This window comes from Hemiscyllium ocellatum, chromosome 2 (genome assembly GCF_020745735.1).
Source record: "Hemiscyllium ocellatum isolate sHemOce1 chromosome 2, sHemOce1.pat.X.cur, whole genome shotgun sequence".
Lineage (NCBI taxonomy): Eukaryota > Metazoa > Chordata > Chondrichthyes > Orectolobiformes > Hemiscylliidae > Hemiscyllium > Hemiscyllium ocellatum.
In genome coordinates this window covers 127,776,135-128,352,850 of record NC_083402.1, presented here as the reverse complement: position 1 = coordinate 128,352,850, position 576,716 = coordinate 127,776,135, and the positions used below count along the sequence as shown (strand labels likewise).

General features: G+C 40.3%; 4 protein-coding genes and 1 non-coding gene across 6 annotated transcripts; 4 read left to right on the top strand and 1 right to left on the bottom strand.

Annotated features, from left to right (window-relative positions):
* Window positions 1-7,662: 7,662 nt before the first annotated feature.
* Window positions 7,663-16,111, top strand: LOC132825036 (perilipin-2-like). The gene is made up of 8 exons (XM_060840045.1): window positions 7,663-7,803; window positions 8,002-8,038; window positions 8,512-8,707; window positions 9,897-9,979; window positions 12,206-12,470; window positions 13,594-13,784; window positions 14,219-14,353; window positions 15,527-16,111. Exons 2-8 carry the CDS (start codon window positions 8,012-8,014, stop codon window positions 15,920-15,922), a joined length of 1,293 nt encoding a protein of 430 aa, XP_060696028.1. The 5' UTR covers window positions 7,663-7,803; window positions 8,002-8,011; the 3' UTR covers window positions 15,923-16,111.
* A 10,033-nt stretch (window positions 16,112-26,144) lies between these two features.
* Window positions 26,145-88,830, top strand: haus6 (HAUS augmin-like complex, subunit 6). Of its 2 annotated transcripts, XM_060840026.1 has the most exons (17): window positions 26,145-26,464; window positions 28,612-28,707; window positions 32,347-32,425; window positions 38,805-38,934; window positions 42,364-42,508; window positions 44,603-44,668; window positions 50,229-50,274; window positions 51,311-51,484; window positions 60,522-60,709; window positions 66,635-66,764; window positions 67,288-67,390; window positions 71,003-71,111; window positions 73,624-73,681; window positions 74,065-74,253; window positions 78,239-78,533; window positions 82,241-83,344; window positions 87,433-88,830. In XM_060840026.1, the coding sequence occupies exons 1-17, from the start codon at window positions 26,328-26,330 to the stop codon at window positions 87,489-87,491; spliced, it is 3,108 nt and encodes a 1,035-aa protein (XP_060696009.1). In that variant the 5' UTR covers window positions 26,145-26,327; the 3' UTR covers window positions 87,492-88,830. The 2 variants fall into 2 exon arrangements, with proteins under 2 accessions (XP_060696009.1, XP_060696018.1); XM_060840035.1 differs by lacking the exons at window positions 26,145-26,464; window positions 28,612-28,707; window positions 32,347-32,425 and adding an exon at window positions 38,590-38,617.
* On the top strand, window positions 72,448-72,577 carry LOC132830011 (small Cajal body-specific RNA 8). The gene has a single exon (XR_009646303.1). It is a non-coding gene; the product is annotated as a small Cajal body-specific RNA 8 (non-coding RNA).
* A 15,075-nt stretch (window positions 88,831-103,905) lies between the features above and the next one.
* On the top strand, window positions 103,906-130,668 carry LOC132826175 (stabilizer of axonemal microtubules 2-like). Its single transcript, XM_060841821.1, has 6 exons — window positions 103,906-103,942; window positions 106,248-106,342; window positions 108,202-108,221; window positions 126,335-126,514; window positions 128,219-128,421; window positions 129,617-130,668. Exons 1-6 carry the CDS (start codon window positions 103,906-103,908, stop codon window positions 130,666-130,668), a joined length of 1,587 nt encoding a protein of 528 aa, XP_060697804.1.
* Window positions 130,669-134,976: 4,308 nt separating this feature from the next.
* LOC132825016 (ADAMTS-like protein 1) lies at window positions 134,977-415,103 on the bottom strand. The gene is made up of 29 exons (XM_060840015.1): window positions 415,039-415,103; window positions 394,397-394,524; window positions 362,552-362,597; window positions 346,273-346,509; window positions 340,564-340,690; window positions 331,970-332,044; window positions 329,255-329,412; window positions 326,275-326,386; window positions 321,830-321,968; window positions 304,339-304,389; window positions 297,066-297,270; window positions 285,237-285,384; window positions 280,015-280,099; window positions 257,807-258,108; window positions 248,642-248,771; window positions 227,520-227,730; window positions 215,077-215,256; window positions 210,914-211,067; window positions 207,967-209,101; window positions 186,440-186,567; window positions 185,958-186,086; window positions 174,893-175,075; window positions 173,496-173,630; window positions 157,143-157,355; window positions 155,864-156,047; window positions 150,057-150,264; window positions 142,770-142,879; window positions 141,171-141,391; window positions 134,977-139,281 (listed from the first exon to the last, which is right to left on the bottom strand). The coding sequence occupies exons 1-29, from the start codon at window positions 415,099-415,101 to the stop codon at window positions 139,175-139,177; spliced, it is 5,304 nt and encodes a 1,767-aa protein (XP_060695998.1). The 5' UTR covers window positions 415,102-415,103; the 3' UTR covers window positions 134,977-139,174.
* Window positions 415,104-576,716: the final 161,613 nt, after the last annotated feature.

Below are 576,716 nucleotides of genomic sequence, written 5' to 3'. Positions count from 1 at the left end.
AGCGGAGGAAAAGGGGAGGGGGGTTGGTGCCAGTGTAGCTGTGGAAGATGAAGTGTTCCACATATCCTACGAAGACGCAGGCACAGCTGGGGTCCATGCGGGTGCCCATGGCTACTCCTTTGGTTTGGAGAACGTGGGAGGATTGCAAAGAGAAGTTGTTCAGAGTCAGGACCAGTTCAGTCAGTCGAAGGAGGGTATTAATGGAAGGGTCTCCGTTCCCACCCCGAACCCCATCCCCGCCCAATTCCCGCCCCCATGCCTAACCCCGCCCCCACTCCCAGCAACCCCGCCACCACGCCTAACCCTGCCCCCACTCCCAGCTCCAGCCCCACACCCAGTCCTGCTGTGTTTTCACCATCCCTCCAGAACTACCCCTCTCTGAGGATGAAAGATCAGTCCTCAGCAGAGGCTTCACCTTCATTCCCCTACACTCGCGGATTAACGAGTTCAAAGCGCGGCGAGACATCGAACAATTCTGCTGCCCTCGCCTCCGCACCTACTTCTTCAACCAGGATTCTCGCCCACCCTCTGACGACCCCCCCCTCCTTCGCCTGCGTCCAACACACCCCATCCACCTGGACACCCCGTGCTGGCCTCTTACCTGCCCTCAATCTCTTCATAGCCAACTGCCGTCGCGACATTAACCGCCTCAACCTCTCCACCCCTCTCACCCACTCCAACCTCTCACCCTCGGAACGTGCAGTACTCCCTCCATTCCAACCCCAACCTCACTATCAAACCGGCAGACAAGGGAGGCACGGCAGTAGTTTGGCGGACCGACCTTTACACCGCTGAGGCTAAACGCCAGCTCACTGACACCTCCTCCTACTGCCCCCTTGACCAGGACCCCACCTCCCACCACCAAACCATCATCTCCCAGACCATCCATAACCTCATCACTTCAGGGGATCTCCTATCCACTGCCTCCAACCTCATAGGCCCACAACCCCGCACCACCCATTTCTACCTCCTGCCCAAAATCCACAAACCTGACTGCCCCGGCCAACCCATTGTCTCAGCCTGCTCCTGCCCCACCGAACTCACCTCTGCATACCTCAACACGGTCCTGTCCCCCTTAGTCCAAGAACTCCCCACCCACATTCGGGATACCACCCACGCCCTCCACCTCCTCCATGATTTTCGCTTCCCCGGTCCCCAATGCCTTATCTTCACCATGGACATCCAGTCCCTGTACACCTCCATCTCCCATCACGAAGGCCTCAAAGCCCTCTGCTTCTTCCTTTCCTGCCGTAGCAACCAGTACCCTTCCACTGACACCCTCCTTCGACTGACTGAACTGGTCCTCACTCTGAACAACTTCTCTTTCCATTCCTCCCACTTCCTCCAAGCCAAATGAGTAGCCATGGGCACCCGCATGAGTCCCAGCTATGCCTGCGTCTTCGTAGGATATGTGGAACAGTCCATCTTCCGCAGCTACACACGCACCACCCCCCCACCTTTTCCTCCGCTACATTGATAACTGTATCGGCACTACCTCGTGCTCCCATGAGGAGGTTGAATAGTTCATCCACTTTACCAACACCTTCCACCCCTACCTCAAATTTACCTGGACCATCTCAGACCCCTCCCTCCCCTTCCTAGACCTCTCCATTTCTATCTCGGAAGACCGAATCAACACGGACATTTACTATACACCGACCGACTCCTACAGCTACCTAGACTACACCTCCTCCCACCCTGCCCCCTGTAAAAATGCCATCTCATATTCCCAATTCCTTCGTCTCTGCTGCATCAACTCCCAGGAGGACCAGTTCCAATACTGAACAACCCAGATGGCCTCCTTCTTCAAAGACCGCAATTTCCCCCCAGACGTGATCGACAATGCTCTCCACCACATCTCCTCCACTTCCCGCTCCTCCGCCCTTGAGCCCCGCCCCTCCAATCACCACCAGGACAGAACCCCACTGGTCCTCACCTACCACTCCACCAACCTCCATATACATCGTATCATCCATCGTCATTTCTGCCACCTCCAAATGGACCCCATCACCAGGAATATATTTCCTTCCCCTCCCCTATCAGCATTCCGAAAAGACCACTCCCTCCATGACTCCCTCGTCAGGTCCACACCCACCACCAACCCAACCTCCACTCCCAGAACCTTCCCCTGCAACCGCAAGAAATCAAAACTTGTGCCCACACCTCCCCACTTACTTCCCTCCAAGGCCCCAAGGGATCCTTTCATATCCACCACAAATTCACCGGCACCTCCACACACATCATTTACTACATCCGCTGCACCCAATGTGGCCTCCTCTATATTGGGGAGACAGGCCGCCTACTGTTGGAACATTTCAGAGAACACCTCTGGGACACCCAGACCAACCAACCCAATCACCCCGTGGCTCACCACTTCAACTCCCCCTCCCACTCCACCAAGGACATGCAGATCCTTGGACTCCTCCATCACCAGACCATAGCAACACCACAGCTGGAGGAAGAGCACCTCTGTCTAGGAACTCTCCAACCACAAGGGATGAACTCAGATTTCTCCAGTTTCCTCATTTCCCCTCCCCCCACCTTGACTTAGTCCCAACCCTCAAACTCAGCACCACCTTCCTAACCTACAATCTTCTTCCTGACCTCTCCGCCCCTACCCCCACTCCAGCCTATCACCCTCACCTTAACCTCCTTCCACCTATCGCATTTCCAACGCCCCTCCCTCCAGTCCCTCCTCCCTACATTTCATTTTAGCCTGCTTGGCACACTTTCCTTATTCCTGAAGAAGGGCTCATGCCCGAAACGTTGATTCTCCTGCTCCTTGGATGCTGCCTGACCTGCTGTGCTCTTCCAGCACCACTAATCCAAAATCTGGTTTCCAGCATCTGCAGTCATTGTTTTACCTCGGTATATCATAGCCTAGATTGCCAGGAAATTAGTTTATTCAATGTCTATGTCTATATTTTATGAACATGCTGCCTATGCAGACCATTTCAAACAACCTTTACTGCATCATGTCAGTAACCACAATTCAATATGATATTTTTGGCTCTAAAATACTTTCCGACATCTGGCTGAAAGTGCCATTTCCAAATTAATATACAACAATACTCTTCTGTTTTGCAAAGTCAGATCATAATAACCTGTTGTGGAAGTGCATCTCCCCTAACTCTTACTGTGGATTTCCTTTTCTGCCAATCCTCTGGTTACTGACTCTCTAGCTTGTAGAAATAGTGTATTCTTATTTATTCCTAATCTTGTACAAATCCACTAAATTTCTCTTTAGCTGTCTCTACTTTATGACGAACAGTGTTTGACTGAAAATTATCCTGCCATTAGAGAGGGCTACTCACTGACTATCGAGAGTGATATCTCCTGAAGCCATCAGCTGTCTCTTGGCCACCGAAACACCAACAGTGACTTAATAGTTCACCTTAGTGCATTCCTCTCATAATGGTATCATAATGGAATGATTTCTGTCCAATTTTTGTACCAATGTCCTATCCTAGAAACATGCACTTCAGATTTCTAGGTTGCTGTGTGTTTTAAATGAAAAACCTAGAACTGGTAAAATCGATAACCAATGTTAAGTATATATACAATAAAGAAGACAAGAAGGTAACTACAGAAAGGTGGCATTGAGAAATAAACTTGACACAGAAGCTTGTTTAAGAGAAACGTTGGATCCTAGAAGAAGGCAAAACCAATACAGTGCCAATCTTTTAAAGGGTAGAACGAAGTTGTTCCATATTCAGTAAAGGCTGAATGTTAAAAACTGATAATTGACAAATCAAATACGAGGTGCAATATAACTCAGTTTTACTGTAGTCTTGAGCTGTAGGACATATTTCCCATCATTTGAAGTGATTTATCCTCAATTTCAGATCAATGTGAGGAGGAAAAGGGCAGATTGAAAGACCATCTTGCAAGACCATACCTTTCCTCATCAAGATGCCTATCCAAAGGTTCAAGTATCCAGTGATCAAGGGGGCTAATTGGCCTAACTGTCTGCCTTTTGTCGAGACATATTTCTGCTGCTGTATGGCCTGGAACAGGAACATATAGTCACCAATGGAATTCTCAAGGTCTTCTCCAGTCAACGGGAAACTGAAATTTACAGTAGGCGCAGCAGAATTCTTACTTAAGCTTCCTTTTTTCAGTTTGGGTTTATTGTTTCTGTCTTTTTTCAACATGGCACTCTTAATTTGGGTTGATGGCATCTGAAGAACCCATTGCCCAATAGGAAGAGAGGAAGCAGCTCTGGATTACTGTTCATGAGCAAAATCTAAATATGGCTCTGACGTTATTAAATTTTGGTAGTGTCAATGATAATAATTGCTTTAGCTGATTCTTGACCAAGCATTGACCTCCAACTTCCAAGGACAACATCAGCTTCTTGAGCTGGACACAAGTTTGGGTTCGCTTCAAGAACAGAAATTGCTGCAAACCTCAGGAGATCTTGCAGCATTTGTAGAGAGAAAGAAGCATTAATGTTTCATGTCCAGTGACCCTTCTTCAGAACTTGATTTTTGATTTAATTTATGCTTTCTAACAGAGTGAAGGATTCATGAAGAGCACAAATGAAGGCAACCAAATGACTTGACCTCCATTGGTAGATGAAGTTTGACTGAGTTATTTGTTAAAATATTCTGCCCTTTATCCTTGAACTTGGACTTTGTCTATGAGATGTTTTGACCCATCAGCACCAAGGATTGGTGATGAACCAATAGTTTGGGGTCTGTAGCTGGATTTCACAGCATTGTAGAATTTCTTCCAGTGTCTGGTTTGCATCTGACTGATGTTTATCTGCTTTCTGATTTAGCCAAATTATGCCTTGTATCTCTCGGAGCTTGTCCTTTTGGGATTTTCATTGGACAATATTCTGGGATGGTGGACAAAAGCAAAGCTAATCTATCCAGTCAATGAGCTATCAAGATGAATGATATTTATTTGAAACATTGACTCTGTTTCTCTGCACAGATGTTGCTTGACCTGCTGTATTTTAATTTTGTTGCTTCAGATTTCCAGCATCTGCAATGCTTTGCTTCAATATTATTGCTTAGATGATGACTTGTCATGAAAATAAACCCTGAAAAAGAGATTTCTATGGTAGTTTCTGGATTACCTCAATATTTTCATCAAGACAATGCTTAGGAGAGGTAGGGCCAAAGTGAAAACAAGTGGTGTGGGTAAATCACCACAAGTAACCTTTAATTTGGCTACTTACTAAGAAACCTCACAGATAATCAAGTACAGAAACAATGATTTGAACTTTATTAAGATTCCTCAAATAAGCAAAGATAAGCCTGCAACTCAACTTAGCTATCACCCGATTAATGGTGAAATTTGACCAGGATTTCAACCAACGGTGATCCATCTCTGGAATTTTCCAAGGCCTTGTGCAATGTTGTTCTTTGAAGGTCTGCTGTTGAGTTGTTCCACTGTTGAATTTTTGTACAGTTTTCCCTCTTTCTAGTTTGTGGTGTGACGTTATCAATGATTCAATGGTTTCTGTTTTCATCCCCAACATTGATTACAATTCCAGACGCCTCAAGTTGGCAGCTGGACTTCTCATCAATAATAGCTCCTTTGTTCATTGTTACACTTGGAGTTGACTGTCTGTTTCCAGCAATTAACCCCTTTACTTCAGAACACTGTCTCTGCCAGCAGATCTTAACTGCCCAATTGTCACAAGGAAGCAGATTATCAAATAAATGGTACCTCCTTTCTTCCAGGAACCAGCATGTTTATGTTGTTTCTGTACCTCCTTCTTTCTAGGGAGGGTTAATTCACATGTTGTTGTAACTCCTTTCATAACAATTTCACATTTTTCTTTTCATCTCAACAAGCCCTTCTCTAAAAAGAATTATTGCTGAATCTTTCAATCCATGTATAACAGTTGATTTTTCTAACCCATGAACAGTTATTAAAATTCTGAAGTTTACATTGTCACAAAAGTATAATAAATCTTCATTACGGTGAGCATTTATTCTTACTGTAGCAGCTAATCTCAAGTTTCTCTGAGTAAGTTTCCTTCATGACTGCCGGTTTGAAGTTTGACATGTTGAAATGCTTCTGAATTTTCATGTCATAGTGTAAGACATCTTGACGGTCAGCTTTGAAATGAAAAGACATTGGTCAATGCAACAATCAGCATCTCAACACACAAAAAACTTGACAACATCCAGGACAAAGCAACCCGTTTGATTAGCACCACATCTACAAATAATCAATCCCTCCACCACTAGCACTCAGCAACAGCAGTGCATACTATCCACACGATGCACTGCAGAATTTCACCGAAGATTCTTAGACAGCACCTTCCAGACACATGACCACTTTGACCTAGAAGGACAAGAGCAGAAGTTACATGAGAACACCACCACCTGCAAGTTCCCCTCCAAGTTACTCACCACCTGACTTGGAAATATACCAGTGTTCCTTTCACAGTTGTTGAGTCAAAATCTTGGAATTCCCTCCCTACCAGCATTGTAGGTCAACCCACAAGAGGACTGCAGCAATTCAAGAAGGCAGCTTACCACCACCTTCCGAAGGTCATGTAGGGATGGGCTATCAATACTGGCCAGCCAGTGACGTCCAAGCTCCACAAATGAATTTTTAAAAAATCTCACATGGCTTTTGTAGCTCACACACCTTTTCCGGTCCTCTGCCTGGTGATTAAACAATCAACTAATTGCAAATGCGTAGAATGAGGAGGTAGTGAGGTGCAAGAGGCACAACTGGAGGGCAGAAACAATCTGCTGATGGTTAAGGAATTATGCAAAACACACATCTTCAATGAAAGGCCACTGCTGTTCCAGTTGATTTCTGAAGACCTCTCCCCATGCTTCAACTAATCCATTGAAGTCACCAAGAATGGTTAGCTTGTCTGAGTTTAGTACGGTAGTAATCAAGGTTTGGAGTTCCTCCCAGAATTTATTCTTCACTCATCAGGATTGGTGGTGTACATACCAATGGAGGTTGCTTACCTGTTGCTGTGTGTTTGTGTGTGTGTGTGTGTGTGTGGGGGGGGGAGGGGGCAGAGGGTGTGTGGAAATGTAGGTACAACCAGATGTTCCTCACAGAATCCATATAGTGTGGAAGCAATCCACATGGCTCGAGTCCACATTGACCCTCTGAAGAGCATCCCACACAGATTCACCCCCTAACCTATCCCTGTAATCCCCCCATGGCTACTCTGACACATCCTTGGACACAATGGGCAATTTAGCATGGCCAATTCACCTAACCTGCACATATTTGGACTGTAGGAGGAAAACAGAACACCAGGAGGGGACCCTTGCAAATGAAGGGAGAACGTGCAAACTCCACACAAGCCACGACCCCTTGGGCAGAATTGTACTCAGGTCCCTAGTACCATGAGGCAACAGTGCTAAACACTGCGCCATCTGCTCATAACAACACCTTTAGAGTAGCAAGCCAACTCACAGACAATGTTGAGAGCAAAGGGCGGTGCTAGCTTTATTTCGTTCTTCCAGAGTCAATCACATCGATTCACCACCCTCATCCCCAGCCCTAGCACACTTTATTGGAGTTGTGAGAAGATCATTTCAATCTTGGAAATATGCCCCACTTGAAACAGCGACAAGGGGTGAGGTAGGCAGCGGAAAACACTGACGAAGACCTGGCAGAGGGTGTTCCTGATTGAGGTGCTGATGACTGGGGTTTGCACTGGCTGACGTCAGTGGGCAGGTTTTCCGGGAGCAGAGTCATTGCAACCAGCGCCAAGTGCGGTGGAGGGTCGGTGTAACTGGAGCGGCTGAGGATTCGCGAGAGCCCGATAATCGGTGCAGTCGGAGCAGAGAGAGAAAGGTTTAATCGGTGAGTGAAGTGCGTGTTAGTTCCGGATAAATGCTGGTTGCTTTCTGCTGTTAGACCACATCAGACATTGTTACTCTGTGTCCTGTTCAAGCTCCGGTTCTAATTGAATTGTGAACACCGAACCAGGGCGAAGGGAATGGCCAATGTAGCTTGACGTTCTTTTGTTCTGAAACTCCATTTCACTTTTTTTTATTGTAGAGCGGAAGCCATGGCCTCAGCCGTAGAAGTGCCACAGGTACACTTTTCTTTCTGTTATGGGTTGGAATGGTGTTTAGACCTGAAAAGCAAATGTAACATTGACAATTCCATATTCATGAATGCTGGCTAACTATAACGGAACCTGCTGATAAAATGTATTGGTTTTCACTAACAGCCCTTAATTGGTCAGTAAATTTTAACAGGAGTAACATCTCAAATCAGGATTGATCCCTGTTTGCTGACTTTTCCCAGGTTGACAGTAGAATGTGTCTTGAACATCTCCCCAGTGAGGATTTGGGATTGGCTATAGGTGATCTGAATATCTGGGGGAAGAGTATGTTTTTTTTTGTTGTTGCAATATTTTCCACGCTACTAACAGAACTCTGGCAGATCTCACTTCCTCTTAAGTGACAGAAACTGAACTGGAATGTACATACGGTGTCTCAAATGAAATTTATTTGTGCACAAATAACATATTTTTCACTCTGGATTTTTCAAAAATCCTATTAGAATGTGGTTGTTCGCGTGGCTAACTTGCCATTTCTCAGCACTGCCTATGATCAGATGACATCTGTATACAACAGCACAAAGGAGAATCACCCCTATCTGAAGTCTTTGTGTGAAGTTGCAGAGAAAAGTGTGACTGTCATTTCATCCGTAGCCATTACCAGTGCTACACCAATACTTCACAAACTGGAACCACAAAGTAAGAATGTTCTCTTTTGTAGAGTTGGCCTTGATTTTGTTCCTTGAATTCTATTATAAACATACTAAAATTGAATCATACAGCAGTAACTTCTATGATGCTCACTAGAATTGTATATTTAACAGATCCTGATCTAATAATGAAACTATTACTGAATAAGCAAGACATAAGCAACCTATGACTGCTGTAATTGAGCATTGCTGTGGGGTGTGGTCAGATATTGGACATCAGTTGTCATTTTGTGACTCATGCCAGTGTTCAGCGAATCAGTTTCAGTACTGAAACAAATATCTTCTTCTGAAAGACATTTTCAACTCCTGACCTCTTACCTAGTTGTGAAGTAGCGAGTTGCTGAATTGCAGTTGTTTTACCTTTCACCTAGTACAGACAGTCTGTTCTATTTATATAATAAATTCCTGAGAAAATTGCTTGTTGAATGCAGTAAAAGTACTCAACTCTGGCACAAGGCAAACCACCTACTTCTTGAAGAGTTACCATTTATTCTCCAGACTTAAATGTAATCTTTTAAAAACTGCAGATTTAAGGTTTTGGTTTCTAAGAGCTGTAGACAGAACATTTTTTGCTTTTGATAATCCTTTGCATGAAACTAGGCTTAAAGTACAGAAAAATAGCTTCTATAGAGGATGCTGATTTTTTAAAAAAAGTGATTTAGAATTGCAACAGTGCAGAAAGAGGCCATTCAGTCCATTGAATCTGCACTGACCCTCTAACCAGCGTCCCACTGTCCCTGTATCTCTGCATGGGTTTTTTTAAAACCATGTCAAACACAACTAACCTGCAGATTATGGGGGAATTCTAGCATGGCCAATCCACCTAACTGCCAGTCTTTTGGACTGTGGGAGAAAACCGGAATACCAGAGAAAATCCATACAGACACAGAACTAACATGCAAATTCTGTGCAAGTGGTTGCCCAAGGCTGGAATCTAACACAGGTCCCTGGTGCTGTCAGGCACTAATGCTAATCATTGTGCCACCGTACTGCCCAGTAATGAGTCCTTGCTTTGATTAGTAATTCCTTTATGTTTTCATATAAGTACACATTCCAAGAGTAGCTACATTACTTGGGCTGATCGATATCAATAAAGTGTTTAATATTCTTTGAATTGACAACTCTGCATGTCGTGCTTTAAACGCTATCTTGTATACACTCTTCTTTTTATGTTTTAGTTGCATTTGCAAATGGTTATGCCTGCAAAGGGCTAGACAGAATCGAAGAGAAGTTACCTTTTCTCCACCAACCGACTGACCAGGTACTGACTTTGTTATAAATTTACCAGGCCTATGCAATCAAACTGGCTTGTACAAAATCAAATGAGCACAGAAGAAACTCAGCAGGTCTGGCAGCAGCTGTGAGGAGAGAAACTGAGTTAATGGTATGACTTCGTACCAGACTCAAAACATTAACTTTGTTTCTGTCTCCACAGACGTACAATACTACCACACCTGCTGAATTTCTCCAGATCGCTTTTCTCTTTTAGATTTCCTGCATCCACAGTATTACTTTGTACAAAATCAATGCTTAGTCACTTGACGTTAATACCTGAGATGGCTTCATTCTTGCCCAATTTTTCATTGGTTACACATGGAGCAGGATGATACTAGAGACTTGTTGCTCTGCTTGAGAATTGCTGAAAAGAAGGATTGACATGCCAATGCCGAATGAAATTTAGTGAAAGTTTATATGGCGAGAGAAAGATATGCTGATTATTGGCACTGACTGACTGAGTTATTGGCATGGAGAATACAATCATTACCACCTCACCGAGCAGTCAGCACTCTTTCATTGCACAGTATGATTTGTTGCTCCTTTGAAATTTGGCATTCTTTTGTCTGTTCAGATGTGTGCACAATAAAAGGCTTCAGCAATGCCTATTTTTGCTTTCTTGATTTATGAGTAAGCTTTACCTATCTGCCTGTGGAGAAAGGTGATGGAGTGCATGGGTCCTGGTATGGAGTGCTCATCCTTCACAAAATTGCAAGGTCTATGGAGGTGCAAAGCTAATCTCCAACAGTTCAATTGTGCATTTACTTACCATAACTTTCAAATCATTAGGTGAGCATGGTACATTAACGGACAGTAGATTGGTATTTTCAGGACTATAAAAGGAATAGATCTTGATCAGATGGGCTGAGGAGTGGCAGATGGAGTTAAATTTAAATAAATGTGAGGAGCTGCATTTTGGAAAAGCAAATCTGGGCAGGACTTATACATTTAATAGTAAGGGCCTTGGGAGTGTTGCTGAACAAAGAGACCTTGGAGTGCACATTCATAGCTCCTTCAAAGTAGAGTCGCAGGTAGATAGGATAATGAAGGTGGCATTTGATATGCTTTCCTTTATTGGTCAGAGCATTGGGTATAGGACTTGGGAGGTCATGTTGTGGCTGTACAGGATATTGGTTAGGCCACTTTTGGAATATTGCATGCAGTTCTGGTCTTCTTCCTGTTGGAAAGATATTGTGAAACTTGAAAGGGTTCAGAAAAGATTTACAAGCATGTTGCCAGAGTTGGAGAATTTGAACTAATAGGGAGAGGCTGAATAGGCTGGGGATGTTTTCCCTGGAGCATCGGAGGCTGAGGGGTTACATTATCGAGGTTTGTAAAATCATGAGGGGCAATGGATAGGATAAACAGACAAGGTCTTTTCCTGGGGAGGTGGGGGACTCCAGAACTAGACGGCATAGGTTCAGGGTGATAGGGGAAAGATATAAAAGGGCCCTAATGGGCAACTTTTTCACACAGAGGGTAGTGCATGTGTGGAATGAGCTGCCAGAGAAAGTGGTGGAGGCTGGTACAATTAAAAGGCTTTGAAAAGGCATCTGGATGCGTATTTGAATAGGAAGGGTTTGGAGGAATATCGGCCTCGTGCTGGCAAGCGGGACTAGATTGGGTTAGGATATCTGGGGGCCTTGGATGAGTTGGACTGAAGGATCTCTTTCCGTGCTGTATTTCTCTATGACTCTAAACTTAGATGTGTTTGGAATTCAGATGAACCTGCAGATGCTGAAAGGTGGCCAGGTGCATTGGCAGGATTTTGCAGATAAGTTGCTAATTTGATATTTTGAGACAGATATGAAGCAAGTATTAAGCTGCTTGTAAGTATTCTGCTTTGTACATTTTTTTAACTACATGTCTTGAGACTTGCTCCTATGATGACCAAGAGTTGTTTTTATTTCTCTAAAATTGTTGTGACCCTGTAAACAGGTGGAGATTGTGGGAAGTTGAAAAATCTCTATTTTTATAGCATATTTAAGGGTGGAACTCCAAAAGGTGGGGTGCCAAGAAACTGAGACATGGAGAGCAAGTGGGAAGGTGAAGTTAAAATCAGCAATCGGATGTGATTTCTATTAGTTGATCAAACAAAATTAAGCAGCTTCATGGTTTACTCATTTATTGCATTCAAGGATCTAACACTTGAAACTGTTGAAAATTTGGTAGTGCAAGGCCTGTGACCTCTGGCTGTTTTTTTTTTCAACAGGTTGTTGCTAAAGCAAAGGAAATTGTAACACATACTGTTACTGGTACCAGGGAGACTGTAGCAAGTAAAATTACTGGGGTAGTGGACAAGACAAAAGACACTGTCCATGAGAGTTTTGAAATGACCAAAGCTGTAGTGAATGGCAGCGTGAACCAAGTGCTTGAATCACGTATGGGTAAAGCATTGAGCAGTGGAGCAAATTCAGCATTGATCACTTCTGAATTACTTGTGGATCACTATCTCCCTCTGACTGATGATGAGCAAGGTGAGAAGCAATATGAATGCTCCCAATAAAATCTTCTGCATAATTTCCATATTCTCCTTCACTTTCTCTACTAATCCTACTGGTTATTCTTACCAGGAAGTTGCTTGTTAACTCAATTGACAATTGAAGTTGAGGAACACTGGGGTTTCTCTGTCCGAAGTAACATTAACATTCCATGTCTAATCTGGATTCGTACCTTTGGTACCTAATAGTTGACCAGGAGTAATGTAAGACTGGAATGTTGATACTTTTACATAATAATGAGAACATTTTTTAAAGTTAAAATAGTTGTGAGTAATTGGATACAGCATTGATGTGATTAATATTATGCAGTGAAGCAAATCATTCCATTCTAATTAGAAAAACTTTTATGTAATAAGTATTATTTAACTGTGGCATTGCATCTAGAAAGCATAAATTTCATGCCTTTCCTCCATTCTTAACATTATTGGTATCTAAGGAATTTAGCATCCTTTTGCAGCTGGTCTGTGTGGAGGATTCTGATGCATGAGGCTCCGGTAAATCCTGCACAACCTTTTAAATTGGGGAAGAGGCAGAGAGAAACCTGGTGATGAAAGTGGAGTGCCTCAGCATCTCCTCCGACTTCTGAAACAAATTTTAATGTCACTGCTGTTCTCTCTGAAGATACTGGAAATTCTGCTGGTCTTAGCAACCAGCTTCATCAGTGCCATAAATATAGGCTCAAACTAAGATGTTAAAATAACAGGTTTTTTTGCTAACAAAACAATGGTTTCAGTGACCTTTCCAATATATTTTGCTGAGATATGTTTAAAATGTGAGTTACAAAGATTAGGCATCATTTTCTTCTGAATACATGCTTGCCATCATAGCAAGTGAACCAGATAACCACACTACAATTTTGGGGCACTATCATGAGTATTTAATGGAAATAAATTAATTGTGTATTCAGTGTGGATAGGCAAACTGTTACTTTTCCTTGGCCAATCACTTCCTAGCAATAATAGTATGGTTTTGAGTATGGACAAAGCTTCTTATGTTCTCACTCAAGCCATGGCACAATTTGCTCATAGTTTTGATACTGCAGTTGCCAGTTTTGTGTTAAATTGGGTTCTAATAGTAGACCAAATTTTGTGCTTTGCAGCGAAAGAAGAAGAGAACAAGGGAACTGATGAATTTGAAATTGATCCTCTGAAACGGAGTTATTTTGAGAGGCTGGGATCACTTTCGACCAAAGTACGACAGCGCACATATCAGCAGGCCATGGTCAAAGTTCACAATGCTAAGCAACGTGGTCAAGAGGCCATTTCCCAACTGCACCATACCATTGATCTAGTGAGTACACAAGTCAATGTGTTGGTTAGTAAGACAGGCCAATTTACTTTCTCCAAGTTTTTTAAGCCAACTGAATTTCAGCATTTCAATGCAAAAGAATTTGCTTGCAAAAACTGAACATTTCAGTAAGTAGTTTTAATCTTTACCTAACAATGTATTTTCTGGACAAAACTCTCAACTTCAGAGGCAGTATTAACTTGCTGGTAATTTACATAGGTTTGTAGTCAGTGAATCTAAAATGAATTGTCATGAAGAGAAAAGTTGAGTCACAATGTGAAATGAATCTCAATTGTTATTTCCTAGGTCAAATTTTGCACACAACATTACTAAGTAGGTTGGGTGCATCAGTATATCCAGATTTTAATCCTGTACCTAATTTCAGATACAATATGCTTTCTTTTTTTTTCAATGCTAAACTGTCCTTCATGTTCTAGATAGAATATGCCAGGGAAAATATGGGTACAGCAAATAAAAAACTCCATGATGCCCAGGATAAGCTATACCAGACATGGATAGACTGGAGGAAGTCTAATTTAGAATATGAAGACAATGAATCTTATGCAGCAGAGGTGAGTGTGCATTGTGACAATCTCTTGTAAGTTATTGGCCCATAGAGTCTGAGGTTTACAGTACAGAGAAAGGTTCTTGGGCCCACCAAGTTTGCACCAGTCAAAAACAAGTACCTAATGATTCTATACCATTTTCTCACACTTGGTGCGTAGCCTAGTATACCTTTGGCACCACAAGTGCACATCAACGTTTCTTAAATGTTATGAGAGTTTGTGCCTCTACCACCCTTTTTATTGGGAGTAGATTCCAGGTTCCGACCATCCTCTGGATGAAAAGATATTTCCTCATGTACCCTCTAAACCTCCTGCTCCTTACCTTAAATCCATGTCCCCTTGTCTTTGATGCCTTCACAAAAACTACAACAGCTTTGGCTTCTGGCATTTTGTTTTGCCTGTGGTTGTGTATCCAGTAAAACTTGCAATCATTTTATCCTTCAAATTTCATTCTTCACTGCCTGGCATTTGTAGGACACCACAGTTTTTTTTATTAAAAGAACTGAAATATACAAGATCAAGAAGGAAAAGGCAGCCAATTTATTAAGTCTTTCTCATTCCGGATGGGAGGAATGTGGCCGGACGCATGTAGTTACCTCCAGCAATCATGTCAACTCGGAATAGCTCAAAATTAAGCACTAGAAGGAGAAAAATGTTTGAGGAAATTTTCTCTCTAATGCTTTTGGGAGATACTGGTTGAGGAGATTGCTTGGATTAAAAATTCTCAGACACTTGTCTTTCATGTAATTGTGATTATTGAAAGATGAATCTGTATCAATTATACATCAGCTGGTGACAAATTCTGGAGGCTCTCTTTGAAAAAATAATCAGCCCCATCCAGACTCTCCCTGTTCTTGAACAATTTAAACTTGTCACCTGTTCCACCCATCTGTTGAACTTGATTAAACTATCACAATAGACACTGTCCACCTCTTTAACTTTACATACCATTATCTGGCCTTCTCCTAAGTCTGTACTGTGCAGTAAGTAGATAAATGCCCTTTTGAGCCAGATGTTCTTTTGACTGGGAATTATTGTCATGACTTTGGATCTCCATTTATATCTTGGAAGTGGGGAAGCAGGGATGTGTGGTAAAGAGATGAAGAATGTGTGCAGAATACTGAATTCCACTAGAAAGCTCTGGGCTTTTCAAATGTATCTTTTTTTAATTATATATAGCAAGTTGAATCACGTACACTGGCCATTGCTCGGAATCTGAGCCAACAATTGCAGACAACCTGTGTTGTGCTAGTGAGCAGTGTTCGGGATTTACCACAGAATGTTCAAGAACAGGTCCAGTACATAAATCTTCTGGCAAGGGAGATGTATTCCACATTCAAGTCTAAAACATCCTTCAGAGAACTTTCTAGCCAGATCCTTTTCACAAGCAAGGATCAACTCTCGAAGATGAAGTACTCACTGGATGGAGTGATGGATTATTTGGTGAATAACACACCTCTGAATTGGCTGGTGGGTCCCTTTTACCCGCAACTGACTGCGTCCCAACAAGAAGGGGAGACCGAGACCATGGAAGGGATACCATCAGAGCAGGTGCACACTTGTCATGATGCTTGATCATCCTTTGTTTGTTGTAGCATCTATTTCTGTTTAACCACCTTCTCTCCATGGAAGTTTCCTTTTCTTGTCTTTTGGGAAAAGGATGAAATACAAATCAAGATATGAGGAGTGGCTTTTCACTTTCATTCATCGCTTTCTTTTAAAATTTGTTTCATTTCATATGTACTTAATAAATCCTTGAGCAACCATGGTTTCAACTGTTTAATCCTTTAGATATCAGTTGGCTTTTCCGAAAGGAACTGGTTGAGGTTTTACTACTATCAACTTTAATGTTTCAGATTCATGGATGAAGATGAAACTACGCTGTTAAAATCCTAAAGCCGTTGCTGTTGATAAGTCTGATCTCTTGCTCTTTTGCGCTCACTGTGATGCTTAACCACTAAATAGAATTGCTGAAGGAATTTATATGATACTAGCTGAGTCAAATTCAATCAGTTGTCTGTTTGGAATTTCATTTTGGGTGCATTAAAATGCCTGATCACAAGCCTGTCATACTTCTCAATAACACAAGATATGCTGATAGCCAATTGCTAAGGTCAAGATTCTGAATCTGTTGTGTTGCTTTCAATTTTTACAAGACTGATTGATTATGATCTAACTTGTAAGCCCTGGTCAAATCAAATAACATGTACTTCTTCTCTAAGTATCACTATAAATGTAAGGGAACTGGCTAAAGTTTGCAGAATTTGAACAACCATATTATTCCAAATGTGCTTTGATAACACGGGTTGGGATGTTGCTATGCTAGGTGGTGACATAGATAGGACCACAGAAATTATGGATGATTATTATTTTCTGAAAAGTTTCATGTCCAAACCACAATTGAGATCCATCCAAATGAAAAACTAGATTACAAAGGTCTTATGAGTAAGAGTGAAGAAAAGGAAAATACTAGTTGGTGTTGTGAACCAAGGCAAACTTGATGAATGAACAGTAAATTCAGATTGCAAAAGATGCTTATGGAGATGAGCTGCATACTTGTTTTGGGATACAGTGGGTTGGGGAACATCTGGTTGAAAAGAAAGGAAGACATATCTGAGGTGCTATTGTGGGAAGTTGCAAAATCAGAAACAGATGCAAAGTAGAAACTGAGAGAATGGAGTCCTCACAGGAAACTGGGTGTGAGCAAGTGCGGTCCATAAGATATAGAAGGAAACGTAGTCCATTCAGCACATTGAATCTGCTTTACCATTCAATGAGATCATGGCTGATCTGGTAATCCTTAATTCCATTTTATAGTCCTATCCCCATAACCTTGATGCCCTTACTAGCCTTGGATATACATAACCAGAATTAACAGCCCTGTCTGGTTAGGAATTCCATGGATTCACTACCCTCTGAAAGAAGAAATTGTTTCTCCAACATAACTAGGCAACCCCTTTGAGATTATGCCTTTTCCACAAGGGAGAAGAAAACCTTTCTGCATCTACCCTGCCAAGCCCTCTAAAGTCACCTTTCAATTCTAAACTTCAAGTACAAGCTTGACCTGTTCAACCTCATCTAACAAGAAAACCATAATGTACCCAGGATTAGCCCAATTAACTTACTATAATGTTTTTCTTTACATGAGAAGATCAAAACTTCACTATGTTCTGGGTGTTGGCTGATTAGTGCTTTGCATTATTTCAACAAGACCTCATGATTTTTATACTCTATTCCCTTTGAAATAAAGGCCAGAAAGTAACTATGAGTATCTGTGGGCTTATAATGAAGATTAGTAGACAGCCCATCCCCAAAGAGAGAGAGAAAGCGTGTTTTTAAGGTAGGAAAGTGACAAAACTGGACTGTGTGAAGGTGGGAGAAGAATTGAAGAAGTTTTCCAATTCTGTTGCCAATACAAAGCTCCTTAGCCAGCACCTTCCAAATCCACCATCTCTACCACTGGTAAGGAGAGAGGCAGGCGACAAATGTGAATACTACCAACAATAAATTCCTCTCACCATACAGTACGTGATTTATAAACATTATTTCTTCTGTCACTGGGAGAAAAGTGTGATTGCTTTACCTAACCATATATTTACAATCCAGACCAGCAGTTCGTGAAGGTGGCTGTCCACTAGATTCTCAAGGGTATCTCCAATAAACAATAAATGTCTCTCGTTGGGTGATTGCTGTATCCTGTCAAGTAACACAAAAGAAGTGCCAGAATTCCAAATTCTGAAGTAAAATGACAGTAAAGTTTCACATTGAATGATGTTTGTTCAATTAATATACGATCCACACATACTGTACAATTATCTATACAGTCATGCCCACTGAAAGCATAAGAAAGAGAATCAGGAAAACTCCACTAGGCCATTTAAGCCAGCTCTATAATTCAATCTGATCATAGCATATCATCTATTTCAGCATAATAAAACATGGAGCGCATGCTAGGAGAGGTTTCAGGGCTGTCTTTTATTTAAAATGGCTGCCAACGGTTGCATAATCTTTGCTTGTACAACTCAGAGTATCCCAAGTTTCTGGAAACGTCTTAATTGAGTAATTCTGAGTAGGTCTCTTCCTCTGGAATGAACATGCTTAGAAACTAAAAACAGAAATTACTCTAAATGTTCAGCAGATCTGGTAACATCTGTGCAGAGAAATCAGAGTTAGCGTTTTGGGTCCAGTGACCCTTCCGTGGAACACAGATTATAGTTTATTCCAACATTAAGTGGTATATGCAACCTCGGCAATTACATGTGCACTCATCCAGAAACATCATACACACGCTTCCAGACAATATGGCCTCACATAGAATTTGTGTGCTGTCATATGCAAATACCACACCACCTGCTTTTAAAACTGGATTCAGCAGAAGGCAATGATGACATCAGATGAGAGGGGGGAGAGCATCAGTATGAAGGGTTTAGGGATTCAGGAGGAGGAATGGGGGAGGGGGTTTTCAGGGGGAGGCAGGAAATCCTTGGAATAAGAATGGGAAGAATGATGATGGGGATAAATGCCCTGACCCCTTTTCTCCCCAACCTGGTTTCAACCCCATTCCTGCCTTCCCCTCCCAGATCCCAGGTGCATTCCCCAAAACCATTTAAATGCACACCTACAAATTAAAGTGGTGTATGGCACGTATTCACTGGTGCCCACAAACACAACCATCATTATTATGTCAGGTTAGTCAGTTTCACATCATTCCAGCTCTATTAGTTACCTCCACTGTAGAGCCATTGGAATTTTTCTGACCTTCCTTGCCATATTTAACAGTAATGTAATAGTCCCTTAATGTAAGTGTCTCTCTCATTCTTTCTTCTCAATTTCAACTTGTCAGACAGGTAATTGCATTACGGTATTTGAAATCTCAAGCACATACCTAAGGTGTAAAATGTATGGGACTTACCATAGGGTTGGATTATTCAGTATGTGACTAGTTACACCAATAAACCTGATTTCACTATTTTAGCTTGTCCATTTGACTGTTTATTTTATGCAGGGGCTAAACTTCAACTAGCAATCAACGGAGAATTTCTGAGGAATGTTTTGAACAAATACGCATGTCTCATCTTCTATTTTAAAGTCTTGTTGATTTGAATTTAGAAATGTCCTTGTACTTTAGCTAAACTTTAAATTTTCATAAAACCTAAGTGCAAAATTCTTTGTTTCCTCATTGGTTTAATAACTAACATTCTTGATCTTATATTTGTAATCTGTAGAACTATTAACTACCAATTCAAATGACATCATGATGGAACTTTTGTTTAATGAACAAACACGTTTATTTTGAGATTAATTTAGAGGTCACATTTGACCTTTGCCTGCAGCCAGTCAGCATTCTTTGCACATTATACAGCTAAGCTTCCCTGACAATTACTATGGCAACTGGCAAAAAAACCAACATAAATGCCAAGGCAGCAAGAGATAATCACCAACAACACTCAGCTCTCCTAAAATGAAGCCAAATGATCTTCAAAGCTCTCTGCCCAAAGGTGCCAACTATCCCTATTTGAATAAAAGCTGTGCAAGAATAATTCCTTAGCATTTCAAAATAATTCAGCTATTTAATCTCCATAATCATGTACAACAAAAACCTTGAAGCAATAATTTTAAGGTGGATATTAAGTTAGTTACAATATGCCTTCCTCTTCTAAAAATTAATTAGGATCAGACTTTGTATTTTGTACAACACAAGTTGAATACAGCAAAGGAACAGGCCATTTGGCCCACCAGGCCTGCATTGATACCAAATCCTTACTTAGATCCACTACCTATTGCCTGTGCACAAAATCTATCCCTCGGTTTCTGTGTCTATCAAGGTATGCCTTAAACATTGCTAAAGCACCTGCTTCCACAACATCCACTGGCAATGCCTTCCAGGCACCTACCACCCTTTGTGTGAAAATGTTTCCCTGCAATTCTGCCCCAATCTTTTCCCTCTCATCTTGAACCTGTGTCCACTTGTAGTTGACCTTTCCACCCTGGGGAAAAAGCCTCTGATTATAATTTTAGACCTCTATCAAGTCACCCCTCAGCTTCTTTCTTTCCAGTGAAAACAATCTGAGTTTATGCAACCTCTGCTCATAACAAAAACCTTCCAGACCAGGCAACATTCTGGTAAACCTTCTCTGCACCCTCACCAAAACACCCACATCCTTCTGGTAGTGTGGCAACCAGAATTGCATGTATTATTCCAAATGTGGCCTAACTAAAATTTTGTACAGCTGTAACATAACTTGCCAACTTTTATATTTGATTCTCTGGCCAATGAAGGCAAGCATGCTACATGCCTTCTTGACCACCTTATCAACATGTTTTGCCATTTTCAGGGATCTGTGGACCTGTACAGTCAGATCCCTCAGTATGTCAGTGCAGAGGTTCTGCCATTTATTGTACAATTCGCACCTGAATTTGATCTTCCAAAATGTATCGCTTCGCATTTATCTGGATTAAACTCCACCTGCCATTTCTTTGCCCAAATCTGTAATCTATCTATATCCCACTGTATCCTTTGACAATCCTCTACAGTATCCGCAACTCTGCCAATTTTGCTGTCATCTACAAACTTACTTATCAAATCACTGACATTTTCCTCCAGATCATTTATATAAATTACAACAACAAAGGTCCCAGCACTGATTCCTATGAAATATCACTAGTTTCAGATCTCTATTCTGAAAAGCACTCATCCACTGCTACTTTCTATCTTCTGTGACCAAGCCAGTTTTCTAACCATCTAGCCGACTCACCCCAGATCCCATGAGATTATCTTCTGTACCAGCCTGCCATGCAATACTTTATCAACTGCTTTACTAAAGTCCATGTAGACAACATCCATCATAATCATTCTTGTCACCTCCTCAAAAAAGTCAATAAGTTTGGTGAGACATTATCAGTGTCAGACAGTGTCAAAGACAGTCACTCGGGTATAGTCATTTACTTTAAACGTCACTCAGAGACATTCATTTTCAGCAGCAGTTTCATTGAGTCAGTTTCAGACACAGTCACTCAGCAACGGTCAGTTTCGGTCATAGTTACTCAGCAACGGTCAGTGTCAGACACAGTCACTCAGCAACAGTCAGTTTCAGTCACAGTCACTCAGCAACGGTCAGTTTCAGTCACTGTCACTCAGCAACGGTCAGTTTCAGTCACACTTATTTTGAAAGACATTCACTCACAGAGAATCAGAGACAATCACTTTTGATGCACGTAGTTTCAGAGACAGTCAGCCAATCAGCTTCTGTAACAGTCACTCAGATACACTCAATTTTAGTGGTAGTATGAGAGGCAATCACTCTGACAGTTGCGGAGACTGTACGTTTCACTGGCAGCCATTTTCATTGACAGCCATTTAGATACAGTTTCAGAGATGGTCAGAGACATAAACTGAAACTTTGAAGTCCCCTTGCCACATTCTATATCAGGCCTGTCCTCTTCCACTGGCTAGCTAATCAGATCAACTGAGATTTTGTAGTCTCTCTTTACTGAAATCGGGCTTGTGTGAAGCCTGCAATTGGCCTGTGAGTGGATGTAGGGTTATGATTGGCAGCAGTGCTGAGTGGAGATGTTTATGATTATAATAAATAAAACAAAGATCTGAGGATGCTGCAAATCTGAAACAAAAACAGAAAATGCTGCAGAAATATCGAGAGAAAGATCAGCAGATCTGGCATCTTCTGTGGACTGACAATAGAGTTAATGTTTTAAGTCTTGTGTCTTTTCTTCAGAACTTGATAGTAGCTGGGAAAAGGTTGTAAACGTTCTCAATTTAGGGGATGAGTGAGGAAAGAGGAGTGAGCAGACAGCACAGATGGAGCTTGAGAGAGAATGACGGTTAGGGAGTGAAAGGGATGGAGGATGGTATGCCAAAGAGAGAGAAAAACCTGATAATGTGGACCATAAATATGTCAAAATGGATTGGCTGTGCTGCAAGAAGTCCATGTCACAACAGGACCTGGAGTGTGGAAAATAAAGGACATGGAAGGACCTGTTCAGACCTTAAAATTATTGAACTCGGTATTGAATCCTGAAGACTGCAGGGTCCCCAAGTGGACATGAGATGCTGTTCTTCCAGCTCGTGCAGAGCCTCATTGGAGTACTGCAGCAGACCTAAGAGAAATGTTGGTAGGAGCGCGGTGGTGTGTTGAAGTGGCAGTCAACTTTGAAGCTCAGTTACATTTTGGAAGGCCAGAATGTAGACTTTCTCCAAAGCTGTCACCCAGTTTTGTTGCCTGGTGACACCACATTGTGAGCAGTGAGCAGTAAGTGCAGTAAACTAGATTCAGAGAATTTCAGGTAAATCGCTTCTTAAAATTTATTCACAGGATGAGGGCATCGCTGGATAGGCTAGCATTTATTGCCAATCTTTAATTACCACGTTGCTGTGGATTTGGAGTCACGTAGTCCAGACCAAGTAAGGATGGCAGTTTTCTTCCCCAAGGGCATGCTTCAGCTGGAAAGTGTGTCCCGCGCCTTGGATAGTGAGGAGGGATAATATAACCAGGCAGGTGTTACACCTTCTGGGATTATATCTGGAACTAGTGGGGGTTGGGGGTGGGTGGGTGTTAGCAACGGAGAATGAGTGGACCAGGACATCCTCGATAGAATGGTCCCTGTAGAATTCTGAGAAGGGAGGGCTGGGGAATATGTGCCTGGTGGTTGCATGCTCTGGTGAAAAAAGTCCATGTTGATTCCATGTGGTTGAAGGGTCCTGAGGCAGAATATGAGGCATTCTTCCTCCAGGTATCGGGTGGATAGAATCTGGCGGTGGAGGAGGCCATGGACTTGCAAATGGGACCAGCTTAGGTTTGGATAACTGGTCAGCATGAGAGACTTGGATCAAAGGGTCTGTTTCTATGCTGTACATCTCTATGATTCTATGAATTGGCCTCCTATCTCCCCAGTGTAGGGGAGACCTCATTGAGATTTTCCTGCACATCCAGACACCTCATCTGTTGTGTCTGTTGCTTTTGAAGTGGTCTCCTTTACATTGGGGAGACAGGATGCCAACTTGGGGAACATTCCAGGGAACATTTCTTGGATACGCACCAAACAACCCCACTATCCTGTGGCTGACCACTTCAATCCCCCTTCCATTCTGGTGGACATATCAGATAATGATCCTTTGGATGCAGAGGATGGTAGGTGAGGACTAGTGGAACTCTATCGCTTTTTTGGGAGGGAAGAGGAGAGGCTGAGGGCTAACGTGTGGGAGATAGCTCAGACACATCTGAGAGCCCTGTCAGCCTCGGTAGTGGAGAATCCTCAGTTGAGGAAATGGACATTTCTGAGGGACCATTGAAGAAGGTGACATTATCAGAACAGATTCGATGGAGTTGGAGAAACTGGGAGAATGGAACATAAAGGAAGTAGGGTGTGAGGATGTATAGTCAAGGTAGGAAAAGGTTGGTTTGTAATGGATATTAGTGGCTAGCCTATCCCTAGAATGGAAACAGAGACATGGAGGAAGGGAAGAGTCAGGGATGGACCGGGTGACAGTGAGAATAGGTAGAAATTACATTTAATAAATAAAATTAAAAATTCAAATCCAGGTGAGAGAAGGAAAACCCGAGAGCAAGTGGACCATGTTAGGATTTGCTGTGTAGGGGACAGATTTGAATATTGTGGTGCTGGAAAAGCCCAACAGATCAAGCAGCATTATTGGACCAGGAGAATCAATGCTTCAAACATAAGCCCTTCATCAGGAAGGTGGGAGAAATCGATGTTGACGCATTCTTCCTCCAGGCATCAGTGAAGGAGGCCCATGACTTGCATGTCCTTGGCGGAGTGGGAGGGGGATTGAAGTGGTCGGCCACAGGGTGGTGGGGTTGTTTGGTGCATGTGTCCCAGAGATGCTCCCTGAAACATTCCACAAGGAGGCATCCTGTATCCCCAATGTAGAGGAGACCACATTGGGAGCAACTGACACAACTGATGAGGTGTTTGGATGTGCAAGAAAATCTCAATGTGGTCTCCCCTACAATGGGGAGACAGGAGGCCAATTCATATTCATAGAGATGTACAGCATGGAAACAGTCCCTTCAGTCCAACTCTTCCAAGCCGACCAGTTATCCTAACCTAATCTAGTCCCATTTGCAAGTCTTAAGGCTTCCTAAACTGCCAGATCCTACCCACCCGATGCCTGGAGGAAGAATGCTTCATCTTCCACCTTGGGACCCTTAAAGCACACAGTATCAACGTGAACTTTTTTCACCACTCCCGTTCCCCAGTCCTTATCCTAGATCCAACCCTCCAACCTGGCACTGCCTTCTCGAATTTCCCTACCTGTCTATCTTCCTTCTTACCTATCCACTTGTGGGATATAGGTAAAGTAGTGTTACATCTGTATTCATAATTACTTATGCAAGGTAAATGCACTCACACCAGTATATAATTGTTTCAACCAAGAGCTGAGTCAACAAGAATGAAAACTATGTGAAGGAAATATATAATTGTTTTTGTATTAGCTAAAACGTGCACACAAGAATGAAACATGCCTGCAAACAATGGTAGATTTTACAGACAAATAGATAAGGTGCTGTGAGGATGTAGATTAAGCCAGATATGCTTGTACAAGCAGTATTTATAAGCATCTGTTTCCCACTTCTGCAAAAACAAAAAACAAACCCCAATTAAAAGGTCATAAGGTTCAATATGATTAGGGAAAGGGAGGAAATGTCACAAGTAAGGGAAACAGATAGCAGTGAAGGAGGATATACCTAACAATGGACCACAGCAGGATGTGGTGAAATGACCAAGTAAAACTTGTACTTTGTTATGCACAAGGCCGGATAAGGCGAGGGATAAACAATAATAATGGGCACTGGGTTTGGAGTAGTGAATCCTATATAAGATATGTAGTTGCTAAACTCTGGATGTCTATTTTAGGCACCACGCTTGCAAGCGTATAATAAACATACTGATTGCTTCAGATCTTGTCTCGGACTGAAATTATTGAAGTGAGTGAGCTTAGTTTCTCACACACTCCACCCCCACCTGCATCTACTTATTGCCCTCCCCCCCCCCAGCCTCCCATTTATCTCTCATGCCCTTCCCCACTCCATTCCTAATGACGGGCTTCTGCCCAAAGCATCGGCTCTCATGCTCCTGTGTGGCTGTGCTTTTCAACTCTGATCTCCAGTATCTGCAACCCCTATTACCCCCTCCATTGTGTCAGGAATGATGGTTTGCTGCGCGAGGTGGCTGGGGGAGACAGGGGTTGGAGGGCTGAGCTTGTGATTGGCTGAACAGGAGCAGGATCAATAATATGCTATAATTTGGAGATGCTGGTGTTGCATCAAACACCTGATGAAGGAGCAGTGCTCCAAAAGCTAGTGCTTCCAAATCAACCTGTTGGACTGTAACATAATGTTATGTGATTTTTAACTGGGTTGTCATTGCCGAAGTGGATCAGAAGGGGAGCTCTGATTGGCTCAGCACGAGCGAGGTCGTGATATGCAAAACGGGAATATAAGCGGATTCGTAATAGGCTGAGCCGGAACTGGGTTATGATTGGCTGAGTGGAGGAGAAGCCGGGATGTGAATGGCTGAATATCGGAGTTTCGTTACGATTGGCCAAGTGACCGGAGAGGGCGTTATGATCGGATAAAAAGGAAGACGGTGTTGATTGGATAACCGTTGTAGGTACGGGATTGCGATTGGCTAAGTGGTAGAAAGCTTCATTGCGATTGGCGAAGTGCTTCGGAGACGTTGTTATGATTGGCTGAGCTTGAACGCGGTGGTGATTAGCTCAGTGGGTGTAGGACCGGGGTTGTGATTGGCTGATGGGTGGGAAGGAAGACGGTTTGTGTTGTTCGCGCGCCGTCGGCGGAAAACGGTTCAAACGATGGAAGCGGGAAAGTGTGAATATTAAACAGAGGGAATAAGGGAGAGTGTGTTAGTGAGATAGAGAAACACACGGTGTGCTTGTGTGTGTTAGAGCCGGGTCACGGCCGGAGAGCGGGCCCGAGGATCCATGGCCGCCTCAGGGCCCGGTATCTGGCGGAAGGAGCGACTGTGGAGCGGGTTATTGGCGCTGGGCTTCAGCCCGTCCGGGGATGAGGGCCGCCCGGGGGCACGTGGCGCCGGGGGAAAGCGTGTCGTGTTCAGCCGGTGAGAGACCCCGGGGCTCAGCCTGGGCCTGTGGGCGGAAACGATTCTAGCCCCCACCGCCTACCCCCCACACCCACCCACTGCCCCCACTATTCCCCCCCCCAAACCAACCTACTGTCTTCCCCCCCCGCCACACCCACCCACTGCCCCATCTGTGTCCCCCTCCAACAACCTACACACTACCCACACTGTCTACCCCCACACACTACCTCCACCATCTCACCCACCGTCTACCCCACTGTCTCCCCCTCCAACCCACCTACTACCCCCACTGTCTCCCCCCCCCCAACCGCCCACCACTCCCACAAACTACTCCCACAGACTCCCCACACCCACCCACTACTCCCCACACCCACCCACTATCCACACTGTCTCCCCCACACCTGCCCACTTCACCCACTGTCTCCCCCCTACCTGCCCACTACTCCCACCGACCACCCCACACTCTCCCACCACCCCCGCAGTCTACCCACTGACCAACCAACCCCCCATCCACCGACAAGCCCCACCGTCTCCCCACCACCCCGCCGTCTCCCCTACGCCGCCATGTCTCCCCTTCCTCCCCTGCCGTCTCCCTGCCCCCACCCGCCCACCACCCCTGCCGTCTCCCCACCACCCCCGCCGTCTCCCCGCCCACCACCCCCGCCGTCTCCCCGCCCCCACCCGCCCACTTCAACTAGCAAATCAACCTGCAAATTTACCAAGTTTAAAAATTACAGAACGCCAGGTTATAGTCCAACAGGTTTTGCAATTTCGGTATGAAAGAACCGAAACCAACATGGTCACTCTAAAAATTGAGAGACTTTACAAACAATCCAGGTCTTTTTCAATATATGATTTCAGTTATATCACATTGTAAACATTTGCTATAAATTCTGTCTTACAATCTTATTCTCCACACCACCCGATGAAGGAGCAGCGCTCTGAAAGCTGGTGCTTCCAAATAAACTTGTTGGACTATAACCTGGTGTTGTATGATTTTTAACTTTGTACACTCCAGTCCAACAATAGTGTCTCCAAATAATGCAAATGTACCTTGAGATTCCTGGACTAAGACCCCCAAGTCCCTTTTCACTTCAGATTTCTCAATTTGCTCCCCATTTGGAAAATAGTCTAAGCCTTTATTCTTCCTATCAAATGCATGACCTCATGCTTTCCCACATTGTACTCCATCAGCCACTTCTTTGCCCACCTTCTTCCCCTGTCTAAATCTTTCTGCAGCTTCTCTGCTTCCTCAATGCTACCTGACCCTTCACCTAGTTTAGTATCATCTGCAAACTTAATTAGAATGCTTTCAGTTCCTTCATCCAGATTATTAATGTACAAAGTGAACAGTTAGGATTCCAATATTGCCTCATGTGGAGCACTACTAGTCACTGGCTGCTATCCTGAGAAGAACTCTTATCCCTACGCTTTGCTTTCTGCCAGTAATCTACTCTTTCCATATTCGTACTTTGCCTCTAGCACCTTATTTACTAAGCAGCTTCTTATGTGACACCTTATCAAAGACCAGGTAGATAACATCCATTGGCATTCCTTGGTCTAATCTGCTTATTACCACCTCAAAGAATTCTAACCGATCTTATCAATCATGACCCCCCATTGATGAAACTATGCTGACTTTGCCCTATTATTCCATGCACTTCCAAGTATTCAGAAATCTCATCCTTCTCTGTGGGTTCCCATTGTCTATTCGGCCTGTAATTTTCTGTCTTTTGCCTCGTTCCCTTCTTAAATGGGGGTTAGATTAGTGATTTTCCAGTCCTCTGGGACTCTCCCTAACTGCAGTGATTTCTGAAAGATTGCTGCTATTTCTTAACCTATCTCCTTAAAACCTCTGGGGTACGGTCCATCTGGTCCAGGTGATTTATCCAGCTTCAAACCTTTCAGTTTTCCTGACACCACCTCCTTGGTGATCACCATATTCACCCCTGCCATACGACACTCTTGAATTTTTGGGATATTATTCGTGTCTTCCATCGTGAAGACTGAAGCAAAATACTTATTCAGTTCCTCAATCATTTCTTTGTTCCTCATTGCTACTTTTCCAGCATCATTGTCCAGCAGTCCAATGCCCACTTTTGCCCCTCTTTTGCTGTTTAGATATCTAAAGAAACTCTTACAATCTTCTGGTTATTTTCAAACAGGGATATGTTTGACAAACCAAACATGGAAGCATTTCAAGTTGTCATGCATTTCTTGTTCTTACAATTGGACCAAAATCGGGCCAATTCTCTCTTCAGGTAAGCTAGATATGTTATTGTTACTGTGATACCAACTGAATGAAACTTTGTTCTCTTAGGTTTGTTTAGCTCATTTTTTACATTAAAGATAAGTATGACCAGGGCAATTCAACCATTATCATTGACAGGGGCAGCTAGTTATAGTGACTGTCAAAAGCAAAATGTAAGACGTTCGTGTTGCAAGCTAATTTTTCATCAGCCAGACAGTCGTCATGCCAGTGTTGATAAGAGTTGCACATAGGGATTCTCTGAAAACCCCATCATTATAGGCTTTAAAAGAATTTAACAAGAGTTTGAAGATACTGCATGGTAATTCCTACACACCTTGAGCCCTCCCAAAGTATCAATTTAAATCAATGGGTTCTGATAAAGTATGTGGTTACTCGGGAAAAGCTCATTCCTGAGGTCCTTTTAAACTGATACAATCTTAGCACACCTCCCTCAGAATTCTTTTATCCCCTCTATTCCTAGGAACTCAACTGCTGTGAAAATGCAGAGCTGAAAATGTGTTGCTGGAAAAGCGCAGCCTTAAGAAGGGCTCATGCCCGAAACGTCGATTCTCCTGCTCCTTGGATGCTGCCTGACCTGCGTATTTTCAGCTCTGATCTCCAGCATCTGCAGTCCTCACTTTCTCCTAGAAGATTTTAACCTGCTGTGAAAATGCAGTCATGGTTTGCCTTTCCTTAGTAATCCTGCCCTATAAGATATCTGTCAGATTTAGAAACAATTCCATGTTTTTAATGGAGTCCTGACAGGGATTTCTTAACATGGAAAAAACATGGCGAGACAATGATTTCAATCTTGGAAAATCTGGACTATTGTTCTCATGTCTTCTGAGGTATTAACTTACAGTGTACAGTTCTTGCAAATTAGTAATTGGAGGATTTTGAGTAACTTTTCCCAAAGGCTAGTTTTGGATATCTGACAAATTATGCTGGGTAATTAGCTGCAGAAGGATACAGCACTTAAGAATCAAATTACTCTGCTTTCCTAAAGCTCACATTTTTTGAGTTCAGCTAAGAGCTTGGTGGCCTTACTGTTTTTACTTCAGTTCCAAGTTATGCAACAAATTTACATTAGATGTGACGTGGAGGTGTTAGACTGGGATGGACAAAGTTAGAAGTAGCATGATAGGAGCAGTGCTGCAGAACATTGTGATTTCAAATAAACCTGTTGTGCTATATCCTGGTGTTGTGACTTCTGTCTCTATTAGATGTGGCTGGGCTCCCGAGATTTGATCAGAGGCACCTGCGTAGTCATTTAGCCCTGTTTGTTGCATGCTGTTTGGTACAGCACTGGTGCTTTGTTTATCTTCACTAAATAGATTTTTTATTAGGTAGTCTGGGTGTTGTTTTGGTCATGCCCCCTGCAACCTCTTTTAAGTGGGGTCTGATTGCTTGGTAGTGGTTTAGTGAGGGAATGCCAAATTGTGAACAGTTGAACAAAATTCTGCTTCTCATGGCCTACAAAGCCTATGGATTCCCAGATAAGATACTGTACCTGTTGAAAATCTGCCCGCATTTAGAATTATAGTTATGCCATACAATGAGTGAGTGCTGGGTGTGGGAAATGGTATGACATTTGTCTTCAAAAGGTTCATTCACCGATTGTTGAATGGACAGGTGCATCTGTGATAGGGAAATTGGTGAAAATATGCCTAATAGCTTTTTTCTCCTCTTGGTGGGGTTCTCTCCCTATCTGCTTTAAACCAGACTGGTAGTGCTGATCAATGGTGGTGCTGATATAGAGCTCTGTGATGGTTTGTGTGACCTTGCCCTACTGCTTTTTCCAGTTTATGTTCAATGTGGAGAAGTACTAATGTATCTGCTGAGGGAGGACATTACTTGTTAATTAACAGGTTACCATGCCCGTGTTTAACCTAATGCCGTGAAACTTTGGTTGAGGACTCCGAGGTCAACTCCCTCCTGACTCTGTAATACTATGTTACCCTTTCCACGAGTCTGTGCTGTCAGTTGGGTTAGGCCATATCCAAGGATGGTCTGGGACATTTGTTATAATGTATGATTTCAATGAGAGGGACTGTCGGGCTCTTGCTTGACTAGGAGTTATGCCTGAAATGTTGACTCTCCTGCTTCTTGGATACTGCCTGACCTGCTGTGCTTTTTCAGTGCCAGACTTTTCGACTCTGATCTTCAGTCCTCACTTTCTCCTAGCTTGCAGAGTAGTTCTCCCAATTTTGGCGCAAGTTGCACCATTGTAAGAAAGGCTTTGCAAGATTAACGGGTGGGTGCGCTTTTTTTTCATTTCCAGTGTCCAGGTCAAAGCCAGGTATCCAATCCATTTTAATCCATTTTGATTTTTTTTTTGTTGACACAATTGACTGACTTGTGACATTTGGAATCTTATTGATTTGAGCAGTTGAGATTGTCACATCATGGAGTGTTGAGATACTAGTAGTCAAATTTTTTTTTAAAAGCCTGAAGATCTCATTTGCATCTATGGGCTATATATCTCAGAACCTTTCTACTCTGCCGCTATAACTTATGTAAATTTTGGTGTGTCCAATTCATATTAACTTCTGCCAAACTGCAGGGGAGAAAAGCTCTGAGGAAATTTATCCCTTTTGCCAATCTGTTTAAATACGTTTTAAATTTCTTGTAAATGTAGATTTATTTCAGAGAAGGGCAATATAATTTTAAGATTGGAGTTTGCAATAAGAAAACTATCTTGTATGTGTAAATTGCCTTCTAATGTTTGATCATATGTATCATAATTATAAGGTGAGCTTGCTATTTAATTCTTTAGCTGGGTTAACTTTTCATGGTTGAAAAACTGCTGGGTTTTGATTGTGACAATCTACAATATTGAAGTCAGGTTTTTTTAATAATCACTTTCTATTGTAATTTTAGAAATTTAAAATGTTTTCTTTCTTTTAGTTCTCAGAAGTAGCATTAGTTGCTTTTGAGTTAATTTTAAGGCTGCTTGCACAACTTTACATTTTATTGGATAATATAGTTTATTTTTCAGATTTAGTGCAACTGTTAATATTTTTCTTTTTGAGGTACTCCTTTCACAATGTGCATTCATTTGAGTACAGTCTTAATTGGGTGTCTGACTGAGATTGCAACTTCAAGCTGTGAGAAGTTGAACTTTGCCACTTTTCCTGCAAAAAAGGAATGTCCTATTAACCATTTCCTTGACCTTTTTTTCTGGAGGCTGCAGAATAAGATTTATTTGAATAGATTCTTTTGACTGACTTCTAAATTTGAGTTTTATTGCTCAAATCAAATATCATAAATCAAAGAGTTGCTTGTAATAGAGTAAATGAGTTTAGCTGTTTTTAATCTCCTGTAATGAGTGACAGTAATTGTTTCCTGGGCTGTATACTATTAGACAGCAGAGTAGGGTGACACACGTTTTACCATTGCCACCCATAATGGCTTCTGGAGCATGAAGTGAGTTGGACAGTAGTACATTTGTTGAACTTCCTTTTCCCTATTCAAACCTGTGTAATTAGCATTCAACTTGCTCCACTTCATGTCTAGACTTTTATGGTTCTGTCTTAAAATGTGGAACTTCCTTTGTACAACTATTATTATAATTAGCTAATTTAAATTTGCTACAAATTTTAAGTAATGCTTAACTTGTTTTGATGTCATTTCTTGATTTTCTTTTAAGGGATTGTTGGCCTATTTATGATAAGAAAAGTGCTGCATCCTTTAGGAAAGTGTGCTTTGAGTGGATGAAGAAAATTGCAGTAAGTAAATAAAAACCTAATATAGATGAAGGTAATTGCTTAGTGCTGTTATTGTTGGGCTGTTAACTCAGACCCAGGTAACACTGTGGGAACCTGTGTTTGATTTCTACCATATCAGATAGTGAAATTTAAAAAAAGGTCTGGATTTAAGACTCTAATGATGACATGGTGCCTTTGTCAATTGTTGGGAAGACCCTCTAGTTCATTAATGCTTTCTTATTGAAGGAAATTGCCACACTGACTAGTCTGGCCTACAGTTGACTCTCAAAGGCCCTCTGAAATGGCCAAACAAGTCACTTAGTTGTATTAATAATCACTAAGCCTCAATCATCTGACATTGACCTAGGCACAATAAAAGAAAATGACCCTGCAAAATCTTCCTAACATCTGGGGACATCCCAGTATTGAGAGAAGTCTCTGTCTTTCTTTCTTTTTCTCTCTGTCTCTGTCTCTCTCTCTCTCTCTCTCTCTCTCTCTCTGTTGTGCTTCTGTTCGCCGTGCTGGTAGTTTTTGTTGCAAACGTTTCGTCCCCTTTCTAGGTGACATCCTCAGTGCCTGGGAGCCTCCTGTGAAGCGCTTCTGTGCAGTTTCCTCCAGCATTTATAGTGGCTCGTCTCTGCCGCTTCCGCTTGTCAGTTGCTGTCCGCTGCAGTGGCCGGTATATTGGGTCCAGGTAGAAGTGTTTGATGATAGAATCAGTGGATGAGTGCCATGCCTCGAGGAATTCCCTGGCTGTTCTCTGTTTGGCTTGCCCTATAATAGTGGTGTTGTCCCAGTCGAATTCATGTTGTTTGTCATCTGTGTGTGTGGCTGCTAAGGATAGCTGGTCGTGTCGTTTTGTGGCTAGTTGGTGTTCGTGGATGCGGGTTGTTAGCTGTCTTCCTGTTTGTCCTATGTAGTGTTTTGTGCAGTCCTTGCATTGGGATTTTGTACACTATGTTGGGTTTGCTCATGCTGGATATTGGGTCCTTTGTCCTGGTGAGTTGTTGTCTGAGAATGGCTGTTGGTTTGTGTGCTGTTATGAGTCCTAGTGGTCGCAGCAGTCTGGCTGTCAGTTCGGAAATGCTCCTGATGTATGGTAGTGTGGCTAGTCCTTTGGGTTGCGGCATGTCCTCGTTCCGTTGTCTTTTCCTTAGGCATCTGTTGATGAAATTGCGCGGGTATCCGTTTTTGGTGGCCAAAAAAAATGGCCAAACTAACACACAACGAAGAGGACACCATAACACCTGGGTTTAAAAACCTCTCCCACAGACAGCTCACAGACACGGAAAGAACAATACTGGCCAAGGGACTCAACCACAACCACAGGGACGCCAAGACAGCAGACTTTCTAGCAGCACTAGAATGCACACTCAGGAACAATGGATTGACAGAAGAGACACAACAAACAGTGAGACAAAGTATCGTACCTCTGATAACAAGGAAAAGACAAACACACAACCTCAACACCAAGGAGAAAGAAGCACTAAAATCACTAAGAAACGATAAGAACATAATCATACTACCAGCAGACAAAGGCAGAATGACGGTCATACTGGACAAAGCAGACTACATCCAAAAGGCACAACTACTTGCAAATACCAACACCTACCAAAAGAAGGAGTCTGACCCCATCCCACAGCTCACCAATAGGATAAACAACACACTGAGGAATCTACAAAAAAATGGACAGATGACCAGGTCTGACCTACAAAGAATGAAACCAGAAAGCAACAACACCCCCAGATTCTATGGACTACCTAAAGTACACAAACCAGACATCCCACTCAGACCCATAGTATCACTACCAGGGACACCATCACACAAACTGGCTAAAGAGCTACAGCAGAAACTCAAGCACCTGATCAGCGGATCCAGACACTCTATACAGTCAACACAAGAATTCTTGGACATCATCAGAAATATACACATAGACAAGGAAGAAACCATGGTCTCATTCGATGTAACGGTACTGTTCACCTCTATCGACAAAACCCTAGCCAGAGAAACAATATTCAACCTGCTGGACATACAGAATAGACAACAGGGCGTTGAAACTATTAACAAAGACGGCATACTTAAACTACTGGACCTGTGCCTCACAACACACTTCACATTCAACAACCAGATATACGAACAAATCAACGGAACACCCATGGGCTCACCAATCTCTGGATTCATAGCAGAAGCGGTAATGCAAAGGTTAGAACGAGCAGTCTTACCGCAAATACAACACAAACTCTGGGTCAGATATGTGGATGACACCTTTGTAATCATTAAAAACACCGAAATAGAGAACACACACCGGATCATCAATGCCACACTCACAGGAATCCGATTCACGAGAGAGGAAGAAAAGGGCAACCAGCTCCCATTCCTAGACGTGATGGTACAGAAAACACCGAACGGAGAATTCAGCACTAAGGTATTCAGAAAAGCCAAACACACAGACCAAGTCCTGAACTATGAAAGTAACCACCCCAACACACACAAACGAAGTTGCATCAGGACATTATTCAAAAGGACCACAACACACTGCAGTAAACCAGAACTGCAAAAAGAGGAAGAAGAACACCTATACAAGGTATCCACCAAAAACGGATACCCGTGCAATTTCATCAACAGATGCCTAAGGGAAAGACAACGGAACGAGGACATGCTGCAACCCAAAGGACTAGCCACACTACCATACGTCAGGAGCATTTCTGAACTGACAGCCAGACTGCTGCGACCACTAGGACTCATAACAGCACACAAACCAACAGCCACTCTCAGACAACCGACTGACTCCCAGACATCTACTATAAACTGACTGACTCCCACAGCTACCTGGACTACACCTCCTCCCACCCTGCCCCCTGTAAAAACTCCATCCCATATTCCCAATTCCTTCGTCTCCGCCGCATCTGCTCCCAGGAGGACCAGTTCCAATACCGTACAGCCCAGATGGCCTCCTTCTTCAAGGACCGCAGATTCCCCCCAGACGTGATCGACGATGCCCTCCACCGCATCTCCTCCACTTCCCGCTCCTCCGCCCTTGAGCCCCGCTCCTCCAACCGCACCAAGACAGAACCCCACTGGTTCTCACCTACCACCCCACCAACCTCCGCATACAGCGTATCATCCGCCGTCATTTCCGCCACCTCCAAATGGATCCCACCACCAGGGATATATTTCCCTCCCCTCCCCTATCAGCGTTCCGCAAAGACCACTCCCTTCGTGACTCCCTCGTCAGGTCCACACCCCCCACCAACCCAACCTCCACCCCCGGCACCTTCCCCTGCAACCTCAGGAAATATAAAACTTGCGCCCACACCTCCTCCCTCACTTCCCTCTAAGGCCCCAAGGGATCCTTCCATATCCGCCACAAGTTCACCTGCACCTCCACACACACCATCTATTGCATCCGCTGCACCCGATGTGGCCTCCTCTACATTGGGGAGACGGGCCGCCTACTTGCGGAACGCTTCAGAGAACACCTCTGGGACGCCCGGACCAACCAACCCAACCACCCTGTGGCTCAACACTTTAACTCTCCCTCCCACTCCACCGAGGACATGCAGGTCCTTGGACTCCTCCATCGGCAGAACATAACAACACGACGGCTGGAGGAGGAGCACCTCATCTTCCGCCTGGGAACCCTCCAACCACAAGGAATTAACTCCGATTTCTCCAGTTTCCTCATTTCCCCTCCCCCCACCTTGTCTCAGTCGGTTCCCTCAACTCAGCACCGCCCTCCTAACCTGCAATCTTCCTGACCTCTCCGCCCCCTCCCCACTCCAACCTATCACCCTCACCTTGACCTCCTTCCCCCTATCACATCTCCATCGCCCCTCCTCCCTACCTTTTATCTTAGCCTGCCTGGCACATTCTCTTCATTCCTGATGAAGGACTCTGGCCCAAAATGTCGAATTTCCTGTTCCTTGGATGCTAACCTGCTGTGCTTTAACCAGCAACACATTTTCAACTCTCAGGCAACTCCACCAGGACAAAGGACCCGATACCCAGCATGAGCAAAACCAACGTAGTGTACAAAATCCCATACAAGGACTGCACAAAACACTACATAGGACAAACAGGAAGACAGCTAACAACCCGCATCCATGAACACCAACTAGCCACGAAACGACACGACCAGCTATCCTTGGCCCCACACACAGATGACAAACAACATGAATTTGACTGGGACAACACCACTATTATAGGGCAAGCCAAACAGAGAACAGCCAGGGATTCCTCGAGGCATGGCACTCATCCACTGATTCTATCAACAAACACATCGACCTGGACCCAATATACCGGCCACTGCAGCGGACAGCAACTGTACAACTGGAAGTGGCAGAGACAAGCTACTATAAATGCCGAAGGAAACAGCACAGAAGCGCTTCACAGGAGGCTCCCAGGCACTGAGGATGTCACCTAGAAAGGGGACGAAATGTTTGCAACAAAAACTACCAGCTCGGCGAACAGAACCACAACAACGAGCACCCGAGCTATAAATCTTCTCCCAAACTTTGAATCTGTCCCCCTCTCTCCCTCTCTTTCCCCCCCCCCAACTCCCTCTCCTCTCCCCTCTATCCCTCTTCTTTCTCCCCCCCCCCCCCCCGTCTGTCTCTCCCTCCCTTCCTCCCTGTCATATCAAGTGGAAATTTGATATAGTCATACATATGGAATCATACCTTACAGACAATGTGCCACACACTACCATCACCATTCCTGGGTATGTTCTGTCCGAGCTGCAGGAGCATCGGAGACTGAGGTGTGACCTTATAAAGGTTTATAAAATCATGAGGCATGGATATGGTATATAGACAAGATCTTTTCTCCAGGGTGGGGGAGTCCAAAACTGGAGGGCATTGTTTTAAGATAAGAGAGGAAAGATCTAAAAGGGAATCTAACTCTGTTGGGAACTGAGAAAAAGGAACAGGAAGTGACTTCACAGGAAATGACATCAACTCAAAGAAACTCAAACATAAAAATAGAAAACAGGAATTGTCAGCAGTGCTTTGCCTGAAACCCTCTGAGGATGTTACTTAGTGTGACAAAGTGTCTGAAAATTAACCTTCAAGCTCAGCGAGTAAACGTACATCCAAAAGGATTTATAAGGATGCTGCCAGGGTTCGAGGATTTGAGCTGCAAGGAGAAGCTGAATGGCTGGGGCTGTTTTCCCTGAGGCATCAGATGCTAAGGGGTGACCTTAAATGTTTATAAAATCAGAAGGGGCATAGATAGGGTAACTAGACAGGTCTTTTCCCTGGGGTGGAGGTGTCCAGAACTAAAAGGCATAGGTTTAGGGTGAGGAAGAAAAATTTAAAAGGGACCTAAGGGGTGACTTTTTCATGCAAAGGGTTGCGCATGTATGGAATGAGCTGCCAGAGGAACTGGTGAAGGTTGGTACAATTGCAACATTTAAAAGCTATCTGAATAGCTACATGAATAGGTAGGGTTTAGAGGGATATGGGCAAAGTGCTGGCAAACGGGGCTAGATCAGGAAAGGATATCTGATTGGCATGGGCGAGTTGGATTGAAGGTCTGTTTCGTGTTGTACTATGACTGAGGGTCACTGACAAAATATTTAACAGTCAGGTAAGGAGACATTTGACAGATTGCTAAAAGTTTTGTCAAAGAAGGAGATTCTGAAGAATGTCTAATTAATACAGAGGCATTCCAGAACTTGGGGCCATGCAGTTAATGGAACAGAAGAATTGGAGATATCTGGATAGGTTGTGGAGAGGCTGAGGCCATGAAGGAGAAGGGTGTTTTTTTTAATTAATTAAATTTCCACAGTAGATTTCACTTGAGGCATTTATTTTTTGGGGGAGTCCTTTTGGGCAGAAAACATGGTTGAGTAAGACCTGATTCGAGTTAGTACATGGCATCAAATGTAATGAGGACAGAGGGTGATGAAATGGCTCAATATATAAGAATCGTCAAGTTAAGAGTACTAAAGCAAAGATGAATAGATTTTAGTTGTGGCATTGTTTGAGATAGGTATGGGATTTTTTTTTCAAATCTGAACATAGATTCCTTTTTGTCATCAATTGTGACATCTAAATATTAAATCAGCATTGTGCAGTTGCCAGGGAGGACAATGGCAATGTGTCGGAAACTGATGTTGTTCCAAAGAGACAAACTCTTTCTATGATTGGAAATTTCTATTCCTCCGGTCTCGTAGTCTGACAATTTGATATTGGAAGATGAAAGGCGATGTTGGTAAGGTAGAACTGTCTTTTTATTGTAGATGCTAAATATCACATTGTTTTCATATTGAACAAGTGGCAACATTTCAGTCCTGTTGAAATGTAATTCTTAAGTGTTTTCTCCAAAGTATGAAATTGTTCTGTATTTATAAGGAAGTTAACATCATAAATGAGATTATAATTCTTTGTTTCTCCTCCAGGAAGAAGTTGGAAATGATTTTCCTCAAGTCACAGCATCATTACTTCTGTCTCCTGGAGGCCCTAAATTTAGTAACTTAATATACCATTTTATAAAATATGTGCTCATGTGCAAGTTTCATGAAGCTGCAAGTAAGTATCTTTTGAGTGTTTTAAAATAGTATTTTTATTTTTGTTTGAACAATTGAGCTGTGTTCACTTATTCTGTAGAGAATTATAGTTTAGTACATTGGCAAAGGAAGCTACTTAGTTCGTATGGCCAGTTAGCTTAACATCAGTGATTTAGAAAATGTTACAATCTATTATAAATGATATAACAGCAAAGCATTTAGCAGAGTCAACATGGCATCATTAAGGAAGATTGTGTATGACAAATTTATTAGCATTTTTGAAGTAACAAGCAAAATAAAGGGAAATCAATAGATGTCATATTTGGATTTCCAAAGATATTCCATAAAGCTACTGAAGATAAGAACCTGTGATGTCAGTGGTAGTATATTAGCATGGAGAGAAGAATAGCTAACTAATAAGACAGTGAGTTTGGGTAAAGGAATATTTTCAGGATGGCGACCTGTAACTAGTGGGGTGCCGCTGGATCTATACCAGGGCCACGATTGTTCACAATATATTAATGACTTGGATAAGGGAAGAGAATTTGAAGAGTTTACCGAGGAATATAGGCAATTGAGTATGCAAATACCTAGCAGATGGAATGTAAAGTAGGAAAACTTGAAGTTGTGTATTTTGGCAGGAAGAATAATTGAGCTGAACTTTGAGTGCAGATAGGACGAGAAAGTTGTGGCGCTCTTGGAGTCCTTGTGCATCACAAAAAAACTAGCGTCCAGGTTCAGATAATAGGGAAGGCAAATGCTGAATTACAATAGTTTTAGCAAAATCTCCCAATAAGGCATTAGTCAGTCATACTTACAATACATCGAATATTTTTGATGTTTTGAAATTTTATTGATGGGATATGGGTGTCATTGGTTAAAGCAACATTTAATGCCCGCCTCGAATTGGTTAGAGGACAGTTAAGACATTACACTGTGACACTGCTTATCTAAGAGAAAAGATACTGGTTTTGGAGGCAATTCAGAAAGCTTTCTATGTATGAAGGAATTTTCTTATGAGGGAATGTTGTGTAATTTAGAATTGAATTAATTTTTAGAGTTTAAAATAAGGTGAGGAGATCTCATTGAAACATATCTGCAAGAATCCGATGTTTTTTTTTAAGAGTGAATGTCGAGAGAGAATTTCTCCTGCGGGAGAGTCTGGATCAAAGGGCATAATCTCAGAGTAAGGGAGCACCCACTTAAATGCGTAATGGATTGTTAAAGCTAGGTTGTTGAGAAAATTTAGGCCTGAGATGGACAGATTTCTGATCATTAATAGAATTGAAAATGTGAAGAAGTGGAGCTGTGGATTTGGATTAATCATGATTTTGTTGAATGGTAAGCAGATTTGATGGGCCAAATGATGACCACCTTTTGTCTTATGATCTTTTTTCCCTCAATTTTTTTGAGGGACAGTCTGGAATGATCCACTTCTTCCTTGTATCTCTACATTTTTGGTCTCCTTTCTTTAATGTAATTCCCTACTGTTGACTTGAATCACCAATAGGTAGATGAATCTTCAAAACTGTTTTTAAGCAATAAAAATCAATTTTGAGCATTGTACAGAACTGATTGCCAAGGGAATGGACTTTTAGCCTTTGTGTTTTTTGTCCTGTAGCTTCTGCAGTTAGTAGAGTTGATTCAGAACAACATTTTTGTTCTCTTATTCAGGGGATAGGTGCTAGCGCATTACTACGTTTCTTGATTGCACGGCAAATAGTTTTTTTTTGTAGATACCACAGAACACATATCTTAGAATGCTTAACTGGGTTCCAGATGGGTAATCTTCAAAATTGTGATGTGGAAAATGAGGGTATGCATTTTAGCAGAAAACATAGGGGATTTTTTTTAAAATGGAGAAACTGCGGTGAGGCATTTGGGACTGCTTGTACATCGGTTTTTAAAAAGAAACCTAACATCCTCCCATTTAGTAGATGATCAGGCAAATGGTATATTGAAGTTTACTTTAAAGGTAATGGAGTCTAGAATTAAGGAGATTTTGCCAAAACTGTCAAGGCATCAGTCAGGCAGTAGCTGAAATATGTCAGTTTTGGGCACCTTACCTATGGAAAGATATGCTGGCATTGGAGGAGCTCCAAAGAGATTCACCAGGTTGATACCAGGTAGGAAGTGACCCTCCTGGGACAGAGTAATTTGGACCTGTGCTCGGTGGAGTATAGAAGAACGAGAGGTGACCTTACTGAAAAATGCAAGATTCTTAGAGGATTTGACAGGTTAGATTTGGAAAAATAGTTTCCCCTTGTGGGAAAGTCTAGGACAAGAGAGCATGATGTTGGAACAAGGGGTTGTACATTTAAGACCATGATCAGGAGGATTTCTTTTGAAGGTTCCGAATCTGCAGAATTTTTTTTACTGCAGAGAGCTGTGGAAGTTAGGTCGTTAACTATATTCGAGGATAAGAGAAATGGATTTTTGATCAGGTAAGGGAATCGATGAGAATTAAGGCAGAAAAGAGGAGACTAAGATTCTGATTAACTGATCTCATTGGAGCAGACTTGATGGGCTGAATGGCTGACTTTTTCTATGACTTGTCTGAATATAATTTGGGTGTTTCTTTTAGTTTCCGCATGTCTACATTATGGGCAAGTACTTTGTTTGGATGTCATTATAGCTTCAGGGTCAAGTTTGCTCCTGGGAAAAATTCTGGATTGCTTGTGCTTGCTTTCTTAATGAATATAATTGCTTATGGTAACATTAACATGAGGCCCCTCCAGTCTGCTCCATTATTTAATACGATTGTGCCTGATTCATCCTCAACTTTCCTGTCTACTCCCTATATACCTTGCTCAATAACATGAATTTGTCTCTGGTGTTAAATAATTGATAATTAAATCAACAACACTGGTTAACGACTTCTAAAGATTTCTAACCTGCTGACTGAAAAAAATTCTGCTTGTCTTATTCCTAAATGATCAGTCACTTATCTTCAGAAATACGAAATATGAGTATCAGGTCACTTGAATGTCCTAATGTATTGACATTATGAACATTCATGTGTTGTTAAAAATTCAAAAATCGATGTATATTAAGATGAACTGCCAGATGTATTTGCATTGATTAATAATTACTAGCTTCTGGAATTCACTACACCAAAAACAGCCAAGACCAAAACATTTCAAGATATAATTTCAAGAAGGAATTGGAATTAGCACTTGGGGCTAAAGGGATCAAAAAATATGGGGGCAAAACAGAAGCAGGCTATTGAATTAGATGATCAGTCACAATCATAATGAATGAACAGCACAGCAGACTCAATGGGACCCATGGCCTTTTCCTATTTTATGTCTCTATTTACGGTACTTAAATCCAATTTGCAGGTGTTCTGTGAATGTGTAAATGTGTCCATTTTAGAGTGAAACCCCTCACATTAATTGAATTAATGTGGTTTTTAATTTGTTCACACCCTGCCCCATGCTACTAATAAAAGAAGACAGCACTTGGAAAACCATGACATTCAAAGGAAAACAAGATTCCCATTTATCGGCAATGAAAAGTTGTATTGCAACCAACCAGTTTTTGGAAGGAATTCAGAGAGAAGCTTTTGTTGTTGGAGAGTACAAGAGAAGAGAAGAGTAAGTAATATTTATGCTTGAATTGAAGATAAGTACAGAATCTTGTACTTATGAAACTTAAGGATACATGAGAGTTGTTTGCTTCTCTTGGCGAGTCAGTACAAATGTAACATTGGAATCTTAACCAGAAATATAAAGCACCTATTTATTTTCTTTTAAATCATATAATTTTCTTTTAGCTTTTTAGCTTTGTACATCTCCAAGCTCCTTTTTCTTTTAGTTTCCATGTCCAAATATTGGCTTCTTAGACATTTTCCCTACCTCTGCAACTTCTCCTGACCATTTGTGTCTTTCACCAAGCTTTTGATGAACCTAATTTTTGTTTTTGAGTGTGGCATTCATCTTTATTTGTGCTTCTGTAAAATACCTTGGAGCACTTTATCAGTGTCATGTTGTGGACATATTATGTCTCTCCTTGTTCTCATCACTAGATCAAGAATGATTGATTGATTGATTGATTGATTTTTAAAAAAACTATTTCCTTTTTACGTAGATGAAGAGTTATGGATACTTTTTTTTTGCTCTAAAATCTCAAGATCTCCTGAGGAATATTGCTGAAATGTAACTTCTTTTCAGAGGAAAAAAAAATCACTTTCATATAGCACTGCCACTAGTTATTGGTTGCTGTTTTACTGCTTTTTCTTGTAGCCTGGCATTCCAGGTTTTGAAATTGAATTGATTTGATTTATTATTGTCATATGTACTAAGCTACAGTGAAAAGTATTGTTTTGTCTGCTAACTAGAGTTGAGAGTGTTTACTGGAAAAGCACAGCAGGTCAGGCAGTATCCAAGGAGCAGGAAAATTGACGTTTCAGGCCGGAGCCCTCAATTTGTCGATTTTCCTGCTTCAGTGATACTTCAGTAATAACAGTGATATTAGCTGAGCTTTTCCACATAATTTGGACTAGTCTCTTGTAATGATGTACTGTTAAAAGGGAAGGTTATATAGCCAAAGCAATTGGCCATTGGGCCTGGCTTCATCAGAATTCCAAGTTTGATGTGCATGTGGGAACATTTGCTTAATTAGTCAAATGTACTCCAACCTGTCAGAGTTTCTCTTCCTATGTAAAGTTTTTTTGCCATTTTTTTCCTGTTTGTCAGCTTAAGGACACAGTGTTTTTGTAATTTTAATACCAATTTCTGTGTAAAGGCAGCTTGTTCGCAGAGGAGTAGCCTGAGGGAGCTCTTGGGAGTAAGAGCTGGTCCTGCTCTCTGCTGATGGTTTTAAAACCTTAGCTCAAGCCTGGCTTGTAGGTTCAGGTGCCTTAACCTACCCTTCATCCGAAATACTCGGGACCAGTTAGTTTTTGGAATTCAGCATTTTTTGAATTTCAGAATAAGTGGCAGTTTGGTGAAATTTTTAAAAAATCTTTCAGAACAACAGACTTATTGTGAGGAAAACGAGTCCTGAAACAAAATTGAAGCCTGCCAGTACTGGGCCGTGCTCCACCCGTTGCATCTGAGTGACATGCGTTGAGTGGATGTCGACTCAGGTTAACTGTTTGTTTGCAAAAAAACTTAACAAAAAGACCTTTGCATTTTGGAGCTTTTCGGATTTCGGGATTTCAGATAGAGGATTGTCAATCTGTGTCTAAAGATAATTTAAATTTACTATCTATAAGAGTTTTATATTCCAGACTACCACAGTGTACGATCTCTGATGAACCAGGAGAGGTTTACAGGTAGAGTCCATTATGAATTCCGAGCTGTTGTGAATAGGTACTTTATAACATCAGATGTTTATTGGCAAATTTTGGCACATGAGAAGCTCCTGCAAGGTTATTGTTAAGTCCAGTGACAAAATTATGACAGCCATCTTTGGCTTTTTGATATGCACTTAAAAGAAATCACTATGTTTCAACATTGGGGGGACTTGTAATCCTTTCATGATGATCTTCGAGAAGTACTGACTTGGTGTTATTAGGAGGCAGACAGGAAAGAGAAGATAAGTCCATTGTTAAATCGGCTATTTTCAAATGATGGAGTCATTTCAAGCAACCAAGTGGCTTACTCTGTTTCTTTTCTTATGACATGCACTTAACTAATCATTTGTTATAAACTCTCATTGTTAACCATTGTGATTTTTGTCTCCAGGTTAATGGTTAAAGAAAATTCATTTCTGAAGAAACAGAATGCAGAAATGAAGAGTCACCTGGAAAAGTAAGCCACTAGGGCTATTTTGATTTTTATCTCCATTGATGGATCTATACCAGATTACACAATTAACTTGCAAGGATTGTTGATTGAGAGGTAGTCAGTCTGCATATTTCAAAAGTACATCAGTAGTTCATCTGATCATCTGTCGTAATTTTTATAGATTCTGTGTCGCAAAAGGTTGTGAAACAAAAATGACCTAAATCTCTTGATCTGAGTCTCAAACCATAGATCAGACAAAAACGTTGCCTACCTAATTTCTCAGGCCTTGTATCCCTGACCTCCATCCCGACAGATACAGGCACCGAGCTATGTAAGCATTACCAGAGTAAATCTCTGCAGAAGCCATGCCCCTATTTTGTGACAATGTTTCTCACGTTGCAGTTGGATATTCAGTTTAAAGATCCCAGTGTTTTTCTGCCAGTTGCTAATAGAGTAACTGAATGACCAGGAAAGCGCTCAGCGGAGCAGGTAAGGGCTATTTGGCAGTGGCTGCTTGAAGGCTCGGTGACATTTGTTTAATGGTTTAAATTTGTAAGTTTTTTTTTAAAAAAAGCGCAGAGTGGACCTGGAAGCTGGTGTAGCACAAGCTTACCTGGGTAATTTGTTTTTTCCTATAAAGGCGCGCAGGGGTAGTGCCTCCCACCCGCCCTCTTCCTCTAACCTAATAATAAGACCCGTTGTGGTAAGCAGGTAAGTGCTGCATATTGCTTGTTCAATTGTTTAGACCTAGTGTTTTTTTAGAGGGATGGCAGTGAAGGCAGTGCAGTGTTCCTCTTGCAACATGTTTGAGGTGAGGGATGCCATGGTCGTCCCTGCTGATTACACTTGCTGGAAGTGCACCCATCGCCAGCTCCTCGAAGACCATGTTAAGGAACTGGAGCTGGAGTTGGATGAATTTAGGATCATTCGGGAGGCAGAGGGGGTCATAAATCGGAGCTTTAGGGAAGTAGTAACTCCAAAGATTGTAGACAGATGGGTGACAGTGAGGGGGACTGGGAGGAAGCAGCCAGTGCAGGCACCGCCTGCGGCTGTTCCCCTCAAGAACAAGTATACAGTTTTGGATACTTGTAGGGGGGATGACTTACCAGGGGTAAGCAATGGGGTTCAGGCCTCTGGCACGGAGCCTGTCCCCGTTGCTCAGAAGGGGAGGGTGGAGAGGAGCAGAGCATTAGTTATTGGGACTCGATAGTTCGGGGCACAAATAGGCGATTTTGTGGGGGCGAGAGAGACTCACGTTTGGTATGTTGCCTCCCAGGTGCAAAGGTACGTGATGTCTCTGATCGTGTTTTCCGGGTCCTTAAGGGGGAGGGGGAGCAGCCTGAAGTCATGGTCCACATTGGTACCAAGGACATAGGTAGGAAGAGGGATGAGGATGTTAGGCAGGCTTTCAGGGAGCTAGGTTGGAAGCTCAGAGTTAGAACAAACAGAGTTGTTGTCTCTGGTTTGTTACCCATGCCACGTGATAGAGTTGAGGAATAGGGAGAGAGAGCAGTTAAATGCGTGGCTACAAGGATGGTGCAGGAGGGAAGGATTCCAGTTTCTGGATAACTGGGGTTCTTTCTGGGGAAGGTGGGACCTCTATAAACGGGATGGTCTACACCTGAACCTGAGGGGCACAACTATCCTTGGGGGGAGGTTTGCTAGTGCTCTTTTGTTGGTGGTGGTGGGGGGGGGGCGCGGCGGTTAAACTAACTCTGCAGGGACATGGGCACCTAGACTGTAGCTTTAGGGTGCAGGACCTGGAGTGTAGGGAGGTTAGGAACTTGGCATCAATCTCGAAGGAGGGTGCCTGTAAACAGGAAGTTGGCTTGAAGTATGTATACTTCAATGCGAGAAGTATACGAAATAAGGTAGGTGAACTTGCAGCGTGGGTTGGTACCTGGGATTTCGATGTTGTGGCTATTATGGAGACATGGGTAGAACAGGGATAGGATTGGCTGTTGCAGGTTCCAGGGTTTAAATGTTTTAGTAGGGTCAGAGGTGGGGGTAAAAGAGGGGGAGGTGTGGCATTGCTTGTCAAAGATAGTATTACAGCAGTGGAAAGGACAACGGATGAAGACTCGCCATCTGAGGAAGTTTGGGCTGAGGTTAGAAATAGGAAAGGTGAGGTCACCCTGTTAGGAGTTTTCTACAGGCCTCCTAATAGTCCTAGAGACGTAGAAGAAAGGATTGCGAGGATGATTCAGGAGAAGAGTGGAAGTAATAGGGTGGTTGTTATGGGGGACTTTAACTTTCCAGATATTGACTGGGAAAGCTATTGCTCGAGTACTTTAGATGGGTCGGTGTTTTTCCAATGTGTGCAGGAGGGTTTCCTGACACAATATGTAGACAGGCCAACAAGAGGTGAGGCCATACTGGATTTGGTTCTGAGTAACGAACCAGGCCAGGTGTTAGAATTGGAGGTAGGTGAGCACTTCGGGGACAGTGACCACAATTCGGTGACTTTTACTCTAGTGATGGAGAGGGATAAGTGTGCACTCCAGGGCAAGAGTTATAGCTGGGGGCAGGGAAATTATGATGTGGTGAGGCACTTAGGATGCGTGGCTTGGAAAAGTAGACTTCAAGGGAAGGGTGCAATCGATATGTGGAGCTCGTTCAAGCAGCAACTATTGAGTGTCCTTGATAAGTATGTACCTGTCAGGCAGGGAGGAAAGGGTCGTGTGAGGGAGCCGTGGTTTAATAAGGAATTGGAATCCCTTGTTTAAGGGAAGAGGGCGGCCTATGTAAATATGAGGCGTGAAGGTTCAGTTGGGGCGATTGAGAGTTATAAGGTAGCCAGGAAGGATCTAAAGGGAGAGCTAAGAGCAGCAAGGAGGGGACATGAAAAGTCCTTGGTTGGTAGGATTAGGGAAAACCCAAAGGCTTTCTATTGGTATGTCAGGAATAAAAGAATGACGAGGGTAGGAATAGGTCCAGTCAAGGATAGTAGTGGGAAGTTGCGTGTGAAGGCTGAAGAAATTGGGGAGACACTGAATTAATACTTTTCGTCAGTATTCACTCAGGAACAGGACATTGTTGCCGATGTGAATATTGAGTCACAATTAATTAGAATGGATGGCTTGAGGTATGTAGGGAAGAGGTGTTGGAAATTCTGGAAAGGGTGAAAATAGATAAGTCCCCTGGGCCTGATGGCATTTATCCTAGGACTCTCTGAGAAGCAAGGGAGGAGATTGCAGAGCCGTTGGCCTTGATTTTTATGCCCTCGTTGACTACAGGAATAGTGCCAGAAGACTGAAGGATAGCAAATGTGGTTCCCTTGTTCAAGAAGGGGAGTAGGGATAACCTAGTAACTATAGGCCGGTGAGTCTCACTTCTGTTGTGGGCAAATTCTTAGAGAGAATTGTAAGGGATAGGATTTATGAACATCTGGATAGGAATAATGTGATCAAGGATAGTCAGCATGGTTTTGTGAAGGGCAGGTCGTACCTCACAAACCTTATTGAATTCTTTGAGAAGGTGACTAAGGAGGTGGACGAGGGTAAAGCGGTAGATGTGATGTATATGGATTTTAGTAAGGCGTTTGATAAGGTTCCCCATGGTAGGCTACTGCAGAAAATACGGAGGTATGACATTGAGGGTGAGTTGGAGGTTTGGATTAGGAATTGGCTGGCTGGAAGAAGACAGATGGTAGTAGTTGATGGAAAAGGTTCATCTTGGAGTGCAGTTTCCAGCAGTGTTCCACAAAGATCTGTTTTGGGGCTATTGCTGTTTGTCATTTTTATAAATGACCTGGAGGAGAGGCTAGAAGGTTGGGTGAGCAAATTTGCGGATGATATGAAAGTCGGAGGAGTTGTTGATAGGGAGGAAGGATGTGGCAGGTTACAGTGGGACATTGATAAGCTGCAGAGCTGGGCAGAAAGGTGGCAAATGGAGTTCAATGTAGGTAAGTGTGACGTGATTCTGGATGAGCAGAGGGATCTTGGTGTCCATGTACACAGATCTCTGAAAGTTGCCACCCAGGTAAATAGTGCTGTGAAGAAGGCATATGGTGTACTGGGCTTTATTGGTAGAGGAATTGAGTTCCGGAGTCCTGAGGTCATGTTGCAGTTGTATAAGACTCTGGTGCGGCCTCATCTGGAGTATTGTGTGCAATTTTGGTCGCCATACTGTAGGAAGGATGTGGAGGCACTGGAATGGGTGCAGAGGAGGTTTACTAGGATGTTGCCTGGTATGTTAGGAAGATCGTATGAGGAAAGGCTGAGGCACTTGGGGCTGTTTTCATTGGAGAAAAGAAGGTTTAGGGATGACTTGATAGAGGTGTACAAGATTAGGGGTTTAGATAAGGTTGACCATGACAACCTTTTTCCACATATGGAGTCAGCTGTTATGAGGGGGCACAGCTTTAAATTAAGGGGTGGTAGGTATAGGACAGATGTTAGGGGTAGATTCTTTACTCAGCGAGTCGTGAGTTCATGGAATGCCCTGTCAGTAGCACTGGTGGACTCTCCCTCTTTGTGGACATTTAAACGGGCATTGGATAGGCATATGGAGGATCGTGGGCTAGTGTAGGTTAGGTGGGCTTGGATCGGCGCAACATCGAGGGCCAAAGGGTCTGTACTGCGCTGTATTTTTCTGTTTCTATGATTGGGTGAGGAAGGGATGTTACTATCGGTGGCCGGGTTGGGGAATGGCACAGATCGCTTGGTAATTATTAAAGCAAGTTGGAACCTTCTGCATCTGACTCCAAGCTAGAGCTAAAGACTCTGGCAATTACCCAGTCAGAAGCTTCAATGTTTCGCGCAAGTACCACATAACTGCATCAAAAGATCGGAAAGATTTGATGCTTATAGATTCAGTTATACGGCAGTTAAGCAGACTGCCTGCTCCTAGTCCCAATCCCTCCAAACCTTTCCTATTCGTGCATCTATCAACCACTCCTCAAAGTTAATGCAATATGTGAACCACCCTCTAAAAGAAATTTCCTTGTCTTTTTGAAATCTCTTTCCTTTCCTTTCAGTTTAATTAGCAGCCTTGTCCTGAAATTCCCCATCGTAAAGAAGTGACAACTACCATTGACTCTTAGCTAAATCTCTCATTATTTTATCTTCCAGTCTTGGGTTGTCCAAAGGTTGAAAGATCTGGGCTGTCACCTTGCTTTGTTTTTGTTCTTTGACATCTCAAAGTTTTGTGTATAGTGTGCAAAGCTTCTATGAAATAATGAAGTGCAAAAAATCTAAACAATCTGGGGAATGAATGATGGCATTTTAGAATAATGTTTGTAATGGGGCTGTTTACAACACTTGGGTCACAATCATAACTAGTTAGAATCTATTCACGTGTACATTGGAGAAAATAGCTGGTTGTTTACCATTACCAAAAGTTCATTGCTTAGGTCCCTCGTTGTTTATCACCCACCCCCCCAACTCACCAGCACCACCAGTTCCACTACTGCCAAAAGGTCACTACTCAGGTCCCTAATAATTTTTTACTGCAATGTCTCAAATAATTCACTTGCTAATGTCAGATAGAAATGATGTATAAGAATTTTTTCTGAAATGACTTAAAATTAAGAAATTCTAAAATGCATTTAGCAAAATTCTTACAGTTTGACTTCTCTTGCTAGGACTGCTTATGGCTTTGCAGAAGCACGTAATCAGAAACAAGAGGAGGTTTGTATAAAATCTTTAGCATTGCATCTTTATTTTTTTCACTATCAAGATCATTGACAACTTTTGTTTTACTTTTACATTTTTTGGTTCTTGGTTTAAATTAGTGTGCGGCACCCCGTACTGCAAGGGTAACTAATATTAAGAAGTAATGGTTATGGTTTTTCCTAATGTTTGAATGACTTCCAATAAATCTACAAGCTTGCTTACAACAAGCTGCCATTATCTTTCTCGATTTTAGCATTGTTGCCAATGTCTTTAAGTCTAAATGAGGTTTTGTCTGTGCTACACCATGGACCATTGTATACTCTTTCTTGAAAAAAAACAGTGCTATCGTTATTATCTCTTAGTGTGTAAAATCTCTTATGGACTTTTGTTTTCTTGCCAGTCTATCCAGTCAGTTTGTTCTTTGGAATGTACAAAAGTGAAAAAGACATCTTAAAATTTACTTAATTTCATATTTAAGTTCTTGATTTCAGTCAGGGTTACTAACCCTTCCATTTTGTATTCTGTTGGGTTTTTAAGGCAAGTGTTTGCTTTCATTAATTTTTCAAGTTTGTCTTCGATTCTCATACAACTTCGAAGGCACTCCCTGATATAATATCAGCTAAGGAATCTATACCTGTTTGTCTGATACTGCTTTCACTGATTTTTTTTTCCCCCAGACTGGTCAAAAGCTTGCGTAGAAAGTGTCCCAGTTGTGGTTCTGGCTGAGGTTATTTGAATTAAGTTTTTTTGAACTGAAGTACCTCTTTCATCATTTAACAAAAAAACTGGATTTTGTTAAAATGGCGCATTTCTCACAACTGGACATCCCAACATGTTTAACGAGCAATATAGGAAACATGGCAAACCACTTGCATACAGTGGACTCTCAAATAGTGGTGTGATGAAGATTACATCTCTTTTGTGATTTAAATAAGAGGGACCAAAATGGTAGTTGCCCAGTTTAGAAGTTATGCAAGTAAACATTTATTTTATCGATGTGAGTGCTGTGAGACTTTATTAATTTATTCAAACACAAACCTTTGTTATTCAGGTCCGTGAAATGTGGAATATTGTAACAGACATATTATCTGAATTAGAAGAAGAAAAGGAAGTAATTGATTCGTTATTGGAGGGGCGAGTGGATCTGTACACACTTGATGGAACAGATGTCACACTAAAAGTACCTAGACAACTCCTAATTAAGATTGAAGATGAAGCCGATCAAGTGAGTACATTTTATACCATCTCAAATGATAAGCTTGGTATTTAAGTTTTCCATGGCATTAGGATTCTACATTATATCCTTATTTTTATAGAGTGTAGACACTAATGGGTCATTTTTGAATTGGCAAGCTTGAAAATGCTGTGCCGCATGGATCTGTGCTGCAGTCTCAACTATTTATAAACTATATTAATAATTTGATTGAAGGATTGGGGTGTGTGGTAGTTAAATTTGTTAATCACCAAGGATTGGTAAAGTTGTGAAAAGGACAGTGGGAGTCTGCAGTGGTATATAGATTTGTCAAGTGAGTGAACAAATATTTCTTTAAATTATAACATGAGGAAAATGTGAACTTGTCTACTTTGACAGGATGAAAGACCAGCAGAATGCAGTCTTCATTTAAATAACAGAACTCCAAGATGCAGAGATCTGTGTCCTGGTGGCCCTCACAAAAGTTATCATGCAGATATAATAAGTGATAGGGCAATTCTGGATAAGTTTAGGTTCTGTTTTTCAGAAATGGAATATAAATTAGGAATCTTTTACTAACAATAGTACAAATCATTGAGACCACATTTAGAGTATTATGTACAATTTTGTCGGGTTCGTTTAAGAGTGCACGTTATTGCATTAGGATCAGTGCAGTTTCCCTCGACCTACTTTTATTTCCCTCAAATGTATCAACAGTAACCTCATTAATGGCTACTGAAACTCTTCAGTACAGAAAGCCTCGAAGTTGCTTTGTTTTAATGTTATGGATGTAATGGGGTCATTATGCACAATTTGCATGTGAATTGCCACATTATCTGACTGATTTGCTGACATGATTATGAAGCAGCCCTGCCCATTCCTCAACCTGTCTCAAAGACCTGGGGGTTCATTTCATTTACTGGTATAGAAATTCAGGAATGTACAATATCTTGGTTTTCATGATATAATGCTCTAAGTTTTTCTGAAAGATTCTGAAACACAACAACTTTTACATTATTTGTAACAGAAAACTCCAATGCACGTGATTTCGTGCAATTTAAGTGAAGTTTCAGGAATGTTACTACAAAAATAAATGAAGAATTAGTGAAGAATTGTCTGTGCTACACCATGGACCATTGAATGCCCTTTCTTGAAACTAATCAGTGCTATGGTTATAATCTTAGTATGTAAAATCTCTTACGGATTTTTTGTTTTCTTGCTCGTCTGTCCAGTCTGTTCGTTCTTTGGAATGTGCGGAAGTATTTTTTGCAAGTGTGCATTAACTACCTTTTGTTTGAAGAGATTTCACAATCTCTTTTTTTCCATCCAACCAAAAATTTACAAAAGGGTTATCTGGTGGAAGGAGGATTTTTGGCTTTTATTGCTAATCATTGAATCATAACTGTTTTCCTTTTAGATCCATAACTTATCACAGGATCATACATGTGTCTGGGTTATGAGCTGCGCACAACAGTAGAACTGACTTTTGGAATTAAATTTTGTTGCTTTTCTTAACTACTTTTATGCTCTCCATTTGCTATGTGCTGATGAATTTGCTTGCTATGATTAGATCATTTGTTGGTTGGGAAAACTCATGAATTGGGAAAACAGAAACATGGATTCCATAGTTGGTAACAGAAAAGTAGGAAAAAACAGGTTGTTTTTTTTTTCTTGTGTGGTACATTGCAACTAGAAGGGTGTGCATGAATTAACAATTTGTGATGTATGTCAATAACGGAAATTAAAATAGTGTAGCATATCCAGGTTTTCATATGATCCAAATTAAGTGGTAAATTTAAGTTGAGAAGTCTATAAAGGAAGGGATATGGACAGATATTGATTTGCTACTTGGTAGGAAGAAAAATGGATTTGGGGAGTAGGCATCACAATCTCACATGTAAAGTCATTTTGAACAAAGATGACAAAAACCTTCATATCGAGCTTCCATAGATCAATCTGAGACTGGTACAGTTGAGAACAGAAGTGAGTCAAACAGTCAGGGCAGGCAGGGACAAGGTAAGAACTAATAAATTAAATTGCATTTATTTCAATGCAAGGGGCCTAACAGGGAAGGCAGATGAACTCAGGGCATGGTTAGGAACATGGGACTGAGATATCATATTATGGAAACATGGCTCAGGGATGGGCAGGACTGGCAGCTTAATGTTCCAGGATACAAATGCTACAGGAAGGATAGAAAGGGAGGCAAGGGAAGAATGGGAGTGGCATTTTTGATAAGGGATAGCATTACAGCTGTGCTGAGGGAGAATATTTGGGATTGAGAAATAAGAAAGGGATGATCACCTTATTGGGACTGTATTATAGACCCCCTAATAGTCAGAGGGAAATTGAGAAACAAACTTGTAAGGAGATCTCAGCTATCTGTAAGAATAATAGTGGTTATGGTAGGGGATTTTAACTTTCCAAACATAGGCTGGGACTGCCATAGTGTTAAGGGTTTAGCTGGAGAGGAATTTAAGTGTGTACAAGAAAATGTTTTGATTCAGTAAATGGATGTACCAACTAGAGAAGGTGCAAAACTTGACCTACTCTTGGGAAATAAGGCAGGGCAGGTGACTGAGGTATCAGTGGGGGAGCACTTCGGGGCCAGTGACCATAATCCTATTAGATTTAAAATAGTAATGGAAAAGGATAGACCAGATCTAAAAGTTGAAGTTCTAAATTGGAGAAAGTCCAATTTTGACTGTATTAGGCAAGAACTTTCGAAAGCTGATTGGAGGCGGATGTTCGCAGTAAAAGGGATGGCTGGAAAATGGGAAGCCTTAAGAAATGAGATAACAAGAATCCAGAAAAAGTATATTCCTGTCAGGGTGAAAGGAAAGCCTGGTAGGTATAGGGAATGCTGGATGACTAAAGAAGTTGAGGGTTTGGTTAAGAAAAAGGAAGCATATGTAAGGTATAGACAGGATAGATTGAGTGAATCCTTGTAAGTGTATAAAGAAAGTAGGAGTATACTTGAGGGAAATAAAGGGGGCATAGCTTTGGCAAATTGGATTCTCCTTAATTCTAAGAGTTTTTACAAATATATTAAGGACAAAAGGGTAACTAGTGAGAGAATAGGGCCCCTCAAAGATCAGCAAGATGGCCTTGTGTGGAGCTGCAGAAAGGGGGAGGGGTTTTCTAGATGAGTATTTTGCACTAGTATTTACTATGGAAAAGGATATGGAAGATATAGACTGCAGGAAATAGATGTTGACATCTTGCAAAATATCCATATTACAGAGGAGGAAATGCTAGATGTCTTGAAATGGATAAAGATGGATAAATCTCTAGGACCTGATCAGGTGTACCCAAGATCTCCGTGGGAAGCTAGAGAAGTGATAGCTGGGCCTCTTGCTGAGACATTTGTATCATCGATAGTCACAGGTGAGGTGCCGGAAGACTGGAGGTTGACAAACATGCCACTCTTTAAGCAGGGTGGTAAGGACAAACCAAGGAACTATATGCTCGTGAGCCTGACCTCGGTGGTGGGCAGGTTGTTGGAGGGAATCCTAAGGGACAGGATGTACAAATATTTGGAAAGGCAAGGACTGATTAGTGATAGTCAACATGGCTTTGTGTGTGGGAAATCTTGTCTCTCAAACTTCATTGACTTTTTTTGAAGTAACATAAAGGATTGGGGGCAGAGCAGTAGATGTGATCAATATGGACTTCAGTAAGGCATTTGACAAGGTTCCCCATGGGAGACTGGTGAGCAAGGTTGGAAGATGAGGAGAACTCTCCATTTCGATACAGAACTGGATCAAAGGTAGGAGACAGAGGGTGGTGGAGGGTTGTTTTTCAGACTGGAGGCCTGTGACCAGTGGAGTGCCACAAGGATCGGTGCTGAGTCCTCAACTTTTTGTCATTTACATAAATGATTTGGAAACAAGCATAAGAGGTAAGAGTTAGTAAGTTTGTAGATGACACCAAAATTGGAGGTGTAGTGCACAGCGAAGAGGGTTATCTCCGATTACAACAGGATCTGGACCAGATGGGCCAATGGGCTGAGAAGTGGCAGGTGGAGTTTAATTCCGATAAATGTGAGGTGCTGCATTTTGGGAAAGCAAATCTTAGTAGGACTTATACACTTAATGGTAATGTCCTAGGGAGTGTTGCTGAACAAAGAGACCTTGGAGTGCAGGTTCATAGCTCCTTGAAAGTGGAGTTGCAGGTAGATAGGATAGTGAAGAAGGCGTTTGGTATGCTTTCCGTTATTGGTCAGAGTATTGAGTACAGGTGTTGGGAGGTCATGTTGCGGCTGTACAGGACATTGGTTAGGCCACTGTTTGAATATTGTGTGCAATTCTGGTCTCCTTCCCCTGGAAAGACATTTACAAAGATGCTGCCATGGTTGGAGGATTTGAGCCATAGGGTGAGACTGAAGAGGCTGGGGCTGCTTTCCCTGTAGTGTCGGAGGCAGAGGGGTGACCTTATAGAGGTTTACAAAATTGAAGGGCATGGATAGGGTAAATAGACAAAGCCTTTTCCCTGAGTTCAGGGAGTGCAGACCTAGAGGGCATAGGTTTAGGGTGAGAGGGGAAAAATACAAAAGAGACCTGAGGGGCAAATTTATCACACAGATGGTGGTATTTGTATGGAATGAGCTGCCAGAGGAAGTGGTGGAGGCTGGTACAGTTGCAACATTTTAAAAGGCATTTGGATGGGTATATGAATAGGAAGGGTTTGGAGGGATATGGGCTGGGTGCTGGCAGGTGGGACTAGATTGAGTTGGGATATCTGGTCGGCGTGGATGGGTTGGACCGAAGGGTCTGTTTCCATGCTGTACATCTGACTTTAAGCTTCCATATCTTGGGAAATTTCTGTATTGGGATGTATGGATGCCTGTGTTTGTCGGGGTGGGGGATGGGGAACGGAAAGAAACTGGTCGAAGTACGGAGCAAATAAAGTATCTGTAAAATATTTGTCAGTGATTTTACTCAATTCCATCTGGAAAATTTCAAATCGATTAGTTCCTGGGGTTGGATTACAATCAAGACCACAAACACAACTGAATTGAAACCCCAGAACTGGTTCATAGTCCAGAAAGAACAAATAATACGATTATAGCTGTGTTTGCTTATTCTTTTGCTCTCTCTTTCACTCCATTTGGTGTTCAAATTCTAATTATGTAAATGCAATAAGATTAAATATTTTTCTTTAAAGTTAGGTATTTTACATGCACTCAGTGAGTTTGCTCCTCCAGTCAGACTTTTTAAAATTTCACCATCAAACTGTCACTTATTCTGAAATTTGAAACATTCTGAATTCAGAAAACCAGCTGGTTCTGAGCATTTCAGACAGGATTGTATAAAAATGTAGTTAGTGTAGGAAATTCCATTCTGTAGGAAACAGACAGACAATTTTGTAACTTGTCATCAACAATCCCACCGGGAATAAAAGCATAGGAATAGTCTGTTTGTCCTTTTAAAAAAAAAGCCTGCTCCTTTATTCAGCTTCACTGTCAGTCAGTTCTGACTTTTTTGAATTTCAAAGATCTGTCCAACCCAGAACCCATTGTTTGCTGAAAAAGAGACTTAATAGATTAACAACCCTGTGAGGGTGGGAACAAATCTTCTTCCCCCTTGTCTTGAATGGGAGACAACATATTTTTAAGATGTGTTCCCCAATTTGACTCTCACAAAGGTAACAATTTTCCTGGTGTCACCTAATTTAGTCCAGTTACAATGTGTTATGTTTCAGTAAGGTCACCTTTCATCCTCAACTCTGATGGATTGAGGCCCAACCAATTCAAACTTATTATAAGCCATTCAACTCTCCTTGCCCACTTGCTCTCACTGTGCAGAATACTCTGCAGAGAGAATGGAATAAGACAAATTTTGAAACTGAAATGGTCATCTGATTTTTCAGGAGTTATGGAGGAAGTTAAAAACAGGAAATTGAGGCAAGTAATCTCTACAAAGGCAGTAGGTGTATACTTAAGAGGGAATCAAGAGGGCAAAAAGCGGACATTAGATAGCGTTGGCAAATGGAATTAAGGAGAATCCAAAAGGTTTTTACAAATACATTAAGGACAAAAAGGTACCTAGGGTGAGATAGGGCCTCTCAAAGATCAGCAAGGTGGCCTTTGTGTGGAGCCGCAGAAAACGGGGAGAGATACTAAATGAGTATTTTGCATCAGTATTTACTGTGGAAAAGTATATGGAAGATATAGATTGTAGGGAAGTAGATGGTGACATCTTGCAAAATTTCCATATTACAGAGGAGGAAGTGCTGGATGTCTTGAAATGGGTAAAGGTGGATAAATCTCCAGGATCTTATCAGGTGTACCCGAGAACTCTGCGGGAAGCTAGAGAAGTGATTGCTGGGCCTCTTGCTGAGATATTCGTATCATTGATAGTCACAGGTGAGGTGCTGGAAAACTGGAGGTTGACAAACGTGGTGCCACTGTTGAGGAAGGGTGGTAAGGACAAACCAGGGAACTATAGGCTAGTGAGCCTGACTTCGGTGGTGGGCAAGTTGTTGGAGGGAATCCTGAGGGATAGGATGTACAAGTATTTGGAAAGGCAAGGACTGATTAGCAATAGTCAACATGGCTTTGTGTGTGGGAAATCATGTCTCTCAAACTTGATTGAGTTTTTTGAAGAAGTAACAAAGAGAATTGATGGGGGCAGAGCAGTAGATGTGATCTATATGGATTTCAGTAAGGTGTTCGACAAGGTTCCCCATGGAATACTGATTAGCAAGGTTAGATCTCATGGAATATAGGGAGAGCTTGGCTCAAAGGTAGAAGACAGGGTGGTGGTGGAGGGTTGTTTTTCAGACTGGAGGATTGTGACCAGTGGACTGCCTCAAGGATCGGTGCTGGGTCCTCTACTTTGTCATTTACCAAATGATTTGAATGCAAGCATAAGAGGTACAGTTAGTAAGTTTGCAGATGGCACCAAAATTGGAGGTGTAGTGCACAGCAAAGAGGGTTACCTCAGATTACAACAGGATCTGGATCAGATGGGCCAATGGGCTGAGAAGTGGCAAATGGAGTTTAATTCCGATAAATGCGAGGTGCTGCATTTTGGGGAAGCAAATCCTAGCAGGATTTGTACACTTAATGGTAAGGTCCAAGGGAGTGTTGCTGAACAAAGAGACCTTGCAGTGCAGGTTCATAGCTCCTTGAAAGTGGAGTCGCGGGTAGATAGGATAGTGAAGTAGGGATTTGATATGCTTTCCTTTATTGGTCAGAATATTGAGTACAGGAGTTGGGAGGTAATGTTGCGGCTGTACAGGACATTGATTAGGCCACAGTTGGAATATTACGTGCAATTCTGGTCTCCTTCCTCTCGAAAGACGTTGTGAAACTTGAAAGGGTTCAGAAAAGATTTACAAGGATATTGCCAGGGTTGGAGGATTTGAACTATCGAGAGAGGCTGAACAGTCTGGGGCTGTTTTCCCTGGAGTGTCGGAGGCTGAGGGGTGGCCTTCTAGAAGTTTACAAAATTGAGGGGCATGGATAGGGTAAATAGACAGTCTTTTCCCTGGGGTCAGGGAGTCCAGAACTAGAGGGCATAGGTTTAGGGTCAGAGGGGTAAGATATAAAAGAGACCTAAGGGGCAACTTTTTCACGCAGAGGGTGGTATGTGTATGGAATGAGCTGTCAGAGGATGTGGTGGAGGCTGGTACAATTGCAACATTTAAGAGGCATTTGGATGGGTTTATGAATAGGAAGGGTTTGGAGGGATATGGCTGGGTGCTGGCAGGTGGGATTGGATTGGGTTGGGATATCTGGACGGGTTGGACCGAAAGGTCTGTTTCCATGCTGTACATCTCTGACGCTAATACCCTAAATGCCACATGCTGGCAGTTTAGAATGCAATTTGTTTGAAGCATGTTACAAAACGGATAGTATTTGATTGTTGGGGATTGGGAGCAACGCTAGGACCGAAGGCACCTATTCAAAACTGCTAACTTTAAACTAAACTGAAGTGGACTGGCAGCAGTATATCTTGTCATATCATCATAGAAATATTGTGCACAGAAACAGACCCTTTGGTCGAACTCGTCCATGCTGACCAGATAGCCTGATCTAATCTAGTCCCATTTGTCAGCACTTAGCCATATTCCTGTAACCGCTTTCTTTCTATTTATATACCCATCCAGATGCATTTTAAATGCTGTAATTGTACCAGTTTCCACCTATTCCTCTGACAACTCCTGCCATAGTGTGACAAAGTTGCCCATTAGGTCCCTTTTTTCTATCTTGCCCCCCTCACTCTAAATCTATGCCCTCTCGTTATGGACACTCTCTTTCCCCCTGCCTCTGAGGAAAATACCTTGTCTATTCATACTATCCATGTGCCTCATGATTTTATAAACCTTTTATAAGGTCACCCCTCAGCCTCTGATGCTCCGGGGAAAATAGCCCCAGTCTATTCAGCACCACCTTATAGCTCAAATCCATCAACCCTGACAACATCCTTGTGCATCTTTTATGAATCCTTTCAAGTTTCACAACATCCTTTCTGTGGGAAGAAGACCAGAATTGCACACAATATTCCAACAGTGGCCTAACCAATGTCCTGCAACATGACCTCCCAACTCCTGTACTCAATACTCTGACCAATAAAGGAAAGCATACCAAATGCCACCTTCACTATCCTATCTACCTGCGACTTTACTTTCCAGGAGCTATGAACCTGCACTCCAAGGTCTTTGTTTAGCAGCACTCCCCAGGCCCTTACTATTAAGTATACAGGTCCTGCTCTGATTTGTTTTCCAAAATGCAGCACCTCACTTTATGTAAATTAAACTCCATCTGCCACTCATCAGCCCATCTAAGCAAGATGCCATTGTACTGAAGTAACATTCTTCGCTGTCCACTGCACCTCCAATTTTGGTGTCTCTTGCAATATGATGAAACAAAGAAATAGATATGTAGATAAGTGTAGTCAGTGTTCAAGAATTTAAGAATATGTTAGATGGGCATGGACTAAAATGGATGGGAATGCAATGACAGGATTTAAAAGCTTGAAGTCCAAGTGCACGTAACATGTGAAAACATAGTGACATTAATGGAAGTAGAAAAATAATTTTATAATACAATGCTTATTTACAGATTGGTGACTTGTACAAAGCTGGTAAACTGAATCTTGCAGCAATAATCCAACTATGCAATTCATGTCTCAGTCTTCATGAAGATCAGCGTAACCAAGTGGGCCCAGCAGAACTCAAACAACATCATCTTACCTTGGAAAAATCCGCAGAGTTCCTGAAAACAGAACTCATTGCAATGAAGGAGCAAAGGTAATTGCACGGCTTAACCAATTAGGGATGCATTACTTTGTCACTCTAGTTGTTGGAGAAATGTGACCTGGTGCTACTTAGTGAGTAACATTCTTATTGTGCTTTATTAAAATCCGCTAAATGTGAACTTGTTAGTTATTAAACCTAACTTTTGCATTTTGACATGTGTTTAAAGGCTTTAGGGTGTAGGTTTGCTTGCTGAGCTGTAGGTTTGATATCCAGACGTTTCATTACCTGGCTAGGTAACATCATCAGTGGCGACCTCCAAGTGAAGCAAAGCTGTTGTCTCCTGCTTTCTATTTATATCTTTCTCCTGGATGGGGTTCCTGGGGTTTGTGGTGATGTCATTTCCTGTTCATTTTCTGAGGGGGTTGATAGATGGCATCTAGATCTGTGTGTTTGTTTATGGCGTTGTGGTTGGAGTGCCAGGCCTCTTGGAATTCTCTGGCATACCTTTGCTTAGCCTGTCCCAGGCTAGAAGTGTTGTCCCAGTCAAAATGGTGGCTTTTTTCATCCGTGTGTAGGTCTACGAGGGAGAGAGGGTCGTGTCTTTTTGTGGCTAGCTGGTGTTCGTGTATCCTAGTGGCTAACTTTCTTCCTGCTTGTCCTACGTAGTGTTTGTGGCAGTCCTTGCATGGAATTTTGTAGATGACGTTGGTTTTGTCCATGGGTTGTACTGGGTGTTTTAAGTTTGTTAGTTTTTGTTGGTGGGTTTGTGTGCTACTAGGATTCTGAGGGGTCTTAGTAGTCTGGCTGTCATTTCTGAAACTTCTTTAATGTATGATAAGGTGGTTAGGGGTTAAGGGTGTAGGTTTGCTCATAGCCCCATAGACCTACACACGGATGAAAAAAGTCACAATTTCGACTAGGCCAACACCTCTATCCTGGGACAGGCTAAGCAAAGGCATGCCAGAGAATTCCCAGAGGTCTGGCATTCCAACCACAACGCCATAAACCAACACACAGATCTAGATGCCATCTATCAATCCCTCAGAAAACGAACAGGAAATGACATCACCAGAAGCCCCAGGAACACCATCCAGGAGAAAGATATAAATAGAAAACAGGAGACAATAGTTTTGCTTCACTTGGAGGTCGCCACTGATGATGTTACTTAGCCAGGTAATGAAACGTCTGGATATCAAACCTACAGCTCGGTGAGCAAACCTACACCCTAAATCTCAACCTGACCTACAAACCTTCACAAACCTTGTTTAAAGACTAATGGTTTATGTTAAAACGTGTATGGTATTAAGGGAATTGCGTTTAGAAACAAAAAACTAGCACTTATTAAACCTGAGCAACAACCTAAGGGCAGTTCAGACAATGTAGAATTATAGCTGAAAATGTGTTGCTGAAAAAGCGCAGCAGGTCAGGCAGCATCCAAGGAGCAGGAGAATCGACATTTCGGGCATGAGCCCTTCTTCAGGAATGAGGAGTGTGCCAAGCAGGCTAAGATAAAAGTTGGGGAGGAGGGACTTGGGGGAGGGGTGTTAGAAATCCAATAGGTGAAAGGAAATTAAGGTGAGGGTGATAGGCCGGGGTGGGGGCGAAGAGGTTAGGAAGAAGATTGCACGTTAGGAAGGTGGTGCTGAGTTCGAGGATTGGGACTGAGATAAGATGGGGGGGAGGGAAAATGAGGAAACTGGAGAAATCTGAGTTCATCCCTTGTGGTTGGAGGGTTCCTAGGTGGAAGATGAGGCACTCTTCCTCCAGCTGCCATGTTGCTATGATCTGGCGATGGAGGAGTCCAAGGACTTGCATGTCCTTGGTGGAGTGGGAAGGGGAGTTCAAGTGTTGGTTGGTCTGGGTGTCCCAGAGATATTCTCTGAAACATTCCGCAAGTAGGCGGCCTGTCTCCCCAATATAGAGGAGGCTACATCGGGTGCAGCGGATGCAGTAAATGATGTGTGTGGAGGTGCAGGTGAATTTGTGATGGATATGGAAGGATCCCTTGGGGCCTTGGAGGGAAGTAAGGGGGAGGTGTGGGTGCAAGTTTTGCATCTCTTGCGGTTGCAGGGGAAGGTGCCGGGAGTGGAGGTTGGGTTGGTGGGGAGTGTGGACCTGACAAGGGAGTCACGGAGGAAGTGGTCTTTTTGGAACGCTGATAGGGGAGGGGAGGGAAATATATCCTTGGTGGTGGGGTCTATTTGGAGGTGGCGGAAATGACGGATGATATGATGCATATGGAGGTTGGTGGGGTGGTAGATGAGGACCAGTGGGGTTCTGTCCTGGTGGCGATTGGAGGGGCGGGGCTCAAGGTCGAGGAACGGGAAGTGGAGGAGATGCGGTGGAGAGCATCGTTGATCACGTCTGGGAGGAAATTGCGGTCTCTGAAGAAGGCCATCTGGGTTGTACGCTATTGGAACTGGTCCTCCTGGGAGCAGAATGCGGCGGAGACTAAGGAATTGGGAATATGGGATGGCGTTTTTACAGGGGACAGGGTGGGAGGAGGTGTAGTCTAGGTAGCTGTGGGAGTCAGTCTGTTTATAGTAAATGTCCATGTTGATTCGGTCATTCGAGATAGAAATGGAGAGGTGTAGGAAGGGGAGGGAGGAGTCTGAGACGGTCCAGGTAAATTTGAGGTAGGGGTGGAAGGTGTTGGTAAAGTGGATGAACTGTTTAACCTCCCCATGGGAGCATGAGGCAGTGCCTCCAGCATCTGCAGTCCACATTTTCTCCAATGTAGAATTATAGGATTGTATTCTAATTGTTTAATTGTAAGACTAAAAGGATGTAGAGCTATAAACAATAATTAGTTGAAAAATTGTCACTGACAACACTTACCTTTTTATTTAAGTTTCGCTGTTAATGTTTGGATGCAGTAGAATGGCTGATAGGGATTTAAATTAGTGTTCGGCTCAATGTCTGAGAAAGCTGAAGTTTAATTAAAGCACAGTTAATTCACAAGTGTTTAGTTTTAAATAATTTCTCATCCTAATTATTTTCTTGTATTCATTGTTGAAATGGAACCACTCAAGTTCTATTCCCTACTCATAGTTCTTTCAAAAGTCTCCGGCTGCACACTCATGCGCTCTGTCAAAAATTGTTAAAACCAATGTGTATTTAAAAGTTTAAAAATTACATATCTGTTCCTCACCAGAGTGGCCTGAACATGTTCTGCTCCTCTTCAGATGAAGGCCTAAGCAGTCTCCATCTACCATATCCTCCTCCACTTAGTTGAGCTTGTATTTACTTCGAGTAGCTTCTCCTCCTTCAATTTCACTCACCTCCCCCAAATAAAAGGAATTGCCGTAGGCCTTGCAACAATGCTTTAGTATTGTGGCATGCTGAAAATCAAGCCCTACTATTCCCAGAATAATCACAAGTTTAAAAAAGAATCAAAATATGCAAAATGGTGGATTGTATGTCAGACATAGGCTAACAAAAACACAGTCCAGATCTGTGCTTAATAATAACATCTATTAACAAATAATGGGTTCTAACCACAGGTAAGCCACTGTAAACTTTTGACAGATTAACTGTTGCCACTTACTAAACTACCCTCTGCGTTTTTGGGCCAAAATGATTAGTGTCATGGATAAATGCAAAGGAATCTGGAAAAAACAGTTCTCCCAATCCAGTGATAACTGAACTCTTTCAGATTACAAGGAATTCCTATACTTCAATCTCCTTCAGCATGTTCTTTTTAATTTATTGCAGGAGGCACAGGCAATTGGTATGCTAACTGCAAAATCTCATACTTTCCAGTTAAAGGCCACAAATGGTGAGGAAAAATAAGTAGGCATGTTGGCGATTGAAATAAGTTTATGTAGTGGGTGACTCACTCGTAGCCGTCCAATTTAGATAAGTAATTGCACCACGCAAACCTTGAGTTATTGACTGTGTTTGTTTGTGAGCTCAGAGGGAGAGACCAGTTGATCCAATGGTTACATGTCACTCTGAGCCACAGAGAGTTGTGAGATTATATAGGTTACAATCATTTAACAATTAACAAACAGTTGATTGCAGGGTGATGAGCAAACTAGGCATCCTGTCCGGTCACGAGCTTCAGTCACGTAGTATCTGGACAGTGTTAGTTAATAGTTGATAAGCAAGTGTTAGTATACCATGGGTCCTTGCAAAGCGAAGAATATTTCCTTGCATGGGAGTAATTTGTCAGGTATCAATACAGCTGCAAGGCCAACCACCTCTGATGAGCATGGGAAAACACAGACTTTAGTAAGCAGGCACGAAATGAGAATCAAATGGTTTCCAGGCTTTTAGAATGTGACAAAATGGCTGTGCCGAATCAAAAGTGTTCCCAAAAGGCTGATTCAGGCTTACCCTTATCCTCCCCTTTCACTGTCAGAAACTGCATTCAAGAGATCATTCTCTGCCATTTTCACCAACTTCAGACTCATGCTCCCATTTTTTTTGAGGGAACAAGTCCTTTCACATCCCTGCATTGTTTCTCAACTGCCTTCAACATCTTTCCCTCCTTACTTGCAGGAAATGTAACATCTTGTTTTTTTTTAAATTCCCCACGCCTTATAACCCAAATATCTCTTTGAAATGACCCTAAGTGTATGCTGATTTCTGTTCATGTGACCTAGTCAACATAAATGATGAAATATAGATTGGGTGACAGCATGTGGATTATCTCTGGTTCAGTCCATTATTTCAGAGCTTCTGGTCAGCTGTGATTTTTAATTCATCTCTTTTCTTCTTTGATCTCTGCTTCCTGCAGTGTTCCAAAGAAGCATAACCTAATCTTGAGTGGAGGTTGGCTATTTTATTGTAGTACTGTATAGATTTCCAAACCCAGCATTGAATTTAACAAATTCCAATCACAATCTCTGCCAATAATCGTACTTTCTTTTAATTTTGCTGATAGTTTTCTCTTGAAAAAAATTAGTTTTTACTTTTTTGAACACCAGTTTATCTTCATTCTGCCATTTACATCTCCTGTGGACAGTCTCCTTATTTTATATAAAAAATATGTTGTGCTGGAAATTGGGCATTTCCAGCAATATGGTAACATTTTTTTGTTTCTTTGCTTATTCCATTGCCATCCAATTTGGTTCTTTATCACTAACTCTTGTGATGTAATCTTCCACCCTGTCTTGTCTCTTTCCATCTTTTCATTCCTCTATCAATTGGTTAAATTGCATTAGCGTTTCTAGCCTTTCCCCATTCAGATGAAAGATAATTGACCCAAAATATTAATTCTGTTTCCTCACTTACTACCTGGTCTGCTCAGTTCTTCCAACATTTTCAATGTTGTTATACCAGATTTCCATATCATTTGCAGCGTGCATTTGAGAATCTAATGTTTTGAATAAAAACTTGATTGTAAATGTAAAACTAATCAATTTACTTGTTTCATGAATGTGTTCTGGTGTAATAGTTTTTCAGTTGCACACTATGGTTTTTTTTGTAAATAGATATGCAATTACTGGACTTGATTTTTATTTCAGTTTGGGAGCTAAGACTTGACATAATTGCATCTATTAAATTTTGATCTATTTCTTTAGATTGAAATAATGGTCTGATACATTTTTAGTAACTTTCAAGAGTAAACGACCAAAAGTCTTGTACAGGGAAATGTGGAAATGTTCATGGGCAAACTTCTCCAGGCTTAGTGATCTTTCCTTATAATTTCTTTAGATCATGAATATAGTTGCATCAAATGAAAATATGATGTCTTTGAAACCAAGTAGAGTTCTCGTTTGACTACTCGCAGTTTTACTTGTGCAAGTAAAATCCATCAAACATAACTAATCACAATTATTCATCGTGTTTTGAGACTATAAGTGTGTAATTTTTTTTGGTGTTCAGTTAGTCATAACTTTTTTGTATAGCTAATTTGTGATCCAAGGATGCATTTAAATCACTGTTAACAGTAAGCATTTGTAAAATAATAAGTTTATGAAAGATCATTTTAATGTTTAGCTGCTGAATTTTTGAAACATCTATTCTCAGCCAGAAGATAACACAAGAAATTTTGCCATCAGTACAAGCTTCGATAGTTAAAATGGACACTGCATGGGATAAGAAATGGGAACAGTACTCCAATAGAACTGGTTGTTCCCCAGTGAGGAGAAAATATCCTGTGAGTAGTAAGATTTGAATACTTTCTCTCTTTTTTTTCAATTGCCAGAACGTTGTTGCATTTCACCACAAATATATTTTCAGTGATTGGATCTAAATATATAATGTGTGTCAGAAGAAAATGTAGAGTTTTGATGTAAGGAAGACCAGAAGACTTGAATATATTAACCTCAATGAAATTTGTATGAGAAGGGACATTGCAGTATATATGGAGGGGAGGGGGGAGGAAATTAGTGTCTGATGCAGTTCAAAGTTCAGAAAATTGTGGGATTCCAAGGATAAGCTTAACTGTGATTTTTGACAATTCTAGAAATGATACAATTATTTTTGTTCAAACTGCTCGAGGTCAAATACTCCTCCTCAAAAACTGTTTTTTTTTCCCATTTCATATTAACAATAAATTAGGACTTTTTACCAAGGCAAATATTGAATCATGAATTGAAGACCATTTTACATGTCATTTACTTGGTAATCTTGAATTGACTGTTGTTCACTTAACGGGGATATTTTCATTTTTTTCATAGGTCCTTGATCTTTTCCCAAATATGCCGCCATTGTCTTTTGAACCATCTTCAGAAGAAGCTTACAAAAGTAGTATATTTTATACTCACTTTGCTACACTTCCAGGTGGGTTCAGAAAATATATAAATTACACTTTCGTCAATCCCTGTAGTTTGCTTCTAACATTTAAAGACAAAACGCTCCTGATTTTAAAATTAATGCTTGAAGATATTTCTAGCATTTAGGGGTTTTTTTGTGCTTGTTTGTCTGTCTTGTGTTAAGATGCAATTTGTTTGTTTTTCTAATCCCTCATGGCATCGTCCTTGTCTGTTCCTAGTTTTACTCTAAATTCACAATATTCTGAGCTACATTGTTCCTCTAATTCTGGCCTCTGGAGCATCCGATGTTTACTCTGTCCACAGTTGGTACATGTGTCTTCCTAGAAATTTTATACTCCTGCCCCAGTTTTGGCCTCTTTCAATCCGACGTGCCAATATACTCTTTTAATCCTTGGCTCACTTGTGCATATCCTTCCCAGTCCGTACCTTCCTTGAATGTTACTATGGTGGCAGCCTTCAGAAATTGGGGTCCCAGATTCTAGAACACTACCTAAACTATTCCATCGTAAACTATTCAGCTGACTGCCACTGTTTTCATTCCATCATTTAGACGAGAATCCAGAGTTTGAATATTCCTGTTTTAGATTAGATTAGACTTACAGTGTGGAAACAGGCCCTTCGGCCCAACAAGTCCACACCGACCCGCCGAAGCGCAACCCACCCATACCCCTACATTTACCCCTTACCTAACACTACGGGCAATTTAGCATGGCCAATTCACCTGACCCGCACATCTTTGGACTGTGGGAGGAAACCGGAGCACCCGGAGGAAACCCACGCAGACACGGGGAGAATGTGCAAACTCCACACAGTCGGTCGCCTGAGTTGGGAATTGAACCCGGGTCTCAGGCGCTGTGAGGCAGCAGTGCTAACCACTGTGCCACCGTGCCGCCCACTTTGGCCACAAACGCCTGTGAGCTGAAGCTTATGGTTTTATTGGCTACGCGAGGATCATATTGAGATCGGGTGAAAGGAAAAGCGAGGAGAAAGTGAGGACTGCAGATGCTGGAGATCAGAGCTGAAAATGTGTTGCTGGAAAAGCGCAGCAGGTCAGGCAGCATCCAAAGAACAGGAGATTCGACGTTTCGGGCATAAGCCCAGAAGTTGGGCGGCACGGTGGCACAGTAGTTAGCACTGCTGCCTCACAGCGCCGGAGACCCGGGTTCAATTCCCGTCTCAGGCGACTGACTGTGTGGAGTTTGCACATTCTCCCCAAGTCTGCGTGGGTTTCCTCCGGGTGCTCCGGTTTCCTCCCACAGTCCAAAGATGTGCAGGTTAGGTGAATTTGCCAGGATAAATTGCCCGTAGTGTTAGGTAAAGGGGTGGGTTGCGCTTCGGCGGGTCGGTGTGGACTTGTTGGGCCGAAGGGCCTGTTTCCACACTATAGGGAATCTAATCTAATCTAAGTCAGGAGGGCAAAAAGGGGACATGACATAAGCTTTGGCGAATAGAATTAAGGAGAATCCAAAGGGATTTTACAAATACATTAAGGACAAATGGGTAACCAGGGAGAGAATAGGGCCCCTCAAAGATCAGCAAGGTGTTATTTGTGTGGAGACGCAGAAAATGGGCAAGATACTAAGCTAGTATTTTGTATCATTATTTACTGTGGCAAAGGACATGGAAGATATAGAATGTAGGGAAATAGATAGTGACATCTTGAAAAATGTCCACATTACAGTGGAGGAAGTGCTGGATGTCTTGAAATGCATAAAGGTGGATAAATCCCCAGTAGACCTCTGTGGGAAGTTAGAGAAGTGATTGTTAGGCCTCTTGCTGAGATACAAATATCATCGATAGTCATAGGTGAGGTGCCGAAAGACTGGAGGTTGGCTAATTTGGTGCCACTGTTTAAGAAGGGTGGTAAGGACAAGCCAGGGAACTGTAGACCAGTGAGCCTGACATCGTTGGTGGGCAAGTTGTTGGAGGGAATCCTGAGGGACAGGATGTACGTGTATTTGGAAGTGCAAGGACTGATTAGGGATAGTCAACATGACTTTGTCATAAGAAATCATGTGTCTCAAACTTGATATGAGTTTTTTGAAGAAGTAACAAAGAGGATTGATGGCAGGGCGGTAGATGTGATCTGTTTGGACCTCAGTAAGGTGTTCGACAAGGTTTCCCCGTGGGAGACTGGTTAGCAAGGTTGGATCTCTCAGAATACAGGGAGAACTAGCCATTTGAATACAGAGCTGGCTCAAAGGTAGAAGACAGAGGGTGTGGTGGTAGGTTGTTTTTCCAGACTGGAGGCCTGTGACCAGTGGAGTCCACTACTTTTGGTCATTTACATAATGATTTGGATGTGAGCATATGATGCATAGTAAGTTTGAAGACACCAAAATTGGAGGTGTAGTGGACAGTGAAGATGTTTACCTCTGATTACAACAGGATCTTGATCAGGGCCAATGAGCTGAGAAGTGGCAGATAGAGTTTAATTCAGATAAATAGGAGGTGCTGTATTTTGGGAAAGCAAATCTTAGCAGGACTTAATGGTAAGGTCCTAGGGAGTGTTGCTGAACAAAGAGACCTTGGAGTGCAGGTTCATAGCTCCTTGAAAGTGGAGTCACAGGTAGATAGGATAGTGAAGAAGACGTTTAGTATGCTTTCCTTTATTGGTCAGAGTATTGAGTACAGGAGTTGGGAGGTCATGTGGCTGTACAGGACATTGGCTAGGCCACTTAGAATATTGTGTGCAATTCTGGTCTCCTTCCTATCGGGAAGATGTTGTGAAACTTGAAAGTGTTCAGAAAAGATTTACAGGGGTGTTGCCAGGGTTGGAGGATTTGAGCTGTTGGGAGAGGTAGAACAGACTGGGCCTGTGTTCCCTGGAGCGTCGAAGGCTGAGGGGTGACCTTCTAGAAGTTTACAAAGTTATGAGGGGCATGGATAGGATAAATAGGCAAAGTCTTTTCCCTGGGGTGTTGAGTCCAGAACTGGAGGGCATAGGTTTAGGGTGAGAGGGGAAGGATATAAAAGAGGCCTAAGGGGCAACTTTTTCATGCAGAGGGTGGTACGTGTATGGGAATGAGCTGCCAGAGGAAGTGGTGGAGGCTGGTACAATTGCAACATTTAAAAGGCATTTGGATGGGGATATGAATAGGAAGGGTTTGGAGGGATATGGGCTGGGTGCTGGCAGTTGTAACTAGATTGGTTTGGGATATCTGGTCAGCATGGGCAGGTTGTACCAAAGGGTCTGTTTGTGCTGTACGTCTCTATGACTCCATGTGGTTAAATATCACAAATCCTATTATTAAGCTGTTTAAAAAAAACTCTTATTTTCATGTGCAGTTTCAAAGAATATTTCATTGGATGTGTAATTGTGTGCACCTACACTAGCATTTTTTAGGCTTTCTTTTCAGTCAGTTGGTTCCAGAATAGCACCGTAGGAAAACTAATATGTCAGCAGATTACTTGCTGTCACTGCATAGCAGTACAATATGGATTTTCATTTAAAACATAGTACAATACTCAGAATTTTCTATCTTGAAATTTAACTTTTTCTTTATATAGCTGTGTGATAAAGCCTGTAGCTGTGAAATGTTTAATATGTTATGTAGACTGGAATAATCCTTTATGCAATTTGAAGCCTAAATCTTCACATTTTTTCCATTTTGAATAGGGCTTGAAGAGTCATGTGCAAGAAGTTCAAAAAAAGGTGATAGTGGTATAGAAAGCCTTACAAGAAGTTTTAATGACCTAAGCACATCGAAGTTGCAATGTTCTGGGAGGTATGGTCTATAGTACTCTGAACTATTAATTCAAACATGCTGTATTCTTGAATCAAGTAAAGTTACGCAGTTTGCATATTTTATTCCTTGTAGCTTTGTCTCGAATCACGTTTCATGTACAATAGTTCCCCCACCACCACCATTCCTGTACCCGTGGAGGATGTTTTTCAGGTCCTAACCACAGAAGCCCGAAACTGTGGATATGAGCGAACTCATCAAATTAAATGGGAAACACATCTTCCTGGCGGCCTCCTGGTCCCTGGTTCCAGAAGGTTCACTATAATATGTTCCAGCCAAAGGAAACCATGGAAAACAATTCCGCGGATATGGGGCCCCCTATACAATTTGAAAATTTCATGTTGCTGTTCAATGATATGTAGTCTATACTGTAGTTCTGTTCGTCGAGCTGGGAATTTGTGTTGCAGGCGTTTCGTTCCCTGATTAGGTGACATCCTTGATGCTTGGTAGCGTCCTGTGAAGCGCTTCTGTGACCTTTCCTCCGGCATTTGTAGTGGTTTGAATCTGCCACTTCCGGTTGTCAGTTCCAGCTGTCCGCTGCAGTGGTCGGTATACTGGTTGATGTGCTTATTGATTTGAATCTGTGGATGAGTGCCATGCCTCTGGGAATTTCCTGGCTGTTCTCTGTTTGGCTTGTCCTATAATAATGTTGTCTCAGTCGAGCTCACGTTGCTTGTCATCTGCGTGTGTGGCTACTAAGGATAGCTGGTCGTGTCGTTTCGTGGCTAGTTGGTGTTCATGGATGCGGATCGTTAGCTGTCTTCCTGTTTGTCCTATGTAGCGTTTTGTGCAGTCCTTGCATGGGATTTCGTACACTACGTTGGTTTTGCTCGTGCTGGGTGTCGGGTTCTTCGTTCTGGTGAGTTGTTGTCTGAGTGGCTGTCGGTTTGTGTGCTGTTATGAGTCCGAGTGGTCGCAGTCATCTGGCTGTCAGTTCGGAAATGCTCTTGATGTGTGGTAGTGTGGCTAGTCCTTTGGGTTGTGGCATGTCCTCGTTCCGTTGTCAACGGAATGTTTGAGACCTCATTTTATTATCTGTAAATCAATTACCACTTAGCTTTGTTCTACACATTTGAATACTGAATCCCACTATCTGAAATTTAAGATGAAATAAGCCTGCTAATGTTTTTATTGTATAAATTAAACACACTGATAATAAACATTACAACTTAGTTAAAAATGAATCCTGTAAATTGCAGTATGTGCCTCACTGCTCTCAAACTCGAGAAAAAAGTGGAAAGTTAACTCCATGCAACATTAATCCTCTTAAGGACTGAGTAATTCTATATACTACATACTTTACATATTCCTAATCCACTGGGAGATTGATACGCAATTAGAATCAAACACACTCTAGTTGTCACCAATATCTCCCTAAAATAAAAAGCCTTTTGATGACCGAGCCAACTTGAGAGAAATTGGAGCGGACAGATACGGGGCAAACAAACAATCAGTTGTCATCTGTATGTGGCAAGTTGAGCTTGCAGCAGTAATTTCATTCTTGTACAAGTTCTGACCCTTACTGGAAAAAGAAACATTTGCCTAAATACAATATGACATAGAGTGAAGACCAACATAAAGTATCGCCAGGTTATAGTCCAACAGATTTATTTGGAAGTACAAGCTTTCAGAGTGATGCTACTTTGTCATGTAGCTAGTGGGGCAGGATCACAGGACAGAGAATTTACAACAAAAGATCAAAGTGTCCTACAACTGATGCAATGTATTGAACAAACCTAGATTGCTGTTTAGTCTTTAACCACTTAGAATGGGGACTGAACAGCAATCTAGGTTTGTTCAATACATTGCATCAGTTGTATGACATTTTGATCTTTTATGGTAAATTCTTTGTCCTATGTTCCTGCCCCACTAGCTACCTGATGAAGGAGCAGCGCTCCGAAAACATCTACTTTCAGATAAATCATTTGGACTATTACCTGGTGTTGATATTTTTTTAAACTTCAGCCCAGTCCAACACTGGCACCTCCACATCAAGATTTAAGTAAGTCAGTGCTAGTGAAGAAAGTTGGAAATACAGGTAGTGGGCAAGTGGAAAATGATGGTTTTAATGAAATTGAGAAAATAACAATTTATGGACTGTTGATGTATTTTGATGCACTATTAACTGTTGATCATTTTACATTGTGGAAAGAGACAAACATTGTTGACCATGATCAAGGAGCGTCCCCTCTACTGACTTAAGTTATTGTCGGATTACCATAGCCACCTCATTTGCCGAGTTTGTTTGCACTCACTGTATCTAACCATTTTATTTAATGTGATGGATTGTATTTGAGATGGAATTCAAGTGGACTCAACTATAGGCCAGTTCTGAGAAGGGGTTAGTGCAAATGTTGCTCATTATCTCAAAGTGCTATTAAATTTGAGCTTTTATCTTTTTTATTAAATTTTGATTTCACCTTCACTTAAAATACTGTTCAGTCTCAGAATTAGCAATAGAAATATTCCCTTAATTCAAACTTTAATCTTCCAGGTTCAGCATTCCGTTTAGAGATCCAACTGAGGAAACTCATTTTACATCTCTTGGAGAGGTAAGAAATATTTTAACACATGACATTTTGTGAAGGGTATGATTGGAATCAGTTCTGTTATGTTCATGAAAAACATAAGACTTCATTTAGCTCACTTGGCTGGACGACTGGTTTGTGATGCAGACTGAGGTCAACCATGCCGGTGCAATTCCTGTACTGTCTGAAGTCACCATGAAGGCCCCACCTTCTTGAGGTCACCCTTTGCCTGAGGTGTAGTGATCCTCCGTTAAACCACCACCAGTCGTGTCTCATGGGTCTTCTGCAACTTTGGTGACTTTGCCCTTTTTATTGTATTCATAAATGTGCTAAGAATAGTGTTTCAAAAGATGCGGATGGGCATTTTTATCAGTTTTAAACTGAGGTTGAAAAATGTTTGTTCTCAGGAATCTGTTGAAATCTCTTGGAATAAAAGACAATGTCTTGAAAGAAAGTCACAGAATTCCTATGCAAATGCAATGGCAAAACAGCAACATACTAAAACTCCAAGTTTGTCACATCTGACTGAACCTACGAATCTCTCTCAGAAAACAGAAGAGCCACTTGAGAATGCTGTTGATCAGTTGGCAGAAGACGTAAGTAAGCATGTTTTTTGTATGAGCTACTGAATCATACAGTAGTCCATTCAGCTTGCAGACACCTTCTCCTACTGCCCCCTTGACCTTGACCCCACCTCCCACCACCAAACCATCATCTCCCAGATCATCCATAACCTCATCACCTCAGGGATCTCCCATCCACCGCCCACAACCCTGCACCGCCCGTTTCTACCTCCTGCCCAAAATCCACAAACCTGACTGTCCCGGCCGACCCATTGTCTCAGCCTGCTCCTGCCCCACCGAACTCATCTCTGCATACCTCGACATAGTCCTGTCCCCCTCAGCCCAAAAACTCCCCACCTACGTTCGGGATACCACCCTCTCCCTCCACCTCCTCCATGATTTTCGCTTCCCCGGCCCCCAACGCCTTAGCTTCACCATGGACATCCAGTCCCTGTACACCTCCATCCCCCATTACAAAGGCCTCAAAGCCCTCCGCTTCTGCCTTTCCCGCTGACCCAACCAGTACCCTTCCACTGACACCCTCCTTCGACTGTCTGAACTGGTCCTCACTCTGAACAACTTCTCTTTCCAATCCTCCCACTTTGTCCAAACCAAAAGAGTAGCCATGGGCCCCAGCTATGCCTGCCTCTTCGTTGGATATGTGGAACAGTCCATCTTCTGCAGCTACATTGGCACCAACCCCCACCATTTCCTTCGCTACATCGATGACTATATCGGCGCTACCTCGTGCTCCCACGAGGAGGATGAACAGTTCATCCACTTTACTAACATCTTCCACTCTGACCTCAAATTTACCTGGACCATCTCAGGCTCCTCCCTCCCCTTCCTAGACCTCTCCATTTCTATCATGGGCAACCGACTCAACACAGACATTTACTATAAACAGATCGACTCCCTCAGCTACCTGGATTACACCACCTCCCACCCTGCCCCCTGTAAAAACGCCATCCCATATTCCCAATTCCTTCGTCTCCACCGCATCTGCACCCAGGAAGACCAATTCTAATACCGAACAACCCAGATGGCCGCCTCTTTCAAAGACCGCATTTTCCCTTCACACGTGGTTGACGATGCTCTCCACTGCATCTCCTCCACTTCCCGCTCCTCCGCCCTTGAACCCCGCTCCTCCAATCACCACCAGGACAGAACCCTCTTGGTCCTCACCTACCACCCCACCAACCTCCAGATACATCGTATCATCCTTCATCATTTCCGCCACCTCCAAACAGGCCCCACCACCAGGGATATATTTCCCTCCCCTTCCCTATCAGCGTTCCAGAAAGACCACTCCTTCCGCGACTCCCTTGTCAGGTCCACACCCTCCCACCAACTCAACCTCCACTCCCGGCTACCGAAGAAATGCAAAACCTGCGCCCGCACCTCCCCCCTCACTTCCCTCCAAGACCCCAAGGGATCCTTCCATATCCGTCACAAATTCACTTGCACCTCCACACACACCATTTACTGCATCCGTTGCACCCGATGTGGCCTCCTCTACATTGGGGAGACAGGCCGCCTACTTGCGGAACATTTCAGAGAACACCTCTGGGACACCCGCATCAACCAACCCAATCGCCCTGTGGCTGAACACTTTAACTCCCCCTCCCACTCTGCCAAGGGCATGCAGGTCCTTGGCCACCTCCATTGCCAGACCATGGCAACACGATGCCTGGAGGAAGAGCACCTCATCTTCCGCCCAGGAACCCTCCAACCACAAGGGATGAATGCAGATTTCTCCAGCTTCCTCACTTCCCCCTCCCCCCACCTTCTCTCAGTCCCAACCCTCGGACTCCGCACCGTCGCCTTGACCTGCAATCTTATTCCTGACCTCTCCGCCCACACCCCCTCTCTGGCCTATCACCCTCACCTTAACCTCCTTCTACCTATCGCATTCCCAACACCCCTCCCCCAAGTCCCTCCTCCCTACCATTTATCTTAGCCTGCTTGGCACACCTTCTCATTCCTGAAGAAGGGCTTATGCCCAAAACGTCGATTCTCCTGCTCCTTGGATGCTGCCTGACCTGCGCTTTTCCAGCAACACATTTTTCAGCAGTTCATCCAACCTGGTGTGTATATTTGCTGTAGCAAAGGACCATCCAAATGATAACTGTACAATTTTTAAAAACCCTCAATTTCTCACCCTCTGACGTTTTTTTTCCCCATTCTTAAATTTATGAATTCTGGTTACAAGCTCTCCTGCAAGTATATCTCACTCTATAAATGAAAATTTGCTCACCACCTACTCTTATTCAGACTTCTCAGTTTTGAATACTTCCATTAAATCTTGCCTTAACTGCTGCTATAAGGCAGCTATTCCACCATTCAATCTATTCTTGTTGAAAATTCATTCCTGGAAACATTTTGGTAAATCTCCACTATAGCCTCAAGTCTTGACATCTTTTAAAGTATGAGCCTAAAACTGGATATACTGTTCTGTCTGGGCTCTAACCTATAATTTGTGTAGCGTTGCCACCTCTTTTTCTGCCTTTTCTGAGTTCTATATTTCATTAATACCAAAGATTCCCTATGTTTCTGTTTTTATTTGGAGGCCTTTTCAACTTGTATTGCTACCTACATATGAACCACTTGGTCCCCCTGAAATAAACTGACTCCTCTTTGTTCACCTACCCATTTAGTTGGTTAGAACAATGTTAACTTAAAAATTCACCCTTCCCATGGTGGTACCTTTCTCCCAGATCAAAGAGAGCTTCTGCTTAAAAAGCGGCCAATTTAATCAGCCATTCTTGAGGTAATAAAAGTGACTGGATTAGCTACTAAATGTGAAAAGAAATAATAATGCAATATGCATAAACACAGATTAGGAATGGATAGAGTCCAAAAAAAAATTGATCCAAGATCAGTCTCTGGGTTGTTCCTGAGAACAGAGAGTGCACCGCTTGCAGTTGAACAGTCAGTTTTAAGATTCTTGGCTTTACAGTTAGTTAAAATCCTTTTGGCCTGTTTTCCTTTAATGGTAATTGGCTGGTAACACTTGAGTGCAGTTTTTGAACTTTGTATGTTCGTGGAGGGCCTGATGGAGATGACTTTCTGCTAAGAGGGGCGAGATGATCAGTCTCCTCATTACTACCACCTGTTGTATCTTTCTTGAAATTTCCCGCCACTTTTCAGATAGAACATTCTGTTGGTCCCATGCAGGACTTTGGTCTTTTCTTTTATCTTTATAAATTTAAAAAAAAAACACTTTTTTGTAATTGAGTTCTAAATATCCATAGTACTTTGGTTTCTGATCCATCATGATGACACAAATTAACTCAACTATCCTGTGACCATCTTTTTTTTATTATTTATATTTATTAAAGACTTCCATTTGTGTTATCTGCTGATCACTTAATCGATTCTCTCATTTGGATGTTTGCATTTCACTGCATTTTATCAATTTTATTCTCTACAATGGTATCAATTTAATGTTTTTATTTCATTACGGTCGGTTCTGCTATAACGTGGTAGTTCTGTTCTCATGCAATCCTGTGTTGTAAGAAAATTTCATCATAGCACCATTTAAACTAACGGGGCTGAAATCACGTTATCACCAACACACTTTCAAAGTTCATGCTTTAGAAAGTGCCCCCAGTTCATCAGTTGTGTTTTAGCGAATTCGCATTATCAAGTGTGCGTTATAGTAGAACAACCTGTATGGGTTTTCTTAAGCAACTCAAGACACTCCAGTATTTGAACCCCTTCCTTTCTCGATCTAGGAAATGTGGGTCAGTCTTCATTCAAACTTTTTCTTCCCTTTTTAAACAATGAGGTGCTTTATAAACGCAGCCATTTACATCAGCTAAAGAGCTTGTGACAAATCTCCCACTTCAGATGCCTCATGAAGTGATCTTGTATTCGGAACAAGTAAGGTAATTGTAGTTCAGATCATCTGCATTTTCTCTGTAGAGGGATTTTACCCATTGCAATGCCAATTGGTGCAAATGGACGACTTCTCGCATTGAGGGCTGAATGCATATTAATATTTCCTCTCTTACAGGTAGCAGATACAGTCACCAAGGATTCATTTGCGTTAGCTGAAAAGGCAAATGTCATCCTTGATGACCTATTTGTCTCACCGAGAAATCCTTTCACTGTACAAACAGAACTGCCAAGGACACCTGAAAATTTGAATAAGCTTTCTGTTAATGGTCTTCGGTTTGTAGCGGATACTGTCACTAAAGAATCATCTGTATTATCTGCAAAGGAAGATATTCCCCCTGATGACTCCTATATCACATCGAAAAATCCTTTCACTGTACGAACAGAACTTCCAAGGACACCTGAAAACCTAAGTATGTTTTATTTAATAGTCTTCCTTTTGCAATTGAACTGAACTCAACGTGCTCGTTAATGTAGAGTTTTGAAAACTATAATTGCCTTCTAATATCATAAATTTGTACATTTTCTGCAGCAGTACTTCTAAAATATTTGAAAAATTAGCAAACAATTTGAATGTGATGAGGAATATGATGGCAGTTTGCACAATTTTAGCAAAGCTTCATGTTACATGGGGATAGAGAGAACAAAGTTGCATTCATACCATGAAGACCCAATATTTCCCACAGCAGTTTATTTACTTCTAAAAGACTGTCATTCATGTAAGGAACATTGGTTGTGTACAATCTGCAGTCAAAATAACATGAGAATTTCCTTGTTATTTTGATTCAATATTGTTGATTTTGAAAGTTTGTCTGGCAGCGCATTGGCTGTCTGAAGTATATTCAACTTCCATTTGACATGTTACAGACCAGGCCAGACCCCTCAACATTTCAAGAAGGTAACCCAGACCCTAACGTTGCTAGTTGTTTTAAGCAGGTATAAAGTGAATATTCCAGGAGAGATGCAGCTGGTCAAACCACTTAGTTTTAAACAAAACAGAATTTATTTGCAAGATTGCCAAATGAACCACAGACAAAAGAGAACAGAATACAGAATAATAACCTATCAGAAAGCTCAACAAATTATTCCACCTTAGTGATGCTGTTCCCTATACTGATATAAGCACTCCTTGATACAAAAGGTAAAATCAAACACAGGTTCTTATAGGAGTGAGTTCGGAGAGATCAGCATGTAGCTGCTTCTTTGGGTCCAGCAGTTTTTGCAACACTACTATGCTAAAAGCCAAGCCAAACCAAACCAGAGAAAAGCTGAGCTGGGAGAACTGGACACTCCTGTTTCATTGTACAAGTGTTTTTTTTCAAAAACTTGAAAATCTATTGCCTGAGGCAGTATCTGTTAGCTCTAATCAAATTGGCCCTGAAACTCTTCAATCCCAGATTTTTCAGAGTCTGTGTCTTTTACAACCTCTCTTGTAAATAAAGACCAAGGGCAACATAACCTTGCAAAAGGGGTGGCATCGTCACAAACATGCCACCTGAATACAGTATGCCTTGTAGTACTGTTTCAGAATACTTTCTGGAGGACTTTGCTTAAGCAATGTTGACTGACTTTTGTTGAGTGCCTCTCTTGGACAATAGAATACTGTAAAATATATTCTATTTAACTTTCAGGGACAGCATATTAGTGAGAGATTAATACAACAACAATTTGCATTTGTAAAATGCTTCAGATTTTAAACTTTAAAAGAACTGAGCAGAAGACGCTAGTTCAAAGGAAAACCAAATGCTTAGCCAGAAATGAAAGAGTTTTAAGGGGATATAAAAGTAATAATGGAGATGGCTGAAGGCTAATCCTCAAACAACAAGGCATAGGGTTGAGACTCCAGAAAACATCAAGGTTAATGGTACAATAGCTTGGACTTTGCTGCAAATTATTGTTTAAAATCTCAACGTATTAGGTGAGGACAAGATTTATCATGTGTATAGCCACTAATTGCACTCAAATTTGCAGTTTTTGGTTTGAAGAAACAAGAACTTGCTGACACAAGTGTGAATTCAACTTAGCAGAACGTTCAGACTTTTTCTTCAGTTGGATTATGTTCCAGTGGCCTCCCACATTGATGGTGATTTGCTTAGCTCCTACCGTGTAATCTATGCAGTCAAGATTGTGTTAAACTCGGAAAACAAATCCTTTTTGGATTGGGGGCATGGGTGAATGTATTTGGGAGTACATAATGTGGTGAATGGAATGAAGCAAAGCCACTTTTTAGTGGATGCAGTTTTGTTAATTTTTGAGAATGTGCAGGCTGCTTAACTCGCTAAGTCAGTGTTTGAGTACGAAGAACATCAAATGTCAAATTTGATTTGTTGCTTCTAGGTCAGTGCTAAATTAATTTCAGCTGGTTTCGGTTTGATTGCATTTACTGCACTGCCCTCTGTCAATCTAGCAAACCTATTTTTTTTGAATATCCATAAAGCAAGTCCTAAGAACATGGCAAGTCATGTTACTTTAATTAGAGGGTTATCACTTAAATTTTGCCACCACTTGTAAAGAATAAACAATCTCCATATTGATTCCACAAGTAACATCATGATTAAATTGTGAGGAAAGTTTCACATTCATGAGATTTGTGTTTTGTTTGAGGCTCATGAATCTGTGGAATTTTCTTCAAAAAACTAGAAGCAAGGTAATTGAATATTTTTTAGGTTTTAAGAAATTAAGGGCTATGGGGAATAGACCGGGAGATGGAGATCACAGTTGTCTCAGCCATGATTTTTTTCAAATGGCTGGGCAGGCTCAAGAGGCTGAATGGCCTACTGCTCCCAATTTGTATGTCTGTGTAGGTGACCGTGACTGAGTTCCTGAATTTGATAGACTGAACTTTGGGTAGAAGATACTAATTGATATTTGGCATTTTAAGCAAAGTATTTAAAACTGAAGTTTTACTCTACTTAATGTTGTGTTTTCTATGCTGTTGGTGAGTTTTGAGAAGATTTGTAGCTCAGGCTCTGGGTATACATTTGCTCGCTGAACTGGAAGGTTTGTTTTCAGACATTTCGTCACCATATTAGGTAACATCAGTCAACCTCCAGTGAAGAGTCCTACGTGCTCTCGTAATGCTTCAACTCCTTAAACTTCACTAATTAAAATTATAGAGCATTATTCCCAGATGTCTCGTAGTCAACCGTCTGGGGCATATAATTTGAGACAACAGGCAAGAAAAGAAATCGTAGCTGGTGGCATTTGCTGCAGAATGCCTTGCTCTTACAAATTGTGGCCAATTTGTTTGCTCAGGGTTGAAGTACAATTGGATATGGTGAAGGACAAGTCCATGAAGGGATTTAAACACAAGCATGAAAACTTCACATTTAAGAAAAGCCAATGTGGGCCATTTAAGAAAGAGGAAATATGTAAGAAGCCTAAGGCAGGAAAGCCTGCTGAGCTTTGGAGGAGCTGAAGTTATTGGATAAAAGCTGAATGAATACCTACAAAAACATGTAAATTAAACTTGCAGTAGTCAGAAACTATTATACATGAAATTAAGCTGAGGTGTTGCACCTGTCATTTTTTTTTTGTTTTCAGCGATTGCTCTGAAAGTAGCCGTTTGAGAGCCTTTGTGTTGGGAGCTACAAATCTGTTGACTTTGTTGATCACTTACATGTCTGGTCTGTATGGAACAATCAAAAGTCCATTTTGAAATATGGAGTGATCATTGTTATATGTGCAAATCTGAGTCAGTTCTGATGTCCAGTGTTCTGTTTGTCTTAAGTTCAGCTTGAGCATTTGCAATGCTGTTTTCTTAAAAAAACAAAGTTCATTGTTGGTGTTGGAGGACTGAATTATATGGAAAAGGATTTCAAAACACTTTGCTTTAAAACCTTGCAAGTAACCAAGTGAATGGAAACAAGTTGGAATTTTACAAGATGCTAAGTTGTTGTTAACCCAGGGCCTTATTTCAAATTGGTTCCTAGCAGTATCTAAGCCAGAGAACTTGAGAACAAACTGCGAGTCTGATTAAGACCAGAGTTGCTGTGATGGAAGACATTACACTGAATATCTTGGTTTGAGTAAGATTAATATGCTGCGAATCACATCTGTGTGAGGAAATTATTTCCATTTTTACACTTAGATTTTAATTTTTGTTTTTAATTTGTTACAGTTACAGACATCAGGAACTCCTGGAGATGTGCAGTTCAGGAATCTGAACTTGAGTTAAAGAAACATCAGGAAGAGTCTGTTTCAATACATCCAAAACATGGAAATCCTGCAAATGGCCAATTTCTGTTGGAGGCTGAAGGATCTGCATCTGCAAGTGAAAATCAAACAGGATCTAATGATAATACTCTCAAAAGCACTACTCCTCCTCTGCCTTGTTCCAAGCAAAACAATTGGGAGGAATCCAAAATCGATTGCTCAAATGTTGGATCAGAGAATGAGCCACACCACTCCAGTAATAAAGTTGCAGGTAGTGATGCAGCTGATACATTGATTCATAAAAATCAATGTCCTCATGATTCCCAAAGTTTGGGTGAGGATTGTGCCTTCACTTCTAAAACAAGTGCCACGAGCAATGCAACAATAACAAGTGAGACTGTTTCTGATCACCTCGTACAATTCTTGGCACTTGACAGGTTAAGTTCCAAGTCTCCAATTAAGAAGGAGAAATTATCAAAAAGTTTTGTAATGGAAATGTGTAAATATGATACAAAATCAGAAAATGTTGGGTCCTTTTCATCCTCGGAGTGTGACTTAGACCGGACAGTACCTTGGAATGGATCACGAAATTTTGATTCTGATCTCTCCACCTCAATAAAGCTGAGGTTTGGAATTTTGCAGGAGACTATTCCTGATGTGCTCGATGATGAAAGTTTGAACAGTTCCAGAAATATGGAGGTTGGTCAGCTGGATGACTACCATTTGGACATAAAGAATTTGCGCAGTAGATTTGAGCGAGTGTGTAAAGGTTTAGCCACCACAGTGTATGATGGAAGTGAAGAACAATGTTCAGATGAACACACGGAGACTTCTGATTTCTATTTTAACGGCAATACTAAAAACGATTATAAGGCAGAACATCTCAGTGAAATTGTTTCTATTGATGATGAAACTGGTTCAGATAAACTCTTTTCCTTAGAAACAGAATTTTTGAAAGATCTTTCCCTGGTGTCTTTGGAATTTCCTCCTTCATTGGGAGGCTCTCTTTTGAATGACCCAGTGGTTGAAGATGACGTCCTTGACCTTTCCGAGCACAGTTCTTCCAAGAGTAAGTGTATGCAATTGTTTATCATAGATATAAATAGTTGTCAACATAAAATAGGTGACTTGAACTTTATTAATTGATGTTGGGTGATGGTTCAGTGTCCCTTTCGTAGTTAACAAAGCTTTTCTGAGAACTGAGTGATCCATTTCATGCAGATTAAAAACAGGAGGCAACCATTTAATCGCTGGAACCTCTTCCTCCATTCAAATTAAGTACTAGCTGACTGACTTAACTCCACGTTCTTGCCTTTGCTCAATAATCACTTGATACCTTTTGACAAACAATTTTTGTAATCTTAACCAATAGCTTTTCAATCATACTAAAAATTATTTTTAACTTTTAGTCATCACTTGTAAATGTGTTAGGCTCTTGAGCAGCATGAGAGACAAAGGAAGTCGGGGTTTTTTTTTCATTCATGCGTGGAATGTTGGTGCTGGTATTTGTTGCCTGTTTGTAGTTTCATTTAAGATGGTAGTGAGCCGCTGCCTTGAACTGCTGCAGTCCATGTGCTGTAGGTTGCCCTTTGGAAGTGAATTCCAAGATTTTGACCCAGTGTCAGTGAAGTAACAGCATTATATTTCCAAATCAAGATGGAGTGGCTTGGAGGGGAATTTACAGGTGGTGATATTCCCATGCTTGTGCTGCCCTTCTCTTTTCAGTTGGTAGTGGTGATGGGTTTTGAAGGAACTTTTTATTCTTTGGGCATTACCTTTCCCATAACTGTCATCAATGATCCATGTTTGAATGGTGGTGCTACCTCCACAAATAATAAAGCTTGGATCTGTTAAACCAGTCCATCAAGATGGTTTACTTGCATTTGTATTCATGCTTCTACTATTAAAACCCTCTGCCTTGTTGGTCAAGCCAGAAAAATGTGATATGTTGTAAATAATCCATATCATGTGCTCATGTATCAACCTTTTTTTTTGAACCCCAGTGGCTCTTGATACTTTTTAACTTTCGAAATCCTATATCCTAATTACAAGTCCCTCACTGCCTTGGCCACATACAATTTTCTTTTCTCATTTGCTCATAGCATTCATTAATAGTACAAATCATCGTGAATGAATATGATTTATTCGCCGTTGTGGAGACATTTGCAGGATTATCATGACTGGGAGTTAAATATCCAGGGGTAACAGACTATAAGGTTGAATCCATCTGGGTGAAAATTAGAAATGATAAGAAAACGTCACTGATAGGCCACCAAATAGTCATATCACATTAGGGTGGGCAATAAACAAAGAAATAACTAGTGCTTGTAAAAATGGTATGGCAGTTATCATGGGGGATTTTAATCTACATGTTGCTTGGTCAAACCAAGACTGTCAGGGTAGTCTTGAGGAATTCATTGAAATGTATTTGTGACTCTTGTCTTGAACAGTATGCAATGGAACAGACGAGGGAGCAAGCTATCCTAGATCTGGTCTTGTGTAATAACACAGGAATAATTAATGTCATAGTTAGGGATCTTCTTGGAAGGAGCAATCACAGTTTGGTTGAATTTAGATGGAAAGTGTGAAGATAAAATCCAGTACTAGGGTCCTACGCTTAAGCAAGAGATGACAATAGGATGAGGGAGGAGTTAGCTAAAGCAAAGACTTTTTATGTAGGACAGTTAATGAACAGTGAAAAGGAAGGACTGTAGGAAAAGGAGTAATTTGCCATGGGTGCTTTAGAAAATAAGGGAGGCTATCAAATTGAAAGAGGCATACAAAGTGACCAAGATCAGCACAAGCTCGAAGATTGGGAAAGCTTTAAAGGTCAACAGAAAGCCACAAAAGCTATAAAGAAAAGTAAGATAGCTCAGAATATAAAGACAGATAGCAAAGTTTCTAAAATATAAAACAAAAGAAGTATCTTAAGTAAACATTCGTCCTTTAGAGGATGAGAAAGGGGATTTAGTAACTGGATATAAGGAAATGGCCTAGGCATTGAATAGGTATTTTGTCGGTCTTCACAGTGGAGGACAATAATAACATGCCAGTAGTTGACAAAGAGAAGAAGATAGGTCAGGATCTGGAAGCAATCATTATCACAAAAGAGGTAGTGTTGGGCAAGCTAAGGGTAGACAAATCTCCTGCCCCGATGGAAAACATGCCAGGGTGCTAAAAGAGATGATGGAGGAAATAGTAATTGCACGTGATATTTTTTTCAAAATTCACTGGACTCTGGGGACTCAGTTCTAGCCGATTGGAAAACAGCAAATGTGATGCCACTGTTTAAAAAGGGAGGTTGACGAAAGATGTGGAAATGATAGACTAGTTAGCTTAACATCTGTAGTGGGGAAAATACTTGAGTCTATTAGAAAGGAAGAAATAGCAAGGCAACTTGATGGAAATTGAACCATTGGGCAGAGGCAGCATGAAGGGCAGGTCATGTTTAATTACTCTCTTGGAATTCTATGAATTCCAAAATGGACAACTGGGACCCAGTAGATGTGGTATACCTAGGTTTCCAAAAGGCATTTGACAAAGTGTTGCACAAAAGGCTGCTGCATAAGATAAAGATGTAGGGTGTTATGGGCAATGTAGTAGCTTGGATGGAGGGTTGGTTAACAAACAGAAAGCCAAGAGTGAGAATAATTGAGTGCTATTGTGGTTGGCAATCAGTGACTAATGTACCTCAGGATTCAGTGTTGGGACCACAATTATTCACAGTTTGCATAGATGATTTGGAATTGGGGACCACATAGTGTATTGAAGTTTGGGGATGACACTAAAGATGAGTGGTAGAGCAAAGTGTGCAGAGGTTTGGAAAACTTTGCCAAGGGATGTAGTTTAAATGAGTGGACCAAGGTCTGGCAGATGGAGTACAGTATTAATAAATGTGAAGTCATCCATTTCGGAAGGAATAACAATAAAAAAGATAGTCACTTGAATAGTAAGAAATTGCAGCACGCTGCTGTGCAGCGGAACCTGGGTGTCCTTGTGCTTGAATTACAGACGGTTGGTCTGCAGGTGCAACAGGTATTAAGAAGGCAAATGGAATTTTGCCCTTCATTGCTCAAGGGATTGAGTTTAAAAGCAGAGAGTTTACATTGTAGCTGTATGGGACACTGGTGAGGCCACACCTAGAGTACTACATGCAGTTTAAGTCTCCTTATTTGAGGAAGTATGTGCTGACACTTGAAGGGGTGCTGAGGAGGGTCACGAGGTTGATTGTGGAGTTGAGGGAATTGGCTTAGGAGAGACTGAGTAGACTGGAATTGTCATTGGAATTTAGAATGAGGGGAGATATTATATAAACAAACTTGAAGGGAATAGATAAAAGTAGAAAAGATGTGTCCCTGGCGGTTGAAACTAGGACAAGATGGCATAACCTCAAAATTAAGGGGGGCAGGTTTTGGACTGAATTGAGAAGGAACTTCTTCACCCAGTGGGTTGTGAATCTGTGGAATTCCCTGAAGTGGTTGAGACTTTCTCAGTAAATGGTTTTTAAAGCTAAGAATTTTTTGAACAGTAAACAAATTAAGGGTTGTGGTGGGAGGGTGGGTAAGTGGAGCTGAGGCCACTAAAAAGTCATCCATGATCTTATTGAATGGCAGAGCAGGCTTGAAGGGCCTACTGCTCCTAGTTACGTTTTTGTTCTTATTTTCATCCTTCCATGTTATTTGCAATTTTCATTTTGCCTCATCTCAATTTTTTAAAAACTGTTTTGGATGATCTAGCCAAAGCTTCTCCTCTTCCTCCCCAGCAGCCTGACTGTCATACAAGCTGTCAATAATACTGCATTTTTGTGGATGAATATTTGCTTAGAATGAAACAAATTTATCCTGCACTGTGTGAAGAGAGTGGTCAAGTATTTTTTTCCTTCCAAAAAATATAATAAACTCATCGTATCACTCCAGAGGTTGAGGCAAGACCCATGAGGAAAGTTAGTGTTTCAAACCTTTATGGTAGAGTTGCAAGCTTGTGTATCCTGTACTTTCATCAAGCTCCAATTTACTCATTTCAAATTGTTCCAATCACCTACAACTGATATGTTTTGTTTATAGCTTCACTGCTTATGGTGATGGTCCTTCTTTCTGGTTATGTTTTTGGTTTCTTTGTAAAGAATGAGCTTTAATTTTTATTCTTTCTAATTTTCAGATGACCAATCTCTAAGTGCTATTGATTGTGAAAAATCCTGTACCAGCGTGGGACAATAAGTAAACCTCTGGCAGGGCCTGAGTATTTCAATAAGAACTTAGGAAATAGCTGAAGAAACATAGGAGTTCCTTAAGCCCCATATGTCATCCTGTATTTTCATCTTCTGCCTCCTTGCCACTTGTCTGCCTTCCAATTCCTTTACTTGAGATCTGAAGTCTTGATCTATTTCAGCCTTTAATACATACAATGATAGAGCCCCAGTCCTCTGCAGATTGTTCCATAGATTCACAATCTTTTAATTGAAGAAATTTCTCCTCATCTGTTTCAAATGATCAATCCCTTTGATCTGAGATTGTACGCCTCTTTCTAGGTTCCCCAGCCAGTGGAAACTACTAAGAAACTAACAAAGTCTATGCTATATACCCCTTCAGTAATTATTTTGCAGTTGCATTGCCTCTCATTCCAAGCCTGGGGATTGTGTACAATCTATTTACTTGGCTATTCAGTCCTTTAATTGCAGGGACCAATCTAATGAATCTTTGGCTGTACTGTTCAGAGTTTTGTTAAATATGGACTCCAAAGATGTACAAGTAGTTTAGATGTCTCTCTAAAACCCTGTGCAGCTGTAGTGAGATACCAGCATTTTCTTGATGACTGATGTCAGGTCGGCTGGTCTGTCATTTCCTGATTTCTCTTCTCCCTCTTTTTGTTTTCTTGAATAATCGTGTGCATTTGCTACCACCCAATCCACTGGAACCTTTCCAAAACCCCTGCGATTTCAGGAAATCTTAACCAGTGTATGTTGTATCATTGCAGCTACCTCCTGAGGTAGGTTAAACACTTCACTGAAATCCAAACTGACCCAGAGTGTTGGGATGAAAGGGAAGTAGCATTGGATGGCCCAAATGCCCTACTGTTGTTTCTTTTATTTTTTTAATGGATGGCGCAGTATTATTTTATATCTGCCTTGGTTCTAATTAAGAATAATGAAATGTGTCCATCCAAAATTACATTTTAAGGTCCCCCTTCCATCCAGTTTCAAGTATGAGTATAGGAAGACTTGTCGTTTTAGTATTTGTTCATAATCTTTAAAATACCACACTGGATTAAACCTTTTCAAGTTAGTAGTTTGGCAATCAGGCTATAGGAGCATAGATCGAGATCACTCCTATCTAATTGAAACCCAACCTCTAGCTTCCATGGAAATGCTGAACACTGACATTGTATGAAAGTTAAAAATATGCCCAAGGTGATAACATCCTTCACATTGGAGATGAATTCTAAAGAACGTAAACATCTTACAACCACATCACTTTCTTGTCACCATTTCTTCCAGATTTTGTATGACTTGACTTTTGTACTTGTAATTAATAAATAAAGCATTTTATAGCTAATGAAGTGAAAGTGAGTAGAAACTAACTATTATTTATTTTGGTTTCTTTGTCTTGTTGATATTATGCCAGACTGACCTTTCCTCACTGTGCCTTGGTAGCAGCTACCCCAAACTTTAATGCATCCCTCAGACTGGAATGTGCCAGTCTTCAAAATCCAGTCCAGGAAGGTCAATACGTTTCATGCAAGGCAAGATCTTTCATGGAGTTGATGTTCCTTTGGGTGCAGTTTGTCTCTATCCCAAGGAAAATGAAGATGCTGAGGAAAACCACTGCATCTCTCTCTATACTTTCTTCACAAAAGCATATTCCAGAAAGAGACAGCCATCTTGAGCACAGCGTACATTGTGATTCTGTTGGTGCATGAAAGATCTTGCCGCCAACTAAGTTATGTCTTGTACTTGTTGGAAAGTTTTTGAGGTGAGGCATTCTGTCAGTCTGCTCAGGGAATTCTCATAGGACCCATCATCTTTCCCTGCAGGGCTTTGGAATGCTGTCAAACGGACTTTTGGTCACGTGTAAAAGCTTTTACGAAAAAACAATGGACAGGTGATTATAGTTCAGTCCAACTAGGAGTGTCCTGTGGCAATATGGTCAGACCTGATAAAACTTTAGGGATTCAGCAGTCCACAAATCCTATTATAATTGCTTACTGTAATGTTTTAGAGTATTGGGAATTCAGCAGTTTAAAAGCTCCTTATTTATAGTGGCTTACTATAATGGTTGACAGTGTACCTGTCCTTTGACAGGCTGAGACCAGAAATCACAGCAGATGTCTGGCTATCTCAGAATTGTAGGAATTGTCTGGAGCCATGCGTGTGTTTTGCTCCCAGCCCTCTGGCGAAGCTAATTGTTTCCTTGGATAAGACTGTCTGCCCCGACTCTCGACCTTACTGACTGTCTTTCTCCTTTCCTATCAACGTTCTTCCTTACCTATTAACAAGAGTATGTGAATATCGACAATGACAACAATTCAGGATCCTATTAGCTATTTTCTTATCCACACAAAATTATGTGAATAACACAGTAACAGGCTCATGTGAACAATTCAGTATTTGTTACGGGGGGAACAAAATCCCTAGTCATTGTAAGGTTAAAAAATTCCTGTTTTAATAATGTATTAGCAATTAACCATGTAATGTTAAGAAATTTGTATCAGTCACACCCAAACGTGAAAAAGTGTACTGCTTGCATGTAATGTTCAGATTCATCAAGGGATGCCACCACAAGAAGGCCATGAGTTTCCTTTGGTGTCACCCAGAATCTCTGGCCAGCTGTCCAGAAATAAAAGTTTGTTCTTTTTACACTGAAATTTGTGCTGTCCCGAATTGAGTCTACTGACCTATCTGTCACCTTTCTAGGGACAGGTAGAACCTCATCACGTAGTGACATACTGTACTGTGGATCTATATACACAAGTTGATGCAGCCAAACGTTAGGGGCAGCATGGTGGCTCAGTGGTTAGCACTGCTGCCTCACAGCACCACAGACCCAGGTTCGATTCCAGCCGCGGGTGACTATTTGTGTGGAGTTTGCACATTCTCCCTGTGTCTGCATGGGTTTCACCCGGGTGCTCCGGTTTCCTCCCACAGTCCAAAGATATGCAGGCCAGGTGAACTGGCCATTCTAAATTGCCCATAGTGTTGGGTGCATTAGTCAGAGGAAAATGGGTCTGGGTGGGTTACTCTTCAGAGGGTTGGTGTGGACTTGTTGGGCTGCAGGGTGTGTTTCCACACTGTAGGGAATCTAGTCATAAAGATGGCATTGAAGATTTTTTTTGAGTATGTTCTTTCCTCCTGCGTATTCATTGATTTTTATCGCTTTTTTAAAGTTTGTTAAATTTTTTAAAATGGTGTCCCTGCAGATGTGATCTATTTCAGACTTCCAGGTAAAGTAGAAGGGGGCTCTGATGACTCCTGTGACACTGATTTGAGAAATGGGCCGTACCTGCACCACATAGAGCAATACAAAGCACCTTGTTCCTGATTTTGTTTTTTTTCTGTCACAGCAAGGTGAGGGATTAACACTTCCACATGCCCAGTTCTTCCTCACCTCAGCAATACGCTCCTTCCAAATTTTAATGCATGCCCTGGCCCCTGAATAATGTGCCCGGTAGCTTTAGGTAATCTGACCTGATTCTGAAGAGGATAAGAATTGCTAGGTCCAGTTCCCAAAAACCATGGCTTAATTCTTAATATACCTTGGGTCCCTGAGGCCAATCGAAACTGATCACAGATGCTCATTCGATCTGAGCAGAAAATGGTGCCATCATTAATGTGCAGGTATGTCTTGACCTGCTGGCTACCTCCCCTGCTTGGGTAAGCACCTTTTCTCAAGTTCATATCCTACCTTATGGACTCAGCAAAAGATTCTCATGCAACAAACCAACAAAGCAGGAGAAAAAGGGCAGTCCTGCCTGACTCCATTTAATCAGGAAGCTTTTTGACTTCTACCCATTGATTGAGACTACATTACTAATGCGTGGAGAGAATGTCCATTACTCTGTCAAATGTTTTCTCATGGTTAAGGCTGGTAACTAGCCCCTGCTGTGCACATAGGCAATTGTATTCCTCAACCCTGCATCCACATGGCATCAGCATTGACTTAGTTTCCAAATCTCCCCTCTCCCATCTACTTCACGCCACATCCAACCCTCCAGTGTGGCACCACCCTCTTGACCTGTCCGATCAGTCCCATCTTCCTTCCCACCTATCTGTTCCACCCTCCCCACTGACCATCACAATTGGATTCACCTATTGTCTTCCCTCTTCCCCCTAGCCCACCCGCCCCCCCCTCCATTATTCTCAGCCCTCTTCCCCCTCCACATCCTGAAGGCCTTATGTCCGAAATGTTGACTCTTGCTCTTCAGATCCTGCCTGACGTGTGCTTTTCTAGTACCACACCTTTTGACTCTGACTCCCCAGCATCTGCAGTCCTCACTTTCTCCTAGAAAGCTAAGATCTTTTTGTCTGGTACAAAACAGGTGTGATCAGGGCAGGTCACCAGCCCTAGAGTTGACCTAATCCAGTTGTCGATGACTTTAGACAAAACTTTAGTTACGGTCAGCAGTGTGTTGCTAATTCAAAATTTCCCCACTCTTTTCCCTCTTCTGCTTGTAGATGAGGTTGATGATGCCCTTGTGGATTTTCGCATTCTCCCAAAAAGTATACTCTTGTACATCTCCAGCAGATCCTAGCTGGTCAAGGCATAGAGTCCAATATAACTCTGCCAGTAAGCCATTGTTTCCTGGAATTTTCTCGAAGAACTCAAGGCCCAAGGACTTGGACTGCTCATCCAGAAGCATTGGCTTGTCCAGAATCTCCCAGGGTACAAGTATAGGAATGACATTGCAAAGGGCTTCATGTAAGGGTTGCTGATCCTAACAATGTTAGATGATTTTACTGAGCAATCATTACTTCAGGCTGCCAATCATAAAGCTTCCCAATCCAAGGCATAGAATGGGGTCCGCTAGCTATTTGTCTCTTTGTGAGATCTTCTTTAACATTGATCCCTATCATCTGTACGAGGAGCACTTTCTGAATGCTTTTTGGAGTCTGCACAATTCTACCTGTATCTTGTCTCTGGGGAAGCAATTATAATTAATATTACGGTTAACAGTCCATTCAATAGCTTTGTAATTGGTCATGATGTCACCAGGAATGGACCTCTTAAGGTTGAAATCCAATGGGGTCTGTGATTTGAATGTCCACTGGCTAGCCCCAGCAGAACCATGCTTCGTTCACCTAGATCTATCAAACCGCAAAAGTTCCCTAATACAGCCTAGCTTGGGAGCTGTCACATAAATTTCCACCTTTGGGAAATCATGATAGTTATTTCTGGGACATGGGAATACGCAGCTCCTTTTTTATTAACCATACTTCCAGACCATATTTGGTGTCATCTGGAAATGTTATATTGTGTCTGCAATTCTGTACTTAAGAGTTGGTGTCAGCAATGAAGAGTGGTCCCAACTTGTTTGTGGAACTCAGTTCCCACCTTTTCACCAGTCTGATCACGAACTTTTTTTTATTTTGCAGCAGCTTGCTGTCTATTCAGGTAGTTGGTCACTGACCCCACAATGTGGTCATTTTACCATAATGATGAATCAAAGGATAGAAACCCTGACGCATTTATGAACTACTTAAATGAACCCTTGAAAGGTAATAGCATGCAGGACCAAGTGTGGGGAAAATGGAATTAGAATAGGTAGACGTTTGACGACTAGCACGAAGACAGTGAGCTGAATGGCTTCTTACCGTGCTGACTTTTAACTGTGTAATTGCCAAGATATTTAGGTAATCAAATTGGGCGTCCTTTTCATGAAATATGTTTTGAGAGTCACGTTCTCCTTATTCATAACAAATCTGTGACCTTTTCGATAACGCATATGTTTCCACAGTCGGAATGATTTTCCTGATGAAGGACTTTACCCGAAATGTCAATTTTCCTATTCCTCGGATGCTGCCTGACATGCTGTGCTTTTCCAGCACCACTCTAATCTAGACTCTGATTTCCAGCATTTGCAGTCCTCACTTTTGGTTGGATTTTTTTCCAATTTTTTTTAGCTATATAATGGGCAACCTCAACCATTTTTTTTAAAAAAAAGTCTTCCCCAAGATAACAGGTTTTCCATGCTACTTCATTTATCACCTGTGCCCGATGTTGGCTCAACTTCAAAGCACCTGGGTTTGTCGGGATTGGGTATTGGATTTTTAAAATTGCGCTTTTAGAAAGCTTTTTTTGATTTTTAGAAGTCCAGTCTTCAAACGGTGAATATTTTGTGTTTTGGGTGAAATGAGAATTGATTTTGTGACCACCAATGTGTTGGATCTATTTTAATTTCAATCCTAATTAAAAAGGATTACGTTCACCATGTGATAAATTCGCGGAATGCAGGGTGAGGTGTCCCTGTTATTAGAACCAATTGCTTAGATACGCGGCGCGCATTTATAACCAATACAGAGTGCAGAGCAAGATTCACTGACTGAAGTCTCCACCATGAAGAGGAAATGTATCTGTGAGCTTTGCACCTGTGGGTACGTATATAAGAAATTGTTAGGCCAGTGTTTAGTTCACTGCTATGTTCCCCGTTGAGCTGCCTGGAGATTAAGTACGGCAGCTAAAATTAAACGGTTAATACATAGCAACGACTTAGTGACATCATTTAGTTCATAACCTATAAAATCGAGCAACAGTAACCTGCAAGTAAATTGCAGCTTTTTGCTAACGTTGTGTGACCTGCAACTTAGCTACCGGTTATTAAGATTAATTTCCCAGATAACGCACGTCTACCTGATGGGATGTACGACTGGGAATTGTTTGAATAAACCTGTCGCCTCCCTTAAAAGCATTAGTTTCCAAGAGAATTTTTAAAAAAATGCTGCAAACTACAAATCTTACATTAAATTGAAAACGTACACAGGATGGCGTTGGTAACTGAGTTACAAATAATCTCAAATGCTGCTTTTTTTTTCTTGTTGTATAAAAATGAGGGGTATGGAATTCAACCGGTGAAACTGTACTGTAAGGGGATTGACTTTTATACGCAACCCGTAGCCATAGAAACACTTACATAGTTGTTGCTAGTGAGTTTTATTTAGTATCCGTATCACAAATAGAACTAGCATGCTAAATAGCTCATACCTAGAACAGTTTCCATTCGCAAATGCATTGAAGTCGATCAAAAGCCAACGTCCTTTTCATTGTTTACCGTTATGAGATCACCTGGAGATCGCCAGACACGGTCCACGTGTGGACCAACCGGTTGTATCCTTTATACTGTTGGTGTCAGCGGCATTTAACCTCCAAACTGGGACAAAGGGACACCACGCTAAAATGTATGTTGTTTTATGTGCTTCTAATTATCAACTACAAAGCATTCTGAAATTGCTGGGAGAACTATTTAAGTTGTGTGCTAGTCATTACAGGATCCTTTGAAAAAACTGAATTAAAATAAAACTTGAAATAGGGGAAAAAGTGATCTTCTGTAATACTGTGAGAATGAGGAATTTTTTGTAGTAAATTATTTTTCCTTACAACTATCCCTATGTGAAAATAGGGAAATTATGCTTGTGAACCTCTTTTCATGTGCCATGCTACTAGCAAGTAAGCAGTAAAGGTGACTGTTACTGATCATTCAGGAAGTCTAAGTTGCTGTGGCAACATGCATTTTTTACACATGTACGCTAGAGCTATGAATTGTGGCGATAGAAGCTCCAATGTTTATTTCACGGTGTGACTGATCAGGAGTCTCACCTGCTCTTTGTATGTGTTAGCTTGATTTACACATTGATAAGCAACCTGTTTAGTTATCGAGCCATGGGGTGGGACTTGAGCCCAAACCTACTGCCTCAGATGGAAGTATGCTCTTCTCCGTAGTACAAGACCTGAAATAAGCATAGGAACTTCCGCCTAGGAACCCTCCAACCACAAGAGATGAACTCGGATTTCTCCAGTTTCTTCATTTCCCCTCCCCCCACCTTGTCTCAGTCCCAACTCTCGAACTCAGCACCACCTTCCTAACCTGCAATTCTTCCTGACCTCTCCGCCCCCACTCCGGCCTATCACCCTCCCCTGAACCTCCTTCCACCTATCGCATTCCCAACACCCCTCCTCACTACCTTTTATCTTAGCCTGCTTGGCAAACTTTCCTCATTCCTGAAGAAGAACTTATGCCCGAAACGTCGATTCTCCTGCTCCTTGGATGCTGCCTGACCTGTTGCGCTTTTCCAGCAACACATTTTCAGCTCTGATCTCCAGCATCTGCAGTCTTCACTTTCTCCCTGAAATAAGCATAGCCATGTTATTCTCTGAATTTCTTTCCATTTGAGGCATTCCTTGATCTTGATGCTTCCTGATGTCATGTTTTGCTCTGTAGGCAATTGTTTTTTTTTCCATTTCCTGGACTATTACAGGTTCATTATATTTCCACTGGACTTGTACACATGTATAGTTTTATAAATAAGTCAGTTTAATGTACTTTATAGAGATGGAATCTCCTACAGGTTAAACTTTCTATTGCTCTCCAGCTGAGGTCTCAGATGAAATTATAATGTCTGTGTCATGTGATTCTAAAATTTTAACCAAGGAGGTAATTCAGTTCATAAACTCTGTGCCAATTCATTCAGTTGTCCAACTTGTCCCATTCTGCTGCTCTTTCCTCAGTTCTGCAACTTTCTTCCATTTAGTTCTTTAAACTGCCTGTAAATTGAGTAATTTCTCCTTTTTTTTTGCCAATCACTTTAAATCTGGTTACTGATTTGATACGCCACTGGAAATCATTTCACCTTACTTATCAAAACACTTAAAGATTTTGAATGTCTCTAAGCCTCTCCTTCAATGTCAAAGGAAAAAAATCCCCAGTTCTCCACTCTTTACGTAACTCTAGTTCCTCATCAGAAGTGTGCCTTCTCTAAGACCTTGACATCCTTCCCAAAATGTGGTGTTTAGAATTGAATACCAGCTGGTGCATAACCAATGATTTTTATAAATGTTTAGATTACTTCAAGCTTTTTCTTGTTTTTAAACAGCATTTTCAAAATGTCAATATTTTAAAGAAACTGTGATGCTATAATGTAAATCAGATCATATTAATTTACATGCATCTAATGGGAACAGTTGAGAAGGAGTATTAGTCAAGGTTGTGGGAGTGTTCCCTGCTCAAATACTGTGTGGGATTTTACATGTATTAGAACAAATTGACAAAGCAGCCAGGGTTGGGTAACGGTAGTGCTTTCCAGCAAGTGCATTACAATACAAGTAAACAAACATATCAGGTGAAAGTATTGACCTTGTGTAGCTACTCTGTTTCTTAGAGAGAAGTTAATTTGATAGATGGAATAATAAATAGAGGTATGGAGGTTTGTGTGTGCGTGGCATGGTGGGGGTGGGGATGAAAAGTTATCTCCAACCTATTTAACATAAAAATATGAAGGTCTGTAAGCAGTATTAAAAGATGACTTAAAGAAATTTTTAAAGTCAAATGGTTTGAAAAATTAAATAACCTATTATTAATTTTGAAGTTATTGAAGGGACCACTTGTCTTTATCTCTTTCAAATGATAAACACTAAAATTGTAGTCCAATACTGCTATGTAGCTTAAGAATAGAGAAGTTTTTGCAACTTGAAGATTGAGTGGGATTGCTTGGCATACGTCTGTGGATGTACAAGGTTGCAACTTCCATAACAGTGGCACCAAGTGTGTCTGAATTAAGCAATAACTGTCTAGCAACCTTGTGGTCTGGACTAAATCTCCAGATTTTGCTATTCCCCGTTTGTACTTTTCCAACTATAATACTTGTGTCAAGTTGTTTCTGGCTTATTGACAAATGAGCTTTTTGGGGTTTTAAAGGGTTGGTGCTTAGGTTGTGCAGTACATTGTTAATTTGTTACAGAATGCATTTATAATAAATATTTTCCTGTTAATGATGAAACCTGCTGTAAATTATTTTTATCCTGAATAACACCTGTCAGACAAATTGATCAGCTGGATGGTTCAGTCAAATTGTTATGCATTTGATGATGACTTATGGAATTATCTGCATACGTTTTCCAATTCAGCCATGACAGTTAAGTTCCATAGATAATATAGTAATATCACACAAGCATTCCGGTGCAGATAATATTCTGACTGAAAACTATATTTTAGATTGAGGGATAGGTTCACAATTCGAAGAAATAGAATGAAAGTTCTCATCACCCAGAATTGAAGTAATGCCATTAGCAGGAAAAGATAATTTCACCCCTTTTGAGCGTGTTTTGCCATTTGATAAGATCATGTTTGATTCAGTAGGAGTCTCAATTTCTTGTCTGCTTCCTATAATCCTTGATTTTTCATCTATTATAATTTGGGTTTGAATAAATCCGGTGATCAACTAGCATTCCCATATCTATGTTCACCATTAGAGATGTTCAGATTATAGAAAGCTTGGATGCTTCAGCATAGAAGATTTGTTTTGTATTCATTCATTCTTGTGCCAGCTCTCTGCAAGAGTTACCCAGCTAGTCCCTTTCTCCTGTAAGCCTATGATTCTTTCCCTTCAGCTGTTTATTTATTCCTTTTGGAAGCTCTGACTCAATCTGCATCCACCCCACTATCGGTCAGTGAATTCCACAAATTTTAATAACTTGATGCACTGAAACATTATGCTTGTCACAAATCGATATTCTTTTGATTCTTTGCCTTTTCACTGTTATGAAGATTGTCTCCATTTGTTTGAACCTCTAATAGTTTTGAATGTTTCTATCAAATTTCCTCTCCATCCTTCACATCACTGAGGAGAACAGCCCCAGCCTTTCTAATCTATGTAGCTGATGTTCCCCATCCTTGGAACAACTTTCATAAACCCTCTTTACATTCTCTGTTGTGCCTTCACATCCTGCTTGAAGTGTGATGCTCACAATTGGACACATTGTTCCAGTTGATGCCCAGCCAGTGTGCTTTTTATAAAGCTAAATCTTTTACCTAAAATCCATTTGCCTTAATTCCTCATTTGTAGCCTGTCACTTTCTTCAAAATTCTGCACATGCTGAGAAATATCTTTTTCTTGTACCCTTTTTAAAAACATAATATTCTTGTCATTCTCTTTTCTCGTTCTTCCTGACAAATGTACCATTTCACAGAACTCTGCGTTATATGTAATCTGCATTCTCTTGACGTCTATTGCTGTCATTTTCAAAGTTCACAACATTTAGAAGTTTTGTTATCGACAGATTTTGAAATTGTCTTGAATTTCCAAGTTTGCACTAATTATTAGGGCCACTACTTGATCTATATACTGACCTCCGGAGAACACAAGGGGAAAGTGAACAGCCAGAGTTCATATTGATATTCACAGCATGAGAGATGCGGTCTTGCAAAAGGAATTTAGGGAGTTGAAAAGCGGGACCACTAGGGATGTAATCTTGGGATTACTGTCTGTGCCACGTGCTAGTGATGCCAGAAATAGGTAGTCCATGCATTTGAATACATGGCTAAAGAGCTAGTATAGGAGGAAGGGCTTCAGATATGGATCGTTGGAATCTCTGGATCCCAAACAGGGAGGTTTGCTAGTGCACCTCATGAGGGTTCAAACTAGTGTGGCACGGTGGTGAGAAACAGCACTAAGCCAGCATGTGGAGTGATTTGAGGAGAAAGTTGGTTAGTCAAGTAAGTCTAATAGGAAAAACAGGCAGGGCCAGGTTAATGAACATAGCGAGCTTGGCATTTGAAGTGTATTTATCCCAGTGAAAGGAGTTTAGCAGGTAAGGCAAATGAGCTTAGAGCCTGGATTAGTACATGGGACTGTTGATGTTGTAGCCATTGCAGAAACTTGGTTGAGAGAGGGCAGAACTGGTGGTGAAAAGTTCCAGGGTTTAGGTGATTTCAGGTGAGATGGAAAGGATGTGAAAGTCGTGGGGGTGGTGGAGGGTGGAGTGGAGTTGCGTTATTGATTAAGGAGAATATCACGACTCTACCAAGGACATCTTGGAGGCTTCATCAAGTGAAGCAATATAGGTAAGAATTTAGGAATAAGAAACATGTAGTTGCTATGATGAGGTTATACCATAGTCTTCCCAATAATCAGCAGCAGATAGAGGAACAAATATGCAATAAGATCATGGAAAGATATAGATTAAAAAAAACAGGATTATTGTAGTGGGTGATTTATAATTTCCCAATTATTGATGGGGCAGAATTTTGTTAGGTGCATCCAAAAGGGTTTCTTCAAAGAATATGTGCATAATTTAACTAGGGAAACCGCCATACCAGACCTTGTATTGGGAAATGAGTCTGATTGGGTGATTGAAGTTTCAGTTGTGGAGCATTTTGGAGTAGTGATCATAATTCTATAAATTTGAAGATGGTTACGGTAAGGATAAGTCTCATCCTTTGCTGAAAATGCTAAATTGGGGTAAGGATAATTACAACAGTACTAGGCAAGAACTGGAGAATCTAAGTAGGAGAGGGATGTTTCAAGGTAAATCCACATCTGGCAGAGTCTTTTAAAGGCCAGTTGATCAGAGTTCAAAACCAGCATCTTCCTGTGAAGATAAAAGATAAGGATGACACGATTTATGAAATATTGAAAGATTAATCAAAAAGGAAGATCATACAAGGCCTAGGAAACAGAAATCAAACAAAGCCATTGAGGGGAAATGAAGCAGAAAAGAGCTTAAACAAGAAATTAGGACTAGAAAAGGTTGTGAAATGTCATTGGCAAGTAAGATTAAGGAGAATACCAAGCTTTTTTTTATATATTTATATTTATATATATATATATATATATATTAGGATCAAGAGGGTAGTTTCATAAGGGTAGTTACACTCTAGGATAAAGGATGGAATTTGTGTAGTGTCAGAGAAGTGGATGAGGTCTTTTTTAATGAGTCCTTTGCATCCATATTTATAGAGGAGGATACGGTTGATAAGATTCGGAAGGTGTGTGTTGATATTATGAGGTGTATCCATGTTAAAAAGGTGGTGATATTGGATATCTTGAAAGCTGTGAAGGTACTTAAGTCCCCAGGGCCTGATGGGATCTATTCCAGGATACTGAGTGAGGTCAGGGAGGAAATTGCTAGGGCCTTAACAAAAATCTTTGACCTCGCCTGAGGCTAAAGAAGATACACAGAAGACTGGAGAGCAGCCAGTGTTGTTTCTTCAAGAAGGGCAACAGGGATAATCCAGGAAATTATGGTGAGCCTTCCATTAGTGATGGGGACATTATTGGAAAGATTCTGAGGGATAAGATTTACTGGAAAGAATGACTTTTTGTGGGGGAGACCTTGTCTCAAACTTGATTGAGTTTTTCTTTGGATTCAAAATTTATTTGGTCATAGAGGGTAATTGAGGAGGGGTGTTTGTTTTTTCTGACTGGAGGTCTGTGACCAATGATGTTCCACAAGTGTGGAGTCCTCTGTCTGTAATATATATAAATGATTTGGATGAAAAAGGTGGTCTGATTAGTTGCAGACACCAAGAAAATTGATGGAGTTGTGGATAACGAGGAAGGTTGTTAAAGGATACAGTAGAACATAAGTAAGTTGTAAGGTTGGGTGGCAAAATGGCAGATGGAGTTTGATCTGGACAAGTCTGAGGTGATGCATTTTGGGTGATCAAATGCAAGAGGAAAGTAAATGGCAGGATCCTTGAGCATTGATATAAAGGGGGATTTTGCGGTACAAGTCCATAGCTCCCTGACAGTGGCAATACAAGTGGAAAAGATGGTAATGAAAGTGAACAAAAGCTTGCCTTCATCAGTTAGGGCATTGAACATAAAGATTGGCAAGTTCTGTTACAGCTGTATAGAAGTTTAGTTTGGTCACATTTGGAATATCGATTTGCAATTCTGATCACTGTACTATAGGATGAATGTGGAGACTTTGGAGGGGATGCAAAAGAGGTTTACCCAGATGTTGCCTGGACTGGAGTAGATAAGAAGAGGTTAGACAAACCTGGATTGTTTTTGCCAGATTGTCGGAGGTTGAGGAGCCCCCTATCAAAGTATGTTAAATTACAAAAGGTATGAAGTCTTTTTAAAAGAATGAAAATGTCAATTACTAGGGGCGTAAGTTTAAGGTGAAAGGGGATAAGTTTAAAAATATGTGAGACAAGTTGTTTTAGAGAGTGGTCGGTGCCTGGAACAGGCTGCCAGAGGTGGTGGTGGAAGTAGAGGTAAGTAGAATGTTTAAGAGGCTTTAGTTTAAAATGGCACAAACCTTGTGGGCTGAAGGGCCTGTTCCTGTGCCTTTCTGTTTTATGTTCTATGTAATTATGTATCGTTCTCCAGTCTGAAGAACTGTTCATCATCCCTCTCTTTCCTATATTCAGCCAGTTTTGTATCCCTGTACTTAAGTCCTTTGCCAATCTCTATCTAAGACACATCAGAAATTATGTTGAATACCTCCACAATATCTCTTTGCTTTTCCTCTGCCTCCTTGGATGCATCTATTCAGTCTTGGTGACTTTTAAACCTTTTGTAGGTCAACTCTTTTAATAACTCTTCACTTATTAGACCATCTCCATTACCCCTCTTTCTCTTAAGATTACTTGGGCAGCATCTTTTGGTAAAGACAAGTGTAAAGTATTAATTTAATATCTTGGACGTGCCCTCTACCTCCATGTGTAGTCTCCCTTTTGATCACTATTTGGCCCTGTCTCTCCTCTTACCACAATTTTAAAACTTTTCACAGGTGGTTAAATAGTATGATCAATGCCAGTTCTTCTTTTTATACCCTCGCTTTGCCAACTTTCTTTCTCATTTCTTCTCTGAACTTTCTACATTCAGCCTGGTTCTCACTTAACCTACAACCTGCCATATGCCCCCTGCTCCTTGTTCTATTTAACTTTGCTTTCTCTAGACTTTTGGGGATCTCTGGAATTGTTTATCTGATTAATGCCCTCTAAAGGCAGCCCATTGTTCAGTCGCAGTTTTGCGTGGCAATGTTTCATTCCAAATTACCTGGGAAGGACAAGTCCATTCTTGCCGTACTGAAATTGGCCTTCCTCCAAATTTATGTAGCTTTGTTAGATTCCTGCTTGACCTCCATTTATGGCTTGTGATACTATGGTCACAGGCCAGGCTATTGATATTATCTAATCAACCTGTTCAGACCGAGATATTATTACAACTCTCTGGAACTGGTGGGTCTTGAACCTGGTCCTCCTGGCGCACTGCCACTGAACCACAAGAATCATCGCAAGGTCATCATATCAAAAGCAATTTTCAATGGGCAACACATACTGGTCTTGGCAATACATCTTATAACTGAATTAAAACGATGAGCCCAGAAGAAGTTTTGACATTTTTCTCTTAGTGACTCATAAAACATATTAAAACGTTAGCAAGCAAGTTGTAATTTGTACCTCCTCTTAGTTTGAGGTAACATACCTAATGCAAAAATTGTGAAATACATATTGGATAAGCTGGGATTGAACTTCAAAGATTTAACGGTAGTTGACAATAGCAAAGACACGCAACTATTTCGTGGTTTTCAATTTAACACTGAACTGGATATTGATTGTAGTTAATCTCTGTAAAGGTATGAGGAAATGATTATAGTTGCATTTGATCTTTCTTTTATAAAGAGTGCATATTAATGTAACTCAGAACACAAGAAAGAATTGGTTGTCTGCTCACTTTGCACCTGTTTGTAGCTACCAGCATTGAAGGGTTATATTAAGAAAGATTGTCAATGTATCTGAATAATGGAACTGATGAATAACCATTCCAAAATTTGGATCAACTTTTTTATATTGGTTAGAAAAGATTGATACACTTTGCACGTGTATCATAGGTTAAATTGCTGCAGTACCAATTTTTAATTCAAATTGAACATATATTTGGTTTATTAATTGAGATGTAGCTGTTGGTGGTTGGGCCAGCATTAGTTGCCTATTAGCACCTTACCTAAACGCTACAATGTTCAGAGAAATTGATTAATACTTGAAGCTTCTTTCCAGTAAAAAAAGCATGTTTTAAAGATAATGCCCATGATGATAATCACCAGGTGGAAAATTGGACATTGCCAAATCACAGGTGTAGCAAAACCAAGGAGAGAATTTGTGGATTATAAATCTGACATTTTGCTTTAAATTCAAGCAATATCTTTGCAGTTAATATTGATGATTTTTACACCTTGGATGTCATCCATAGTTTGTCAATACAACTTGGGGTATTAGAATGAGTTGTAAGTAACACTTTACAAATTGCAAGCTACTTTTCTGTCAGCTTGGGTCAGTGTAAAACAAAGAGAAAGCAGTATTTTTTCCTTAACCATACGATTTTAGTTCAAGACAGAGGGCACAGTCTAGATCAGGCTTCAGGCTTGGACTTCAGTATAATTTTACTTATTATGCATTCATAAATACTGTTTTACATGATAATAAATATATCAGGCTTTGATTTAAATTCGGCCATACCTAATGCAACTACCTTCTTGATGTGCTCACGAATCTTTATAGCCTCAAATGTTGTAACTCCATATCCCATTTATACTCTGTGACATGCAGCTCCATGACAACATCATGAGGGTCCTCCAGGGCTCAAAAGCCCTTGTAAAAAAAAAACGATTTTGATATTTATTTTTACAAGCCTAAACAATGGCTCGTGGACGTAAACTAGACTTCATTGCTGCAAGTGAGATTTTAGATTACTTACAGTGTGGAAACAGGCCCTTCGGCCCAACAAGTCCACACCGACCAGCCGAAGCGCAACCCACCCATACCCCTACATTTACCCCTTACCTAACACTACGGGCAATTTAGCATGGCCAATTCACCTGACCCGCACATCTTTGGACTGTGGGAGGAAACCGGAGCACCCGGAGGAAACCCACGCAGACACGGGAAGAACGTGCAAACTCCACGATTGTAAGAGTTAATTTCTTTGAATTAACAAGGGAGTTGGAGAGAGTTTTTTAGGAAATGATTTGGCATCCATTTTTTTTTTAACTAGTCTACAGACCAACAGTCTAAAATAACGATTGCAAGAGACTTGCACCAACTGACCAAGTTACATGAGTACCACCCTATCAAGCAACTAAGATTCTAAAATGTCATTGATAGACATCCTCCTATCTCTAAGACAGCAGAATATAAAATCTGTCCCATTTTTATAATTTGAATTGCTAATTTGTAACCAAAAGTTTGCTGTTATATTTGTCAAAATAACTAAAATGCATTCGCGATTTGTATTAAAGTATAATTGAATAATGAATAGGTGTTTCGGGAAGTAAATATAAACTGTGGCTGTACTGAATATCACCATAAGGTGGCAGCATATACTTTAAAATGACATTGGCAAAAACCTGATCTTGAGGGAAATAGAGTGGTATCCCAGGCAAATGTGATCCATCAATCCGTGCTAGAATACTCAGAAGAGCAGGGTGGGAGATGGGTGAGTTAGAAGAAGTTGGGGCAGTGATGATACAATTTTGTTTTGTGAAAAGTGCATTCTATATGAATAAAAGATGCATCATTCTCTCTCCTGTTTCCATGTTATTTGGCTATAAGATGATACTCTGCTCCGCTATTGTGCCTTAATTACATATACTCCTAGGACACAACACACACATTACTGTTTTTTTTGGATATAATTTAGTGGGATCACAAAATGATGAATAGAACCTTTTGTAACTGTCCTACAAGCTGGATTTGATGCCGGCATGGGAATGATTACTGCAACAGGTTGCGGCAATAAAGAAATGATTTGGTTTATTTCCATGTCATTCAGATGCCCTGAGGCAGAAGGACTAAAAATATTTTTAAAAAATCATTGTTCCAAACAATTTGCCTGATTTATGTAAAAAAACAAAAAATACACTGTCCCAACTTTTCCCTTTTAGCTTTAACTTTTTCTCCCCATGAAGAATTAAACGAACCCCAAGTAAACACTCTGAGAATCGAACCACACGTCCTCTGTTGTGAATTATTTGCACCAAATTTATTTCATTGAATCTTGTTGAATGAAAGACTATTCATGAGATGGAAAATGAAATCTACTTAGTGATTGATCACACTTGATTTACCTTCTGTTTCATGAAATGCTTTCAATTCCCATTCCTTCTAGATATTCTATTGTTAAAATATTTATATTTCTACTACACAGCTGAGAAATTTTATACATAAAAATGTAGGTATGCAAATACTGCACAACAAAGTTTAAAGAACAGCACTCGTGAGGCATCTTAGAGCTTACATAGCTCACCATAACAATAGTTGTGGAACTCAACAGTGCAGTTGAAAAATGTGGTGCTGGAAAAACACAGCAGGCCAGGCAGCATCCAAAGAGCAGGAGAATCGACATTTTGGGCATAAGCCCTTCTTTAGGAATCTGAAGAAGGGCTTATGCCCGAAACGTTGATTCTCCTGCTCCTTGGGTGCTGCCTGGCCTGCTGTGTTTTTCCAGCACCACATTTTTCAACTCTGATCTCCAGCATCTGCAGTCTTCACTTTCTCCGAACTCAATATTGCAGTCAGTTCTGCTTATATCGTGGTAGTTCATTCTTGTGTAATCCTATGTTTATAAGAAAATCGCATAATAGCAGCACCATTTAAAGTAAGAGGGCCAGAATTGCAATATAATCAATCGACACTTTTTAAAAAGTTTGCACTATAGAAACGCTGTCCCCAATTCATCAATTACATTAGTGTGAATCTGCATTAACGAAATGTGTATGACCCATATGTGTCATGGTCAGTATGTCGAGATACCTTTTTAAGAAGAATGGTCATGATATCATCACTATCACATAGCATGTGATGTAAGGATATAATTACCTCATACGCCATTTCATCTATGGTCCATTGAAGCATGGCACGCTTTTGAAAGCATGCTATACTTAATTATAATCTAACAATTTAAGGTTAATCCAGACAATGTGAATGTAATCCTTTATATTTTGGTCACCTGTTCTTTTTTTTAAAAATCTGTTGTTCTTCAGTACCACAGCCTCCATTACAGTTTGTTATGGGAGATAACATTGCCACTTCCAGTGAAAACATCCTGCGGGAGGCAAATCTGTGGCAAATACAGATCGTAATCTGTCTTTATTCATTTTGACAATATTGAATATGCTTTTGCTATTTCCATTCTCACCTGTTCTAGATTTTGTTTTTCTCATTAGTTGTCCTGGTACCATCCTCATTCAGCAGGCATCATTGTCCTTTTTAGTCTGTCATTTGTTCCATTCAATCATTAGCCTTTCCCGTTCTTTCATTTCCTCCTTCACTCAAAATCTGTGGAAATCAAACTCCTTCCAGTTCTCATAAAGGATGAGTTATGACCTGAAACGTTTCCTTTCTGTGCTTATTTTTGCCAGATCTACTAAGTGTTCTCAATGTTTTCCTCTTTCCCTCTATCCAGTGACATGACTTCAGAGTTTGAAATGAAATTATCATTGCTTTCCTGCCTTTTATCCAAGTTTTAAAAGAGCATATTCTATCACGTGGCACTTGATGTTATCTAAAATAACCAACTCCAATCACTATGCTGGGTTTTGACTTGGTTTATTCATTAGCTCCATTGCTTTCAATTCATATCCCTTCTATATATTCTCTTGTCAAAATATTTATATTTCTTGGATTGAACAAAATCTGAAGTAAAGTGGAATTGTGGGAAAAGAGCTGAAATGATACGTTTATCTTTTGAGAATATATATCAAGCTTTTAAAACCTTTTACACAGGTGATTGGCTGTAATATGTGATAAAATATGGCCAAGTCAATGCAATAGTAGAATATTGATTTAGGATAGCTTTCATCTGGATTCCTGTTGGTAAAAATGTCACTGCACTGTGAACTTGTCCACTTCACGTGTGTGTGAGAGAGAGAAAGACAGCAGGTGAAATGAAACCAAGCCGACTGGATCCCTTTACAGTTTTGGAATGTTTCACAACCAAGAAAATGTCTTTGGAATATTCCAATGGAAAAGATGAATTGTCTGACTTTATCCCCAATTTCTTTTTTTTTTATATATAATTGCAGCTTTCCCAGGGAAGAATAAAAGCTTTATTTTGATTACAATGAATTTAGCACCACAAGTCAGACAAAAGATATTGAAAATTTAATCTGCTGTTATTTATATTGAGTGACACTGGTTCTGATGACTGAATTCTGAGTCACTGCCTGTGTCTTGCTGGCTGTTTGTTCTATTTGTTACAGATTTTATACTACCGTATCCTATCCTCCCCACTTCACCAGCTCCCTCCTACATTGGAGAATATGTTCTTTTTCTGCTTCAGTCTAAATAATCAGTACCAAGGAGGCTACTTGGCCTGTCATGACTATATAGTTATGATCTGATATTTGGAAAAACTGCTTTAAAGATCTTTTTTTAAAAATGGAAAAGATTATTAAAATAGGTGTAGCCCCAGGACAGACTTGTGGATTTGGATGAATTTTGAGGGGGACGATCCATAATTTAATTGTGTTTCACTGGTTTGATCAAGGAGTTAACGATTGTTCATAACCAGACCCCAGACAAGTTTCCCCAGGTTAACACAGTTCCCAATAGACATCCTGGTGAGGAGGGATTAATTGGCTCCCCTTCTTTTATTCAGCCACTCTCTTGGTTGACTGCAACAAGGGTTAGTTTGAAAAGGGTCCCCCTTTGTATTTGTGCCATTCTGCCAAATCAAATGAATTTGTTTAAGAGGAGCCAATATGATCAGGCTTTGAGTTAACAAAATGAGTTTTATTAATTATGCAATGCACAAATAAAGTAACTCCTAGAAATTAGGAATAACAAATGAGTTTAAAAAATAAATGTATAAGATATACAGATCAGTCTGTTTGGGTGGTTATTGAGGAGTTAATAGTAGAATGTTGATATTTGAAATGTCTGTCTCATGGTTTTTCAAGTCATTTGAAATTTTTTTGTCTTGTTTCCTTTTGCTAGCAATTGGCTGGCCGCAATCAGTAAGAGTCCTTCCTGTTGTCCTACATCCTTTTGATTGTCTTGTTATAGTAAGATGGCTTCTATCCTGAATGAGAGAGTTATTACATCTGCAATGCAGGGGTGACTGATGAGAGGTTCTTAAACTGAGAGTCCTGAGGCATATTTTTCCCATGAATACTGCTTTTCTTTAGCACACTTTCTATTAGTGGTGCATACAGAACAGGGTTGCAGTCTTTTGTTTTAATCCTTTCTCTCCCCACCACCCCACCCACCCTTATTCCTAAAAGGGCAAACTACAACCAATGTTTTCAAGAGGTGGCATTCTGCTCTGTTGGGTTAAGTAGTCAGCACCTTTTATTATCTCTCCTTGTGTTTGTTTCTGTTTTGAACTTCCCCTGACACAAGTGTACAACATTCCATGGGTCCCACCCAAGACATTGCCAGACAACATTGAATTTTCAACTGTAGTCTTTTTTTTGTTTGTTTTCTGTAGTAGTCTCCTTTTCTTAATTTTAAAATTAGTTTTGCTTTTAAAAGTTTAAAGCATTCATAGTACTTTTGGGAATCTGCTCTGTTATCACATGATGTGTTGTGAGTGTAAATTGGGCACAGGCTAAAACGAAAATCTATGGGAAAGGGCTGATTTTTGAAGTGCTAGTCTCTTAATTGGAGCATAGCCTAGATTTTTGTATAGGTCACATTAATAGTAGAATCGATGTTTCGGGCATGAGCCCTTCTTAAGGAATGAGAAAAGTGTGCCAAGCAGGCTAAGATAAAAGGTAGGGAGGAGGGACTTGGGGGAGGGGCGTTGGAAATGCGATAGGTGGAAGGAGGTTAAGGTGAGGGTGATAGGCCAGAGTGGGGGTGGGGCAGAGAGGTTAGGAAGGTGGTGCTGAGTTCGAGGATTGGGATTGAGACAAGGTGGGGAGAGGGGAAATGAGGAAACTGGAGAAATCTGAGTTCATCCCTTGTGGTTGGAGGGTTCCTAGGCGGAAGTTGAGGCGCTCTTCCTCTAGCCATCATGTTGCTATGGTCTGGCGATGGAGTCGTCCAAGGACTTGCATATCCTTGGTGGAGTGGGAGGGGGAGTTGAAGTGTTGAGCCACGGGGTGGTTGGGTTGGTTGGTCCGGGTGTCCCAGAGGTGTTCTCTGAAACGTTCCGCAAGTAGGTGATCTGTCTCCCCAATATAGAGGAGGCCACATCGGGTGCAGCGGATTCAGTAAATGATGTGTGTGGTGGTGGATATGGAAGGATCCCTTGGGGCCTTGGAGAGAGGTAAGGGAGGAGGTGTGGGCACAAGTTTTGCATTTCTTGCGGTGCAGGGGAAGGTGCCGGGAGTGGAGGTTGGGTTGGTGGGGGTGTGGACCTGACAAGGGAGTCACAGAGGGAGTGGTCTTTTCGGAACGCTGATAGGGGAGGGGAGGGAAATATATCTCTGGTGGTGGGGTCCGTTTGGAGGTGGCAGAAATGACGACGGATGATGTGATGTATATGGAGGTTGGTGGGGTGGTAGGTGAGGGCCAGTGGGGTTCTGTCCTGGTGGTGGTTGGAGGGGCGGGGCTCAAGGGCGGAGGAGTGGGAAGTGGAGGAGATGCGGTGGAGAGCATCGTCGATCACGTCTGGGGGGATATTGTTCCTTGGATGCTGCCTGACCTGCTGCGCTGTTCCAGCAACACATCTCCAGCATCTGCAGTCCTCACTTTCTTTCACATTAACAGTAGCAAAGCCAAGCAAGCTATCTGCACAGGGAGATTTAACCTTCAACCACTTGAAATAATTTCTTTTGGTGAGGAGAGAGAGAGAAAAACACATTCTCAAAATACAATGACCTGCTGTAGAACTATTAGGCAGCAAAAAATTACATCTACAGAAGCAAGTCATTAATCTAGTCATTTTGCTTTCCATTCATTCCAATGAGAGGTCACCAATGAACTGTTAAGTTAGGTTCTCAGTCCTGACCTCACCTGAATATTCTCTGTATTTTCTGATTGGTGCTGAACCCACAATGTATTTTTCCACTTTGCATTTTTTTTCTCTCGTGTTGATCTGATTACATCTTTCACTTTCTTTTTGAAACACAGAAATGAGCAATGTAATAAATGTTCGACATGGGATGTAGATATCCTCTTCCACTCGAGAAACAGTTGATTCTTCTTGTAATTCCAAGCCAGGTTTTTCCAATTCACTCTAGGGTTAGGAATTTTATGGAGTTGCTGCCAAGGGCTGGATTTGTTTCTAAAGATTTAGTGAGACCTATTGTTACTGAAAATGTTTCCATTGCCTGAGAAGACTGGAGTAGTGTTTTGAATTTTGCTTTACCACAGGGATTAAATGCTCATGATACAATGAATAAAACTGTCCACTATTTATAATTTGCCAAACTGCATGTGTTAATTATATCAGGAATATAATTTTAATATAATAGTATGCACGTATTAAACAATTCCAACTCCACATCTATATTTTTGTTTTTAAATATGACATAATATGGAGGAGTTGGAATTGTTTTTTAATATCGTCTCGTTTGAGTGTGCAAATGTGAATGTGTTTACGTTAAGAGGTGGTTTTTAGTGTGTATTTCAAATGGAAATAAAGTTTGAAATACCTAGCAGTTCTCTTGTCTTAAATTTGAACCCAAAACTTTCAAACAGATAGGCATTAAGTTATGAGGACTCTTGATTCAATAAGTTTCTGGTAGGAATGAACATTATAGATCATCAGTGTAAATATGCATCTTGAGTAATGTGAGGTTACGTAAACCTTGGCCTAGAAATATACTACTTCTGTATTTGCCTCAGCGATTTGCGATTGGGATAGCCAGAATCGTTCCAAAACCTCATCCATCTGCCTGTGCACCTGCTCTAACTCAATGTTAACCACCAACAATCAATCTGTGAAGTTCAACTGATTTGTTATTGACTAGGTAGCTGATATTCAGTTGATGCATTATTCTGATAGGATACTGTTAAATATTATGCTACTGTCATCTCTCTTGCTGAGGTCCTCTCCCGCTGTGACACTTCCACCTGACTGACCTCAATCCCCAAGTTTAGATCCAGCAATTCTAGCACAGGGTAAAGATTCTCAAAGAATAGTCACCAGTTATTACTTGACTTGTGGTATTCTCTGGGTCACCAGTATAGTAGATTATCAAAATATTACTGAACAATACATGAGTGATATATTACCAATTGTGGGATATATGTTAATTGATATTGAAGCGTTCCTTGTTCTTGTTAATTCCAGTACAAAAAAATTCAAAAATTGGGTTTGACTGAAATCTGGTGCTAGAATGTGATTTGTATTCTAATTTAGTTATAGTTGTTTGCAAAAGCAAGAATATTTCTTCAGCATTTTTGTAGATTAATAAAATGTTTGTACTGTGTCATTTTGTTCTTTTTACTTCATTCAAGGGTATATTCTATATTTGGAATTTTCCCTTCTAATGTAACTGCACAAAATTTCCCAGTAGTCAAATTGTCATAGTAGTCTGAAACATGAATATTATTCTGTCTGGCCAGAGAAATGCCAATCAAATTGCCTAAAATTAAGCTTCAAGAAACCTACGTGCATGCTGATGCATGCCTCAGGTTTTCTGTTAAACTTGTATCCTCCTGAAACTCATTGACATTTGTTGTCACTCCCAGAATATTTAGTTGTGATCCAGAATTAAAGTTGCTCCATTTTAAATGTTAGTCTTTTTAAAGCAGGCGGAAGAACATGAACCCTCCTTGGTGAGTATTTTGGCTCTGAGTTTAGAAACTGTTGGCATGTCAGAACAAACATTTCTTGTCAGAAGTTCAAAACACTTCCATGGTAAATTTCCCGCTACTGTGAAAACAAAACTACCCTTTATAAAAAGTTGTCATTCTACACGGTGTATTTTCTAGTCAAGAAGAAATTAATGGGGCATGTTTACAATGGAATTACTGAGAGGTGTATGGATCACACTGTTGTGCTAATCAAGAATTTTAACTTGCCCTAATATTAAATAGGGAAACTATTATTTTAAGAGCGGAGAAGGAAGAATTTCTAAAGTGTGTTCAGCAGAACCTCCTTAATATGTATAGTTCTTGTTCCAGGAAGGCAGTATTACATTGTCTCATGCTGGGAAATGGAATAGGTCAAAAGGAGAGTACCACTGTTGAGGAGCTTCTTGAGAATACTGATCATAGTAGCAAAAAATTTCCATGAATTATGGAGAAGTGTGTGAAATAATGTGGTATAAAATTACCGGTACTTGGAGGATTAATTTCTGTAAATTGAGGGATTCGTCTTTGTAAATGAGGAGTTAATAAGTGGCATTAGAGAGGCAATAGGTGACATTTTTAAGGAAGAGATGCTTTTGCTACTGACCAACACTTTATTCTGTTCTCTCCAAGGGGGAATGGATGACAACAAAAGATCAATTTATGGTTGACAAAGGAATTAGATATTGGAATGAAAAGCACTGTATCATATTACTAGGGTGAATGAGATCGAATACAGGAAGTGCAGAGAAGGGAAAATGGAAATAAGCCAGTGTATTCCCTTTTATTCTAGCTTCCAAGTTCATGCTAAGGAGTTGAATAGGCATATTGATAGTAAAGGGATTGTCAGAGGAGAAGCTGGAGTGATTAGAGACCAAAATGGAATAAGACCATAAGACATAGGAGTGGAAGTAAGGCCATTCGGCCCATCGAGTCCACTCCGCCATTCAATCATGGCTGATTGGCATTTCAACTCCACTTACCAGCATTCTCCCCGTAGCCCTTAATTCCTTGAGACAACAAGAATCTATCAATCTCAGCCTTGAAGACATTTAGCGTCCCGGCCTCCACTGCACTCCGTGGCAATGAATTCCACAGGCCCACCACCCTCTGGCTGAAGAAATGTCTCCGCATTTCTGTTCTGAATTTACCCCCTCTAATTCTAAGGCTGTGTCCACGGGTCCTAGTCTCCTCACCTAACGGAAACAATTTCCTAGCGTCCACCTTTTCCAAGCCATGTATTATCTTGTACGTCTCTATTAAGTCTCCCCTCAATCTTCTAAACTCCAACGAATACAATCGCAGTATCCTCAGCCGTTCCTCATATGTTAGACCTGCCATTCCAGGGATCATCCACGTGAATCTCCGCTGGACACGTTCCAGTGCCAGTATGTCCTTCCTGAGGTGTGGGGACCAAAACTGGACACAGTACTCCAAATGGGGCCTAACCAGAGCTTTATAGAGTCTCAGTAGCACATCTCTGCTTTTATATTCCAACCCTCTTGAGATAAGAGACAACATTGCATTTGCTTTCTTAATCATGGACTCAACTTGCATGTTTACCTTTAGAGAATCCTCGACTAGCATTCCCAGATCCCTTTGTGCTTTGGCTTTCCTAATTTTCTCACCATTTAGAAAGTAGTCTATGCTTTTATTCTTTTTGCCAAAGTGCAAGACCTCGCACTTGCTCACGTTAAATTCCATCAGCCATTTCCTGGACCACTCTCCCAACCTGTCTAGATCCTTCTGTAGCCTCCCCACTTCCTCAGTACTACCTGCCTGTCCACCTAACTTCGTATCATCGGCAAACTTCGCTAGAATGCCCCCAGTCCCCTCATCCAAATCATTAATATATAATGCAAATAGCTGTGGCCCCAACACCGAACCCTGTGGGACACCGCTCGTCACCGGCTGCCATTCTGAAAAAGAACCTTTTATTCCAACTCTCTGCCTTCTGTTAGACAGCCAATCCTCAATCCATCCCAGCAGCTCACTTCGAACACCATGGGCCCTCACCTTGCTCAGCAGCCTCCCGTGTGGCACCTTATCAAAGGCCTTTTGAAAATCTAGATAGACCACATCCACTGGGTTTCCCTGGTCTAACCTACTTGTTACCTCTTCAAAAAATTCCAACAGGTTTGTCAGGCATGACCTCCCCTTACTAAATCCATGTTGACTTGTTCTAATCAGACTCTGCTCTTCCAAGAATTTAGAAACCTCATCCTTAATGATGGATTCTAGAATTTTACCAACAACTGAGGTTAAACTGATTGGCCTATAATTTTCCATCTTTTGTCTTGATCCTTTCTTGAACAAGGGGGTTACAACAGCCATCTTCCAATCATCCGGGACCTTTCCTGACTCCAGTGACTCTTGAAAGATCTCAACCAATGCCTCTGCTATTTCCTCAGCCACCTTTCTCAGAACTCTAGGGTGTATCCCATCAGGACCAGGAGATTTATCAATTTTTAAGACTTTTTAACTTTTCTAGCACTATCTCTTTCGTAATGGCAACCATACTCAACTCAGCCCCGTGACTCCCTTTAATTTTTGGGATATTACTCATGTCTTCCACTGTAAAAACTGACGCAAAGTACTTGTTAAGTTCTCCTGCTATTTCCTTATCTCCCATCACTAGGCTTCCTGCATCAGTTTGAAGTGGCCCAATGTCTACTTTTGCCTGTCGTTTGTTTCTTATGTACTGAAAGAAACTTTTACTATCATTTCTAATATTACTGGCTAGCCTACCTTCATATTTGATCCTCTCATTTCTTATTACACTCTTTGTTATCCTCTGTTTGCTTTTGTATCCTTCCCAATCTTCCGATTTCCCACTGTTCTTAGTCACTTTATAGGATCTCTCTTTTTCTTAAATACATTTCCTGACTTCCTTTGTCAGCCATGGTTGTCTAATCCTTCCCCGGATAATCTTTCTTTTCTTGGGGATGAACCTCTGTATAGTGTCCTCAATTATACCTACAAACTCCTGCCATTTTTGCTCTACTGTCTTCCCGGTTAGCCTCTGCTTCCAGTCTATTTTTGTCAGTTCCTCTCTCATGCCCTCATAATTACCTTTATTTAACTGTAACACCATTACATCCGATTTTGCCTTCTCTCTTTCAAACTCCAGACTGAACTCTACCATATTATGATCGCTACTTCCTAAGGGTTCCCTTACTTTAAGATCTGTTATAGAGTCTGGTTCATTGCAAAGCACTAGGTCCAGAATAGCCTGCTCTCTTGTGGGCTCCATGACAAGCTGTTCCAAAAAGCCATCCTGTAAGCATTCCATGAATTCCCTTTCTTTGGATCCACTAGCAACATTATTTACCCAGTCCACCTTCATATTGAAGTCTCCCATGATCAACGTGACCTTGCCTTTCTGACATGCCTTCTCTATTTCCCGGTGCATGTTGCGTCCCTGGTCCTGACCACTGTTAGGAGGTCTATACACAACACCAATTATGGTTTTTTTGCCGTTGTGGTTCCTCAATTCCACCCACACAGACTCCACATCATCCGACGCTATGTCATTCAATACCATTGATTTAATTTTGTTCTTAACTAACAAGGCAACCCCACCCCCTCTGCCCACCTCTCTGTCTTTTCGAAAAGTTGAAAAACCATTGAGGTTTAACTGCCAATCCTGACCCCCCTGTAACCAAGTCTCTTTACATTTGAGTTTACTAAGGAAGAGGAATTTCTCCAATCTACAGTGTACACATACAAACATATCAAATGGAGCAAATGAAGTCCACTCACCACCTTCAGCCTGTCTTACTATTGTTTTTTTGAATACCACATTCTCATTTACTCTGGTAACTCTTAATTCCCCTGCCTAACAAGAATCAATCTGACTCTGCCTCCATTTTCTTTAGAGGCAGAGGGTGCCAGTGTCTTGCATCCCTCTGAGAGAAGAAAATTCCCCTCATCTGTCCTGAAAGGGCAACTCCTGATTTTATAAAGTGCCAACTATTTCTGGACTTGCTGACAGAAGGAAATGTCCATTCCGTGCCTACCTGGTCTAAATTTCTTTTTGAGACCTTATTGGCTTCAATCAAATCACCTCTTACTGTTGTAAACTTCAATGGAAACAAGCCAAGCCCAAAAGCCAATCTACTTGTTCTAAGTATCAAACTAGTAAATCTCCTTTGAATCACTTCCCAATGTATTTACACCATCATCTTAAATAAGGACACCAATGTTGCACACAATATTTGGGATGTGACCTCACCAAAGTCTCATAACTGAAGCATAACATCCTTTTTCTATTCATTCCTCTTGCTATATAGACTAGCATTCTATTAGCTGCCTGAATACTTGCTCTACCTAGATATTTATTTTATAGTTCATGCACTAAAACACAATTTTCCACACATTGGAATTCCACAGTAATTCTCCATTTAAATAATAGTCTGTTTTTCAGTTGCCAAAATTAACAATTTTGTGCTTTCCCACACTATATAATCCAAATGTGAGATTTTCACTCAACCTATCTGTGTCCATCTGCAACTTTTGTCTTTTGCAACATACTTTCATACTATAGCTTGTGAATTAATCTAATGTGCCTTTATTTTTCTCACCCCATTTGATGTGTCACCTTATCAAATGCCTTCTGGAAATTCAAGTATAGTACATCTATGAGCTCCCCTTTATTCACCACATCTGTTACCACTTCAAAGAAGTCCAATAAATTGGTCAAACATGATTTCCCTATGATGATACCGTAATGACGACTCCTGATTATTTTGAGCTTGAAATGTGCAACTACTACCTCCTAAACACTCTCAAATCTGTCCCATTACAGATACTAATTTAATTGGCCTATTACTTTGTCTCCCTCTTGACTTGAGGTGTTATATTAGCTACATTTCACTCCTGTATCTTGGAAAAATAATACTAATCAATCCACAGCCTCATTGGCCACCTCTTTTAAAACCCTAGGATGAAGTTTGTATGGACCAGGAGATTCGTCAGTTTGCTGTTCCATCAATTAGCTTGGTACCACTTCCCTTGTGATTGTAATTTTGCTAAGTTCCTCTCCCTTCCTTTCACCTCCTGATTTACAACAATTACTAGACAAAACATTCTACCATTTAAAGTGAAAACAAGCAAAATGTCATCTGCTATTTTCTTTAGTATTAACTCCCCAGTCTCGCTCTCTAGAGGATGAAATTCACTGATTTTTGTTTTAAGTAGCTTGCTATTTTTCTTTTACGTTATATGTGGCAACCCCTTATTCTCTCCCTAATTTCTTCCTCTGGATTAATCTTTTAGTCATTATTGGTCAAGCGACAGAGAATTGACATTTATGTTTGCACAGTGTTATGATTTTATTTTTCGTTGCTCTGATGCATTTCCGAACTATTTAGTAACCACAGATAGTGGGTGCTCCTTTTAGAACCTTTCCATGCAATATACTTGCTATATATATAGTATATTATATATTATTGACTACCTTTAAAATTGTCCTATTGTCTGACTTTTTTTGAATACATGACTTAATTTGCATTTTATGTCCATTGCATGTGCCTCAAGTAATAATCGAGATTATAATGTTAAAATTTTGCTTTTCAACTTGGCTCCTAGTGCCAGCTCCTCTTTTCTCTGCAGAAACCTTTTTTCTTCTCAAGTTCCACTGATGTTATTGGGTCAGTGCATGGACCATGACCACTGAATTTCTCCTCTTCCCACCGTAAGTTCTATTCCAGTGCAAAACCGATATCTTTAGCCCTGCTAGTGGGCAGGCATACCAGATGTCTGGGCTATCAGTCTTTGCTACAGAGATTGGTGTCAGTTCACCTTTTACTACTATACATCAATGCCACCATTACATTCCTTTTTGCTGCCCCCTTCTCACCCCCTACCCTTCCTGTGCCATGGCCAATTTGCTCTTCTGCTCTGCAGTCTGTGCTCTCGTCCAACAGGCCTATGAACTGCAGATTTGTAGAAGAATTGCAGAGAATGACAATCCTGGCCTCTGGGTCTCCTTCACTGCCTTAACTCTCAGCCACCTGTCTATAACTGCTGACTAATCAGAAAACCATGCCCTAAGGGGTATGACTGCCTTCTCATACAAAGAAACCAGGTAACTCCCCCTTCCTTGATGTGTTGCAGTGAATGCAGTTCAACTTCCAGCTCATAAACATGGAACCAAAGCTGGTCAAACTTTTAAGCATTTACTACAGATGTGTTTGCACTGGATTACAGTGATATCCAGAGACTCTCACAAGCTACACTCTTGACACATTACCTGAATTACCATCCGTAAATAAGTTAATTATATCAATCACTTTTATTGCCTTTTATTAACACATCTTACAAATTTATGGTAATGTAAAATTTTAAGAAAAAAGATCTCAACCAATTCCTGCAGACTCATGAACCAGTGCTGCTTTCTCTGATACAGCAAGACCCAATTCCAATTAGCTTCAATGAATCTCACTTAGTTCCTTCATGCCACAGAGTCCTTCATACATCTGTTCCTCTTGGTGATGCTGACTGCCAGTCTCAAGGTCTTCCTCTTGCTAGCTCCTAATGGCACACTGGATGGAATAAAAATATCTAATGATAAGATATCTGAAAGGCTGGCAGTCCTGAGTGGATAAATTGCCAGGTCCAGATGAGAGATTCTCAAAGAAACTGAGAGGAGTTAGGATGGAAATTGTGGAGATAATGGCTATTATCTAATCCTCAAATGCAAGGATGGTGGTAGAAAACAGGCCATGGCAAATATTGCACACTTTCTTAAAAACAATTGTAAGGATGGCAACCACGAGCCAGTTTAAGATCATGATTTTGGACACATTAGATGAGAAGAAAGATTCCCATCAGCAAAATATTTGAGAACTAGAGAATATACAATTTAAGGGGAATGGCAAGGTAAAGTATCTGAAATGTTTAAGCAACAAGTGAAATTAACTGTTTCATGTTGTTACTATGAAACGTGATTTGCCACTAACAGGGTGCTACTGTCAAACCAGAGATTGTGATAACTGCAGAAATGAATACCATGGTGTATGAATTTCAGTTCTAGTGTGGTGCTAGGAATGTAGGCCAAATATCCCAAAGACTGACAGGTCCCATCAAATGGTAACTCTCTCATGCTCGCTCTCGCTCTCTCCCTCTCTCGCTCTCTCACTCATATTAATGCATTTGGCCTGTTCTTCGCAAACAGAAAGAACAGGCACATATACTGCACTTGTTTCAATGAAAAAAAAGTAACAGCTATTCTCTGGCTCACCTTTCAGAGCAACAACTTGACCAATCACAGTCAACCTGCCTTATTTAAAATGTAAGGAAAGCTTGGCAGTTAACTGTTAGTAGTCATTAAGTAGGACATTACCCACTCCAACAAATTACCCAATTTCCAACCAATCAGCACTTTTTTTATACAATAAATGTTGTTTTCTTCTTTAAATGTTTTTTGCAAATTGTCTGATTGAGAGCAAGATAAGAAGCTTTGAAAAGTTGCCTTTTCTTCATTCCGTAATATTCCAGTTCTATTCATCAAACAAACATTAATTGTATTGTGTTTCTTTTGTTGCTGTGGCTGCAGCTCTCAACATCAGAACATACTTCTGGATAATTTTGATTTTACATTTATCAACATAAAATCAAAAACATGTTGACACAGTATTAACCATGATTAGAAAAGAAAACAGACTCTACAACAATGCTGTATGTTTTGCCAAAGATGTGGCTTTCATAAGTGAAGTTAATATTTGCAATGCTTCACTTTATTTTTGTCTTAATTGTTGAATATAAATGCAATTCACTTGTCGGTTTGGTTTTGCCAGTAGTTAAGCTTAATTATAAACAATGTCAGTGCAAAAAATCTACTTGGAACAATGATTCACCCACACTAGCTTTGTCACGTGGACTGATTGCCTGGAACATGGAGGGAACAGTTTCAATGACATTCAGATAATGCAGGAACTCAGAAATAGCAGCATACCTTGCAACCACCCATCATAAATGCAAAATTGTTTGTTTTGCTGATTTTAATAGGGAGGGTATTGGCATCACAGGGAAAGTCTTTTGAAACATGCCCAGTCCTAAAGTGAAGGAGTATAAGTTTAGGAGAAAAGGGAAAGTTTGAAGTTAGCAATGAGGAAATTTGAACAGGATGTGTGTTACACCATCATGAAAGGTGGTGATAGGGAAAAATTTCTTAACTACACTGACTAACAATGGTGCAGACAACAAGTCACACTCCAATTGGACTTTGTACAGTGAAGCCAGGACATAGAACATAGAACAATACAGCGCAGAACAGGCCCTTCAGACCTCGATGTTGCGCCAACCTGTGAACTATTCTCAACTCGTCCCACGACACTATCCCAGAATCATCCATGTGCTTACTCTTCATCTGTTCTATTTACTAATACTTTGACTCTCATGGAAGGAAAAACTAAATCATTTTCTTGCTATGGGCTTCTCATTTGAAGAAAAATGAGTTATCTTCCCTTTTTAGTCAAAAACACTTCCAATTTCACATCTACTCTTTTCTATTCTGAACCCTCAGCAGTGTTTATTTCTGGTTTCTTAGCTGTAGTTAAAATACAATTAATTCATGGCATTTTTCTTTTGCATTAATTTTTTGGACTCATTCTTATGAACCCATCCAAGTCCTATAGGTTTGCCTTGCAACTTCCAGCATTCTTAATGAATGTGTCCCAGTTTGTACCAAACGAAATACTTAGGCCTTTAGCTTTTATCTCTATACTTTTGTTTTCTGATCTGAGGAGATCTTGGGATATTCCCAGCTTCTCGCTTCTTACCCTAATGACGACTTAGTTTTACACTTAATTTCTTTTTGGAATTAATGGGAAGTTTTGGGAAAATTTTGATTTATGGATTAGCTCACAATCAGCTATTACGGTTACCTGCCTACCATTTGCAACCTTTTGATTTTCAACATGGATTGTTAGTACAGATGGTAAGTTTTTAAAACATTTTTCAGAGAATAATCTAAGAACTTTAGGCTTTCCACTTCTAATACTAATTAGTAATGAATTTTTATAAATACAAATATCCATAAAATTGCCCATAAATGTCCTGTACACAAAAAGCAGGACAAATCCAACTCAGCTAATTATGATTCCATCTAGCTACTCTTGATCATAAGTAAAGTGAGGGAAAACGTCATCAGTAGTGTAAACAGCACCTGTCCAGTAATAACCTAATCCACTAATGCCAGTTTGGGTTTTGCCAGGGCCACTCAGCTCCTGATCTCATTACAACGTTTGTTCAAACATGGATAAAATAACTGAATTCCAGAGGTGAGGAGAGTGTGACAGCCTTTGACATCAAGGCCTCATTTAACAGATTTGGTAACAAGGAGCTCCAGCAAAACTGGAATCCGTGGGTACCAGGGACAAACTTCCCACTGGTTGGAGTCATTCCTGGTACAAAGGAAGATGATTTGTGGTTGTCGGAGGTTCATAATCTCAGGGTGGTATCATAGGCACAGCCATGTTCAGCTGATTCATCAATGGACTTCACTTCATCATACAGCCAGAAATGGGGATGTGCAATTATCAGTGAATGATGTCAGCACCATTTGCAATGACTAAGATTTGCGACATCAATCAGCCTTTTGCTGAAACATGGCAAGTAACATTTGCACTTCACAAATGCCAAGCGATGACTATCTCCACTAGGAGACAATACAACCACTTTCCTTGACACTCGATGGTGTTACCATCACTGAATTCCTCCACTTCTGCTGGTCAAAATCTTAGAATCACCTCCATAACAGCATTGTGGGTCAACCTACATCATATGGATTGCGGTGGTTCAAGAAGGCAGCTCAGGGTCAACTTCTCGAGGGCAAATAGGGATGGGCACAAAATACTGCCAGCCAGCACAGCTCTCTTCCCGTGACTGAACTTCTCTTTTTTTAAAAAGCGGCAACTTTCAAATTCCCATCTGAAATGCGTCTGTGTCAGGGTCAGGGTTGGTGGGGGGTGAGGGGAGGGGGTAACTGAGTAGACAGACCAAGTAAAAAACATGAATTTTGAGTGGAGAAAAGAAAATGGAGAAACCCAGTTCAATTAAACTAGTCCAAAGGACTGGGTGAGGTGGTCCTTTTTGCTTCCTTAAAGACCTTCTATTCTTCCATTTCTTTATTTCTAGATTTGTTTTGGTGATTTCAGTTTGCTGAAGACTCAAGGCAGTTGGCATATGAATCTCTCTCTCTGTCTCTGTCTCTCTTACACTCCAAAAAAAAATCTGGAGGCATCTGTCACCTGTATTGTTAACACACTTTTTATGTCCACCTGCCTAGAAGCCAGTCTGTGGTATTGCCATGCTGATGACCTCTGCTCTTTGCAACTGGTTCTTACTACTGATTTGCACAAACCAATCACTCACTGGGCAAATCTGTCTGCACACCATCACTTCCACCCAATCCCTTGCCATTGTGTTGTAGGCAACAGTGTAAACACAACTTAATGAGGTACAGTAACTAACTTATTTAAAATGTGCAATAACTCCTTCCGCAGACCTTTTCTCTAAATCAGCCCATAATCCAAAATAATGAATAATAAAAAGTAGCTTTACACATCATTTGTAGTTAATTGCTGTGTCTACAGTTCTAATATGTTATAGTAAGGATAAAAAACAGATTTAAAATGCCCAGCACAATAGTTGTCTTCGGTGATTTGTGTGTTCGTAATCTTATTGCTAAGATGTGTATATTTCAGTTTGGTGGTTAAGTTTAAGTTTTCATAAACCTCTACTTGATTCATTTGTTGACTTGACTCTGTCTGAAATAAAGTACTTACTAGTTGCTTAGAATTGTGGAAACAATATGTTCATAAGAGAACCTAGTTCTAGCCAAATGTTAAAAATAACTGTACATTTAGTAGTGTCTCTCAATCATTGCCTTGTGGTTCCAAGAGCAATATATTAAAGGGAGATTCTGACTTCAGGGCTACATTCCATGTTTATGATGCTTTTGAAGCAGAATATCCTGAATGTAAAAGCTTAAAACGGTGAATATAAGTGATGCCTCAGATATAAGTATGTGTGACATCTTATTTAAAAATAATTGGAATTAAGGAGCTGCACATTCTTTATTGGTCTGATTTTATATACTTTTGGCAATGTGAGTTGGCGTCCACACACAGAGGTTCAGGAAACCAAGACAATGCTGCCACTTTAAGAAGTTGTTTTGTCCTGTTTTTGTTTTGAAGAGAAGTTGTAATGCAGAGGTGTCAACCTGGCTAGTTAAGACCCGTGTGTAAACTGCTTGGGAGACCTTGGGTCTTTCTTGTAAACGGGCTGCATGAGTATGGCCAGCTGTCTCTGACATTGGGAATTTTAAATAACATCAGAAGCTACTGGGATCGCAAAAGAGTTGGAAGCTTCAGTGGCAGTCTCTTGGCTGCTGCTACTCTGAACTTTCTTGATGCTTTTTCCTTCTGGACTGGAGAACTGCATGTAAGAATCTGTATCCGAATTTTCCTTTTTTTTGCCAAGGGGTGTGTTTATGGGATGTTACTATATTGAAACAGTTAATTAGTAACAGTTACTGCATCTATTATTTGGTTAAGTTTACCAATACAGTTGTTCTAAATTCCTCTTTTGTATTTTAACTACAGTGTTTAAATTTGTGTTTTGTTTAACTCTGAGTATTTTGACCAGTTGCATTGTATCTGGGATAGACACTTTACATATGCCTGTAAAATAAGAAAAAGTTAGGGTCTAGGTTACCACCTTTAAAATATTTTGAGGGAGTCTGGTCAGGTCCATAACAAAACAATCACTGAAACTCGAGTCTAGTTGTGCCTGTTAGCAAATGTGAACTAAAACTAAGTTTTTTTTAAAAAAAAAACTCCCTGGAGCATGGGTACCACTGACTGGGCCAGCATTTTAATGCCCATCCCTAATGCCTTGAAAAAGTTGTGAACTGCCTTCCTGAATGGCTACAGCCAATGTGCTATAAGTAGACCCACAATGTCATTAGGCAGGGAAGTCCAGGATTCTAACTCAATGACACTGAAGAAACAGTGTTATTTTCTGTTAGAACCCATGTTGACTTTTCATTTAAAAAAAATTACTTTATCAATTTTGCCTTGGAACTGAAGCTGATTTTTGGACTTTGAAACAACTGTGATAACGGGAAAGGACCAGATGAAACAAGATTTTGTTTGTAAGGCCAGACCTGGAGGTTAATTATAAGCTGAATCTTGATTAAAAGAAGTCCAACAGAAACCAAGAAGAGCATTGTGTTTAAACAGAAAACAGATGTTGGTTATTAACAATGTTAGTATCTGGGAATTGGTTCCAGCAAGTCTGGAAGATACCTTTTATATTCAAGCAAATGACAGACATTAAATGATAATTGAGGCTTGGGAAAAGACAATTGTTCTGTGTCAAGCCAGAGTTGAATGGAGAGTTTTTAAAGCTGTTTTTCTGGGAGGAGAGCTTGGCTGCTGACAAGACAGCATGAAGATTTGAAAACTGCCTGACTAATCTTCCACACTGGTTTTGGAAGTCCAGGGAGTAGAAAGCTGTGTTTGAAGTATTACTGCCTTTTACCTGAGTAGAAGAAGTGACCCTAATCAGTTCCAGAAAAGTAACCCCAAGGAGTCTACCTCTCTGCCTGTGAAAAAACATATTGTCAAAGCTACTTAAGCAATCGAGCCAGTTTTGTTATCTTCTTTTTATTCCTTAAATGTTTGTTTGTCTGTCTGCCTGCCTTTTAAATGAGGGCTGAAAACAAGGGTTTTAGGTTTTAAACCATAGACATTAATTATTTAACTTTTCTCTGCTAAAGGTATTGTCTATTTAATAAATCATTAAGCACTTTGTTTAAGATGCAAAACTAGTGTCTAGAAATTAATTACTCACCAAAATCTGAGATTGGTTATTCAAAGGTCTGGTGGGGAACCATTGGAGTAAGTATCAGGAGTTTTGGTGGTTTAATTTCACTGTGTTGTGAAATAGAGAGGTAGAAAGGCTGATTTTGTTTGATTTTCTGTCTCCATGTCATAACATTTCCAAGTCAAGATGGTAAATACTTCCAAGTAGTGGTGTCCCCATGTATCTGCTGCCCTTTGACCTTGTACGTGGTAGTGATCATGGGTTTGGAAGGTAACATTATCAGGTGGTTTACTCAAACTCTGGAGACCAAATGAATTATTTTGAAATATCCTGTATCAACATCCAAAACAAAATCAAAGCCAGTGGTGCAGGAGAACAGCAATCGTTCAATTTGAAATATCCGAAATTTCTAATTCAAACAAGTTTTCTGATCCATTTGGTGCTAAACTGCTTCTATAAGTGGCATTACAAAGGAAATTTAAATTAGGAGAAAGGAGCTTCAACCTGAACTTTGACTGGTCAAATGAAACCATGAAATAGTCAAATCCCTCCTCCAGAATTGGGCATTACTTCCTCAATGAAGTCAAGCAGGGGTATTGATCTTACCTATATACGCATCATGACCTTTTTCCCTGGAATAACTGCTTGTGTTGAGTGACCCACCTGCTGACTTTATTTCCCTTTGGGCCTAAAGGAAAGCTGCTGGATATGATTTGGATTTTTGTTCAGGCTGAACAGTCCTAACCAGGACCTATCCAAATGAAGAATTAGGCTCAAACACACATGTTGACACTGAAGCACAATACATTGAACTAGTAAATATTGTTAACCAGTGGCAGAGGGGGTTTAAGTTAACTAGTGCTGATATTTCTGTGCAACTCTTTCATTCTGTATCTCCCTGCTGCCTGTAAATGTCTCTGTGAAAATAAATGCTTCAGTAATTAGTAATATAATTTTAATAAAACCTCATTTATTCTAGGAAGGTCTGCAGGCATTTAAGTCTCTTGTTCATTAAAATAGACACCATTGCACAGTGTTTTATGGTACATAGTTTTGGTGATGTGTCTTATTTCTATGTTAGTATACCTTAAGAGACATGCTTGTGTCACAAAATGTCAACTGAGTGTGTAAAATATCTCAGACTCCATTTCAAATTAGGCCGATTAAAGCATGATATGCTGGTTGAAGCATATAAGTCTGTGTAACTGAGCAGTTTAAATGTTAGCCCCCGGCATGGATGTGTCTGTGAATGTTTATATATATTAGTGACCTACAATAAACTGATGGATCTGTCAATAATATTAATCACGTGCTAGTTCCCTTTGTTGTGATAATAACTTAAGCATTGTCACATTGGACCAAGGTACTGTTCAGAGGCAAAATGCACATCAGTAGACTCTGATTTCCAAGTATTTCCATTTTCAAAGTCAGTTATTTATAAACAACACTAACAGCTAACTAATTAGAGTTTAATTTTAGAAAAGAGACAAATGCCTCTGGTTTAGAGATTTTTGGGAGTGATCATGTCTTAAATATTTTTTCTGAATAGGCGCCATCGGTGTCCACATCTTCCCACTGTAATCTATGAAAAGATTAATAAACCATGCTTGATTACTGAGTATGTGGAGAAATATGCTTCATATGGATATATTCAGCCCAGAGAATCCTACAAACCACGAGAGGAATATCAGCGGCATGAAGGCAAGATGCAAAGCATGACTACATTCAGGTATTTGTTTTATCCAAGTCTGCTCAAGATGGAAAATGTAGTTGTTCTAATTTTAATGCATTATTTCTCCCTGCCAATAAATAGGACATGGGAGGGAGTAAGTAAATTTACATACTCAATAATGGTAGTGCCAGTTGAATTGTCTTTCAAGTTCTTGATGTAAAAGTGGGAGTTCAAGCATTGATATTTACAACAATGATGCTAAACCAAATTGGAAAGAAAGTCTTAATAATATTAGATTAACAGAAACATATTCTGTGGAAAGAGTTTTATTTAAAAGGGTTGCTAATCTTATTACTTCATGTAATGTGTGAAATGGGCAGATGCAATTGTATACGTGTGATACCTCCTGACAGGAAGATTGAAAAGGACCAGAAAATGAATGATACAATTTTAAAGGAGGTTCAGGAACTCAGTTGAATATATAAGAGCAGGTCAGAGACTAGGAATCTTGCAGTGAGTAACTCATTTCCTGATTTCCCCAAAGCCTGTCCACCATCTAAAAGGCACAGGACTGTGGATGGAAAGTCAAGAGTGTGATGTAGTGCTCTCAATTTACCTGAATGAATGTAGTTCCAACAACACTCAAACATTGACACCTTTCAGCTCAAAACAGGACTTGCACCCCATCCACTTCTTCATCACCCAAGCTAAGCAGTATGTACTGACTACAAGATGCACTGCTGAAATTCACCAATGCACTGTTCCTCCTCTTTAAGGACATAGGTAGCAGAGACGTAGGAACACAACCACCTGGGAGCCACACCATCCATCCCTACCCCAACTCCTCAACCAAAGCTATTCACCAACCTAACTTGGAAATATATTGTCATTTTTTTCAGTGTCACTGGGTCAAAATCCTGGAACTCTCTCCCTAATGGCACTATGAGTCTGTTTACACAAAATGGACTGCAGTGGTTCAAGATGGGCTATAAACCTAACCACTGCCCTTAATTTTAATGGCTTTCACTGTTACTGAATTTCCTATTATCAACAGCCTGAGAGTTACCATTGGCCAGAAACTCACTGGACTCACCACAAGCACAATGGCTACAAAAGCAAGTAAGAGGCTGAGAATTCTGTATCAAGCAATTTGCCTCCAGACTCTTGAAAGCCTGTCCACCATCCATAATGTGCAAATCAGAATTGTGATGGCATACTCGCCACTCTCCACTCAAACACGCAAGAAGCTTGTCACTGTCCAGGACAAAGCAGCCACCACATCCACTCCTTCCACTGATGCTCAGCAGCAGTGTGTACTATCTACAAAATGCACTACAGAAATTCATCACGGCTACTTGTATCTAGAAGGACAAGGGCAGCAGAAAAATAGGAAGCCCACCAGCAGCAGGTTCCTCAGCAAGCCGTTCAATCATCCTGACTCGGAAATATATCACTGTTCCTTCACTGATACTGGGTCAAAAGCTTGGAATTCCCTCTCCAACGACATTGTGGGTCAACAAGCAGCAGTTCAAGAAGGCAGCTCACCACTGCTTTCCCAAGAGCAACTAGGGATGGGTAATAAATGCTGGCCAGCCAGCAATGCCCATTAGTGAATAAAAGAAATAATGAGCCTATTTGATGGGTATTTATCAGAAATAAAGTGAAATTGTTTTTCCTCTTCTGTAGTTTGTCAATAAACTACAGGAAGTCAAGGTGTGTCTTATTTCAGTAATGTCTGTGTATCTTCTCTGCCATCAATAGGGCAGACTATACTCCACATGATAATCAGCCTAGACCATGCAGGCTGAGCGAAGAATTCAAACATTCCCATGGAGTTATGAATCTGAACACCACGTACAAACGAGATTTTAACATACACCCAATCCAACCAGTAGCTCCAGCACGACCGGTAGAACAAATAAACAACTCTACAGCAAAGATGGAAACAATCCCTACGTACAAAGGTATATCACGACTTTTATCTTTTGCATTTAGTAAAGATTTGAAACAGCAGCTTGGAAGTATACAGTAGCTTTTGCTAAAGTGATTAGAAGTTCTTCTGGGAGTGTGATCCCACCCAATTTGACACTGGCCCTTTGCAAACATGTTACTGCAAAAGAACAAGGGTGAGGGAGCTGAAGGCCTCCACCTGTGAGCTTGTCTAACAGGTTTGAGATTCTTGCTCAATGTGTCGATGAAGGTGGGGGCTGTAGAGAGGATGAGCAAACTGACCATCGCACCATGCTACAGTGAGCCATTCAAGAGGTGGGAGGGGGTGGGGGGGAAGAAGAGAGCAGTGTAATTGCAGTTGGAGATAGTATAGTCAGGGAAATACAAGCTGTTTTCTGGAGCTAGGATTGAGAATCCCAAAGCCTGTGTTGCCTGCCTCATGCCCAGGTTCAGGATATCTCATCTGGGCTGCGGAGGACCTTGAATTGGGAGTGGAAAGATCCAGTTGTTGTGGTCCATGTAGAGAGAAGGCCGGGGGGCAGGGGGAAGGGGAGGAGGAGGAGAGGAAGAGAAGGAAGGTGGAATGGGAGAGGAAGTGGAAAAAATGAGAAATGGGGAAGAAGGAGAGGAATGAAGGGAATGGGGTGGAAGAAGAGAGGATGGGGGAGGGGGCAGGTGTGAAGATGGTGGGGGAGGAAGGGGTTCGAGGAGGTGGGGAAGAAAGGCAATGGGGAGAGGAGGAATGTAGGGATGGGGGGGAGAATGAGGGTGTAATGAAAGAAGAGGGAGGGATGAATGAGTGGACTTGCAGGAAGGGAAGGAAGAGGGGGTGAAGGTGGCAGTGGGTCCCTGGGTTAACGCACTGGCATTTCAGGTCTAATACTTTCTCAGGAGCAGCATCAGACTTTAGACTGGTGTAATTTTAAAAGGAAGCACATCCTTCTGGGCGACTAGTGTGGGCAATAGCTCACTCCAGTGCTGTCCATGTCCCAAACTCCACCAGTTCAAAACAAAAGCCCTGCTGTGGATAAAATGGTTATCACCTACTTTCTGTAATTGGATGAAAGCAAGGGAGTAAGATGTTCCTCTTCCTGTTTAATCTGAATCTGGTTTGAACTTCCAAAATGTACCCGAAGGCTTGAAGTTGATTTCTGTTTGCAGGATTATCCTCTTTCTTTTATAAAATATTAATAATTCTCTTTTTTTCAGATCATTTCAAACAGTGGGAACTTCCTAAAAGAGAAACATCTAAACCAGAATATACATTCAAAGTACCGTCAGTCAAGTTTGCAAATAAAACCACATCTCACGATGACTATTCTTTTAAAGTGCCCATTCCCAAAGAGAGTGTTAAGCCTCCAAATTCTGTCAGGGTGTCAAATGTGCCCTTTGATGACATGACCAACTATCGGCAGCATTTTGTACCGTATACGTATGAGCCCCGGAAAAGGCATGAACATGAGCAATACAAACGAAATGATGAACCCTTTGATGATCTTACTACTCACAGGAGAGATTTCAAGGGGCAAACAGGAGAGCTTACGGTACCTATTCGACCTTCATGCATCAAACCTGACTCTGATCCGCAGTTTTATGATTTGACTGAATTTCGTGACAAGTACCGAACTTGGGCAGTAGATCGACCAGCCATGCACAAGGCTGTGGAATTTGTGCCTCCTGGAGGCACGATTAATCTGAGCACCACTACTCACACAGACTACATTGGACACAAAGTCCAACCGCTTGTTCCAGCCCGGCCTCTGCCCCAGAGGAGTAGGTTAAACGTTTCGTTTGAAGGGCAGTCCACCATGAAGGCAGACTACAAACCTTGGGATTCTGTACGGGAGCCTATGATCAAGCCACGTCAAGAACTACAGAAAGCTACTGGCCAACTCGATGATATGACAACATTCAGGGCTCATTATGTACCTCACCCAATTAACCTGGTACATTCCTTCAAACCCCGAAACTCCTACAATCCCAACTTAGTGCCACTGGATAATGGAACCACCTATCAATTTAGTTTCACACCAAAACCTGTTCAGCTCTGTCCTGCGTCATTCGCAGTACCCCCTGGTTATGAGTACGTGGAAACTGACCCTCAAGGTCATAAACTGTATTGCCCAGTGTCTGAAAAGGAGAATATCCAGCCCAAATCACTAAACACCTCCACAGAATTGGTTCCAAATATTCATGGACATGAAAAACCTGCAAACGATTTGAAAACAGGTTTCCCAACGAATGGAATAGTTGCAGCCTGAAGAAAGCAAATATGGCCCCAACAACCCAAAAATTAGTCATTTTCTGGTGTTCTTTATCATGAATTACACATATGCATCCTTTCTGCTTTATTTAGTGGAACTGATAAACAGGCAGAGTGTTTTTTATGTTGAAGGTTTCATTCCTGTACAAGTCTCAGCTAGTCTGCAATTCCTAAAGTTGGGAGACAAGTGGACTTTCCTTGCAATTAAACACAACAAACTCTGGGCCTAGCAAAAACTCCTAATCTGCATTTCCTTCCACCCCCCTGTTTGAGAATGGAGTTTTTGACCTCCTCTCCACAACTTGACTGGAATGTTCTATAATCAACGCAGTAAAATGAATTTTAAAATCAACTGCTTCCACTGACAATGCTGTAAACTTTATTCAGACAATTCATGTTGAACATTTGTTCTGAAATTACAAAATGCAGTTCTATACCTTTTTTGCGCTATTCTGATTGTAATGTACGTAGTGAAGGCAGAGGATCGTGGAATTATTTAAAATTGTTGGTCACCTAGGGGATGGGGGTTTTCCTGAGAGGATGAACAGTGCTGACACTAATCTTATCCAAATCAATTTTGTGATCTTTACCAGTTTAAGATTGAGATGTCTAGTTTATTAAAAAAAAATTCTGTGAAGGTGCAAAACATCTGTAACTGTATACTAGTGTCCTTGAAATGTTACATTCCACTACATCTAATCTGAGTGATAAGTCTGGAAGAGGAAGACTAGATCCATACCTGTGCTGAGTACAAGTTCTGAAAACTAAGGGAATTTGGTCAGCAAAGAAATTAACATCATATTATCACTTCAGGAATTATTTTTACTGAAGCAGATATAATCCTCCTGCTCAACCTCATTTTGTTGCCCGAATTTAAGAACCAGAAAGATCAATATTTTTGTATTTGGATCTTGTACTTTTTGAATATTGATAATTGATTTTAATATTTTGTAAAACTTGTCCATCTATTGCTGTCACAAAAAAATATAATTTTACATATGTCTCAACCCAAGTAACCAGTGGAGTTGATCAGTTGCTTAAAGCACCAATTGATTAGTTCCCTATAACTATATTAAGTTATAAAGGCTGACATTAAAAAAAACACTTACTTCTATCATCTTATTTTAAAAGTGCAGATAAAGTTGCTATATTAAGATTAAGGTTTTTATGTTACACAACACTAAATGAACCATAGCTAACACATCCCTAGCGATTTGATTTACTCGATGTCCATCGTATACAGATATGAACTGACTGATTATGACATTCAGAAGAAGGTTACAAAAGCTTGTAATAAGCATAATGTTTTAAAACCTTTTAACTCATTTGCGTTCAGTGTAGCCCACTTTCTATACATTTGTAATAGATATTGTAGCTCCAATACCTGTAGTTATGCAAAACCTTAAGTGTAAGCTGTTTTGCCTCATAAAATGTGTCCCCCATAATATTCTCAGGAATGTTTCTAAGTTTCCTATTATTGTTCATATTAAGACTAAAATTCTTTTAATGTGTACATTTTGTTGGATTTGTATTGTCTTTTTACAAATGGGTTGTTTGGCAATGTGACTCCCCCAGCATTTTTAAAATTTTGGCCTGAATTTTTAAGTGCATGATTGCATTATCCTTTGTATTGTATAGACCCTGACTTTGTTTTAGTTAATGGAGTTCAGTTTGTAGATGTGCTTGAGCAAAATAACAGAATTTTAAAAATATATACAGTGCTGCTACCACAATGTTTAACTTGGTTGTGAAATCTGCTGTATCGGTATTGTGAAATTTTAATACCATTCAATTTGTACGTTTTTGGGTGGCTCTTGATAATTCTGTCAATCACATTCAAATAAATGCCAGGAGCGTGATTTTCTCAATTATCTACACAGCTGTCCCTCTACGAGTGCACACTGGTCAATCTGATAAAATTCATCAGTAAAGTCCTGATTTTAGATTAGATTAGATTACTTACAGTGTGGAAACAGGCCCTTCGGCCCAACAAGTCCACACCGACCCGCCGAAGCGCAATCCACCCATTCCCCCCTTTACCTAACACTACAGGCAATTTAGCATGGCCAATTCACCTGACCTGCACATCTTTGGACTGTGGGAGGAAACCGGAGCACCCGGAGGAAACCCACGCAGGCACGGGGAGAATGTGCAAACTCCACACAGTCAGTCGCCTGAGTTGGGAATTGAACCCGGGTCTCTGGCACTGTGAGGCAGCAGTGCTAACCACTGTGCCACCGGGTCTGTCCTATCAATGCTAATTCATCTTTTCCTTTACACTGTATGGGCTCATCAGGTGTCACAGTAATTCCTTTTAGAATTTTATAATGTTTTTCTAATTCGCAATACACCATTACTTGATGCCTGGTATTTCTAGTCAAAGCAAACTTAATTAGGTGAATTAGTAAAGGGTTTTTTTCCATCAAAAGTACAGGGAGCTGTTTATAAAGAAAATTATATTAATCCCCCTCCATCTTGCATCTTGGCCCTAATCCACATGGTCTGTTTAGATTCCATTATAGTTCTTTAATGGAAAAGAATCTAAAATATCAATCCAAATTTGCTGATCAGCATTATTGTAATCCACACTGATCACTCAGAAACCAATGTGCTTACCTGAATACTTCTAAAAAGATGTTAATTTCTGATGTATCATCCAGAAGCGCACACTCAGCACAATGATCCATGCTGAGACCTACAAAGATGATCAGTCTAAAAGATAACTTATTATTTGGCAGCTAGTACCATTAAAGAAGTTTACGGATCAGTCTTTTACTGTAACTGAATGCATGAGTGGGTGCATTTGATTGAGGTTGATTTAGAAAGTGAGGTTAAGGGGATTACAGTTGGTTACGAGCTAAGTTGGAGAGGTATGTAAGTCGCTGGGACATAGTAAATTAAGAGTAGGAGAGTAAGTGGATGGTCAAGTAGGGAAATTGATTAGGTTGGTTGTAGGAGGTAGTTACATCAGGGGGAAAGTTGGCTGATCAGGTCAAATCAGAAAGTGGTTGGGGCCAGGAGTGTAGGGTTGTCAGCTGTATTGTTACCGAGGTGGTAGACTGTTTTAATCGGTGTAACATTTCTCAATTGATATTCGCGCCTCAGAAGTGGGTACTTTCTGGGCAACTCTCAAATCTATTTGCATATTAAGACTTTTACAGAAAGATGCAAATTCAATTGCACATCTGTCTGCCATGATCCAGAGATGTTAAACCATTAAACTTTTTCTGTTGGCATTTGGCCCCATCTTCTGACCTGTTTCCATTTATTATTAAACATTACCCATCTTCTCAAATAGTGGAAGACAGAAGTTTACTTTCTGGTTTAGTAGGTAGAAATGTAATTAGAAAACCCATTTGCAAAACAAACATACCTTTAAACTTAGATTAAAGTAATGTGGCATTAGTCCTGTGTAATGTGAAGCCTGCTTTTCCCTCTGTAAAATCTTTTAACCTTTTTTGAACATTGTTATTTAAAGCTTTTAGTGATTTTAATGCATCAATGACAAATTGATTTCATTTTTCTTGGACCAAAATATTTTTTTACCAATAATTCAATATTTTCCTCCTTCGATATGGCCACAAAAGAAATTTTAAGAATTTGTATTTTTGATGCTATTTTTCCCTGAAGACATCATTTTCTTTCTCCCTTTACCAATTTCTACTTCCATTTTTTTCTTCATTTATTCCCCCTTTTCACAGGACGTACAACAAACTGTAATGACAATTTCCAAGCGTGAAAGAGCTTTTTCAATAAAAGTCTTTGGTGTGTCCCTGCCTAGTTCAAGTCTCCTCTATCCATCCCCCCGCTCCCCCCAAAACCTACATGGTGAAGTCTAATGCAAACTTTTGTCCCATCCATTCCCAATGCAACTACTACCAGGGGCTTACATGATAACAGGCACCAGAATCTGCAATGCTCAGTTCCTGGTGCATTGTAACCTTTATTCCAGGGTGTGGCAGCATTGTTCCACCAGTTAAAATAGAGGCTATTGCCTTGTGACAATACCTAAAATTGGCAATCTGTCTCCAGAAAATTCCTCCCTTCCTGAAATGTTCCTTGACCCATTGCCATTAAACCTGGCAAGTTGCAGTCACTTGGGAATGGAAACTAGTTTTTGTGGATGTGAATGTATTAGAATTTGTGACTTGAAGAATGAGGTAACAGGAGAACTAGTGGCTGAGCTTCAACACTTTCATGTTGGTGTTTAAGTACTGATTTTACATAAATCAGAGAAAAATGAAACACAATTAAATAAATATTGTACTTGAGTACAATTGGTACAAAACAAATTACATACAGTGGCTTCTGGTAAGTAACATCAGACTTTATCCAGTAACACTCTGTTTAGAAAATGTATTACTGGGTCCTTGTCACAGACTAAAATGTAATGTACATTCGCAATTACTGTAGGAGAAGAAAATCAACTGATGAGTCTATGACTACACCCAGGACGTACAGTTGGATAAGAAGCACAAAATGTTACTTTAATATTTAATTCATGTTTCCTCTGCCATTTGCATGAAGTAAAACACTACCAAATGTTCCAATTGACCTCAAGTTAGTGAAATAAGCAAATTCTTCCCACAATATCAGGGAACATTTTCTACCACAGACTGTTTACTGATTTGCAGTGGTCGTCTGAGAGAAACATAATGTGTTTATCCTATGTACATAGCAACTAGTCCGCTGAATCAGTCATTAGAAGGAATGTAAGTGGAATTAATGGGAAGAAGGATTGGGAAAATTATTTTGGTTTTAATAGAGCAGCCCCAACATATTAGGAATGCATCGCTTATTTCACACACCCCATTAGTTGGGAGTGAAACTCTCTCGCAGTGCAGTGTAAGACAAATAAGAGAAAGAATATTCAATGGAAGTGCTATTAAAATGAAAAATTCAACTTCTTTTGCAAAAATAGCCAACAAAAAAAGCTTTGGTTACAAGAAATTTCCCCCAAAATAGTATTTTCTGGACAAGATAATATACAGTTAGAAGTATATTGCACTGTTCAACATAACTTTCTAATAAATAGATACAGAGCATATTTTACAAAGATCATATCTTAAACTATACATAAATTTCAAGATCTAAGTTGCTTAGATTTCAGACCCACCTTCGCTGAAAACGAGAACTGCTGTTCTATTCTGCTTAAAGCTGTGGTAATAATTTTTCTTTAAATGTTAAATTACAATGTTGTAAATAGCCTGGTCAGTGTTTTTAGCCAGGTCATAATTATTAACCTACACTTGATCACATCAAGATGTCTCCTGGGACTAAAAGCCTCTATATACCTATCTCACAATTACTGTTAAACAGCATGAGAATCCTATCCATTCATGTAAGCAGTATTTTAAATTTTTTTAGCAATGCAAATATTATACAAAAAGAACAGTAAACTACACTGATGGAATCAGGGACCATATACATCCACCTTAACATGTTGTTTGAACTACTTGATTGCGTATGTGGATGACATATTTCCAGGAGGGCTCTTGTGGTGCAGTGGTAATGTCCTACCTCTATGCCAGGAGGCCTGGGTTCAAGTCTCATTTGCTCTGGAGGTGTGGAATAATGCCTCAGAATCAGTTAATTAGAAAACATATATAGATTTCCAAAGACTGTGTGTGGCTCATGAAGACATGAATAAGCATGAACATTGCCTTAATGCAGTACAATGCCATTAACAAGACAATGCACTGTATCAAAAGATTGTTGGATGCAGCTGAAAACCCATTTTTCCACCATTTAAAGTGAATTCTTTATCTGTGGGAAATGAAAGCAAGGCACTGGCTCACTAATGAAACAACCATGAGCTTCTCTGCACATTTTGGACTGGGAAACGGTACACGGCATGAGGAAATAGAAGCAAGATCAAGAATTTAAATGCCTGACATGAATTGGATTTTTCATTCCAAATGGTGAACTGTTGGTGTTCACAATCATTAATCAACTCTCTGACCGTGACCACAACACAAGGAATTAGCACATGTGTAGATGAACATGAGAAACTAGTCTGTCACTCACTGCTCTGCCACAGGTGGTGCTGTGGATTAACATAACAAATACCCCCAGCACCAACAATCAGTCAAATCAATTAATTATATGCAAGAATTTTCCATTTCAAATCTCATTGCTGTTTGAAATCCTACCATTGTATACCCTAGCAATGTCTATCTTTTCCAATTAAGTAAACTTCGATTTTCAACTTTGTTCATAGCAAGTTCTATTGTTCAGCAATATTTTTATTCATAACAAAATATGTTAAATGTCTCTGATTAATTACTAGATTTCCTTAATATTTAAGTAATTAATTAAAATCTAACTTTAATTTTAAGCTTCTATCCTCGTGCCACATTCACATCCCAAACTTTTTTTTCATTGTGGAACATTTTTACAAGTATTTAGTTTATACTCTTCTTTCCTGACCTGGTCATGAGAGTTCTTAGCTTGGTTAGGAGCTTGGACAGCTAAATGATATTGCTGGACTCCACACTGAGAATCCACCACCATAACTGAATAGTTGAAAGGTGTAAATTGCTCATCACAGAGATTGAGAGATCTCAGGGATATATTCTTCAAGATCAGTGGCAAGTACTTTTGCTTCATTGTTGAATCTAAGCCCCAGAACAAAGTAATTATGTTGTTTCACAGCAGATTGTGATAATGAACCTGCAGCTGAAAAGACCTCTGTTTATTTTAATTCCACCATTGTCTCTGAACAGATCAGAGGATAGGAGGTTCCCTAAAATTTGTATCTGATGTTACTGTTACTACATAACTGAATCATAGGACAATTTATACAACAGAGAGAGAGAGAGAAAGGCCATGTCAACCAAGATTAAGCACCTCTTTCTCTGTTTCATAGCAATACTAAAGTTCAAGAGAAGGCACCATGTTCCCCTCGTGATTGGGAAACAGTTGGATGATTGGTTGGAGGAAGGACTTAGGAAATGGTTGGTAGTGAGACTATAATATATTGAGAAGGGGAAATGACTGGGACAAAATAGAACTTTGAATAAATGAATTGTAACATTCCTATTTTACAATCCATGTCAGAAATTCAACGATTGGATATAAAAGATTCACAGAATTGCAATGATATAGGATGAGGCCATTCCACCTCTCATTACCTAGTGCCAATCTACTTCCTTTTCCCCATAAGCCTGCACACTATTTTTTATCCAAATAACCATTCAATCCCCTCTTGAATGCCTCGTCAAACCTGCCTCTACTACCTTTCCAGGCAATACTTATCATACCCTTAAGTTTTTTTCCCCCTCTCACATCACCCTTACTTCATTTGCACCTCACTTTAAACAGGTTAGCTATCAGGTTGACCCACAATCTGACATAAACGATCAAAAATGCATGATAAAAGAGGAAGTGGGAGAGAGGTGGCAGAGTGTTGGCGGGGATGTTTTGGAATTGGAGACGATGTCCTTGAGTGATTGCAATTGAAGAGGAAGAACTTTGTAATAAACCTCTGATGAATTGTGAGGAGTAAGGGGATAGGGTGACGTTTATTGTCTGAATATTGCTGACAGTGCCCAAAGACCTCAGAACACATTACTCCAAGAAGATGCATGTGAATAGACAGTACTAGCACTTGCATTATCTATTCAACCCATTTACCTTCCAGATATTATCACTGAATAATTAATCAGTGCTGATGCCTGTTTCTTATGCATTTAAATTGTTCCTGAATTCCCAGTCTGCCGACCTAATTTCAGTCAAAGAATCTCCCTCTTAATTCCAGGGCTATGGTTTGCCTGTGATTCTATACTATTCAAGTGGAACTGCGTTCAAGGTTCGGTAGATAATGCTCACTTGACTAGTTGGTTTTGATCTGAGACAGATGTTGAAAGAAATAAATAACAGGTTATTCTCCAATCCCTTTCTCTCAACGATACTGCAGATATTATTTTCCCTTACAGTTGCAAGGGGTAAATTCCAACACCAATTGTCATATTAACATACATTTGCTTCTGTTCCCCCCTTCAAGGATACAACACTGTGCCTGCTGGGAATCTGTCATAAAGTTAGATTTGTTGCAATATTCCACAAAAGGTCTGAGCAGAAATTCCCTCAAAATAGTCAAAAGTACAATATATTTACAGTTTCTTTGGGGCTTTGAACAAAGATAGTCAGTCTCACTCTAGAACTAGCCCTTCACAATCACTGTCATCCAGCATCACAGTGCTATAAATAGCACTCATCAAAACAACTGATGGATTCATCCAAAGTACAATAAGTAATGAAGGGGCAGTGTGTCTAAACATATTGTAATTGCTCTACTACACCCAGAATGGCAGCTGTCAGATTCTTTCCTATTCAGATGCAGATTCTCCCTTCAAGCAGCCACAGAAATATTTGCCCCTCCAAAAGAAAACACAGGGAGCTGTAGAAATTTGAAAACAAAGCAACCACTTCAAGTGAGTTTCTCCCCCATCCCCACCCTTCATCCTTTCAACGTGAGGAGATAAATTATAGAATTATAATCTTCAGATGTCCCTGCAAGATTCACAACAGCGTAGTTTGTACTGGGACAGGAGGCACAGTTTTAGTCGCTTTACCATTTCACAGTATCTGGTTGTGTCTCTGCATTCCGCTGTGGGTGAGTAAAAACAAAACAATTAGACAATACGTTTGCCAAAAATGCCAACAAATTTGTTATAATTACACAAGGGCATTGATCATTCACAAAAAGAGTTCAGTCAATGTGAAACAAAGTTGATCAAATACCAGGATGATTATCATTCTTTTAACTTAGTGGAATGATTGGTGAAATCAAGCGTGAATATATTAAAGGGAATTTATCTATTGTGGCTGTGCTCAGTGGGAGTGAGGATTGGAAGTAGGACTGTCTTCCCACTGGGAGAAGTTAGCTACAGATTATCCTATTGTCTGCAATTGTGCATACATTTTCTTTGTAGTGGATTTTAACTCTGCCTTCTCTTGACAGATTTTATCAGACCTGCTGAGTTCCTCCAGCAATTTCTGTTTTAATGTGTTTCAGATCTCCAACATCCACATTTACTTGTTTTATTTTACATTTATAGTGGATATTGATGCACTGAAGACATTGTATGGCAAAGTAATGTAGATTATTCTGAAGCTTTCAAGGCAGATCTAAGATCCTTCCATTGAAGAAATAGGATGAAAAAAGACAAGGCTCGTGTCCTCAAAATGCCTGGAGTAGGCATGCTGTTTTGGTAATTAACTTTAAACTCCTAATTTTGCACTAAAAAGTTACTTAAAATCAATCTTTCCCTCAAGAGATTCATTAAGTTTCATAATGTACATGTTCTTTGCAAGCAACAGCCAAAATCATTTTTACCATTTTGAACTTTATGTTTGAAAGTTAACAGGCAGATAGAAATTCTGTGATTCAAGTAAAGTAGCAACAGAGTTAAATAAATCTCAGCGTGCAGACTCCGGTCAATCATTGACTTTCAATGGTCATTTCTTAGAAATTCTGGAGACAGGAATAACTGTTGCTTCTTATCAGATACTAATGAATTTGACCAATAAAACTTTATCTTCTTTGTAGTCGCTGTTGGTTATTACAGAGTCCCCACTGACACATCTCTAATATGCTGCACAGAACTCTATGTTCTTGTGGCCTTGAACCTCTTACAGGGATGACCTTTCAGATCCTTCTGGATCAGAAATTGAGGTGAGTGGGTCCAAAGCAACGGTATTAACTGCTGTACCAGGCTTTTGGTTTTGTTTATTCTGCAGAATGTGGCCATTGATGATTAGACATCATTTATTGCCCATGACTGAATTGTCCTGAAGAAGGTGGGGGTGAGCTGTCTTTTGAACTGCTGTAGTCCACATGATATAATACAGCCATAATGCTGTCGTGCAAATTTTGATTCAGTGACAGTGAAGGGACAGTGATATATTTTCAAGTCAGGATGGTGTGTAGCTTGGAGAGGGACCTGCAGTTGTTGGCATTCCCATGCATCTGCTGCTTACGTTCTTCAAGTTGGTAGTAGTTTCTGGATTAGAAGATGCTGCCGAAGAGGCCTGGTGAGTTGGTGCAGTGCATTTTGTGTAGACTACTAACTGCTGTCATTGTGCATTGATGGTTCTTCCAACACTATTCCTGCCACCATGTTCATCACAGTGGGTGATCTCACGATCTTGCCAAATTCACGACGCAGGCCAATACCGATGGTTAACGGACACATTGAGAGCTCATCAATAGGTCATATTGCAGCTTTTGAAGGTGGCATCTTGGGCAGATCTGAATGGACTCTTCCCTAAAACTTGCCCTCCTGGGGAAAGCTTCAAATTGCAACCAGAGCCTTTCATGAACAGGAGGCATGATTGCTTTTCATGGTTTACTAACATGGTTAGTAAATAACTGCTGTGCACTAATATTCTACCATTTTATGTCATTTTTCACTTTTATGCTACTGACAAATTATAAACATCAGATTAAATCTGTCTTTTTCTTACATTTTAGTTTGCTCATAAGTTGGAACTTACATTTTTCACATGGGACAATGTTACACCTCTGCCAGTTCACTGGCCTCTGCTTCCAAGAACAGAATTGTTCTCTCACTTGTTGGCCTGTCTGCAGATGTACACACTCCACTCTTCTGGACTGAAAACCATAATTCCCACAGGAAGAGGTGCACGATGTCCAGGAACTAGTGCGCCATTGGACAGTACAAAGATCTGACGTACAGTTCCGTCTGCTGTGTGGCCTAAAAGCAAAGTGTGCTCATGAGAACATTATGATATAAGCAGAGCATATTTTCAGTTCTGTTTGGGCTTTGCCACATCTTACATATTAGGTCCTGCATCTTCAGACTGAACGCAGTTGCTAATTAATACAGTCAGTTCTGCTATAACGTGGAAGTTCCATTCTTTGGCAATCCCACATGTTATAAGAAAATTGCATAATAGCAGCATCATTTAAACTAAAGGGGGTCGGAATCGTGTTATAACCAATACATGCCTTAAAACGTCGCGCTTTAGAATCAGTGTCCCCAACTCATCAATCGTGTTGTAGTGAATTTGTGATAACAAAATGCACCTTATAGCAGAACAATCCTTTACAAAGTTAGGCCCAACCTTTTTTGTGAAAGTTTGGGAACTCAGGAAACTCTAATTTACTTCCTATGCGACTTTTCCAGCAACAAATGGCTACTTCTTCCCCTGGTTATCTGACAGAACTTGAACTCAGGCTGAAAAGCCACTACCCAAAACTACTGTCCCAAGTTACAAATCACACAACACCAGGTTATAGTCCAACAGGTTTAATTGGAAGCACACTAGCTTTCGAAGCACACGCTCCTTCATCAGGTGGTTGTCCCACCATCTCTTCCCAAGCATTATTCGAGTCCTAACTGACATATTAACTCTTTCTTACAGTTATGAATTGATCCCCTATGAATTGAAACAAAAAATGCATGAAATGCAGAGTTGCATTTACTTTTCTTAAAAGATTCAATCGCCTTGTGTGAACTTGTACATGTGGTTTCAGGGTGTGACCAGAAATGACCACAATATGGGACCACAGACTAATGTGAACCAATGGTGACGCCCAACAACATAGAGTCTACATTCCAGGTCTGGGGCATAATTTAAACCCAACTAGAGATTCAATGTTGATAGATACTCCCTTGTTATACTTTCAAGTTTCTTGAAGGGAGGAGCCTTAAGTTGAGAAAAATATAGAAAACTGTCTGAGAGACTGACAGAGAAGGCTTTTTTTTAAAAAGTGATAAACCTAATACATTTTTTACATGAGGAAACAGCATAATAGCAAATAACAATGCTTCCAATTATAGGGTGCTGTAAATAATCTGATACCCGAGTAATTATGATAAACATTTGCTGCTAGTGCAATTGCAGCTTAGAATCTGTTTAAACATTAACCGGTAGAAGTTGGAATTTAGGCTGATTTTTTTTTTAATCACATCGGTCCCATTATATTTCAGAAATCTGTCAGATAACATTAAAATATGCATCACGTGGATGGTTTGTGGTGTCATTATTGAATGTTACACTACATTTTGATGTCAATTGCATTATCTTGTATTGTCACAAGGGTGTCATTACAAGTTGAGAATAAGATACCTGGTATTACTGCTGCATTGCTGGGATGGTAACTTGGTTCCATTCTGCGACTGACAGAAGACATGACGACGTTGGATTCCCAGCCTCAGACCCACACAATGGTTAGTACACTATTCAAGGGAACATTTTAAGCCACAGTTTAATCTAATGATTTGCATCACTTAAACCTTTATTGTATTCAACAAGAAAAACGTGAGATAATTCTCAACAAGTCCATACTTTCCATTATTAGTTGAGTATCTTTTGCAGTTTAGTATGAAAATAATTTTAGTGGGAAGGGGAAACGGAGGGCATAACCTTTAATTCATTCAAATAGCAGCACCTCTTAAGAGTGCAGCATTCCCTTTGTAAGGCATTAGGAGGGTCAGCATCGATTTCATACATTTTGGGATGAAGAATGTGGCCATATATTTGCAAAATAAGAATGGTAAAGGTAGAGGAACAAAGTGATCTGGAAGCACAAATACTCAAATCACTAAAGGTAGTAAACTTTGGGAATGCTTCCAGCTTCAGTAATTCTAAATACTGCTGAAGACCCTGGGAAGTATCTTTAACTCTGGAGATATATAATCAGATGTCAGCTGCAGTAGTGAGGGATGAGCAGTAGATTCCCCACGAGGTTCACATGCTGGAGCTTGGTCAAGCTTCAACATTACATTCTGAAAGGTTTCTTCAAGGACCCATGTGGAGCTGGAATTCTCTGAGCCAGTTAGTGAAAGTGGAAATGATAGCTGTAACTCTTCACATCTACCAGGCATCTGTTTCTATTGCTTGACTTGGCATCCACTCCCAATCCTATTTTCTACAAACCCTCTCTTTGATCTCCCTTCCCTCCAAATCCTGACTACCTAGGATGCTGGCTCACTCAATTCCCACTCCTCAAAGTCCTACAGCCCACCTCTCACTGTCTCTCTGGTCTGTATCCCCACCCCCACCCAACCTGGAACACCACCTCTTCTGCCTAAATCTCCCCAGCCCACAACTCTCAGGACCTCAGCAAGGCCAACACTTGACAGTACCCTCACCCCTCCTAAGCTCTCCTCAGCATCCAAACAAGCACTTGCTCCAACTCCCCCAGCCAGGTTCCAGCTCCTCCTGATGTCCCAGGTTCCTCTTCTTTCAGTCCTCCTCACTTTCTATCTATGCACGATCCCAACTCAAAGTATAATCTGGTCACCAGAAGTATTGACGCGACTGAAACTTTAACATATTAATAGCAATAGAGACCAGCCTTCACTGTATGTTTTGGTTCAAGAGCTCCCTGGATACTGGAGAATATTACAGATGTAATAGACAATTTCATGACAATTACATCTTCTATTTCAACAGACATGAAGCTAAATAATACGAGTATTGTGTTTAGCGAATGTTTAAAGATTTGACTGACATGACACAATTTTCAGAAGCTAGGTTTATCAGTAGAAGTCAAAGAACTGTCTGGTTTTACTTAACATTCAGTGAGTGGTGGTGGGGGTGGGGACTTAATGTTATGTTTGATTGGACATCCTGTGCAGATGATATTAGAACATAGGTGAAACTCAGGCTCTATATTTTACACATTAACTTTAATACATAAACACCCAACGTCATTCCTGGAATGACCTGTGCACCTGGAAAGCTGCTTGTGGAAGAAGCAGATGCAGCAAATGTGATAGAAGTTAATTAAAATCATGTGCTTTACTGGGAGCATTTTACTCGATTCATTTCCTTGTAGTTTCAGGTTGTCAACGCTCTGGCTTCTTGGTGACACACACAGAGTAAGTTTGTTGAGTTTTACGCCCCATCCTTAATCCAGTACAGGAAATGAAGATAACGGATTGAAAAACAATTCCATCTTCATTGAAACCATCTACGCTATTTTGTTCAAATGAAAATAACTCACTGCTGTGGCCAGACTGCCATCATGAATAACACTGTCGCAGCTATTGAGGCAAAGTTTTGGATCTTGCTGAGCTCAATGCAGGGAATGTGATTTTAGGATCTTGTGTGTGTGTATGCTTGAGAGAGAGAGAAAGAGTGTGTTCAGGATTTAAGCTCACAGCACAGGCCTTTCGGCCCTCGATGTTGTGCCAGCCTTTTATCCTACTCTTATGTTTTGGGGCGTCAATATTTCCTGATGTTTTGTAGCTCACTGAATGGAGGCCACAGCTATCTTGATCATTACCTGTTGAATCTTGGAGACACACTCCATAAAGGAATTAATAATGTGCTGTTGAATCAGAACCGGCCATGGAATGTTTCTACTGTGCAATTATGTGATTTGGAAACACCAGGGGAATAATACCCACATTCAAACTAGCAATTTAAAACACTAGGCTCACCTGCAAGTGGGTAATAGTTCATTTCATTTCAGTCACAACTGCATGAAATGATTAAATTCAAATTGACTTTTACATACGACAATGATTAAATCAATGCAGGTGGCAAAACAGAAAGAGGCATGGATTCTGGCTTAGCTTTAAATTGGTATTAGGATACCGTACATAAATGTTCACAGAAATGCCGGAGGATCTTTTGTAATGTTAATATAAAAATAGATGTGAAGCAGCTGGCATCACAGGAGCTCCCACTGTTCAGGCAAACAAGGAAACTAGATTTTACTGGTAGCCCCTGAATAGATTCGTGATTGTTGACCTAATGTTACAAACTACAGGCAAAAATAGTCATATTCCCCATTATAGCATTTTGATTTCTTTTTTTCTCTTTTACGAGTGAAAAATCAAACTAAGTGAGTATAAGTCCTTAAAATGTCTCTGTCTCACTTCATTTACTTAACAGCGTAAATTAATTATTTCCTTCCCTGATCATGTGTATTTTGAACTCCTGAGTGAATCATATGATGTTTAGAGCACAGGGAGGAGGACAATTATAGTCAAAAACATAAGAAGAAAGAATATTATGGCCGATTTAAAGTGAAACTCAGTAAACCATTCATGCATGCATTCCATTAACACATTTAATACTAAAGAGTTAATTATAGTTTACTGTCAGCTGTAGCTATCATCAAATGTATCTGCTATTTGCTTTCCAAAAGCTTTGACACATCAATGATCCGAAGTCAAACATAATCATTGCCCGAAGTTAAATTCCTTAATCTCAGGAGCTCCAGCTTCTGATGGCTTAAGTAAGTAAATAATGTTTCCTAATTTAATACTGCTGTCTGCAGAATGATGCTGTTTAAATGTGGGTGGGTTTCAGATGTAATAATTAGCCATTTCTCCTTCAATAGTTTGCAATCTAACTAAAATGCTCAAAATAACCCCCATTTTTAGTCATTTTACTTTTCAACTGTGTTTCTTTGACTACAATGAATTGTTTAAATATGTTAAACTCAGATATACTGGATTGGACTTTCACTTTATAACTGCACAGACTCAAGTTCAACATTTAAAAAGCAGATCATTTTTTTAAAAACTTTACGACAAAGATTGGCCCCGTAAAACTACTTGTCATTTGAAGCCAGGATGTTCAAATGCCAGGTTACTTAACTGGACTTCTAATCCCTCAATATGTTTAGAGAGATTGAAAACATTAAATGCTAATTGGTAAAAGACAAATACATAGCCAAAACTAATAATTGTGGGTTTTAACAGCACAACTCAATTATCTATATATCACAGCTATTAATCAAATAAACTAGCTGTAGGTAAATGGAAACATTAAGGAGACTTCCTGCACCGTACCACAAAAACATTTCAACATCTAATATTTAGCTATCCTTCAGTAACCTGGTCAGTACCAGTAAGATCTAATTTCCTTGTTGGTTTGTACAATGGGAGTTCGGATTATGCCAGCTATCCTGCATGTATTTTTAAATTAAAGTAAAAAACCCGTGTGCATGTCTGTGAACATTTTTGTCCAGTTATCCTAATACCAATTCAGCTATAACACAAGGAATGTTCCCATATCTTCCTTGAGTGATAAGTTTAAACATAGCTCACTAGAAATATTTATACAAATAGATGTAATGTTTGAACTCTTGCTGATTTTTCATTAGTTTTATTTTATTCTTTGGAGCTATGAACTGAGAACTGCGAGCTGAAAATCCTCTTGGACTGTGGGTAGCAATTGTGACAAAAAAAAACAAGCAAGCTACTGTTTGTCAGTGAGGCCTGGTCCGGAAGTTAATTGCAGGTTAGTTCTTGATCAAAAGTTTTTACAAATGCTTTGACACTGGGTAAGAGCGGTATGTTTAAACAGATAGTAGATGTTGGCGATTATTAAGGTCAATACATGGGATTGGCTCCAGCATGTCTGGAAAAGACCTTATGTTCCAGTAGGTGTTTAATGATAACTGCGACCTGTGGGGAGACAATCAGCCTGACAGGGAAAGGCCAGAATGTGAACTTAATGTTGAATTCTGCTTTCTGTGAAGAGGAGTTTGGCTGTTGAAATGACAGCATGAAGATTTTGAAAGCTCCCTGCCATTATCAGCTATTGGAAGTTCAGAGAATAGAAACTATGTTATAAGTATTATTAACTTCCCTTGACTGAGCTGAAAAGATGGACCTGATCAACATTGTCAGAACAACGCATCATAAAAATCACTTTAATAATTTGGCCAGTTCTGTTATTTTATTTATCCCATAATTGTGTTTGTTTATCTGTCTGCCATTTGTGTGAATGGAGCTGGAAACAAAGGTTATTGGGTTTAAATATGGACATCAAATAGATCAAATTTATTTAAATTTGCTTTGCTAAAGTTACTATATTGTGAATAAATTATTAAAATCTTTGATTAAGTTACACACCAGTGTTGACAATTGATTATTCGTGGAGTCAAGGGTTTGTTAATCCAAAAAGAGGGAAATCAGGAGGGCAAAAAGGGGCCATGAGATAGCTTTGGCAAATAGAATTAAGGAGAATCGAAAATACATTAAGGACAAAAGGGTAACTAGAGAGAGAATAGGGCCCCTCAAAGATCAGCAAGGTGGCCTTTGTGTGGATGCGCCGAAAATGGGGGGGGGGGTGGGTGAATCTAAACAAGTATTTTGCATCAGTATTTACTGTAGAAAATGATACGGAAGATATAAAATATAGAATGTAGGGAAATAGATGGTGACATCTTGCAAAATGTCCATATTACAGAGGAGGAAGTGCTGGATGTCCTAAAACACAAATGGTGGATAAATCCCCAGGATCTGATCAAGTGTATCCTAGAACTCTGTGGGAAGCTAGAAAAATGATTGCTGGACCTCTTGCTGAGATATTTGTTTCATTGATAGTCACAGGAGAGGTGCTGGAAGACTGGAGGTTGGCTAGCGTGGTGTCACTGTTTAAGAAAGGTGGTAAGGACAAGCCAGGGAACTATTGACCAGTGAGCCTGATCTTGGTGGTGGGCAAGTTGTTGGAGGGAATCCTGAGGGACAGGATGTACATGTATTTGGAAGTGCAAGGACTGATTAGGGATAGTCAACATGGCTTTGCATGGGAAATCATGTCTCACAAACTTGATTGAGTTTTTTGAAGAAGTAACAAAGAGGATTGATGAGGGTAGAGTGGTAGGTGTGATCTATATGGACTTCAGTAAGGTATTTGACAAGGTTCCCCATGGGAGGCTGAATGGCAAGGTTTCATGGAATACAGGGAGAACTAGCCATTTGGATACAGAACTGGCTCAAAGGTAGAAGACAGAGGGAGGTGGTGGAGAGTTGGTTTTCAGACTGTGGAGTGCCACAAGGATTGGTGCTGGGTCTACCTCGTTTTGTCATTTATATAAATGATTTGGATGCGAGCATAAGTGGTACAGTTAGTAAGTTTGCAAATGACATCAAAATTGGAGGTATAGTGGACAGCGAAGAGGGTTACCTCAGACTACAACAGGATCTTGACCAGATGGGCCAATGGGCTGAGAAGTGGCAGATGGAGTTTAATTCAGATAAATGCGAGGTGCTGCATTTTGGGAAAGCAAATCTTAGTAGGACTTACACACTTAATGGTAAAGTTCTAGGGAGTATTGCTGAACAAAGAGACCTTGGAGTGCAGGTTCATAGCTCCTTGAAAGTGGAGTCGGAGGTAGATAGGATAGTGAAGAAGGCATTTGGTTTACTTTCCTTTATTGGTCAGACTATTGAGTACAGGAGTTGGGAGGTCATGTTGCAGCTGTACAGGACATTGGTTAGGCCACAGTTGGAACATTGGGTGCAATTCTGGTCTCCTTCCTATTGGAAAGATGTTGTGAAACTTGAAAGGGTTCAGAAAAGATTTGCAAGGATGTTGTCAGAGTTGGAGGATTTGAGCTATAGGGAGAGGCTGGACAGACTGGGGCTGTTTTTCCTGGAGCGTCGGAGGCTGAGGGGTGGCCTTATAGAGGTTTACAAAATTATGATGGGCATGGATAGGATAAATAGACAAAGTCTTTTCCCTGGGGTTGGGGAGTCCAGAACTAGAGGGCATAGGTTTAGGGTGAGAGGGGAAAGATATAAAAGAGACCTAAAGACCAACTTGTTCACACAGATGGTGGTACGTGAATGGAATGAGCTGCCAGAGGAAGTGGTGGAAGTTGGTACAACTGCAACATTTAAGAGGCATTTGGATGGGTATATGAATAGGAAGGGTTTGGAGGGTTGTGGGCCGGGTGCTGGCAGGTGGGACTAGATTGGGTTGGGATATCTGGTCACCATGGATGAGTTGGACTGAAGGGTCTGTTTCCATGCTCTACATCTATGACTCTATAACTGTCTGGTTGGGAACTTTTGGGATGAATTTTGAGGGTCTTTGACAATATTAATTTTATAATGTTGTGAGTATAAAGGTGGAAAGGGTGATTTGGTTAGTCTGTGTGTCTTGTTTTATTATAGTAAAAACCTCAAAATTATTTGAGCATGCTGGCAGATTTATGCTGCAGGTTTCATGAGGACCTATGAGCAATGGGGATGCCCTGATCCCAAAAGATTATTCCTTTAAAATGATTTGCTGAAAGAGGACAGAAGAATGAGCTTTCTGGAGAATCAGTAAAACCATCACAGAACCAAAGAATGATCTAACCTCAGGCTGAGAAATATTGCAAATGGGATAAACGGGGTGCCAAATGCATACCCTCTCACTGGCAAAACATTTGCTGCTTTAATTGTGGGCCCCTGGACCTCTCAACTTTGAGACTGCTCCAATGCAACAGTAGTGAGCAAACAAACTAAAAAGCTTGTTCAGTGACTCATAATATAGCACATATACATTTCACCTTGTAGAATACCATTTAGCAACAAATATAAAATTAATGAATCATTCACTATTTTCAATAGATTGCAGATATCACCATTAGCATTAAGTTTCACAGCTAGTACAAACCTGTCCCCAGTTTGAAGTGAACCACTCTGAACAAGGTTGCCTGTTACAGGTCTGGGAATCTGCTGGTTTCTTTCCTGACTGAGCACAGAATCCAGGTGAGAGATCGACAAGTATTCCAGCTGCTGTGACCTTCTGACAACTGACCAGGCGCCTCCGTGTTCCTCCTCCGCAATGCTGGGTACATGGGGACCAGCTACTCACAATCCACCTAGCAAAATCCCATTACAAAAAAATCAAACACTTTTTAACTAATCCAAGTTATGTCCTACCACACAATCCTAGTTTAGTTCTAAATAAAAGCAAAATTCTGTGGATGCTGAAAATCTGAAGTAGCAATAGGAAATGCAAGAGGTTTGGTAACATCTGTGGAGAAGGAAACAAAAATTACTCTTTTATTCTCTTTCTACAGATGCTGTCAGACCTGCTGAGTTTCTCCAACATTTTCTGTTTCTAATTCTGTTAATTCTGTCATCTTCTTAACACATTCCCATTTTCTCTGATAACATATTTCTCTGAACACAATTGCTGTCAGCCAGGAGACAGTCCCAAACTCCCTCTCTGTTTGTGTGCATTCCAGTTTCAGTAACTTTCAGTTTAATAGCTTAATGTTAGTTTCCATTCTGAATTCAATTGTCTTGCCAAATGTAACAACTTATCAAGAAGACCAGATGAAAACGTTCACATTGATCCAATTGAGTCAAACACTCTGAAGTAAAGTTACACTTGCACTAGAACATAGGACCTCTCAGCAATACGCTAAAATTTTCTGCATTGCTGTTTCACCTGAAATTTCCTCCCTTCTTCTTGAAGGTACTAAGCCAGCTGGGGTGCCTGGGTAAGTTGCAGCAAGTTAGTTTGCATTTACACAGATGTGCTTCTTTTTTAATGATCTGGTGAAGTACTTGATTACACTCCATCTAGGATGTAAAATTTTCATTTTTCAAAGACTGAGCCTTGAATTTGTTATGAATTTGAGATATGTACATGTAAGAGGTATCACATTTGACAGTAAGTTCCCTGAAGATTCCTAGACATACGAGGGTTTATTTTAGATTAGATTCTCTACAGTGTGGAAACAGGCCCTTTGGCTCAACCAGTCCACACACACTGACCCTCTGAAGAGTAACCCACCCAGACTCATTTCCCTGTGACTAATGCACCAAACACTATGGGCAATTTAGCATGGCCAATTCACCTGACATGCACATCTTTTTGACTGTGGGAGGAAACCCACGCAGACATGGGGAGAATGTGCAAACTCCACACAGGCAGACATGCGAGGCTGGAATCGAACCTGGGACCCTAGTGCTGTGAGGCAGCAGTGCTAACCACTGAGCCACCGTTCAGTATGGAAGTGCACCTCACCATCAAAATAACAGCAAGCCAAAGGAAGGACAACCTCCTGGAACAAACACAGAGATCAAAGGCAATAAAGATAGTCAAATATTAGGCACAACTGTATTAGCATTTAACTTAAACTATTCAATAAAAATTTTTCTTTGGTGCTTTCTCCAATTATTTCCAAATCCTGGATCTTTGTACTTATTCTATGCAATCTAATTTAATTTTCTGCAGTGAATAGACAGTTTACAGTCTGAGATTTCCTTCCCCTCCTCCCAAGTGAAACACATGGAAAACTCAGCCCTGCAAGCGGATTTTGGTCTTGATCATTACTGCAATCTCCCATCCTCTAAGTTACACAATTCAAGTTGAGAGAAAGAGAGAGATAGAGAGATACAGTTCTGTTTGTTTTGAAGGGTATTTCTTCGGCACCAATCTTAAACCAAAATGTAAAGGGTAATTCCATAAGATGACTATTAGACCATGAGAATTCAGAACAGGAGTAGGCTAGTTGGCCCCTCAAGTGTGTGCTCTGCCATTCAATAGGATCATGGCTGCTCCAACACTCCTCATATCTACTTTCCTGCCTTTTCCCTATGATGCTCAATTCCCATATTGATCAAGAAGCATTCCATCTCAGTCTTAAACATACACAAGGACTCTGCCCTCACTGCTCTGTGGCACAGAGTTCCAAAACCACTCAAACCTCGGAGAAGGGATTCCTCTTTATCTCATTCTTAAATTAGTGCTTGTTATTTCTGAAACTATTCCCTTTCGGTCCCACAGTCTCTCAGAGTTTACCCTGTTGAGCCCCTTAAGAATCCAGCATGTTTCAATATGATCACCTCTCATTCTTCTAAATTCCAAAAGGTAGAGTCCCAACCCATCTGACCTCCATACCAGGGAGATTAAGACAATCCCTCATACAGGGATCATTCCAATGAAAGAGGGCCAAAACTGCTCACAGTATTCCAGATGTGGTCTCACCAGCACCTTAAACGGGTGCAGCAAGATTTCCATACCCAGATTCCCAACCCCCTTCAAAAAAAGGATCAACATTCCCTTCCCTGCTGCACCTGGGCACAGGCTTTTTGTTTCATTCACAAGTCCCTTTGTGCTGCAGCTTTCTGCAGATTTTCTTCATTTAAATAATGTGAATTTTTTGTTCGCTCTTCCAAAGTGAACAATTTCATACTACACACAATTTGCCAACTTTTTGCCAACTTATTTAACCAATCAATATCTCTCTGTAAACTGTCTGTATCATTCCAGCAACTTGCCTTTCTATCCATTTTTATATCACCCGAAATGTAGTTATAGTTACAGTACATTTACTTCCTTCCTCCATTATGGAGTAATGTGTCAACAGAATCTGGATAGGTAGCCTACTTGAGTCAGCTAATTAGGAGCCCAATTTTTAAAAATCTAATTATAAATAATTTTATTGCTTCAATTGTTATCAATTAGTGAAGATATTAGCTTTATTAAAATGTTGTTGAAACTTCCTGACACCAGAGCGCACTGTGATGTAATATAATATAAATGAAAAATATATTAATAAGGAAGACTTAGCATATTTAAAATAGACAAACTTAGAACTTTCTACAAAACATGATTTGCCTGCTGGTTTAACTGCCTAAATCTCAGGAATCAGGGTTGGCCTTGTAACATTCTGTAAAGACAGCTTATTAGTTTATTATTACAACTGTAAATATAAAGATGTGGTTCACAACTTCATCCTGAATTGATAACTCAGGCAATCCTCCTCAGAATCTGCAGTAGGAATTAAGCTCACTCTTGCAGACTCTTAAAGCCTGGTAGTAATTCAGATCTTTGGTTTGTTCCAATAATGCATGAAATTTTCAGGCTGTACTTTTACTATAGAGGCAGAAAGCCCAAGTCAAGAAATCTCCTAATGCAGCAGATCCATCTCCATGGAAACACCTGTCACATGCCTGATTCTTGCCCTCGGGAATGCGGTCATGATTGATTTGGGCTTGCTGTTTCTGGAGGACGTTTGAAGGTTACTCAGAGCTGACATGGTTTGGGAAGAAGCCCATCATGATCCTCTGAAACTTTGGCCCAGTTTAATAAAATGGGTGGTGTGTGTAATGAGTAAAAAATGAGGTCTGCAGATGCTGGAGATCACAGCTGCAAATGTGTTGCTGGTCAAAGCACAGCAGGCCAGGCAGCATCTCAGGAATAGAGAATTCGATGTTTCGAGCATAAGCCCTTCATCAGGAATAAGTCTCAGGAATAGAGAATTCGATGTTTCGAGCATAAGCCCTTCATCAGGAATAAGTTCCTTATTCCTGATGAAGGGCTTATGCTCGAAACATCGAATTCTCTATTCCTGAGATGCTGCCTGGCCTGCTGTGCTTTGACCAGCAACACATTTGCAGGTGTGTGTAATGAAATGAGCTGCCAGACAAAGTGGTGGAGGCTAGTACAATTAGAACATTTAAAAGGCATCTGGATGGATATATGAATAAGAAAAGTTTGAAGCGATATGGGCCAACCACTGCCAAAGGGGACTACATTAATTTAGAATATCTGGTTGGTACAGACGAGTTGGACCAAAGGGTCCATTTCCATGCTGTATGACTCTTTGCTGTTGAGCCCTCTGGCCCTCCTTCCACTCCTCCCCTATAGCATCTATGCAATTCATACCCTCAGAACTATCTCTTCAACCCACTATTCACAAAACTGCTCATCCACTTTTGACTGTAGGTATACCTCAGGAACCATGTAATCAGTGATAGGAAAAAAAGACTTCCCTCAAAACCCACATGCCACTAGTTCAAAATATAAATTATGCAGTAGGCTGGGAATTTAAATCACTTCAAACTGAGATTTAAACACATTTCTGTAGCATTAATGTCCCCTCCATAATTTTGTAATTTCCATGATGTAGATTAAGGTTTCGCATAGAATAGAATCATAGAATCCCTACAGTGTGAAAGCAGGTCATTTGACCCACTGAGTCCACACCAGTCTTCCGAAGAGAATCCAACCCAGACGCACCACCCCAACCCAATCCTTGTAACAGTACATTTCTCATGGCTAATCCACCTAACATGCACATCCTTGGTCACTATGGAAATTTATCATGGCGAATCCACCTATCCTGCATATGTTTGGACTCTGGGAAGAAACCAGAGCACCCAGAGGAAACCCATGTAGACACGGGGACAATGTGGAAACTTCACACTGGCATATGCCAGAAGCTGGAATCAAAACTGTGTCAGTGGTGCTAAGAGGCAGCAGTGCTTACCATAATGCCACCCCTGAAACAGCAAAAATAACGTCTGTTTGAGCTCAATGCTAACTTCAAATGGCTCTACTAAATTTGTATTTCTGGGCTTGAATTCACATTCAAATGGAATTTGCTGGAAATGGGACAGAACTTGCCATCCCTTTTGAGCCTGCCATTTTTCTAGACCTCCGGAGTCAGGTTGGCCCTATAAAGGTTGGACATAAAGTAAGGACTGCAGATGCTGGAGATCAGAGTCGAAAGACTGGTGCTGGAAAAGCACAGCCAGACAGGCAGCATCCAAGGAGCAGGGGAATTGATGTTTTGGGCATCAGCCCTTCATCAGGAATGACGCTTGTGGGCTGGGGTGCTGAGATAAATGGGACTGGGGTGAGGTTAGGGGGGAAGGTAGTTGGGAATGCAATAGGTAGATGAAGGTGGGGGAGAAGGTGATAGGTCAGAGAGGAGGGTGGAGCAGATAGATGGGAAAGACGATGGACAGGTCAAGAGGGCAGTGCCAAGTTGGAGGCTTGGGACTGGGATAAGGTGGGGGGAGCGAAATGAGGAGACTGGCTAAAAAGGTTGAGCCCTTTTTCTTCGGACAAAATTTTCAATTATATTTGATCAAAATATTACAAAAGCCCAGTATTTTTTAATCAAGCTTGTTAATCCCAAACAGGAGGTGTTCAAGTGAGTACTGGGCCCATTGGAGACTGATAGAGAGATGCACCTGTGAATGACAGCACAAATCTGTGAGGCAACTCAGAGGGGAACCCCACTGAGGCTGGGCAGAGGGACCACTCACGAGTATTAAAGGGGAAGCTCATCTGGATTAGTGCCAACATCCAACCCATTTTAATGGTTGAGCCTCATTAGAAAACTAATAAAACTAAGCAACAAAATACTAATGAGTCTGTAATGTATATCCATGAATTATTGTACTTTCAGACATGCATGTGTGACTTAACTTGCTTTCAGTGAGAAGATCTGTGAAGTTTGTAACGTATCATCAAGGCCAGGATATTGGATAACTCACTGTCTTTGCCATATTTCAGCAATGGACCAATTATAATACTTCAGTATCGGAACATGTTTCAAAAAATGAATATTAATTATTTGTCAAAACTATACAGAGAACTAGGTTTGGCTACTATCAGTGGAAGTAAATGATAAGATGTTTCATGACCCTCAGATGTTCTGATTATTTTCTCACCGTGGAGAACAGTCCCTCACATTGCATGGAACTGTATGGATGTCCGGTTGAGGCTTGTCTTTGCAGTGAGACTTGTCAACCTCAGTGTTGTTATCCTGCAGACACTTCAGCTTTGGAACCTGCACACCCTTATTCCCACATGGTGCTGAGCATGGTAGGAGTTCGCCAATCAACCACTCATATTCTAACACAAAGACATGGAAACGGACATTTTCACCACAATGGAAAACATCTCAGTATTTAATAAAACAAATAAATATTCTAGAAATCTTCACTTTTTTTTCTTCTTCACATTAAACAATCTGACAATGTTTCTGATGTTTCTCAAAGGACAGTGCTTTTTCATTTTGTTAATAGAAATATAATAAATATTACAATCTTTCAAAATAGTTTTGTTGTTTTCTTAGTCTCCATTCTTTCCTCACATCTCCCTTATGTTTTTATCATATTGATATTGAACTTACAATGGGCTAGATTATTCTTTAACTGTTGTTACCCTTTCCTACTTTTCTCAAGTCAGATATTTGAAAGTGTACACTCCCTGTGTTTAAAGACTTCTGGTATCAGGGCTGAGGTAGTTACCTGATTGGTAGTATTCAATGTCAATATCACTGCTGAATCTCCCTGGTGTCAACACTATCATTGGGGATTACTATTGACTTGGAATTGAACTGAACTGGACTAGCCATAATAAACTGTATAGCTACAAGAACAGCTCAGAGACAGAATCAGCACAGAAAAACATCTCCTGACATGCCTGTTCATCAGTCAATTGGATTCTCTTGTTAGACAGAATTTAGGCCTGGTATCATGTGGTGTGAATGTTACTTTCAATTATCAGCTTAAGTCTGACTGTTGTCTAGATTTTGTTGCATCTGGACATGCACTGCTTCAAGTATTGGAGGAGTTGTAAATGCTGCTGAACAATTTTTGTTTTCCTTTAACCAACACTGATTTATTTGATCACCTTGCACCTGGAAAAAGACATCACGTGTTATGACATAATATAATTTTGCCATTTCCTTAGCAAGGACAATGTACCGCTTTCTCCACATTTCACCACCATGACATCCCCAACCTATACCCACCAGACGGGAAAATCAATAATTTTCTGTTTTCTCAAATTCTCAATGCTTGTATGACAATCTGCTGACAAAAAAAATAAACAACTTCCTGTATGCTTTAGGGAATGTGCTGCAAATCCACTCTTCCCTGAGTAGTGAGAGGGAAGCACCATATTATTATTTTATGTTACTATCATTAAATATAAGAAACATACCTGCTATCTCCAGTATGACCTTTAGTGTGAGGGACCCAGCATCATTTTGAGCGATACAGCTGTAATTGCCTTGATGTTCTTTGGTGATAGTTGGGATTCGAAAGACCTGCTGTGAAGCTTGGATTTGATGTTTCTGTGCTAACCTTGTGCTTATGACTTTGCCATTAAAAAACCAGGTGATGCTTGGTTTTGGATAGCCTTTAACAGGGCAACCTGGAATGGGAAAAGAAAATTATTGGAACTAGTAGCATTTCATGCATAGAAGATGGTTGTCACGTGATTAAGTTTTAGTCTTCCTAATCTCATTCAAATATAGCTAATCAAGATTCTTCACTCCTTAAATTGTTCTGCCCAAAACACCTTAGTCCCATCTAATAAATAAAAGTGTGTGAGGTTGATCAGTATTGCAAGTCAACAAACAGTGGCTATTTGACATGATGTGTTGACAAATCCTTTAATCTGCAGAAATTTCCAAATTTTTGACAGAAAGTGGAATTTACAATAATATGACACTCAGCAGTTATAACATGATTTATAAACATAAGATTATTCTAGTAATTGTGGTATTTTTCCAGATGACCATTTCTGGCAACTTGTGGTATTTAATGTCTCTACAGGTTGTTCCGCTATGATATGACTGTTGTGTCCCTCTGCAACCTCATGTTATAGAAAATCACGTAATGGAAAACCATTATAGAAAACCACACTATGGAAAACTATTATAGAAAAATATGCTGTAGAAGATTGCTATTAGAAAATCGCTATACTCTTTCAATAGAAAGTTCATGTTATGCAAACAACGTCTGTTGTGTTATAGTCAATTCACGCTGACGAAATGCGTGTTATATCTGTATCTGTATGACTTACTGAGTAAAGGGGGCTTGAGGGAATTCATAATGAACAACCCTCATTCTATTTTAGTTAGATCTATCTAGTGATTAGTGGTAGAGGATATAATGACAAAGACAATTTATTTAAGACACAAATGTTTTATTGCAAGATAGCAATAATTGAAAAATGTTTGGACGGGTATAATAACTAAGATCTTAGGAAACTGGTACTGATACATTTGCTCCCTTTGAAAGGAAGAGTGAAGTTCCTTCCTCCTTCTAGGCCATCAATAGATTGGGTGGAGTCAATCCAGCATTAACATTAGCCCCTTCTTTCTGCGTTATCCTTTCATTCCCAGAATAAAACTACATATAGAATTTGGGAAGATGCAGAATATTGTTGGAAATACATATTGATGTTCTATGCAAACAAATGGAAGATAGAGAAATGTTTGGACATTTTCTGATGTGGAGGTGCTAGTGTTGAGCTGGTGTGGACAAAGTCAGAAGTCACACAATACCAGGTTATAGTCCAAAAGGTTTATTTGAAATCACAAGCTTTCAGAGTACTGCTCCTTCATCAGGTGAAGTCTGTGAATGTTTACCTGACGAAATGGCAGTGCTCAAAAAGCTTGTGATTTCAAATGAACCTGTTGGACTATAACCTGATGTCGTGTGACTTCTGACTTTGGACATTTTCTGGATTGGAATGGTTTTCACCATGTGACTTCTTGGAAATGAAGTCAACAGTTTAACATATGCTGTGCTTTACATGCTGATAACAGAAAGTCAAGGGACTTTCGAGACAGAAAATGTATTATAGAGATACAAGATGGAATTTATGGTCCTTAATTGCTTAAAAACCTGTCATTAAAAAAATATTATCTGGGCTTTCGTGCTAAATGATGCCTAGCAACACTTTCTGGACTTTGTTTTCTGTTTGACAAACATAAGCAGTCTTTCTGCCTCTATTGGTGGAGGCTCCAGAGAATCTGAAGAAGGGCTCATGCCCGAAACGTTGATTCTCCTGCTCCTTGGATGCTGCCTGACCTGCTGTGCTTTTCCAGCAACACATTTTCAGCTTCAGGGAATCTGTAAGGTTCACTAATATCAATTTTTCTAACTATCTTATAAACTCTGAAAAGCTTGAACTGTGGATACTTTCAAAAACTCAGATCCTGCTTGTTTTCAGTCTGAACTGAAGGCCTTCCATCAGTCTATCCCTGTCATCAATTCCATATCATCAACATGAAACACAGTGGACTGTGAAGAATCATCACATCATATCCTTTGTTTTCAGATGCTTGGCCAACATGATATTAATTTGTCGTTTCTTTTAAACATCCTCTCTGCAGACATATTGCCTTTTGTATTGAGTGTGTGTGTGTGTCTCTGTTTGGGATTTAGGGAATATATTTCCAGATTATAGTTTACATAATAATATCTGTTTGGCACTATTTTAGGAATAAGTTTTGTTTGTGATAAAAGGATTATTGAGAATCTATTAAAGAAGCCCGGTGAATGTCTATCACTTAGGGCAATAGCACGAGAGATAAGCAATTGACTATTTTGGAGACTGAACTGAAGCATTTACACTAACTATGTGACTGGCAGAGCAGTGAAGATTGAATCCAACCTACTTCTCCCACCACAGTAAAAACAACATGCCATTTAGATTTATTGGTGGTGGTGTTATTATTGTGCAGATAATGGTGTATCAGCCACACATTCTTAAAAAAAAGTGCATAACACAACACATCAGTGACTCTGCTGTTTATGGGCAGGAGTCGTTCTGAAGTGTTGACGTGCTGAATCACAGAGACTCTGTGGAGGTTTCATGATCCAATATGTGGGTAAAGAAACCTGTTCGAAGGTATATCTGAAACATCTTAGCTATCCCCACCATGCCATGGTACGCCCTCCATTCACTCCCAATGCTACTCATATCTTCCATGTCAAGCTATGTCCCATATCCAACCTCCAATATTCTTCTGACCCTCCATGCAAAGCTATGCCCTCCACAAATCTCTTTTTGCCCCTCAGTCCCATTCACACACAATAAACTCTGCACAGAACCAATCAACTCTGTTGAAACATAAATGTGCACAAAATGTTTTACAAGTAATTCATTTATAACTCCTACTTTCTTTAAGAAACTGTTTTACTACAGCCCTATAAAGTGTCAATCATCGAGATGTCACCATATCAACTGCAAAAATGCATGAGTACTTGACACCATTTTAACCAGTGTAAATAAACATTATGAAATTGACAGACTATATCACAATGCAAAAACTGTCAATCAAGCACATGTTCCATAAAACGTTGATGTTCCATTGGAGTCATATATGCCTGGACTCTTAGCCACACTTTGTTTACCTCGGAATATGCAATAAGTAGGATGCAGAATAGGCTCTCTCTTCCTTACAAGCATCATAAACTATAACAATTGATCAGCAGTCAGAATCTAATAGTCTCATGACAGGTGAGGGTCTAGTGGAGAAGGAGCTGGTTTGCTTGTTAAATATTATAGATTTCTTTGTATTGGAAGGCCACTCAAAGAAAAATACTTTACTTCTGAACACTATATTTAGAAGTAGGTGCAAGTTCTCTAAACATACTGACAACAAACAAATATGCTAGGCTGCTTTGTGTGCAGGGACACACATGCATCTCTTGTGTTTGCATAGGATGCATTGTATGTCTCTTCGCATGCTTTTTAGTGCACACTCACTTTGGGATGACTCCTTTGTCATTGGCCTTGCTGTTCAGCAAAAAGAGCTAGGAAGGAAGGAAGCTTGTCACAGTTCAGAGCACCGAACAGTAAAGGGGTTGGTCATGTGGCTGTCTGGCACTAGGCTACATCAATGTCAGAACTTAGCATGTATCAGCAGCTTATTGCGTGTGCTTTAATTAAATGGCCATCTCTGAAAGTCAAAGAGAATCAATCCTTATTGGGGTAAAGGGGGACTATGATCAGTCAGAAGCTGTTGCCATATTCGGTTAAGGGTCTCATCTGACCCCAGTTAGGATGCTGGCCACAATCAGCTGATTTGACCAGGTCAGGGATCTGAGTCCTTGCAGTTTGTGGATTCTGCTACAATGAATTGTACAGGTCTAGTGCAACCATTTTGGGGCAGGCTTGTTGGATTGCTGGACAGACATCTTTCTGAGGGATGGGCCTACTCTATGCGGGATGACATAGAGGGATAGAAACCTACAGTAGAGAAAAAGGACCTTTGGCCCAATGTGTCCACACCAGTCAAAAACAATCACCCACGTATTCTAATTCAATTTCCTAGCAGTTGGCATGGTGTCTTCCATACATTGGCATCACAAGTAACCATCTAAATACCCAATGAATGTTTTTGGAATTTCCACTTCTACCACCCTGACAGACATCAAGGTTCAGATTCCCACCACCTACTGGGTGAAAAAGGTTTTCCTCCAATCACCTCTAAATTTTCTGTCCTTTAGTTTAAATCGATGCTTCCTGGTCATTGATCTCTCCGTCACGAGGAAAAGTTGCTTCCTGTCTACCCTCTCTATGCCTTTCAGAATTTATACATTTCAATCATGTCCCCTCTCAATCTCCTCTGCTCAGAGGAAAGCAACCCAAGTAAATGTAAAGGTGGGTGGACTACAATCAGTCCTGGGGTTTGAGGTATTAATGGTCAGTGCCTTTATCAATGACAGTCCGTGCAGTGTTAGGGAAAGCGAGATGTACAAATCTGGGATTAGGATGAACTAGATTGGTTACTGAGGGAAGGCAATGGTGAAACAGGGTAAATTCTTAGAAGGGTGGCATCTCATTGAGAGTAGGATTGAATGGGGAGCAGTGAGAGTAAGTGTCCAACAAAAACATAATTCACAAAACCATGGGCTCAGCGAAAAAATGCAGAACGTTAACAGTAAAACGGAGGAAGGGCAGAATGTCATTATAGATGCATAGACATTAACATAAAAGGAAATATGAAAGATGAGGGGAATCATCATTAGTTTCAGGCATAACCTGCAACTCCCTCACAACGACACCAAGCTGAGACTTCCACCTTTGCAACAAACTCAACTGCACAATGACAAGACGAAAACTACTGCAGAAAGAGGGAACACAGTATGTTTTTGTTTTCTCCTCAGTGGCAGAACACAAAGTTTCACCTGGTTTTGTCATTTCTGAATTACATTTCCTACCTGACACTGGAGCACAAGTTTCAGAGCCATCCATGTTCCATATCTAATGTATTCAATGTATTTCACACTGTAAGTATTCAGTGACATAGCCTGTGAAGTTGAAGGGGGATTTGTTTGGGACGGAATGTGATCACAGGAGAGACGTGCATGCATCGATGTCAACCAATGTAGCATTAGCACTTCGATTCTGCAATATACATTTGCATAAGGTTGCATAGCTGACAGCATGTTATCAGGGCATGACATTGCCTTCTTGCCATGATAAGAACATAGTGGAGAAATCTCAGATTCCTGGACTCGTCGAAGTTCTTTAGGCTTTACATAGAGGGTGGTTCGTGTGTGGAATGAACTTTCTGAGAAAGTGGTGGATGTGTGTACAATTACATTTAAAAGGCATTTTGATGGATACATGAATAGGAAAGGTTTGGAGGGATATGGGCCAGGAGCAGGCAGCCAGGGCTAGTTTGGTTTGGGATTATGTTTTTGGCATTGGCTGGTTGAACTGAAGAGTCTGTTTCTGTGCTGTATGATTCAATGACTCTGACTCTGTGACGCCAGTGAGCAATATCACGATATATACCATGCTGACTAAGGGGCAGATTTCACCATTTACATCAGTATCTTGGAAGAAAGGGGAATGAGCATGAATTTAAATTATGATAGCTTTCAGCTTCTTAAACCTAAGACAGCGAGGTACTGTTTGATTTATTCTGCTCTCTTTTTGCTCCCTCCTCGGTTGAGTTAGGCCAAAGGATGTTCCCTAATTCCTAGTTTTTGGATTCCAATTTTGAAATAAATCTACAGAAAAGAACCCTTTAAGATGAAATAAAAGCTAGCGTTTATTTTAAAAAGAACATTCAAAACAGTCAGGAAATTAAGGAAGACAGGACTGAAGGGGTGAAAGATTACAACCTACGAGTTTTGATAAATCAGAGGCTTAAAAATCAGTTTGCATGAACTGCAACTTCCTGGAAGCTACTATCCAGTTTCTTTGGTGAAGTTTAGGCTTCTTTCTGGTGAGCAACTAGGAGACAGAGATGGAGGGTTTCAGACAGGCTGCCAACTCACCAGAAGTCTGGTTTTCCCTCTGGCAATCAAACAGCAACTGACTTCACTATTAGAGAATCTCCACAGTGTGGAAGCAGGCCATTCAGCCCATTAAGTCCACACCGACCCTCCGAAGAGCATCCCACCCAGACCCAACACCCTGCCCTAACCTGTAACCCTGCATTTCCCATGGCTAATCCATCTTTAGCATGACCAATCCACCTAATCTGCACATCTTTCGAATGACAATAGACAATAGGTGCAGGAGTAGGCCATTCTGCCCTTCGAACCTGCACCACCATTCAATATGATCATGGCTGATCATCCTTAATCAGTATCCTGTTCCTGCCTTATCTCCATAACCCTTGATTCCACAATCCTTGAGAGCTCTATCCAACTCCTTCTTAAATGAATCCAGAGACTGGGCCTCCACTGCCCTCTGGGGCAGAGCATTTCACAAAGCCACCACTCTCTGGGTGAAGAAGTTTCTCCTCATCTCTGTCCTAAATGGTCTACCCCGTATTTTTAAGCTGTGTCCTCTGGTTCGACATTCAACCATCAGCGGAAACATGTTTCCTGCCTCCAGAGTGTCCAATCCTTTAATAATCTTATATGTCTCAATCAGATCCCCTCTCAGTCTTCTGAACTCAAGGGTATACAAGCCCAGTCACTCCAGTCTTTCAGTGTAAGGTAATCCCGCCATTCCAGGAATTGATCTCGTGAACCTACGCTGCACTCCCTCAATAGCCAGAATGTCTTTCCTCAAATTTGGAGACCAGAACTGCACACAGTACTCCAGGTGTGGTCTCATCAGGGCCCTGTACAGCTGCAGAAGAACTGGATGTGGGAGGAAACTGGAGCACCTGGAGAAAACCCTGACGCGGGGAGAATGTGCAAACTCCACACAGAGACAGTTGCCCAAGGGTGGAATCGAACCCTGGTCACTAGCGGCAGCAATGCTAACCACTGAGCCACTAAGCCTCAGCATTATATATTTAAGTAATACAATCAGTTCTAATTTCAGTCATGTGACAAGGAAAGGTATTTTAGGTACTGATGTTGACCTCAATGGGCTAATTGGAAGGTCATTAAATAAACAATGTAGCATTATTTCCCACATTAGTGTTTCCATTGCTGGGTGACAACGTAGCTGTAAAACTATTGCTGCTCATTTTGGTATGGTGGATGTTGTCATTTTTTCTTTGTTTCGAACTGGCTGGAAGTTGGCTCATCTCCATGTTCTTTGTGTTAGCTTTCGCTGGAATTTCAATGCAATGGAAACATAGAAAATAGGAGTGGAGTAGGCCATTCAATCTGACCATGACTGATCATCCAACTCAATTCCCTGTTCTCACTTTCATTCCATTCCCTTCGATCATTTTAGCATGAACAAGAACATTCATTCTTTTTTGAAAACATTCAATATTTTGGCCACAATTACATTCTGTGGCAGATAATTCCACAGGCTCATCATTCTCTGGGTGAAGAAATTTCTCCTCATTTTAGTTGTAAATGGCCTACCCTGATTGTGACCCTTGATTCTGGGTTCTCTAGTCATCAGGCACATCCTTCCTGCATTTAACCCTGGCTAGTCCTCGTGAATTTTATAGTTTTTTATAAGATGACCTCACCCTCATTCTAAATGCCAATGGATATAAATTTGTGACTGTTTCAGCATCTTTTTTCTTTAATCATTCATGGGATGAGGGTGTCATTTGCTAGGCAACTGGTTCAGTGCTTAATTACTCAACCTGTTGACTTCGGTAATTGCCCAATTATATTCCTGTGGGTCTGGTTGTCACATGTAGGCCAGACCGGTTAAGGATGACAGACTTCCTTCTTTAAAGGATATTAGTGAACCAGATGGGTTTTTCATGACAATTCACAGTGGATTAATAGTCATCCTGAGATTCTTAATTCCAGATACTTACTGAATTCAAATTCCACCATCTGTTGCAGCAGGATTCAAACCCAGGTCCCTAGAATGTTTTCTGGATCTCTGGATTAACTGTCCAGCCAAAATACCACTAGGCCATCATCTCCCCTACATAGCTTTTTAAATATCAGTTCTGCCATCCCAGGAATCAGTCAAGCAAAATTTTGTTGCACTTCCTCTATAACAAGACCATCCTTCCTCTGATAAGGAGGTCAAAAGTATACACAATAATCCAGCTGTGCTCTCACCAGGACACTGTACAATTGCAAGAAGTGATCCTTACTCTTGGTAGTCGACATACTATTTGCCTGAGTGGAGTTCAGAAGCTTCTGGAAATCTTGTGACCAGCCTCAGCCATTTTATGAATTCAGCAGAAATGTCCATTTTAAAAATAAAGGGAGTATAATTTTCTCTGGGATTTTTCTTCATGTGCAATGGGTATAACACCAGTGACAACATGAAACTACAGAGATTCATTGAGTCATAACATGTTGAGAGCTTGGAGCTGCAGGGATCATAGTGACCATAGCTTTGATTCTGATTTGCAGATGTACTTGAATCAAGTTTCCTATTATCTAAAACTTAAATGAAATTGTTCAGCTTTTGATGCAACTTAATCAAAGCTATTTACATTTATAACCTTAGGGATCAATTAACTTGTTATATTTTGATTGTTTACACAGCAACATAAAACTGCATCAACATTGAGCATAATTATATTCCTTTGCTAGCTGTGCAAAAGCATGAAGGTCTTAGGCCTCAATCCAGGGTAACATTTTCCAATTTTCAATGAGTCTTCCAAATATTAAACTGCTCACATACTCTCCTATGTTTCTTTCCCTCCAGGCCATCCCATGTATGAAGCAGAATAAGATAACAATGAAGTCTCAAGCTGCAAATCATAATAACAATTTGAAATTACAAGCACAAAACTTTTATTACTGGCTATGAAGACAGAAGTGTGGAACAGAGTAACACGAGGGAAATGCTGACTCCAATTCTTGTTTAGTTATATGATGCAAGATAAATGCCCCCATTAGGCTTCATGCAGAGCTCCTTCTAACCTGCTAACTCTCAGCCTGATACACCATGGTGATTGAACAGGAGAGAAGATTACACATCAATTAATTACCAATATTGTGCCACTTGCTCCCATCATCATCCAGTTTCAATCATTATTTTCTCAGTCTAAGCTTGCAATTAGATTAGATTAGATTAGATTAGATTACCGACAGTGTTGAAACAGGCCCTTCAGCCCAATTAGTCCTTACTAAGCCTCCGAAGAGTAATCCACCCAGAATCATTATTTCCCTCTGACTAATGCACCTAACACTATGGGCAATTTAGCACGGCCAATTCACCTGAACTGCACATTTTTGGACTGTGGGAGGAAACCGGAGCACCCGGAGAAAACCCACGCAGACTTTGTGCAAACTCCACACAGACAGTCGTCTGAGGCAGGAATCAAACCTGGGACGCTGGTGCTGTGAGGCAACAGTGCTAACCACTGAGTCACCGTGCCGCCCTCACTCGGCTGTTTACATTTGTCACCTTGCAATCACTTCACATTCAAATATATATCAATCTGAGTTTTCAAACCACACTGATATTCCTTTCCTAAACCAAAAGCAGCATGCAAATAGGGGGAGATATGCCCAACATGGAAGATTAATGTGATCTGGCTCTGGGTACATTTGACCCATTATTGCTTGGTTTGCTGATCATCAATGTAAACATGTAATGTGTAAAATGGAACATTAAGACTATTTGCAAAAACAGCATTTTTCAGACGTTCACAAATACAAATGTAACCAATTACAACTGACTGAAATATAAATTGCAAAAGCAACTGTTATTAATATGGTAATTCTGATCACATTTTAAACTTTTTCTTCAAAGTCAACAGCCTAACTTTCACTTAGTTAAAAATCACACAATCCCAGGTTATAGTCCAACAGGTTTAATTGGAAGCACACTAGCTTTTGGAGCGACGCTCCTTCATCAGGTGGTTGATGAAGGAACGGCGCTCCGAAAGCTAGTATGCTTCCGATTAAACCTGTTGGACTATAACCTGGTGTTGTGTGATTTTTAACTTTGTACACCCCAGTCCAACACTGGAATCTCCAAATCATAACTTTCACTTAGCTAGTATGACTAAAAAGCTTAGCAAACATTACCGAAGTCAACAGGTTGAGTAATTAAGCACTGAACCAGTAATTTAGAAATGATATAAACAAGTTGGCTCTACATTATTCCTAGGCTGTACATCGAAAGAAAAGCTCTATGTATATATTGAAGAATTTGCTTAAGTCTGGCACTCCCCATTTCCATCCCCAGAGACTGAACCTTTTTTCTAATCACTGGGAATTGTCAGCGCCTATTAACAAAGCATTGTGACTACGTACATGAGTGTCTGTGACTGTACATGGATGGGTGAGTGAACATGACAGTGAACAAGACAAGAAGTGAGACAGCAAGCAAAGAGTCAATGTGTTGAGTGAGAGTGAAAGTGAATACATACATGTTAGGAAAGCATGTGTTGGGTGAGGATGAGTGAGCAAAATTGTTTGTGAGTGTGATCAAACTTTTCTCCTGCTCAAAGTATAAATTGAGCAAATCTCATGATGTAATAGCCAGAAATAACTTAGAAATGTATTTTCTTTCTGCTTCTGATCCTGCCTGATCAACGTATTCCCATCGTTCTCTACAGTACTTATAATTTTTAAACATGCGTGTTTCTTTTTACCCCTAGCTTTATTAGATAAATGGTTTTTTAAGTTAACATTTCAGTTTACAATAGTCTGAGATATATCAGACATATTTTTCAAAAATATTCATAGGGTGTGTCACTTGTCCAGATATAATTGCCCTGGAATATCAAATATCAAATCTTTGATATTCTTAGATTATGGGATGTTGATAGCGTGCTGGCATTTACACTAGATGCTGATAGAGAACTTAAAACATTCATCTACAGTCTTAATAATCCACATGGAATTTATACTTTAAAATGCATTCATCTAGAGTACCATTTTGATTTGAGTGCACGTATGCACCTAAATTAAAATATTAAAGCATGTTTTTCTGGTACCTCATCCAAAACAAAGCTACATAAAATATTTCAAGAGAGATGTGTAAGAAATCAAATATGTCACAAACCTATTTCATGATCTTAATTGTTTAAGCTTAGTCCCTAAAGAGAGGGTACTTTCTTATCATCAGAAGTCACAACAGAATGGTATAAACAAATCCTTGAACTAAAACTAAGATAGTTAATTTACAATGAGCATTACAGTACACAGATTTTTTAGATTAGATTAGACTTACAGTGTGGAAACAGGCCCTTCGGCCCAACAAGTCCACACCGACCCGCCGAAGCGCAACCCACCCATACCCCTACATTTACCCCTTACCTAACACTACGGGCAATTTAGCTTGGCCAATTCACCTGACCCGCACATCTTTGTGACTGTGGGAGGAAACCGGAGCACCCGGAGGAAACCCACGCAGACACGGGGAGAACGTGCAAACTCCACACAGTCAGTCGCCTGAGTCGATGTTCTATAGGTTCCTTGTTGTTATAACAGGAGAGGATGCAAGAACATTTAAGGAAAAATGACAATAGTATAACGGGAACCCATTTATGTTCATGGATGACAATAAAGATGGAAGCAACCTACAGTCCTGTCTGGAAAAAAACCCTAAAATACAAGGATTCTGCAGATGATACCCACAGTTAACATGGATATAATGAATAAATTCTGAACAGAGTGTAGAAAGAGAATTGCCTATGTTACATTTTTGAAATTGCAACAAGAATAATTATTTCAGATGGACAATTAGTTTGATTTTATGAATATTAGCTCATGCTAATCCTACACATGCCAATTTCAAGATATATTTTATTGAACTGCAGAAATTTTTCTAATCATAGGGTCTTTCATGGAACTATTTCTAAAAGTGCAAAAGAATTTTTTTCCAACAATGATGACTTGGTTTTCATTCTTGCATATTGGAAGATAATTGTGTTTAGTTGCAATATTATTAGAGATGTGACATTAATGTTTATGTGCTTGTGATTTTTTTTTCCTGAAGCTCAATTTATTCCTGTAAGTGATGATAGTTCATTATTTTGAGTTTTGACAGTTTCTTTTCTATTAAAAAACAATTAACTTGAATCATCACATAACTTATTTACATGGCTGCCATTAGGTGCAAAGCTACACAGTAACTTAAAAGCATTCCCCAAACATGCAGATGGGATTCAGTGACTTGTAGTTATACTGTTAAGTATGACTTCCAGTTGAGAGGCAAACCTGGTTCCTCACTTGCCCATTCCACAGCAACAAGCTACTGGTTAAACTATGGGAGTTATATTATTAGTAGCCATACTGATTTTAAAAAATGACTGATGGGAATAACAGACAACCACTTGATGATCCTTGTGTGGTTTGATACTTAAAGTACAAACATACAATTTCAATTTTAAAAGTCCTGCAAATATTGCCAAGCCCATAGCGTCATTTATTGCTATTAATACTTAGGGAAAAAAATAAAGAACATTGTTCAAAATTATACCACTACTTAATTATTTTACCTGTATTTAGACTAATCCAGTATAAGCATAGCTAATATTGCTGTAATGACAGTTTCATAAAGCATAATGATTTTTAAACTGTTATGATGCCTTTCAGAGCCAAGGTTTTTCAGGTAATATTTTAATACACTTAGGAATACATCAGTTGTTTCTGGAATTTAAGAAGTTAAAACTCCTGGGACTAAAAGGAAAATAAAATTTGAGCTTATTTATTGCATGTTAACAACATCATCTATTTCCTCTTCCTCTTCTTTCCAGTCCAATTTCACTGTTTACTGCCAAAGTCTGGGACTCTGAGCATTTCAATCTAATCAGAAAATAAAACACTCTGGGAGAAAAAACTCCACAAATAAAAACTAAACATAACAAGAATAGTCAGGTATTGCCAAAGGAACAATGATAGTAGTCAATCTTGAATTATTTTACAGGTTTATTAGTCATATAGCATTGAAAAGAAATTATTTAAACTGAATAGCTGAAGTGACAGCTTGGAGTTCACAGTTAAATTTTAAACAGATAAATTCAAAATTCAAGATGGGGCAGTGATTAGCACTGTTGCCTCACAGCACCAGAAACCTGGGTTTAATTGCACCCTCGGGCAACTGTCTGTGTGAAATTTGCACATTCTTCCTGTGTCTGCATGGGTTTCCTCCAGGTGCTCTGGTTTCCTCCCACAGTCCCAAGGTGTGAGGGTTAGGTGGATTGGCTATGCTTAAAAATTGTCCATAGTGCCATAATCAGGTTACAGGGATGGGGTGGGTCTGGGTGGGATCCTCTTCGGAGAGTCAGTTTGGACTCGATGGGTCAAATGGCCTTCTTCTACATGTAGGGATCCTATGATTCATCCTTGTCAATATAACTTTTGCACTTGGATGTTGTGGTTATGTCAGGTGATAGTTCTAATTATTGAGAGTTGCAGTTAATATAGCTGAAATAAAACTTACTTCAATAAAACTGTTAAATCTGAAACTTACACAAACAGACTTGAAAATATCTCAAAACAAACACATCTGTTCTGGAACAATTAAAAATTTAGGGATGCAGTGCCACTGATTACTGAGAATTGCCCCAATTTAACCCCCGACCCAATATCATTCTTTTTAATAGTAACTCTGATTCCCTCCCTTCACCTATTTCTCATCAACATGTATCTCTAGGTTTCATTAATTATACTCACTACTTAAATCCACCTAGTGACTTTCCATGCAGGACTTTATTTAATGCTCTCTGCAAGTTTCAACATACACAATTGAACTTCTGAACAATAATTCAAAACGCTCTTTCCTAACAGTAAGTTGGAGGAAAAGGCACAGTTCTAAAACCGTGCTGACTCCTATTTCTGAGACTTTTTTCCAATAATGGTTACATTACTATTTCACTTCATTGATATGAGTAATGGGCCTGTACATTTGGTTTAATAGCTTGTTTGGTGCCAAGTTAGTCTGTCTATAATCCAATATGTCTTCCTTACATTTAGCAACATCTCCATGATGAAATTAAGGAATAGGAGCAGGCATTGGTCATATGGCCCTTAAACCTGCTCTGTGCAGTCACATAACTGTCATCACATTATATATATTTTTGTAATACTGTTTAGGATCTGTGTGTATACATTGTCAGGCTGAGGAATTCATTAAAGAACAGCACAGCAGCTAATATCCCTGGAGCTGATATGCATGGTTTGGCATCTTGCATTGATTCTGGGAAAAGCGCAGAAAATGAATCACTGGAGGAAAGTTAATTAACATTCCGTCTTGAAGTGGAGTGGAAGTGAAATGATTCCCAAGGAACTTTTGGGATGGCTTCAAACCATATAAAACATGTGCCTGTATCATAAGGGCAAAAAGTTACAAATGCATCCATGAGAAGACCCAAGTACAAACAGGACAGTGACCGTGACTAATTATATTCAGTGACCAGCATATGTGCAGTGGTTAAAGCCATTAACATATCGTGGAAAAGTCGAGAAAGGACAGGACAGCTGAGGAAGCTTCTGTCCTTTGACTGAGACATTAAACATCCCATTCCTGTATTTGAAACAAAATGGGGAACTCTCTAAAACTCTCTATCATTTCTCGCCCAATCCAAAACAGATTTATTTGATGTTTTCACTCCTTGGCTGTTTGTCAGATTTTCTTAGGAGTAATTAAATGGATATTTCAAAGAGTGGAAAACCTGGCAAAATGGACTCCGAGGACTCCTTCTGTGCTTTATGACTCTTTTAAGGACATGCTGCTCTGCTTGGCCTAGGCAATAGATTCAATTAAATGACTATATATTGAAGCAATTTGAGATACTTTACATGACAGACATACAAAGATTTTATTTCCAATAGACAGGAGCTCTATTTTATTTGAAACACCACAAATTCTACTTTTATGATATTTCAGCATGAGAAAACACACTTCTTTGTGAACCTTCATTCTTTTAAATTTTGGATTCTCCCTGCTGAGTTGCTATGTCCCAAACACTTCCAGGTTACCAGGAATTTTAATGTCTGGCATTTTCGCTTTCTGCTAAAGGCTGGAAAGATGATGGAACAGATGCTATAAACTGACCTGTTGACTCTGTTCATTTTATAGAAACAAGCTCTCACCCAGTCTTCTGTTTCCGACCACAGTTTCTTTTAGCATGAGTCTTGCATTTTGCCCGAGCATGAATGATAATTATTGCATGAACAATACTTTAAGTTGAAATGAAAGGTGTATGATTTATCGGGATATTAAAATCATTATATTAATAGAGTTTGGATTTCAAACTAGAGCCATGTGGTGTTGTTTACTTTTGTGAAGGGTCTTAAAACAACAAAACTAAATTAGATAGCCTTTCTACTCTATATCCAAGAGCAGGATATATAGTAGCACCCCCTGAAGTGTTAATTGAATAAATGCTGATATTGTTGGTGAAAAAGACTCCAAGAAGGCTTGTATCCCCTCACCAAGTCATCCTTCATTTGACTAATACTTGACACAGGTCCAGTTTCCTCAGAGCCAGCTCCGAGAGTGAACAGAACCCCTGACACTCTTGTTTATACCTGTCAGCCAGAGCTCCCTGATTGGACCAGGTTAACAATCCCAAAAGAGAACTCATGTTCTATGAGGTCCATCTGACTGACCTTGTTCCAATCACTACAATCGGTAAAATAAACATAAAAGACCATCGTCTTGTTTTCAATTCAGAGTAGTCAATGATTGATTTTAGTTTCAAAAATGTACAGACGGAAACCTTCGAGGGCAGTTCACAGGATATCTGACTGTAGTCAGAAGACAGTATAATCAGGGAAAGCACAGACATCACACTAAAAAGGCATAGTTGGTAAAACTTCCAAACCAGGATTGTTTGATGAGAAATCAGTATTAAAAATTGAGTAAGTTAAACTTTCAGTTTTGATAGTATTCATGTAAGAAGACTTCATAGTTCACATTACAGAAACTGAAGAGATTCAGTTAAGTAGAATTGCAAAAACTTCAACAAATTTGGGACTCTATAAAAGACAGTGGTTGCAAACTGGCAAAACTTTGTTTTGAGCTATGCTTTAAGAACTTTCTAACTGTTTTCCCTTGTTGAAGAACTACTACAGCCTAATTGGACTATATTTCACCAACTGACCATCATGTGAACTAAAATTTTGAAAGAAATTATCTTTCATGTCAGACTTCACTCTGGATCTGACTTGCCCAAATAGATATATTTGATAAATTAGATGTATTTGATATAAAGAACCATTCCATTTCATAAAACGCAGCACTTACCAATCACAACACTGCTTCCAGAACCCAATACTTTTTTAGTTCCAAGAATAGTAGCAAATACCGTTTGACCATTAGACCCAGAGACTGCAAACAGTGGGACTAAGTCTTTTGATTCCAAATAGCCTCTTGGGGGATCTGTAACACATTAAATTGTCGAATAAAGCAGCTAACTGAAAGGAATATTTAAAATATTTAAAGATTGAGGGAGAATCGGCATGACATGTCTGAACTGTCCTACCCATCACAGGAATTTGAAAACTGCATCTGTACATTTTATATTAATATCTCAAGCTCATTAAGATGCTGCAGCAAGGCTGTAGTATCTACTCAACACACTTCTTCAAAATCAACTGACATAATAACTGTGGGCAGATGGAAGAGCTTTCAACAGAAGCAATACTTTAGAGAATATGTGGAATCACTACAAAATAAAGGACTAAGAGCATTGTATGGTACAGTTTGAATGCTAGTGTTAACATCGAATATAATAAACGTGAAAGATGGTGGGGGAGGCAATGTGAGAACACAGTGGTAGTGGGAAAATAGACAGGAGAATAGAGGGAGGTAGGGAAAGATGAGAGTAGTGCATGTAGTGTGGGGAGGGAAATGACAAAGAAAACAGAGTAGGAGGAATGGGGTGAAGATGGGGGTGGTGGGAACAGTGAGTGATGGGGAAATGGGCCAGAGGATGTTTGAATGTTTATATTTTGATACGGACCAATCATGGGCGCGTTAGGGAGAAATTAAAGAGAAACCATCAGAAATCTACAGGAATGAGCTGTCAATAGAAAATAAATTCTGAAAACAGAGAGATAATGTGGGAGAAAGCAATGACAACTTGTATTTTTCTTTAATTCACTCATGGGGTGTGGGCATCACTGGCCTTGCCAACATTTATTGCCCGTCCTTGAGAAGAAAGTGGTGAGCTGCCTTCTTGAACTGTTCCTGCCTGTGTGCTGTAAGTGGACCCATGGTGCTATTAGGAAGGACATTCCAAGGTTTTGACCCAGTGACACTGAAGGAGCAGTGATATATTTCCAAGTCAGAGTGATACATGGATTGGAGGGGAATCTTGCAGAGGATGATGTTCCCATGTATCTAATGCCTTTGAGAGGTCAGTGGTCATTGATTTGTATGATTGGGAACTGCCTTCCACGAGCAATGAATTTAATCATTGGAAAGCTGAACGGATCGGTAATTAATTACAGTTACAACATTTAAAAAGCATTTGACCAGGTATATGAATAGGAAAGATTTAGAGGGATATCGTCCAAACGCAATCAAATGGGACTAGATTAGTTTGGGAAATTTGGTCAGCATGGACAAGTTGGACCAAAGTTTCTACTTCCATGCTGTATGACTCTATAATTAGTAAAACATTATGTGTTTTTCCTTACCTTGTAATAGCAGATTTGTCATTGCCTTCACGTGGCCAAGGGCATTTGACGCATGACAAGAATATATTCCTTGATTTGTTAATGTGACATTTATTATTGAGAGAGATCCATTGTGGAGAGGCTGAACATTCTCATCAAGTTTCCCTTGGTCTCTTCTCCAGCTCACTGTAGGCTCAGGGACTCCTACAAAATTAGAAATTCATGAAGAATGAAATGAAAATAACATCTTTAATTTTTATGAGGATTAAAATATGAAGACATTTTACTGCATGGAAAAATTATGTTAAATGATCAAATACAAAGTTAATAAAATTAATTAGTTCTGCCCTCTGAATTTATAGACTTGTGTTTCCTAAATGGCAAATGAATGACTTGGAATAATTCTTTTCTCTGAACTTGTTTATTGATAACCACTTACTCCATGTTTACTTTTGGTACTAACATTGTGTGTTATTTTCTGCACTTGATGAATTTATTACAAAGAAACTAAAATAAAGAATATACTGGCTGATCATCTGTTTCTACATCTTGAGATTAGCTTATTTTCCTAGAACCTGTCTGACCATATTTTTCTCTGTTCTTTCAAGTTTAAATCATCAATATTATCACAAAGTTGGAAATGTGAACATATACAACTAGAAATTATAATATATAATTATATATGTGATTACCATAGAAGGTGATTTATAGAACTTTACTCATTCACAGTTTGAATTGTTGATATTTCAATACACAATTATTAGTATAAAATATAATAATACAAAAATATAGAATACAAATGTTTATCATATTTTAAAGATTGAGATAAGTTGGCATTGCCTGTGAAGACACATTTCCCACTTCCTAATTATACATTGCTTACCTTCACATGTGTAAAATTAACATTGTAAAGAAAAAAATGACAAATTTTAAGAGCTGAAAAGGTTATGGCTTAGGTTTGATATTTATTACGCACTTGTATAAATAGAAAAAAAAGCTTTAACTATTTTAAAAAGCATGAAAAACATTGATTGATTCTTTACTTGGCAAATTGGTAAACAGACACACTATACCCTGAATGGAAACAGGGATAACATGTGCATGTAAGATTCACCCAGACCAAAGAGAAAGATGGAATTCAGAAACGTTTAGCTTTATGTTTTTAAAATATTTGTTTTCCTTGGAAGAGTGTTGATAAGACAAATCTTGGAAGTTATTTGTAAAATATTCAACATTGTTTCAGCCAGTTAGATTTGACTGACTTTATTATCAGGCATATTTCCAAAAACTGATACACAAGAAGATGAGCTGTGCCTGCTCTACATCCCTGAGATACCAGTAGATGGAGGAAGCAGATGACACAAATTCACAGCTGCAGCTCTGAACATCTGGACAATAACAACACCTGGTTACAATGTACAATAAATTGGAGCTTAATTCATAAAGCTATGTTTCCAGAGAGACAATTTCCTGCTACCATGAAATTAGGAAGGAGGAGGAAGAATACAGTTCATGGGCCACCTTGTATGAGTTGATGCAGAACTAGACAGGGAACTGCAAGCTGATACTATAAATATGGTGTCATGGACTCAATGTAGACGATTCACATAGTGTGGAAATATTGAATGCAAGAGTCAAAAAGATCACTCAATATTCTCGTAAATCTCTCGTTCCTTTAAGTTTAGTATCTATAATTTTTTAGGTATCGGAATTAACTTTAACCCTAAAAAGTAGATAAATGCAATTAAAGCAAACTTAGAGTTCATTAACCTTCAAGGATTGAGTCATTTCGTATCATGTGGCTCATAACTAGCAAGGTAAGATCACTAAACTATAAGTCAGTTCACTAGGCTGGAGATCTAAGAGTTTGATGTCTGCAATGCTCACGTAGAAGTGCAGTTCAGAGAGATGATTTTTTTTCAAAAGTGGAGATACATTAAGTTAAAGATGTTGAAGAATTCTGAAAGGTTGTAAAATTCAAGTGCTTAGTTCATCAGATCAGAGAAAAACTATAAATGATAGATAATTACTGTAAAAGTTAGTTTGAGCATTCAACTGCAGGCTATGTCTCCATTGAGATGGGTGGAGCCTGGAAGGTTGTGGGGGTAGATGAGTGGGGGGTAGATAGCAGGAGGGGTCATTTCTGCATTCAATTTATCTGCATCTTGTTACTAAGGCTTCACTTTCAATTTGAGCATCATATTTGAATTGCTGCTCACTGAGGGACATTAGCTAAAATAAGTGAAAGTTACAGACCTGTGTTGCAGGCAACAGTCAAATATCAACTTCATTGCTGACCAAGAGAAATATGGGTGAAATTTAATCTCAGTTCGAATAAGATTATGAAGAACAGAAATTGGAAAACTGCACAGTTTGAAGTGAGAGGGAGAATTTAGAGTTGCTTCACAATTTCTTGCCGCAATGTGACCAACAGATTAGCTTGAATGCTTTGGAAAAGTATGATGTGGAGGTGCCGGAGTTGGTCTGAGGTGGGCAAAGTCAGAAGTCACACAACAGCAGGCTATAGTCCAACAGGTTTATTTGAAATCACAAACTTTCGGAGTGTAGCTCCTTCATCAGGTGAAGTGAGGGTGAAGCATACATAACACAGAATTTATGGGCATTTTTGTCTCCAGCACCACGTTATTTTTAATTTATTGTAATTATCTGTCTGCCTCATTTAATAAGATTAATGTATAGGTCAGCCCTTTGGTTGTTATTCAGCTATTGACACTTTACTCACTCCATCTAGCATCCTTGCTCACCTGCAGAGAAATATTATTCAATATTCCATTCACACCATTTGTATAATCTTTTGATCTCCCTGCCCTTAAATTCTGTGTGCTTCCCTCTCACTTCACCTGACAAAGGGGCCATGCTCCATAGCTTGTGATTCCAAGTAAACCTGTCGGAGTACAACCTGGTGTTGTGTGATATCTGACCTTGGAAAAGTACTCAGAGCAAATCACAAAGGGAATAAAAACAAAATACTGCAGATGCTGGAAATCTGACACAAGTACAGAAAATAGTGCAGAAATTCAGTGGGTGTGGCAGCATCTGTGCAGAGTGAAACAGTTTCAAATCCATTAGGAGTCTTCTTCAAAACTGAGTAGTCTGTTAGGATATTGTCACAATCGCATTCAAGGGTGCTAATTTTTTTTTAAAATCCAAATGCCTGGCTTTAACCAGTAGAAGCGTACTGCAAGACTTCCCTTTCTGAATGGTTCAATTGTGAAGGAGAGTCAAACTGGACTGAAAATATTCCCTCTGCTCCTCTCTCCACAGATGCTGCCAGACCTGCTAAGTTTCTCCAGTATTCTCTGTGTTTGTTTCAAATGATGAAGGGTTTCACAGTCAAGGAAAAGTCAATAAATGTTTGACCTCTGAAAATACTTGAAGTTGAAGGAAGTTTTTCAGAGAACTGCGGCATACCTATGGGTGGTCCCCATGGAAGTAAATATCTGAGATTGCTGTGTCTTCCAAGAGAATTTTTGCAGAAGCAGAAAATAAACGTGACTGCATAACATATGCCAAGTTAACAGTGGCTGTTTTGTTCAAATCTTTTATATTCTACAAAATTTGTGTTTGGTTAAAAAAGGAAGTCAAATCTTGTGGAATAGTTCTGTTGATTTAAACAAGGCATTTGGATTTTTTAAAAAAATTGTTAACCATCCCGAATAGAAAAATGACTGTATTCTGCCAGACTGTCAATGAAAGATTTCAGCCAATTCCTTTCACAAGGGATCCACTTGGAACAAGTTACATATTAGATGCCTTCCATCAGTTTGAAGTAATTACAATAGAAAACAACAATGTAATTTCAAGGTTGGGGCAATTGCCTTTGTTTTGGATTTCCTTAGCAAACAGCTAGCATGCACAAGAGGCTGAGTGATCTCATCCTTTTTGCAAATACCTATAGTTCCATAGGCAACACAGTTTAATGAAATTGTATTTCAGCACTTGATTTGAACATCTTTTTGGCTTTTCACTATTTATTCCAAGACCTTTCTTCATAATGTACTCTGTCTAAATTTTTTTCAAGACATGCTTGAAAGTGATTCATGCTAAGAACACCCTCTATGTAAAGTATATTATAGTAATTCATTCAGCGATTGTAACAGAAAGAGCCCTATAGATCACAGCTCTGCGGACAAGCATAGATGGAATGCTCAATCATTGTCACTGTTCCTCATGTAACCCTTTCAGTCACCAGCCAGTCAATTAATGAACCATATGGTTATGGGTGTCATTCTGTATCATGGACAGCAGATACTTAAAAATGGAACATCATAATATATATAAAACAAAGTACAGTTTCCAGGAAACTCGGTGATAAAAAGAATATATTTCTGGTAGCGGAACATCAATAAATGAAAGATTAAATGACAAAACACCATCTTTGAAAAGAAAATCTGATGCTAAAGTTCTTTACCATGGAATAATCCACAAATGAATAGCAGATGAATACGGACAAAATATATTAATTCCAACTGTATACCTATTTCCATTTATAGATGGCTCCAGCAGAGGGCAGAGAAGTATTTGTAGAAATGAGAAAGGTTTTCGTGTGTAAATATTTGACATCAGTGAGAAACTATATTATACATATTAAATACTTAACCTTAAAGATACAGAAGGAATTATGTAAGATAATTCATAGATGCAAAGAATAATAAAAAAGGTCTTCATGTTGAATTGCACCAATTTTGTTCAGCTATGTTTCCCCGTCCAAATGCTGCATCTTTTTTCCTCTGTCACACTTTCTCACTATTGTTCATTTCCGTGGAAACTTACACATCAAACAGTACAAGATCTCCATTTTAATTAGCTCCATTGCTTCCTCAACTTCTTCCTGCATTTACAAAATGCTTGACTACTTCTCTCTATGGAGGAGAAAGTGAGGTCTGCAAATGCTGGAGATCAGAGCTGAAAATGTGTTGCTGGAAAAGCGCAGCAGGTCAGGCAACATCCAAGAACAGGAGGGCTTATGCCCAAAACGTCGAATCTCCTGTTCCTTGGATGCTGCCTGACCTGCTGCACTTTTCCAGCAACATATTTTCAGCTACTTCTCTCTATGCCATCCTTTAGTCTTTCTGCACATTTAACCTTAATAGTGTCACCCTTTTTCTCTTCACTTCCATTTTCTACATTTCACTTGATTTTTCTTCAGAACACCATGTCATGATGTCTAACAATGCAACCTCTTGTTTCACTGCGACCACGGGATGACCCCCTCCACATCAGGTTTCCATGCAGGTCATGTCTGGGCCTTCTCTGTGGTACCTTCCAAACAGAGGGTGCCACTTGATCTTCAGAATCTCCACTCCACACAATTAGAGGCAGAAAGCTCACTGCACAAAAACTCCAATCGGGAGGCTGCAGGAGTGTTCCATCTGCTGACGACCCCCATCTGCTTGACTGATTCTCACCCTCTGAAAAAGGGCTCATGCCCAAAACGTCGATCCTCCTGCTCCTTGGATGCTGCCTGACCTGCTGCGCTTTTCCAGCAACATATTTTCAGCTCTGATCTCCAGCATCTGCAGTCGTCACCTTCTCCTAGCTGATTCTCACCCTCTGCCTGCTCGAGCTGCTCTCCCCCAAAATGGACCACCCAACACATCCCTTGGCATGCTCAACTGACGCATCCTCCAACCAACGCACTCGAAATACCCCTCAGCCCAGTCTCAATTTAAAGGGCAAGCCTAACCAGCCTATCTTGCCTGAGGATTCTTGTACTAAGCACCTTCTTATCCTGAACATGACAGAAACAGAGTGTACTGCACATCTTAACCTGCAAAATAAGTGTAACTCTCACCTGCCTACATGTCTGCCATCAATGGAAGCGGTTTCAGGGAAGGACTCCCTCAGTAGGTGAGAGTGAGAATGAGTCACTTTTCGTGAGTCCATTGGGACTACTGGGACAGTCACTCTCAGTGAGTCTTGGGGGGGGGGGGAGTCACTGCCCTCTCAGAGTTTGCTGATGGAGCAGGGAAGAGTAATGTCGACACTCTCAGTGGTTCTAGAGGGAGTGTGGGGGGCGGCAGTCATTTTTATTTGGTTAGGGGCACGATCACTCTCAGTGGCTGTGGAGCAAAACTTCTTCCCATTAATGGGTGGCACAGTGGTTAGCACTGCTGCCTCACAGTGCCAGGGACCCAGGTCCGATTCCAACCTCGGAGGACTGTCTGTGTGGATTTCCTCTGGGTGCTCTGGTTTCCTTCCACAGTCCAAAAATGTGCAGGCCAGGTGAATTGGGCATGCTAAATTGCCCAGAGTGTTAGGTACATTAATCAGATGGAAATGGGTCTTGGTGGGTTACTCTTCAGAACTTGTTGGACTAATCTAATCTATTTGATTAGTCGTTGCTTTGCTTCCTGCCATATCACAGCCCTGAGAATCTCCTCCATATGCTATTTTTCATATTAACATGCAAACAAACTTTTGAGCCATCTCTGACAACTAATAAACATCATAATATAGGCTGCTATTTTACCGTTGGTAATAATGAACAAAGTGCCATTCATTTTTTGTGCTGAACGAGAAACTCATAGGTGAGTTAGTGATACTAGAATTGGGTTGGAATGTGTTCCCAGGAACAATCTGAAAGCACCAAAACCATAATGTTTGATTTCTTCCAACAATATTACAGCTCAAACGTCAGCTAACACGAAGGGTCTGAATTCAGTAGCAGTTTCAAGAGTAACTGTGCTTTGAAAATAACCTCAGTAATAATCATCACTAGAGTACAGCAAAACAGTGCAAGAAACCTGATCTTGTGATGGTAATGAAAGATCTATTAGTTTGTGGCTTTGTATTATTGCTCTTTAAAAAGGATTAGAGGATACGAACAAAATTTGAAACAATTCAAGTTCAAGAATCAATAAAAGAAATAAAATCACGCCTTTTGAATAGTTAGGCAAAACAATTCCCATTGCCAAGATCCTTATTCATTCTCATTCCATATAGAATTACACACAGATGCCAACCAATAACCATCTCCAAGAACAATAACTTGTGTTTACGCAGCACTTTTAGTGCAATAAAACATTCCAAGCTGCTTCACAGGGGTATTATAAAACTAAATATGACACCAAGCTGCATAAGGAAATATTCCGACAGATGACAAAAAAAAACTGGCTATAGGGCGAGATGAGAAGTGGGGGGTTCAGGAGAGAATTCCAGAGCTTTAGGCCTCAGCAGCAGAAGTTATGACCATCAATGATGCAGTGATTAAAATCGGGAAGGCTCAAGAGGTCAGAATTAGATGATTGTGGTGATCCCAGAACGTTGGAGGAATGAGGAGATTGCTCAGTTATGGAAGGGTGAGGCAATGGATGAATTTCAAAACAAAGTTAAATATGTTAAAATCCAGGCATTGCTCATCTGGGAGCCAATGCAAGTCATTGTGCACGGGGGATAATCAGCTGAGTGGTTAGGACATGGACAACGGAGATTTGGATGACATCAAATATGGGTGAAAGGAAACTAGGTAGTTGGAAATATGGAGTAATCAAATCAACCATAAACTTATTGAATGGGAGAGCAGGCTCAAGAGGCATATTTGACTCACTCCTTTGAAATCCTAAACTTTTCTTCTCAACAAGTCCACATGACATCATCGTAACGAGAAGTGTTCCTGATTCTGAGACACTCCTTTAATTTAACCCTTTCCAATACATTCAGACTCATGTAGAACATTTTCCCTCCCACTGTTGACATTTTTCTCTCACTGTTGACATTTTAGTCCATAATCATATTCACCATTTCCCTCTCAAGTCTCTCATTTTACATATTCAAGCAATCTAGCAGTTTCTCTATTTTTCTGACATACATCCTCTCTGAACTTGAAAGTCTGGTAGTTTGCAGGGTCAAAGATCATTAACTTTGATTTTCTTCCTAACAGTCAGACATTTGTCAGTCCTTTTAAGATACAGCATGATTAATCTAATGGATTTTCTCTGTGGAAGACATCTTTCTTCTCGACTCAGGCAATTTCTTCTTTGCAGTATCTCAGATCAATGGACATTGGTCATATCTGCTCAGTGGTAATTTCCATGGAAATGTATGCACCACACCTTCAGTATTTGTCAACAAATATTTTTTCTCAACCCATCTATAGATTTGCTCTGATTTTATTGACCCATTTGCAGGTTTCTGCTGAAGCTTGCAATGATTTACTTCGGGCAGCACTTTGGCTCGTGGGGTGACACGGTGGCTCAGTGGTTATCACTGTTGCCTCACAGTGCTACAGACCTCGGTTTGATCCCAGCCTCAGGTGGATGTCTGTGTGGAGTTTGCACATTCTCCTTGAGTCTGCATGGGTTTCCTCCGGGTGTCTGGTTTCCTCCCACAATCCAAAGATGTACAGGTTAGGGTGGATTGGCCATGCTAAATTGCCCATAGTATTCAGGGATGTGTAGCTTAGGTGCATTAGTCAGGGATAAATGTAGAATGATGGTGTAGGGGAATGGGCTTGGGTGGGATACACTTCGGAGGGTTGGTGTGGACTTGTTGGGCCGAAGGGTCTGTTTCCACATTGTAGGGATTCTAAAGATTCAATGTGTGACTGGATTTGCCTTCAGTGATTTCATTTTTGATGAAACCAACAAATTCATATACTTTATTGGTAGGGTGATTGAGTTTTGGAGCCATGAGGTCAAACTTTAGCTCTATGAGGCACTGGTAAGGCCGCACCTGGAGCATTGCATGCAGTTCTGGTCACCGCATTATAGGAAGGATGTGGAAGCTTTGCAAAGGGTTCAGAGGAGATTTACTAGGACGTTGCCTGGTATGGAAGGAAGGTCTTATGAGGAAAGGCTGAGGGAATTGAGGCTGTTTTCATTGGAGAGAAGAAGGTTGAGAGGTGACTTAATCGAGATGTATAAGATAATCAGAGGGTTATATAGGGTGGACAGTGAGAACCTTTTTTCCTTGGATGTTGAAGGCTAATACAAAGGGACATAGCTTTAAATTTAGGGATGATAGATTTAGGACAGATATCAGGAGTTTCTTTACTCAGAGAATAGTAGGGGTGTGGAATGGCCTGCTTGCAACAGTTATAGACTCGCCAACATTGAGGACATTTATATGGGCATTGGACATACATATGGATAACAATAGAAAAGTGTAGGTTAGATGACATCAGGTTAATTTCACAGGTCAGTGCAATATCAAGGGCCGAAGGGTCTGTTCTGCACTGTAATGTTCTATGTTCTATGCTCTATGTTTATATACTCAGTTTTGCTATTTGAGAATGGCATTTGGATTGGTGCTCTCCCAGTCATAGTAAGGATTCTTTTGGGAAAAATAAGGAAGTCACTTCTCCTGATTGCACTTAATTCTTCTGAGTCACATCAACAGATTTGAGACTTGTTTTCTGAGTTACATCAGGTATAGATTTGTCAATTGCCTCAAATGGGGTTTTGCTGTTCATTGACTCTCATGCTCATTTTTCCTCACAGTTCCATCTGATTTCCTGGATAATATGAAACAAATTTATTTTTCCAGCATAACAAAGCTCAATGAATCCCAACATGAGCCGACCAAGCCCTATGAATGATGCTGCCAGCTGTCATCTGACCAGCTGTTCCACGGTCAGTTTTTTCTTTACCATTGTATTGTTTGTAACTGCTTTGTCATTCGATGATGATGACGGTAGAGACAAACCTTCCAATTCAAGATGAAGAATTCTTGATTGTGAAATACATACATGTTATCAACTATCATACTTTTGCCCTGTTGTTGGTCGTGGATAGTTTTCTTAACCATGTCTCACTATCTGATTATATAATTAAATGTACTCCAATGTCTAACTTGAAATTTCTGAAAATGACCATAGACATAATTATTAGCTTGCCAAAATGTAATGGCAAGGTTATCTATTTCCCCTATGAACACTTTAGGGGTTTCTGATGTTATAGACTTTCTACTTCATTAATATAATTGTGGGTATCAGTTCTTTCCTTGCTTTTCTGACAATGACTTATTGTGTGACAGATAAGGCATTTACCTTTAATAGCTTGACATAGTCTATACCTGAGAGATTTCTTTGTTCTACAACAGTGAGAAGAATTTGGAGTTTCTAATTCCTGCCCCAATCACTGTACTCATGTCTCATGTGGGTCTTTTGTGGTTTTTATTCTTACCTCTAATGCCAAGATGTTCTCCTCTAAGGAGTGATCTATGTTGTTTCCAGACTTTCTCCTCACTCACCATCTGAACTGCTTTCTCAAGATTCAGGTCTTCTCTGGATTGAATAAATCTGATAAAGAGTCATCAGCAACTCCTACAATTCTGTACCTTATGAGTTTTGACAAAGTCACCATAATTGCATTTTGACAATTATCATTAACAAAATCATCTGAGGATGACCCTAGATGCTCAACTCTTGTTGTGAATCTTACTCTTTGAAGAATTGAGGTAGTTCTGTGGTTGAAGTAGTTGTCAAGGGCTTTCAGTATCTCCTTGAGTAAGTGCTTTTTTGGATGTATAGGGGGATGCCCACAGTGAACAGCATAATAAAGGCTCCCTTACTAAAGAGCACGAAGAGAAAGTTTTCCCAAGCTGTAAATGCTCAAAGATAGCTTTCAGAATCCTTTCTTAGTGCCACAGCTGAGAGTGGATATTTGTAATGACTTCATTAAAAGCTAATACTTCAGAGAAAGTTTGTAGGCAGAAAGCCTTTGAACTCCACCACGTACAAGTATGTGAGTAAAATCATGAAGGTAACTCACTTAATGTTCTACCATTTCAACATCATTCAGGTGCAATTCTGATGTAAACATTAACACACTTTTCCCTTAGAAATCTCAGAATTTCTGGATGACCTTCTTTGTCCATTTTTATCATATTATTTAACTACATTCCAGAGGCTGAACAGCAAGCCACAATTAGCTTAGTGTTTTGTGGAATATTATTCAGCAAGAGAGCATGTGTACACATTCTTTGGATACACTGGAATATTTTCTTGTAATGTACAATTCATAAAAAAGCATTATTCCTAAGTCTTTAAAATGTAAAACAAAATCTCAATAACTTTCTTAATTATCACGTGAGATAACATGCAGTAATTTATTTAAAGTCTTACCATTGACCTGACAGTTAATTGTGATATTGGCTCTCAACCTTGCTTTCACAACGCTTCCCACATCCACATTGACAGACGTCGAATTAAAGTTGACCAAATCATGTTTGGACACTCTAATTACTGGCTTCCCTACACAAAATAAAATGGATGACACATCATGTAACTACTGTATGCTCGGAAACATCTGTTAATGAACCATATTGTCCCAACAAAAGCATTGAATTGAATGTAGGTATCACCACCTGTATCAACAATTGTAGTTTTCATGATTCCATCAGTTGTAGTTTATTGTTTTGTCTACCACTGTTGTTCTGGTTCAATTGATCTGAGAACTGAAATCCGTGCTTTTGCGTTTTCATGCTCCATTAGAAAGTGATAAATTGTTACTGTGCACACTGGTAAAATTGTCAATTACTTCAGCAAACAAAGACAAATGCTTCTTTCCAAAAAGGAGAATATAATCAATTATAATTGCAACATACCTGGTATGGCAACTTTGGAGGACAAGGAATCCCATCCTATAGGACTTCTAGCAGTGCAGGTGTAGACTCCCACATCAGACTTGTTTGGAAAAAATATTTGCAAGGCTTGATCTGAAAGAAGTTTAATTCTGCAAGGGAAAAATTATCAATGAGAATTGCTGGCCTGAAAACAAAGTGTTTACACAGCTCAAGCTTCCCATCAATAGGAAGACAAATACACTCACAATATACTTGATGACCAAAGTTAAATTGTACATTTGTTATGATGTAAACAGCTAATCCTTTGTAAATTTCCAAATAATTGTGTAATCTGGACTCTCAGGGTCTTGTGACAGAAACCAGGGGTGCTGGGGCACAGTTGCTAGAGTCCTCTCTTCTGGGCCATAAGGTACAAGTCCAAGAGACACCTGCCCAGGATGTCTGTCATAACATGTCCAAACAGGTTGGTTAAATCAGACCGATTATCAATATGTTTAAAATATATTGTGAACACTACATCAGTGGTCAACATCTTCTGGAGTGTAGTCTGTTGTGGGAATTCTAGATCGGAGGCAGGGTGCTACCTACTGAGACACAAGACCTCCATGTGTTACCTTTTCTACAAATTAAGAACTTTTTACAAAAGCCTATTTACCATTCCAAGGATTGTGGTTCCAACTTCAGCAGTGATCCATTTGAACCTCCTGAAAGTCTCTGCCACTTTTCTATTTGCCAAATATTTAATTGTAAAATTGTTATCAACTGCTGTGTAATCTTGCATGTGAGTTAGGAAAATGAGCTCCATTATACAGCATTTTTGCTATGTCAAAACATCAATCAAAGCCCTGCTTCAGTGGTAGCATTTGTGTGACTACATCAGAAGTTTGAGCGTTCAAGTCACATTCCAAGAACCAAGCACAAAAGAAAATCACGGTTGACAGTTCTGTATATTACTGAGAAAATGCTGCATCGTTTGAGGTTTTCCTGGGGAGATACTAAATGGAGACTCTGTCTGCCTTCTTAGGTGGATATAAAAGATCCCATGGGAATTTTTCGAAGAGTAGTAGGGGAATTACAATACCCTGGTCCCCTAGTCAATACTGAATGTAGGAACAGGCTTGAGAAAATGAATGACCTCCCTATGTTCCAATATTGCTACTGGTAAATATAATTGCAGGAACAGATACCTCCATTAGTCACTAGCTTCAGTCTTCCCTGGTTAAAACAGATCTCAAAACAATAAATTTAGCATCATTTTGTTGGTGCTTAGGCTTTTCAGACTATCTTTTTGAAAATCCAAGTAAATAGCCTCTATCAGATTGCCTTCCTTCTCTAACTAATTTACTTCCTCAGAAGAATTCCAGACACTTCTTGGGCATCATCCAGTATTTCTCATTACTTCCTATGCTACCTCTGCTTCTCAGATATTAATTACAGCAACTCATTTATCAATCAGAAGTATGTCATACATGGTGTGTTAACCGGCCTGTAATTGCAAAGGTTTTGCCTTACTCTTTTTATAAATATTGGATTACTTGCCATGCTCCATTACACAAACGCTGCGTCAATATTTATGGAACTCTGCTAAACTAGCAATCTATTTCCTGCTTTAATTCTTTAAGAGCACTAATCTATATCCCATCTGGCCTAGATGTCTTGTGTATATGCACTTTTCAATTTCTGTGAGACATATTTATTATTAAGTTGCTTAAATGCTTAAATAACTAGCCCAAATTCCCCTGATGGCTTCACTGTATTAGTTAATGGAAATCCCTCAAAACATACAGCAGGAGGCCATTCCAAAAGGCTGGATAGGCTGGGACCTTTCTTTCACTGGAGTGTAGAAGGTTGAGAAGTGACCTTATAGAGGTTTATAAAATCATTAGGAAGATAGATAGAGTTAACGATCAGTGTATTTTCCCTAGAATTGGGGGATTTCATGATTCGAGGATATATTTTTAAGCTGAGAGGAGAGAGATTAAAAAAAGGCGTGAGGAGCAAATTCTTTTCTTACACAGAGGGTGATTCACATATGGAATGAACTTCTTGAGGAAGTGGTGGATGAGGTCACAGTTAAAAGGTTTAAATAACACTTGGATAAGAACTTGAATAGGACAGGTTTGGAGGGGTATGGGCCAGGAGTAGGCAGGTTGGACTAATTTAGTTTGGAATTATGTTCAGCGTGGATTGGTTAGACTGAAGGGTCTGTTTTCATACTGTATGGCTCTATGACTCAATACCTAGACTGACACTTTGAAAGAGCTATCCAATTATTCCTAGTTCCAATGTGTCTTTAACTCCGTACCCCGTGAATTTTTTTTTAAAGCATTTATCCATTTTCTTCTTCCAAGCTATTATTGCTTTTTAGATCACACCCATTCACTGTGTAAAATCATTTCTTTTCATTGCACCCTCAGGTTTATTCCCAGTGATCTTAAATTGATATCCTTGGGTTCCTGACTTGTCTGTCACAAGAAACAATTTCTGTTTAGCTATTCCATCCGTCACAATTGCAAACAACTCTATTAAATCTTTCCTTCATCTTCTCTACACTAAGGAGAACAGTTCAGCTTCTTAAGAATCTCGATGTAATTGAAATTTCTCATCCCTGATACCATTCTGATAAAATAGAAGATCCAAAGCAGATTGAAAAAAAATGCAGTGCCCAGAACGCATCACAACACTCTAGCTGTGGCCTAATCACTAAGTTGTAAGGGCTGAAGCTAACTGTGTTGTTTTTGTACTCCATGCCTTTAATCAATAAGGCATATCAGCTTATTCTGTCACCTTCGTTTTCCACTTACATCCACTTAAATTCAACCATTTAATTTCTGTTACCTCCTCTCATCTTTCCTTCCTAAATGCATCATTTGTATAGAACTTGCACCGAGCCCTCCTTTGTGAAATCAATGAAGACTGCTCGAATAATTAATATAATTTATTCCTTCCACGTCCCCACTTATATCTAACATTATTTTAATGTTTGTATGGTTAGTAGATGTTTGTTCTCTTTTGAAATTCATCTAACTCTATTCTTGTTTCGTTTCAAATACTTTTCTTTGCTATCTGTAACCGTGTCTTTTCCAGGAAACCTAATTGCATCATTTCATTTCTTGCCATGTTTATAAACATTTCTGCTCTTTTTGAGATTAAATTGCCATAACTGTAATGTTGCTATAAACCTCTTTTGACAAACATACACACTCACGTTGCTCCTTTATAGTTACCTGAAGTACATGTCCCTCTTTCTATTTTTGAATATCGGTTCCCATCACTTTTCCCTGATGTTTTTCACAATTCTAAAAATTAGTTTTTCTGCAGTCTCTTGCCACTTTTTATTTTAGGTCTGGAAAACAATATAAAATCTAACAATCCTTTTCCGTAGCTAATCGAGTCAGGCAAACCACATACATCGAATAGAACTCGGCAAATTGAAATCTATTCATTTCAATGTATTCGGAGAGTGTGTATTCCACCCTATTCTAGCAGGCAGGAAATCTGCATCAAACGATTATTAAATGCCCAACCCAATACATTTGGGTCCAAACCCATCATTCTGTTGCACAAATACTGCAAGAATCAATTGGTAAATAACACCATTTCTATCTGATACTTTGACATTTACTTTAAGGATAGAGAGAGATTCGAACAGATCTGATTTATAAAATAGATTATGATGAACACAGTTAACAATTTTGTGCTTATGGAAATGCTCATTGTTGGTGATGTGACAGACTGTACAAATAGCATATTTGTCAGTGGTTTAACAGCTAGACAGTTGGACACCGAGAATGGAATTGATCAAACAGTGTCTTGTTCCAATTATTGTTCAAATTTTAAAATGTTTAATTTTTCAACCTTACTGTTGCTTCTTGGTCGGGAGGTAGAAAGTATCAGTAAGACTAATTCCAGCCAAACCCAAAAGAAGAGGCACCTGCAGGAACTAAACTACTAGCCACAACCAGTACGAGGTTCCCTCGATGATCAGAAATGTGAACTGACAACGCTTGGGTCTCTCCAGCCCTATTACAAAGTGCTCACTATCCTGGAATTGCACCCATACAGATTCTTACCTTGGGGAGCTGGTGGGAGAACCCAGGAAGTTTGATTGTAGCTGGTTTTGGTTGTTTAGTTGGTCATTACATTAACCATTTACTGAAATTCTTTCAAGGGATACCAGAGAAGGACAGGTAATTTGGTCCCTTGAGCCTGCTTCATTATTTTGTACGGGTGATCTAATTAAGGCTTCAATCCTGCTTGTCTGTCTGTTCCTCCACAGCAACCCCCTCTCTAACATGTCTTTGCAAAGTACAAGGCTGATACATTGGTATCCATTTTTCAGTCAGGTATGCTGCGTGGATCATGTCCCCTTCATTATAGGATTGAAGGGTGCATGACGACACAATATTCAGCACCGTTTGCAACTCACAAGTTACTGAAGCAGTCCATGTTTATATGCAGCAAGACCTGGACAACATCTAGATTTGGAGTAATAAGTGCTAAATATCATTGTCCACACAAGATTCAGATCTTAATCATCTCCAACAAATAATTACCCAACCATTATCCCACAACGCAGAAACTGCAGCTTGCGACAGTTTGTAAATTGCTGATAAAGAAAATGTGTGTTATTGTTTTTTGAAGGAAGAAACGAAATACCAGAGATAAGTGAAAGTCGGAGCTGATATCATAAAGTAATATAAGTAAGCCAAAGTAGGATAAGGGAAGGAGAGTAAAGTTAACGTAAGGGAGATAAGTTTAAGAATTAGACTAAGTATAGCTGAGGAGCTCAGCCTCATGGCCTGCAGTATGTGGAATCTTAGGCCCTCCTTATAGTCTGAATGACCACATCTGTATGAAGTTCCACAGTTTGATCAGCTTGTGGTATCAAACTTAGAATATCATCTGGAGGTAGAGCAGTGCATCTGTTCCAGCTCGGCGAACAGAACCACTACAACAAGCACCCGAGCTACAAATCTTCGCACAAACTTTGAGTGCATCTGTTCGGCTGGGAGTTTCATGAAGAGCACATTGTGAAACATAGTCACTCTGCAGCTAAAGGAGCACAGTCAGAGAAGGAATGGGTGACCACACAGAAGAAAAGTGGCAGGCAGGAAGTCAGGAAAGCCCCAGAGCGCAGTCACTCAGGAACTGATTTTCTGTGTTAGTAAATGGTGAAAGTGACAGTTCCTCTGGAGTGTGCAGATGGAGCCTAGATGCACAAGGGGATGAGCAAAAAGAGGGAGAATTTCAGTGGCAGGAGATTCAAAAGTCAGAGGCACATCCAGGCCCTTCTGTAGCGACAGACATGACCTCAGGATGGTGCCTTGCCTCCCTGGGACCTGGGCCAAAGTTGTCACTGAACAGCTGAAGGACATTCTGAAGGGGAAGATAGAACAGTCAGAGATCATGGTTCAGACTGCGATCATCAAAGGAGGATAAGATCCTGCAACAATAACTGAGAAAGGCAGGATGCAGATTAAAAAGTGGGATCATGGGTGATAATTCCTGGATTTTCCCTGGTGCCAAATGCTAGTGAATATAGGAATAGGTAGATGGATTTGATTTATTATTGTCACATGTACCTATGTACAGTGAAAAGTTTGTTTTGCATGCAGAACAGGCAGATCATACCATGCAAAGTCTATTGGGGTAATAGAACAGAGTGAAAAATACAATGTTATCGCTGCAGAGAAGGTGCACAAAAAGCAACATCAACATTTGAATTTAAAATTTAAGAGGTCCATTCAGAAGTCTAACAATAACGAGGAAGGGCTGTTTTTGAATGTGTTCGTATGCATGTTTAAGCTTCTATATCTTCTGCCGAGAGAGGTTGATCCAGCAGCACAAAAGTATTTGATAAGGTGCCACATTGGAGGCTGCTGAGCAAGGTCAGGGCCCATGGTGTTCGAGGTGAGCTATTGGTATGGATTGAGGATTGGCTGTCTGACAGAAGGCAGAGAGTTGGGATAAAAGGTTCTTTTTCGGAATGGCAGCCGGTGACAAGCGGTGTCCCGCAGGGTTCAGTGTTGGGGTCACAGCTATTCACATTATATATTAATGATCTGGATGAAGGGACTGGGGGCATTCTAGCGAAGTTTGCCGATGATATGAAGTTAGGTGGACAGGCAGGTAGTACTGAGGAAGTGGGGAGGCTGCAGAAGGATCTAGACAGTTTGGGAGAGTGGTCCAGGAAATGGCTGTTGAAATTCAACGTGAGCAAATGCGAGGTCTTTCACTTTGGAAAAAAGAATAAAAGCATAGACTACTTTCTAAATGGTGAGAAAATTCGTAAAGCCGAAGTACAAAGGGATCTGGGAATGCTAGTTGAGGACTCTCTAAAGGTAAACATGCAGGTTGAGTCCGTGATTAAGAAAGTGAATGCAATGTTGTCCTTTATCTCAAGAGGGTTAGAATATAAAAGCACCGTTGTGCTACTGAGACTTTATAAAGCTCTGGTTAGGCCCCATTTGGAGTACTGTGTCCAGTTTTGGTCCCCACACCTCAGGAAGGACATACTGACACTGGAGCGTGTCCAGCGGAGATTCACACGGATGATCCCTGGAATGGTTGGTCTAACATACGAGGAATGGCTGAGGATCCTGGGATTGTATTCATTGGAGTTTAGAAGATTAAGGGGAGATTTAACAGAAACTTACAAGATAATACATGGCTTGGAAAGGGTGGACGCTAGGAAATTGTTTCCGTTAGGTGAGGAGACTAGGACCCGTGGACACAGTCTTAGAATTAGAGGGGGTCAATTCAGTACAGAAATGTGGAGCCATTTCTTCAGCCAGAGTGTGGTGGCCTGTGGAATTCATTGCCGCAGAGTGCAGTGGAGGCCGGGACGCTAAATGTCTTCAAGGCAGAGATTGATAAATTCTTGATGTCACAAGGAATTAAGGGCTATGGGGAGAATGCGGGTAAGTGGAGTTGAAATGCCCATCAGCCATGACTGAATGGTGGAGTGGACTCAATGGGCCGAATGGCCTTACTTCCACTCCTATGTCTTATGGTCTTATATGGGATAACTGGGATGGGAGGGATCATTGATGATGCTGGCTGTCTTTCCAAGGCAGTGAGAAGAATAGATGGAGTCAATGTTGGCTGGTGTGATGGACTGGGCTGTACTCACGACTCCTTGTAGTTTTCTACAGTCCTGGACAGAGCAGTTGCAACAGATGTATGCGTGGCTGAAGAGTTGCAGCAGGGTGGGGGGCTTTAGACTCCTGGATCACTGGGTCCATTTCTGGGAAAGGTGGACCTGTACAAGTCCAATAGATTGCACCTGAACTGGAATGGGACCAACAGCCTTATGGGGAGGTTTACTCATGTGATTGATAAGGGTTTAAATTAATCTAGTAGTTGGCTGGGACAAGGAGTGGAGGTAGAGCAGGAGGTAATGCATGTATAGAAGAACCATCAAGTCAATTTAGAAGGTAGTGTGAGTACAGTCAAGTTAACATGAAGAAGCACAGCAAGACTGGATGGTATTAATTTTAACTCAAGGAGTTTTGCAGGTAACGTAGATGAGTAGAGGGTACTGATTAAAATATGAGGGAGGGACATGACTGTCAGCTCAATATTCTAAGTTAAGAGTCTTTAGGTGAGACAGGTGTTATGGATCAGGTCAGACCCCCTCAAAACATTTCAAATAGGTAGCCCAGACCCTAACTTTTCTAGTTGTTTTGAGAAGGTGTAAAGTGGATATTCCAGGAGGGACGCAGCTGGTCAACACCCCACTGTTTTAAACAAAACAGAATTTATTTACAGAGTACTGAATGAAATACAAACAAAAGAGAACAGAGTACAGAATAACTTAACCTAACTGAAAACCCAACCGTCTGATACAACTTAATGATGCTGTTCCAAAGTCCTGCAATGATCCCCATAAACACCCCTTGACAAAAAAAAAGGTAAAATCAAACACAGAGTCTTAGAGGAGAGAGAGAGAGAGAGATTGAGAGCGAGACATAGCAGAGAAATTCAGCATGGAACACTTTCTTCCATGTTGCTGTTTTTACTTTGTCCAGGAGCCTCAAAAACTGATTGCTTGTTAAAACCAAACCAAACCAGAGCAAAACTGAGCTGGGAGAACTGGCCACTACCCTTTCATTGTACTATTTGTTTTTAACTTGACTGCCTTTTGCCTGAGGCAGTATCTGTTAGCTATAATCAAACTGACTCTAAAACCTTTTCAAACTAGACACCTTGGAACCTGTGTCTTTACAACCACTCTGGGAAAAATAAACAAGGACAACATAATCTTGTTAAAGGAACAGCATTACCACAAAGGGAGGTGTGTGAAAGAGGAGACAGTGTCACAATTTTGATCAAGGAGTTAATTACTGCAGTAAATAGGCATGTTATCTTTCAAGCTTCCACAAATTAGACCATATGGATCAAACTTAAACACAAAAAGCTGTCAATTAATTTTTTGACAGTATCCTGTAAACAAGTTCACCTTGAACCCACATGTCATCCTGACTTGGAGCTATATCACTGTTTTTTCACTGCCAGTTGGCCAAACTCCTGCCACTTCCTTTTTAACAGCACTATGGTTGTCCCTACACTCCAAAGACTGCAACAATTCCTAATGAATGCTTAATACTGCCTGCTCCAGATTAATTAAGGCTGGGCAACAAACATTTGCTTCAAGATTAGAGTGCTGCTAGAAAAGTGCAGCAGGTCACGCAGCATCCGAGGAGCAGGAAAATTGACATTTCAAGCAAAAGCCCATCTTTCCTGATGAAGGGCTTTTGCCCGAAACATTGATTTTCCTGCTCTCAGATGCTGCCTGACCTGCTGTGCTTTTCCAGCATCACTCTAATCTTGACTCTAATTTCCAGCATCTGTAGTACCCACCTCCACCTCACAACATTTGCTTGGTCAACTACTCTCATGTCTTATGAAGGATTACAAAAAATCAGTAGAATTCAATAAGTCCATTAATCTAACATAGATCATCAAAGAATAGCCAGACTCAATGAAGGTTTTTCTCTTTTCGCATCTAGTTAGTGGACAGAACAATACAAGAAATCACAAAGTTTGGCAGTTTTGTGTGGAATGCCTCAAAGTTAACATCATACTGCCTCAGAAAGGCTTAATTTTTAAACAGTCTGTGAATCATTTGAAGGATTCTGCTATTTTGAGGAGTAGAGATGGCATTTCTTTAACAAATTCTGAAAGACCACAAATTAATTAACACCCTTCCGATGATGCTTTTAAACATCTTGATCTGGTTAGTTTTTAACTGCATATATAGAAACATGAAATTAATGCTCAGAAGTTGAAAGTATTCAGTAACTATGAACACCACAACATTTTACTATTAAATTGATACAGTGTCAACTAAGCACATGAATCATCACTTGCAGTTTCTAAAGGAAACTGTTTCATTGTCTGATTAAGATTGGGGGATATTTGTAATTTCCTGCACACGGTGGCACAGTGGTTAGCACTGCTGCCTCACAGCACCTGTAGACCCGGGTTCAATTCCCGACTCAGGTGACTGACTGTGTGGAGTTTGCACGTTCTCCCCGTGTCTGCGTGGGTTTCCTCCGGGTGCTCCGGTTTCCTCCCACAGTCCAAAGATGTGCGGGTCAGGTGAATTGGCCATGCTAAATTGCCCGTAGTGTTAGGTAAGGGGTATATGTAGGGGTATGGGTGGGTTGCGCTTCGGCGGGTCGGTGTGGACTTGTTGGGCCGAAGGGCCTGTTTCCACACTGTAAGTCTAATCTAAACCCTGAAATGCACATGGAGAGGGCCAAAGAAACTTGGAGATTGTCTCTATTACATTAGGTGTATATTAATCAGTTCAAAGTCCCATTTGAAAGGCTGGACTTCATTACAGCAGAAAACAAAGTAACTTTTTATTCAAATGTAAAACACATAATACGTTCCTAAATCATTAAAAGTAGCAACACAAGTAAAGCCACAAAAAGCAAACAGTGTAGTTTGTTTCTAAAGTTGAATAGAGAGAAGCTTGCATGGAACATATGTAAGCCACCTTGTTGAGAAAGGAACTGGAGAGACTTGAGACAGTGCAAACAAGATTCGCGGAGTGTCGGAGGCTGAGGGGTGACCTTATAGAGGTTTACAAAATTATGAGGGGCATCTTTAGGGTAAATAGGCAAAGTCTTTTCCCTGGGGTCATGGTGTCCAGAACTAGAGGGCATAGGTTTATGGTGAGGGGGGAAAGGTATAAAATAGACCTAAGGGGCAACCTTTTCATACAGAGGGTGGTACGTGTATGGAATAAACTGCCAGAGGAAGTGGTGGAGGCTGGTACAATTGCAACATTTAAGAAGCATTTGCATGGGTATATGAATAGGAAGGGATTGGAGGGATATGGGCTGGTTGCTGGCAGGTGGGACTAGATTGGGTTAGGATATCTGGTCGGCATGGACGGGTTGGACCAAAGGGTCTGTTTCCATGCTGTACATCTCTATGACTCTATGAGGGAGTATCAAATTAGAGGTCTTTAAGATTATGGAAGGGAGCATAGCTTCAGAATAGACAAGTTATTGAGATGTTGGGATGATTGAGGTGATGTTAATATAGTCATAAAATCAGCGGACTACTAATTCAGAGCCTAGGCTAATAATCCTGAGGTATGGGTTCAAAATGTCACCATAGCAGCTGGTGACATTTACATGCAATCAATTAAATGTGAAAATCCAAAGCTCATCTCAGTACTGGTAACCATTGACTGTTGTAAATGCCCATCTATTCACTAAAGTCCTTTATGGAAGGAGACCTGCTGTACTTACCTGGTCTGGCTGAAATATGTCTCCAGACCTACAATAACATTAACTGCCTTTAGAACTGGCCTTTGGAAGCCAGTCAACTCAATTGGAAATGGGAAACAAATGCTAGCCTTAGCCATAATGCCCACATCCCATGAAACAAGGTGATAAAATCTTTGGAGCTCTCTCCCCAAGGGCCTTGCAGCTGCTCCATCATTGAATGTAGTTAAGAGATGCATTTTTGGTCTTCCAGAGAATCAAGGAATATGTGGAATTAATGGGAAGGTGGATTAAATTGACAGAACATTTACAGGATATATAGGTTGGTCCTGCTCTCATTTCTTGTGTCCCTATGGTTCAATAGAATAGAGGCAGAAAAAAGAAATCACCTGCTGGGAGATAAAAATTGTGCCCATAAAGATAAATTGCCATAAACATTCCCAGTAGGTAATTCAGAACAAACTTATTTATCCAGAGAATGGATAAAATGTGGAACCCACCTATTGAAGGGAGTACTTGAGGTGAACAGCATTTATACATTTAAAGAACAAGGCAGTAAATATATTTACGAAAAAAAGAAGAGGAAAATGTGATAAAATTGATCGAGTAGAGCAGGAAAGGAATTGTGTGCTGTATAAATACTGGTTTGAATAGAAAGCCTTGCTATTTTTCAGCATGCACAAATCTGGTTTGAGAACACAACTTTGTTGCAACAGGTACAAAACCGATAAAAGCTGAGGAAAATAAAGAAAAAGTGGACAAGAAGCAGTTTGGGGAGTAATGATGTTCACATTTTGGATCACATTCCATCATTTAGATTTTGGAATCAAAAAATATATAAGTTCTAAAGCAAATGGGGTCAAGGTGTGGGTAACAATTCTGAGAAGGACTAACAAATAAAACAACACTCATCAACTGGTAGAATGGGCAAGTAATTAGCAAATGAGAGTTAACAATTAGGTCGTTCAAAAAGGGAGGTCACTTATTATTTGAAAGATCTAAGTCCAGATGGGGTGAAGGAACAAAATAAAACCATTAAAAGTTGCTCTACAAGTTAGAAAGACCTTAAAAAGTCCCACCCAAGCACTCAGCTTTATTTCTAAAATAGCAGAATAGAAAAACAAGAACATCATGCTGAAATGTATTGAGCACTGATCAGATCACATTTGGAGCTCTGTGTGGAGATCTCGTCACCATGTTATTAAAAGAAACAAATACTCTCTGGACTGGCTGCAGAGAAGATTTATAAAGATAATATCAGAAAATCAGGAAATGATGGACAACTGGGCCTCTTTTGTCTTGAAACCAGAAGGCCAAGGGGTGACCTAGAGAGTTATTGAAAACTATAAATAATTTTGATAGAGTGGATGCAGACAAAATGTTCTCTCTTGTGGGGAAGAGCAAGAGGCCACCAATGTAAGATAGTAACCCTAGAAATTCAGTAGGGAATTCAGAGGAAACATCTTCATGAAAGTAGTGATGGGACTGTGGAACTTGCTTCTGCAGAGAGTGGTTGAAGCAAATAATTTGAATCCATTCAAAGAGAAACTAGACAAATTCATAAGGGAGAAGGATACAAACGGTCATGATGTCAGACTTGGGAAGCCACTCAGCCCCTGCTGAGGGCATGGAACTCAAACATGTATCAGACTTCCTGTAGAGGAAAGATGGAAAGAGGCTCAAGAGAAACATAAATACCAGCATTTACTGGTTGGACTGAATGACCTTTCTTTTTGTGTTGTATTCCCTGGGTGATGCTATGTAACCAGGGCCAATCTGAACTTGATTGTTCAGTGAGTGGGTATTTAGAATCAATGACAATACTCAATGGCTAGGATTCCTCATGAATTCCACCATCTTTAATCTTCATCAACTCCACTCAGGAAGTAGCATCTCTTGCATTAGTAAGAGATATTGAAATACATTCCATTTTCTTCTATAAATGTATGATTGGTCATTGGGTATAACCATAATTATAACCAGGGGCCTAAATTGTTTGTCAATGATTTTGACTGTTTGGACTTCAACAAGGCTTTTGATAAGGTCCCACATGGGAGACTGACAACAAAAGCACGAGTCCATGGGATCCAAGGAAACTTGACAAATAGGATCCCCAACTGACTGAATGGCAGGAAGCAGAGGCTGATGGCTGAGGGATGCATTCTCCAACTGGAAGTCTGTGTCCTGTGGGTTTCACAGTAGCCAGTGTTGGTCCCTTGCTGTTTGTGGTTTATATGTATGATTTAGATTTGGATATAGGAGGGTGGATCAGTTAACAACAGTACAAAAACTAGGATAACCTTAGACTACAAGAGGATATAGAAGGGCTGGTTAAGTGGGTTGATCAGTGGCTGGATTTATCATTCAGGTCGTTCTAAGAATGCTTTGCCCTTTAATGGCCTAAGATCCCACCATCATCCTGCGAGTTGTCCACAAATCTCTCCTGGGGATGTTGCAAGGGGACATTCACTTGGTGATTACTAATGGTTTCACTACCAAAGTTCCATTCCTGCAAATACTTTCATTTCTCACTCATCTCCCCTTAGGATCCATTTATATCTGTTTCACTTTCACTGGTATACATTTTTGAGTTCCTTGCCCTAAGCAGAGGCTGATTGCCCTCCCGAGATGATTGGAAACTGGATGAAAAATGTCACTGTTTCACCACATCCTACTACAGTAGGGAGTATGTATTAATTCACTAAAGAAGGACATGGGATGTCTGCTGATGCTCCTCTATTTAGACAGGTTTGCAATTGTGAAATTCTGCTTCAAAGATACTTTGACTGGGACACATTGTCTCCAACCCACTGTCTCCACTGAAAACCATATGCAAAATCTACTTCAGGTTGCACCTTATCATCAGCTATTTCAAAGAAATGTAATACAGTGATAGAATGTGGCTGAAAATCATTAAAAATATACAGGTTACTTCCTTGACAGCCTTGATGTTCAACATTGTCACTGAAACCCTCTCCATCAACATCCTGTAGTACGCCATGATTCAGTTATATCAACCACATAAATAGTGTGGCAACAGGAATAGGTCAGAGACTTGGAATTCTTTGGCATGTAACTCATCGCCTGACTCATCAGTATCTGTCCATCCACAAGGCACAAATCAGGAGTCTGATGGAATTCTGTCCACTTGCCTGGATAAATGCAACTCAACAACACTCAAGCATCTCAATCACATCGAGGACAGAATGGCCACATGAATAGCACCTTACAACTTTAACTCCCTTCTGTTCTGCAGCATTTGCCAAGCCTCCTTTCTTCCTACTTCCCAAGTTCACAACCTTTACCACCTTGAAGAACAAGAGCAACAGATGTAAAAGAACACATTACATGCAAGCTTCCCTCTAAGCTACACACCACCTTGACTTGGAATTATAATTACGTAACTTCAGTTACATTGGGTCAAACTCCTGAAACTCCTTTCCTAACAGCACTGGTTACATCAGTATCTGCACCAAATGGACTACAGCTGTCCAAGAGGTAGTTCACCACCATTGTTGTCAAGGGCAACTAGGGATGGGCAATAAAGGCTAGCTAGCTAGTGAAGCTCAATTCTTGGGATAAAAATTAAACATGACAGGAAATAACTCTCTTCTAAAACAAAATAAACTGCAAATTATGCAAAAGTAACTTGCATTTATATCATATTTTTCAAAAACATTGGGTGTATCAAAACAGTTTGCAGCTACGCAAATACGTTTTGAAGTGTAATAACTATTGCCGCGTTAGTAACCCAGCAGCTAATATCTATATCGCAAACTCCCACAAGCAGAGACAGTATTGTTTTGGTGATGCTGATCGGGGGATAAATATGAGCAATTTTACACCAGGAATAAATACCCTTCTCTGCTTTGAAATGCTGCCATAGGATCTATTACTCCCACTCAGGCAAATAGTAATCTTGGTTTAACATCTCATCTTAAAGATGGAATGCTGGAAATTAGAATAAAAATAGAAAAAGCTGATAAAAATTGAGGAGGTCACCTTTGATCATGAAGAAAGGCAGGTCATGACACTTGGTCTGAGCACATGTAAAACTTTATCGGAGCATCATCTCCTTTGAGTTAACTTTACTTCACTTTATAATTATGTTTCTTAGTTCTCTTCAACCCTGTCAACCAGACAAAGGTCAATGTGACTAATCCCAATCACAATACAATATTTCAAGCGTGGTCTTTCAGCATACCTGTGTTTCTGTTCAGTACAGCAATAGCAGACATATTAAGGGATGCCAATATCAGATCCTTAGGACTCTTTGAGGAAAGATGGGATGATGCTTATAAAGGATCCCTTCTTAAATCTAAACACTGAGAACTTTCCATTTCACACTGAAATTTGGTAAGTGGAATGTACAGCAGAAACAGGGAGCTCTCCTTCTCAGAAGATCAGTTTTGTCATTTTTGTTGAGAGGATTCCATGATTTTATAATTTTCAGCCAGCAAGCAATCTTTCAGATATGCTACTGCACATCATGTTACTGCGCTGAAGTAAAACAACAGAAATATTCTCTGAATTATGCCATTTTGTAGAAGTACAGTCTAATCTAAACCACATACATAAATCTCTGGAAAAGAAAAGATACATTAAAAATAATTTTGAACATGTTTTATATTTCAGTTTCTCAGTCAGAGATTCTGTTAAAGGTGACTGACACGGGAGAACAGATTCCCGACTGTTGGTAATCCAAGGAGCCTTTCTTTTTATGCGAACTGAAACAGTGAGCATTGGCAGTCTGTTCAATCACAGGGGACTGCAAACATTGATTCTGGCCTCATCCGATTTCTACATATGTACACATTCTGGCATAGATTGCTGCGTAGCCATCAGGAATTGAAAGGCTTACTTTTTTCCGTTCTGTAGCCCAGGGGCATGGAGACCAATTATTGCAGCCCCACCACTGTTCTAGTGAAGATCAACTAACTCAACAGAGACTTAGGATTGAACTTGAAACCTTCTTGCATGGTTCATTACCAGATTTTACGGCGCCCTTATTGGGGGGATCTCTCTCATATTTAAACAAGTGACAGGCATGCGTGTGGTTTTGGACTCAATCCAACCGAAAGGAATAACTTTTCACCTCCCAATGTTGCTATTCCGAAGACCAGGGAAAATTTAATTTGTCTTCATTGTCATCTTGTGACCTTTTGTGCAGCTTTGGAGAGGCTAAAACCACAGTCTTAAACCAAGTTCAGAGTAGCACATTTAGGAAGGGTACAGGGCTGCATCCTTTACAGAGTGCAGAGGACATTTACCAAATTGGTTGCAAGGATGAGGGATTTTAGCTACAAGGTGAAACAAACCAAACTCCTTAGAGAAAAAGGAGATTGAGGGGAGATTGAATAGAGCTGCACTGGATGGTGACAGATTTTTGACAAGGTCGATGAGGGAAACCTGTTGCCACTAGACGATAGCAGAAGGTCGAGGGGACATAGATTTCAAGCTCTGGGCAAAAAATGCAAGCGATGTGAGGAAGAGCTTTTTTTACATTGTCAGTGTTAGTGACCTGAAAACTGCGGTGTAGGAGATGGAGACAATTAATGATTGCAAAAGGGAAGTGAAAAGGCACCTGAAGAAAATAAACTTAGAGGGTTACAGGAAAGAAATGGGGCAGAGGAGAAGAATGCGGCTGACTGAATTGTTCCATCAGAAAGTCGAAGCAGACTGATCGGCTGAAAGATCCCCATCTATGCTTTAATCATAACCCATTCTATTCATTATTATCACAACCTTGAGAAATGGACAGTTTTATAACTTGTATCATGATTTAGCTGAAATATTTAGCTATGAATTTTACAATGACGTTTCCCGGCTACCAATGACATCGTACGACAATTAAATGTGGGCAAGAAGAGAACTCTGAAAAGAAGTACAGCATTCTATGAAAGTTGCAATTTAAAGGGTTCGTGAAGAGAAAAATTGTGTAACAAAAGAATATTACGGTGTGAATCTTGCCATTAGAATAACACTTTCATCCTCTGTGGTGAATTGCACTTACCAATGGGGCATATGCATGCAGCAAGTTGACAGGAACTTGGTAAATATGTAAAACTATGACCTATGCTTAATCATTTCTACTGCAACATGATTAAAATTCAGGGAACAAAGCGAGAGAAAACTAACTTAACACCTGGTTTATTCTAAAAACCTACACTTTGGTTCTGACTTCACAAAAGAGGACACAAATAATTTCCCAGAAATGATTGGGAACCAAGGATCTAGTGAGAGGGAAGAAAATCAGTTTTAATAAAAAACATTTTCATGGGCTTAAAGGCTGATGATCTCCAGTGCCTAATAAGCTGCATCCAGAGTAGTAAAGGTAGTAGCCCTGGAAACATTGAACTTATTTCTGGTTTTTGTCCAATATTCTCCGGTCTCTGGGTCAGTTTCTATGGATTGAAGGGAGTCAAATGTAACCGCACTAGTCAAAAAAGGGAGAGAAAGAAAAAACAGTAAATTAGAGATCAAACATTAGTAATGAGGCAACAGCTTGAGTCCATTATGTAAGGCTTGATAACAGAACACTTGCAAAGCATTAGGGGAATTAGATAAAGTCAGCATGGGTTTATGAAATGGAAATCATGCTTAACTAATCTATTGGCATTTTCTGAGGATGTTTCCAGTAGAAATAGATAAGGGAGAATGAGTGGGTCTGGTGTGGTTGGATTTCAAGAAGGCTTTAATAAGACTAGTGGGAAGAATTAAAAAACACAGAATTGGGGCAATATAGGGGAAGCGACAGTGTAGTGGTATTATTGCTAGACTGTTAATCCAGAGACTGAAGTAATGCCCTGGGGAGCCAGATTAGAATCGCGTCACAGCGGATGGTGGATTTAACTTCAATAAAATCTGGAATTCAGAGTCGAAAGATGACCATGAATCCATTGTCAATTGTTGTAAAAACCCATCTGGTTCACTAATATCCTTTCGGAGAGAAAACTGCAAACTTTATCTGGTCTGGCTTACATGTGACTCCAGACCTACAGAAATATGGCTGACTCTTAACTGCCCTCTGGGAAATTAGGGATGGGCAATAAATGCTGGCCTGTCCATTGATGTCCTCATCCCATGAATTAACAAAATATACTTGCATGGATTAAGAATTGATTGACAGAGTTGAAACCAATAGTGGGAATAAATGGGTCTATTTCCAAGTGACAGGCAGTGATTAGTGGTGTACCACAGTGAACTAGATTAGATTAGATTAATTACAGTGTGGAAACAGGCCCTTCGGCCCAACAAGTCCACACCGACCCGCCGAAGCGCAACCCACCCATTCCCCTACATTTATCCCTTCACCTAATACTATGGGCAATTTAGCATAGCCAATTCACCTGACCTGCACATCTTTGGACTGTGGGAGGAAACCGGAGCACCCAGAGGAAACCCACGCAGACACGGGGAGAATGTGCAAACTCCACACAGTAAGTCGCCTGAGTCGAGAATTGAACCCGGTCTCTGGCACTGTGAGGCAGCAGTGCTAACCACCGTGCCATCGTGCCGCCCAAACTAACTTTAGACAAATAACTTGGATGAGGGAATGGAATGCAATGTTTCCAAGTTTGCTGATAATATGAAACTAGGTGAGATTGAGAGTTGTGGGGAGGGTGATCTAGTTAAGTTGAGGGCATCCCATGGCAAATGCAGTTATAGCATGGATAATGTGAAGTGATAGACATTGGTGTGAAAAAGAGAAAGACAGCATTAAAGAAATGGTGATACACTGAGAAATGTGGATTTACAAATCAATCTGAGTGTCACTCTATCCTAGTCAATGGAAGTTAATAGGCCAGTGCAGCAAAGAATTAAGATGGCAAATGGTACATTGTTCTTCATTGCAAGATGATGAGAGTTCAGAAGGTGGAATAGGTTCCTGCAATTGTAGAGGAACTTGTTAAGACCACACCTGAAATTGCGCAGTTTTGGTCTCCTTAGCAATGAAAGGATATACTTGCCACAGAAGCAGTGTCAGCAAAGATTCACTAGGTTAATGCTGTGGATGTTAGGAAAATGAGGGATTGGTTTGACAGGCTGATATTCACAAGAGTTTAGACAGAAACATGCATAATTCTAACAGGAATGGGCAGGCTAGATGAAGGAAAGACATTTCCCCTGATTGGGGAATTTAGAACCATTTTGTGGGCGGCACGATGGCACAGTGGTTAGCACTGCTGCCTCACAGCGCCAGAGACTCGGGTTTAATTCCCGCCTCAGGCAACTGACTGTGCGGAGTTTGCACATTCTCCCCGTGTCTGCGTGGGTTTCCTCCAGGTGCTCCGGTTTCCTCCCACAGTCCAAAGATGTGCGGGTCAGGTGAATTGGCCATGCTAAATTGCCCGTAGTGTTAGGTGAAGGGGTAAGTGTATGGGTATGGGTGGGTTGCGGGTCAGTATGGACTTGTTGGGTCGAAGGGCCTGTTTCCACACTGTAAGAAATCTAAATCTAAGAACCAGAGGTCATAGCCTCAGGATTTGCAATCGGCCATTTCGCACTGAGATGAGGAGACTTTTTTTCGGAGGGTGATCAACCTGAGCAATTAGCTACCACAGAAAGCTGCAGAGGTTGGGTCACTGAATACATGCAAGAAAGAGAGTGATTTAAAATAAGATATTAAGGAAAATGGAGAGAAAGCAAATATGGAAATGGGCGAGGGGATTAGCCATGATTATTTTGAAAGGCAGAGCAAACTTGAGGGATAAACAACCTATTCCTGCTCCAATTTTTTAATAGTTTGATGTAAGTTTCTGTAAATGCCAATAAGTGAGAGTATGCACTCAAGAAAATTCAAAAGTAAAAACATGTGTGAAGTTAAGCAACATTTGCCTTATCTGTCAAACTGTTATAAACAAGATATTTTAAAGCACATTTTATGGTAATTATTTGAATGTGGCCAGGTAATGTAACTAACATCTATTCCCATCACCTGCGGTGCAATTTTTTTATTATCACAGGATCGGCTGAGTTTTCGAACTGGCCTAAAACATCCAGGGACTATTCCTCACCGCAGCCAAAATGTATTCACTGGTTTGTTGAAAATCTATTTATTAATTGGGTGAGTACATAAAGTGGATCACCTGAATAAATAAAATTAAAGTCATTAAAACCCATAAACCAATGCCACACTTGTCTCAGAAAGCTGATTGTATTATGTTAATAATGATAGAGTATCAGAGAATTTATATTTTACTAGATCAGATGGTCCCTTTGATATGAACAAGATGAATAAAAAAACTCATTTCTGAAATAATAATACCATCCCCAGCATTAACCTAGTGAATACTTGCTGACACTGCCTCTGTGGCAAGTATATCCTTTCATTGCTAAGGAGACCAAAACTGCGTAATTCCAGGTGTGGTCTTACCCAGGTCCTCTACAATTGCAGGAACCTATTCCATCTTCTGAATTCTCATCATCTTGCAATGAAGAACAATGTACCATTTGCCATCTTAATTCTTTGCTGCACTGGCCTATTAACTTCCATTGACTAGGATAGAGTGACACTCAGATTGATTTGTAAATCCACATTTCTCAGTGTATCACCATTTCTTTAATGCTGTCTTTCGCTTTTTCACACCAATGTCTATCACCCCACATTATCCAGTTCGACATCACTAGATAGTTCACATACACAGGCATAACATTGGATTTCAGTGACACAAGGTGAGTCCCAAACAAAAAGTGGCAATTAGGTTGTTTGTGGTTACACTATTCAACTTTCCTAATTTAAAACAGGTTTCTGCTAAGGTGCAAAGTGTCACATCTGCAAGTTCCAACTCCCAATGGACAATTGAGGAAGGTGATTGAATGTTTAAATACAAGATAATATATATAACAAAAAAAAGATTGAACACAGGTTGAAATGTTGTTGCAAATGAAAATAAAGAACATGAAGTGAAAAGGAATAAGAAAGAACACAGTAAATCTTTAGAATCATTAAGTCCATCTAAATATTTTATTATTTAGGCATTTACAAAAATTCCAAAAGTCTGAGCTGCTAATTTCAATGTTGTGCCACCTCAATGAAGGCCATTATTGTATAATCACTTTTCACTAATGAATCAAGCCTTCTTGCACATATTTCTATCCAGTCACCTCTTAGCTAGTTCAGCAACATTTCACCAGATCACATGCTGGGGCTGAAGCACTTACATCATGAGGGTAACACTATTTCTTTAGGTGTGAAAACTGTCTCGCCAGGCACTAATGCTCAGATTTTGAGTGTGTCTAGTGTCTTTAACTAAAAGGAGGGCATGTGAAGTGTTTTTTTAAAAAGAAAATGTCAATAAAATACTGTATGGTGTTGCTAGATGTAAATACTCCAACTTAAAAAAAATATTTTAGATAATGATTCTGAAGTTGCAAGTTGAGAGCTTAATGTGCATATCTAATAAACACATTATGACAAAATACCTCCAACTATTCAGAACTGGCTTTTTTCTTGTTTGCACCGACTGTTGGCTATTTGCCAAACATGGTAGAACAGACATAAAAAGTGCTGTAAAAAAATAATTTGACAAAATGATTGCTCATTTTACATTTTTGCACAGTGTTAGATTTTCTTCAAAAACATTATTCCTAACATAAAATTACACTATAAACCAACTTCCTGATTGTAATTATAATGATTCTTAATGATTGGAAAAATCACCAACTTAGGGTGTGGGGAATTCTTAGAAGTTATTAGTTCCTGAGGATTAAGATACACATGTGAAGAGAGTGAATGGCGATGCATGCATCAACCCATTTACTGATGACCATAAACATATTGAATAAAACTGATCATACCTGTGGCTGTATTTCAACATTTGGCCATTCATTGTCCAGCTAATGACAGGTTTTGGGTTTCCGTTTGCTTCACACCTCAGCACCAATGTGTGGGTCCAGTCAGTCAGCAGTACTGTATGGCCCACATAAGCAATCACCTCTGCCGACAGAGACAATCCTTTGTCGTTGGCCTTCTGCAGTATTACTGGTGCCTTGAATGGCTCTTTAGATGTATGAATAGACTCCTTCGAATTGGACCGATCTACTGGGTATAATTTTGATACTCCATGGCCATTGGTCGTGATTTTATGGAAAGAAGGTTTCACTGAACTGGTATCTGAGTTTCCCTCTTCATGTTTCAGTTTAGATTCAACAGCATCTAATTGGCTCTTAGAAATCTCAGCAACTAGTTGGCCAATAGCGTGAGTAGCAAAAGCATCCTTTAGGTCTTCAGTCTGCTGCGATATAGCCTGACTAATTTCATCCAGTCTTTCTTGATCAATTACATACGTTAATGGAATAATAGATTCCACGCTAGCATCCTCCAAAGAAGTGAAGTCCTTCTCTATGGACCACTGTGATTCCCTCGAATCTAGGCTCTCACGAGACCAGCCTTTTATCTCCAACAGTTTAAGAATAATTCCATCATACTGATTTTGGTGGTTTAAGAAGAATCGATTTTTGTCTGACTTGCTACTATTCATCTTCAAACCTGGCATGTATTTGTCCTTTGGACTGACTGCTTCATTTGAGATTCCTTTTCCAATGGCTTCTTCTTGTTTACTGGATGGGGGCTCAATTAGTTTATTATTATTTCCAATTATTTTAATCACGAAATCATCACGTACAAGTCCTGCTACACACGTATAAGTGCCAATATTTATTGGTTTAAGACGATTTATTTTGATATAACCAAACTGAGTAACAGTGACATGTGGTGAGCTTGACAAACGTTTTCCATCTTTCTCCCATGTTATCATGGACTTCCGGAATCTTCTGACAGGACACCTGATGACCACTGATGTTTTGGGAAGCAGGTAAGCCTGCCCACCAGTTGTGAACTGCAGTTTCCTTTCTTTCTTTAATTGAATATAAACTTTTCGAAGACCGAGTATATAAGGTCCTTGGCGTTCAGAAGATTTGTACTCCTTCAATCCTACAGCCAAAAAAATACGTTTGACGCTAATTAAATTTAAGCAGAAAAACGGAGCATTGTCTTGTCTGAAAGCTTAGGGGTTCGAATTGTGACCCCACAATTGGAAATTTGCCTAAATGAACATAGAGACAAGTAGGAATAATGGATTCAATACTAAAGCAATCTCAAATCTGAGGAATGGAGTGCTTGGCTTCATAAAATTATGTTTGGGCTCAAATTTACACATTCACAAGATCCAACACTTGGACCCCCTCTGAAATATGAGCCAGATCTCCCCACTCACCATCTCGCTGTAACCCAAAGTTTTTTTTTAGTGTAGGAAACTACTTTCTCTGGATTTAGGTGTAACCAATGTTTGAGGGATTCCAAAGGAGTTGAGATCAGAACTCTTTAATACCAAAAGCCTTTAATGGCGAGGTGCTCTAGGGTTAGAGGTGCAGGCAGGTGGTGGCATGACCAGAAGCTTACTATTTTCAGATGAGGCCTGACAACTTATTTTCAGATACTTTCATGCCTCTTGCTTAGGGCACGTGCTCCCTTGACAGCTCAGGGCCTGGGTCCAGACAATGGACTAATTTCTACCTCTCTTCCATCCACTGCCAACTCTGTGAGAGAAACAATGAGTTCAAATAGACAAGTTTGAATACAGTTGCTCAAAGTTAGCACTGCTGCCTTGCAACACCAAGGACCCAGGTTTGATTCCAGTCTCAGCTGTGTGGAGTTTGCACGTTCGCCCTGTGTCTGTGTGAATTTCTACTGTGTACTCCAGTTTCCTTCCACAGTCGAAACATGTGCAGGTAAGATGGATTAACCATACTAAATTGTCCATAGTGTACAGGTATATCTAGGTTAGGTGTATTAGCCATGGGAAACACGGGATTACGAGAATTGGGTGGGGGCTGGGTCTGGATAGGACGTGCTCCAAAGGGTCAGTACTCCCACACTGAAGGGTTTCTGTGACTTCCAAATGGTACAAGATACAAATGTACAACTTGTCAGACATTCATGAGACAATTAAAATGGTTTTGTAGTTGAAAAGGGTGGCACTGGAAAAGCACAGCAGGTCAGGCAGCATCTGATGAGCAGGAAAGTCGACATTTCAGGTAAGCCCCTCATCAGGAATGTGTAGGTGGAAGGGACATGATAGGGGATGGAGGTAGGGTGGGAGTGGGGCTGGGATGTAAGGTAGGTGGGAAGGAGATAGATGGATGTAGGTGGGGGTAATTGTGATAGGTCGTTGGGGATGGTGGATGGGATATATGGGAAGGAAGATTGACGTGTAGAATAGGTCAAGAGGGCGAGATTGGATCCACCCTTTTCGACTCTGACTGCAGCAGCCCTCACTTTCTCCTAATTAAAGTTGTTTAACAAGGCACCATATAGGAATGATGATTTGGTTGAACAAGAAACTGGAATGCTTGGTATCTCCAACTGATAAATCAGAAAATAATACGATAATGATCACAAAATAATTCATAATCGAGACTGTTCTGAAGGATTGAAAGCAGAAGTGGTTTGAAAGTAAATACCGACTGTAAAATGATGCTTGATGATAAATATCAAAACAATTGCCAAGTCTAAACAGTTGAAAAACATAAATATTGGGGCTTAAAGTTTGAGATTAATAAATAATTTAATGCTTTTGGAATTTTTATCTTCTTGTAAATAAAGCTACACATTTAGAACTGAATAAATCATTTTTTGCATATTAAATATATAGCAAATTATTAAACCTTTGAATTTCAGTTTATAGATTAAATGCAACATTTAAAGTTATTCCAAAATCGTTAAGCAGAAAATCATTAAACTTACTGGCACAGGGTGAGAAGGAACAAGATTTGAGCAATGGTGGGTGAGGTAGGTGCGAGCAATTAGCCTTGTGTAGAATGTTGGAAACACCATCTTTACCCACTTTCCTGCAAAATAATTCACGCCTTTGTGTGCCTTCCCCACAGGTTGTTGAACACTAGGATAGATAAAGGGTAATTCTCAGTTAGGTCATCAAGAAAAACTGGATGTCTGTACCAACATGATCTGTTTACAGGCTGTAGTCACTGCAACAAGGTTGATACATCACAATTAGGGAGAAAAAGCCATATTAAAATCAGTGATTCAAATCAGTCTTTCAAAACCTGCAGGCTATAATCCTAAGAATTCTGCTGATGTGGATTCTATGAGCATTCATCCCAATGGAATGGGGCGTGTCAATACATGGCTATCTCCTGATTAGGGATCTTTCCAGCCCCAGACACTTGTGTGTCTGTCAATGTTAAGGGGCATGGCCAGCTCCTCCAATACCTCACAGACATCTCTCTTCAGACAACTGAGCAAGAGGAACCATGGAATTAAAATCCCACCTGTTTCTTCAGTAAGTTTCTATTGTAAATTTGATAGCTTCTTAAATCTGAGCACTGCATAGGCCCACACCTAAGAAAGACATATAACAATCTATAATCACTTACAAAAAAAGTGGAAGGAATAAGTTAAGTCAGGCTATCAAATCTCTTGCCCAACTGATGAGTTGTTTCAGTTTCCTTTCACTGAGTATGAATGGCACCTGACCCTTGTATACGGGTATGAGTTTAAAATAAGTTAGTCTCCTGGTATAAAACAAATGGTGCCAATATCATTTCAAATAGAAACAAAGCGAATTGTTTCAAGTCTTTATGGAATTGTAATATTACTTGTGGTATACATATTTAAAACCTGCATATTTCATATTGATGTGAAATAGGATAAACAATGCATTCATGGTTGCATACATCTTACTGCTGCAAATGTGTTGCTGGTCAAAGCACAGCAGGTTAGGCAGCATCTCAGGAATAGAGAATTCGACGTTTCGAGCATAAGCCCTTCATCAGGAATAAGAGAGAGAGAGCCAAGCCGGCTGAGATAAAAGGTAGGGAGGAGGGACTAGGGGGAGGGGCGATGGAGGTGGGATAGGTGGAAGGAGGTCAAGGTGAGGGTGATAGGCCGGAGTGGGGTGGGGGCGGAGAGGTCAGGAAGAGGATTGCAGGTTAGGAGGGCGGTGCTGAGTTGATCAGTCGGTTCCTTAGGCAGGTGCTGAGGAAGGAGATGTGGCTGTGGTAACGGGTCTGTTTGAGAACGTGGCTGAAGAGCTTCTGTGCAGAGGAGATGACCTGGGGGGTGCAGTGAGAGAGGGACTCACTGAAATCCTTGTAGAGGGAGGAAGAGAGCTTCTTCAAGGAAGGCATCCTTGTAAGAGGATTCGCAGTAGGTTAAAATCTTCGAGTAAAAAATGAGGTCTGCAGATGCTGGAGATCATACATCTTACACCAAATGAAAATAAAAATGAACAATTGTCAAACTAAACAGATAAGATGTGGCCAGATTTTAACATGACAGTGGTTCATCAGCAGCCTTTCATAAAGCTGCCTTCTGTTTTTAGTGTCAGTTGTGGCTGGTTAATTCTCTCTTTCTTCAGAGATCATTGGTTTCAGTCCTGTTCCAAAATTATGAGCACAAATCCCAGGCCAATGCAACAGTAATTAATACTACACTGCCAGAAATACTGTCTTTCAAAAATATGTTAAACCATCACCACATCTATCTTTTTAGATTGGTTCATAATATCTCCTGCTGAAAATGTGTTGCTGGAAAAGCGCAGCAGGTCAGGCAGCATCCAAGGAACAGGAGAATGCTGCCTGACCTGCTGCGCTTTTCCAGCAACACATTTTCAGCTCTGATCTCCAGCATCTGCAGTCCTCACTTTCTCCTCATAATATCTCCTGACAATAACCGAAATATAGCAAGGGAGTCCTTCCTGATATCTTGGGTAATAATTAGATTAGATTGGATTAGATTCCCTACAGTGTAGAAACAGGCCCTTCAGCCCAACCAGTCCACACCGACCCTCCGAGCAGTAACCCATCCAGACCCATTTCCCTCTGACTAATGCACCTAACACCATGGCCAATTCAGCTGACCTGCACATTTTTGTGCCTGTGGGAGGAAACCCATGCAGACATGGGGAGAATGTGCAAACTCCACACAGTCACCCAAGGCTGGATTAGAACCTGGAACCCTGGCACTGTGAGGCAGCAGTGCTAACCACTGAACCACCATGCCACCCTATTATTGAAATAATACAACTGAGATCAATATCCTTCACTCAACCACCCTTTATTTACATGTGGAAAGTCGTTGACACTGGTCCAGCTCCCTCAAATCCAAATCTCAGAGTGTCTAAATGCCTGACACTCCTTTTTCTCTTTTTTTTCTCTTTTTTTGGCAGCTCTCAGAGTGTCAGGATGTCTGATACTCCTGTTTATTGTTTTCTTCTTTATCTTTTGTTTCTTTTTTTCCTACACTACCACGTGACAGCAGTAGTGCTTATTCTTCCCCAACACCCGTGTCGTGGATGTGCAGGTGCAGGACACAGTGAAGAACAAATTCCTCTTCTTTTTATCTGTCAGCCAGGGCTTCCTCATTGGACCATATTAACAGCCCAATCAGGGACCTCGTATTCTATGAGGTCCCCCCTGGCTGAACTGATCACTACAATTATCCCTAATCAATATTAACACACTGATAATCTTATATTACCTTACTGCCAACTTGAGCACCAGCATTTGCCTTTGTACATCTTAGTCGTCATTGATTACAGAAGTGACAACACTTTCCACCATTAAGACTCTGCTAATCCTTTAATCTGCCTCTTTGGGTAATGCTTTGTTGTTTCCCTGAAAGCTGAGTTGGTGGGTCAAGAATGTCACATGAAACAAAATATCGCCACTGTGAGAATATATGCCTCTCAAGTATTTAGAATTCACATAAGCCTTCTCTGTATTTAAATACTGATCACAGACAATGGCCATTCTCAACCCTAGAATTGACTTTATTTGAGTGAAAAGTGAGGTCTGCAGATGCTGGAGATCAGAGCTGAAACTGTGTTGCTGGTTAAAGCACAGCAGGTTAGGCAGCATCCAAGGAACAGGAAATTCGACGTTTCGGGCCAGAGCCCTTCATCAGGAATGAGGAGAGGGTGCCTGGCAGGCTAAGATAAAAGGTAGGGAGGAGGGACTTGGGGGAGGGGCGATGGAGATGTGATAGGTGGAAGGAGGTCAAGGTGAGGGTGATAGGCCGGAGTGGGGTGGGGGCGGAGAGGTCAGGAAGAGGATTGCAGGTTAGGAGGGCAGTGCTGAGTTCAAGGGAATCGACTGAGACAAGGTGGGGGAGGGGAAATGAGGAAACTGGAGAAATCTGAGTTCATCCCTTGTGGCTGGAGGGTTCCCAGGCGGAAGATGAGGCGCTCTTCCTCCAACCGTTGTGTTGTTATGTTCTGGCGATGGAGGAGTCCAAGGACCTGCATGTCTTCGGTGGAGCGGGAGAGAGAGTTAAAGTGTTGAGCCACGGGGTGGTTGGGTTGGTTGGTTCAGGCGTCCCAGAGGTGTTCCCTGAAGCGTTCTGCAGGTAGGCGGCCTGTCTCCCCAATATAGAGGAGGCCACATCGGGTGCAGCGGATGCAATAGATGATGTGTGTGGAGGTGCAGGTGAATTTGTGGTGGATATGGAAGGATCCCTTGGGGCCTTGGAGAGAAGTAAGGGAGGAGGTGTGGGCGCAAGTTTTGCATTTCCTGCGGTTGCAGGGGAAGGTGCCGGGAGTGGAGATTGGGTTGGTGGGGGGTGTGGACCTGACGACGGAGTCACGAAGGGAGTGGTCTTTGCGGAACGCTGATAGGGGAGGGGAGGGAAATATATCCCTGGTGATGGGGTCCGTTTGGAGTTGGCGGAAATGACAGCGGATGATACGCTGTATACGGAGGTTGGTGGGGTGGTAGGTGAGAACCAGTGGGGTTCTGTCTTGGTGGCGGTTGGAGGGGCGGGGCTCAAGGGCAGAGGAGTGGGAAGTGGAGGAGAGATACATGCTTGCTATAATTCTTATGTAGAATGAATCCCAATTCTAAGTCAGAAGCTCAAAATTGGTTCATTACGTGAGCAGTAGATGATCCTACCTCTAGCCATTGAGAAGCCAACCACTCGGCCGGACAGTCCACATCCCCACAGATCCGATGGTCATCTGGCTTAAGAGAGAGGCAGAATTCCTCTGCTTGATCCATAAAACTCCCATCTGCCAGTCTCTGCTTGCAAAGGACCTGTCGAACCTGCACACCACCTCCACAGCTCTGTGAACACTTCCAGATGAAAAGGATAGTTATTTCACAAACATTTTTCCTGAGAACATGCAGAGATGCATTTCAACCCCATCATTACTGACATTTGGGAAGGTACGTGCAGGTGGACTGGAAAAAGACCGGTTGAGAGATTCTAAGTGCACTGGTAACATATATGTGCAGTGCACAGTCAGAAATGTGTCTGTTAAATAACAGGTAAACAGAACTAACGCAGAAAACATATTTAAATCAGCCATAATTCTCTTGATAATATGAACACCATTGAACAATGGATAACAGCTTTCAAAACCTCATAAAAAATCATAGATAACTGTCAGAGGCACAACACATAAACTGGTAAACGTGCCAAAATATTATATCAGAAAATAGCCAGAAAGTATACCTTCAAAACAGTGATGAAATTGCATCTGTCCGAGCTTGTTCAATTAGACTCTTCCACTAATGTCACTTTATCCAAATGTAATATGTAATTTCAACAAACCTATGCAGATCCACTTGAAAAACTGAAATTTATATAAGTTGTATTATATCTGCACCTCCTACCCTTATTTCTATTCTAAAATTGTATCCCTTATTAGGTCATGAAAACACCTTGTGTAAAGCTGTCCTGTCACTGTGACTGACAACACAGCAGTTCTTGTTTTATATTTCAATTTCAAAGCATGTACTGTGGAGAAAGCCAACTGTACTCCTTTGCCTCTGAAGTTATTAAATATTTATATATTTCACCACTAACCACAATCATTAAAGAAAGCATTGCAAGATAAAAGGAAAGAAATGTGCGATTTTGAAATGGTGACTACATTTTTTATTGCACACTTGGGATATGAATCTTGGGATGTGCTATATGGAGATGGGGTCTGTGGATTTATGTGAAGTTGGTGATAGGGGATCTTGGGGATACTGATGTGCCTCAGTTCACCACATCAAGAGCAGACAGATTTGTCAAAGAAGATGAACTATTGCTGTTCCTTTTTGCACGCTTTGTATACGTTGAGAGTAACAAACCAACATTTACAGTCAGTATTTTACTTTCCAAGTGGAGCTCCAAAAGAAAGTGTTACATTAATCTACACAAAAAAAAATTGCCAAAGAATTGAGAGTCAGCCAAGTTATGTGATACCAATAACCAGTACCTGAGTAACAATAATCACGAACATAATTAATTCCCAGATGTTTTGGTCCTACTGTTTTGTCTGTGTCTTCCTAAATCCATGTTGGTAACTTTCCTGTGCTTTGTCATGACATTATGGCAACAACTAAATTCCTTGCCATCTTTCATTTCACAGCTGGATAACACCCATTACCTCGTACTGTGGACATCAGTCTTGGTTAATCCAGACAGCCAGTCAGTTATCTACTAAAGTCAGTCATCAGATGCCTTTTAACAATTTCAAAAGATGTTGCGCTCTCATGGTTAATAAAAGCAGTTACTCCAGCTTTTTAATGCTTGCAGGAGTGGCTCAGTTTTAATCAGCCATGAAAACATCTGATGGGGCCTGTGATTGAAAACGTCTGTAAGGAGCTGTAACATTCCAAAATGACAGCTTATGATAAATTCTGTATAGCTCTTGTGTTACAAACAAAACCAGTGCTCTTGGTAAGCAACATACACGAGACTCCCCTCAGCAGGCAGCTTCTATAATGAGCAACACTTATCTTTTGTTTCATTTTTGGATCTTCTTTACAAACAATATGTTTGGATTTTCATGTGCTCCACTGTATTTAATATTCTACTTATTCATGTGCAAGTCCCCATAATATATAATGATAGATCTAATGAGGTCAAAGTTGAGTCGGTCTAACAGACTATTGAAAACTGAAATGACCTTTTCCAAAAATGATGTCAGTTTTTTCTCCTTACCATGAGGCTTGGCTTGAGTCCACCATATGTCTTCGTATGTCAGAAAGTAATGGAGTACAAATTTACTAGAAATTTTTGAGGCTTCACTGCATTTTTCCACTCAATCCCACAGTACCAGAAGTAACAATAAAATAGATCTATCATTTTTTTTTAAAACAGATATCCATCTGTGGGAAGTCTCCATAATCACAGTATTTCAGTTCAAAGTAGATGTTCTCAAGCATTTTCTATCAATTAAGACAGAGTTGCACTGTTAGAGCAGTGATAAAAGAATTAAAATGATTGAGTGTGGTTAAGGTGTGAGCAGCACTTTCTAACATCTGGCTTGATTTAGAAAGTTTTGTATCCCTTATCCAACTGCTCTGCAAAGGATAATTGGTGGGGGTGGGGGTGGGGGTGGGGGGTTTGGGGTGGTGGGGGGAGAAGCGGGGGGAGAAATACACTTGCATTTATATAGTACCTTTAATAAACTCAGCACATCTTGAGACATGCTATACGTAATTAAACACTTGTGAAATATTGTCGTTATGTTATGGAAACTGCAGTCATCAAAGTCTGCAAAGTAAGATCACGCTCTGCTTTGTGATAATGATCAGATTATCTGTTTTAGTGAGGCTGATTCAGGAATCAATATGAGTCCAGGACAACCACTTCCACATGGTTTTTGCTTAAAAAAAATGTTCCTACAAGCAGGAGCATTGAGTTTGCTCTGGAATGAAAATGGGTGGTCTCTGAGCTAGTGAAAGAAACCATTATCTAACATGGTAATTGATAAAATAATGGTAGTGAAAGAGTCTGAAAATATGGACTGAATGAAGGAGATTTGGGAGGCTGGCAGACATTGTGCAGATATGAGCCCGTCTGTCCACATATATAAATGTCCACCATACATCTGTAATTGTAGCTGCACAAGTGCTTTAAAGTTCCTGCTGGATTTGCAGAAGTGGCAAATTGGTCTAAAGTAGCAGAGGAAAAACACTTATTGTCTAAGTAGAAGAAGATCTTAAATTGAATTAGTAGTCATTCGTTGCATATTACTAACCAGTTTCATTGAGATGATGAATACTGTTATAGAGGCTTACAAAATTAAAAAACACACAACACCAGGTTATAGTCCAATAGGTTTATTTGGAAGCGTAGCTTTCGGAGCGCTGCTCCTTCATCAGGTGGTTATGGAGTATAAGATCATAGGACACAGAATTTATAGCAAATGTTTACGGTGTGATGTAACTGAAATTATATGTTGAAAAAGACCTAGATTGTTTCTTCAGTCTCTCATCTTTTGGAATAGGCATGTTGGTTTCAGTTCTTTCATATGTAAATCCCAGAACTTTCGTAAAGTTACATTCTCAAATGAGGGCAGCACAGTGGTTAGCATTGCAGTCTGGGACCTGGGTTCAATTCCAGCCTCAGGCCAATGTCTATGTGGAGTTTGCACATTCTCCCTGTGTCTGCTTGGGTTTCCTCTGGGTCCTCCCACAATCCAAAGATGTGCAGGTTAGGTGGATTAGCCATGTTAAGTTGCCCATAGTGTCATGTGCATTAGTCAGATGGAAATCGGTCTGGGTGGGTTACTCTTTGGAGGGTTGGTGGGGCCCAGTGGCCTGTTTCCATACTGTAGGGAATCTAATCTAAAAATAGGTGTCATGTCAGCCCAAATAATGCATTGGAGGTGTGAGGTTGTGTGTGCCCCAGTTCAGACTGATTCTAATCTAAAAGGTGGATTTACAGAATCTTCTATGGATTCATGCAGTTTTTGAGGAAAATAAAATGTAATTCTGCAGGGACAAATTCACCTCACAAACTTATCTGGGTGTATGTGTGCGGTGGGGGTGGATGAGTGTCTGCGAGAGAGTGTGCATGTGTGTGAGTGTGAGTACAAAGGGGTATAAGTCTGTAAGAGGGTGCGTGTCTGAATGTGGGAGTGTGTGTGTGAGCAAATGAGAGAGAGTCTATGTGTGAGAGAGTGTGTGTGTATATATATATATATATATATATATATTAGAGTTGGGTCTGATAGCCAAATTCGGTGCCCATGGGGATGGCCTCAACCAGGACCTTTTTTCATGTCACACTACAGGTGACCCCACTGCACCACACACACACACACACACACACACACACACACGTTTGTGGGGTGAATTTGGACTTGCTGAATTACTTTTACTTTGCTCAAAAACTGCATGAATCATGTAAGATTCACGAAATCCCTTTTTCAGATTAGAATTGGTCCAAACATAGGGACACAGACAGTCTCACACAGGGCACTTCACACCTTCAATGCATTATCTGGGCCAACATGGCACCTATTATTAAAGCTCACTTGAGAATGTAACTTTCAGAAAGTTTTGGAATTTACATATGAAAGGACTGAAACCAACATGGTCATTCTACAAGATGAGAGACTTAACAAACAATTCAGGTCTTTTTCAATACATAATTTCAATTACACACTGTAAACTTTTGCTATAAATTCTGTGCCCTATGATATTACAATCCACAACCACCTGATGAAGGAGCAGTGCTCTGAAAGCTGCGCTTCCATATAAACCTGTTGGACTATAACCTGGTGTTGTATGATTTTTAACTTTGTACACTCCAGTCTAACACCAGCACTTCCAAATTGTGGTTGTAGAGGCTATGAGCATTATTTTCCCCTTTTCAGTTGTAGCGTTTTATGCAGCAAGGTTCATACTGCCTGGCCTACCATAGCTCACAGGCACTTTTGTCATGCAAGCTTCAATTCAATAGTTGTGCAATTGTTTTCTCAAATGTTCTTCTTGTGGGATCATGTATCAGGAGTGGTGGAACTGCTCTCCACAGCTGGCACCTAACAGCATTCATGCCTGTTAAGACATTAGATCCAGCAACTCTTCATTTCAGATACTGGAAGTCAAGAACTGCCTATCATAATGTTGTGTTCTATCATCATCACTGAAGGCATGGACCAAAAGAAAAGTTAGCTTCCTACTTTGTGGGCAGGGATCTAGAGGTTCTGTTAATTCATGCAGCTTTGACACAGACTGCAGCCCAGATCATTGCAGTGCGTCAAGTTAATGATCTACTGTCTTCAATCAGACTAAGTCCATACCCTCTCTATATTACCTCATATTCTCAGGGCCACTACTTAATTTAATTTTGCCACTGCAGGTGCATATCACCAAGGCTCCCGCACTACAAAACTCACTATTGCATGCATAGTGTCAACTTGACGGCTCTCACTCACCACATCCTCCAAAACTATTAAGCCTTCCCAGCTATTGCATTTCCTACACACTCACTTCAGATACTTCAGCAGCTCTCTTGCTTTTGCATTGTCACTAGCTGCTCTTCCATCCACTCCACCAGACACAGTCATTCATTTTGTCTCATTGCAAGAAAATCTTGGGGCTAACACCAGTGCTGGTGGTGGTGGGGTGGGCACATTCCTTTGAAAGAAAAACTGCTCTGTTAGATTGGAGACCGAACATGACCACTCAAATGCAAATGGAGAATCCTCAGATATCAACGAACAGAGTTAACCTAATTGTGCTGAGCTCTCTCAATACCACCAGTGCAACTTCATTTTTAATCTGCACAAGCTTTCATCCCTTTAAAACTACAAATCACTTCTTTCTCTCAGGCAGGCAGTGATGGCACTGAGCGAATCTCTACCTCAAAGAGTAAACAGTGGAGACCATTGCCTCTATCTTGAGGAGGGAACAAATGAATCTTCAGAGAATGCACTGGCAAGCCTTTCACCTCTACGTTCCAGCAGTTCCAAGGTGGTCACTGTGGAGGGTACCCTCTCTAGGATAGACAAGAGCACAATCTGGTGAGCACGTCACTGGTCTATGTCCAAGTCTGATCAAGTTGGGTGGTCCATCTTGGCATTCTCCAGGCAGGTCCAATATCCCAGGTACTAATCTTTAGTGATTCAATTCACTCCACATGATATCAAGAAACAGTTGGAGGCACTGGGTTCTGAAAAGGCTATGGGCTCTGACAACATTCCAGCAATAACACTGAAGACTTGTGTTCCAGAACTTGCTGCTCCTTTAGCCAAGCTCTTCCACTATACTTACAACACTGGCATCAATCCAATAATGTGGAAAATTGTCCAGGTAAGTCCTCTGCACAAAAACCAGGACAAATTCAATCCAGCCAATTACTGCCTCATTAGTTTACTACCGATCATCAGCAAAGTGATGGAAGGTGATATCAGTAGTGCTATCAAGCTGCACCTGCTCAACAATAACCTGCTTAATGATGCTAAAAATCACACAACACCAGGTTATAGTCCAACAGGTTTATTTGGAAGCAACTTGATGTCTGTGTCGATATGTGCCATCTTCTCGGATATTCTCTCCACTTTGAGCCGGCAGTTAGTTAATGATGCCCAGTTTGGGTTCTGCCAGGGCCACTCCATTCCAGACCTCATTACAGCCTTTTTTCAAACATGGACAAAAGTGCTGAATTCCAGAGATGAGGACAGAGTGACAGCTCTTGACATCAAGGCTGCATTTGACTGACTGTAGCAAGGAGAAGCCCTAGCAAAACATGTGCCAATGAGTATAGGGGGCAAACTCTCCATTGTTTGGAGTCATAGCTGGCATATAGGAAGACTATTGTGGTCACGGGAGATCAGCCATCTCAACTCCAGGACATCTCTGCAGGAGTTCCTCAAGGAAGTATCCTAGGCCAGACCATCTTCAGCTGCTTCAACAATGACTTTTCTTCCATCATGAGGTCAGAAGTGGGAATGTTCATTGACGATTGTGCAATGTTCAATACCATGTGTGACTCCTCAGATACTGAAGCAGTCAATGTTCAAATGCAACAAGATCTGAACAATATCCAGGCTTGGGCCAATAAGTGGTAAGTAGCATCCATGCCACACAAATCCCAGGCAGTGGCCATCTCCAATAAGAAACAATCTAACCAATGCCCCTTGATAATCAATGATGTTACCATTACTGAATCCCCACAATCAACATCTTTGGGGTTACCATTGACCAGAATCTCAGCTGGACTCACCACAAACATAGTGACTACAACAGTAAGTCAGAGGCGAGGGTGGCACTGGGTAACTCACCTTCTGACTCCCTAAAGGTTGCCATCTATCTAAAAGGCATTAGTCAGGACTGTGATGGAAACTCTGATAGCACCTTCCAAACTCATGACCACTCCCATCTAGAAGGCCAAGAGAAGCAGATAAATGGGAACTGTCATCTGGAAGTTCCCCACCATCCTGACTTGGAAATATATCTTTATTCCTTCACTGTCAATGGGTTAAATTCCTGGAATTGACTCCCTAATGGCATTGTGGGTCTACCAGCAGCACATGGACTGCAGTGGTTACAGGCAGAGGCTCATCATCACCTTCTCAAGAGCAACTGAGTACAGGCAATAAATGCTGGCCATCCAGCAATATCTATGTTCCATGAAGGAATAGAAAAAAGGAAGAAATCCTCAAGGTAACAGGTACGTGGAGGACCTCCAGACACTAGGCACTGCTTATCACTAGGGAGAAGATGATTACATGGTCTTGGCCTTCTAAGACTTTGTGGAAAATGCACAGATCAGAAACACCAGCCAGGTTTGTCCGAGGCAATCATTGGATCAGAGGATAGAAGAATCCACCAACATTATCAACACCATGTTGGCTCCAGGATACCTGCATCGATAAGTCTTCAGAGACAGATTAATAACAGCCATGGAGACTAAGTACACTCTGTCCTTGCTGGGTGTGTGCATAGATTTGCACTCCATCCTCTAGTCACAGAATGAATCACGAGGTGGAAGGGGGTAGGAGAAACAAACAAATTCAGACTTAATCAAAGTGCTCCATTCTCTCTGGGAGAGTTTGGTATCAGAGGGCACAGACTGGAGGTAGCAACCACATATTGGCCTCCCCTAATGCTTCTTTACAGCAAAGTCAAGAGGTGCCAGACAATGGGGCAAAGGGATGGAAAAGGTCAATGGAGACCACCAGACAGCAGTGAAGGATGACAGAGAGAGACTGACAGTGAAGGTACGGTGCACAATGGAATACCGAGGGGAGCAGTAATATGGCTCAATCATAGCAATGTGACATCAGGTTGGATCGAAATTGGGATGGAAGTTATTTTTTCATTAATTAAATGCAGACTTGAATTTCTGAGGACCTTTTTCTTAGGATGAACACACCCTCGCATTAACCGTGTGATTAGTCTTGACAGCCTAAAGGTGAAAGTAGAACAGGTAGTTTAATGTTATATCATCATAAATCCAACTGCTTTTAGATCAGCATTTTTTCACTTGTCACAATGCAACTATGAATCAAAAGCCATTAAGGTTATCACAAAGCCATTCTGATACTGCAAAGGGGGTAAACCATGAAATGCAAGACCTCAATTGTAAATAGGAATAGGTGAAGACTGTTCCGCTGTGATGTACAGAGTGATACATTCTTGAAGTTTCAGTGAAAATTTAAAATTTATTGAGGATGGGAAAAGGCCGTTGATCATACAAGTCTATCTCTGTCCTGTGCATCACTTCAGGCAGCTACCTTTAGATTGTACTCCTCAAATACATGCTCTAGAATCATTGAACCATTTATATGCATATGCTGGAGAATAATTTCAATAATGCCATGAGATATTTCTATTGCAGAAAATTGGGACTAGTGTAGGTAGTAATGTATCTTTTAGTGGTATAGATTTGATGAGCCAAAGGGCCTATTCTATATTGTATAATTCTTTGATTCTAATGTCTTTTTCTGCTTGTGCACTAAGGTTCTCTGTGGAATTGATTAACATTGAGCTTGGCACTTCAAAATTGATGATCTTTTATACAAGACAAATATCTGGAATGTGGAGGATTCACACAAATTGGTACCTCTGAAGGTGTATTCAAACTAACAGAGTTCAGATTACAATTGTTGGGTGAATGTGTTACATATTTGTTAACTTAATTACATGATCGCAATTTTCCTAAAACATGAAACCAAAAGATCCAGAAATGTGCATTTAGATGTGAGAAGTAGATTAGCAGTTAACCTGCATGGGCAGGGAATCAGTTTGATTGTGTTGACAGCAGTACTCTGAGCTATGAGATGACTCCATCAATGGAGTTTATTTTCGGCTGGGGCAATCAGTGATGGGCAAAAAATGCCAGCTGGGCTGATGGTGGCCAAACCCAATTAATGAGCTTGGAAAAAAAATTGTTCCATGAGACTGATATTTTAAAAGCAGAGATAAATATGAGAAATATATCAGTTCTGTAAAAACGTAGAGTCTTGTGATCTAAATCAGCTCATGAGGACTTGTTCTAATTCAGTTCCAGAGTTTACTTTATCAACTAGCTTTCGATTTGGGGTCAAAGGTTTAACTCAGTGCCCTTAGGAAATTAAGATAAATTTGTCATGCAAAAACATCAATTTCTAAATCCACCATAACGACTATTTACAAACAATGAATAGTTAATATTCTATAAATATTTCTCAGGATAAACTGCATTATTTTCATCGAATAAAGTTTGACAGGTCTGAAGTTGTTACATCTGTCATTTTGAATACAGATGTTATACATGCCTGCATCTAATTTACCAATAAGTCCCCAGTATCTTGCCAAATATGTATCCTCCAGTCAACAGCATGAGAACACATTATCTGCTTTTAATATCTTACTGCTGTTTATGGGAGCTTGCTGGGTGCAAATTGGATGCTACATTTCCTACATTTTAACAGCTATTGCATTTACAAAGTAATTAATTGCATATGAATGGTTTTGGATGCCCAGTGGCCAATTAAGGAGTCAGTGACATTCAAAAAACTGAATGCCATGAATCAACACAAATCTCAGTGTCACTGTCACTCTGCTCAGTTCCTGACCCAAGCTCTACTTCATGGGGGATGCTAAATGGAAGCAATTTTTAGCAAGAAGTAGTAAAATCATTGGCAGCATCTCTAGGTTACAAGGGAAGTATTGCGAAGGATGTGGATCTGGCTGTACACCTCTCTTTTCAACAGCAGGTACACTAATCCAATGAGACGGGATAACTTGAAAAATAAGCAAGCACATAAAAAGAATTGTTATGATCCTAGTCAATATTACTACCGGCTTAACCAGATCCCAGAATAAAATCTGGCTTGATAGATCACTTTTGTTTATTAATTTAACCTGGCAATCTTTCATTGAAACTGAAACACACAAGGCTGCAGATTTGGATATAACAATAAAACAGAACTTTTAATGCACAAAGGAAATAAAAATAAAACAAATCAAATCAAGTTATCTAAACATGACAGTTGAAAGGTTATAAAATAAATAGCAAAACAAAATGCCCAAATTTCTCTGCAACACTATCACTTTGTAGGTAATCAAAACCCAGGGAAATTTTCCTTCTCTGTCCAGTCTGTGGGTTTGACTGAACTGCTTCTTCTCAGTTCCTGTCCTGCGAACCTTTTTCACTTGACTGGTCACACAGCTGAGATCTTAGACTTTCCAGTTTGTTAATAATCTGCAGAGTTTCAATTAAACGTTCCTGAGACTAGAAGTTTCACAACTAAACTCTTTTACTGAGATAACATATTCTCTTAACTGATCCAACCAAGATGAGAGACAACACTTACTTCAGCCAGCTTTCCTTTGAACCGAAACAAAAAGTCTTTAAGCTTATTAAGAATTGTTTTTAAAAACTTGCTCATCCTAAATTCTGCTACAGCTAATAGCTGAATGTTTACTCTAACCGGTCATAAACCTACATATTATAAACAAACCTGCATGAACACTGTTGGAGGCTTTGTAGTCACCTGCTCTGACACATACTGGTTTTAAATAATGGTTCTGGAAAGACTGACCTAGTTAATATTTAAAACCCTTCACAAAATATCACGAACATCCAAATATCTTTATTTTGAAATCCGATGGTTTCAAAAAATGTCTATATATATTTGCATACATAAAAGATTCACGCACTGTTTTTCAAAATTCCAAAAATATATTTTTAACTTTTAACATTTATCTTTCATGCATTACAAACAAAATTGTTCATTCTATTTGAACATTAAATGTTAAAAGTTATCACGGAAATATGCAGAACTGAAAGCTAATCATATGCCACAAATCTTGGATTGACTTGAAAGCAACTTTGTAATTTTGTATCGGTAAGCCAACTGAAATAGAGATGTAGAAACATCTGGAGATATAGAATCACTATAGTGCAAAAAGAGGCCATTCAACCCATTAGGTCTACACTGACCCTCCAAAGAGCAACTCACACTGACCCACATCCACCCATCCCTGTAACACCACACAAGATTTTATCATGGCTAATCCACCTAACCTACACATTCCTGAACACTACAGGACAATTCTTAGCATGACCAATCCACCGAAACAACACATCTCTGGACTGTTGGAGGAAACCCAAGCAGTGATGGGGAGGAATATGCAAACTCCACACACACAGTCACCTACTGCTGGAATCGAACCAGGGTCTCTGGTGCTGTGAGGCAGCAGTGCTAACCACTGAGTCACCATGCCATCCTCTGTTTTCAAATGTGAGCAGCAGTAACCGTGGAGTATAAAATTGACCATAGCTTAATATTTAGGCCAATCCTATTAGTAACTACGGTATATACATCCAAAGATGGATTTCTAGAGCATGCATTTTCTTTTTAGTGAAACAGCTATTAACTTCGTAGATCGCTGGTTTTGTGTCCAGTTCTAGATATCAAACTTCAGGAAAGATGAAGCGGGTATAGATGAGGTTTATCAGGCTGATACCAAGAATCAGGTGATTATATATGTGGAGAGACTAGAATAGCTGAGTTAATTTTCCTTTGAGCAGGGAAGTTTAAAGGAGACTTAACAGATGTATTGAAAAATATCGACGACTTCTCATGGAGCAAGCAGGAAGAAATCATTCCTTTCAGCAAGTGGATCAGTAACATTAAAGATTTAAACAATCAACAAAGGATCTGAAGGGAAGAAGTGAAGAATATTTTTAAATGCAGAGAAATGTTAGAATCTGGAATAGACTACTGGAAAATATGATAGAGTCAGATTCAATGGAAAATTTATTAAAAATTTGGACATATAATTGAAGAAGATTAATTTGCAGAGTTTGGCAGATAAAGCTGGGATGCAATTTTAAATTAGGAGACAGTGAGGTCTGCAGATGCTGGAAATCAGAGTTGAGAGTGTGTTGCTGGAAAAGCACAGCAGGCCAGGCAGCATCTGAGGAGCAGGAAAATCGATTTTGTTCCTGATGAAGGGCTCTGGCCCAAAACGTCAATTTTCCTGCTCCTTGGATGCTCCCCAGCAACACACTCTCAACTGCAATTTTAAATTGTCTAGGTCTTTCAGTGAGCCAAAATCAGGCTGAATGGCCTAAATTCAGTGTCACATGATACAAAACAGATTATAGGGAGTACCTGTTGCCAGTCTTCAGAGTGCCAGTCTGGAGGGCAGTTGAACTGATTGCAGGCTTGCACATTGTCAGGTTTTGGCTGAGGACAATTCTTCTCACTGAGGATAACCGTTTCACTACTTTCACGAACTAAAAGGTGCATACAGTACACATCCCTGGTCTGTAGACCTACTCCACAGCTGGACGAACAGGCACTCCATTTTCCAAATTCCCACCTGTCGGAAAGACAACACACAAGTATTGTCAATTTGCTTTAAATTGGAAGATTAATGGCAAGTGCGCATTTCTCACACTTCTTGGAGGTAAAAACATAGTTTTCAACAAGAAAATGTGGCTGTCTTGTCAGAAGTGGTCACCTGTAAGTCTAGTATTCTATGACTAAATGTAAGTATAATGATCCTTGACTAATTTATTCCTGATGAAGGGCTTTTGCCCAAAACGTTAATTTTGCTGCTCCTCTGATGCTGCCTGAACTGTTGTGCTCTTCCAGCACCATAAATCCAAAAAATTACATTAATGATCTGGCAGGATATCACAATACCTAAAAGCCTTTCAGCTTATTGGCCCAAGCAGTGGCAAAGATTACGGATTGTCACCATGAACAGAAATTTGTGGGCAGCACAGTGGATCAGTGCTTAGCACTGCTGCTCCATAGCACCAGGGACCCAGGTTTGACACCAGCCTCAGGTGACTGTCTGTGTGGAATTTGCACTTTCTCCTCCTGTTTGCGCAGGTTTCCTCCAGATGCTCTGATTTCCTTCCACACTCCAATTTTTTGCAAGTTAGGTGGATTGGCCATGCTAGATTGCCCTTAATGTTCAGGGTGCAGGCTAGGTGGATTAGCCATGGGAAATGTAGAGCTATGGGGATCCAGTAAAGGGCTGGCTCTGGATGGGATGATCTTCGGAGGATCGGTGTGAACTTGATGGGCCAAATGGCCTGCTTCCACATTATAGGGATCCTATGATTCGCCAACTCAACACTACTGTGCATTTCTACTGGGATCGTTGGAGCCAGGATTTCACAGGGATGCTGAGCCTCTGTGGGGGAATCCCCAACAGAGTAAATTCATACAGGATGGGGCACATCACACCTTACGAGTTGCTGTATGATGACTTTAAAGTTTCAGTTTGAGTGTTAGTAAACAAATGTTAGTGGGTGAAGTAGACTGTGGGGTAGCCAACTCTGAGGGAGAGGTAGCCAGTGGCTAGGTAGGGTAGGGATATCTAGGGAAGCTGAGAGATGTGGGGATAGGCAGGCTGGGTGGGTCGGTAGTGCAATTAGGTTGGGTGTGGACAGTTCAATGGGAGTTGACAGTCTGACTAGGGGTAGCTGGGCAAAATTGTGGGGGTATTCAAGACTGCTCAGGGAGGTTATCGGGTCAGGAGGGCAAGTCTTATCAAGTCAACTAGGTTGTCAAGTAGTCACTTCACACAAGAGTACCTCAGAGATTGTGTGCATTTCAAGTGCATTTCAAGTGCAACCTTTCCAAACACTTTTAGAATAAATGCTTCAAAACTTAGTGGAAACACATTGAATTTGACCTGAATGTGTCTCTCCTAAACCAGTCCAGACTAAGACACCAAAACTAAAAGGTAAGATGTTCACAGTTTACATGGTAGTTGGGGCAGGTGTGGTAGTCATTTTTGAGGGTGATATCCATGTCAGATTAGCAGAGTAATTAGGTCAAAGAGTTGGGATGTGAGTGTGGGATGATAGTGGGAATCAAGTATGCAACTTTCCAAATGATATATTAGGTTTTAGTCTGTCTGACGTTTCCTGGATGATTATCGAGGTAAATACTATGAAGCTCTCTGAAATTTCTGAATCTTGGATATATCTGTGTAGGGTAAAAAATGAGGTCTGCAGATGCTGGAGATCACAGTTGAAAATGCGTTGCTGGTTAAAGCACAGCAGGTCAGGCAGCATCCAAGGAATAGGAAATTTGACGTTTTGGGCATAAGCCCTTCATCAGGAATGAGGAGAGGGTGGCAGGCAGGTTAAGATAAAAGGTAGGGAGGAGGGACTTGGGGGAGGGGCGATGGAGATGTGATAGGTGGAAGGGCCTGAGATAGAAATGGAAAGGTCTAGGAAGGGGAGGGAGGAGTCTGAGACAGTCCAGGTGAAGCCTGAGATAGAAATGGAAAGGTCTAGGAAGGGGAGGGAGGAGTCTGAGACAGTCCAGGTGAAGCCTGAGATAAAAATGGAAAGGTCTAGGCCAGAGATAGAAATGGAAAGGTCTAGGCCTGAGATAGAAATGGGGACATCTACTATAAACCGACTGACTCCCACAGCTTTCTGGACTACACCTCCTCCCACCCTGCCCCCTGTAAAAACTCCATCCCATATTCCCAATTCCTTCGTCTCTGCTGCATCTGCTCCCAGGAGGACCAGTTCCAACACCGCACAGCCCAGATGGCCTCCTTCTTCAAGGATCGCAGATTCCCCCCAAACGTGGTCGACGATGCCCTCCACCGCATCTCCTCCACTTCCCACTCCTCTGCCCTTGAGCCCCGCTCCTCCAACCGCCACCAAGACAGAACTCCACTGGTTCTCACCTACCACCCCACCAACCTCCGTATACAGCGTATCATCCGCCGTCATTTCCGCCACCTCCAAACGGACCCCATCACCAGGGATATATTTCCCTCCCCTCCCCTATCAGCGTTCCGCAAAGACCACTCCCTTCATGACTCCCTCGTCAGGTCCACACCCCCCACCAACCCAATCTCCACTCCCGGCACCTTCCCCTGCAACCGCAGGAAATGTAAAACTTGCGCCCACACCTCCTCCCTCACATCCCTCCAAGGCCCCAAGGGATCCTTCCATATCCGCCACAAGTTCACCTGTACCTCCACACACATCATCTATTGCATCCACTGCACCCGATGTGGCCTCCTCTACATTGGGGAGACGGGCCGCTAACTTGCGGAACGCTTCAGGGAACACCTCAGGGACGCCCGGACCAACCAACCCAACCACCCCGTGGCTCAACACTTTAACTCTCCCTCCCACTCCACCAAGGACATGCAGGTCCTTGGACTCCTCCACCGGCAAAACATAACAACACGATGGTTGGAGGAAGAACGCCTCATCTTCCGCCTGGGAACCCTCCAACCACAAGGGATGAACTCAGATTTCTCCAGTTTCCTCATTTCCCCTCCCCCCACCTTGTCTCAGTCGGTTCCCTCAACTCAGCACCACCCTCCTAACCTGCAATCTTCTTCCTAACCTCTCCGCCCCCACCCCACTCCGGCCTATCACCCTCACCTTGACCTCCTTCCACCTATCACATCTCCATCGCCCCTCCCCCAAATCCCTCCTCCCTACCTTTTATCTTAACCTGCCTGCCACCCTCTCCTCATTCCTGATGAAGGGCTTATGCCCGAAACGTCGAATTTCCTATTGCTTGGATGCTGCCTGACCTGCTGTGCTTTAACCGGCAACACATTTTCAACTATATCTTTTTAGGGTCCCAGAAAGCTGAAAATATTGCCTATTGGAATCTGAATCTGTCCAGTTAATTCCCATGAAGGTGCATGCATTAGGTATTCCACAGAGTCATGTTGTCCATCTTCAATTGTACATCTAGTCTCTGATAATCTGAGAATTTGAAGATTGGATGCATTTTGTGTGATTTCAAGGGTTTAACAGTAATCTGTGCAATGAAATCTTGATGTGGATGCTGTTGTAGTGTGTCACGTGCAAGTTCTGCTAACCCTTCACTGTAATGAACAAATTTATCAGCCAATTTTGGTCACAAGGCATTGAAAATAAGGCAAACATTGCGATTAAGGAAATAATTGTTGCAACACATCTGCCAACAGAATAGTTAATTCCTCACCACTTGGTAGATAAAGAGAAAGGAAGATATGATTGAGGATATTTGAAAATTAATTTATTTTGAGAGAAACTAAATCGGGGCAAGCATTTTATCTTCAGAGTACAGATAAATCACACATAGATCCTTCAGTCAAGACTGATTGGTCTATATCAAGCTCTGACAGGGCTCCGAGGAGGTGAGAGTCAAAAAGTGTGGCACTAAAAAAGCACAGCAGGCCAGGCAGCATCTGACGAATTGACGTTTCAGGCATAAGTACTTCATCAGGAATGCGTCTGCAATCCTCACTTTCTCCTAGCCATTAAAGAGGTGTGATAATTTATTAAGTAATATTAAATAATTATTCTTACATTGTTTTAAAGAGATGTGGTCATCATCGTTGAACATGAATGCAATGCAGTGCAATGCTGTTCACATTCAATGATGCATTCTTGCCCAATGCTGTTAGCTAAACCCATTAAGTCTGACTTCCCAAACTTCTCCAAATCTCAGATAGTATTATGGAAATGTATTATTTCAGTTGGAATGTGTTAAATAGTTTTAAAAGGAAATTACTATGAATTTTATTTGGTTATTATTGATGACAAAAGCGACAGCTTTTAAATTACTCTGCACGTACTAAAGCTTTGACAATTAAGAGGTGTTTTGGGCTAGTAATGCAACACAACCGTTCCTTCTAAACTTATAAGAAAGCCTGTTATAAGCCTTTGATAAATCAAGTCTATATAAATCACTATGTTTTGTTCACAGCACAAACTAATTGAAGGTGATGACAAGCGGTTTCCTCCCTGGTCTCTTCTAAGCAAGCTTAGAGTTGACCATCAGCAGCTTGAGTCAGTTTTCATTATTTCACTTCATGGATTTCTTCTGCTAAGCAGATTGGTTGATTTAATGTTTTGATGCGAATGCAATTCATCCTCAAATTCATCAATGGATTGCTTCAAAAATCGGTTGATGTCTAGAACAGTAATGTATCTAAAGGTGTCTCTCCTGTGATTTTGTATATAACTGTATTTCTTTGCTACTCAACAGAAAGACGGCTGTGATCTGGCATTATTGAATTTACTCACATTTTTCATAGCTCTGAAGTCTCAAGCTCCAACAAATTTGAGATATATGAAAAATTGCACAACCATTTCCCACGATAACCATGGCTGTGGAATTAGATTAGACTTACAGTGTGGAAACAGGCCCTTCGGCCCAACAAGTCCACACCGACCCGCCGAAGCGCAACCCACCCATACCCCTACATTTACCCCTTACCTAACACTACGGGCAATTTAACATGGCCAATTCACCTGACCCGCACATCTTTGGTCTGTGGGAGGAAACCGGAGCACCCGGAGGAAACCCACGCAGACACGGGGAGAACGTGCAAACTCCACACAGTCAGTCGCCTGAGGCGGGAATTGAACCCAGGTCCCTGGCGCTGTGAGGCAGCAGTGCTAACCACTGTGCCACCGTGCTGCCAACCACCTTATCGACAGAGTTCATTGGAATTGCAATTTAACACGCATTTCACAACAGCTGTAATCTGCATTCTAGTATTTTTAAGTGGCTGAGACAACAGTTGAAGGTTTGTGGAAAAAGACCAAGCTCCTTCAAAGCTTAACATTTATTACCATATTAATTGCTGCAGTTCTCTAGATTTATCTGCATTAACACATACCTTCCAGGTGTCAGATTCACTTTGGGGTAACTGAATCTTCCAATTTTTACACAGGTAAGATTACTGCTGTAATACCCAATCATTTTCATGTCAGATTATTCACTCTCATGTCAACTTATGTTAATGTAATTTAATATCAGCTTATAACATCTCAAAACAAAGCCCTAATATACAGTATCACACAGCAGGCCTCAGCTTATATCTTTAGAGTTCTACTTATTGTAAATTAGGTCGATAGATTGTACAGAATGAGCTGTGAATAAAATATCCACTTTTCTTTTAAAAAATGGCATCAAAATAATGTCCTCCCTCCATTTTTAATGGTTCAATCTACATGATCTGTTGCAGCAAATCCCAATCTTTGCATTTCTCATCATGAAACATCATGAAATGTCTTGGCAGGTTGAAAACTGTAAATTACCTTTTTTTTATACGCATGATACCAATTGCATGATAGTCATTTCAAAGGTACTTTTGATGAGCTGGTTTATTCAGGAAGAAACCCCACTCTGATTTTAAATGGTGTAGTAATATTGTAAATGTTTTTGTAAAGAACTGAAGTCGCCACTTGCTTTATTTTTTCATATCAGTACAAGAAAATCAGGATGAGGGTCTTCCTGTTGCTTTCTTCCCTACACTTCCACAAAATGGTCTTCAAAATTTTACTCTTAAGCACAGCTCCTTTTCTAACTATAACTGACACTCAGCCTGCCTAAAACAAAGTTCCAGTCTCCATTACCAAATGTAGGAGAAAGTGAGGACTGCAGATGCTGGAGATCAGAGCTTACTGCATCCGCTGCACCCGATGTGGCCTCCTCTATATTGGGGAGACAGGCCGCCTACTTGCAGAACGTTTCAGAGAACACCTCTGGGACACCCGGACCAACCAACCCAACTCAACACTTCAACTCCCCCTCCCACTCCACCAAGGACATGCAGGTCCTTGGACTCCTTCAATGCCAGACCATAGCAACACGACGGCTGGAGGAAGAGCGCCTCATCTTCTGCCTAGGAACCCTCCAACCACAAGGGATGAACTTAGATTTCTCCAGTTTCCTCATTTCCCCTCCCCCACCTTGTCTCAGTCAAATCCCTCGAACTCAGCACCGCCTTCCTAACCTGAAATCTTCTTCCTGACCTCTCCGCCCCCACCCCCACTCTGGCCTATCACCCTTACCTTGACCTCCTTCCACCTATCGCATTTCCAACGCCCCTCCCCCAAGTCCCTCCTCCCTAACTTTTATATTAGCCTGCTGGACACACTTTCCTCATTCCTGAAGAAGGGCTCATGCCCGAAACGTCGACTCTCCTGCTCCTTGGAAGCTGCCTGACCTCCATTACCAAATGTCCCAAGCTTATGCTGGAAGTGCTGAGCATGCCAAACTGCCCCACTGTGTGTTTTCAGAGGAGTGAGGAAGCTTAGCTGTTCTTCCAATTTTAGCCAACTGGAACATTAATTAACATTGGTAAATATCAGTATTAAATTGGCGGTAGAAGCAACTCAGACATTCTGTGGACAGGTACCATAGTCAATTGTTTGGAGGCTTGGGATATTACTGGAGATCTGGCTGAAGACACCCGCCAGTATTCAAAGTTAATAATCGCACAACACCAGGTTACTGTCCAACAGGTTTATTTGGAAGCACTACCTTTCAGAACATTGCTCCTTCATCATGGTGTAACCTGGTGTTGTGTGATTTTTAACTTTGTACATCCCAGTCCAACACAGGCACCTCCAAATCCAATATTCAACATCTGACACCAGGGAGCAAGTTTAGTGAAGAGTCTAGAGTCCAACCAATTCAGCAAACAATTGGGATGGTAAATACCTCCTTTCAATTGGGACTGAATAGGACTGAAGCCGAGGCCAGCAAAGGTTTCAAAAGTTCTTATTTTCAGTTGTTTGTTGTGTAACTATGTAACTCAAAGAGTTACAATGACAAGACAACAACGAGGACTATAAGCAAGAGGGTGAAGGAAAGGATCTCTATGCAAAGGTTCTCCAAATTGGTTAAGGGGAGTTACTGAATAACCCATTGAAAGTTTGCTAGAACAGCAGAGAATAGCCTGTAAAGATCCCACAGGAGGAGGTTTGAGAGAGAGACACAGCACTCAGCTGATCCAGATGGAGATGGGATTGCTGTTCGCCAACCCAGCTTAAGCCTCACCAGTGTTTGGAGAGAAAGGTTCACAGCTCATACATACATACATTTTGGTTTATGAATGGAAGTAGTTCACATTTTTGGCCAATATGATTACACCTGTGAATACAATTCCAGTAGCCTGGGTGTTAATGAGCATTCATAATATGTTAATGAATGCAAAACATGACAGTGCTGTGCCTTTGAGAGAGATTTGTGCTTTCTCTCTTGTAGAGAGGCATTGCTACAGTGATACGGAATGTCTGCTTCAGAAGCAATGCGTAAACAGCTTTGAGCTCCCTGACTGTGTTTTTTAAAATCTGATAAAAGAAACATGAGTTGTTGGAGTGAGGCTCACACAGAGCCAGGGTTTTAGCTGTGGTTTCAGTTGGGGTTCAGAGTTGGCTGCTGAAGCTGTTAGATATAGTTTGCTCTCTGCTTCTAGATTGTTTCTTTCGGTGTTCCTTTCTTCTGGACTGGAGGAGATAGCCCATGAGAAAAATTGGTTTTGCTGAATTTGCCTTTGCCAAGGATATGTTAATGGGATGCTATTATATTGGAACAGTCGATGATTCACAGTTAAATAATATATTATTTTATTAAGTCTTTCAACTGAGTTTAAGTTTGCCAATTTTTGATTTTTTTTGTTTGCATTTTAATTGTGTTATAAGAATAAAGTATATTTTGCTAAAGCCTAGCAGTGGATTGATCAAATCATGTCTGGAAGTTGCCTCTAAATAAAATAAAAGTTTGGATCTAAGCTGTCTCCTTGATGTCGAAGGAGTTTGGTCAGGTTCATTACCAAAACAGGTTCCCACCAATAACAATTAGGAAAAACAACCTGCCTGCAAGGTTCTCAGAACTAAACAGCAAGCATGCAATCTGCCATCTGGGAGCAGAACCTGTGTATACCACCCATTACATTGCTACACCTGCCTTTCCAAACACTCTGGGCAGGCCGGGAGATTCTGCCCATCATCTTACACTTAGAAATAATGTAGCCAACATGTTTCTGGTATAAAAGATAATAGGTCTGATTAATAGTAGATCAGTAGAAACTGAAGAATTACTAACATGAAAACAATTTTTTTTGAAAAAAAAGCATTTCAGGCATCACTACAGGTATTTGTATCCATTCCCCTTCCGGGACTTTCTAATCTGAATGCCCCCACCTGCAATCCACAAACTTGGAGCTCTCAATCCAACCATCAAAGAGTTCTCAACTGATCTTCCTTGGGAATTCCAGATCTAATGGAGTGCTTTTCTCACAGAGAGTTCAGTGTGTTGTCGGCCCAGGAAAGCAGGCAGCACTGTCAGCTTCGAAACCAAAATCAAAGCCTGAATGCCTGACAGCTACAAACTACATAATAATCTATCCAGTGTCCTCTTCCTTCCTCAGGGATTACCTACTGCTTATGTTGTACATTTAATGTACTGGGATGAATTGACATACAGGGATAACTTTCATAACCCATAAACTAATAGTCTCAGCAGCTGAACCATGGAGTGAATAACCGAGATGAGTCACAATGAGTCTCATAAATTTCCAAATAATCTAAATATCTTTTCAGATGCTGAGAGGCTGATCGTATTTTTTTCTTTCAGCTTACTTTATTTCAACTTCTGGTTTGCTCTCTCGATGTGATTTATTTTATTTGGGACAATTTCAAGTACTAACATTTAGACTGGAACATTCCAAGCTTAATTCGACAGTATTAAGAACTCATAACCATCTTACTGATTCTACAACAGACTCCTGTTTCATAAATATGTAGCTTTAGGCTTGTGTTTTATTGTTCACATTTAAATCTGTACAGATAAAAGAGGATAACATTAGGAAATTGAAAATTGTGTTTAGGGGTTTAAATAGAAAATGTCCAACGGTAGGCCCAGGCTGATACAGCTATGCACATGTTAAATCTATTTTCAATTCAAAGCTTTACTATCACAGTTAACATCAAATTTTGAAATTTGCACATGAGTCGCAGTGGTCATCATTAAACTCATTGTTAGTTTAGCAGCAAAATCTGAACAATAATCTTTCCATTTTTTACATCGCTAGAGTTGGTATCACTGCCAGCAAAATTGGCCATTAATTTGTTTTGTAGCTCAGACTAGGACAGTAGCGATGAACAGTTTTCTAAGCAGACACGCTGGTCAGATGGTATTGTAGCCACTATTAAAATTACTTGAAAAGAAGAACATTTTCAGTACTGATGGGAAACTGCAGGAGTACTTTTCATCCCCACTGCCATGCCATAATTTAATCACCAACTTACACTCTTCATTACATTGCTACTTTCCAGTTCAAAGGTCTTGTTTCCAATAAGTATTTACCTTTCTCACTTTCATAAGTTTTAATCCTCTGAATGCAGCAGAAACAGTGACAGCAGAACTTCAGGATTTGTTCAAGGACATTAAAGTGGCACCAAATAGAAACTGAATGAAACATATTTCCATACTCAATTTCTACCTTCATTAGTGCTGGAAGGAGGAAAAGATTGCAGGAAGGATTGGCAGGAGAATGAGGTTGCAGGACAGTGGGGGAAAAGAGACTGCACAATGGTGAATGGTAGGGAATAAGTTTGGAATGGGAAAGTCCATTGTTTGAAGGGTGGTGGGGGAGGAGGATAAGGTGATTGCACTTTTGGAGTTAGAAATTGCAGCACCAGAGAGAGACTGCAGAATGGGAGGAAGTTATAATGGATGAAGGGGGAAGAAAGAGGTGAGAAGGTCTAGAATGATCAATCTTTCATTTTCTGTTTCATGAACCTCTCAGAGAATTCTACTTTGAACACAGCAGTAATTAATTCTGAACTCAAATTATTTAGCACACATATGGGACAAAACAATCTCTCTCCCTTATTTGGGTTTCACTTTTCTGCTTTCAGTTATTCACAAGAAAGAATTTTTACCTAGTTTGGCCTAAGGCTTTGGCCTTTTATTGCTCTTTAACTCATACATGATGTAGAGTAATTTCTTTGTACCCAGCAGTTAGCTTGAATAAAACAGTGGTGGGTTGATGGGATGATGGTGGTGACCTGGTAACTTTGCTGGTTCACTCAAAGTTCTTCTGGAGAAAACGGACAAAGAAACTTCCTGAGGTACTGTTCCCTGCCAACAGAGGCATGTAAATCACCTCATTGGTAATACAGTGTTGGTTTTTTTTTGATGTTGAGTTCTTTTCCTTCTTTATCACATTTCAGTCAGAATCTTTCTCAAAATATATAAGACTTCTCTGGAATAATGAGGGCTTTGTTAGGATTGTTCACGGTACCTCATTCCCTAGATATTTATAAATAATATTTTTTCAAAGGTTTTGGTAACATTAATCTCTTAACTGCAGGTTCTGACTACATGCATTGTGTTTGCTGATAGATTGACTGAAAGGCCAGACAAATGGAGACAGACTTTGTAACGAACAAAAGTCTTTACACAATGCAAGTTCAATATAAATTTCTCAGTGGTTCTATCATTTTTCTGTGCAGCCACCCAGAAATACAAACATTATAATAGAAGTTTGCTGCAGTTGATAGATATGGAAGGCCAAAATAAATTTCTCAAAATGGAGTATCGATTTTGAAATCAGTCTATTCTTATAGTTCATAGTTGCAAAATATAAAATTATTCGCTGCTCTGAAATTTCCTCATTAATATTAAATTATGGATCCCAGCAGATATTTTGTTTTTTTTTGCACATAAGAAATGCAACGAAAACAAAAATCACCAAGTGGTACTCATACATGCTAAATTATGGTGAAAACAAATGGATTGCCGAAAAAGTTAGCAAGAGGAGTGAAGAATCTAGAGGAGCATCACCCAGAGACAATCCCAAAAGAGGTGGTGGCATTGTGGTAGAGTCACTGGATTAGAAATCCAGAAATCCAGGCCAAAAATATGGAGACGTTGACTCGTAACTTACCAGGGTGGATAATGAGATCTAAATTCAATGAAAAAATCTAAAATAAAAAGCAAGCCTCATGATAACCATATAACTGTTATTATTTGTGATAAGAACTCATCTGGTTCACTAATATCTTTCAGGGAGAAAATATGCCCCCCGTAAGAGGTCTAGCACACATCATAGCTCTCGGTCGTGTGTTTCACTTCTGGACAATTAGAGATGAACAATAAATGCTGCCCTGGCTTGCAATACTTGAATCTCATGAATGAACAAAGGGAAAAATATACTTATGTACCGTCTTTACATCAATGTTGCATGTAGGGATTCAGCCTCTTGAGTCTTCCCTTTGACTGTAAGATTTCTACCAACTGTACTTATCCACCCACTTCCATAAGTTTCAAATCCCTGCAAGTCCAAAGGTCTGTCAATCTCAGTCTTGAATATACAATAATTAAGGACCGAGCTACAACAGCAGTCTGCAGTAAAGGTTAACCACTTTTTGAATGAAGACATTTCTCCAATCTCAGTCCTAAATGGCAGAGCCGTTATCCTGAGACAGTGTCCCTGTTTTCGAGAATCTCCAGCTAAGGGAAAACAGCTGCATGGCGATTAATCTATTAAATCACTCAAAAAATCTGACATGTTCCAATGCTGCCTATGTTCCATTAAACTTCAACAAACATAGGCCTTATTTGGCCTCACCCCAGGAATCATTTCAGTGAAATTTTGTAGCACTCACGCTCAAGGGTAATTACTTCCTTCCTTAAATAAGGAGACCAAAACTGTGCACAGTTCTTCAAATGTGGTCTCACCAAAGCCCTGTACAATTGCAATATGACTTCCTTAAACCTATAATTCAGCCCTCCTGCAGTAAAGGCCAAGATACCATGCATTCTCCTCAACACAAGCTGTAACTTTACAGCAAATTCCTGTGTTTCAATCAGCCGCCTCACCCTTTTCCCACTCTTTGCCTCACCCAACTTCCTCCTGCCCTAGCCCTGAACTCGTATCATTCTCTAGATTCTCTTGTGCTTCCCCTTATGCCCTGTTCAATCTCATTTGCTCCCTCAGACCTACATCTGTTTCCTCAGCACTGTTCCCCAAAACTGCTGCTGACTCCAACTTCTCTTCATGATTTCCACCTTGACTGATAACGTTCATCATTCTCTATTCTTACGTAATGTCGCACTTTCCAACAAGTCTGCTGATATTACTCTTCCCCTGATTGACCATATCATCTTCATACAATGTCTCTCCACTATCAAACAGCTTGGTAGGATTGTTCACACTTAGTTCCATTCTTACCAGTCCAAGCATAGCTAGATTATACCATGCAGTGGCTTTTCTCCTTGCTTCTGTACCTGATCTCTGATGTTTCCCCAGGAGCAATCCTTGGCTCATTCTATTTCTCAATTCCTATTATGTTTTATAACATCATCTGAAAGCATAATGTCAATTTCTACATATATATTTACACCCAGTTGTACTTCACCACTACCTTTCTCAACTCCTCCACCATTTCTAAATGATCAGAGTGCTTATCCAACATCCAGTATAGAATGAGCAGAAATTTGATTCAATTAAATAATGGAACACTGAAGCTGTTGTTTTCAGGGCCCATCACAAGTTCCACTCCCTAATGACTGATTCTCTTCATCTCCCAGTGACCTAACTGATGCTAAACCAAACTGTTTGCAGAACTGGCATCAAGCTTGACCTCAAGGAGAGATTTGGACCAGATATCTACACCATTTACTAAAATCGCCTTCTGTTGTTGGAAACCTCTCCCATGGTTTTTGCACTTCCTTACTGGACGATTCCAATGACATCTTTCTGGCCTTCCATATTCCATGACATTGAGGCCATCCAGAAATCTGTGACTTACTTCCTTACTTGAACCAAGATCTAATAACTCATCTAATAATGTGATTGGGTTAAGCAACTTCTTGACCTTGATATTCTTGTCATGTTTTCAAACCCCTTGCTTTTTGGCATCTCTGTAATCTCCTCTTCCTCCACAGTATCTTGGAGTGTTTGTGCTCCTCCAATTCCAGGCCACTTGAACATTCCCAACTTTTATTGCTTAATCATTGATGGCAATGTTCTAAACACTGAAGTTCTGTCCCTGTACCTCTATCCCTCACTTTCCATCTTCAGAACACTACTTAAAACTTGCTTCTTTCTAAACAATTATTTTTACATCCTTCTCATTTGTAGATCACTGTATCTATAAGCAGGAGGATTCTACCATTTAAATTTCTTCATTTTCAGCGAGTGCTCAGTGGAGGCAGTTTACTGAATCAAATGTGTCCAGAAGTGGTCATCCAATCTCTCAAACACAGATCTCCAGGAAGACAAAAAGGCTCCTCTGTTCCTTCCCTCCAACCAGTTGACAAGTTGGTGCTCCTTGATGTTCTTTTACCTTTCCGTTTTCTGTTCTTTAACAATCTGCCCTTTCCATTTTGAGAAAAATATCTCCAAGAAAACTCAGCATGTAAGCACTAAACAAAGGGGAAATTGTGCTGTATAACACAAATGCCTTTACATCAGACTGGTACATAATATGGCTCTGTGTAGCTATGGCCCTTTGAAGGATCAGAAGAGAACTCAAAATAGGAATATCATATGGAAGGAGATGAAAACACAGTGGTATTGACCTGGGACAAGTAATCCAGAGGCCCAGCTATTGCTGTGGGTATATACCATCTTTATCTAGCTCTGTAAGCAACTCTAGAGCGATAGCAATGCAGTTGACTCTTAACTAATGATCAAGTCACTCAGTTTCAGGACAATTAAGAAAGGGAAACAGGTTTTGGCTTTGCAAGCTTTATCCCATGCAAGAACAGAATAGAAAGAACTTTTAATTAATAGTGTTGCTTACAGATATCATATTTTGAAATGATTTCAGTCATAGCTAATGAGAAGTGTATCACCATATGTATGTTTTCAATACATACAATATTTTCAAGCAAGGCATAATATGAAATCTCTCATCTGCAAACCCCACCAGATTAAGAGACACTGTTATATGTACTAAGTCACTGCATTTTAAAGTTACCGAGAAATGTTTATATTCAGATAGAACTGTACAAATATTTGGAATTTAGATCATCTCTTCAGGATATTAAAAATAACAACTACAGAGATACAATATCTGGGGACCTCAGACAAAGACAGAATCATAAGACCATCAGACCTAGGAGCAGAAGTCAGTCTGCTTCACCAATCAATCATATTTAATACCTTTCTCAGCCACATTCCCCTGCCTTTTCTCCATAACACTTACAAAGCAAGAACCTATCTTTATGTTAAATATACTCATTGTCTTCTGTGGCAATGAGTTTCACAGATTCGCCAGCATCTGGGTATAGAAGTTCCTCCTCATCTCAGTTCCTAGTGCCCTCAGGTCCTAGTCTCTCCTTTGAGTGGAAACAATCTCTACATGCTCGCTCTACCCAGACCTCTCTGTACTCTAAGTTTCAATGAGATTCCCCCATCATCCTTCTAAACTTCACAGAGTACACATCAGTGTTCTCAACAAAACAACTGCCAACTAAAGCTGCATGTAAACCTTAAACGAATCCCAAACTAGGACTCTTAAATCACTTTACTTTTCAGATTTCTGAAACCTTTCCCTATTTAGAAAATAATCTATGCCTCTATTCTTCCTACCAAAGTACATAACCTCACATTTTCCCACACTGTATTCTTTACCCACTTTCCTAGCCTGTCCAAGTCCTACTGCAGCCTCCACAACAATATCTATCCCTCCACCTACTTTTGTATCATCTTCAATGTTAGCAAGGTTGCCCCAGTTCCTTTGTCCAGGTCATTAATGTATAACTCGAATAGTTGTGGTCTCAACACTGATCCCTGTGGAACTCCACTAGTTACTGGCTGTCATCCTGAAAACGTCCCCTTTATACCACCTCTCTACCTTTTGCCAGTCAGTCAATCCTCTATCCATGCCCATCCCTTGCTCCTATCACCATGGGCTCTTGTCATATTTAACAGTTTCCTGCACGACACCTTGTCAAAGGCCTTCAGGAAATCCAAATAGATCATGTCCACTGGCTCTACTTTGTCTAACTTGCTTGTTACCTCCGTAAAGAATTCTAAAACATTTATCAGGCATGAACTCCTCTTGATGAAGCTTACTCAGGCTTATTTTACCATGTACTTCAAAGTACTCTGCAATCCCATTCTTAATAATGGATTTTCAGATCTCATCTATGACTAAGGTCAGGCAAACCAGCCCATGGTTTCCCATATTCTGCCTCCCTATCTTTTTTCAGCAGGAATGTTACATTACTCATTTTCCAGTCCTCCGGGACCCTCCCTGACTCCAGCTATTCCTAAAAATCACCCCAATGTCTCCATAATCTCCTCTGCTATCCCCTTCAGACCTTCCAGCTTCCACAGCACCTTCTCTTTAGTGATGGCCACTACACTCACCTCTGCCCCCTGACTCTCTTGATGTTCTGGTGCGCTGGTTTCTTCCACTGTGAAGATGATGCAAAATACATGTTAAGTTCCTCTGCCATTTCTTTGTATCCCATTACTACTTCTCCAGCCTCATTTTCCAGTGGTCCAATGTCCACTCTTGTATCTCTCTCTTCCTTTATATATGTCTTTAAAACAAACTCTTGTAATCTTGTTAACTTAGTATTGTATATCTTCTCCCTCTCTTATTGCTTTTTTAGTTGTTCTCTGCTGGTTTTTAAAAGCTTTTCAATCCGTTAGCTTTCCATTGATCTTCATCTCATTGTATGTTTTTTTCATTTACTTTTATACTGTCCTTAATTTCTTTTATTAGCCATGGCTACCTTGTCCTCCCCTAAGCATATTTCTTTTTCCTTGAAATGAATTTCTGCTGTGCCTCGGAAATTACCCCCAGAAATTGGCTGCTCCACCATCTTCCCTGCTAGGTTCCCCTTCCAATCAACCCCGGTCAGCCTTCTTCCACACCTTTGTAGTTACCTTTACTCAATAATAATACCATTACATCTGATTCCAGCTTCTCCCTCTCAAACTGTAGGGCGAATTCTATCATATTATGGTCACTGTTCCCGAGAGATTCCTTCACCTTAAGCTCCTTATTCATAGAGTCATAGAGTCATAGAGATGTACAGCATGGAAACAGACCCTTCGGTCCAACCCATCCATGCTGACCAGATATGCCAACCCAATCTAGTCCCAACTGCCAGCACCAGGCCCATATCCCTCCAAATACTTCCTATTCATATACCCATCCAGATGCCTCTTAAATGTTGCAATTGTACCAGCCTCCACAACTTCCTCTGGCAGCTCATTCCATATACCCTCTGAGTGAAAACGTTGCCCCTTAGGTCTCTTTTATATCTTTCCCCTCTCACCCTAAACCTATGCCCTCTAGTTCTGGACTCCCCAACCAAAGGGAAAAAACTTTGTCTATTTACTCCATCCATGCCCCACATAATTTTGTAAACATCTATAAGGTCACCTCTCAGTCTCCGACACTCCAGGGAAAACACTCCCAGCCTGTTCAGCCTCTCCCTATAGATCAAATCCTGCAACCCTGGCAACATCCTTGTAATTCTTTTCTGAACCCTTTCAAGTTTCACAACATCTTCCCAATAGGAAGGAGACCGGAATTGCATGCAATACTCCAACAGTGGCCTAACCAATGTCCTGTATAGCCGTAACATGATCTCCCAACTCCTGTACTCAATACTCTGACCAACAAAAGAAAGCATACCAAACACCTTCTTCGCTATCCTATCTACTTCCAACTCCACTTTCAAGGAGCTATGAATCTGCATTCCAAGTCTCTTTGTTCAGCAACACTCCCGAGAACCTTACCATTAAGTATATAAGTCCTGCTAAGATTTGCTTTCCCAAAATGCAGCACCTCACATATATCTGAACTAAACTCCATCTGCCACTTCTCAGCCCATTGGCCCATCTGGTCCAGATCCTGTTGTAATCTGAGGTAACCCTCTTTGTTGTCCACTACACCTCCAGTTTTGGTGTCATCTGCAAACTTACTAACTATATCTCTTATGCTCGCATCCAAATCATTTATGTAAATGACAAAAAGTCGAGGACCCAGCACCATCCTTGTGGCACTCCACTGATCACAGGCCTCCAGTCTGAAAAACAACCACCCTTTGTCTTCTACTTTCAGCCAGTTCTGTATCAAAATGGCTAGTTCTCCTTGTATTCCATGAGATCTAACCTTGCTGATCAGCAAAGGGACTGCATCAAAATATTGCCAGGGATGGAGCAGTTTAGCTAGGAAAAGAGCTGGATAACTTTGTATTGTCTCTTTGGAGCAGAGATGGTTAGTGGTGGTGGTGGTGGGGGGGGGAGTGGTGTCATGTGGGTGGGTTGGAGGGAGGCAAAGGTGTGTAGGATCATGAGGGGAATGGACAACATGAATGGAAAGCAGCCTTTTCCCTTAGTTGAAGGGTCAATAACAGGGGGGCATAACATTCAAGTGAAAGATTGGAGATTGAGAAAGGATTTGTGGAAAACTTTTTTCACTCAGGGTTAGTGAGTACTAGAATATACTGTCTGGGAAGGCAGTTGAGGTGGGAAACCTCATAATGTTTAAAAATTACCTGAATGAGCGTTTGAAGTGTCATAATGTTCAGGGCTATGGGCCTAGTGCAGGAAAGTTAGACTTGTGGAAGTGGTTGTACATTTTTGGTGGTATAGGTTTAAATGTGCCAAGATCCTCTTCTACGCTATAAGATTCTGTGATTCTATGGGATCAGAAATGCGAAGGAATGTGGGATTAATTGGATAGTTTGCTAAGAGCTGGCACAGGTACATTGGGCCACATGGTTTCCTTGTGTGTGCTGCAAAATTCAATGATGGCAGAAAAAATAAATATACATGAACACTTAGTGTAGATTAAACTATTAATAAGGCTAGAAATAATTTCAGCTTTTCATTCATTCAAAACTTGTATTTAAATCATGAATTCATCCCCACACAGCCCAAGAAAAACTTGATGAAGTATTTTCGGTTTGATACATTAGCTGTTTCCAATTCAGACATTTCAGCATATTAGGTTTATTTTGTATACCCTTCTGGGTACTCACAGCTGCTTTAGGCAGTAAAGTGTTAATGAACAATTATCTCTGGCTTCGCTTTACTCTTTTTAACAAAAGGAAAAACAATCCACCAAATATAAAATACCCTAATTGAAAGGGTGACGCCACTTTAATCAGACGGAAAAAGATTCTGGACGAAGAACTGAAGATTCTTACAGACTCAATGACAACAAAAATAAACATTTCATAAATTGTGATACTGCTCCAAACTGGCAAAGCTCCAGTCCAGCAAACTGCTGCACAGCAGAGATAGAATAATGAGAGGCAGTGCAGACATATAGATGACTGGGATCATATGCTGTTGACACACATTCGATGAGGTGATGTGTGTGCCAAAAGTGGAGTTACAGATACATCTCAAACTCTGATCTCATTGGAATCCTCAGCTCCATTGTCTGTAGCATGCAGCACTTAAGCATACAACCATTAAATAAGAAACATAAGGAAAACTTAGGATGAGACTTTATAGCATCTAAATTCTGAACGCATTTTCTTGAATCCAACATTTTCACATGCGTTCTTACAAGTAGTTTAAAATAGGTGAGTGGGTTCATTTAGTTCTAATGTTTCTACTTTATATCAAAAATGTAATTCAGCCATAAGAAATACAAGCCTCCTTCTCTCTGAATGCACTCCTTTTGATTTTTAAATTATGATACAGAATGATGGATGTCTAAAGTACTAAGTGAACAGTCATTTGACAGAGATGTACAAGTGTCATCACAAATCAGAAAACAAAACAATATAATTTCTGCTTGTTCTGAAGAAAAGTTACTGGACCCTAAACATTAATTCTGCTTTTTCTCCGCAGATGCTGCCAGACCTGCTGAGTTTTTCCAGCAATTTCTGCTTTTGTTACAATTTCTGCCAATGCTTTCAGACTCTTGTTCACCCACAGCAAGTTACAGGTACAATAACCTTCTTATCTTCACAACCCTTATATAGCTTATATACCTATACTTCCGAGAGTGAGCATCATCAGGCAATATTATCGGAATTACTCTTTAATCACATCCGATCCTTAGACAATATTCACACACTTTCTGCAGTATCATCAAATTCTGTGCAGAAACTGGGATCCTGGGCTGATCTTCTCAGCACATACACTGAGCCAAGCTATTATTACACTGTAGCTGCCATCAGCAATCTCAGAACATACCAGGAATTTTATAACGAATTTTCATAATGTCATCAGCTTCCCATTTCTTTCCTTAACGGATGATGCAGATATTGCATATACTGCTAGATGGCACAAAATTAGCCACAGAGTTAGGTAGAGTGGCTATTTTAGCCAAAAATGCTGCAAACCTAATTGACATTCAGATTTTTAATTTTAACTGTGGTTGGTTGAGATACCCAAGTCTTACCACATCCAAATGAACATTATTATATTCAGGAGGTGAGGCCTTTGTGCTATTCAGTGTATTCAGCATGCCTACCTTGGCTACACCTGAGATTGAGGGTCCCACCAACCTTCCTCCATGTCTCCAATTCTCCTCTATCCCCTTCCATGGGGCCTCCAGACATCCATCTGAAAGTTCCCAAGCTCTCCACCCCAAAGATTCCCTTGCCCAATATTCCCAAGGAAATAATAGGCAGCCTAGGATTTCACACTCTCTGGCTCCACGATTTCCAATCAAACATCCATTTCCTCCTCTCTTCAATGACCTCATTCTCTGCTGAGAACAGACCAGTGCCTGTTCATCCTTCCCCTTCCCCCAAATGCAGTGTTGTCCTCCCTAGTCCTGCAGCAGGCATTATCCTGCTCCACATCTGACAACAAACCAAATCGACCAGGCTGACTTCCAGATAAGGAATTGAGTGGTTGCATTACACTTCACACCGTGTGGCGATACAACTTTAATGTGTTCAGGGAAGATGCAGATTTCCATTATCATCTACTAATGCCTAGCAGGAATGCCAAAGGCTCAGTGGAAGTAGGGAACAGTTCATATGTCAGTCAAGGATAATTGGGAAAGAACTGAACGGTTGTATACAGTAGAACTTCGGTTATCTGAACGAGACAAGCGGGGAGTATTTTGTTCGGATAATTGATCGTTCTGATTGTAAACAAGCGGTAATTTATGAGTACCAGTTATTGAACAGTTCTTGGATATCTGGCAATGCGTGCCCTGATGCCGTTTAACTGATAACTGAATGCTGAGTTGCCTGATGCTGTTTTTACGGGACCTTGAGAGCTTGTCCGGATAATCCAAAATGTACTGTATATCAGGGAAACAAGTAATCAGTGGGGTTGGAGTTGGTGGCATGCAAGACTAGCATGCACTGATGAGCTAGCCAATGCACAAGTAATACGCATTTGTTTTAAATAGTTAAAAACAAACTAAACAAACTCATAAATGAACGTGAGATGACCTTGGATGAATTGTGGATGCTGCCACAGGTCACAGTGGCCAATAGTGAAAGATGGAAGCTTATTATAAAACAGAACAACTTTGAAAATTAGTTACCTTGGTGGACATGGTCCTAGGTTGCAGCCTTTAAGGAGCTGTGGGGGATGGCGATGCATGACACAAAGACTTTCATCTGCTTTCTCTCGAGTTTGTTTATTCAGGCAAACCACATTTGCTTCTTGGACACCTAGTTAGAATTTAAAACATCACACAATTTTCAGTCAAAGTAGTAACATGGGAAGGAATTATTGACAAACGTAGATTACTTATTGAAAGTATGTAATCAAGGGTCTTCTATCAAGCTTCCTTTCACAGATCATAAGAAGTGTTTCAAAGGCATATTCCTTGTATTGCATATTGAAAAGCACATTTTCAGCAACACTGTATATAACTTCTCTTAGCTTACTTTCTTTAACTTAACTGTGTTTCTGTGTTATTTCAGCATGCTGTCTCTCTTTTTTTTTGGAAAATGTCAAATTTGACACAGAGAAAGTGGAGAGTAACAGGTCTGAAGCTTCCCAGGAAACACTAATTGCATGGGCAAAGGAGTATAAAGGGGGCCTGATGTGTTTGGAGAACTTCAGTGACAAAGATGGTAATGAATAGGCATGCACCATCTTAAAGCCATATTGTTTGATTTGTTCAAAATAAGCCACAATTAATAACATGCATTTTTTCAAATAGTTCTGCACAAATACCTGCCAGTTCATTAACAGACAGTTCAGTAGGCTGCTGGCAACCCGTATTGGATGAAGACTGCCCACACCAAGCTCAATATAAGTGTCTTAAGGCCAGTAAATTGATTTAGTGCACCTTGATTTATTCAAGGAAGTCAGAAACCAAATTGACAGCGGTAAAATCTATAGTACTGTGTACCTGGATTTCTTATAAGCATTTTTTAAAAGTGTACCTAAAAGGTTTCTGAGTCATTAAGCTCAAAGTAGTTGGAATTGATGGCAGTTTTTTGGTATGGACAGGACTTTGCCTGAAGTTACCATGAACTGGTTAGATGGATGATGTCCAATGGGATATCCCAAAAGCACTTAGATCAGTGACTTTCTTTTGGAAACTTAGTGTTAACCGGTTAAATTTTCTGGTGATATCAAACAAGAGGCAAGAATATTTTTCAAAACTGCACAATATAAATAAACACATATTTTATGCAAAGTTATGTTGTACTTACAACTGTCAAGATTATCTCAAGTATTTCAACATTTCTAGCTATGGACTATTTTATGACTATGAATTTTATATCAACTGAAATTCTAAAAGAGATCTGACATAAAATAAACTTCAGATCAATTCTAAAGAGTGAGGCCTCTAATTTTCAGTTGGTTTTAATCAAAATATATCCAACTTACATACATAGTACAATTCCATTGCAAATTCTGGTTAATTGCACTGAAACACAGACCGATGAACAGTAATTTCAATTTGCAACTAATAGTGCCTGCAACAGTAGTTCCCCTTACACCAGCTAATGCAAGATACATTATGACTTGGATAGGCTTCTGTGCTTCTGCTGGGATGAGTAATTAATCTCAAAAGTCATTCTGTTTTGTGATAAACTTCTTCACTCCATTATTCTTCACTCCTGATGAATTGTTATGAATTCTGGGAAAGGTGGAGCATGCAGCAGAAAAGGGTGGATAATTAGCACAGGCCTAGTTCTTCAAGGATCAGGATCTGAACTCAAAGCAAGTGAAATTGGCCTTAAGGCAGATATATTGAACTCAATTTAGGCTGTCTTCACCCAATACAGCCTGCCAGAGCTCTGCTGAACTGTCAATTCATGAACTGGCAAATATTTGTGCAGAATCATTGTGAAAAATTGAAAAAATGGTAAACATTCTGCATGATTAATTTTTCAAGTTATTCATGAGGAATCATTTCAGTGGCATGCTGTCCTCCCAGGATGAAGAACTGTGCTTTGTTTGCCCTAAATGAGATAGAAGCCCAGAAGAGTTGAAAAAGTTTGAATCGTCTTATACAAACTGGCAGTTTGTTGCATCTTTTAATGTCTCATCTCTTCTTTGATCGGCTTTTGCCATTGCACTGCAGAACATTTTTCGTGCTGTTCTTCCACAAACATCTGCCTGTCTCTTAATGAAATAATTTACTAATTCCAAACTGTTAGGGGTTTCCCCAATTTATATTTGGTTAACTAAAATTAACAAACAAAATAGGTCACACACCCTCTATTTCTTTGCAAATTAAACTGTCCGTTATATTCTGACCTGGATCTATGTTTGGTTTCCAACCAAAGTTATTTTCTCTACCTACCTCCTCCTTCAGGAACAACTTTCTTTAACTCAAAACCATGCTTCTCTAAGCTCATTTCTCAATTGTCCTTACACTTTAATGTTAATTTCCTTTTTCTGAATTTAGCCATAGCAATCCTGTTAAAGGACACAGAAGGAGGAGGAGGCTATTCAGCCCATTGAGCCTGCCCAACCATTTGTTATGATCACGCCTGATGCATCAATGCCTCTTTCCCCACAGTCCCCTCATTTGTTTGTGTCACTAAAATGTAGAAATCTGCTAATCTTTACTTACATGCAACCAATCCTCCCATCCCTTTATTATTTTGTAAGTTTCAATGTGATTACCTTGCATTCTTCTAAATGCTCCTTTTAGGACTGTCTTGTCATCCCATGAACCAGCAGTAATCTCCTTGCTAAGAGGACCAAAATTACTCACACAACTTCAGGTGTAGTCGAATTAAAAGGTTATACAATTGAAGCATTACTTTGCTACTCCCGTACTTGAATCTTCTAGTTAAAAGGTTGACAAACGATTAGATTTCTTAATTGCATACTAATCTTTGGATCAGGACATCCAAAACCTTTGTACATCTACACTTTCTAACTTCTCACCGTTTAAGAAATATTCTGTACCATCTGTTCCTCCTACTCAAGTTGATTACCTCTCATTTTATGACAAGGAAGTGCATCTGCCAAATTCTCACTCACTCACTAAGTTTGTGTAAATCTTCTTAAAACAGCTTTATATCTTTCTCACAACACACATTCCTACTTAACTTTGTGTCATATGAGAGCTTGGAAATACATCATTTGTCTCCAATATGCAAATCATTAATAATATATTGTGAATACCTGGAGTCCAACGATTGATCCTTACGATTAGATTAGACTTACAGTGTGGAAACAGGCCCTTCGGCCCAACAAGTCCACACCGATCCGCTGAAGCGCAACCCACCCATACCTCTAGATTTACCCCTTACCTAACACTACGGGCAATTTAGCATGGCCAATTCACCTGACCCGCACATCTTTGGACTGTGGGAGGAAACCGGAGCACCCGGAGGAAATCCACGCAGACACGGGGAGAACGTGCAAACTCCGCACAGTCAGTCGCCTGAGTCGGGAATTGAACACGGGTCTCAGACGCTGTGAGGCAGCAGTGCTAACCACTGTGCCACCGTGCCGCCCATAAATACTTCACTAGACACAGTGAGAATGGTGTGAGAATGACCTGTTTTCTGTCTTGCGGCCATTCTTAATACATTGCATCCTATCCCATCTGCTTTAATTTTGTTTAACAAACTTCTGTGCAGTTTTATCAAAAGCCTTCTGAAAGGCAATATTTATTATGGCTACTGAATCCCCTTTATTAATTCTATTGATAACATTTTTCCATGGGTTATTCAGTTTGAATTTCTCATTCTTAAATCCATGCTGACTTTGCCTGATCAGATTATCAATATTCAAGTGTACTTTACCTCATCTTTTGTCATAGATTCTAGTATTTTCCTTATTACTAACACAAGGCAAACAGTCTGAACTTCAAAGATTCCTCTCTCCATCCCTTCTAAAAGAGCGAGAGTGAGAGACATTTGCTACCCTCCAATCTGCTAGAAACATTCCAGAATCAGTAGAATTTTGGAAGATTATCACCTCTGTGTCCATCATCTCAATAGTTACCTCTGTTAACATTCTCAGATGTGAAGAGTCAGATCTTGGAACTTAACTTTCAATCCCAATAATTTTTCCAATACAATTTTCTTACTAACATTAATTCCCTTAAATTCCTCAAACTCCCTATTTACTTGGATTTCTAATTTCTGGAGATTTCTTATATGTTCTTTAATGAAGACAGACATAAAATAATCATTCAACGACTCTACTTTTCAATTCCTCCCATTTTATTTCTTCTGACTTGGCCTGTAATTTGCATCACATTTGTCTTGGTAAATGTTTCCTGTTTGTATGCAAAGTACCAATGGAAGTTTTTATAATCCACTTTTTGCTTTTTACTTCATATTCTATTCTTCCTTTATCAGTTTATTTGGTCCTCAAATGCTGTATTCAAAAACATCCTAATCCCTAGATTTAATACTAATTCTGACTTCTTTTTGGCCTTATGTTTTAATGTTATACAACTCTTTACTTTCTTTATCAGCCACAATTCAGAACTTCTCTTTACGAGGTGTGGGGTTTGTGCCCTGAACAATTGACTGTTTTGTAAACTAGATAATAATTCTTTGTAGTTTAAACATTACTTATGTACGATCATACTCGTTAATATATTGTCCACCTCAGCTAATTTTCTCCTCAAACCTTCACCATTTCCTTTGATCAAATTTATTACTCTGGCTTCAGACTGAACCACCTCATTTTCAAACAAAGTAAAATTCTAGTAAATAATGATCACATGTTTTTATTGTGTCTAGAATTTATATAGACGTATCTACTCCTATAACTTGCCCCTAGTCAGCTTATTCCAAATCTCTTGCTGTTCATTCAAGGCCAGTGTTTTCACAGCTAAATATTCCCTTGATGTTGAGAGGCTTGTGATGACACTTTGGGAATTCCTCCTTTCACTTTACGGATAACTGCCAGGAGGTTGTTAAGGCAGCTATCAGGTAAACATTTTTGTAGTTCTAACATGTTAGAGTCATGTTCCATGTTCTTGCCTAGATATCATTGTTGACTCTACTGAGCAGCCTGACTGAGGGAACAGCAAGATTCGGTTCCTGGATCTTCAGTGTTCTAGTTGCCCTGATACCAAGGCTGTCAGCCATTGTCCAGTGACATGAATTACAATAACAAACAAAGGCATTTAGGCCTGGAGACAGACTGAGGGAGGTGAAGCTTTGCCTGAGCTTTGCCTGAGTGCTGCTGCTGCGACCTATATAAATGTAAAGGTAAATCCACCATAGTCTCAAAGGGGACTGGGCTGTTCTCTTATTTGTGGGCAACCTTTGTACATACACACGCTTAATTACCTTCATTTCACCAGCTTGCCTCCTGAGCACCACCATTTAGGAATTATCACAGAACAGGCAGAAATACATTCCAGTGCAGGACTGCTAGAAGTTCCTGATGGTCTTTGCATTATTTGTATTATCTGGAATTATATATCTCCATTCAAGATAACATCTATTTTGCAAATGAGCCAGCAGTATTTAATCTATGTAAAGCTTCCTGTGCAAACATCGTACCAGTGAAATGGACTAAAGATAGAATGATCGAGTTGTGGATATTTCATCACATTCCCTCTGCAAAGAGAGATTGCAGGCATCTGCACACTTCAGAATAAAAAAACTAATTGTTTTGTGACATGTGATGACAGTTGTAACTGTTATAAACACTAAGTGGATGCCAAGTGAGTAACTAGTTCCTTCTGAACAGTACCTCCTTGAGGTCAGAGACTGTCTCTGGAGACAGTATAAGAGTGTGATTACACGAACATGTTCCTGCTCACCAGTGGCTGTGTTACATCTACACTCTTTATACCAGTCCCACTCTCCAGAAAATATTCAGATAATAAAAGGAAGAATCACATCTAATAGGAAACTTTTACTGACTGAGTGACCTGCGCAACAAAATGGGAGCTTACTTGAAGAATTCTGAATTAATCCATATTTCCTGCTCAGTTGAACACAACTTCAAATTAATGATTGTCTTTAATTTCTATGTGAAAACATCTTTTCTGGATAAATTTGATTCCTCAGTTAACAATACTTACTGTAGAGTTGAGACTATGTTTCACTCAGCAAACAGTTTTTGTTTTGCTTAGCAGTGTAAAATTACTTCAGTAATTAAAGTACATTTGACTTTCATTAGTTATTAGACATTAATCAAGGCTGCTGAATATTTACCAATTTAGTCAGCGCTTGATTCTTTATTGCTGACATCAAAGTACTGTTTACAAAGTAACGTCACCACAGTAGTCACAGCTCCATCCCTGCTAGTCAAGCAAAATAATTTGCAAATCTTAACTTGTAACAAAATTTTGGAAATACTGACGAGATCTGGAAATATTGCCTGACCAGCTGAGGATTTCCACATTTTCTGTTTTTATTCCATTCGCTCATTGTTGAGCATCTCTCTTTGGTTAGGATAGTGTGAGGAATTAATTCACACAGGGCAAGGTACAAAGCACATTATAGACCAGTGAGCCTTACTTCTGTTGTCAGAAAGGTTTTGGAAAGGATTATAAGAGATAAGATTTATAATCATCTAGCAAACAACAATTTGATTTCAGATAGTCAACATGATTTTATCAAGGGAAGGTCATGTCTCGCAGACCTCATTGAATTTTTTGAGAAGGTGATCAAGCATGTAGATGAAGGTAGGGCAGTTGACATGGTATACATGATATTCAGAACATGGTATTCAGTAAAGCCTTTGATAAGGTTCCACATAGTAGGCTGTTGGAGAAAATGCAAAGGTGATTGAGGGTGATTTAGCAGTTTGGATTAGAAACTGGCTTTCTGAAAGAAGGCAGTGAGTGGTGGTTGATGGAAAATATTCAGACTGGAGTCTGATAACTGGTGGTGTGCCACAAAGATCTGTTTTGGGACCACTGCCGTTTGTCATTTTTATAAACGACATAGACACAAGCATAGGTGGATGGATTAGTAAATTTGCGAATGACACTAAAGTTGGTGGAGTAGTGGACAGTTTGGAAGAATGTTACAGGTTGCAGGGGGATTAGGATAAACTGCAGAATTGGCTGAGAGGTGGTAAATGAAGTTCAATGCAGCTAAATGTGAGGTGATGCACTTTGAGAAGAATAACAGGAAGGCAGAGTACTGGGTCAATGGAAAGATTCTTGGGAGTGTGGATGTGGAGAAGGATCTTGGGGTCCACGTACATAGATCCCTCAAAGTTGCCACGCAGGTGGATAGAGCTGTTAAGAAGGCATACGGTGTGTTAGGTTTCATTTGTAGAGGGATTGAGTTCCGAAGCTGCATTATCATGCTGCAACTATACAAAATGCTCGTGCGGCCACACTTGGAATATTGTGTACAGTTGTGGTCGCCATATTTCAAGAAGGATGTGGAAGCATTGGAAAAGGTGCAGAGGAAATTTACCAGGATGTTGCCTGGTCTGGAGGAAAAGTCTTATGTGGAAAGGCTGAGAGACTTGGGTCTGTTCTCATTGGAAAGAAGAAGGCTAAGAGGGATATGATAGAGACATACAAGATGATCAGAGGATTATATAGGGTAGACAGTGAAAGTCTTTTTCCTAGAATGATGACGTTAGCTTGTACGAGGGGCATAAGTACAAATTGAGGGGTGATAGATTTAAGACAGATGTCAGAGGATGGTTCTTTACTCAGACAGTGGTAAGATCATGGAATGCCCTACTTGCTAATGCAGTTAACTCAGCCACATTAGGGAGATTTAAACAATCCTTGGATAAGTACCTGGATGATGATGAGATAGTGTAGGGGGACGAGCTGAGAATAGTTTACAGGTTGGCTCAACATTGAGGGCTGAAGGGCCTGTCCTGCGTTATATTGTTCTATGCTCTACTTTCTACATAACAGGCTAACAGATTGAAATGTTTTGGAATCAGAACTTGACAGCTACCAAACAACATATTTGTAAGATGATTGAATAGTTTACTGTTTTAATCCATTTTCCCAAATGACTAAAGTTATTTGGTGTTCCAGAACTTGAGCACTGCTGCAAAAAAAACCTCACATTTTCATCAAAGTGCTCTGTCTCAAACAAATCAGGACATACACAAGAATGAAGAGGCAAAATGGAACAACATTTTGTACCACATTTTCGTTGGTAAGTGAATTCAATTTGGTAGAGGCATTGCCATTGAGGATGAACCATTAGATGATGATTGAGTGTTAAATGTTAAGCTTTTTTGACGTTTAAACCAGGCAGGTTGACTATGATTCATCAAGACATTGCTCTGAGCATTGCTCTGAGAAACTTGCTGCAGACTATTTTGTTCATTTGTAACAGTTGCAATACTAGTTCATAGTTTTTGCTGTCTAAAAAAGCAAGGCCCTGCTTTTCAAATATATTTATACACCTTTTAAATATATGTAGTGAGGAAGATGATCAAGTGCAGCAGGATATAGATCAGTTGGAAAGTGGGAGAGAAATGTAGCAGATGGAGATTAATCCAGACAAGCATCAGGTAATACCTTTTGAGAAGTCAAATGCAACAGGAAATTATACAGTAAATCATGTGATCACTAGGAGCATTGATAATCTGAATGATCTAGAGGTGCAAGTCCACAATTCCTTCAAAGTAGCAACACAAGTGACGAAGGTGATAAAGAAGATATATAACATACTTGCCTTCATTGGTCAGATCACTGAGTATAAAAGCTGGCAAGTCATGTTGTAACTGAGTAAAACTTTAGTCAGGCCACATTTGGAGCACTATGTGCAGTTCTGGTCGCCCCACACTGTAGGAAGGATGTGAAGGTTTTGGAGAAGGTACAAAAGAGGTTTACCAGGATGTTGCTTGGATTGGAGTGTATTAGCTTAGAGGACAGGTTGAACAAATTTGACTGTTTTCGCTAAAGCATCGGAGGCTGAGCGGTGACCTGATAATGGTATGTAAAATTATGAGATGCATAAATAGAGTGGACAGTCAGTGCCATTTTCCCATGGTGGAAATGTCAAATACTAGGGTCATAGGTTCAAGGTCAGAGGAGGAAGCTTAAAGCAGATGTGTGAGACAGTTTTTTTTAAAAATAGAGGATAGTAGGTGCCTGGAACATGTTGCTAGGGGAGGTGATAGGAGCGGACATGATAGCAATGTTTAAGAGGCATTTAGACAGAGATTAACTGGCAGAAAATAAAGGATATGGATCCTGTGCAGACAAATGTGATTAGTTTAGAATGGCACAATAGTTGGCACAGGCATGATGGGCTGAATGGCCTGTTTCTGTACAGTTCTATGTTCCATTACTTGCAAGATATATTAGAGTGTTTCTTACCTCCTGCACATGATTCTGAACACTCCGTGAAACCCTCATAATCCCAGTCATACAGCTCATCAAAATCCTGCAAATTGGTGTACAGTAATTCTGCATCTTCAAGGTCATATTCTACTGCTTCCCCACTGCATGGTCCAGCGTAGCAGGCTCGCTCCATCGGTGGTTTTGTACCTTCACACTCATCATCTGGCAGGTCTTCCACTGACTGAGAAAATGCCAGAAGCACTTGGCATTTGACCTTGCGACTCTGTTTGCCAGCTCCACAGGTTTTGCTGCATGGAGACCAGGACTGTGGAATAAACCTGAGCACAGAATTTATTGAATGCATCAAGAGTCAGCCAAAATAATAAAATTCTTCTAACAGTTTTAAAAGAAATGGTAAATAGTTTTATTTATAGAAACAAAAATATCTGCAGTGCTTTTGAAATTACAACCAATACAACAAATCTCGGGTGCACGATTAATAACTTAAACATTTGGAAAAATAAGTGGATAAAATTATCAAATATTCTGTAGTAAAAGCCAAATGCACTCATATCTTTAGTTGTGTCTTTGAAATCAAAGTGTAGATTTTGTAGAGACTCTGTGCTGTGTTCATAATTCAGAAGTCCCAGCCGCATTTCTGACAAATCCTATTTTTGCTGGCAGAGGTACAAGGAATGGGATGTGACTTGCATAATGTGGAAACCCAAACCTAGGAAGGCCATTTGAAATCAGCGTTGAGTTCAACAGACCTCAATTTCACTGGAGTGTGGGCTCGAATTTTTTCTTGTATACATAAATGCTTATAAAAGCAGATAAAATACATGTAAGCTGTCTGGCTGTGAATTATGAACATCTTTGTGCTTTAAATATTGAAAAGGGGACAACCTGCCTATATCTGAGCTGAGAAAAAGTAGGGCTTACAGTTTAAATTGCTATTTATTGACAAAACCATTTGTGCTATCACTATAATATTATAACTGCTTAACTCCTTCTAGTCATAGTGAATAGATATAAAATTCCCAATTTACTTCACATGTCAAAAATGTTATGATGGGATGAGCTGACTGATGTGTGTTTCTGAATATAAACACTTGTTTTTATAAGGAATTTAAGTATGGATTTAAATCTATTGAATGGCTTTTCATCAATGACTTCAAAAATGTGGTGAAGTTTATAACAATTACATGAAATTTATTTTACTTCATCTCAGCATGGTTCTTGAGATCTGCCCATCATGATAATGTTGGCATGGTGTGTGGAAAGGCAAAATGTGGTGCATGTAGAATTTTGGTTTTCAGATGAGTTGGCACTAAATTAACATGGGGTAGCTTTGTGCCCTGAGAATGAGTGGGGAGGGTCATGGGTTGGTCATGAGTTTGCATAGAGTCAATAAGAGGACTGGGGTGGGACTATTTGGAGGCACATGGGTGGCTTGGAGGATATTAAAGTCCACTGGGGTGGGCGGACCATGGGTTGGCTTGAGTTGGCATGGAGAATGGGTGAAACAGTGAAGGCAGAGATCCTAGCACTGAACAATGCAGCTGGGATGACCTCTCAGAGAATTGAGCCCATCTAGACTTTTGGCAAACCCTTTGCCTCACTATTCCTGGGGGTGATGGACTAGACTGGAGAACACGCTCAAAATGTCGATCTCACTATTCAGGGCATTTTTGCTTCCACTGAGTCAGGTGTGGTGAGCCAGAATATTTCCTAGTGTTGTGCATCTGCCCAGGGAACAAAAACAGAGACATTATTCTGACTTTGGGTATACTGATTAATGATTGCAGACTACATTATTTTCTTGAGTATAAGTCAGTTTTGGGTACCACCCCACATTTCCATTCTCACTGATGCACCTAGTTGGCAATTGCATCCACAGTGCAAGGCTAATCCTCGGTTGAGGCCCATACATGCTCCAGAAATGGTTCATGCAAATGACCAGGGCTTTAGCTATACTTCCTTTCGTAATCTAAGGATATGAAGGATAATTTTTACTATTATTCCCTGGGAAATACTCTGGTGAAACAATCATGATATAATTCCAAAAAAAGCCTTATTTTCCAACCATTATGTATGGTAACTTGTACAAATGGATGAAACAATACCCTCTCTGAAAATACTGTCCCTGAATTGAGATTGAACCAAATTGTATCATCTCGCTTTACTATAGATGAAGGCAGCTAATTCACACAGATTCAAAGGCTATTTATAACATCTCATTGCTCACTATCATATCTTATAGTCAAACTGTCCATTGGGATAGTCACCTTGATTGTGCAAATCAGGGATTGAAAGAGCTGAAGTAAAACAGTCAACCCCCTTCCTATCTCCATCTGACTAATTGCAATTTTAACATTCATTCCTCAGCCACAAACACCCAGCTGAAATGGTCAGCACTATTTGTTGGAGGTCACAGGTGAAGTTTGCTTTCAACTTTGTCAATATCATAGTCATTGCATGTTAAAGTCAGTAATCAAAGAGAACATTTGTGCGAAAGTAGCAGCACATAATCCAACAATACAACATATTAAAGGTACTTTTTTAATGATGTTAAGTAAAATTTCAACTTCTTTACATTGTAAATGATTTTGCAGTAAAAAGTCAAGTCCACACGTTGCGTGTGAAATGATTCCAGTTTTGCTAACACTGGGAGAGTAGTAGTCGCATGCTCAGACTGGAGCTATTCAAACCTTTTGATAAAGTTCTCACTGTGTGTGTTCTCTCTGTGCTCTGGATTTCATTCTCAGACAGAGGGCAGTAACAAAACAAAACCACAGAAAAACATAATTACTGCAATTCTGAAACTCAAGCTGTGAAAACTTTTGTTTATTTATGTCACAACAGGCAGTAATCTTTTTTTCTAATCAACCTGTTCAGAGATGTTAGTACACACAAAGAACTCGAACCCAGGCCACCCGGTCGAGGAGTAGAGGCACTACCATTGCACCAAAAAAGGGCTAAGAAAACAGGCAGAAACAGTAATAGGCAGCATTAGTTTCAACTACATGTAGTCTCCACTTAGCTCGCATTTACATGAAGTAGCCAATACCTTGTCTCATAGAAATTTCACAGAAATAGAGCATATGTGCTCCATGTAAAAAGTGAGCACAATGAACACTTCCACATTAGTACCTGTAGTATTCAACTAGTATTTTTAAAAAGTGAATACTATCATTTCATATTCACAAAAAATCTAATTTAATTGCAGTTTTTATAAATAGCTCAACAGAGGTGATTTTGTTTGTGTTTGATTATGAATGAATATCAATGCAGATAACAATCTTAAAAGGACATATTTCTGTTGGTGATGATGGAATTAGTAAATACTTTGTTCTAAGGGTGAGAGACCCAGGCATATGTTTGGTTGTAATGGTGTAATTTGGATTTGATAGGTTATAGCTCAACTTTGCATTTGCTATATTTGCTGATCCATTGATTTTAAGAAGGGGTTACAGCTTTCTACAATTCTGAAACGACTTGAAATACTTGTTAAGTAAGACATCCAACTTTTAAGCATCCAATTTTTAATCCACAACCTACAATTCTGATAATTAGCCATTGCTGAACAAATTATCCCTATTGTTTTGTTATTTAAGATATATTTTTGCAAAACTGTTCTGAACATAGAGCTAATTACCAGTATGTCTTTTGACAAGGCTTGTTTAGTTTCAAAGTTGTATTTTAGTCTAAATACAAAAAAAATTGCATTGTATAATGCTGTTGTTTTATATTGGCCACGTATACAAAATAAAATATGCAAACAACTTTAAATGATTATATTCCACCCTCTTTCTTGCATAGCCATTGGAAGCCAAGTGCTTTCTATGTAATAATGAGGTGCATACTGTAGTCAGAATTCCCCTACACAGCATGAAATGGAACTGGAAACTATTGGAAACAATGACCAACAGGTCTGGCACAGTGTAACGCACAGCATTAGAGAATGGGAGCATCAAATTTTAGATTTCTTCCTTGCATCTTCTGATACTGTATAAGATAGAATCATTAAATATACAAAATAGTGGAGGTGCTTTTCTTAATATTATGCCACTACTTTTTCCCAGTTTATATCTAACCCATTCAGACTAGACATCACTCCTTATCGTTCTCAGAATAGGTTCAAATCACTCCATTCACCCACTGCCTGCTTGACAATTATACAGTTCTGAGACAAAATTAGAGGTGAATTGAATGGATGCAGATGACATGGGGAGGAAAATATTGTGTATGAGAATTGTGTTGGTCTCATAAACATTGAAAAGAAAAGAAGAATCCTACAGGCATCAGGCAGACAAACCTTATAGGATCAGAGCGGAGAAAGTTGGTAAATTTTCTTTCAATGGGGTCAAAGTGTAGATTGAAAAGAGCATCATGGGGAACAAATGACAGCCTACTGTCTCTCCCATATCACTGACAACATTGATCCATTCTGATCAGGAGAAGGAAGTGGCAATTACAGAACAGATGGTGTAGATTTTCACATAGTGCAGTTGCCATGGTGACAGACTACCTCACAGGATTATGGAGATTGGACCACGTAGTTGTAGCTGGACACTCAGGTCCCTGCAGCAACTTGTCAACTCCAGCACAATATCACACGACCTGGCTTCTGAATGTGGTGGGTGAAAGGGGAACCTGGAGTTAGTTAGAGAAGGCCAGGATGGAATTGTGGGGTTCTGGGTGAGAATTCCAGTCTCTCCGAACGATATAGAAGAATTGAATAGTTTATATCAGTTTTATTTTTGGCTAGGGCAGGAAGTAATGGCCAGTGAATAGGTATGTTGCTCTATATGCACTCTGCATAAGATAGAGTTAGAGAGATGAAGAGTAAAAGAGAGCAGCAAAGGGAGAGAAAAGACAATAGACATAGAGGGTGAAAGTTTGGGAGAAAGAAAGAGGCTGTGTTGGGGGGGGGGGCGTGTTTGTGGGAGTGTGCCTGTGCATGAGTATGTACGTGTGTGTGTGTGTGCAGATGTGTCAATGCACATGAATCAACTAAGAACATGAGAGTAAGTGGATGCGCGCACACACGTACATGCAAGCATCTATCGTGTGTGAGAACTTCAGTATAAGTTTGTGTTCAGGGAGAGTGCTAATGAGAGCATTAGACTGGACATACAATGGAGCAATGTCTGGCCTGAGTTAATTGGATGTCAACTGGGAGAAGACAGTGGCTTAACATCAGTAATATTATCAAAAACACCTCCAGTATCTTGTACCTTTAATGCTTCTATTGTGCACAGTATCAGAAAATAGGGAAAGGGATCTGAAATACACTACTTTACTTTGTGCCAGGCCTGTTGGTCACTGTTTCCAATAGCTTCTTGTTCCATTTTAGACTGTGGAAAAGAGAAACAAATCCAGAAGAACATATCAAGATGCAGGGAAAACACAATGGTTGGGTCAGATTAGATGCAGCTGTTCTTCTCCAAATAAACTGGTTGAAATCAGAATGAGAATTGTTTCCAAAGGAATTACAAATTCTTACATTTATCAAAAAACTGAATTCCTAGCCTCATTATTTTTGATGTATGCTTGTGGTTTTGAAGGACCTGTTTTTCTGTGGGTTTGTTAAAATATTACTGCCATCCATACACATTGCTGGTCAATATAACACATTGTGTATGACAACAAAACTGCTGTCTCATTTTAGCATCAACATATTTCTGAATCATAGTGGAGTTTAAGGATCTGTGTTTTGCTTTTATTTCTGTGTATGGATATCTGAGAATACATTTCAATTTCTTTTCATTAAAGAGCTAATAATATCCTACATATGGTTTCCAGATTTAAATGTTAGTTTAATGCTTACAGCACAGAAGCGTAGTGTTATTTATTGCACTGCTCTTGCCAAAACTATAACAATTTGAACAAAAATCTTAAATCACTTATAGTCAAGAATTTAAACCATAGAATTTATTTCTAAAGATACCTGTTTAGTAACATGACTTCTGAATGCTGTTGTGACATGAAGGGTTCAGATAGATTAAGGAATACAATGTCTGTTTCCAATCAGCAAATAATAAATATCTATAATCTAAACCTCTTGCATTGCACACATACCGCAACTAGTAACACTGCTCTGAGCATCCTACATCAGATATACATACCAAAAACACTGTACTGAGCATACCACATACTGCACTTGGCACACTGCACACACAATGTTCCATATGTTGGCTTCAATGATTACTGCCTCAAGTTGCTCAATAGAAATCAGAGATCACATGGCTACTGTAAGTCACAATTCACAAATAAATATATTTCTCTTCAGAGAGCAAACAACAAAACATGCATTATCATTTGCATTAAAAGTTGCTCCAAAATACATACTAAATTATTAAAATGAATTCATGAAGAAAAAGTAATTATTCTATTATGTTCCACTTCCATCCATCCATGAATGCACATTGCACACACAATCTTTAAAAAAAAATAGGTCTTCTAATGGCATGCCTGTGCATTGTTGTTGGCTGTTTATTTGGAGTCTGCTCATTACTGAAGTGATGTACCTTCTCCAGGAAATGATGTTGCCAAGTGTTGTTGCCATGGTAATTGTTGTTGTTGATCCATTTCCTTTTTGGGCAACGGCCAACCTCTGGGAACATTGTCATTCTGTACCTCATGGACTTGGCGACCTCACATCTGCTTCATCAGTAGTATGCAGTGAAGTATCACTTTTCCAGTTGTCCGTATATTTTTGCGAAGACGATACAGCTACTTGTTTATGTTCATAATTTCTGATAAAGCTGACAACTTCACCAGAAGATTGATAAATTTGCAGTTCCAGATGAAATGAATCCCAAGCTATTGAGTGACACAGTGGAGGAAATAGCTGGGGCACTGGCACTGAAAGAACAGGATCTAATTTTCTGTTTGGGGACTCAACAGTCATCAGGACTCAATATTGACTTCAACAATCCTCAGGCTTGAGACACCTTCTCCCATGTTCTTTCCCCGAACCCCACATTCCAGGCCTTGTTATCACATGGTTAGCCACCAACAATCCCCATTAGCAGTCTTTCATTCTCCAAGGCTGACTGTTATCCACTCTAATCTCTGTCTAATTGCTCTTTTTTCTCTTTGGGCTCTATCTCCACCTATCATTTACTCCTTACCCCCTTCCCCAACTCTATCTTCTGCAAAAAAATCTTCTTCCTAGCTACCATCAGTTTTGAAGAAGGGTCACTGGACCTGAAATGTTAACTCTGATTTCTCTCCACAGATGCTGCCAAACCTGTTGAGGTTTTCCAGCAATTTCTCTTTTTCCGAGAATCATAGAATCCATAAAATGTTGAAACAGGCCCTTCAGCCCAACAAGTCCACACTGATGTTCTGAAGAGTACCCCACCCAGACCCATTTCCCTACTCTATTAACCTACATTTATCCCTGACTAATGCACCTGACCTACACATCCCTGAACACTATGGGCAATTTAGCATGGCCAATTCACCTAACCTGCACATCTTTGGATAGTGGGAGGAAACTGGGGGGCACCCGAAGGAAACCCACGCAGGCACGGGGACAATGTGCAAACTCCACATAGATAGTCACCCAAGGCTGGAATTAAACCCGGGTCCCTGGCCCTGTGCTAATAACTGAGACACCATGTTTTTGCACTGGTGATAATGTTCAGTTCTTCTCTGGCCACTGGACAGGTCCCAGAAGAATGGAGGACAATCAATGTGGTATCATTATTCAATAAGGGAGCAGGGATAAAATAGGAAACTATAGACCAGTCAGTCTAACCTCAGTGGTGGGGAAATTATTACAAGCACTTCTGAGAGACAGAACTAATCTGCACATGGAAAGGCATGGATTATTCAAGAACAGTCAGCATTGTTTTATTCAGGGGAGGTCATGTCTGACCAATTTGATTGAATGTTTCAAAAAGGTGAACAAATTTGTAAATGGATGCAATTCATTCAATGTAGTCTACTTGGACTTCAGCAAGGCTTTCAATAAACTCCCAGATGGGAGACTGATAGTGAAGCTTAGAGCCTATGGAAGGAAAGTTGACAAATTAGATCCAGAACTGGCAGTGGCAAGAACAAGAGATGATAGCTGAGGGATGGGTTTGTGACTGGAAGCCTGTACCCGCTGAGGTTCTGCTGAAGCCTCTGCCGTATGTAATATAGTTAAACAATTTAGACTTCAGTGTAGGAGGGTTGATCAGTTAGTTTGTGGATGATACAAAAATTGGTGGAGTGGTAAATGGCAAGGAGGCAGCCTTAGATTGCAGAAGGAAACAGACAAACTGATCAGTGGCAAATGGAATTCAATTAGAATAAGTGTGTGGTGATGCACTTAGGCAGGACAGAAACGCAAGGGAATACATGATGAATGGTAGGATCCTGGGAAGCACAGAGGATCAGAGAGACTTTGTTAAGGTATCAGGAGAGGTAGATAAAGTGGTTTAGAAGGCATATAGGATAATTACCTTTATTAGCTGAGACACTGAGTTTAAGAGCAGGGAGGTTATGCTCCCTGTATAAAACACCGGTTAGCTCACAGTTAGAGCACTGTGTACAATTCTGGAATCCACATTCTTACGAGAGGGTGAATGTGATGACACTGGTGTGGCTACAGAGAAGACCTACCAGGATGTTGCCTGGGCTGCAGAGTTTTAGTTATGAAGGAAGATTGAATAGGCTGGGGCTGGTTTCCTTGGAGCAGAGTTGAGATGTGTAGAATTATGGGGGGTGTGGGAGCAGGGGCATAGGTAGGGTAAACTGGACTTTCCCCTTGGTGGAGGGATCAATTATACTTAAGATAAAAGGCAGGAGGTTTACAGGGTATGTGAGGAGAATGTTTTCACCCTTAAAGTAGTGGGAATTGGAACTCACTGACTCAGAGGGTAGTAGAGACAGAACCCCTCAAAACATTTAAGTAATAATTATATGTGCATTTGCAATGCCTGAGCATACAAGGTATGGAAAACAACATTAGAATAGTTGGGTGCTTGTTTTTGACTGGCATAGACTTGAAAGACCATTCTCTTTGCTGTAACTTCAATGATCTGATGACCACTCATGTACCAAATTGCCAAATGGACTGACTTTTGTCAACAACCTTGTGTGCTTGAATTCTGATTGGCTTCACCAATATTCAACTCTGATCATGATTTGGCTGCTTTATCAAAGGTTTTCTCTCATCTTGTTTTGATTTTGTCACTTCTTCCTGTTTCAGTGACTGGCTTCAGTAATTTTCTTTTTAGCAATTGAAGATATATGGACTTCAGTAAGGCACTCGACAAGGTCCCCACAGGGTAGACTGGGTAATGAGGTTAGATCACATGCTATACAGGGAGAACTAGCCATTTGGATACGGAACTATCTCAAACATAGGAGACAGAGGATAGTGGAGGAGGGTTGCTTTTCAGACTGCAGGACTGTGACCAATGGTGTGCCCCAAGGATTGGTGCTCGGTCCACTGCTTTTTACCATTTATGTAAATTATTTAGATGTGAACATAGGAGGTATAGTTAGTAAGTTTGCAGATGACACCAAAATTGGAGGTGTAGTGGACAGTGAAGAAGGTTATCATGGAGTACAATGGGATTTTGATTAGATGGGCCAATGGGCTGAGGAGTGGCAGATGAAGTTTAATTTAGATAAATGTGAAGTGCTGCATTTTGGAAAGGCTAATCAAGGTAGGCCTTATACATTTAATGGTAAGGTCCTAGGGACGGTTGCTGAACAAAGAGACCTTGGAGTGCAGATTTATAGTTCCTTGAAAGTGCAATCACAGGTAAACAGGATAGTGAAGAAGGGGTTTGATATGTTGGGCTTTATTGGTCAGTGCATTGAGTATAGGAGTTACGAGGTCATGTTGGGGCTGTGCAGGACATTGGATAGGCCAATTTTGGAATACTGTATGTAATTCTGGTCTCCCTGCTATAGGAAACATGTCGTGAAACTTTGAAAGATTCAAAACAAGTGTTACAGGATGTTGCCAGGATTGGAGGGTTTGAGCTATAGGGAGAAGCTGGATAGGCTGGGGTTATTTTCCCTGAAGCATTGGAGGATGAGGGGTGACCTTATAGAGGTTTATAAAATCATGAAGGGCTGGAAGAAAGTAAGGACTGCAGGTGCTGAAGATTAGAGTTGAAAAGTGTGGCACTCGAAAAGCAAAGGTCGAGCAGCATCCGAGGAGCAGGAGAGTCAACATTTTGGGCATAAGCCTTTCATCAGGAATGTGTGAACAGCCAAGGTCTTAGCCTTGAATAGGGGAGTCCAAAACTAGAGGGCATAGGTTTAAGGTGAGAGAGGAAAGATTTAAAAGGAACCTAAGAGTCAACTTTTTCACACAGAGGTTGGTGTATGGAATGAGCTGCCAGAGGAAATAATGGAGGCTGGTAAAATTACAACATTTAAAAAGCATTTGGATGGGAATATGAATAAGAAGATTTCAGAGGGATATGGCCCAAATGCTGGCAAATGGGACTAAATTAATTTAGGATATCTGGTCAACATGGATGAGTTGGACTGAATGGTTTGTTTCCACGCTGTATATCTCTATGACTCTAGGTACCTTGAACGCAGCATGACACTAACTGCTTACTAGACTCCTTTCCAGACCTTCAATGAGTATTCTTTTCACTGTCAGTGTGCCTTGAACACATCTGTGTTGGATCTAATCAATTATTTTTATTATCCTGCCATGGAGATATGCTTTATTGAATAGTACGTTTTAATTTCATCAGTTAGTTTCACACAATAAACTATTTCCAAAAGGACATTATGAAATCTAATAAAAAGCCAGACCCTTTTTTTTCACAAAATCAAGCCTGTCAAGTCTCTTGGAGGTTCCAAAGTGGTTTACAAAGGGACCTAGCTAAATAATTGTGGAGACTTTAACACTATTATCAAGGATTTCTCCAAAACAATCAGAGCATTTTTCAACACTTGTCAGATAACGAGTGTTTCACATTCTCATAACTCATTAATATGGAATAAACAAAACTTCCATTTACATTTCTCTCATAATAAAATGAATATGGAACAAAAGGTTTCTGCTGGATAATAGCTCTGAAAGGGTTAATGCTAAAGGCTGTAATAAGGTCCATCCAATCTGATATAATTTCAGCTTCAGTGGGTAAACAGAGCATCTGGGGCACAAATGCTGAGAACTATTGCTGGAACACTGTCAGGGCCCCTTGCCTTTGCAGTATCCAGTGCCATCAGCTATTTCTTGATATCACATGGAATGAATCAAATTGTTGAGGATTGGGCATCTGTGAATGCAACCAGAGGTACTATCTTATTAGATTAGATTACTTACAGTGTGGAAACAGGCCCTTCGGCCCAACAAGTCCACACCGACCCGCCGAAGCGCAACCCACCCATACATATACCCCTTACCTAACACTACGGGCAATTTAGCATGGCCAATTCACCTGACCCGCACATCTTTGTGACTGTGGGAGGAAACCGGAGCACCCGGAGGAAACCCACGCAGACACGGGGAGAACGTGCAAACTCCACACAGTCAGTCGCCTGAGGCGGGAATTGAACCCAGGTCCCTGGCACTGTGAGGCGGCAGTGCTAACCACTGTGCCACCGTGCCGCCCTTATGTTACATTGCAACTTGTATTTTTGTCTGCTTATGTAGGTCACAGAAGTCAGGTCAATTGTTTACCTTTTGTCATTTTCCACATCTTTACCTGAGTGAGTTTTAAAAATAAAAGTAACTATTTGCTTATCTAGCTTACAGAACTTTGCTTATTTCCATACACTGAGTTACTCATAGTTCAGCACATACTGAATTGATAGCAGGTCATCCTTTTAAAACCCTCACACTTCATTATAACTAAACCAATGTGGGACAATGAGGGGAATCTGTTCACTCCTTCTTACCTGGTCATAACAATCCTTTGGTGATGTCCACTCTTGCCTCAGCCTTTCTATTTAACTGGGGCTACTGTGGAGATGATGTGTGGTGCTAAATTGCCCAATCATTTATGGAACACCTGAATCCTTCACAAATGAATTTCATTGTCACTTCTCACAATGTCTAAAATACGCTTTCATGCATTTACTATCCACTGATAGCCAATAACTTCAGCTGCTCCAATTCTTTGTGGTTATTTGAGATGAGGTCATTAATCCTGTGAAGAGATCTTCTTCATCCATGATCTGTCTGGGATGATGTGTCAGAAGAGGCTCTTTAGGTTGCTTCACTTTATATGCATTGCACTGTCTTGCACTGAATGAAATAATTGATCATCCTTGATCAGTAGAGCATTTTGCTTATTTCCTTAAACAGGATTCGTTTCCTTGACTGTTTGCAATGGATACACTCCAGCACCTCCTTTCTTATCTCCTTCAACATAGTGAATCTACAGTTCCTTAATACAATAACCTTTGTCAATAATTTCATGTCTTTATGTCCAATACTGTCCTGCATCAACAGTGTGTCATTGATGGGTGTGGTCATCCTTTCATCACTACTTCCTGTAGCATAACATTGTATTAATTTGTTTGCATGATCTGGGCATAACACTTGTTGTCAGATTCAATATTTCTACAGGATTGATTACTTCCAGGCAACCTTGAATCTGAAGATTTCACAATCTGTATCAGCATTCTAACTTCCTCCATCGGGAATATGGCTCTCAACAGCATTTTGGTGATGACCTTCTGCTTCCCTCGCTTGTACATCACTTCCAAATGATATATTTCTACAAGTGAAATGACACTCTTTGCAGATGTGCTGGATCAGGTAAAAATAATTTGAGGTACCTTGTGCATAGACTCTACCATCATTCTGTTTCTCTCAAATAAGTACAGCCCAACATTCTCATGATAAAAAAAATATCCAGACTCTCCTTCTCAATCTTTGTATTGTGTGGCTCAGTGTGTTCATGCTGTACATACAAAAAAACAACTAATTGACTTTGCTGCATAAGAGTTCCTTCAATGTCTTGTCTCACTAACATCAATTTTATAGTGGCTAAGCACTGGCATTGACATCACTATTTATTTGATGCGAGTGAAAATTGCCACTGTTCTATGCCTCAATACCGCTGGAATTGTATACTTCAATTCCTGTGAAGTGAATTTGCATAGAGGACCCGGATGACAATTTAGGCAAGGTAGTTCATACTTATTATGATGTTTTATATAGCAGCATTGTCCATCTGACATTTCACATTCATTTGATTCTCTCCTTCTGCAGTTATAATTCTAAAGGTCATACATTATTTATCACTTTGTCTTACCACAATGGCAACCAGTTCTATGATATAGAGTGATTTTTCCAAATCATCATCTGAAATCATCTCATTAACCTGCTTCTTTCCAGTAAAACACTTGCATGCCAAATGATTCAGCTTCTTTCAGTTAAAGGATTAAAAGGACGCATTTCCTTTTCTTTTATTGGGTGACTCTGCAATATTTGCATTGTATACTCTATCTCTCGTCTTTCTGCTGGCCCTTCTGGAAATTTTTCTTCCTGAGTTCCAATGCTTGAATACACATTGTTGAGAAATAGCATAAAATGGTACAAAACGGGCCTTCAAAGCCTTCAGAATTTCTCCAGCTTGAATTTCTACTCCTCAGCAAAGTCTAAAGGGTGGTACTGTTTGTCACACATCATTCCCTGTACTGATAATGAAGTTGCTACTCTAATTGTCTTTAGATTTTCTGTATAACTTTGTGGCTCCCTCATAGTTCTGCTTTTGAGACTTGTAGACGTTTCTGGTAAAACAGCATCTTGTACCAAATTTAAGTTTATAACACAATGAGATGAGAAGGATGGCATAATTTGACAGTGGAGTTACGATTGCATTTGTTTATTAAAAGCAGGATGTTTAGAAAGTTATTATTGCTATTACCTCCTGTATTGAACAAAACGGAGTTATCTTTAGATATGTGAATGCCAGAAAATTTCTGGCAAAAGTTTCTCCTCAATCTAATACACCAATGTCAATGTAGAAAATCTATGATAAGAAAAAATGTATGGTGTGTTTTTTTAACCTTCATGGGAATTGACATTTCATACATTTCCTCCATAAATCCATTTGGGAGACAGGAATCTTACAACAGCCTGAAGCAGGGACTCATGATCCAACATAACTATTGCCTTGTCTTTATATATTTAATAAATTGTTCTGTGGCACATAACAGTAACATTCCGTGTCCATGGGATGGGAAATCAGTAAAAATGCACCGAAGCAGTAGGCTTTAACAAGGTTGGCAACAGATTTATGAAAAAATGATTTAAGATTTTTCTACACTGAACCTGCACATATGTTCAGCCTGCCTTATTCAGTAGTCTCTTAGGATGGAATACATTGATCATCTCATCTCAATATGGATGAAATTTATTAAAAAGAAAACCATGTACATTCTCCAGACTTGAATCAGCTCAATTTAATTCTCACTGAACAATCTGGGGAGCAAGACGTTTTTCATGACCTGACCTCTCTAAAATGATCTGGACACTCCAAACATTTCAATATAGGAATTTCTGTCCAGTGTAAAATTGCCTTTTCATCTGTCAGGTTCAATAAACCTATTATCAATCTTTAAACAGAATGTTTTGATTTTTTTCCCCAATTTTTTTAATAAAGGTAAATGTGAAAAGCTGGCTTTGCTAATTACCAAACCGGTGAAAATTGTTTTGTGGACAGGAATTATGAAAAAGGAAATTTAATCCTGGGTGTTTTACTACTGGACATTGAATATGTGGATAGGATTTTACAGATTGGTGTAGAGTGCTGGTTGTGCGAACAGACTAAATAATGCCTGTTCCTGTTCAGTGCAGGAATAAATACAGCCTCATTATTTCAAAAGGTATAATTGGAGGCAGCAGCTGGACAGAGTAACACAGTAGCTATCTTTATGTTGCTGCCTTAAGCAACACAAGAGGTTAAATTGCACCATCTGCTGTTAACACACTTTTTTTTGAGGAGATTTCTACTTCTCTTATTGGTGTGAGAAATGGTGTGAGATGGAGTTTGAATTGATTACTGTTGTGCCACCTGATTCCATTGAGCTTTCTCTCCAATCACTACTGTGACTCAACTACAATGCACAGATAATTGAGCTCCAATATTCCACTAGCTGTCACAAATGTGTAACACCCCAATGAAAGCAGCAAGGTGAATAATTTGTCTGACCGACTAACATTCAGAACAAAGTCAATTCACACCACTTTCCGTCATGAAAAGAAAAATGACTATCATTTTGAAACAAACTGTTTTTTTTAAATATTTGGCAAAAAAGACTACTAACATGCAACTTAGAGTCATAGAGATGTACATCATGGAAACAGACCCTTCGGTCCAACCCATCCATGCCGACCACATATCCAACCCAATCTAGTCCCACCTGCCAGCACGCGGCCCATATCCCTCCAAACCCTTCCTATTCATATACCTATCCAAATGCCTTTTAAATGTTGCAATTGTAGCAGCCTCCACCACTTCATCTGGCAGCTCATTCCATACACGTACCACCCTGCATGTGAAAAGTTGCCCCTCAGGTCTCTTTTATATCTTTCTCCTCTCACCCTAAACCTATGCCCTCTTGTTCTGGACTCCCCGACCCCAGGGAAAAGACTTTGTCTATTTATCCTATCCATGCCTCTCATAATTTTGTAAACCACTACAAGGTCACCCCTCAGCCTCCGACACTCCAGGGAAAACAGCCCCAGCCTGTTCAGCCTCTCCCTATAGTTCAAATCCTCCTACCCTGGCAACATCCTTGTAAATATTTTCTGATCCTTTTCAAGTTTCACAACATCTTTCCGATAGGAAGGAGACCAGAATTGCAAGCAATATTCCAACAGTGGCCTAACCAATGTCCTGTACAGCTGCAACATGACCTCCCAATTCCTGTACTCGATACTCTGACCAATAAAAGAAAGCATACCAAATGCCTTCTTCACTACCCTACCTCCCTGTGATTCCACTTTTAAGGAGCTATGAATCTGCACTCCATGGTCTCCTTGTTCAGCAATATCCCTAGGACCTTACCATTAAGTGTATAAGTCCTGCTAAGATTTGCTTACCCAAAATGCAGCACCTCACATTTATCAGAATTAAATTCCATCTGCCACTTCACAGCCCATTGGCCCATCTGGTCAAGATCCTGTTGTAAACTGAAGTAACCTTCTATGCTGTCCACTACACCTCCAATTTTAGTGTCATCTGCAAACTTACTAACTGTAACTCTTATGCTCGCATGCAAATCATTTATGTAAATGACAAAAAGTAGAGGGCCCAGCACCAATCCTTGTGGCACTCCACTTGTCACAGGCTCCTGTCTGAAAAACAACCCTCCTCCACCACCACGTTCTGTCTTCTACCTTTGAGCTAATTCTGTATCCAAATGGCTAGTTCCCCATGTATTCTGTGAGATCTAACCTTGCTAACCAGTCTCCCATGGGGAACCTTGTCAAATGCCTTACTGAAGTCCATATAGATCACATCTACCACTCTGCCCTCATCAATCCTCTTTGTTACTTCTTCAACAAACTCAATCAAGTTTGTGAGACATGATTTCCCATGCACAAAGCCATGTTGACTATCCCTAATCAGTCCTTGCCTTTCCAAATACATGTACATCCTGTCCCTCAGGATTTCTTCCAACAACTTGCCTAGCATCAACGTCAGGCTCACTGGTCTATAGCTCCCTGGCTAGTCCTTACCACCCTTCTTAAACAGTGGCACCATGTTAGCCAACCTCCAGTCTTCTGGCACCTCACCTGTGACCATTGATGATGCAAATATCTCAGTAAGAGGCCCAGCAATCACTTCTCTAGCTTCCTACAGAGTTCTAGAGTACACCTGATCAGGTCCTGGGGATTTATCCACCTTTATGTGTTTCAAGACTTCCAGCACTTCCTCCTCTGTAATATGGATATTTTGCAAGGTGTCACCATCTATTTCTCTACATTCTATATCTTCCATACTCTTTTCCACAGTAAATACTGATGCAAAATACTCATTTATTATCCCTCCATTTTCTGCAGCTCCACACAAAGGCTGCCTTGTTGATCTCTGAGGGGCCCTATTCTATCCCGAGTTGCCTTTTGTCCTTAATGTATTTGTAAAAACCCTTTGGATTCTCCTTAATTCTATTTGCCAAAGCTATTTCATGTCCCCTTTTTGCCCTCCTGATTTCCCTTTTAAGTATACTCCTACTGCCTTTATACTCTTCTAAGGATTCACTCGATCTATCCTGTCTATACCTTACATATGGTTCCTTCTTTTTCTTTACCAAAACCTCAGTTTCTTTCGTCCTCCAGCATTCCCTATACCTACCAGCCTTTCCTTTCACCATGAAAAGAATATACTTTCTCTGGATTCTCATTATCTCATTTCTGAAGGCTTCCCATTTTCCAGCCGTCCCTTTACCTGCGAACATCTGCCCCCAATCAGCTTTCGAGGTAAACTTAAAGTATGCCTCTTAAAAAATCCAAACACTGCCCTTTACATCTGCTGCTACACAGATCAACAACCCACTCTACCCTCAGGTCCACCCTCGTTTTCCATTATTCCTTCATGGAATGCAAGCATTGCTGGCAACACTAGCATTTGTAGTTCATCAATATGTGCCCTTGAGCCAAGGGGCCTGATTGGAACTTTCAAAGACCTGGTAAAATTCAGCCACATTACTGTGGGTCTGGAGTCACCTAGGTCACAGCAAATAAGATGTCCTTTCCTGAAAGACATTGGTGAACCAGAGGGGTTTACACAATAATAGTTGTCATGGTCACCATCACCGAAACCAGCTTTCAAATCCAGATTTACTGATTGACTAATTTTAAATTGTAGTTGCCAGCATGGGTCTTGAATTCTTGACCCCATAACATAAAACTGGATTTTAAAAATAGGAGTACAGTGACATTGCCAGTAGATCATCATCTTCCTCTACCACTTACAGGCTCCCTGCCCTGTCCACAATATCGCAATGGCCCACAACTGGTGATCTACCACGAGACATCTGCTTGAAATGTGTGGCTGATAGGTAGCACAGCTCTGGAAGTGGGCCAGGCTTTCCTTGCCTGAGGGCTTGGACTACTTTCATAACGCACTATAATGTTTACCCAAATACAGCATAACGAGAGTCATATGACAGAGCTGTGCCTGGAACACTGGCCAGCTCAGAGAGGCTGTCCACACCTGTATTGAGCTGGTTATGATGATATTTCAAATCTCAATGACTAATCTAAAAGCAATGATTTAGAGAAATACAGTTAATAATGGGCTGTGACAATTCAAAATGGCAGAAGTCACCTGACATGAAAATAGCTAATCTCTCAGGAATTTCCAGTGGAATTTCTCAATATCATGACTGATGTTCACACTTGGAAAAGTCTATCCAAAATGTTATTAAACGGACGTTGAAAATCATTATCTGAAATGTTCAGTTCACAATAAGATTTACAAACCTTTTGTGGACAAGAAATTTTCACTACACTTATTGCAGGAACAAAGACTTAAATCTGAAACTGGTTATGCTAAGAGAAGGATGGAAACCTTATCTATCTACACAGGGGGATACTTGAAAATGGACTACCAAAACTATTTACAAAAATGGACTGTCAACATTGTGGGCTAAGAGACAGTTTTATCATGTTAAAATTTCCCATCTCGTATGAAGCCATGGTTACAAGCTTGATGTTTCTGCTGCAAATGCACATCCAAAACTGATCTATTCAATAATGGCAACATTCTTAGTGACTTACCATAACCAAAATAAATTACAGCCTGTCCAATAAAGGTTGCAGCTTAAGAATACATACACCTCAAAAACACCCAAAGAACTGCATGCACGCTATTTTTTTATTTCCTTTCAATTGGATAATCACCCTTTAGGTTTGTACTTGCATAAGTTTCGATGAAGAGTGCAGGAGAACATGCTAGGAGCAGCACGAGGAATATTTAAAAATGAGGTGTCAACCTGGTGAAGCTGCAAAACAGGTCTATGCACATGCTAAGTAGCATACGCAGCAAATGAGACAGAATTAAACAAATCTACAGCCAATGGATCAGATTTAAGCTCTGTAGTCATGAATGGGTGAAAACTTGGAACTCATTGGAAGAGTCTCCACAAGAGTGGGCGGCACGGTGGCACAGTGGTTAGCACTGCTGCCTCACAGCGCCAGTGACCCGGGTTCAATTCCTGCCTCAGGGACTGACTGTGTGGAGTTTGCACATTCTCCCCGTGTTTGCGTGGGTTTCCTCCAGGTACTCCGGTTTCCTCCCACAGTCCAAAGATGTGCGAGTCAGGTGAATTGGCCATGATAAATTGCCCGTAGTGTTAGGTAAGGGGTAAATGTAGGGGTATGGGTGGGTTGCGCTTCGGCGGGTCGGTGTGGACTTGTTGGACCGAAGGGCCTGTTTCCACACTGTAAGTAATCTAATCTAAAATATCCCCATCCCCATCAAGGATAAGGCTGAAGTCTTAGCACTGATGAGTAGCTGATCCATCTTAGCCTCTTTCAGAGATCCTCAGTATCATACACATCAGTCTTCAGCCAATTTCATTCATTCCACATGATATCAAGGAACAGCTGAAGCACTGGATGCTGCAAAGGCTGTGGGCTTTGACAACCTGTGCTCCAGAACTTGCCATACATACAGTCAAGCTATTCCAGTTAAGTTACAACACTGACAGTTACCCAATGATGTGGAAAATTGCCCAGGTACATCTTGTACACAAAAAGCAGGACAAATCCAACCCAGCCAATTACTGCCCCATTAGTCTACTCTTGATCATCAGTAAAATGATGGAAGATGTTATCAACAGTGCTATGCTGAGTAGGTGCTGCTTGAATAACCTGCTCACTGATGCCCAGGGTTGGGTTCTGCCAGGGCCACTTTGCTCCTGACTTCAATACATCCATGAATCATACAAGAACAAAATAATTCTAGAGGCAAGAGAGAGTGACAACCCTTGACATTGATGTTGTATTTGTCAAGGTATAGCATCAAAACGCCCTAGTAAAACTTGCATCAATGGGAATCAGGGAGCAATCTCTTCACTGGTCAGAGTCATACCTAGTACACAGAATTCTGAGTGAGGGTCACTCGACCCAAAATATTAACTCTGGTTTTCTCCACAGATGCTGCCAGAGCTGCTGAGCTTTTCCTGCAATTTCAACTTTTGTGGCTGATTTACAGCATCCGTAGTTCTTTCGGTTTTTTTGAAGATGGCTGTGGTTGGAGCAAGTCTGTCATCTCAGCAGGAGGTCCTCAGGGTAAGCACATTCTAATCAACCAGTCCAGAGATACTTATACACACCTCTGAAGTAGATGGCGCTTGGTGTCAAGCCTCCTAGCTCAGGGGTACAGATACTATCATTGTACCACAAAAGCGCCTCTGAGAGTTGCTTGGGGATATATTTTTAAATCAATCTTTCTGTCATGTTACGACACACCTCTTCAGCAGGTGGGAACTTAATCTGGGCTTCTGGTCCAAAGGTAGAGACACCAGCACTGTCGCAAGCACCTCTGTAGCTCCACAGGATAGTGTCTTAGGCCCAAACATCTTCAGCTGCTTCATTAACAACTTTCCCTCCATCATAAGATCAGAACTGGGGATGCTCACTGGTGATTGCCTAGTGTTCAGCACCATGATTGCTCATGTCAAAATGCAGCCAGACCTGAACAATATCCATGTTTTGGCTGAAAAGAGGCAAAGCAATATTTCCACTACACAAATGCCAGACAATCACATCACCAGTAAGGGATAATCTACTATTGACCCTTAATATTCAATAGCTTTACCATCACAAAATTCCCCACTATCAACATGTTGGAGTTCCTATTGACCAGTAACTGAACTGGACTAGCAACTATACAGTGTCTGCAAGAGCAGGTCAGAGGCCATTCTGCAGTAAGTAACTCACCTCTTAACCCTCTCCTCAAAGTTCATTCACCATCCAAATTGCCGAAGTCGGGATTGTGTTTAATACTCCCCATTTGCCTCGGCAAGTACAGTTCCAACAACACTCAAGAAGCATGAAACCATCCAGAAAATAACAACCCACTTGATTGGCACCATATCCACAAGTATCCACACCTTCCACCACTGATGCTCAGTAGCAGTACTTTGTACCAGCTACAAGATGCACTCCAGAAATTTATCAAAGATTCTTAGACAGCACCTTCCAAATCCATAAATACTTCCATTAAGAAGGACACCAACAGCAGACACAAAGGAACACTGTCACCTGCAAGTTCCCTTCCAAGCCATTCAGCACCTGACTTGGAAATATATTGTGTTCCTTCAGCACTACTGGGTCAAAATCTTAGAACTACCTACCTAATGGCATTGTGGCAATATCTGTAGAACACAGACTCCAGCAATACAAGAAGGCAGCTCACCACCAACTTACCAAGAGCAACTAGGGATGGGCAATATATGCTTGCCCTACTAGTGACGCTCCCCCCCCCCCCAAATCCCATGAGTAAATAAATAAATATATACATGCACGCAGGCCCAAGTGACGATAGGGAAGCCATGCCTGACCCCAGTTAATTGTTACTTTTTTCTTGTTTAACAAGTGATAAATCTGAACTCTCTTTGAATCAAGAAAACTTTGATTGGCACCTTGCTGCTCACAGCAACACATCATTAACTCCATTTTTAATTGTGGAGAAGTGTTGCCACATGCAAAAATAAAGAACGTAAATCTTCATTGTGAACAACTGAGGAGACTGAACAGAGAGGAATGGGTTTAAACCTTCTCACCTGGCCCTAATAGCATGCTACAATGACCGTTAGTAAGATTGTCTGTCTCACATATCCTGTATTCAGATATCCCATTATTCCAGTCACTGTGTGAATGGTTTAACATGAATACAAGACACATAGGTGGTATTCTGGAGTGTGTCAGCATTCACTGAACAGTCACAGCAAAGCCTCGGGGGATAGAGAGAGTAAATGGGAATTTAAACAGCAGCAGTGCTCTGTAAGAAGTCAGATGGGACTATTACTTCTTGTTAGTTGGCTGATTCAGAGAGACAGCCAATTGGTAATGTGTGCTACTTTGCAGAAAGAGAAAATGGTTAACATGAATAGTCTACCAGCGCTGGAAAATTGGAATGTGACTCTGGCTTCCTGTAGAAGCATGTCTGGTTATACTTGTTAAACCATATTTACATGATCTGTGTGACAGGCAATTTTCAATGCAATTTAAGGGCCCCATTCTTATTCAATTTGATGCTTCCTGCAAAATTCATATAAAATTTCAAAAGACTCACGAAGGTTCTTCAGAAACAGTCAGTAATTCCTCCAGCTCTTGTGCCTGCTTATACCACGGCAACTTAGCTTCCACGGGGAGTTTCTCTGTAAACCAAACAAATACAACAAATTCACCTGATGGATTCAGAAAGACAGTTTTAGTGAGTAGCAACACATTTTGACAAGATGACAGCCCTTAGACCAGATCAGTTGGTATAATAAAATTAGATGATTTATATTCAAAGATAATTTATTTTTCATTGTCTTTTTATGCTTCTAGTTGGTTCTTTATTTCATAATTGTTTGATGAGCTGCAGATTGCCAGATCTTATGTTTCAAAATGTATTTACATCTCTGTACTAACCAAAAGTTCAGCAGTAGGGTAAAATAACTTGGTATGTGTGCATTTACTTCACAATGGCAATGCTTTATTTAAACACTTTCATTGTCTTGCCCCTTTGTAGGTCAATAACAATCTTCCCACCTACCCTCACCTCACTGTTTCCCCAACACAAGACTTTTTTTCCCTCTCGTCTTTAACCCCACTTGCCTATGTCATTCAGGCAGAAATTCTCTCCAAAAATCTCTCAATCACTTCCTTTTCCATTAAAGTCTTGAACCACCTCTTGTATTGATTGAATAAGACAAACCAAGACTTTATTCAATAACAACATTCAACAATTGAGACAATAAAGCATTGCTTAGAGAAATTTGTGGGCCAGAACTCCACGGATTTTCAAAAACTTCTGAGATAAGTAAGGATGGAACTTTGAGCTGAAACATTGTTTGAACATGCAGTGTCAACGTAGCCAATGTAGTAAAGCTCATGCTTGGAATGGCTACCTAAAGGATTATTAAGGGGCTGATAAAGAATTAAACTACCTAGTATTGCTGAACTTGCACAGCACACTAGTAGAGAGCACTTGGTATAATGCCATCTCCCAATGACCACTTGATCAGGTTTAAACTAGTTACTTAGGATTGAATGCTAGTTGAATGTAAATCACCTTTTACTTCTCAGTTCCTCCTTGAAGTCTGAAATGTAATTTTGAAACTCAGCAGCAGAGTTTTCTTGGAGAGTGTGTGTATGTTTATCAACAGTTGACATTCTATCAGCATTTAGACTGGCAATTCGCTGAGGATTTTACCTAAAATGAGTGAGTGTTGATCTGCCTTATAGGAGTCACCAAGAGAAAGGGAGTATTTGGTGATTGGCATCTTGCTTGAGGGCCCCTGGTCTGGATGAGGAATGGCGTTGGGGATAGAGGGGTAGGAGGGGCAGGCGCATGAGGCCAAGCACATCATGAGGCCACATTAGTTGCTGTGGAGTTCTAGCCCGCAAGGAGGCCCACTATCACCCTCAGACTATATCCCGACCCTCTTCAGACATTACTGGCAGATTTATCTCCAATACTGGCTCCCTGCAATAATATAAAATAAAAAGAATTGCAGATACTGGAGGTCTGTAACAAAAACAGAAAATGCTGGAGAAACTCAGCACGTCTAGAGCTTCTTTGGGGAGAAAAGCAGAGTTAATATATTGAGCCCACTGACCCTTCACAAGAACCGTTTTGACAAAGGGTTACTGAATTCAAAGCATTAATTGTGTTTTTCTCTTTCCAGGTGCTGCCAGACCTGTTGAGTTCTTCCAGCACTTTGCCTTTGATTCATTTGGTTTCTGTGCACTGCCTGATGTAATGGGTTGCCATACTTTCCATCAGTTGGTTGCATAAAAAGCAAGTTGGATTCCACTGCATTTGTCATTACAAAATGACTGATTAACACAGTGTTCAGACCTTTGCAGCTGCTGATATATACTTATTACATAGACATTTGTGAACAGGACATTTCAACTTGGAAGTATTATGAGCCAAAAGGATGATGGTGTAGATTGAGACAGGTTGACGGAACGGGCAGACAAACGTCAAGTCAAATTTAAGGCGGCTAAATGTGAAGTGATTCATTTTGGTGGGACAAACATTCAACATAAAATAAAGACTACAATTCTAAAGGGGTGCTGGAGCAGGTGGATGTATATGTACCCAAATCATTGAAAAATAGGTTGAGAGAGCAGTTAATGAAGTACACAGCATCCTAATCTTCACTGATATGAAGAGTATAAAAGCAAGCAAGTTATAGCAAACCTACATAAAATATTTGTTCAATCTCAAATGGAATATTATGTCCAACCTGGGTATAACTCTTTTGGATGGATATGAAGACATTCAAGAGAATATGGAAATAAAAGATAACACTGATTCTAGGAAGTGGAGCTTAGTTTATAAAGTTTGAAGAAGAGAAATTTGTCTCAAACCAATAAGAGAGATAAACTGTTCACATCGATCACAAAAATTAAAAGTTTTCTTAAAAGTTAAAAGATAATTAGTTTCTATTTTTAATTGGAACACCCACAAATATGCCAAATTACCATGGAGAGGGGCTAAAGGTGAGTGGCGAGGTTTTGTTTCTTAAATTTATCGGTGTCTTTGCTCACAGAAAGTAAACGGATCAGCTTCAGTGTGGGAACTCACAGAGAACAAGATGGAGTCGATCAGAAGCTGACTGAGGGAAAAAAAACCTGGATAGAGCCTGTCAAAAAAAGTAGTCCTTATTAGGAAGCAGTGGTTTTCCTAACAGTTAAAACACTAAGCACAAATGCAGTGAGGCCCAACTTTATGCTTAGTTGTCCAAAGCTGTGGAATTTTGAAAGAAAATTGGAGAGTTGCTTAGCTGAAAGCTAATGGAAAGATCTATATGAAATCTCACACCTCCAAAAATAATAGGGTTACTGAGAAATTATCATGGATTTCAGGGCCATAGTACAATTGCTTAACCACAAGTGAGAGAATTTTGTAGATACCAAAGTTTAAGGCAACTTTTGGGTGGAATTAGAAAGCAAAATTGACCTGGGTTCAATTCCCGACTCAGGCGACTGACTGTGTGGAGTTTGCACATTCTCCCAGTGTCTGCGTGGGTTTCCTCCGGGTGCTCCGGTTTCCTCCCACAGTCCAAAGATGTGCGGGTCAGGTGAATTGGCCAAGCTAAATTGCCCGTAGTGTTAGGTAAGGGGTAAATGTAGGGGTATGGGTGGGTTGCGCTTCGGCGGGTCGGTGTGGACTTGTTGGGCCGAAGGGCCTGTTTCCACACTGTAAGTCTAATCAAAAGGGTATTGGATTTATACTTTTGAGTTTTGACAAATTCAGAAAAGGGCAGTTATTATTACTTCTTTATTTATTTCATACAAACATAAAGTTTGTTATTTGTTTAATGATGGAGCAGATGCGATGGGCTGAATGACCTAACTTCTGCTCCTATGTCTTATGATCTTATGGTCCGAAAATGTATTTGTGGCATATTTCTTTCAGTTAATCAATGGATGTTTGAATTTCTCCTTGTATGTGAATACTTTCGACAGAATTCATAGCACCGTACATTGTGACACTGCTAACACTCAGCAAGAGCCCAGTCACTGCTTGGTTTGGATATCTGAGGAGTCAAGTAACCCTAAGTAGCTCCCAGACACCTTCTCATGTATAAATTAAAGCTCCAATAGAGACAGTTCATGTTCTTGACCCTTGTGTGATGTGAATGTGTGATTGGGAAACCTGAAAGAAAACAGAGGAAAATGTTTCAAATCTAATTTGCTATAGGATGTGAGGATAGGTGTGATAAGTGTGGGAAGGTGATTGGTGGGGTCTATCCTACATTATCGCCTATACCCTGAAATATAAGTTTGTACATTGCTACATTAACCATTTATTTCTATCAGTTCTATTTTTCAATGTTATTTGCCGTCTCAAAATATTTGCTAACAACAATGGATTCCAGACACAGTTTAACTCATTTAGGTGAATTTCCAAATTACACAGCATGATGCTATAATTGCATTTTTTAAAAAATAACTTTTGGAACAACTTAATAGAAAAACAAAAATGTAGCTTCTACTTTAGAATAAGTAATAGTTTTTCCATTCACATTCTATTCAGAGTACTCTAAGATCAAAAAATTTCCATGGTAGATTGATCCCAAAAGTCTGCAGGGACCAATTTGGAAATATCTTACTTAATACAAAATGAATGACAAATGGACATAAATGGATAGGAAAATAATCTTAGTTCTCAGGGTGAATTTTATGATTTTGATCTAGCACTGAGATTGTAGTCATCAGAAATTCAGGAATGAGATCACCAATGACAGGTCACAATGTACATTTTTTTCATCTATTGTGAAATGCTTCTATACTGGAGGCAATATATAAACTCACTGTCTGAACCCCAATGGTTGGGCTGCAGTTAGCTCATTCCTAAGCAATATTGAAGCAAGGTTCAGGCTTCAAATTGGTGTCCCAAAACCACTCAGTGAATTCAGGTTTTTGGCTGCGCAAAACAATTTCTCATTTGAGGCTTTTGGCATCACCATCAATAAAGGTGGTCAGAGAGGAGCCAAAGCCACACTGATCAATGGCCAGAGAGCAGACAGAGTTACATTGACCATTGGCCAGAAAGGGGACAAAATTACTTTTACCACCGGTCAGATAGCAGATGTGGTCTCACTGATACACTGGTTAGAGGGAATGGGGACCCATTGACCAGTTATGTCTTTAAACCAATGAAAGTCTCTGTGAAAGTGGCAGTTGGCTGACTGCTGACATTAACAGAGCTGAGGTCATCTCTTTAAGGCCAGGATGTTAAAATCGAACTCTACCAATATGCAAAACTCACTGGATAAATATTTTATGGCACATATACTCGAATCATGGAGCATTATTGTAAATACAGTTTTATCATATTCCAAGTTTTATGGCAGATTTCTTTTCAATAAAATATAAGGTAAGTAGACAAATGTCTGTAGGAATAAACGAGTGTGTGGAAGTGAGACACACAGCTTCTTGAACTGACTCTTTGGCCGAAATCTCTCTCCTGTTGGAATGTTGTGGGAATTGTGGTAAAACTCTGTTTACATGGGAGCAGCTCCAAGGAAATTCTCCACATGTGTAATCACACTGATAAACTGTTCAACAAATATAACATTACCTCAACATTTCAGTCAAGCAATTGAGGCATGCAGTATTATTGTAAGGCCACTATGCATCTTTGTACAGTGTTTCTCAGCACACAGTGTTAATGGAGACATTAACACAGTCTTTAAAATCTATTAAAGCATTTGCTAAGCTAAAGACAAAGGAATTTGGTTAATGAGTCAGGTCGAATCACACAGCTTTATCACCAAACAACCATTTTACCTTTTGGTTTATAACAAGGTACAGTGACAATACATTCTTCCTTGATGTGTGGTTTTGTCTTTGCATTACAGCCGCCTGCATGAAGTCCTCTGTGGTCAATACACAGGACCACTCTATATCTGAGGCCCTGTCCACATGTTACAGTGCACTAGAGAGAGGGAGACAACAAAATACACATGATCAGTGATCATATCACAGTGATCAACAGTGCACACAGAAAGTGAATTAAGTAAGCGAGTGTATTCAAAATAAGATGACATGAGTCAATGCGTATGATTGTTATTTCAATGATTCCTGCCAAAGAAAAGCACTTAAATATAAATTAAGCAGGGTACGCCATACTATTAAAATGTCACGGTCTTACATAGTCAATAAATTATGTGGCTTAATAGTGTATGAGCCTGAGTTATAAATTCTACATGTTACTGTCTGACTTTCATTGGAAGGGAATACTGACTCAAGTAATGCTGCAGTTCCAAAGGTAGATGAAAAGGCAGGATGAGCTAGGAAAGGAATTTCAACATTCATAACTGAGAGCTTCCTAAAATCAAAGGACCATATGACAAAGAACAAAGAATCTTGCAGCACAGGAACAGGCCCTTCAGCCCTTCAAGCCTGCACCGACCAGATTCTCTGTCTAAACCTACCACCTATTTTCTATGGATCTGTATCACTTTATATCTTCATGTATCCGTCTAGATGCATCTTAAATGATGCTATCATTCCTGCCCCAACCACCTCTGCTGGCAATGCATTCCAGGCACCCACCAACCTCTGCATGAAGAACTTTCCATGTATGCATCTCCTAACTTTTTTCCCTCTCACTTTGAACTCATGAATCGAGTCCTCCAATCTGGGAAAATGTTTCTTGCTATCCACCCTGTCCACACTCTCATGATTTTGTAGGCCTCAATCAGGTCCCCTCTCAACCTTCATCTTTCCAATGAAAATAATTCTAATCTACTCAACCTCTCCTCATAGCCAGCACTGTCCATACCAGGCAACATCCTGGTGAATCTCCTCTGCACCCTCTCCAAGACATCCACAACCTTTTGGTAATGTGGCGACCTGAACTGTATGCAGTATTGCAAATGTGACCGAACCAAAGTCTTGTACAACAGTAACATGATCTGCCAATTTTATACTCAATACCCTGCCCGATGAAGAAAAGCATACTGTATGCCTTCTTGACCGCTCTACTGACCTGCATTGCCATCTTCAGGGAACAATGGACCTGAACATCCAGATCCCTCTGTACATCAACTTTCCCCAGAATTTTTCCATATACTGTACAGTTCGGTCTTGAATTGCATCTTCTAAAATGCATCACTTCACATTTGTCTGGATTGAACTTCATCTGCCATTTCTCTGCCCAACTCTCCAACTGATCTATATTCTGCTGTATTCTCTGACAGTCCCCTTCACTATCTGCTACTCCACCAATCTTAGTGTCATCTGCAAACGTGCCAATGAGGCAACCTACACTTTCCTCCAAATCATTTATGTATATCACAAACAACAGTGGTCCCAGCATGGATCCCTGTGGGACACCACTGTTCATAGGTCTCCATTTTGAGAAGCTCCCTTCCACTACTACTCTCTGTCTCCAGTTGCCTGACCAGTTCTCTATCCATCTAGCTATAACACCCCGGACACATGAAACTTCACCTTCTTCATCAGCCTACCATGGGGAACCTTATCAAACCCTTACCAAAGTCCATGTATATGACATCTACATTCCTTCCCTCATCAATCAACTTTGTCACCTCTTCAACTAAATCCACTTTTGATAATAGCACAAATAACTTTGTAAACACATTCAATCCAAATGCTAAATTGTTGTTTCCTCAAAGTTGACACAATTGCAATTATTGTGCATACAAAGATCAGCTGAACAGATGGTAAACATGGGCATGAACAGAAATGCCCAGGAGTATGAGAAAGTATTGAAAAGTCAGCAAAATAAGATGCTAAGGCTGTTAAAAGAATAAACCATATGAAATTATTGCCTGTATAAATATTAAGCAGCAGTCATACAGTACCAAAACAGCCCCTTCAGTTGAACTCATCCATGTCAAACAGGTTTCCTAAACTGAACTAGTCCCATTTTCCTGTGTTTGGCACATTTCTTTCTAAACCTTTCTGATCCATGTATCCGTCCAACTGCTTTTTAGATGTTGTAATTTTACTTGCCTCTACCAGATTGGTCATATATGCATCACCCTGTGTGAAAACGTTGCTGCTCAGATCCCTTTTAAATCTTTCTTTACTCACCTGAAACCTATGCCCTCAAGTTTTCGACTCCCTTACCCTGGAGTGTAAATACTTTGACTATTCAGCCTATCAATGCCCCTCATGATTTTGTAACCCTCTATAAGGTCACCCCTCAGCCTCCGATGGTGCAGGGAAATGAAACTCTTTAGAACTCAACTGTCTAGTACTCCAAATGTGGTCTTACCAATCTCTTGTACAGCCAACTCCTGTATTATTAATTTCCCAGAGTTAAAAACAATGACTGCAAATGATGGAAACCAGATTCTGGATTAGTGGTGCTGGAAGAGCACAGCAGTTCAGGCAGCGTCCAAGGAGCAGCGAAATCGACGTTTCGGGAAAAAGCCCTTCATCAGGAATAAAGGCAGTGAGCCTGAAGCGTGGAGAGATAAGCTAGAGGAGGGTGGGGGTAGGGAGAAAGTAGCATAGAGTACAATGGGTGAGTGGGGGAGGAGATGAAGGTGATAGGTCAGGGAGGAGAGGGTGGAGTGGATAGGTGGAAAAGGAGCTAGGCAGGTAGAACAAGTCCGGACAAGTCATGGGGACAGTGGCTGAGCTGGAAGTTTGGAACTAGGGTGAGGTGGGGGAAGGAGAAATGAGGAAACTGTTGAAGTCCACATTGATGCCCTGGGGTTGAAGTGCTCTGAGGCGGAAGATGAGGTGTTCTTCCTCCAGGCGTCTGGTGGTGAAGGAGCGGCGGTGAAGGAGGCCCAGGACCTCCATGTCCTCGGCAGAATGGGAGGGGGAGTTGAAATGTTGGGCCAGCGGGCGGTGTGGTTAATTGGTGCGGGTGTCCCGGAGATGTTCCCTAAAGTGCTCTGCTAGGAGGCGCCCAGTCTCCCCAATGTAGAGGAGACCGTATCGGGAGCAACGGATACAATGAATGATATTAGTAGATGGGCAGGTAAAACTTTGATGGATGTGGAAGGCTCCTTTAGGGCCTTAGATAGAGGTGAGGGCGCAGGTTTTACAGTTCCTGCAGTGGCAGGGGAATGTGCCAGGATGGGACGGTGGATTGTAGGGACAGAACACCCCTGGTGCTCATCTGAGGAAATCGGAGCACCCGGAGGAAACCCATGCAGGCACAGGGGGAATGTGCAAACTCCACACAGACAGTCACCTGAGGCTGGAATTGAACCTGGGACCATGGTGCTACGAGTTGGCAGTGTTAAGCACTGAGCCACCGTGCCGCCCCAGAAACTTGAAAGGGTTGTGAAACTGGAAAGGCTTCAGAAAAGATTTACAAGGATATTTCCAGGGTTGCAGGATTTGAGCTGTAGAGAGAGGTTGAATAGGCTGGAGTGTTTTTTCCTGGAACATCGGAGGTTGAGGGGTGGCCTTATAGAAGTTTATAAAATCATGAGGGCATGGATAGGATAAATAGATAAGGTCTCTTTCCTGGGGTGGGCGAGTCCAAAATTAGAGGGCATAGGTTTAGGGTGAGAGGGGAAAGATATAAAAGAGATCTACCGGGCAACTTTTTCACGCAGAGGGTGGTACATGTATGGAATGAGCTGCCAGAGGAAGTGGTGGAGGCTAGAACAATTGCAACATTTAAAAGGCATCTGGAGGGATATGGTTCAGGTGCTGGCAGGTGGGACTACATTGAATTGGGATGTCTAGTCGGCATAGACAAGTTGGACCAAAGGGTTTGTTTCTGTGCTGCACATCTCTGTGACTCTATGACCCTATAATCAAAATGTCATTCCCCCTCCTCCCTTGCCTCCCCTTTTATGCTTACTATAGCATCTGCACCTTAGAACATTGAGCTGCCAGTCCTGTCAAAACAAAGAAGTTATTGTAAATCTTTATAAAACATTACAGGAATAAAACACAAAAAAACAGAAATTGCTGGAGAAACTCAGTGTGATTGACAGCATTTGTGAAGAAAAAAAAAGTTAACATTTCAAGCCCAGTGACCCTCCTTCAGACACACTGACCTCAGAAAAAAAATGTCAAGGTGTTGGAGAGGGTGTCGAACTGAGTTACTAAAATGGTACCAAGGATGAGGGTCTTCAGCTATGTGGAGAAGGGAGAAACTAAGGCTGTTCTTAGACCAGAAAAAGTTGAAGAAGGTTTCAAAGAGGTGTTCAAAATGATGCAGGCATTTGGTAGAGTAAAAAGATTTTTTTTCTCTCAGTAGCAGGAGGGTCAATAACCAGAGGACATACTTAAAGGTAATTGCCAGAAGTCCTGGGCTGGAGGTGAGGAGCAAATTTTGAAACAGTGATTTATGATGATTGAAAATACGCTGTCATGGTGACAGTACAAGTAACTTCAATAATAGCATTTAGCTAGAAATTGGATCAGAGTGCAAAGAAAAAATTTGCAGAGCTCTGGGCAAAGAGCTGGGAACCGTGGGCTCTTTTCAAGAGCTGACACTGGAATGATGAGCTGAAGAATCTTCATCTACGCAACATAACTTCACGATTTTCCATTTGCCTTCACGAAATTAACAGAGGAGTTCTATAAAGGAAAATCTGTATGGTAGCAATGAAAATGCAATTTCATCATATTGCTGCCATATTTGCATGTGTAGATTGTAAATGCAGAGGGCTGATCTCTCATTAGAGACAGAGGCAGAGCGAGAGAGAGAGAGAGAGAGAGAAAAAGAGAGACACACAACTGGTAGTAGTTTAACTTGAGACTGCCCACATTGCAGGTAAGGGGACAGCTTGAGAAAAAGAGTCTTCATGATAACCTCAGGCAGTGGGGGAATTAAGCCCAGACTGTTGGTGTCACTCTACATCATAAGCTAGCTGTCCAGGCAAGTGAGCTAACCAATCTATGGACTTCACAACTTCCTGAAGAGAGAGAAATTGGAGCTGCATAGGTCAATAAAAATAAATTTAGAAATAATGAATGAGAAAAGCTCCTAGTGTATGTGATTGAGCAGAATTCAAAGTCTCTGGCTACTGCATCTTCAAACAAAGACAATGCAGTAAGAGTGATGTGTCAATTATCCATTGTTTTAGCAGGTCTGCTAATATTTGCCTAATGTTTCAACATTTAAGTAATTGGCCCACAGACACCTTTAAAAAGCTACATTTTCTGATTGCATGTTTTGCTAAAGGTTTATGATTATTTCCCGGATTTCCTCATGTAAGATTCAATGGAACTCAGTAAATATTTTGTAGGAAAAAGGTAAACATTGTCAAATGAAAGTCAGAAGCCCCCTGTTCATACAAAATCAACTTTAGAAGAGATTTGAAATTAATATGCACAGAGAACCTATATTGGAATCAAATCTGAGTTGAATGTCAGGGCCAGCAATGGAAACAAGCTGGCAGTGAATGTTGGAATGTTATTTGGATATATAACACGTAGGTGCAGATTTCAACAGCTGGCTACTTGAGTGGTTTATTTCTCCCATGTGCTGTTGCTAGAATTTCCACTAAACTATGTAACTGGGGCTGCATAAACAAACCCTCAGTAGCAAATTGCAAAAACCATTATGAGACCTTGCTATATTAATTATCCGGCCTCAAAGCCATTGTGAGTTTACTCTTGACCCAATGGGTCATTTTCACTCTTTAGAAGTATGTATTTGAAAGTTTTCATTTCTGTGTACATGGTTGTCCCATCAGGTCATGTTTAGGCAGATTTACAGGCAATTAGTAAGAGTTGTTTTGATAGGTTGAGCTGACTAACAGAGTGGGGTAATGATCTTTCAATAGCTGTGACAGTGTTGCTTAGAAAGCCCTTGTTATTAGAAGGATATGACTAAGGATAAGCCTACTTGCAGAACGCTTCAGGGAACACCTCTGGGACGCCCAGACCAACCAACCCAACCACCCCGTGGCTCAACACTTTAACTCTCCCTCCCACTCCACCAAGGACATGCAGGTCCTTGAACTCCTCCATTGCCAGAACATAACACCACGACGGTTGGAGGAAGAGCGCCTCATCTTCCGCCTGGGTACCCTCCAAACACAAGGGATGAACTCAGATTTCTCCAGTTTCCTCATTTCCCCTCCCCCCACCTTGTCTCAGTCGATTCCCTCGAACTCAGCACCGCCCTCCTAACCTGCAATTTTCTTCCTGACCTCTCCGCCCCCACCCCACTCCGGCCTATCACCCTCACCTTGACCTCCTTCCACCTATCACATCTCCATCGCCCCTCCCCCAAGTCTCTCCTCCCTACCTTTTATCTTAGCCTGCTGGACACACTTTCCTCATTCCTGATGAAGGGCTTTTGCCCGAAACGTTGAATTTCCTGTTCTTTGGATGCTGCCTGACCTGCTGCGCTTTAACCAGCAACACATTTTCAGCTCTGATCTCCAGCATCTGCAGACCTCACTTTTTACTTAAGGATAATCTGACTAAGGATCACTGGACTGAAATGTTAAATCTGTTCCTCTCTCGACAAATACTGTCACACCTATTGAGTTTCTCCAGCATTTTCTGTTTTGTTCCAAATCGCCAAAGTATACTATTCTTTTTTTTAATGTTACCAAGAATATCCTTGGTAATATAGCACCAGAGCTAATCAAACCCAGGGATATCTCATACTTAGCTATGACCAAGTTTCATGATGGTTTCCAATCCAAAATATTATCAAGACATGACACAAATGATGAGGATGGGATTAAAGTTGATAATGTTATGTTTGAATATTCCAACAAATGTCATTGTGTACACACACAAATTGAGAGCAAAGATTGGATATGAGACCCACTTGTGCTGCAGTGGTAGCGTCCCTACTCTTAGATCAAGATGCCTGGGCTCAAGCCCTAGTTGCTCCAGTGGTATGGAATAACATTTCTGAACAGGTTGATTAGAAAAATAGGTTAATTAAAAATACTGCACATTTTTTATACTAATTCGACAAAGCTCCACCTAATTATATATAGCTCAAGATAAAGACAGGTAATGTCATCTAAATATACAGTCATACTCTAACCAACCCTGTTCAGGGATGTTATTACACACCTTGAGAGCAGGTGGACCATGAACCCAAATCTTCTGGCTCAGAGATAGGGACACGACCAATGTGCCACTATCTAAACGTACAGAGCTCCACATGTAATTATATATTTTTTGAAAATTAACCTATTTTTCTAATCAATCTGTTCAGAAATGTTATTACACACTTCTGGAGCCTCTTGGTCCAGGGGTAGGGACACTACCACTGTGTCACAAAAAGGCTCTCACATCCAATTATGAGCAGTTCCATTTAATTACACAGTTACATCTAATTACATAGAGTATAACCCTATTCCATACAACTATGACATAGACAGCATCCACAATTGGAACTAATTACATGCAACCATACGTGATTGCACATAATCTTAAATGATTACATATATGCTTGCATGTAATCGCTCAAGGTTAAGTGATTACACGTGATCTAGGGGGTGACACACAATCCCATTTCTTTTCTATCACACCCCTGTTTAGATATTTCTATGCAACCTGTTCAGAAGTATTATTACACACTTCTGGAACAGGTAGGACTGAACCCAGGCCTTCTGGTCTGAAGTAGGGACACAACCTCCATGCCTCAAGACCCCTTTTCCTGATCCTTTGATGCACAATCCTGTGAGACACATTGCCGTTTAAGTTTTTCCCAATCTAATTACAGTAGCACTTAATTTCTCATTTTTTGAATTACAGTTATGAATTATTGCACATAACTTCTAAATTACACACACCTGTAGATAATCCTCCATCATGTTGTGGAGCACTACTACTGAGCTAAATAGGATTAATACAGAACGTAGCTGAAAATGTGTTGCTGGTCAAAGCACAGCAGGCCAGGCAGCATCTCAGGAAAAGAGAATTCGACGTTTCGAGCATAAGCCCTTGGGCTTATGCTCGAAACGTCGAATTCTCTTTTCCTGAGATGCTGCCTGGCCTGCTGTGCTTTGACCAGCAACACATTTTCAGCTGTGATCTCCAGCATCTGCAGACCTCATTTTTTACTCGAAGATTAATACAGAACGTATCTAACAACCCAACATTTCTCATCCACAAGACCCTGAACTGTCAACTACAGCAGATTTATATTCAAGTACGATCTGTGGCATCATGTCCTGGCATAACCTCTCTACCATTACCAAGAAGCCAGAGGTTCAATCTTGCTTTAAGAAGCATGTAGGACATTGTTATTCAGAACAATTTACAATACAAACCATACTGTTCCAATACAGTTAAACAACTGATATCTATTTGACTGTATGGAAAATTGTCCATGTATGTTTAGTCACAAAAAGCACAACAAATCCAACCCAGCCAATGTTGCTTGATCAATCTACTTCCAAGTCTGCACTCGATCATCAGCAAAATGGTGGAAAGACTCATCAACAGTGATACCAAACAGCACTTTCTCAGCAATAGCCGGCTTGCTGGCATTCAGTTGCGTTCCACTTGCCCACTCAGTTCTAGACCTCACTATAGACTTGGTCCAAATTAATTGAACTAAAGAGGGGATGTCAGTGACTGCCCTTGACATCACAACAGCATTTGGCAAAGTGTGACATAAAGAACCCCTAATAAATTGGACGCAATGAAAATCAAGGAGTGGGGTAAACTCTTCTTTGATTAGAGTCATACTTAGCACTGTTGGAATTCAATCACGTCAGTCCTAGGACATCACTGCACCATTCCACAATGTAGTGTCTGGGTCCAAACATCTTCAGCTGCTTAAACAATAACTTTCCCTCCATCTTAAGGCCAGAGCAGGGATGTTCACTAATGATTGCCTAATGCTCAGTATCATTCACAACCCCCAGAATCATTCTACACCTAAGCACAGCAAGGCCTGGACAACACTCAGACTAGGACCCATGGGGCAAGTAACATTATATCAGAGTGGTTCCTGGAAAAGACAGAATCTAATCATCTTCCTTGACATTCCACGGCATTATCAACACTGAATTCCCCACTATCAATATCCTGAGGATTAAAGCTGAACTGGACCAACAATATACATACATAATTAAAGAAAAGTGCATGAAATTAGTTATTTTCAATTGTCTCATTGTAGATATTCCTTGAAAAGCTGTTTCTTCTAGCCGAGTCCAATAGTTAATTGGAAGCGATTAGAAATGTTAATTAGTACAGGAAGATTCAAGACAATGGATCAAAGTTTCCTGGGTGAATTTAGCTAGCAGAGAAAGCAGGTTAGAAGTCAAATTATAGTTTATCATGTGTATTTTTCACTGAAGCGGGGAACGTTACTGTTTTGTTTAACATTTTCAGCTATCATTCATGTGTATAATGTTTAACATTGAGTTTGAAATGAATAGTTTCAGAGACAGCACTGGTTATGGCATAGACAAAACCACTATTCTGTTTCAAAGTCACGACAGTGAACTTTTTACAATTTTCAATGAATTTTGGACAAACTGAGTTTCATTAATGCATATGGTGCCTTTCTTCTGAACATGAACAAAGATTTATTTTGCAGGATGACTACTTTCACCTGGACCTTTCTGTATTAAGTCGTGCCAAATAATGATTCTTGTATGGGAAAGTCAGAAAGTAGGAAAGATTGAGCACTGCAGATGCTAGAGATCAGAGTCAAAATGTGAGGCACTGGAAAAGCACAGGTCAGTCAGCAAGGATCAGCACAGGTCAGGAGCAAGAGAGTCGATGTTTCAGGCATAAGCCCTTCATCAGGAATGTCAGAAAGTAATCAACCTGCTCAGCCTGTTTTCACGACATTTCTGGCAGGATCCTAGCCAGTGTTCAAAAGGCTGCCTGAAATCGAGAATAAAGTTGATGTCGGCTTCCCACAGGCCATACAATGGGAATGACAGTCTCTGATATTGACGTCTAGCTGTCACACTAGATAATTACAGATAGGGTACCTTTATACCTTTGCCCAGCATTGCCCATTTTAGAGAGGCACTAGCAAAACTCTAGCAATTCTGTCCAAGTGCTTGCCCTGTGAATAAGTTCATAGAGTCATACAGCATGAAAACGGGCACTTCAGTCTAATTCGTCCATGTTTCTCAAATTAAACTAGTCCCACTTACATGCGTTTGGCCCATATCCCTCAAAACCTTTCCTATTCATGTACATATCCAAATATCTTTTAAATGTTGTAACTGTACTGGCATCTACCACTTTCTCTGGCAGTTCATTCGACTTAGGAACCACCCTAGAATCACAGAATTCCTGTAACTTGGAAGCAGATCATTCAGCCCATCGAATCCACACCGACACTGTGAAGAGCATCCCACCCAGACCCATCCCATCCAATGCATTTACCATGGCTCATCTACCTAGCCTGCACGTTCCCGGACACAATGGGCAATTTCCCATGGCCATTCCACCTAGACTGCACATCTTTGGACTGTGGGAGGAAACTGGAGCGCCTGGAGGAAGCCCACACACAGACATGGGGAGAATGTGCAAACTCCACACAGACAGCCACCCAAAGGTGGAATTGAACCTTGGTCCCTGGCACTGTAAGACAGCAGTACTAACCACTGACCTGTGCTGCCTGTGTATGGAAATATTTCCCCTCAGGTCCCTTTTACATTGTTCTCCTCTCACCTTAAAAATATGCCCCCTAGTTTTGCACTCCCCTACCCAAGGGAAATGGCCTTGGCTATTCATTTTATCTATGCTCTTCATGATTTAATAAACTTCCTATGCTCCAGAGAGAAAAGTCCCAGCCCATCCAACCTCTCCTTATAACTCAAACCCTCCAGTCCCGGCAAAACCCTGGTAAATCTTTTTGAACCCTCTCCAATTTAACAATATCTTTTCTAAAGCAGGGTGACCAGAACTCCAAGAGTGGCCTCACTATGAGATATCAAACTTCACTGGACTAACCACATAACTACTTTAGCAGGTCAGAAGCTAGGAATTCTATGGTGAGTAACTCAATTCCCAATTCCCTAAATCTTGTCCACTATCTAAAGCCAGGAGTCTGATGACTGCCTTGATGATTGCAGTTCCACCAATGCTTTGGAAAACCAACACAATTTGGGAAAATACAGTCCATTTAATCTGCACCCAATCTATTATCTGAACAATCTATTCCCTCCACCACCAATGCGTAATGGCAACAGTAGTTGCCATCACTCACCAAGTGATACTTTAACAGCATCAACCAACTTATGAGCTCCACTGCCCAAAATAACCAAGGCAGTGGTTACGGAATGGCACACTGCACTCCACATGTTCTCATCCAGGTCAACACCAGCCTGGCACTATATTCCACGCTTCTTTGCTGCGTCGGAATCCTGGAACTATATCCCTAGCAGGACTGTGGGTGCACCTATAACAAAGCACTTCAGAGGCCCAAAAACGTGGCTCACTATCATTTTTCATAAAGGTAATTAATTCTGGCCCTATCAGCAAGGCTACCTGTCAAACTAACACATGAATGTACAAGTAACAGAATTAGCTTTATTTAAAACAGGATACATCTTGCAAGAAACTTGCATGAAAATGAATGTGATTTTCTATGTGCTGCCAACCATGATGTAAGTAAATACGAAGTTTTAATGTATTGATTGTCTCTGCTGACTCTATTAGGAATTCTGCTGGACTTGGTGACAACACAATTTAAGATTATCATATTAAAGTGTTCCTTACAGGAGACCATTCCTGCGCCAGCCATTTTGGGCAGTCAAAGAGGTTACAGGGCTGCATGACAGGAAATTTCTGTATGTACATGCACTTCCACTCCTCGACGGTGTTGACTTGTCCATTAATGTCTTCCTCCACACAGGAGACAGTGCGGAGCTGAGCACCTCCACCACACGAGCTGGAGCAGGCAGTCCAGGGGCTACTATCCCATCTGGTAACACAGAACAACAATCAGTGTCTGGCAAACAGCAACTCCAGGTAATGCACAATATTACACAATGCAAGGAATACAATTTTTTTTGTGGGTTGTGAGGGACATGCACTCTCTTTTGCGTGATACATAAAGCAGTTAGGAATTAGAGTTTGCAAAACAGTTACAGAACTTTAGTTTCCAGAAGATAAAATGAAGAAACATTAAATGCTGGAAATTGGAAACAAAGCCAAAAATTGCTGGAACTACATAACAGTTGGAATGGATTAGTGTTTTGGTTGGACTTTCCAACAAAGCTCAGAAGCCGAAATCTAACGCAGCGTCACACTTAAAAGATTGACCCATTTTTCTCAGATGCTGAAATGACCTACTGCACATTCCAAACATTCTCTGGTCTTGTTTTTCCATCTTCCTCATGTGCTAGAAACTATTTGCCAGAGATTAATGTTATTGTGATATCTAAGAGAAGCAAACGAACTATCCAGATGTCTATAACAGCATAACAGACACTGTGGCAAACTACAAGGTGATTTTTGCTACTTACAGTAAAGTAATAATACAGGAAGAAATTTTGAAGCAATTGTTTAAAAATAATAAACTCTTGAAAATTCTAAATTTTGCAAGAGGCGAGACATATTGTGCGTGTGTGTGTGTTGGGGATTATGTCAGTGAGTGCGAGTGACTGGAGTGAGCAGTGTTGTGTGTGTGTTTATGGAGAAGTTCTGTCCACGTGGAGAAGTGTATTCATGTTTGTCCTTGTTTGCCTGCCTGTCTACATGTTCCGGTCTGTGTGTCCTGACAGTGGCCATAACCTCAGTGTTTCAATCTTACAAACAATGAATATCAGGGGATCAGGGAATATAAAATACATTTAAACTTCAGGCGGAACCAAGTTAGGGTATACTGTTAGATAGTTGACATCATGGTTTAAAAATAAGAAATTATTGTGCCGCTTGTGTCATTATTATTTTAAATTGTTAGGAGTCGAAGGGAACTTTGAAACCTGCTAAAGAAATTGTGGCTCAGATGTCAGTCATTCCATCCATACTGCAATACTAATCAAAGCAATGTCTAAAATATAAACACTACCACAGTTAGGCGGTAGTGTGGGGATTAAAAGAAAAAAAAAGTCAAAGCTATTTCTTTGGTATTAGTTGTGAAGATTTATTTATGTACTTGTTAATATGGAAGTCTTATGGAATCCTAACCAATCACACATGCTGACAAGACAATTATAAAAGGGAAGAGTTCCATCTCAGGAACACAACTGCATAGTGATATCAGCTACACAAGTGCTGAGAAGCTTTGAGAAATTCAAACAAAAAAATAATTTTTGATGTGCAAGTCCAGACACTGAGTGGCAGTAGATGATTTTCATCCTCTGCAACTCTTCTATTCAACAAACCTTGGAAAATGAAATGGATATTTCCAAATATATCAATTAAGGAGACTTTCCATATCAACAAATATAATTACATCTGATTTTGGAGTAATTTAAAGATTTTTGTTTGTTACACAACAATTTATCAAGGGCTAACTAAAATAAAACGGTTTTATATGCAATCCTGGAAATGATCCTGTGCTCAAACTATCAGAGCCAGAATTAGATTCGAGTTTTAGACTCACCAGAGACACAGTTCCAAAGTTTAAATCTTTCAGTTTATCTTCAATTTTTTCTACTTTATGATCTATAATCACTTTTGTAAAGAATATAAGTGGTTAACCAAAAAAACATGAATTAGTAATTCTTTCACTCAATTCAGAGACAGACTGCAACCATCTTCACTGGAATATAATGTCCTGTGTCACTCCCAGAGCAAAACATTCATCAGAATGTGTAGAATGCCATAGAACACAAACATCCTTCAGAGAACCTGATGGGATTCAATGACTGAGTAGATGTGTTCAGCCTTTGAATGGCTCATTATTCCATTTTTAAAGGGTGATCAGGGTATCTGAAGTGATTTCAAGAGTCTAGGGTTTAAAGTGCAAAGAATGTTGAGGATAATGTGCGATTAGTACGAAACAATTTTGATCTTGACGTTTTCAACATTATGAAGGGAAACGACAGTCAATTTGCAAATATGCTCATTTTAGTGAAAAGTTTGAACTACAAGGGGTGCAAAACAACAGTAAGGAAGTCAGGTGGACATTTTTTACATGGAGATTGACAATGTCAGGAGCAAGTTACGAGCCACCAAGAAATTTAATAGGGAACACAGAGCAAACCTGTTCACTCAGGCAATAGTGAGAATACCCTACCATAGGAAGGAGTTGAAACAGATTGTAATGATGTTATATGTTAGTGAGACAAGCATATCAGGAGAAGGGAATGGAGGGTTACTATGGTACATTTGAAACAAGTAAGATGGGAGCAGAATTAATAGCATGGAGTGACTTGCAAGAATTCTTTTTTATTCATTAGTGGAATATGACATTATTATCTCAACTAAGATCTATTGCCTATAATCACTTTTATAAAGAATACAGTGGTTAACAAAAAACATGAATTAGTCATTCTTTTACTCAATTCAGAGGACAGGATGCAACCAATTTCCTTGGAATATAATGTTCTGTGTCACTCCCAGAGCAAAATCTTCATCAGAATCAGTGTGGAATGCCAAAGAACACAAACATCCTTCGAAGAACTTTATGGGATTCAACAATTGAGTAAAAGTGTCTTTGAGAATTCAGTGGTGAGCTGCCTTGTTAAACTATTGCAGTCCACGTAGTATAGTTACAGGACATGAACCTCAGCAGTTCAGAAGGGAATTAAAGGATTTTGACCCAGTACTTGTGAAGGACCAGCAACATATTTCCAAGTTAGGATAGCGTGTGAAGAGAACCTACAGATGGTGGTGGTATTCCCAGACATCTGCTGCTCCTGTCCTTTTAAATGGTGCTAAACAAGCCTTGACAAGTTGTTGCAATGTATCTTGAAAATGACATAACACTTCTACAAGTGATTATAGGAGTGAAGGTGGTGGATGGCAATGACAATCAAACAATAGTTTTGTCCTGGATGGTGTTGAACTTTGAGGGTTATTGGAGTTGCACTCTTCCAGTTCAGTGGATAGCTTTCCAAAGCACTTCTGAGTTATATACCTTGTACTTGGAGGGGCAGGCTTTGGGAGTTACTCACTGCAGGATTCCTAGCCTCTGTTTCACTCTTGTCGGCACGGTACTTAATATGGCTGGTCCAGATCTGTTCCTGGTAACCTCCAGTATGTTGATAGTTGGAGATTAAATGATGGCGATGTCGGAGAATATCATGGAGTGATAGATTTTCATCATGTTGGAGATGGTCATCCTTCGCCATTGCGTGGCGCACATGTTACGTGGCACTCATCAGCACAAACCTGAATGAGATCCAGGTCTTCCAGCACATCTGGGAAGTCATGAATAGTGCTAAACATTTACATTCAGTAAACATCCCTACTTATGATTGAGATAAGATCATAGATGAAACAGCGAAAGATGACTTGGGCTACTGAGCAATTCCCATAGTAATGTTCAGGACTGAACAGGCCAAGTGTCTGCATTCATTTCTGGCTGACAGCCTAAACATCCATTAACCTTTGGAAACAGTTGTGCCCAAGGGAATATAGTGTTTGATGGACAGTTTGTTCACATATATCAGTTTTTCAATTGCTCAACGTTTATTTACACAAGATAAAGGGTTATCAATGCTTGCATTTTCTCTTGTTACTTTTGAGGTCTAGTTGATTGGCACTTCTGTAGGGCAGTTGAAAAAGCAATCTTTCCCAGAGAGACATGACTGAATGAATGACTGGTTTATTAAAGATTTAACACATGATATTTTTATTACATGGTTTGTTTATTCTGTACAGAGTACATTCTGGGTCCATGGGCATGGTACTGCAGCAGGTTGCTACAGAATGCATAAGGGGCCATGACTGATGGAAGAGCATAATTTGGCATTGAGGATATCAGGGGATATGGGAGTGACTTCTGGGGGATAGGTTGGCATGATGTGGATGATAGTACATCGGTCACTTTTGTGGGTGGGATGGAGGGAGCTATAGGTGGGGGAGGCCTTAGCTAAGATGTTTTGAACATACCTTACCCAAAGCATGGATCAATACCCTTCCATGCAATTGTGAACCATGACTTCTTAAAAGGTTTGCTATATACCACCAGCAAAACTGCTTGAGACAAGCAGATCCTTATCCTCACCACAGAATCAGCCAGTTTGGGAATGCAGGACATGTGATCAGAAATCACCTGCCTTAACAAAACTTAGGGGTACTGGAAATGGGGTGTAGTTTCAGGTCACAGACTCTCCTAGACCCGACAAAAATCATTCTTTATGGATGTGGGTGTCGCTGGGTAAAACAAGTTTTATTGTCCATCCTTAATTGCCCCGAGGACAGATAACCCCATTGTGGTGGGTCTGGAGTCGCATATCTGACCAGCTCAGAAAGGAAGTTTCCTTCCCTAAAGGAATTCCATGATGAGATTTAATTTGAATCCAAATCCAAAGAATATTACTTGTGTCTCTGGAATCAACTAGTCTGTTGATAATACTACTACACCATTGCTGCCCACTGTTCCCTGACCTTATTAAAATCATGTTTGACAATGTCTCCTGTAAACTGTGCCGGGGGAAATGAAAAAAAAATGCAAGTCAAAGTTAAATAGATGGGAACAATTAAATATAAGAAAAGAAAAAAGTGCCTGAACACTTCAGAAAGCTTCTGGAGAACATAAAAAAAAATTGTGTCAATAAACAGCTTTAAGAGATGTGTTTTGCCCAGTTTTCTTTTCCTAATGAAGAAAGGTTGAGTCAGAGGTTTTGAGCAGTCTGCTCAAAGCCGATAAAGTAAACAGCTTGTGAGGCCGTGGGTTTTTTTTCCCCCAAAGGTTGTAACAATAGAAGGAGCCTGAATGGATGAGTGGTCAAGCTCCTACAGAGCCAGGATTTTAAAATTTTAGCTTTCAGCAGTTGCTGGGGTTTTGAAGCTGGATGTGGAAGCCCTTATTCCTCTTCCTGTTACAGCTAACAGCTGGGGGTTCTCTTCCTGCTACTAGAATTGTATGTGAAACAATCTATTTTACTGAATTTGTTGTTGCCAAGGTTGTGTTTATGGGATGTTGCTATAGTGGAACAGTTAATTAGTAGTAGTTAATACATTATTTTGTTAAGCGTTTCAATAGAGTTACAGTTAAGCCAATTCTTTCCTTTTGTTTTATTTTGTCTGTATTTGTAAAGTAAAGTATGTTTTGCTTAAAATCGAGTAGTTTAACCAATTGAATTGCATCTGGAATGCAAGACTTACCTTTAAATTACGAAAAAAGTCAGGGTCCAGGCTATCTTCTTAATATATTTTAAGGAGTTTGATCAGGTCCATAACAGCTCAGTCAATTAGTGATCTCAGCAGAAGATGAATGGGATTGAGAAATGGCCAGGAGGGCATTCTTTAAGGACAAAATAATCGAGCATATGGATCTTCAAGTTAGTGCTACAGGAGAAGCCTTTGAGAAAGGCAGATTATCGCAGTCATGCTCAGTCTGGTTTTCCTGCATCCGGAGAGATGGTTGGTGGTATGATGCCACTCAAAGTGGAAACACAGGCTACCTAAAATCCAGCACTACCTTCTTCCATGCTGCATTGTAAAGGCATGAAATGCAATGAGTGACAACTGAGGGACCCTTTAGTAGAAGGGTAATACAGGACTTCACCTCTATGGACACAGATGCCTCAATTAGCATCATCTCAAATACAGGAGCTTACAACACCCATCCCAGGTTTGATCCAAATATCAAACTGGAAACCTGGCAAATTTGCTATCTGCTGAATTGCTGGATTTATGAACTGTAGGGAAAAATCAAATGAGCTGCAGGATATCAATATCTATCACAAAAGAAAATAGTCTGTTAGGGTAAATTCTTATTCTAAAAATTGTATTTCTGACTCATCAGCTGTGAGTAGCCAAGTACCTGCTTTTCAGTGACTGGTCCCAAAGAGGAAAGTGAAAGTGACTGCTGAAGATTGGTGGGTTAAATTTCAGCAGCTAAAATTTGGGGCTTGGGGGTGTTGGCTAGAGAAAGAGGAACAAATAGGCACATTTATAATAGTGCAAATTATAACTAACTGTCTCCTGATGATGGATAATCTGAAAACTAAAGCTTTTACACTATCTTTATAAGCATGTTGAACATCAACAGCAACTTGTTTTGTATTACATCATCATTGCTGCAGACAATTGAGCATGGGTGAAAAACTTCACGGACTAGACAGTAATAAAGATTGTAACCAGAAATCAAGACAGCTATAACCATTAAATCCTGAGACACATTGTGAACAAATGCAGAGCAATGCTTTACAAGTCTGTGCGCAGCACCATACATCAACTGATGGGAAAATGAACAGCAGAATGATAATTATGCTGCGATAACGAAAGCAGAAGACAGATGAGGAAAGCAGCACTGGATCAGTCACATTTTGACAGCTTGTGCCAAAGCACCAGCAACCTGTAATAGGCAAGTGCATCATTAACAATAAGAACAGCCGACAGTTTGAATTGGTGAATGAGACATTTCATTAATTTGTTGATTAAGCTCAGCGGCTCATTGCTTTCTACTAATTTGCTTCCTCCACGGCAACACCACTGCTTGTTTAGAGAAGTGCATTTCCACAAAGCAGTGGCATTTCATGAGTTGGTCTCATTGTACTTTGCCTAATTACCAAGTGCATACATAAATTTGGTAGGTCATTAGCCAATTATTCAACAATCAGTACAATGCACTAACAAAAAACACTTGACAAAATCTCCATGGACGTTTTGCTCAATACAAAAACTTTCCTAAGATTTTCTTAAGTTCTGTTTCAGCATTTTAAATTCAAAGCACTTTCAAGAAACTTGATCAAATGCTTAATTCACGGCAAAGCAATATCTTCTGCACCTTTGTTCGTTCCCACTCTCTCTCACAATCTGTCATCCACACTTACTCTTTCAATCTCTCACTTTCTCTCATTTTGTCCAGGCTGAAGCTGTCTCACCATTTGTATCAGTATCATTGACTTTAATCAGCTGTATTACGTACCGAGGAAGAGGATGGAAGTGGTCGAAAGGGATGATCTGCTTGTAGCCATCACTGTGAGGAACAATAATGCCAACTGTCTGAGTGAAGGGTATACACAACAAAACAGACACGAAATAATTCAATGTAAAACATCAGTGCATTCAACTGTTGTTCTCTGACTAGAAAATAAATTGGAACACAATGGAATTATTTCAATTATTGAAGGAAAGACATCAACGGAACAAGAACATAACATTGATACTGATGGTCAAACTTTGTTTCGTATATACAAGTGTTTGAGAAATACTAGAATATATTATTTTCCAAAGCTTACTGAAATTCTCAAGATAGTGCGAACTTTGCTTTGAAACAGATGAATCTTATGGTCCAATCTGAGATTCTGTCTCTAAGCGTTGAAAATATTTATCATGATCATTCAATGCAAGTGGAAGTAGAGGTAAATAGCTTTTCATTTGTAACACTAGACAGTTCATCAATACTCATTAATCTGATTGCTACCATATATATCATTTGGATTGTACTGTGCTCCATACTCCATTGTAGGATATTAACTAAATTTATATACACATACATGATGAATTCTGCAAGTATATCTCTGTGTAACATAAGAATCCTTTCTCATAGCATTAACCAGAGCAACTGGTTAATGCTATGAGAAACTATTTCACCTAAAGGTCAATTTGAGGACAGTCCAAACTGATCAAACGTGATCAATGCTTCTGAAATTATGGTAGGGCCCTAGGAAGTATTATCAAAGTGAGAGACCTAATGGTATAGGTACTTTGTACCTTGGAGGTGGCATCACAGGTAGACAGAGTGTTGAATATGATGTTTGGCACGCTTGCCTTCATCGGTCAGCGCATTGAGGACATGAGCAGGATGCAATGTTACAAATGTAAAAGACATTGGTAAGGCCACATTTGGAGTACTGCATACAATTCTGGTCACCCTGCTATGCAAAGGATGCTATTAAACTGGAAAGGGGTGCAAAAAAGATTTACCAGGATGTCACTTGAGATTTTGAATTATAAGGAGAGGCTGAATCAGCTGAGACTTCTTTCCATGGAGCGTCAGAGGTTGTAGAGTGAGCTTATAGAGGTGTATAAAATCATGAGGGGCACAGATTAAGCAAATAACCAAGCTTTTTTTCCCCAGGAGAATAGGGGAATCCAAAACTAGAGGACATAGTTTTAAGGTGAGAGGGGAAAGATTTAAAGGGACTTGAGGGACAACTTTTCCACACAGAGGATGGTGCACATATGGAATGAGCTGCCAAAGGAAGTAATAGAGGTGGGTACAATTACAACATTTAAAAGACATTTATAGGGTGGTATACCAGTAACGCCACCAGATGAGTAACTCCAAAGTCCAGGCTAACAATGTCTGAATATGTGTTGAAATTTGACCATGGCAGATGATGAAATCTGAACACAAAAACATGGAACAGAATGTTTGCCAACTGATAACTCTCTAACCACTGTCAATTGTTACAAAACTCATCTGATTCACTCATACCCTTCAGGGAAGAAAATCTGCCATCCTTACCCAGTCTGGTTGACATATAATTCCAAAACTACCGCAATGTAGTTGGCTATATGGGCAATTAAGGATGGGAAACAAACAGCAACCTAGCCAGCAATACCCACATACATGAATGAGTTTTTTTAAAAAAAATTAGTTGGGAGCTGCAGCCAATCAAATCAGGAGTTCAGTCTCCATCATAACAATGCAACTCAGATCATATCTGCTGCATTCAATTTCTTCTTATTTTGTTGCATGTTTGGAGTCGAACTATTTATTCTCCCTAAGTAATATTGCTAAAGAACTATTTACTTCCAGCCTAATCCAGATAGATATCCTCTTCACATCAGGTTACAGCTTCCTATCCCCTCCAGCTCTTCCTAATTAATCACTCTGACCATTACTATATACTCATCATGTATGGTTCTGATGTTAATGCCATTATTCTCCATCCTCCCAAGTCTTTAACCCCACGATATTTATATTCTAAATACCTCACCTGCAGTTTCAGACTTCACGAGGTTAGTCACTGCCGTGGTTAGTCTAAACTCCCTTATCTGGTTGTGGTTTCATTCTGAGGTTGAGGATGTTCGCCATTATCGCTTCTGTTGGGTGGTTGGGAGATCTTTCTTCTTCCACTTCATTTGAGAAATAGATCTAGGTTTCTTTTGGTTTCAGTCATGTTAGATTTTAATATCTGAGTCAGAAATGAAAGTTGTGTTCTCATTCGTCTGCCCATCAGTGATTCTGATGGCGATAGCACATTCTGTAACAGGGAGGATCAGTAATAGTGGAAGATGCTTTTATTGTTTGCACTCCTTGCTTAGCTTCTCCATTTATTTGGAAACAGTGAGGTGAACTGGTAGCATGAATGAATAAAAATCTCAAACTGCTCATTTGCTAATTGTGGATCATTGTCTGATATCAGAATGTCTGAAATTCCATGCATGTAAATCAAGTAGTTTTCTTTAGACTGAGTTTATTATTGCTGACTGTGATACTGAGTAAACAAATGACTTCAATCCACCCAAGGAACAGTTTATGAGGATATGAAATAAGAATCTCCTTTTTGAACATGAATAAACCCACTCTGAATAGTCCCATGACTGATGGAGAAGATTAAGGTAATAATGATTCTCCTTTCTCTTGCTTATTTAAAGCACACACAATGCAATTAGTAATTACTTATGCTCCTTACCACCACATTGTTAATGCTTTCAGGACATTTATAATTCCCAGTTGTCCTTGATAAGTTCTTTGATAAATCTCAAGTTGAGAGTTAATCATTCTACTAATCTCTTCTTCAAGGGTTGCAAATCATCAATGACAGTGTCGTGTTTACATTGTTCCAAGTACTGGCATAGCACAGGATTGGTGGGTACATTATCTCCTGATAATATTTTCAGGTTTGGATACATTCTTCATCCTGTTATTGGGATTCTTACATCTCTTACGCTTTCTTTAAGTACCTTCTGATGTGTAGGGTTCAAATTCGTCAATGGAGTCTAAAATCCTAATGTTTTGTTCCGCTTGTGTGTTTCCTTGAGAGTATCTGTTTGTTGTTGTTTGATATATACCCAGCATGTATTCTATAGTTTAGTCATACTTTAATATGAATCAACGAGTTATGGGAAGCACCTCAACAATATATTTTGTGCTCACAAATGTGACCAATGGTTTATGGTCATTTGCAACTTTGAGCCATAAGCCCACTACAATCTGAATGTTTTTTCACAAACCCAGATTACTGCAAAATGTTCTTTCTCAATTGTGGTTTAATTTTTGTTCCCAATCTAGAGACATAGTAGTCCAGTCCAGTCCACCCCTTCCATCTTTCAGTTCTTGAAAGAATATTGCCCTCAATTTGTTGGGAAATGCACTGACTGCAGTGAAAGTAGACAAAAACAGTGCTAACATTTCTGAAGAGATCAAGAATTGATTGATTCTTTCAAATGCATTTTAATGGTCTCATTGCAGCACCTGGCAAAAGGCTTGTTCACCTCTGCCAAGTCTGGTATAAACAAGTCCTCTTCATTTACAATCTTGAGTGTTTGAAGATCTGTGATGTTCCAAGGCAGTGGATTTTTAAAAAAATTGTAGATGAACTACGAAACTAGTAACTTGAATAATATGCACAAGATTTATTGTAAGGTTTGTAAATTCACACTTTGTCACTGTTCTAAATTTGTGGTTATATTTCTGTTTAGTGGATCCATATGTTGGTATGTTGTTTATTTGGTATATTATACTATTGATGCCTTCCAACACGTTCAACATCATTCTCTAAACTATTCCTGCAGCAAATGTTCTCCAAAAGATAATCCATTAAAACAATAATGCCCAGATAGGTGTAATAAATATAGTTAACTTTGTGGTGTCATCATTTAGTGTTAATTGCTAAAATCCACAGTTAGTATCCAGTTTGATCAATAGTGTTCTCTCGGCTAGTTTTGCTAGGCTCATCCAACGAAGCCACTCGGTGAATTTCACATTCCACTATTTTGTTTAACTGAGTCCAATCCACACAGATTCTTTCAGAACAGTTTTGTTTTAGTGTTGTAACCATACCAGAACACCTGTCTGTAACACCTCTCCTTGTCAGTAACAAAAGTAAAGCAGAGATAGAAATGGTACTAAGTGTGGGTAAGGCATGTAATAACAGAATGGTTTAGCATCATCTCATTTGGCAATCCAATACTCCATCTTCAACTTCCCCAAACCAGAGAACAAGACTTAGAACTCTATTAAAAAGTAATTTGCTCACACTGTACCTGCAATTTCATCAACTTTACAGATTAAATCTGAAGAATGTCTCTCTGCTTAGTAAAGAATTCTTTTGAATGCTGAGTGGCAAGTAGTTTCATTTGGCAAATGTGAACGCTTTATTTTTAATGGTGTTCCTCCAGGACCTTGCAACTTCATACATATGGGATGCAATGCAATTTTTTTAAAAGTCATTTAGGTTGATTTGATAAAATTGAAACAGATTGCTGTGTTGAGTTGAAACTCTGTGGGGTGTAAAATTTAGTTCCAGTTTTACACTCCAATATTTATGATTCAGAACTTCCAAAAGGTCAATTATCTGATCTTGAGTTTTCAACACCTTACCCTCAGGAGTTCTCCCTTTGTTTTCCAGTTGTATGTGTTTTAAAATGACAGGTTGCTTTAAGGTGGCCTAGTTTTCCACAGTTCTGGCACAGTGCTCAACTTGTTAGACATTCTTCCTGTTTGTGTGGCTTGTTCCTGCCATACCAGAGACATTTCAAAATGATGGTTGGCATGATTCTCTCCATTTTGGCAGGCTACAGTTTTCGTGTGATTTCCTCTTCTTGGCCTACAAGCTCATTTGTCTCGGTTGATTTAATCCATGACACATTACTTTTCCCCTCAAACAAATACCCTGTTTCATTTCTGAAGTTGCGTTTGCCTAACGATTTGCACCGGTTTTCCGAAGGTGAAAATGTTTTGCTAACCATCTCTGGCTTATAAAAAAGGTCTGACAAAGCCAAACTGGCCATCACAACAATGATCGTCTTTAGGTATGTGTCTGATGTTGATTGTATTGCTCTATACATTTTCTTCTGCTTTTCAAGCTAGAAGAGACTGACTAACTTCTCACTGATTTCCCTCAGCATACCCAAGTTTCTAAGCAATTTATTTCTGAATTCAAAAGTTGTTTCACTAGAACTAAAGCAGCAGTAAAGTTCCACTTTGTCTGCTATTTCTGTTGCTTCATTCAAATTCTTAGGTAATTCAAAATGTTTACTACAAAAAAAACAAATCAATCAGTAGACGGAAGTGGCCTATCTGTAATGTGAAAGAGGGTGTTTGACATTGAAAAGTGTTCTTTACAATTTACAGTGAGTTTTAGCTGGCTGTAATATAACTACTACTGTTCCACAGGATCTCAAGTTTACTGATGGGAAGCTGAGCTAAGCAGTGTTAATTCTCCTCTCTCTGTGCAGTAGTTAGTTTTGGAAACAGGAGAAAAAGGAAAATGAAAACGAGAAGAGTGTGGTTCATATAAAGTTCCACATATTTTAAGATGAGAACAGTATTGGAAATTGTCAAGCTCCAAACAACAGGGTATTTGTACATCTCTCTCTCTCTCTCTCTCTCTCTCTACTTTGATTCAACTCAGTCAGAGAATATAGCAGTAGCTGTGCTGCCACTCATCTTAGTGGGCGGCACGGTGGCACAGTGGTTAGCACTGCTGCCTCATAGCGCCTGAGACCTGAGTTCAATTCCCGACTCAGGCAACAGACTGTGTTGGAGTTTGCACGCTCTCCCCGTGTCTGCGTGGGTTTGCTCTGGTTTCCTCCCACAGTCCAAAGACGTGCGGGTCAGGTGAATTGGCCATGTTAAATTGTCCGTGGTGTTAGGTAAGGGGTAAATGCAGGGGTATGGGTGGGTTGCGCTTCAGCAGGTCGGTGTGGACTTGTTGGGCCGAAGGGCCTGTTTCCACACTGTAAGTAATCTAATCTAATCTGTTGTTAAACTTATCACTGCATCCCAATAGTATCAATTTTACATCAAATCAGGCCCAACCATACAGAACATGGGCAACTCTCTAAAACCACATCACTCCATCTTTCACTTACAGTCAGCAGCATACATTATCTTATTCATTTGTGCAATAATATCACTGGCTGGTCAGCATTTATTGTACATCCTTAGTTGCCCTTGAGTAGGTAGTGGTTCACCTTCTTGAACCACTACAGGCCATGCTAAATGTAGATTGTCAATATCCTAAGGGAGTGAATTCCAGGATTTTGGCCCAGCGACACTGAAGGAACGATAATATATTTCCAAGTCAGGATGGTATGTAACCTGGAGGGGAACCTGCAAATGGAGGTGTTTCCATATATCTGATGACCTTGTTCTTCTAGATGGATGTGGTCATGGTTTGGAAGGTGCTGTCTGAGGATTACCTATGACCATACTGGCCCGAAAACACCCAATCTTGTCTAATCTTGGAAACTAAATAGACTTAGGCTGAGATAGTACTTTGGATGGGAGACCATGTGCAGTAGGCTTTTTAAAAAAAATTAGGTCAAACAGTATACTTAAGTTAGAGATAGATAGGTTCTTGGTCGTCAAGGGGATCAAAGGTTACAGGGAGAATGGGGTTGAGAAACTTATCAACCATAATTGAATGGCCGAACAAGCTGATTGACCTAATCTCTGCTCCTCTGTCTTATGGTCTTATGATTTTCTGCAGTGCATTTGTGGACCATCAGTGGTGGTGATGACGGGGGGCGGTAAATATCTCTAGATGTGATGCCAGTCAAGTGGGCTGCTTTGTCCTTAACGGAGTCGAGCTGCATGAGTGTTGTTGGAGCTGGATTCATCCAGGCAAGAGGGGGAGTATTTCATCACATTCCTGATTTGTGCCATGTTGATGATGACCAGGCTTTGGGGAGTCAGGAAGTGAGAGAGTTACTTGGTGCAATATTCCTCGCCTCTAATCTGGTCTTGTAGCCATTCTATTTATGTGGTGAATTCAGTTGAGTTTCTGGTCAATGGTAACCACCAGGATGTTGATAGTGAGAGATTCAGTGATGATAACACCACTGAATGTCAAGTGATGGTGATTAGATTGTCTCTTATAGGAGATGGACATTGCCTGGCATTTATGTGGCGTGAATGTTACTTGTCTCTTATCAGCCCAAGTCTGGATGTTGTCCATGAGTTGTGTCATTTGAACATGGACTACTTTAGTATCTAAGGAGTCAGGAATGGTGCAAGCAATCAACCATTAGTGAACATCCTACTTCTGACCTTAAGATGTATGAAAGGTCAGTGATGAAGCAGCTGATGATTGGGGCATGGTACTACCATGAGGAACTCTTGCGAAGATGCCCTGGAACTGGGATGACTGAGCACCAACAATCACAAACATTTCCATCTGTGCTAGGTATGACTCTAGCCAAAAGAGTTTGCCCCCTGAAACGCACTGTCTCAATTTTGCATCGGCTCCTTGATGACAAACTCAGTCAAATGTAATCTTGATCTTAAGGGGTCTCACTCTAACCTCACCTCTAATATTCAGCTCTTTGTCCATGTTTGAACCAAGGCTGTAATGAGGTCAGGAGCAGAGTGGCCCTAGTGGAACCCAAACTGAGGCGCACTGAGTTGGTTATTGCTGAGTAGATGCTGCTTGATACACAGTCAATGTTCCCTTTCATCACTTTATTAATGATTTAGAGTTTACTGATGGAATGGTTAGTATTGCTGCTCCACAACATCAAGGAGCCAGGTTCAAATCCAGTCCATGTGGACTTTGCATGTTCTCCACATGTCAGCTTGAATTTCTATCTGGTTTCCTGTTACAATCCAAAGATGTGCAGGTTATGTGGATTGGCCATGCTAAATGTGGTATTACAGGGATCGGGTAGAGGGCTGGATTGGATGGGATACTCTTTAGAGGGTTGGTGCAGACTTGATGGGTTGAATGGCTTCTTTCCACTCTTTAGGATTCTATTATTCTGGTAATTGGCTGGGTTGAGTTTATCCTGCTTTTTGTGCACAGGACATACCTGGGCATTTTTTCACGTAGTTGGTTAGATGCCTGTGTTGTAAATGTACTGGAACAGCTTGGCTAGAGGAACTGCAAGTTCTGGAGCACAGGTTTTCCAGCAGTGTTTTTGCAGTGTCCAGTGCTTCCAACCATTTCTTGATATCACATGGAGTGAATTAAATTGGCTGAAGACTGGTATCTGTGATGCTAGGGATCACTAGAGGAGGCCGAGGTAGATTATCTACTTGGCACTTCTGACTTAAGATTGCTGCAAAAGCTTCTGTCTTATCTTTAGCACTGAAGTGGTGGGCTCTTGCACCACAGAGGGTGGAGATATTTGTGAAGCCACCTCCTGTACTCTTTTGTTGATGTCTTGGCTTGATGGTAATGGTTGAGAAGGAGATATGTCAAGCCATGAGCTTGCAGAGTGTGCTGGATGTGTTTGAATGGAAGTCTGGTTTCGATTGGCTGCATGTGTTTGAAGTCTGTCCCATTTAGCACAGTGGGAGTGCCATGTAACACAATGGAGAGTATTCACACTGTGAAAGTGGGACTTGATCTCTACAAGGACTGTGCTGTGGTCACTCTAACCAATAACATCATGGACAGATGCATCTGCAGCTGGCAGAGTGGCAGGGATGAGGTCAAGAATGTTTTTCCCTCAAGACCTGCTACAGACCCAATCTAGCAGCTGTGTTCTTTAGGACCTGACAAGGTTGATCAGTAATGCTGCTGCCGAGCCATATTTGGTGATGGACATTGAAATCCCTCATTCAGAATGCTTGCACCCTTGTCACTCTCTGTGCTTTTTCAGAGTGTTGCTCAAACTGGAAGAGCACGGATTTGTTAGTTGAGGGAGGACAGTATATGGTAGTCAGCATCGACTCTGAACATCAGGAAGTCTCAAGGTTGAGGACCCCAGGGCAATGTTTTTCGACTGGAAACCACCATGTCATCACCTCTGCTAAGTCTGTCCTGAGACAGGACATATTCAGAGATGGTGATGGTGCTTTTTGGGCCATTGACTCTAAGGTATGATTCCATGAGTATGATTATGTCAGTTGCTAGACTGGTCTATGAGACAGCTCTCCCAAACATGGGGAACTGATTAAAGTTAGAGGAGTCGAAACTCTGATTCACTGAACATGGAATTGTACAACACGATGCGATGGCTCAGCAAACAGGTGACACTGGGCTAGCTCATGCTCAAAATCTGCTAAAAAAGGACAGAGTTTTAAAGTTTAGGAAACCAACCTTCTGTACTCCTGAATTCCTGAATATACAGTATTGGGTAACATGTCAGGGATCTTCTAAAGCATGGCAGAATTAGGGAAGGAGTCCATAATCACCACGCAAAAAGATTTGGTGCATGGCATCCATCCCACGTAATCAAGCAGGAAGAATACAGTCACATTAAAAGTTTCTGCAGACAGGGTTTCCCTGCAGGAGCCTGTAACATCCACTATAACTTTTCTGTGTATTCAAGTATATCCTCAATTATGTTTAGGGAAGTAATTGAGGAAAGTTTGGCAGTACCAGGAATATCATATGGCCTGCTCACTTAATAGAGTCTGACCAATGTATTTGTGTGGAGAGTCCAGGTGCATTTCTGTAAATATTAATCATCATGATGTTGATAGTGGTAACACCACTGAATGCCACTTGGCATCACTCAATCAACATCCTGGGGGTAACCACTGACCAGAAACTCAAATGGACCAGTAACATCAATACAGTGGCAAAAGGGCAGGCCAGAAGTTAGGAATGCTGCACTAACTATCTCGCTTCCTAACTTACCAAAGCCTGTCCATCATCTCCAGGGCACAAGTCAGGAGTGTGACAGAATACTCCATATTTGCTTGGATGAGTGCAGATCTAACGCAACAGGTCAGGCAGCATCCAAGGAACAGGGAATTCGAAGTTTCGGGCATAAGCCCTTCTTCAGGAATGAAGAAGGGCTTATGCCCGAAACGTCGAATCTCCTGTTCCTTGGATGCTGCCTGACCTGCTGTGCTTTTCCAGCAACACATTTTCAGCTCTCATCTCCAGCATCTGCAGACCTCACTTTCTCCTGAGTGCAGATCTAACAATATTGAGGATGCTTAACACCATCCAGGACAAAGCAGGCCACTTGTATGGTGCCATATCCATAAGCATCCAGTTGCTCCACTGTCGATGATCAGTAGAAGCAGTGTGTACTATCAACACGATGCACAGCAGAATTTCACTAAAAATCCTGAGACAACACCTTTCAAACCCATGACTAATTCCATCAAGAAGGACAAAGGCAGCAGACATCTGCAAGTTCCCCTCCAAGCTACTCAGATCCTGAGTTGGAAATGTATCATCGTTCCTTCACTGTTATTGTGCCAAATTACTGGAGTTCCTTCCTTAATGACATTTAGGCTCCATGGACTGCAGCAGTTTAAGGAGGAAGCTCATTACCATCTGCTCGGGGTCATCTAGGGACAGGCAATCAATGCTGGCCCAGCCAACAATGCCCACATCCCATGAATGAAATAAAAAGGGTAAAAAAAAATTGGTGCCAGAAATGCAAGGGAATGTATCATATCACCGATGACAATTGTCGACCATGTACCACCTCAATTTGTTTTGATCTAAGAACAGTGTTTACCAAAATAATCATTTGCAAAATACTGAACTACTATGATACAAAAACACTCAGTTGAAATAGGCACAAGGACATAAAATGAAAAAATGTTACAAAATCTTTTGAGCAAATGCATTCTTTTAAATTCAATTTTGTGAAGAAACACAAACAATCTGCCAAATCACACTCATTAAAAAGTGTTCCATAAAAATGAATAGAACATTGTACCATTCAATCACAACTGAGCCTCCTTCTCCTGCAAAACCAATGTTGGAACCAACATTATTTACAAAGAAAATTGTCCTAGTCAGAATTAATTTATTTTCTCCATTAATTATATTTTTCCTCGCCACCTTGAGTGCTAATAACAAGCCGCGTTCAAAGACTCACAAACCATTGCAATTAGAGAAACAACTGTTTCTCAGCATATCCCAAATGTTCTCACTCAGAGCTCAGGGAGCAGTGTCTTAAAACCCACCAATAATCTATTGCACACCAGCACGCAAATATCACAAAGCCTTAGATCTTTTGTGCAAGAGGAGAACAGTGAGAGTAAAGCTGCAGAATAAATTGCAGAAAAAAGGTGACTGAATCAGAGAGTGAATATGGTTTCAATAGGCAACTTTGTGAATCGCTAAAGGGAAAATTCAGCTGAGCTGATGGTAGGAAAAGGGACAACTGGAGTTTGGATTAACCAGGATGGGGAAGTGGTTTATTAAGCCAAATGGTCGTCTTCTAAAAGTGCTAATGCTCTTTCTTGTACATCAATCTGCTTAGTTTTATTATCTGTTCTGAACTGTTGACTCCCTGACTCAGGTACTGTGAACAGTCGTTAAAGGCAGCATTGAAAGATAAAAGAGAAGCAGGAAGGAAGGGCAGGGAAAATGGAGAGGAGTAATGTAAATTTTAATAGACAGATTATAAACTAGACATTTATTGTTGTTGTAATATCCTGCAAACTAAATTTATTGTGTAGAAAATTGGCAAGTTTGTTTTAAATTGTTTGCACCCAGTGAGCAGAAATGGTCTTGTATTGTTCTGATAAAATGGTTTCAAAGCCTGTTCTTGTTTAAAAATGCCCTTAGCTGAAACAGGCAATGAAAGGCTGTTTTTGTGATCACAGCAGGTAGTTTAAGTTGGCAAGTTTCCGTAATTGACAAAACCACCTGTTTGAAAGGGGCTGTCACATGGTATTTCAAACTAGGGATACAATGGACAGGAGAAAGTGAGGACTGCAGATGCTGGAGATCAGAGCTGAAAATGTGTTGCTGGAAAAGCGCAGCAGGTCAGGCAGCATCCAAGGAGCAGGAGAATCGATGTTTCGGGCATGAGCCCTTCTTCAGGAATGAGGCCTCAATCCTGAATAAGGGCTCATGCCCGAAACGTCGCTTTTCCTGCTCCTTGGATGCTGCCTGACCTGCTGCACTTTTCCAGCAACACATTTTCAGCTCATACAAAGGACACGGTCAAGTCAGGTCTGTCAAACCAGTCAGCAGATCCTAGGTGGCCAGGAACTGGTGAATGCCCAGTTAAGCTCAATTCTTTGGGAGCTTTGTCTCTGGTATTTTAGATGTTGTTAGACTATCTAGACCCCATCCCTCACACACATCTTCATCCCACATTCTCACCCACTCCTCAAGGCTTTCTTACCAGACCTGTGTCACTTCAATGTCCACAGTGCACCTCAAACCTCCTCACTTGCAACTTCCATGTCATCCACTTATTCCCCCATGGTCCTTGATACATCCATGCCCACCATTCACCCTCATCACAAATTCAAAACCAAAACATGCCTTCACCTACACGATGATTCCTCATATCACCTTGCCACCTCCAAAGTCCCTCACCCGGTATTTATCTTAGGCAGAAGATAGGATACAAGCACTTCAAAAGTGTAAACTTCCAAATCAGATACTTCTCACATCATTGATCATGAAAACATCCCATTTAAGGGACCTATAAATCTTCCCAAGTGGTTAATCCCTTTTAAAAACAAGCTTCCATATATTGACCTTCCAAGCACAGCATCTTCAAACTGTCAATCAAACTATGAATTCAGAAGCCCTATGCTGAGAAAACCTTTGAAACTAATGACATTGCAGCATCTATTGGGACAATGTCAACAAGTATCACTATTGAAACTACAGCAAATAGCTTGTGAATCAAAGCAATCTAGAGGAGATTCTTAATTTTAGCTCTCACTGACAGTTTAAAATTGTTTCTTCATACTGCAAGAGTGGGGATTTAACATATTTCAGATCTTTAGACTTAAACAAACCTTATCTACCCTTCAAAATCATTCATGGCTAGTCACATTCAGACCCCCACATTATAGGTTAAGGCCCTGCGAACAACCAAGACGTAACAGACCTTCCCACCATGTTTAAACAGCCTGTGGAGTTCAGGTTTCTATCTTCCGTGAACCATATACTGTCCTTTTCCTCCTACTGGGAAAATTGGATTCGATCAGAAATAGGAATGGAATTTCTGCATGTGGACCAAAGGATCTTTTCAACTAGACAAAAATCCAATCTTAGGCTCAGGTTTAGGAGAGACATTTGTTAAGTGGCTTTCCTGACTTTAACAAACTTCTGAGAAAAAAATGAAACCATCAGCGGGATGCAAGGGGAATGGAAGGTAAGTCAGAGACCAACCTTCAGCTTGTAGTCAGCACAGTCAGAGGGGATCTTGAAAGATGTGTATGTAAGCCACCTGAAAATGCAGAAACCTTAAAGGTTATCTGTCCAGCCCTATCCTGTTGAGGAGCTGAGTATTCATTTACCAGAGCCAACCATTTTGTGCACTTGAGTATGATTGACTCGTAACTCTGGGAAAGCCATGGTATCGAGACTATCATGTACCAAGTGGAAGAGGCTCTTCAGATATATAGCTGTGGAACTTGGATAGAGTAAGGCAGATGAGCAAGTGGTTTCCAACAAAATGTCATGAGTGATAAAGAGAGTGTGAACTCTACCAGAGAAAGACAGAATGATGAAACACTATGTGGCGACATGTGGTGCCACATATGTGCTGAGAGCACTTCCTGAGAAATCAAACATTTATCTTTATTGTATCAGCTACTTAAACTTTATTTTTACTTTCTATCGAATACAATGTGCCTGCCAATTTATATTCATTTTGGTTTCATTGTTACAGTAAAGTGAACTCATTCACTTAGGATCATTTGCAAATTCAATTCTTTCAAATTGTGAACTCCACGGGGAATCATAACATTATTCCAAATCTCAAAAGGAATTATATGGAAATGTTCAATGTATTTCCACAGTAAAGATGTCAGCACAGAAACCATTTATCTCAAGATACAGCACAAAACCTTTATCGAGTTATAGTCATATAGAACATAAAAAGGCCCCACAGCCCACTGGGTCTATGTCAACCAACAAACATCAAACTACACTAATTCCTTTTACCTCTACTTGGTCCACAGCCTACTATGGCCCCAGCATTTTAAATAGTCATCCAGATGCTTCTTAAAAGTTGCAAGACTACCTGCCTCAATCACCCTTTCAGTCAACACGTTCCATTTTTTGTACTACTATCTGGATGAAAAGAAGTTTTCTTCTCAGATCTCCTTCTAACTACCCACTGCTCACTTTAAACCTGTGTCTAAGCCTAGAAGACATATCTGTCATAAGGAAGAGATTGTCACAATCTATTCGGTCTATGCCTCACACAATTTTCTGTACTTCAATCAGGTTTCCTTTCAGCCTCCTCTGCTCTACAGAAAACAAACCCAGCCTATCCAATCTCAGGGTTCAGAGAAAATTTACCAGAATGCTGCCAGGAATGGAGGGTTGGAGATATAAAAGTAGGCTGGGAATTTTTTTTCAAACTGGAATGTAGGCGGTTGAGGGGTGACCTTATAAAATTTTATAAAACCATGAGGGGCATAGATAAAGATGGAAAGCAAGGGTTTTTGCCCTGGGTTGGGTGAACTCAAAACTAGGGGGGCACATTTTTGAGGTGAGAGGAGAAAGGACATTAGGTGCCACTTTTGTTTTTTTATACAGAGGGGTTCATGTGTGGAATGAACTACTATAGCAAGTGGTGGATTCAGGTAGAGTTATAATATTTACAAGACATTTGGGTAAGTACATGAATAGGAAACATTTGGAGGAATATGGGCCAAAAGCAGGCAAATGGGACTAGTTTAATATCAGAACATGGGTGGTGTGGATGAGTTGGACCAGAGAGTATGTTTTCACACTGTATCATCTAAGTGGCTTGTCAACCTGGGCAACATCCAGGTGAATTGCATCTCCGCCATCTCCAGTGAAATCGCATCCTTCCGTCAATGTGGCAACCAGAACTGCACACAGTACTCCATCTGTGGCCGAACCAATGTTTTCTAAAGTTGTCACAAGACTTCCCTGTTCCTATATTCTATGAGTAAAAAATGAGGTCTGCAGATGCTGGAGATCACAGCTGCAAATGTGTTGCTGGTCAAAGCACAGCAGGCCAGGCAGCATCTCAGGAATAGAGAATTCGACGTTTCGAGCATAAGCCCTTCATCAGGAATAAGAGAGAGAGAGCCAAGCAGGCTGAGATAAAAGGTAGGGAGGAGGGACTAGGGGGTGGGGGGGGGGGCGATATCCTATATTCTATGACCTGGTTATTGAAAGCAAACATCCCATCACCTTCTTCACCACTCTATCTACCTGTGCTGACACATTCAGGGATCTATAGACTTAGACACCAAGGTTTCCCTGTTCTTCAATGGTCTCTAGGGAACTAACATTTATTGCGTACATCCTTCCCTGATTAGAGCTTTCAAAATGCATCACTTTGCAATTAACAGAATTAAATTCTATCTGCCATTGTTCTGCCCAATTTACCAGCTGTTCAACATCAGATTGTAGCCACAGATCATCCTGCTCACTATCAATACCACCAATTTTTGTGTCAACTGCAAACTTACCAATTATACTGACTACATTCACATCTATGTCATAAATGTTTATAAAGGAAAAATCCCATCGCCAATTCTTGTGGTTCACTGCTGGTCACAGGTTCCTAATTACAAAACAAACCTCCTTCATCACCCTTGGTTCTTATTTGTAAAGCAATTTTAGATCCAGTTTTCCAATCTGCTTGAATCCCTTGGGCTATTGTCTTTTGGACCAGCCTACCATGTGGGACCTTGTCAAAGGTCTTACTGAAGTCTATGTAAATCATAACAATTGCACAACACTCAATGTATTTTGGTGTTTTCAAAATAAAAATTAATCAAACAGGATCTCCTTCTAAAAAATCTGTGAGACTATCCCAGAGTTGTGAAGCAGCTAACGACCTGGAGGGGAGTAGAATGGCCAAAGACTGATGGGATAATGAGGAGCGAGGCAGCCAGTGGGCTGGGGGCTGGGGGCCATGAGTGGTGCGGCCAGAGGCTGGGAGCTGGGATCTGGGAGTGGGGCAGCCAGTGGGCTGGGGGTCAGGGGCAGGGCAGCTGGCTGTGGGCCGGGAGTGAGACGGCTGGTGGGCTGGAGGCTGGAAATGGCGCCCCTGGCGCGCTGGGGCTGGGGTCTGGGAGTGGAGCCCCTGGCGCGATGGGGCTGGAGGCTGGGAGTGGAGACCCTGGTGCGCTGGAGGCTGGGGGATGGGGTGGTTCGAGGGGAGTCTGGTGGCCAGGAGCAGCCTGTTACAGATGGTGGTCAGCAGCTTGCCAGCCCAGTGGCAGTAGGCCCAGTGAGGAGAAAAGCCCCCAGTGTGGAGCGACTGCAAGCTATAGAATAACTGCAGTTTATTTTTAAATTCTTTACTTTCCTAATTTACACAATGAAGAACTGTAATGTAGAACTTTTAACTTTTATTTGTATACCTCATCTAATTTAGAGCTGAAGACTTGTAATTAGGTATTTTGTACCTAAGGTTGCACTGTATGTGGAAGTATTGCACATTTTTCACTATAATCCTGTATTTTTGTACTAATTAAAGAACTTTGTCAGCAACATCTCAGTTCTTATTCAGCATGAACCCTCAGCCCTGAAATGTTGCTCTTTCAGAGAGAGCTTATAGAAAGGTTGATTTGGCAATGGAGAAATACCTTCTTGGTGTATTAAAGGAGTCTCCTCAGATTGGGGCTGAAGGAGATTGTAAGCAGGGAGAATGAGCTATGTTATAAGTGACCTGGAACTGCCTGATACCAATACTGCAATGGAAAGTGATCTATTCTTCAGCAATCACAAAAACAAACAATAAGAAAATGTAAGATCAGAAAGGAAAATCAGAACAGAAACACTGACTCAGCTTTAATAGGGTTCATGTCCAGTGTCTAATGCACTCATTGGTCAGTTAGAACGAGTTAACTACCCAGAATATTATAATGTTACTCTTCAGATTTTGCCAATAATGCAATCTGATCATAGAACAATATGCTAGGTATATTGTATAGTGTCAAATAGCCAGCTCTCATACAAGGTCCCTTGTCTCATCAAAAAATATCAAAAGTCCTGCAACAGAATCCCAGGCCTGAAATGATCCTCACTCTGCAATGTCTATTACTCAAACTATTGTTAATTCTGCCAACATTATCAAATGGCATTATTCTGCACAAAAAGAAAGACAGGGAAACTAATGATGAAACCAAATCCTGCTGTAACTTCAATCTGCCACAATTGAAGCAGTTGAAACAGGAAAGGATTTGCTTTTTTTGGCTCATTCACTGACCACTTTATACATGTTGAGACATTTATTGGTAAACTGGGAATCTACATAGAAACAAACCAGATACTTGTGGAGGAGTGGTGTATCATTGTGAAGAAAATCGTGTGGCTGTTTGACAGTATAGACTGCCTTATAAGTAGCTACGTCACACTAACCTGGCTGGACAGGGATCCATGCTGCACTCTTGCAGTTTCGGTTTGGGCTTTATGTTTTCAGGATAATAATGACAGTACTGATCCGACACCACACGACCACTCCGCAGATCATAGCATTCAGCAGATGTCAGCTGGTACCCTGGCAACAGACAGACAGTAAGAGAAAACAAGCTACTATAAAAGATTTCAAAAAAGTAACGCGTCCTCTTCAATTAAATCCATCTCCTTTGAAAAGATGTTCCACTACTCGGTGTGAATATGCAGGCACTTTAACATACATGCAAAGAGAGTCCTCTACAATATATTCACTCATTCCTTTGAGTTCTGCATTTTATTCAATTAAAAATTAGCTACCTAGCTCTGGAAAGCTCATAACTAACCTCTCCACTGCTCTCAAGCTTTTACTTATCCATTGTCCCCTGCTTTGGCTCACTGTCATATTTTGCTCATGGGCTGAGGTTCCTGTGAAGCACTTTGGAACATTTTCATATGCTAATTGTGTAATACAAATACAAATTGTTTTTGAAATGAGCCAAATTGCAGCTAGGACAACAAACAAGACAGGAACCTGATCATCTTACTCTTTTTTAATTTTCTGAACATTAGAGTCAAATGATGTGATATTGTGGATCTCACTTTGCATTATCTTATTTATATTTTACCAAAAAAAAAGCAAATGACATTACATTTGAAAATGTAATGTCAAAGGCAATCTTCACTGTTCACTGGAAAGTGACAATCGTGCTCAGTCAAAAAAATGATTATTTGCTTGAATCCAGATAGTATGTAAATATTGTCCACTGAAGTTCCAAGACCAGGCACATTTATCATGCTTCACAAGTAGATTCATTGTGAAGTGTGTTTAGTACCAGTTGGAACTTATAATTTGTTGTAAGATATAAATACAACATTATATGTCCTCCTTCTTCTTAGGTAGTTCCCTGGAATGGAGGATGACTTATTTCCACTCTAGTTTGATGGGTTCTGAAGTGACTGATAAGTACAATACATTGTCTGAGGCATTGGTCACATGAAGTGGATGCTACTCCAATGATTGGACAAATAGGTTGGTCGGAGATTTGAGAGATTTCTCTAATTCCTCAACCTGAACCTTGTGTGCTACCGATGAAGTCTCTCTATGCCTTTCCAAATAAGCCACAGACAAGTTTGGGACACTCATGAGCTGGCAGGGACGTTTGACCTCTTCAGGGATGCAATGATGATATCCCAAAAGATTTTGTGCTATCCCCCGAGGAGTTTCTTCCCACAACCTAGTCACTGACATTTTCGTTCTTTACAGTAGGTCCCAGCATTGGTCAAAGACCTCTAGTTTTAAAAATACCCCTCCATACTATCCTCTATCCTCTACAACCAAGCCAATTTTGTATCCAACTTACCAACTCAGCTTGGATCCCACATGTTTTAACCTTCTGGACCAGCCTAGCATGAGGGACCTTGTCAAATCCTTCAGTAATGTCCATTTAGACAGCACCTACTGTGCTATCGTCCTTCTTATTTCCTCAAAAGACTCAATCAAGTTTGTAAGACCAGGCAACACCCACAATGTTATGCTGATGACCTGTAGCAAGTCCATTCTTGTCCAAATCTGATAAATCCTGTCTCTAAGAAACTTAAGCAATGATGTTTCCACAACTGGTTGCAAGGCTCACCAGCCTATAATTTCCTAGATTATTTAACCCCACCCCTCACCTCCCCAACCCAAACCTACTGGCCTTTTTAGACAAGGAGCAACATTGCCTAGTCATTGGAAAGAGGGGTTGTATAACGTAAGCTAAATGAGGGAGGACTTTGGTTTTTTGCGTGCTTCATGAAAGATCCATTTCTAAAATGCCTCAGAGAGGGAATTGCCAATGATCTGCAACTCATACAATCCAATATATTGAAGCTCATTTTGTGAATGTGGATTCAATGGAACTCTGTTTATAAAGAAATATGCAAGTTTTTAAAAAACTGTTTAGTTTTTTTCTGATTCTGAACATGATAATATTGCTGTATGAATGTCATCATGTTGCTGCATGACCATCAGCAATATTGTCATGTTTAGATCCTGAATAAAACACAATTTTCTTCTGAATGCAATTACTGTTTTTGTTAATCAATAGCAATTGGACAACAGCTTAAAGTGAGACCAGGTGTGATTCTTTATTTTCTGTTCATTTTTAGCTCATAAGTGTCCCTGGTATTACCACAATTTTATTTTGCTCAAAAACTGCATGATTCCATGTAAAAATCTGTAAATCTGTTTCTTAGATTAGAATCAGTCTGAATGTTGTGGCACAGACAACCTCACACAGGGCACCTCACATTTTCAATGCATTATCTGGGCTGATATGACACTTTTGTTAAAGTTCACTTGAGAATGTAACTTTTAAAAAGTTCTGCAAGTTACATATGAAAGAATTGAAACCAACATGGTCGTTCCAAACAATGAGAGACTTAACAAACAATCTAGGTCTTTTTCAATATATAATATCAGTTATATCACACTGTAAACTTTTGCTATAAATTCTGTGTCTTATGATCTTATACTCCACAACTACCTGATGAAGGAGCAGCGCTCCAAAAGCTAGTGCTTCCAAATAAACCTGTTGGACTATAACCTAGTGTTGTGCGATTTTTAACTTTAAACATCCCAGTCCAACATTGGCATTTCCAATTCATTCCTCTAAGACTCTTTAATATTTCATTTGGTCAAATGCTGTCTTAATGTCAACATTACTGAAATTCACCTCTTCTGTCTACAATAGTTCAGAGCTGTACTGAGCTCTTGAGTTGCATGTTCTCGGCAGACAATAAACTGAGCATCAATGAGCAAATTATGACAGAGCAAGAGCCCTTGATAGCACTGTTGGCCACATGATCCAAGTAGAAAGTGCATTGATAGGCTGGTAACTGTCCTTATTTAATTTATCTGGTGCTAGAGTTGTTGTGTCGTGCAATAAACTGACTATTAGCTCACAGCTGGCTCTGGAGAAAAAAATCTTTAGTACAACCACTATGGCATTGTCAGGGCCCATAATTACTGCAGTATTTTTTTTTAGATTAGATTACTTACAGTGTGGAAACAGGCCCTTCGGCCCAACAAGTCCACACCGACCCGCCGAAGCGCAACCCACCCATACCCCTACATTTACCCCTTACCTAACACTATGGGCAATTTAGCATGGCCAATTCACCTGACCCGCACATCTTTGGACTGTGGGAGGAAACCGGAGCACCCGGAGGAAACCCACGCAGACACGGGGAGAACGTGCAAACTCCACACAGTCAGTCGCCTGAGGCGGGAATTGAACCCAGGTCCCTGGCGCTGTGAGGCAGCAGTGCTAACCACTGTGCCACCGTGCCGCCCACCTGTGCCACCGTGCCGCCCACCAAAGTATTGAGTGCCTTTGGTGACTTCTTGATATCAGCAAGAGTGAATCACGTTCACTGAAGATGACAAACATGTGATTTATGAGCAGAAATAAGCCGTTCACCATTTCAAGTCTGCATTTATTCAATAAGATCATGGTTGACCTGATTGTAATATGAAGTGTGGATTCCCACCTACCCCTGATAGATCATCATTAAGCGAGGGGGTGAAAAGTTATCCACCTCTGCCTTACAAATACTAAAGGCCTCTGCTTCCACTACCATTTCAGGATGATAGTTTAAAAGATTAATGACGTCAAACTTCTACCTAATCTCTTGTTCATGTTTGACTCATGGTATGAGACTGGAAGAGTTTGGCATGTATATTGAGACCATGGAAGACTTGTTCCTTTCGCTTCTGTGGACCTATCCTACCAGTGGGATAGAATACACCCTGGGATGGTACTGACAGTCTCTGGGAAATTCGCTGAAAGATAAGATTGAGAAAGTATGACTATGACAAGTTCTGGCTCAGTTAGATTGTGGCAAATTTGGACTTAATCCATATCGGTTAATGAGAAGTATTTTGCAGGGTCACCCACAGGGGGCATGCCTTTGTTTGTGTTTGAATCTAGTGTCTCCTTTAATGTGGGTGGTTTACACAATAATATGCTGCTTTCCTAATTTAATCCAATTGTTAGTTATTACTGTCAGCTGAAAGGATGCCAATATTTCTACTCCCAAAGCTGATCATATGAAAACTGAGAATTCGTCACTTGGGAGACTGTCAGTGTAGCAATGGGTGGCCTTTTGGCACTGAGGCAGTTATGAAATAATATTTCTGTTATTAATAAAACATTCACAAATTTGGTATCTTAAACATTCAGGCAAATTGTTTGCACTCAATCAATCTCACCTCGTGCCTCAGTTGAAGTACAGAACTGTAAAATTGGTTCCAACATGTTGTATAAATATTAAACATGTTCTACAGCAACCTCTTCTCTATATTGAGTACTTATACTAATTGAGGCAGAGTTGTTGTAGTAAATGAATATAACAGAAATGAAAATTACCTCCACCACAAGTGACGGAACAAGGAAAGAAATCAGTTTCTCGCCATTGATGTATGATAGGCTGGTAAAAGAAAAACTGGACTATACTGTCTGCTTTTCCCACATACTGTATCTGAAAGAGACAAAAACAGTTACTCTCTTTACATCTTAGAAAAATGATTCATGTCATCTCCTCAGTTACCAGGTATAACTTCAATACAGCAGTACAAAGACTGAAAGACTGAGATAACCCTTAACAAGGGTAACTCCCGAGTGCACTACATATTGTATGCTCACACATTGTGATGATACTGTAGAGCATGAGGAAACAATATATCTGAATAGTGGAAGTAGAAGCAGAGCATTTCAGGCATGGAAAAGCATGGTTTTATGTTCTATTGTGTACAAAAACTGGTTCGAATAGCAGGTTGTAACACAACTTGTGGCTCAAACAGCTTTCTATCAAGATGCTATCTGGACAATTGTGCTCCAATTATTATTCTATGAGCTTCTGAATGCTGAGCTGCATCAGAATATCTAAGAGATTTATGGAAATTTGATAATTCATTCACCTTCCTCAGAGAACAACAGAAACCTGTTCCCTTTCTGAATGTTTTGAAATAATATCATCATGAGAGGCACATTTTAAAATGTCTCTCAGGAATGCTTCTTAAAATTCTGAAATACAGTGGAGGCCCACCATTCCCCAAGTAAACAATTCCTTTAAATAAGTACATCAGATATTTTGGCAAGCCTGCTGTGAATATTGGCATTTCATTGTTCTGTTTATGTGTCAACGCTACTCACTCTATCATTGTTTGGATCCAATGTCAGTTACTCAAATCTCTTAAATGCCTTCTCTCATTTCTTTTTTGCATACACTTTTAATGGAAATAAGATGGCAAGAAGCAAGAAAAACAGAAAAAAGTAAAGTGCTATAGGATAATTTTTTTCTGACTATCCTGCAACTGTTACTTTATCAAGTAATTAATGGTGAAGCAGTTTGGGTACGGGTGGGTAAAGTATCTTCCCAACCCAATTTGTTTTAATAACTTTAACCACAGGAACAGGAAATATTGAAGAGTGTTAACCAAATTAAAATGCTCAACAGTACGCAGCCGCTTCATTTTGACAGCTGCATATTTCTGAAATTGATTTGATGTCCCATGTCAATATAAAACATTATTCCTGGTTGGGATAAGTGAGCGTGTCCTGGTTCAAGGAAGCTTTCTATATTCTGGGTTGGGCCTGTACAATAGGAATTTAAAAATATGAGAGGTGACCTTACTGTGACACCCAGGTTTCTTAGGAGATTTGACACAGTCAAAGCAGAGAGGTTGTTTGCCCTTGTGGGAAAGTCCAGGACCAGATGGTAGAACCGGAGAACAAGTTACATCACACATTTATGACAGAGGCGTTTCTTCTCTCAATGTAATAAATCTGTGGAAATCTTTTCTACATGGAGCTGTTGAGGGTGGGTCATTAAGTGTATGCAAAGCTAAAATAACATTTTAATCAGTAACTGAGTAAAAGGTTAGAGGGAAAAGACACGGCAAAAGTGAGTACTGCAGATGCTGGAGATTAGAGTCAAGAGTATGTTGCAGGAAAAGCACAGCAGGTCAGGCAGCATCCGAGAAGCAGGAAAATCAACGTTTCGGGCAAAAACCCTTCAGCACGCTGGAAGCTGGGAGCCACACCCTAACCACCCGACGTCTGGAGGAAGAATGCCTCATCTTCCGCCTCAGGACCCTTCAACCCCATGGCATCAATGTGGATTTCACCAATTTCCTCACTGCCCCTCCCCCCGACCTTATCCCAGTTCCAACCTTCCAGCTCAGCATTGTCTTCATGAACTATCCCATCTGCCCATCTTCCTTCCCACCTATCTGCTCCACCCTCCCCTCCGATCTATTACCATTACCCCCACCTTCATCCACCTACTGCATTCTCAGCTACCTTCCCCCAGGCCCCACCCCCTCCCATTTATCTCTCCGCCCCTGGGACTCTCAGCCTCATTCCTGATAAGGAGCTTTTACCCGAAACATCAATTTTTCTGCTTCTCGGATGCTGCCTGACCTGCTGTGCTTTTCCAGCAACACACTCTTGACGATAGAGAAAATACAGTCAAGTTGAGCTGAGGATTATCAAATCATCCATGATCTCAATGAATAGTAAAGCAGACTGAAAGGGCTAAATGGACTACATCTGTTTCTACACCTAATAGTCTTATTAACGTGATACAATCTGTGTGAGTGTAGTAGAAAGTCAAAGATTATCTTGCAATAAAATGCTGACACACAGTTTGCTGAATCTTCATTACTGGCAAAGATTGAAAAAGGAAATTCTGGTCACTTCAGCCAAAATTGACAAATTCAGACAAAATCTATGAATTCAGGGGCTTTTCAATCACTTCTGACTTCGGGAAGTCATCCAAGTAATCTATCTCTCTGTATACTTAACTTCGCCAGGTATATTCTGACTCAAAAATTGGATTTTCTGAAGGATAAATTGGGATCAGCATGATCCTGTCATTGTCTGCCCTCACCTCCCACAGGAATCTAGTGTAGATTTTAAGAGTGCAAGTCTAGTGCATCTAATGTATCTGCAAACTGTGCTCACCATCACCCTCCCACCGAACCTGACCCGAGAAGGAGCCCAGTTATATTCAAAAAGAAAGGCAGAACTTACAGCTTCTTGTTTTTGACAGAAAAAAATTACCCTGCTGAACGTAAAGGGAGATGTTTAATGGACTCAGATTTAAAGGCAACCTCTGTGGGCAAAATTGCAAAACTGAATTGGCACATATAAGAAATGAAAGCTTGGATGAATTTTCATGCTAAATGCTTAAAATTAAAGCACAGACTTTTTGTTAAATGTTTAAAATGAAAGTACAGAAAACTGGAAGATAGTTTGATCATACTTAACTTGTAAGAATAAAATCAGTTCAATTAATAATTAGTGTGACTATTAATAGAGCTAACCATAAAGAACAATGATTCACCTTTACAGTGAAATCTGCTCCAAGAGGGCCATTTGCTCTCAATATCTCCTTTTCTGAAAATTTCTGGAACTCGATGCTGGTATTTTCAATGGTAAAGGTTCCAGAAGAGCTCAGGCTGTTTTCTCCTCTCTGGCCCAACAAAGTCTTTGTTTCCAAATCTTAATGACATGATTGAAATAATTTAGGAGAAAATTTAGCTGCAAATTGTGTTCCAAAACCTAAAATACATCACATCTGTCCCCCAGTTACAAGATAATTATATCATTACTATGGATACATGAGAAAAGAACAAACATTGAAACTTTCCCTTACCACCACTTTGTCTTTGGTTTCCTGCCACCTTTGTTACTAAATTTCTCCCACCCTCTACACTCACCCAGATCTTCTAGTTTGTTCTTCCTTCTCCTCACCATTTTCGACAGTATCAAATCACATTTCCACTTCCTTTCAGTTCTGTAGAAAAATCATACTCAACTGGAAAAAGACTTCTTTTTGTTTTATTCCTAATTAACTATAATAACTACTACTGTTACAAAATGGCTTCTATTACTGGTACTGAACATGTCTAGCTTTTATGAGATGGGCTGAAGATGATCTAATGGCTTCTTTCTTTATCCTCAAGCTACAGTTCCTGAATGTTAGAGGGATAAAATCTGTTGTCCTTCACATAGCAGGGCATGTTCCTTTTTGTTTAAAATGGGACTGGATCTTGCCATAGTTTTGGAAGGGGTAAACTGCAGGCCAAAACAGGCCTGTTAAGTTTATAATTAATTAGGTTGCATATTTCTGCCTCAGTTTTACAAACTCATTCCTTATTATGCTGTGCTAATAAAATCACAATCACAGTTTTTTTTGTCTCTCATTGGAGATTTAAAAAGCCCCAAAAATGTAGTGGAGTCAAGGCTACCTCATCATTCATTGAATTAGTGAAAGAGCTCTTTCAAAATGATAGCTAACTTTCTTTCCATATTCTTCTAGTGCCTCAGCATTGGCGTGACTGGTAGCACTGTTGCCTCATTCAGAAGTTTACGGGTTTAAAACGGCTTTACGCTCCAAGATTTGAGCACAAAATCAGGCTGATACTATTGTGCGGTACTGAAGGAGCATTGCACTTTTCAAGGAGTTGGCTTTTGGATGAGATGCTGAACTGAAGCTCCATCTGCATTTTCAAGTGAATGCAAATGTCCCATTGCACTGTTCTAAAGAAGAGCAGGGTGATTATCACCAGCTTCATAAGCAGCATCAGTCAACAATTCAAAAGCACAATATCTGAGCATTTTCACTTTGCTAACTTTGGAAACTTGCTGTGCACATGTTGGCTGCAGGATCTCCTAATTTACAGCAGTGACTACATTTTATTGTCTGTAAAGTGCTTTGGGATGTCCAACTGTTGGTGAAGGAAGAGGGAATCTATAGAAATGCAAGTCCTTGTTTTCTTAAATGGAGTAAATTATGGAACGTACTAGATGAATAAATTGGAGAGGCTCTGTTCATTTGACAATTCCTCAAAGTTGGAAATTTTCAATTACATTGTAGCTTTAAACTCACTGGCTCACTTTAAATGAAACCTACAATGACAAAACTATAATTTTTCAATGTTTTCAGAAACTTACTACTAAACTTCCGAACAATGTTTAATACATTTCCCATAGTTTTTATTAACCTTCTCCACTAAACGTTTCAACAGGCTGAGTTGCTGCTGATTGACCCAGAGAAGTTCAGTCAGAGCAAAGTATTCCCAAACCTACTCGTAAAAAAAAAGATGAAACAAACTTCAGGTGCTTCCTCTGAATACATGAAGCTGATGTGAGGAAAATCCATTTGTTTGTGCTATTTGCAGCACTGGAGAGGAGGGCAGATGTGTGAGTTTATGTAACTTTGACACGCAAGTTTCTGTGGACAGACTCATAATTGCTTTTAAAGAGATTGTCATTAGTTTATGACTATCTGGGTGCCTTTGATCAAATATGTGCATATGTACAAGGCAATCTCAAAACTACAATTAGATTTTAAAATAAAGCTATGAGGAAGAAAATATATTCCAGTGATACACCATGGTTAAAAATAAACTAGCACAAATACAAATAGAATCATAGAATCCCTATAGTGTAGAAGCAGACCTTTCGGCCCATTGAGTCCACACTGATCCTCTATAGACCATCTTACCCAGACCCACATGCCCACCCAAACCCTGTAAGCCTGCACTTCCCATTGCTAATCTACCTAGCCTGCATATCTCCTGACACTATGGGCAATTTAGCATGACCAATCCACTTAACCTAAACTCTTTGGACTATAGGAGGAGATCCATACACACCCAGGGGGAATACCTGTGTGGAATTTGTACAGTCACCCGAGACTGGAATCAAACCCGGTCCTTGGAGCTGTGAGGCAGCAGTGCCAACCACTGAGCCACCATTCCAGCCATTATAATTACATTGATTTGACGATTCAATCTACTGTGACTGACACACATTTACAACATGAGTCAACCCAAGTCTATTATTATCACAAACACACCCACAAACAATTCTGACCATAAAAAGATAGCTAAGATGTACATTTCAACAGATGTTATCTGATTACTGCAGGTGAAAGATTGCTTCTAACTACTGTTAAATATTTTCCATAATATCTTTAAGGAGGTTCAAACAAAAACACAGCAGCAAACAGCAGATGCAAAGGAGTTCAGTCATAAAACTGGTGTCTACTTACACAGATGGTCTGGGCCTTTGAGTACAATTCGGACATGTCGACTTCCATATGGAATGGCAATGACCATGTCGTCCACTGGGAAAAGAAATTTGAAGAATGAGACATTCAAATGAAAAACATATCTGGGAGAATTCTCCGTGGCATGTATTGTATTGATGGAATCCATTTAAAAAAGTATTTTTTCTACTTTCCATAGGCTGCATTGAAACATAGAAACTGCTCAATGCTATTGTCCATCTCACCAGAGTGAGTTGTGTTTATTTATGTCTTCTTTATTAAGACACTGCCAAATATGGTTAATCTTTATTTTTCAGAACAAAGACGTTATGGAAATTCTAATTCAAAATAGATTAAACACATGGCACCTGTTTATTAAGCATGCCTGATCTTCTTGCAAATTTAAAATCAGTAACGCTCATCAAATTTAACAAGATAATTTTCAAAATAACAATCGCAGAGTTGTAGAATTTTTGTCCCTGAGTCAGAGGGCACACAGTTAGAACAACTCACAGTCTTGCAAACCTGTCCTGGAATGAAAAATGCAACTGGGGGCGGGTGGGGGGTTGGCTGGGTGGAGAGATGTGGTCACGCTTTATGGGAGTCATGGTTACTGACCCTGAAAATGAGTGTGGAGGTTTGCAAGCTGGAACAAAGGCCAGCCTCAGTGCATTGGTGCTTTGCTGAATTTATGGAAAAGAACAACAACAAAAAATACACTCTAGCCCCACACAATACCCAAGTCCTATTCATATTAACCAATGTTACATCATGCCACCCATTAGCCCTCAAACCATCCAAATCAACATATGGCCCTCTAGATACCCTTCATCCCTCATATTCCCATGCCAACCTATGCCCTTTCACACATTCTAATGGTCCAATTATATCTTTCATGCCAACTTGAGTCAATTCACCAATCGCATATTGACATTCATACACTTGCTAGCCTTTAGGCCTCTGCATACATCTCCTGACCTTTATAAGCAACCCCTTCACCAACGAAGCATTAACTTACATCAACCAATCCTCCCACCCCTACCCTTTCCCCTTACACGGACCATATCTACTCAGTCAGTATGCATCATTGGGTGACCTCAGGCAGATATTAAATAAAATGCTTAAAATGTCTATTAATCAATTGACTTTATTAAAAAGCAACTCATTGATTAAAATCCATTCACTACAATTAACTTCCTTTATTTCTAATTGAATATCAAACATTGGAATTCATCGTCCCACCTCAAAGAGTTCGCCAAAACTCGGAACCATCAATCAAACTATTCACCCTACTCTGATAACCAAACGTTGTACAGATGTATAGAACTAGCCCTGCATTTGGAGTCTTTTGCCTTATTTCAACAGTCAACAAAATAGCAAGCACTATCTTTTTAATAATGAAGACAGATTTCTTTTCAAAGAAATGAAATTTTTAAAATGCCCTAACATCCTGGCAGTACCTTGATAGTTCCAATGCCCAAAGCCATTCTCCCAAAGTGCATTTTACTCCCCCAAAGATTTCCTAGGGTCAAAGTATCCAAAAAAAACCTTTAATTCTCCTAAAAGTATGCTAATACTTCAACAAATTCCAGATGCGTTGGACCTTTTCCTCACCAGGTCCAAAACGCATAGATCATAATTTGGTCATTTCATTAATAAAAATTACAATCAGTCCAAGGCAGCTGCACTTTTAACTTGTGCAGTTGCCTCTGTCAAGCAAGCCCCATTCCCATCCACTGTCCTTTCCCACACACGGAAGGCTCTGCCATCAGGGTCAGAATTTCTGTGCTTGGGCCTCTGCCATCACTTTTATAATGATGAAGAAGCCACCTGCATGAAAATTCAGACCAAAATTTTTGACAACCCATAAACAAATACTCTTGAAACATAAACAAAAATTGCTGGAGAAACTCAGCAGGTTAGACAGCATTTGTGGGCAGAAAGCAGAATTAACATTTCAATTCCCCGGTGACCTTTCTTCAGAACTTCCATTTCTCAGTTGAATTTTGCTGCCGAGTCCCATTGTTTAGTTTAAAGTTCATTAGGCTTTATAGCTTCAACTTTTCACATTTTATGGTCCTCCTGCTACAGAATCTGATGCAACTAAAATGTTCTGTGGATGTTTTAAGATTCCTTTTTATTTTGTGTAAGTGACATGGCAGAAGACATTTTGCTTCATGTTTAATTTTCTTAAGAAATAAAGGTATATCTATAAAACACTTCAACATTAATTGATCGTGAAGCATTGCAATCTATGTCATGAGGTAAATGACAAGTTAATCTAACTTTGGTCATATTATTTAACAGAGGCATCTTGTCCAATGCACTAAGTACGTACTGACTTTTCTAAAAATAAAACCTTCTTTTACCGGAACAGACAAACAGGAACTTAATCCATCCTTTTGTGTAAAAGACTGTAGCTCCAACAATGCAGCACTACCTTAGCAGTATGTTAAAGCACATGACTACATCATATGTAAAAGGGATGGAATAGGATTTGAACACACAATCTTCTGATGCAAATGCATGATTTCTCCCAAGTGGAGAAAGCTGATATTATGCAGGAAAATAATGGAAATATTTGTGGTCGATTACGAAGAAAATCTAATTCTGTTCATTTTTGAAAAAGTCAGTAGCAATTTCAGTATTGTAGCACCTGATATCTATAGTTGTCAGACCTCTACTCTTATTGCTAGCTATTATCCTGAAGAAATTGTTCACAATCATGATGGTTGGACAAGAATAAATTTGAACATAACTGTGACACTCTCTATGCTTAACTAGCCACAATCACTGGACAAACACAAAGAATACATGGGTGAGAAATTAAAGGATCACCAATTACAAGAATGTACATACTAGCATTTTCAATAACATTATATGAACTGTTGTTCAAATATATTTGAGTCATGAAGAACTAAAAGGCTGATTCAAACCAAAGATGAAACAGTAATCAATACAGAATCCTGACTGAGGAGCAGATTAATTATATGTTTGATGATTGGGTTTGCCAGAGATATAAACGACCAAATGTCTGGGGTTATTTCCAAAGTTTGTGTATTTCTGAATGATTTTGTCTATTCCTTTATTCAGATGATGGCCATCAATTCACAAAACAAATCCACAATGCATGTTTTATAATTGTAGAAATACTATCTGTTTGCTCAGTTGCACGCAAAAACATGAGAATAGAATGGGAATATAACACTGTTGCGGGTCTGTTCTGCAATTACATTTTTATAATTCATTGCTTTCATTTATGGAGATGTGGGCATTACTAACAAGGCCTGTATTTATTGTCCATTCATTAGTGCCATTGAATTTGCTCGTTGAGTAGACAATTAAAAGACAAACAACTTTGCTATGGGTCTGGAGTCACAAACTCCACAGCAGGGAGTGATGGCAGATTTCCTTCCCTAAATTATGTTGATGAAGATATTAAATTTTACAATAATTGATTTTGGTTATCACCATCACCAATACTGTGGCTAGCTTTATATTTCAGAATCAACAGATGATAATCAAATTCCACCACCTATCATGGATGGATTTAAATCACAACTCCAGCTTGGGCCTCTACAGTATTTGTCCAATGATGTACCACAGTACCCATATGCCATCATCTCTCCATCTTCAACATTGACCAGGGACTTTAACTCCAAGTCGTCCTCTGTTTCCCATATCCCTTGATTCTCTGACAGAGCAAACTTCTGTCTATTTCAGTCTGAACTACATTGAATGACGGAGTACCCACAATCCTTGATAGAGAATTCTAAAGGTAAATAAACCTTTGAGTGAAGAAAATTGTCTTCATCATAGTCATAAACCATCAAACCCTTGTTCTGAGACTCTGTCCCCATGTTCTAGTTTCTTAATCAATCAGTGAAAACAATCTTTCTGTGTGTTCTGCAAGACTCTTTAGAATCTTGCACACCTCAGTCACCTCTTTCGCCTGATCTCCATTATCTATGGGACCAATAGACTGAAGTCTATCATAGAACAACCTTCACATCTTAAGCATCAATCGAGTGAACTTTCATTGTATTGCCTCTAATGCATGATTGATTGTACTTTTTAAAAATTGGCATTGTTAAATACATAGCTACAAAAGGATTTAATATTCGGAACACTCATAGCTTCGGATTAATTTCTTATAGTCTTTTCTTTTGCAAAGTAGTTCTGTGTTTGTAAACATTTTATTGCTGCTTACCCTTGTGTAGAGATAAGTATTCACTATTCACTGGCAATAATACATTTTGACAGGTCAGGTAAATCTAGTCAGCTTTTTCCATTTATAGTGTTATGACATGGGTTAAACCCTTCTGCTAATCTAAACCCGACACACAGAGAAGCTCATCTCGCACTGTAATCTGTTAAATTCCGAGAGGCAAAGAACTATCCCAGATCTCACTATTTAAAGTAAAAAATAACAATTTTGTTCTTTATTATGTCCAAAAGAGAACATTAAAACAACAAATATTTGCAACTCCTTTCTCTTAAAACTATCTTTTACCTCCCGCTCTACAACACTGGTCTGATAAAAAAAAAACCCTGATTAAGATTTACAAACAAAAATCACGTTTCAAAACCAGCAATCTTTGTCGATTTTTCTTTGTCGATTTTCCTTTGTATTTTCCAGGGTGTCTTTTCTTCGGTCTTTTGCTGCACAACTTTTCTTATGGACAGGTACCTTTCAGAGAGCTATTCAGCTAGCAGTCTGTACTTGTGCTGGTTTTCCCCCTAACTGTTCAAAATGTCCAATTTTATATGCCAAAACACTGGATCATTTCATTGGTATGATGCAATCCCAAACAGTAAAATTCAAATTTGATTGGATTTTGGTATCCAGGGCATAATTTAAGCTGATTGGCCAAATTTGAATTTGGTTTTGTTCCATGGCAACGCAACTCCAGCTATTTGTTTCAACCAAATGTTACATTTCAAAATTGTTCAGCACACTCTGTGCTTGCAGTCAGTCCTTGCCAGTGTCCTCTCCCTCTTAAAAAGGCACAGTACACCTACACTTTCATAACAATAGCTCCTTCAATTATTTTAAAACATAATGCCATAACTGTTCAAATGGATCAGCACAGTTCATCAGATGTTACACCACCCCAGTGCGTCCCAGTAATTTGGAGTGAGAACCAGATGTAATGTGGAGTTGAAGAGAAGTCAGTGGTTCAATCTTCTTGGTCAACTTTAGTTTTATTGCTTTTGGCGCCTGACAGTAGAATGGTTCCACCTAATGTCTTAGAAACAGTATGCAGCACACAGAAACATAGGAATGACATGTCAATTTGCACAGATTATGACTACCGTGAATGTCCTCTGAAAACCCATACAACCAAATAAGGCAAGTGAAAATCTGCAAAATAAAGTAAGCAACTTAAATTTGTCCTGTCTCCTGAAGGACTCACTCACATGGATGCACCATCATGATCGGCTGGTGTTTCAAGAGGCCACTCATGGAGTTTGAACCTCAACATCATAGTGTGAGTTCATCACAAGGGAGCATGATATTCCTTGCACATTTTTCAGTTCAGACATCAAAAATGTGAATTTCTCTTGAACCCATTGGCCTTAAGCTGTGTCCCCAATTGGATCAACTAACTCAGGACAACCAAGCTGTAAAGATGGGACTTTCTGTTAGTAACACTAAAACAATTCTCTTTTAACTGGAGCATCAATATTGTACTCTGAAGAAAGAATGTCATTGTCTCTTACTCCACTTTTGTGGAATTGTAAATTTGGATTTTAACCTTCTCATCCTTATTTGCAAAACTCTTCTCTGGATTTACCTCCCTAGTCCTAAAGTCTCCTCAAGCTGGAAGACCTGTAATATCTATAATTCTCCAAAACTGTTCTCTTGACCATCTTTGACATTTCACAATACAACAACCATGCTCTCAACTGCCTAGACTCTAAGCTCTAAAATCTAGAGCTTAGAAAGCACTCCATTTCTGACCTTCCTATTTTAAGAAGCTGCAAAAACCTTCTCTTTGTCCAAGCTTTTGTAGCTTCATATCAAATTTTGCTTCACAAAACTACACTGAAATCCTTTGGGACAATTTTTAAAAATAAATACCATTTGCTGTTGCTAATAAAATTGGAACCAATTAAACTTAGTAAAAACATAATTAACAGACTGGCAACTAGAGCAGTATCTGTTGAATGATTGCCTTTTTTGATATGGTTAAATCTGCTTACTTTGATTGGTATCTTTCAGTTATTTTGTTCATGCATTGTTTTCCTTTGGCATCTGTAAGTGCAGTTAGAACCACACTCACAATGTGGTTTGTTTTAATATTGTTTAATATCTAACTACATCAACATGTCAGTCTAAACTCTGAAAAGTCACTGGTCAAAATCACCTCTGTATTCTGTAAAGTTGAAATGATTACCAAGTTAAGTTGCAAGTTTATGAAATGCACATTGAATTCTTAGCATGCTTCCAGGATATCATGGTCAAAACTGGAAGTATTAAAAGCATTATTATCAGATAACTTTACAGCTCTGGCCAAGATTGTTTAGAAGACTGAACAAACTGATTCTGCACTTGCTTGGATGGGTGCAGCTCCAACAACATTCAATAAGCTTCACACTATCCAAGACAATGCAGCCCACTTGATTGCCACCACATCCACAAGCATTCACTCCCTCCAACTCTGATGCATATTAGCAGTGATGTGTACCATCTACAAGATGCACTGCAGAAACTCACCAAAGATCCTCATCCAACTTCTTCCAAACCCATACCACTACTATGTGGAAGGACAATAGAAGAAGCTGCAAAAGCTTGGTTAAAGAGATACTTGGGAATACCACCACCTGCACATTTCCCTCCAAATTACTCACCACCTTGACTTGATAATACAGAATATCACTCTACTTTCAGTGCCATTGAGACAGAATGCTGGAACTCCCTCCCTAATGGCATTAAGTCTACTGACACCAAATGGATTGCAGCAGTTCAAAGAGGCACTCACCACAACCTTCTCAAGGGCAATTAGCAATTGGCAGTAAATGTGTTGCTCACATTCCTTAAGTGAATAGAAAAAAATTAAAAGCAATGATAATGAATAACATGTTTTAGAATGTGGTAAACAGTTAAGCTTCATTTGTCCTTTTATAGATAAGATGCTGCAGCATCTAGCTTAGTAGGATAACAAAGCAGATTGCATGCATGCATACATTCCATAAGACCATAAGACATAGGTGTGGAAGTAAGGCCATTCGGCCCATCGAATCCACTCCGCCATTCAATCATGGCTGATGGGCATTTCAAGTCCACTTACCAGCATTCTCCCCGTAGCCTTTAATTCCTATGTGTATTACATCTCCATTTATAGTATCATATAAATACAGATTTGGATTCATAGAACACCTCAGCATCATTTTCCCCACCATTAACAAAAGAGAGGAACTCTGATCAGGAAACAGAGAGAACTACTTTTTTTTTAAATTGTGCAAACATATTTTTAACATTCTCCGTTTACCTCCTCAGCTTCTGCTTAAACCATCCAGTACCATCATCCACATCCTATCTTGTCTTTTTTCTGACTATCAATCACCCTATGCTAGTCCCTTCCATGTCTCTTCTGTTCTTCATCACATCAATTTGAAGATCCTTTCCTTCTTTCTCAGTATTCCTTATCTATTTTATCATGGATGTTGCTGGCAAGACCAGCATTTGTTGCTCTGTCAAGATTTTTCTTCAGGAGGTGGTGGTAAGCTGCTTCTTGAACCGCTGCTGTCCATGTGGTGCTAATGCATTCCCAGTGCATTGAAAAGGGACTTCCAGGATTTGATTCGGCCACAGTGAAGGAACAGTGACATGATTTTATGCCAGCTTGGTGTATGACTTGTGGAGAACTTGTTAGCAATGTCCTCCACTCTGCCATCATTTACAAACTGTGTTTTCTCTTGCTTCAGGCTCTGGTGGAGCCTCTAGCCATCTTGCCAATACTCTCTCACTAAGCACCTCTTACCTGGTTACTCTCTCCCTACCTTTGTAAGATTCCTTAAAGTCTACTTTAGCACTGTAAGTGACAGTGGTCATTAATCTTCCTTCCACGTGTCAACTATAATGTCGGCCCTTGAAATAAGAAATGATTATCACAAATCATGAATACTGGAGAAGATCAATTAGGATCGAAAGCCAATTGCGACGAGATTCCATTCTAGATCAGTGATTACATCTTTTTCATTTCAGGAATGCATGACTCTCTCAAGTGGATCCTTTTTGTTGCTGCTGCCACGGGCTTGTTCACTGATGACAGGATTGTTTTACAATCTAGAATAATAGATCAACCTTAGAAAGCTGCTTAAGTTACTGATCAATTAAAAGAAACTGTACTCAGTGGATGTGGATTATTTGGGAACTTGCCCTATTCGCATGTGCACTGTAACAGGTTAAAAAACAGCTTGTTGGGCTTGAGTGGTACACAGATTTTTTTTTAAAAAGCTTGTAAATTTATAGTCTCTGCTTCTGTAGCCTTTTCCATCTGGCTATCAGAACCCCGACAAACTGAAGCCCAATAAACAAATATTATCTGATTTCAAGTATTCAGCAAAATAATTTTTCCAACAATGCTTACACTTGTTCGATGATCCTTGAGATTTGTGTTGTCCTCGTACAAGTCTGCATGTAGAACCATTCCCATTGCAGACTCCACAGTTGTCTTCCTTAGCATTACTTCCAAGTTGATGGTCACAGCCAACAACCTGCCAAAAAGCAGCATTGGGAGGAGAGCATTGGTTAGGATTGATATGTTGCATGTGCACTGTAAATTACAATCACACTTACAGATACTCAGGGAAGCATGACATCCAAGCAATGTAGACATCCTAGACATTTTCCTCAATATGGATACAATAGTTAACTTTGTGAAGTATAATGCGAGAAAATGGGAAGTTGTCACTTTGCAGAATGAATAGAAAAGTACAGCATTGTTTAAGTGGCGAGGGATTGCAGAATGCTACAGTAACAGATAGCAATGGGAAGAACTCTTGTAGTGCAGTGGTAGTGTGCCTACCTCTGAGTCAAGAGATCCAGGTTCAAGTCCCACTTATTCTAAAGCTATGCAATAACAGCTTTGAACAGGTTGATTATGAAAAGTATCTGAAAAAGAATGAACCTGGGTGTGTGTTCTCAAAACATTAGGATGCAGAAAGAGCAGGTAAATCGACAAGCAAATAAATATTGATTGCAAGGCAGGAAATTAGTGTCTAAAAGTAGGCAAGAATCCTACAACTAAAAACAGAGCATTAGTGAGATCACACAAAGACTCCTTTGTGTAGTTTTTGTTCACTTTGCTGAAGGAGGAACATACTTGCATTGATGGCAGTTCAGAGAAGATTCACTCAGCCGTTTCTTAGGATGAAGGGTTTGTCCCAGGCCAGATTTTAGCAAGTTGAGTCTACATTCAGAGTTTAGAAGAATGCAAGATGATTCTATCAAAACCACAAGATTCTGAGGGGGGGCTGACATGGTAGATACTGAAAAGGATATTTTTCCTTGTGATAGAATCAAGGACTGGTTGGCAGAGTTTTAAAATAATGGGTTTCCTATTTAAGACAGTGATGATGAGGAATTTATTCTCAGAGAGTTGTTGGTGGTTGGAATTCTCTTCCACAGCTAGAAGTGAAGAGATTTGAATTTATTCAAGTCGGAGTCAGATATCTGATCAATAAAAGATCAATGGTTGTGAGGAACAGGCAGGAAAGTGGAGTTAACGCCACATCAGAATAATCCTGATCTAATTGGTTGGCACACCGGGCTTGAGGGGCCAAAGGGAGGTAACAAGAGCTGGATTGGGTCATTCAACCCCATGGAACTTGTATACCATTCAACTTGACCATGACTAATCTTCTACTTCAACATCATTTTCCTGCACTACTCCTATATTCTTTGAACTCTCTAACATCTGGAAATATATTGCTCTGTCTTGAACATAATGGCTAAACCTCTACAACAGCATCAGGTAAAGAATTCCAGAGATTCACTATCCTCTGAGTAAATCAATTCTGTGACTAAACATTCTATCCCTTATTCTGAGACGGTGTATCCTAGTTCTACAACTCCAAGACAGGGAAGATATGTTTCCTGCTTTCCCAAATTGAGCCCTGCAAGAACGCTTTATGTTTCAATAAGATCGGCGGAAACATAAGCCTGGTGTCTTCAATTTCTTCTTAACTAACATCCCACCCTGCCAGGAATTAGTCTGATGAGTCATCATTATGTCTCCTTAATAGTTCTGCAAAAGAATTAGGAGCTGCACTAAGCACCATCTAAATGATGTTATAGAAGCATTGTAGCACAAGATCACAGTGTTGACAGACACATTACCTCTGCTGTTATTAGTCTGTGTAACTATGCATAAATAGTCAATCTAATTTGTCCAACATCCCAGAGAATTAATAAACAATTTCATTCATGACCTCTACAGATTAGTAGAGAACTGTAATTATGTAGATATGAAATCAGAGCTCAGGATTGTTGGAATTATTGATGAATTTTTGTCAGAACTATTATGTCCAATGAAGATTTAACTTTGGAGAAAGTTATTCAAATTGTGTTAGAAGCAGAAACCAGGAAGACTCTCACACAAATACTGAGAAAAGGAGTAGAACAAGAGGAGATCAAATCTATTCAATTTACAAAGGTGTAAGCATTCTACAGATACATTTGAAAAGCCAACACAGTATCTCCTGTTTGGCCTACTCCAAGAGTTAATGTTAGTGCTTTGAAACAATAAAGACTACACAAGCACAAGCAGTACTGAGCTGTGAAAAAAGAAATGCTATATCTATAAAGCTATATGTCAGCTCAAGAATATGAGATGAATTAGAATAATTTGAGGACAGAAAAAAGACAAATGCTCTCTTGTGCAAAGAGGTTAATGCAATAGAACATCCGCATTTAAAAGATATATCTTCAGTAGACATAAATCTTCATTCAAAAAGATACCAGAGGCATGCTTGGGGGTAATTCATGCTCTAATCAGTTTGAATGGGACCATTTGTGCACGTTAATCCTGTTAATTTTAAACTTGATATACATGCACATATCACTGCCTCAACAGATCAAACACCACAGCTGAAAAATCAAAAGGTACAATCTTTGGAGAAACTACATGATTAAAGTGGAACAGCTCTCAAGAGCAACTATATGCTACAACTTACAAATGGAATACAAATGACTGAAAATGGTCACAATAATTTGCAAGCAATAGTTCTCACATTTGAGACTGTGCGCATCTTGATCTCAAAATACTTAAGGTGGCAGATGGAGTTCAATTTGTTGCAGGAGAAGAATTTGTTGATAAATAACCACTATCAGTCAGTCAGTGAAGGAACAGTAGGTAGAAGATATTACTGGAGGTTCTTAGCCATGGCAGAACCAACACAGAAAGGATCTAATGAGATTACCATTGCTGGCATCAGAATTGTTTCACAATTTACTTTAGCTCACTTAAGGATTTTTAAATTCTTCAGCTAGCAAATCATTTTCCAGCTCAAATTGACACAATTGATTTGACTTTGATACTGGAAATGAGCTGAACAAGTCAGAATTTAGTTCTTGGTCTTCTGAAGTAGAATTTCACTCCCAAACTGAGCAAAATCTTCTTTACAGTTTAATGTTGGGTCCCAGTCCTGGCAACGGATTTCCCATAGTCCAGCCTATTGGCATTGGGAATTAGGCCCGCAAAATATTTTTAAAAAAACATTCATTATGGCTGGCACAGGGCCAGAAGAACAGGGTTTTCCCCCTCTGTTGCATAAGAAAAGCTTGAAAATCTCTGCCACTAGCTGATCCCTTCCCACCCTCAAATGCAGAAGTCCCACAGAATAGCCCATGGCTAATATTGAGTCCTGATAGCTGTCAGATGGAAGTGGGTGGGACAGAACTAATAAGCCAGATAGTTTTTCTTATGCTGCTGCAAAGCGCCTTAGCCCATGAGTTCAAATCCCACTTTAGATACTAGAGCACAAACATCAAGATCAACACTCCAGTTTGATTCTGAGGGAATACTGCATTGTTGGGGTTATTGTCATTCAGACGAGACTTCAAGCTGAGACCAATGAATAATACACAATTCAATCTATCAGTCCCAACTTACTAGCACTACACTGATCTCCATTTCACAAACCCTTCAATTTAAATTCTTGCTTTTGCCTTTAATTTCATCCATAACATTGCTCCTCCCAATCCCTGTCATACCATCAGAACCTTAACCTCTTTGCTTCTATTCCTTCAATAGAAGCCTTGCCTTTATTCACCAGTTTTCCACCATCTGGGATTCTCTCTCTTCATTAAAGGCATTTTTCAAAATGCAATTTGTCACCCCTCATTTTCCTTTGTCATTATTTATTGATTACCATGTTGAATCAAAATGCCTCAAGATTTTTTCCGCATCAAAGATAGGTTAATTGTTACTTAATTCCAGATATTAATTCATATTAAAATACCAATATTTAATGAAATTCACTTTAACTTGTTATACAGTGTCCCACTTTGCTAGTTTAATGGGTTGTTACTTTCAGGAGAAGGTAGGAGAAAAAAGATGAGATTTGGAATAAATGAACCAGTGGAATACACAGTAATGTGATTTAGATTACTTACAGTGTGGAAACAGGCCCTTCGGCCCAACAAGTCCACACCGACCCGCCGAAGCGTAACCCACCCATACCCCTACATTTACCCCCTACCTAACACCAAGGACAATTTAGCATGGCCAATTTACCTGATCCGCACAGCTTTGGAATGCGGGAGGAAACCGGAGCACCCGGAGGAAACCCACACAGACATGGGGAGAACGTACAAACTCCACACAGTCAGTCGCCTGAGGCGGGAATTGAACCTGGGTCTCAGGCGCAGTGCTAACCACTGTGCCACCGTGCCGCCCACAAAGGGACATTAAAGGAAAACACCATTAGACTGAAAAATTGAATTACTCAATAAAGATCTCAATTAAATAGTAACTTAAATCACTGACTATTATTAGATTAGATTGAATTTAAAGATTTCAAAGTTTTATTTAAAATAAAGAGGAAGGGAAATTACAGAGAAAACAGTGTTAGTACCAACAACTTCTATTAAAAGAAACCTTAGAATACATGGGTATGTTCTTAACTTCATACTTTAGGAATGACTAATATTTAAATATTCCTCTATAGTAAGTGTATATTAATAATATCAAATTGCAGGTGAATGACTAGGTGGAGAAGAGTCAGTCTAGGAATGCCACAGGGATCAATGCTGGGGCCACAATTAATTACAATTTAGATTAATGATAATTGAGTGATGGAAGTCAACGTATGATAACAAAGGTTATGGATGACAAAGGTGGAAAGGTAAGTGGTGAGGATAACAAAGAGTCTGCAGAAGGATTTAGACAGGTTAAATGACAGGTAAATACTTGGTAGATGGATAATCATGTGGGAAAATATGTGTTATTCACTTTGGCAAGAAGAATCAAAAAGCCATATTAATTGAGAAAGACTGCAGAAAGTCACAGCACAAGGAGGATTTGGGTCTTTATGCATAAATCATTAAAAACAAGCATCCAAACCCAGCAGGCAATATGGGAATGTAAATGGAATGTTAGCTTTTATTTCAAAGGGGATTTGATGTAAAAATAGGGAAGTCTTGCTAAAACTACATGAGGTACTCATCAGACCACACCTAGAATGCTCTGAATAGTTTTGCTCCTTATCTAAAAGGAAAGGTATACTGGTATCCCAGACAGTCCAGAGAAAGTTCACTAGATTGATTCCAAGAGCAGAGGTCTTGAGGAGAGGTTGAGTAGGGGCCTCTATTCACTAGAGTTTAGAAGAATGAGAGGTGACTTTATTGAAACATACAGAAGGTTCTTGAGGTTCTGGATAGGTTAATGCAGAAAAGTTGTTTTCTCTTGTGGGATGTTCTAGGACTAAAGGGAATAATCTCAGAGGAAGCAGTGACCCATTTAAATCAGAGATGAGGAAGAATTTCTTTGCTCAGAGGACAGTGAATCTGTGGAATTCTTTACTGTACAGGGTTAAAAGTATAAGTACATTTGAGGCTAAGATAGACATGTTCTTAATCAGTAAAGAGATCAAGGCTTATAGGAAAAAGGCAGGAAAGTGGAGTGGATAATGATGATTGAATAGTGAAGATGACTTGCTGGACTGAATCGCCTACTTTGCTCCTACGTCTGATAGTCTTAAAGACAAAACTAACAGATTTTACAGCATATTATTAAATAATAAAAACAATTGTTCATCATATCCTTTTTCTTCCAGTGTAGGCTCTAATTACTTACTTGGCAGTTTCCACTAATGCACATGTGCAGAGTCTCTGTGTAACATCGTGTGCCATCGAGCACTTTAGGTGCCAGTTCCACAACTAATGCTGTCCCTTTCGCCAAACATTTCAGTGCACAGGGTCTGTCAGGGTCATTGTAAATAGGTAGCCATTCATAGTATTGTCCTTGGTACTTGACATCATTGTGAGCAGAGCATTGCTGAGCACGGAAGTCACCAGCTTCTGGAGGGCATTCCTCGATGGAAATAGATGAGACAAGTAAAAAGCACTGATTTGCATAAAGTTATGAAATTTGAATTCACTGAAAAATGTTCAATTGACGGAAAAGTCGGAAGAGAATGTTTCAGAATCCATTGACTTAATCGCTTAACTGAACACTCAGGTGCATGTAATTGCAAATTAGATTAACTTGATAGAATTCACAAGTGTAATTGAACACTTTGCATTTACAAATAATTGAGAGTGAATACATTTATAACTGGCTGTATAATGATCAACCATTATTAGCAGAGTGATCAAAATAGTAAAATTAGAATTTGACTTATTTTCTGATTATTTTCACATGACTAAAGTGCTATATCTTTAGAGATTTGTAATTTCTGCACAAAGTATTAGATTTTGCTGAGGTGGACAAATGACCTCTCACAATACCTCAGTGGAAATATATTAAAGTCACTGAAGATAGTTAGTTGTCGTGTGATGCTCATTCAAAAATATGTAAGTAGTCCCAAGTTCAAAACTTGTAGAAATCCACATGTGACTTCATTGTTGTCTGAGTCGCAGGTTAAGGTTGACTGTGCTCCTATAATGTACATGCTTGTGTGTGTTGCCTAACACAAAAAAACCTAGTTCAGTACTGGCCAGGTTTAACTGGTGAGATTATACTTTTATACTGTTACCAACACTGATTATTGTGTTAATGATTTTGCACTATTTCCAGCCACAGAAAACAGCGAGAAATTGTCTTTCATTTCCAACCTAAGGACGAATCAGTTAATACTTGATGTGTGTTGACAATGTTTCCCACTGCTCACACTAGGGTTGGAGGCTTTATAACCATAATATTTATCCATGCGTGGCCGATTTATTCAATCAACAGAGGCTGTTGGTTCAAAAATCTGGAAAATCTTGACATCAGTGCCAACCAGTGAAAGTTACATGATCTGCTATAACATTACAGTGAATATCCTCAGGAATAATTCAGCAAAGAAATGATAAATGCCTCACAGACAGGTGACAGGAAGCATGGGTGATCTAATTCCAGCAAGTACCTAGCCATGATTACAAACATGAAAGAATTACAATTATTGTGGACTAAATTTATCATAAATTCCATGGTATTCCAGGTGTAAATCTCACTCAAATTGAAGAATCAAACTTATACATCTGTACTAATGATTAAAGAGACAAAAAAATACTCAATTCAAAGTATCCCTACAGTGCAAGAAACAGGTCATTCAGCCCATCAAGTCCACACCAACCTTTGAAAGGGCACCCAACCCAGACCCACTCCTGTAATCCTGCATTTCCCATGGCTAATCCACCTAGCCTGCACAACCCTGGATAGCATGGGCAATTTCCGACGGCCAATTCACCTACCTTACTCATCTTTGGATGGTGGGAGGAAAGTGGAGCACTGAAAGGAAACCCGCACAGAGGTGGAGAGAATGTGCAAACTCCACACAGTCACCTGAGGCTGGAATCAAACCCAGGTCCCTGGTGCTATGAGGCAGCAGCGCTAACCACTGAGCCACTGTGCTGGCCCATATTGGGTAAATATGTCATTTGTACACATCAAATTACATAGGCATTAACATTGCATTTTACAATTCAAATTTTAAAGCAATTTCATAATGCTGTATAATGGCATAATGTTGCATTTAATTTTACAACAATTCCATAAAATGGTCAATATAATTTCCAGCGATTAAGTTTTACAATTGCATGATTGGGTCTTGGCAACAATCAAAAATCCTGATAAAGTAAACACCTTAGACTCTAAATTTTAGTTGCCACGTCTTTTTGGCATTTGGAAATAATTATTTTAATATCAACTATTATATTAAATTCAATACCACTGTCACTGTTTGAATCCTGCCAGTGTCAGGCACTGATTAACTCGGTGTAGAAAGATTTTCTGTGCTCAGGCTATGGAAATACTACAAAATCAGAAGTAAGCACTAACTCAGGAATTTTTAAAATATAATTCAGAACTTGCATCTGGACTTAATGTATATCAGTGAGTCTTGGTTGCCTTACAGCTATTTATATTTAAAGGGGTGGTGTCTCTACATTGGGGAGTTTTCAGGAAGGTTGAGTCTCTAAAACAAACCGCTTTGAATAGCCAAGGTTTTGGTTACTATGGTCACCAAGGGGAAAAGGCTGCATTCCAGAACACGCTACGCAAACTAGTGCAGTAAAGCATGTGTAACTTTATATGAAGAAAATCATTTTAGGATGGCCCTCAATAGATCAGTGGGTAATTGTGATGCCCAGACGTTTGAACCTGATTTGTGATAGGTTAGCTGATCCCAGCTGTTGAGGCAGTGAACATGCAACAATTGGTCTCATAGGCTATGGAGTACAAAAAAGAAAATCATCTGGGATTTCCACTCTAGCTTTTGAGCTGGAAAATATGGATTTATAAACATCAAGCAAGAGTGTACTGCCTGCCTATATTGGCCCCCATGATTGAAAATTCATCGACTTTCATTATCCAGCGTGGCATAAGAAGAATGACCATTTGGACTAAGGACTTCCCAATGGATTTACCCTCAAAAGATGAGAACAAAAATGTGGTGCAACAAAACATTCCAGCAGCAGAGAAGCCAACAATGTCAGTATTTCAACAACTGCAACACCAATCTCCTCGGGGATAAACAAATGTGAGCAAAGGCTTCTTTGGAATTAAGCAATCCCAGACAATGCAGATTTGATGGAAAATTGGAAACAAATTAACTCTATCAGGCAGATTCTAATTGACTATCTGAATCTAGGAGATCTACATTATGCCAAGGATGTCCGAGCTAAGGATCATTGGACAGTTTTCACTCATAAGAAGAGTATACAAATAGAAGAAGGGTATCGATCTCTTAAACTTGTTCCACCATTCAGTGAGATCATTGCTGATATGTATCTTATCTCCATTCAGCTGCCATGATTGAATATCCCATCATATGCTTCTTCAGCTAAAAGTTACCAACCACAGATATAACATTATTAATGAGGTGAAATGTACATTTTGTGCAGGAATTGATGCTTCACTATTACTACCTACTGCATTAAGAAGCATTTAATTTCTCTTTCAGTTTGCTAGCTTTAATTTTAAGAAAATATTGCCTTGTCTTGGGCTTCCAAGTGGAAACATTTTATCTAAATAAATTCTATCAATTCCTTTCAAATGCCCAACAATTATAAATCATAAAACCAAGACAATTATGTTCTACATGTGCTTTCATTATTCATTTGCTTGTTGGTGCTAGTTGAATGATCTGGACTCAGAACTTCATAAAAAGATAATTTGTTGAACGTAACTAAAAGAAGACACAATGTTGAAGCCTTTCATGTAGTATCCACTAGGACGAGGAAGTAAAAAACCAGAATTAACAAAATATAACATATCATATGAGAACAGGGTGCTGATTTGTTAGGCCAACATTGGCAAACTGATGTAACAGGAAGCAAGAATCAATCTTAGCAATTCAACTTTCATTGGTCAAGGTGGTTCCATAGAATGCAAGGATTAGCAGTCTCTCTGACTGACTTTCCAATGAAAAATGTGTAAGTGGGACCTGAACACTCACTTTCACTCAAGAGCCCTGAAAATGTCTAACCAAATTGTTCAGCAATATTATGACACACCTCTGGAACAGGTTTGACTTGAAATAAAGCCACCTGTCTCAGAAATAAGGACATTACCACAGGGTCTCAAGATCCATTTTGGAATTTTCAAGATATTTCAAAACCAACTTGCTCAGGGATGTTAATACACACCTCTAGAGCAGGTGCAACTTGAACCCAAGCCTCCTGGCCCAGAGATACCAACAATACCTCTGTGCCACAAGAGCCCTTCTTGAAATTTTCAACCAATTTTTCCAATCTACCTGTTCAGAGATGTTATTACAAACCTCTGGAGTAGGTGGGACTGGAACCCAGGTCTCCCAGACCTCTATTAGGGACACTAATGCTGTACCACAACAGCCCTTTCAGAATCGTTCCACATTTGATTATATTGAGAGGAGGTGATGGCCTCATTGTATTGTCATTGGACTCTTAAGCCAGAGACCCAGGTAATGTTTTGAGGACCCAGGTTCAAATTCTACTGCACCAGATGGTGGAATTAAGAGTCTATTGATGACTATGAATCCATTGTTGATTTGTTAGAAAAACCCATCTGGTTCATGAACATCCTTTAAGGAAGGAAATCTGCCATCCATACATGGTCTGGCTACATATGACTCCAGACCCACAGAAATATAGTTGATTATCAACTGCCTTCAGGGTAATTAGGGATGGGCAATGCTTTTATCCTATGAATGATTTTTAAAAATTGAACCTGTTTATCATTGATGCTTGCTCTGTTTAACTGGCTAAGTGTAATGCAGACTCATAAAAGTACTTAGGAACTTCGATTATCCAAAGGACATGTGTGGCAGTATTTTGTTCAGTTAATTGAATTCCAGATAATCGAATGCCAGATGACATAATTTAGCCGAGCATTGGAACTTTGCAATCTTGCTGGATAATCCGATATTCGGATAATCAAATGACGGATAATCAAGGTTTTTCTTTATGTAAATTATACAAGGTACTATAATTTAGAGCTTCTGAAAGTTTGCAGACATTTTGTGATTACAGAAGTATTTTAAAACTCGTATAAATCAATGTCCTCCACACAAAGATTTGGGGTGCATAAGCCCTGGATTGCACTGAGAATTTAAAAAATACAAAACAATGCAATGAACATAGCACCAGTGTGCCACATTACTGGGTTTTTGAAGTGGAAAGCTTTCATTGAGAGTTGGGGTATTGCCATTCAGGTCAAATGAAAGCCAGTGCTGACCAAGTCTGATTAACTTTGTTGGACAGCAAGTGGTATCTCGCATCAGTCCCTCTGGCCAGCTAAATAGCTGCTCCACTGTGGGATAAATGTATTTCCTTTTTGGAAAGAGCAAACTCTAACCTGTGTGCATCTCTCAGTTGTTATGATTTGAGATAAAGAGCAATAAGCAAGTAGATGGGCACAAAATTCTTATGTTGTATTTCTCACTATTTAGAACCATGCAATATCCAATACACACATTTCACAACAACTGTTGTAACTAAATGAAAACAAAAATATCCAAAGCACCATAGTTTAAAGACAAATTAAGGATGTATTAAATCGGGAGTTCTTTTTATTGTTTTAATAGTTTTACAAATTGTGATGTAGAAACCATATTTATTTTGTAAAATGCATATCCCTTCCAAAGTATGTAATAGATTCCAATTGTATATTTTCTACAATCTCTGATTGGTGGCTGGTGCATAGATGGTTTATTTTTAAATTAATATCCATTCTGGTAATGGACCCAGATTGCCATGTCTCAGCATCATTTTGGTATCTCTATGGTTAGAAACTGATTCAACACCAGCGACATCAACATTCACTCATGTGTAGACAGCTTAAGGGGAAAATTTGCAGATTCCAGAGATACTGTGGGTTATTGTTTATTGTGTTATAATTGCAGCTGAAACAGGTGATTTGGGATGGAAAAGCAGAAATCTCAATTTAATGTTTGATACCACAGGAGAAAATGAAAGTCATAGTTTAGGACAGGCTTCCTGTAGTCAGTTCACAATAATTCTACAAATCTAACCCCAAGAACTGATATATGCTCCAAGTGAAGATGTGTGCAGCTTATGCAGGAATGGTGCCAGCAGCAAAAGATATTGAGTCTAAAGATGGCAAGAAACAGATGTCTCAGCACATCGAAGAACCATTTCCACTCCAACTGGTTTTCCAACATAAACTGTCCATTAGGAAGCTTAGGAGTTTCCAAAATACACATCTTTTTATCATACGCATCAATGAAATTTTCCTAAAATGCCTTGACAGTATTTTACAAAATGAAATGACATTGTGTTATATTTTAGTTCAGTTTTGTAAAAGACTTAGAACTCATTAACCATTAATGTTTTAACAGACTAAGGGTTAAAGTCAGCATCACCATCTCAGTAAAATGAGATTATGGCTGTGATCCTTTTCTTAACAGATCTATACTTCAGTACTCATGACAAACTACAGAATAATCAAAGATCTTCAAGATCTTACAGCTGTGAAAACCTTGGCACTAAACAGCCTCATTTGTAGTTTTATGACAGGGGAAAACAGTCAGTCATATTGACTTGGAGCACAACCCAGGTTTACTGTTACCTGCACTCCAAGTTACTCAGCAACAAAAACAAACACCTGGTATGAATTCGAGCAGTGAACAGGCTCCAGCAATACATTCCAAGACAGCTTTTCTCGAAGACCCAGAGTTACAGATTTTTAACGTTTTGGGGCCTGATCCCCGAGCAAGCATAAAGCCAGCTCAAATAAATAATTTTTTGATATATATTGCATCATGAATTTGGTATGCAAGGGAGACAAGGGAATAATTTCAGCTCCCAGCAGCCTGTATAAAGAGGACGTTTTATTCTTATGGAAATGATCGCCACTAGCTGTCCCTTCCATGCTCAAATAAAACCTTGCCTAGCATCTTAACATTATTAACAACTGCGATTCAATGTAGTCACTTATAGAACTTCAATCATCTTTAATCAAAATTTGAGCATAGGCTCCCTGATCCCAATCCTCAGTTCTATGTTCATGTTCTGGCTGTACACACACATTAGATCCCAGTTCAGGTTATATTTGGCCTTGGATCTCCATTTCCTGAAATTTCTGAAAGTATTATTGGCTTCTTTTTTGAGTATATTTTCCAACAGCTTGCCTCTAAAAAGCAAAATGTACATATAGAAGAATTAAAAACCCACAGCACAGAAGAAGACTATTTGGATCCTTCCACCAGCTGACAAGGAACCATCCAAGTGAATCCCACTTTCCATCCCTTGCTCCATAGCCTTCCAGGTTATAACTCCTCGAGGAAATATCCAAGTACTTTTTAAATATTGAGGACTCCTGCTTCTACCCATCCTTTCAGTGAGGCAGTGGGATCCAGACCTTTAAAGTGAAAGAATTTCCTCTAACACTTACCATAAATCTCTGGAAGGCTCACAGATAGATCATTTTAATTAACCTGTTTAGACATGTTATGACACAGCTCTGGAGCAGGTGAGGCTTGAACCCAACTCTTCTGACTTGGGGAAAGGGACACGAACACTGCAACCCAAGATCTCAAGGGTTACAGATATCTTGAATGTGATTACAGACTTCAGTACAAATTTACAGGGTCCTGCTATTGGAAATTAACCCCAATGATTTGTTCCCCTAACGTGTGAAATCTTCATAATGTGTAGCTGGAATAAACACATCCAGCTTGAGCCAGATCAGAAGCAAGTAAGCAGGATGATCTGATTTTCATTCTGATGATTGATGATGGGGTTAGGGCGCTGGGTGGTGGGGGTTAGGTGGTGAGGGAAGGAGGAGGTGGTGCTTCACAGAAATCAGATCTATCGCCCCAGAAACAGTGCAGAGGCAGCACCGAGAGGTGCTGAGGCAGTAAATAAAAATCCCAATTCAGTTCCAGCAGTTAAATTAAAAATAAACCTCTAGCACTTGTACCCTCACACATTTCCAATACACTATCCATGCCACCTCAACCAAGGCCCTCATATCCTATGTGCAAATCTATGGACCCTGTACCAGCCTCCATAGTACTTTACAGCTCCTATGCTAACTTACTGCCATGTCTCACCAATCCATTTTCCCTTTGTCCTTGCACTATTGATGTAAACTCTCACAATACCACATATGGACAGAGCTCAAGGGTCATGCAGAAATGAAATAAAGATTTAAGTGTCCAAAAGCACACTCATTCAATGAAATACATTTAAATTCTTTCATTTCATTCATGTAATTGATCCATTATATGTAAAAATAACATATGAATGGTAGGACCCAGGGAAGTACTGAAGATCAGAAGGATCTTATTGTGCAAGCCCGTCATAATTTTATATATTTCAGGTGGCCCACTTTGTATACAGAGGGCATTTCTGTCCCCACTTTTTTTCTTCTCTCCCACAACACCAATAGGATTTCAGATTCCACCCCACCAGTATCTGCATCCAAAGCACCATCAGCTGCAATTTCTGCTTCCTCATATGAGATGGCACCACCAGACACATATTTCCCTCCTCTCCCTTGTTAGCATTTGACAGGGACATTCCCTCGGGGACACCCTGGTCTACCCCCCCCTCCAGTTCCAACAACTCTCCTATGGCACCTTCCACGCAATTTCAGAATATGTAAAACTTGCCCGTTTATATTCTCCCTCCTTATTATTCAAGGCCCCAGTCACACCTTCTCGGTGAAACAGCGATTTACCTGCACTTCATTCAACCTAGTCGACTGCATTCATAGCTACAATGTGGTCTTCTCAACCTTGAGGAGACAAAGTGTAGATTGGTTGACGACTTTGCAGAACACTTATATTCTATCTGCAAAAATGAGTCTGAGCTTCCAGTTGCCTGCCACTTAATTCCCAGGCTAATGCAAACTGAAAAAACAGCATCTCATCTACTTGGGGACCCTGCATTTTCAGGATTGAATACTAAGTTTAATAATTTGAAAGCCTGAAACCCTCCTTCCACGTCCTTTACCCATCCTCACACCCCAGGCTCTGACATGTCATGGACTGCTTTCAGCATAGCCAATTCTTTTTCACTGACTCATTGCCTCCATTATCAGTTCCTTTCCTTCTATGTCTTACTATCAGCCATCCCTTTGTCAGCCTAACTTTCTTTTTCTCTCTCTCCACCTATCCGCACTTTCCTTTTCCTCCCCATCCCCAGTCATCAGCATAAAATACCACCTTTTCCAAGCTACTATCAGTTCAGAAGAAGGGTCACTCAACTCAAAACATTAACTTTGCATTCTCTTACAGATACTGCCAGACCCAAGTTTCTCCAGCAGTTTCTGTTTTTGTTTCAGATCTTCAGCACCCAGAGTTCATTATTTTATTATTATCTCACAGAAAGTGCTCTTTTCAGTTTCTTTCTACTATATTAATGCAATAATCAAGCCATCATCATGGCAACTGTGGGTGTGTTCTAAGCCCCAGGTCTGACACAGTAGAGCCTCCCTCCCACCCTCTTCCTCTAACCTAAATAAGAGTCCACAGACTTGCAGCAAGGAAGAGCAGGAGCACTGATCAGGGGGCCTGCAGGGAAGGTGAGTCACCACTTTAAAGTTTCAAAACACCTTACCTCAACTGGCGGAACCCTCCATTTCTGTTCAAGCAGCAAGAAGAGTGGGAGCTCTAACTAATAAGGACTCTTGTGTGTTGTTAAAGTAAGGCTATTCAATTTATATTTCTTGTGTATCATGTGATTCATTAAAGCATTAATTGGTTAATTGAATAAGACCGCAGCAGAGAAGTACTAGAAATTGTTTAATATATAAATTGTAAAAGTTAATTAAGTAGGTATGGCTGGACAGGTGATGTGCTGTAGCTGTATGATGTGGGAGCTGGCTGATCCCATTGCGAACGGCAGTGATCACATCTGCAGCAAGTTTTGGTTGCTGGAAGAACTCCGGATCAGAATTGATGATCTGGAATCTGAGCTTCAAAATCTGCGGCACATCCAGAAGGGGGAGAGTTACCTGGACGCGTTGTTTCAGGAGGCAGTCACACACAGTAGATTAAGTAATTCAAATTCAGTAAGTGTTCACGGACAACGAAATGTGACTGTAAGTGAGGCAGGTAGGGGGATTCTGAGTTCAGGAGTGGAGGAGCCTCAACCCTTGACCTTGTCCAACAGGTATGAGATTGTTGCTCCCTGGACGCATGAGGAAAAGGGCTGTGGACAGGATGAGCCAGCTGACCACGGCACCATGGTGCTGAAGGCCATTCAAGAGGGGGAGAGCAAAACGACAAGTAGTTGTTTTAGGGGACTCTATAATTAAGGGGACAGATGGTATCCTATGTAAGCTGGATGAGTAGTCCCACACAGTGTGTTGCCAGGATGCAGGACATTTCCGACCGGCTTGATAGGATATTGGAGTGGGAAGGGGAGGATCCAGTTGTTGTGGTCCATGTTGGGACTAACAACATAGGCAAAGCTAGGGTGGAAAACATGTTTGGGGTTTATTAAGCACTAGGAAGGAAATTGAAGTACAGGTCCTCAAGGGTCATAATCTTCGATTACTGCCCGAGCCATGTGCCAATTGGCATAGGGATAAGAAAATTAGAGAAGAAGTAAACATGTGGCTAAGGGATTGGTGTGGGAAAGAGGGATTCCATTTCATGGGGCATTGGCATCAGTTTTGGAAACAGGGGGATCTGCACCGTTGGGATGGTCTCCACCTGAACCAATCTGGAATCAGTGTTCTGGCAAAAAGGATAAATAGGGTGGTCATCAGGACTTTAAACTTCTGAGTCGGGGGAAGGGAAAGCAAAAGCGATGGCGAGTATGGAGTTAAATTGAAAGATATGCAGCAGGATAGCATGTGTGCAGGTGGGTATAAACTCGAGGCTGACTAGGAATGCAGCAAAAAGGAAGGATAACTTAGGACATCTTATAATTTCCAATATCTCTAATATTGATAAGAAAGTTAGCATTAAGGCACTTTACATGAATACTCGTAGTATTCGTAACAAAGCAGATGAATTAATGGCATAAATTATCGTGAATGATTATGATGTGGGTAGGGATCACAGAGACATGGTTGCAGGGAATTCAGAACTGGCAGTTAAATATCCAAGGATTTACAACTGATCGAAAAGACAAGGAGGTGGGCAGAGGGGTGAGCTACTGGCATGAATTGAGGATTGGCTGTCTGACAGAAGACAGCTAAGTGACAAATGGTTTCCCACAGTGTTCAGTGTTGGGGCCACAGCTGTTTACTTTATATATTAATGATCTGGACAATGGGACTGGGGGCATTCTGGCAAAGTTTACCGATAATACGAAGTTAGGTGGACAGGCAGGTAGGACTGAGGAGGTGGGGAGCCTGCAGAAAGATTTAGACAGTTTAGGAGAGTGGTCCAAGAAATGGCTGATGAAATTCAGTGTGAGCAAATGCGAGGTCTTGTACTTTGGAAAAAATGAATACAGGCATGGACTATTTTCTAAACGGTGAGAAAATGCATAAAGCTGAAGTACAAAGAGATCTGGGAGTGCTAGTCCAGGATTCTTTAAAGGTTATCTTGCAGATTGAGTCCATGACTAAGAAAGCGAATGTAATATTGTCATTTATCTCAAGAGGTTTGGAATATAAAAGCTGCAATGTGCCCTGAGATTTTGTAAATCTCTAGTTAGATCCCATTTAGAATACTGTGTTCAGTTTTGGGCTCCACACCTCAGGAAGGATATACTGGCACTGGGGCGTGTCCAGTGGAGATTCACACGGATGATCCCTGGATGGTAGGCCTAACATACGATGAATAGCTGAGGATCCTGGGACTGTATTCATTAGAGTTTAGAAGGGAGATCTAATAGAAACTCACAAGATAATGCATGGCTTAGAAAGAGTGGATGCTGGGAAGTTGTTTCAGTCAGGCAGGCATACTAGGACCTGTGGGTACACCCTTAGAATTAAAGGGGGTCAATTTAGAATGGAAATGAGGAGACATTTCTTCAGCCAGAGAGTGGTGGGCCTGTGGAATTCATTACCATGGAATGCAGTAGAGGCCAGGTCATTAAATGTCTTCAAGGCAGAGATTGAGAAATTCTTGATCTTGCAAGGAATTAAGGGCTACTGGGAGAGTGCCGGTAAGAAATGCCCATCAGCCATGATTAAATGGCAGAGTGGACTCAATGGGCCAAATGGCCTTACGTCCACTCCTATCTTTTATGGTCTTAACTCAACAGGACATTCAAAACCAGTAAACTATCACCCAGAAGACCAAGGGCAGCAGATGTATGAGAATATCACTACCTATAAATTCCACTCCAAATCAAACATCATCTTGACTTGGAAATATATTTCGCCTTCCTTCACCTACGCTGGGTCAAAATCTTGGACTTAAGCTCTTAAGGAGAGGAGCATATCTACACCATATGGACGGAACATCTTACAACATTCATATCAGTGAGCAGTACAGCAAATAATTCCCTAGACTGTCAGCTCACAGTGAGTGTAAACAATTGGTCTCGTGTTCTCTATATTGTGTTTCAATGTGTTATTGAGTAAATGTAGAGAAAGGTCTGTATGATGAAATAATTTAATATTTGCTGCATTTTCCCACTATTGGTATTAAATAATTTCTCCTTGAAGTGTAAGGAGACGCTAAGGACACTCACCTGTCACAACATTCTTTTCTGACACTTTCAATTCGAGGAGAATTCAACCTCCCTCAGCTTAAAGAATGCATAGTTTGTGCAAATACACCACTGACCCTGTTCCTTACTGCAATGCCCTTGCCAATCATACAATCAAAGTCCAAGAGTGGAGCGAGGAAGAAGGGGTGTGGAGAAAGGGCAGAGATCAGAGATAAAAATGCAAACTGGAAGATTCATAAATTGCTTCCTATTGTGAAAATTTCCAGTGAGACCGCAGCAGCGACTGTTTGTTTATAAGAAGTGTAGGAAGTGGGTATTCCTAACTTCAAACCAATTCATCAGAAAAGAAACAAGCAACAAAAGTTTTCTTGTTCCTGGGATGGAGGTATGAGTGTCATTTATTGCACATTTCTAGTTTCCCTGAAGACATTGATGATCTACTCTCGAGCATGGGACAAGAGCCACATGTAGGCTGAACCACAGCTCATTAGGGAAGCATTCATGAACAAGCTGCTTTCATGCACATCTACATTCTGGGGAAGTTCAGAAGTGATTCTCTTTCATTGGATTTACTTTCATAAGTAGCTATGGAATAGACTGAACCCACAACCTCAGGATCACTTGCTTACAGCATTAACACACTCCCTTTATAATAATCTCCAGGAGGCAGTGACTTTGAGTAATAATCGCACCAGCTATCTGCTGGGAAGTTTATTTCAGTGCAATTCAGCACTGTCGGAAAAAAAGAGAGAGAAAACTGTTGAGGAGCTGGGGTCACTTTGAAAATAAAGAATACAAGTGTTCGACCTTGGAATTGCTCGCAAACACTGTGTACACAGTAACAACAGGAAGACAGAGTGTCATAGTATGTTTCTTTCACTTCAGCAAACGTTCACTTCTGCAATCCTAAAATTTGATGGCAGAGATAACCAGGAACATAGCAATAAAATAGTCACCATGGAAATTAAAGGCTGAACTGCAAGACACGCGGACACTGCATCATTAACCATATTCTTCCAGATTCCATTTAGTAGCCTGGTAAGGAAGGAATAGATCATCTAACGTTTGAATGAGGAAAGGCAGTTTCCTGAATTATCAAGCAAATGCACAGCACAATCAAACAAGCAGCAGCATTAAATGAAGGCAATCCAGGATCAACAATCTTTCACATCTGGTGAAAATTCGGATGCAATCCCAGCTGTCATGCATAAATAATTACGTCAGTATCAATGCATACCGAAAGGTCACAGAACACACAAAAAGATGCAAGAGATTCCAGTGGCCATGCCTGGAGATTCCCACAGGAAACCTGCATGCTCATAAGAATTAGGGAAAACATTTAGAGCCCGGCCACAGCATTAAAACAATGAAAGCTGACTTGCTCTTTTAAAAGCATTAACTTCAAAAGCTTATTTCCATTATTTTTGTGGTGAGGAGATTTTTCACACAAACAGTCAGGTGAAAGGGCAGTTTCTTTTGAATTTACAATCAAGTTTAATTGCAAATATTATTCTATTAAAAACCTATTTCAGTGTGTGGATCAAATTTCAAACATCAAGATGAAATTTTGCCTCAGTGACAAGGGATCAGATTTTTATTCTGTGGAAATGAATGGGCTTCATGTTGGTTAAAATCTGGCTTGGAATATGAAAGTCTCTGTGAATAATTTTATATTTATTATAATTATTTCACTCATTAGTGGTCAGAAGAGTTAAATGAAGTTTCAACACAGTACAATGCTGAGATTTTTATTTCTTTTAAGACATTTTGGGGTTTTGTTTTAAACTTGAATCTCTAATGAATACATTAATTGAAAATGCAGGATTTCAGTAATATACAGAATCTGGACAAGATGGAGTTGTTCTCCTTGAAGCATGGAAGGCTAAGGGAAGATGTAATGGAGGTGTTCAGAATTATGAACTGTTTTGATAGAGTAAATAAGGAGAAATTGGCAGAGAGTTTACAATCTCAAAACATAGATTTAAGAAGATTTGCAAAAGAACCCGAGGGAGAAAGTAGACACTATTGCCTTGATCTGGAATGTGCTCTGTGAAATGGAGCTGGAAACAGACCCCAAAGTAAATGCCAAGAGGGAATTAAGCACATGAAGGGAAATGTTTACAGGACTATGAAGAAAGAGCAGGGGTGGGAGTGATCCCAATCAGTAACTCTTTCAAAGAGCTGGCACAGCCACAATGGGGCAGATGGTCTCCACCTATAGTGCAATTGTGGTTGGTGGATGTGAATCCAAGATTAATGTCAAACATATTGAACTTCAAATTACAACATGTATATTTTTAAAGATGTGTATCAGCCAAAAAGTTGTAAATCTAAAGTTTTTCCTCTTATTTGTGTGTTCAAATTCGATGGCTATCTGGTTATGCTGTGTGTGGAGCAATGGAATTTCACACCTGCAGAATCTCATGGAAATGTCAAAGAGAGGAACTTAAAAGGGAGAAACACAAGGGTTGACCATTCCCTATGGCATAAAACCAAATCCTAAGGGTTAGGTCCAAAATTGCAGCCACGTTTGTGTTTTACCCTTCCCAAACATACAAAAGAGGTTGCTTAAAAAAAATTACAATCCCAGGCAAGTTTGCGTTACTGGCATGATATGTTAGTATGGACTGGTGCGCTATGAAGGTCTCAGCTTGAGGACACAGCCATTACAAACCCCAGTGCTACAAGGAGAAAGAAAAACAATCTGTCTCACTCAGAATGCTGGAAGGCGGCTAGCCTGTGAAGTCATCATTTACTTTTCACTGAACCCAGAGATTGATTTGTATATCTTCTTAACTATTAATTTTTAAATGTAATCTGTATTTGTTTATGTGTTCTATTTTATTACCTTTTCTCATGATTAATATCTAATAAATTCATCTTTTTACACAAGAAAGCTTGATTAATTTGGCTCTTTTTAAAGCATAAATAAAATAGTTTGACTGAAAAAAAGGTGTCCATGGGAGAACAAATTCTTTCTAAACAAAAATTAACCTTGTTGTGACTGAGAGATGGGTTGTATTATAGATGGAAGGATTTACCCCTCCTCATCCAGGTGGATAACCAGTTGGAGTATATCATTTAGAATCATAACATGTCAGAGATGCTCATCTGTGATCTGACTGTTAACATTAAATTATAAAGAAATGTATCAAACATTTATAAATTGGTTCCCAAAGCTTTCTAAGCCTGTAGGAATGAATCTAAATATTATTTATTTAACAATCATTGAAAATAAGCATTGAAAATGAATGTTAGCCTCATCCAAAGCTCCAGAAGTCTCTCTAGTTAAAAAAAGACACAACTAACACAACTGTGTTATTATCAATCACTTTATTGATATCCTAATGTCACTTAGCATTGCTGTGAAAGGAGAGACTTTATAATGCACATAACCCTTCCCTCATTTGAATTGCTAGAAATGAAAAGATATCAGAAATATTATATTTCTATGGTGCAATATTTTATTAGATGATATATATTTTCATTTTTTCTTTTCTTTGAGATAGAGTTTGGGAGTGCACTTTGAGTAAAACAAGTATTCACTCCAGACTTTGCTCAGTGAAATCATTGGTTGAAAACAAGTGACTAATGTGAACTTTTCCTAATTTGTTCTGCTCATTTTCACCACAGTCAGATAGAATAGCAACTTCAGTGCCTGTCTATCTCCCTGCTAAAACCCGGCGAGAGCCATGATTGACAGTAGCCCCAGAACCCTTGTGGATAGCAGAAGCTAAAGGTTGCATGTAACTATACAAAGCTGGTCACTGTGTTTTTCATTATGGTGTAGTTCACCAGAGGGGAAAAATACCTAAAAAAAATTGTTGATTTCAAAGTCAAAGACTTACCACACTGCTACAAGTCCTGTACCGTATATTTAGCCCTTCACAGTTCCTGTTGGAAAAACAAAAAACATCAATTAAATGCAACAGGATGGGGAAATAATACTGTGACCTACCAAAATGATTACTGTGCATTAAACGCTGGATACTGGGGTACATTTGAATAAACACCTTTAACCCATTTCATAATAATTTATTTTATCTAATCATCCTGCTTTTCAGATTGCTAAGTGTGGTTCCTGGTTCCACATCAACATCAACAGAGTGGTAGATTGCTTTATTAGTGTCATCAATGAAGGGTCATTAAGACAGAGACCTGGGCAATACTAGCTACAGTATATTAAAGGCTTTAGAAGGATTTTCGAGTTTTCTTTTTCAGGCAAACACTTCCTAATTCCAGATTGTCGTGATAATGGTAAATATGGACTATCAACTTTCAACTTTCATCATTTGAATTTAATGCCCAGGACCTTAATGGGTTAAAATGGTTTTAGAAAACATGGACCTGAAAGGACTGCAATGTTTACCTGGCCACATATTGAGGCAGGTTCAAGAAAGCAAAGTGGAATGTACAAAGTTGCCTGAACTGAAATCACCCTTTTTTCTAAAGACATACTATGTCTAGTGTTAATTAATACATGCATTAGAAATTGCACATATTGGACGTAGCAGTGCTGCCTGCAAACATCCAGCTTGGAAAGGCAATGGAGCCAGATTCAGGATTCCACAAATGAACATATTTTAGTAGTTGCTTTAATAGAGCAGCAGAGAAGGGAAGAAATATGGATTGATAAGAACAAGAACTGGAAGCCTATACGTCTCTCAGTGAATGAGAATTAGATTCCCTACAGTGTGGAAACAAGCCCTTCAGCCCAATGAGTCCACACTGACCCTGTGAAGAGTAACCCAACCAGACCCACTCCCCTACCCTATATTTACCCCTGACTAATGCACCTAAGCTCACACATCCCTGAATACTTTGGGCAACTTAGCACAGCCAGTTCACCTAACTTGCACATCTTTGGATTGTGGGAAGAAACCGGAGCACCCAGAGGAAACCCACGCAAAGACGGAGAAAGCAAATTGGAGAAACAACTATTCATCGAGAACTCTAAAATATCTCCAGATTTCACCATGTTTGAAGATAAAAATCAATCTTGAAACAGTTGGGATCTCAGTTTAAAACATAAAACATCAAGGATTCTAAGGATTTTTAAACTGCATAGCCTTCATTCTTCCTGACAGTACCAGAAACACTGTAAAATTTCCAATCTATGTCTGCAATGGGTTCAATGAAACATTTTACTATTTTTCTCAAATCTATTAATACCATTTTCCTTACTTTCAATCAAGACAACCTTGTAATTGATTCCTTAACTTTGATTAGTACATTTTAATTTAAGTATGAGAAACTTGTGTACTAAAAACAATTCAATTTTTTTTGTGACCATCTGAGAGGGTTAAATAGAGGACAGGCGTTTTCCCTCTCACCTAGTTGTAACAAAATCCCTTATCATGAACTATCCAGCTCTATCCCCTCCCAAAAGGTTACATGCTGGTGAATCTCAATGATTAGATATTGGTGAATATCAGCATGATAGAATGTCTTATATGCACTTTGTTTGGGCAATGAAGCAGTTTCTATGAAGAACTTTTATTTCTCTGTAAATTCATCACCTAGTCTGGACCTTCAATTCCTTGTTTGCAAATATTTCCATTTATAAATAGTATTCCATGTTGCTCTGTGTTCCCTGTACATTATAAATGTTACGATATAAAATAACCCCTCTGACCTGAACTTGTCAGCACTAGCCAGATTGTACACTTTGAGTAACCAAGCAGGCCAGTGATTAAGTAAAATAGAAATTGCTGGAAATATTCAGTAGATCTGACAGCTGAAGGGAAGAGAGAAGTAGAGTTACAGGAATAGGCAGAACTTTCCCAGCTCTTGGGTAACTTGGACAATGGTGAGAAATGTCTGCAAATATAGCTAGATTGAAGAACCTAGTGCTCAACACAAAGGAAGAAAGTCTGACTTTCCCCTTAAGGTTTAAAGAGCAAATTCTGAACCTCATTTGTCAGTGATGACCACTATATTTGCATGCACTTGTATCTCATTAATAGCAAACCTCAAAAGATAGGCAATTTGTCCCAGTTGCCAGCACTAAACAGTCAAGGGGATGGATATGGCAATGTACAATCTTAATGTCACACCACTTACCAGCAGCTTACACAGAAACACACTGCATGTGCATCAATGAAACAGCTATGACTAAAAGTCAAAGGGAAATAGTCCTTAGTGGATGAAGGGAGTCTATGGTTGGCCAGGGGTGGCACTTACATTCAGTCATGGCATCATTCAGCCTCAATCCATCGAGCTGATTATGGTCAGTCAGGCAGTTGGTCTGGCCAGGGTCCAGAAATCTTGCAACTCAGGGATTCAGCCATGGTCAGTCCTGCAGGCCATGTCTAACCAGTTCAGGGATCACAGATAAGATAAGTGGGGATCTAGGGAGACATCAGTCAGGCCTGTACTCACTAGTCAATCTGAGGTGTGGGCCACAGTTAGTTCTCGGAGTTTGGGCAGCCATAGCTGAGGGGGGCAGTCCATGCATTGTAATGTAAACTCCAAAGCTCAAGCTTGAGGACAAGGTCTTATGATAATGGCAGTAAAATGGGCAACTCAAAATGTAAAGGTAGGATCTGATATAGTGTAACTAGGTGCAGAAAACTGTAACATAAATAATAAAAACTGGCTAGCCAGTGACACCATGCCCCATGGATGAATAAAATAAAAGGGACATTTTTTTCACAAATCGCTCCAATGGATGGTCAGCGGACTGCAATAGGTGGGCATGGCAATGGGTTAAACCAAAAGCTAAGAGGGAAAATTGGGGATATTAAATGTCAAATAAAAGGGTTGGATGGAAAAGTGAGGAAATCCTGAAGGAGTTGATGGGAACAGCTACACAAATCAGTACATGAAGGAAAGAGGGGTGGAAGCTCTGATTATCAGATGGAATTCACTCATAGGACCATGACCTGGATGGAGTCACATCTTTGATCAAGCTTCAAATACACACTAAGATGGAAAGCCTAGCTGCCAATACATTCACAGTGGGTGGACTAACTTGCATTTTACTTCTTGGAGTCTGGAAGGGTATGCACAATGATGTGTCACCCTTACTGCCTATGTATGTTCAGAGCTAATTTTTGTCTTGGCCCCCACTATATCTTGCTGCACTCCCAGAGTCGAGAGTGACAGAAGCCCAATCTGTAGTAGACCTTGTTGGCCTGGAGGGTTTGGATGGGTCACACTAGGGGAATTTGTGGCTTTAGGACCGAGACAATGAAGCAAATGTCCTGCCCAGATTCAGGCTCACCTTCCTCAGGTGCAATATCCATAGGGTTGGAGATTGCAGGCAGGGTGCCGGTGGAAGGACCAGGTGTCTCTGATCAGTCCTGAAGAGAGACTTCTGAGGGTCCTGTATCTAGTTCTTCCTTTGTCAAAGTGCGTCATGACACCACTCATTTTCCTTGAGAAGAAGGTTCACCTCGTGTGGTATCCAGGTCCTGAAAGACCTTGTCACCTTGCCATGAATGCTGAGCATCAATATCTAATGCAATGGAGTGCAGTTCTGTAAGCATTTCTTGGCGCTGTGTGATGGCCACCATCTGTCCACGAAGACAGCCAAGTGAACGCCTGCCAGATCCAGCATGGTATTGATAATGTTGGTGGGCTCCTGCAACCATGGAACCAATTTGCTCCGTATCTCTGAATCATCTATCCTCTCTTCCTGTGACTGCCTGTGGATTTGTACGAAGTCATTAATGGTTGACACTATGGGGTCATCTTCTACCTGGGACTGAACAGGTTTCTTAGTGTCTCTTGCCCTCATAAACATAGAGTCATAGAGATGTACAGCACGGAAACAGACCCTTCAGTCCAACTCGTCCATGCTGATCAAATATCCCAACCCAATCTAGTCCCAAGTGGAGCCAGTGATTTTGCAATAGGCATGGAATCTCCAATATCTTAAAAATACTCTCACAGCGATGATAACGGAGGAGCAGCACAGCACAGCACATTGACGTCCACTGGCTGCTTTGGCATGATGGTCTGGGCACCCCTACAAGCAATCTCAGCCTTCTCCAGTTATGAGAATCTCCTCCTCATAGGGATCAATGAGCCACACTGCTGCCCATCTTGACCCCTTTCTCCCAATTAGGAGACAGTTTCTCCTGCAATGATACAAATGGAGGGATTGGGTAAGATGGAAGATTATGGAAGAGCTGTTAGTTGTGGCACAGGAGTAACAAGGGCAATGTTTCTAGGTTGAGTGAGTAGGAAGCGCAGAAGGGTAAGTAGTTCATGAGATAAGGTGAGTGAAAGCCATCGAGTGGTCATGCTGCATGCAACAATGGTGGACCATTAATCTTCGTAGTGTTTGGAGATATCTGTCTCAGAAATGGGAACTGAGAGCTTGCAGATCATTAGTGTCAGAAAAGGTGACTGAAGATAAAGAAATGGGAAGCTGTAGTTATACAATTAAGGACCGGAATTTAGAAATATCTTCATAGATGCAGTTGTGAGGCTATGTGCTTCACTCCCAGGATTAATGGCTAAAACAAAAATACTGTCAATATTTAACATTAGATGAGGGACATGGATGAAGGGAGATAGAAATAGAGTTGATCACAACTGTTCTATCATTAGAAAGGGAAATGCTAAGATGGATCAGTTTAATTGAATGACATTCTGCCATGCTGTAACTTCTTCACATGTGATGTTTAGCAAGATCACCAGTACAGGCTGACTCAACAGGAAGAACAGAATTACATTCTGGTTAACAGTGAAGTAAACATGAGGATGTCGTACACACCCAAGTACATTTTCAATAAGCACTGCCCTGTATATATAACTTGTTAAAGTGAATAGTTCTGTACAATAAATCTATTACATACACAGCTGTAGCACAGAGATTATCCAATTAAGCTGCTAGTGTCTGGTTTTGTACTATTTTACATTACACAATGGTATTGTTGAATGAAACAATACATGTGGGTCCAATAATCCAGCTGGTCATGGAACATACATTCACTGGCTGCTCTAAAAGCTGAAAATATGGCTATTTCACCCATTTGCCATAAGCAGCCACTATTTAAATATGTATAGCCCCTTCAACCTATGAACACAGTTTAATCCCACTGCATAAGAGCGCGATAAAACAAAATGTCACCAAATGGACACTAAATGAACCAGGTTTTTTGCACTGTATAATGATTACAAGTAATTCATCAATTACTTTTGTCAGAATTTCAAGAATTTAAATAACAATCATTTGTTTTAATTTGACATAAATTATACATATCATTATAACAAGTTGGTGCTTTGGGAAACCGGGAGCATCAATTAGGGACCTTTCGCGAAACGACATTACTTTCTAATGTGTAAGACTATGAAATAAATTTAGAGCTGTCAATGCCAGCACTGTGAAATGTAAAGTTTAATATAGGCCGTAAATCATATTTAAGCCCAGTTTTCATAAAGCAATAATTCATATGGTGTGAATTCAACTTTAAAGTAGATCCATGCAGTGATTTACATTCAAATATGTCGGAGCGGTATCCCTGCATCCTAAATTTCACAATTGCCCAAATGGTGAGGGGAAACCACAATTCTGATCGGGTAAGTTATAGGCCCCATTGCAATTCATGGACCTGCTTTAAAGTGACTGTCAATGACATGGAGTTTTGATACAATGCACCCCACCCACCCCCATTTCACTCCGATTACCGAACCTCACTTTGTCTCTTTCAACTAACCAGGTTACTGCCCTGATGTTTTGCTGCCCCTGCCTTTCCATTAGATTAAAATTCAATACTTTTTTAAAATTATGCCAAAAGTGAGGAATACACCTAACCTTTCAATCTATGTATTTCTTCCCCTCTCACTCTTGAACTTTCTCAACCATTTTCTTTCTTAACATCTCTTCCCTTCCAACTCCCTTCAATTAAATGGAATTCTCTCCTAATGGACTGTGAGTCTACCTACACCAAATGGAGTGCAGCAGTTTAAAGTGGCAACTCAATATTTCCTTCTCAAAGGCAACTAGGGATGAATAATAAATGGTCAGCTCAGCCAATGATGCCCACATCTAATTAATTATTTTTTTAAACTATCGCAATTCAAGTCTATCACTCCCAAATCCCAAGATTTCCTCTCCTCCCCAGCGACTCTTCTATCTGTCAAACCCTTTTTTTCTCTCTTCCCCTTAATGCCAGTTTCCTCTATATTCCCTGTCAAATTATTTCCTCTATGGTTCAAATTCACCATTCTCTATGAAATCTCCCCTTTCAACCCCTCACTCTCAAATGAAAGCATAATATTGCAAATGCTGAAAGTCAGAAATAAAAAGAAAATATCATAGTGAAGCTCATCATGTTTGGCAGAATTTGTGGAAGGAAATAGTTGACACTTAAAAAGTAACATTCATGCCACACAAATGCCAGTTCATAACGATGACCAATAAGAGACAATCTAACCATTGCCCCTCGATTTTAAAGGTATTATCTTCACCGATTCCTCCACTATCAACAGAGAGGGGGTTACCATTGACCAGAAGTTCAACTGAACTCGCCATATAGTTACAATGGCTACAAGACCAGTTACTGCCCCAAGTAACTCTTGTGTAAAGTTGTGTCGAAATTCGTCTTTAAAGAACCATGTTGTTTCCCTGCTCACTTCCACAACAAAATAAAACTTAGACATGGTCAAAAATCCAGGTCTCTGTAAAAGCTCAACCTTTGACTTCTCAAAACAGAACAAAAATGTTGTCAGATACAACAAACATACCTCAACTCAACTAACTCGGAACAAATGTTGACTGAGCTGCAACCAGGTTCAGCTTTTGCAAAAGGTAACCTTTATCTCATACTGAAAACTTTGATTAAGGTGGACATAAATATTGCTTACCATCTGTTCATATCTTCTAGTATTAGTTACTATGTAAGATAAACTGAGAGGAGTGTTGCAGGGCTACGACTTGGTAAAGCTGTAGTTTTGTTTGGCTCTTGCAGTGCAGTGATAATGTCCCTATCACTGGCCCAGAAAACCTGAGTTCAAGTCCCACCAGCTCCCAAGGAATGTAATAACATCTCTAAATAAGTTGATTAGAAAATGTAAAAATGGTTTAGTTTTGTGTGTAATAACACTACTGGACATTAAAAGAAACAAAACATGGTTTGCAATTTTAACATCAAAAGATGTCTGCAAGTTGTAGACACGTAATGCTACTCGGAATAATTTTGAATTTTAAAAACTAACAGAAGGGTAAGTAGATAATTGTAATGATCAAACAAGACAAAGTAGACAAAGCAATGTCCACCAGTATTTGATTGTTAAACCACACAATAAATTAACAGCACTTCACTTGGCATAGTCTTTGATTCAATTGCAATCTTTGCCCAAAGGTCCATTAAAAGTAGAGGTGGCAAATTCCAACGAGGTCTGTTACGTACATTGCTTCAGAATAGTAGCAAATTGGGATAATTATTCAGTTATATGGAAAAGGGTTATTGGTGTCAAGTAGTTGATTAAAAATGTAATCTGACCCTTCTGCGGAACATTACTGAATGAAAGAATTTGAAGTCCTTGACCCTTTGATGCAAGGAACCTAAGTGGGGGGTGCCTGAACAATTAGACCCTTTCAAGGAAAAAGAAAACAATGGCATTATAGTTTATTACCTCACCAACTCTGCTTTGTTGCAGTTGTGATTGTATGTAATTAACAGATGTTATACTTAATGACATAGGAAATGATCAATGGCAGTAAATGATCAAGAAACTAATTCTTTCATTAAGATAAATACCGCAGAAAAAAGGTCAGTACCTTCTAGCAAGGAGTCTGTTTTAAAGTTCAACTTGTAACTTTAAAATTCTTGAGTTTGTACAAGTGACCATGGTGTAGTAATTTTGCATATAATCTGCCATGAAAGTAGTGCAAAGCCAACACTTTAAAGTAGTCTCTGTCAATGCCAGCACAGATTCAGCAGAGTAATGTCAAAAAACTTGAGTAATTTGCTGCCAAAACTACAGTGTACGTGGCACAGAAGATGTTTCTCAAGATGTTATAAAAGGATTATGGGTTGAATACTCATATGCAAATACTCTCAAAGAATGCTTCTGAAGATTTATCACTGAAGTTACAGTGGATGACAAAGAGATGTGCAGCAGAAGTTGATGATGCCCAATGATCTAACACAGCCATTAAATCAATACATCCATGAAACCAACATACATAACCCATCAATACACACAGCAAACAATTGCAGGAGAAAAAAAAATCAAAGTACAAATAGAATGCTTGTCAAGAGGATCGGAACAGATAAAAAAGTGTAGAAGTGATTTTTCAGCTATGAGGAAACTTGGTCAGGCTTAATTTAGATAATGTATTTATTTTGGGGCACTGTACCTCAAACAGGGTTTGCTGGCTTTGAGAGGGTACAGAACACTGACTCCAAAGTCACCAGAATTAAGCATTAAATTATGAGGAGAAAGTGAGGTCTGCAGATGCTGGAGATGAGAGCTGAAAATGTGTTGCTGGAAAAGCGCAGCAGGTCAGGCAGCATCCAAGGAACAGGAGAATCGACGTTTCAGGCATAAGCCCTTCTTCAGGAATGAGGAAAGTGTGTCCAGCAGGCTAAGATAAAAGATAGGGAGAAGGGACTTGGGGGAGGGGCAATGGAAATGCGATAGGCTTCTGTGCAGAGGAGATGACCTGGAGTGTGCAGTGAGCGGGGGACTCACTGAAATCCTTGTAGAGGGAGGAAGAGAGCTCCTTCAAGGAAGGCATCCTTGTAAGAGGATTCGCAGTAGGTTAAAATATTTGAGGAGAAAGTGAGGTTTGCAGATACTGGAGATCAGAGCTGAAACTGTGTTGCTGGAAAAGCGCAGCAAGTCAGGCATCATCCAAGGAACAGGAGATTCGATGTTTCAGGCATAAGCCCTCCTCCCTACCTTTTATCTTAGCCTGCTGGACACACTTTCCTCATTCCTGAAGAAGGGCTAATGCCGAAACATCGAATCTCCTGTTCCTTGGATGCTGCCTGACCTGCTGCGCTTTTCCAGCAACACATTTTCAGTTCTGATCTCCAGCATCTGCAGACCTCACTTTCTCCTCGAAGATTTCAACCTACTGCGAATCCTCTTGCAAGGATGCCTTCCTTGAAGAAGCTCTCTTCCTCCCTCTACAAAGATTTCAGTGAGTCCCTCTCTCACTGCACACCCCAGGTCATCTCCTCTGCACAGAAGCCTATCTCATCTCCATCGCCCCTCCTCCAAGTCCCTCCTCCCTACCTTTTATCTTAGCCTGCTGGACACACTTTCCTCATTCCTGAAGAAGGGCTTATGCCCGAAACGTCGAATCTCCTGTTCCTTGGATGCTGCTTGACCTGCTGTGCTTTTCCAGCAACACATTTTCAGCATTAAATTATGAGGACAGATTACATAAACTTGATGTGTATTCCTTCAGTTAAGAAAATTGACGGATGATCTATGATGAGGTTTAAAGTTTTAAAGGCATTCAATGAGGTAAATGTAGGTAAATGTTTTCTGTATTGGGAGCATTCTGAAGATATACAGCAAAATGATTAAGGAGTGACATCAGAAAAATCTTCTGTGCAAGTATAATGGAAATCTGGACCTCATCCCCCAAAGGGCTGTGGATACTAAACATTAATTAAACTTAATGATGGAAATAACAGGATTCATTTTGGGTAAAAAAACATTAAGGGAATATTGATTAAAAAGATAAAAAGATTTGAATTTACATGAAATCTTTCACAAGATGCTCCAACATGTTTTGTAGTAAATGAAGAGATTTTGAAATATAGTCCCTGCTGTAATATGGAAAATAAAAAAAAACTATTTCTGCACAGCAAACTCTCACAAGCAATGTGATACTGACCAGATATTCTGTTTTGTGATATTGATTGAGCAACAAATATTGACCAGCATTGGAGAAACCTTATTTGAAATAATGCCAGTGGATCTTTTACATGCATCCTAGTAAGTTGATGAGTCCTCAGTTTAATATTTCATCAGAAATGTGGGATCTCCAACAATTAAACAGCCCTCTGTACTGCATTGGAACATTAGCTTTGATTTCCATACTCAAATTCTGAAGTGGGTCTTAAACCCATGCCCTTCTGGTTTATGGAGAAGACTGATACCCACTGAGCCACAGATGACACACACAAATAAAGATTAACTATGACCTTAGTGAATGGTGAAACAAGCTGGAGAAGTTGAATGGCCTCCTCCACTTGCCCTCAGCCTAGATTCCAATGAATTGTTGCTCATCTTTTATCTAACTGAATTGATTTGCTTGATAAGAAAACAGATTGTGATCTCAGTGTGAGGACCTCAAGTTTACTCAATTCAATCGCTTTTTGTAAGTTTCTCTGGAATCTGTTTTCACCACACTTACTGGTGTTCATCCAGATTTTATCAAATCTCTGTAATTTTAATAATTTCCCATCTGGAGATTTTTTGTTCATTATTATAAAACTCTCCATTTTGTTTCCATCCCACTTGCCAGAGAAAACAGTTTCTTCTTATTTACTCAATCTAAACTCAAAGTTTTAAGTAACTCTATTAAGTTGCCACCTAATAGCTTCTGCTGTAAGGAGCATAATCCCAGTTTCTTCAGTCTCCCAAAATAAATATTTTCCAGGCAATGTCACATTTATTCAATGTCACATTTTAACCAATGTACTTAAGGGACATCACTCTTTAGCATATTGTGAATGTTGTCATATATATTTCAGTTGCCAGATCCTCAGCAGGAGATTTACCAATAATGTCCTGCATTTGAAAATTATGGAGTTATGTACTCCAGTCATCTGCATTTTCACACAAATCCACTAATTACCAGGAACAGTTAAAATAAATTAGTTCCTCATGTCTCTCAAATCAATGCACGGACATGTATGCAATGTGTAGTGCCTTTTATGTCCATCCAGCTCCAAGTTACTCCAGCACTTGGTCTCATAGCTTTCTCTCAGTGCCATCACACAACATGCAAGGACAGCACTGAATCTTTTAAAAAATACAGGTTCCTAAAAACAAACCAGCTAAAGGAACTGGAGCTCAAATGAAGCACACAAAGGACGGACTGCTTGGTCATTTTAACTCAGGATTAATCCTTGTTTTTCTAAACTACAAGCTATATGGCACTCAGCTGTTTTGCCAAATGACACAATGCTAATAATGAGTTGCACAGCTGTGCCTTATTAAGCTTTCGAACAGCAAATAACTTCTCCCCACAATGCATTTCAACGTGTTACTGAAGCAGATTTGAATCCACACTGTGTAAGTGACAGTTTGAAACTTGAGTTATTATTCAGTCACAGAACTGGACACAATCTTAGAACAAGATTTTTATTTTATTCATTCATGGATGGGGTTGTCGCTGGCTGGGATAGCATTTATTGTCCATCCCGCTTCATCCTTGAGAACATGATGGTGAGCTGCCTTGTTGAATCACTACTACCCATGTGTTGTAAGAAGCCCATAATGCCATTAAGGTGGGAGTTCCAAGAGTTAACCCAATGACAGTAAAGGAATGTCAACACATTCCCAAGTCAGGACAGTCAGTGCTTGCGAGGTGAACATGCAGGTGATGTTCCCATGTATCTGTTGCCCTTGTCCTTCCAAATGTTAGTGGTCATGGGTTTGGAAGGTTCTATGGACCCTCGATGAATTTCTGCAGGGCATCTTGTACATGGTACACACTGCTGCTGCTGGGTGTTGGTGATTGAGGGAATGAATGTTTGCAAGTATTGTGCAAATCAAGCGGGCTGCTCTGTCCTGGATGGTGTCAAGCTTGAGTGTTGTTGAAACTGCACTTATCCAGACGTGGAGAGGTATTCAATCATCCTCATACTTGTGACTTGTGGCTGGAATTTGGGGAAATCAGGAAAGGAGTTACTTGCTGCAAAATAACTACCTCTGCTTCTTGTAACTATTGTATTTATATGGCTAGTATTGTTCAATTTCTGGTCAAGAATAACTTCAGCATACTGAAAGTGTGGGAATTCAATGATGATAATGCCATTAAATGTCAAGAAACAATGATTATATACTCTCATGTTGAAGTTAATCATTTCCTGGCATTTGTGTGGTATGAATGCTACTTGGCAATTTTACACCTTCAGGAGAAAGTGAGGACTGCAGATGCTGGAGATCAGAGTCGAGGGTGTGGCACTGGAAAAGCACAACAGGTCAGGCAGCATCCGAGGAGCAGGAGAATCAATATTTTGGACATTAACCCTTCACCAGGAATGGTTCATTATGGTTTAATCTGAGGGTCACTATACCTCAGGTGAGGGGAAAGGTTGACAAAGAAAGTCCTTTAATGCCAGTGTGAGAACTGAACTCACAGTGTTGGCATCACACTGATTTGCATATCTGGTATGACTCCAAAACATGAAGAGTTTTCCCCGGATTCTCATCAACTGCAGTTTTGTTATGAGTCCTTGATGCCATGTCAGTCAAATGCAGCCTTACTGTCAAGGGCTGTCCCTCTCACCTCACCTCTGCAATTCAGCTCTTTTATCCAGGTTTGAACCTAGGCTGTATTGAGGTCAGGAGCTGAGTTGTCTTGGCAGAACCCAAACTGTCCATCACTGAGCAAGTTTTTGTTGAGCAAGTACTGTTTGATAGCACTGTTGATGATGCCTTCCATCACTTTACTGATGATTGTGAGTAGACTGACTATTTAATTAAAATCCTCAATATTGATTCCAAATTCCAATTGGAAGAAACACTGAGGTGGCAAGAGTGCAGAACGTACTCTGGGTGGAGGATTTTTACATGCAACACCAAGAGTAGATTAGCAACAGCACCACTGATTAAGTTGGTTGAGTCCTAAGAAAACATTGCTCTAGACTTGGTTTGTGATAGGTGGTGAGGGAATCTGCGATCCCATGGTCCAGCATAAACCCAATTCTACCACTCCATCATGCGAGAGGACCAATCCTGGTTCAGTGCAGGGGGATATGCCAAAAGCAGCACCAGGTATCCCTAAAAATGAGGTGGAAACCTGGTGAAGCTACAAAATAGGACAACTTGCATGGCAAACTGTATAATCAGAGTGTTAGAAACAGAGCTAAGCAATTCCACAACCTCTGGGTCAGATTTAAACGCTGGAGTCCTGCCACATCCAACCATAAATTGAAGGGACAATTAAACAACTCACTGGAGGAGGAGGAGGCTCTACAAAAACCTCCAATTTCAATGCCAGAAGAGCCCAACACATTAGTGCAAGTGGTAAGGCTGAGATATTTGCAACAATCTTTAGCTAGAAGTGCAAAGTGAATGATCCACCTCAGCCTTTTCCAGAGTGTCCCAGTGTCATAAATGCCAGTCTTCAGGCAGTGGGCTCTGACAACATTCCAACAAAATTACTGTTTTAAGAAAATAGTGATAAAATGGATAAATATGTGATCATGATAGATCTAAACATTTCAGATTATAATCATTTTTTGTAATGGTTTGGGATAAATCTACTACAAGGTGGAGCTGCACCATTGTGTCAAGGGTTGGGGGGTTGGGGGGGCGGGATTATTGACCACTCTGCATGGTCAGCTGTGAAGGTTCAATATGATGATTCAGAGAGGAGTGAAATCAAGCAGAGTACTTCTTGTCATCACTACGCAGTGACACCTGCTTCTGTGTAATTAGCAGGTGAGAACAGAATAAAATTATTTATACCTCACGCTCTTCCTTATATTCACACAAAGTATCGGAGAGCTGTGGTGTTCACCTCTGATGAAACCACCTTCAGGAGAAAAGCAGGAATGGATAGTTGAAATAAAAAAAAATCACTCCAGCATCTCCAAATCTATTTTGTCATTGTAAATATTTGAAGCAGGCAATAGGATAGAGCTGAAACTCTGACCATGACCAATCCAGCTTAGATGTAACCCTTATACACAGAAAATCGCCCTCATCTGATGTAAATATTTGGTTCTACAATCATCCAGTTCACAGACAAAGTGGGAGATGAATCAAGCTCAAAACAATAGGCTCAAAACATCCTTACTTAAATGAATTATTTTATGTAATTTAATCACAAACAAAGAGATGTGGGTCCAGAATCACTCCAAAATTCAAACTGTGTTGATGTCTCTGTGGTTGAGGGAAAAAGAACCTCTACAATCCCAAGATGACCCATGTAGGGGAATGGGTCTGGGTGGGTTTCACTTCAGAGGGTCGGTGTTGACTTGTTGGGCTGAAGGGCCTGTTTCCACACTGTAGGGAATCTAATCTAATCTAATCAAAAGACTAGTCCCACAGCCAGGTTGTGTGGCTGTCTGATTTTGATGATGCTTAGCCATGAGAAGAAAGAGGAGGAAAGTTGGCCAGAATTACTGTTTTGAATGCATGTTCCATAGAGCTCAAAGAAATGTGTTCAGAGTGGCTGCAACTTCTCCAGAAGAAGATAAGCCATTAGCCATGAGGCTCAAGCATTAAAAACTGGCCACTTCAGTGAGGCCTCAGAGGTTCGCTAAAAGCTGAAGTAACCATTATTTCCTGATGAGTCTGTGGCATATATGAATGAAAGTACACACTGGACTTTTTTGTTCTTAAAACAAGTGGTGTGTTTTATTTAGTGCAAGTGTTCACTGTCACTTGTTCATTGTGTTTATTGGGAGGAATGTGGAAATGCTTCAGGGAATGGGATTGAGAAAAATGCCTCTTAAAATCACCTTAAAATCTAAAGTAGTTAATAAATTTAAAATCTGGAGAAAATACCAGTGTTGCAGTCATGTTTGAAAGTGTAGCTCAAGAGTATAATTATATAAAAGTATTAAATTTATTTTAATGTCACAGTGATAAAAAGGGGTTCCCCGAGATTTAGAGTACTGGCTGGCTGCACAGTCCTGCACCTTAAGCCAAATCTTTGCAATTTTACGGCAAACTTGAGGTTACTGCTTTAACTCGACAGGCAGTATATTACAACTATATAAAGCTCACATGTAGTCAATATGTGCAGTTGCACTTCACCACAATACCCTCCAGTACTGACAAACGAAGGTCAGCTTCATCCAGAGAGCTAACATTTATTTGTATTCTTTATTAACTCAGTGTTGAAGTGGATTCTGAGACTGGCATATAACTCACCTCAGTAACAACAATCAATTACTTATACACCAGCCAACAGCAACTGCTGTTTACCTTGGGACTTGATTTCTGACTTTATTTTTAAACATTGCTTTCTTGTCACTTCTTTCTTCTTCCAGCCTGACTCCCATACAAAAACTTCTGTAAATGGTATGCACAGTAACACATCTATACTCATCAAAACTCAAACAAACAAGCATTTTGCATCAATCTTGACGTGTAGAAAATGTAATATTTTTTAATGGCTCCACGCAGGAGTATAATGATAGCAAATTCATGGAATCCATGTTAGAAATGATGATGAAAAACAACATTAAGAAAAGATAATGGCTTCACAGAATAACAACTTGTATTTATGTACTACCATTAATGCAGTAAGACACCAAGGCTCTTCCCATGGACTTTACCAGTTAAATTTGATTCTGAGTCACATTAAGACCCGACTCATTGTTTGGTCAAAAAGGTTGGCTTGAAAGGATATCCTTAGGACAGAGAGAAGTGAGAGAATGAAGAGAATTTTGGCATGAAATCCAGAGCTTATGATTTAAGCTGCTGATGACATGATCACTAATGATGGAGCAACTGAAATAAGGATGCTCAAGATGCCAGAAGTAGAGAAGGGCAGAGATCTCAGGGGGTGGTAAAGATGACAGAGATTGTTAAACATTAGCTCTTATTTTGCTCTGGTAATAAAATTGAGACTATCAGCATTGTCCCTCAACAATGGGTAAATTGTATAATAACGTCCAAATAGGATCCATGTGGTGAAATGCAGAAATTTGGAATGGACCTCAAGATCATTGTTAGCAATCACTTGCTAATGAGTATGATTATCCGCCAAGGAAATTCTATGTCACTGGTCATTGGTTCTGTGGATCCTTCTGTGTGGTTGGTGAAAGGCTCCAAGGTAGTCACACAGAGATCCTGACATCTACTTCTAATTCTGAAGTCAGGGACCTTGGCCATAAATTTCCAATTAAAGAAGCCTGAAAAAGTTGGCACTTCTTCCAGCAAGATTGAGTTTTTAAACAGTGATAGTCATAACTGTCAACATCACTGGCCACGAAATGTAGTGTTAAAGCATAGAATCCCATTCCTTCAGACCTTTTTTTTCAGTGTGACTTCTTTAATCTGATGAATTAAAGTAGCTTGTGGTTATCTGCCCTGTCCACATGCCACAGATGTCCTGTAAAAGGTGCTGTGCTATGTCAAAGAGTCCAAAATTTTACAGCCAATCAAAGAGTACACCATTGCAATGAAGGAAACTCAACAGATGTGAGCATAGCAAGTTCCCACAGAAAGAAATGTGACTAGATCATGACCAGGTAACCTGTTTTTGTGACATTGATGACAGCATATGAAAGAATCAGGCACAACTTGAAGCTGGATGTATTTTGGAAGCTTTTGGAGCACAGTGACATGTGTTGTGAATTGAACACTCTTTAACTCTGTTCTGCACTTGGAATACAACTTGAGCAAGGTCTGATTTCTCAACCACAATGCTCAAAATATTTTCTCTCCATTTTCTCTCCTTGTCTGAATTCCTTAGTGTCAAGAAAGTAATTTATTTTAAATCTGATTATGCAAATAGAAAAAATAATTCAGGTCAGACCTGCGTTGTTTATGCTATTTTTGCTCTGTGCCAGCTGGTTTTGTGGCATAGTGTGGAACTGCCTGACTCGGAATCATAGAACTGTTATGGTACAGAAAGATGCCATTTGGCTCATTATGATTGCACCAGTTCTTCAAATGGCATTAATTTATGATACAAATTCTCTTGTCTTTCTACTGTTTCTATTTAAATAATCAGTTAATGTCCCCTTAATTCCCTAGATTGAACCTGCCTCATCATACTTGCAAACTAGTGACACTTATTTCCCTCAGATCGCATTTAATTCTTACACCTTATCATTCTTCACCCTTTTACAAATGGAAATAGTTTCTCCCTACCTACACTGTCCAGACGCCTCACGATCTTGAAAACTTAAAATCTCCTCTTAAGCTTTTCTTCCCAACAAGTCTCAACTTATCCAATCTATGTTTGTAGCTGAAGATTTTCATCCCTGGAACCATTTTTCTGCACCCTCTCTGATTAGTTCACACCCTTTCCGAAGTGTGGCACTCAGATGGTACAAAATACTCTCATTGAGGCCCATCTATTGTCATATACAAATTCAAGCTAACCTTCTTGCTTTTGTCAATGCCCTATTGAAAAACCTTCAGATACTGAATGTATTATGCATGTCCGCACCCAGGTCTCTGTTCCCACACATCCTTTAGAATAGCTTCCTTTATTTTATACTGTCTCTCCATATTCTTTTGACCAAAATGTATCACCTCTCACTTCTCCGATCATCTGTTATTCATCTGACCACTCCACTGATTTGTCAATTACATTTTAAAGTTCCACATTGTCTTCTTCACAGTTTACTTCAAGGTTCTGCATCAACTGTGACCTTTGGAATTGGAATCAGCAAAATAAATCTATACATCATTTATACTTATCAGGTAAAGCAATGTTCACAACACCAACTTCTGGGGCATTCCACGACAATCCCTCATGCAGTTTGACAAATATATATGAACTATTATTCTATTTCCTCTTAACAAAAATTTTATTCAAGTTTTAGTCTGAGCTGCAACTTTGTTTACATGTCTGTTAGGTAAAAACAATGACAGCAGATGCTGGATACCAGATTCTGGAGTAGAGTGGTGCTGGAAAAACACAGCAGTTCAGGCAGCATCCGAGGAGCAAGAAAATCGACATTTCAGGCAAAAGCCCTTCATCAGGAATAGAGGCAGAGTGCCTGAAGGCTGGAGAGATAAATGAGAGGGGGGTGGGGGTGGGGAGAAAGTAGCATAGAGTACAATAGGTGAGTGCGGATGGGGATGAAGGTGATAGGTCAGGGAGGAGGGTGGGGGAAGGTAGCAAAGAGTACAATGGGTGGATGGGAGTGGGATGAAGGTGATAGGTCAAAGAGGAGGGTGGAGTGGATAGGTGGAAAAGAAGATAGGCAGGTAGGACAGTGCTAAGCTGGAAATTTGGAACTGGGGTGAGGTGGGGGAAGGGAAAATGAGGAAACTGGTGAAGTCCACATTGATGCCCTGGGGTTGAAGGGCTCCGAGGCGGAAGATGACGTCTGTTGCACAGCACAGTCTCACATGCCTTCTGATAGTCCACATACCCATCCATACCGTTACCCTAATCAACACTTACTGTTACCTCTTCAGAAATAATCCATCAACTTTGTGAAGCATGATTTTCCTGTACCGAAATCCAGGCTGTCTCTATTATTATCCCACAGTTGCCCGTACGACTATTAATTCTAGCTTGAATAATTAGGTTTCTAGACACTGAGCCAGAGGCTCAGGGTCCATGTCCCACTCCAGCACTGTTTCCATCTATACAGATCCTGCCAGACTTGCTGAGTTTCTCCAATACCTTTTTTTTTTCAAGTTCTCCAGCATCTATAATATTTTGGTTTTATCAACTCTAGCAGAAGAGAAGTAACCTCTTACATGGAACATACACACATGCTTTGTCTTCCTGTTCTGTCATTACATATGGGTGAGAACTAAAGAAGGAAGGGGTCTATGCCTTAAGTCTATCTTTTGATGTAAACAAATAATGTCATTAACATTCATAATATTGTGTTAGGGCCTCAGCAACAATTCATTATGGATGTATCAGTGACCTGGATGGCATTAACAGTTAGTCATCATTTCTAATTCAATACCATCGCCTCAAGAAATAATGAAAAAACAAAGGAATGAATTAGATCTTTGTCTGAATGAAGCACTGTAAGAATTTATCACCAACCTTAAAACAGCATATAGCAGCTGGAAGATTTCAGAGCAAAGAAAAACAGCTTACAATCAAAAGGAAACCAATGAAACAAGAGGCTGCATAACATAAACATTTTCCCTTCTTTAATGCAGTCTTCTTTTGGCTTTGAAAAAGAACATTGTGAACACGTTCATGAGCTATTAGAACATATCACATTTGGAAATAATACTGAAATGAATTAATTAATTGTGTAAAATTGAACGGGTATAAACTCAGTTTTAAGCAATGGATGTTAAGCCACCATGGCACCTTCTTTAGATGACATGTACAGTATAAAATATTTGCTATCGTATGAGAGGATAGAGGCACTGGAGAGGGAGCAGAGAAGATTTACAAGGAAGATTTCTGCTAGAAATATATGCACATACATACCAGAAAGTATTGACAAAACTGGGATTCCTTTCTCTTAAAATAAAAGATGGGTGATGTAGAAGAGGTCTTAAATTATGAAAAGGTTTTGACATATTGGACGCAGACTGAAAGATTCAAGACCATATGATGTCAGAGCAGAAGTAGGTCATTGAGTCTTCTCTGCCAATCAATACAATTATGGTCAATCTGATAATCCTCAATTCTACTTTCCTGCTTTTCTCCATAATCCTGGATTCCCTTATTGATTAAGAATTTGTCTATCACAGCCTCTATAGCCCTTTGTGGTAAATAAATGTCATCAATTCAGCACTCTTGCAGAAGAAATTCTGCTTCATCTCCTTCTTAAATGGGCGATCCCTCACTCTGAGATTATGCCACTGGTTCTAATCTGTCTAAAAAGGGATAACAACCTGTCCGCCTTTACCCTCTCAAACCTCCTAAGAATTTTATAAGTTTCAAAGAGGTCATCTCTCATTCTCAACTCCACTGAGTGCAGGCCCCACCTGCTCAATGTCTCCTCATCAGACAGTCCCTCAAAACCCAAGACCAATTTAGTGAACCTTGGCTGGACTGCCTCCAATGCCATTATCACTTTCCTTAAACAAGAAATCAAAAACTGTTCACAGTATTCCAACTGGGATATGACTAGTGCCTTGTATATCTTTAGTAAAGCCTCCTTATTTTTATACTTCATTCCCTTTGAAATAAAGAGCAACAGCCCATTTGCTTCCTTATCCGCTGCTGATCTGGATGCTAACATTCTGAGATTCATGAATGAGAAATCCCAAATTCTTCTGTTCTTTAGCTTTCTGCAGTCCTCAATTTAAATAAAATTAAGGTTCTCTATTCTCCTTGTCAAAGTTCATAAACACACATTTTCTTACATTATATTCTTACAGTGTAGTAGATTATTAATACCTTCTAAAAATTCAAATACATTATAATCACCATTTTCCCCTTTATCTACTTGGTTTGTTAGCTTCTCACAGAATTCAGATAAATGTGTTTGGAAGGATTTCCCCTTTTTTAAACCACAATGACGCTGCTCAAACATTAGGCTTATTTCTAAATGTACTGCTTCCATTAGACTCTTATTTTTTCTCAATAAAGGGTAAAGTCACCATAGTTTCAGAGGACCATAGGGGCTGCTCTTTTGTTAGAGAGAGATGACTGGTGGTCTTTAAACCAAAGGTAATCACACCTCAGGTGAGCGGAGACGTTGAGAAGGAGTGTACTCATGATAACTTCAGCTGCTGTGGGAATTTAACCCATAGCATTAATGACACTCTGCATTGAAAACCAGCTGACCAACCAACTGAGCTAACTGACACTCCGAGAACAGATGTTAAATTACCTGGTCTACAGTTAGCTGTTTTTATTTTTGTCTCATTTTCTTTTAATTAAATTTGTTACATTGGCAGTTTCCAATCCTTTAGGAGTTTTCTGGAACCTACGAATTCTTGGAACATTACTATCAGTGCACCTTCTATCTCTGTAACTGTTTCATTAAAATTTCAGGATGCATCCCATCAAGTCCCCTTGTAGGAAAGCAATTGAAACAACATTGTCACCGGGAAATCCAAAGGGGAATTTAAAAGAAACTTATTTGGACAAAGAATGGTGAGAACATAGAATGAATTGCCATTGGAAATAGGGAATAGCATGGATGCTGCTCTGGGGAAACACTGGACGAGCACATGAGGGAAATGGACCAGGGAGTTAGAATAGGAGGTTTTGAAGAGGAAAGATTAGGCTGAACTGGTGCATTATCAATGAGACACAATGGTTAGGCTAAATGCCTGTTTCTGTGCAGTATATCCTCTGTAATCTAGCAAAGTGCAGGAAGCAGGGAGAAAGCAGTGATCTGCTCAATCAAGGAGATACTTTCTGGAGGAAAAGTGCGTCATGTCAGAAAGAGACCTCATAGAGAGAGGTCTATCAACAAAAACAAGATTTCCTGTACTAGTTGTGAATAACATACTTAATTCCAAGTAAATACCAAGTCATGCTTGGAAAGAACTGATATCAGTGGAATAAGGAATCCCTACTTCATGACCTTCTGGGTGCCTGTGTGCTTAAATCTCCCATTACATTCCTGGGAATAGTTGACAGTTGCTTCAAGTGGTGACAGATGAGGTTGAAGTGCAGCTGGTTGAGGTGGAGCAGCTAAGGGAATACTTGAAATTGGCAATCCCATGAATGACCCTGATGCTACTCTGGCATTGTTTGAGACTCAGACATTGACATGGGATATCAAACCTTTAGACCAAGCTCAGGCAGAGACTTCCAAAGTACATTCCTTTGTTGCTATGGAGAATGGAAATGGTACTCCTTATTGGTATTCTACTTGCTGATAAGTTGGAGGTTGGATATATTTGGGGAAGACCAGAAATACTCAATAATCTTGCACTTGAAGACTGGATTGAGGAAGCATATTTAATTATAGTGTTCCAGGGATTCAACATGAGTTGGCAGGCAATGTTCACATTGGAGCATCTGTGTGAAAAGGCCAGGAGGAAATACTGCAAACAGGTATAGATGTTAAATTAATCAATTTCAGATCTCTGAGGTACTGACAATGGTTTGAGGGAACAGCAATAACCTGACACAGCTACAGCAGAGGTTTTATAAGTACATGTAAGACAAAGGAGAGGATCTCCTCACTTTTGTATCTTGGAGCTGATGAATTTGTTTAATTGCATTATTCAACCAGGGATAAGCAGCTGAAGGACTGTCGAGCTGAAGCATAAGGGACGTTCAGATGGAGTTGAGGAGGACCAGGGCCTCTCGTGATAAACCTCTCCTGCCTTGCTTTAACGTGTGGATCACATTATTCAGATCGGGGGGAAGACTGGACTCTCAAACCAGGATGCTGCCTGACCTGCTGTGCTTTTCCAGCGCCGTTCTAATCTTGACTGATCTCCAGCATCTGCAGTCCTCACTTTCGCCTAACATCAGGGAGGTGCCTATTGATGTGGATAAGAATGGTGACCTCAAGCTGAAGAGGTAGGCGGAACCGACTACTGCACAGCAAGGATAGATCCAATTCTTGCTGCCAATCCTGCCTGAGGGATGCTTTAAAGTAGCACTAGAATTGTGACAGGGCTGGGAATTTCAAAGGCGACTCCTTCAACAAGTACAGCCCCCACAGTCATCAGGCATCAGATTCTATCCTCTGCAATGGCCTTCCCTTCACACCACACACTAAAATAGTATGGTCTCTCACCATTAGTCAGCCGAGGGCGAGGTTCCTTCAGAAAGAGGCTTGGATTTATTATCGAGCAATGGATACAGAGCAATGCCCTGCAATGTGGCTTAAATTTGGCAAGATAGTAGCATTATGCTTAATTGTCACAAGAAGGGTGATGTCAACCATCACTCACCAGATTTTCCGAGACCATCTTGCTGAGGTGTATGAGTGATCAATGTCTCTTCTCTCACCCAGCTCTCCATTTTGCAGGGATTGGCCAACCTGCACAGTGTAATCCCAATGCCCTACTGTGAAAGTTTTTTCTTTCACCCTATGATCCATATGCCCTTGCTACTATGATTTGCCTATACTGCTCACTAACAAAGCTTTTCACCATACTTAGGTACATGTGACAATAAATAAATCCACTCCAATCAAATCAAAATCCTTTATTATCACTAGATTGAGCTGTCTATGTCCTCAATCACACTTTTCAAAGTCTGGGGATTCTGGTTGTTCTTGACATGGTTAACACTACAATGGAAGTAAATAAGTTGAGAATGCCTATGGGGTTGAAAGCATTAAAAGATATTTGGCAATCCATGAAAGACTGAGGTAACCAACATTGGCAGCATAATATTCTGTCAGCCTTGGGCCACAAGGGTCTTTGACATGACTCCTTGCACTCAAGGTGCACCGGATTATATGCGACGCTCGAATTGTTCAGGTAGAGGAAATCATCTTGTTCTTTTACCCATCAGTTTCATCACTGTTCTTGATGGCTCATGCTAGCTATCTCCTATTGGTCAATATCAGGTTTTGCTGGTGGGTCACACCTCAAATATAGCAGAACTGCCACTTGACGTAACTCGGAGTTCCCCTCATCACTCCTGGAAGTAGGTTAGCCACGCAAACTGTCAACTTCACCAACAAATATGTTTGCCTCCAAACAATAATGCCCAGAGGTGTGCTTAAGCCTACCTCTTTTTTTTTCTGAGGACCAACACCATGAAGCTCATCTCAAAGATAAACATTATTGTGTTGGAGGAGACCCTTCAGAGACAGTTTGTTTTTACTCTTGCCAAATCCAGGGCAACTTTCATTAAAGATGACCATGGCAATGGGCATTGGGACATACTGAGCCACAGGACTGTAACTGAATATTCCTTATGTCAAACCTCATTTCATCACTGGGACATACTCCAAATCTATCTGCAGAAGTCTGTGGAGCAGAGTGATATCGATTGAACTATCAAGGATGGATTAATTGATGTTTCTTCACAGTATCAGGGCATTGAGTAGGACGAGATGCCTAATTTACATAATTTGAAGATTCATTTAAAATCTGAAGTTTTATTTCCACATTTCCTGTGCTCCAATTTGTTACACTTCTAATCAGGTTTCTGTATAGTTATTAAACCTCAGTTTGTGTACACTGAAGCTCACTTAGAATATGAGACCTGCAATGGCCAGTTTCTCTCCTAACACTTGGAAACAGTCACCAGTTTCTGAGATCTAGCCCTATAAACTCACTGTTTACTTTCACAGGCTGTTGCTGAGGCCAATGCAACTGATCATGATCAGGAGGTGTACAAGAGGTAAAAGCACAAGAGAGTTACTTTAAGTAGTCAGCTCCATGCTGTCTTTATATGGGTGTGTTCAAAATAAGGGCTGTTAATTTGTAGCCACCTATTCATTGTCAACAGTCATTCCTGATTTACAGGAAATATTTCAGTTCCTATTATCACAATCAGAATTCAACATGATTCACATTCTCAGAGAAGCTCCCTCTGCTGCATCAGCACAATAATTCTGACTTCCATCCTGATCATCCTTAGGTCCACTTGAAATCATGTGGACAAACTTGTACCAAAATTTTTCTGAATTATTACCGAGGTCAGTGATTTATAATTTGTATCAAAAATCTAAAATGTTGGTTCAAATCCCAGACCTAATGGGAATAACACAGAACTTGTTTATGAAGCTACTGAAAATGCTGGATCAAATCATAAATGATCAGAATAACTGCCATAATCTGCAAACACTGGTAAGAATTCAAGAATCTCTTGTTAATATTTTGGTTGATTTTTCTGGTACTGGCTGATTTTGTCACAGAAAGTCAGTGATTGTATCTAATCATTGTGTCCAATAATGGACAAGAAGGTGGTCAAAGTTTTACTTTGAACTTTAATATCAATCAGACAAGCGCAGTCTGAACATGATCTCACGATGGGTAATGGTCCTGACATGTTGTCTGAAATTTAAAGTCCTCTCCCATGGAGAATTTGGTGGCGGGGTGGATAATTGGGCAGGAGAATTGCCAGTTAGATCCCACTACCTTCCCTGCTGACTAACGGTAGGCTATTGATGGCATTCCAAACCATCACTAGGCTTTTATCTGGTACCACTAATAGGCAAGGGAATTGTCATGCAGCGTGCTTGAGAGGTAAATCTTATTGAGGTTGCTTATAGGTTTTTGGGGCAGGGAATGGGTGTTGACATGTTATAAGGCATGGTGCCTGATCAAGGGATGCAGCATCTGGAAGGGAGTCCCCGCTAACAGCAAATCCCCTAATCTGGCTGCAGATCCCATTACCTACACTCTCCCTACCACCAGCACTGATCTGCAACTTGGGATTCCAGACCTCAGGCAGACATAGTAACATCAGTAACATTAACATTTAGGATCCAGTGAATCTTCATCTGATATGGACCTGAAGCATTAATTCTGCTTTCTTCCCACAGATGCTGCCAGGCCTGTTGAGTTTTGCCAGCAATTTCTGTTGTGGTTTTAGATTCTTCAGCATCCGCAGTTCTTTACTGCATTACAGCACTATAGGTATTGCCTCACCAAGCATCCTGTAAAGTCCAAACAGGACTTCCCTATTTTCAAACCCTAAACTCCTAGCAATAAAGGCCAAAACTCCATCTGCCTTCTTAATGACATGCTATACCTGCACGCTAACTTTTTGTGGTTCACACACAAGAACACCTAGATTGCTCTACATAGCACTTTTTTTGGAGTGTCTCATTATTTAACTATGTGATTAGATTAGATTAGATTACTTACAGTGTGGAAACAGGCCCTTCGGCCCAACAAGTCCACACCGACCCACCGAAGTGCTACCCACCCATACCCCTACATTCACCCCTTACCTGACACTACAGGCAATTTAGCATGGCTAATTCACCTGACCTGCACATCTTTGGACTGTGGGAGGAAACCGGAGCACCCGGAGGAAACCCATGCAGACATGGGGAGAATGTGCAAACTCCACACAGTCAGTCGCCTGAGTCGGGAACTGAACCCGGGTCTCTGGCGCTATGAGGCAGCAGTGTTAACCACTGTGCCACCGTGCCACCCATGTTTGCCTTTTGACTCTTCCTACCAAAATGCATGACCTCACACTTTCCAACCTGAAATTCCATCTACCATGTTTTGCCCACTCACTCAACCTATTTATATTCCATTACAGCTTCCTTATCTCTCATCACAATATGCCCTCCCATCTAATTTGGTACTGTCAAAGCTTGGACCTTATTAAATGCCTTCTGGAAATCCAAATCCACTACATTCACCGACTACCCTTCATCAACTTCAGTTATATTCTCAAAGAGCTCGAGAAAACATGTCAAACATGATTTTGCTTTCACAAAAACATGTTGATTGTGTTTGATTATATTAGCTTTTCTAAATGTCTAATTTTGTACTTAATAATGGATGTTCACACTTTTCCAATAACAGACTAACTGCCCTGCTTTCTCTCTTCTTCCCATCTTAAACAAAGTGAGGTCACATTAACAGTTAGTTTTATAATCCATTGGAAACTTCCCAGAATCCATCGTCTTCTGGAATATTTTGAACAATGCCTCCGACATTCTTCAGCTAATTTATTTCAAGCATTGTCCATGGTGGCAAGTGCAGTCCTTTCTATGGTCCTGGTGAGGATGGTAGGTGGGGGCGGTCAGACAGATGGTGATGAATACTGATATGATCCTTCTGTTGATTTATTAAACTTAAACCCCTGAGCAAGCTTTACACCTGTTATTATGAAAAACTCTTCATAAATCTGTACAAAAACCAATATAAGTATAAGCTAATTCTGCATGATTCTGAATGTCTGGTCCTGTGCTCATTGGAATCAAAGAGTATTTCAGGCAAAGCAAACTGAGCAGTCAGATGTTTAAACTTCTTGTGCAGGTACCACAGACATACACACATCAGAAAATATCTCACAGACTCAACTCACATCAGCAATTTAAGTAGAGTGGGAGAACTCTCTCCAAATAGAAATATTGAATTTAATAATTAGTATCATTCAAACTTGGAAGGATAAATAATAACTTGCACTTCGATCATCATGAAAGTTGAACATGCTCCAAACCTGTCAAGCTCAGTACAAATTCTGCATGTTTCAATCAGACCAGCTCTCATTCTTCTAAACCCTAGAACAACAGAGGACCATTGGACATAGCATAATCCTGCCAAGTGAGGAATCAGTCTGGTGGATATTTGTCACATTCCCTCTATGGCACATAGAAAGGGAACCAAAGCTCTACTTCAAATGCGCATTCATTGAGGCTCTTACATACCTTTTCTCATTTTGTTGTGCAATAAAGGCCAACTTACCATTTGCCTTTGTATTTGCTTGCTCATGAACAAGAAAAACCCAAGCCTCTTTACACATCAACATTTCAGAAATCCCCAGCATTTCTGTTTCTCCTACCTAGTAGATAATTCTATATTTTTCCACATTCCATTCAATCTGCCATGTTTTTGCCCAACTGTCCAAATCATTTTGAAGCCTCTTTTCACCCTTCTCATAACTCACATTTCCATCTTACATTAGGTTATTCGTAAACTCAGATATAATATACTTCATCCTTCCATCCAAATCGTTGATATAAAATGCACTTTTAATCTTTCCATTTCCTTTTGCGTAGTCCTGGTTCCTTCGCCTTTTTGAACAATCCATTTCTTTTATAATAACTATGCGCTAACATTTTTCTATTTATTCTATTTATTTTATTTGTCCCCTTTCACGTTGATATCTTTATTTTATCTTTTTTTAAGTTGAATTGTCCCTCTCCCTTTGCCTTTCACCTTCAATATAGCTTTTTCTGTAAGTTAGCTCGCTGAGCTTAAAGGTTTGATTTCAGACGTTCCGTCACTATATTGGGTAACATCATCGGTGCGTGCCTCCAGCGAAACGCTGGTGCTATGTCCCACCTCTCTATTTATAGGTCTTGGTTTCTTAAGGTGGGTGATGCCATTTCCACTTCTTTTTCTCAAGGGAAGGTAGATAGGAAGGACTGCACTTTGACTGGAAAAACACACACATCCGAGGACAGGTAAGACAAAACGTGCACGAGAATTCTTCAAGGCATGGCATTCTAACCAGAACTTCACCAATAAACACATCAATTTAGATCCTATCTAACATCCCTTGAAAAAGGAAATGACATCACCCACCTTAATAAATCAAGACCTATAAATAGAAAGGCGGGACATACCACCAGTACTTCACCAGAGATTCTCACCGCTGAAGTGACCTAATATGGTGATGAAATGTCTGAAAACAAACCTTCAAGCTCAGCAAGCTAATATACTGACTTATCATCAACCTATGCTACTAATCTTCTCAAAAATCACTAATGTAGCTTTTTCTTCTAGCCCATCTCTAAATTCATCCTCTCACGGTTTACTTCACCTTTTGAATTTCATAAAGTCCCTACAGCATGGAAACAGGCCCTTCGGCCCAGCAAGTCCACACCAACCCTCCAAAGAGTAACCCATCCTGACCCATTCCCCAACCCTATTACTCTACATTTACCCTTGACTAACGTACCTAGCCTACACATCCCTGAACTCTACAGGCAATTTAACGTGGCCAATTCACCTAACCTGCACATCTTTGGATTGTGGGAGGAAACCAGAGCATCCGGAGGAAACCCATGCAGACACGGAGAGAATTTCTCTTCCAATTCTATCTCTGTTTTTGTGTTATTTTCTTATGAAAAGTTAAAAATCCAACATTGGAGACACCAGCAGACACAGACATTTAAAAAGCAGACAAAAACAAATAATTGTACTGAAAGGAATTCATCTCAGTAATTACAGAGATTCTACTGAAGTAAATAGTACTTCAGACAAAGGAATCAATTTTTTTTTTACAACTAATATATCATCACAACATTAACCATGCTGACACAAGAACAAATTAAACTAGTAGTACAAATGAAGACAGGCATCAGATGTTGGATTCCACTCTCAACATACAAACCTGCTCGTCGACATAAATTATGACATACACAGACAAGATGCAGACAAGCACAAACAAATAAAGCAGATTAGACAACAAACTATACATCCCACAACAAAATCTCAAACACGAAATTAGGGAACAGTATGAGACGGGGGGGGTGGGGGGAGGGGGGCAGGGAAAGGGTGTCAGCATGTGTGATGAAATGAGTATCAGATGGAGTTTGGTACAGAGGATAGGACAGAAGAGGTTGTCATAAAGTTGGCTGTGATTAACAATAAATGGGAGCTACTAATTGACCATATTGTTGGTAAAGTCACCACTGCTGCGAAGTTGCAAATTGTCTGGCTCACTTAAACTGCCAGTCCAGAAACAGGGATTTTAATTATTATTAATTGCCAACAGCAAAAATCACATAGTTAACTGGAAGGAGGGATTTACCATTGACTCTGGGGAGGGGACTGCTGGCATTATGCACAGGGCAAGCTGGAGTCCAGTGGAAGCTGATACGTCTTAATAATTATACATTTGGAAGCAATTTTCACCAACAATAAGATACGTAATTGTATATGATCCTTATTAATAAATACACATTGCACATTTTGAAGTTTTCTGAGTAACTTTATAACATGAAAGAAATTGCAGTTTAGGCTATTAATCTTAACAGAATCCTCACGACATTTAAAAACATAAACAATCTTGAGCACCTTTCCCATATTTTCCCCCGTTAAAAACACACCCAGGCCTTGTCTTTACACGATCTGCTGCCGTACGCACCCCCCCCCCCCGCCATTCTCAGCCACTAATTATTCCCATTAACAGCTACTCATTCCCCTAAGCCGATCTTGAACCACTCCTTTGGCTATCCAACAGCTTTTTCTCTCTGTCTTTGAGCTCTATCTCCACCTATCATTTACTCTTGCCCCACCTCCACCTCATTGTCTGCATAAAAACCATCCTTTTCCTGGCTACCATCAGTTTTGAAGAAGGGTCACTGGACCAGTAATGTTAACTCTGATTTCTCTCCTTAGATGCTGCCAGACCTGCTGAGGTTTTTCCAGCAAATCTTGTTTTATTTCAGATTTCCAGTATTCACAGTTCTTTTGGTTTGTAATCCTTGATTCTGCCTCCTTTGTGGAAATAATTTAATGTATTCTCTTCTTACTGTGCAGGCTGAGGAAAACCATCCTCACTCCCACCCCCCACCACTCCACCTCATCCTCACCACATTCTACAGAGGGTTCACTGAGAGTACCCTGAGCTGTCTGGTTGAGGAAACACACCATCTTGGATCGTAAGACCCTACAACGGATAGTGAGGACAACTGAAAAGATCATCGGGGTCTCTCTTCCTACCATGACAGACAGTTACACCACACGCTGCATCCAAAAGGTGAAGAGCATTGTGCAAGACCCCACACACCCCTCACTCAAACTCTTCTCCCTCCTGCCGAGATACCGGAGAAGATACCGGAGCATTCGGTCTCTCAGGGCCAGACTGTGCAACAGTTTCTTCCCCCAAGCCATCAGGCTCCTTAACACTGTATGATCAGACTCTTTTCCATCTCAAATTCTTTCCACGACTTTGAATTGCTGATAGAAAAATGTCTATTATTTATGATTCTTCTATTACAATGTAACTTGCATGTTTTGCACTTAATGCCACGTACAATTGTGTAGTTTGTGCTGTCCATGAAGCACCCTCGGTCGTGGAGGAATGCTGTTTTGTTTTTACTGTATCAGTTGTATCTGATAGAAATGACAAATAAAAGCTACTCTACTCTACAAACCCTACCTGCAAGGAATTGCATGTATCAATGATCAGAAATGGACAGTCAATACACACTTCAAACACATCCAATAATGCAAAGACACAAACAGAAGTCATGCGTTATAGCACATTCAATACCCAACAGTTTACTTGCTTACGTCAGAATACTGCATATTTGCCCTATGTCAGCACAATAAAGTTCCCAACATCTCTCAATACAAAGGAACACCGCCTGTCTTTCTGCCTAAATAATGTGTTACTTTAGTCAACTTCAGTTTGGCCACATTTGGAATATTGTGTATAGTTCTGGTTACCACACTACAAGAAGGATGTGGACGCTTTGGAGAGGGTACAGAAACAGTATAGGATGTTGCCTGGTTTGGAGGGTATTAGCTATGAGGAGACATTGGACAAACTTGGTTTGTTTGCACGTGAATGTTGAAGGATGAGGACCAACCTGGTAGAAGTATATAAAATTACGAAAGGCAAAGTATGGACAGCATTAGTGTTCATCCTAGGGTAGAAACGTCAATTACTAGGGGGCATAGGTTTAAGTTAAAAGAGGGTAAGTTTAAAGGAGATGTAAAAGGCAAGCTTTTTTTATACAGAGGGTGGCAAATGCCTGGAATAAACCCCCAACGGAGGTGGTACAAGTGGAAACAATAGCAGTGTTTAAGAGGCATCTTGACAGGCATATGAATAGGCCTGGAATGGAGGGATAGAAACTGCACAAAGGCAAAAGTTTTTTAGTTTAGAAAATCATCATATAAAGGAGCTTAGTGGGCCGAAGAGCCTGTTCCTGCGCTATACTATTGTTTGATCAATGCTGTGAATAACATATTGTACATGTACCCACTTACAATTCTTCTTTCTCACATTGCCATTTATTCCCAATATGTGCACGTTTGCTCCCCGCAAGTTTGACTTAGGATATAAACAGTTTGCATTTAAAAAGCTATCGGGGGGGGTCACTTTGAATCCAAAAGTGTGAATATTGAGGTTTAAATGCTTTTCTGTTCATTAAAGAATTGACAATCTCAATGACAGGCCTCAGGCCTGACTGAAACAGTCACAGTAGTGAAACTACGTGTGGTTGAGGCTATGGGATACTGTTGGGACTGAGCAACTAATTTTACACCTGCTCTGTGTTTCACTTGCAACACTAACATCACGGTCACGAGATAAGAGAACAGACGATGAAGTAGAGGAAAATGTTTACCGGCTGCTGAGGCATCGTCGCAGAGAGTATGATGCTCCCCCTGCACAGGTCCTTGAGCACTCACTCCAGGGACCCCAGGCATCCCACTGAGAGTCTCCATCCTCCTCAGACCGAGCTATCCGTGAACTCTGCAACACAAGTTAATCTTTGTCTGAAAATGCATTCATACATTCAAAGCAATTGATTTAAAAGTCTACAGCATCAGCAGAAATGACATCTTCTGTTTTAAGTAAGATTGAGTGTAGTTTAGTTTGTGGGGTTTTAGCCCCAAAGGTAAATTAAACATTATTAAGAATAATATGCGGTTATTTATCTAAGGATAAGTGAACCTTTCATATTCAACTTCAATCCTTTTAATGTGTAAACTTTGATCTTTTTTATTAGATTAGGCTCCAATGTTACATGTCAGTATTTTCTTGGGAATTATATTCCTTGATGAGGGCAATTTAACTTGCAGAAGTAAAAAATTACCTGACGTTTCAGAAAGAAATGTTACTTTTTTAAAAAGTAGCATCAACTCACAACTGTTGAAATGTGAGTCATTGCTGGATTATTTCCTCATTTCAAAATGCCTTCTATTTGTTCACATTCCACTATCTATCATTCAGTCTGTCTCGTCCTCCATCCGCTCTTCAGTGCAGCAGGTAGAAAAGTGATGGGGACAATCCTCTCATTTGTACTAATGTTTGAATTGGAATTGTTCTGCAACTTCGCAATAAAGTTACTGAAGCCTCAGATTCCATCTATTGTGCTGACCTGCAAGGTTAGCTGGTAGATTACACATTAGTGGGGCCCATTATATTATTCTAGAATCTCCAGGATACTCCTAGATATTAATGCGCCATCTATGAGAACAACAATTAACATGAACATTGACCTGTGTAACATCTTGCACAGTTTTTAAATTACTTGTGGTCATCAGATTTAGTTCTCTTTATGGCCTTGTACTTCAGCCAGATTTCAAATGGGGTGTGAATATGGTTAGTGTGAGACTACAGCAATGAGGGAACTCAGTCAAGAGATGAAGGCCAAGTGAATTACTGATTGAATCAGATTTCCAATTGTAGGCAAAGTGTGAATTTGGTGTATAGGGAGAATATAGTGCTTCAACTGGGATTTACTGCAAGAAGTAAACGCTCCAGAGAAAAAAAGGGAGTGGGAGAGGATATAAGGTGTGGATCAACAAATTGATCTGCAGTGAGAACAGTGCGGAATGGCTTCACAAATAGCAGCACGACAGGAGTGCATGGAAAGAAATGCCTTGGTGAGTAAGATTGGAGAATATTTTTAGTTTTTAAAAATAAAAGTGAGCTCTTCACTTTGCACTTACAGGTCCAGTGTTTTTCTTCTTTCTTTACTTAAAAGTAACTGTTTAAGTATGACATTGATACTGGTGAATTTTTTCTTTTAAAACAAAAGACTAATTTGCTAGGTCCACTGCTTTAGTGGTGCAGTGAACAGTGAAGGTGGTTTACAATGGGTCCTTGATCAAATAGGCCGAGACGTGGCAGATGGAGTTAATTTAGATAAATGTGAGATGCTGCATTTTGGAAAGGTAAATCAACACAGGACTTATACCTTACCTTAATGGCAAGGTCTTGGGGAAAGTTGCTGAATAAAGAGACCTTGGAATGTAGGTTCATAGTCACTTGAAAGTGGACTTGCAGGTAGACAGGATAGAGAAGAAGGCGTTTGGTACACTTGCCTTTATTGGTCAAGGCATTGTGTATAGGGTTTGGGAGGTCATGTTGCTGCTACACAGGACATTGATGAGGCCAATTCTAGTATACTGTCTGCAATTCTTGTATCGGTGCTATAGGAAGGATGTTGTGAAACTTGTAAGGGTTCAAAAAGGATTTACAAGGATGTTGCCAGGGTTCAAGTATTTGAGCCATAGGGAGAGTCTGAATATTTTCCCTGGAGCATCAGAGACTGAGGGGTGACCTTACTAAAGTTTATAAAATCATGAGGGGCATGAATAGGGTGAATAATCAAGGTTTTTACCCCAAGGTAGGGGAGTCTAAGTCTAGAGGGCATCTGTTTAAATTGAGAGGGAAAAGATTTAAAAGGCACCTAAAAGGCAACGTTTTTACACAGAGGCCAGTGAGTGGATGGAATGTGCTTCCAGAAGAAGTGGTGGAGGCTGGTACAATTGCAACAAATAAAAGGCATCAGGATGGATACATGAATAGGAAGAGTTTAGAGGTATATGGGCCAAATGCTGACAAATGAGACAAGATTAATTTGTGATATGTGGTCAGCATGGATGAGTTGGACCAAAAGGTCTGTTTCCATACTGTACAGCTCTATGACTCTAATACAATGAACTGTAAAGAGCAGGAAGTCTTGTGTGCTTTATTTAAAAGTTATTTCAACTAAGATAGTGATGGCAGGCTAGTTGTTGTGTCATTGCTACAACATGGATAAGCTGCTGAATACCAATGTAACACAGGACAAACACCTCTGTAGGAAATACTTGAAGCTCCGGAAACCTCAGATCCAAGATAAGGACCTGGAGTCTGTGGCATGTTCACTGCTACATCAGGGAGGGGGAGATTAACTGGTCACTTTGCTGCTGAGAGCAGTCATGTTCTTCAAATTAGATAATTCAAAATTGGCCCGTGAACTGAGACAGGAGAGTGTGCCTGCAGGCAAAGCAGTGTATGAGGACTCAGCAGTCAAAATTGGCCCCGGTACTGAGATTCTTGCAAACTGTGTGAATGGGAGTGGAGACTGCAGGGACGATGAGCAAGTTGACTATGGCTTAACCTTGGTTCAGGGAACTATTCAAGTTGAGGAAGGAATTTGCCATCCTTACTTGATCTGGTCTACATGTGATTCCAGACTCACTGCAATGTGGCTGTCTCATAACTGCCTTTGGGATAACTAGGGATGAGCAATAAATACCGGCCTCGTCAGTGACGCCCTCATCCTGTGAATGAATAAAAAAGAAGTCAAGGAGTTAAATATGTGCCTCAAAGATTGGTTTGGATGGAATAGCTTTGAGTTCATGGAACACTGACAGAGTACTGGGAACTAAGCGAATTTGAGTACTTTAGAATCCTAGAGGCATTCAGACACCCCTTAAAGATTACAAGATGAAAACTTTGCTTTTCTGTGTCACATTTGACTTACCTCCACAGATTAGTGTGGAAAGCACCAGGGAGTGGGAACACAGTTTAACATGCACAGATAAGTTTCAGCTAAGCAATCCTACATTTACTGCAAATACCTTCAGGTCATGGCAGTACAGGTAAACATAGCTTTCTAGAGGTTGCCCAACTGTGTAACCCACATTCAGTCCTTCAATTCACTTCTGGCCAAATCAGGAATTATTTTCAGCAGTGAAAGAATCATCAGTGGTGAAAATGATACTCAACCTTTGTCAAAGAAAAATGTGTGGATCAATCTGCAATGAAATATTTCCAAAATTTGGACATATTATTCAATGAATACCTTTGTGACTACACAGACACTTCAGTTTTCTTGATTGTTGTTCATGAAATTCAAGATACTTCAAAGCACAGAGAAACAGCCTATTCCATCACTCTTTCCTCCAAAAAAACTCAAAATATTGTCCAAGAACAATCCATAATTTAATCACAAACAGCAGTGGTACCCTGTTCCGTGTAATGTGCCAACATTTCTAGGATTGCAGAAAGGCTCCTCAACTTTGTTGAGAAATGAACCCTTTTTTCACTTGTTTGTTCTTTGTAGTGCGGTTGTGTGGGGCTCCGGGTACAGCTGGGAAAAGGGGGTGTGATGTGGTCTCTGTAGGGCTGTGGGTGAGGCACAGGGGATGGGTCAATGCGGGGTTCTTCTTCAAAATTGTGTTGTTCAATTTGTATTTAAACTATTTCAGAATTAATGAACAAGAACATTTCTCAAACGATAAAGTCATTCACTGGTCTTTTATTTCATATTTAAGTAGTACAATATATAAAAGGACAAATTACAGTATTTTAAATTCACTACTCTAATTGTCCAAAAACTGTTATTCAGAACAGATGAAAAATAAGTTGATGTTTAGTGTTCCTGATGTGTATAATGATAATTTGGTTCTAATTCTGAAAGGTATGCAATGAATAGAGAAAGCTGAAATGTGATCTCGTATCTTGGCATGTTAAAAATATGCAGCTACACGCCAACACTTCATACTCTGTACTTAGAAAAGCATTCACGCACCACATGATTCTTTTCCCCACTGGCCATTTCCAAAGCTTTAGTGAATCGTAATTACCCTCAATACAGTCTTCAGTCATGGTCATTAACTGCCTCAGTGGTTATCAGAAGATGCTCCCTCACAATCCATTGCCTCAGGGCACTGATTCACCCTCACTTTCTCCCACTACATTCACATCATTCTCATGCTTCAACTGTGCTAATACAGCTCATTGATGCAGCTGCTCCTGAATTATTTTAATTCGGTCAAAAAGAAACGTCTTTGATTTAAAGAGACACTGCGTCTTTCTAACAGCAATTATACTATAAACTACAAGATGCCCAGTTTTTTTGTTCAAATTCCAGGTGGAAGCACAAGTACTGATTGTCTCAGACATAAGGCAGTCAGAGGTCTGATGTCCATGGGTGTCCTAAACTTGGATGATTGGGACTGTAGTTTTCAGTAATTTATCAGCAGGATAGCCACACTCATGGCACTACAAATGATCTGGGTGATGAGAGTGCCAGTTCAGGGAAGACCATGCAAAGAATTTTAAAAAATCTTTGTCACTGTGCCATAAATCATGATTCCTGTGATATTGAGAAATTAAAAAAGCTTGGTGAAACATTTTTATTAATGTATGCTTAGAATATAGATTTCAGTAGCAGAATGATCATTTTATTGTCTTTCACGGGGTTCAGGAAATGGTAATGGGTTGCCTTTTAAAACTGTTACAGTAGTATGTATTCAACATTAGTGAATGGCTTGTTGGTTAAGGGTCAACCATATGGATTTGGAATCACAGACAGGCTCAGACCAGGTAAGGATGGGAGATTTTCTTCTTCAAAGTTGGAGTTTTACTACGACTGACAATTTAATTTGCAGATTTTATTAACTGCATTCAAATTCCCAAATGGCTTTGACATGTTTTGTTGGATAATTGTCTAAAAAGGGTTAACACTGGAGAATGTCATGAGTACCACCCACTATGATGGACCTGTGGACAAAACAGCTTGGGCATTCGTCTGGTCATCCTCAAATGTATATCCCATGTAATGTATAGCTAGTTGCTAACATGCAATAAACTGTACCTTGTCAACTAGAAGAGATCCTAGTTAAGTGAAGAAGTGTTTTCCTTCTCCCATACTCCAAGGAAGAGAGCCTGCAGTTTCCTATACTTAAAGATGATGGAGAAGGCAACCTTCATCTTCAGCAGTTATGTCACACAATTTAATGAGCTAGCCTCCCCACCCAACAAGATTGGGAAACAGTAAGGTTATGGGCAGAACTTTCATTGTCAGGGGAATGATGATGCACCTTCAAGCTGAAACGCAAGGCTGATGACAGATCTGCCACCATGGTCAGGGCTTTGTCTCCAACAGCATCGTTGTACCTAATGCAGCAATGCTTATATTCACTCACTTGACAGAAGGATCAGACATGAGTAATATGGTACTGAAAAATTCAAAAGATGCTTCTTACAACTCCATATAAATGGCAACCATGTGCACTTCAGCATCAGATCTGATGTTAAGTTATTTAATTATGAACACTTTCATCAATATGTCATGGTTGGATCAGCCCCTGTCCAGATAGAGTTTGACATCTGGTCACATGCTATGATACAGTAATGATGTTATGAGTACATCTATAGATTTAGATTACATTAGATTCCCTACAGTGTGGAAACAGGTCCTTCAACCCAAAACGTCGCCGAAGAGCAGCCCGCCCAGACCCATCACCCACAGACTAATGCGCCTAACACTATGGGCAATTTAGAATGGCCAATCCACCTGACCTGCATATCTTTGGACTGTGGTAGAAAACCAGAACACCTAAAGGAAACACATACAGACACAGGGAGAATGCACAAACTCCACACAGATAGTCATCTGAGGCTGAAATTGAACCCAGGTCCCCAGCACTGTGAAGCTGCAGTGCTAACCACTGAGCCACCATGCTACCCTTTCCAGTCATACTGTATATGAACTGAAACATCACACAATGTATCCCTTTCTCTAAAGATTAAAAAAATACCAAACAGGTTTACATGGGCACCTGTTGTCAATTTAGTGATCATATGTATAGGTAAACACAGAGCTAACAAGATTAATAATTCAAGCTTCATTATAAAGCTTTGGAGATTTGGAAACAAGGCCATTTCTGTACCCTAATGGAGAGGTACATGCTGTGCTTAGTTGCTGTTGGTTGAGAAATTGGTGGTCTTTCTGCTTGTTGTCATCACACAATAACACTGCAGAATCATTCATTGTTAGAGTTTTCATCTTCACTCTCTTGATGCATGATTATAGCACCATACATTGGCTTGAGCTGATTTCTGTTCTTTCACAATGTAAAACCACGCTCAGTAATGACTGCATGGTCTGAGATGATTGCATATTTGAGAAACCTTTGCTGGTGTCCAAGTATTTGAACTTGAATTTCAGACTCAGTTCCAGTAGTTCGTTACATATTCATTGGAAAAAAGAAGGAAGAGAGGGGATCTAATTGAGGTGTACACCTGATGAAGGAGCGTCGCTCCAAAAGCTAGTGTGCTTCCAATTAAACCTGTTGGACTATAACCTGGTGTTGTGCGATTTTTAACTAAGATAATGAGAGGCATAGATAGAGTTGATAGCCAGAGACTTTTTTCCCAGGGCAGAAATTGTTAAAACAAGGAGTCATAGTTTTAAGCTGTTTGGCGGAAAGTATAGAGGGGATGTCAGAGGCGGATTTTTTATGCAGAGAGTTGTGGGAGCATGGAATGCATTGCCAGCAGCAATTGTGGAAGCGAGATCATTGGGGATATTTAAGAGACTGCTGGACATGCATATGGTCACAGAAATTTGAGGGTTCATACATTAGGTTTGCCTTACATGTGGATCAATGGTCGGAACAACATCGTGGGCTGAAGGGCCTGTTCTGTGCTGTACTGTTTATGTTCTATATTCACTGATTATGTATCCCTTCATTCTCCCCCATCCTTGAAGCTGAATGTCCTGTGTCTTAGAATTGTTCAGCAACTGGAGATGATGGACAAGTTTTTCACACCTGAATAGGAACTGTTATTCCTTCTCCATTGGTGTTACCCAAAAATGCAGCAATGCAATGTAAAAACACTGCTTTTCCACTCTACATTTTATGACCAGTGAATTGATAGTCTTGCAGAGAGTATGCAATGCACTATCAGAGTGAGGATAGGGGAATGACAATATGAAATGGGTCACTCCTCACATTGTGTAATGCTTACCTTGTCAAGCGCAGTCTTTGTCAGACACTACCTTTGGTGAGACAATGAATAATCCGAGAATAGTGGTTACTGTATCAGTGTTGGCTGCAGCACTCATGGTACTATCAATGCCGCAAGGATGTAATCTTCCCCACACACCATCAAGAAGTCTGTTGTTATTTTCATCTGAGGAACTTCGAGAACATTGTGTGGGCGTAAAGTTTTCCTTCACTGATTGTGTTGAGGCACACCAAATGTAAAATGAATATCCTGATTCATCTCTGCTTGTACACTGATTCATGCAGAAGACATGAATTTGCATATAATAACTTCGTGTTCCTGACATAAAATGGTCATGGTACCATGGCATAATGCTTTCAATATTAGGACTTGAAAATCACTAGCCATGATATACCAAGTTTGCTTATGTATGCCTAAAATGATTCAATCTTCCTGGTATTTTGTTCAATGCTATCAGGCCATCTTTGGCTAACTCAGCTCTTGGTAACTGCTTATCTTCTGGCACTTGTAGATTTTAACAGTCAACACTGGCTCTGGGCAAAATGCAACAGATCTGTCCGAAGAATATCTTCAACTCCATAGTTGCCAGAATCTATGTGTAGATCAAGAGGAGTATATTAACCTGCATGAACTGGGAACCTGCTCAGAGGGTCAGATGGAATTTTAAACAAGTTTTAGTAGCTTATGAACTATTTCATCATTAAATGCCTTGCTGGAGAAGCAGGTGGGAAACCATATGATGTTCAATAGCAGAGTTAATGTCTCACAACATCTACTCAGAGGCAAGTGTAAAAACCTTGCTCAGCAACCAAGTGCTGAACCAATCTAAGGCACAGACATGCAGCCTCAATGACATGGGAGAATGAAGCGATACACAATCAGTGAGCAAGCAGAAAATATGGGTAGATCACTTGCGCAGGCGACTGGGTTTTGTAACCAAAAGCAATAGGTTTCTCGGCTCAAATCAGTCACTGCTAAGGCCTTTACACAATACATCACATCATGAATCACGATTTCCTGGAGTTCACAGTGTTGTAACAAGCAAATTTTCTTTTTTGACAGAGTCTGCTTGAAAGAATCAAAGATGTATTGATGATTATGTTGCCATACATCATGCACATCATTCAGTAAATTTTGCAGTGAAGATAACTTGCCACGTGTTGGACAATATGGTGGGAAGTTGAAAAATCTGATGCAATGTTGCAGATCTCCTTTATCATGCTGAGTTGACATTTGCTTAACATCCTCAAATTATCTACACCAGGAGAGGTTCCCTGGGCTAAATATCTGGATGCAAACTTGCTAATCATGGTAACATTTATCTGATACATTTTGTTGTACCAATCCATGTTGTTATATCACTACCATCAGCCAGTGAATAATAGGGTCATGCTCTGCCTTTTTCGCAACCCATAATCATAGTATCAGTAGCTGTGAAAATATACTCAGGTACGTCTTTAAGAATCAATCCATTTGTTACTGGAATAGCCAAAATGGCAACCATCCAAACAATGTTTGTAATGATGTGATCGCCTGGGATCCTTTTACGAAAATGGGTAGACATCTAGCCGTCCTTTACATCTAACTTGGAGAAGAACATCGCTTTGAAATCTTTAGGATATAATTCTTCTAGCATCAATATTTAATGTGGATACTGTATAAGTAAAGTTGAGGTGTCTTAGACACTGGCATAATCTTACGTGCGATCTTTATACTGTGTGCGGTGGAACCATATAAATCAGTATGGTAGCCAACTTTTCAAATGATTCCATTTCACCCCACCTTATTCAGTTCCACCTCAAGATTCTCTTCAATGTGAGCATCACTTACTTGAAGGAACAATAAATAAGGCATCATCCCTGAACTGCAATATTGCACCATTCATAAAATTGCTAATGATGTCAAAGCACTGGGTAGATTTGTTTGAGAGTGTTGATGAATTCTTTTCTGCTACACCTAGTCTGTTCTCCCAGAGTGGGTGTGTTTTGAAACTGAACTATTGTGATGTTTTGGAGTATATAGCAGGTAGAAGATTTCAGGAAGCCAGCATCAGCTCACACATTGGCACAGCAGTGTGATTCTGACAATGCACAACTGGTGATGTTATACTCTGGGAGACAATCTCTTGTAGGTTGTACCATGAACTATCAGTATGCTACGTTTCATGACTTTCAGGATGTGCAGTGGTAATACAATGATACCACTTGCTGTGTTACTTCTAGCTTTCAGGATGTGCCACTGATCTATTCAGCACACCTGATATAAATGATCATAAAAGCTTCTCATCACCTTATATTAACAACATGGTGTGAGGTTAACAATATGAAAAACTTAGACATCTTCCAAACTTTATTGTTCACTCAGTCAACTGTACACTTTCCTTTCGTGTTGATGGTTATGCTCTTAATACTTTGCTTGCTGCCAGCATCATGATACTGCATTGACCTCTTGTCACTTGCATTTGTCTTGCGGTCTGGCTTGGATTTTCAAGCCAGATTTCCTGCACACACACACATACCAATTATCTTTCGGTGCAAATGTGAAGAAAAGCTGAATAGCTTTTGGGTAGTTGCAACAAAACACATCTTGTTAGTTTGGCGTGCTTTACCAACCATAGCAATAGTGTTGGCTGCCCCAAAAGCGTGTAATCCTTGCTGGAATAGATCTTGAATTATTGATAGCCAAAGTTCATGCTTGCATGCATCTTCAAGTAATGCATTAATGAATGGCTGTTAGTTTTTTCCTTGCCAAGAAGACAAGTCCTAAAGACTTTAATTAATGCAGAGGTGATCATTGATGAGTATCTCAAAGTTCTTTTTCTGAAAAGTCAAGCTCATTGCTTTTGTCACATCTTTTGAAAAACCCATCAAAAGACTCTGGGGTTACTGTTTCAATGACGAGTTGGGGGTGTGTTAAAAAATCCTTACCCCAAATTGGTGTTCAAGTACATCCAGATCTTTTCTGTATCTTGCTGATCTTCCACAAGAGGAATGCATATATTAAGTCAGTAAAGTCCTTTCTTGCACTTGTGAGTAAGTAAAATTTTCAGAGATCTCTTCTTTAGGTCATTTCTTTCTTCATCGGAAAAATAAAATGGCATATTTTATTTGAATTTCAGTAATTCATTAATGGTATCAATGACAAAGAGTGCAGTATATGGTTTTAAAAATTGCTTTTGCCTGATTTATTTCTGTTCCACTTGAATTTTCACTGTTGCTGCACCATCTTGATTTTTGGTCACTTTCGACTATTCGTTCAAAGTATAACCAAAGACTTCCCTCTGCATTGGTGCGAGCTGAAGCCAGAATAATGATGTCAATGAATCTCTGTATGCAGTTGAGTTGGGCAATGTCAAAAAAAAACACTGTGGTTTATTGTTTGAATAGCTGAATTTCTTTCAGGAGAGCTTAATGCTTTTTCCATAAGTAGCAGACTGTCAGTTCATTCTTTTTTTTTCAAAAAAGATAGACTGAGTATCTAGATTGGCAGAACTTCTATTTTAACCAGAAAAATGTAGCTCTGCTTTTTAGTTGATAAATTTACAGATCTCTACTCAGAAATCTATGCTAAGTCCAGGACTGCCATCTAGCTGATGTTCAACAATATTTCCAAGTGTCTACCACTAAGAACCTGGATTCTTTTATAAATGGCCATGATTTCTTATAATGATCTGCCATCATGATGTGTGCTTTGCCTTCAGCTAGGCAATTGCACCTGATGCAGAAGTGCTGATGTTAGGTCCTGTGACATAAAACCTGAATGCAATATTAAAACTATCAACAGATGCTGATTAGTTTCTGTTAGATACATTTGCTACAGTCAAAGACACTTCAGTTCAGGGCTCACATTGAACTATTCAGTCACCAGTAGTAACACACTTCCATCAATATGTCATTCTTTTAGCAACACCAGTTAAGATGGAGTCTGACAGCATGTGATCTGAAGATTAAAAGATAAGACACAGTGATCATATCTTGAGCATATTCCTTCGAGGAATGCAGTATACTTGCTGAGAACATAATACAACAATGACTGTCACACCAACAGCCCTGGGAGTTTCTTCTCTTAATCCAGATACCATAAAGAGTCAAATATCAGGAATACCAAGCAATACAAATAAATACAAACAATTATATTTATGGGACAAGAGTTTTCAAGCAGTGTGTGCTCTCACCGTACTCTGTTAAAATATGGATTCAGAGGAAACAACAGAAGTGAATCATCGGAAATTCATAGGTTCATTCATCTTGTTCTCTTTACATAAATATTCTCTAACAATTGATTTTGAGTAAATCAAAATTTATAGAAATATTAAATATTCAGTATTTATTTTTAATAAATATAGCATACTTTATACACTACATAAATACAATTGATTATCTGCTACACAAATACTGCGCAGTGGCTTTACCACTTAGCTGCAGAACATTAAGCCTTTCAGCCAGTAATGTGGCACAATCCTTACATTGATTACTGACTGCAATTCACCTCCCTGTGCTAATTCAGATCAATTCTCCAGTGATCTTAATGTCCAATAACAATCATGGGTTGTACCACGTGGTGAATTAATTTAGGGGAGTTTGTTGCCAAATTAGCCATTCCAGGAAATCGCCATGCTTTATTTTGGTTGACTATTGTCACAATCCATCCAACCCCACCTTATCCTTAACACATCCACAGAGGCAATTGTAACATCTCAGAGATTACTGACTTAAGACAGACACAGGGTCAACCTGGAAATGCTCAGCTAGAAGTTTAAGGGAGTAGGAATCCTAATCCTAGTCCTAATTATTTGAGGTGGGAGGATATAAACCCCCAGATTTCATTTCAATTTTCTTCCCAGCTGCATGGATTGCAACATGTGCAGTCATGTAGCTTAGAGGGAATGTTGATCAGACACCTAGTGACATAATTCTTATCAGTCAATAATAAGTAAGAAATAACAGAGCATGCTAAAGCTATTAAAGTCCCCAGCAGAGTTTGCTATATTTTCCTCTGTGTAGTACAAAGTTAAATTTTGTTGTTCCCTCCCTGAGAACTCACCTGGCCACTTCAGACCACTAGCCTGTCCCAAGATTCTCCATTTCATCCTTATTAGACTGGAGAACTCACCCTTCCACCTCAACACCATCACACTCAAGATCTTCCTCCCTCAAAGAGGAAACTCAAGACTTCCTCCTAAATCCTATTCAAGTGCTCCTAATACATTTTCTTATTATTTATACATTCACAAGATGAGGACATTCTGGCTAAGCCAGTAGTTGTTGTCCATCCCTAATTGCCCAAACGGCAGAGCCACATTTCGCTGGGTCTGGAGCCACAAATATGCCAGACCAGGTCGCAATGGCAGTTTCCTTCCATGAAGGTCATTAGTGAACCAAATGGGTTTCCCCAACATTTGGCAATGGATTATTTTCTATGAATCCAAATTCCACCATTAGCCATGGTGGGATTTGAACCAAAGTCCCAGAACATCATCTGACTCTTTGGATTAACAGTTCAGCAATAACACCACTAGGCTGTCTCCTCCTTTCCCCTCTTGAACACCCCCAGCACCTTGTCAATATCTGTCTGCCCAAAATATGACACATGTGATTTGTCCTGGAACATCTTCTCCACTGCCTTACCTGACCATAGAAATACATGTAGATCCACTTCCACTGCTTGACCACAAGACAAGACCCTCCAATTAGCACCCCCCGACTCTGTTACTTGCAAGCATTTCCTGGAAGTGGCAGCTGCATTCAAACCATTCTCTGATTGCTAACTATTGGAGTTAGACACATTAAACACATGGTTTAAACTCCAGTGGGTTTAGCTGGACACTGGCAGGAGTCTATCTGAAACCTATACCCAACTAATGTCATATGAACAAGGTTGATAATGGACAGCTTGTTTCATAGGGTCTGGGAGCCATAGGATGTACAGCACAGAAACAGATCCTTTGGTCCAACTCATCCATACAGGCTAGATATCCCAGCCTAATCTAGTCCCATTTTGCCAGCACTTGTCCCATATCCCTCTAAACCCTTCCTATTCATATACCCTTTTAAATTTTGGAAAATTGTACCAGCCTCCACTGCTTCTTCTGGCAGCCCATTCCATACAGGCTCAATAAAAGTTACTCTTACGTCCCTTTTATATCTTTCCCTTCTAGTTCTGGACTCCCACACCCCAGGGAAAAATACCTTGTCCCTTATGATTTTATAAACCTCTATAAGGTCACTCCTCAGCCTCCAAAGCTTCGGGAAAAACATATGCTCCTACTGCTTATCGTGCATTACCAGCTAGCACCAACTTCTATTGTTATTTTTCAGCACGCGTAAAACAATACTGCCTTTTGAAACATGAAGGACATCTCCATTTGGCAGGGAATATAATTATGGTATCAATACTTTAGGCATAATTGATAAATTACAAATTAATAAATTGGCAGATTACTTCACATTACTAAATAAGATCTAATCACTTTATTTCAGATTACTCTGGCAATATCTTTCAAGTTAAAATGGTTGCAACCATTTCCCCAATATTGATGCAAAATAAAAAGCTCAAGGTTAATAAATATCAAAAGTACCTGCAAGGTCTTCCTTGAAAAAAAACTGCAAGATTAGTTCAACTTTTCTCAACTCTTGCATGTTAAAAGAATGTATAAGAATTCTAGTTTGTCACATTCCTAGCTCATTACTCAATGCTGAGTATAGTATTAATCTGAATTATGTCATGCACTTCATTCCTCATTCCAAATGAAAGGGGCAGAGACTAGGTCACCAAATTGCAGAAGCTATAATTTCATGACCTGAGGTGGACGGCAGGGAAGAAATCATAAATTGGAATTTGTTAGTAACGGGGCTATAAATAAGTCATTGGATTGTCACAGAGTGTAAAGATTAATAGGGCATTACTTATACATACAAGTTCAAACTAGATGATCACATCTCCTTGTGACTTTCATTGGAGCAATGTATGATTGATCATTCTAGTCACTCAAATTATTGCATTTTTGTAATCATTGGAAGACCTCCATGGGGAGGCAATTCCTGAGAAAATGTATCCCAGTCTTTAGTCACAAAGACTTCACAGCAGTATCTCATAACAAGGCGAAGGGTAAATCTTTTGTGTTTGTCAAACTTTGAGGTATTGTATCCTGCCTGCTGCTAGCAAATCTTAGAAAATTTCAGGCTGCATGTTCACGATTTGCTGCCTTTTAATTTGAATGGATTTCCAATGGACAGTAAGACAGGTGTCTCAGTGTTAATGCATACTTGAAAGATTTGTAGTAATTACTTTCATGTGCACTGCGAATCTTGCAAGAAATATATTATTCTAATGCTGTAAGGCACTTTGCAATGGAAATGAAGCAAATATATGAAAGAACTGCAAGAAATTAAGACAAAGCCTAGAATTTTAAAATAAAATCAACCACCTTTACAATTCTCTACAAAATCAAAGGAAGCAATTAACTTGATTTTGCTGCATTAGCAATGGAACAAATTAACTGTACTTAGCATCTTAACAGCCAATAAGAAATTAACGGAGTAAAGCTGCAAAGTAATTTAGTGAACTGTAGAGTAAATTGAGACCATTTTCCTTTCCATACAACTCCTCAACAATCATTCTAAGTTGAAACCAGGCAGGGCTATAACTATTTCATATCACAGCAAGGATCAACACAGGGAAGCCACTTTTCAAGACTGAACTACAATCAGGTCCCTGGGCACAGTGACCTTGCCTAACATCACACATTAATTTTGAGATATTTGCTGTTTAAATTACTGTATCGGTTGGCCAGAAGTAAGTTTAGCAACAAAGTCATTCTTCTGTACTTTTTAAATGAAATCACAAACTTAACAAAAGTTGCAGAAAACCTCTTTTACAAATCTATCTGAAATGAATCACTTTCCTTAAATAAAGATAGCTTTTCTATCTATTTGCAGATGAATTATGAACAAGAAATTTCATTTCAAAGTTCAGTAAAAGCAAACAATTGGAATCAAATATATGATGGAAAAAGGAAAAAGGAAAAACATTTGATGCAAACTTAGAATATTTGAAATGATACCTTAATCAATAACTCTCATACCCTAAATGTGTGCCTTGTCACAGCTGAAAAGTTTATTGTGTATTTGTTGTGCATAAATTTTCTGCACAGCATGAACTCCTTTTGTTTTAAATGAAATACAGCCTGATACTCCTCATCAGTTCCACATCTCTCAGGGCAGTTGCACTACAACATGGATCCTTAAGATGGAGATGGCCCATTAATGCCAGGTGCAGTTTGATTTCTCACTATATCGTTAGTTTTAATGTCTGAATTTCAATACTAAAATACAAGGGATTATTTTTACTTTCCTGAATCAGTCACAGCAGTCCAAAAATGACCAATCCTTTCACAGCTTGTTGTAGAAAAATCAATGTCTTACCCTTAAAATATTTATATCAGACATGCTACGTGACATCTGTGAGAATTCAAATGTCAGAAGAAAACTGACAAAATTGCAACAAATCTGTAAATATGTACCATCAAGTCCCTCATTAATCACACAATAGAATTTCCTGAGAGCATGGTGGAACAAGCTCTCCTCAGCTCTCCCTTACACACAGTATAGACAGTGTACAGTGTTATTCTTCAACAGTGAAGAAATTACATGACAGAAATGGGATCCTGAGATATCTTTGCCTGCAGGTGCTGTCAAATATAGTTTTCACCCATGCACACCCAGCCCTGCAGAGCCACATCAATTGCCTGTCATCCAGGCATAGTGACGCGTCAATGTGCAAGTATGTATGGAGTGATTTGCATGATGTTTAATGAAACAAAAATACTGTAAAGTTGTCTTTTGCATGTTGATCATTGAGATACACATTAGTATTGGGAAAGAAAATTTGTTAACTCTTCATGCACAGAAGAATGCAAGAATTATTTTTTTGAATTTTCTTCCTTAGAAAATGCTTTATTTTTGCAAGAATAAAGGGGTAAATCCATGGTCTTCTGTTGCTAATGGGGTACCACACTTGAACTGAAAGAAGTTGTTGAAGGTTCAACACAAAGCTGCTGTTGGGAACTAATCACCCACCAATCCTTCACTAGAGTAATCGGTTGTCAATTTGACAGAATATCATTTGGCAATTCTACCACTTGTTAAATGAAAGCTGAATGTCAAATTCGGCTGACAGTCCGTCCAAAATGCTGCCACATTCACCAATGTAATTAACTCAAGGTCCTAATTGATAGTTCAAAGTAATGATATAAGAAGTGAAGAGTAGTGCAAAGTTCTCTCTGTGTCTCAGCCAACATTCCTCTTCAAAAAGGTCACCAGACATTGATTAACAAGCCATTCCTCATACTCTATATGGGATATTTACCATGTTGTCTACATAACAATAGTCACTGCATTCCAGAAATGATGTATTGTATGTGTCGCTCTTAGTTATTTCAGGGCATATTATTATTCAGTTCTATTGTAAAGATTCACTAATCCCAACATTGCACATAATGCAAAATCTAATTAAGCAGTTTCTGCATTGTGTGCCTTTTTTTGAATATTCAGTGCATTAAAGGCAAAGTTAAATAAATTACATTAAACAGTTCAAGTACTAACAAAAAAATCTATTCAGCTCAAATGATGCATGTGTTTATCCTCTATGAGCCTTATTACTCAAATTCACCTATCCTATCTCCCTCTCTCTCTCTCATGTTTATTTAGCTTCTCCTGAAATGCATTGGCAGAATTCACCTCAACCATTCCCTCAAGGTACTGGGTCCATTTTCTCACCACTGTCTGGATGTAATTTCTTCCTATTTTTCTACTGGATATATGATGATTAGTTTTGGACTCACCACACATGGAAACACCTTTGCTGTATCCACCCTACAAAACCATTTCAAAACTTTGAAGTTCTCAACTGTGTCACCACACAGTCTTCTCTTTTCTAGAGAAAGAATGGCCAAACCTGTTCGATCTTTGCAGCTTGCATGACTCACCATGTGCCAATCCCAACCTTATACAAGTGTAGATGTTCTGTTAGTATCTGACCTCTGGCTGTGAGTGTCAAATAAGAGAGGGGGCTTGATCAGTGCTATGCTGTTGCTGTCTCTTTATCCCCTGCAATGGCTGAGCAGGTGGCCACTCTTGGGAGCCTGAAAGCAAAGAAGATAAATCAGCAATGTGGTGGAAGGAGAAAGCAGGGGATGAATGGAAAACAAGAAGTCCATGGTTACACTTTATGCCAGAGATCACAATGTGGACAAAGTAGGAGTGAAGAAGTCTCATAGGAACATACCATTATCTTCCATATTCTCACTGACTTTGGATGCCATAGGCTCTGTTGCAGATGTGGTGAACGATCTTCTCTCTATGACTCAAGAGATGCAGGTCTCCTTGTCCACTGCTATTAGGTGCTACCTTGAGGGATAGAAATTGTCAGCAGGTTTGTAACACTGGGTGGAATCTTACTGTTGGGGAGGTGGTCATGGTGTCTCTCTATGGGAAGGCCCTTGTGCCACAAGCCAATGAGGCGATGGCAATCCTATTGGTAGGCACTCCCTTGGAACCAAGATTGTGGAGTCACAAAACTCACCCATAAAGAGAGGCACCTCTAGTGCTCAGCAGCACCACTAAGAAGTCATGGCTGCTGTAGGAAATGCACCCCTTGGAATCCCAGGATCACAGCAACCCAGCCACAGGTGAGTAATGTGGCAGGTGATTTTACAAATGGTGGGGGGCGGGGCAGGGTGGCACGGAAGCAAAGGCAAGTTTCTCAGCAGCAAGGGCAGGCACTGGCTCTGAGTGGTCCCCCTTTCTCAATGTCCTGTCCTTGAATCAAGCTGGGAGAGAAACTGCCTGCATGGTTTCAGCTGCCATGGACGCTACACGTTGACACAGCACATGCACCTCAGTTAGTCCCAATTTGGGAAAGTGGTGACTAGGTGGTCATTGAAGAGCCTCAACAGGTGGCAGGATGAGGAGGTCAAACATGGGCCATCCCACCAAAAACTTTGTTCTGACTGAGGCAGGAACCAGAAGGGAGGTGGGATGTGGGTATCCCTCTATCACACCCAAGTGTCTTTTTCACTGCCAAGCTCACCATTAATCAAAGCAGAGGATTCTGCCTGCCACAGTGGAATGGCTAGAGATGCAGTGAGAGTTGGACATAGATTGGCACTCTTGGAATGTACGTGACAGTGTTGCACATGTGGATGAAGTGGAGTACCTGAATGTTAAGCACAAATCCTGAGCATTAGGCAACATTAAGCAAAATGGGTGACTGATGAGGTCGGTGTTGCATTAAGCAGTGCAAGAGGTTCTTGGTGCAGTGATGACAAGTGAAGATGCATTGACTGACCTTGACGGGTCTGTCGTTGATGTCATTACTGCTGATACAGCTGTGGATAATAAATTTCTGTCTCTGTACTTCCAATTTCTTGGATTTGGAGTGTGCATTCCTTGACTGGTGCAAAACCACTGTCCTTTACTGGGTTTACACATATGTGCCCACTTACCCAGAAACAGACACCTTTCAGGCAGGAGTCGAAAGCAGAAATTCTCAGATTGTCTGTAAAGCCCCTGTTGGTGCCCAGGCTTTCACCCAGTTAATTCAGCAAAGGACAGGAATGAAAATGCGGACTGCGCTGCTCTGTGTAACTCAGTTCCACATTCAGCCATGGGGCACTGTCTGTTTTTATATTAAGTTTGTAGAAATCCAGACTTTAACCATATTCTTGATCCAAGTATAAAATTCTTGGCAAACTGGTTACATATTGATTGCAGTTCTCTTCTACATACTTTTTAAACCACAATTTCTTTTTCCTCATTGGACTGTAAAGGAGGGGAAAAAAGGATACCCTTAACGATTTCCTAAATACAGGCAGATTTCTCAATGCTGACGGCTGGATAGCAATCTTGACACCTTTACAGGTAAGTAAACCTAACATTGATATATTTGGCCTCACTATTGTAACTAATTTCTATCAAGGCTTGCCATGTGTTCCTTTTATTTTGTCTAGTTAAATCCCAGTCTCCCTTCACTTTCTCACAAGTTGGTAATGTCTAGGTATAGATTAAACGATATGACTTCACTGACACAACCTTGCCAATCTCTTAGCCACTCAGAAAAAACAAACAATCAGAAAAGGTAATAGATTGGAGAAGGAAGACAGTTTCGCTTTAGCAAACATTAATTAATGAATTGTATTTCGCTATTTCTCTTCCTGCCAAAGACAGATGAACAATGCTTGCAGCCTGCTTCAAACGTCGGCTAATATTACGCTAACAAAGCTCTCTAGGGGAAAGCTGTCGGCACCAACTCTGTACAACATTATTAGCTTCCGTGCAAAAAAATTAAAGGGTGGGGTTAGACTGAGTAACTTGACATTGCAGCAACAACAACCTGCACTTATTTAGTGCCTTTTACGCAGAAGAATGTTCCAAGTCACTTCACAAGAGCACAGCACTTTCCTCCCGCAGCGTGTCAGTTATGCAGTTACCAGACGTTAGCTCTCCAGAGGATGGAAAGGATGCAATGAAAGACTCCGGGAGTAGCAACTATCATATTAAAACAAATTGAAAGCAATAAATTGTTCAACAATCTCAACAGTGATGCCACCGATAGCAAAACAGTTAAACTTTTTTTGTAAAGTATCATTAATTAACTATTAAGCTTATACAAAGTTTGTTGTTTTCGTATTATTCAAATATATTTGGCATTAAGCCACCTTGAAAACATTCAAGGGCAGGGTCCAGTCTTTTCGAAAACATCAAAACCCAGCACAACAAATGATTAAATGAAAACAAGAGTCAATCTGCTGTTACTTTGGCAAATACCTCAGTAAGTATTTGTAGGCTATGCTGTTGTATGTATGGAATGTGCTGTTTTATGTGAGATGTACTGTTATTCAACAATCCGATTCTGCCTTCCTCACTCTCCCCAAAAATCACAAAACCCATGTATCCCTTAAAATAAAATACGTTCACCGGGAAAAGCATTTGCACTTCTCTAAACTATCAACAGATGCCAGTTGCTTAGTAACAATTGCATTTTAAAAGGTATAATAGAAAACCTGCTCTCATTTATGGAACAGTACCAATGCTAAATAAATAATTCTTCTACGCATAAAGCTGGTTCCAAACTCCAGGAACTAAACGATACAATAAAATAAAAAGTCCCCTGAAGACAACTGAACTCAGGAATTAAATTAAAATAGGAAAATAATACTGTGATTTAATTTACCATCGCAACACAGAGCAGGATCGGAAGAAATGTAGTAGTTGCTGTCCAATGACATGGGTCCATGACTGGAGATGCTCTGGCGTCCCTGCTCTCTGGAGTCAATTGCACACTGTTCCACTATGCACTGTCACAGAAGGTTCTGCTCACACACTACGGCTCTGTCTCTCTGCTCCCATCAGCAACACTCACGCTTCCTGAACAACGGACTGCACGCTTCTCTCAACTTGGAAATTCAGGCACAGCGGCTGCCCAATCAGGTTTTACCTTATCAGACATGCAAATAAAGGAAAGAGGGGCGGTGAAGGGAGGGGGGAAATTCCTGAGCTGGAGGCAGCGTGTGTGTGTGTACAGTCCGATTGACTAACAGACCGTCAGTGAGCACGAGGCACAATAACTGCTGCCGCAGCTATAGTAACCTTTGCCCCATAGGGTCCTCTCTCAACTGCACTGCCCCTCGTTTGAACATGACAAGACTCTTGAGTGACTTCAGTCATCAATCAGACATGCCAGCTGCTCCAGAGGTATTGCTGACACCCAGGTAGTGGGCAGCCTGTGTATATTTCTGTTATGCCATGTTCTAACACTAGGGAAAATAATAGAAAGCTGTTAAAATCAATCTTGCCTGACAGTCCGAGCTCCTGCTGTGTTTAAGCAGTTTTTTTTCCTCCAGCCCTTCAGCAACGCATTTGTATTAACCAAAGAAGCTCATTAGCCACTACTAAGATTAAAGTGATTGTTAGCAGCAGATTTGACTGCTCTAAATGTTCTAATGATACAAGTTGTCCATTTCACAGTCTTTCATAACTTTCACCAAGTTGATGTGTATTTTATTACCAATGACCAGCTGAAGACAAGTTTGTAGTTGCTGATTTTAACTGCTCAGAACTTTCCTCGGTGAGATGGTGCTAATGCACTGCAACTCGGAGGATCAAACGAGTTATAAATGAATGTGAAATTTGGTCTGATCATTGTTTCACATTGGCATTTGTATCAGAACAGTTAGCTCGTTTTTGTTGCATCTTAAATTCAAACCTATCTAAATAATAATATTCACTGCTAAACACTGCAGACTTCTTTTCACAGATTAACCTAATAAACACAACTAATTTAAATGTAGCAAAAAGTTAAGAATTTGAAGTTGCATTTTTGTTTCACACACTTTTATTAATGGAGACACACAGACATACTTCTCATAGTTTTAAAAGATGTGCATTTCTCCAATGCTCATTTTCTGACTGAATGGCAGAATTATGAGGGAAACAATAGAATCATATTTTCCATATGCTGGATTTGTATTTCAAAAGAAGGTTCAAAATATATTTTCTATTTAATTTCCTGATTGTGGTCACACTTGCATTTGTACATTAACAATGTTGTTTGCATTTTATACAACTCTTTCCTTCATTGTCATTTTTCTCCTTCCATAAAGGTTCCTCTTCTCTGATGCGCAGTCCCACATGAACCATGAATATTTCATCCAAGTCGTTACTTCACATGTGTGAACCCAATCAATGTACCTATCAACCAGTAGACAGCGGAAGACAGTTGAGGTTTTTAGTAACTTATTGCAATGTCCACACATTTTCACGCTCAGCATGAGTGGAAACTTTGGCTGGTTTTCCCTGCATATGTGTCTCAGTATTTCACTGAATAAACCACCCCACACCATTAAAGACAAAAGTTCACTAAAAGTAAGTTCTTTACAATGGAATTTTTTTATACACGATGAATTGTTTTTCTTATCCATTGATTGTATTATTTTACTGTTTTCTCTTGCTATCGCTCAGTTTTCCAAATTGATTTCCAAAGTCAAATAGTGTGGCACTGGAAAAGCACAGTAGGTCAGGCAGCATCCGAGGAGCAGGAGAGTCAATGTTTCAGGCATAAGCTCTTCATCAGGAATGGGAATTAATTTCCAGTCAAGCGACAAATTCATTTTAAAATTCACAGCCTTGTATCCAAACTCCTCCACAGTCTTACCTCTTCCCATCTTTGTTATCTCATCTATCCCTGCAAACCTCAATGATGAAAGTGTTCTGCTAGTTCTTGCCTCTTGTACATCCCCAGTTTTAAGCATTCCAGAATGTGTGGACATGCTTTAAGCGGCCAAGGTCCCAAAATCTGTAGTTTGATTCAAAACCTCTGGAAAAGCACATTTCATCAACGTGCAGCTCACAAATACCAATTTACCAGGACAGGCAAGCTGTGCAGAACAACCTGAGAGAATCACAGGGGTGATCACAATGTCCCTGCTGTTCCTGTGTTTACATTTAGTAATGGTATTTAATATATTCATTCACACAGTGGTTGTAATGTTGGGTACCTGTGCATATTCATGATTGGAATGATAATTTGCTAACATTTACAATTGATCAGAAATTTCAAATGAACTTGAATAATATATTGGACCAAACTGAAGTTAGAAATTGTAACTTTGGCCCACAGAGGAAGCGGTACCTTCTATTTTCATCATAACTGTACAGTTCTCAATGGTGCTAAACAAGTTTTGAGAGGGCAATTTAATTTAATTAAGCGATGAGAGAAGAAATTTCCCAATGATTACTGAAAAGAGAATGAAATGTTTGATTTTACTTAGGTATTGGGTAGAAATTGTGAGGCCTAGTTCTTTAGTTACATACACAATGCCAGGCAGCATGGTTACTTTTTGGCACACAGCCTCATGGACCTGAAAATAAATAGTCCTATAATTAGTTAGCGATAATTTTTAAAAGTGCTTTTTTGAGAAATCCATTACTGGAGATCTCAACCAAGTCATGGAGGAACCAAAAGAAAGGAACCACTGACGTTTCTTCATAAGGATAGTATGAGTACTGTAAGATGTTCAGACTACGACATACTCACATCTTCCATAGGACTGCCTTAAATAGATTGCACATTTTCTCACTCTTCGTATTAGAGCCATGAGAACAGTAATTTTCAGAATCAGGCCAATGACAGAATAATCAAAGTTAATTCACAAGTTATTTAAAAGATGTGATTAACTATAGCTCTTCACACCCACTTGCTGACCACATGTTGTTTCTATTACAACCTTCCCACTGGGAGAGTGGGAGACAGAACCATGGAATCCTGCTTTTCAAAATTGTTCACGTAGATTGAATGGTCATGAAAAGGATGCTTGGCAATGCCTCTCTCTGTATGAGGGTATTAGCTACAGTAGTAACATGCTGGGAACCTGTAAAATCTGACTGGATAGAAGGTCTTCTAGTTGCAAATATAGAATAGGAAGGAAGGTAGGGGAAACAAAAAGGCAACAAAAGGACACCTCATCACTGACAGAAATGCTGGCCTTTATTGTCGAAGGACACATAATAGGTGGCCCTGGGCCACTGGTGTGAAAGCACTTACCTTAAATTAGGAGGTCACAGGACTGCCTGTCACTCAAAGCCTTTCACCTCACTCAGCTGCTTGTTGGCAGGGCAATGTGATGGAATGCTATGGGAAAGTGAAGCTTTCTACTTTGGGATAATGAGCAGACATATAACTGTAATTATTCAGCGTGGCCTCACTAAAACATACATTTTGCGAGCTGAGAACAAATAAGAATTGGAAACAAATTCAGAGATATATCTTCTAACAAAACTCACCAACTGCTAGCAAGAGATGTACAGACGTTAGAAAGCTAGTGGGAAGGAAAAAATGCACCACAGATATATGATTGCCATGCAACAATATCTTGAAGAGTCTAGTCTTGTTGTTAGCTCAGTGGTAACTGCATTGCATATTGCAGTACTGAAGCAGATAGATCATTAGGATCTGAAGTCAAGCCCCTGACCTGTGCTCAATGACCTGATCTTATGACAAGCAATGATAAAGGCAATATCAAACTGTGCTTTACATTTCCAGGCAATGGAATGAGAACAAAAAATAACTCAGCTAGAGTTCTTGCTTCAGTGAAGCTAATTAATAGAAGCAATCAAATACCAATCAATGCTGTTGAACTAGCCCAAGACCTAGTGCAAGCTAGAGAAAATAAATAGCAATAACAACATAAAAACAAGTATGATAAAGATTTCATTTAAAAATCACATTGATCAATCAAATGGACAAGAAACAACAATGAAACCAAATAATGTGGCCCTCCAGGTACAGGTTCAATTTGTATTTTGAGGTATAGAAGCCTGGAGATAAGTTTAGTTTTAACCTCTGCTGGCTCTGTACCTAGTAACTGGTGAGAGAGTGATCTCGTGGTAATATAATTGGAATAACAATCTAAAGATAAATAGGCGAAAATCTGGATTACAAGCAGATCTCAATAATGAAACACTGAAACCATTAATTGTTGCCTGCTTCTTTCAGGCAGGAAAGCTGCTGCTTTTACCTGGTTTGGTCTATATGTGACTCCAAGCCTACATGAACCTGGTTGATTCTTAAATGCCCTCTGAAATGGCCTACTAAGTCACTCAGTCACAACAACTGAAACCCGATGGACCATCAGGTGTCTCAAGCCATTCAAAAGAGCGCAGTGGTAGTGAGGCACACCAGACTCTACACGACTGAAGCCAAGCGCCTATTCGTGGACACCTCCTCCTACTGCACACTTGACCAAGACCTCACCTCCCATCACGAAACCATCATCTCTCAAACCATATATAACCTCATCACCTCAAAGGATCTCCCATCAACAGACTCCAAACTCTTTGTCTTTGAACCCCGCACTGCCTGATTCTGCCTCCTACCAAAGATTCACAAACCTGTCTCGGCCTGCTCCTGTCCCACTGACCTCATCTCTGCATACCTTGACACTGTCCTGTCCCCCTTAGCCCAGGGACTCCCCACCTACGTTTGGGACACCACCCACATCCTCCACCTCCTCCGTGACTTTTGCTTCCCCAGCACCCAAAGCCTTATCTTCACCATTGTCATCCAGTCCTTGGACACATCTATATGCCTTGACGAAGGCCTCCATGCCCTCCATTTCTTTCTCTCACGCTGACCCAAACAGTACCCTTCCACTGAGACTCTCGTTCAACTCGCTGAACTGGTCCTCACCCTCAACAACTTCTCCTTCCAATCCTCCCACTTCCTCCAAATCAAAGCGGTAGCCACAGGCAACAACATGGACCCCAGCTATGCCTGCCTCTTCATCAGGTATGTGGAGCAGTCCAGCTTCCGCAGCTACACCAGCACCATTCTCCACCTTTTCCTCTGCTACCTTGATGACTGTATTGGTGCCACCTTGTGCTCCCACAAGGAGGTTGAATAGTTCATCAAATTCACCAACACCTTCCACCCTGACCCCAAGTTCACCTGGACCATCTCAGATACCACCCTTCCCTTCCTGCACCTCTCTGTCTCCATTTCCAGTGGCCAACTCAATACGGACATCACCACAAACCCATGGACTCCCACAGCTAACTGGACTACACCTCCTCCCAACCTGCCTCCTGTGAAAATGCTACCTCCTATTCCCAATTTGTCTGCCTCTGCTGTATCTGCTCCCAGGAGGACCAATTCCACCATATAACAGCCCAGATAGTCTCCTTCTACAAAGACCGCAATTTCCCCTTCCATGTGGTCGATGATGCCCTCCAGTGCATCTCCTCCACCTCCCACACATCCGCCCTTGAACCCCACTCTTCCAACTGCAACAAGGACAGAACCCCCCCCCGGTCTTCATCTTCCACCCCACCAACCTCCAGATATACCTCATCACCCTCTGCCATGTCCGCCACCTACAAATCGATCCCAACACCCGAGATATATTTCCCTCCCCACCTCCATCTGTACTTTGGAAAGACCATGCCCTTCACGACTCCCTTGTCAGGTTGATGCCCTCACCAAGCCACCCTCCCCGCCCAACCTACGCCCATATTTCCCCCCTCACCTCCGTCCAAGACCCCAAAGGATCCTTCCACATCTGACAGAAATATACCCATATCCACCAATGTCATCTACTGCATCTGTTGCATTCGATGTGGTCTCCTTTATATTGGGAAGACAGACTGCCAACTTGCAGATCATTTCAGAGAACATCTCTGGGACACCCGCACCAACCAACCCCACCATCCTGTAGCTGAACACTTTAACTTGCCCTCCCATTCTGCCAAGGACATGCAGGTCCTGGGCCTCCTCTATCCCCAAACCCAAACCACCTGACGCCTGGAATAAGAATGCCTTATCTTCCACCTTGGAACCCTGCAACCACATGGATCATTGCAGATTTCACCTATTTCCTCATTTCTCCTCCCCCAACCTTATCCAAGTCCCAAACTCCCAAGTCAGCACCAGCTTAAATTGTCCTGCCTGTCCAACTTCATCCCACCGATCTGCTGCACCATCCTCTCTGACCTATCACTTTCATCCCCACCTTCATCTACCTATCATATTCCCAGTTTCCTTCCCCCCAGCCCCGCCCCCCTCCCATTTATCTCACAGTCCCCTTAGTCCACAAGCCTCATTTCTGATGAAGGGCTTATGCCCAGAACATCAACTCTCCTGCTCCTTGATGCTGCCTGACTGGCTGACCTTTACCAGAACCACACTCTTCCACTCAAAAGGACCAACACAAACCCTGCTGACTCTGAAAAATCTTCCTTATCATCTGCAGGGTTTGTGCCAGAATTTTATGTTTGCAGCCAACGGTGTAGGAACCAGTAAGAGGGGAAATCCTAATTAACTTCATTCTCACCAACAACCTGTTGCTATGAATATGTCAATACCACGAGTGACCACCACCCAGTCCTTGTGGAGACAAATCTTCATGTTGAGGATACCCTCCATCATGTTGTGTGACACTACCATCAAGCCAAATGAGATAGGATTTGAACAAATCTAGTAACTCAAATCTGGGCATCTCTGAGTTGCTGTTGACCATTAGCAGCAGAGGAATTATATTTAATTGCAATGTGTAACCACATGACCTGGCATTATCCCCACTCTACTATTTTCACCAACATAGGGGAAAAATATTAGTTCAGTGCAGTTAGGCATGTCAGGTACAGTGCAGGGAGAGTGAAAGGTGAGACATTAACCCAAAGAAGTTACAACACTGGATTATTTCTTACGTGCAAGCATTGGAAGCAGCATGCAATAAAAAGAGTTATGCAATCCTACAACTAACGGATCACAGCTAAGCTCTGCAGTCCTGCTACAGTCTGTCATCTACTGAAATCCACGCAGACAAGGGGAGAATGTGCAACACTGCATGGCGGCTCAGTGGTTAGCACTGCTGCCTCACAGCACAGGGTGCCAGGTTCAATTCCAGCCTTGGACGACTGTGTGGAGTTTGCACATTCTCCCAGTGTCTGCGTGGGTTTCCTTCGGGTACTCTGGTTTCCTCCCACAATCCAAAGATGTGTAGAGCAGGTGAATTGGCCATGCTAAATTGCCCATGGTGTTAGGTGCATTAGTCAATGGGGGTGGGTTATTCTTTGGAGGGTAGGTTTGGGCCAAAGGGCCTATTTCCACACTGTAGGGAATCAAATCTTATGTGGTCAGTGTGACTGCCCTTTGCATTAAAGTAGCACTGAATAAGTATGGCATCAGGGGGACAAAGGAAAACCAGAATTAGTAATAATTAGGAGGAAACATCCACCAGATGGAAAGATATCTAACAGAAAGGAAGATTTTTGTGGTTGTTGGAGATCAGTCATCAGAGTACTAGGATATCACTGCAGAAGTTCCTCAGGGCTTTGGCCCAATCATCTTTAATTGCTTTATAAATGACATTCCATCCTTCATATGATCAGTAGTGGGGATGTTCACTGATCACATCAATCATGACTTCGCATATGCTCAAGAAGACAACATCTATGCTTAGGCTGATAAGTTGCAAGTAATCCTTGCAGTACATGAGGGCCAGGCTGCATCCAACTCCAACCAAGAGAATCAAACCATCTTCCCCTGACATTGCATCTCCCCCTGACTATTGCTGCATCTCAACTGTCAACATTTTGGGATGCCCTTGACTAGAAACTGAATTGCATCACTTTGCACATACTACAGCGACAAGGGCAAGGCAGAGTATAGAAATCTTCTGGCAAGTAATTCACTTCCTTAGTCCCAAATGCCTGTACACCATCCACATGGCACAACTTAAGAATATGATGGAATACTTTCAATTTGCCTGGATAACTGCAGTTCCAACAATAGTCAAGATGCTTGACATTACTCAAAGTGAAGCTTTCCGCTTGACTGGCATCTCATTCACCACCTTCAATATTCACTGGCTTTGCCACCATTGTGCACCATCTCAAAGGCACACTCACCAAGGCTCCTTCAACAACATCTTCCCACAACCTCTACCACCTAGAATGACAAGGGCACTAGATGCAAGGGAACACCAGCAAGTTCCCAACTGAGCAACACATCATCCTGGCTTGGAACTATGTCACTATTTCTTCACTGTCACTGGGTCACAATCCTGAAAACCCTGCCCTAACAGAACTCTGGATATTCCCAGGACATAAACTACAGCACTTCTATAATGTGCTCAGCACCACCTTACAGATGGGCAATATAGAAACTGAAAGAATTGTGGATGCTGTAAATCAGAAACAAAAGCAGAAGTTGTTGGAAAAGCTCAGCAGATCTGGCAGCATTTGTAAAAAGTGATCAGAGTTAACGTTTCGGGTCTGGTGACCTTTACTCAGATGGGCAACACATGCTGTCCTAACCAGCAATGACTACGTCTTGTGAAAGAATAAAGTAATAAAAATGGTAACGAGGAACAGCAAGGGTTCTGGATCTGCCTGATAATGAGATAATTCCAAATCTTCATGGAATCATGACTTCTACTGTACTACACAGCCAGTGAATCAAATATTGGCATTTTCAGAACAAAGTGATATCTGATCTGGTCAAAGAGGATGTTAAATGCAAGTAAATTGAAATATCGCCGGTCTTTAAAACTAATCTGACTAGTAAAGATGCAATGACAACAGCTCAGCAAAATTCACAACTGAATTAAATGTTATTTTATGAACAATAAACTCTTGTAACTTTTTATTTTTCTAAGCATTGCAAATAAATGATCTCTATTTATATATGTAGTAATGGAATTTCTTGACAAAATAGAAGGATCATCTTTCATCCTGACAAGGGTTTATACAGCGTTCCTCTGCCTCAGTGCATTTTCCAGTGTTTCACATTATCACCCCACTTTTGCATATTGAAATAAATAATGTGCAATTTCTGTGAAAAAGATGATCACCTCACACGCCCCAATGCTCCTAACAACACTAAAGTTTTTCACCTCTTTTTACAAAATAGAAATTTAGAAAATGACCATACTAATATTTAATAAGCTGAATAGCAATTCAGGAGACCATTAACCCTTCTGTTTCCATCAGATTGTAGAATGTCATCTATGTGGGAAATGACTGAAATTATTAAATTCTGTTAGCCATACACAGGAATCACTCAAACCTTTTCAGGCCTCATTGAAAAGCTGCCAACTGTAAATGTTTAAAAAAAGAATTGTGCTGAATCCCAACATTTTATCCATGACTGTTTCTTTTGATTTAGGTGCAGATAAATATCTGCAAAGGGATTGATCCCCCAGAAATGTCAGTTTATCTTTAATTTGGGTCTGGATGCTCTCCTGGCATTTCTTTAATTTCATGTGACATGCTCTTTCATCAGTGAAAGCAGTTTATGACATCTAAAATGATGCACAGATGTTAATAATAGAAAAACTAAATAAAAATCTTTTCATCTTCTTCTTGATATGTTACAAACTATTTTTTTAAAGTTTCACCATACACTCTCAAACACATAGAAGAGCAACAATACTCACAGGACAGTCTGACCTAAATGGTGAATCTTGTTAAAAATATTTGAGTGCTGAGTAACAATATTCCATTAACAGCAAGCAAACAATGGAGTGAACACAAGACATTGGAGCAGGAGCAGAGTGCAATCTATTCCAATAATTTTGACAATTCATTCTGATTGACTAAAATGACCATATATTTTAATAAGTAGTGTAAATTAAGATTCATAAAAAGCCATAATGATACTTAGTCTGCACACCTTACTGAAAACAAATGGATATGCCATTACCTCAACAACAATGGTTTCAATGGTTGTACAAAGGGACAACTTAAAGGCATTAGAAAGTCAAACTTCTTCATAATAATAAAAATATTAATAACAATGTCAAATTTATTTTATGTTTGTATTTAGAGTCAATATGGGGAACTGCTCTTCAGTGACCCTTGTATTGTTTTGAATGGCCAACTGAAAACCCATGTGCCCAAACGTTGTTGAATGCAACTAATATTTTGGAACTGTTAAATATAGCAACCAGCAGTTGCAACTGCAAATGTAACAACTCCTTAAAACTATCCCCTGAATGTTATAGCATTCATCATATGCTGGATCTGACAGTACTAAGTGCACATTAAAATGGGAGCAAACAGGTCTGCTAATAACTACAATCTAACTATTCAAATATCTCAGACGTAATCTTAGTGGAAAGGAAAGCTCCTTTGCTGGAAAACTGGTAAAAAAAAAACTGAGTGCTATTTTCTAACCTTGTCTAATTCAATTTAAAAAAAAACCTGACAATCAGAATGTAAAGTTTACAGATGTTACACCTGATTTTCAATCACAACTCTAAAAATCCCATGAGCGATGGGCAATCCAGAACTACCGTGCAGACTAGGAATCTGCTGAACTTTTGATTTCAAATACTTACCGCTTTAGAGAACTAGTTTGTCGAATGGATGAACATTTTTTTTATCTCACTTGAAAACCTAGACTGATCAATAAAAGACTTTTCAAAACCACTGATATTAGGATTGGATGTGAAGTGAGTTTGGTCAATTACAATCTAGCTTGGGTTTGACAATGCTACTTGGTGAAGTCACTAGTTTGTTGTATAAGAATTTTGTAGGCAATTAACAGAAAGTGTGGACTTGAAATAAGGTACATTGTAGGGATAGACACATACAAACAAATGTTTTGGGGCAGGAAAAGCTATTCAGCCCCTTGAGCATCCTCTGTCATTCAATAAGGTTGGGTGGCACAGTGACTCAGTGGCTAGCACGGTTGCCTCATAGCACCAGGGACCCAGGTTCAATTCCAGACTTGGATGACTGTCAGTGTGGCATTTATACATTCTCCCTGTGCCTGTTTGGGTTTTCTCCCACAGTCCAAAGATGTACAGGGTAGGTGGTGTGGCCATGCTAAATTGCCCATAGTGTCCAGGGATGTGCAGGCTAGATGGATAAGCCATGGGAAATGCAGGGTTACAGGTAGAGGGCGGGGGTGAGTCAGTGTGGACTTGATGGGCCGAATAGCTTGCTTCCAGACTGCAGGGATTCTATAATTCTATGATTCATTGCTGATCTGATTGTAATTTCAAATCCTGATTCCCACCTGTTCCTAATAACATTTCAACTTCACACTGAACAAAAATTAACAGAAGAATGGAAGAGGTTTTACCCTCACATGAAATATCATGGTTATATTAAGAGACACACTGCAGTAAAAGATCAAGCATACCCAGTAATAAGGTTGTGGCATGCACATCTATTTATAACATGGATAGAGAACTTTCAGCCCACCAAGTCCATGGAGGTCATCAAATATTCATCGAATCAATCTCAAACTTCCAGAACTTGGCTTGTAGCCTTGTATGCTACAATGTTTCATCTAAATAGTTGTTACATGTCCCCAGGGTCCTGGCCTCTACCACCATTTTAGGAAGGGATGCCTACAACTCTCTGGGTGAACATTTTTTCTTAAATTCCCTCTAGATCTCATGCTCCTTACCTCATCGCTGAACCCTTGATTATTGATTCCACTACTCAAAAGTGAAACTTCTGGATCCAATTAGCTAAACTTCCTTGAATCCCAAGGGCTCTTACCTTCGCTATCAATTTTGCATATAGGACCCTGTCCAAAGATTGAGATGTAGAAAGTTATAAGGGGCACAGACAGGGTAGACAGGAAGGAACATTCCCTTTGGTGGAGAGATTAATGATCGGGGGCATAATTTAAGTTAAAGGGCAGAAGGTTTAGATGGGATATGAGGACTTTTTTTCAGAGGGTGATGGGAATCTGGAACTTACCGCCTATAAGGGTGGCAAAAGCAGAACTCTCATAACATTTGAGTAGTCATTAGACATATGCTTGCACTGCCAAAGCATACAAGTCTATGGGCCAAATTCCCGAAAATAGGATTAGAATAGTTCAGCGATTGTTTTGACTGGTGCAGGTCCAAAGGGTCATATGGCTTTTTTCTGTGCTGTAGACATCTGTGAGTACATGATCTGCCAAATCTATGCCTCTCAGAACTTTGTGCACCTTATAAGATGTCCCCTCAGCCTTTTCTGCTCTAAGGAAAACAATCCAAAAGTTTCTGCTTTTGTCTCTAGTCATAGCTGAATCACTCCAGCCCAGGGAACATCCTGGTGAACCTGCACAACAACACTGCCTCATACCCAAGAGGTGAAGAAAATTCAACATGTTCATAAGGACCCTCACCAACTTTTACAGATGCACCATAGAAAGCATTCTATCGGGGTGTATCACTGCTTGGTATGGCAACTGCTCTGCCTAGGACTGTAAGAAAATACAGAAAGTTGTGAACATAGCCCAGACCATCAAGCAAGTCAACCTCCCATCCACGGACTGCATCTACACTTCTTGTTGCTGTGGAAAGGTAGCCAACTTCATCAAAGACCCCTCCCACCCTGGTTATACTCTCTTCCAATCTCTTCTGTCAGACAGAAGATACAGAAGCTTAAACATATATAATGCTTCTTCTTTGCTGTTATTATACTGCTGAATGGATCTCTTTAATTTGAAATGTAATGTTGATCTTGATTTTCTGCATCTCCTGTACAGCCACAACCCTGTAAGCCTCACTCCGTCTAAATTGATTGAGGATGATCAGCCATGATCATAATGAATGATGGTGCAAGCTCGAAGGGCAGAATGGCCTACTCCTGCACCCATTGTCTATTGTCTAAACATTCGATGATCTGTATGTCCTTGTATGTTCTGATGTGCCTGGACTGCCGCACAGCAATACTTTTCTTCATACTTGGGCAAATGTAACAACAATAAATCAAATCAAATTAAATCAAATCTCTACTGCACCTTCTCCAGTACATTTACATCTCTATTATAACGTGATGACCAGAACTATACGTAATACACTAACTGTGACCTAACATTATATATAGCTTCATCATAATCACCTTGCTTTTGAATTCAATACTTTGACTAATAAGGTATCCTATAGACCTTTTAACTACTTTACTTATCTGACCTGCTGTCTTCAAGGATCTATAGACATGCATACCTAGGTCCTTCTAATCCTCTGTACTTACCATGGTCCCTACCATTAAACATGTACTACCTTGCCTTGTTAGTCCTCCCAAACACATAACTTCACACTTTTCAGGATTAAATTCCATCTGCTATTGTTCAGCCCAACTGACTAGCTCATCTATATAGCCTTATAGTCCAAGACCTTCCTCCTAACTATTCACCACACCACTAATTTTCATGCTCCATATTAAGTTACAGATCACACCTCCTGCACTCATATCTAGGCCACTAATACATCCAAGAAACAATAATTTCTCAGACCCTTTATCTTCATCAACTGATAACTCATCTCAGCTCAGTGATGTGGTCAGAGGCTACAATTTTAGACATGTGAATTTTTGTAATTATACTTGTGAAGAAAAAGGTATAAAATTATACCCAGAAGTTTAAGCAAAGTAGGAAATAGTAATTTTTAATTTGTAAATTCAAGTACAAAAAAATAGACTTAGCCAAGATCTTCTTTTTCATTCAATGCACTTCAAAGTCATGAATGCAAGTTACATGAAAAATGAAATAGCTTCCCTGACGGCATACTTTTAAAGTCTCTGTGCCAGTCAGCATGGAATTTGGTTCAATAGCATGTAAACTTAACTTTTATTTAAATTAGGAATATAGGGTGGGATTAGCAGGCTAGCCTGATTCTGTTGAATTGACTGCACTTTATATTCTATGTTGTTTATGATATTGACAGTAAATGGGTATGTATAGAATTAATTCATAATCGAGTGTAATTTTCAAGTGTCCTTTCCCAATTAGAGCCCCTGCAATGGAAATAAAGTTTGCCTATCCCTCATCATAAATTCACAATGGAGAGAAAATTAACAGAACTGGATGTGTAAAATAAATTCTTTAAGATCAAAAGAAAATATCATGGGTGACCCACTCCAAATTGCCATTATTAAATCCTGCAATTTAGTGTGAATCTCAGGATTCATCACAGGATTAATATGGCTCTGGCAGGTTATGCACCTAATGACCAATCAATCACTTCGTAAAAATAACTGGGTGAGGACTGAGAGAGATTAAATGGGGATTGTTTGGATTCCAGAGACTCCAAGATATTGCAAAGGTAAATTAGGACTGAATCACCCTCCAATAGTAGGCTTCATAATTCAATCAATACTTAAGCCAAAGCACTGCTAAATAATTAACCAGCCATCCTACATAGGTTCCTTCATCAGTCCTGAAGGCTGCTTCATGTCTGGATCGGTTCCAGGTAACATTACTAGTCAGCATTTCAAAGGCTTGTATTGGTTGAACAGTGAGAAATAAACTTTCGCCTGATCCAATAAATTGGTGTCCTTGTATTTCCTCATTCTCAATATGGGAGCATCACTGCCAAGGTGGTATTTATTGCCTATCCCCAATTTATCTTGATGTAGTGGTGATGAACTTCCTCCTTGGATGACTGCAATCCACCTCCTCCATGATAAGCAAGTCCAGCACATCAATGCAAAAAACAAGGAAAAAACATCTGCAGTCATTTTCAGTAAGAGGTGCTGAGTGGGCAGTCTCTGAAGGTCTCCAGAATCACACATGCCAATCTTTAACGAATTCACTATACTCCATGTGATATCAAGATACACCTGAAGGTACTAGACACTGTAAAATTTATGGGCCATGACAACATTCCAGCAATAGTACTGAAAATTTGTGCTCCAGGGCCAGATGCTCCACTGGACAAGCTGTTTCTATATAATTATATCACTGACATCTATCTGGCAATGTAGAAAGTTGCCCATCTTTGTACTGTCCACTAAAAACAGGATAAATCCAACTCGTCCAATTACTATCCAATCAGTCCACTCTCGATCATCAGTAAAGTGATGGAAGGAGTTATCATCAGTGCTGATGCTGTGGAACTTGTGAGAATGCTGACAAGGAATATTCACTTGGCATTTCTGACAGATGCAGACTGCCTTGCCTTTTACACTGAAGTTGAAAATGTGTTGCTGGTTAAAGCACAGCAGGTCAGGCAGCATCCAAGGAATAGGAAATTCGACAGTTCGGGTATAAGCCCTTCATCAGGAATGAGGAGAGGGTGCCAGGCAGGTTAAGATACTTTTACACTGAAGTGCTGAGTTCTGCCAATTTTGAGATTGTTAAGCTTCCTTCTCCTCTTGGTTATTTAATTGCCCACAAACACTCATGACTGGATATAGCATGACTGCAAAACCTGGACCTGATTTATTGGTTATTGGATCACTTAGCTCTGTATATCACAGCTCAGTCCACCATTTGAAATGCATGTACTCCCTTTGTTATAGCTTCACCAGTTTGACATCTTATAAGTCTGCTGCTGCGGTAGGCCCACAGGACTTCATAGATGCCCAGCTATTTGAGCAGCTGATTCAGTTCTCAATCTATTCCATTTAGCTTGATGGTACACACACACACACACACACACACACACACAGTGTGGAGATGGTAGTCATGATTTGGAGATGCCGGTGTTGGACTGGGGTGTACACAGTTAGAAATCACACAACACCAGGTTATAGTCCAACAGGTTTAATTGGAAGCACACTAACTTTCGGAGCAATCACCTGATGAAGGAGCGTTGCTCCGAAAGCTAGTATGCTTCCAATTAAACCTGTTGGACTATAACCTGGTGTTGTGTGATTTTTAACAGTGTGCAGATGAGACTTGGTCTTCAAAAGTGGTTACTCTTGACCAGTATTGATAATATCATGTTCAGAAAGATATACCATTAAGCCAATATTCCATACTCCTCCATCGCCATCTGAGGGTATGGCTTTCTGGAAATTTTTTCTCCTGTGTCCAATAGATTTTTCTGTTGGCTCACGCAATATTGGGATTAGAAAGAGCAGGTAATTGTCTTTGGATTGGCATGGACAAGATGAGCTGATTAGCTCCCTTCTGTGCTGTATGATTTCTATGGTTCTGTTGAGCAATGACACCCACCATTGAAAGGTAGGATTCTGAGTATGCAACTACAACAGGCTATCACGTGACTAGTTTGTGAACAACTCTCCCAATATGGCAACATTTATCATATGTTAGTGAAGAGAAATTTACAGAATCACCCAGACAGTTTGTATCATTTTTGACGAGTGCCTGGGATGATGCTCGATAGTTAGAACATAGAACATAGAACAATACAGCACAGGACAGGCCCTTCGGCCCACGATGTTGTGCCGAACATCTATCCTAGATTAAGCACCCATCCATGTACCTATCCAATTGCCACTTAAAGGTCGCCAATGATTCTGACTCTACCACTCCCACGTGCAGCGCATTCCATGCCCCCACCACTCTCTGGGTAAAGAACCCACCCCTGACATCTCCCCTATACCTTCCACCCTTCACCTTAAATTTATGCCCCCTTGTAACACTCTGTTGTACCCGGGGAAAAAGTTTCTGACTGTCTAGTTCATCCAATTTTACTCATTTAATGCGATGGCCTAGTTGTATTATCATGAGACTAATACTCCAGACAACTAGGGAATATTCTGGGAACCCAGGTATGAATCCTGCCATGGCAGATGGTAGAATTTGAATTTTCAATAAAAATCTGTGATTAAGAGTCTCAAGATGACCATGAAACTATTGCTAATTGTCAGAAAAACTCATTGGATTTACTAATGCTCTTTAGGGAAGGAACTCTGTCAGCCTTACCTGGTCTGGCCCCATGCAATTCCAGACCCAATGTAAAATGATTGATTATCAATTTGGTAAGTAGGGATGGGTAGTAAATATTGGCCTGGCCAGTATCCTGTGAATAAATGAAAAAAGTAACTGTCTATAGCATTACTGAGTGCCTTGCTCGAGTGACAAAGGACTCTGTGGTTAAATGTTAACCTCATTTCAGCAGGCTTGGAGTCTCACATAGGCTGAACCAGGAAGATTGGGACACCAACGAACTAGATTTTTATGACAATCCTGTAGTGGTCACCATTATTGCTACTAGCTTTTAATTCCTGACTAAGTTAACTAACCAATCAAATGTAAATATTCCAGCTGCCATGGTGAGATTTAAATTTGTATATCCTGGACACTTATCTGGTTCATGAGTCCAGTAACACTGTGCTACTGTACCCTTGTTTCATTTGGCTGAATATCCAACAGTTTCAGTGAAGATTTTTAGGGCTACACAAATGTTAGCTTTGGCCAATCTCAGGCTGACCATATGTGATTAGAAAATTGAACTATGATGATTTCACAGTGACTGGTTTGGTAAAACAGTAGCAGATTTCTTGGTATCTCCAGCCCATGGCTGACCAAAATTATATGCACCCGAGGTATTAATACTTTGGAATGTGAAAAGACAAAGTGATGAATAATAAAGGCTATATTTTTCAGAGATACCATGGTAGATATTCATCTTGTAGCTAGACAGGCATAAAGGTAACCACTTTTCTCCCCATCCCATACATACACTGAAAATTGCCGCAAAAATGCATAGAGTCATTGAGCCATACAGCAGAATCAGACCCTATGGTCCAACTCATCCATGCCGATCAGATATCCCAAATTAATCTAGTCCTATTTGCCAGTATTTGGCACATATCCCTCTGAACCCTCCCTAATCATAGATACATCTAGAAGCCTTTTAAATGTTATAATTATACCAGCCTCCACTACTTCCTCTGGCCATGCCTCCCATTCACACACCACCCTCTGCATGAAATTTGCCCCTTAGGTTCCTTTTAAATCTTTCCCCTCTCACCTTAAACATATGCTCTCTGGTCTCTCCATGACTCTAGGAAAAACACCTTGATTACTCACCCTACTTATGCCCCTCACGATTTTATAACCTACTAATAAGTCACTTCTCAGCCTCGAAAGAGTCAGAGAAAATACCCCAGTCTGTTCAACTTCTCCCTCTAGCTCAAAGTATCCACACCCGGCAAAATCCTTATAAATCTTTTCTTAACCCTTTTAAATTGAACAATGCCTTTCCTAATGCAGTTTTCCAAAAAAGGCCTAACCAGTGTCCTGTATAGCTGCAACATAACCTCTCAACTCCTGTACTCAATGCACTGACCTATAAAGGGAAGCGCACCAGATGCCTTCTTCACTATCCTGTCTATGTGCAACTCTACTTTTAAGGAACTATGAATCTGAACCCCCTAGGTCTCTTTGTTCAGCAACACTCCCCAGGACCCTAACATTAAGTATGTAAGTCCTGCCCTGATTTGCTTTAGCAAATTGCAACATCCCACATTTACCTAAATTTAACTCTACCTGCCCCTCCTCAGCCCATTGGCCCATCTGATCAAAGTTCCGTTGTACTGAGGTAACCTTCTTTGCTATCCATTATCCCTCCAATTCTGGTGTCATCTGAAAACTTACTAATCATTCCTCCTATGTTCACATCCAAATCATTAATGTCAATGAGAAAAAGCAATTGGCCCAACACTGATTCTTGCTGCACACTACTGGTCAGATGCCTCCAGTCTGAGAAACAACATTCCATTCTCTGTCTTCTACCTTCAAGCCAATTTTGTACCCAAATGGCTAGCTCTCCTTGGATTCCATGTGATCTAACTTTTCTGAACAATCTACCATGCAGAACCTTGCCAAATAAACATTGCATGGTTTAACACATTGAGGTATTTTGTTTAAAACTGATTTTGAGTGGATAAACAATACAGTAGAATCTATAAGATACAGAAGTTGAGATGTTAGGTTTTTTTGATCAATTTAAAAATGTTCTTCCAGCTCATTTCTTCTAAATTAAGCAGACAGAGGAAAATCTTTCTTCAATCTCAGAGCTAGGTCAAGGACGCAGAGCCTAATACTTCTGCTCACCAGTCTAAGCAATATGAAGAACTGTCATGTAGTTTTGATTGAAAAAAAAAGCAGATTGCCTTTCAGCCATGTGTTTGGCTTCGCCCTCCAGGCCTGGCTATCATCAAGATATTTTATATTGAGGCTTTCGTCAGAATCAAAGCATTCAGGCTAGACAACCATCTTGTTGGGACCTGAAGCTTCTTTTGCTTTCTTTCTAATTTCAGCTCCACAGTACTTAAAAGGAAAACAAAACTGCATGTTTACTTCAGGACACTTTGCCTTTAGAGCAGAAAAAAAATCAGTGAGTGAGTGTGCTGATTTTGCAAAGCCAAACCATTCTGGAATTTTGATGATGGGCTGCAAATGCTCCATATTATTTGTTCCCAATCTCAACAGCACTGCTGGAAAAATATTGGGGAATTTCACAAACTGCTCAAGTGCTCTTTTATTTGTTCACAGTCTTAGAGCATCAACATTTATTGCCAATCACTGATTAATTTTAATTCAACAAACAGATGGTCAAACCATTTTAGAGGGTGGTTAAGATTCTGTGGCATTGCTGTGAGCTTGGAATATAGAGGTCAGACCAGCTAAAAACAGCAGATTTCCTTCCCTAAAGGACATGAATGAACAAGATGGGTTACATGGCCACCATTACTGAGATTACCTCTTTTTTCCCCAAATGTATTAAATTAACTGAAGTTAAATTCCTATCTGCCATTGTGGGGTTTGAATTCTAAATGCAAGATCATTGATCCCGAACCATTAGATTACCATTAACACAACTAAGATGCAACTGCACATTGTACTCAAAAGGCATGAGCTGCAAATTACCTGAAATAAATGTTGCTGATTTTCATATTTGCTATTTTTTGTGATTTATAGTTGCCATGCATGGCTATAATAAACAATTCTGCTGGATTATATGAGCAGAAGGAAACCTCCAAATATTGCATGATAAGCTCAACAATATCAATGAGTTCAAAATCTATTGTTGCAAATGATAATTCAGGGCAAATTTTGTAAATGCTTGAGAACTTGTACAGAAAAACAATGCAGAATATCAACCTTGAGATTAGGAAATATTCCCTGCATGGCACGCACTATGTAACTTAAAATCAGACATAATATTTAGATTCTCCTAACCACACTATCTCAATGAAACATTTACACCCATATATATTTATCCAGAAGGAAAGGTAGAGCCACCGCGCAGGGTACAACTTAAAAGGAAATAGTCTAGTAGAAGAGTTATGATAGGCAGATTGAAAGGAATTAGTGGAAGTAAAAATGAGAGAATATCAATGCTGGATGGTTATTTGGAAACTAAAAAGCCTGGCACAGAAAAGACAGGGATGGAGAAGATCATGAGCCAAGGACCTGTCTTCAGAAAGATCATGCACAATGATAATGATGGGCTCATGCAGTGCAGAAAATAGGTCAAAACTGTCCTGACTCATTATTAATAGATTCCTAGCAGTTAACAGAGAAAGGAGACTATCATTTCATCTGTTTGAGATGAAATGAATCCAGGTCAAGAGGATAGAGGTAACCAGCATGAATGCTGTGTAGAAGTCAGTAGAATGAGACAGTTAAGATGAGAAATAATAATGAGCATCTGGTAAAATTCCATTTGTCCCTCAATATGATTATTGTAAAAGACTGGTTACAAACCAACAGAGACATGTAAAAATGCCCTTTTGGACAGAAATTATGAAAATAACTCTTTATTTATCCAAGGTGATAATGAAAAACATTTGTAGGGTATTTTCAAACTGGAATGATTAAGCAGTTTCTTTTAAAGAAAAATGGAATCTGGCATCATTGGCTAAGCCATCATTTATAATGATTCCTATACCTAACTATTCTTGCAAGGGTGCAGTGAAGTGACTTCTTGAAATGCTTCAATCTTTCTGGTGTGGGTACCACATGGCGCTGTCCGGGGTGGGGGTGGGAGCAGAGTTGCAGGATTTTGACATCAAAACACTGAAGAAATGGTAATGTAGTTCCAATTTAAGATGGTGAGGTGCTTGGGGGAGAACTTGCGGGTGCCAGTGTTTTCATTAATCACTTTTCTTTCCATGCAAGAAGAATTTGATAAAGGGCCATATGAAAAGTTATTGCACAAGATTGGATCCAAAATTGACTGAGTGACAGGAGACAAAGGGTGGTGGTAGATGGCTGATTATGTAACTAGAGGTTGTGTACAGTGGTGTACCACAGGGCTCCGTGCTGAGTCACTTATTAATTGTAATATATATATATATAAATGCTGTTGATGAGAGGGTGTGTGTCTGTATGCAAAGGGATACAGATAAATTAAGTGAATATTCAAGAAGGTGTTGGTAGGAAGAATAGAAAAACAATGTCTTTTGAATCATAAGAAGTTATTAACTATTAGCTCTCAGAGAAATTTACATGTGCTAGCATGAAAAACACAAAGTTAACATGAAGGTATTAGAAACAATTAGGAAGAAAAATGATTGAGCTTTATTGTAAGGTGATGAGGAAGACTGCAAAAGTCTTGCTGCAGTTATATATAGTTTTAGTGAGATCACACTTGGAATTGTGCTATTTTGGTCTCTGTGCAAGAGGAAAGGTATATTTGCCTTTGAGGGGGTACAACAAAGGCTATAACACGACAGTTGTCTTCCTCTGCAACCTCATGCTACAGAAAATAGTACTGTGGAAAGCCACTATAGAAAATAACGCTGTAGAAGATTGTTAATAGAAAATCACTATTCAGTAGAAAGTTTGCATGCTCCAACAATGTCCACAAATCATCAATCATGTTATAGTCAATTCGCACTGATGAAATGCATGTTATAGCAGAATAATCTGAAGAGAGTGACTAGAATAGGAATACAGAAGATTCTGTATTCTGACTTAACAGATCAGATGTCTGGTTGGAGAATATGGAAGATGGGTGCACAGTGTCAGGATAAGAGATTGGTCATTTAGGACAGAGTGAGGAGAATTTCTTCACTCATTTGGGTCAAATTTTCTGCACCAGAGAACTTTGAATATTCAGACACTAAACAAATTCAACAGCAAGATGGAAATGGAAATTAGCACCAACTTTCAATAGAGCAAATTCACCCTGGATCCACCTGGGGAGAGGAACCTACTCCCCTGTATAAATTTTTTGTAATAAATATAAACAATTGAGAAACTGAAGTTGTGCTGAACACAAGTTTATATATACAGAACAGCCCCAGATCAATGACTTAATCATTCAAACAAAGCTATCTGGATTTTGGCTGTGGTATAACTCAGACTGGGGGTCAGCACTGTTGTCATTGTTGATTGAAGCAAGGATCACAATCTTCAACAAACCTACTTTTAACTGTTACCAAGATGCCTAGTGAAAAGACTCTATCCAAATCTCTCTAAATACCCAAAAAACACATATATCCACCCATATTTTTCAGGAAAAGAGAAATAAAAGCTTTTTCTGTAGAGATTGGCTTTCTGAAATCATAAAGAAAAATGCTTTAGCCGATGGATTATTCTTGAAGCCCAAAGGATGAAGTATAGGCTGTTCTAAACTCTGTAACTCTAATGTTTTATCTGTTGTAATTAAGTCACAAATCATGTATGTTCATCCCTGATATCTTGTAGGCATTGCTTGCTCAGAAAGTGCAACTGAAAATGTTTCATCATCCACTCCTTCAAATAACAAACAGGTCTCAACAAAGGGGTCTTCTATTTTTAGAAATGGCATCAGCTAGGCAACTTGTCCTTTACAAGCTTTCCTCCAATTCAGTTTGTTCTTTGCAGGTTTCCCTCTAACTTAACTGATAAAAAATGAAACATTCCAAGATGTCGAGTCAAAAGCATCCCACACAGACAACTAAAGCACATCAAGCAGCTATCACTAGTCATGTGATTTCTAGGTCATCTTGTTTTCAAATAAAATCAAAAGTCCACAGTGAACCTTTAATGACCTCTTTAAAAAAAAAGACATTTCTACTATGCCCACAAAACTTGAAACCAATCCATTCTGCATAATCCTTCAAAATGTAAGTCTTCCAAGCAACATTATATATAAAGCATCTTTGTAACAGCTGTGTGTGTTTATGTTTGAGGACGAGTTTCCAATATTTGAAACCTTAGCCTCTCCTTCTTTGGCACAGGAGAAAGAATGCATTCAGAAGGAGGGCCAAGAGTTCAACTTCTCAACTATTTTAAAATGGCAGTAACAATAGAAAATATCACTGGGTCCTTTTCACACTGTTACTGCAGTGAGGGAGTAATATCTTCCACTGACAGGCTGCTATCAATCCAACATGATGCTCTTCTTACCACACAATTAAATAACTGGTACTGAATTTCAGTACCAGTGTGATGCCAACTACATAGAACTGCATGTCCCAATAATTGGCCGAGTAAATCCAACAGCATGTAGGAAAAGTACAAACTATAAAAATGAAATCAAAATACTTACTGTTGGATGTGATTCTGTGATTGCACAGCACTAGCTGAACAATCCAGAGTATACCATTGGCTATGCTCACAACCAATTTAAAATACTCTGTCAATCTCAAAGTCTGGCTCATTTATGCTACTAGAAGCAACATAAATTACTTTGATGTGACTTGTTCTCTGTAAACAAAAGGAACACATACAAGTCTTGTGAAATGTTTGAATTATACAGGAGCTTGGGGCACCTATAATTCCCTGAGTATTGAAGTGAAATTCTTACAGATTCTGTGATATAGGGTCTGGGCCAACTGATCATGTGCTGTGTTAAAGAAATGAGAATCTGATGAAAGTAATATTCAAATGATGACTTAGAAACAAAGCTATATCACATTTCGTGCCTTAACCAAAGTGTTCTCCCCTCCTAAAGATACCTGCAATTTTTAAGATAATATTCATAAGCCTGTAATCCTCTAGGACATGAGGTCATGCTTTATTTTGGGGTCAAGATAGTGATCCTGGCCAGTTTTAAATATACAGGACTATACTAAACACCCTGATTTGTGTTTTTCTGCAATCATTGCACAGACCTGCATTGTCTGCCATGGAGAGTGGTGTGGATGTGCTATGCAAATCTTCATTCATTTTCCTCTTAAACATATCATTTCCCTGCTGTGGAAAGAGTACAAAAAAGATTTACAAGGATGTTACTGAGACTAGAAGATTTGAGTTATAAGGAGAGGCTAGATAAGCTCAGAATATTTTCCCTGGAGCATAGAAGGCTGAAGGGTGACCTTATAGAGGTTTTCTTAAATTGTGAAGGGTACAGATAAGATGAATAGCCAAGGTCTATTCCCCAGAGTAGGAAAGTTCAAGAGTAAAGGACATTAGTTTAAGGTGAGAGGGGAGAGATTTTAAAGAGTCTTGGGGGATAACGTTTTCCCACGGGAGGTGGTGCGTATATGGAATGACAAAGTGGTAGAAGTGGATAGAATTACAACATTTGGACAGGTACATGGATCGGAAAGGTTTAGATGGATATGGTCCAAATGCAGTCAAATGGAATTATTTCAGTTAAGGAAACCTGGTTGGTGAATTTGGGTGAATTACCTGTTTCTATACTGTATGAGGCGAAAGTGAGGACTGCAGATGCTGGAGATTAGTGTCAAGAATGTGGTGCTGGAAAAGCAGAGCAGGTCAGGCAGCATCTGAGGAGCAGGAGAATCTGATGAAGGGCTTTAGCCCGAAATATTGATTCCCCCGCTCTGCGGATGCTGCCTGACCTGCTGTGCTTTCCCAGCACCACACTCTCAACTTTGTACTGTATTACTGTATGGTCACACACTTGGCTGTCACTTTCAGTCAAAAAAATACAAATCTAAACTTGCGCAATTTTGTCTCAGATTTTCAGAACACTTATATATACAATATCTAAATAATTAATAAAGCAACTGACCAAACTTCAAAACAACAATGCATTAACAACCAGGATAACTATATCCTGAAGCACTTACAGTAATGTGAATATTTTTAGGAAGTTGTGACTTTCAAAAATGAAATTGTAATCTCCCATACACTGATAAAACATTGTAAAATCCTAGATTCCAAGGTAGTAAAATTAAATTTGATATTTTGTTGCTGTGAATTGCTGCCTCTGGATAGAATTCTTCCAGCATAGATTTGTTTGACTGCCGAATTTGAGGAATAGGTATAAGTGGTCTGACTCACAAGTGGAACAAATGTAAGATAATAGCTACATGTAATGGGGCATAACAATCTTGTCAATGTTCTAAATGTTGCTCTTACAGACTAATACAAATAAAACCATGAAGATTAAATTACTACCTTGTACCTCACTGTCAGACAATTGTTATTCTTTACATCATAGCCTGTCCATTTTATATTCTTTGGTAAATTTTAATTATGTGCCAATTACAGTGGAGTCAGGCATGTCACAGACAAATGGACAATGAAGATGACAGTAGTACATAAACTGAAGGTTTACTTCATCTCTGATGTCACTATATTACTGCTGTCAAGCTTCTTTCAGCAATAGATGTCATTATCTTGTTTTGTATGTTAATAGTCAATCTTTGATAGCAAGGAGGAACTGGGAGAATGTGAACTCCCTCTTACCTGTCTCTGGTGTCTGTGTATTGGTTCCTTGTCCCTTCTGGTCTGCTGCTCTTTCTTTAACCCTTTACTTATCTTTCACTTTTTTTTTCTTATTCATTCTGTGGGGTATTGGATGGAGTGGCCCTGATTGAAATTAGCTGCTTTTGTGCAAAGTTTGTAATGTAATACTTTGCTCCCCACTCCCTTTATATCAACTACAGTGACTCCAGTTCCACTGCATCCTTTAGCACATCTCCTTTCCCACTCACATTCCAGCCCCTATATTTTGTCCTTCCCAACTTCAACTGGATCTGTTGTACAGGCATGCCAATGCACTATGTATCATAAGTTACAGATGTTGCTGTCACCATCATCGTTAAATGTAGGAAACTGCAGACTCCATTTGGTCTAACATTGTAGAAGAAAACTTCTTTTGGTCCAACTAGAAGGCTTTTAGTAATTAATGAGATATAGCTTCTTGCATGCTAACAACTAACTGACTATGTAGACATTGTTACAGAAACATTGAAGAGGGCAAAAGAATAAACATTCTATTGAGTTCCCACAAATGAATCAAACTGCCTTCAGCACAAGTAATATAAAAGCTAAGTCCGGAATCTTCTTGGAGGGTCAAACCTTCAGATACTCATTTGAATGGAGGCCTTAAATGTTGGAAAGGCATTTTAGTAGAAAACTTTAGTACTTTTTTAAATTTAAACTCTTAATTTGGACATAGAACTTCTAGCTTTTGAGGAAGGAAAAGACACTGAAGGGAAAGCAGTTTGAGTAACTTGTGGGAACTCAGTGTAATACCTATGCAGTCAAACCATGATACAAAGTAATTTCTAACAATAGTGAATCACACAAAGAAACTGAAAATACTAAGAGCATCATTACAGAACTATAATGCCATATCTAATGAGTTTAAACTAAGCCGTAGCCCCTGTACCTAATTTATTACATAATCAACTCTGATTTAACTCCCTCCCTATAGGAAGCTGACTTCTGCCCTTTGCTCATTATAAAAGTGCAATAAAAAGTCTTTTAGCAGTCTTACCCACAATCTTTGCTCATAATTGGTAGGAGACTTTTCAGGTGTCTTAAACATACTGTCTGGAATTAACTGTCTAAACCCCTCTCTATCTAACTTGTCTCTGATGCTTTAATATTTTTAAAAGTCCAGTTTTCACTAATCCTTCAGTCACCTTGCCTAATCTTTTCCTCTATAGCTCTGTATTCCATCCATTTTCACTTGAGAAATGCCTGCAGACATTTTCTACTTTCCAGCTGTTACCGAACACAGGTTTGTTTTATGCCCTCATTATATGCGGAGTTTATACTTGAGTCTGTCCAAGTGGATGCAGCCAAATAGCTTTCCACGGTGTTATGCATTCTTGCATTATAAATAAATGAATTGTCATTTTAAACACAATAGTACAGTGAGTATATAATTATAGCAAGTTTCACCATGCTGACAGCTGAGCGACTTGATTCAATGAGTATCTGAACAATATAGAATAGCAAGATCCAGTCTACAGACTGTATAGGTTACACAGTAACAGTCAGGAAGAGAGTGGGATCAGGGTGAGATGGAGATCAATCGTCTAAATTAGATCTATAATGTCCTGAGTTCCCACTCAGATTTATAGAGAAGTACAGCACAGAACAGATCCTTCAGTCCAAATCGTCCATGCTGATCAGATATCCTAAATTAATCTAATCCCATTTGGCTCATATCCGACTAAACCCTGCCTATTCATATACCTATCCAAATGCCTTTTAAATGTTCTAATTGTACCAGTCTCCACCACTTGCTCTGGCAGCTCATTCCATACATGCACACTCTCTGCGTGAAAACGTTGCCCCACAGGTCCATATTAAACCTTTTCCCTCTCACCTTAAATCTACGCCCTCTAATTCTGGACTCCCCTGACTGGGGAAAAATACTTTGACTAATCACTCCATCCATGCCCCTCATAATTTTATAAACATCTATAAGGTCACCCCTCAGCCTCCGACTTTCCTGGAAAAATAGCCCCAGCCTGTTCAGCCTCTCCATATAGCTCTAACCTTCCAAACCTGGCAACATCTTTGTAATCTTTTCTGAACCCTTTCAAGTTTAACAACATCTTTTCTATAGCAGGGAGACCAGAATTGAACGCAGTATTCCAAACAAGGCGTAACCAATATACTTATTCTCATTACCATGTAAAACACCTTCTAGGTGCACATAAGGTGCCGATATGATTGAGCCTAGCTCCCTTGTCTTCTGATCACTAGCATACATATACTGACACTATAGAACAAGCATGAGAACCAAGTATGAACAGCAACAGCTCTCTATGAAACTACAATCCAGAAAAGATCAAAATATGCTGGACGAGATAGAAGAAAAGTCATGAGGGAAAAAAAATAAAACTGTGTCTTGGTCTTGTACTTTGAAAAGAATTCACAAAATAATAATTGTTGGCAGTCCTTCATTTGTTTGGCCAGAAAGCAGAAGTAAAAGTGTGCCAATTTGATTTTGATAATGTCCAAGTGATGCATCCATACAATGTGCCTCACTGTGTAATCTCTTTGGAAAAATATGAATAAAATAAGTACAGCACCTTTAAAACAATATCAAAGTATTCAGTAAGTTCTCTTTGTATGAATTATTTTACAACATTATGCAACAGATTAGCTTTAAAGGAGCTAAACATGCAATGAAGATTTAAAAAGACTTATAATTCTTCAGCTATACCCAGTCAGTAAATGTAGCACAATGCCAGAAGTCACCAATTGCATTTGGCAGGTCTGAGAGCAATGACATATGATTGAAATTTGCACAGTTAGACCATAGTTTTAAATTAGAAAGTGATGAGTGTGACATTCAGTTGATTTTTGCAATGATTCTCTACTATAGCTAACTGTGGGGTCAGAAAAATAGACAGTGATCGATTGGTAAATCATTTGTGGTTGCAGTGAGAAAGCTACATTTCAGTAGTTACAGTCTGATTAAAGCTGAACATTAGTGCAATTAGTTTAGCAAATGTTTTTGGTTATTCTTAGTACATCTTGAAGTTATGACACTCATTAGGAAAATATTAGTCAGAGATCTTAATACAGTTCCTTTTTCAAGAAAGGAAATTCTGTGAGATCATAAAAATAAATTCTCATTTTATTTGGTAATTAGAACATTGTTGAATCATTGAAAAACAGAAATTAAATGAATAAAAACAAAGCATTCTGGATGCTAGAAATGTGAAACAAAAACAGAAATTGCTGGAGAAACTCAGTGGGTCTGGCAGAATCTGTGGAGAGAATGCAGAGAGCAGCATTAACTCTGCTTTCTCTCCAAAGGTGCTGCTAGACCTGTGGTATTTCTTCAGTAATTAAATGGAAGTGTCTTGACAAACTTTACATCTAAAAATTAAAGCTAATTGCTGCAATTTTTCTCAAAATTATGATGTACTATCAGAGGGCCTTACTTTCAGATACTGACAGACATTTCTTTTAAAACTGGCTGGCTGTTACTTTCTGTTACAAAATATTTCACTTAATTATATTTCAGAGTTCTGATCAACCAAAACAATGAATAGTTTCCTGAGTGAAAATGTCTGTGTGATATCTGCATGTGTATGTAATAATGGAAAGCCTATCTGTAATGCCTCTTAGTTATTACATGACATTAAAAATATGCTGGTGAAATGAGGAGACACACGGCAGATAAATAGGTGATGCTTTTTACTATGAAGAACAAAGAAAGACAGTACAAACTAAGTAGAACAATTTTAAAATGGGTCCAAGGTCAGTGACACCTGGGCATATTTGTGCAGAAATTATTGATGTTAATAGAGCACACTATAGAAGAAAATTGATTCTTGCATTTTATTAACAAACAGCGTGCAAAACCAGGATGTTATGCTCATCTATAACCATTGCTGCAGCCTCAGTTGGGATATCATAAGCAACCCTGGATGTCACACTTTCGAAGGGGTGTAAAAGCATTAAAGGAGGTCAATGAGATATTTGAAAAGGCTGCAAGGATTATAGTACACAGTCACGTGGACAGCTTCTTGTAACATAGATGTTCATCTCATGGCAGTGAAAGCTAAGGGGAGATTTGATAGAGGGTTTAAATCTTTGAAGTCTTCAGATAGTGCAATAAAAATAAATTATTTTCAGTGGTTGAAACGTTGCTTCCAGAGTGCAGACACTTCATTAGAAAAAGAACCAGAAGATTATGATTTGAAAAGAGCTGCCTGATAAGGTGCTGCACACAGATTCAACAGAAGACTTCAAAAGGAAATTCAACTGATACTTGGAAGAAAATATTGATAAAATATGCAGAGAGAATGGAGGGAGTGGCACTATCTGGAATGCTCTTCAAAAGAGGTAACATGGATTTGATGGACCAACTTGCCTTTCTGTGCTGTATTGCTGTATAATCCCATAAAGGACAGACATTTTTCTCTGTAAAGCCCTAACAAAAGTCTTAACGGTGTCAGGTTGGTAAACAGAGTGTGGAATTCTTAGAACAGAACAGGATGTCTTACAATTCTGATCTGTGTTAGAATTTGAACTATGATGTCAGTTTATTTAAAATCTACATTACAGACATGCAGCTGATAGACTGCACAAGAGGACTCCAAATGTTATGATGGATATATTAATCCGACGTTATGAGTTCTATAATTCAATTACATTTCTGAAACTTTAATAAAAATGCAGGGTCAGTAAAATAACAAGCTATCATATTTATTCTTAATAACCTACTGAGTCACATCTGGAATAGGCTGCCTTTAAACATCAATGCAGAAGAAAATGCATGGATGGATAGAGATTGACAGAGAGTAGGGTCAATACTAACCTGCCGAAAACTTCAGGCTGGAGTGAGCATAACATTGGACTAAGCTTTAGATGTAACTGCTGACAACTTGCAGCTAAATGAATGGGAGAAAGTTTCAGGATTTAGAACTCTATCAAGCCAGAATATGGCTCTGTATTTTGCATTAAGTAAAGTATTATGTTCAATATATCCCATATTAAAAAAAATGAGCCTCCAGGGCATATAATCAGTACATTTCCTTCTTTGAATTATGAGTTATTGTAATCAATGCATGCACTAATTTAAGTTGCAGCTACTTGCCTTTAAAGTTGCACATGGACAGAAATCATTGTTTAGCATGTGGCAATAGACTTCATTAATTATCTCAAAACATAACTGTAACAAAATACTACATGAAGTTTAAATTTTATTCTAAAATTCTTTGAATTTTGCGTTCATTTAAATCAAGGCTGTATAATGCTCAATACCAACTATACTTTCCTATCGGTTGCTCATTTCGAACTTATGGCAATCTGAAGAATGTTCTACAAATAGAGTAATTAGCCTTTTTCCTGTTCAAGTCATAACCTCACTTCACCATTAGAATAATATTCCTCGCTGGCTCAATGTGAATGCTTGCAATATTAGCCAGCCCCCTGGCCTTCTGTTTAACTTATCAAATTATGTGATCCTTTGCATTTTGGCCTTATACTGATAGTAAACTGAGTTGAACATGCCTACGTTTATTCTTTTATAGGATTCTTGTGGCTCTCAGAAAGGTTAGGCTTTATTGCCTGCAGTCTGAAATAGATACTGCTATGACCAGACCCTGGGTGAGGTTGCCCAACTCATCACATTCCAGGTAAAATACCCCAAATCACTAAGCTCCCAGATGAAGAGGGAGGAACTGGCTTCCCCTCAGTATATTGCAACAAGATTAATTTAAAAAGGATCCCTTTCATTGTGGGTACCATTCTCCTACGCCACATGAACTTATTTTTTAAAAGAAGCTAACTCAAACGGGCTTTCCTGAGTTAATGAAGAATAAGTGTATTAATTATTAAACATGAGAATAATTAATAATACACACAAATTAGAAATACAAGGTGAATCTAATAAGATTAAAAGGCTATTATAAGAAATATATGAATCAGTCTCTGAATGGTTCACAAAGAGTTGATTGCAGCTGTTTCAGTGGATGTTACCAGTAACATTGATGTTAGTAGTTGACCAGTCATTTTTAGAACCCTTTGTTTCACAGATTGCTTCAAGTTCTACAGTTTTGATTCCTTTCAACATTCCCGTGATTGAATATCAGCATTCGGGAGCGATAGGGTACTTTGTGTCCTGATTACTTTTGCGTGGTTTGCAACTCCCAGAGTGAGAGAGGATCTTTACCAGAGGATGGTTTTTGACTGTGAACTTCACAGCATACTAGCGCTCTACCGCTAAGCATGAAATCATTCAATCCCACTAGCCCACTTCTGTAGAGTTGAAACTGGATTTTTAACACATGACCTTTAGTATTCTTCAAAGAGAGAAATACTAAATGGTTCTAAAGTTTGGAACACTATCCTCATGTGGAGGCTTGCTGTCAAGCATGGGCACATCAGCCCCTTGTTATTGTTGTCACCACGAACGATCACAACCCCGTGTGTCTTTTCCCACATTTTGATGGGCAGTTGTTGACATTCTCTTCAAGTCCAAAGTTGATATTCCATGGGGCTCTTTCTCCAGACAGCCACTTCATTTACATCCACAGCCATTTCTGCAGAACTGGCCTTTCATCTTTCAAAAAACATATTTTGGAATTACAAGTTAAAAACCTCCACAGTACTTTGAGACTCTGACTCCTGGGCATGTCAATACTTGTCAACTCCTCAGAAGTGGAAGACCAATGAGCTAACCCGTAGCAGAGCCAAGTCTTTGATACATTCACTTTTGACAAATGCATGCAAAAATTTAAAAGAAATAAATACAATAAAGGAATGCAGTACAGTATCTACAAAAGTTTCTGCTATGTAAGGTAACATTTAACTAATTATTACTTCAATACTTATAACAATCCTTTTAGTCTATCTGAATTAGTTTCCTTCTGGCTGCATATATGCCAGTTCTCTCTTTGACAGTTCCACAGTTCTGCCTTCTGTTAACTGTATAGCAATTGAGAGTTAATTGTTTTTATGTGATGGGTATTATTTGGTGAATTTGCTGTGCTCATGCAAAGTGGGAGTCTGATTTTAGCAGGTCTAGAGTTGCAGAGGTTGTCCATATCTCTGAGTCAGAAGGTCCAGGTTCAAGCCCCACTTGGCATTGAATTCATAAAAAGTGGGTAACCATAGGGTGCTTACTCTTATGCCTATTGTAGAACAAATATTGCAATCAATTATGAAGGAAGTCACAGCAGAACATGTGGAAAATCATAATCTCATCAAACAGAGTCAGCTTGGCTTCAAAAAACGGAAATCACAGCTGACTAATTTATTAGAGTTTTTTGAGAGCATCTAAACCAAAGTTGATTGAAGGAAACTAGAAGATGTGTTGTATAAGGACTTACAGAAGGCTTTTAACAAGGTAACGCACAGAAGATTAAGTCCTAAGATCAGTGCCCATAGTGTTGGTGGTAGTAGGGTGGGGGGAGGGGAGAAGGAGTTCCTTTTACCTTTTCAGATAACTTGTAACCAGAGTGGTTACACAGTGTTGCAAAATATATTAATAACTTGAAAGAATGAAATACATGTACTGTCGGCAAATAGAGTCATAATCATTGAAGTATAAAGCATGGAAACAGACCCTTCAGTTCACCTCTTCCATGCTGATCAGATATCCTAATCAAATCTAATCCCATTTGCCAGCACTTGGCCCATATCCCTCTAAACCCTTACTATTCATATACCCATCCAGATGCCTTTTAAATGCTACAATTGTACCAGTCTCCATCATTTCCTCTGACAGCTCATTCTAAACACACACAACCTTCTGCGTGAAAGTGTTGCACCTTAGCTCCCTTTGATATCTTTCCTCTCTCACCCTAAACCTATGCCCTCTAGTTATGGACTCCCCCACTCCAGGGAAAAGACGTTTGCGATTAATCCAATTCATGCCCCTCATGATTTTATAAACTTTGATAAGGTCACCCCTCAGCCTTTGACGCTCCAGAGAATACAGCCCCAGCCTACACATTGTCTCCCTAGAGCTCAAATCCTCTAACTCTGACAATATACTTGTAATTTTTTTCTGAACCCTTTCGGGTTTCGTAACATCCTTCCAATAGGAAGGAGACCAGAATTGCAAGCAATATTCCAAAAGTGGCTGAACTAATGTCCTGTACAGCACCAACATAACCTCCCAACTCCTATACTCAATACTCTGACCAATAAAGGAAAGCATACCAAATACCTTCTTCTCTATCCCATCTACCAGTGACTATACTTTCAAACAACTATGAACCATAGTTATGGGTGGCACGGTGGCACAGTGGTTAGCACTGCTGCCTCACAGTGCCAGAGACCTGGGTTCAATTCCCACCTCAGGCAACTGACTGTGTGGAGTTTGCACGTTCTCCCCATGCCTGCAGAGATTTCCTCTGGGTGCTCCGGTTTCCTCCCACAGTCCAAAGATGTGCAGGTCAGGTGAATTGGCCATGCTAAATTGTCCGTAGTGTTAGGTAAGGGGTGAGTGTATGGGTGGGTTGCGCTTCGGCGGGTCGGTGTGGACTTGTTGGGCCGAAGGGCCTGTTTCCACATTTTAAGTAATCTAATCTAACCTGCATTCCAAGGTCTCTTTGTTCAGGAACACTTCCCGGATTTTACTATTAAGTGCATAAGTCCTGCTAAGATTTGCTTTTCCAAAATGTAGCACCTTACATTGATCTAATTAAACATCATCTGCCACTTGTCAGCTGATTGGTCCATTTGATCAAGACCCCATTGTACTCTGAGGTAACCTTCTTCGTTGTTCACTACACCTCCAAATTTGATGTCATCTACAAACTTATTAACTACACCTCCTATGTTCACATCCAAATCATTTATGTAAATGATGAAAAGTGGTGGACCCAGCACCGATTCTTGTGGCACTCCAATAGTCATGGGCCTCCAATCTGAAAAACAACCCTCCACCACCACCCTCTGTCTTCTACCTTTGAGCCAGTTCTGTATCCAAATGGCTAGTTCTCCCTGTACGTCATGAGATCTAACTTTGCTAATCAGTCTCTCATGAGAAACTTTGTCAAACGCCTTACTAATGTCCACATAGATCATTTGCAGACAACACTGAAATAGGTAGAAATGCAAATTGCAAAGGGGATGCAAATGGTTAGAGATGTTAAGTATGTGGGCAAAAACTTGGCAAATGGAATATAATGTGGGAACACGTGAAATAGTTCACTTCATAGAATCCCTCCACTATGGAAGCAGGCCATTCAGCCCATCAAGTTCACACCAACGCTCCAAACAGCATCCCCCCCCCCCCTCCAAGACCCAACCCCTGAACATAGTTTCCAGGGAGTTTCAGGCTATGTAGATTAGCCATGGGAAATGCAGGATGACAGGGATAGAATGGGATGCTCTTTGAGGGGTCGATGTGGACTAAATGGGCTGATTGACCTGTTTCCACATGGTAGGGATTCTATGATCCCTGGACACTTTTGGGAAGTTAGCATGGTCAATACACCTATCCTGCACATTGTTGGACTGCAGGAAGAATCCAGAGTACCGGTGGAAACCCATACAAACCCAGGGAGAATGTGTAACTCTGCAAAAAGAGTCGCTGGAGGCTGGAATTGAATCCAGGTCCCTGGCACTATGAGGCAGCAGTGCTGACAACTGAGCCATCATGCTACCCATTTAGAAGAGAGAACAAAGGAATATGGTATTTTAAGTGGAGAAAAAACTACTGAAAGCTGCAACATCAAGGGACTTGGTGGTGGTGGGTGTAGGCTCGGGGGCAGGGAGGTGGAATTGTGCACAATATACAGAAAACTAGTACACAAGTGCAGAAGGTAATCAGGAAGGCTAAGGAATGTTGGCTTTTATTCCAGAGGGTTGGAGTATAAGAATAGGGAAGTCTTATTGCAACTGTATAAGGTGCTGGTGAGAGCACATCCGAATTGCTATGAGTAGCTTTGGAGCCCTTATCTGAAAGGAGATATAACTTCATTGAAAGCAGGTCATAGGAGGCTCACTATGATGTCACACAGTTTGTCTTATTAGTAAAAGCTGCGACTCTACTCTATGGAATTTAGACGAATGACAGGTGATTTGATTGAAACAAATAGGATTCTTAATGGGCTTAACAGGGTAAATGCTGAGAGGACTTTGTCTCAGAATAAAGGGGCAGTAATTAAAGACAGAAATGATGAGGAATCTCTTCTCTCAGAGGATTCCATGTGTTTGGAATTCCTTGCCACATAGAGCTGTGGAGTCAGAGATTTTGTATATATTTAAGGCTGAGATAGATTCTTGACCATGAGGGGAATCAAAGGTTATGGGGAAAATGAATGAGTAATCTTGGATTAGCCACAATCCAATTGAATTGTGGAGCAGGCTCAAGTAGCCAAATGGGCTACTCCTGTTCCTATTTCTCATGGTCTTGTGGAGTTCATTGAGTCATAGAGATGTACAGCACAGAAACAGACCCTTCGGTTTAACTTGTTCATGCTGACCAGATATCCCAATCCAATCTAGTCCCACCTGCCAGCACCTGGCCGATATCCCTCCAAACCCTTCCTATTCATATACCCATCCAGGTGCCATCTAAATGTTGCAATTGTACTAGCCTCCACCACTCCGTCTGACAACTCATTCCATACACGAACCATCCTCTGCATAAAAAGTTGCCCCTTAGGTCTCTTTTTATCCCCCTCTCACTCTAAACCTATGCTGTATAGTTCTGGATTCTCCCACCCCAGGGAAAAGACTTTGTCTATTTATCCTATCCATGCCCTTCATGATTTTAGAAACCTCTATAAGATCACCCCTCAGCTTCCGACACTCCACGGAAAGCAGCCCCAGCCTATTCAACCTCTCCCTATAGCTCAAGTCCTCCAACCCTGGCAACATCCTTGTAAATCTTTTCTGAACCTTTTTCAAGTTTCACAACATCTTTCCGACAAGGAGACCAGAATTGCACACAATATTCCAACAGTGATCTAACCAATGTCCTGTACAGCTGCAACATGACTTCCCAACTCCTGTACTCAATACTCTGACCAATAATGGAAAGCATACCAAATGCCCTCTTCACTATCCTATCTACCCGTGACTCCATTTTCAAGGAAATATGAACCTACACTCCAATGTCTCTTTATTCAGCAACACTCACTCAGACTGTGTATAAGTCCTGCTAAGATTTTCTTTCCCAAAAGGCACAACTCACTTTATCTAAATTAAACTCATTTCTTGAAATGTTAACTCTGTTTCACTACCACACCTGCTGAGTGTCTCCAGCACTTTGTTTTTATTTCAGTCCAAAGGCAATTAGATGTGGACAACAAATGCTGGTTTTACCTGTGTTGCTCAAGTCCTACAAAAGAATGAGAAATGAATAATTATCTTGGTTTTGTAAGAAGGAATGCATTAAAAAAAACAAGGGACACCTAATTATAAACTCTAAATCATCAATGCAAAGACAAAAAGGAACAGAATTGCAAAGATTTGGCCGTTTGTGATTGTTCAACGAGCCTAGATTCAGTGAATATTCCCCCCTTTTCTGTACATGGAAAAAAGTTGCTTTTCATGAGGAAAATTATGTGAAATTTTAACACAGAGAAATTTTAATTTGCTACAGTATTTTTATTTGAGAAAACAGTGTACTAAATATTTGGGATGGACGTTTCTTGTCTCATGTTTAACATATTGTGTATATTTTTCATTTTAATTTTTCAGACACACAGGGCCATAATCTGAAAGAGTAATTCTCCAGTCTCTATCAATGACAATTAGATGAAGTGATAAAGGCTAAAGAACAATTTAATTTGCTTCTACTGTTCTTTTTCAATGCATTTCACCAATGCAATAGATAGATTGATTTTCTGATGTGATATCATTAATAATAGGCACTTTGTTCATCAAATGTTTAAACCTCTCTAGATGTTTACATGGTAATTTAGTTCCATGCACACTCAGCACAAAATGAAGTAAGTCTACCGAGGCTAGTATCCTGTCATCAAGTCACCCTTTATTTACACATGAACAGTCCTTGCTTATAGTACTGCCTCATATGGAGTCCAACACTAGGGTGTCAATACTCCTGACACTCAACTTTTACTTTTTTTTCTTTTCTTTTTTTTATTTTTTTTATTTTTTTAATTTTTTTTGTGCAGGTGTGAGACACAGTGAAAGACATAAAGCGTACAAATCTTTATTCAATTTCCACCACCAGGAAAATAGGAAAACACCGAGTGGCCTGTGACGAGCAGTGCCCTTCACATCAAAGACACTCAACTTTTATATGTCAGCCAAGTCTCCCTGATTGGACCAGTTTAATAGCCCCAATCAAGCAGCTGATATTCTAAGATGTCCAGCTAGCTGACCTCTTTACCATCACTACAGATAGAGATTTAAAGCATAACATATCTCAATTCATTTATACTGACAAGTCTTCATCACCTGGTACAAATGTGGATCTACCTATAAATGCTTATAGGGTCAATATCAACTTTAAACAATATGTGAACATCTTTTTCGTAAATTCTGGCTAAGTTCTTGACTCCTATTCAAATATTTCCTTCTCATAAAATAACTGAAAAATATAATGATACTTCGGAAGTCACTATAGTCCCAGAGGACTTCCAGAATTGTATGACTTTTTTTAGGTTGTAACTTTAAAATTCTCTTTGAGCTCCAGGATTTAAATTATCTAAAATCCAAAAAGTCCAGTCGATTGGTGTCTTTTCAACATTGGAGAAATTTGATAATTGCTTTGTCACATAGTTAATAGAAATGGAGATGTATTCTAATACTGGACAATTATAAGTTGCATCCTGCCTCCTTAATAAATGTAATTAATAGGGAGGAAAATGAAAATGGAACAAAAAGCAAGTCCTATTAAGGAAACTGGAAAAACTTCAACAAAAATGATAAGAGTTTCTTTCCACATTTGTTTTGCAGAGGCAGTGATATTTATTTCTCCATGTGTAAGGCCACATGTTTGAAAATGATGCACAGCCTTAATAATTTGGCATCAGCAACATGTGGATATCTTTTGTATTTATCTGAATTGTCCAGTGGTTTGAGGGTGGGGGTGATCCGAATGTTGAAATTAAAATATCTTCTCCAATTCTATTCGATGTCAGCATTAAATAATATAAGAATGAATGCTTTCATGTTGAATAATGTTCTCTTTTCATCCAGTTATTTGATTATTAATATCTTTCATGAAATCAGTTAACATGCCTAAAATGTTTATAATGATGAAGAACTGAATTAAATTATTTCTTGATGAAATGATCATTGACCTATCTAGTAAAGAATGATGGCAGGTTGAATACTGATGATTTTTCATTGTGTAATATTCGGTCTCTTGCCTAAGGGTGGAAATAAACAAGAACAAAAGCTTTGTTTGTGAAGATCTTACATGAGTCTGTATGTACCAAATGAAACTAAATTTTTAACTTAATCCTTAAGACCAAAACTGAATCCAAGCTGTCAGGCTGTATTTGCAATTCACTGAATTAATTCATAATATTAAACGAGCTTAGGAACAAATGCACTTCAAGCAAAATTTGAAACATGCTTCCTATACTAAAAGTAACTGGCACATACATATGAGTACAACATTATATTCAGTATTTAAGACGTTTTTCTTCAAGGTTCTTGTGTGAAAATGTAGTAGTATTGATGTGCTAAAGGAGTTACTTAATTGTCTGCTATCTTATCAAAGTAATGTTATTTGTTAATTTGTGTACTGCATGTGTGGTCTCTAAAGATGCACAATAAAGTTAAGAAGGTACTAAGAATTTGATATATTGACTCCAAGCTTTATTTTCAATGTTAAATTGGTCTCAATATGAAAATCAGTAAAATTGAAACAGACATTAATTTTTCTTCTTCTGCATCAATTCACGAGCCAGCTTGATGAAAAGAGCAAGGTCAACTCCAACATTACCTAACAGAATCAGATTCATTCAGCAACAAGGTCAACAGCACATTACACACATTCACTATGTAGGTAGTGCTCTTGTGGTACAGTGATTATATCTCTTCCTCTGGACCAATGAGAGGTCTGAGTTCAAAGTCAACAGACGCAAAGCTGGAAAAGCACAGCAGGTCAGATAGCATCCGAGGACCAGGAAAGTCAATGTTTCGGCCTGAAACGTTACCTTTCCTGTGCCACGATGCTGTCTGACCTGCCTTGCTTTCCAGCTTCACATCTAATGATCTGGCTTTCAGCATCTGCAGTCCTTACTGTCACCAGTTCTGAATTCAATTCCCACTTGCCAACAAGTTGTGTCATAAAATGTCTGGTCAGGTTGTTTCAAAATGCTTCTTTTTCCATATGTAGGACTCAAAACTGAGACAATGATCTGAATTTTCTTGACTCTGGGTGGGCAGGTGTGGATGGAAGAGGCAAACCAGATAATAGGAGAACTCTGTCCCCATGCCAGGAATAATTTGCTCAGTAAAGAAGCTGACATCAGTCAACATTAAATCAGGGTGAACTTTCAATCTGGCCAGCATTTTACTGCAATGGAGCAGCTTTGGTTCTGATGACCATGAGCCTAATGGGGACAGCTTCCCTTTAGCACGTAGGCTGGCTATTGGAGCCCCAATGACAGACTGTGGGCAGGAAAGACCACACTCCCAGTCAAAATAATTCCCTAGGGTAGGTTTCTCTTTACTTTTCAGGGGCCTAAGGGCTTCAGTGTTCCACATGTTTGATTTGAATTTCTGTCCCCAAAGTGCCTCTATTTTGTAGGGTGCCCTCTTGCCCTCTTAGTAGTGCCCACCATCCCAGGCCAACAGCATCATAGACTACCTGCAGGATCGCACATGATGAAGTTGCCAACTATAAGCCTATTTATGGAGGACTGCACTGTTAGGTACACTGTTGAAAAATTCAGTCTTGGGACCAGCTGTTAGTCACAAAGGACCTTTTTAAACTCCAGCCTAATATCTAAATATTTTAGCATATTTAATACTGACTGCTAAGTGACCTTGCATTTTATTCACCAACTGAGTGGTCCAGTAGGCACTTTTACATCAGAGTGACACAATGAAAAGGGTATTGCACCAAAAGACTTCACGGCTTTTGATCACACCAATTCCTGTTAGTCAACTACTCCTGTAACCACAATGTCAGCGACCTGCAGAAACTCATCTAGCACTCTTTCCATAACTTAGAAGGATTTCACATTCATCTGACGTTCTGAATACCTACGTCAGAAGTTGAAGACTCTCTATTTGTTCACATCTAACTCAGCTCTATGCTATTTTGGCTGACATCCAGTGTCATTGTCCAAATTTTCAGGATGATTTCATTGATAAGTCCAACAAATTCTGAAAGCACTAAAGTAATGAGTTAGTGAAGAAAAATCCAAAAGATGTAAAAGTGACAATAACCTGTTGAGATCATCATGTTGAGAAAATACTTCCAATGTCTGAAACCCAGCACTGCCAATTTCAGATTTTCCTGATTTTCAATTAACCATTACCCAACCATCACACAAAACCCCAATAGAGATCTGTACCTAACTCAAGCATTTTCATTATGGTGAAACTATAATGAGAAACTATGGTGTCTGAAAATGCCACTTTTTGATCTGTTTACCTCTGTATTCTTTAAACACTTGCCCCTACTTTCAGCTATAACAAAAAAATTCCATCTTTGGTTTTACTCTTGATACAAAGTTTGACAAGAACAGACTTTTACAAATAAAAGTGGATGATAGAAACAAGGAATAAAAATGTCTAAATGGCGCTGTTTTAATTATAACTCACACCAAGTCCTAATTACAGGGTAGTGCTGAATACTGGTACTTGGGGCATATGTTTTTCGATGTGATAACATACAAACGGAAAAGCTAAATGATGTAAATGTTGTAAATGTTGAGCAGTAGTCATTCAAAGAAAGTCCTCTTTTTGTATGAATAATTCTAGTTCTCAGACAGGAAGGTTTGAGCTCCGATACCTGAAGTAGGAAGAATCCCCAAGTATATTGAATGGGGGACAGTTGACCCAATTTAAAATTCAATTTTATTCCTATTTGTACAACAACGTAGATCAATGTGTAAAAGATTATTAGATCTAAAAAAATTGTGAAGCCAAAACCTCGCATTGAATATGAGAGAAAATCACTAGACCTTGAGAGTGGAATGGAGCGGTCAGAACATTTCTGAGAGCACTGTGATTCATCAGTCAGTGAACCTCTTCCACGACATTACTCAACTGTTTTTATAGTGCATTTACAGAGTCAAAGTTAATTGTGGTATTTGAAAACCCTGGTCTGAGTTTACAAGACACAACAACAGATATGGGTGAACCAGGATCCATCCAAATCAACCTAACGGAAGGGAGAGAGTAAGATATGAAAATCTGCCTGAAAAACGCAATGATCAGTTATGGCATTTACTCCAACAACTCGAAATAGTTTCTTTATCACAGTGTTGCCATAATGTGGTGGTACTAATTTCAGTCCACAGAGTGCTATTAATAATAATTATGCACATTGACAGTTAATGCCTCAAGTCTTGGGACTTGCAGTACATCTTTCTGAAGCAACTGTTTGGAACTGTTGTTTGAAATGTGAAATAATCAGAATAGTTTTGTGATGTTGTTATGCAGATGATGGGAAGTAGCCAGTGAGATCAATCAGTCAATTAATGGAAGTTAACTTCAATTTTTTGGTGTGGTCATAAAGTAGGGAGGTTTCACAGACTTTGCGGTTTATACAATTATCCATTAAAAGTGTTGTTAAAAATAACCATTGTGATTTCACTTCCCACAGTTTAATTATAAATTTGCTCGAGTAATGAACTATGAAGGTAATGTGCTGCTGAGCACAATGGGTAAGGATTTTACCCATGTTTGTCCTTATAAGACTGTAGATCGTGGCTTTATGTAGCTACCCCACATCTCAGTGTGTTTTCAGAACTGGAAGATTTACAATTGGCATGGCCTTTTCAGTTCAGCAAGTGCAAGAGGAATATCACAAACAAAAAGACCACAATATGTTATGTTCATCAGTCTCACTGACATATTCGGCCATGTGAGAAGAGGAGGCCAATCGTAGCTGCTGGACTGATAGATTGCCAAAACTGTTGAGTGTGATCTCCTCTTTCCATCACACCACAATGGAAAGGTCAACTATGACAGGACAATATTGCAACCTGTTAATGTCCTCAGTGGGGTGAAACAGGGCTGTGCTCTGTTACCAATACTCTTTGGCACAATTGTCTTTCTGCTACTGATCTGTGCCTTCAGGTCTTTAGGAAAGCACATTGAAAATGAAGCCGCACTGTTCCTAGAGTCATCACAAAGTTAAAGATTTCAAAAAGTATGCTGAAATCTCCAATTTACCTCACTTTCACACCTTGGTTGGCAAAAAGTATGAATCAGATTTTTGTACTTGACAAGAATTATTACTTATTCAAAAATCAGTAGATTCTAGTTACACCATATTCCCAAACTGTCAGCACATAACACTACTAGTTAAAACTCTAACACTTCTTCTACTGAACATATTACTACTTCTCAAAGGTCTCTGAACGACGAATTACAAGTTACAGTTTACAGCAACTAAAGGAAAATAAATTGGTTTTCTTCAGGCTTAAATTGGTTTTCCTGCAAAGAACAGAGACAGCTGATGAGATCTGAAAGCTTCTCACTATCTTGCTCACAACCCCAAGCTGTTCAGCCATCTGGGAGCAAATCACAAGTTTGCTTGTCAATCACATGACGTTTGCGATCAATAACTGGTCATCGCTCCACAGACCACTCAGCTACTTGTTGCTGGCCAAATCTCCATGGAAGCCTTGGTTCCAGCTTGTCTACAGTTTGACTATTGGTTTACAAGCAGCGATGTAATTAACACAAAGTTTTAGATTATTCGTTTTCCAACAAGTGTAGCAATCCTCAGCATTCTTTGGTCTTTTGAATGAGCTCTTTTTCAATGACAGTCTTCAATCAAAATTACAGGATAAAAAGTTCTTTACAATCCCAAACCTGATTTTGGCTGTTGAACCTTGTTCACCTGAAATCCAAGACAGACATGCACCAAGTCCTCATCAGGTAGTTGCTGTTTGTTGACAATGCTAGTCTCACATTCCATATCAAATAACAACTTTAGTAGTAAGATGGTAGTAGTAGCATTCAGGCTCCTGTGCGCTGACTTGTCCTCCTCATCTGATTTTTCTTTCTCCTTCAACCCCATTTCACCCCCAAACGTAGCTCATAAAGAGAGCTCTTCAGCCGGAGACGGCTTTGATAGGTTCCGGAACGGCAGTGGCAGCACTTTAGAACACAGTGTGGCTGAAAAGATGGTTATTTAATGAATGAAGCTTGGAGCAGCACTGTCACTTCTGCATGGCATAGGTCCCCAATACTGGTATGGCGTGGGATGGGAACCCCAGAGCAACACACTCTCTCTGCGGCACGGTGTGAGCTAGTGTATCCCAGAGCGGACACTCTCTCTGTGGCACGGTGTGAGCTGGTGTATCCCAGCGCAGCACACTCTCTCTGCAGCACAGTGTGAGCTGGTGTCTCCCGGAGCAGCATACTCTCTCTGCGGCACGGTGTGAGCTGGTGTCTCCCTGAGCAGCACACTCCTTCTGCAGTACAGTGTGAGCTGGTGTATTACAGAGCAGCACACTCTCTCTGTGGCACAGTTGAGTTGGTGTATCCCAGAGCAGCACACTCTTTCTGCAGCATGGTGTGAGCTGGTGTATCCCAGAGTGGGACACTCTCTCTGCGGCACGGTGTGAGTTGGTGTATCCCGGAACAGCACACTCTCTCTGCGGCGCGGTGTGAGCTGGTGTATCCCAGAGTGGGACACTCTCTCTGCGGCATGGTGTGAGTTGGTGTATCCCAGAGCAGCACACTCTCACTGCGGCACGGTGTGAGGTAGTGTATCCTGGAGCAGCACACTCTCTCTGCGGCACAGTATGAGGTGGTGTATCCCTGAGCGGGACACTCTCTCTGCGGCACGATGTGAGCTGATGTATCCTGGAGCAGGACACTCTCTCAGCAGCACGGTGTGAGCTGGTGTATCCCAGAGTGGGACACTATCTCTGCGGCACGGTGTGAGCTAGTGTATCCCGGAGCAGCACACTCTCTCTGCCGCACAGTGTGAGGTGGTGTATCCCAGAGTGGGACACTCTCTCTGCGGCACGGTGTGAGCTGGGACACTCTCTTATTGGCATGGCATGGGCTGGTGTAACCTGGAGCAGGAACACTCTCTCTGCGGCAAAGTGTGAGCTGGTGTATCCCGGTGTGGGACACTTTCTGAAGCACAGTGTGAGCTGGTATATTCCCAAGTGGAACACTCTCTTATTGGCATGGCATGGGCTGGTGTAACCTGGAGCAGGAACACTCTCTCTGCGGCAAAGTGTGAGCTGGTGTATCCCGGTGTGGGACACTTTCTGAAGCACAGTGTGAGCTGGTATATTCCCAAGTGGAACACTCTCTTATTGGCATGGCATGGGCTGGTGTAACCTAGAGCAGGACAGTCTCTCTGTGGCAAAGTGTGAGCTGGTGTATCCGGAGCAGGACACTCTTGTCGCATGGCATGGGATGGAAAGCCCGGAGCGGAACTCTGGCAACGTTATGCTGTTGCAGCAAAGTGGAAAAGTTGGACTCTCTAAGTTACCTTTGTTCGTTTTATTCTGTGAATGGTGCTTATGTATGAGCGACTGTACACACTTTTCACTGTATTTTATATTGAATGCAGGTGACAATAAAATATATTCAATGGTCAGACCCTTTCTCAGATGTAAAGAGCATGGTTTGATAATCGACATACTTTAAATGAATGTCATAGTCCTAGATATTGCCATACCACCATCTGTCAGCATTGTGATACCCACAGGTTGGTATTAGCTCTACAACCACTATTAAATGATGTCGAAGTCAGTACACAAACCACAAACGTTTATGTCCTAGCTGCATAAAAGCACATTAACCTGACTGAGGATGTCAAACTAACAGTCTACAAACCTGTGTTCCCAGTGCAGTCCTCCACAATACTGAGAACCTGACTACACGTTAGGCTGGAGAAAAGGCTGGAAAGTTCCAAAAAAATGCTGTCTCATGTATCCTGGGCATCTCTTGACAGGATAAGGTCACCAATGCAGAGATTCTTCTGGATAGCGCTAATTTAAGTATGCACTCAATGATAAGCCAATGGCTTCTGCACTGCCCAGGCTATGTTCATCTAATGGATGACAGTCTTATGGTAAACATACTTCTGTGTGGTGAACTGATTACACAAAGTCCTAGACATCCACATTCTGCTGCAAGGGCACCTGCTAGCAAGATACTGCACATTGACAATGACAAATGGGAAACTGCCACTGACAGCTGTGACGGCCATAGGCTCTTTGTTCAAAAGAACATTGGAAGAGGCAAACAGACACAAAAAGCTGAAAAGGCAGCGAACCAAAGACCAGAGAATTGTGTATGTTATCAGCGCACTATCTTCTTTGCAGCAAATGAAATGCTATATCAACGTGACATTCTAAAGCCACACCACATGATGATTAACAGAATGAACATCACAGGGTTGTCTGTGGATGGCAGAAAGTGGCCACAATTGTAGTAAATTAGTTTTTTTTCTCTCTAAAATGATCTCTCATCAACGTGTGCAATTAAAGTGTCAAATCCACACAGAAACCTGCTGAGGAGAAAAGAGGTCTTATAGCAGTGTGATAAACATTTAAACACTGAAATATTTTAGTACCTTTTCCACAAAGATAGAAATAAGTTCCTCTGGAGAAGTCAGTCTCAAATAAAGCACTTTTATCAATTAATTTAATATTCTCAGCTTTATTCAACTTACATGCTGTCAAAGGCATAGTAGAGCAAAGATACAAAGCAAACTCCTCCTACTTATTCCTAATATTCATGTTTAATATTTCGGCATTAATCTCAGCGAAACAACTTGCACTGTAATAGTTATTTTCTGCATCACACAAAGCATCTTCATGAGGACATTAATAAAATCTTCGAGGAGAAAGTGAGGACTGCAGATGCTGCAGGTCAGAGCTGAAAAGGTGTTGCTGGAAAAGCGCAGCAGGTCAGGCAGCATCCAAGGAGAAGGAGAATTGATGTTTCAGGCATGAGCCCTTCTTCAGGATTCCTGAAGAAGGGCTCAAGCCCGAAACGTCGATTCTCCTGCTCCTTGGATGCTGCCTGACCTGCTGCACTTTTCCAGCGATGTTAATAAAATGTCAATCCAATACAAAATTAATTTAAGAGCTGGAAATTCCCCAAATCTCAGAAAACATTGCTACATAACATTATTTTTGAAAGATCTTCTGGTGATGATTGTATTACTGCCAAAACCAGCATTTTGTTTTACCCAAAGCTTGAATTTTAACCAGCAGTTTGATGCAAGTGATTGACTCGTTAGGAAATTAAGGGTCAATTCCATTGATGCGGCAGTGCAATCAAAGTAGCTTACCACCATCTTCTCAAGTGCAAGGACCTCTGTCAGTTGTCAAATCCAAACTATTTAATTATAGTTCCTGTGCAACAACATAATAGCCTGTTACAGAAAATAAGCACAATTGCTATGCATATAATATGTTCTCAATGGCATATTTTTGTTTCATGTTTATGGAGAAGTTATTGATTCCAGTGACACAGTTTAGGGAACTGCTTTGGAATAGTGATTGCTTTTTATTCTTTAAAGTTACTCTTTCCAATATGAGTTGAATGAAATTATGGTCAGCACCTACACCATGCTCTTAATTATCCAAAACTAAAATAATAACCAATGTGAGGGTGCTACTCCAAGCATAATAGGGTGATGGAACTGACTTTACAATCAAGGAATGTTTATTGCCCTCACGTCACTATTGATGTTATTTGATAGCAGACAAATGGCAGAGCTAAAACAGTCTAATTGGGCAGATTCTTGAAAAGTGTCAAGAAGCACCCTTTGCTTAGTTCTCCTGTGGCCTTAATAGCAATTTTAAAACTAAGATGTGCCATTCTGACTTTTTTCTTCAAACTTTCCACTGCAACTGAAAAAAAACCAGGCAAACAATAAAACTGTGTTTTCAGAACTCCTTTGGATTCATATCAATCTCTTTGGACTATTGAGATTATTTTTAGGCGTATGATATTTGCAAAAGTTTCCTCCAAGAAATCTTATCAATGACCACAAGAATGCGCTTAAACAAAAACATCAGTAATTCTGAATTAAAATTCTGCACTCAATAACATGTTGTTAAATATTTTGAATTGTCAGCTAAAACATCAAAGCTGAATAAAGAATAACTTGATTCCTTATTATTTTGGCGACACACATTGCCTGGAAATATTTTCATTAAACAGCCTCTGTCTGAAAGCCAAGAGGTTTTTGACTGCAGTTTTAATGGGGAAAATTTTTGAAGAAATTGCTGAGGATCACCAGTTACTTTTTTAAAAAAACATATTGCAGACTAGGTTTTGACAGTTATTTTTATGTACCATTCAATAATTCAAAGCTTTGATAGTAAACCACAATAAGCCATAAATATTTCAAAAATATTATTTTTCTTACAATACTGATAATAACAACACATAACAACAAATACTAAAGTCTTAATTTTCAAACATTTCCATTGCTTTAGATTGCAGGAGTAGACAATACAGCACATTTCTTTTTGAAGTAACTTCTGCCATAATGCAACAACAGGACTACCCATTTATATAGCACTTTTGACAAAACAGGATGGCACAGTGATTAGCACTGCTGACTCATAGTACCAGGGACCCAGGTTCAATTTCAGCCTTGAGTGACTGTCTGGGTGGAGTTTGCACATTCTCCCCATGTCTGCAGGGTTTCCTCCAGGTATTCTGGTTCCCTCCTATCGTCTAAAGATGTGCAGGTTAGATGGATTGGCCACACAAACTTACATCATAGTGTCCAGGGATGTGCAGGCTAGTTGGATTAGGTAAATGTGGGATTACAGAAATAAGGTGGGTTTGGGTGGAATGCTCTTCGAAGGATGGGTGCAGATTTATTGGTCCAAATGACCTCTCTCTGGATCCCAGTTAGTATATTAAACAATAAACTGAAAAGTAGTGCACACCATGTGTTCTTACACCCATTTTGGGTTCCTCCACAGCCTGATCTCATTACAGCCTTGACTCAAGCATAGACAAAAAGCCTTAATTCCAGAGAAGAGGTGAGAGTGAATGCCTTTGATATCAAGGTTGTATTTCACCAATTGTAATATCAACAGCCCGAGAAAAACAGAAATTAATAGAAATCTTTTGACAAACTCTCCATTGGTTGGAGTCATACCTGGCACAGAGAAAGGTGGTGTGGTCGTGCTCCAGGATATTTCTACAGAGGTTCCTCAGATTAGTATCCTTAGGCCAACTATCTGAAGCTGTTTCATGAATGACTTTCCCTCCATCATAAGATCAGAACTGGGTATATTCGCTAATGGTTGCACAATGTTGAGCATCACTTGCAACTCCTCAGATACTCAATCAGCGCATATTCAAATGCAACAAGTCCAGAACAAAATCCAAGTTTGGGTTGACAAAAGACAGGTAACCACACAACCGTCAATGACAATATCAAAAAGAGAATCTAAATATTGCCACTTAATATTCATTGGTATCACCATCACTGAATCTCCCATTTACTAGAAATTGAATTGAAGTCATCATATAAATACAGTGGCTACAAGAACGGGTCAAAGACGAGGAATTCTATCACATATAGCTTGCCTCCTAACTCCCAAAGCCTGTCCACCATCCATAAGGCACGAGTCAAGAATGTAATGAAATATTCTGCATGCCTAGATAAGTACAGTTTCAATAAAACTTAGTAAGCTTGACACCATCAAGACCAAATCAACCTGCTGCATTGGTGCCACATCCAGTCACTCTACCACTGATGCTCAGTAGTAGCAGTGTGTACTAGACACATTGCAGAAATTTACCAAACTCCTTCAACAAACCATCCACCTAAAAGGACCAGGGGTGAGATACATGGGAACACCACCACCCTTCAAGCCTATCACCACCCTGACTCAGAGAAATATCACCTTTCCTTTAGTGTCACTGGGTCAAAATCCTGGAACTTCCTCCGTCATGGCAATGTGGGTCTACATACACCGAATCGACTGTAAGAGAGTCAAAGAGATGTACAGCATGGAAATAGACCCTTCAGTCCAACTCGTCCATGCCAACCTGATATCCCAACCCAATCTAGTACCACATGCTAGCACCGAGCCCATATCCCTCCAAACCCTCCCTATTCATATATCCATCCAGATCCCTTCTAAACAGTGAAATTGTACCAGCCTCCACCACTTCCTCTGGCAGCTCATTCCACACACACACACCACCGTAAAATATGTAATACAGGCAGTATTGCTTCACCAAATATATTCAATTTCCTGTTACTCATCCAGTCCATTTCCATTACAATATGGCATATCACTGTACATTAAGTAACAAAAATGAAGTACTTTCTTGACTACCAGATAATGCCGTTAAAATCTGGATTAAATATCACTGTACTTTCCAACCTAACAAAATCGCAATTATTTACAAAGTATGGTGTTTCAGGTTTTTAAAAAAATTTACAAAACACTCAAATTTCACTGATCCAGCTGATAGGATCATCAAAAGGCTGACCCGGTTATTCTCTGCTGCCTGCTACTCTTGTACCTTCATTCACAAAGATGGACAAAAGCACCAAGTGATTTTGAAATGTTTAAATCATCAGTGAGTTGGATCTAACAAACTGAATCAGCCTTCCAGTTTGCTGTTTATGAAGATGAGGTTATTTTGGGGATTACACTGAACAAACAATATCCTACCTCCACAAGGCAGTAAGTAAGGATTGCCAACACACTGGCAGCTCAGAAACCTCTTCCATTAAAGTTCACTAAAGAAACAACACAATAGATGCTATTTTTTGCAAATATCTAGCAAAGTTTATATTTCAATTTTCATTGGTGTAAGTAGGTTAGGTGGCATCAGCAGTTTGTAAAGTTGAGAAAATTTTCAATCTGGGTAATTAATCTCCAAAGATAAACTACAAGAGGATAAACTACAACTGTCACTCAAAATATGAATTGAAAGTTAGTTAAAACAAACTAACGAATTATTAACTTAAGCTGATATCACAAAGGACTCTTCAGGAAGCTTTGCACTGTTTGGGATTCAGTATTGAGAGACTGCTACACTGTCAAAAGGTCAATACTGATGAGTGCAGTGCTGTCAGAGAGGCAGTATTGAGGGAGTGCTTGGCTACTGGAGGGGCTGTACTGAGGGAGTACCTCACTGTCAGGGAGTCTGTACTGTCAAAAGGTTACTGCTGAGGAAGTGCTGCACTATTAGAGATGCAGTACACAGGGAGATTTGCATTGTAAGAGGGCCATATTAAAGGTGCATTGCACTAACAGAGGAGTTATCTCTAAGATGAGACATTAAACCAGGATCCCATTATGTTTGTTCCAATAGGTCCTGGAGAAGAACCTTAGCCCTGACCTCTTTGGTGATGGGATCCCACTGCCTTCAGAGTGTATGCCTTGAGGGTCTCTGAGAACTTGCAATGCTACAGCTCCCCCCTTTCTTCCCATTTTTTGTGTTAAGTCTACTAGTACTGCACAGGAATACCTAGAGGTCTATTCTCTGACCTACTGTTGCATTAATCTGATTTATTGATGCTCAGAAGCGGTTTTTAAGTCACTTCCAGTACCTGCTTAGCCAGAAATGCACATCTCCTTCAAGAGGGGCAAGTTGGTTTTAAGTAATACAAACTGATGAATTGGTGCTAACCTCAATTGTACCTGGAGCACATCACTCTAATTCCATTGCCATGTGCTCAAGATGATTCAAATTACTGCATTAAAATTTAACAACATCATTATTAATAGAGCTTATTGACAAAGCTCTATTAAAAGCTGTTGTAAAATATATCTTCCTTTCACTGTTTTTATTTGAAGCATGTCTTTTATAAAAATAACTGATTTTAAATCTTCAACAAGGTATCTTGTCACAAAGCTTGTCCTTTTCTCCAAAAGCTGTTCCTTTTCCCAAGGATACTGTGTCCTTGATTTTTTCAGAGGGGTTGTAAAGCACTCTAGGCTACGAAATGACTTGTTCAGAACAGAGATAAAAGGATATTGACAGGCCTTTTTGTTTATATGTAAAAAGATAAGACTTTCAGTCAAAGCTTACGTTTTAGAAGTGACCTGTATAATGAAAGAGGAGTGGTCAGTCCTCGAAACTGAAGTCTTGGCTGAGTCAGTTTAGCAGTGGGTTGTGTAGAAGCAGGCTGCTGGACTCTCTCTCCTTCTGCCCTTCTAACTTTGACCTGTAAGCCTTTGTTTAATTTTTTTTTTGCCCTGTGTTTAAGGGGTTTATTTATTGGGAGTATTGTGTATGTTCAGAACAGCATAATTGAGTCTAATGTGGGATAATTTGCATTCTGTGGGAATTTTATATTCTGTTCTTTGTGGGTCATTCTGTATTTTTGTGAATGAATTTTCATCTATTTTAAAACCTGGCCGTCAACCTTGCTAACTTACTCTGGGTAATTTTCACTGTACACTTACCGAAACAAATTGCAAAGTTACAGTCCGGGCTACCTGCTTAAGAATGTTTTGACTAGTCCATAACAATCTCATCTCCCTGATTTGAGCCACACTGTCGAAGGTTTACTGTTTATATTAGCAACTAGTCCCATCCTCCCATTGCTTCGGCTGCTGTTGTTGAAATAAATGGAGTGTCTCCCTCAGGTGGCGAACATCAACATACACAGAGGTTAATGGTGATTTATTTTAAAAACAGTTCTCATGATGAGCAGCAAATGATGGTTGTCACCGCTGATCTTGAACAAAGCTGTGAAGAGAGATTTGGTGATCTCTGGGAAATGTGTTTCTCTTTACTTGAAGTTAATTTGTATGTGGAATCAAGGGAATCTCCAGGCCTTTCGATGGCCGTCATATCTTCAAACAGAGTAAACAGTCAATCACACTGAAGTATTCTCACAGAAAAGAAAACTCAATTTTGTACCTTTAATTACATGTGTGCCAAGAGTGGAATAGGTAATCATAGCATTATTATGGGATTAATCTAGAATCTGAAAAACCAGAAGCTTTGAAAATTGTTTATAAAATGTTTGGCTTTTTGAACATGGAGCATTATAGCCCAGGAATGGGCCCTTTGGGCCACAATGTTGTGTCAAACATGATGCCAAATTAAACTAATCCCTTCTGCCTGACCTTGATCCATATCCCTACATTACATGTAAATTCATGTGCTTTTCTAAAAGTCCCTTAAATGCCCCTATTGCATCTACCTCCCGCTGCCCATTCCGGACCCCTACCACTCTCTTTGAACTTCCCCCTCTCATGTTAAATGCCTGCCCCTTAGTATTTGCAAAATGAAAATGGAGAAATTTGTCCATTCCAAATATAAAATTAGCTTTTCAGGGCTAATGAGGTTGTCCATGAGTTATTATAAATGTCGTAAGCATTAAAAATGCAGTGCTTTCTGATGAAACACAACATAACATTTCAAAGTTTTTTTTAATGGTAAAACTGATAGCATTAAGAGTGAGAGCTTTCATTAGTTCAACAACTGATTGCACTATAGAAAGACTCAAACAAACCTTGTGGAATAGAATCACTGATAGTAACTTGTTTAACTGCATATGAAGTTGTTGCTGTTTGAGGAGTGATAATGATGAATGCTGACACTGTCATTGTTTTACTCAAAATTAAGCAACTGTTCATTCTAGCTGGAGCTGTCAATGTTATTTTGAGTATTTGTTTATTTACTGCATTAAAACATTAAACTAATGTATCATATCTCATTGTCCACATATGTGCAACAAACAAATTCAATCATCAGTCTGTGGAGAGGATGCCTTTTCTATTAAATTAGCTTAATGTCGGTGCTAGGAAAAATAATTGAATCCCTACTCAAAGAAGTAATAGAAAAGCAGCTTGAAACTATAATCAAGTGTAGTTAGCCTGATTACAACATGGAAAAATCACTCCTCACCACCTTCAGTAAATTCTTTGAAGTAACAGCAAGAATAATTAAGAGTAACATGGTAGACATAATACACCTAATCTCTCAAAAGCCTTCAATAAGAAACTGGATTGTAGATCCATGACATATGGAGTCAGAGAATAATTAACAGAATGGAAAGCAAATTGGCAAAAAAACAAAGAATAGAATATGGGTTAAAGCTAAGGATTCAGACGAGTAAAATATGTCTCACAAAAGTCAATGCTGCATTTCCTCAGGTACAATTTGGACCCACAAATCAGAGGAAAATTTCAGAATTTGCAGATCACAACGATTTGGTGGATGCTGTTAATACAGAAGACGACTGTAACAAAATATGGCAAGACATTATTAAACTTGCAGAAGGGAGTGTAATTGATAAATTAGCTTCAACTATTATGAGCAGTCCCCAGGCGAGGTTCCCAGTTTATAATGTTTCCATATAGGATACCCCAATTTGTCAACCAGGACTGACACCCTATATTCGTTCGCCCACAACCTTGGTTGGTCACAACAAGGTTAAGTTAAAAGTAATCCAGTCCTTATGGATGTCTTAGTCATGGAAAGTTTAATTTATATTTTAAAAGGAGCCAAAATGCCTAAGCATTTTTGAGTTAAAAAAATTACTAGTTTCTAAATGTAATAAGAAATAATATTGTCACAAACATCCATTATTTGCAATGATAGGTGACTCTAAAGGTTAATTAAAGATATATAAATCAGTTTCTGAGCTCCAAGAAGTGTAGACAATGGAAAATTGCAGCTATTACATTGGGTGGTACCAAAAGCATTTACGTTAGGAGGTGATGAGCTTATTTCAAGATGCTTGCTTGCAGGTCTACTGAAAGACTTTTGTACTCTTTCGTTTAGAATGTGGTTTCAGATTACAACAAATGGAAAGGGACTTTCTTTATACTAATGTAATGCAGGTTATTATAACTGCTACAGCACAAATCTTTGCCAACGAATGCATACCGTCCAGGGTTGAGACTGGCTCTTATTTGTGTATTTATGTATTCTTAAAAAATTAACGATATGTCTCTGGTGCAAACTCTTCTTTTTTCTTCTATCATGTCCACAGTCCAAGATAATTCTCAAGAAATTACAGTCCAGTTTGCAGTGCATTTCTACATTTGAAGTCCTTCTCTTTGAAGCTTCCTCGACACCATCAAGTGTGACATTCCAGGGTCTCCATTGAGGCTGAGGATAATTCTCACAGGCTTTCCAGACAGTCACTACATTATGCTGCTCAGAACTTACATTCTCAGTCATTTCCTGGCAGTAAAAATATTTTTAAACAATGAGCAGTATAATTAACAAGTCAATTAATGATTCAATGTTGTGATTGGTGATTATGACATAACATAGATAAATATTGATGGTATACCTTCACAGGAAGATGGTGGAAGCCATATAATCTTTGAATAACAGAAGTCTAAGTGGGGCAGAGGAAATGGGAAGGATAGAGATACAAAACCCACTAAATGAAGTGAGATGGGTGTGTAAAGTTTTAAACCAACTTCACCCACAGATGACCCTACTGCTGAGAAGTCCAGGGCAGCCCTTCAAACCATTGTCTGAAGAACATGTATGTATAACAGCATGACTTTGACAGGATATCCTCCTCCAATCAGAGGCTGATTGGTGAACCTACCAGCAGTAAATGTAGAGAAAAACAGTTTGTGATTGAATGACCAGAAAGCAGTACAGTGCAAACATTTTAACACAGCCTGAGGCTTAGAGCCACATTTGGGTCTGTGTGATGGGGACTGTGAAGTTTTCAGCAAGATCCCAGTTTGGTGAAGAGAAATGGCATGCTGCTATATATACATGTTCTTCAGACAATGGTTTGAAAGGCTGCCCTGGACTTCTCAGCAGTAGGGCCATCTGTGGGTGATTTTGGTTTAGAACTTTACACACCATGATGACCTGCTTCTAGGGCTGAGAATTCAGTGGGTCATTGGTAAATGGGTGGGGGGGCTTGAGCATTATTTGGGCTACGGCAAGGGCAGACTAAGAGTTGGGAGGAGCATCAATGGTGGTGGAGGGTGGGATGTGGATTGAGATCAAATGATTGGCAGTCAGGTTGCATGAGTGATGGGCAAGGGGAGGGTGAGTGAGTGACTGGGCTGGTGAGCGGGTGAGTGAGTGACTTGGGGCAGAGTAGATGAATGGGTCAGTGAGTAAATGATGGGCAAGTCCTGTTGGGTGCTCTCTCTCTATCCTCCTCTTCTCCCCACACTTCCCATTCTGCAAAACCCTGTCAACAAAGCAGACTGGGAGAAGGGGAAAATCCAGTGTGAAAGGCAACCAACTTCAAACTCCTACCTTTATATCATCTTTGCTGAGGTCAGCTCAGGCCATACCCCACCAGAGTTGAATGAAGGTCAGCGTGAGTTAAACCCAACTGCTTAGCTGAGCTCCAATCCCCATTCCCTCCAATGGTGGTCAGGGCTTGAGATCTTTAGGAGAAAGTGAGGACTGCAGATGCTGGATATTGGAGTCAATAAGTGTGGCGCTAGAAAAGCACAGTTGATCAGGCAGCATCCGAGGAGCAGGAGATTCGACATTTCGAGCATAAGCTCTTCATCAGGAATGAGGGAGAGGTCCAAGGGGGCTGAGAGATAAATAGGAGGTAGGTGGGGCTGGAGGAAGGTATCTGGGAATGCGCTAGGTAGGTGACGGTGGGGATGAAGGTGATAGATTGGAGAGGAGAGTGGAGCGGAGAGATGGGAAGGAAGATGGACAGATAGGATAGTTCAAGAGGGTGGTGCTGTGTTGGATGGTTGGTTCAGGAATAAGATGAGAGAGGGGAAATGAGGAACTGGTGAAATCCACATTGATCCTGTGTGATTGGAGGGTCCCAAGGCAGAAGATGAGATGTTCTTCCTCCAGGCATTGGGCAACTAGAGTTTGGCATTGCAGACAGCCCAGGACTTGCATGTCATTGGAAGAGTGAGAGGGGGAGTTAAAGTGTTTGGCCACAGGGTGGTGGGGTTGCTTAGTGCATGTGTCTCAGAGATGATCTCTGAAACGTTTCACAAGCTGGCGTCCTGTCTCCCCAATGTAGAGAAGACCACATCAAGAGCAACGGACACAGTAGATGACATGTTCGGAAGTGCAAGTAAATCTCTGTCGGACATGGAAGGATCCTTTGGGGCCTTGGATGGAGGTGAGGGGAGAGGTGTGGGTGCAGGCCTTGCACTTTTTGCAGTGGCAGGGGAAGATGCTGGGAGTGGAGGGTGGGTTGGTGAGGGGCATGGAACTAACAAGTGAGTCGTGTTTGTAGGTGGCGGAAATGGCAGAGAATGACAGTCTACTGGAACCTATTTGAGTAAACAGTGTGGGAGGCTTTGGGTTTTTTGAACAGACTGAATGAGTGTGGCCAGCTCTCACAGATCAGGATTTCTGGGAGGGTTGTTATGTTTAGCTTTAAGCAGAAGCTATTGGGGTGTCAACAGAGTTGGAAGCTTCAGTGAAAGTCTAATGGCTACTACTCTCTCTGAATATTCTCTTGATGTTTTTTCCTCCTGGATTGGAGAACTGCATGCGAGAATCTGTGTATGAGTTTTCCTTTTTACCAAGGGGTATGTTTATGTGATGTTACTTTATTGGAACAGTTAATTAGTAATACTTACTGTATCTATTATTCTGTTAGGTTTTCCACTAAAGTTAAGTTATTCTAAATTCCTCTTTCTTTGGTTCTATTTTAACTACAGGGCTTAAATAAATTGTATTTTGCTTAACTTTAAGTAGTTTGACCAGTCACATTGCATCTTACGTTTGCTTTTAATCAGAAAAATAAGGAACAGTTAGAGTCTGGGCTTTCTTCTACAAATATTTTGAGGAGAGTCTGGTCAGGTTCAAACATCATTCAATAAAAAGCTTGTCAGATCTCTGCTGATACTGAGGCCCCAAGAAATCTAGAGCTTTGTCACAAGACCAGAAGATACAGGAGCTGAATTAGGAGAAAGTGAGGACTGCAGATGCTGGAGAGCAGAGTTGAAAAGTGTGGTGCTGGAAAAGCGCAGCAGGCCAGGCAGCATCCGAGGAGCAGGAGAATCGATGTTTCGGGCATAAGTCCTTCTCCCTTCAGGAGCAGAATTAGGCCATTTGGCCTATCACGTCTGCTCCATCATTCAATCATGGCTGATATGTTTGTCAACCTCATTCTCCTGCCTCATGCTCATTATCTTTAATCTCCTCACTAATGAAGACCCTATTGATCGCTTTCTTAAATACACCCAATGACTTGACCTCCATTTTGTGTAGAAAAAAAAGCATTAATTAGTTGCTCATCATAACTTTTAAAATGTGAACCTTCCCTGAGATTAGCATTATTTTCCTTCTAAATCCTGTCATCTTGGCTGCCTATAAAATGTTTTAAAGGGAAGCTAGACGCATAAATGAAGGAGAAAAGAATAGTTGGATTTGTGAATAAGGGGAGATGAACAGGGGATGGTGAAGGTTCGTGTGCAGCATATCAGCATGGACAGTTGAACTAGATGACCTTTTCCTGTACTGGAAATTCTGTGTAAACTTACCCTAATACCTCTAATATCACTGAAGATTTACAAATCAGCTGATGAGTTTTGATTTCTCCAATCTTTATATAGTCCACACAGAAGTCATATCCTCAAATTTGTATCATAAATAGAGCTAGATATGTTTCAATTATGTCCTATTTATCCGAATAAGCAATGAACTTAAAAATATAGTAAACTTAATCATGTACCTTAATAAATTCCAGCCAACTTCATTGCTGGATTTATGATCCTATAATAATTCTCAGGTTAAATTAAAGATGTGACAGGGTTTAAATACAGAATATACTTTTCTTCAAACTTATAAACATGAACAGCTCTTCTGAATCCTGTTACAATAAATTAACAACCTATTGATTCTCTCTGTCTATCCACTGCAGCAGCCAATGATTTTCATAGGGCTGGGTCATACTTAAACAGATCATTTTTAAATTTATTTATTTATTATTAATGTTAGAATGTGTAAATATTCAAACTCTATGCTGACAGCTCCAGTATAAAGCAAGAGTTTCTGACACTGTGGCACAGTTGATGACATCCACCTCTGATTCTAGAACAAGGTCTCATCCCAGGTGCAGAAATCTTACTTTTTTTTATAACAGAACATGGCATCAGACCTGTAAACAGGAGAACATTCCACTTGGGGGCAGGTTGGGTTTTCTCGCATGATTTCATTTCTGTCAGTTCACTACACATGCACGCATGGACAAAATGCCAAACTTTATCAGCTGTTCTGGACACATGTTGGACTTTCTGAACTTCAACAACCTGATCCTACATTTAAAAGGCTTCCAGACGGCACTGCACTCTCTACAGCTCAGGAACATTACTCAACCTCTGCTCATCACCTCACATCTACTGCTGGAGATGTCTTGGCCCGGGCAGAAAGTGGTGCCATGCTTCAGTCTCACTACAGATTCTGCTCAGGAATGTGCAGGTGAGAAGCACCATTCTTTTCCTTTGGGATCACGAAAAGGGGACATCCCGAGTGGCAAAGGCAACTTGGACAGAGGTGATTGTGGAGATCAGTGCCTTGGCAGCTCAATAGAATCTGATCCAATGCTGCAAGAGGATGAGTGATCTGTCGCTTTCTGCCAATGTCTATTTCAATGCTTCATCCTTCGATGGGTGTGAATTAGCATTATACGATTGCTTCTTGACTGTCACTAATTGGGTGCCAAGCATCTCCATCAGATACTCAATATCTGCCAATTCAAGTCATGCTACCAATCACTGACCATTCAAAGCTAGGAGAACATACACTTCTGACAGGTCTTCATGAAGGCTTGCACAGGATATGGACATAGCACAGGAGATGGTCTCAGGATGAGCACCTCATGGATACCTCAAGCGCATTTATCATCTCATGGCTTTATTGTTTTTCATCAACGGAAGCTTTCATAACACTGAAATACATTTTATTCACAGCCCTATTGCACCTAATCCCCATACCACAAACACAATTTTGGGGACTGACAATGCTATCTATACTTATCAATACAGGTATAATGGTCACATGCGTTCATTTAAGAATTTCTCTCCTTCTGTGGGAGAAATATGTATGCAATGAGCTTTAGTTTGTACCTTCCAGGGAGGACTGTGGGGGAGGTGAAGAGTAATATTTGACATAAGACTCCTGATCCTTTTGAAGAGCAGGTAAACAGCAGGACAGTAAGGAAATGTGCCTGTGCTGAAGGCACGATCAGATATCATGAGTTATCTTGAGAAAAAGACTCTAATCTCCTTCCCCTAGTTGCCCATCAAGCACCCCCATCACAACAGAACCTTGGGTAAGGGTGGGAGTTCTTAACACTAACAAACCTAAGTACACATCCTGCAGATACCACTCCCAGACATGAAAACAAAATGGAAGACTCAGCCCCACCTCTCCAAACCCTTCAAAACAATCTGCAGAGAAAGAATGATAACAAGCCTCAGCCAATGTATCTTCAAGGTTTTCCTTCCACCCTCCACAGCCCTCCACTTCAGTGAGTCATGTTTCACATTCTAGTGAGCACAGCACTGAAATGGTTCCACAGCTGGAAGGAAGGAGATGTGGCCGAGGTCTCTAACACACAGAGGACTGCTGGAGAAAAAAAAGTTGCGTGACAATTACAGAATGATGAGCCTCAAAACTTGGCCATTAGTAGACTCATGGAACTTTACAGTGCAGGACTGTAAAGGATAGCATTCAGACGATCATGTATGCATCAGTCTACAGAGATCTGACTGCACCAATCTCAGTTTTTAGTCCATGGCTCATAGCTCAGTGGCGATGGTAACACAAGTAAATATCTAAACATTGCTTCAATGTTACGAGTGTTTCTGACTTAGCCATTCTTTCAGACAGTGACATCAAGGCTTCCACCACCCTCTGAGTAAAAAAAGTTCTCCTCAACTTCCCTCTTAGCATTCTATCGCTTCCTTTAAATCTATGTCCCTGCTTATCAACACTTCTACTATTGGAAAAAGTGTCTTCCTCTTCATCCTATCCACATATCACATAACGTTAAATATGTCTCCTCTCAAGTTTCACTGCTCCCAGGAGCACAGCCCCAGTTTATCCAAACTTTCCTCATATATCATCCCCTCCATCCCAGGTTACATCCTGCTCAATCTTCCCTGCACTCTGTCTAATATAATCAAATCTTTCCTCTAATGTAGTGACCGGAAATGCATGTAGTAATCTAGTTGTGGTCTGACCAGCATTTTACAGTTTCAGAATAACTCTTTGCTCTTGCATTCTACACCTCAGCTAATAAAGGCATGTAGCCCATTTGCTTTCTTATCCATCTTATCAATCTGCTGTGCAACCTTTGGAAATTTGTTAGTATGAATACCCTTGTCTTCAGTACTTTCCAGGGTTTGACCATACTTAGTGTAATCCATTGCTTTGTTAGCCCTCCCCAAGTGCATTGCCTCTCATACTTCTGGGTTGAATTCCATTTTCCAGTGCTCTGCCCACCTGGCTGGTCTATAGATAACTCCTGCAGTTTCTAACCATCTTCCTCAATATTCAGCATGTGACCAATTTCATGTCATCCGCAAACCTCTCTATCACATTCCCTATATTTAAGTCCAAGTTATTAACATATTCCACAAGCAGCAAAGGCCCCAGAAATGAGCCATCCACAATCTCACTGGAAGCACATTTCCCATCACAGAAACATCCTTCTACCCATGATCTTCTGTTTCATTCCTCTCACCAATTTTAGATCCAACATGTCACTTTGTCTTTGATCCCAGGAACTCAGACAATACAATTGGTTTGCCTTATCAAAAGTATTGCGAAACTTCATTTAGGTCAGATTAAATATTTTACTTCGATCAACATTCCCCTTTACCTCATCAAAACATTACAGCCAAATTTGTCAAACATAACTGCCATTTAACATATTCATAGAGTCATAGCATCAAAGTGATGTATAGCATGGAAACAGACCCTTCGGTCTAACTCAACCAGATATCTCAACCTAATCTAGTCCCATTTGCCAGCACTTGGTCCATATCCCCCTCAACCCTTCAACCACTCAGATGTCTTTTAAATATTGCAATTGAACCAGCCTCCACCACTTCCTCTGACATTCCATACACGCACAACCCTCTGCGTGACAACGTTGCCCTTTAGCTCCCTTTTATATCTTTCCCCTCTCACCCTAAACCTATGCCCTCTAGTTCTGAACATCCCCACCCCAGGGAAAAGACTTTCTCTATTTATCCTATTCATGCCCCTCTTGATTTTATAAACCTCTATTAGGTCACCTTCAGCCTTTGACCCTCCAGGGAAAACAGCCCCTGCCTATTCAGCCTCTCACTATAGCTCAAACCCTCCAACCCTGGCAACATCCTTGTTTTCGGATCCCTTTCAAGTTTCACAACATCCTTCCGTTAGGAAAGAGATCAAAATTGCATGCAATATCCATAAAGTGGCCTAACCAATGTCCTGTAAAGCTGCAACATGACTGCCCAACTCCTATACTCACTGCTCTATGCTGACTATTCCTGATTAATCAATGCCACTCCAGGGCTGATATATCCTGTCCCTTAGAATCATGTATAATAACTTCCCCACAACAGAGGTTTGACTGACTAACCTGATGTGTGTAGGAGTATCTCTGTGTGTGTATAGTGCAATGGTGGTCACCTATAATGTGATATGAACTAAAGATTGAGGCCCTCCCTATGGGTACCGAACTGAGCAGGCAGCAGCGAAAAGTGGCCGAGCAGAGGCTGATAGCTAAGTTCGGTACCCATAGGGATGGCCTCAACTGGGACCTTGAGTTCATGTCACATTACAGGTGACCACCATTGCACTACACACACACACACACACACACACACACACACACACACACGGACACACACGGACACACACACGGACACACACGGACACACACACGGACACACACATGGACACACATATACAAGACGCGCACAAGCCACCCACACACACCCTTGCAGACACACACACATTCCCACACTCACACATGCACCCCCTCACAGACTTAAGACACTCACTACACACACATACATACATACACTTTCTCATGCTCACAACCACCAACCCAGACAGACACACACACACACACACACACACACACACACACGGACACACACGGACACACACACGGACACACACATGGACACACATATACAAGACGCGCACAAGCCACCCACACACACCCTTGCAGACACACACACATTCCCACACTCACACATGCACCCCCTCACAGACTTAAGACACTCACTACACACACATACATACATACACTTTCTCATGCTCACAACCACCAACCCAGACAGACACACACACACACACCAGACAGACAAAGCCCCATATGCACACATATATTTTGTGGGGTGGATTTGTACTTGCCGGGTTACATTGTACTCTGCTCAAAAACTGCATGAATTTATGTAAAACTCTGTTATCTCACTTTTTAGATTAGAATCAATCTAAACATCATGGCATAGACAGAGAACACAGGGGGCTAACATCTTCAACATATTGTCTAGCTATCACCATTGTTAACAGCTAACCCGAGAATGCAACTTTTTTAAAAAAAGGTCTTGTGATTTACACATGAAAGAAGTGAAACTGTCATGGTATTTTAACAGATGAAAGGCTTAACAGACAATCAATTTTTCAATGTATAATTTCAGTTACATCACACTGTAAATTTTTGCTATAAATTGTGTGTGTTAGGATTGAGCCCTCCACTATCACCTGATGAAGGAGCGATGCTCCGAAAGCTAGTGTGCTTCCAATTAAACCTGTTGGACTATAACCTGGTGTTGTGTGATTTTTAACTTTGTCACACTGAGTAGGTTGCGCTTGCATCTGTGCAGCGGATCCTCTGGAGGTCGGAGCCTTTTGGGACCCAGATTACCAGAGGCATCTGCGACAAGTCAGCAAAGCACTCTCAGTGTAGGTGAGATGAGGTGAGAGTGACAACAAGGCTGTATTGTCCTCGTAAAGGAAGTCAAGGAGTCCTCATAAACCTCGAATCAATGGGAAAGCTCTCACTGGTTTTAGTCATACTTAGCACATTGGGAGATGACTGTTGGAGGTCAATCATCTCAGCTCCAAGAAATCTCTGCATGAGCTCCTCAGGGTAGTATCCTGGGCACAACCATCTTTCATTGCTTCATCAATCAACCAGAAGCAGGGAAGTTTGCCAATGGTTGCACAAAGTTCAGTGACCATTTGAGACTCCTCAGATACTGATGCAATCCATGTTCAAATGCAACAAAATCTGGACAATATTCAGACTTGGGCTGACAAGTAGCAAGTAACATTTGCACCATTCAATTGTGTTACTATCACTGAATCCCCTATTATCAATATCCTGAAGGTCACTATTGACCAGGAACTTAAATGGACTCACCATATAAATACAGTAGCTTCAAAGCAAGTCAGAGGCGAGGAATACTGTAGTAAGTAACTCGCTCCCTGACTCCCTAAAGCATACCCACAGTTTACAAGGCACAAGTCAAGAGTGTGATAGAATACTCCCTATCTGCTGGATGAGTGCAGCTCTAACAACAGTCAAGAAGCTTGACACATCCAAAACAAAACAGCACCAACATCGATGCAAGATGCCCTGCAGGAATTCACCAAAGGTAAATTCTAAAGAAAGCACCTTCCAAAACCTCAACTACTTCCATCTAGAAAGACGAGGGTGTCAGATAGACAGGCACACCACCATTTGTAAATTCCCATCCAAATGTCTGCCAGCTTCCTCAAGCTCAATGATGGCTGCTAAGATTGTACAATAATGTAGCCATAGGAAAAGAAATTTTAAACAATATCAAAGTAATTTGGGGTGCATGGGTGTTGACCTTGGCATAACCTAACACTTCAGAATAATATAGCACTTTTTTGCCACAGTCATTTCATGTCTTTTGATATGTTAAGTCTTCTGACTATTTATGTTTTCCTTGCAGACTACCTGGAGGGGAGCATATTTTCTAGTTCCCGCTGGGAGGAACCTAACCTCTGAAAAACAGTAAGTTTCATTATTTGTTTCAGTTTCAGAAATCAATCAGCATCATATAGTCCCTGCACAGCCATATCATAGAGTAATTTCCCTTGCAAACTTCCCTTGAGTCATGTAAGCACTGCTCCTATGTAATTCTGCATAACTCCATAGTGTCGCTCTTGTCAGGAAATTAAACAGGAGATTATTGGTACCAAAGGAAACAAATTAACTTATAATTAATGTCAAATAAAGTAATTTAAAATTTTAAAGATAAATTACAAGCACTCCTTTCTGGGTAGGAGCACTTCTCAAATATAATTAAGGAGTATGAATAGGACTAAACCAAATGGCATCGGAGAAGGAAAGAACCTCACCATCCCTGTGGTCCACTGATCGTATTACTATGGGAGAGACTGGGGTCACTTCCCACCTGACTATAGGCGTGCCATTACCCATCAGAACAAGTTTTTTAGATATGTATTAGCAAGTCCATGGAGTGGCTTCAGTATACCAATTGTATTTTCAAACTGCGTGTCAGAAAATCAACCGTTGAATGTATCTATAATTAGCAAACTCAACTTTATTGACTTAATATTGCAATATGATTAAATGAAAGGGAAGCTGGATAAGCATATGAGGTAGAAAGTCATTGGGCTGAAAGGCCAGTTTCTGTACAGTGCAATCAATACAATTTCAGTAAAATTTTTAAAGGCATCAAGTTATAACACAAGTTAGTTGCATGTGATAAAGGTTTTGTTGCCAAATATAAATGATGCAAATTATGTTTAATAGTCCAACTGAGGATTCAAAATCAAGGGGAGAAAGCTGGTGTTTATTGTGGTCAGGGAGTCAAGTACCAAAAGCACAAAGGATAAAAAAATCTATGGAATGAGTTTGTAAGATTCAGTTGAGGATGAAAATTGGTTTAGCGAACAATTAGATGTGTTTTTGGTTTATTGGGATTATTAAATCTGTAAGGGAATACATTTATTGAGTTTGCTCGTTCCAGTGACCCTTTCCCTGTGTGAAATCTTTTTCTGTCCCTGTGTGATTGCAGAATGCATTTAGCCAAGCATTGTTTTAATGATATAATAGAGTGGTAAGATGAGCTCTACAACCATTTATAGTAACAACTCCCGATAGCTAAAGGTTTACATATAATGAAAGGATCTTGCAGATCGAATATAAGAAAAAAAAATGAATATTACATTTGATACAGCCAATCCCAAGACACACAGGCAAAAACATTGAAGGTAACAAAGTATCTGACTTCCTGACTCCACCTCATGGAATTCAATTGGAAAAATTCCTGTGGGATGTGTAATCCTGAGCTAACTTGCATATTTTTACACTTCTCCTACACTTGAATATCATTGTCCTAAAAGATTTTGAAGCACTCGCTGCCATTCGGTTCTTGTGTCAATTAACTGGAGTATTCTCAACCTTGTTGCCTCTGAGGCCGCCTCTTCAGTTACAAAACCATTCACAGACCCACTCTGATGCAAGTATTTTTACTGCATCAGCCAGTTATATTTATATATATTTAGTACCACTTTTGTTTTACGTAATGTGAAACCCATCGCAGGTGCAGGGTAACAATGCTGTCAAGTCAAAGGCTGTAATTCGCCAAACACAAGTGTCACGTTCAACATTCATCCTGGCTCAGTACGTATAATAATGTCAATCACTTAAGTATGTTGTACAGTATCAGAGCAACAATTTTGGTGGTGCAGAACAAGTAGTGCTATATCCATTAGAGAAATCATATACACAATGCTGAGTGTCGTCGGTTATGGGAGCCTTCATTGCCTCTGATCACAGGGACCTTACCATCTTCAATACTAGGACCATTCAGGCCTGTGATACCAGGAATCTCACTGTCTATGTTGTCTGATGCCCTCCCTGCCTCCAATACCCAGAAGTCTATTACGATTTGAGAATTTGGACTTTTTAAAATGAAGAAAAAAGGATTTAGTTTCAGCTGTATGAAACTCATCCTTAGTTTAAGATTCATAAAGTCATTTGGAATAATGAGGCAAATACATAATTTCTAAGAAACATGAGATTCAGTTATGTGTCTAGCGAAGTTAGTTAATAAAATATTTATCCTGCTGATATAGAAAACAGACTGGGACCATTAATCCAGTTTCAATTTAAAAAAAGAGTTAACTTCAACTCAAGAGAATAATTTCACCCCAACAGAACGACTCTAGTTTGTGAAGTCTCCATGCTGAGGAGGTCTGCAAAGAATGTTTTCAAGTTGTCAGAACTGAAACAAATGAGGTTCAGGCCAACAAAATTAGAAATAAGTCATAAAACTCACCATTCTTGACAGTCCAACAAGGAGAACTGGGAAGAGCCAGTTAAGTAAGAAATGGAAGAGTTGAAATAGGATTGCTATTTCTTTGGGATTGAGTATCTCTGAAGGATATTGTTGGGAAATAGGGTGAAGCTTTGCTTTATGGTTTATACTAAGGTTTCACTAAACCATCTTACATATATACCTTTATATTCCTTTGCATATTAAACTTGCGCTCTTGTGTCTCTGACACACAGAGCTTTCACTGTCTCCATTACTCTGGAATCCTCATGGTTTATCTAAGTTGGAGTCCATAATTTCTCCCATATTAAGAGCCCACAGTGTGCTCCGTTTCCCAGAACAATCACTGTCCCTGATTCTCAGAGCTCTTACTGTCTCTGATTTCTGGACCCTCGCTGTGTTTGATGTATCAAAATTTTCAATATATGCTATACATTGAAAATCTCACTGTCCCTGGCAGCCTGTGTGCCATCAATGCCTACAATATCCAGACCATCTCTCCATTATCTGCTGCCCTCACCACTTCTGATACCTGGACTTTGTCTCCAATACCCAAGAACTCTCAGCATAACCAATAGCCAGAGCCCTCATTGGTTCAGATACCCAAAACCCGACACCAATAACAGGGGCTTTTACTCACTTGAATGATCTATTCCAGCATGCACAAATAATTCTAACTGCATGTTGGGCTTATGGCATCCAGAATCATGCTTTGGTGGCAGAAGAGAAGCATTTGGAAAGAACTATAATAAATATCACACCACCATAAAGCTACCATTCATTATTCAACTTAAAAACAGAAACTATATGTAAAACATTGTCAGATATTCCATTCTAAAATTAAACTTTGCTTTTGAATCTATCACTCATGAGTGAGTGATGTGTGATCAGGCAGGTCACATATCAGCAATAGCTCCAACAGTGAGATCACGGTCAGCTATGTGTGTCAGTTGTGCCATTGCAGAGAGGTGATTGTTGGTTGGAGCTGGAGTCTAGGATTTGGGTTTGAGAAGGCAGTCTCAGTATTGGAGCTGCAGTCAGTGATGGGTTTTGAGGTGGTGGTGTCACTATAGGAGATGCAGTCAGGGATGGATTTTAAGGGTGGTGTCACTGTAGGAGCTGCAGTCAGGGATGGGTTTTGAGGGGGTGGTGTCACTGTAGGAGATGCAGTCAGGGATGGGTTTGAGGGGGTGGTGTCAGTGTAGGAGAATGCAGTCAGGGATGGGTTTTGAGGGGGTGGTGTCACTGTAGGAGATGCAGTCAGGGATGGGTTTTGAGGGGATGGTGTCACTGTAGGAGATGCAGTCAGGGATGGGTTTTGAGGGGGTGGTGTCAGTGTAGGAGATGCGGTCAGGGATGGGTTTTGAGGGGGTTGGGTCACTAGGAGCTGCAGTCAGGGATGGGATTTGAGGGGATGGTGTCAGTGTAGGAGATGCGGTCAGGGATGGGTTTTGAGGGGGTCGGGTCACTAGGAGCTGCAGTCAGGGATGGGATTTGAGGGCGTGGTTTCAGTGTCGGAGATGCAGTCAGGAATCAGTTATGAGGGGTTGGTGTCACTGTAGGATATGCAGTCAAGGGTGGGTTTTGAGGGGGTGGTGTCAGTGTAGGAGATTGAGTCAGGAATAGGTTTTGAGGGGGTGGTGTTACTGTAGGAGCTGCAGTCAGGAATGGGTTTTGAGGGTGTGATGTCACGGTAGGAGCTGCAGTCAGGGATGGGTTTTGAGGGTGTGATGTCACGGTAGGAGCTGCAGTCAGGGATGGGTTTTGAGGGTGTGATGTCACTGTAGGAGCTGCAGTCTTTGATGTGGGTTTTGATGATGGTACATTGTTCTTGTGGCTAAAGAATTCCATGCACACCGTACTCTTGAATTGTTTATGATCTCCGCTGACCTATGATCTACTGTTTGAAATCCCTAGAAATAAGTGACACACAGTACACGTGCAAGACTGATCCTGAAACATCAACAATTCAGAATATAACATTGGAAAACAGCAGTAGAGGTGTAACTGCTGCTGACCATGTGCTTGGTGCATGATTTACATTCATAGGCGGCAGATTGTCAAAACCTCTGGCTGTCTTAATTCTGCTGCTGCTAATGCACAGAGATTATTCAATGGTGCTGTGTAATCTAATGCCAGTGTGGTAAAACTCTCAAAACTCATAGTTTACATTAAAACCTATATGGATTTCCAAAAAAAATCAATAAAATATCTCACATGAGACTTCTAACAAACCTCAAGTGTTAAAGAGAGAATGGAGCATGAATCCAAAGTTTGTTAATGGAGAGAAAATGTGAGGTTAATGTCAACTGTTGCTCAGTTTGAAGGAAGTTGGATGTGGTATATCAAGGGGCCAGTTTTAGGTCTGTGCATTTATCGTCTGATTTAGATTTTGACAAAGGGAGCATGATATTGAAATCTGATAATAATACAAATGTAGAAGTTTGGCAAACACCATCATGGATAGCAAAATATTTCAGGAAGATCTTGCAAATGGGTGGGCAGGTGGTAGATAGAATTTCATGTGAAGAATTATGAGGTAATATTCGTTGGACGGAAAAGCACGTAATGTGAGTAGACACTCACTAAAAATATTTTGCAACATGTTCAAGAACAATGAGTCTCAAAGATTCAAATATATAACTTGCTAAAAGTAATTTGAGACAATAAGTACAGGCGTAAAAAGCTACTTTTCTATATTAATTATTCAGGCACATTCTAAGCACAATGGGTAGTTTTGGATATTCCTTTGCATAAAACACATGAAACACATAAGATGGTGTGGATTCAGCAGGATGATGGCAAGAATGAGAAACTACAATTATGGGAAAAGATTCAAGAATTTTGAATGCACACTGGCTCATTGGTTCGCAGTGCAGCCTCACATGACCAGGGACTTGGGTTTGATTCCAGACTTGTGGAATTTGCACGATATCCCAGTGTCAGTGAGGGTTACTGTCAGGTGGTCTGGTTTCCTTCCACAGTTCAAAGATGTGAAGGTGAGGTGGATTGACAATGCCAGATTGCCCCATGGCGCCAAGGGATCGGTGGGCTAGCCATGGTAATTGCAGAGTTTTGGGGTAGGGTGCAGGAGTGAGTCTGGGCGGCATGCTATTTGAAGGGTCAGTGCAGACTCAATGTGCCAAATGGCCCCTATCTGTTCTGCAGCGATTCTACAAATATTTCTTCCAGAATAGGGTGAGAGCAAATTAAACAGATTTTTGAAGTTCTGAAAAGTTTGTCAGTGACTATGAAGAGGAAGGATTATTTTCCTTGATTGAGACATCAATGACAGGACTCAATGTAAAGCTAAGAAAGCAAGGAAAGACAATAAAATTACTTTGAAGACAATTTTAAAGCAGGTCACATTTTGCTGCAGCAGGAGGTTGAGCCTGAGGCTCCAGAAATATAAGAGACATATGGTCAAATGTTTGAAACAGAGAAAAATAGGGTTAAGGAGAGTGCATGAAGCACTGGAATTAGTCTTGGATTCCTTTAATAAAGAGTTTGCATAGATATGATGAGACAAATAAGCCTTTGACAAGGTTCTGCACAGTGGACTTATTAGTAAAGTTACACCACATGGGATTCAGGGTGAGCTTGCTAATTGGATATAAAATTGACTTTATGGTAGGAGTGAAGGGTGATGGTGGAATGTTGATTTTCAGATTGGAGGCCTGTGATCAATGGTGTTCCACAGGGATGGGTACTGGGTGCATTTTTGTTTGTCATTTATATAAACGATTTGGATGAGAACACAGGAGGCATGCTTAGTAAGTTTGCAGATGACACACAAATTGGTGGTATAGTGGACAATGAAAAAGGTTATCTCAGATTACAAAGAGAGTTTGATCAATTGGGTCAATGGACTGATGGAGTTTAATTTGGATAAATGCAAGGTATTGCATTTTGTAAAACAAACCAGGCAAGGGCTTATACAATTAATGGTAGGCCCCAGGTAGTGTTGTAGAACAGAGATTCTCAAGGGTTTAGGTACATAATTCTTTAAAATTATCAGAGCATGGGCACACTCTCCAGTATATTGTATATCATCCATTATTTATGCATGGTTTGTACAATGTGTATAGGCAGGCCATTTAATCACAATGCATCACAACAAGATAGAGTGGTTAACATGCTTGCTTTCATTGCTCATACCTTTGAGTATACAAGTTGGGATGTCATGTTGAGGTTGTACAGGATGTTGATGAAACTTTTCCTGGAGTACTGTAAGTAGTTCTGATCGCTCTGCTATGGGAAGGATATTATTACATTGGAGAAGGTTCAGAATAGATTTACCAGGATGTTGCCAGGAATAGAGGGTTTGAGTTATAAAGATAGGCTTGGACATTTTTCACTGGAGCATTGGAGGTAGAGGGGTGACCTTAAAGGGGTTTATAAAATCATGTAGAGCATAGATAAGATAAATAGCAAGAGTCTTTTCCATAGAATGGGGGAGTTCAAAAGTAGGGGCCATATTTTTAAGGTGAGAGGAAAACATTCTAAAAAGGACTTTTTTTACACAGAGTTCATGTGTGGAATGAACTGCCAGAGGAAGTGATGGATGCAGGTACAGTTACAACATTTAAAGCCATTTGGGTAAGTACATGAATAGGAAAGGCTTGGAAGGATGCAAGCAAGTGCAAATGCAGGCAAGTAGGACTAGTTTGGTTTGGGAACATGGTCAGCATAGACTAGTTGGACCAAAGGGTCTGTTTTCATGCTCTATGATTGTATGACAGTAACTGGCTTCCTTCTCTGCTGTAAAAATTTATGGTACCAACACATTTTGGAAATGGAAAACTAACCAAACATATTTATTTCATTGTGTTCCAAATACTTTATAAATCAATTAGTCGCAGTTGCCTGATCCAAAGAGAAGTTCTAACAGTAGGGTGACATTCTAAAGGAAACTAGAAATAATTTATACCTCAATATTAACATTTTTCAAGGTCATTCATTGTTCATATTTGAATAAAATGTATTATTATACATGATCAGGATTGGGTAATAGTAACCCAATTGCAAGTTGTCCTGAGCTGGTAGTGATAGGATTTGCTCAAACTGCTTGACTTGTGGTTCGGTACAACTGAGCAGCTTTCTAGTCTATTGCTCAGGGCAGTAAACAGTCAGCTAGGTTGTAGTGGGACTGGAATCATGTAAATTTTACAATGGGAAAGGATGTCAGATTTCCTTCCAAAAGGGCATGAGCCAATTTTTCTTTTAAACAACAGTCTAACAGCTTCCTTGTTACTTTAGACTGAACACTGTGGATTGCTCAGCCAGTAACATGACCACAGCACTACAGAACCCCAAAGCTATTTCTTTTCTCAATTTCCTGGCAGGTATTGGATGGATCATCAGAGCATGTGCACACTCTCCAGTATATTGTACATCATCTATTCGTTATGCATGGTTTGTACAATGTGTGTAGACAGACATTTAATCACAATGCAAAATCAAAATTGGAACTGATTGGCCTTGGTCTCAAATTCACACAATGGGGAAGATCTTAACCATTTATCCTCCCACAGTGCAGTGCTCCCTCAGTACTCACCCACAGATAGCCCAGCACTCTCTCAGAACTGCCGCTCTAGCAATGCAGCACACCCTGGGTATTGCTACTCCCAAAATGCTTTCTGGACTGTACTTAGGTGTTTTACTGAGATATTGACTTGATGGGAGTGATTAGGAGAGGGACTGGAGTGAACAAGGAATGCTGTGTTGAAATATAACATGTAACTTTCAAAGAACAAAAGCTTTTTATTCTTACTTGTGGAACTGTATTGGGTACAAGGTTAACATTTTCTGCACAGTGTTGAGAGTCTGCTAAAACTGTCCGAAGCTTCACAAACTCAACTCACTGTTTAAAACAGTCTGAATTGCAGAAGGAACAAGTATGGGAACAGATGCAAGAAACTGTTCAAAACCATTTTGGTTATTTATGTTGGCTGGGATCTGTTCTACTTCTCTTTGTTTTTATGATTTATGAAAATACACACATTGAGTCCAGTCTTCGAATCATTGAAGGTGATTTTTTGGGGAGCATCAAAAAAAAATGAGATAGTCACTTCTATATTCTCATGCAGCCCCAGATTTCTTCATAGTCGATGAGTAATATGTGCTGTTTATAGGAAACCACAAGCCAAATTTTCATTTAGTCATGAGGTGTGGGTGTCACTGGCTTGGCCAGCATTTATTGTCCATGACCAATTGCCTTTAAGGAGGTGATGAATAACTTTCTTAAACTGCTGCAGTCCTAAAGGTGTAGGGACACTCACATTGCTGTTAGGAAGGCATTTCCAGCATTTTGACCATTTTGACCCAGAAGAATGATGATGTAGTGCTCAGCACAAGTTGTAGGAGAAAGTGAGGATTGCAGATGCTGGAGATCAGAGTCAAAAAGACATTCCTGATGAAGGGCTTATGCCCGAAATGTCGACTTTCCTGCTCCTCGGATGCGACCTGACCTGCTGTGCTTTTCCAATGCCCCACCTTTTGACTCTAAGCACAAGTTGTATCAAGTATTTTGGAAGGATACTCATTCAAGGTCCAGTGAGATTTCTCACTGTATTCTATCAAACCCACCTCATTAACTGCCTACCCCACCCCTGTGGTGACTCGCATGTACAATTCTAAACTGACCTTACCACACACCATTCCCAGAACAGCACATCACTCATCAAATATCCACAAAACAACCAGCATCCTTTGCACCTGTGCCATCTTCAAAAGGCCACTGTGCACCTGAACAAGCAGTGATAATTTGCCATCACTCCTCATTGACAATGTCATGGAACAGCAGCCTCAACCATTGTGGCACATTGCTGACTCTGTGATGGTACTATGGTGTGAAGAGGTATATTTTGTCCTGCTTTCTTTTATGGAGGGAGATCGAGACAGAGGCACCGAGTGGTCTGTTCCAAGCCAATAAAGTAAGTAGCTTGTGAGGCCTTGGTATTTTTAATAAAACTTTGGAACAATGCAAGCAGCATGAATGGGTGGAGTCAGGCTTCCACAGAACCAGGGTTTTATTTAGATGTCAGTAGTTGTTGGGGATTTGATGTTGGTTATGGAAGCTGCGGCATCTCTGCTACAACTAAAAGCTTGCGTTCTCTTTGCCAGAATCACAATTAGTGTTGCTGACTTTGCCAAGACTGTGTTAATGAGATGTTCCAATATGTGTAGTGTAACCAAGCAAATTACATCTGGAACACAGTACCTTACACTTGCGTTTCAATGAGATAAAAGTTAGGCTCTAGGTTATGTCCTTGATATATTTGAAGGGGGTTTGATCTGCTCCATAACACCCCATTCTCTCAACTCTGTTTAAGCTAGTTAAACACAATGCCAAGTATGTTCTTAGCCGCACCCCATCAAAACACCCTCTTTACGTTGCCACTACTCTGTCTCCAGTACCCACTGAAGACCAGCTGCTTGTTTAGTAGGAGAACATCCAGGCAAGCAATCAGACAATTCCAAATATGAGCTTTTTTTTCATAGCTATCAAAAGCAAACAGGAACAAAACCAGCAGACACTGTAGCTTGTTCCCACTATGCCAACCAAATGCTGGCCAAAGACTTGTCAAGAGTCCATGATGGCCTTCTGCACTCAGCTCTCCTCAGCTAGAACTGGATTTCAATCATGTTTTGTCTGGCTTGTGGAGACCAATGCAGCAGAGCTCTGTCATACACAAGGAGAGCTTTCGCAAGCTCACTGTATTTATCTTTCTACTCAGAAGGCTCTCATGTTTTCCAGCTTCTCAGCATCTATCGCATCACTTCGATATCTGCTTTAAATGTGCAGAACCGTGTGCTCCAGGGTGATGAGGAACATTCTGTCTGCAACATAAAAGGGGAACTCCCCAGACAAGTCTGAGCAGAGGAACCAGATTATCAGCCATTGTTTGCTCTACAATGGTCAAAATCAAAGCATGAGCAGAACTGTATCTGTGCTCTACATGTTTAGGAACTGTGAAATGGTGTCATGAGCCATGGCTGTAATGGGTGAACCTTGTTCCCCAGTAACCAGCTTAATAAGGCACATGGACCCTCAAACGTACCATGTACACCAGAGTGCTTCAAGATGTAGGAGTCGAGCCAGCTGCCAAATAAATGGGTACATATTTGCAGGAAGTGATAATGGTCAGCGCAGAGTTTCCTGAGTATCAATGGAAAGGAACCATTTATCTTGATGATAAATTCCACAGCTTGTGATAAGACCTTCTCAATGCTACCTGTGTGCAGTCACTGGCACCGGAAGCTAGCTATGTTCCTAAATCCTATTGCACAGGCTGCAGCATTGACTTTGTTATCGAGAATATAATGAACTGACGTGATAGTGGCATTGGTCACTATCCTGATGCTTTTGTGTGTGAGATCCCACACAATTCATCCATCGTCCTCTGGAAGGAACCAGCAGCTCTGAAGTTTAAAGCAGCTGCCAACTTCATAGTCACGAGGAAAGGAATGGTCTCCTGCTGTCCTCAGTTACCGCCCCCTGCATCTGGCATAGCTCTGTCACAGTTTCCTGGGATATACAAAGTTTGCACTGATGCTGTGCCCCACACATTCCCGGAAATGGAGACATGGCTGAAAATCTCTGGTGTCCACATAACCTGAGGGACCCTACAGCTGCGAATCTCAGCCTGAGCTGGATGCTCCTCGGGGGATTCTGCTGTTGTTTCTGGAATGACAATTGACCCTGGTCCTCCTACATGCACCTTCACCTTCTTAGGAAGGCAGCTACTGTCACTAACATCTCACTGGTGGGCAGACGCAAGGCCCCTGCTGGAAAGGACCTAGATTGAGACCTTAAGGAGTTGAAGAGGTTCTTAGGTCTCAGAGGAGCCAGCACTGTCAGGTGAGGGTTGTACACACTCCTCCATTCAATGAAACATACTGTACCCCAATAATGATAGTCATATTCAAAGTTTGGGAGAAGATTTGTAGCTCGGGTGCTCGTTGCTGTGGTTCTGTTTGCCGAGCTGGGAGTTTTTGTTGCAAACGTTTCATCCCCTTTCTAGGTGACATCCTCAGTGCCTTCACAGGAGGCTCCCAAGCACTGAGGATGTCACCTAGAAAGGGGACGAAACGTTTGCAACAAAAACTCCCAGCTCGGCGAACAGAACCACAACAATGATAGCCATATCTCCATGAATCATTGAACCTCTACATGTGCAGATTCTGTGCACTTGATACCTTCAGTGCTTTTTCCAATGGTGCTCAACATGCAGGAGTAGTGATTCATCAGCAGAGGGGCTGGTCAGTGGTAAATCAGCAAGAGGATTCCTTGTTCACATTTGACCTGATGCCATGAGACTTTATGGATTCAGAAATCAATGGTGTGGACTCCCAGAGCAACTCCCTCTTAATAGCTTACATGCCACTGTGCCTATCTCATACATGGCATACACAGAGATGGTGAAGGTAGTGTCCGTGACAATGATCATTTTTGGCTGTTGTTTGACTAGTTTATATTGTAGTTCAGTGTTCCCAATTTTGTTGTGAGCCTCCAGATGTTAGTAAGGAAGATGTTGCAGAATCCACAGGGCTAGGTATCATTGTTGCTAGTTGATGCCAGATGGTCAGTCTGGTTTTATCCCTTTTCTAACATTTTCTTGCAGTCTGGCACAATGAATGACTTGCCAGGTCATTCTTGATGTCATTTCGGAGTCAAACACATTGCTGTGGGTTTGGAGCCACACATAGGCCAGGCACAGTAATGACAACAAATTTCCTTTCTACAGAACATAAGGAAATGCGATGATTTTATTAACAATTGACTATGGTTTCATGGTCAACATTAGAATAACTTTTAATTCCAGATTTATTAATCAAATTCAAAACCCACCATCTCCTATGATAGAATTAATCTATGTCGCCAGAGAATTAGCCTGCAAAAGCTACTTTGCTTACAGTACAACAATGAAATTATCCATTATTTATTTTTTGGAAGTATGAACTAGAGAGTAGAGAAGATTTTACTTGTCATTTCTACCATATACAACTGATACAGTAAAAGAATGAGACAGTGTTCCACCAGGTTCTGGATTAGTGGTGCTGGAAGAGCGCAGCAGTTCAGGCAGCATCCGAGGAGCAGGACCAAGGTGCTACGTGGACAGCACAACTACATGATCATACAAAGGATGGCATAAAGTGCATAGAAGTGCAAAACATGCAAATTACCATGTAATAAAAGAATGATAATTAATAGACATTGTTCTAGTAGCAATTTGAAGTTGTACATAGGATTTCAGATGGAAAAGAATCTGATCATACAGTGGTAAGGAGCCTGATGGTTTGTGGGAAGAAACTGTTGATCAGAACCCTAAAGGTTTGCTCAAAATCATGGCACACGGATCTTTGATATACAATTGATGAGGCAGGCAATGCAATGGGTAGGTAATTTTAATTAACCCCTTACCCCACTGCAAATAGTAGCAAGGACATTATGATATTAATGTACGTATCACTGTTTCAAAACAGGCAGCATACCAACTTTGTGTTGCCTCCTCCTAGACATGATTGTAATTCCCAACAGGTTTAATTGGAAGCACACTATCTTACGGAGCGACGCTCCTTCATCAGGTGATTCAGAGCGTCGCTCTGAAAGCTAGTGTGTTTCCAATTAAACCTGTTGGACTATAACCTGGTGTTGTGTGATTTTTAACTTTGTACGCCCCAGTCCAACACCGGCATCTCCAAATCTCCATTGTCATGGGCAGCTAACACAAATTGCACTGTTGTGTATGACTGCAGGCTGCACTTAGAGTTTCCAAAATCATAAAAATTTAACACTAATTGAAGGTAACCGCACTATCTAAGACAAAGATGCATTGTGAGAAAGAACAAGTGGAAACTGTAGAACACATGAGGAAAAAATAGAATAATGGCACTATGAAGGTGACAGTGGACACCAAGGTGTTCTGAGAGTTTGCACAGGAGGCAAAGATGTTGCCTCTCCTCAGAAAGTCAGGACACTGGTTCCCATAAGGCATGGAAATTGACACAATGGCAGACAGCTGAAACAAATCAGGCTTCCGACTTCTGTATTTGCAATGCAGTAAAATTGAAACCTTTGAATACCCTCAGAATTGATTCTAATAATTCCTAACCAGATATTTTTGAAAATCTAATCCCAAATTCTGTAAATAATCAATGCTTGACATTGGTTGTAGCTTTAACACAAGATAAAACAATTTATTAACAATGCATTAATTTTAGCTGAGCATTACAAAGTAATCTAATAAATGCCTATGTTTAAACCTTTGTTTTTAACATACAAAAGGCCAACAAACAAACACGCACAGTTCAGGGATATATAAAAGAAAATTCCAAAACTGGCCAGATTACTTAGTGGTTTTCACAATGTGTTGTTCCACAGGCATGGCTTTTTTTTCTTTAGCTGATTTTCTGAAGATGTTGATCAGGCCTACCTTTTCAGCTTACTCAGGCAAGTCAGTGATTTCACTTATCATTGTCACACTTACCAAGATACAGTGAATGGTATTGTTCTACATGCTAACCAAACAAATCATATGTTGAGTCTGTTTTTGTGCTGGATGATTTAATAACCCAATCAGCGTACCAGAACGGAATGCAGAATATAGTGTTACGGTGACAGAGAAGGTGCAGAGAAAGATCATCTGTAATATATCAGAGGTCCATTCATAAGTCTGGTAACAACGGAGAAGAAGCTGTTCTTAAATATGTGTTTTCAAAGTTTTGCATCTTCTGTAGAGGGTGGATAGGAGCATCACTGGAGTGGGAGGAGTCTTTGATTATGTTGGCTGCTTTTCCGAGGCAGTGGGAAATGTAGGCGGAATCAATGTATACTTTAATTTCTGATCTCTACACTTGCAATAGCTGAAAATGGGAGGTCATGGAGACAATTTTCAAAAATTCATGCTGATGCATCAACAGCTAAACTCATTCTCACAGAAAACACAGTTCAAATCTCTGTTCAAAGTCTGATCTCCCTGACAGACTGACCACCTCCCCATGAAATGCCAGTTACCATTCAACATCTACTGGAGCTTAAGGTCTCTCCCAGACTTGCAGGAATAATGTCATCAATAACCAACATCTGTTACCTGTTTAAACGTACTGCTCTCCCTCATTGTCAAAACACCTGTAGAACCTTTTGATCAACTGCCAACTTCAATTAACTTCTAGGCTAGGCCTGACAAGACAAACCACAATTTGTTTGTGCTGTTGTTAGTTTTAAACCAAGCTACTGCTTATAATCCAGAGGTCATCTGTAGCTCACAGTTCTCAGTTCAAAGCTCCAAACAAATTGATCAAAACAGTAAAATATGATAATGAAAAATCAACAAGAGTTGTAACAATGGCAGCAGATGGTTATGGAGGTCAATGCCTTAATTTAAGCCCGAAGGACATGGATGCAAGTCACAAATAGTGCATTTACCTCACACATTGCTGCCATTGTGCATTGCTGCTGGTGGAAGGGAATGTTTAAGCTGGTAGATGGGGAGCATTTCAAGTGAGCTTCTTTGCTCTGCTAATGGAGCTCGACCTGTTCAAGAAAGTGGGCATTATTCCAGCACACTCCCACTTGCATTTTGTAGATAGTGAGCAGGTTTTGGCTACTCAAGAAATGAGTAATTTTCTGTGCAGTTCCTAGTTTTTGATTGACCTTGTAGTTGCATTACTTATATGGCTGACCCAGTTAGGGGTCAGGTTAATGCACAAGACCCGAACAGTGCTGGAAACAACTCAGCAAACCAATCAATGTTAAGGAAAGATGATTGGAAATTGTCATGATTGAGAATAATAATTGCCTGGCATTTCAGTGGTGGAAATATTATTTTCTATTATCAGTCCAGGGCTGAATATTGCCAGATCTTGCTGCATATTGAAACTGATTGCTTCAGTATCTGGGAGAGTGCAAAGAATATTGAACATGTTTGTTAATGGTTGCACAATCTCCCCCTCTGACCTTATGATGGAGTGAAGGTCATTGATGAAGCAGCTAAAGATAATTAGGCCCAAGACATTACCCTGAGGAACTCCTGCAGTGTTGCTTTGGAACTGTGACGATTGACCTCCAACAACAGCAACCACCTTCCTTTGTGCCAAGTATGCCTCCAACAAGCTGAGAGATTTCCCCTGATTCTCATTGACATCAGGGCTCCTTGATGCAACGTTCGGAAAAGTGCTACTCTAACATTAAGGATAGTTAGTTTCACTTCGGCTATGATTGAACCAAGGTTGTAATGAGGTCAGAAGCTGAGAAGCCCTGGCAAAGCCCAAACTGAGTGTCAATGAGCAGGCTATTGTTATATAGCTGCTGCTTCATCAAAAATCGAGAGTAGACTAATGGGATGGTAATTTTCTCAACTAAAATCATCTTATAGTCATAATTGGAGCAGCATGGCTTGGAGTGCAGCTAATCTGAAGCTAAGGTCTTTAGTATCAAAGCTCTGTTCAGTGTTTTCAATTGTTTCAGTGACTGAATTGAATTGGCTAAAGACTGGAATTATGATGTTGGGCACAAGAGGTGACCATGTTGGATTTTCCATACAGCACTTTTAGTTAAAGACATTTACAAATTCTTCAGCCTTGTTTACTTCACTGACGGCTGCAGCACCATTGAGGATGTTTTTTTTTATGTCGCTTCCTCCTCAGGTTAGCTTTCTAACTATCCACCTAGAGAGCCAGATGAGAATCTGTTGGAAATTGAGGTCCCCTTTAAAAAGGTGGGCTCAAAATATGTTTAGTATATTCTGTGTTGCATGAAAGATCATCCAAATGTATTGGAACAGTAATTGGCCTTCTACTAGCGAGTAGACTAAACATGAGATTTATTGGGCACCGACAATATGAGAGTAATGTTTTTGAAAATAAGAAGGTTTTGTACATAGAAGAAATTAAAAGTAACCTCCAAATGCAGGTGGGCAAGGGGATAATTGTTATCTAACGTCATGAATAGCTGTCCCATTGTCATTGGCCAAAAGGATTCAGGCAATGGTTGGGCCGAGCTATTTGCTGTTGGAAATAGGACATTTCAACTAGTCTTCTGGGGAAGAGGGTGGTCCTCACCAGGCAGACCTTGTAGCAACAGTCCTCACCAAGTGGTCCTATCCAAATTGAAGATAAACCTGGAAAGGAGGAGGAAGACCCAGATAAGAGCTTCCTAACACCTTGGCCTAGGAGGACAGCATTCTGCTCTCTACTTTAACAGGACTTATATGTTGCACACGGTCAGCCTGTTTGTCCTCTGATACCATTCCGAGTTATCTCTGGTGTATATTTTTCTTTATCTAATTAACTAATACATTAGAACTCAAAGATTGCTCAGCAAACTCAGTAAGCTAATTGCTAAAAATAATCAACTGGTTATTCTGGGTAAATGTGATGGCCAAACCTCCAAATTCAACAGATCTGATCAATTAAAAACTGATCAATTCTGAGGAAGGGTCACTGGACACGAAAATTTAACTCTGATTTCTAACTCTGTGTCCCTGGCTTGTGGATTGTTGACTGGTGGTCTGTATCAGCCAGACAGAACGGACTCAGGATGATCCAGGTAATGATTACAGATGCTCACAACAGACTCCACAAATACAGATAAGAAATTGCACGCCAAAAATCGTTAATTTTAAAAACTACCAATCAGGAATGGACCCGGACCATAGAACAGGCTGTCACCATAGTACAGAACAGGACCACACCCCGCAAAAAAATGGCACTGAAAGAAAAAAAATGGCCAAACTAACACACAACGAAAAGGACACCACAACACACACCTGGGTTAAAAACCTTTCCCACAGACAGCTCACAGACACGGAAAGAACAATACTGGCCAAGGGACTTAACTACAACCACAGGGACGCCAAGACAGCAGACTTCCTAGCAGCACTAGAATGCACACTCAGGAACAATGGATTGACAGAAGCGACACAACAAACAGTGAGACAAAATATCGTACCTATGATAACAAGGAAAAGACAAACACACAACCTCAACACCAAGGAGAAAGAAGCACTAAAATCACTAAGAAACGATAAGACCATAATCATACTACCAGCAGACAAAAGCAGAATGACTGTGATACTGGATAAGTCAGATTACATTCATAAAGCAGAACAACTACTTACAGACACCAACACCTACCAAAAGAGGGAGTTTGACCCCACTCCACAGCTCACCAATAGGATAAACAACACACTGAGGAATCTACAAAAAAACAGACAGATAACCAGGTCTGACCTACAAAGAATGAAACTGGAAAGCAATAACACCCCCAGATTCTATGAACTACCTAAAGTACACAAACCAGACATCCCACTCAGACCCATAGTATCACTACCAGGGACACCATCACGCAAACTGGCTAAAGAGCTACAACAGAAACTGAAACACCTGATCAGCGGATCCAGACACTCTATACAGTCAACACAAGAATTCTTGGACATCATCAGAAATATACACATAGACAAGGAAGAAACCATGGTCTCACTCGATGTAACGGCACTGTTCACTTCTATTGACAAAACCCTAGCCAGAGAAACAATATCCAACCTGCTGGACATACATAACAGACAACAGGGCGTTGAACCTATTAACAAAGATGGCATACTTAAACTACTGGACCTGTGCCTCACAACACACTTCACATTCAACAACCAGATATCTGAACAAATCAATGGAACACCCATGGGCTCACCCATCTCCGGACTCATAGCAGAAGCAGTAATGCAAAGGTTAGAAAAAACAGTTTTAATGCAATTATAACCCAAACTCTGGGTCAGATACGTGGACGACACCTTTGTAATCATTAAAAACACAGAAATAGAGAACACACACCGGATCATCAACACCTCACTCACAGGAATCCGATTCACGAGAGAGGAAGAAAAGGACAACCAGCTCCCATTCCTGGACGTGATGGTACAAAGAACACCGAACGGAGAATTCACCACGAAGGTATACAGAAAAGCCACACACACAGACCAAGTCCTGAACTATGAAAGCAACCACCCCGACACACACAAAAGAAGTTGCATCAGGACATTATTCAAAAGGGCCACAACACACTGCAGCACACCTGAACTACAAAAAGAGGAAGAAGAACACCTATACAAGGTATTCACCAAAAATGGATACCCGCGCAATTTCATCAACAGATGCCTAAGGGAAAGACAATGAAATGATGACATGCCACAACCCAAAGGACTGGCCACACTACCATACATCATGAGCATTTCTGAACTGACAGCCAGACTGCTGCGACCACTAGGAACATAACAGCACACAAACCAACAGCCACTCTCAGACAACAACTCACCAGGACAAAGGACCCGATACCCAGCAGGAGCAAAACCAACGTAGTGCACAAAATCCCATGCAAGGACTGCACAAAACACTACATAGGACAAACAGGAAGACAGCTAACAACCCGCATCCATGAACACCAACTAGCCACGAAACGACACGACCAGCTATCCCTAGTAGCCATACACTCAGATGACAAACAACACGAATTCGATTGGGACAACACCACTATTATAGGGCAGGCCAAACAGAGAACAGCCAGGGAATTCCTAGAGGCATGGCAGTCATCCACAAATTCTATCAACAGACACATCGAACTAGACCCTATATACCGACCACTGCAGCGGACAGCAACTGACAACCGGAAGCGGCAGATTCAAACCAGTATAAATGCCGGAGGAATCAGCACAGAAGCACTTCACAGGAGGCTCCCAAGCACTGAAGATGTCACCTAGAAAGGGGACGAAACGTTTGCAACAAAAACTCCCAGCCAGGCGAACAGAACCACAGCAACAAGCATCCGAGCTACAAATCTTCTCACAAACTTTGAAATTAAACTGCATTTATTTCAATGCAGGGGGCATAACAGGGAAGGCAGATGAACTCAGGGCATGGTTAGGAACCTGGGACTGGGATATCATAGCAATTATGGAAACATGGCTCATGGATGGGCAGGACTGGCAGCTTAATGTTCCAGGATACAAATGCTACAGGAAAGGGAGGCAAGAGGGGAGGGGGAGTGGCATGTTTAACAAGGGATAGCATTACAGCTGTGCTGAGGGAGGATATTCCTGGAAATACATCCAGGGAAGTTATTTGGGTGGAACTGAGAAATAAGAAAGGGATGATCACCTTATTGGGATTGTATTATAGACCCCCCAACAGTCAGAGGGAAATTGAGAAACAAACTTGTAAGGAGATCTCAGCTGTTTGTAAGAATAATAGGTTAGTTATGGTAGGGGGTTTTAACTTTCCAAACATAGACTGGGACTGCCATAGTGTTAAAGGTTAGATGGAGAGGAATTTCTTACGTGTATACAAGACAATTTTCTGATTCAGTATGTGGATGTACCTACTAGAGAAGGTGCAAAACTTGACCTACTCTTGTGAAGTAAGGTAGGGCAGGTGACTGAGGTGTCAGTGGGGGAGCACTTTGGGGCCAGCGACCATAATTCTATATGTTTTTAAATAGTGATGGAAAAGGATAGACCAGATCTAAAAGTTGAAGTTCTAAATTGGAGAAAGGCCAATTTTGATGGTATGAGGCAAGAACATTCGAAAGCTGATTGGAGACAGATGTTCACAGGTAAAGGGATGGCTGGAAAATGGGAAGCCTTCAGAAATGAGATAACAAGAACCCAGAGAAAGTATATTCCTGTCAGGGTGAAAGGGAAGGCTGGTAGGTATAGGGAATGCTGGATAACTAAAGAAATTGAGGGTTTGGTTAAGAAAAAGAAGGAAACATATGTCAGGTATAGACAGGATAGATTGAGTGAATCCTTAGAAGAGTATAAAGAAAGTAGGAGTATACTTAAGAGGGAAATCAGGAGCGCAAAACGGGGACATGAAATAGCTTTGGCAAATAGAATTAAGGAGAATCCAAAGGGTTTTTACAAATACATTAAGGACAAAAGGGTAACTAGGGAGAGAATAGGGCCCCTCAAAGATCAACAAGGTGGCCTTCGTGTGCAGCCACAGAAAATGGGGGGGATACTAAATGAATATTTTGCATCAGTATTTACTGTGGAAAAGGATATGAATGATATGGACTGTCGGGAAATAGATGGTGACATCTTGCAAAATGTCCAGATTACTGAGGGGGATGTTCTGGATGTCTTGAAATGGTTAAAAGTGGATAAATCCCCAGGACCTGATCAGGTGTACCTGAGAACTCTGTGGGAAGCTAGAGAAGTGATTGCTGGGGCTTTTGCTGAGACATTTGTATCATCGATAGTCACAGGTGAGTTGCTGGAAGACTGGAGGTTGGCAAATGTGGTGCCACTGTTTAAGAAGGGCGATAAAGACAAGCCAGGGAACTATAGACGGGTGAGCCTGACCTCGGTGGTGGGTAAGTTGTTGGAGGGAATCCTGAGGAACAGGATGTACATGTATTTGGAAAGGCAAGGACTGATTCAGGATAGTCAACATGGCTTTGTGCGTGGGAAATCATGTCTCACAAACTTGATTGAGTTTTTTGAAGAAGTAACAGAAGATTGATGAGGGCAGAGCAGTAGATGTGAGATATATGGACTTCAGGAAGGCCTTCGACAAGGTTTCCCCATGGGAGGCTGATTAGCAAGGTTAGATCTCATGGAATACAGGGAGAACTAGCCATTTGAATACAGAACTGGCTCAAAGGTAGAAGACAGAGGGTGGTGGTGGAGGGTTGTTTTTCAGGCTGGAGGCCTGTGACCAGTGGAGTGCCACAAGGATTGATGCTGGGTCCACTACTTTTCATCATTTATATAAATGATTTGGATGTGAGCATAAGAGATATAGTTAGTAAATTTGCACATGACACCAAAATTGGAGGTGTAGTGGACAGGGAAGAGGGATACCTCAGATTACAACAGGATCTGGACCAGATGGGACAATTGGCTGAGATCTGGCAGATGGAGTTTAATTCAGATAAATGTGAGGTGCTGCATTTTGGGAAAGCAAATCTTAGCAGGACTTATATACTTAATGGTAAGGTCCTAGGGAATATTGCTGAACAAAGAGACCTTGGAGTGCAGGTTCATAGCTACTTGAAAGTGGAGACGCAGTTAGATAGGATAGTGAAGAAGGCATTTGCTATGCTTTCCTTTATTGCTCAGAGTATTGAGTACAGGAGTTGGGAGGTCATGTTACGGCTGTACAGGACATTGGTTAGGCCACTGTTGAAATATTGCGTGCAATTCTGGTCTCCTTCCTAACAGAAAGATGTTGTGAAACTTGAAAGGGTTCAGAAAAGATTTACAAGGATGTTGCCAGGGTTGGAGGATCTGAGCTACAGGGAGAGGCTGAACAGGCTAGGGCTGTTTTCACTGGAGCATCGGAGGCTAAGGGGTGACCTTATAGAGGTTTACAAAATTATGAGAGACATGGATAGGATAAAAAGACAAAGTCTTTTCCCTGGGGTGGGGGAGTCCAGAACTAGAGGGCATAGGTTTAGGGTGAGAGGGGAAAGATATAAAAGAGACCTAAGGGGCAACTTTTTCACGCAGAGGGTGGCACGTATATGGAATGAGCTTCCAGAGGAAGTGGTGGAGGCTGGTACAATTGCAACATTTAAGAGGCATTTGGATGGATATATGAATAGAAAGGGTTTGGAGGGATATGGGCCGGGAGCTGGCAGGTGGGACTAGATTGGGTTGGGATATCTTGTCAGCATGGATGGGTTGGACCGAAGGGTCTGTTTCCATGCTGTATATCTCTATGACTCTATCTAACCTTGCTAATCAGTATCCCATGGGGAACCTTGTTGAAAGCCTTACTGAAGTCCATATAGATCACATCTACTGCTCTGCCCTCATCAATCATCTTTGTTACTTCTTCAAAAAACTCAGTCAAATTTATGAGACATGATTTCCCATGCATAAAGCCATGTTGACTATCCTGAATCAGTCCTTGCCTTTCCAAATTCATGTGCTTCCTTACGTCAGGATTCCCTCCAACAACTTGCCCATCACTGAGGTCAAATTCAACGGTCTATAGTTCCCCAGCTTGTCTTTACCACCCTTATTAAACAGTGGCACCATGTTTGCCAACCTCCAGTCTTCCGGCACCTCACCTGTGACTATCGATGATACAGATATCTCAGCAAGAGGCCCAGCAATCACTTCTCTAGCTTCCCACAGAGTTCTCAGGTACACCTGATCAGGTCCTGGGGATTTATCCACCTTTACCCAGTTCAAAACATCCAGCAATTCCTCCTCTGTTTTTGTTTGAGATTTGATCAATTGTTTGCTTTGCTCTGCTTATTGCATGCTACTCCCACATTTTAATATGGAAGTAGTCCTCTGTTGTAGCTTCATGAGGTTGGTACCTCGATTTTATTTATGCATGGTGCTGTTCTTGGCATGACCCTACATTCCACAATGAACCAGGGTCGATCACTTGGTGGGATCATAAGTCAGTGCTTTAAACTGAGTTTGGTATGGGCCCATGCTACTCAATATTTAATCATAGTACAAACCTCTCATCGGACAAAAGTTAGATAAAGTAGAGGGATAATCCTTGAGGGGGAGTCTGCAGAAGGTGATTGTTTTTGTCATAAACCTGAGGGACAACCTGTTAATGTAGCAGATCTGGCTGACAATATGTGGTCTCGCATTCTTAGTCTCGCAATGTTTACACCATTATTTTTAACTTTGATCTTCACTGCATGACTTTAGATTTTAAAAATTCATAAACAGAATGAGGCCAGTATTTTTTTTCCATCCTTAATGACTCTTGAGAGGGTGGTGGTGAACTGCTACAGTCCATTTTGTGTAGGTGTACAAATAATGCTGTTAGGTGGGGAATTGAAGGATTTTAATTAAGCAACAGTGAGAGAACAGAGATACATTTGCAAGTCAGGGATGGTGAAAGGTTTGGAGGGGAAATAGAAGGTGGTGGTTAACTCATGTATCTGCTGCTCTTTTACCTTCTAAGTGAGAGAGATTATGGCTTTGAAAATAGCCTTTATGAGTTATTGCAGAGCATCTTGTAGATGGTCCATATTGCTCTCACAGTGTGTCAATATTAGCAGGTTTTTAGATTAGACTTACAGTGTGGAAACAGGCCCTTCGGCCCAACAAGTCCACACCGACCCGCCGAAGCGAAACCCACCCATACATTACCCCTTACCTAACACTACGGGCAATTTAGCATGGCCAATTCACCTGACCCGCACATCTTTGGACTGTGGGAGGAAACCGGAGCACCCGGAGGAAACCCACGCAGACACGGGGAGAATGTGCAAACTCCACACAGTCAGTCGCCTGAGTCAGGAATTGAACCCGGGTCTTCAGGCGCTGTGAGGCAGCAGTGCTAACCACTGTGCCACCGTGCCATCTCAATATTCACCGTGCCATCTCAATATTCACCGTGTGAATATTGAAGGTGGTAGATGTGGTGTCAATGAATTGGGCTGCATTGGATTGGATAGTGGTAAAGATCTTCTTTCAAAAAAAGTTTAACCTCTTGACCTTTGGAAACTATTTCTCATTTTTGGCTCAGGAGATGTTAAATAACCTAAAGGAAAACAGCTTGATTTATCTTTTAACAAAAAACCTCAAATTGTGCCTATTACAAACATGTTGTTGGAAAATAATACATTGGGAAATGTTTTTGAAAGATGGTTCCAATTTGCAATTAGACATTTTAAAATGAGAAGATCCTTGTATTAATTATAGCATGTCAGTATTTATTACATCAAACGCATTACACAAAGAATTGATTATTCATTAATAACCTTAAAATAGTATGTAACATGAAAAATTCTTGCCACAAAAATGCTTTGATAAACAACAACTCTTCAAGATTCCTTGATTTGCTGTTGGGAATCAAGCACTTTCAATTAATGATGATCATAAGTCTGGCATTAATTGTCCTGACATAGTTTCTACCCAAAGCTATCAGTTACAATAAAAAACAGATTAGTGGGCAGACTGCATGTAAGCTAAAACTAGGCCACTATTAAAAGCCACAAGAAAGCAGAACTGCTTTGTAAAACCATGTTATCAATTACACAAGCACTTTGACAGAAACGTAACATGTTTGAAGTCATTGAGTATAGAACCTCCTTCAAAGAAAATGACTGAAACTGCAATTCGATTAGACTGAACAGATAGAAAGATAGAGGGATAGAGAGGTACAGAAATATATTGATAGATAGAATAGTGAGATAAATAGAACAAAAGAGACAGAAAGATAGAGCAGATCTCCTCAATCTTTTCAGTTGAGATCTCCCATTTGTATTATAAAATGGATCTACTGTAATACAAGCAATTTTTTCTGCAAGATACATAATTCATTCAGTTAAGCAGAGATATTGATTATCTTTACATTAAATACTGGAAGATTGGTCAAAGTGCAGCTTGTGAGGGAGTGTTGGTGCAAAGATTTGTGTAAGAAGCGAATGTTGAGTTTACATATCTTTCCAGGAAGTGGAAGGAGGTCTCAAAATCACTACACATAACAAACATTGTTGGACTAGTAAGCTACAATTGATAGGCATTGTGGATTTCCTTAAAAGTCCTGTTTGTGGCTGATGTATCTAAGGCAACTAGCATTTCAGAAACAATACTGCAATGAACATTAGCATTAGGGCATCCAAGAAGATTCTCCATTAGTGTGAATTAGTGAAGTACTAATTAGTAATGTATACAGAGTCATTAATTCTAATTATTCTACAGATTATTTCAAACTTATTCATGTATTAGCCCCATTTCCCTTTTAACTGAAATTTGATGGAATTTTAAGTTTACAATTTTATTAGTTAAACCAATGCTCAATGACCTGATCATGGCTTTATGCCTTAGTGTTACTGTTGCACTTTGGAGTGAAGTTAGTGAAGAAGCTTTCCTTTGGTGACTCTATTGTTAACAAATAACCTCAGTATTCGATGTACTTCACCTTGTAACATAAGTTGAAGAAATTCTACACCTTTATTGATGATATTGATAATTGCAACATCTTCCCTGTTAGTTCAGTTCTGCTTTGGTTCCTCTGAAATATAACAACATTCCTTAGCCCAACTCAAGCAGACCTCGTAAGTAAATCTATTGAAAAGACCTTTTTTTAACTTCCCAGTACTTTTTGTTGTGGATTGAAATGAGAAAAGGGCCATTTTAAAAATCAAAGATTATCAAAGGGATTACAGCACTTTTAAAAATTAATCTACAAGCCCATATTCTAAATGTTTGTACAACCAGCGGGAAGTTTAGATGTAGATAAACTGGCAGAAGTGAATAGGTGAAGAAGAGAAGTCTAAAGCAGCAAACCCTTGCAAGCTAAAAGGATAATTTCAGTCAATCCTGGAGACAGGAACCATTGAACAGCCTTCCAAAGATTTCACTCCATCTGCAACATCATTTTGCTTTCCATCTACTGTATCTGTCTGTTTGGGACAGCACTGCTGCTTCACAGCTCCAGGGATTCGGATTCAATTCTACCCTTGGGTGACTGTCTGTGTGGAGCTTGCACATTTTCCCTGTGTCTGCATGGGCTTCCTTGAGGTGTTTTGGTTTCCTCCCAAAGTCCAAAGATGTGCAGATTAGGTGGATTAGATTGTCTGTAGTGTCCAGAAATGTGCAGGTAAGGTGGATTGACCATGCTAAATTGTACATATTGTCCAGGAATATATAGGCTATGTGGATTAGCCATGGCTAATGAGGATAAGGTGGGGTGGCTCAGTCTGGACTTGGTGGACTGAATGGCCTGCTTCCACACTGTCAGGATTCTATGATTTTATTCTATTCTACGAATGCATGTGCAGTGAGAGTTTGAAAGGGGTTAGAGGTTCAACTAGTGAAGTTATAAGTAAATAGTTTATAATTGTTTACCTGTAGCTAGAACCTATTTAATTATAATAAATAAATAATATTACTTGTTAAGTACAGAAAACTAAAGAGTGCTTTCTGTCAACTTGGGTCTAAATTGGGGCAGGGAAATTTTGCATAACTTAGGTGAAAATTCTGAGAACAGAGGGTGCTGCCCCAGTGAGACATGGCATCAACCATTTATTTGGTTGGGTGATGCACAGTCAACTAAAAGATAAAGTTGGCCACATCTAACCTCAAAGAACAAAGATTATTGATCAGAAAAACAGTGATGTGACAGGACAATATGAAAATGAAAGTTTCTAGTGGCTATTTCTGGCTGCCCCCTTGCTACATTTTGCAGAGTCTTACTGAGATTGTCTGAGAGATACATTAAGAGAGATGAATAGAAAATATTAGCTTGAGCAATAACCCTGTATTTCCACATGGAATAAATGATAGGAGGAGGGAGGTTGCACAGAACATCTCTATGGTTATCAGCCTTTATGATGTTCCATGCAACTTTGTCTCTGGTATGAGATGCAAATGTCATCATTCTACAAGATATATTTCTTTTTTCCATATTCAGCTCATAATGTTACAAACTTACTAAAATGAATAAAGCTGATGGTACAGAAGACCAACCACAATTTTGCCTGCATTAGGCACCTGAATAAAATTTACTGAATTCCAGTAAGTTATATTTACTTTCAGAGTGTCACAAACACAGGATCACAATACAAAGGATACACTGAAACAAAAATGTCAAACTTAAATCCAGTCAGCAAGATAACAGTAAAACACATGGTCAGCATTTTGTTTTGCTGAGACTGAATAAGGTAGTACCCTAACAGCAGGCGGGGGTTCATCAGAGATTATATTTTATTCCTATTAAATGTCCACGTGCAGGTAAAACATCAAATTTTATGAGTAAGCAGTTCTGGAACCTTCCAGCCACCGTATTTAAAAGGCATCCAAACAGCAATCCTCTCTCTGCAACCCAGGAGCATCACTCGGCTTCTGGTTGTCATTACCCACACCCACCACTAGAGACATCAATGTTCAGGCATAAAGTAATCAAGGAGAGAAAGGATGTTCTTTTCCCCGTGGTATCCTGAATGATGAAGGCGGTTCTGAACTGAGGTGTCTGGAGACGTCAATGTCCAAGAGTACCTACTGCAAGAAGACTAATGACCTGCTGCACCAAGGTATATACTGCTGTCTATCAATGCTTCCTGCCCCTCTGAGTGTTAGCCCTCAATGTTTACCACTGCTCGGGTTTATCACATCCACCTCAATCAAATGCCTCATGTGCAATCAATGTCTTCCACTTCATTGCAGCTGTCAATGTGGCATAACTTACATCATATTGATACTGCCTGTCACACATCTGCCAAGGTTAAAACATGAAAAGAACCATAACATTCAGTAGCTCATGCACCATCAGTTTACTGATATTTCTTCATAACCAGGAGACTGTACATATCTATTTGTTTTTCAAAGGTTTGTATGGAACCAGAACACAAACACAAGAGACAACTCCTAAATGGAAACTTCATGGGGACCTCCAGAATGCACATATTATAATGTTTCATTGGTATTCATCAATTGTAGCTTTTTGATGACGTTGAACCACCTGCATTAAAAACCCTTCAACATCTAACTTGTGCCATACTACTTTTTTCTTAGTAGTAACACACACAGAAAGTCACAGCATTGGGGATTGATATCTCTATGTGAATTTGTCAATGCAGGAAAAGACCATAAGACATAGGAGTGAAAGTAAGGCCATTTGGCCCATCAAGTCTACTCATGGCTGATGGGCATTTCAACACCACTTACCTGCACCCTCCCCGTATCTCTTAATTCCTTGCAAGATTAAGAATTTATCAATCTCTGCCTTGAGGCATTTAACATCCGGGCCCCCACTGCATTCCATGGCAATGAATTCCACAGGTTCACCACTCTCTGGCTGAAGAAATGTCTCGAATAAAAAATGAGGTCTGCAGATGCTGGAGATCACAGCTGAAAATGTGTTGCTGGTTAAAGCACAGCAGGTCAGGCAGCATCTCAGGAATAGGGAATTCGACGTTTCGAGCACAAGCCCTTCATCAGGAATCAGGGCTTATGCTCGAAACGTCGAATTCCCTATTCCTGAGATGCTGCCTGACCTGCTGTGCTTTAACCAGCAACACATTTTCAGCTGAAGAAATGTCTCCTCATTTCTGTTTTAAATTGACTCCCTCTAATTCTAAGGCTGTGCCCACAGGTCCTAGTATCCCTGCCTGACGGAAACAAATTCCCAGTGTCCACCCTTTCTGAGCCATGCATTACCTTGTAAGTTTCTATTAGATCTCCCCTCAACCTTCTAAACTGTAACTCTAAAAGAACACATACAATAAACACATATATGTATCATATGGATCAATGCAAATAGATCTTAGTGTTGTCCATTGCTGCTCCTGGAAAGCATAAAACTTCTGGAAAGCTGAAACCAAAGCTAGATGGGCACTTCAGAAGTCAATTAGCATAGTTTAGCCTCTGTACATCCTTAGAACCCAATAAGGTGCCTTGCAAGCTAACCCTGCACTCATCCCTGCAACATCTGGACAACAAGGACACATATGTAAGACTCCTGCTCATTGACAGCTCTGCCTTCAACACCATTATCCCCTCCAGACTGATCTCAAAACTCTGTGACCTTGGTCTCTGCTCCGCCCTTTGCAACTGGATCCTCAGCTTTCTGAGCCACAGATTGCCATCAGTGAAGATAAATAACTACACTTCCTCCACAATAACAGCCAACACAGGAACCTAACAATGAGGAGTTAGAATACATAAAGGAGGTAGAGGGCTTGGTGATGTTGTGCAATGATAACAACCTCTCCCTTAATGACAGCAAAACTAAAGAACTAATCATTGACTTCAGAAAGAAAGCAGGAGAACACACCCCCAACTACATCAATGGAGCTGAGTTTGAGAGGGTGGAGAGCATCAAGTCCCTTGGAGTGACGATAACCGACAACCTGTCCTAGATTGCCCATGTGGACACGGTGATCAAGAAGGCACAATAATGCCTCTTCCTCAGGTGGCTTGGGAAACTTGGCAGGTCCACAAGGACCTTCACCAGCCTTTACATATGCACCACTGAAAGCATACTGTCTGGGTGCATAATGGCCTGGTATGGCAACTGAGCTGCCCAGGACCATAAGGAGGTTGTCTGCACAACCCTGGTCATTACCACAATGCTCATTACCATGGAAAGGATGGCAACATCATCAAAGACACCTCCCACCCCAGTAATGCTCTCCCACCAGACAGAAGATCCAGAATCTTGAACACATGCACTAACAGGTTCAGGAACCGCTTCTCCCTGGCCATTATTAGACTGATGAATGGATTGCAAGGTTTGTGAAGGTTTGTAGCTCAGGTTGAGGTTTAGGGTGTAGGTTTGCTCGCTGAGCTGTAGGTTTGATATCCAGACATTTCATTACCTGGCTAGGTAACATCATCAGTGGTGACCTCCAAGTGAAGCAAAGCTATTGTCTCCTGCTTTCTATTTATATCTTTCTCCTGGATTGGGTTCCTGGGGTTTGTGGTGATGTCATTTCCTGTTCGTTTTCTGAGGTGTTGATAGATGGCATCTAGATCTATGTGCTTGTTTATGGCGTTGTGGTTGGAGTGCCAGGCCGCTAGGAATTCTCTGGCATGTCTTTGCTTAGTCTGTCCCAGGATCGATGTGTTGCCCCAGTCGAAATGGCGGTTTTTTTTCATCCGTGTGTAGGGCTATGAAGGAGAGGGGTCATGTCTTTTTGTGGCTGGCTGGTGTTCACGTATCCTGCTGGCTAACTTTCTCATAGCCCTACACACGGATGAAAAAAACCACCAATTCGACTGGGACAACACATCTATCCTGGGACAGACTAAGCAAAGACATGCCAGAGAATTCCTAGAGGCCTGGCACTCCAACCACAACGCCATAAACCAACACATAGATCTAGATGCCATCTATCAACCCCTTAGAAAATGAGCAGGAAATGACATCACCACAAACCCCAGGAACCCCATCCAGGAGAAAGATATAAATAGAAAGCAGGAGACAACAGCTTTGCTTCACTTGGAGGTCGCCACTGATGATGTTACCTAGCCAGGTAATGAAACGTCTGGATATCAAACCTACAGCTCATCGAGCAAACCTACAACCTGATGAATGGATTCTCTAACTTCAAATGATTCTGATCTTGCTAATGTTGATCTTGCTGAGTGCATGCCCTGTCAATGTAACCGGTATGCCTTTGACTAAGTATTTTTTTCACCCTAAGATCTGTATGTCGTTGCTTAATAAGATCTGCATGTACTGCTCATAAACAAAGCTTTTCACTGCACTTTGCTAAACGTGACAATAAATAATTCAAATCAAATCAAAGCTATGCCATAATGATGTTCTTGCCAGAAAACTGTTCTTGCCAGAGAACAAATTAACTTACAATTAAGGGCAGATGAAGTAATTTAATGTTGCAAAAGCTAGAAAGCAAACATTCCTTTGAAGATGGAAATGCCTCTGAGCCAAAAATGTCTTTCCATGTATGTTAATAAAAGTTCATTCACACTTAAATCTAGCTGTTGTCTGTTTCTTTTGGACCTTCTGCCTCACCTCAGAATTTCCCTGAATTCATCACCATCCTCATCATCAGTCCTGGCTTCATCAGTAGCTGCACCAAAGTCCCCTCCTTCCTCATGAGAAGATAGCTGGCTGGCCTACCTTCCCTTACTCTACATTCTCAACCTGTCATTGAGCTTAGTTATGCAGAGCTCAGCAAACAAGTGCAATTCTGAAAACCTTGTCTGGTGATTACTGCAATTCTTCTCCTGAGTGGTCCAGTGAATTGAAGCTTACCATTAGAAAACTGATCATCTGTGCAATAATGTCTTAGTGGATGTATGGTCTGAAATGTAGTGCAGTTCACCACTCTGGGAATTTCACATTGGGTTCATGCCTTTCAGGGATATCCCTTGGTGCCAACAAGCCAGCCATGGAGATAACATGGGGAGGTGCAAACATCTGAAAAAAACTAGTAATGTAGAATGGAAATGTCATGCGAGTTCTCTGGACAGCAGGCACCCTTCTATAGGAAGTGTTGCCCATGGTCACAAGCACGCTGGATGGAGAGGGAATGAAATCACTATTGGTTCAGGGATCTCCCAGAGGGCTTGGAGTATCACATGCTTGCTGTCAATGGCCTATTTATGTGATTGAACCACTGTTGGCTGCAAATCTGATGGCTCTGGCTCTGGCTTCGATTCTCTAGGCCCTGGTGAAGTGGACAAACTATTGTCTTCCTCTATACAGGCATCAGTGAACTCATTAATGAACTCATTAATGGATCGCCATTTGGGAAAGGTCACGTATGTTCCTAGTTGAGGTTGGATAGGAGCTGAAGGACATTATATGTATCTCAGACATAAGTTTCCTTCAAAGCTGTCTGGCTGTGGACCTGCCTGTAGGTGGCATCAGATATAAATCTTCCCTAGTTCAAGGTTTGTGTAAAGATTTGTAGCTCAGGTGCTGGTTGCAGTTGTGGTGGGTATGTTCGTCGAAGTTGGATTGCAGATGTTTTGCCCCTTTTCCAGGTGACATCCTCAGTCCTATGGAGCCCTCTGTGAAGCACTGCAGTACTGTGTCAGTTGGAAGTTATGTGGTTTTGTTCCCGCTGCTTCTGGTTGCTAGTTCCAGTCGTTCATTGCAGTAGTCAATATATTAGGTGTATGTGTTTATTGATGGAGACTATAGATGAGTGCCATCCTTCTAAAAATTCTATGGCTGTCCTCTGTTTGGCTTGACCTATTATTGTTGTGTTGTCCCAGTCAAATTTGTGGTCCTTGTCATCTGTGTGTATAACTGCTCAGGACAGCTGGTTGTGGCATTTAGTGGCTAGTTGATGCTCATAGGGACATCTCTTGCACTGCCTTTCACTCAACTGCATGTAGCAGCAATGCAATCAGCAGACTCTCTCTAGGTGTACACCTCAGCATTTCTGAAGATCCTGGTTCTTTTCTTCAGGTGTTGCCTGCTCATCCACAGCTGCAGGCTCAGATACATGGTTGTGTTGGCACTGGCATTCTTCATCCTCTTCCTCCTCTTCTTATTTTATTCAATCATGGCATTTATGAGAAAAGCAAACCACATATTGCAGAAGTCACAATACTGAACATGATAATACTCAGTGAAGCTTGGAGGAAGAACTTTACATCACCAAAAAGGTACCACTCATACAGAACTGGGTTTGTGAACACATATCCCTCATTTGCCCTTGAGCATAGTTCCAAAAGCATGTGTGTTAATCCAAAAGATATTTTGAATTCTCAAGGTCATAAAAGCTGACCCACCCAAAAGGTTCTGAGAACCTAATCCTAAAACTTTAACCCACCATTAGGAACCTTAATTTTTATCTCCCACATAAACTAACTCCCCGATGTACTCTTCTAAATGTTCAGGAGCTTCCCTGCCATGCATGGTCAGGGCATTTGGCCGAGATAGGGGTGAGGTGCCAGTGAGGGTTAAAAGGTTCAAAAATAAATGTGTTGGGTTGACTAACCAATACCTTCTTCCTCTGAGTGATCTTATTGATTTTGTCTCCATTACCTCAGCATGGACCCTCTGGGATGTGATGGTTACAATTTCATTGCTGGTCAAACTGCGCAGCAGATACCCCTGTGCAATGATGGCTTGACAGCCGTCGTCAGTCATGATGTTTTCTTTCCAACTTTTCCCAAAGCAGCAGAGGTCATCTCCACTTTTCAGTTGTTCTCGTCATCTTTCATTGGGGCTCTCTCAGTGGGGTCGACAATTAGGACAGCTTGTAGTAAAAGGTGGAGGATTGTTTTTTGGACTGGAGGCCTGTCGCCAGCAATGTTCCACAGGGATTGGCATTGGGTTCACTTGTGTTTGTCATTTAGATAAACAATTTGGAAACAATTTAAGAGGCATGGTTGGTAAGTTTGCAGATGACACCAAAATTGGTGGTATAGTAGACAGTGAAAAAGATTATTTGAGAGTATGAAGAGATTTTGATCTATTGGGTCAAAGGGCTGAGGAGTAGTAGATGGAGTTGAATTTGGATAATGTGAGATATAAAACGAACAAGGGTGGGACCCTTGGTAGTATTGTAGACAGTGATCAAGTGATTCAACTACATAATTTTTTGAAATTACTTGTTGACAAGGTGGTTAAGGAGCATTTAGCATGCTTGCCTTCATTGCTCATACCTTTGAATGTAGGAGTTGGGATGTCAAGTTGAGGTGGTACAGGATGTTGGTGAGGCCTCTTTTGGAGTACAATGCACAGTTCTGATCACCCTGTTATGGGAAAGGTGTTATTAGATTAAGGAAGGTTCAGAAAAGATTTACCGGATGTTGCCAGGAATGGAGGGTTTGAGTTGTAAAGACAGGTTGGATAGGCTGGGTCTTTTTTCACTGAAGCATAGCAGGTGGAGTGGTGATCCTAGAAAGACTTATGAAGTCATGAGAGGCATAGATAAGGTGAATGGAAAAGGTACTTTCCCTAGGTGGGGGAGTTCAAAACTAGAAGGCATATTTTTACAGTGAGAGGAGAAAGATTTAAAAAGGACATGGGGGTCAACTTTTTTACACAGTGGTCCTAATGTGGAATGAAAGCAGGTGCAGTTACAATATTTAGAAGACATTTGAATAAGTACATGAATAGGAAAGGTTTGGAGGGATATGGGCCAAATGCAGGCAAATGAGACTCTCGGTAGTTCTTCTACTACACGTGTTTCATCAATGCAAATTGGCTATAACGCAATTGATGAATTGTGGACATTGTTTGTATAATGCGAACTTTCTGCTGAACGTGTCTTGTGGTTTTTCCTTAGCGTGATCTCTATAGTGGGAGGTTGCAGAGGATCACAACTGGCGTGTTATAACAAAGTGACCTGAAGCATGGTTTGAGAATATGGATGGCATGGGCTAGTTGGACCAAATGGTATTTTTCCATGATCTATGACTCTATTCTATGAATTTGGCTTCCCAATTCCCTGGTCCCTCCAATATCCTTAACTGGATATCCTCCCCCTCCAAGGGTACACCTTCTAAATGATTGCAACCAGTGTCACACCACAGCCAATTCCAGTTTTCTAATCGGATTTGTGGCAAACATCTTGTCTGAGACTCAACCAGGAAAATTCAGTCCTGTCTCTGTCTTTTAATCAACTACAGATTTGTTAAATATTTTAATGCTAGACATTATAATTTAAACACTATTGATAGAACTAAAGTTTGTAAATAAATATGTGGACTGTAAAAGTTGTACATATTTTTAGTCCTGGTTGGGTTATGAGTGTTTCAGTACTTTTGATGGTAACTATCACTACATCCAGTTACTGCTGATCTATTGGTATTAAATTGTTGGGCTGATAGATTGTTGATTTATCAGTGGGAGGATTGCATCTTTCTAATTACTAAATATCAGACATATCCAAGGTTAATTCTGAGAATTAATTGTGAGGTAGTGGAACTGTGTAAGTTATAAAGTGGGAGAGAGATGATTGAATTTATTCAGTCGTTTTACACAGATTGGCGCAAAGCTAATGTCAGAGTAATCATGTATGAATTGATCTCCAGAGGAAAGTATTACAATAGCAGCACATCATCACCCTAGGCTACTGTTGGCTCAAAGAATTACATAATGATAAACCATCCATTTAAAAAGCTGATGAAATAAATCCCATATTAATTTTTTTTTGGTTTCATTTCATTTCTGTGAAGTCTGTGTGTACACAGAATAATAGAGAAGCATGGTGGCTTAGTGGTTAGTGTTACTGCCTTGTAGCACCAGGGTCGCAGGTTTGATTCCACCCCTGGGGAACTGTCTGTGTGGAGTTTATATGTTCTCTCTGTGTGGACTTGCTCCAGTTTCCTCCCACATTCCAAAGATGTGCAGGTTTGGTGGATTGGCCATGTTAAATTGTCTATAGTTTCCAGGGATGCGCAGGCTAGATGAGTTAGCCACGGGAAATGCAGGGTTATGGGAGGTGGGTCTGGGTAGGATGCTTTTCTGGGGATTGGTGTGACTTGATGGCCTATTTCCAACTGTAGGGATTCAATGAATACCGACTGGGCATATTTGGGAAAAACAACAAAACTGGCTTTCTCTTTCCCCCTGCACCACATACTGGTTTGCTTTCGCATAATCTGTTTCCCCAACCCATCTTCCCAATGTATCTGAAGCCTGTGTTCTTATCACTTTGAGGTCCCGCCTTATTTCTGGTGCCCTCCCTCCAAAACATACAATTTATTCAGAATGCACGGGAAAATGTGACTTCTCATTCCACTGTGTTTCTAGCTCTACCAGATTCCCATGCAATGTCACAATCATCTCAAAATTTCCTTTCTCACTCTTTCATCCATCCCTTGCAGTATTCCCTTCTATTTTCATTGTCTTCTCCAATCTTACGTTCCCAAACAGAGGCCCCAACTTGCGCCCATCCCTCATTTTTCTTACCTCAATCCTTTGCGCCGTCACCTTTAAAAGCTCCTCCACCCATTACATCCTTGGGAGGTGATTTCTAATTGGCACCTACACTGCAGTCATTGGAAATGGGTTAGGTGCCTCAAGACAAATGGTGATCACACATTACTTTTAGAAAGCCAGTGTTTCAGTATATCTTTTGGCAAAATTCCACATATGATAATAGCATTGAATTTAAAGATATGGAGCTATAACTCATGAGATGTGATGATAATTATTTTTAATTTATTTGGATGATAGGATTACTTTCTGCTCTTTTAGAAAGTGATCAACAAGAATTGCTGCTATACTATTGATAGCGTAATGTTCCACTTCAGCTTTTGCAGTCTACCAGCACTGTGTGATTGTGTCAAATGTTAAATGATGGTGGGATAAGTGCCCCAGTTGTGTCAGCTGTGTCTCACTATGTAATATTCTTACATCTGAATCAGAGGGTTTTGTGGACAAGACCCACTTCACAGACTTGAGCCAGAATTCTAGACCAACACTGCCCATGCAGAGTACAAGTTCTACATAGTCACAGGGTCACTACTGAGGGAGTTTTGCACTGTTAGAGAATCAGTTCTAAGAGGGCACTGTACTGTTAGAAGGTCAGTATTGAGGGGACACTGCACTGTCTGAGAGTAAGAACTGAGAATTACTGCACTGTCCGATGGTCAGTTTGAGATACCATGACAGTCATGAGAGATCAGCAAGTGTCAGATACCAATGTCTGTGGAGGAGAGATGCATGTGGCTGGTTCCCATGGATCATGCCCTGAGAGGCTGTTTGATGCTGAACAACTTGGAGTCTGGTTACAGCCATCAGCAAACTGAAATCGCCAGATAGCCACTCTGACTTCAAAGTCGAGTCTTCTCAAAGGAGAAAGTGAGGACTGCAGACGCTGAAGATCAGAGCTGAAAATGTGTTGCTGGAAAAGCGCAGCAGGTCAGGCAGCATCCAAGGAGCAGGAGAATCGACGTTTCGGGCATGAGCCTGAAGAAGGACTCATGCCCAAAACGTCGATTCTCCTGCTCCTTGGATGCTGCCTGAGTCTTCTCAAAGTCAACTTGGAGAAGTTCAATTTTAATGAGCCAAGTCAGGCTATTAGTAAGGTGTTTAACACGATTGAATTCACCTCAGCTGACAACTCACAGCAGACAAGCAAGAAAATTGCCTGACTGCTCAACAAAAACATCAAAATCACACAACATCAGATTACAGTCCAACAGGTTTATTTGGAAGCACTAGCTTTCATGGCGCTGCTCCTTTATCAGGGGACAACCACCTGATGAAGAAGCGGTGCTCTGAAAGCTAGTGTGCTTCCAAATAAACCTGTTGGACTATAACCTGGTATGGTGTGATTTTTTAACTTTGTACATCCCCCCAAAAAAACACAGGCACCTCCAAATTATAAAAAGTTCATGACACTTCTCATGTCACAGTAAGCCCTGTAGACTTTTTGTCTGATTTGCTACAAATCTCACTGTAGCCTACATTGCTCAGATCCCAGTAAGATTCCACCCTCTGCCCATAAGACAATGGGATGTTTGAGCAGAGTAGGCCATTCAGCCCATCAGTTTAATCTGCCATTCGACAAGATTATGGTGACCTGATGATCCTCAACTCAACTTTCCTGCCTTTTCACCATAATCCTTGGGTCCCTTACTGATTAAAGATTTGTCTACCTCAGCCATGAATATACATAACAAGTTAGCCTCAACAGCACTTTTCAGTAAAGAATTGGACAGGTTCACTTCTATCTGAGAGAAGAAGTTCTTCATTTGTTTTAAATGGGTGACTCCTTACACTGAGATTATACCTCCTGGCCCTACACTCTCCCACAAAGGGAAACAACCTTTCCACATAATCTACTCAACCTTTCTTCATAAAACAGTCTCTTCATACCTGAGATGCCTCCAATGCCAGCATATCTGTCCTTCGATAAGGGACCCAGAACTGTTCACAGTATTCCAGCAGTGGTCTGACCATTCACTTGCACAATTTTTGCAAAACCTCTTTATTATTTAATCAATGTTCTCAGAAATAAACACTAATCTTTCATTTGCCTTCCCTTTCATCCATCAAGCTTGGACTTTACTTTTATTTTATGACTCATGGACAGTGTTGTAGCTTTCTGCATTCAAATAACATTCAGCTCTTCCATTCTTCCTACCACAAAGCATAACTTCTCATTTTCCCACATTATATTCCATCTGCCAAGTTTTTGCCTTATCACATAATCTGTCCTCTATCCCTCTGCTGACTCATTGTGTCATCCTCACCGCTTGCCTGCTCACTTATGTTTATGTCATCCACAAACCTGGTACAGAACGCTCACTTTCCTCATCAAGTCATTCAAGTATATTGCGAATAATTGTGGACCCAGCATTGACCCCCATAGAATTCCACTAGTTGCAGGTTGCCAGCCTGAAATTGCCTTATCACAAATCTTTCCTCATTAAGGGTGGTAATGGGGAGAAGAAGTGGTTTCTTAACATGGTCAGCTTTAGGAGGAGTTAGGGTTACCAATGTAGGCAGATGAGCAGGATGGCATCTCATCATGGAAATCTCTTCAATTGTCTGCTAAAGAGTAATAAACTAAAGAAACCTGAAGCTTTCAGGGGCATTGGAGTTGAGCAGAAACCACTTTGATTAGATTAGATTAGATTTCTTACAGTGTGGAAACAGGCCCTTCGGCCTAACAAGTCCACACCGACCCGCCGAAGCGCAACCCACCCATACCCCTACATATACCCCTTACTATGGGCAATTTAGCACGGTCAATTCACCTGAAACCGGAACACCCGGAGGAAACCCACGCAGACACGGGGAGAACGTGCAAACTCCACACAGTCAGTCGCCTGAGGCGAGAATTGAACCCAGGTCCCTGGTGCTGTGAGGCAGCAGTGCTAACCACTGTGCCACCGTGCCGCCCAGTGTTTATGGACTGGGCTATGACGAGACTTCTCGAGTGGGTCTGGAGTCTTCAGCTCTAAGGACACTGGCCTGTCACTGGGAGCCCACAGCTTAAGCTCTGCAAACAACATCTGCCATTGCTCTTCTGCTAAATACAAATATTGATGCATAGTAAACCAGAGGAGTACATTTAACTGTCTTAATTAACTACTCACTTCTGTACAGTAGAACAGCAGATATTGTCTCTAACCTGCTCCCAGAAGTTGAAATGCTTTGGGGATCCATCCTGTGCAGCTTAACTTCTTTTCACATCTTCTCCCCGTGATATTTCCAACTTCATCTTCATAATACTGGGAAAATTCAACTCTATCCCCCTCAAATATTCGATTGACTGTGAAGTGCTTCAGGACCACCTCCAGTTGGGCAAGGACCAGAGAAATGCAGGTCTTTGTTTTTTTCTTCTGTCGACAATTTTACAGCTAAAAAAATGTAGATTTCTCCAGCTTCCTCATTTCCACTCTCCCCCCCCCCCCCACCTTATCTCAGTCCCAACCCCCGGATTCAGCACCACCCTCTTGACCTGCAATTTTCTTCCCGACCTCTCCGCCCCCACCCCCTCTCCGGTCTATCATCCTCACTCTCACCTCCTTCCACCTATCGTATTCCCTGCGCCCCTCCCCCAAATTCCCTCACCCCTACCCTTTATCTCAGCCCGTTTGGCACACCAGCCTCATTCCTGAAGAAGGGCTTATGCTGAAACGTCGATTCTCCTGCTCCTCGGATGCTGCCAGGCCTGCTGTGTTTTTCCAGCACCACATTTTTCAACTCTGGTCTCCAGCATCTGTGGTCCTCACTTTCTCTTCCTTCAGCTGGAACCTGGAATTTGGGTGAAGTGAAGTTGATTTCCATTGTATTGTTGCTATTGATGTAAAATAAAACTACTTTGGCACAGCAGTGATAATGTGCTGCAAAGCTTGGCCTGTTAAATCATTCAAATTCGATCATATGTATAACCAATTAGAGATTTGTTTCTGTGCACTCTAAGAGGTAATGTAAGGCATGTACACATATATTGCTGTGATAGACTGAGTTTGTAGTGCACTTCTAAGGGCAATTAGAAGAGATAATATCAAGGAACAAAACTGAATTTCCCCCCCGGAACTTTGTTTATGCTAATACACCTGTACATCAATAACTCCCAGCGCAGAGCAAATGAGCCAGATGTTTTTAGGACATTTAATCCTTTAAATATTTGTGGGACACAAGTGCTGCTGGTTAGGCTAACATGCATTCTCCATCCCTGATGATACTTAGGGAGGTGATATGTGAGCAATCTTTTTGAATTGCTGCACTCCACGTGGTGGAGGTATACACACCCTGCTGACAAGTAGGCCAGTCCAAGTTTGTTATCAGATAAATACTGACTTCAAAAGAATTACAGACCAGCGTCAGCCTGAGAAAGGAGGAAAGGAAAGTCAGATAATTATAAGGGTAAAAATAGGTCACCAATGTCCTTTTGGTAGCCAATAAAATAAATCACACATTTAACTCTTTGTAAATATCTTGCAACCGTCCAAGTGAAACATTGCAATAAAAAAATTCATGTGTTTCTGGACAGAACACATGAGTGAATGGTAAAATCATTTCAGAACAAGTAAGAGACATGCTGCAGCAAGAGAGCTAGTGAATCCCTGAAGAAGGTGAATTAGTAACTCCAAAGCAGAAGCAGTTTGAGGTGTGAGTTGGTGGTCTGTGAGAGCAGTCCCGAGTCAGAGCTCAGGAATGAACGAACAAATGTTGGAAGCTCAAAATCCCTGGTGAACCAGGGGAAACATAAAAAAGGTGCAATAATCCAGGCTGGGAAAACGAGAAGTTAAAAACTTCCTTTTGGCTCAGACTGTTTGCTGTTGCCGTAGTGAATGAGCACAATGAGGAATGGCTACAGAAGTGGAAGTAAAGGACCATGAAATATTAATCTGAGGTCACAGAACTGGTAAGATCATATAGCATATATTTAAAGTGATATGATTGGGCAGATTAGAAGCCTAAATAAACCAGATCTAACAGGGACAGAATATTTGGAAGACTTTATTCAGACCACCAAGGAGGTCATAGAGCCATTCTAGGAGATGAAAATGGGTGGGAATGACTTATTTAAAACACAAGGGGAAGGAATCATTCAGTAAAGCTGTAATGCAAGACAGAATCATCTGTTAAATCAGTGACAGTCGAATTCATAGAGTGAAAGCGCAGAAATGACAGAAGTTGATTAGATTAGATTACTTACAGTGTGGAAACAGGCCCTTCAGCCAAACAAGTCCACACCCACCCTCCAGAGAGCAACCCACCCAGACCCATTACCCTACATGTACACCTTCACCTAACACTATAAGCAATTTAGCATGGCCAATTCACCTAACCTGCACATTTTCTTTTGGGGAGGAAAACTGGAGCACCGGGAGGAAACCCACGCAGACACAGGGAGAATGTGCAAACTCCACACAGACAGTTGCCTGAGGTGGGAATTGAACCCGGGTCTCTGGCGCTGTGAGGCAACAGTGCTAACCACTGTGCTGCCATGCCGCCCCTAATACAGTGATACAGTCTACCCAGGAAATGTGGAAATCCTCCACTGTAGTTAGAAAATGCAGCAACTGCCATGCCCCAGCATATAAATCATATCAGGAAGACATTGCATTGGACTCAGCCCCCTATTGACTCACTGTATACCCATGACTGCATCGCCAACTACCAGACTAGTGCCATTTACAAATTCGCTGATGACACCACTGTAGTCAGTTGAATCTCAGATTGCGATGAAACAGACGACAGACGGGAGGTGGAAGACCTGGAAAAATGGTGCATTGAGAGCAACCTAGCTCTCAATGCCAGCAAGACTAAGGAACTCATTATTGACTTTCGGTGGGATGTTACTCATGTCCCCCTACATATGAACAGCTTAGAGGTGGAAAGAGCAGAAAGTGTCAAGCTCCTGGGAGTGGTCTTCCACAACAAGCTTTCTTGGACTCTTCATGTGGACACACTGGTTACAAAGGCCCAACAACGTCTCTTCATCCTCAGGCAGCTGAGGATATTTGGCATGACGGCGAACACCCTTGCCAACTTTTATAGGTGTGCCATCGAGAGCATTCTGTCTGGATGTATCACTACCTGGTATGACAACTGTACCATTCAAGATCAGAGACCATTACAAAGAGTGGTGAACTCAGCCGGACAATCACAAAGGCCAACCTCCCATCTATAGAATCCATCTCCCAGGCCCGCTGTCAAGGAAAGGCCGCCAGCATTCTTGAAGATCCATCCCACCCTGGTAATGCTTTTCTACAACCTCCACCATCGGAGAGGAGGTACAGAAGCCTGAACACACGCACCACGCAATTTCGAAACAGTTTCTACCTACTGTTGTTAGAATATTGAATGGACTCACAAACACTTAACATTCGCCTGTACCTGTGTTTTTGTTTTTACCGCTGTTTATCTATTATTTACTTATCTATGCTACTTAACTCTGTCATCTGCCTGTATTGCTCGTAAGACAAAGCTTTTTACTGTGCCTCAGCACACGTGACAATAAATTCAATTCAATTCAATAATGTTGCCAGGAATACAACTGTTTTTATTCAAGAATGGGATGTGGAGTTTGCTAACTGAGCCAGCATTTATTGTCTATCCCTATTTGCCCTTGAGAAGGTGATGGTGAGCTGGCTTTTTGAACCATGGCAATCTTTTTGGTGTAGATAGAATTGTTGTACAAATTGCCAATGAGCCTTTATAAGATTTATTATTTTCCAAAAAAAATCTGACTCTTAAAAAAACAGCTATTCAGAGAATGAAGCAATCATCCTGAAACAATGCTGACCAATCTTCAGAGGAGAAAATCAACCTTGGCACAGTAGGTCAATTATTGATTAACACAATCACAAACAGCACATGTAAGAAACCAATACAGTGATTAAGACAGACAGCAGACACTAAAACTTTTGCAGCCTGTGGTGCAAAGAAAGCTCAATGGCACAGATAACAACCAGTTACTGAAAGTGAATGCTTTTGCAGTCACACAATAGGTCATTTCAAAGATTGCGGAACAGTGTTTCAGGATGGCAAGAAATCAAATACCTACTCACACAAGGAGGCTAAAAGACACATTCTCTCACATACGAATGCACACACAAACACAGTGATTCAGTTACTAACATGCAAAAGCATTTCACTCATACATATAGCTACACACATTCATTCAAACACACACAAATACATACACACTCTCTCATTTAGTGTCAAATGAATACACAAACACACCCCAAATCATTTTTAAAGAGAGAATGAAAGAGGATAACCAATGCTGCACATAATGCCAACACACCTGCCATTGCTTATATTACATATGTACAAACCATATTCAAAATGGATAAACATTTTTTAGTTTCCTCATTCCTATTCAGCTCAGTTAAAGTACTAGAATAACAGTAAACAAAAATATAAAGGACAGTGTGTGATCACTTGTACTCCACAGACTGTCAGAATATTCATGTGTTCTTTCTTTTGTCTCTTGGGATGGGCATGGACATAATTTGTCATGGTTAAGTTGATTATATAACATTATACTGATTGTTACAGACACATAGACTGACACTGTGCTATAACATTAAAGAAATTGTATATCTCTTTATCACATTAGCTGTATGTTTTTTGTTGAAAAATTCTGTCTTCTGCAAGCTGAAATATTTTCAAATCTTATCTATCAAGCCCTTGTACATTTTTCAATTATTTTCAGTGAACCAGCATATCATTGTGACCACAGAAATTTAGAAAATAGGAGCAAGAATGGGCTACTTAGCCTTCCAAGCCTGGTCCCATTTTCCCAGTTCTCTGTATCCTTGGATCCCTTCATCCCCAAGTGGAGAGCATGGTGGCTCAGTGCTTGCACTGTTCTCTCACAGTACCAGGGACTCGGGTTCAATTCCAGCCTCAGGTGACTGAGTGTGCGTGGAGTTTACTCATTTTCCCTGTGTCTGCATGAGTTTCCTTTGGGTTTCCTTCCAAGGTCCAAAGAAATGCAGGTTAGGTGGACTGGCCATGCTAAATTGTCTATGGCATCCAGGGATGTGCAGGCTAGGTGGGTTAGCCATGGAAAAGGTGAGCTTACAGGGTGACAACTGGATCTGGTTGGGATGCTTTTTGGAGTGGTGATACAGACTTGATGGGCCAAATGGCCTCTTCCTACAGTATGGTAATTTTATGATTCTATATCCAAATCCTTCTTGAAATCATACAACGTTTTGAACATAACTGCTTTCTATGGTAGTATATTCCATAAGCTCACCACTCTGGATGAAGAAACTTCTCCTTATCTCAATCCGAAATTATTAACCTCAGATCCATAGATAGTGATCTGGATTCCAGAGTATGGGACACCCTTGCCACCAGGAACATCATTCCTGCAACTGTCTTATCTTGTCCTGTTAGCATTTGATAGGTTTCTGTGCGATTCACACCAATCCAGAAAATAAAAAAGGACGGAAAGGCATCTTTGCTCAGACTGTGTGCCAGTCACTTACATATCAGGCAACACCAGTCTGTGATTTTCCAACAATTAGGTTTAATGAGTGGTTGGTTATGGTGACTGGCCTGTGACTCGCTGTAATTCACTGTTGGCATACAGTGTAAAAACTGGCTTTCAGTATAATCCTCCCTCATAATTTCCTTGTGGAGCGAAAAATACAACAGATTCTACCACAGCAATATTAGATGACAGCTTAGAATACGAGTTAACAGCCTAACTCAGCACGCAGCAATCAAAGGATTAATGCTCTGATTTGGTGGTCATTCATTCTTCTCTGGTGCTTTGTTTTACAGTATTAAACAACTGAATTTAACATGACTATGGAAGCCAAAGTATCGAACAAACTATTGCACATAGCTGTATTACTGATAGAGCTCACTCACCAAATTGTGAATGTTTTGAATGGTTCCACACTGTACATTTACTATATCACTTGCAATTATGGATTATACTTTCTCATAAATGACATGTTTAAGAATTAGCTGCCCATACAACACACTTAAGCTTATTACTTCTTTGGATAACTTGATGGTTTGATGGACAAAATGATGATTCAGATCTTCATTATTTTCAAAATGAGCCAATAGGAAGCAATTTCACTCAAGACCCTTTGCAATTCTTTCTGATATGGGATTAAAGAGATTTTGTCAGTTTACATTAACACAGCCCAGGTTCATCAGTATTAATAGAACATAGAATAGAACACTAGTCATCCACTGGTATTGATGCTCAGTCTAGGTCCATTAGTATTAGGGCTCATAGAATAACTCAGACTGAACCGATTAGTATAAGCAGTCCTTGTTCAGTGAGAAGCATAACCAGCATCATTAGTATTAATGTTCAGCAATTGACTGAGCTTGGATCTATTCAATGATGACTCAATAATCAAATTCTAAGATGTCTGAAAATAGGGCCCTCTTTTGACACAGTGACAGTATCCCTACCCCTGGACTGAGAGACTCACTTGCTCCAGAGGTGTGATTTGAGTGGTGCTGGGAAAAAACAGCAGGTCAGGCAGCATCAGAGGAGCAGAAAAATCAACGCTTCGGGCAGAAGCCCTTCATCAGGATTCCTGATGAAGGGTTTTTGTCTGAAACATTGATTTTCCTGCTCCTCAGATGCTGGCTGACCTGCTATGGTTTTTCCAGCACCACTCTCATCTTGATTCTAATCTCCAGCATCTGCAGTACCCACCTGCTCCAGAGGTGTGTACAACATCTCTGAACAGGTTGATTAGAAAAATAGATTCAATCAAAAAAAAAGATGTCTGAACATATGCATGACTGCCACTAACACAGAGTCAGGCTTTCAAGAAGAACCCATCAGAAGCAATCACCTTAGAGGAAGGTCAATGACATATCTCTTGATCCATTCACACAAAAAAAAATCCAGAGTGCTTGAGTATTCAATGATGTGGAATAAGCCATCAGATCCAATCAATTTGGACAATGGACCCTGATTGAAAATGGATCTCTTCCAGCCATAATCTAATCGTTTCTAAACTATGGTCTGGAATCAACTTGCTCTGGCCATATTTGGGTCACTGGTCAGTTTGTGAGGGGTGATCATGTGATGAGCCAAACAGCCCTGTTTGGTATTTTAAGAAAATGTTTTTCTCCAGGTCAGTGAAACACAAAAAAAAATATACTGAATGGACACGCACTCTCTCTCTCTCTCTCTCTAGCCAGCCTCAAGGTTGAGGCCTGCCTGTTGCTTGATCAGCAGGAGGCAGTGTCTAAAAATTAACGCAGTGACTGCTGACCCCAGGAAACTGAACAGAAATTATCAATATCCTTAAATCATTCCAATGCAGAATTCAGAATAACCAGTATGAAACTATCCAAGGCATTCTGGGTAATCCAAGATGGAGGCCGGGAAAAAATTTCTGGCTGTAACAGCTGCTCCGTTTTTTTTGAGGTGTTTTAGGTGTTGGAGGTGATTTCCTCAAATTCCAGGAGCAGCAATTACTGTTTTATATGCTGTTGCATCGTTTTGGAACTTTGGGGAAAAAAGGCAAAACAACAACAGTTTTAAAAGGGAGAAGAGCAGACAAAGGAAGCACATGGTGAGGACAGTGCAGGAGAGAGAGAGAGAGAGAGAGAACCTGCACAGTTACTGCTTTTGGTGTTTTTGAATTCAAGTATCGCTGGACATCAGAGTGTCTCTGGGAAAATTAACAGTGAATTTCACAACTAATCTTGGAGGAACCTGTTTGGCGAAGTTCACAATACAGAATCAGATAAGTTAATCGTTGTTTTCAGTCTGTCCAATAGTAAGGCCGCAGTAGTGAGTACAGTGGGTTATTTCTTGATTATATGTTTTTTGGAGACAAGTCTCTTGATTAAACTTAAAATATAAGCCATAACTATTAGTTTAAACTGGTGCAGTGTTTTGTTAAGGAATAAGACAGTGTTATTTTCTGGGTCTGTAGATTGTGAAGGAGCAAAAATGGCCTTTGCAGTGAGATGTAGTTCTTGTCAGATGTGGGAATTTAAAGAGAGTTTAAGGGTTACTGTGGATTATATCTGCCATAAATGCCGTTGGATGAGAATCTTATCAGGTTGAATGGATTGGTTGGAGAGACAGTTAGAAGCAATGAGGAATTTGCAACAGTATGTGATGGATGGCAGTTATATGAAGGGGGTAAAGTCTCAGATGCAGTCGTATAGATGGGTTAACTCCAGGAAGAGTAAGAGAGGTAGGCACCTAGGGCAGGAGTCTTTTATGGATACATCCATTTCAAACAGGTATGTTGTTTTTGAAAATGTAGGGGGTGATGGATTCTCAGGGGAACGTAGCACGAACAGCCAAGTTTCTGCTATTGAGACTGGTTCTAATGCAACGAGGGGTACGTCAGCTAGAACTGACAACTGGAAGCGGCAAATACAAATCTCTATCAATGCCGGAGGAAACATCACAGAAGTGCTTCACAGGAGGCTCCCAAGCACTGAGGATGTCACCTTGACAGGGGACAAAACGTCTGCAACACAAATTCCCAGCTCGACGAACAGATCCACAACAACGAGCACCCAAGCTACAAATCTTTGCACAAACTTTGAGGGCTACGTCAGCTTCCAAGAAATCAATTGTGATAGGGGATTCTGTAGTCTGAGGAACAGACAGATGTTTCTGTGGCCAACAGAAAAAAAACAGAATGGTGTGTTGCTTCCCTGATGCCAGGATCAAGGATGTCTCAGAGAGGGTGCAGAATATTCTCACAGGGGAGAGGGGCCAGCAAGAGGTCATTGTCCACATTGGAACCAACGACATAGGAAAGGAAAAGGTTGAGATTCTGAAGGGAGATTACAGAGAGTTAGGCAGAAATTTAAAAAAGTAGGTTCTTGAGAGTAGTAATATCTGGATTACTCCCAGTGCTACGAGTTAGTGAGGGCAGAAATAGGAGGATAGAGCAGATGAATACATGGCTGAGGAGCTGGTGTATGGGAGAAGGATTCACATTTTTGGATCATTGGAATCTCTTTTGGGGTAGAATTGACCTGTACAAGAAGGACGGATTGCACCTGAATTGAAAGAGGACTAATATACTGGCAGGGAAATTTGCTCAAACTACTCGGGAGGATTTAAACTAGTAAGGTGGGGGGAGCGGGGAATGGGGGTGGGTGGGACACAGTGAGGAAAGAGATCAATCTGAGACTGGTACAGCTGAGTGCAGAAATGAATCAAACAGAGCAGGCAGGGACAAGGTTGGACGAATAAATTAAACTGCATTTATTTCAATGCAAGGGACCTAACAGGGAAGACAGATGAACTCAGGGCATGGTTAGGAACATGGGACTGGGATATCATAGCAATTATAGAAACATGGCTCAGGGATGGGCAGGACTGGCAGCTTAATATTCCAGGATACAAATGCTACAGGAAGGATAAAAAGGGAGGCAACAAAGGAGGGGGAGTGGCATTTTTGATAAGGGATAGCATTACAGCTATGCTGAGGGAGGATATTCCCAGAAATACATCCAGGTAAGTTATTTGGGTGGAACTGAGAAATAAGAAAGGGATGATCACCTTATTGGGATTCTGTTATAGACCCCCTAATAGTCAGAGGGAAATTGAGAAACAAACTTGTAAGGATATCTCAGCTATCTGTAAGAATAATAGGGTAGTTATGGTAGGGGATTTTAACTTTCCAAACATAGACTGGGACTGCCATAGTGTTAAAGGTTAGATGGAGAGGAATTTCTTAAGCGGGTACAAGACAATTTTCTGATTCAATATGTGGGTGTACCTACTAATGAAGGTGCAAAACCTGACCTCCTCGTGGGAGGTGACTGAGGTGCCAGTGGGGGAGCACTTTGGGGCCAGCGACCATAATTCTATTTGTTTTAAAATTGTGATGGAAAAGGATAGACCAGATCTAAAAGTTGAAGTTCTAAATTGGAGAGAGGCCAATTTTGACAGTATTAGGCAAGAAATTTTGAAAGCTGATTGGAGGCAGATGCTCGCAGGTAAATGGACAGCTGGAAAATGGGAAGCCATCAGGAATAAGATAGCAAGAACCCAGAGAAAGTATATTCCTGTCAGGGTGAAAGGAAAGGCTGGGAGGTATAGAGAATGCTGGATGACTAAAGAAATTGAGGGTTTGGTTAAAAAAAAGAAGGAAGCATATGTCAGGTATAGACAGGATAAATCGAGTGATTCCTTAGAAGAATATAAAGAAAGTTGGAGTATACTTAAGAGGCAAAACAGGGACATGAGATAGTTTTGGCAAATAGAATTAAGGAGAATCCAAAGGGTTTTTACAAATATATTAAGGACAAAAGGGTAAAAGGAGAATAGGGCCCCTCAAAGATCAGCAAGGCTGCCTGTGTGTGGAGCCACAGAAAATGTGGGCGATACTAACTGAATATTTTGCATCAGTATTTACTGTGGAAAAGGATATGGAAGATATAGACTGTAGGGAAATAGATGGTGACATCTTGCTAAATGTCCAGATTATAGAGGAAGTGCTGGATGTCTTGAAACGAGTAAAAGTGGATAAATCCCCAGGATCAGGTGTACTCGAGAGCTCTGTAGGAAGCTAGAGAAGTGATTGCTGGACCACTTGCTGAGATATTTCTATCATCGATAGTCACAGGTGAGGTGCCGGAAGACTGGAGGTTGGCAAACTGGTGCCGCTGTTTAAGAAAGGAAGTAAAGACAAGCCAGGGAACTATAGACCAGTGAGCCTGACCTCGGTGGTGGGCAAGTTGTTGGAGGGAATTGTGATGGACAGGATGTAGCTGTATTTGGAAAGGCAAGGACTGATTAAGGATAGTCAACTTGACTTTGTGCGTGGGAAATCATGTCTCACAAACTTGATTGAGTTTTTTGAAGAAGTAACAAAGAGGATTGATGAGGGCAGAGCAGTAGATGTGATCTATATGGACTTCAGTAAGGTGTTCGACAAGGTTCCCCATGGGAGACTGATTAGCAAGAATAGAGCTCATGGAATACAGGGAGAACTAGCCATTTGGATACAGAACTGGCTCAAAGGTAGAAGACAGAGGGTGGTGGTGGATGTTGTTTTTCAGTCTGGAGGCCTGTGACCAGTGGAGTACCACAAGGATCGGTGCTGGATCCTCTACTTTTCGTCATTTACAGAAATAATTTGGATGCGAGCTTAAGAGGTACAGTTAGTAAGTTTGCAGATGACACCAAAATTGGAAGTGTAGTGGATGGCGAAGAGGGTTATCTCAGATTACAACAGGATCTGGACCAGACGGGGCAATTGGCTGAGAAATGGCAGATGGAGTTTAATTCAGATAAATGTGAGGTGCTGTATTTTGGGAAAGCAATTCTTAGCAGGACTTATACACTTAATGATAAGGTCCTAGGGAGTGTTGCTGAACAAAGAGACCTTGGAGTGCAGCCTCATAGCTCCTTGAAAGTGGAGTCGCAGGTAGATCGGATAGTGAAGAAGGCGTTTGGTATGCTTTCCTTTATTGGTCAGAGTATTGAGTACAGAAGTTGGGAGGTCATGTTGCGGCTGTACAGGACATTGGTTAGGCCTCTGTTAGGATATTGCATGTAATTCTGGTCTCCTTCCTAACAGAAAGATGTTGTGAAACTTGAAAGGGCTCAGAAAAGATTTACAAGAATGTTGCCAGGGTTGGAGGATTTGAGCTCTAGGGACAAGCTGGACAGGCTGGGGCTGTTTTTCTGGAGCATCAGAGGCTGAGGGGTGACCTTATGGAGGTTTACAAAATTATGAGGGGCATGGATAGGATAAATAGACAAAGTCTTTTCCCTGGGGTCAGGGAGTCCAGAACTCGAGGGCATAGGTTTAGGGTGAGAGGGGAAAAATATAAAAGAGACCTAAGGGGCAACTTTTTTACGCAAGTACATGTATGAAATGAGCTGCCAGAGGATGTGGTGGAGGCCAGTACAATTACAGCATTTAAGAGGCATTTGGATGGGTATATGAATAGGAAGGTTTGGAGGGATATGGGCCGGCTGCTGGCAGGTGGGACTAGATTGGTTTGGGATATCTGGTCGGCAAGGACGGGTTGGACGAAGGGTCTGTTTCTGTGCTGTACTTCTCTATGACTCTATGACTCTATCAATCTGTAAAGTTTGTATACAACTGATGTTTTTGAACTTTTAAACTGTTTTAATTCAAAATAAATACTACTCTTTCTCCTCTTAAAAAGCCTACAAGAAATTTGTCTGTCTTTTACTATCACAATTCTGAAACAATCGAATGCTCACTGAATTGTTTTCTTTTATAATTAAAATAATACTGCAATCAATTGAGGGAAGAAAGAAGGAAGCCATTGTTCCACTTGCCACTTAACTATGACAATGACTGATTAAAACAGAGGTAGTGAAAATATTTGCATGAAATGAAAACCTTTTCTGCCTACTCCAATTGTGCATTGTCCCTGTATGTGCTGGGTGAGACAATTTCTCCCCTTCCCCCCACCACCCCCACCCCAAATCCAACAGCAAGATAGTTCCTTCTGTTTACCTTTCCATGAGTTAATTTTGCTGAAGTTTGTTAATGTACATGATGCATTACTGCAGAATACAATAAGGCATCTCACATTCACGTGTAATAAAAATGAGAATACTAAAAGGAATCATAATAAATCAAGAAGGTATCTTAGTGGCAATTTGAAAGGACCAAATACAGTTGCAAAAGCATCTCATTCAGACATATAGAATATTTACTGTTAACTTCACTATCAGAAGATCTGCACAAGGTTGTTTGATGCTGTGCTGCGTAGGATCTACACTGTACACATAATGTGCTGACATCAATTTGTCAGCATGCCAGTGGTATTTGATGAAATAGTAAAAGGTATGGTGCACAACAACTAGTTTGCAGAACCTACAAGGAGAGATGGGTTTAATCCTTATAGTATGTACCATGATGAATAGGTGTATTGTTAACTCACATGGTAAGTGAATACCTTGAGTATCTGGGAGTTATGTAGTCACACTAAATTGCAATTGTCTGAAATTAAGTGGAAAAGTAGAGAAACTTTTCATAAAATTTGAAAGGCTAACATTATTACAAACCAGAACACTTCATGTATTATGCTCCATGTTAATGTTTCATCCAAGTGAAAACAGGTTGGGTCTGTGAAGTAACTCCACAGAGGCCAGTATCCCATCACCAAGCCACCTTTTATTTATATATGGAGTGTCCTTGACACTGATCCAACTCCCTCAGAGCCAGCTGTCAGAGTGAACAGAACCTCTGTTACTCTATACCTTTTCTGTCAGCCAGGGCTCCCTGATTGGATCAGGTTCATAGCACGAATCAGGCAATTCATATTCTATGAGTCCACCTGGCTGACCTTGTCACAATCACTACATTTTGTTTTCTCAATCTTGACTGATGAATAATCTTTACATAGATTTCAAATTAGACATTATTCATTTGACATTGTGTTAATCAGAAGAATCTGACCATTGGTAAAATCTTGCAATACAAAAGGGAAATGGACAGCGTGCAATAGATCAAAATCCACTTGATTGTTTTTCTACATAGCCAATGTAAACTGAGACCAATCATAGGAGTAAACCAAAGAAAATTGTGTGTGCCATTGCTATGCCAGTACTCAAGTTCTTCTGCAAAAAGCAGGAATTAATTTTGGATCTTTCTCAGTCTTTAGGTTTCAGGACAAAAAATGACATGTTGAACTAGCTAGGATCACTAATGTTCAAAACAGGAAAATCATAAGCAAATAATTGCTCCACAAATAATGTTCTTCGACAAAGATGCACATTTTCAAAATCTACCCATGTGGCTGACACATATCACAAGCTTACAAACTTCTTGGTACATAAATACAAGAGCAGAGGTAATAGTTGATCAGCTTAATTATACACAACAATTCTGCTTCCTCATTTAAATGAGCATGTGTTTGCTTTCACAAATCTTGAGGATTCAAGGGATGGACTGATTTGCAATTCTCCAGTCAGAACTGCGTCTAAATCATTTATTTTATTATTTTCATGGACAGGATCAGTGTTATATAATACAAAAGGGTTGATGTAACCCTTATTTATTCTCAATATTAATGACCTGGACTTGGATAAATAAACTCAATAGCTTGTAGATGATGCGAAACTCACAAATAGTGACATTCTCCCCGTCTCCCTGCTAACAGCCATCCCTCTGTTAGTGTCATTCCTGTGGGACTTGGCTATGTGCAAACATTGATCACATTTCGAAATTTGCCTATTTGAGGATCAAATGCTATGGCATAGTCAGAGAACAAGCAAGTGCTTTCTACTGAGAATACTGACCAGTTTTCAGTGAGAATCCTTCCAGAAAAATATATTTGTTTGAAAATTATTGAAAATGTAATACAATTTTTAAAATATTCCCTGCAGGAAAATCCAAACTTGGCTCAGTAATAGGAAACAAAGGGTAATGTCCGATGAATGATTTTGCGAATGGAAAGCAGTTTCCAATAGTGTTCACAGGGCTCAATGCTGGCTTCCTTGCTCTTTGTGGAATATATTAATTATTGGGGTAGAGGTTAATGATTAGTGTGGGAGGCGGGATTGGGAAATTTGCAAATGGCGCAACAAGTGGCCAGGCAGTTGATAGTGAAGAGGATGGATGTTGACTGCAGGTAGATATCAATGGGATTGATTCCGTTGGTCCAAATGTGGCAAATGGAATTAAATCTGGAGAATGTGAGTCTATGCATTTGTGGAGAACAAACAAAACAATAATTGGGAGGGTACTGAAAGGAGTGGGTGACCTTGGAATGCAGGTCCAAGATATCTGAAAGCGGCAAGATGAGTAACATGATGATAAAGAAGGCACATGGAATGCTTTCCGTCACAGAGTGGGGTATTGAATACAAGAGCAGGGATGTAATGTTAGATCTGTATTAGAATTCCTACAGTGTGCAAGCAGGCCCTTCAACCTAAAACATTCACATCAATCCTCCTAAGAGTAACCCATCTAGATCCATTAATCAACATTTAGCCCTGACTAATACACCCACCCAGAATGATATGGACAATTTAGCATGGCCAATTCACCGAACATGCACATCTTTGGATTGTGGGAGGAAACCGTAGCACCTGGAAGAAACCCACACAGACACAGGGAGAATGTGTAAACTCTACACAGACAGTTGCTCGAGGCTGGAATTGAACCTGGGTCCCTGGTGCTCTAAGCCACCATGCCACCCCTAGCTGGTTAACCCAGAGCTGAAGTTTTATGTACAGTTCTGGTCACCATGTTAATGGAAGGACATTGCTGTTCCAGAGGCAGTACAATGGAATACATTGTCAAGATTAAAAATTTCAATTATGAGGAAAGATTGGCTAAATTAGGGTTATTTTCCTTAGGACAAAGAAGGCAGAGGGATGACTTAATTGAGATGTTCAAAATAAGGAAGAATGTCTAGGATACAGTGAGCAGGAAATATTTTGACTTCCCTTAGAGGAGACATAGTGTCATAGAGTCATAGAGATGTACAGCATGGAAACAGACCCTTCGGTCCAACCTGTCCATGCCGACCAGATATCCCAACCCAATCTAGTCCCACCTGCCAGCACCCAGCCAATGTCCTTCCAAACCCTTCCTATTTATATACCGATCCAAATGCCTCTTAAATGTTGCAATTGTACCAGCCTTCATCACTTCCTCTGGCAGCTCATTCCATAACCGTACCACCCTCTGTGTGAAAAAGTTGCCCCATAGGTTTCTTTCATATCTTTCCCCTCTCACCCTACACCTCTACCCTCTAATTCTGTCTATTTATCCTATCCATGCCCCTCATAATTTTGTAAACCTCTATAAGGTCACTCCCCGACGCTCCAGGGAAAACAGCTCCAGCCTGTTCAGCCTCTCCCTGTAGCTCAAATCCTCCAACTCTGGCAACATTCTTGTAAATCTTTTCTGAACTCTTTCAAGTTTCATAACATCTTTCCGATAGGAAGGAGACCAGAATTGCATGCAATATTCCAACAGTGGCCTAACCAATGTTATCTACAGCCGCAACATGACCTCCCAACTCTTTAAGTCAATACTCTGACCAATAAAAGTCAATTACCAGGAGGCGTACATTTAAGGCGATTAGTGGAAGAATTACAGAGGGTAGAGAGGATACGAGGAAAAAGTTTTTCACCCAGAGTATGTTGGGTATCTGGAATTCACTGGCCATGCATGGTGGTTGGCGCAGAAATCCCCAGCTCACTTAAGAGGTATCTGTATCTGCACCTGAAGTGCAAGTCTGTAACCTGTAAGGTACTGAAAAATGAGAGTAGAATAGGCAGTTAGTTTATTCATATGATGCAGATATAACAGGCTGAATGGCCTCTTCCTGTGCTGTAACTTTTCCATGGTTCTAATGGTCAAAAGTTCATAAATATCTTGCATACCGCCACAGATAAGGCATGACATGATTATTCCTTGCACAGGATGGTGACAGTTTTTACACGTCGTCGGAGGCTGAGGGATGACCTTATGGAGGTTTATAAAATCATGAGGGGCATGGATAGGATAAACAGATAAAGTCTTTTCCCTGGGGTGGGTGAATCCAGAACTAGAGGACATAGGTTTAGGGTAAAAGGGAAAAGATATAAGAGAGACTTAAAAGGCAACTTTTTCAAACAGAAGGTCATACGTGTATGGAATGAGCTGCCAGAGGAAGTGGTGGAGGCTGGTACAATTGCAACATTTAAAAGGCATTTGGATAGGTATATGAATATGAAGGGTTTGGAGGGATGTGGGCCTGGTGCTGGCAGATGGATCTAGATTAGGTTGGGATATTTGGTCGGCGTGGACGAGTTGGACTGTAGGGTCTGTTTCCGTGCTGTACATCTCTATGACTCAATGACTCTATTTAGCAGATCTATTGAAGCCCACATCCAAGTCTATTCCAATGCTTTTCTGGTGAGTCTCCCACATCACACTCTCTATAACCTTAACTTAATCTGTAATACTGCAACCCTTTTCCTAGCTCACACCAAGCCCTGTTCACTCATCAACCTCCGGTGGCTCCAGTTAAAGCTATGTCTTGATTTTAAGACTTTTGTCCTTATATTCAATTCTTCCCATGGCTTGACCATCTAATTGTCAAAATTGACGACTGATAATTCAGTGGTCAGATTCTATCTGCATACTAATTGAGGTTGACCTATTTTGGTTGAAGTTTCATGGAGTTTGTGTGAGGTACTGATTCTCTGACCTGTGTCACTCACAATCTGCGCATTCAAGGGAACTGTGCAAGTTTAGTATTGGGCCCTGTCCAGCCAGTGGTTCCACTTCACAGGCTATATGTTTTCCCTTGAGAAGCAGCATCTGAAATTTGTTTAATATTCTGCAGAATGCTTTATGGCACACAACAACGTTTCTCTCATTATTCAAGTGGTCATCTTCATTCCAAGGCAAGAGACTGGCTAGTTCTCAATGTTAGAATTAGAATTAAAATCCCCACAGTGTGGAAACAGGCCTTTAGGCCCAACAAGTGCACACTGACCCTCTGAAGAGTAACCTACCCAGGCCCATTCCCCTACATTTACCCCTGACTAACTTACCTAACCGACACATACCTGAACACTATAGGCAATGTCGCATGGTCAATTCACCTTACCTGCACATCTTTAGACTGTGTGAGGAAACTGGAGCACCCGGAGGAAACTCACACCGACATGGCGAGAATGTGCAAACTCCACACAGACAGTCGCCTGAGGCTGGAATTAAATCCGGGTCCCTGGCACTGTGAGGGAGCAGCACTAAACACTGAGCCACTGTGCCACCCCTAAAGAGTCTTCATGATAACCTCAGCCAGTGTGGGAACTGAACACACACTATAGGGGCTACACTGTATCATAAACTAGTTATCAAACCAAGTGAGCTAACCAATCCTTGTACTAGCTAGAAGTAATGCTGCAGTAGCTGATAAGGATGCGATCATTGGCTCTCCATCTGTCAGGCTTTGCAAAACCATAAAGTGTTGATGTGTTTTGCAATAAACAGTGTTCAACAGGTATCTTTTGCACTCCTTTGTGATTTTCTTCACTTAAAAATGATTATTTTTCCATCTTTTGATATCCCAAGTAGTGATTAATTGATATCATTAATCAACTGGCATCAATTGAAATTACTCAGTGCTCAAGCAGCAACATTTGTAAATATTTGGCATCATTGAATTACCTTCCATGGAAATAGAAGCATTCAATTGCCATCAAAAGCGATCAGAGCTTGCTAATGTGAAAGAGTTCTAAGTTTGTGCAATCATGACACAAGTTGACTTTGACAATATCTTGCCATGGATTCTTTTAAATTCCATTTGATGCTGTATGTGAAGTAAGATACGTGTAGATTGTACTCATCCAGAGCAGCTTGAGGCACTCTGCAATGTTTGGATTTTGGCATAAGTGAGCATGCCAGAATTTACAATATCATTGTGGACCTCAACGACAGGAAATGTCCCAATATTCACTGCTATAGGGAAAGGAAACCCAAGCCATCAACAATTATATAGCCACAAAATTATCCTAACTTTTGCATCCAGGTCTGGACACTGTCAACCAATCTGATTATTTGAACAGTGGCAATAAGATGAAGATTATGCTTATGTTGTTCCCATTACATTCTCTCATAGCCTATAACATCTTTGACCCAATATGCTATCCACTACCATGTCACAAAACCTGTTCACATTCTATTTCTTGACACAGCCATCCTTGTCCAAGACACCAAAAATTGGCAGCAATGAGAGAGACATATTTAAACAGAAGAAAACTCAACTTTTCAACTGTATAAGCATACAAGGCAACAAAAAGTTATATTTTCAGCCCCTAAAACACTTCTTCAATGTAAAACCTCACTAGAATTGCCCACATTATAGACAGATAGACATAGACACTGGTATTGCTAGTTAAGTTTGAAGCATAATGAGTTTTATTATAGCACAGCAGAATACGTATCTCTCTTGTTGCACGAGCTCTTCTATCAGTGCAGGAGCATCTTCTTGTCAGAGTTGTCTGTTTTGGATAAAATTCAATGGTGCATCAAAAGTATCTCCTAGCTTATCATAGTCACCAGACGTCTACGACGAGACTGGAGGCATCCAATTTGTGGCTACTTTTAATAGAGTCACAGCACAGGCCAGATTGCTACCTTGTGGAAATACTACAATGTCCAGTCCATGTATTCAATGCCTGACGTTAGTCAATCCCACAGGCAATATCACAATGATTTCAATCAGCAGCAAAGTTGAGCAGCACAGATTCAGCTGTCAATCAGTAGCTGAGAGTTTTGATTTAACAAGTCTTGATGTCTTTGTTGGTTTGAAATGTTTGCTTTGGTTGCCACAGGCGTACAGGTGAGTAGTGGCTGATAGATTGTTCACAGAGCCAAAACTTGACAGGGGAGGGGGTGACAGACAGATAATCGGAACCAACAGAGTTGGAAATGACTATGGGATGGGTACACTGACAGCACAGCATCAGAATCCTGTTGCAGTTGGTCTACACCAACAGCTCTCTCAGTATATTGAAAATAAATGGAAGATATGCAGGAAAACTGGTCTGGAAAGTTGGACTAAATCACTGTAAGTTGAGACAGTGTTGACAAATGTTACTTCTTCAACCTTGTGCTCGTGCTGAGTTGGGGATTTGATGTGTTCAGTGATCTGGACCAAGCTGAGATGAACATTACTTCTTGTCAATAACAAGGGGACATAGTTTTAAAGTGAAAGGCAATCAGTTTACAGGGGATTTGAGGAAAATATCTTTCATCAGACAATGGCAGAAGCCTGGGATGCTGGTTGAGACAGGAAACCTCACAACCTTTAAAAAATACTTGGATATACACTTTATGAGCCTAGTGCAGGAAAGTGGGATTAGGGTCGGTAAGAGTAAACTTTTAGCAGTACATGATGGATCGATAAGTTCTGGACTGTACAATCCTATGCAAGGAAGAACGAGGGTTTGGGGGTGAGAAGAATTCCAGTTCCTGATTGATAACTGTTCTACTTCTAAGTGTAAATGAACCAGATTAGCTGGTCAAATCAACTACTCTGCAGAACCAACTTGTTCAAATATCAGATGTTCTCGCAATTTAGCAATAGTGACGCCACAGGGTGATAGAAGTCCTCTTGATGTGGTGATTTTGTGTTTGAGTGAAGGGAGGCAGCACAGTGGCTCAGTGGTTAGCCCTGCTGCCTACAGTGCCATGGACTCAGGTTCAATTCCAGCCATGGGTGACTGTCTGTGTGGAATTTGCACATTTTTCCCCATGTCCCCGTGGGTTTCCTCTGGTTTCCTCCCATGGTCCAAAAATGTGTTGGTTAGGTGAATTGCCCCTAATCTCCAGGGATGTGTCGGTTAAGTGTATTAACTATGGGAAATGCAGGGTTACAGGGATACAGTAGGTGGGTGGTTCAGGGATGCTATTCGGAGGCCAGTGTGGACTCGATGGGCTGAATGGCCTGTTTCCCTAGTGCAAGTATTCTGCGAAAAAAGAGACGGTCTGTAGCTTGGGATGGAGATCAAGGTCAGAGTGATGATAGTGGTCTGGAATTCACCATCTGAGGGTGGAGAGCTCAAGGTAATCTCCTACACCCTAGTAAAGCGGAGATATCCCAATGGGGTTGGGCTGGAGAAGGAGGGGATCAGTGGTGCTGGAAGAGCACAGCAGTTTAGGCAGCATCCAAAGTGCAGCGAAATCCTTTGGATGCTGCCTGAACTGCTGTGCTCTTCCAGCACCACTGATCCAGAATCTGGTTTCCAGCATGTGCAGTCATTGTTTTTACCTGGAGAAGGAGGGGTTTGACTGATTGATTGGGAGCCAAGGAAGGAAAGAAAGACATAAGTGAAGGAAGGTGTGTGAGTGCGTGAGAACTCAGGGATAGAGGCAGGCAGATGATGTTTGAGAATGTTGGGGAAGAGGCCCAATGATTGTTTTTAATGCCTTGGTCACTTTTGATTATATTTGAACAAAATGGGAATGACTTCTGATGACAGATGAAAACTCATTCCAATATATGCCTTTTGACCTTAGATTAAGTTCAATGATTAATGATAATTTTCAAGTGCATTTAAGTTCACTTGAATGCTAAACAATGTTGAGATTTTTCTGGTAGAGGGGTCAGACACTATTAAATTGTATGAACCTCACTTCTACCAACCTTCTCAAAAACAATAATAGTGGGCCACAAGTGCTGACTTTGCCAGCTATGTTTACACCCCATGTAAACGTTAGGAAAAATGTCAATGGGTGAGTTGGAGACTAGTTCTCAGTGTTAACCATGCAAAGCCACATAAAAATCTAAATTTAATCTGACACTGCTCATATACTATAATCTCACTCTAATCACAAACACTGGGCATACAGAGAAGATGTCAGTGCTGGTTATAATCACAAGTAACAGCATTTTAAAAATTGATTAATAATTAACTCAACATTGTCAAGGGAACTGCTGATTATATTTTGATGCACAAAATACTGTCTGAGGGTAATGGTGATGTGGATAAACTGCCCAGATTGCTTTGCTGTATCAATTCAATCTACAATGTTGCGTTTTGTGTAAGATGCAGTGTCATTCCGTAATTAAGTGAAGTCAGTGTCTGCAGAAAGTACAGACAGCAAACAGCATCACCTACTGTCCAAAAGAAAAGCTGCTACATGCAAAACTCGACCAAGTCCAGCCAAAAATCATTTTCCACTGCTGAGATACCGATGACACATCTTGGAAAATCCTTTTTTCAGATTTCACCCAATTCATGTACGAGCTGCCAGCTAAGATGTGCAACAGCATAATACATTGTGACACCAATACAATGTCAGCTTCACCCAAATAAACCATGATTTGGAGATGCCGGTTTTGGACTGGGTTATAAAAAGTTAAAAATAAAAATAAACCAGGCAGTGTTGTTTTATGCACATTGCTGATGTTCAGTGAATGGATTTTAAGAGAGCAATCTGCTGGATTTAATGTGGAGTCACCACTGATCGCGTGCATATAATTTGCATGTTGGACTGCAAATCAGGGAAGCAATTCCTCATCAACCTGTATTTTATTTCTTGTTTTCCTGGATTTTTTAAAGCAGAAAATTCAAACTCTGGATGTGGAAAGTATTTTGTATGTTTGTTTATTAAGGGTTGTTTTAGGTAAATGAAGAATCCAAGCTTGAGCTAATAAGTAGCAAGTCACATCCACACCACACCAGTGCCAGGTAATGACAACCTTCACCAACAGAGAATTTAATAAACATTGTCAACCCAGACATCACTGTCATTGTTGAATTTCCTGCTTTCAATAACTTGGGTTACCATTGACCAAAAACTGAACTGGACCAATTCTGTGGCTACAACAGCAATGTCAAAGGCTAGGAATTCCACAGTGAGTAACTTACCTTCTACCTCCCCAATTCTGTTCACCAACCACAAGACACAAGTCGGGGGAATGACGTGTCCTCCCCACCTGCCTAGATGAGAACAGTTAGAGCAATATTCAATAAGCTTGACATCATGCAGGACAAAGGTGCGTGCTTCATTAGTACCCCCATCCACCACCCTGAATATGCACTCCGTTTACCACCAACACACAGCGGCAGCAGTGCATCTCGTCTACAAGATGTACTGCAGCAAATCAACCTAGGGTGTCTGACAGCATCTTTCAAACCACAATCTCTGCCATCTAGAAAGACAAGGGCAGCAGATGCACGGGAACACCACCACCTGTAGGCTCCCTCAGGCTACACACCATCCTACTTGGAACGATATCACAGTTTCTTTGCTGTTGCTGAATTGAAATCCCAGGTTTTCCTTCCTAACAACACTGCTGGCACCATGTACCTACCACACCATGAGCTGCAGCATATCTAGAAGGCAGCTCAGCACCATCTTGTCAATTGCAATTATTGATTGGCAGTGAATGTCGGTCCAGCCAATGATGCTCACTCTCTTTCAACAAATATTTAAAGAAATGAAAGGATGGACAGCTGACTGATTCACTGGCACAATAAGTGACTGCTCATAACTCCCTACTCACTCTGCTGTGCTTAAAGCCTGTGTTAATTCACTGGAGAACCTATAAGGAAGGTTACGTCACTTGGCTGCCACTGGATGTATATCTGAGTGATCTGTAATACATTACTAAGGGGCTAAGGAGCTGCACCATATGCAGGTGCCACCCTCTTCAGGTGAATCACTCTCTGAAGAAATACTCAGTTTCATGAACAATGTTAATCCATTAATGATGGGTGAAAGCGGTCAATCTCCATTTGCTGTTGGTAAAATCTCACCATCTTCACAGCAGTCGGAATTTTACTTCCTCCTTATAAAACTTGATGCTGGACTTTCGAAGCAGTACCAGAGAAATAGTCAGAAACCCAATGCCATTCTTGGAGACTCTAGCACCTCTGGTCACAAGTTTCCATTTTTGAGATGAAGTGTGGGGAGTGAGCATGATGGGCACCAAATAACTCATCCAATCATGTGTCAAACAACTTGTTCAGAGGTGAAAGGTGGGCTTTATGGTTGATTATTATTTCTAAAAATATGCTTTGAGATATTATCAGTTATCCCCTTTACAACGCTGAACTTATTATTACCCAATTTTTAAAACGTTGCTACTTGTGGTAGCATCTTGGTCCCTCAGAAGCTAGCTGGCAACTTTTGAATACTAGAGATTATTTATTGAGACCCATCTCTCAGGGATCCAAAGGTGAGAAGGTAGCTCTTTCCCTTCTCACATGGTGGAAGCCATGGAGGGAGGGGTCTTTGAGGCAGCAGCGGGTGACGGCTTTCAGAGGTCACCCTTTTTGTGTCTCTGATTGACCCCCAAATTGGGCAATTGCAGATACACACTCCCACCTTTCCAATCAACCCAGCGGGCAGGTTATCCTGGTTACCCAGTTGTGAAAGCAGTCACTTTTCTTGCCTGCAGAAAAGCAGGTAATCAGGGGGCTGGTGGGTGGAGCCCACAAGTGGTTGTTAGTTGGCCACTCATGGCTGCTCATTGGTGGCAGGTCAGGAAAATGCGCACTGACCCTTCTCACACAGAAATCAATTAGTTAGATGGCAAGGACAGGGTGAGTTTCTCTCCAGAAATAAGTCTCTCAATTATTTCTCATTTTCATGAATGTTAATCTGTGCCACTGATTTAATTTATTACCATCAGATGTAACCTAAGTTTTGTATGCAACACAGCAGATCATGACATACAAAGATCATAGGATGATTGAACAGAGCAAAGCATACAAGTTATGGTTGCAAAGATGCACAAAAAGCAAGATCAATATCAGATTTGAAATTTGAGACATCAATTCAGAAGTCTAATAACAGCAGGAAAGAAGCTGTTCTTGAACCTGTTGGCACATGTGTTTAAGCTTTTATATCTTCTGCCTAATGGAAGAGGGTGGAAGAGATTATAACCGAGATACGAGAGGTCTTTGATGAAGTTGGCTACCTTTCTGTAGCAATGGGAAGTGTAGATGGAGTCAATAGATAGAAGAAATAAATATGAAATAGTAACGTGGCTCAGGGGTACCACAAGTGTATTAGTGGGAAATCGAAAATGCTTCATTAGTGCCATAGCTTCACAGAATAATATAAGACAGAAGCTGGCCATTCAGTGTATTGTGCCTGTTCCATAGGGGATACAATGTGAGACAATATGGACAGGATGTTGCTCCACAAAATGCAGAGAAGTTAAGTGTGTGTGTGTGTGTGTGTGTGTGTGTGTGTGTGTGTGTGTGTGTGTGTGTGTGTGTGTGTGTGTGTAAAATGTACTGCCAATTGGAATTAGCAGCAATATATCACATTTTGATAGGGAAAAAACATCAAACTAAAAATCAGTAATGGAGGCTAACATCCAAAAACAATGCAAATCACAAGAGTGAATATTTAGATGACAACACCAGTCATAACTTGAAATTTTTAAAACTTCTCATATAATGAACACTTCATTGGCATAGAACTGTTAATTTAATCTGGTACAAATGACCACTTTGATTCAGCCAATTCTTACATCAACTAAAGTCTCCCTTTTATTGATGTCAAATATGAAATCATAGCTTCCTCTCTCTCAGTACCTTTCCATCTGATTGTTTACCAGCTGTCTCTCTCTCTCTCTCTCTCTCTCTTTATAAAAGACCAAACAAGCAATACATTCATGAAGCTCTCAGATCCTAAGAACTGACAGTGTGAGCAAAGCGAACCCTTGGCTGAACAGATTTGAAAATAACAAAGGTAAACCAAAATGTCACATTTTCCAGACAATGTACGGGTGCAGATAAAGTGACATAGTATCTGCATTGTCAGATAAAAGGGATGCCATTAAACAGGAGAATAATATCATTTGTTATAAATTAGGAGATGTCACCAAGTATTAGTGATAATCACAACCATGTGATCTGCCACTACAATGCTCCTGTAAATTTAATACCCTCTAATGTCACAGGATCTGAAATTGTAACTTTTTAGTTCAAATACCCATTTACTTCTCAGTCTAATGGAATCATTTGTTTTGTTGTCAAATTGAACTTCATGTCTTCAAGTTTTAAATATCTCGACACAATCACCCTCTTCGATGCTGCTGTAGTTTTGAATGTTAGAGGGATATTCACTTTGAATAAAGATCGTGTTCACAGGAGATTGCTGCTTCTCAGATATTTCTAAGACTCATCTCAAAAGGACAAATTTTCAGGAGTTATTGTTACAGTAAGATTTCCTTTCATTTCCATCCTTTTTTCCACCTAATCATATGAAACTAAAAGATTCAGAAAACTGAGTAACCCATACCTTGTGGTGACTGATGCCAGATAATCTGTTCATAACCATCAGGCTGGCCATTTTTGTTTATAACTAGGTCACCTGTTGCTTCCTTTGTTCTGACAGCAATACAGCTCAGGAAACACAATGACATATTGTTAATTGTGGAAGCCCTATCACGAAAAATTGGTGACCTACTTCAGTTTCCATACAAGAGAGAGTGGGACAACTATAATGTTTGGGACTGATGAGTCTAAGGAGCTACTTCCTGAACACAATATTATCGGTTGTTGTGCCCTTGGGATTTGCCTTTTCAATGGGCTAATTTTGACTCTTCTTCATTTCCCTTCAACAAATCAAATGCATAAAATGTCACAAGCATGAAAGTCCTGAATTGATATTATACATAGTGAATTTTACATTACTAAAGATAATGGAGAAAATATTTGATGGAACCCCAAAGATTGTAGTATATTATTAATCTTGCGCCCATTCCTGTGAGCTGTGCATTGTTGATGATGTGACAGTAAGATGTAACTAGTGTTAAATGAGCCTTTCAATGGCAGCACACCTCAACAGTGGGCCCACATTTGAGAGAGGCTAGCACTGCTTAAAACTAGCTGGTACCTTTTAAAGGGGTGAGTGTTCTGGTTGCAGCAAGGACTGCAGCAAGAGGAAAATTACTAACTAATGGAGCAACAGGCAAAAGATATGGATATAGTGCTTCAAAGGTTCAATGCCCTCATGAAAGTCAAGTTCAGAAAATTCACCTTCAAAATATCACAGTCTATTATACCACAAACTTCAGCCATCGCTCTATGCACCACACCACGTGAACTCACCTATGAACAATTTCTCTCAATCATGATACAAACCTTACAATCACTCACTCACCCTCACATAGATTGGATTTTGGCTAACCTCTCATTCACATCCTACATCTTGCCCACACACAAGCCATTTAACCCTCATAGAGATATCAGCAAATCCATCGGATTAAACCTATTTCTGTATTTCCCTCTTTTTTTGTACGACATAAAAGCAAATAACCAGAGGAAGCAGCTAACCGGAAGGGAGTTGGCATGGCTACAAGTTCTCAGCCTTCACAGAGCAGGTGGTGCACTCAACATCATTACAGCAACTAGGATGATGGTTTTCCCATGCCTAATCATGAGAATGCTGGTGATGCAGTATTGTGTCCTTACCTCTGGCGTGGATTTAGGCCACTCCTGTTTTAGGGTTGAGTCATAGCATCTCTGTACAGGTTGATCAGAATATTTTCTCATGGCTAAAAGCCCTCTCACATCCCAATTCTCCTTTAACCCAACAGTTCCTTCTGATGTCTAAGATGTAAATGGTGTCAGCAAGTACTTCATGCTTTTCTCGTATCCCCACACCCCTTAACCATGAACTTAGCCTTGTGTCTTTCCCTTTAAGAAATCTGAGGGCTACAACTTGACCAGGTCATGATGGAAGATGAAGAGGTGGACAAGCATGAAAGCAATGATAAGGAAGAAACACAACTGCTCTCCTTACCACATAATGGGCACCTTAGAAATGGTTATTACACTCAGTGGTGCACTGAACAGAAGACTCCATACTTCAAGAGAATGTTGGTTCTAGATGGTCAGCAGGCAAGATTTGTGGGATTGACATATCTGTTAAGATGAAAGCCATATTTCACACTTTGTTAACTTTAACAATTGGAAAAATTGGAAAACATTGGTTGTGTGTAAAAGCAGTGCTACATGTAGCTGCCAGATTCCATTCTGCTACAAATATTGCCCACTGCTTGACTGAACAATAAGCCAATTGGACATTGGTAAACTGGAGCACAAAGGCTATCTTTAGCTTGTCATCTATTTGTGCAGAAGCTACATAAGGCTTGAGATGTCAGCTGACATGCCTTTTGCAGGAAATGAACGTGTGAACAATCTTTCTGTTCATAGATCACAAACTTTGCTGCTCAGGCAGATGCTTTTCCAGGTTTCCAGATGATAATTCATCTCAGCAAAAGATTTCTGGCCTTCCAATTCCCTGTTAATCCCTTCAAATAAAGTTATAGGTTTAACAATAGCTAGAATAGAGAAGGATAAGACCAGGCATTGTAAAGAAAGCAAGGGACAATCTCTAAACTGTTAGTAATCGCACACTTTGTGCAGCTGAAGACAGCTATTTTTGACATGGTGTACAAAAGCAGGTGCGGTATAACTATGGACCATTGTCTGACATGCTTAAAAAGACTGTTCTTGGCATGCTGCTTAAATTACAGTTCTGCACGGTGATTTTCCAATTACCTTCACTACAATGAAAGATTGCATGGTAGGAAAAATTGAAACGTAAACTTATCAGACATCTGGGTCGATCTCAGGGTGGGTGTTTTATCACAGGGAGTAACTCTGAAGATCTATTTCTCCAACCAAGTTGGTCCAGTACTCAGTTTCGCAGAATTTTAACAATGACTTTTTGATCTTTCAAAATAGTACCTCAAGTTTCTTTTTTTTTCATCCCTGCATAGCTTTTTGGTTGGTTAGCTGTTTCTCAATAAAGTTTTGTAATGTTCAATTAGGTTTGATGACACTGTTAGCCTGTGGCATTCAGTACCACAGAAAGCAGTTGAGACCCAAACAGGATGATTTCAAGAAGCAGTTGGATAGAGCACTTGGAGCTCAAGGGATCAAAAGAATTTGGAGGGGGGGACATGAAAGCAGGATCAGGCTAAGAAGTCAGATGGTCAGATATGATCATAAGGAATGGTGGCTCAGGCTCAAAGTGTTCAATGATCCTACTTTCTACATTCTACATTCCTACATTTTTCTATACTAGTATTATGTTGTTAGGTATACGATTGGTGAGTCATACTAAAACTGTCAAGGCTTATTTGAATGACAGACAAAAAATGTTCTAGATGAGTGTGTAGATCAAAAGCACCTTCAATTTGCAAAGAGTAAAATAAAGCCACTCAAATTTGAAATAAAAATGGAAAATGCTGCAGACACTCAGCAGGAAGGCAGCATTCTGGGGGAGAGAAAAGTAGGGGTTAATGATTGGTTCTGATAAGGGATTATCAAACCAACATATTAATCCTACTACGGCCACTGCGAACGCTGGAGAAACTTAGCAGATGTGACATCATCTGTGGAGAGAGAAATAATTAACATTTTGATCTGGTATGATTCTTCAGAAGTGAAAGGTGTTAGAAAACTGGCTCTTTTTTATACTTTTGACAGAGGCAGAGGAGAAACAAGACACCAGACATCACAGAGGCACCAGTGCAACAGACAAGGGGGTTGTTATCAGTGGAGAAAGGGGCAAAAAGAGCTGTCGAAAGGTTGTAAATTGAGCTATGAAAGGAAAAGAATGAGTCCCTGCTTCTAAGTGCAGTGTAGACAAGATACAGCTGTAGGAGAAAGGAGGGAGGAGACAATGTAAGAAAGATGGAGGGTAGCCTTAAGCATCCAAGCATCCTGGCTACATATACAAATATGCAAATTAGAAACAGGACAAGCCATTTGGCCCTGAACGCTTTCTCCGCTGTCTTGCATGTGGCCTCAACTTCACTTTTTTGTCTGACGACATAACCATTCTTTAACAATCAAGAATTGCAGATGCTGTCTGCATTTGCTGGATTTATTCTGGATTTCTTTTATCTCATTCTCTCTTCATTTTATTTTTCGCTTCTGTTCTCTTGCCTCTTCTCGTTCAAATTTTCTTTAGCCTTTCTTAATATTATGCTTGTAAAAACTTGTTCACCTCTTTAACAGTTTTCTTTCATGCTTGCTCTATCACAGATGGACTTAAACCCACAGTGCGTGCCACATGAAAAGGTGGCAATGAGCAGTGGAAATCCATGAAGACCTATGATAAGAAGCTAAACAGAAGTTGCTCTACTAATGCAGGCACTAGTGGTACTTAAGTATCGGAATTTCCAAAAGCATTTGCGCAAGCAATACAATTTTAGAAAAGACAGGACTGCGCACCAAGAATAAGATGCACACTAACAATTGATTTGCTGGGCGAAGGAAATCTGTAGGATTGATAGAAGGGATACCTGTTGGGCAGTTCTAATAATAGTGAAAGGATCACAAGATCTTTAGGGATTCCAAACACTAGTACATGTATCCCCAGGGCACAAAATGCATACATCTGATGGAAGGGTTGAAGGGATGTGGGAGACATTGTCTCATAGATCTTTTCTCAATCCTTACACTTGTGTGTGCTCTTGCATACTTGATTTTTTTTCTCAATTTTTCACAGTAACTTGTTGGATTTGCATGAAAGTAGGAGCTGCAAATTCTCAATCATTAACATTAACAGCACTGTGGGTTAGTTAAATGAAACAGTGCTTTTGGTTAGGCAGCAGCATTTAACTGGGTTTAATGGGAAAGTGATGGCCTAGTGGTATTATCGCTAGACTGAACCATCTTCAAATCCTGCCATGGCAGTTGGCGGAATTTGAATTCATTAAAAATCTGGAATTAAAGACCGATCAATGACCATGTTGTCAACTGTTGAAAAAAAAACATTCTAGTTCACTGATGCCCTTTAGGGAAGGAAACTGCTATCCTTGCCTAGTCTGGACTACATATGACTCTAGACCCACTACAATGTGGTTGACTCTCAATTGTCCTCTGGGCAATCAGGGGTGGCGATAAATGCTGACCCAGCCAGTGAACCCCACATCCCGTGAATGATTTTTAAAAAGTCCTTTTGATAAATGCCACTACAAATTGCTTTGCCTAGTGTGTGTAATATTAAGAGAAAGACTTGCAACTGATATTACTAACAAGATCAGTATCACTGGATTTTACAGGAAGCAATGGGGCAGTTCACAATCAAGCTTCAATATTCCTTGGTCCAATGTTCAGTTTTTAAAAAGCCGTGCTTTCTGACGTCCAAGTATTCTTCCCCTTTAGTAGTGTCCATTCTGCTACCTTCCAAGCTGCTACTTTGGTTTTCATACAATGTCTTTTGGAAGGAATTCAAATTTCTTTATGTTTTGAAAGTCGACATTTTATTGAGAAAGTCCTGATTTATCATCAGTAACGTTAGAAACTGAGCGGTCTAAGTTGATAATTGGCATTAAATCCACACTGATCCCACTTTAGATTTGAAATACACAATTTGAGTAAGAAACACATCATTAAAACGTTAAACATAATCTAAAATGTTACAATAAATCTTACAAGAAACAAAATGTTCAAAACAACTGTGAAGCAAACCTATTTTTAGGTGTACCTGACATGAAGCATAATAGAATATCTAAAAATGTGTAAAAGGAAAGAAAGCTCTCTTAAAAAGACAACATGTTGTCAATAGCAGATACAATGGTTACAAGCCGGAAAGACAGTTAGTTCTGAGAAGTGCAGTCACCAAAATCCACTTGGGATAAATTGGCTTCTGGGAAGAAACATTCTTGTACATTAAATCTTTCTAGGATAGGTCAAATCAGAGAGGGTTATCAAAATTGCAGCAGTAACTTGACTATTAATAGAACTCATAGTTCAAAATGACATTTCAGGCTTCATAAATTTAAGTGAAATTGACGGTAGAGGTACAATCTATACAAAGTGAATTATTAACAGTTGAATCTGCTACTTTCTGACAAATGTTGCTGTCCATTCCATAGATCTGTCTTAGGCATCATAACAGATTGTGCTCCAACCAATATGCCCTTTAAAATGCTTATGTGTGAAAGTTGATTTTCACATGCATTTATTGGAATTAAATCGAAGAAATCTTCCCAGCACCAAAAATATATGGGCCATGGCAAGAAAAGTTTAGTGTTATGTCCAACAATGAGCTTCTCAAAATCGAAAGCACAGAGTCCCACTTTCCAACTAAACATTGGATGGCGAGTGAAGATTCTCATTTGTGAGAAGCAAAAGCCTATCTACGTTGATTCTCACTTATTAACAGCCTCATTATTATGCAATTTCATCTCATTATCATGCAGAAAAATAACAAAGATCTCCACATGCTGAAAATCAAAAATAAAAATCAAAAAGAAATTGCTGGAAAACTTAGGAGGTCTGGCAACATTGTTTTTTATTAGAATTCTTACAATAAGGAAAGAGGCCATTTGGCCTATCAGGTCTGTACAGACCCTCTGAAGAGCATCCCACCCAACTCCCTCCACCCCATCTCCATATTAACCATGGTTAATCCACCTAACATCCCTGGGCACCAAAGGGGCAATTCAGCATGGCCAGTCCACCTAACCTGCACATCATTGGACCGTAGAAGGAAACCAAAGCTCTTGGTGGAAACCCACACAGACATGGGGTGAACATGCAAATTCCACACACAGTTACCCAAGGCTGGAATCGAACCTGGATTCCTAGATCCATGAGGGCAGCAGCACTAACAATTGAACTATCATGACTCCTGCGAGAAGAAAGGTCACTAGACCAGAAACATTAATTCTCCTTTCTCTCCACTGATGCTGCCAGACCTCCTGAGTTTCTCCAGAAATTTCTGGTTTTGTTGCATCATTATGCAATTTCATATTCTCCCACCTGACAGATTAAAGAAGCCATCAACAGTTCTTGACATAATAGTCAGAGCAGTTACCAGTGACTCTAGCTTATCACTTGCTCCTCCACCAATTGCATTTCAGGCAGCAGTTAACAGCATCTCAGGTACCCCATGGCCACAGATATTGGCATTTGACATGTTTCACTCTCATTCCATAATCATGGTATATCTTAAATCTATTTATAGTGTATGTCTGCATTTTAATGCTGATCTTTGGAGCGTACTAGCATTTTTCATTACAATGCTGCTCCCTCAAAACTTAGATAAATATGAGGTGGTGCATCTTGGAAAGGCGAGTCAGGGCAGAACTTATACACTTAATGATAAGGTCCTGATCAGTGTTAGTGAACAAAGAGACCTTGGAGTGCAGGTTCATAGCTCCTTGAAAGTGGAGTCACTGGTTGATAGGGTAGAGAAGAAGGCATTTGGTATGCTTTCCTTTAATGGCCAGAACATCAAATATAGGAGTTGGGAGGTCATGTTGTAGCTGTACAGGACATTGGTTATTTTGGAATATTGTGTGCAATTCTGGTCTCCCCCCGATTGGAAGGATGTTGTGAAACTTGAAAGGGTTCAGAAAAGATTTACAAGGATGTTGCCAGAGTTGGAGGATTTTAGATACAGGGAGAGGCTGAATAGGGTGTGATTGTTTCCCTGGAGCATAGGAGGCAGAGGGGCCACCTTTTCGAAGTTTATAAAATCATGAGGGGCATGAACAGAGTAAATAGATAAGGTCCTTTCCGTGTGGTGGGTGAATCCAGAACTAGAGGGCATAGGTTTAGGGTGAGAGGGTAAAGATTTAAAAGGGACCCAAGGAGCAACCTTTTCGTGCAGAGGGTGGTGTGTGTATGGAATGAGCGGCTGGAGGAAGTGGTGAAGGCACCCGAATGGGTAAATGAATAGGAAGAGTTTAGAGGGATATGGGCCAAATGCTGGCAAATGTGACTAAATTAATTTAGGATATCAGATTGGGATGGACAAGTTGGACCTAAGGATCCGTTTCTGTGCTATACATTTCTATGGCTCTATAATTTTGCACCCACTGCACATAATTTGCACCAAACTCATGGATTGGACCAGTATGCATCTCAGAGCTCCTTGCTTGCCCTCTTAGAACTCACTCACTTTGTGTCTATTTCAATGCTCACAACATCACTGCTTTCCTTGTGTCTTTGCATTTTGCTCCCTCAGCCACTGCTTAGAGTCTCACAATTCTTCTGCTTTGCATTGTGTTTCAGTGCAGACCCAAAGCCAGGTAGCTTGTTATGGTCCATCAGCAGTCCATAGTCAAGTATGTTGAAATGTTGCTGAATGTCAGCATATTACTTCAGTCTGACATCTCACTATGTGCCTGTCACACACACAGCAAACTAATTGAATTTGCACTAATCGAATAGCTGTGCCTCAAAGTCTAAGGGGAGTGCTCCTCAATCAAGAGAAGGGAGTCATCCTTCAGTGAAGGGGCTGTGAGACACAAGTCATGGGCAGTCTTCAATATGTAGGGTTTTGGGCACAGTCAGCTGACTGATTGGGGTGTTCAATGTGAGGGTCTGGATCTCTACAGTCCAGAGAATGGACCACAGTTAGCAGTATGAGTCTAGTGCAATCAGTCCAGTTGGGGAGCTTTGGGCATGGTCACTCATCGTTCGGGGCTGTCCATCGGCATTGCTCAAAAGGGTGGACATGATCAGACCTTGGGTTCTGTCCAATAAGCATCAAGGTGTGTTATCGGGAGTCAATGCTGTGGGAAGGAAACTAGAGAAGTTAATTATGGAGTTTAGAGGTAGCATGATGAGATGTAGAGGGGATTACAATTGAGAAAAGAGGGCAACTCAGTAGATAAAGGTGGGAGACAATAAAGCATTGAAAGAAAAGGGGGTAATGTGGGAGGAGTATGATTGGGAGTCACCAACACCACGGATTCCATTGCAGAAATAGTGCATGACTGAATCTGGCATGTTTACTCGATATGCCTCAGATCAGGGATTGAAGTGTGGAGATAAAGACTTCGGTAGATGGGGTTGGGTGAGGACTTGGGGAGGTTCAAAGCCTAAGACATTGACAGGGAGGGATCCCAAGATGGGAATATATATATATATATATACACACACACATACACATACGGGTGTGTGTGTGGGGGTTCACCAATTGAAGGAGGTTAAACCTGAGGCTCACTGGTTTCGTTCCATTGTGCTGAATGTAACGTGCCCATTTGAGCTAAAAATGGTTGTCACCATATCTGAGTAAGTGCTACATTCTGAGAAAGACGGGTCTTAAATTTTGAGTGATGTGAGGCCATTCAAAGGGCAACAGCACTATGCAATGACCCATACTTTAAATTTGAATCACTCCTCTATATGCTGTATCCCCAAAGTATAACCCCAGGTCCCTGGATTGTTGGTCCAAATGCATAGCCACTGCATCATCATCTGTCTCATGTCTATGCTTGCGCACATAGCCACATCTATAACTTTAATGACATGTAGCACTATCAAGTCATTATTTAAGATATACACGTACATTGTAACCTGTACATTTTTCCACAATGTTTGGAAATGAAAGGGGTTAAAATTTAAGCTGTCTGTTGGTAGTGGTATATGGACAGCTGGTAGCTCAAGAAGAGTTCACGAACTAAGTTAATTTTGAGAACCTCTGGCCTGTATCACTTACAGCACTTCATAAAAATATGAAACCTTTTCTCCAGTTCTGCTCAAATATTAAAAATTTCTTGCCAAGAGCTTGAGAAAAAAATCCGAGTACATTCACACACTCAGCCCACATAGCTGAAACTTAATCTCAGGAACAACATTTAAATAGAATATCGTTACTTCAGACAATTTGCCAAAAGTTATTATTTGGGAATTGACACAGCAAAAATGTTTGGGGTGGATTTGATGGTTTCCTCAATTGACAACTGGTGCCTGAGGAGACAAAAAGACTGTAAGTTATAGAATCTTTTTCAAGATAAATGACAAGCTTGTCTCTCTCCAATGATATTTGGATTAACACTTCCCAACTCTGATGGCTGTTCACATCCAAACATTTTTCTCTTAATCTTGTAAAGATGAGGAAAGGGATGGTAGTCAATGAGCATAAATAATATACTAATTACATCACCATTGTTTAATTTCAAATTCCCAGTCACAGTACCCTGCAGCAATAAGCATATATGCGGACTTCAACCTATCCTAGTCCCACAAAGCTGAAGGGTTTTCCATTTTTATGAATAGATGGAATTTTAGGATACTATTTTCAAGGCTAATACATCTGCAATGCTAACAATTTAGATCTGAAATACCAGACTGATCAAGCAAATCAAAGACACTATGCTGCCTTCATTAAGCACATTTCCAAATTACAATTCCAAGTGCATATGGTATTCCACAACTGGTAGTTGGTATAGTATCAGCAGATGACTATATGCTACTTATATTTTGACAGTCACAGACATCCCAATGACTGTAAAATTCCTCTTTTTTTTCATCTCTGCAAGCTGGGAAGCTCAACAACAACTGGAAGCAAAACTTGTCTTGGGTAATTATATAAATGACTGAAAACAAATTGAAGCTAGTCTTGCTTCATGCTCAATTTCTTTCTCAATTAATTGGATGGAGAGCAAAAAAGGCTTACTGCTCATGATGAACTTAGCCTCCATTAAATCGAATATAGAGTTGCAAAGAGTTCAATAATTATTCCAAACTTAGAGCAGGAAGAAACGTGGTACTAGAAGCTGGTGATTAACATTCTAAGAAAATGTTTTCTTATCCATTACAGAACAGTGAGAATGTTTGATTCCTTACGTTGCTTAAAGTATATTTTAATCACCCTTTCTTTGGAGATGGGCATTGCCCATTTAGGGCCCATCCCCAATTATCCAGGAAAAGTTGGTAGTGAACCATCTTCTTGATCTGCTTCATTCCATGTAGTATGATTATACACACAGTGCATTTTGGGAGGATGTTCCAGGTTTTTTGTTCAACGACATTGAAGGAATGATGATATATTTTTAAGTGAGAATGTTGTGGCAATGCCATGGGCTTGCTGCCTTTGCCCATAAGCATTATGGGTTTGGAAAGCACTGTCTAAGGAATATTGGTGAGATGCCGCAGTGTGTTTTGTAGATGGCACACACTGCTGCTACTGAGCATGGTGGCAGAAGGAGTGATTATTTGTGGAAGTGGTGCTAATCAAAGCAGACTACCTTGTCCTAGATGGTATCAAGTTCTTGAATGTTGCTGGAGTTGCACACATTCAGTGGGAGTCAGGAAGTGAATTATGCACTGCAGGATTCTTAGCCTCTGGCCTGCTCTTACAGCCACAAAACGTATGTAGCTTGTCCAGTTCAGTTTCTGGTCAATGATAACCACCAGACGTATGAAGGGAAAGCTATCAATTTGATGTATTTATTGTCTCATTTTACTTTATCACCACTTTGAACAGAACAGCCAACAACTGTCACAGAGACATTTCTTCAGTGGCAAATTATTTGCTTTTCGCCATCTAACAAACTAGCACTGTTACTTCATGTTAGATCTAAGACCATAAGACATAGGAGTGGAAGTAAGGCCATTCGGCCCATCGAGTCCACTCCGCCATTCAATCATGGCTGATGGGCATTTCAACTCCACTTACCAGCATTCTCCTCATAGCCCTTAATTTCTCGTGACATCAAGAATATATCAATCTCTGCCTTGAAGACATTTAGTGTCCCAGCCTCACTGCACTCTGCAGCAATGAATTCCACAGGCCCACCACGCTCTGGCTGAAGAAATGTCTCCGCATTCCTGTTCTGAATTGACCCCCTCTAATTCTAAGGCTGTGTCCACGGGTCCTAGTCTCCTCGCCTAACGGAAACAATTTCCTAGTGTCCACCCTTTCTAAGCCATGTATTATCTTGTAAGTTTCTATTAAGTCTCCCCTCAATCTTCTAAACTCCAATGAATACAATCCCAGAATCCTCAGCCATTCCTTGTATGTTAAACCAATCATTCCAGGGATCACACGTGTGAATCTCCGCTGGACTCGCTCCAGTGCCAGTATGTCCTTCCTGAGGTGTGGGGACCAAAACTAGACACAGTACTCCAAATGGGGCCTAACCAGAGCTTTATAAAGTCTCAGTAGCACAACAGTGCTTTTATATTCCAACCCTCTTGAGATAAATGACAAATGACTTTTCAACCTACTATTGAAGTTAGTCCTCCGTGCTTCATGAAATATAAAATCAAATACAATGAATGCAAAAAAAAGTTTGATTGACAGAATGGAATGTTTAAATCAATAAGAATTCAAGAATTGCATTCCTGGGGCAGAAATTTGTTGGAAGATCTTGCTTTTGCTTTGGGCAACCAGGTAACTCAGGCATTCCAGCCATCACTTTTCATTTAAGTTCCAAAGCAGTTTAACACTCAAACTTTCTTTCTTTGGTTGGATGAATCTGATTGATTCTCACTGAGGCTTTACCTGAGAGAAGCATTTCACTGTAGACAGAAGGAAAGTGGTGAAAACAATGACTACGGAATTATAGTTCAGGCTGACCAGAAACAGACTGTCATCAACAGGAGCTAGGGAAAAAAAAGTTAATTAACCAGCTCAGAATACTTTCAATGTACAAGCCAAAGAAAAGCATTGCTTTAATATTCACTAGAAATTGCAGTAATATCAGTGCATATCATTGCTGCATGCTATCTCATTATTTGCTAACCTGATCTTCAGATTTGTGGTTCAAGACATCTCCCAGTGGCTCCTCAGGATAGCTTTCCCGACGGATTAACGTGAATTCAGGAAGAAACTCTGCTCCTTCTACCAACACTGCAGGTCCCTGTAATCCAAATGTTTAGCATAAGGTTAATGTTTATCACAGTAAGGATCATCCCTTGTCAACTGCAAACATCAAACTCCCAATTGTCAATAACCTCTCTTTTTATACAAGATGACACATTTTGCTTTTGTTCATTCATGGGTTAGGGATGTCTCCTGCAAGGACAGCATTTTTTGCCCATCCCTAAATGCCCTCGAACTGCTGCTGTCCATGTTTTGTAGGTACACCCACAAGACTGCGAGGAAGGGAGTTCCAGGATTTTGGCCCAGCCACTACATCAGTCAAGTGGGGTATAAATAGTATTTAAAACACAAACTTGCAGAAACTTGGCAATTTTTCCAACAGCCTTGCATCAATTTTAAATTATTTTGTATTCCTTTTCCAATCTGGGAAGGAAGTAGCCTCTTTATTTTTCCCTTTGACATGTAAAGTGTCTCGAATGACTAAATTAGATTCCCTACAGTGTGGAAACAGGCCTTTCAGCCTAACAAGTCCACACCCACCCTCTGACAAGTAACCCACCCAGACCCATTTCCCTCTGACTAATGCACCTAACGCCACAGGCAATTTAGCATGGCAAAATCACCCGACCTGCACACCTTTGTGACTGTGGAAGGAAACTAGAGAACCAGGAGGAAGCCCATGCAGACAAGGGGAGAATGTGCAAACTCCACACAGACAGTTGCCCAAATCTGGAATTGAACTTGAGTCCCTGGTGCTATGAGGTAGCAGTGCAAACCACCAAGCCACCATGCTGCCCCTAATTCTAATACTAATCTGCCATAATTCTAGGACATTAGAAATTCATGCAATTTTCTTCAATCACATCAATTTAACAGTTCAGCAGCTTGATGAATACAACATCTGTGAGTGTACAATGTTACACAACAGCTAGAAGAGAACAAGATTGTGCTTTGTAATGATATTCAACTAAGAATCTGTAATCTCTAGATGGATAAGCTCTTGCACAGTCCAAGTTTCAACATGAAATTACTATTTTCTACAGATTGGATATGAGAATATATATTTAATTAGCCTTTCAAACAATTATAAACCCAAAGAAAGTGGCTTATATCAGTGACATATCAGTTTAAATAACAGTAATGCACAGAAACATATAAGAGTACTGAGTTGGGAGTAATAAAAAGCCTCAGCAAAAGAAAATAATAAAACAAAATAAAGAAGCACTTCAGAACTTACCAGTTAGCAGAATGGTGTTCTACCTTGGCAGTAAACATTATGGATGAAGCTAGTACCAAAATTATATCTATCATGCTTACATATGTCAGAAGACACATGACACCAGGGTATAGTCCGAAGGGTTTAGTTAAAATCACAAGTTTTCAGAGCACTGCTCCTTCACCACCTGATGAAGGAGCAGTGCTTCAAAAGCTTATGATTTTAAACAAATCTGTTGGACTATAATCTGGTGTCGTGTGACTTCTGACTTTGTCAACCCCAGTCCAACACCGGCACCTCCACATCATGGCTTACCTATGTGATATGGGATTTTATATTTCATACAAATATGCTGTCATAGCTTTAGAGTTTTGAAAATTCTTAAAGACTGAGTGGAAGAGAGTTCCAAGGACATCTGCTCAGATCAACTGTTTATCTGATGATTAATCTCTTTGTGAAACCACTCTGCTGTTTACTAGTATCCATATTCAGCCATCACAAAGAATATTTCAGTTATAAAACAACAATTTGAATCAAACTAGAGGTGGAACTATGAATTAATTCTACATTTATTTACAAGGTAATTACATGGCCTCTCCTCAGGGGTCAGTTAGGTCAGTTGGCTGGAAGGCTGGTTTGCAATGCAGATTAATGTCAGCAGCGTTGGTTCAATTATTGCACTGACAGAGATTACCATGAAGGGCTCTGTTTCTCAACCTCTCCCTCACTGAGGCATGGTGACCCTCAGGTTAAGTACCACCAGTCATCCCTCTCTAATGGGAGAGTAGCTTCTGGTCTGATATGATGGTAGCAGCTTTCCCTTTTACCTTGCAAACAAACAACTGAACTAAGAAATCACCAAATCTTCTCATTTATTACCTTTACAATATCAATCAGATCAGTTTGATTTCTGGGAATCCCTGATCAAACAAATGATTTGTCGAAATTGCATTTTGTTCAAGCCCTATACAAGTTACAGTCTATAAATAAAAGTTCAATCACACCATATGTGCAGATAAAAGATTCCATGTTATACAGAATGACAAAATAGGAGGGGGTGAGGGAGGTAAAGGAAAATCAATGCCATTGAAAAGAAGTAAAATGGATAGAGTGATGGTAATAGTTGCTGAAAATGAATGTTGAGTTGGTGCTTGAAATGCAATGTCAGTATTTATTGGTGCTAAATAAAAAGGAAGAGTGGCAGAATTGGTTGGGGGGGTGGGGATAAGCAGTTAAATTGCTATGATGGTGTTGTAAGGTGAGAATGGAGAAACTGATAGATTAGATTTAGATTAGACTTACAGTGTGGAAACAGGCCCTTCAGCCCAACAAGTCCACACCGACCCGCCGAAGCGCAACCCACCCATACCCCTACATATACCCCTTACCTAACACTACGGGCAATTTAGCATGGCCAATTCACCTGACCCGCACATCTTTGGACTGTGGGAGGAAACCGGAGCACCCGGAGGAAACCCACGCAGACACGGGGAGAATGTGCAAACTCCACACAGTCAGTCGCCTGAGGCGGGAATTGAACCCAGGTCCCTGGCGCTGTGAGGCAGCAGTGTTAACCACTGTGCCACCGTGCTGCCCTTAGTAGCAATGTAACCTGAAGTCTCTGTGACCAACCAACTTGTCATCCTTTCCCTTTTACATTATCTTTGCAAAATGAGACAGGACACTGTGTTTCTAATGTGAGATGATTGAGGTAGAATGTAGATGTTCTTTTATGGTCACCGGGTCAAAATTCTGGAATTTCCTCTCAAACAGACCAGTGCATGTATCAATGCCAGATGAATTGCAGCAGTTCAAGAACGTAGCTCACCACTATCTCCTGAAGGGCAGTTAAGGGTGAGCAATGAATACTGGCCCAGAGCTAACAACAGAAAACATGAGGAATTGAAACCATCATTGAAAATTGAAAGAGCACGTGACTTTTTTATGGGTGTTGTCCTGTTTACAGTGCTGCATATCCAAGGTAGTCACATAATATTCAAGAGTAAACAGCTATGATCACTTCCAAGGAATTAATTCATACTAATTCAGTCTCATAACAATTGTTGTTACAAACGGTAAGAGCAGACTGATGTTTTCAAATATGAAGAACAATTTCTGTTGGTGATCCAGCTCCAATTTGTTCATACTGTTGGTACCAGAAGGTTCACAGAATTCGTACTGTACGCAGATATCTAATTGTTTGAACATAAGTTTGTAGGATCGTTGGTTTTGCAGGTACAGACGCACTAACAGGGACCGAGGTAAATTGGAAACATTAGAATCTGCTGGTGATGGATTACTTTTGCATGGAATTTGGATTTCAGAGTGTACAGGCCTCATTCTATCTGGATTCCATTTACTGCACATTGTATAAAATCTACAAGACTTAAGTTATAGCAATTTACTGTTTGTTTGACCTCTTTAATCAATTTAACAAAGATAGTGATCTATACTTTTTGCATTCTCCAATAGTTTATGGCTTACCACCAATTTAAAAGATTAAAAAAAGCATTAAAGTGTATAGATTTATTAGGTATTTGACCCCAAGTTCTGAAAAAAACATTAACTTTTTTTGTTTTGTGACTTATTTTGGAATTTCAAAGTTTATTCATATTTAGCTACTTCATCGTTAATCAGTATGAGAGAGTGTGAAGTATGTGATTGAATTATACAGTTCAATTATACACAGTCAGTCAGCTGTGTCTCAGGGAGTAGCAGTCTCCCTTCAGAGACACAAACCAAGGGTTCAACCCTTCTCCAAGGACTTGTTTGTGTAATTCATGCTGACACTTCCTGTGTAGCACAGAGGTAGCATGTTCTCCCCGGTGTCCTATCCAATATTAATTCCCTCAAACAACATCACAAAGTAGACAATCTGAACATTACCATTGTAGCTCACTGCATGCAATTAGCTGCCACACTTCCAGCTTTATAGTGTTAAAGGTTGGGTATTGCATGCCCCCAACAGGTGTGTTTTTTGAAGCAGAGGTGTGTAAAACCATGTCAGGATCCCAACCCACTACCTTCCCATCCAGCCCTGAGCTCACCCCTCCCATAAGACAAGGAGCTATATTGGCCATCCGCCACTAAATGTGAAGACATAATCAGGGGTTACTTGAGCCTGCCAAAAGCTCAAGTGACCCCAGTATTGTCCTGGACGCACCATAAAATTGTCAACATTGCCAAGCAGGCATGAATGGACAGGCCTGGTTTTTATAAACATGGATAAAAATATTTGGGCTCTGGTGGCCATGCCTCTGGGACATTTGTCCGGGTTCAAGTCCCACCTGATCCAGATGTTGATTAAAAATATCTAAAGGTGGTTAAGAAGTGAGTTACAATCTTTGGAAGGTGCTCTTTACCAAAAGATGACAGCATGCCCTTTCCTTCCTATATTCTTGGCCTTTAAAACCCACCTTAGTGGCTAAAGTGGCAGAATGGGCAGAATGTTGTCATTGGCCATCCCCTGCCACCCCATATGACCCTGTTATACTTCCCTTTCACCTCCAAAGCAACTCACCCAATTGTCAGCATGGGTAAACTTCAGGAGTCTTTCAGGATGAAAAGAAAAACTTCTAACAACCGAATACAACTTTTATTTATACACACTTAATATGAAACTAAAAACTCCCTATTCATGAAACCCATTCAAAGCTTTCAAATCTCCTCATAAAAACATACAATCTTCAATTCAGTAGCCATCAAAGACAGCTAATCTTTCAAAACTGTCTCTGAGCTGCCAATCAAACTGAACTCAGAAGGACAGAAAGTGAGGACTGCAGATGCTGGACAGTCAGTGTCAAAGAGTGTGGAGCTGGAAAAGCACAGCAAGTTATGCAGCATCCGAGGAGCAGGAGAGTCGACATTTCGAGCATAAGCTCTTCGTAACGCGTAAGGCCTTAATTTCTGTTGAAGGGCTTATGCCAAAATGTCGACTCTCCTGCTCCTTAGATGCTGCCTTAACTGCTGTGTTGTTCCAGCAACACACTTTTCCACTGTGAACTCAGAACTTCCTGTTAAGATAACTGAAACTTTGGAAAATCTGCTAAACACTCAATAATATTAGGAAACTTCAAAAATACCTTTTACAAAAATTTAACAAACTTCAGATCAAATCATTTAAGCAAACCTAATCTGTCCTTCAAGTGCATATCCATCAACTCCCTCTATTTGTAGGTCACACATCTCAGGTTAAGGGCAACTCAATAGCCAAAATGAGATCTGTTTTAAGACAACACAGAATTCAACTGGTCCTGCTGAGTGCATGTTTCCAGTCCAGGTGAATCATGTCAAAAAACAAATTAATGTATCTGAAATGTCTGCAATGTTTAAAGGTTCACAAAGTTGAAGTTTGCTTCAAAATCACAACGAGAGAGAAAAAAAAATCATTTAAATGGCAGGCAGCAAAAATCAAAGCTTTGAGAACAATCCAGCAAATATAAGGAGAGTAATTTACACCAAGTTAAGTGAGACAGTTCTGATATACTCAGGGAAGCCTGCAAACATGGAAACTTTGGACTCGAAGACATCAGACGATTCTGCTCCTCCAAATTAACAGGACAGCCTTTAAAAACAAGACTACTTAACCTGGTTGTGAAGCGGTTGAAGTTTTATTTAAAATTGGTTGTAACTGATACAAAGCTGAAAATGTGTTACTGGAAAAGCACAGCAGGTCAGGCACATCCAAGGAACAGGAGATTCAACGTTTTGGGCATAAGCCCTTCAAAGAAGGGCTTATGCCCGAAACGTCGAATCTCCTGTTCCTTGGATGCTGCCTGACCTGTTGCGCTTTTCCAGCAACACATTTCCAGTTCTGATCTCCAGCATCTGCAGACCTCACTTTCTCCTGTAACTGATACAAAGACTATACCACTCGAACACACAGAAAAATTCTGTCTTCGCAAAGAGTTAATCAATGAGTCGGTTGAACGATTGGTAAAGAGGTGAAACTAGTGCAAATAGCTGCTTTTTCATTTGATAATGTGCTTTTGTTTTGATCATTTTGACAGTTACGAGAGAACAATGACTCGCAAGCAATCTTTCCGTTTGGATTATTTTTCAAATGTATGTTCTACACATGGATTAGATATTAAACACAGCATTTTTAAATGTTATGACCACTCTTTGAAAACCCAAGGCGTGATAAAAGTGCATACTATAGAGATCAACAAGGAGTCAAGCAAATTGATTTCAGTTATGTCAGTGGGAAAGCCCATTACAATTGCCAACCACACCCTGGCAAACACAGCTTGTGAGCGTGGAGGGAAAATTGTAAACGTGTAAAGAAGCACCATAGCTCTCAACCTAACTAAATCTCTATTAGGTGGGTTATTGGAATAAAGGAGTTGTTTCTAATATGGGCTTATTTAAGACAAATACAGTATGAGAAAATGGAAAATTGTTAACAAATCGTGATACAGGAAATAAGCCTATTCATTCGAAATCTATGACAGCAAAAAAACTATTAGAAAGGAAATACTAAAAAGAGCAAAGGCATTAAATTAAATCTGCATACTTCCTAGAAACATTGTTGTCTCTAATGAATTTCTTGGTATTCCCTTGGAGTATAACAAAGTTTTCAGAGGAGAGTAATTTAGTGAGTATTTTATATCTTAATTTTCAGAAGTTGCTTGCAGAGTTTTCCCACCAGAATCATGTCAAATTACTTGGAATCTCTGATGACATTTTAAAATTATACAATTGATTTGCCAGCCAATTATAACTAGAATACTTTTTAATTCAATAACATGAAAGGTTATTTTTGTGATTATTCTTTTCAGTTTTTTAATTACCTAGACCATTGCTTTATAAGATCCAATCTGCAGATGATACAAGCTTATTTGGATATAATATTGTGGCACGAATGTTTAAAGGGTGAGAGTGACTGAGCAGCTGGACTGATTCATATCAAATGGTGTTTCATATTTTCTTCACGTGACTAATTTTTGACAGTGTTGGAGTTATCAAGTGAAAACAACATGGTTCCTCATGGTGCTAATGATTGGTTGGGCAGGTAGGAGAAATAAAGATGCCCCTAGACTAATGTAACCATCTTTCAAGTGATGAAATCAATATTATTTGAGGCATGGGAGCATCTCAACTAAAATGGAATATACATATCTAAAATAAAGTAAAATCAAGTTTCCAAAAGTCTCGTATTAGGTGACATATAAAAGTCCCAATATTGGCACTCAGTAAATAATCATTAACATTTTCAATAATAATCATTGGTTCACAATGCAGCCATATTGTCTTTTGAAAGAGAAGGAGAACTTTAAATGTATGAGTGTTAACATATTTTACTTATCATCTTTCATTTTAGCATGTAACTTTAATTATGGTTACAGTTCCAGCTCTTGATAGTCAACAGGAACACAATGGACCGAAAACCCTCCTTCAGTGGCCAGTCTACAATTCTAAGCAGTTGAAATAAGCATAGCGGACTCAATCTTTGAGTGACATTGAGTGGTCTGATTTCTTCTCAGTACAACCATGTGCTGTTTCTAGCTTGATTTAACTCACAGCAAATCAAAAAGAAATGCTGAATATATGAGAACTAACACTTGTAACCAACTTAATAGTTCACAATTTAACACACAAGGCATGAGTTAAGTTGGAGGTGCATTGGGGAAGGTGATACATCTATTGTGAAGCAATTGCTACAAATTACAAATTGTGACAATCCTTTCTGCGACACAGACACTAAATTTGTGTTCATTTTCAAAATAAATCAGTCGAGCCATGGAAGGTAATATAGTTGCAATCAGTTTCAAACTGTTGCACTGATCTTGAATTGAATCATAGAAGTGTTTTTCATCTTGACCCATAATGGGTTTTCACACACTATTCTCTGCAGCTCATCGGTTATGGTTCATGCTATCCCTCCTTGGAGTCTCTCTCTCACTATCTTCCAATCAGCAATGGTGGAATTATTTGCCACTGCTGGGACCTGCTAGAATTCCCAGTGCCAGCCCCATTTTTAATGACCAGCTGTCCACCAGGTCCAACATTGCTAGCCCAAGAATTGCTCTTCCCAGCGCTTATAGTTGAGAGGGAATTAAAAATAAATGTTTCTGAGGGCACGTAGCTGGCACAGCTGACACATCATTGCAAAAACTAGTACAATAACATCTGTATATGGATTGCTATTTAAGAATCAAGCTACACAGGTTACCATCCTTAGCATCATTCTACCTTAGAATCCTATCTGAGGGAGTGTTACTCTTTATCTCATGCCCAGTGTAATCTAATATGTTCTCATTGTTTAGTTCCACTTTAAAGGAGAACCTGAAGTGCAAGAACTGAACTTGTTTTTCAAAAAGAAGTAAAAGAACCTTTCAGAACCACTTTCCAAATTACACACTAAGTAGAACTGTGTACTGTGTAATATACTCCAGTTTGTTTTAACAGTGGTTTTGTATTATACTATATTTAGACAATGGAGCATCACACACTGGAAATCCTTCATATGGTTGAAAATGTTTATTTTCATTCAGCAACAGTCCAAGATGGAGGACGAGAGGAATAAGCAGTAAACTGGAGACACAAGGTACCTGCTCTGATTTTCACATCAGGAATAGTTGCCATCTAGTTTCTTTGCACTGAGTGGAAGGATGGGAAAATGCACCTTAACGAGGTGAAAATAGATCTCTTCCTGCTGATTAATGAGTTTCTCATCTCACCATTCAAAACTTGGTTGCAGAATCAGAGTTTTTCCCTTAACGTTGAAACCCCCATTACTGCTGATCTTCCATATTTTCTCAACTACCCTGTCATTGAGGGGCTGGGAAGATTCCGCCCATTGAATTAACTCTCTGCAAGAACAATTCAGCTAGTTTCACTTACCAGCCCTTTCCCTATAATCCTACAATTAGTTTACTCTGCAGGTGTTTAACCAATTCCCTTTTGAAAGCTCAATTAAACCTATCTCCACCACACACTCAGGCAGAGCATTCCAGAACCTAACCACTTATTAGACGGAATGCAATCCCTCAAAATTTATACTGACTGATGTTGAGATTGAGATTATTCACCTGGTTTTAAATTACAAATCCCATGCAAGTGTTGAGTTTCTGTTTCCCAAAGAGTTTGACAGACTTGCCTCAGCATTCTATACCAGTGGGATTCAATCCTCTGCCCTAACCCAGGTAACATGATGGGAGTTCTAAAACTCTGAAATGCAATGGGAATTAATACCTCCTTGTGGCTTTTTAGTTGTACAAATAGCACGGGTATACCACTTGTCAATTTTCATCGCCCACAACTCTGTAGCTCAAGTTTAACAAGACTGGGGTTACACTTTACAGCTGGTTTCCTTGTGGAAATATTAACACATTGCGGAATACGCACTAGACTAATCCACAATTTACAATGATTCATATTTCAAATCACAATGTTTATTACAAGTTTTCTAATCTCAGATATTAATGGAGTATTGTGGCCATGGGATAATAAAGGAGCAATATTCTCTAAAACAAAAGCAGCCAAATTGGAAACTCTATAGGTCACCTGATGCTGATGTCAATACCGTAATCCAGCCATCAATAACTATTGGCACTAATAATACCAGCAATATAGCATTAGTATGACACTGGCTGCCTTTGTCAAGAAGCTGAAATTGAATACTAAATATTTAAAGATCTTCAGGAACACAGCTCTGATGCAGAATTGATCCTGCATCCACTGATTGGTCGACCACAACTTCTTGTCATCCCAGAGTGCAATAGTCTGCTCATGTACCAGGATCAGTTAACAATCAGGCCTGGGAGTTTCCTATTCCACAAGTAGTACTACTCCCTTCCATTATATTTGCAGAGTAAATGGTATACTTTCAAATACGCTCAGTTATAAGATGAACTTGGTTTGATATAATATTGTAATGACCAATCTGTACTCTGCTATCTTGCTGCACTTTTCATTTGTACAAAGTGTATTGGAAATAATATACCAAAGACACCGACCAAACTACACTAAAAATGGCCTTGTAGAATGTTGCTGTTTATTGACAGGGAGGGAAGACGGGTGAATAACTTTCCCACATGATGATTGAAAATAGAGGCAGCAGTAAATTCATAATATTTCTCATGGCACTGATCGTAGGTCCTAAGTGCCAAACACCATGATTTGATTTCCCTGCTCAATTAGGACTCCCTGCTGAAGGTCGTCCTGAAAAAGAGTCACCTGGACCTTGACAGAACCACTAATTCTCTCCTGTCCATCTCCACCATTAATGCCTCCAGCACCATTTCACTCAACTTGAAACCTTCAATTGCCTTGGTGTTCCATTTCCATATTTTGAATTGCAGCAATATTCTTCAGGATAGTTTCCTTTTAAGAGGAATAGATTAGTTTTAAAATCAGAGGGCTGATTGCACCATATGTTATCAGAGCCATTGAACATTGAGGCAGCCAACAGTGAGGGAGCCATCCAGCCTCATGCTCCAACCTTGATACTGAGGCAAGAACACCACTTTACACATGGTCTGCATGTCTGGGTAGTCATGAATCATATTGGTGAAATTCCAACCTTAATTGTGATCTAAATTCAGTGCTATTCTTCTAGTCATCAGATAATACCAGGAGCACTAATGTACAGCATGATTATTGATGGAGAAAGCTGTTAAATGCCATTCTGCCATTGATTGTGACTTATGAAAAATATTGATTCTGAGAAATGGAAACAGAGTAGATTAGTTACAATGTGGAAACAGGCTCTTCGGCCCAACAAGTCCACACCAACCCACCAAAGCGCAACCCACCCAGACCCCATTCTCCTACATTTACCCCTTCACCTAACACTACAGGCAATTTAGCATGGCCAATTCATCTAACCTGCACATTTTTGGACTGTGGGAGGAAACCGGAGCACCCGGAGGAAACCCACACAGACTCGGGGCGAATGTGCAAACTCCACACAGTCAGTAGCCTGAGGCAGGAATTGAACCCAGGTCTCTGGCACTGTGAGGCAGCAGTGCTAACCACTGTACCATCGTGCCGCCCTTATGGCAGGCAAACTCACTTAGCACTTTTACTTTCCCACCCTCTCATTCTCTGTACTGCCTGTATTCTGGAATATTTGTTTGAAAAATACATTGTCACTTCCGATGTTCCTGGCAGCTTATGGCATTTGGAAACAAATCTTCTGTAGTAGTTACACTCTTCATGACAGTTATCAATTTTGCTCAATTTCTGGGATAAGTCATAAAAACCTGATATTGTTCAGCATCTCTGCACCTTTCCGTCCCAGGTTTGAGATTCATTGCTTCCAGTGGAGTGGGGAGCAGGCGCTGCTACAAAAAATGGAGTCACAATGCTTATCTTTTTCAAAAAAATTGTTACAAATATAGGCAAAGGAGACCAGCTAGGTGCATATTTTTTTAAGTTTAACTTAATTTTTAAAAATTGATCTTGAACCAGTTCGTATGATTCCAGTTGAAGATAATATGAGACAAGTCAGATCTCAGAGTGAAACCTGATTTGATAGATCATACAGTTTGGTTACGATGGTGATCAGTTACTGAACATATACAAATGATGCTGCCAATATTCTTTTAACTTTAAATTTGATTACACAAAAGAAAAATAAACAAAACCATATAAGATCTTAACAAATAACAAAAGGAAAGATCCATCACTTTTAACAGCAATGTATCAATCCCAGCAAAGTTTCACTCCTATTCCAACATTTTAATTACTTACGTAAATGGCTCAAGCCAACTCTGCTCCTTGGATTGCAGAAATAGTTTAAGACCTTCTTTTTCATTTCTGCTGGCCTGAAAACCTCCTTTCAGCTCTGATGACATTTGTATTCAAATTTGAGACTTAAATAAAAATAATCTACTCGGGTGACTTCTCCTTTTCTGAACTCAGCCTACTGGTGGCTCCTGACCATCTGTTTCATTCCCATAAACGTTCAACTTCATGAACGTTCAGCAGTTAATGTCCAGATCATTGACTGGGTTATAAAATTTAAATTACATGTTTCCTTGGAAAAGCTACCTTAAATTCACTGCTCAAAATTGCTTTGGTTTAAATAGAAAGTCCACGAGAAAAATTAAAACCCATCTTCTGCCATTCTTGAATCCAATTTTTCAATTAAACCCAACATACTACAAACCTACATCACAGGATTTGTTTCTCCACAGTCCAAAGATGTGTCAATTAGTTGGATTGGCCATGGTAAATTGTCCATAGTGTCCAGGATGTGCAGACTAGGTGGGTTAGCAATGGTAAATGTTGGCCACAGAGACGGGGATCTGGGTGGGTTGCTCTTCAGAGAGTCGGTGTGGACTTGATGGGCCAAACGGCCCATTTCCACGATTCTACAATAATTCTATGATAAAGCCATTGCAGAATCTTAACCTTGAATTTTGTCACAATATCTTCATGGATCTAGTGTATGTGAAATCTTTATATAGGGAGAAATATTTTTGTTCTTTGCTTATTGAACAAGAAAGGCCTTGAAAATATTAATTGCCTGTTCTTAAAGACTTAAAAAGAAACCTTCTTCACAAACAGATCCATCATGCTAAGTTTGCTCACCTCAAATCTGTTCCAATGATATTCTGGATAAGGAAGATCTCTTGGAACTGCTCCATTGAATATAATGGGGTTGTGAATCAAGAACAAGATGGAAGCTGCCCAATGATACCTAGCCTCAGGAAAGCACGGTGCTGACAATGGACAAGAAGCCAATAATTCCATCCTAAAGAGCACCACCCTCCCCACTTCAAGAAGAGCATTCCTTTCCATTGAAGCTAAATTCTGACAAATATCAGCATGTCTGTATGATTGATGTTGATCAGCTAAACTGGCATAGTTCAGCATTCAGTAATACAAACAAAGCTATGCCTTAAGCTAGGGCAAGGCTTTGGGGTAAAACTAGATTTGAAATTGTGCAAGAGGAATAGAAGTGGATAAATGGCAGAAGGTGACAATTTTGGTCAAAGCTTATATACAATAAGCAGTATAATGTACAGGATGGAGAGAAATCTGTGCCTGTTTCATTTGAGTTAAGGAATAGAAAGGGAACTATTAATTGATGAGAGTATGTTCTAAGCTACCAAAACATCTACTGGACATAGGAAAACATATGTAGCCAAATTAATAGAAACACGTCCATAATTGCCAATAGCCTTACCAAAGAAAGCTTGACTTGGAGTAATGAAGATCACAAAGAGGGGAGTTGTATTTGAGTAAATTCACTTTAAATTGAACTAGCATTAAACAGTACTGCATTTAATTCAACTTCTGGCCAAGTGGGTAATCTTATGCACATCATGCACATATCAACTGTAACACAATGAGGTTCAACATATCATTGAAAAAGACTGGGAGCAAGAAAGACAAATGACTGGAAAAAATTGTTACAGTAAAACAAAGAAGGAAAGTTCTCCAGCATATAAAACAATGCAAACATTCAAAGCATGAGATGAATATGGTCTAAAGTGAACATGTTAATAAAAGTTGGGGTTAGAGAAAAAGGAGAAGAGGTTCAGTAGATAACTAAAAATGAAGTTTAAAAAACAAAAGAGGCTTGTGATGAATCATTACCCTATAATACAAAGTAAAATTAAATATAATACAGAGGGAATGCAAAATCTAGAAAAAGACTAGAGAAGATGAAGGAAATTGGTAGAATGAAATAGCAAAGATTTTATAAATACATTAAAATAAAAGAATAGTTTAAAAGATGTAAAGTCAATTCAAACAGCAAACAGAAACCTGATGGAAGAATATAGAGATGCAAACTGAATATTCCATCTCTTGTTCCTGAAAAATACAAAATGAGAGGATCTGATAATTGTAGATGAGTGAATATTACTGAAAAATGGATGGAATACAAAATAAAAAAGGCAGTGAGCCCTGTTGCCAACCATGCTGGAAGGCTGACAGAGATGGGTGTACAGTTAGCAAGAGGAGCTGGCCATAATCTGCCACACATTCTTAAATATGGAAGCTGGACAAGAAGAATGTATAATTATGAACACTATTTTTCCATTCACAAGGAGATAAAAAAAAGTAATTTAAATGATGACAGGTCAGCCAAACTAACAGGATGAGTAAGTAATCTTCTCAACACTATCACACAGGATCAAATTAATACTCCTGGATTACGGGTTATTATAGGCTCATTAAGCAAAGCCAGCATGTGTTTGCAAATTGAGATGACTACAACTGTTGCAGCAAAGGAATCCATGAACTTTTCACCAACATTGTAGCGGAAGAGGGCAAAGGAAGTCGGGCGAAGAGTTTAAAGAGACATTAGGTAGTGAAGAGGAGGGAATTTCTTTTTTGCAGTTCAATATTCTGGACAAATGAGGATTTTAACAGAAGTCAATCATGACCACTAATCTAAATCAGATAAAATAATTGATTAATATGAAATTAATTGTTTACCAGAAATACCACAGCCGTTGCCTGGAGGGAGACAACCATGATTGAAAGGAGAAAGGAAATCACTGAGGAAGGTTAATACCTGCAGACATATTCTTGTGAATGGATTGACAGACAAGAATCTGAAGGTGCTTGTGAAAATGATTGCAGTGGGCCAAAGTTATTTCAAATTCAGTTGCTGAAGCACATGGTGCTGAAAGGGTATAGTAGAATGCAGGTAGTGAGGGAAACAAATAATTGATTGGAGTCATTGCTCCAGATATGCAAATCCTTAAAGCCAAGCCACAGTCTCCCAATTTTGTTTTGAGTTTAAGATGAATAGTCTATCACTTGCTCTGCAAAGTGGACATGCCTTGGTAAGTTACACTATAAAGCATAGAAGGGATTTGTACTGAGGTCCCAGAAATGGAAATTGGTTGCGCAGTGGCCCTAGTTTGCCCTGAATCACTGATCATTCAAAGTCTGCCACACAACAGATGGGGTTTGTCATATGAAACTTGTTAGTGACTTCCTGCAATTAATTCAAAGGATATCTGCTGGTAGATCTTGCTGAGGAATGTTACCCCATACAGAACGCTGAGATCGAAGGTGGGCAGAGGCTGAGATGTTGAATATCAGCACTCGAAATCCATTCACCTTATCAAGTTGCAGACACAAAAATTCATTCCTTGATAAAATGGTTATAGCAAAGAGGGAGGTGAGTCAACCCACTGTATCTAAGCTGGTTCTCCAAATCACTACATAATTGTCACTTCTTCATTTGTGAAATCTGTCAGGTCCCGTTCTTAGATATATGTGTCCAACCAATGAGACGATTGGTATTGTTCTGATAATATAATCACATGCACACAAACACCGCCTCCACCCCTACCCACCACATCATTTCTACATTGCTGGACAGCCCCTGGACACTTACATGGTGAGTATTCAGAGTCAGATGGGCAGTTAGAGCAGGGGAAAGAAAGCTATTGGTAATTCTCTTCAAATCCTTTATGCAAACATCCTGATGATGGATAGGGTGAGCAAATGGTCAGTGTGAACCATGGGAATTCAGTGGTCAAATCAAGACAATGGTCAGGGTGAGACAGTAGTTAGGATGTGCCACTGGATGGAATGGAACAGTGCTCAGAGTCAGTCAGTGATCAGAATGAGACAATGGTGAGCCCAAGCCAGTAGTCAGAAATGGCCAGCAGTAAGAATCAGTATCAGAGTGAGCCAGTGGTCAGTTTGAGTTGAAGGATGGTCAGTGCATGTCAGGGATGGTAATATATTCGCATTTTACATCTTCATGGGTTCGTCTGATCATTTTGAAATTCAAATGTTAGAACTGTAATTGCAAAAGTCAGCAAAATATGTTGATGTTCCTTTCCCAAAGATTTCATTCACTACCTTTTTTGGTTAAATGTACCCCTCATACTCCACTGGCCAAAGTAATGTTGATTATTTCAATAATCAGTGAACTCAATGTTCCCTTATATTTAATTAACTCTGATTATCTTCCTGAAGTCACTTCGTTTCAGCCAAATGCAGGAAGTGGTCCCACCCAGAGCAGCTATAGGAGTTTGGCGAATGTTTCGTTTATGGGGCAGGGATTTTTCCTGCTTGCCAGTAGATAATTAGTTTATGAATAAAATCAGACTGCACCCATTTTTATATAATCAAGTTCAGCATATCATTGTAGAATCCTTAAAGAAGCAATGTTGTCTGGCAATGTGTTTAATGAGGATTGTTAGCATGTGCAACAGATGATGTTTGAAATGAGCCAAATGAAATCCAATTTATGTACAGGTTTTCAAATAAGTACAGTACATTTAGTAAAATGGGTTAGAGAACAGTACAGGAATGAACATTAGTTACAATTGGAAGAAAGAAAGATTATTTGTGATTTGGTGGTATAATTAACTGATTTAAATTAACATAATTTAAATGCATTCATAGTATGTGGGCATTGCTGACTAGCCAGAATTTATTGCCTGTCCCTAAGTGCCCAGAGGGAGTTAAGAGTCAACCATATTGCTTTGGGTTTGGAGTCACATCCAGGCTAGACCAGACAAGGACGGCAGACTTTCTTCCCTAAAGGAGTGAATAAAGGACATTAGAGAACCGGATGGGTTTTTTTCCCAACAATCGATTCATGGTCTTCATTAGACTCTTAATTCCACGTTTCTTTTACTGAATTCAAATTCCACCATCTGCCATGGTGGGATTTGAACCCCAGAACATTAGTTGAATCTCTGGATTAACAATCTAGCATTAATACCACTAGCCATTGTGTCTCCAGGTTGCATGAGTTACTTTATATGCCAGCGCATCAGGTCTTTTGAAACATTCAGCCATGATATGGAGGTGCTGGTGTTGGTCTGGGGTGAACAAGGTCAAAAATCACATGACATCAGGTTATAGTCCAACAGGTTTATTTGAAAGCACAAGCTTTTGGAGCACTGCCCCTTCATCGGGTGAAGTGAAGACAGCACCCATGCACTGGCTATATAATCAGAGATCAAAAGATCATACAAATAGTGTGGGTGGAATACTAACAGGTCAAATAATAGGTCTCTGCAGCTGATCAAGAGTATCAAATGGTGTGTCTAAAGTGTTAACACCTGAGTACCAAGTGAAGGGTTGATTTATAATCTGATTACTTGAGACAGAGAAATAATTACAAAAAAAAAGCTAGTGCTGGAGACAAACTAAATGTCTGGAATAACATGTTAGGTATAAGAGTCACATGCTGAGGGTCTAACCAAAGTAATAAGTAATCCAAAACTGTACAAACTAACTAAGGTAGACAGATCATAAGTTATCAAGGCGATGGTGTCAAAACAGACAGGAGGGTAGATTTCACAGAACAGTACGGTAGGGTCACATGTTGTGAGACATCATGATTGAGGCTGTCTTCATGGGTACAGAACATGGCTGTCAGTTTCTGCTCAGTAATTCTGTGTTATTGTGTAACTCGAAGGCCACCTTGGACAATGGTTACCCAAAGACCAGAGTCTCAATGTCCTTGATCATTGAAGTGTTCCCTGATTAGGAGGGTTCATTCAACAGCAGATCACAATATTAGGTTCAGTTAATTTATATTTAAATAAAGCATAATGCAACATAAATATAACTAATTACAGATATTCTCTTGTTTTAGGTGCTTCTGTATTCATTTAAAGTAGCAATTAAAAGTGACAATTCCAAATTAATGGTTTCAGGGAACATAAAGGGAAATTGTGGCAATTACAGGAATACCAAAAGTAATCCAGAAACCCATACTAATTCTCTGCAGACAGGGATAGAAAAACCACCGCAATAACTTGTGGAATCTAAATATAATTTAAAAACAAATGTGGAATTCATAGTCTCAGAAACAATGACTGTGAATCTATCCTTACATTGTCAGAAAAATTGATTTGGCTCATAAATGTCCTTTAGAGAAATAAACCTGCCATCCTTATATAATCTAGTCTACATATGATTCCAGAACAATACCAGTGAGATCAACTCTTAATTGCCCTCCGAAATGACATGGCAAGCCATTCAGTTGAATGACAATTAGGGATAGGCAACACATGCTGAATTGCCAGTGGTGTCCATTTTCAATGAATAAAGAATAGAAATGAAATCCCAAGTGTATCACTTTGAGTAGCTGAATGTTATGCATTATGCATTCCCTACTTCTAGCTTTTGCTATCCTTGCTAGCATTTGAAACTTTAACCAAAATACATGAGATAGAGGTATGGAGTGGGAGAGGTGTCAAGATTGATGGTGACATCTGGTCCTGTTGAGGCAGGTATCAAGCAGATGTTTGCTCACTTCTCATTTAAATTATTCAATGCGCAGTCAACCTCAGAACCTGTTGTTGAATGGTTGCTTACTCAGGAAGACTTCCAGCAACATTTGTGGATACAATGATGAACAGCTATCCTGTGTTCCTAAAGACATCATGTGCCTGTGGAAGGCTTAGCTGAAAGGATAGCAGAGGAAGTGCAGCAACAAGCGTAGAAAGGATTCCCAGTTGCCTGATCTAATGTGGGAGATATCAGAGCCAAGGAGATCCTCAATGTATGGTCTGCAAAGGGAAAGTCAATTACCAAGGTCTCGCCTCAAGGGCCTGGATACAGTGCTGAAAAAAAAATTAAATGAGCTCACACAAATTGTCAAGATCAGTGCATGTATCTTCTCAAGACATCTCTTATTTAGCACCATACTAGCCTTTCCTACTACTGAAAAAAATTACGCCCTCTTCTATTATCTGTGAGCAACCTCCAATAATCAGCACTGAGGTCTAATGTCCAAGATTCCATTTCAACCGAACACATACAAGTGCTGTCAGTATCATTCTCCTGATGATACCTTTGGGATACAAGAACTCCCATTTGTGAAACTGGCCAGCATCTCTTAAGGATGCTTGTCTTATCTGCAAGCTGTTAAATTGTCTGCTCAACACCGAAATGTCGACTTCTCCACCTCCTGATGCTGCCTGACTTGCTGTGTTCTTCCAGCCTCCTACCTGTTAACATAAAATTCAGCCAGGAGGGATCTTGAGGCACAAAGTGTTCCATCTACTCCAAAGATGCATCATAACATTTCTGAACGTGTTGGTTAAAAATAATGAGTGAAATCTTCTCAATCCCCTGAATGTTGAGGGCATTGGAAAATCTGGCAAGATTAGCAGAATTGATATAGAATCACAGAATCATACAATACAGAAGAGGACCTGTGGCCCATCAAGTCTGTACTCCAAAGCTACATCAGTCACACTTTGCAGTTCTAGGCTCTGAATGTTAATGATATTTCAAGTGCTCATCCGTGTATTTTAAAAGTTGTGTGGAAATCCACCTCAACTATCCTCTTTGGCCAATGCATTCCAAAACCACATCACTCTCTGGATATTTTTCCTCAAATCCTCTCCAAACCTCCTGGCTTTGACCTTAAAACTATGGCCCCTTGTTATTGACCCTTCAACTAAGGTTAGCAACTGCTTTCTATTCACACTCTGCATTCCCCTCATACTCTTAACACCTTGATCAGGTCCCACCTCAACCCTCTCTATTCTAAAAAAAACACAGAGGTTATCCAGCTCCTCTATAGCTAAAATACTCCATCTCAGGCGACACCCTGGTGAGTCTCCTCTGCACCCCTCCAGTGCAATCAAAGCTTTCCTATCGTGTGCAGACCAGAACTACACACTGCACTCCAGGTGTGGCATAAACAAAGTCCCACAGCTCCAATATAACCGCCTTGCTCTTATAATCTACGCCTTGACTAATAAAGGCAAGTGTCCTGTTTACCTTTTTAACTAATCTATTAACCTGTCCTGACATCTACAGAGATTTGTGCACAAATACCCCAAGATCCCTCAGTTCTTCTGAGTTTCCTCATATCTTTCCAAACATGAGATATTTGACATCAAGACAAAAAAGTCTAATTTACCAACTACATTTTGAACAGATGAACATAAGAATTTTGCTTATGTGCAGTGAGAGGTCTATTTGCATGCGTGAGAATGGCATTATTACCTAATCTCACCTCATTGACATTCACTTTCCCGTTCTCCTAGTGACCCAGCTTGCTATTGCTTCTCCAGGTCTTCATCTTGGACAATAATCACCAACATCAAGGCACACTCCATGGGCTGTGACCATCCAACTTACCCCATGTATGGATGTTGGCATCAGACACATACCAACCTCATTGCAAGCTCACTGCATAACTGTGACCAACTTACAATACAGTTTTTGCAATTCAATGCTGCACATTGGAGTGCACCAGCACAT

Coding starts and splice junctions, on each gene's coding strand:
- LOC132825016 (XM_060840015.1), bottom strand. CDS start 415,101: ATGGACCCATGTCATTGGACAGCAACTACTACATTTCTTCCGATCCTG. Junction 326,387..329,254: donor GAGCAGATTTCACTGTAAAG/GTGAATCATTGT, acceptor TGTCTCTTTCAG/ATACAGTATGTGGGAAAAGC. Junction 215,257..227,519: donor ACTCTGAAGACTGGCAACAG/GTACTCCCTATA, acceptor TTCATCTGGAAG/TGTTCACAGAGCTGTGGAGG.
- haus6 (XM_060840026.1), top strand. CDS start 26,328: ATGGCCGCCTCAGGGCCCGGTATCTGGCGGAAGGAGCGACTGTGGAGC. Junction 66,765..67,287: donor CAGTGAGGAGAAAATATCCT/GTGAGTAGTAAG, acceptor TTTTTTTCATAG/GTCCTTGATCTTTTCCCAAA. Junction 67,391..71,002: donor TCACTTTGCTACACTTCCAG/GTGGGTTCAGAA, acceptor CATTTTGAATAG/GGCTTGAAGAGTCATGTGCA.
- LOC132825036 (XM_060840045.1), top strand. CDS start 8,012: ATGGCCTCAGCCGTAGAAGTGCCACAG. Junction 13,785..14,218: donor TGCACCATACCATTGATCTA/GTGAGTACACAA, acceptor TTCATGTTCTAG/ATAGAATATGCCAGGGAAAA. Junction 14,354..15,526: donor ATGAATCTTATGCAGCAGAG/GTGAGTGTGCAT, acceptor AATTATATATAG/CAAGTTGAATCACGTACACT.
- LOC132826175 (XM_060841821.1), top strand. CDS start 103,906: ATGGCTCGTGGACGTAAACTAGACTTCATTGCTGCAA. Junction 103,943..106,247: donor ACTAGACTTCATTGCTGCAA/GTGAGATTTTAG, acceptor GTTGTTCTTCAG/TACCACAGCCTCCATTACAG. Junction 108,222..126,334: donor CAATTGGCTGGCCGCAATCA/GTAAGAGTCCTT, acceptor TTTTCTGAATAG/GCGCCATCGGTGTCCACATC.